Source organism: Oryzias latipes, chromosome 7, assembly GCF_053564925.1.
Source record: "Oryzias latipes strain Hd-rR chromosome 7, Olatipes_Hd-rR_3.1".
NCBI classification, from domain to species: Eukaryota; Metazoa; Chordata; class Actinopteri; order Beloniformes; family Adrianichthyidae; genus Oryzias; species Oryzias latipes.
Window position 1 is genome coordinate 6,768,476 of NC_136243.1, and position 529,900 is coordinate 7,298,375.

Below are 529,900 nucleotides of genomic sequence, written 5' to 3' on the forward strand. Positions count from 1 at the left end.
CGACCTTTTCTAACCACAGGTTTTCAACATCTCCAGATCCATCAAGAGATGAATAAAGAAATACTTAAAAACACCGTTTTAATCTAAAATTATTTTACATATGTCCTCCAGTAGGAGTAAAAAGCTCCTAAAACATGTTAAAAACACCAAAACACCATTTTCATTGGAATCTGTCTTTAAGACCTCCAGGTAAAAACATTCACTTTCTTTAAAAAGTTCTGCTTCATTTAATACATACATTTTATTTAAGATATATATATATATATATATATATATATATATATATATATATATATATATATATATATATATATATATATATATAAGATAGGATATAGAAAAAGTATAGGAATAATGTATAAAACAAGACTATAAAATTTGAATTAGGCTAAATAAAAATAAAAAGTTTTGTTAAATGATGTCATAACTAGTGAGCCGAACTAGTGAATGATGTCATTGCTCCTAGAAAATAAACTAGTGGACTCTGTTAACGTGAATGATGTCATAATGATGTCATGATGATGTCATGATGTCATCAGACATCATGATTTCATTTGACATCATGACATCTGATGACACCTGATGTCATGATGTCATCAGATGTCATTTGACATCACACAATGACATCATTTGAAGTCAGAAGGCTTCCAAGAAAACTCTTGTATACGTGTGCTTTCAAGCTTCTAACTGTTCTGAACGAGCACCTGAAAAAAGGTAGACGAGAGCACAAAGATTTCAAACCACACAACAAAGACTGCCGCCAACGTTCCAAAGGGAGAGAGGCAATACAGAGTCTGGTCTTCATCAACACCCACTTTAAAACACCATATCAAACACCAACAATGTCTGTGAACACAGATTTAAAAAAGGTGAAACCTAGGGTGTCCGTTCAAAAGACTGAACGAGTGGAAAATTGGTCTCCAAAAAAGACAGACGCCAATGTTCCAACCCAGGTCAATAACGGAGAGGTCAAAAAGAAGAAAAAGGTCTTCAGTAACGCCAATAAAGTAGTGTATAGTTTCATGTCAACATCTGAGAACAGGAACTTGCTCAGGACAGCCCCAGAGAGGAGCAATCACTACACCAAAAACAACACTAAATATGTGGATTATTGGACCAAAAAAGAGGTACATCAGCCTCAGAAGAAAATGGAAACAGAAAGTGACCTCCTAAAACAGATCGAGACATTGAAAGAAAAACTGCAGAAGAAGGAAATGTTTCTGGATCTGGAAGAACAGAGGAGAAGTTCAGCTCAGACAGATTTGGACCTGTACATCCCAGTATTGGCACAGATGGAAAAAGAGTTCCAGGTGGAGCATGAACGTGGGCAGGTTTTGGATAAGGAAATCTCCAAACATAAACAGGTCATTGGTGATTTCCAGAGTCATGAGGTTGAATTTACTAAAGAATTTCAACCTACTCCATCCAAACTCAAGAAAGGACAGAAAATTCTGTGTTTGAATGAGCTTGATGATTTTGGGGAAGTTGAAGATCTAAAGACTCTAAAATCACAACTTGATGAGTTGGTGATATCCAATCTGGACCTGAAAACCAAGTTGAAGCTGCAGGAAAAGGAAACAAAAAGGCTTCAAGAGCAAGTAACTGAGCTCACCAAACAACTGGATGGTTTCAGCTTAGGCTGAGTCTTCCTGCTAAAGAAGCTCAACAGCAGAGACTGAGAGAAGTTGAAGGAGGTGGGAGGTCATTGGGATGTAAATAGTTGGGTTGTCATGGTTACTGGGGGATTAGCTTTGAAAATGACAGTAGGTCATTTAGATGTAAATAGTTGGGTTTTCATGGTAACAGAGGGATTAGCGTTGAAAATGACAGTAAGTCAGTTCGATGTAAATAGTTGGGTTGTCATGGTTACAACCCAACTATTGGTAAGGGTTTTAGACTATTAGGGCGGCAAAGAAAGGTGTGTACTTTGAAAATACTGTACATCAGGCCTGCTCAATCCTGGTCCTCTGGATGACTTTTTAGAATATTACAGATGATAAAACACACAAAGACACATTTTTTTACAATTGTGGGGGGAAAAAACTAAAAAATGAAAAAAAAGAAAGACTGTTCACTTTGGGGGGGGGGGGGGGGGGGGTTTGAAAAAAACAGGGCGGCATGTTGGTTTGTTGGGTCGACTTTGTGTCCTGACAGACCCGTGTCTGTGTGGGTTTTCTCCGAGGGTTTCCAAATTCACTTGTATAGATGGTGTGGATCTTAAAGCATTATCTGACCTGACATTTAGCTTTGGATTCACTGAATCAATTGTCAGGCACAGATCCATGTCACCACACTAAACACTGGGTTAGATTAAGGGTTTCAGAAGCTAAGTACACATAGATTTTTGGCTGTGAAAATATAAAAACAGGGCGGCACGTTGGTTTGTTGGGTCAACCTTATTACCTGACAGACCCGTGTCTGTGTGGGTTTTCTCTGAGGGCTTCAGTTTCCCCCCACTTATCCAAATTCACTTGTGTTGACAAAATAAATTTATCTACAGAGAAAAAAATCAGTCACCCAAAATTATTGGTAGCAAATTAAAAGAGGTTGAGCAGGCCTGTGGGTTTCCCCCGAGAACTTCGGTTTTCCCACACAAATTATTAGTAATTGGCTAACAAATAAAATTTTCCCCCTCCCTGAATCGCCACCTTATCGTGGTGGAGGGGTTTGAGTGCCTGAATTTACCCCAAAAGCCCGGTTGTTGAGAGTATTTGCCCCGCCCTTGTTAGGGTCAAATGCCCTATCATGACGGTGTAGCTCCTGGGAGACTTCAGGCAGGACTAAGGGCGATTCAAAAGATCCTCAGAAAAACAGAAACAGCAAAGATCCAGTTTCCATGTCCTAAACAAAAGTCACCACCAACTCAAAAGCTTCCTTTCATGTTTGGTCAAAAAATAAAGAGACTGATAATGGTATGCCTGCTTTAGCAGGTCAGGGTTCGATTCCCTACAGTGCTCTGCCAAATATTTGGACTTTTATACATGAAAATATGAGCATTGCAACCATAATGTCAAAGTGCCTCTGGCAGATCTCCTCCCCCTCCCGTCTCTGCTCTGATCCTGATCACCTCCAGCTGTGGACACTCAGCTCATCTACCTCAGCCCTTCTTAAGGAGATCCAGTGCCAGCATTCTTCGCCAGTTCGTTGCTCCTCTACGATGCTTAGTCTGGTCGCTCGTACCTTGCTCACGAAAGTTTGCCTCACGCTAATCTTATTTTTACGCCTCGCCTGCAGGAATTATCCTCCACGAGTGTCCACCTGGTTTCCACCTCCAGAGCTACTCCTTCGCCACGGCTCCACAGTGACCGTTCACCATGCCAAGTCCTCCAAGCAAGCCCTCTGCTTAAACCCTCCAGTCATGCCACAGCCGAGCATTCCGATTCTTATCATACCACGCCTCCACGGGACTCTGCCTCCACAGTCATCAGCCGATCTACGTCCAGTAAAATAAATCTCTCTGAACTTACCTTCTCATTCTACTGTGATCCTTCCGGGTTCCGGCGTCTGGTTCTGTTTTTGTTTTTGCTATCATGACACATAAAGTTGGAGAAGAAAAGACCAGACATTTATTCATTTGTGAGAGATTATTAATTTTTTTCAGAATGGTGTTTTCTTTTCCAGGTTTATGGTTGCAATAAAGCTGTCTATATTTTTTGGAAACACCTGCCTTCTTTCTGACCTTTGATGGGGCGCCATCAGACTGACATCATGTGACCAGATCACTTCAACATTGTCAGGCATAGTAACTTTGGAATCCAAACTCCAGCAGGACAACATGAGGGCGGTGTGGTCTGGAATGAAGAAGATCATAGGATGTGGGGGGAGAAGCAGACCCATCAGAGGCAGCAAAGAGAGAGCTGACGAGCTTAACACCTTTTTCAACAGGTTTAGCTCTCTGAATGCCTCAGCCTCCTCCCCCCCAACTCCACCACACCACCCCCCCGCTTCTGCTGCCTCTCAGCTGTCTGACCTCCCCCCTCATGAACCCCCCACACCTCCTCACCTTCCTTCCCCCTCTAACACACCACACCTACTGGGCCCACAGTCCATCACCCCTCCCCCCAGTCCAACCACCACCCCCCTCCCTCCCTGTTTGACTGTAAAGGCCCGTACACACCGGGACGAATATTCGCCAGGCGTTATTCGCCAGCGTTTTTCTCCACGTTTTTTGTGTTCACACCCAGGCGATTTTCGCTGACGATGAGTGGAGTGAACATGCAATTTCATTCCCTGACATTAGATGGCGCTTAATGTAAAACAGAAATACTCCTGTACACAAGGTGGCGCTGCGCAACTTTACGCTTCTGAAAGTCGCTTTTCACTCAGAAGAAGAGAGCAAGTATTTACACGCTTGTCAGAATAATACAAAGAAAACATGAATATTTCAAGCACCAGTAGCTCCAACTGGTGCTTGGTTCGGGGATGTTTTAGAATGTCCGTCATTATTTCTTTGCGGCTGTGTAGACGCTACTTGGCGTCTATCTTCTTCGCTGGTATGTGTGCTCAGCAAGGCAGTTTTGTGTTTGAGCGCCCCCAAGTTGTGTTTTACTGTAACTTCAGAAGCTCCAGACACGTGAGCAAAAGCGCCATTCTCATTGGTCGAGTAGATTTCGACGCGACGCGTCGAAAAAAAAAAACGAACCCGAGGCGTTTTTTTTTTTGACGCTTTAACGCCTGGCGTTTTTTCGCGTCGGTGTGCACACTCTCGTTGGTGCCCTTTGTTTAGTCACGAGGCGTTAAACGAATTTCGCCGGCGATTTTCGCCGACGAAATTCGTCCCGGTGTGAACAGGCCTTAACAGCCTGCCAGGTGAAGAAACAGCTGGAGAAACTTAACCAGCACAAAGCAGCCGGCCCGGATGGCGTCAGCCCTCGTACCTTGAGGACCTGTGCCCACCAGCTGTCTGCGGTTCTCCAGCATCTCTTCAACCTGAGCCTCAGACTGGAGAAGGTGCCCCTCCTCTGGAAGACCTCCTGCCTGGTCCCCGTTCCTAAGAAGACGTCTCCATCTCACCTCGGGGATTTCCGTCCAGTTGCCCTCACCTCCCATGTGATGAAGGTGCTGGAGAGGCTGGTGTTGGCTCAAGTGAGACCGGTGGTGAGCTCTTCTCTGGACCCCCTGCAGTTTGCCTACCGGCCGCGCCTGGGGGTGGATGATGCTGTCATCCATCTGCTGCAGCGAGCTCACTCACACCTGGATGGTGGCGGAGGCATGGTGAAAATCACCTTCTTTGATTTCTCCAGTGCCTTTAACACCATCCAGCCTTCTTTACTGGGTGATAAGCTGCGGCTGATGGGTGCTGGTGCGTCCACCGTCTCCTGGATCACTGACTACCTGACAGACAGGCCACAGTTTGTCCGACTGGGCGGCGTCCGGTCTGACGTGGTGCTGAGTGGTGTGGGAGCCCCACAGGGCACTGTGCTCTCTCCATTGCTGTTCACCTTATACACCTCAGATTTTCAGCACAACTCAGAGTCATGTCACCTACAGAAATTCTCTGATGACTCTGTGGTTGTGGGGTGTATAAGCGGTGGAAGGGAGGAGGAGTACAGGAGGCTGGTGGACGGATTTGTGGAGTGGGCTGGAGAGAATCACCTGCTGCTCAATGTGGACAAGACCAGGGAGATGGTGATCGACTTCCGGAGGAAAAGGACTGTCTTACAACCCCTCTGCATCCTGGGCAGGGATGTGGAAGCGGTGGAGGAGTACAAATATCTGGGTGTGACTATCGACAGCAGACTGAGCTGGAGGAGCCACAGCACTGCTGTGTATAAAAAGGCCTGCAGCAGACTCTACTTCTTGAGGAAGCTGAGGTCATTTGATGTGTGCAGCAAGATGCTGGGGATCTTCTACCAGTCTGTGGTAGCCAGCACCTTGTTCCCCTCCGTGGTCTGCTGGGGAAGCAGCATTGCAGTCAGTGACACCAACAGACTGAACAAGCTGATCAGGAAGGCGGGTTCTGTCATTGGCTGCAAACAGGAAACCTTTGAAGCAGTGATGGAGAGGAGGTCACTGAACAAGCTCTTATCCATCATGGACAACACAGAGCATCCTCTCCACCCTGTTCTGGACAAACAGCGGAGCTCCTTCTCTAGAAGGCTCAGACAGCTCCGCTCCAAAACTGCCCGGTACCAGAAATCCTTCCTGCCAAATACTATAACCCTGTTCAATAACTCACAATGCAGAAGATAACCTTTGCACATTTTTTTTTTCTCTTTTCTTTATTTTGCACATTTCTTTTGCACATCTCTTTACCTGCACTGTTTTGTAAATAGCTCTTTAAATTATACCACATTTTCCTTGTTCTCTTTTTTATTTTTATTTATATTATTCTTACTCTTTTTTTCCTGTCAATTGTTATGGTAACGAACAAATTTCCGTGTGGGATCAACAAAGTATTTCTGATTCTGATTCTGATAGAGAGCTGACTATGTCATCAGCTGTTGTTGTGTCCAACAACTCAAGAATCTCTGCTGTAACGTCTCTTCAACACCTCTAACAAATATGCACAGTTATATGTGATGTCGCTGCTTTCATAAATAGTGACTGAAAATGCAATAAATGACTGGATTCCTTCACTTGGCGTCTAAGTCTCCCCAGAGATGTTGGCTCTGCAATCGTGATCCTTGACAGACTCGTGTTGGCAAAGTTCGACTGCTTTTGGGGCACAAGACTTCTGCAGCCTTCAGCATTTATCAGAAAATGGTTTGGATGTTTGCTCCAACTTGTCTGCAATAAGGTGTCTGTCACTGCTCCATCACTGACGTCACGGCTGCAGTAAATGCAGACAGTTGTTCTTCAGTCCAGCTAATAGTTGGCAAACAGTTAAACTTTTCTTTATGGTGAGTCTCATAGTGGAGCTGAATGTTATGTTCTTTCAGCACTGCGACCTGTTGATGACATACCAAGCATGCAGGTTTTGCATTCAGCTCCTTGAACAAATAAAACTCTTCATTTTTCCTGGAAAGCTCAGCACTTCACTTCAACCTTTTTTTCTTTTTGACAACATTTTGGTCATTAGTGTATCATAAATCATTCTTATAGCAACATAACAGCGGTGGGGCTCGCGGTGAACCAATCTGCATCTTACCCAGACACAGAGCTGTTAGGTTTCACTTTTGGCACTTTCACAGAAATGCTGCTTCGCCAGTTCTGCTTTTCCTTTGCTCCCTTACTTATAGTTTTTACTCTTCGTGATCGGATTAAACCACCTGGCGCGCCGGATACGGCCTGTGGGCCGAATGTTTGACACAACTGCCTTAAAGACAAACTCCAATGAAAATGGTGTTTTAGTGTTTTTAACATGTTTAAGGAGCTTTTTACTCCTGATGGAGGACATATATAAAAGAATTTTAGATTAAATCTGTGTTTCTGAGTACCGTATTTTCCGGACTATAAGTCGCCCTTTTTTTCATAGTTTGGCAAGGGGTGCGACTTATACTCCGCAGCGACTTAAATTAGAAATAAATTGAAATAAATACATTGTTAACCCTCCTGTTATGTTCATTTGTGAGGAACAGAGATGATGTTCCTGGGTCAGTTTGATGTATGAGGTATGTTAAGTATTAAGAGTATGTTAAGTGACTCAGAGAATCAGCAAACTTTTTTTTACAGTAAGATCTTGAAGGCTAACAACATAATATTCTATTTTCCAATGATTTCATAGATTCAGAAATGCAATAAAAGTGAAAACTGTTTCTACAAATACAGGATGAAAACAGAGTATTAGTTGGCCAATGATGCTTCATGAAAAGAATAAATAAATAAGTTTGAGAAAAAATTACTGTGAAATTATTAGATAAACAGTGTGCTTTGATTGTGTCATATAAGGTTGTGAAAGTTAAAATGCGACTTATAGTCCAGTGCGACTTATCTGTGTTTTTTTCTACTTTATAATGCATTTTTGGGCTGGTGCGACTTATACTCCGGTGCGACTTATAGTCCGGAAAATACGGTATTTCTTCATTCAACTCGTGACAGATCTGGAGATGATGAAAACCTGTGGTTAGAAAAAGCTCGGGTGTGTGACTCATTAACTGTCACAGGCGGGCCAAAGTCTCCCATCTCTGCTCCATTCCAATTCATCCACCTGCAGACATATAGATCCAACAACACTTTTGTTTTCCTCATCTGAGCTGGAATTTGACTCAGAACTCCACAGCTGGATAGCTTCAATATTGCTCGCTGTTCTGTCTCCCCCAGTGTTTTATGTTTTTGTTATTGGTTAAATGGGTTTGATTGTTATTTTTTCTTATTTGGGACAGTAATATTAAAAAGTTCATTGTAAAGTCAAAAGGTTTTGTCTTACGCTGCCATCTAGTGGCCACATGCGGTACTTAATGTGGGAAGCTTGGTTTGGGAAGAGAGGCACATGCTGCGTGTTGGAGAGTGGTGCACATGCATGAAAAGTAAAGCTCTTTGATGTATTCAGAACCCTGTGAGAAGCGATGAGCAAGTCTGTGGAGTGTTTTGAAGCCCTTTGTGTTTAGCTCGCTGCATGAGCTGAATAATTACATTTGGCTGAGGGCAGAAGACTCGCCGTTATTTTGCTCCGCTAATATTAGCCTGGGGTTATGAGGGGCTGTAAGCTAGTGGGAGAGAGGCAGAGTAAGGGTTAGGGTTAACCCTTACTGAGAAAAAAACAAAACGAAACCAAACCAAAAGATAACCTGCTGACCATAGCTTATTTTGCTTTTATGTTTCTGGTCCGGCCCACTTGAGATCAGACGGGTTGGATGTGGCCCCTGAACCAAAATTAATTTGACACCCCTGTCTATGCTGTTCAGAGTTCTGTCCTCTTTCTTTATCAATAAAAGAACCAGGTTGTTTCTGATCAAATGACCTGGAAAGCCTCTTAGAGACACAGCAGACAGAGGCAGATGGGCCTGGAGGATGTAGAAACTCTGAACAACATGGGGGATGTAAGCAGGATTACAACTTGTTATGTAACTTTGTTTCTGTTCTTTTAATATATAAAGAAAATATGCATGCAATTTTCTGTGACATTGACCCAAATAGTCTGCCTCTAATAATGATAAACGTGTCACTTCTTGCTCTGTTTTTATGGTAAAATAAGATAGTTTACTTCACTAATTTCGACATTTTTATTATTTATTTTATTAAGAAATATTTTACATTTTCTATATGCCTCTTTTTGAGGAAAAGCTTTTTTGCATATTGTTTGCATTTGTAATCTAAGACTACTCTGAGTGAATACAGGTGAGCCTTTGCTCTGAATGATTTGGTTTACTGCTTAATGATTGATGCAAACTTGCTTGTGTTGTCTTCTTTCATCTACTGTAGAGTGATTGCTGCTGCCATATAATAGGCTAATAGGAAAAAGCAAATGGCTTTAGGTGGGTTTAGGAAGTTGGAGGATGCTTAAAGAAGTGGGGTGGGGTAGAATCACTAAGCAACAAGTTGCTGGAAGTTTATCATCATTACTGTCAGATGTAGACATTAGTCAAAAGGGGCGGGGCCTGTCCACAGACACACTCAAATGTTACAAACATACCTGTTGGCCCCTGTTGTTTGTGGGCCAAGGTGAATTACATCTGGTTGAGGTCAAAGTAGAGGCCATATTAAATGTCCTCATCCCAACCTAAGACGGGCCACATTTTTTGGATGGTAAGCTTCCACAACAACTTTTGTCAAAACAGCTTTGTCCTGCTCGCTCAGACCTGCTGAGAATGTGCTGGTGCTGCCTCTCTGCTGTATGGAGGATCAGGTCCCATCTCTATATGCCTTATCCCCTCCCCGACTTGATATAAAGACTTGATATACCATTGTTCTTCCCTGCCATCTGGGTGTTTCAACATTTTGGAGCCACTGACACCTGTAAGCTCAGTAATCTGCCAAGAACAGCCAAAAAGAACCACCAGACTCATTTCCATTTTGAACATTTCCCAACCCTCCAAAGCAGTTACCTCCTATTTCCACATGTTCTTTACTATAACTTGCATATAAAAGTATGTAGATGGTTGAATACTAAAACCTGGTTTGGACAAATAGATATTTCTAGCCTGTATTGATGTGATGCTCAATGAATGATTTTATTTTTATGTAAAAGTTCACAAACTGTCATAAAGGAATTTTCAAAGAATAATAGCACGGAGAAAATATATGATAAACAAAGCAGTCGTTGTTTTGTCCTCCTGTTTGGAAAATAATGTGAAAGGAACGACCATGAGCTGAAATCCAAACGTAAGCAGCCCAACAAGACTCAAAAAAGTGCAGACTTTGTGTTTTTTGTTCAGACGTGATTTGTTACATCAACTATGTAAACTAAAATCATTAGAAATGTTTTGACTGTCCAAGACATCCAAGTATACACATATGTAAATAGTTGTCTGTTCAACACCACCAACCATTTGTTTCAGGTCAGTAGTCTCTGTCCGGGCAGAGCAGAGGAGAAGACGTGAGGATGGAAAAGGTAGTTCTGCTCATCATTGCAGCATCAGGTCAGTTCTGTATTTTACTCATCAATTTAAACTGGAATATCATCAAAACACTCATTTATGAGACTCATAATACCACTCTGGTGGGTCATTTTCTCTTCATCCTTTGGTACGGGATTGTTGTGATTGTTGGTGATGTTAGGTAATAATTTTTATTCTAGGATGCCATTAGATGCAACAACTGGACATCAAATCTTTCACAGAAAAAAAACGATCATGGCAAGGTTCATCATGTCAACTTTTTCCAACTTTTTAGGAAGGAGATATGTGTCTTATAAAGATCTGAGCAAAAGCAGAAAAACTCAGATCCTCATGGGGGCTGCTGCACCAATGGTATATGACCAAATTAAAAAAGAAAAAGGCATTCTATGGTTTTAATCTTACATTTAGTGTTTAGTCAATTGAAATAATGAGCAAACCTTGTCATTCTTATCAACTAAATAAGACCAAATGAGCTAAAAAAAAAAAAAAAAAAGAAAAATCAGAATGTATTGTGTAATTTTTAGCAATTTTTAATTTGCAAATTATAGCAGTATTTGTTATATAACAAAAAATCCTCTCAATACATTGTAAAATGTCCATGTTGGCAATGACAGAGGTCAATTTCTGCAGGTCGTCACAGACTGTTGCTGGGATTTTTTTTGCAAATCACATCAATTAATCACATGAATCTAAAACATTTTACAAATCATGTCAACCATTAAAAACGTAAAACAAATAACAAAAAAAGCATTACAATTTAGAAAACAAAACAAAACTCCAGAAACCAAATTTGGAGTGAGTCATTAAGATCTTGTACATGTCGGTTTTCTTTTACAACTAATTTCTCTTCCTGATTTCAGGGATTTGAATTCCTTTTTTGGATGCCTGTTGCTCCTTTATCTCCAAACATTCTAGCTGTAACATTTTTTTCCAGAGCAGAATTGTCTTAAGATCAGAACATCTTTGACAAAAATCAATTATGCAATCCAAGCAATCTAAATGAATGTTATCTCTTTATAAAGACTCAGATGCTGTTAAACCTTAACTGTCTTTCAAAAAAAACAATGAAAGGTTGTGTTCTTTGTAAATGACTAATCAAAAAACATTACAGTTTTTCTCTTTTCTACAGTGGATGCCCAGATCAGGTTAATTGGTCCTAATCCGTGTTCTGGAAGAGTGGAAATCTTCTATAACGGAGTCTGGGGAACAGTCTGTGATGATAGCTGGGACTTGAATGATGCTGCAGTGGCCTGCAGACAGATGGGCTGTGGATCAGCACAGAGTGCACTACCACTAGCATACTTTGGTGCAGGAACAGGACAGATCTGGCTTGATGATGTTCTCTGTACAGGAAGTGAAAGAGATCTGTCTCAGTGTACCCACAATGGATTCGGGATTAACAACTGTGGACATGGCGAGGATGCTGGTGCCATTTGTGCAGGTGAGAAAGCATTTAGTTACCCAATTATGAGGGTACAGTTCGTAGCATTTTTGAGGCATGTGTTTTTAAGTTTTTGTCCAAATGTTGTCATAATTTATTTAAGACCAGAGATAAAGGCAACATGGATAATCAGGTGAAAGCAGTTAAAGCCTTTGTCACATCCATCCGTGCTGCGGGTTTGTCATCACAGGACGTCTGCTAAACATGGATCATAAAGTTTACTAGCCAATGTCTGTAGACTCAGAAGAAAGACTCGTCCTAATAATCCTACTGGAGAAACTTTAAAAATGTTATGTTGATTTCAATGAAAATTGAGTTGTTAGTTAATCCAATCTCATAAATATTGTCCAACTGTTTTTGCTTTTTGCTAAAAGGATTTTGACATCTTTTGTCTGGCTTCCTGTAGCTCTATTGTGTCCAAACATTCCAGCAGTTGCCATTGCAACATTTTCTTCCAGAGAAGAATTTTTCTCCAGATTAAATGATGAGTTTCATGATATGAGACATTTTTTTCTGTCATTTCCCAAAAGAAAAAAATTAAGTAATCAAAAAAGTCCAAACAGAAACGTCTTTTCTTTGTCACGGGGTGGGGTGGCTCGAGAGCCGGTAGGACCCAGATGCAGAGGCACACGGTTCAGGGACTAGGGTTTAATAAACAAAAAGCGCTGCACAGCAGGAATTACAACACAAAACAAAACTTACTTGGCGTGGCTTGAAACATGGAACAAGGCAAGAAGGCAGGATGACACAAACACCATGACAAAGCTAATGGACCAGCACAGGAGGAAGGCAGAGACAAGACTTAAATACAGACAGGGCAGACAAGACACAGGTGAACACGATCAGGGCAGATGGGGACCAAAGGAAGTAAAACTCAAGAAACAAGACAAGACAGGAAACCTTTCAAAATAAAACAGGAAACAGAACCAAACAAGACAGAACAAGAACTAAAACGAAAAACAAGACACAACAAACTCAAACCATGACATTTTTAATAAAGACTCAGATGCTTTTAAACCTTACAGTCTTTAAAAAAACACAGAATTAAATGTTTTGATCTTTGTGAATCACTAATAAAAAATGTTTCTTCTTTTCCACAGTGATGGGGTTTATTGGTCCAAATGTGTGTTCACTGATAGTTCAACAAAACTGATTTTCTTTTTTTACAGTGGATGGTGAGATCAGGTTAATTGGTCCAAATGTGTGTTCTGGAAGAGTGGAAGTCCTCCATAACGGAGTGTGGGGAACAGTCTGTGATGATAGCTGGGACTTGAATGATGCTGCAGTGGCCTGTAGGCAGAAGGGCTGTGGATCAGCACTGAGTGCACTACCACTAGCATACTTCGGTGCAGGAACAGGACAGATCTGGCTTGATGATGTTCTCTGTAAAGGAAATGAAAGTGATCTGTCTCAGTGTACCCACAATGGATACGGGATTAACAACTGTGGACATGGCGAGGATGCTGGTGTCATTTGTGCAGGTGAGAAAGCATCATTACTTATTCATGAAGATAAACTTTACATTGATTTTGAAGCATGTATTTTTGTTCAAATCTTGTTTTATGTTATCTTTTCTGAGTGCTTAGCAGAAGGGAAAACGGGCACTCAGGTGACAATATTGCATTCCACATGACTTAAAGGCAGTTTCACACTCACGCTACACACATTTTGCGCATTGTCCATGGATGAACTTTCAGTCTTTCGTGATACATGCATGATATATATAATTCATAAGTGTTTCTTGCATTCATCATTTGTCAATACGCGCAGATGTCCGTCATTTCGGCTGATGGGTCTTTATGTGAATTTGGTTTCGAGCTGTTCAAAATGTTTTGGTCGGTTGAGACTAACACAGTTTATGCGTAGTTTACACTATATTACCAAAAGTATTGGATCACCGGCACATTCTTTCAAAAACGTTTGTTAAAACAGTCTGCATGCCTGAGGGTTTGGTTTTATGCACCTGTGGCCAGGCCAGTTATTAGGACACCTGATTCTGATCATATGGAAGGGTGAGCAAGTACCAAGGCATTCAATTTGATATCAGCTTCTTCAGAGCATTGCAAAGGGCGAACACTGGCAGTCAGGTGCCAGCTGTCAAAGCCTGTGTTGCATGCATCTCTATATATTTCATTTTCAGTTTTTTCTTTTGGCTTCATGTAGTTCTATTGTGCCTAAACATTACAGCTGTTGCCATTGCAACATTTTTTGTAGAGCTGAATTTTTCTCCAGATCAAATTAGTTGTGTGATTGAATGAGAGTTTTTTCTGCTATTTCAGAAAAAATAATTACCGTATTTTCCAGACTATCTGTCACCACCTTTCGACCCTGCAGCTTATTCAATGATGCAGTTAATTTATGCTTTTATTTATCAGCCGCCAGGAGTGCTCCACCAGTCTCAGAGTGGAGACTGCCTGGATAATTCTATGTCCAACAACAAGCATGATTTTTTTGACACACACTCAATGAACCAAACAGCATGGACCTAATTTCAGTTGTTAGACACTTAAGTCATGGTGCAATAAAAGAAACAGCAGCATCCCACAATCCTTTGGTGCCATTAGACCCAAGGTGCACGTGAACGCCACTACAATATGACGCAGCTTTAAAGTTAAAAGCAATCGTTAAAAACAGTGTGAAAAAAATCCACCATCACCAACGGGTTTGGAAAAGCCAGTCTGCTGCGTGCCAGCGTAGAGCGCGCATAAGCACGTGCCGCGCGCTCTTATAAGTCACTGCTGCTCTCTTTTACTCGTACGTTTTTTCAACCAGCCCTGTTATCTCCACATTGCTGCTGTGTTACTGCCGGAAGGAGGGGAAAGCTGCTCTCGCGTTCCGCTGCAGCTCCTTGCATGGGAAGTGGGGAATCTGTGTGAATTTCCACACCATAAGTGAGGAACCTGTGAGCTGAAGAGAGGTCCGTGCTGTTTGGCAGATGTGGGTGTGTTCAAATAAACAGGCTAAACTACGATCCACTCCTCCCTCTCTGATACTATTGTGGTCTCAGCATTGTGCCACTTGAATTGCCACAACATGCAGCCAGGTGCGCTCTATAACCCAGCAATTACGGTATGCAATTCAAGGAATTCAAACAGAAATGTCGTCTCTTTCTAAAGACTTAAACTCTGTTGAACCTTACGATCTTATAGAAATTCTAATTGAAATGTTGCTGTTTCTGTGTGAATCACTGATATATCAACAAAACTGTTTTTCTCTGTATCTACAGCGGATGGTGAGATCAGGTTAATTGGTCCGGATCTGTGTTCTGGAAGAGTGGAAGTCCTCCATAACGGAGTTTGGGGAACCGTCTGTGATAACGGCTGGGACATAAATGATGCTGCAGTGGTCTGCAGGCAGATGGGCTGTGGATCAGCACTGAGTGCACCACCACTGGCATACTTCGGTGCAGGAACAGGACAGATCTGGCTTAGTTATCTTCTCTGTACTGGAAGTGAAAGTGATCTGTCTCAGTGTACCTACGATGGATACGGGATTAACAACTGTATACATAGCGAGGATGCTGGTGTCATTTGCGCAGGTGAGAAAGTATCCTGAAGGTAAACTTTACATTATTTTTTAGTCATGGTCACGTGTTAACTGTTTTACGTGCTGAGAAAACGGAAACACTGACAGATGACAGCAGGTAGTAAATAGCATCTCATATGACTTTAATTTTGAATTGAATGTTTTAGGTTTTGTTTTTTACTTCAGATTTATTCTTTAAAATGAAAAAATTCAATGGTCTTTGGTTGGGGGCAGAAAACAAGCTTTTTCAGAGTATTGCAAATGGGACATGGGCAATCAGGTGCAGTTAAAGTCTCAGTTGCATGCATCCACACTATGGCCACACTTGGGATAAGTAAGTGCCAGTAGCATGTTTATAAGATTTTCACACAAACTTCACTCCGATTGTCCCATTTTCTAAGTTTGAACAAGTCAGCTGCATGCAGGGAACACACACTAATCACATGAATAGTACTCAGGTCAGATGCCCAGGATTTTGGGAGTAAAAAAAACAAAGATACTGTACGACACATTTGTGTCTTGCCTACTTCTTCTTTATTTTACCCTTGCTTATTCTAGAAGTGTTCACAACAACCTGTTGCTCACAGCACCTATGTGCATGTGCTGAAACGTCTTCAGGCAAGACACTTTAGCTCACATAGCTCCTGGTGGCCAGGTTAGCACCTTGCATGATAGCTCTGCTGTCTTCTATGTATGAATGTGCATAAATAGGTGAATAGGACCCCAACTATAAAGTGATTTGGACCTTGAAAAAGACTGAAAAGGTTGACATGAATAAATGACATTAATCATTTTACCAAGGGATGTGTTTGAGTCCACGGGTAGGGCTGTAAGCCAGGAACTCTCTACTTGCTCAGTCAAGTCAACATTTGGCTACACCTGGTGTGTGCTAGTACAGGCAAGCCTCTTTAAAAAATATGTTTCTACATTATAAGAATGTTGGTTAACGCAATTTAAATATTCTCCTCATGGCTGAGACTTGGCTGAAATATAAAAAAATGGTTCATGAGTAATATTTCTTTACACGCTCACAGAGCAGTCTATAATATTTCTTTTTTTGCTATCAAAGAATAATAATAACATTAGAGTTATTAAAAAATAACAGAATTAATAAAATAAGTGACAAAATGTAAAGGGCTTATATCATGCAAAATCAACTTTTTGAGCTTTTAAGTGTATTTAACCCATGCTTTCTGAGCACCAGCCCCTCTCAATCCACGAAAACGAGTGGGTTCTCACATTCTGATGTAGACAAGTGAGCCCTCCAGGAAGAGTCTGCTTTCTCCGCTGAGCCAGTGGTAATTGTCTAAAAGCTTTCCTTTTCAGTGCCCAATATGCACAACCATCCCTACAAAGGTTTGGATCCTGTTTGTCTTCATTGCCAAAAGGCAGACAGGCTGCAGAGGCCGGTGTAGGTACAATATGTGTTAGGCCTGCCAGATCAGTACGGGGCTTGCGAAAAGTGATGAAGTCACACTACAGTACCACCACCTACACAAACTAGTTATATCCGAATTCCCACCCTAATCTCTAACCACTGAAAAACTATATAGAGAGGCACTATTTAGCGCCCTGGATTTTAAAAGCAATGCGAACACAATGCTCACTACTTTTTTTTTTTGGTAAATAGGTCACCGATATTATGAAGTGAAAATCTTATCAGTACAAACATTTTACACCACTGAGTTCTCAGGATGAAAATGTTGATCGTTTATTAAAAAATGTATTTAACACAATTTTTTTTCCGCAAAAATTATGCAAACCCAATCATCATGATCTATTTTCGCCAATCTAGTGAACTGCCATGCTCACTGGTTTTTCGCAGCGACATCTGGGAAAGTTGTAGGGCGCTGGATTTTGAAATTGTAGATGGTGCCCTTTGTAGTGAGTAGTGAAGGAATTCAGACACAGCCTTAGGTCAAGATCGTTGTGCAAGTCATTCATGTTGTGAAGAACTGTGTCAGTGTGTAAACAACAGTACAGCCAAGCAATGATTGCAATGTCATCGCTAGACACAAGACCCATACCGATCTGGCAGGCCAAACATATATTATACCTTCACTGGCTCTAGTGAAGGTATAATGTACTGTATATACTGTATATATCCATATAAACTACTGTATATATGGATATACAGTAGTTTACTCAAAAAGACTGAAGAAAAGCATGATATAGACCCTTTAAATTAATTTTAAAAAAGTTTAAAAAGTAAATTATACAAAGAATACTTAATAATAAATTAGTGCTCTTGCCTCACAGCAAGAAGGCCCCTGGTTCAAGTCCCGGCTGGGGGATCTGAAACTAAACATCAATGGGGGACCTTTCTATGTGGAGTTTGCATGTTCTTCCCGTGTATGCGTGGGTTTTCTCCGGGGACTCCGGCTTCCTCCCACCATCCAAAAACATGCTTTATAGGTTAATTTGTTACTCTAAATTGCCCCTAGGTGTGAATTTGGGTGTGCATGGGTGTGTGATTGAGGCCCTGCGACAGACTGACGACCTGTCCAGGATGTCCCCTGCCTTCACCCGCAAGTGGCTGGGATAGGCTCCAGCAGCCCCGTGAACCCGAAAGGGAACAAACAGATTAGAAAATGAATGAATAAAAAAAAGTAATGTGGATTTATAGATTACATTTATAGATTGGTGGATAAAATACATTTTGCCATCAGAACACATCTCATAATGGTAGGTTAGGATGATAAAAGCTGAGGCACTACCTCACCTGACCACACATCCCGGAGAGAAAGGAGCCTCAGTTTTGGGTCATGCATTGAGAAAAGTCATAACAGCTTTCATGCTTGGTTGATGTCATGCCAGGATTAGCCCTCCTCCCTCCTACAGTGTGTGATACATACATTTAAAATCTCTTTAAATTCAAAATCATGAACATTTGCCAATGAACTGGAACATTTTTCTTTATTTTCGAAGAGCCTATCTTCCCAACTTTCAAGAAGGTGGTGAAGATGACGCTGCAGATCCCGCCCTCTTTGGACTTGAATGACCCTGCGGAACAGGAAGACCTGCTGCAGCAGGTGAGCCATGTTGATTCTACAAGTCCAAACTGCTTTACGATTTTAGATTATTGTATTTGATTTTTAAACAAGATTTATTAAAGTCTGTTGATCTTGTATTTCCTATAAAAATGACAGCTGCAATTACAAACCAGGTCTTCATCAGCATCACAAACCAGATCAGAACACAGAACAGTTTGGCATGAAAAGGTCTGAATGTAATGGCAATATAAGAATGTCATCATTTGAAACCTTTATCAGATCAATGAGGCCTCTGGCACTGTCGTCATAACAACATAGTTATGAGCAGTCTAGCCTTTATAAAGTAGCTTATGTTTTGTTTAAACATGCAGGTCATTTTTTAAAAGACATACAAACATTTTAAACTTTAAATGAGAGAACTTTGTGTTGTTCAGAGCAATAAATGTTGTGTTTCAGCTCAGTCAGAAGCTGAAAGACCAGGGAGTGGATGGAGAAGTGAAGCTGAGCTGGAGGAAGCTGCCAGACTGAGAAGACTTTCCCATGGAGGAGCTTTTCAAAGCAAGCCGAGCTCTAACATTTGTAGATTTTCTTTTTCTTTCAAACTCCTGTTCTTGTTTTCACAAAGAAACAAAAATCTAATGAATGAGATTAGCTTCTTAGTCAAGATACATGTTGATCCTTCTGTTGTCTGCTCATTTCAGATTAATTATACATTATACATTTACATATTAGGCCTCTTTATATACTCCAAGTCTGGACAGGTAAACAGCACATTAGAGTTTTTTGTGTTTTTTAAAGTCAAATAAAACCTTCAAAAACCCAAAAGCACTGATGTGTCAACTTTATAAATCAATACACTGTGAAATGAAGGGCAGTTGTTTCTACTGTGTCATGGTGCCTCTGTCAGACTCCTCCCCCTCTTCAGCTTCACCTGTCGCAACCAGCTGTTCCTGCACACCTCATCACCCTGCAGCCTCTTAAGGAGACCCTGGATCATTATTCAACATCAGTTCGTTGTTGTTCCCACGGAAACCTCACCCACGAGAAGCTCACCTGGTTGCAGTCCATCATCCGCTCGCCTCACCACGCTTCGTCTCTGACTCCATCTTGGAAATCACGGTTACTGCCATCAAGACCCTCCAGCCTCATCCTCTGGCCGTCCAAGTATCCTGGGATTAATCCATTGTTCATAAATGCCATTCCAGGTGTGAAAAGTATAAAAACTTTTCCCATTGAACACGCCGCCTCCCGAGTCTCCTTCCGGGTTCCAGCATCTGGGTCTGTCTCTCTCGCGAGATCATGACATACTGTCTGAACAGGTTTGGAGGGCAGGTCTTTCATTAAACTGAGTATGTTAACTTTGACAACTACAAAGTTCAACATTGAGGTTGATAACAATTGCATTAAAATATCTCAAGAATATTTGCTTTGCCCTCTAATATCTTTTGCTACTGCTTTCAGGAGGTTTTCAAGCCCTTAGTTTAGTTGAAATGTATGGGAAACAAAACAGTAAGCTGCTGATATGTCTTTAAACACGTTCAAACAACTGATTGTTGTCCTGTTTTATGTTAGGTATAAAAGTAGTATCCTATTAGGAAGATACTGTTGAAATGTGTGCTAAAAATGCTAGAATTCCAATGAAGTGCTTTCAAAGAAATCTAAATTATCTATATTTGTGTCTATTGTAAAATTGTTCCCAGTCATCTATTAATTATGATTAAGCTGTTTTTAACTAAAAATCCAAAGCCGTGTCGTCAGACATAGTTTCTGCAGAGCAGCAGTGGTTTATCAGAAATTTGCCTCTGAGTTGTGGGTGAGACAGCTGGTGCGGAAGTAAGCCTCCACTAATATCCCATCATTCCTTTGTCTACACTCTCTCCTGCTAGCTTCCAGTCCCTCACAATCCCAAGCTAAAGCTGCGTTCACACCAAACATGTTTCGCGCGTCAGGGGCGGCCAATTTCAACGCTAATTCAATGGTACAGACGCGATCTAAGGGCCTGCGGCGCGGCGGTCTGCCAGCGGTGCGATTTAAGCGGCACGGCATGATTTGGGCGGTGCAACCACAGTTCAGACAGTTGTCTGTGAGGTTGCCATGTCACGTCAGTAAATCAGGGACTCAGCTTTGGGCATGTGGCATGTGACGTTTTCAGTGACGCGATCAGTGGGTAGAATGCACATCCAATATGGCGACTCATCCTAAACTTCTATCCATCCATTTTATTAACTTCCTGTATCCCTTTTGGGCTGTCCCTGCTACTGTTGGGCGAAGCCTGGTACTCCCTGGACAGTCTGTCGCAGAGCCCACGGGGCTGGAGCAAGTGCGTCCAGCAGGCAGACAGAGAGCCAACTGAGCCAATCTTGTTTTCTGAAACATTAAATTTTTATTTAATTTCTTGTTCTTTTTCTTTTTTTATATATTGTTATAAGTTCAGGGATTTTATTCTGATGTCTAAAACTTAAGTTGTCTTTATTATTCGTTTTGCTTCTTTTAATTGTTGTGATCTTTATGATCTTTTTGCATTGAGCGATTTGTTGATGTGATTTGACCTTCCAAGCTTCTGTACTTGTAATGTAATGTCACAGCGACACTTAATTAAATCTTCAACCGTTGACACGATCCCTGTGAATCCGAGGAGAAAAGCTGCTTTTCTTTTTAACTTTACACCAATAAACAACACATTACTAAAGGCAGAGCCGCGTTTCTCCGAGGCAGCATCCACTGTTTTTTTCTGCTTCAAAAACCAAAGCAATTAAGTTAAATGCGTTAAAAAGTTTTGGCAGACGACAGAACGTAAACAGTGGCGCCAAACTCCGGTGTTGAAGAGTTTCCCGCACTATAACTGCCGCCAGCACTGGGCGCGTGTAAAAAGACCCAACCTGAACGGCTCAGATGTTCATTCTCATAAACATAAACAGACATTTTTGACATGTGTTACACCTGCAAACAAATACAGGAATGAGACTTTCAGAGTCTTTTTTGTTGTTTTCTTTTACACAGAATGGCTGGGCACACCAGTATGACCATGGATTTTTTTAGGCAAACCATTAAAAGACCCAGTCGCCTGTGCGACCAAATTAGTCGCACTCTAGAGCCCTGCTTTGGTTTAAGCTTTGGCTAAATATGTCCTGGATCGATTTCAGGTCAGTGCTTCAGATCGTTCAAAATGAACTGATATACTGTAGACTGTGAATTGGATCATCAACCACAATTTGTTATAAGAATTGAATCATTGGTAAAATGACTCGTTACACCTCTAGAATTTTATGTTCCACATTAAATTAATAACAAGACTTCTAAAATTACTTCAGGAACATTTTTCCTGTTGGAAAATTGGAGCAAGAATTTTTTTGGGGGTCTGAATAAAAATGCAACAATACTAATGTCACTCAGAAAAGGTTTCAGATGTGATCCCTGGCTGTCAGTCAGGTGATACTGGCTGCCTCACTGATAGTGAAATCCGTAGTAAAATCAGTCATTTATCAATATCGTCTATGTAAATAAAGTTACTTTGAATTGACACAACTGCATGTCAAAAAAAACACTTTCTACCTAAAATGCAAATGATTTGAATGGATGTTTTGAATATTTGTGTCAGAAGTTGTTTACAAATGTCTTGGGTCACAAACTGACAGCAGAAAAACAAGACTTCTGTGGATCGTTGCTGTTTGAAACCAATAGACCATAAAGCTTAATTATACTGTACCACTGTGCAACTGAGAGTAGACAAAAAACTTTATTCACTGCTCTCATAGAAACATTTTTCGTGTTTATTGTCTAAAAAACGTGTTTTATTGTAATGTTTTTTTTAACCTAACTTTCAGAAAAATATCAAAGAATTGCTTAAAATGAAAACATATCGTAAACTAAATATCGACATCAGTCAGTATTATTATTATTATTTTTACACAAAATGTTTATAAAGAAAGTTTCTCCTTGAAATGTTGTGTCCAAAAAAAATCAACAGAAGAGTCGTCACTGATGAATTTTTATTTTATTGAAGGATTGTGACAGTTAACCCTTGTGCTATCTTAGATGACCCCCCCCCCCTTACATTGACATGTTCTCCCTACCATGACAAAGGTGGATAAAGGTGGAAAGATTTCATGTAATCCATGGACACCAGTGAAGATCACAAATCATTGAAGAAAAAAGGTTCAGCGCACTGTCTAGTGGGTCTAGATGACCCAACTCCCAATGTTAACCCTTGTGCCATCCTAGGCACTTTAACATTGGGAGTTGGGTCATCTAGACCCACTAGACAGTGCTCTGAACCTTTTTTCTTCAATGATTTGTGATCTTCACTGGTGTCCATGGATTACATGAAATCTTTCCACCTTAATCCACCTTTGTCATGGTAGGGAGAACACGTCAATGGAAGGGTGGGGTCATAGGATAGCACAAGGGTTAAGTTTCCTCAAAAACATCTCAAATCCTCACTCAGAATGATTCCATATTCCCCAAATGTCATCCAGATATCAATAAAATAATGGTTTCAGTGTACATTTTTACCAGTGCTGAAGTTTAAAATAATTTCTTTTGAGATTCATTTCTAAAAGTTGCAGCAACTCCTTGTCAGGTCTTTTTTGATCAGGACATTTTTTTAAAAATCTTCTGAGAAATTGTATTCCCTTTACTATATCTGTATTTGTGTACAGACTGTCTATATTATTCTGCTGTGCGGTACGTCTTATTGTCACAAGCCGAGAATATTGGTCTTCCTGGAGGGGTCTGAAAGGGAACGCGCCACTGTGGTGGTTCTTTAAGTATTTTTGGGAGAGTATAAAAACGCCTGGCTCTTGGCTGAAAGGGGCCAATTATATAATTAATGACTTTCTCTACATACAAGTATTTAATATTTTTCAATCAAGGTGACTTTTTGCCACATTTGAGGCTTCAAACATAAAGATAGAAAACTGGGACACAATCATGAAGTGGAAAACAAAGTACTGGATATTTCAAACTTTTATAACAAATAAAAAACTGCAATATTGGGCTTGCAAAAAAATTCAGCCTGGGTGGAAGGTGAATGCTAAAAAATGGCGCCCTCTGGTAGTCGATGATAAAAAAAAAGAGAATGGAGACTGCAGCCTTTTGATGCAGCATATGCAAGTGTACGGGGAATACACGACCCCTGGTGGTCGGGGATGTATCAAAAAATGGAGAAATGGCATCCCTTGGTGGACGGGATTTTCTGTCATTTTTACAGATCATGTAGAATTTTTGCACTAATTCTGCTGGTAGGTAAAAACTCAGGAGCAGGAAAAATACGACCACCGGCATTGTAGAAGGTTCAAAACAGTTATATACTACAAGTCCCCACATACTAGAAAGGGAAAAAAACATTCAGTTCTCTGTGTATGGTTTGAGTTCTGCATTGATTTAAATATGGCATCTAAAATTAAGTCTTTTATTTTTCATTTTTTCAACTATACCTGCCAAACTGGCTGTTGCAGAACTCCAAACCAGATTTTAGTAGACCTGCAGCAGGAGTCTGTGCCCTTTACTGTTAAAATGAGCCATTTGGGCTATTTCAGGACCAAAACGCAGCAAGAGCCACACATTCACACCACACCCTTTATATATGTACATATATATATATATATATATATATATATATATATATATATATATATATATATATATATATATATATATATATATATATATATATATATATATATGTATGTAAATGTGTAAATATATATAATATATATATATATATATATATATATATATATATATATATATATGTATGTAAATGTGTAAATATATATAATATATATATATATATATATATATATATATATATATATATATATATATATATATATATATATATATATACATATATATACACATTTATATATATATATATATATATATATATATATATATATATATATATATATATATATTTACACATTTACATACATATATATATATATATATATATATATATATATGTATGTAAATGTGTAAATATATATTATATATATATATATATATATATATATATATATATATATATATATATATATATATATATATATATATATATATATATATATATACATATATATACACATTTATATATATATATATATATATATATATATATATATTTACACATTTACACACATATATATACACATTTATATACATATATGTATATATATATGTGTATATATGTTTGTATATATGTTGGTGTTACCCAGTGCTTCTCAATTATTTGTTACAAAGCCCCCCTAGGAAAAAGAAAATGCCTGAAAGTTTTGCCTGAAATAGAATAAAAAAAATCTGTCAGTCCTTATTTAAACTACAAACAATTTTGACAAACTGAACCGTTTGATGCTGAGAAAAATAATTCAATAAATAATATCAAATGTAAATTGATCTGAAACATTAACTCAGCAGCACCAATATAATTAACGTTTTAGTCTAAAGAAATAGGTAAAAAAGAAAACACATTGTGCTGATTTATTCTAAATCACATGAATGAAGTCATGTTTAATGGCTACAATGAGCATGTTTTGCTTTTCAAAGCGAGGCTGAAGTAATGGAATTCTCAGCTCCTGCTCAATGTTTAGCTGGAAAAACGGGATGGTTGTGTACTCCACACGTTTTCGCTGAAAAAAATCCTTCCTTTCGCTCCTTTTCTCTTCTGTGGAATGAGATTCTGTAAATTAAACCAAATAATAAAGCTAGCTTCCATTTAATCAGTCTGCATGTTTTGTTGCTACTGTGGCTTCTTACATAACCTGAGCTGTGGAACAATTCTGTTTTCTGATTTTATTAAGATTTCAATTCATGCACTGTTTTTATAACATTTTCTTAAAGGGATTTTATTGTGTTTTACTTTTGAACCTGTGCAGTGTCCTTGAGTGTTTTCAAAGGCGCTTTTAAATAAAATGCATAATAATAATTATTGTGTTGCCTTGAGACAACGAATGAAAATGAAGAGTTTTACTGTGTGAATAATCCTATAAAAGTAGAAAAACTATCAAAAGTACTTCTTCACATTAAACGCATGTCCCTCTTTTAACACAGCTTCCAGAAAAGGACCCCTCCAGTCATAATTCAAGTAATTTCAACTCATCATTCTGATGGACAGTAATATAACTTAAAAGTTATTTTTAGTCAAATGGCTAATGGCGAGGCATGAAAAAGTGGTTTGTCGTCTTGAGACAACGCTATGCAGTGGAGGACTAAAGAAAGAGTCAAAAATTAGGTAACAATGTGAAAGGAGATACTTCTGCTTTTAAGGCCTTATTTAAAAAAGTGCCTATAAGTTTTGCACAGAACTGTTTGACTATAGTTTTCCCTGAATCTGGTAGATGAAAGCTTTGAATCCAGTCCGTAATTGGAGTCAAACTGCCTAAAAGTTCCAGGGTGTAGCTGTAACTATCAGGTCACATGATCAGTGTATGTCCATGTTTTATTTATTTTTATGTTTATTTTTCTGTTTTGATTGTTATCGTTTATTCTAGAAATAAGAAAAAGAAGAGTATACTAATGTTAAGAAACATGACGTTTTTGCCTTAGTTCCACCAGAGGGCAGCACAGCTTTAAGAAGAGCTGAAAACACCAAGATTTATCACCTTTGTTTGTAAGAGAAAGTGAGCGTGTCCCCTCAGAAAGATCCCATCCACCAGTTTTTGATGGAGGAGAGTCTGAAGAAGTCTGAACAGTCCTCACTTTTTTTCCACCTGACGTTAAAGGCCGTTAAAGGCACATAGTGGCCACACAGCCACTATGTGCATTTTGTGCATATTGCACAGACTGGTGAATTGATGACTCTACATTGTCCTTAGACGTGAATGTGTGTGTGCATGGGGGTGTGATTGTGGTCCATGGATCGATGGACGTGATTATACATGGAAAAAGTAAGAAGAGTTGTTTTCTTTATGTGAAATTTTCACAGATGTGTCACGAATGAACCACGTTAAAACCACAGAAAAAGAATGACTAAAACGTAGAACACGAACTATGCTTGATTATTGCGCTGTTGATATGCAATTTATTTGCGATTCATGCGTCACTTCTGTAATTTTACCGTGATATGTTCATCGTATATAAGATATAAAAGTTATACATCGGTGGTTATGCGTGAAAACTCTGTTAAACAAATGTGGAACGGTTGTGGGAAGACACAAATTTGCGTACGCATCTTACAAAAGCCATGCATAATTGCGTAGGATTTAGGTTATCCGCATGAACCACATATAATAGGAGTATACTGTGTAATTCTCAACTGATCAAAAATGTTGAACAGCTCAGAACCAAATTCTTGTAAAGACCTAGGAGGCCGAAACCCTCGACGGACATCTGTGCACATCAACAAGTAAGTAACCCAAGAAACACTTGAGTTTCAAATGTCACACATGTATCATGAAATTCCATGCCCTCAGTGGTCCCTGAACCCACTGGTGCGTTCGTATCACATGGTTGTTTACTATGATGTAGGAATGAAACCATTCAAAACTGAATGTTTGGTTTCAAACAAGCACAACAAAAGTTATGACACGTACTTGTGATAGCCCTTAGTTCAGTGGTTCACCTGCTTTTAGAAACTTTTCAGAATGTTTTGACTTTGTCTTTGCTTTTTTTGTGGTTTTATTCATTTTTTTCTCTTAACATAAAGTCTGTGTGATCTCAACATTTGTGATTTTTTAATAGATAAAATAATTTGGAAATTTACCACCTGGAATTGAGTTCCAGGTTCATTGTGGAAATACTGATCAAAACTATATCTGTAAAAAAAAAGGGTTGTACTAAAAGACTGATATCTAGCATCGCCACAAAATAAAACTGTTTAAGGATAAATTAATACATCGAGTTGTAAGGTAGAAAAAAGGATGAAAAGGACCCTGGACTGCTAAGGACTAAATCTGATCTGATCAGCTTGTGATGGTAACTTAGTTACCATACTGCCCACTCTCTTTGCATCTCTTCACTAATCCAGTCTTCAGTTCTTTCCTGCATTGTATTCTTCTGATATTAAAGTCCAGGTTTTTATGGTAACATCACTATACCAAGCTGTCACTTTGTCGTTTCTTGGCTGTGATGTGACAGGAGCTCAGCATCCCATCCTGACCCTGGAGAGCCGCTCAAGCTGCTGACTCTTTCAGCAGTTTGTGCCGCTGTCCTCCTGTCTGAAGCTGCAGCCACTTTCAGCCTGAAAGCCAGAAACTGCTCTCATCACTTTGTGAGAAGAAACAAACGGATGGGTTAACCACAGTTCTCTAATCTTAAACATTTGATTTTGATGTGAAAAATCCTCTCTGGAAATACAAACAAATCCGGTTCTGTGAAGATGAAGAATGCTTCAGCTTCCATCTCTGTTTTACATCTGCAGCACTCTGCGCCAGGATCGAACGGCCGCTCTCCCACACAGAGAGGAGCTTTGCAGCCCACTCGCTCATATGAGGTCAGAGGACGTTCAGCAAACAGAACTCCAGTGAAGGACCAGCAGCAGCAGGCAGGGCAGCAGAGAATAAACCCACACATCGTCACAGATTAGGGGCTTTCAGCTTTATTATCTTGTTTCCTTTGTTACATCGTGTGAGGTAACGTTCACTAGTTTAGCTTTCTGCTCCTGATCACACACATATCAGATTCCAGTTTGTTGTGATTTCAGCTCTATGTAACTATTTCCCCCTCAGTGGTTTCACTCCATGTTTCTGTAATGCTGAACTTGTTTGTAGGTCATGTTTCATTTATCACATTTTTTAACTTACTGTGAAGTTTTCTGTGTTTTTGGTGGACTTTCCCTTCCACGGATATGCAGGGTTTTCTGCTCTGTGGGGGGGATAGGCGGTGTCAAAGATGGCTACGTGAGAGTTTTTCACCAGAGACAGAAAGAGTCATAACATTGTCTTTATCTCCAGGAAGTCTTGAGGTCATAATCAAATGCTTTCTGACTTACAACATGGTCTTGATTGCAGCTCTGTAGCATAAACTTGGACTGTTCCAGCTCTCTGCAGCGGCGCAGAGGAACTCTGCAGGAAAAAACCCTTCAGTCAAATCTGTCAGGTTTTCTCCTAAAACCCATGTTTTGAAATACTCAAAGTTTTACAATGAACTTGTGAGAGCAATGAAATACGTTTAATGTACAAGTCAATATTTATTCCCAACAGAACATTCTTTCCACACAACAGCAAACACCTCACTTTTAGATAATGTTGAAATGATTTGAATTCAGCATTGATTGAGCTAACAAATTTTCATGCCTGTGTCAAACAAGTCAAATACACCTGCAGTAAATAAAAAATGACGGTTCGGTTTTCTTCTGCACTTTACCATTGGGAGTAGGGTCATCTAGACCCACTAGACACTGCACTGAACCTTTTTTCTTCAATGATTTGTGATCTTCACTGGTGTCAATGGATTCCATGAAATCTTTCCACCTTTATCATGGTAGGAATAACACATCAATGCAAGGGTGGGGTCATTTAAGATAGCACAAGGGTAACAATTGCTTTGTGTTTATATAAGACCTGTTCTATATTTTATTGTGTAATTTCCTCACGTTTGTGTGAATGGTCTAATCCGCCAGTATAAAAGCTTTCAGGTCAAGTCGGTTTGTTTTCTTAAGTCAATTTGAGTTCAGTCTCAGTTTACATTTACTGTTATCCTCAGTAATGTTCAGTTGACCCATTTTAAAAGACCAATACTGTCATGGCGTCGTGGACGCGGCAGACCCAGAAGCTGTAACCCGGAAGTAACTCTCGGACAGGACTAGCTTGAAGGTGGTTTATTTTCTTACGAGGAGAACAAACAGTTTCAAGGTGCGTGGAGTAATCCTCGGGTGAAGGTCTGACATCACCGGAGATGTGGACGACGAGAACTGGTGGAGTATTTCCCACGAGCGAGGTGATCCGTGGATCCAGCGACGTGGACGTTGAGGACGGTGAAACCAACTTGAGGAAGGACGTGAGCGCCGAGGACGGCGAGACCAGGGTGAAGAGAAGCTCTGGACGAAGGAACCAGCGTGACCAATGGTAGGTGGACCTGAGGGTGAGCACAAGAGTCGTGAGCAAAAACAACTTAGCTTGGTTAGCGAAGTTTAAAAGGCCAGACGTATGCACCAGAGTGAGTATAACAAACTGGCGCTGGATACTGAAGAGAAGAACCCTTATGAAGGCAGGCAGGAGATGAGGAGATTCAGGACAGCTGGTTCCAATCAGCAGAGCAGGAGCAGGAGTGCTGGGAGGGGGAGGTGGCTGACACAGGCACCGTGACAAATACTATTGCAATAATATTGCATTTTTGTAAAGTAAATAATTATGATGCTTTGGGTAAATAAATGAACCCTCGTTTGTTGTCATTTTATTTATTTGGTTGTTTTTTTTTAACTTGTCCTGTCCAACAGCTGGGCAAACAGATGAGAGCTGAAGGCCTCTCGTGTTGGACATATTTTACTTTAACAACAGGGGTTCTGGATCTTCTGACAAACCAGAGGTATGACTGAATAAACCCCTTTTTTAATTGAGGTCAAACTTTATTCATTTTAATCGTATTTGAAGATTTTTTGTGTTGGACCGGACAGAAAAGGGAAGGAGGGAAGGAGGGAAGAAGAGAGAGGGATGTTAGAGGGGGGGGGGGGGGGGGGTAGAAGGGTGATTATAAGGGGGGGGGGGGGGGTAAAACCATGAAGCAGTATAAAGCAACAAGTGTTTATCAATACGGTCAGGTTCAGATGTAATACAAATCTAGAAGGGCCGGGGCCTGTCCACACACACACTCAAATGTTATAAACTCACCTGTTGGCAGCAAAAATGTCCACATGTCAACATGTACACAAAACAGAGTGTTCACACACGCATACTTATGCCTTAAAACCAACTAGTGTGAAATATTTCATTCAATCACGCAAAGTGTTTGTGCAAAGCTGAGCTAACACCTGTGCTCAGGTGAGTGTTTATGTTCTTCTAAAATGGATGGTGGAATGTGAAAAGGAGGGAGAGTTCCCAGCCATCCCCACACCAAGGCTAAGGTGTGATGCGATCCCCGGCTCTTGGCCTTGCCAGAGAGCTCAGGGATCCCTCTCTGCATGGAGAGAGCACCGCCGGGCCCAGAAAACCAGCACCCAGGGGACGCGGCCACCATTGCCAAGGGCCCAGTTCCCCCTTCCAGGGATGGGGTAGGGGACAGACGGTCCAGATGGTGTGTGTTTGTGAGGGTGTGTGCATGTATGTGTGTATATGTTGGAATATATATTTGGAGGAGTAAAGGGTGTGTGTTCTAAAGGGGTGCAGTTAAAATTGGTGGGTAGGGCACTGAGGGGACATTTCCTGAATTCTCACAGTGATGTCCCCTCACCCTTCCAACCAAGGGCCCCTAAATGTCTAAGGTGCGGTTTAAATTGGGGGGTAGGGCGCTAAGGGGACATCTGCTGCTTGCTGACAGTGATGTCCAAGAACCCCCCCTACCAATGGCCCTACATGTCTAAGGTGCAAATAAAACCGAGATAGGGGGGGGCCCATTCCATATGGCAACCATGGGAGGGGGACCACTCCCAAGTAATTCCTCCCCCACAAGGTGCATCGCAGGCTAAACCCCCCACCCCCTCATGCTAATATGAGATTATATGAGGATGTGGGTAAGTCAGGGACAGCTGGTAGACTGTCCCCCGGTGGTCAAACAGCCGTCCCCCAGCCCCCCCCCCCCCCCCCCCCCCCAGCATAGGGCCCAGGTCCCCCCAGCCCAGGTTTCCCACCCCCCGAGGCGCAGATACCCCAGGCCCCACACCACCCACCCTACACAGAGAGAGAGGAGCCCAGAAAGCGCCGCCTCCCCCGGAGCGAACCCAGGCCCCCGCCCACAGGCGCCACCCCTGGGAGAGCTCTGGTCAGGCCTCGACGGGACTGAGACAGCCAACAAGCTGGGGCAACCGCAGATGGCCTCAGCGGAGACCCCGACCAGTCAAGCCTCCAAGGTCCCGCACTGATGGTGGGCCCTCCCCCTCCCCCAGGAAGCCCCCCCACAGGACAGGGCCAGCAAGCCCCCACCCCGCACGCCCAGAGCGACCTCGGGCCCCAAGAGGGTTGCCCCGCCCCGTCCCAGAGCCAGGGAAGGAGTGATCCCAGCCCCAGGTGTAGATGGGCAGCCCATCCTGCGCCGTCGGAACACCCCCCCCACCCCCCGAGCAGGGTCCCCCACCACCCCCCCCCCCCACCACCACCACCACAGGCAAGGAGACCACCCCCCCCCAAGCCAGACCACCAGTCAACCTCCCCCACCATACATCCCCACACCCGAGCCCAGAGGACTGCGCAGCGCCCCCGCCCACCCCACCCAGGCACTGGACCCGACCCCCCGACCAACAGAGTTCCCACCGCCCCCCGCCGGGCACCAGAAGGCCCAGACCCCCACCCCGAACGACGGCAGAAAAGCAAGGAGCAGTGACGACCAGGCTCCCCACCCCCTAAGTCATGGAGTTGGCTATGGGAGACCAGAGAAACTGAATTCTTTCAAAGTTATTTGAACTTTGGGCTGACATTTTTTCCAAGCTGATTTGATCAAACAGCAGATTTCTGTGTTGACTTACAGTAATGTTTTTCTTGTTTTCCCAATTTATTAAAATTGTTTTTTTAGCAATACAAAGACTTGTGAAAATGATAGATACTAATCCTCCTTCTATATCGATGGCACTCATGTCACCAAGCACACAAAGTGACGGTGAAGCTGTGATTGAAACTTAAGCCAGACTGATAGATCAGCACATACCTGCTGCTAGAGAGCCTGGACAGAACCACAGTGCGTTCATGTAACTGTCGGGTAGATTACTGTCACAGTGCTCGCAAATGTCTGAGTTACTGAGACCCATCTTGAACATCCTCTGTCCAGTGTAGTAAATCCTGTGAAGAGTTTTGAGATGGATTAGCTGCAGATTTGGACTTTTTGTCAGTTTAAAGGGGTTTAGACAGAGTTCTGACCAGAAGCTTTCATCTGTGCTGATGCTCAAATCTGCATCCCATTTTGTTGTTGAAAGATAAATATTATTATCTAAATTACATAAGAGTTTGTATATTTTGGAGAGAGTTTTATTCATTGAGAAATTAATCAGAGTGGTAACTACATCTGGTAGCTTTAAATCGTTGTCTCTGTATTTAAACTTTTTAGTAATAATTGATTTAAGTTGCTGATATTCCAAGAAGTTATTTATTCCATGTTTGTCTTTTAGTTCCTGGGGAGTTATGAATCTTTTATCAATAATTAGGTGCTCTAGTTGTTTTACACCCCCAGCTTGCCAAGCTGGGAAGTGTATCATTTTTTTGTCTACGAGGATGTCTGGGTTGTTCCAGATGGGTGTCGTTTTGCATAGTTGAATTGATGATTTTGATATTTTGAGAAATTCCCACCAGGCTGTTAAAGTGACGTTTATATTAATACTTTGGAAACAATCCTGTTTTTTAACTGTTTGGCTAATAAACGGTAGATATGACAGGTTGATCTTTCCACATAACGCCTGTTCCAAGTCTAACCATGATGAGAACCAACTTCCAATTTTGTCGTCATGTTGTCATTTTATAAGCTGATTTCAAAAACATGTTTTTGAATCAAAGAGCCCCTCAACAGAAGCTATCTGACACAAAGAAGCAGCAGAACGTAGATCTCAGAGCTGATGAGATAAAGGCCACGGCCACACATCAGTCTGGAAAAGGTTTCCAGGATGTTTGTGCAGCTTTGGGACTCCAGAGAACCACCGTGAACCAAACCACAGCATCTATCTGAATGTGTTCCATCTTCACAGAAGTGAAAGAACGTTCAGTTTGAATCGACTGCTTCATGTTGCTCTGCTCAGCAATCATCATGGGATCTGTGTGTTTTTGGTAGATATCAAAACCATCTTTGATTTTCTTCCAGCATGGTTGTGCAGAGTTTTTGAGCCTTCCAGAGGTCCAAATCTGTTGTTTCTTTCTGTGAAACACTGTGCTTGGAAACATCTCAGTGCTAAAAAAGAAAGCATCTTTAGGCTGGTTGTTGAATTTTATTGATTTATGTGATTTCTCATTCTAATTGTTGCTGCGTGAGTAGGAGGCGGTGAGAGCTGAGCACAGAGGAGGTCATGGAAGAAAAAACTTGGATCCAGAAAAACAAATCCTAGAAGCTTTGTTTTTTCTTTAGGTTTCCTCTGGTTTTTGTGTTCAGTTGAAATCATGATGTAGTGACTCTGAATTTAAACAGGAATAAAGAATAAAGAAGAAGAAAATTACAGTTTTACTTTAAAGTAGACTTTTTTAAATCCTTACTTTCAAATGAAAAAACAAAAGCCTTATTTTCTCCAACAGCTTAAACTCTATAAAATGGAAATTAATTGATAGGCTGTGATAAGTAGAAAGTATAAATCAACAATCGAAGTGTTTTAAACCTCATTTCACAACAAAGACAGTGTCAATGCATCACATGAAGCAAGCAAGAAAAAACATCCATGTTCTCTAATCTGCTAAACCCCTTTTGATGTCATGGGATTTCTGGAGCCTATCCCAGCCACTGTTGGGTAAGGGTGGGCTACACTCTGGACAGATGCCCAGTTTGTTGCAGGACCATACATTCACACCAAGCCTGTTTTTGGACTGTGGGAGGAAACTGGAGTTCCACACATGCACCAGAAGAATATGCAAACTCCTTAACCCTTGTGCTATCTTAGATGACCCCACCCTTCCATTGACGTGTTCTCCCTACCATGACAAAGGGGGATAAAGGTGGAAAGATTTCATGTAATGTAATCCATGGACACCAGTGGAGATCACAAATCATGAAATCATGAAAAAAGGTTCAGAGCACTGTCTAGTGGGTCTAGATGACCCAACTCCCAATGGTAAAGTGCCTAGGATAGCACAAGGGTTACAAAAGAACTCGGCTGAGATTTGAACCAGAACCTTTTTGTTGTGAGAGATCACTAACCACCACTCATGTGCTGCCAACATTAACAACTCTTTTAGGAACATTGTGTTGCCAAGATAAGGGGGCTTGAGGAAATGGATTAATCTTTCTTAAAAGAGCCAAGTCCTCCTCTCTGATGGTTTCTACACTGTCAGGCTGGACTGGAGACCAAATGAATAGAACTTATATGAGAGTGTGGTTAAATACAGATGTGAAAGTGTAAAAAACATGTGATCCACTGCAAATGTGATCAACTGTAAGAAACATGTAAAACTTTTTCTTTTTTTTTTTAAATACAAAAATAAGTAATTAATAAAGTACACACCAAAAACAAACAACCGTTCAGGAACAAAAACTATTGAAAACAGCAACAACTGCAACAAAAGTAAATGAATAAATGAGTGGCGAGGTGGTATTGTTGGCGAGGTGGAAAAGAGGAGAAAAGTGTTGTTTGGAGGGCACAGTGTGGGCGTTACTAATGCCAAAAAGGCACTTGAGTGGAAAACGGTGGCTAAATGCTGTAGCCTCACAACCTCGGACCGTGGCCGAAATAAAAAAGCCCTTATGGCAACATGAGTGCAGTCATCGATGTCACCGATGACATTTGGGAAACTATACATAGCTGCAAATTGAGCTTTCTTGTTTGCCTATTCACCCGCCGTGTATGGAAACTTTATGGAATCATGGGATGAAGCTAGTATGCCTTTTATCACGTCTGGCATTACTCGGCTAAGGGTCGGCTGAGATATTCCTGACCTGTCAGCCAATTCCCTCTGAAAAGTGCTAGTCGCCAGGAATCCTAGTGTTGTTAGGACTTGAAGTGGGACTGGCACGGCGTGGTTCTTCCGAGTGCTCCTCTGTAACACCAGGCCCAAAAGCCCGCAGAGGTCCAACAGGATGGCTCGAGGAAGTCGGAACCGGCTCATAAGCCACTCGTCCTCGTTTGCCAGCAAGTCTTCTTGCTGTCTCAATATGCGTTCACTCCGAATTCTTCCATTTTCCACATCTTCTAAGAGCGCAAGATCAGCCATTGTGCGTCATTACGCATTGTGATGGGGCATTTTATTTCCATCCATTTACCGTAATTTCCGGACTACAAGCCGCTACTTTTTTCCTGCGCTTACAGTCCTGCGGCTTATTCAGTGACGCGGCTAATTATTGGATTTTATTGGCGGCCACCGTGTACGTATTTTTGGACACAGTGAATGGTTTGAATTCTCTAACATCAAACACAAGTCATTTGTTTTTCAACACACCTCTAAGCAGCCAAACAGCATGGACTTGACTTCAGGTCTTAGACACTTCAGTCATGGTTCAAGAAAACGAAACACGCATGTCCAGCCGCATCCCAGAATCCTTTGGTGCCATTAGACCCAACGTGCACGTGATCGCCGCTACAATATGATGAAGCTTTCAAGTTAAAAAAAATCGTTAAAAGCAGCGTGAAAAAATCACCAACGGGTTTGGAAAAGCCGGTCAGCTGCGTGACGGAGAGAACAGCGCATGCTCAGGAGTGCATTTACCTCTGAGTCATAGTGACTCGGCTGGCTGCACGTAAATATGTGGCAATAATATCAGCCTTTATTTTGTCGGGACACGACTGGAAACACAAATTGACGTGGTCGTGTTAACGGTTTCTAAGGACTGAGCAGAGATTTGCATTGAAACGCTCACAGCCTCCGTGTGAGCTGGAGACTGCGTGTCGTGTGAGCTGTGGGGCCGATGGCAGTCTGAAGGCTCCCACACGTAACAACGCATCCGCCCCTCATACACAAAACGTACAGTATTAAGTCCGATTGCTCTGCACAGACACGATTTGCTCCGTCCACCGGCGCAATGGGGACGAAGCGCTCCTCCTTGAAGCCGCGCTGGCCAGAGCTGTCGGAGTAGATAGGAAGGGGAGACAAGGAGCGCGCGGGAGCGCGGAGGCGTCGAGACATTCTGCAGGCTGCAGCCAGGGCTTACTCGAGGCGTCCGCGGAGCAAGTGTTTGTTGTGGAAGGAAACTTCTGACCCACGCGCCGCGAGGAGGCGCGCGTATCGCGCTGAGGCGCGCGCTTTTAAGTCGTCGCTGCTGTATTTTACCGGTGTGTTTTTTAAACAGCCCTGTTACTCCCATAACGCTGCCGCGACACAAGCGGAAGGAGAGCTTTACCCGTTCACCCCTCCATGCACTGCTGCTCATTCTTAAACACGTACAACAGAATGGCGAGCCCGGTGTTGGCCCCGCCTTTAGCCCCTAAGACTCATGGGAAATGGGGGATCGGGGATGTAAATTTCCTCATCATAACTGAGGGATGTAATGTTGATTATATGGTTACTGTTTGTAATTTTATGTGTGATACCTAGATTGTCAATAAGTTAAAAAAAAATAATAAAAATAAAAACCATAACTGAGGAACTTGTGAACAGAATAGAGGTGCATACTGTTTGGCAGATGCAGATAAACTCAAAGACATGAGCCTGAGGCAAAAATGACTCCACCCACTGTGTGCTAATAAATCATACTTACACTCTGAGTCAGGAAGTGATCCGTCCGGATGACAATGTTGCCTAATTCATGCGGCTTGTACCCCGATGCGGCTTGTGTATGTATAAAATTAGTTAAACACGTGAAAATGGGTGGGTGCGGCTAATAATCGGGTGCGCTTTGTAGTCCGGAATTTACGGTAATTACATCTGACAAGCTACAGATGTCGGTAATAATCCACGTGGAAATGGGAAATTGTTCAGCGCAAATGTAATTTCTTGTTGCTTTCTGAATGGTTGAGACATACGCCATACATTACATACATTTTTTTATCAAAAATAAAACAAACTAAAGGCATATGCATGAATACCATAATTCCATAGCTTATGAAGAAATGTTTTACTATGAAAACAACTTTCCCCAGTGGACAATTAATCTATCTATCTATCTATCTATCTATCTATCTATCTATCTATCTATCTATCTATCTATCTATCTATCTATCTATCTGAGGATGAATTGCACAACATGCCAATATTGCAGAACATATTTCACTTTTCTTTTTGCAAATATGTGTTCATTTGAATTTCTGCTGTAATTTTTGTTTGATTTTTTTTGTTTGTTTCACTGCTGATCAATCAAACGGGTGTTCGTGTAGGCTGTTAATCGTAAGACTTGCTTTGTGAAGTTTTCATGTTATTTATGAGAGGCAGGATTTTCATTTTCACTTTCACACGTTTCTTCCATCTGCCGACGGTGTCACCGTTTCTCATTTCACCCGTTTTTGTGCGTACGCCTGGGTCAGAGCTTGCGTGAAGGACCGCACATTTTCCCGTCAAGTTTGCTTTTTATAAATATCAACTACAGTTTTTCTCAGTCGCTTTAGAACAATTCTCAGATCAGAATTGAAGTTTGCAAATACGTGTGCATTTCTCAAAACAATTAGTACAACCAGCAAAACACTATGGATTTCTTGCAAAAGCCTGTAACTTGCTCAAAATCTTTAGTTCATCTCTCAAAACGAAGTCTTTATGTCATTGAACATGTCAGTGCCATCAGAATGTCAAGTCCTTGTGTCATTGCCTACGAACAAGACAGTCAAATGACTTAGTCATGTTGTCAATATAAGTGTGTACTTTAGAGGGAGGTTCTGATGTAAACTATGGCTAAAGTTTGGATGACAATTATTGTAAAATGTAAGTTACACCTTTTTTGTTTGATTGCAAGAGACTGGACAAGATTCACATTTACACTTTTATTGTTCTAATTTGTTGACGGACCATGTCATACCAACGTAGAAAAAAACCACTGCAAAGAGTAACACAAAGGGGACAAAAAAGATAGGACAATATTCTGTCCAACAGTACAGAATATTGTACTGTTGAATATTGTACTGTTGGACCTCACCAATTCCTACTGCAGTGCAGTAGGAATTGGTGAGGTCTTCCTGCACCTCTTGTTGTCCCTGTATGTTAGGCCACAAATTCTCATCCACATCACAGCAAATATCCTCTCTTGCAATGCAACGAAATATGTTTGTCACATTATGACCAGCGTGAATCAGTTAACAGAGACAACGGAGATTGTCATGTCCTGGTTGAGCCACGTCTCAGTGAAACACAACAGGCTGCTCTCCCGGTACACCCGCTGCAGATGCATGAGCACATGGGCTTGAATACATTTGTTTGGAAAATCACTTTTTCTGTCTGCGGCGACCTGGGGGTTAGCCCCACCTATGGCCACTAATCCTCCTGGGAAATGTAAAATCCTGCACCATGAGTGACAAAGCTTTTGAGGGTAGTGACGCTCATGTTGTACGCTGCTTGCGTGTTGTACTCTGATAAATAGACTTTAATTGCCAGAAATGAGATTGCGTAATCTGCTGATCTGTCTGTCACACCCTCTCTGTTTTGTGTTGTGCGTGGACAGCTCTCTAAGTCAGGCAGCTAGTTGCTACCTCAGCACTTGCTACCCCGCTACAAGTGATGTGCTAGCTGGGCACCTTTGTTGGTGTATTTGCTAGTATAGTATATCCTAGAAAATGTTGATTCTAAAAGCACATTAAAGGTTTTCTGACAAACGTAATGGGGTGTACTCATTCATGCTGAGCGATGTAGGCCTTTAAAGTTATATGTGTGGGTGCAGACATTATTTTTCTGTTTTCTTTCCACAGAAAGGTTTTGAAGTAAGGGCAGCTTCTCTCACACAGTAGAGACCACTGATGTGTGATTCAATCGGACTGATCTTTATTTTCTTGGTTTTTTTTTATCTCCAAAGATGAATTGGTCATTTTAACCGGAGCTTACAATGTTTGACCTGAACTTCATCTTTTTCAGCATACATGGCGATAAAATGTCTCTTTCTGTGGATTCACTTGTAGATCCTGGTCACCACTTAGTGTAACGTTCAGCCTTCCTCGATTTGACTGAATAAAACCTGTTCCATTGAGGATTTCCTGATCATATTATTGCCTCCATGGAGAAATAGGAGGGGAGCTGTGAAAGGATAAGTAGGGAACTGGGTTTTAGGAGAAAGAGCATGTGCAGCAGCAGAAGTGCATGCAGGACACTGATAAACAGAGCTGTTACAGAGTGACTAAAAACAATGAGTGCTCACTCTGATGCAGTTTGAGCCAACAGACAGCAAATGGTTTTCCCATCACAATCTCTGTAATCCATAACGCTTTAAGGAACAGTCCAACTCTGCACACACTGCTAAAGAATGCTGGAGGAAGCTTTCCGTGGGCATAATTTAAAATTCTGTTCAAAAATATTTTATTTTTCCCAAAATCAATGAAAGAAACAACCAAAAAGATTTCTATTTAAAATCATTCTCAACAAGACATTTTCCCTAGATTTTTCACCTTGAACTCTAATTTGACTTGCGTCTAGCTATTGCTTCTCACTTGTAGGTATACATGGAAAGAAAAAAAACAGATAATTAAGTAAACTTAAATCCTCACTCCTAAAAAATAACAAATGAATAAAATAGAAAAGGGTTTCAGCTGAGCATCTACATTTTCCTCAATATGATGGATTTTATTTAGTCAACGATCAAACCTTGTGAAAGATTCGTGTACTGTCTTATACTTTTTAAACTGCTGTCAAATGAATAAAATTGTTCAGAACCTGAAAATGAGAAAGTGTTTTTCTGAAACTCATCCTATTTCATCTGTTATTGACCGATCGTTTTAACTGAAACCCATGATAACTATGATAAATCCTCACAAGTTCAGAACATTTCAATCAATATTGCTCACCATTTGTGTTGCACCGCTAATGTTAGGTTGGGGTTGTGGGGGGCTGTAAGCTAGTGGGAGAGAGTGTAAACAAAGGGATGATGGGAAATGAGGGCAGCACATTTTGGTGAAAGCTTTGATGAGTGGAAGTCTTCTCCCTCGTCAGAAAGCAGCTGAGCTTCTTTCCGCAGAGTGGAGCCTCTTCTGCCGCGAGACGATCTTTGCGGGCGTGAGCTGCGGTCTCCGTGACAGAAAGAGGAGCGGGGAGGCGACAGAGGGACTATTTCCATTCACCTCCGCGGGCGGACAGGGACGAGCTGCGGCCACAGGTGAGCTGTCATCAAACGCTCGTGCGTGACCACGCGTCTATGCGGTTTGGCGCGTGAGTGAGTGTGTGTCGGTGCTTGCGGCGCGGATGTCAGCAAGTTAAGGCGACATTTTTTGTTTAAATAGCATTCTTTGGTCTTTCTAACGACTGTTTCTCCGGCAGTGTCTGGTTCGGACGCGCTCACGCTGGAGCGCTCGTGCCTGCACCCTCAATAAGTGAGCTCGAGCTCAGGCGGGGGGCTAATTGGTATTCCCGTCAGTCATAGATAGGGGAAGCGGCGCGTGCCAGCCACGACTCCGTCGCAGAATCAGAGCAGCCTTCCCGACCCGCTCCGGTTCCATCCAGGACCGGAGCCGCGCAGGCCTGATGCAGCCTCCGCGCCAGTTTAGCGAGGCTGTCGTGCGGGGAAGCAACGCACCTTCACGCCCCCTCTGCGGGTCACAGAAACAAACTTCAGGTTGGTCTATCATGCAACATTGTGGATGAGGAGAAGAGGGTCCATGGAAACGGGGGCAGAGACCTCCTCTGAGTCTGACCTAGAGAGGAGCAGACCAAACACAAACACGCAGCAAACCCAAACAGGTCCAAACGTCCTTGATGTTAAAGAAGGAGGCTTTTCTTTTTAGTACTGTGTGTTAATCTGGATCCCCGCTGTGACGTCACTAAAGTAGTGATGTCCATCAGTCTGCGCAAACACATGATTCAATAACCATGACATTACCCACACATTACCCACTTCCCCGTCTCGAGCTGACATTTCTGCTTTAGGGAATATATATGGCGTTTCATAGCTGCCATTAATCGAACGAGCGCAAAGACAGCTGAGCAGGAGGATTCAGGAACTTAGTGAGTGAACCTTACAACTGCGCAGGCGCAATTCTTACCGAGCGACCCCGCATTTTACAACTGCACGCCTGCAGTCCTAACTGAGCGGTGATCCTGCGCGCTCACTTCGCTCCTGCGCGCTGGCCTGGGTTTGTGCAAGATGTTAAGGGGGCGTTTTTGTCACTAAGGGGCGGTAACCTTTCTGCTTTATCTGATTGGCCGAAATTTGCGTATCAAATCCGGCGAGGCAGCGGGGCGGGACTTTATCAGAAAAGAACCAGCTGTAACGTGGATTAAAACGGTAACGAATGCAGTGATTTTCACATGAGAAAAACTTACAGCATGAAAAACCCGCTGCACTTCCTTACCTTGGTCTTGGGTCGTTGGTTAACGTTTTAATCCACGCTACATCTGCTGTTTTTTATTTAAAGCCATATTATTTTATAACACACTACTCCCCTTACAATACAACAGCACTGGATTAAAAGTCTTTTTTTCTATATTTAACGTTAAAACATACCAGTAAACCATGCATGCTAGTGTGTGTTTTTAAAACACAGAAACGAAGTTGGTTGTGATTTCTTTTTTCAGTCATCAATCAGCATCCAAGAATCCATCAAAGTCCTCATCTTCTGTATCTGAAATGAACAGCTGGGCTATCAAACACGCCAGGTTCCCATTCGTACAGTCGAAACAGTGAAAGCAGACCCGTCAGGCCAAGTTTAAGTTCTGCAGTCCATTCACAAAGTGTGACGTAACTCGCCCAGCGCTGCATCCCAGTAAAAGGAGCGCAGGATGTACAGCTTTTCATTGTCATCTGCTGGAAGTTGCTGCGCTCAGCCTCGAGTCGATCTTCCAACACGGGCCACCTCGCCTTGTTTCCGCGGAAACTTCGCTGCTGCTGCGTTTTATTGTCTTGTCTGAGTTTGTTTTCCAGCTTCTGAACTTGCGAATAATGGATTCATTCGTCTTGAATTCTCTGGCAGCTGTTCTATTCCCGTGTTCCTCCGCGTAGCTGATAGCTTGCAGTTTAAACTGTGCTTCATAATCGTGTCTCTTTGCATTTCCATGGTTTCCAAAGTTTTGCATTATGGACATATCTGCACCTTTGTACTATTGGGGGGGGGGTCTTCTTTCACAGCCTCTACTCTCTCCATACCATTCTCATGCTGTTCTCTCCTAGGTCCTATATACCGAAGTCACACATTAGGGCCGCTCCGTACATTTTGGAGAAAATGTAAGATTTTTATGTTTGCCTTATGGTTGTGAAAGTGCTCTATATAGAAAATATGATAAAAGGCAGAGGGCCGCATGCAGCTCATTTATTAATACCCCCTGCTCTAATAAATGAAAGTCCCACCCCGCTGCCTCGCCGGATTTGAAACGCAAATTTCGGCCAATCAGATCAAGCAGAAAGGTTACCGCCCCTAAGTGACAAAAACGCCCCCTTAACACTGCACGCAAACCCAGCGAGCGTGCAGGAGCGAAGTGAGCGCGCAAGATCACGGTTAGAATTGCGCCTGCGCGGTTATAAGGTTCACTCACTCAGTTGCTGAAAATATCCGCTCAGTTGACTCTGGAGTCATTCAATATATGGCAGCGATGAAACGCCATAATAGAAGAACAGCTTAACAGAAGGAAGAGGAGGTGACCATCGGCTTTACTGATGGTGTCTATTTTAAGATTGGCCAAGGGAACCAGGGATGAGAGCACGACAGCTCTTCATGTGGTTCATGGTGTTTTCGTATTAGCCAGTTTAAAGAAAAAAGTTTTCATTTTGTACTTTTTTGTTCGTTTTTGAGTGTGTGGTTGGTCCGAAGTCATTCACTACTTGGTTCACTATATAGGGCATTCGGGTTAAAAAAAAGTCAAAATATTTGCAAGCATGTGTCCGAATTGTGATCAAATCCAGACCACTGAGTAGTTCCGGACTAGGTGGTCTTATAGAGCCGTGGTCCCAAACCTTTTTAAGCCTTTGGACTGCTTTAATGTCAGACGGTGTTTTCACGGACCGGCCTGTATGAGGCTGAAGTGTTTCCATAATGTTTGAGGGTAATGTTTATCTTTATTCTCTGTAAAATATCTGCAGCTGCTTTAAACTTTATTTGTCCACTAAATATCCTGTAGCAACCATTAAAAGGTTAGATAACTTTCCCCTAACCCATAACTGTCAAAGTGGAAGTAAAAAAATCAGATGCTAACTATAGCCTTGTCTATATCATGCAAAGTCAACTTTTTTAGTGTTTATTTGTATTATAATGTTAATACTTTAGTGTGCCAAAGGTAATATTTGATCATATATATGGATATAATTTACGCTTAAAGGCTTGAGAAAAGTATGATACAGGCTCTTTAAGGTGAGACGAATAAATACAAAAACGGTGATTTCACAGTTAATGCATCTTTATGGTGTGTGGGTACAGCAAGTGTTAGAATAAGTCCATATTTGGAGTAAAGACTTCTCACTGAAACGGTGCAGTGCAGCCGCTTTAAAGACCGTTACATTTTTGGTGTCTTCAATATGTTCCTTTAGCATTTTGTCCATGATGGACAAACAAATAAGGATGTAACGATTAATCGATCATTTATTTCATTCAAACAGATCCATCTATCTGAGTCAAGTTACCGTATTAATCAAATCAAATCGACCTAAAGCATTGAAAAATCATTCCAAAATGAGGTAAATAGATTATAATTGATCTTGGAAAATACCATTTGGATGGATTGAGGCGGGTAGGTTTATTTCACTACAACATAAAAACAACCATCACTCTGTCATCACAGCAAACAACAAACAAAACTGATCAGTCCATCATTCCAGTCCAATGTGTGGAAACACTTTAGCAAAGTCATGTGACCATACAGTGTATGGAGACCCAAATTGTTCATAATTAAAAGAATAAATATGACCATGTGTTTGTTTGCAGGATAAGCCCCTTGAGATGCGTCATCTCGTTTTCAAGGGGGTCCAATCACACAATCAACCAATAAATCCCTCATAAATATATAAAAAGATCATGAGATTGGGAAAAACCTGCACAACGATTTTAAATTAGCCATCATGTTATTGAATATATTTCAAAACCTTTTCATTATTTTAAAACAGCATTTTAAAATATTTATTTTTAGTCCTGTTGAATATTATTATAATTCTATGGCTTTTTTAAGAAACTCTGATTTCAAAATGAATATTTTCATAGTAGCTTTTTTTTTTTTATATTGCTGTTTTTCAGAATGACTTATTTATTTCATAATGAGCTTTGTCAGCAGAATGAGTTTGGCTGTCAATTTTTGTGATTGGCCACTCCTTTACTCAGACACGAGCAGCAGCACCCGCACTACATCGATTGAAGATGCTTCAGCGAACGTGACGGCGCAATGCACACCCCTCAACACTAGGTGGGAGTATGCACCTCAATACAACAACAGTGTTGCCAGATCTGGCGGTTCTGGTTATAAATTTGCGTGTAGGAATGGCTTTGGGCGGGTAGGCATAATTTGGGCGATTTTAGGGTCGGTTTGTTTTTTCTAATGAAAATATAGTAGCAGACTACGTCAGGCTGGGTGGCTGTTGGAGTTCCGCTAATCTTCTATGTACTGGAGCTCCGTGAACGCACCAGGCTGGTGTGGGAGGAGCTACCAGATAGTGATTTTAGCCTTATAGCCACAAGGAGCGGTGTCTGTGTTTATCTCATTTACAAGGCCTTGAAGACACGGAGAATGTTGAGAGATCAGGTTTATCTATTTTGAAGAGATCTACATGGTAGAACATGTTTTCATGTTTGACTTCATGAGATCATTCAGAGAAAGTGTCAGCTTCAGCTCCCATAGTCATCAGTCTTGATGACAGCCGCTCGAGCGTTTTTTCCATCTCTCTCTGACCGAGTTTGAAAGCTTGCTGTCCTGCATTAACTTGAGAGGGTAAAATAAAACCAAGGGACCTGATTTATAATTATTGTCTCGATGAAAATAAAAAAATCTTATAAGTTTCAGGAGGCCCGAGCAGGCCGGCTCCCCATCCTGCAGTGGGTCTCTGTCAGGCCGCCAGCTCGCCTCCCGGGAGCCGCCACAGTGATCGGTGTAAAGGAAACCTTGATGTGACGACAGACTGGATCTGTGAGCACAGACGGCGGAGCTGTGTTAGCTACAGAGCAGAGAAGAGCTCAGAGAGAATTGCATGAGGATTTTTGTCTTAAAACACATGCATTTTCCAGAAGCGGCGCTGTACTTATCAGAAGAAATCCTTGAATAAAATGAACAACATGCTCCAAAATTTCCGAATATAAAGTCTACAATCTGCAGCTCCCTGCTCCGCTTCATTCTGATGTATCCACTTGTAGACTAATAGATCCCTGAACGTCTTTGTCTTCCTCATCTGACCTGAAATCTGGATCAAAACTGTACGGCTGGATAGCTACAATGTTGCTGCCATATTTGTTGCACCAGTAATGTTAAGTTGGGGTTGTGAGGGGCTGTAAGCTAGTGGGAGAAACAAAGGGATGATGTGTTTGTTTGTTTCTGTGAGGACCCGTACCAACCGTCCCACTGACTGGTTGTTGATGACCACTGTTGTATGGACTAGGGAGTAGTGAGGGAATTCAGACATTGTGTGTCCGTGTGTGTGGGTGTGTGTGCGCGTGTGTGTGTCAGTATCAGACACCAACAAAAGCAGACACAACACTAAAATGAGTCCACATTCAAACAGGTAGCTAAAGTTAACCCAACATGGCAACTTTGTTGCTGTAGTTTTAAGCTTTTCATCCTCTCAGCTTTTGTTGTTGTTGTCATTACTAGCAGAGACAACAATCTTTGCAACAATGCTAATTCGTATTGGAGTCATTACGCTGAAGTCTCAGAAATTGGCCGCATTTGACACACGTCAAATGCTTTTTTTTTGTGCTTTATTTATAGAGATTTAGACCCATCCAGAATTTAATTTTCAAATACGTATTTGGTATAACAATTTTTTGGGGGAAAACATCAAAGCTATTGACGTTATGAAGCATTTATGGTTTTACTCATGACTTCGTTTCATTTGCATTTCCTGCTGCAGTCAGAGGAAAGAGCTCATTTATTTCTTTAGTTTGTTTGTAGCAAAAAGGTATTCTATTTTCACAACCTGTTAATTATGATTTTATTTAAGCAAAAAGGAGGTAAAGCAGAAAAACAAAACATTAAATGTGGTCAGTTTAGAGAGTTTTCTATTGAAATGTACCTTTACCTTTTAGCATATCCCATTAAGGGTCACCATCAGCTTTCACCAATTTGCACAGCTGGTCTGGCAGAAAGTTTTTCCACCGGATGTCCTTCCTGTTTTCAAGGCACAGACAGGCAGAATAGTGAAGGGTCTTGCCTAAGGAGTGGACACTGAACGTCCTGGGAAGTGAACCCATGTTTCCTATGTGACAGCTAACGGACCTATCTAGCCAAAATAAAATGAGTCAAGAGTATCCTTAACCATAAACTAAAACACAGGAACATTTTTTGTCTTTGAAAAGTCAACCAACTCCATGCTTTTATACTCACTAGGACTTAATAACTCCAGAGCGGTTGTTTAGTTTACTCAGGGTAAATAAACATTGCTACTCATTTAACATGTATGAAATATTACACTAATTTATATACTTATCTTGATACATTTCTTCAATGCACAAGAACGGAACCATCCGTCCATTTAAAAAAAAACTGCTTTTTTAAAGCTTCATTAACAAATACTGTACGTACAAAATACCAAATACAAAACTCCACACTGTGTGCAAAAGACAATTTTCACGTTTGCCAGGAAAATGAAGAAAAATTTAACTAACCATAGTAATATTGTAAAATAGGTTAAGCAAAAATAAAACAAAAATGATAACGGCAAAGGAATCTGTTAAATTTTCAAAAGAGAAGGGAGGAGAACTGCTAAGTCTAACACCAACTTGGATGGCTCCAATAACCAAAAAACCTGCTTAATCTCTGAAGGTGAATCACACCCTGAAGAGGCAAATCACACACATGCTCACCTAGGGAGAATTCAGTCACCAATGAACCTATGATCCATGTTTTTGGAGTGCGGGAGGAAACCAGAGTTCCTGAAAAAAACACACACATGCACAAGGAGAACATGCAAAGTCCACACAGAAAAAACCCAGCAAGGACTTGAACCTGGTACTTCTTGTTTTTCAATAACACACTATTGTCCATATAGGGAAGCATGGTGGTGTAGTGGTTAGCACTTCTGTTGTTTCATACAACGTTTATGTAATGAGCTATTATTCCAAGCACCAATAACAAAATTGTGAGTGTGCATTTTTATTTCCAAATTTGACAGCAAGTTTTGTCTAGTTTCCAAAATGACTGTAAATTCAACCACTAGTAAGTTGTTGTTACTACACGAACCCAAAGTGACACCAGAAGAACCGAACAGAACTGTGGCGAAGGTCATAAAACCTAGCTTATTTTAAAAGTAAAATTATTATTACTATCATTTTCTTTATTTTTTACATTTATTTTATGAATAATTAAAAGTCACATTAAAAGTTGTCCCTTGTTGGAAGCTTAAACAAAGTTCAACAATACATCCTATGAACATTTTCATGGTCAGTTGTAATTGTTTACTGCATAGCTGTTGGATGTGGATGTCTCTCTGTCACTATTGGGCAAAATAAATTAGCAAACCAATCATTGATGTCATATCAGGCACCATTCAGTGTAAAAGTCACTGAGCTGTAGGACGTGGTTTAGTAAAAAGGAGGTTTGTATTAATATTTGCAGTGTGTCTCCAATGCTAGTTTTTTTCCTTTGGTTTTATTGTGAACAACAATTGTACTAGTGTTGTGTTTGAGCATGTTTTCTGCTAGCATTAGAGCTGGAGGTAGCTGAGATGAGGATGTTGAGGTTCTCTTTGGGAGTGACCAGGATGGATAGGAACAGGGATAAGGACATCAAGAACAGATCATGGTAGATGTTCTGGAGATGAATGCTAGACAGCAGATTTAGATGGTTTGGACAGGTTGCGAGGAGGAACAGTAATGATGTTGGCATGAAAGAGCCCAAGAGGAGGTTCATGGAAACATTGAAGGAGGACATGATGGTGGTTGGTGCGAGTGAGGAGGATGCAGAGGAAAGAGGTTAATGGAGGCGAATGATTCACTTAAGTGAGCCTTAAGGGAGCAGCCGAAAAGCAAAGAATTGTATTTTACACTAGAGTCTTAGTGGTCCTTTCCTGCCATTTGCTTCCTTTTAGAAAAGATAGGGGTTTGATGATGTCATAACCAGCTAAGAGGGTGATGAATGCAGAGCTGACACTATTATCTTTTAGCAGCTTTTGATGAATTTAGACCGTTACCGCTACATTTGGTTTGAAATGTGAGATTATGAGGTGTTTCCGAGTTGGGCAGAGAATTGTAAATCTGTTTTTGGCAGAGTGCTTATCCTATTGAAAGCTACTAAGTACAATCTAAAGCTTTTAGAATGTAACACGGAACAGTGGGTATATGAATAATGTTATGTAAGCAGATGCAAACATCAGCAATCCAATGACTATCAGAATGGTCAACGTTCTGTACATCTGTCAGTAGGAGTCTTGAGGTGTCTTGCAGGTGGGGGCACCTGTTAGTAGTGTATTGCTTGTGTGTGGTGGGTATTTATAGGACCCCAGTGTTTTGGGCAAATATACTTAAATAGGGTTTTACTTGTGAGACTGTAAATGTCTTGACTAACCTTTTCCTTACAGAGTGTGACCACAGCTTGTTTAGGCTGCACCCTAGTGGTCAAATCTATTCCTGTGTATCTGATAGTGTTTTGGTGTTTTTTTTCTTGGAAATATTACCTAGTAGTTAAAAAAAACATATAATTCAATAATGAACATTATTGAAGTGCCCAGCTGTTGCATCTCCTTTGATAACTAAAGAGCTGTGTGTATTTATGGCCATAAGGGATATGTCCTTAAAATTTCCAGAGACATAAATTCCTCCTCTTCTGTAGTGTGAGTGAACTGTTGCTGCCTGTGCAGTCTGTGTGTTGCAGACTGCTTTTCCTGCCTCCTTTTTTTTCTGTCAATCCATTCATCCATCCAGGCAGTGCGTTTGGACGCAGCGCTTCCTCCTCTTTATTCTACGGCAACGCATCGGAGGTGGAAAGAGTCCGATATTCCAGCAGTGATAATAACTAGAGCGGCGTCCGTCAGCACCCTTTGCACGGGTGGACAAGCGTAATCAGAAGTGCTGCAGTAGAGGATCGTTTGCCTTTCAGGCGCAGAGGAATGATATTTAGAAAGAGCCTGACTCGGCTGCAGGAAAATAGAGAGACGGAGGAGGAGAGCTGGCCGGCCTACAGTGGGCGAAAACAGGAGATACGTGGAGGGAGAAACTGAGGGATTAAACTGATCACCCTCCGATCAAGAAGAAGAGAGAACAGCGGCATGGCACCGTCACTTCTCTGCCTTTTTTCCCATAAGAGGTGATGGTGACTGCAGCAAAGGATCAATAACCCTCCCTCCTTCTTGTCTTTCCTTCCTTCTTCCTCCTGCACCTTTATCCCTCCATCACTTCTGCAGGAGCTGCTGAAACCTGCGAGACTGTGCCGCCTGGTCTCATTCTGTTTTTTCCAGAATGCTGCATCGTGCTTGTGAGTGAGCTCTTGTGTCTGTCATGTATGTGGAACTGTTGGCTTTATGGGCCACACGGGCTGCGGTGTGCATGCCGCATCCAAGCGTGTTCACTCCTCTGCGTGGTTGCATGTATGTCTTCTTACGTGAGGAGATTCACGTGCAAACGGAAGGAGGCTGTGCGTGTCAAACATGTGTGGGCTGTGTAAGCTGCAGCAAGAGTGTGCGCCAGATAGCACCACTGTAAAATTAGGCAATTAAAATAGTGCTGCTGCTGTTGAATTTGATCAGGGTTACATAAGATAAGAAAAATCTAGCTGCTGAAATCGCCTACATGCTGAAGCAGAACTAGAGTGATCTTTTATTTGGCTTAAAAATGTGAAGAGTAAACAATGGCAGGATCTTTTTCTGAACAGATTTTCTTTCAAGGAATGAGCTGTTCAATAAAAATGCTTTTAGATTCTCTGTTTGGGAAGAGGACATATGTAATTTGACCAAAATCGGTCTTTTTACAACACAAGTTTTGTTAAAGTATTGAAGTTTTTAAATTGAAATATAAAGTAATGTATTTAATTTTAAATTTGTTCTGTTGAGACTTTTCTCAACTGAACAAAGATATATTAACTGAGGTTATCTGATAAATTTTATACTTCTTTACAAATTGTAGGGAAGTATAACATTTCGGCAGGTCCAGGCCTTATAATGGTTGGACAGGGGCTCCCCTTCCTATTGACCTCTAAGGACCTGGCGTCCACATGTGTGGACAGCACAATTTGGGTTCTTTTACCACAGTCGTTAATTCCGTATAACTGGGGGCCCCAAGCTTACATGTGTAAAGGGTTAGCTCAAATATTAGCTTGGGTCATAAGAGGTTAAAACAGTGTAGGAGACACTTGGGCATCAAAGTTTTGAGTTCCTCTAGTTTTATCGCTGGAGTTTGGCCCATAAGTCGTTTTTTTTGTCGCTGAAGAGGATGTGGTTGTCTTTTTCTTTTTCTCCTAATATGCGCCACATGAGCTCCATAGTTGGAAGATCAAGACTGCAGACAGGCCGGTTCAGTACTCGGACTCCTTTGGAATGAAGCTGTTGTAAAAGCTGCAGTTTTTGAACCACATAAGGCCTTGGCCAATACAAATGTCATGCTAAAACCTTTATCTTACCTTTCGCCATTCCAAAAGATCGAACTGTCTGTATTGCATTTAGTGTTTGTTATTACCAACAAGAAAGTCAATTTCAGGCTCATCCAACCGCAGAACACAACCACAATCTAGCTGAGAAAAGCAGCTTTGCACTGATATGCAACACTTTACAGTACTACAGTAGAAACATGTTGTATATGAGTGAAAAGCTGCTTCTCTCTGCTTCATAATTCGTTTGAATTACCTTAATTGCATAAATGGTTGAAAAGTTACAGTCATTCAAAGAGTGTCAACACTGGAGCTAAAGTTTAAAAAACAAACCACCTGCGATTAAGACCTGTCAGAGGCTTGAATGAATCTTGGCACTTTGACACAGCTGTACTTTTTGGACAGTGTTCTAATACGGTTTTAATTATGCTTGATGAAGTTTTGCTCATCCAAAGTTATGATGCATTGTGTTTACTCAAAGTCATTTCAGGTAGTTTTCCTGGGCCCATTTAGTAATTCACTGAAACAGTCTGACAGCCCAAAGACCACAGACATCCCCACAAAGACTTTGGTTTCTCTAAATGTTTTGATGATCATATCTACTGATCTGCCTCTCAATACACCTACACACACACCGGCTACTTTATTAGGCACACATGTTCAACTGCTGGTTAAAGAAAATTTCTACTCAGCCAATCACATCACAGCAACTTAATGCATTTAGGCATGTATACATGGTCAAGATGGTCTGCTGCTGTTCAAACCGAGCATCAGAATGGTGTAAGTATTTCAGAAACAGCTGATCTACTGGGAATTTCACCCACAACCATCTCTAGGGTTAACAGAGAATGGTCTAGAAAATGGAAAATATCCAGTAAGTGGCAGTTCTGTGGGCAGAAATGCATTGTTGATGCCAGATGTTGGAGGAGAATGCCTGGTTCCAGCTGATAGAAAGACAACGGGAACTCAAAGAACCACTGGTTCCAACACCTCACCTTACCTGAGTATTGTTGCTGACCATGTCCATCCCTTTCTGACCACAGTGTACCATCTTCTGATGGCTACTTCCAGCAGGATGAGGCGCCGTGTCATAAAGCTGGAATCATCTCAGACTGGTTCCTTGAACATGACAATGAGTTCACTGGACTCAAATGGTCTCCACAGTCACCAGATCTCAACCCAATAGAGATCCTTTGGGATGTGGTGGAACAGGAGATCAGCATCATGGATGTACAGTTGACAAATCTGCAGCTACTGTGTGATGCTGTCATGTCAATATGGACCAAACTCTCTGAGGAATGTTTCCAGAACCTTGTTGACTCTATGACATCTAGGATTAAGGCAGTTCTGGAGGCAAAAGGGGTCCAACCCGGTACTAGTGGTGAATAACCGGATGACACATCTTAGTTTAAACATATGTTTTGTTATCATTAGCAGGATTAAAAAAATAAACATATTAACAGGAATTTTCAGTTGGAATTACAGTAAGGTAGACTTAGACATGTATATTTTGTTTGAGTGAAAATTTGTTGAGAGGTCACATATGTTCTGCAAAATGCAATGCACATTTGATGCTTTTCATCTGCTATGGTAGGTTATTTATTGCTGGCTTCAGATGCCTGCACCAGGGCTAGTAACAACAGGGAAAACAAGAGAGTGGAAACGTTAAATACCGTATTTTCCGGACTATAAGTCGCCCTTTTTTTCATAGTTTGGCAAGGGGTGCGACTTATACTCCGCAGCGACTTATATTAGAAATAAATTGAAATTAATACATTGTTAACCCTCCTGTTATGTTCATTTGTGAGGAACAGAGATGATGTTCCTGGGTCAATTTGATGATTTTTTTACAGTAAGATCTTGAAGGCTAACAACATAATATTCTATTTTCCAATGATTTCATAGATTCAGAAATGCCATAAAAATGACAACTGTTTCTACAAATACAGGCTGAAAACAGAGTATTAGTTGGCCAATGATGCTTCATGAAAGGAATAAATAAATATGAGAAAGAATTACTGTGAAATTATGAGATAAACAGTCTGCTATGATTGTGTCATATGAGTTTGTGCAAGTTATTAGTTCTTGGTCTCAGATTTTGTCAAAAAAATGTCCCGTCAAAATGCGACTTATAGTCCAGTGCGACTTATCTGTTTTTTTTCTACTTTATAATGCATTTTTGGGCTGGTGCGACTTATACTCCGCAGCGACTTATAGTCCGGAAAATACGGTATGTATTTGTGTTAAATGTTGTTAAATGTGTTGAGTCCAGTAATGCAGAGCAACAGAGGGTCATTTTTAGACTATGCATTCTACGCTTCTCTGCTTGAAACAGCATGGGCACATAGCTATACCTTTTTAACTGACCTTTCTCTGTTTGCTTAAAGTCCCACTCCTATCATCTGATCATTTGGTCTAGTTTCAAACTTTTCTTAGTGCTCTTTTCTTGTGTTTACGCTGTTTTTAGTCAAAATCAGAAAATCTGTGTCGTTTTCTTGGACATAGTTTCTGCAGAGTGCCAGGATTTCACCAGAATTGGCCTCTGGGTTGTGGGCAAGACTGTGGGCACAGAAGTAAGCCTCCATTTATTTTCCTTTGTTTACACTCTGTAGCTTACAGTTCCTTACAACCCCAAGCTAACAGGTTCAGCACAAATGGCGAGCAATATTTGATAGGGCGGGGCGATTTGGCCAAAAAATAAAATCTCAGATTTCAAATGTGATTTTTATCGATTTTTCTTCCTCCTTTTACCTAAAAACTATTTTATTTTAACATCTCCTTTTGAAATATATATTAAGGTTAAACTAAATACAAGCTTTAAAAAATTTTTTTCATAAAGAGAAATACTACACGCACTCAACAGAGTGTCTATTCTAGTGCTAAAGTAAATTTGTCGGATCCCATTAAAACCGCCACATGTTCTGCTGCTCCATCAGCCTAAACTAAGCGTTACAGAGAAGTGTGCAGAAGTGTAGGGTGGTTGCCTTTGCGTGGCGTGCGCTTACAAATAGCGTATCGCACAAGCTTTTTTTTCCCCTTGGCCTCGTGGAAGAAGCTTCTCTTTGCTTGCTGCAGTTTTCATGTCTGCTTGTTGCAAGAGAATCTCGATTTTCCCCAAAAATAAAACACAATTTCAATTAATCGCTAAAATCGATGAATCGCCCAGCCCTAATGTTGGAGCCATCCAGCTGTACAGTTTTGGTCCAGATGCCAGCTCAGATGAGGAAAACAAAGACGTTGTTGGATCTATTTGTCTGCAAGTGGATGCATCAGAATGGATCGGAGCAGGGAGGCTTTGACCCGCCCATCGCAGTTTCTACATCACAACTGAGAGCTTTTCGAAACAGAATTTTTTCTTCTGCTCTTGATTCACTTGCGTGAAAAACCACACAATTTAACAGTCGTGTTCAAACACCATACTTGTTGCTTCTTTGTCCATTGGTTCACTGCTCAATGTGTTTGGAACAGGCAGTTCTGGCAAGAGGGAACTGCAGAGAGCCTCAGAAAATCAGAGCATGAGGGATAGAGAGAGCCTGTGAGGAACAGCAGGAGAGAGAGAGCAAGCCAGAGAGGGATGGTGGTCAGTTAGTGAGTCATGAATTATTGAATGAGCTTAATGGAAAGAAATATAAAAGCTGAAACGGTTTGGCTGCGCTGCAATAGAGACCAGAAGGCTTGCCTGAATGTGTCTGTGCGTATGCAAGTGTGTATGTGGCTGTTCTTCACACGTTTGTGTGACTTTAACACAACTAGAACTTCATTACTTTGAAACCCCTTTCAGCTAATGTGTTTAAAATGTTGCCAGTCCCCATGTGTAGGTCATAGTAACATTGTGTAGTAAAAAGATCCCATTGTAGTTCATGTACCCTTCATCTCCCAATAAACTACTGCTGTGGGCATGGCAAGGGTAAGTCTAAAGGCAGTCTCCCTAAATGACTAATCGAATGTGCAGTGCTTTCTGAGGACAAAGGATTTTCTCATATTATGGTAGAAATCTAAACAACTTTTATTTTTGCATTGAAAGTCATGAATTAGTCTGAACTAAGCCAAAGTAACAAAAAAAGAAGGTGATAAAACCACCACAGTTGACCACAGACCAACCTGCTATTAAGACCTGCAATGAGGATGGTGGAATATTATAATATCATTATATGTTAATGTAGTTAAGTACAATGTACCTAAGTTTAGTAAGATCATTTCCACACATCTGATTTGAAGAAAAATTATGGTATCGAGAACAAATTATACACAAAGAATGTTGAATAAACGAAGGGTTTTAGGTAACTGTAAAGCAATAGATTGGTCCTGCTGCAATGGGAAAAAGGTCTGATTAGTCTTATCTGAAACTGAGAGTTAGAAAATTTAAGGGATGCTCCTTCATGGCACCTTCCTACTGTGGATTCTGTGGAGGGAGGGTCATTATTTGGGTTATCTTTGAAAGATTTAGCTGTATTGAAATTAGTTGTCTTACACTAGATGAGCCACTTCCTGAATACACATCATTTCCTTTTGGTCATATTTTAGGTTTAAGGTATTCTGAAAAGAACTTGCTAAGCTCCGACAATGTGATTCATAGAGCAAAACATTTAGCTTTTATATGTGAGTTAATGCCCTGCGACAGACTGGTGACCTGTCCAGAGTGCCCCCTGCCTTCGCCCACGGGTGGCTGGGATAGGCTCCGGCAGCCCCGTGAGCCAGAAAGGTTAAGAACATAAAGGAATGGATGTGAGTTTACGCCAGGCCTTAACCTAATCCTTTTCTCTTGAGTAAACTCTACGCAGTGTTTTTGTCCACTTTTTGTTTCAATACAGCATCCCAGTCAATCATCAACGCAACTCAGATATAATCAAGGAGCCATCCAAAAGCTGCCACCTAGCTAAGAGCTCAGTTGTTCAGCACTGCCACTTGCACATGAACCAGTTCTTTCTCATCTCATCTGTTGCTACAGCAACCAGGGACAGATTGTCTAGCATCACTGGCGTGCCATTTGCTTTGTGTGCACAAACGTTCACACCGCAGGCTGAAACGACCCAATTCCGATTTTTTTGCCCCTATGCGACCTGTATTTGATCTTTTCATGACAGTCTGAATGACACAGATCCAATCTTTTCAAATGTGACGCAGGCCACTTGAGTATGTGGTCCTGAATCCGATACGTATCCGATCTTTTGAAATAAGCCCACCGTCTGACCGGCCAGGTCACATGTATCCGACCCGTACGTCATTGATATGCTTCAAACGTCATCATTCTGCGTTGAAGTAGGCGGGACGAGAACATAAACATCAAGCATGGCGGACGATGCTTCTGAGACCAGTCAGTGGAAGGGAGGCGAGGTCACCGATTGGATTAATATTTGGGGTGAAAGCTCTATTCAGGCTAAACTCAACGGCTCTTATCGCAACCGGGCGGTTTTAAAAAAATTTTTTTCCAGCAAAATGGCCGAGCATGGTGTTGAACATTTCCCGTGATGACTTTTTTTTCCTCCCTTTCCGACCGTGGTCAGAAGCGTCGTTCACCGTTGAGTACTGTTCTGGAATACTATTAATTGGAAATGTGAAGGGCCTTGCAAAAAAATCGGATTAAAAAAAAATTGGAATTGAGCATTAGGCCCTGAAGTGTCAACGGAGCCATAGACAAGTGCCACTTCATAGAAGCATGGACCAGGCTCTCTGGACACCCGGGCTTGACAATACTTTCAAATTCACATAAGTCAAAAGTTTTCTTTGCTACATGCAACCTGCATATGTAAAAAAGAGATGATCCAGCAGATGAGCCAGCAGGATTTTCTCAGTTTAACAACATGAGCATGACAAGTGAGACCAGGATATTTAATGTTTGTTCTGCTTTTAATTCTATTCTACAACAGCTCCACTTATTGGAATTTTATAACACATAAATGACATTTATATTCATTTTCAGGTGGAAAAATACACAAGTGAAAACAGAAAACAAAGATGGGTTGATTGAGACAGACCAGTCTCTTTTTTCTCTCTCTCTGACCACAGAAAGGAAGAAAAAAAGGAAGTAATGAATATTCAAAGAGCAAAAGCTGCAGGTGGAAAGAGAGAAAAAGACCAGAAGGATCAGCAAGAGAAAAGGAAAGATGTTGATTAGGAGAACAGGCAAAGATGAAAAAGTGAAAAGAAAAAATATTTTTGTTTAATGAACAAAAGAGCGAGGCTGTCATCATACATTTTATTGTTTCTTACCCTATTTTTTCTTCTTTTACATGTAGAAGATCCAGAAAGTGACAACAAAGGAAATTAACTTGGCAACAAATCCCAGATGGCTCATGGTGTCCATGAAGAAGACCTGCATCAAACATGAAATGACATCCTTTGGATATCACTTCTACTACCCAGCTAAGGGATTGACGGGCTAATTTGACCCCTTTGAGCTCTCAGACCTTGACAGATGACACTTTCCCTTTTTCATTTTTGTGAGAAGATGATTTTTGACTGGCTTCATACATTTTCTGCTTTGTTTTTGGTGAAAGAGCCTGGCTCTAGTTAACTCTTTTTTTTTTTCTTTCTGGTTGACGGTTTGAGAATCCAGAAATTCGTGGATTAAAGTACGATGCTCCACACAGACGCTTGGGATCGGTCTACTTATTTGTGATTTGTAAACAGTCCTTTGCTTCAGGAGCCGTGTATGTTGTGCAAACATCATCAACACCATGCAGTATCTCTGAGACAGACGCCAAACAAGTCCTCCTCCAGCTCTGCTGTCCACATCTGCCTCTGGGGAACAGATGCCTTAGATGGAGACCAGAGAGCAGATAAAGCTGATTCATTGACAAGCAGGAGTACAAACGCACTGTCTGGCTGCAGGGCGAGGAGCACTCAACGTGGGACTCTGTTCGACTTTTAGTTGTTATGGGTTTGAACACCTGCTGACCATCAACAGGAATGGTCATCAGTTTGGGAAAACCTCCTGATTGGATCATGCAAGGGCAAGATCCATCTTGATTGAAAAATCAGAACTTAATAAAAAACTTTTCTCCCCCCCACTTACCTCTGGTGGGGGGGAGGGTGAAGGGTGTTTTCTGTTTTGCGGTGTAGAAGTAAAGATTTTTAGCTGTAGTCTTTAGACATTAGGTTGTAGCCTAGATTGTTGGCCAGCTTGATTCCGTCTCTGCTGTGTTTTTAGTTTGTATCAGTGTTTGGACTACCCTGACCCAGCAGTTAGGCATTCTTTTTTGAATCAGCTTTTAGCTCTACATCAGCTGTGATCCAAGCTCTCCACTTTACCATTTAGCCTCCGAGTTAGCTGGAAGGCAGTGACTTACTCTGATCTTACCTACCGGGATGGCCAACAGCGTTTGGGCTCTTCAGTTTACCACACAGGATTAGTTCATCTTGGCCCAAAAACACAGATCAGTCTAAAGTTCACTGGACGTTAGCCTGTGGGCTACTTTAAAAATGGATGCCAATCAAGGCCCGGGCCAAGGCAGTCCTGAAAGCCCTAACCGGGCTGTGGAGTATCTTCTAGAACTCAACAACATTATTGAGAGCCAGCAGAAACTTCTCGAAACCCAAAGGCGCAGAATTGAGGAGCTGGAGGTCCAACTAGACCGTCTCAGCCAAGAGAATAAGGACCTGCGTTTGGACAGACAACCCGTTGCTCCTCCTCCACCTGCACCTCCTCCTGAACCTCCTATCCCTCCACCACCTCCACCCCCTCCTCCAACTCAGACTGTACCGACATCCATAACCACCAAAAACCACCACCATTACAACAGCCACCCCCACACTTCACCCCAGCCTCCCACTTCTATCCCCCTGCACCACAGCCACCACATTCAGCAACAGCATCACCACCCCTCCACCCATCACTCCTACAACAGCACTGCAGCAACTTCTGTTCCTGTTTCTGCGGCACCTTCATGCAATCCAACCCCCATCTCTGTCCCAACCCAAATTCCACCCCCAGCCTCCTCTGCCTCGGCTCCAGCTCCACCACCACCTCCTCCAATTCCACCCAGAGATCAGCCACGGGCCCACAGCCGACTGACCCGGGCGCCTTCCACCAGCACTGGAACCAACACTAACTTTGTGGAGAAAGAGAGAGAGCGGCTTGAGCGCCTGCACAGAGCCAACGCTGCCAATAACCACCATGCCCACACCCTCCACCACAACAAACCGTAAGTTGACATTTGTTTTATTCCAACCAGGCCAAGGATAACATGATAAAAAAAAGGTTACCAGACCTATTGGCACAGTTCTACACACAAGACTAGAAGGCAGAATCTTGAATTGTGAGATTTTTAATGGCAGAACATAAACATGATAAGTCTTCAGGATGCCATGTTTATCAAACGTTAATCAGATTTAGTTGATACCAAGTTGGTTTACCATCCACCTATAGATTATCTCACATACAGAAGAAGAACTTGTGGGTGTGCTATAGTTAAATGCAATGTTCTTTACTATGCTGTCTATTAGAGGACTGGTTCAATCTTTACATACAAATGAAGTCCTTCATTCCCATGTTTTTGATAGCCTTTAATCTCAAATACCTTGATGTTCTATAATGTGAGGATTTGTTGCACCATGCCATGTGACACTGTTATATCACGAACAGACCCTTGCCCTCCTGCTACACGTAAAAATGGCCATAAAGATGTAGATTTGTCATTTTGTGAGATCAAATTTCATGTTAGTTAACAGTTATTTCTCAGCGTTGTATCATGTCTCTTTCAATACATCTAAATTAAGCTTGCATGATGTAACTAGTCTGGTTTCTTTGAACTCATGTTATCTTTGGCTATGATTGCTACTAACTACAGCTATTCTTTAGCAGGTTTTGTGTTCATTGCTGCTAACGTTTGACTTGAATTGATTGTCACGGCTGATAACGGGAGCATGTTGTGTTTTTGTAGAGCCTGCTCTACTGTGACATACAAAGGAGAAGTTTCTTTTGAATCTGTTGAAAGCACGTTTGTTCATTTTTATCCACTTGTTTACTTATGGTAAATGGTAAACTTTTATAGCTTTTCACTGTCCCTAAAGACCCAAAGTCACAGTTCCATTCACACACACATGATAAACTGGCACTTCCACCAGAGGCAAGGTGGTGTTCAGTGGGCGGGCAAGGCAGGAATCGAACCTTCAATATTCTGACCTACCGCTGCACCACGGCTGCCCATGTGTTCTTGTGTGTTTACCCACTCTGTGGTCTTTCCTCACAGAGAACTCAGCTGGCTTGCTGATGATTTAAAGAAAGTGTTTCCTCTTTGATTATTTGATGTTAGGACTGCCTTTGGGTAGTGGTGCCCAAATGGATAGACCCAGAGCTTTGGTTGTGTTGGTTGCTGGTTCCAACCTTGGGATTTGTGGTATTAATCTAAAGTGAGGCAGATTTCCTGCAGTGTTTGTGATTACCGGGATGAAGCCCATTGAGGCGACTATTGTCGTAGTTTTGGGCTATATAAATGAAATGGAATTGTTTGCCCTATTCTTGCTACATCAATGGTTTCTTGTAGTACGACTCTTGTCTGCAATTTCCCCAGTAAACCTATCCACCTTGGGCAAAAGCCGAAGGTGGATCTATGGCTGCACCCCTCTTAGACAACCACAGTTGACATGTGACCCTGCAGACGAGCAGTTGAGCTGCAAAAACATAAATGTGTGGGCAGTGTTATTAGGTCCACATTGAAGGACAAAGGTCTGAAACAAGTTGGGGCTTCTCTTCAGATCACAGCACAGCAAAAAGTTCAAGGTATCCAAGAGAGCCATATAGATGAAATGGGGATTGGCTGTCATTGCTGTGTGTTTGGTATATAACTTAATAGAAAGTTCTGGACCTTATTTTTTATTTGGAACATTATCTTCACAAACCATTTATGTACCCCACTATTTTATGTGAGTGTATCTTAATGTATATTGAAATAAAAACAGCTTCTGTCTTGAAGGGCTAATGTCTCCAGTTTGTTGATGCAATCATGCTGGTGGAAAAGAAGGCTTTAGTTTCTGTAACAAGGCTTCTCCAGTTTCATTTGTGCATATTATCAATACACAGTGGAACAGAAACAGGTGTGTCTAATAAGTAGATCAGTAAAAAAAATTGTTCATATCCACCTGTCTGACTTCAATGACTGATTTTTAGAATCTTATTTGATACCTGTGATAATGTACACCTGTAAAGGTTTGTTTTGGTTCATATTGGACCTAGTTCAAACTGGAATCACATTGCTATGTATCATTAAATGTTTACTGTTTAGACAGAAATAAAAAAAAGGTTTATATCTGCTTCATATTTTGTGTTTTAAGCCCAACTAGGCGTCATCTGAACATATTGGACTAAAATCACAAAACATTAAGAAAGTTGAAAGTCTTTCGAATGCTTTTTGTAGTTTTTATTTTTTTTACAGCTTACTGATTTGGAGATTAAACTACCAAAGTAAATGTTAATATGAATTCAGATCAAACACAGGTCATCTTGAATCTCTCCATAACCTGCTGTATCTTTTCACTGACAAGATAAATATCAATAAATATTACCATAATGTTTGTTTTTAGTCAAATTTGGAGTGTAACTTTGTATTTTTTCTGTTCCCCTTCCCAGTTTTCCTCCAGTAAATGTTTACATATGGGATTGATAGACAATGCATTTTGTGTTGTGCTACAGGCTTCCTCTACATTGATATATGGTGTATTTTGGAGAGACTAGGGTATGTTATGAATATGCTTTGCTAAGCAATAAAAAGGCTTGTTTACTGTGGTTCAGGGAGACACTTTTTGTGAAGTGGGATCCTGCTTGCTGTTCCGATTACCATGGTAACCTTTTACCAGGTAGTTGAGCTGTCTCTTTTTTGTTTTTTTCTCCCCCTTATTTTGTTGTTTCAGAACAAACTGGGTTTTAGTGGCTTGAAAGTGGTATGTTGCCTGGCAACAAAACTTGAAGAGTATTCTGTCAGGAGGAGGGCTGCAGGATCTCACTGCCATCATTTCTGGGTTAGCATCGGCCCATGCGTCTTCCACCAGACCTAAAAGGAAACGGGTTTAGTGTTTGTGAAAGTGCTGGTCAGAAAGACTCTGTTGCCATTCGCCTGTGGAGAACCTGATTGAAAGACAACACTCAGCATTGTTGAAATGGGTTGAACCCTTGGCCGGAGATCACAGCCACCGGCTGTTTAGAGGGAAGAGAAAAACTAGAGGCCACCGGTTGACCTGAAGAAATGAAGGGGAAGGATTGACTCAGGGAAGAAGTTTAATAGTACTCAGTCTTTGTCTTGTAATTTTTATGTTAACACAAAAATGAAGCCTGCCTTTGCATCAGGTGTGAGTCAGACTTTCAGATCTGGCTTGATTAGAGGCTTCAAAGTCCTGAGTCATGGAACATTCAGGTAACCGCTGATACCATGAAAAACAGCTGACCTCCAGCTTGCAAATGATGTAACAAGGAGAGAAGAGTGATGAGGCCTGACAGCAGCCGGGATCAGGCTGATCTGTTATGAAATCACACAGCATATTCAGCTGCATGCAGCCTCCTCAACGGTCCGAGCGTGAGCCAAGAAATCCCACACTGCATTGCAGCCGATTATGGCATGGAGGCCTGGCAGCCTGGCTCAGAGCTTCCCACACTAGTTGCTGACAGGTTTTTGAGTGCTTTCAATTGGGAGGGTGATGCAGCAAAATACAGAAAACAACCTAATGTTTTTTTTCATCCCCTTAAGGTGAAGCAGGAACCCTGCAAATGTTGGTGCATGTGACAAAGCAACTCTGTTTAAAAATGTGTGTGCAGCTAAAGCTGAAAGCAGCACATACAAGCATTTTCTCAGGTTTAATGTTTGTTCCAGTTTTCTGCAGACTTGTTTTAACCTCAACAAGTGCAAAGAAAGTAAAAATAAATAGATTGTAAGCAAGCAGAACAGTGACCCTCCAAGTGTCATGCAAATCAAAATGACCAAACATTTCTAATGACTATCAGGAACAATGGATTTAGACACACAGATGATGTCATATTAGTGATGTTGACACAGTTATATCTTCTGCACTATAAGTCGCACTGTTGGAAGAAATGAATTTACCAAAATATGGGAACAAGAACGGACATTTCATCTTGAAAGGCAAACCATAGAAATGGAATAGTTAACAATCAATTGAATATTTGCACACTTCACTACTGTAATGCATTGATGCCTATTTAGCTTCATGAAACATAGGTGGGCCATAGTATATTAGTGCAACATATGAATAAGTATTCAGATAACCAGAAGTCAACCAATCTCTTTATCACCACAAAGCACTAAATTCTTGAAATTTCTCATCCTCTGTATTGCTTCTGATTAACTCATGGTGCTTCTTCTTTTACACTTTCAGTGGGACAGCAGTACCAAATACTCCATACATTTGCTCGCGTGAAATTAATAAAACTTGTAAGTCTATTTTCTTTATGGAAAAAAATCACATATCGCACCTGAGTAAAAGTTGCAACCCCAGCTAAACTATGCAAAATAATTCGAATAATATTCCAAAAATATGGTAAGAAGAGGCCGCCATACCCATCATGAAACATCTGGCTGCATTTAATTAATTCAGGATGGAGAACAAGCTGATGTAGTGTGCAGTGTGGGGGCGGAGGAGTCAGAAGTTATGTGGATGGGATTAGGGTGAATAAACAGGAGAGCAGGTCAGGGGGGTGGGGGAATGACAAAAGATACTAAATGCTGGTCTTATCGTCATATGTTTTACTTCTACTTTGAATAAAACGTTCTTTTCTAATTGTAGTTATATGAGTGTCAGTTGCCCATCAGGCAGGGCAGGACAGGAAACTTAAATGATGCTTTACTTCCACCTTAGAAGAGCCCCAAAGCGCTTTACAATCACGGTCCGAGGAGGTGGTTTTTGAGGCATATCAAAATTGACATATTTAGCAAAATAGCAACGGAAACACGTTTTTCTGAAACTAAATGAGTCACATGACCATCAATGGCAATGCTCTTCTTGACAAGAACTGGCTGCACGGCGGACGTCACAAGACGTCCCACAGCATCACACAGCTCAAAGTCAAAGTCGGCTTTATTGTCAAATGTACTGCATCCATAAAGACATACAGCACAGATGAAATTGCTTTCCTCTCACCCCACAGTGCAAGCAGCATATAAAAAATAAATAAATAAACGACTTAAAAAATAGATAAAAAGACAGCAATAATAGGAAGAATAACAGTAGTCTAAACAGTGCAGAGAGCAATGAGATGGTTAAAGTGGCAGTTTAAAGTGACAACAGTGCTGAGAACAGTAAGTGGATGAGTTACTGATGGCAGTCTTTGGTGAAAGTGGTGATCTGAACTGTTGTGAAAGTTTTCAGTGTGGGCTTGTAGGACGGAGTGGAGGGGCCAGAGGGGGGAGGGCAGGGAGGGAGTTGAGTGTCCTTATCGCCTGATGGAGGAAACTGTCTTTTAGTCTGCTGGTTCTGGCCTGCAGGCTTTGCAGCCTCCTCCCTGATGGCAGCAGGTTGAAGTGTCTCTGGGATGGGTGTGAGGGGTCCCCTGCAATCCTGATGGCTTTGCGGGTGAGGCGGGAGCGGTAAATGTCCGAGAGGCCAGTGAGAGGGACACCAACGATCTTCTCAGCTGTTCTCACAATGTGCTGCAGAGTCTTCCGGCAGGACGCGTTGCAGGCTCCGTACCACACGGTGATGCAGCTGGTCAGGATGCTCTCGATGGCCCCCCTGTAGAAGGTCTGCATGATGGGGGGAGGAGCTCTGGCCCTCTTCAGTTTGCGGAGGAAGTACAGGCGTTGTTGGGCTTTCTTGGCGAGTGATGCAGTGTTTTGGTTCCAAGACAGGTCGTCGGAGATGTGCACCCCCAGGAACTTGGTGCAGCTCACACTTTCCACAGCAGTACCATTGACGATCAGTGGAGCGTGCTGGGTGGGAGTTCTCCGGAAGTCCACAACCATCTCCTTTGTCTCCTCCACATTCAGGTGGAGATTATTGTCTTTGCACCACAGAGCCAGCCTGCTCACCTCCCTCCTGTAAGGGGTCTCATCGTTGTTGTTGATGAGACCCACCACTGTTGTGTCATCCGCAAACTTGATGAAGAGGTTGGAGCTTGATGCTGGGGTGCAGTCGTGGGTCAGCAGAGTGAAGAGGAGGGGGCTCAGCACACATCCTTGGGGGACCCCTGTGTTAATTGTAATGGTGCTGGAGGTGTTGTTGCCGACACGAACTGCCTGTGGTCTCCCTGTCAGAAAGTCCAGAAGCCAGTTACACAGGGAGGTGTTGAGTCCTAGCTGGTCTAGCTTGTGGATGAGCTGCTGGGGTTTGACTGTATTGAAGGCGGAGCTGAAGTCAATGAATAGCATTCTGACATGAGAGTCTTTTGTTTCCAGGTGAGTGAGGGCTGAGTGGACGGCTGTTGAGATGGCATCATCGGTCGAACGGTTTGACCGGTATGCAAACTGGTAGGGGTCCAGAGTGGGGGGGAGGGTAGACTTGATGTGCTGCATGACCAGCCGCTCAAAGCACTTCATGAGAATGGGGGTGAGAGCGATCGGGCGGTAGTCATTGTAGCAGGAGGGAGAGAACTTCTTTGGGACCGGGATGATGGTGGTGGCTTTGAAGCATGAGGGGACAACAGCCTGGCTCAGTGAGAGGTTGAAGATGTCGGTGATGACATCTGTCAGCTCATCACCACAGTTCCTCAGGACACAGCCAGGAATGTTGTCAGGTCCTGGGGCTCTCTGTGGCTTAATGCTTCCCAGTGAGCGCCTCACGCTGTCACGTGATAGCATCAGCACTAGGTCACTGGGAGGGGGAAGAGTCTTGTGCCGTGCCGGGATGCTGTTGTCTGCCTCAAAGCGGGCAAAGAAGGTATTTAGTTGGTCCAGCAGAGGGGTAGAGTAGTCGCAGGCCTGTGGGGCGGGCTTGTAATCCGTGATGGTCTGGATGCCCCGCCACAGGTTCCTGGTGTCACCACTGTCGCTGAATCGGTCAGCCACCTTCCTGGAGTGCTCCCTCTTGGCCTCGTGACAGGTTGGCCCTGGCTGTTCTCAGACCAGCTTCATTCCCAGCTCTGAAGGCAGCGTTCCGTTCCCTCCAGAGTCTGTGGACGTCTCCTGTCAGCCATGGCTTTTGGTTGGCTCGAAGGGTGATGGTTTTGGTGACTGTGACATCATCCATGCACTTCCTCATGTAGGATGTGACAGTCTCTGTGTACTCCTGGAGATCAGTGATGTCATTGTAGGTGGCTGCTTGTTTGAATATACTCCAGTCAGTGGTGGCAAAGCAGTCCTGTAGAGCCTCAGTAGATCCCTCAGGCCACACCCGAACCACCTTTTCAGCTGGTCTGATGGCTTTGACCTTTGGCCTGTATGCTGGCATTAGCATGACAGTGGTGTGGTCTGAGGCGCCCAGGTGGGGGAGGGGAAGGGCTTTGTAGGCTCCTTTGTGTGCGGTGTAAACATTGTCCAAGATGTTTTTACCTCTTGTGGGGAAGTTGATATGTCCATGAAGTTGTGGAAACACGCTCTTGGGGTTTGCATGGTTGAAGTCCCCGGCCAGGATGAGGAAGGCATCAGGGTGAGCTGTCTGCTGCTCACTGATGTGCTGGTGTAGTTCATACAGAGCCTCACTCCTGTTGGTGGTGGAGCTGGGAGGGATGTAAGCTGCTACCAGCAGTATGGAGCTAAATTCTCTCGGCAGGTAGAATGGCCGGCATTTAACGATCATAAACTCAGCCAGGGGGGAGCAGTGTTGATAGACCACTCTGGCATTCCGGCACCAAGCATCGCTGATGTAAACACACAGACCTCCACCGCAGGTCTTGCCCCCCTCAACGAGCATCCTGTCGGCCCGGAAGCATGCTAACCCGGCTAGCTGGATGGCACAGTCCGGGACGTTGTCCGTTAGCCACGTTTCCACAAAGACAAAGACGCAGCACTCACTCGCAGTCTTGGACGATGTGCGTAGCAGGCGGATATAGTCCAGTTTATTGTCCAGAGATCGTACGTTGGCCAGCGTGATTGTTGGGATAGCTGGCCGGTGAGGACTAGCCGCTAGCCTAGCACGGATGCCTCCGCGCTTCCCCCTCTTTTGCTTCCTCATGCAGCGCCTGTGGCGCCTCCTCTCTGTCCGGAGCAGACCGCAGTCACGTAGTTCAGCCGGTAAGTTCCTCAGAAAATGGTCCGAAACAGTGGTTCCGCCGATGGCGAGCAGGACCTCACGGGAGTATGAGTACATTCTTTTAAAACAATAAATCCTTGAAATCCAAAAGATAAAGCCAAAAGAAAAACCAGAAAAACACCGAAAGTAGGGGAGAGAGGAGCCGCTGCGTGTGCATGCGCCGCCAGTCAGTCAGAGACTATCAAAAGTCAGCTGATCAAAAGTTGAGTGTGTTATGTGGAATTGTTGGATCCTCTGTAAACCAACTACGATTTCCCAAAATGGCTTCATCCACCTGTAAGGAGCTCGTCGCTCCATTGCCTGAACAAGATGATGATGAGCGCTTCTGCCGTGGCAGAAATGTGAATGGATCTGCGCAATCAAAGTATTGTTCACATCCGTCACCATGTTTTTGTATGACTCATTACTTATGAGTTTCTTTGTATTTATTTGGATTTAAATTATGATTTAATGGAAATGGTGTACTTGCGAAATTGTGTTTTTTTGACATTTGTATAATTTCGATATTTTTGCACAGTTGTGTCATGGAAATGGACTCCAACCTAAAACCACCAGGAGCAATGTGGGCTTCAGTGTCTTGACCAAGAAGACTTTGAAACATGCGACTCGCTAGGAGTGTTCACAGGCCTGAGCACCCCAAATCCAGCAGCACCCATGGGCTACAAGTGACTAAAGCTTAATCTGTTTGAGTCCCAGGTTTGGATCAGGAAGGAGATGAAAGCCTTAGAGATGTGAGAGTAAATCACTGTGCTCATGGCTTTTCTCTGATGATAGAGCAGCCAGAGGAAAACCTTCAGCGATCGTCATTGTTTCATATTTTTCTGCACAACGTATTAATTGCACCTAAAGTAAGTAGCCACGGTTACATGAGCAAAATGTCTTTGATCGGATCAAAGATTGGATTAGAATTGAACTGTGTACATGGGTCCTGAAAACTTTTATCTGACTATAAAAAACATATACATATGCCACACTTTTGATCAGAATAAATCATTTTGACATACATAGAACTGTCTAAAATACTGGAAACGGCCATAGATGAAGATACAGTTGTAAACATACAAAGCTGCGGTGATAGAGTGAGATGATCTTCTTAATGTGCTTTTATTATTGCTATGGTTATTATTATGTGCCTGTTCGCTCATAATTTTCTAAATATGTGCGGCCAGTGCTTTATTCTTGACTGCATGGACCCGGAAGAGGGGTTAGGGTTAGGTCGATAGGTGTCAACAACAACATTTAGCTTTGGATGCAGTTAAAATCCATGCGGTCAATCCCGCAATCTGCATCTTGACTGAACGTTGATATGTGGGAGAAACTTCAGCCTTTATCGTCTGGAAACGATTGGAAACACAAATTTACATGATTGTTTACACGGTTTCTCAGGACTGTGCGGCATTTCTGCATTGAAAAGCCGCCTCTGCCGGCTCACACAGCGTCTTAAAGCCGCTCCTCTGCTCTGAGGCACACTTCTCCCAGGAGACACGGTTCTCATGAGTCCTGCAGCTCGCTCACGCAGAGCGGCCGGACGGAATACACCGTTTACATGCACCACGATCGGATCAACAATCGGCATAACTCACCAATCTCGATCGGAAGAAAATTCTGATCCAAATGTGTATTTTCAGGTCAGAGTATTCTGAACGATGTGTTTACATGACGCATTTTTATTCTGATCAGGATTTATTCCGATTACGTTTGTCCATGTAACCGCAGCTGGTGTCTCAAACATTTCAATTCATTTTGGACAGGGTGAATGAATGGGTTACTGAGTGCAGTGGTTTTGTTGCAAAGCCTGGAGGACTATTTCACTGAAATGTCTGCATGAGTGCTGATTTCACAACAACAGGGCTGCCAATGAGCTCAGTCAGCAGCACTGCTGCTCCAGGTGTGTGTGTGGTCCCATGCTATCACTTCAGTGTTCTGTGAACATAGACCAGCCTAAAGGACCATGCTCATCCAAAACCTGATTGGGCCTTCACTGTAGTGTTTTCTGCATGTGCGGAATGTCTTGACTCAATGAATGAAAGCCACTCATCAGCTCCCAGAGGATAGTGTCTCCACCCTAAACAGGACAGACCATAAAGAGGAGCATTTCCTAATAAGGTCACTCCGCACATGAAACAAGGTGCCTTACACTTTCTGCTGCATACTGCAAACTCTCAGATGTGCTGCAACGCTTGGTGCTCCCCAGTCAGCAGGTGCAGCCATGTGGTTTTAATCACACTGCTGCGGAAGGAGTGGAGCAGGGTTTACAATGAATCAGCTGTTTGCTGATTGTTTGAACAACCCTGAAACAAATGATCATGAAAAGTCCCTCTCTTCTACCTTCAGCTCTCCTCATGAATCCCACCCTCAGGTGGATTAGTAATGTCATAAATCAGTGTGTCTGTTCGCTCATCAATGCTTTCTGAGTACTGACTGATGCTGATGACACCGCTCCCCCTGGGCCTTTCCAACGATGTCCTCATGCATTTCATGACAGTTCTCTTGGACATCTTTGCTTCTATGAGACAGAGGGGTCTTCAGCTCCACCTCTCAAAGGCAGAAGATGGTTGTCCTGCCAGATGGAAGATAGAACATTCCATTGAGTCATGTTTATTTCCAAAGCACTGATTCACAACTGAGGTCACCTTAAGGCCCCCTTTCAGCAGTACTTCTGTCCCACTGTGACCCAGCTTGATGACTTGCTGTCCCACGTTTGTCAGAAGAGGGAAAAGATAAAAGTAGGAATAAAATTAGAGGATCTTCTTTTTATTGTCTCGATGGAAAATAGAAAAATATTATGACGTTGGAGAGAACGATCAGACTCTCCTCCATGTTGGTTTGGACTCCACCCACTGATCATGTCATCATAACGTCGGGGGCCAAAGCCGAGTTCCTGATTGGTTGACGGGACACGTCTCCTTTGCCAAAGTTATGATTTTTGAACTCTCGAGTAGTTGCGATGCATGAATGGTGCCGATATACCCAAATCATGGGGTGATTCCTAAAACACACCACTGCCGGATTAACACGTGGCACCTGCCGCTCAAATTGTTTCGCAGGACCTCCGACTGCATCTTTAAATTGACCTAATATTGAAAGTGGACACCTCTGACGCGTGAATCCTGTTCGGTGTGACATGTCACATGCACCCGTATGGGAGGTCGACCCATACCGCACTTACGACATACAAGTGATGCAGTCATACGGGGCCCTAATGCCCCACTCTAGTCATTGGTACTCTCCTTACTGACCACAGGTGATACGCAAGTACCCATAGGACGGCTGTAGGATGTCCACACAAACTACACACTGATCATCTAATTTCTTCATTTCTAACAGTCAGGTTGTATGCAAGAAACGTGCAGCACTAACATTAACAGGCTCCCTGTGCAGGATTCAGGAGATTAAAATAATCTCCTCAACCTGCCTGCATCTCACCAACTGATTGTAGTTGTAGCATGCCCATTGAAATAAAAAAAATAAATAAAAAAACGTCCTTTCCTTACGAACATTTTCGCCTTTCAGGCTCACCGAGCAGCCTATGACCTTAATGTCTCCTGTAGGCCTTCTGCATGTTTCAAACAGGCTTCCCCATATTTCCCTTGCAGGCAGCCTGGATCCACCAGCAAAGGCAGCTGTGACTAAGGCGTTAGCTGTCTGCGCTAGTCTTGTAGCACTTTTTGCTGTCAAGTTTTTATTGTTGCTAGTACATCCACCCTGATGGGGAGCTGCTTCCTAAACTAACAAAGAAGTGTGTTAAAGTAATTTTTGTACACCTTACATTTTCGCTAAGACAAAATAATAATTGTAATGATAAACATACAAAATGGGGGAGCTACACTGGTACGGACGCAGGCTACTGGGATTTTAAAATCAGAGGAGCCCACGCTGTCCTGCCCAGAATCAGCTCCATTTCTAAACCAAAATAGTTTAATGAAAAATAAGTCACATCTGGGTATAATTTATATTTAATTTTTTCAGAAATATCTTACTAGAATCAAATGTGCTTGATGTAATCTGGATCATCTGCTTCATGCTGAAGCTTTTCAGAAGATTGAATAAAAAGGGTATGACATCATTCCTCAGAGCGCCTTCGGTCGGTCATAAAAGCAAAACGTCACATGACTCCTAAATTTCCTGCCGGCACGTTTCCTCTGTGGCTCTTCTTGTCCACTGCTGCTCAGTCTAATTAAAGACCCGAGGGTAGTGGTATCGCTTTAGCTGACTGATCTTAAAATCGTTCAACATCTGACATTCACACCCACACACCCACCCACACACACAACCGCACACACACACACATACACATACCATAAAATCTCCTCATCATGTGCCCCGCTGCACCAGTGAGTCTGACTGTGACAACGTGAAAACGGAAGATGCAGCCAGCTGGTGGTGAAGCACGGATGGAGCGACTGTGGGAGGTGCAACGAAATCTGTGTTGTCATAGCAACAGTTGGGTATCCTGAGGAGCAAGAGGAGGAGAAGGGGAGGCTGCATACTCAAACACTTGCAGATGTTCCCAGTTTGTTCTGGGTTGATCCAGTTTGAAGGGACAGCACTGCACATCACGAGTGAAAGCAACTGCATGCGTCCCGTGACCCCCACATCTGTGTCCACACAAAGAGAGGGGCGTGGCTGTTCAAGGGATATCCCCCAAGTCTGCTACTACAAGCTAGATCAATCAAAACCTTGAATCACCTGATCCAGCCAATCATCAGTAGCTGCGGTTACATGAGCAAAATGTCAGATTAGAATTGAACTGTGCACGTGGGCCCAGAAAAACCATTTAGAACAAACATTTACATACGCCACACTTTCAATCGGGATACATCGTTTGGGCATGCGCAGAACTGTCAAAGGGTGTATTCAGTCCGAACCCTCCTCCGGAGCGCAGACTGTAACAAAACACCTTCCCCAGCTCACAAACACGGAGCTGCCAGTCAGTTTGGTCGCATGGAATAGCCGGCCTGTCCAGTTTGAGCTCCAAAGCTCGTCTGGAGTGCCATTCCGTCTATGCATGCCGTAAAGGCCAGCGCAGTAATGACCCACAATCTGAATAACGTGCTTCACGATTGGATCAACAATCATATTCCGAATGGAGTGTTTACTTGAAGCATTTTTACTCTGATCAGGCGTTTATTCCGATTACTTACTGGATGACCATGTAAACACACTTAGTGATGGGGAGAGTGCAGGTAGCTTTACTATTGACTGTAAAAAAAAAAAGTTTTTGATCCTAATTTCTTTAGATTTTTTACGTAATCCAAGTTATTCATTTTATAAATTGGACAACCAGATGTCTCACATCCAACGTTCAAAACATTTATTGAGAATTTCTACAGTGCCCACTATTGAGTGGAAGGGGTGTGGACTTCCAACATGCTCACTTTTGATTGGCAAGAGTGGTTGCCATAGAAATGTGGAAACCGGAGGATTTCTGGCTCCAACATGTCCATATTGCGAAAAAAGGGCGACTGAATTGACTTCATGTTGTTTTTCTACGGGTGACGTCTGACTCACTCAGTCCTGTTCTCATGCACAGCCAATGTTTTACACGCTGGGTTGTGGGGTTGTTTATTTAGTTGCCAGTTTCCATGCAGGAACCAGTACTTAGGGAGCCTTCAGTCAGTCCATGATGGTCAGGTTGAGCAGCTCTGGAGACTTTGTGAGAATGGAATGATGTCAATGTGCTCTGCAGGACCAGGGTTGAAGTACTCTGCTTCAGTGTAACATCTGCTAAAGCTTATTTTAGATCAAAAGCGAAGCTATTATTTTTGAAGCAGATATTAGACATGTTAAACTTTTATGTGATAAAGAATACATAATTTGTTTCACTGAACTTGTGAACTCAGTATAATCTGCTCACTGGCTGTCAATTATTCTAATGTGTTCTTTTGTACATGTTTAGTTATGTAAACGCACAGAAAGCTGTGTGTGAAGTCCCGCTTTAAAAGGCAGATTTTTGGGAGCATATCTGGCTGCAGATGGCACAGATATTTTTCTGGCAGTCGGTGGATGTAAAGATGTGAGTTTTAGCTTACAGAACAGCTGACTGAACGGAGACACAATCTGCCCTTTATTTAAATTTGACACAATTTCCTGCTGAAATGTTTCTGATATGCCACAACCAAAGAAATCCACACGGACAATCCAACCCTGATACTACGGCCATCTTCACAGCCGCTGAGTTTAAGGGGCGGAGTCAGGCGCTTTTCAGAGCCCCCGCCCTCTTTGTCTCTGTGGGCTGCACTTGATCTTCTCCTGCAATAAAGTTAAGTCTTACTTTCTTTTTCTTATTTTTTAGCTATGTCTTACTGGTTTACATTAATCTGTATTGAAAAACAACTACTTAATTATCACTATAATACTTTTGCATTATTCATTTTTACCAGTATTTGTTGAAATAACAATGCCTTGTACACCAATAGTTGAGAAACCCGAGTTTCTTATAGTACTGGAAAAGGACAGCAGTATGTTGGATTTCTTGGTCATGTCAAATGTGAACCATTAGTTGTATATATATATATTTTTAACAAGATATATTTGCACTTCTTCTTGGAGCTGGTTTGAATAAGAAAGTGGAGTCAGGTCAGTTCAGCAGGTAATCACTAGATGGTTATAAGTGAAGAAGCAACAGAGGAGAAGCAAAACTTCTTTTAGAATACCCCATAAAGTCAAGAAAATGACCCACTAAATAGCTTGTTACACATTCACTCGCATGCAAAACAGTCCACGATTATATTAGAAGTTAACATTAATGTGTTGACATCATGGTTACATTTATTCAAGTGAACTTTGAATACTTGTTTTTTTGGACTTCCCTTTTTTGTGGGAAGTATGTGACGGTCAAACGTCGCCTACAGAAAAGCTCTCCCCATTTTCCAGTTTTTGAATTGTAGGAGTTCATGGACGTCACTAAGATGGCCACTTTAGTGGAGGAGAACTGGCTTCAAATAAACCCAAAATAAATCAGTGTGTCAGATATACTGTACCATTTTATAGTATAAGCTAATTTCCATTTTCAGTTGTCTTTTTATAAATGGCAGCCAAAGCCTACATGATTTGATCTGCATTATAAAGCAGCTATTTAATATAAGCTCAGGATTTTGCATATTTTGGAAATGATGGGTTGAAGATCTTGAAAAAAACATGTTTCTGAAGAAATGTACCTTTTCATATCCAAAAGCACTCAAGTTTCATTTATTCTGTTTGTTTTTTTCGTGTCAATTCAGACAAAGAATGCCATAAACATCCCAGGTCTCTAAGACCTGGATTCTAGTTTAAAATAAACCTCAACACCTAAAGGAAGAATTTAGGGAGGAAAATGAGGCCATGCAGCGTGTGCATATTGAGGCCAGCAGTGCAATAGCTCCCGTGTCACTGCTGTGCGTCTGTCTGATGACATCTGAGGTAATCCATCTATTGTGAAGACCCCAGAGGACTGTCGCAGAGCATGCTGGGAAGAAGTCTGCTAACAGCCTCACACTGTTCTGCTTAATTTGTTTGGTTTGGAGGCAGATTATCCATAAACAGGAACTTCAGCGCGCTCTGGTTGGATTTCTTCTCCTTTTTGTTTTGTGCGTTTGCCTGAGTGGGGCCGAGCATCTTGTGATGTGTAGGGTGATGGAGCAGGAGTGCTGTGGGAGTGGAGAGTGAGAATTACACTCAACCCCTTCATCAGCTGCAACACGTCTGGCCCGTTTTTTGCTCTGTGTCTTCCCACTAGGATTTCTCACTTTATATAGCTCTGACTCAGAACCGTTTAAGGTGGTAGAGAAAGTGTTTGTCAAAAGCCACTTCATTAGACTATTTTTATTAACACATTGCAATAAAGAAGTTATGCAACAAAAGATGTTGGTTGTCACAAGAACAGGCAGACGGCTGGATCCAAATGCAGCAGGTTTATTAGCTCAGCTAAAAGTCCACAAAGCTAAATCAGGGTCAGGCAGGCAGGAGTCAATAACAGGCATGACATCATCAGAGGAGAGACAGGATGGTCAAAATCCAGGCGAGGGTCAGGGCAGGCGGCAGGCAAACTGAGTCAGATACAGGGTGAGGAGACCGAAGATTAGATCCACATATAACAGTCGCTAATGAAGGCAGAGTGGCACAAACAATACTTTACACTGAGTGCAGTGCTTAAGGTGTCAGGTGTGTGACATCCAGGAAGTGTGCACTGGGGTTGCTGGGAACTGTAGTGCGGCTATAACTCTGGAAACAGTCGCCGCCTGTGACCAGAAGGGGAGACAAAGCTCTGATTTCTAACATTCGGTTGACTTCTTGTAACACCCCCTTAATGTAACATGATGCCTGCAGTTTGTACCAGCAGGAAGGAAAATCTTAATCCACTGCTTCTATGTCTTCAGTTTCTGTCCAGAAACATGATTTTTATCAGGTCAAGCTTTGATAGCACCACCAAAAAAAACTGCTCCGTGTCTGTTTTAGGATCTGGTCCTTAAGTAAGGCTCTGTAATCCTAGCATAGAGATCACAGTGCAACATGGAGTTAAAATCTTTTATCATGAAGTATGCGGGTGTGGAGCGTGTCTCAGAAAGCTTTACAAACGCGCTGGACAAATTTGTCTGATAAAAGACACCACTGTGTCTCCATTGATTCCCAAGTAAACCTATTACTCACATTGAGCACATGTAGAGAAGGTTGTTTAAATGATCGTCGTTCTAATTTTTGGGTGTAATTGAAAAAAACAACTCAGAGGATCTTCTTTGGAATCTTTTTCTGTGATTTTCGTTCCAATATTTCTTGAGAACTACAAAAGCAGAGTACTCCAAACAGGTTGGGCTCTAACCTCATCTGCTCATACAACAGTTGTAGTTCTAAAGCGAGGAGATAAGTGCCCATCTAAAACTTGCATTAATCGAACATGCTAGTTCACTCCAGAAGAGAGTAATAATATTCAGGATTTCTGTGGACTTTCTTTTGACAATACTGTAATGAGTACTTGTCATGTTTTTGAGATTATTTAGGGTGAGGCACTGAGAAACTGCTATTGTTTGTCTGGGGTGTTTTCTTGTACTTTAATGACTGCCTCTGCAGCTTCACATCAAGGCAGACTCCACTCCGGCTGTATCTCGTTTTCTACATCACCACAGAAAAAAAAAAACAGTTCATCCTGAACAGCCAATGCTTTTCTCTGTAATGTTAGTGGATAAAGTAAGTAGGGAGACCAAAGCAGTCTGGTGATATTGTGACGAGCACATAAACAAGATGGATCAGGTCTGTGACACGGATAATTTGTGGCTTTTCAACTTTGAATGCAGCTCCTCTTCTTTTCATGAGCAGATGAGGTTAGTAAGTTTGTAGTTCTAGGTTTCTACACACTGCAGCAGGGATTTTGGCCCACTCCTCCATACAGATCTTCTCAAGATATGTCAGGGTTCGGGGCTGTCGCTGAGCAACACGGAGTTTCAGCTCCCTCCACAGATTCTCTATTGGCTGTAGGTCTGGAGACTGGCTAGGCCACTCCAGAACCTTGATATGCTTCTTACAGAGCCACTCCTTGGTTTTCTTGGCTGTGTGCTTGGGGTCATTGTCACGCTGAAAGACCCAGCCACGACCCATCTTCAACGCTCTGACTGAGGTCAGGAGGTTTTTGCCCAATATCTCACAATACAGAGCCCCGTTCATCCTCTCCTTAATACAGTGCAGTCGTCCTGCCCCTGTGCAGAAAAACACTCCCAGAGCATGAAGCTTCCACCCCCGTGCTTCACTGTAGGTATGGTGTTCTTGGGATGATGCTCCTCCTTCTTCCTCCTCCAAACACGCCGAATGGAGTTAAGACCAAAAAGTTCTATTTTGGTCTCATCTGACCACAAGACTTTCTCTCATGACTCCTCTGGATCATCAAGATGGTCATTGGCAAACTTCAGACGGGCCTTGACATGGGCTGACTTCAGCAGGGGAACTTTCCATGCGATACATGATTTTAAACCATGACGTTTTAATGCATTACTTATAGTGACCTTGGAAACGGTGGTCCCAGCTCTCTTCAGGTCATTGACCAGCTCCTCCTATGTAGTCCTGGGCTGATTCTTCACCTTCCTTAGCATCATCGATACCCCACGAGGTGAGATCTTGTGAGGGGCCCCAGTCCGAGGGACATAGACAGTCATCATTAGCCTCTTCCATTTTCTGACAATTGCTCCAACAGTTGTTCTTTTCTCACCAAGCTGCTTGGCAATTGCCCCGTAGCCACTTCCAGCTTTGTGAAGGTCTACAATTTTGTTTCTTGTGTCTTTTGACAGCTCTTTGGTTTTGCCCATGTTGGTAGTTAGACTTCTGACTGATTGTGGGGGGGGGCACAGGTGCCTTTATGCAAGCTAACGCCCTCAAACAGGTGCCACTAATTTAGAATCATGAGCAGAGTGGAGTTTAATGTTTAAAAGCAGAACAGCAGGTCTTTGCTGGTCAGAAATCTATCTGATAATCAAGTGATCAAATACTTATTTGTCACAGTAATATGCAAATAAATCATTTTAAGAAATCGTACAACGTGATTTCTGAATGTTTCTTCAGATTCTGTCTCTCACTGTGGAAATGCACCTATGATGAAAGTTTTAGACCCTCCCATGTTTTCTAAGTGGGAGAACTTGCTAAATCACAGTGTGATCAAATACTTATTGACCTTACTGTATATACCGAATAAAATTGTGAAAGATTTTCTTTGTTCTTTTTCAAGAACTAGCATTCTCTTAGTTAGAATAAGAAGCCTGAATAAAATTCATTTTATAGTTCATAATTCCCAGGCAATGCAGGACACACTGTTTTAATTTTACTTCTCCAACAGTAGTTACCTGATAGGAGATGAGGTGTTTCTGTTGTGTGAATTCATGGAAGCTGCACATTCGTCCAAGTGTTCAGATTACAGAATAATCACGTTGAGACTGACTGGCAGTCCAGACATGTTTCCCTCCAGCAGCACAGGTGGTTTTCATCAACTGTGCTGCCAAAGTACCGAAAATAAGTACCGAAATCTAATGATGTGCTGAGCCATTTGTTATTAGATTAAGCCTGTAAGGTACTTTCAGGATTAGATATTTAGCTGGCAGCATTGGAGCTGGGAATCATCTTCATCTCTCAGCAGTGACAGGTAAGAACAAAGTCTTGGTCAGACAACGGTGACGTCACGCCCAGTGGTTACGTTCAGAAGTCTGACTACAGGTACATAATGTCTGCAGCAAAGCCGTGATTGGATTAGATCAGATTAGATTTAAAAGAAACATCTGTTTCTGTATGGAAAGTGGGTTAACACTCGGTGTGAGCTACAGCAACAAATTACTGCAAACTGAACCAGCAATTAGGAGCTTTGTTATTTGTTAGTAAAGCTAATAAAAGGATTATATTGTCCTCTGGGACTTTTGGGCATCTTTTCTCCCTCCCCCCATTTTATATGTGTCAGGTTATGGCATGAATATTACTTAGAGCTTCCTAATGTCTGTAAATGTTTGAAAATTACAACTGTCTGTTACTCCTGCATAATTTTAAAACTGTAATGATGAATTTCAGGCTTTGACCTCCAAGAAAATCGATTTTTCTTGGAGAAAATGGTCAAAATTTCAAATATCAGTAAACAATTATTGAATCTCCATTTGTTTTCAGAAAGAAATTTATGTAGAAAACTATTATCATAAAGTGACTTAATAGCAGTTTCTCTGTCCGTGTTTATTTTAGCGTTTTGCACTTTGTGAAAAATACTCAGCCTTTTGTGAAGAACTTGGCTGCTACTCCTCCTCATTGAGAAGATGTAACTGTGTCCGAACCCCTCACAAGTCAAGTTAAGGCCAAATCCGAATTATTCCCCTCCCCCCGAGGCTTCTGCCCACCCCTAGAAATGGTTTTGGTATTTGGATGGATGGGATTGTCCCAAATAATTTTTTTAAGGGCTAACCCTCGCGGGGGAAGGATGCTGAGCCCTCCGCTGTAGGGTGTTCCACATCACACTATGCCACGGCAGAAAAAGGCATTTCTTCCCATGGGTGTGCTCTGAAGCACAAAAGTTTATATTTAAATGTAATTTAAATTTTGTTTTCAGCATGACCTTTTTAAAGTTATAAAACCTAAGTCATGTATTTCCGAGCGCTAGCAACTCAGCGCTAATGAAGCTGACCAGTGATTATTGACGATATCATCAAGTGGAAATAACATCCAAATTCAAATACACTATTTTTCCACAACTCTCCGTTTGGAGGGCTAAATGTAGTGGTAGCGAGAAGCCGTAGGGGGAGAATTCGGATCGGGCCCAAATCTCTCATCTCTCCTGAGAAATGAACCTGTTCACCTGTGTCCTCCCAGAAGAACAGGGGGAGGTCTGGGCTTTCTGGACTGAAACTGAACTTTGGTGCTCGTGAACTTCTGACATGCATTTTATATACCTGTCCCCACCCGACTCACTGCTGGAACAGGAGAGTTCAGTCACTTGGAAACTGGGATCACCTTAGTAACAGAGTACTCAGTAGCTAAAGCTCAGCTCAGCAGAACCATAAAACATCTTGGATTTAGCTTCTTAGTTCCCTCTGACACGTGTTTTATATTCTTCATTGTGTGCTCCAGAGAACAAACATTTTTGATTTGTGTTATTGTTTTACACCAAGTTGTTCTGAGCTTTTGACACACAACACGGGTATCATGTTGCTAAGCTTTTAGCTTTAGAGAAATGTGGCCTTACATATTTAAGTCACACTAGATGAGACAGAGTCCACCAAACCGTGCTTTGGACCACCTTTGATCTAGAGCACTTTGACTCCTCAAAAATTGAATTTGACTGGCAAATGCAATCGTTTCCCAGAACGTTAGTGCAATCCAAACGGGCAAACCTTGGTCCACCTCTAAACTAACGACGCTCAGTTCACTTGCAATTGAACTTTGGTACAGTTTACCACAATATGAATGCTCATAGATTTTCTAACAGGCCAAAAAATAAATACAAACTGATGGAGAAACAACAAACTTTGTCAACAGGGACAAAACTACGTCTCACGGCATCAATCTGAAACGGTCCAAATTAGAAATAAATCTCAGTGAATGTGGAAATGATGAGTGACAGGTGTCTCATAAATATGGCTCTAACAGTAATTGCAATACTTTTTACTTTTTACCCTTTGTACTTTGTCACACCGGTATTGTTAGGTTGGGGTTGAGAGGGGCTGTAAGATAGTGTGAGAGAGTGTAAACAAAGTAATGTCAGGAAGAAGGGCTGGTCAGTGCCAATGGTCCCGCCCAAAATGTGTAGGCAAATTTCCAATGGCTTACTGCTGTTCTGCAAAAACTATGTCCTAGAAAACGACACAGTTTTTTTAATTTTGTCCAAAAACTGCATGATTATAATTATCATATTTTCCTGAGTATAAGTTGCATTTTTTGTGTAGTTTTGTCAGGGGTGCGACTTATGCTCAGAAGCAACCAATATTTTTAAACATAAATAGCCTTATATATTTGTTATGTTCCCACCCTCAACTGGTTTCTCTTAACCGCTTGTTTCCCTCTGATTACCACTAGAGGGCACTGTAGCTGTTTGAATCTGAATTTGATGCTGACGGCAACACAGAAGAAGCGCCGTGCAAAACAAAAATGAATTATCTAATCATTCTGTTCCTAATCTTGATGATATTTTTCTTATTTGTATCAAGACATTACTATTCTTGTTTTTATTTGTTCCCTCCTCTGACTAGTGCGGGACAGCAAGTCTTCAAACTGGATTATTGTGCCGAGTGTGAGATTTGGTGGAGGAAGAATTGCGGTGTGGTTTTTCAGGATTTGGGCTTAGCCCCTTAGTTCCAGTGGAAAAAAAAAACTCTAAATGCTTCAGGATACCAAAACATTTTGTACAATTTTATGCTCCCAATCTTGTGGGAACAGTTTAGAGCGGACCCCTTCCTCTTCCAACATGACTGTGCATCAGTGCAAAAAGCAAAGTCCAAAAAGACATGGATGATGGAGTCTGGTGTGGATGAACTTGACTGGTCTGCACAGAGTCCAGACCTAAACCCCATAGACAACCTTTGGGATGAATTAGAGCAGAGACTGAGGGCCAGGCCTTCTCCACCAACATCAGTGTGTGACCTCACCAATGACCTTTTGGAAGAATTCCTAGAAACACACTCCTCAACCTTATGGACAGCCTTCCCAGAAGAGTTGAAGCTGTGATAGCTGCAAAAGGTGGACCCACATCATATTGAATTCTATGGGTTAGGAATGGGATGGCATCTCGGTTCATATGTCAATCAAGACAGGTGAGCCAGTACTTTTGGTAATATAGTTTATATTTTGCTTGAGGAGGAATCACATCTTTGTTTGACTTGTTCCTTCCATCTTTTAAAAGTTGTATCAGAGTATGTGTGATGTGCAGATGTGTGTTGTGTGGGGAGTGTGTGAGTGCTGGTGCGTGGAGAAAGTGTTTCGCTGCTGCATTTCCATGTGCCGCAGGCTTGTTGAATGGCACTGCACTGTACTTAAACAGCAGCAACCCCTGTGCACACCTGTCTGTGTGTGGTGCAATGCAGTGTGTGTGTGTGTTTGTGTTGCAGGTAAATTCAAGCTAGCTGATATAAATAGAGAGGTGATGAATTAGCTCCCAGTGCTGATCTTTAGGATGGCTCTCTGTGGTCCAAGTGTGTATTTGTGATTTTTGGATGCAGAGGAGACTTGCAGAAAATGATGTTAGGTTGATGCATTTCTAAAGAAAAACAGAAAGGAAAGTTACATTTTGGTTATTACCTTTTTATCATTATTTGGCTCTTCCATTGGGAGACCCTTCCTTTCTATACCCAATTATCTTAAAAAGGACAAAAATGTCCACGTCATGTCCAAGCCTCACAAGCAAACTCACTATTATCAAATGTTGCAGTTCCTCCAGAAACCACTAGGGGCTGGAGTCAGGGGAGGGAGGCTGTGGTGTTGGCACTCCCTCTACTGCTGCTGTATGCCTTTGTACACCTCATCCAAGCTTTTACTTAAAACTTTAAACTTGCGTCTGGGTTTTAATGGATCTTAAGCCCCACTGCACCAGGTTTGGATCTTGGGTCACGTCTGACCTACATAACATGCCAACAGTATAAATACGGTATGAATGCCAAAAGCATCCTGGATAAGTCCTACAGGGAATTACTACCACAGTTGGTTGCACTTTGTAAGACATCTGAGACGGTATTACCATGAAACCACCTGTTACTGTCCTTTCATTAGAATCAGGTTAAGTCCAAGGACAGTGGTGAACTAATTTAAACAGATCTTGTTGCATTTTGAATAAAATATTTGCATCACGTATTCATCAAATTGTAATATTGTTGCAAACGGAACAGGGTTTTCTTGGAACATCTTTGTTCCCCCTTTAACAGCAAAGCTTTAGTTCCAATGGTGGTTCTTGTAATTACTGTAACTGTTCAACCATTTGGGCATTTAACATATTTCCAACGGACTCTGAAGTGAGGAAAGCAGCTTTGCGCTGCTATACAAAATTTTTGCATATTAATGCAAAGCCAGTTGGTTTTTCCAGCAACTGAATCCATTGGAATAGTGTTAATTGCATAAATGGTTAAGATATTGTGGTGGTTCAAAGAGCGTGCATTATTTTGCTGTGGCCGGCAGCAATTCTGATGTTTAAGATTTAAGGAGGAATGCCAAGTTGGAGATACTTGTCTACAGTTAATGATTACAAGTTTGGCTTTGAGGTAAAAACATTTAAATGCAAGTGTTTATCTGAGCACACAAAAAAGTTAGGAGATGCCGAAAATAACATTTTAAAATAAAAACAGTCTTAATTAAAAACAAACAAACAAACAGTACACTTTTACATATTTGAGTGCAATAAGGAGACCACAGACAGACCTGGCTGCAGACAAGATGGTGACTGACATCATCAGCCTAAAGCAGAAATTATACAATTCAACTCTAACCCTAACAAAAGCTTCTGGATATGTGATGCCAGACTTGTGTGTAGACCAGTGTTTTTCAACCAGTGTGCCGCGGCACACTAGTGTGCCGTGGGAGATGGTCAAGTGCGCCGTGGGAAATTGCCCTCATTCACTGATCTAAAAACATTTTCCATCTCCAGGAAATCAGCTCTGTGTTCATCCAAACAGGCCCTGATAAAACACTGAGTAGTTAGGAATATAAAAGATCTTAAAATTACTTTTTCTTTGTGTTTATTTAATTCTATTAAAGACATTTTGATAAGAATCACGGTACCGCGATTTAGCTGCAGCTATAAGTGTGTAAGGAAAAGTCCCGCCCCTTTAACTGTCTCTGCCAATCATTCTTGAAGGCTTAATCACATGTCATCAGTCTGACCAATCAGAAGTGGTTGAAGTCTTCACTTCCTTGTTCTTAATTCTGCTGATAAAGTCGCTCAGTTCTAACAAAAATACCAGCTAAAGCTCGTCTTTAGCTGGTGGTTCATGTCTTAGATAAAACAGCCGCAAATTCCTGCTTTTTCTGCCACAATTATCACAAAAATCCACGTGAGATTGCGGGCGGGGGGGGGGGGGGGCTGTCGATCAAAACAGACCATGAATTTCTGTTTTTTTTTTTTTTGGATGCTGGTGTGCCGCGGGATTTTTGTCAAGATTAAAGTGTGCCGTGGCTCAAAAATGGTTGAAAAACACTGGTGTAGACTCAGGATGCTGTGAAAGATCTTCAGAAATTTCTTTCTGACCCAAAAGAGAAATTCTCATCAGCTATGAGTCTAAATTTGAATGGTGACAGTTTTACCGGCCAACACATGAAACGTGCTTACAGAACCCTCAACAAACTCTGCCTTCAGCTCTGTCATGCAGTCATCGTTTTTCTGCAGATAAGATCAGACATGGCCCTAGAAATACTGGGATGTTTTTTTTTTGCTATTTTAGCAGAAAAATACTGAAAAATGTGTTTGGGAGAACCTTTACAGGCAAAAGTTGCTGGACTTGGTGAATCCTCAAAAGCAACAGTTGCACAGGATCTATTTAAAACATACACTTGCACGCTGTTACTGTGACAACATGTTTCTTCATTTGCTACGGTTGCCCTTAACAACGCTGTTGGCATGGCCTCCTTTCTGGAGCTGCTAAAAGTGAAATGCAGCAGCTTCCAGTTTGCCTGCTTCTAATCCCTTGGTGATTGTACTCCGAATTTTTCCTTTATTTAGATTAAACCGTCAGAGAATTACAGTTCAGAGTCGCTGCCGTAGTGCGTTTGTGTACACATGAACAGTTCTTCAGCATGCAAACATAAACCCCAAAAGAGGAAGGTTTTAGGCCTTTAAATCAAATTTACCGTAATCACAAATAATTGACTGAATGTTTAAAATTTGGATATTTCATAATATTGTTTTCCCTTGAAAAAAGACAAATTTGCCTGAGCCACATTTTTATGTCATCAATCTGGAGGAGTTTCAGAGCTTAGGTGTTTTTCAGTCAGAATTAGTCTTTCTTAAAACAGAATTAGCATGGGAGGCATATATAGAGACTCCAAAGTACAAACAGATTAAGGGCCACTCATAATAAACGCTCAAGTCCACAAGGCTGAACATCATACAGTGTTTTAGATATATATGTGTAACAGTGGTTGGTTATATTTAGATTTTCTTTAAAAAGAACACATTTAAAAAAGTTTAATTTAGCTGTGTGTGGGAGGGGCAGAGTCACTGGCTGCATCAACTTAAACAGCCTAGTGCGACAGGTTGTGCTTGGCTGTTAAAAATAATTTGCGGAAGTGTTGTCACACTACACAATATAAACTATAGGCGACACCTTTGTCGAGATAAAAAGATTTCTACATTATCAGTTGTTTATGGATCTGTTGCGTGTGTCAGAATCCAATTTTGTGTTGCTCTAAACAACAGACGAGGCACGATTTTCATATGTGGGTTGTGTGATTTCCAAACTGTACAGCTGGACTGAGACAAGAGTAAAGCAAACGGGATTGGAGAGCTTCCTGTCATCAGCACTGCTGAAAAAACTTACCTCAAAAATGAAAATGGTCTCTGTTTATGCAGTTTCAAGTCTTGCACAAGGAATGTAACCAACAACACCCACCCGAATAAGCAAAAGTTTATAACTTTAGCTGTAAAGGAAGAGTTGGTGTCAGGCTATTGAATTGAAGCAGAGACCTGGATAAAGTCTTTGGTCGGATGGGAAACATTGAAATTCTATCACAGTGATTATTAACTGGGTGGGACATAAAAAGTAAAAGTAACCCTAGTGGGAGTGAACTATGTGAATTTCAATTTCAATTTCAATTTTATTTGTATAGCCCAAAATCACAACAACAGTCGTCTCGATGGGCTTCGAAGTAAAACATGAAATCAAAAGGATCACGAATACAAAGAGTTCAATAGAAAAATACTAAAATGAACTAACAAACTGACTAAGCTATACTGGCATCCCTGCCCTTAGACCCCCCTTCGCGGTAAGGAAAAACTCCCAAAAAAAACGGATTCCGGAAAAAACGAAGAAACCTCAGGGGTGCCCACATGAAGGAGGGATCCTCCCCCAGGACGGACAGGCGATTTACCAGAAATCTTAGAGAAGAATTAACTTATCTAAATCTACAACTACATATATAAAAGTCCAGCAGAGACGAGGTACTCGGTCAGGTACAGAGCAGAGACGAGCCAGAGATGAGCCAGAGGCAGGATCCACAGCCAGGTGTAGGAGCAGGAGCAAAGGCGAGGTAAACGGTCAGGAACTGGAGCACGGATGAGCCAACTGGAGTCTGGAAGCACTCCCACTCCCCAGGAGGGGAGAGGAAAAGAGGGACAATACATGAATCGCACTGCACCAAACAGAGGCATGGAGAACTAAATGATAAATTATGATCAAGAATAGAGGAGAGGAAGGGTAGAAGTAAAAAAGGAAAGAGGACAGAACCCCAGTGTACCATAGTTACCCCAGCTTCAACTTCTAGCAGCCTTTTAAAAGAAATAGTTATTATTAAGTTTAATTTAAACAAACTAACATTAAGTTAAATAATCTCTGAATACTAACTAGTCTGACAATAAGCCTGTCCAAAGAGGAATGTTTTCAGTCTAGCTTTGAATGTAGAAACTGAGTCGGCCTCTCTTATATGAGCTGGGAGTTTATTCCATAAGACAGGGGCTTGGTGGCTAAACGCTCTACCTCCAACCGTACTTTTACTAATTCTAGGAACCACAAGCAGTCCTGCATTTTGCGAGCGAAGTGTTCTGATTGGTTGGTAAGGGACTATGAGGTCCTTAATATAGGACGGGGCCATTCCATGTAAGGCCTTATAGGTTAACAGGAGGATCTTGAACTTAATTCTAGAATCAACTGGGAGCCAATGGAGCGAAACTAACACAGGAGTGATGTGATCTCTTCTGCTGGTTCCAGCTAACAATCTAGCAGCTGCGTTCTGAACAAGCTGGAGACTTCTTAAGGAACTCTTAGGACACGCTGCTAACAAGGAGTTACAGTAATCCAGCCTCGACGTAACAAATGCATGGATGAGTTTTTCAGCATCACTCTTAGAAAGTATATTTCTGATCTTAGCAATATTCCGCAGGTGAAAAAAGGCAGTTCTACATGCCTGAGATATGTGAGCCTTAAATGATAAATCCTGGTCAAATAAAACCCCAAGGTTTCTAACTGTGGAATTGGGGGCTATACTTATACCATCCAGGGAGACTATCTGAGCAGACAGAGCATCTCTGAGGTTTTTAGGACCAAGTATAATGACCTCAGTTTTTTCTGGGTTCAAGAGGAGGTAATTAATTGTCATCCAGGTCTTGATGTCACTGATGCAGGCGTTCAGTTTCTCTATCTGGTCATTCTGGTCAGGCTTCATGGATAAATACAACTGCGTATCGTCGGCATAACAATGAAAATTAATGCTGTGTTTCCTGATTATGTTTCCTAGGGGTAACATATAAAGCGTAAACAGGATCGGTCCCAAGACTGAGCCCTGTGGGACTCCATAGTTGACTCGAGTGCACTGAGAGGAATGGCCATTTACATTAACGAACTGATACCTATCAGACAGATAGGATTTAAACCACTGGAGAGCAGATCCTCTGATCCCTATGTCCTGCTCTAATCTATGGAGTAAAATACCGTGGTCGATAGTGTCAAAGGCAGCACTGAGGTCCAACAGGACCAGAATAGAAAGTAGTCCCTTTTCTGAGGCCAATAACAAGTCATTAGAGACTCTAACTAGTGCAGTTTCCGTACTGTGGTGAGGTCTAAACCCCGACTGAAAGTCTTCAAAGTGGCTGTTGTCCTGTAGGTGGCAGTAAAGCTGCTTAACTACAACTCTTTCTAGGATTTTAGAAATAAAGGGCAGGTTTGATATCGGTCTATAGTTGGCCAAGATGCTAGGATCCAAACTGGGCTTTTTCAGAAGAGGTTTAACAACTGCATATTTAAAAGACTGCGGCACGTAACCCGTTTCCAGAGAGGCATTTATCATTGTTAATATGGGATCATTAATTAGGGGAAAAGTTTCTTTAAAAAGTCTAGTGGGAATTGGGTCTAACAGACAAGTTGAGGATTTGGAGGACGTAATAATTGATGTTATTTCCGCTTGATCCACAGCAGTGAAGCAGTCTAATGTTACAGAGGTTTCTATGGATGCCTCCATTTCTACCGCTTCAGCCTGTTCTGGCCTGATAGTAGGAATAACTTGATTTAACTTATGTCTAATATTTGAGATTTTACTATCGAAAAATGTAAGAAAATCATCAGAGCTGAGAGAAACAGGAACATGTGGTTCTACTGAGCTCTGACTGCGAGTTAATTTAGCTATAGTGCTAAAAAGAAATCTTGGATTGTTTCCATTCTCTGATATTAAGGTTGAATAGTACTGGCTTCTAGCTCTACGCAGAGCTTTTTTATAATTTAATAGGCTATGTTTCCAGATATCCGGAGACTGCTCTGAACCGGAGCGGCGCCATTGTCTTTCCAACTTACGGGTTTCTCGTTTAAGAGAACGAGTTTCAGCGTTAAACCACGGTGCTACTCGGTTTTGTCTGACGAACTTAGGTTTCAAGGGGGCAACAACATCGAGTGTACTCCTGAGGGCTTGTAAGGCATCATTAACAAAGTGGTCATTTATACTAGGACTGATACTATGGGAGCTGGACTCAGAGTATTTTCTCAGAATATCTCTAAGTACTGGCTGAACTGTGTGTTTAAACTCAGACACAGAACGGTCAGTTAAGGTTCTTCTAAGCTGTTTCTTATTCACTGGGGCAGAAGGATGTTCCAGTGTAAACTGGAAGGTAATCAGAAAGTGATCAGAAATGATGGGGTTAAGAGGAAGGACACTCAGCTGGCTGATCTCTATCCCATGGGTTAGAACAAGGTCCAGGGTGTGCTTATGACAGTGAGTGGGTTCATTCACACTTTGGGTGAAACCAACATCATCTAATAAAGCTGCAAAAGCCTTTCCTAGGCAGTCACTGGGGTCATCAACATGAATATTAAAATCCCCTAATATTATAATTTGATCAGAATCTAAGACAATAGTCGATAGGAAGTCGGAAAACTCAGTTAAAAATTCTGAATATGGGCCGGGGGGGCGATAAATAATTATGAGTAAAACAGGTTTTCGAGTTTTCCTGTTTGGGTGACTTAAAGAAAATATGATGCTTTCAAATGAATTATAAGCATTTTTAACTTTAGGGCTGAGAAGTAAGCTAGACTGTGATATTACTGCCAAACCACCTCCTTTCCCTGAAATCCTGGATTTCTGATAGTTAGCATAAGTGGGGGGGGTTGCTTCATTCAATCTAACATAGTCATCCTGATGGAGCCAAGTTTCTGTTAAGGCTAAAAGACTAAGATTGTTATCAGTAATTAACTCGTTGACTAAGAGGGACTTGGAGGAAATGGATCGAATGTTTAATAAACCGCATTTAATTACATCATAATTCTGCTTGTGAGAACTGCTGTCTGTCACTTTAAGGTTTCTAAGACGCGCTCCTTTCATTTGTCTTTCAGCACATAAGCTAAAGCTAGGACCTGCTTGACTTTCCCTGCATGGGTTTTGCACCGGCACTAACCCTAAGGGAGGTTCAGAGGAGCGTTTTACACTGCTGCTCTGCGCCCGGGTCTCGTCTCTGGATTGTCAGGTTAACAGACTAAGGCTAGCAGAAATGTTTCTAGAAAGAAGAGCGGCACCGTCCCGAGTGGGATGGACGCCGTCTCTCCGCATGAGACCGGGCTTCCCCCAAAACGCGCTCCAGTTATCCACAAAACCAACGCCGTTTTCTGGGCACCATCTAGAAAGCCAGCGGTTAAATGATGAAAAGCGGCTGTACATTTCATCATTGACTAAGTTCGGCAGGGGACCAGAGAAAATTACAGTGTCGGACATCGTCTTAGCCAGTTTACACACGGCCCGCGCTACGAGTAACGACCTGGCTAGCCGGCTTAGCTTCCACTGTGCGGAGCCGCGCTTCTAACTGCTCCAGCCTGGCCTCCAAGTCTAACACAAGACTACACTTAACACACCTACCCCTATCTTCACTAAAGGAGGCAGGATCATCACTAAACATATGGCACATGGGGCAGGAGAGAGGAGGAGAGGCGGAAGGAGTGGTGGTGGCCATACTAGGTTCTAAGCTAAGGCTAGCGGTGTTTAAGTAAAGAGAAGTGGTTTATTTAGCAAAATGAGAAAAGTGAACAGCAAGCGGTTTAACAGTGGTGAATTCGCTAATAAAAGGTACTAGATGTGAATATTAACCCAGATAACCCTTAGAGTAAGCAATAGTAGTAAGGCTAATGCCAAACAAGAGGACAGCAGTCACACAGCTAGCACTGGGAATAGCTCACCCGGAAATGACGTCACAGGATCTTCACTGGGATGTGAAGGAGATGTGTCCGAATGTGAAATGCATCATAACACCATACTTATTTCCGAGGTGTCTTTTGCCCACTTTCTTTTTATTCCATTTTATTCCTTTAACAAAATACCTTGATTTTTGTCTGATTTGGACTTAAAATAATAATGTTTCATAAAAATAAAAAAAATCTCTAATTTTAACGTGTGTGACCTGATACTGAAAAGAGAAGCATTGAGGCAGATGTGTTTCTCTGTTCTGCAGCTGCTGTTTAGGGACCATTTCCACCTGATTTGATAAACCTTTACTTAATGCTTCATAAAGTCTCAGCACACAATATCGCAGAAAGATGGTTAATTTCTTAAATTAGAGATTATGCTTGTTCCATTAAATGTGCGAACATGAGCAATTTATCTGCATGAAATTACAGAACACTGAGTACACAATTTATCTGAGACAAAGAGCAGAAAGAACAGGTTATTATCAGTGACAGAAATGAACAAAACAGGCACTATGTTGTACCCAAATAAAAAAAATGATTATTATTAGAAAGTATTTATCTCCATCTTCTGTCACAGAACACACATGAAAAAGGTGCACATCGTGTGCAGTATCTCTTTTGTCAAAACAAACCGAGTTTAGACATAACACATAACAAATTCAAGGTTCTGTATTTGATGTTTTCATAAAACCAACATTATTCTGCCTGGTATCTCTGGACTGTCCTAACTTCCCTGTATGTTTTTATGGTCCATGATAAAAACGCATTTCACGTGTTATAGTTGACATCTAAACCAGTGGTCCCCAACCCCCGCGGTCTGTGGACCACTTGGCGCCAGGCCGACAGGAAAAAGTGCATACTCTAAATTTGGTTTATTTTCTGATTTGAGCGAAGTTTTATTTTGAAAAACTACCAGATTCTGTTCTCCACGTCCGTCTGTCGTGATGCATCATGTGAGTTTAGATAGCTGTTCCGATCGCTAAGTTAAAAGCCCAAAGCTAAAAAGGAAATCAAAAACAAAAACAATTAAATGTATTTTTGTTTCTTTGAAACTGAATTACGGTCTTTGTCTTCTTAGAAACATAAAGCTGCTATTTCCAGACAAAACCAGGAGTCTTCCTTGACATGTGGATTTATGGAGACAGTTGTTCTCACGTACCAGAAGCCGCTCTGCCTGCTCTTTGCCGACTGACCTTTGAATGTTTCACACACGCAAATAATGAAGATGCAAACACGGTGGTTACATGTTTGTTATTACACTTATAAAATACCAGTTTTACGACGGTTGTGCCATTTTCATTTACACCTTAAAATTCTGAAGTTAGCATCCGGTTATTAGCATCCACTTTGACATAAAGTGGAAAATCTTCATCACAAAGTCTAAGTTTAAACATTTTACAGAGAATGAAGATTCAATCAATTCAGATTTCTGACCTGCTGGAGGTGTTTCAGCTAAAGAAACTTTTAAAAGGGAGATTAAGGATGAATTAGGCTGGCAGCTGTTAAAGAAACCTGAACAGGAAATGTTCCTGTGATAAAAGGAAATAAGCAATTAATCAAAAGATATGTAATAAAACAAAAACAAAGGATAAATCTTTTCGCTCCAAAAGATGATCTGAGCCGGGGTTGAGTTCTCAGTGTTATAATGGGAAAAAAAAACAACAACTAATATTTCCAGTTTTATTAAACAACATTTTTGGTAGCATTTTAACCTAAAAAATAGATTTTCAGAAACCGGAAGATAAAAAATACTAAACGCCCTGGAGTGGGGGGGGCCTACTGCTTGACAGCGGTGGGGCCCGCCTCACTGGGGACCTTCTATTTTACCTGCAGCACACACACCACCATAACGCGGTGGGGGGTGGTGGGGGGGGCGGTCTTCACCCGCCTGGTCCTCTCTGAGCGGCCAGGCTTGTGGGTATCCTTTCGGCTGCAGTGGTGGTCGGGCGTGCGGCCCTGGGGGACCGGAAGGGGTTACTGCGTGGCGCCGGGGGGCAACCAGAAGATTGTGAGCATGTGTGCAAGAGTGCATGGGTGGGGACAGACCTGAGGGGTGGCTCACCGAGATCTTCTGGGGCTCTCCCTCCTCATCGCAGAGTGGGGAGGGCATTGGGGGGGTATGGGAGGAGGGGTCGGATAATATGGCGGGTGACGAGGTTTGTAGGGGGTAGAGTAGTGGGGGGGGTGTTTGAGGTGTGGTTGCGCAGTAATCCCTGGGTTGCTTGGGTGGGGTGCCGGGGTTGGCTTGCGGAGACGGGGCGCCGGCTGGGTAGCGGGTGGCCCTGCTTGGGTCCCGTCGCCGGGGGCGCTCCGGGCCCGGCCTGGGGGTCTCTCCCCCTCTCCTGGTCTGGCTGGTCAGGTTGGGGAGGATCTGGTTCCCCTTATGAACACACGGTTCACTTTGGCAGCATACATGTATCTCCACCCCCAGGTGCACGTGCACACTGCCACACTGCTCCCTGTCTGCTTCATCCCTCCTCCTAACCCACAGTGTATTGATGGACAAATATATTCTGCTAATCTTCGTGGTAGAATTTCACCTTTGGATGTAATATTTGTCGTCTCAGCAGATCTGGTATAAATGTTACACAGTTTAAAATATTAACTCATACAAATCAGTGCTTGTATCCCCCACCTTCTCCACCTCTCTTCCTTTTATTCTCTTCCACGCCCCCCCCTCTCACATTGTTCTGGATGCCATTGCCCCTATGAAGGTTAAATTGAGAAAACATAGACAGAAAGCTCCCTGGAGGAACGATGATCTAGTCAGGGCACAGAAACAACAGTGCCGCAGAGCTGAGCGAAAGTGGCGCAAGTCAAAACTCCAGGTTCATTATGAAATGTATAAGGGGGAGTTGTACGCTTACAACCAGATCTTATGCAGAACAAGGGAAAGGTACTTCTCTGAAATCATTGGAAGTTGCAGCAACAACTCTCGTGTCCTGTTCACAACAGTAAACAGATTAACTAACCCTCCAACCCAGCTACCAATAGAACTGGTTTGCACACCTAAATGTAATGAGTTTGCTGTATTTTTTAATGACAAGGTTCAGGGCATTAAAAAAGCCATCAACTCCACAACACATATAACTATCCAACGGCCACCTACTCACTCTAAGCTGACTCACTTTGTACCTGTCACTGACCAAACTGTCCAAGAGACCATCACCCGTCTGAGCTCGTCTACATGCTGCCTTGATGTGTTACCTACTAGATTTCTAAAGTCTGTCCTGAACAGTGTGTTGCCATCAATTACTCAAATAGTTAACATGTCTCTTCAATCTGGAATATTTCCAGAGGCCTTAAAAACTGCAGTCATTAAACCTCTCCTGAAGAAAAACGGTCTTGATCCCACTGTACTGAATAATTACAGACCTATCTCTAATCTGCCATTTTTAGGAAAAGTCCTTGAAAAAGTTGTCTACCAACAGCTCACTGATTTTCTCTTATTAAACAATTCATTTGATGTTTTCCAGTCAGGTTTTAGACCCCATCATAGCACAGAAACTGCTCTTATCAAGGTAACCAACGACATCCGCCTGAACACTGTTGATGGCAAAGTCACTGTCTTAATCCTGCTAGACCTGAGTGCTGCCTTTGATACTGTTGATCATGGGATCCTTTTGCACAGACTCCAAGACTGGGTTGGCATCTCTGGATCTGCCCTAAGTTGGCTCAAGTCTTATCTAGAAGACAGGAAATATTTTGTTGAAATTGGGAGTTGTGTCTCAGACTACATGGCCTTGACTTGTGGTGTGCCCCAGGGATCGATCCTGGGACCCCTTCTGTTCAACCTCTACATGCTGCCACTAGGGCAGTTAATACGCAGTAATAACATATCTTATCACAACTATGCAGATGATACTCAGATCTATGTGTCACTGACAACAGGTGAATATGGGCCGGTGGATTCACTCAGCCACTGCCTCCAACAGATCAGTGCGTGGATGCAGAACAACTTTCTCCAGCTAAACTCAAACAAGACCGAAGTAATTATTTTTGGCCCACAGAAACAAAGAGAAAGTCTCAGCAGCTACCTTCATTCTCTGTCTCTTAAACCCTCAAATCAAGTCAGAAATCTAGGGGTAATCATGGACTCTGACCTGAACTTTAACAGCCATATCAAGTCAGTAACATCAGCGGCATTTTACCATCTGAAAAACATTGCCAAAATCAAAAACATAGTGTCAAAGCCAGACCTGGAGATACTTATTCATGCATTTGTCTCCAGCAGGTTAGACTACTGTAACGGCCTGCTCACCGGCCTCTCCAAACGAGCTGTAAAACAGCTTCAGTACATCCAGAATGCTGCTGCTCGAGTTCTGACCAAAACCAGGAAGTATGATCACATTAGTCCTGTGCTCAGGTCTCTGCACTGGCTCCCTGTACCTCAAAGAATAGACTTCAAAGCAGCTCTGCTTGTGTACAAGTCTCTCCATGGCCGAGCACCAAAGTACATCTCTGACATGTTAGTGCCATATGAACCATCTCGTACTCTGAGGACCTCAGGGGCCGGCCTCCTGTTGATTCCCAGAGTCAGAACTAAACAAGGGGAATCAGCGTTTCAATATTCTGCAGCTAAAATCTGGAACAGCCTCCCTGAAGTCGTAAGACAGGCCTCTTCTGTGTTCATGTTCAAATCTAGACTTAAAACATTTCTGTTTAGCCGTGTACATGACTGAAAGGTCCTATCTGCACTTTTCTTTCCTTTCCTTCCTTTATTTTTAAATCAGTTTTCAATTTTTTTTTCTTTTCTTTTAAAGTAAATTTTATGTTGATTATTTCTATGATGTATTGTGATTTTAATGCATTTTTCTGTTTTGTGAAGCACCTTGAATTACTTTGTGTATGAATTGTGCTATACAAATAAACTTGCCTTGCCTTCCCCCTTCTCCCTCCCCACACACACTAAATGTAACAAATAAATAAAAAATAATAAAAAACAAAAAGGGGTTTATACAAATTTACACTCTGGTTTCTCGAAGATATATAACCTCTTTTTGTGAAAGTAAAACCTGTCCAACACAAAAGGCCTTCAGCTCTAATCTGTTTGCTCAGTTGTTGAACAGAACAAGTTAGAAATAAATAAATAAATTAAAAGAAAAGAAAAAATACTAAACGCAAACTTAATCCCCGTTCAGACCTGTCCGTTCAAATGTTGTCTGACATGAAACATGTCTGCGGCCTGAAAAGGTTGGAGACCACTGCTCTAAACATCATAAATGTATAATACTTACCTTAACCAGTATTAGAGGATGCAATCACAGATTTTCTCCAAAAGCTGCTTGTAAAAATGTATTTGGTGCATCGATCCAACAGATTTACATACCTACCTCATCCCTTTCAGAGGTTGCTGGAGTCTATCCCAGCTACTGTTGATGGAAGGCAAGTTACATCCTTGGATAGTTCTCCGATCCATGGAAAGGCGTATTAAGGTGACAGAAAAACGAGTGATGTGCAATATTGCAGAATTTTGCTTTAAATATATTATTTATTATGAATTGTTGCTCTGTTGTGTTGTGATAGCTACAGATATGGGGCGACAAATAATCGCTTAACTTGCCTTACGCCATCACTGTAGCACCTGCGTGTTTGCAGTGGTAAGGACTCATTGCCCAGCAACTCAGAGAATGTTTACAAATCAGTTTTACTAACAAAATAGAAAAGCCACAACACTGGTCACTTTATTATGTCCACCTTGCTAGTACCGGGTTGGACCTCCTTTTGTCTTCAGAACTGCCTTAATGTTTGGTGGCATAGATTCAACAAGGTACTGGAAAAATATCTCAGAGTTTGATCAATAATAATATGACATCACACAGTTGCAGCAGATTTGTTGGCTGCACATCCATGATGCTAATCTCCCGTTCCACCACATCCCAAAGGTTCTCTATTGGGTTGATATCTGGTGACTGTGGAGACCATTTGAGTCCAGTGAACTCATTGTCATGTTCAAGAAACCAGTCTGAGATGATTCCAGCTTTATGACACTGGTATGACACCGTATTCTGAATATAAAATTTATATATCTGAGTTACTGTACATGCATGAAAATCCGTTGGGCATATGTGGACATACATGGAATTCTTGTGGAAAGACACAAATTTGCCTATGCGTTGTATGTAATCACACACAGTTCCGTAAGATTTACATAATGCGTATAAACTACATAAAATACACATAAGCTGCATAATTCTCAACAGACCAAAAATTTTTAACAGCTCAAAACCAGATTCACATAAAGACTGGTCGGTTTAAACCCTCGACGGACATCTTCGCACATCGATGAATGACGTAAGAAACACCTATGATTTAATTATACCACGAAAGACCAACATTTCATACATGGTAAATGCGCAAAATGCTTGTAGTGGTTGTGTGACACAGCCTTTAGGAAGACTCCAAACCAGTGGTTGAAACATGTCAAGGTAGCCTACATCTTCATCCTTGCATTTGTCTGACGAAAAGAAAACAATCCTACATATCAGAGGCACTGTTATGTATTTCCAGGGTCAGCAGTGTGTCTTATTCAGAACTTTGCTTATATCAGGTTCAATTTGCAGAGTGTGACAGTGAGCTATCAGGCAACATGGTGAGCATCATGCCTCTAACTAAGTAGAGTAACAGTCAAAGTGCAGCTGTGCAGCAGACCAGCAAACTGTCACATCACAGCGAGAAGGATGAAATGAATAGGAAGGGCTTCGCCTCAGTGAAGCATGCAGCAGCCGCGCCTTTGTACAGAAGCTAAAGATAACTGTGGCAGCCATCATTTTCATCTTTTTGAGGGGCAAATGGTTACATGTGACGTCTATTAAATCAACACCATAGGAAAAGCATCAAGTAGAAACCGTGGTGATGATTCAACTAACCTTGCTTTGTGGTTTTAATGTTTAGTGAATGTAATGCAGTGATACTGCAAAGTAATTGTCTTGGGAATTTATTTGTTTTACTATTGAACTTTATTGTAGGCTTGGTATCAAAAAGCTTGGAGGAATTATGGTTATGTAATTGGAACAGCCAATGCATCTCTGCTGAGGTGATCTGACCCTTAAGATCATTAATTCATGTCCTCTTTGCTGGTAGGTAAAATCAGTGGCCTCGCCTATTTATAGGCAAACATTAATGTATTTCTTTGTTTGCTGGAACACCCTCAAACAATTCAGCATTTGGTTCAGCAGCAGTCCAACTCAGCTTTGACATTCCTTGTCCCTGTAAGCCAAACGGTGTGTCCAAACGTTTTACAAAGAGGGCTAGACTTGGTGAGGTGAAAATGTGTGAAGGCAACCATTCAGCCTGCATTCTTTGAACCTTTATAACAACATTAAATGCAAATGACCTATGTAATGAAAATAATTCTGCAATGTAATACTTTTCATTTCTTCACATAAAACAGATTTTTTCTTTTACCAAGATCACTGTGAATTTCTGATTTGAAGACTACAAATAAAATAAAGAAAAAGCACGTCTGGAAAAAACTTTTTGTCTTATGAAATGTTACATATGATTCACTATTAAATGCTCAATGTAAACTTCAATTAACTTCAATTGTGTGAACAGGAAAATAACACAAATAGTGCTTTTTAAGGCATTGAAGGTCAAGTAGCCTCAAGTTGTTGCCACAGGTTTACAACAGCTTCTAACAAAGTTTGCCAATCTCAATAAAAAATTGTAGTTCCTAGAAAGTGCTGGTAGCCGTATTGATTTTATGACAAGAGACTGCGGCGTAAAATTTAACACAGCCTGCATTTGGCCCATGGGCCAGACTTTGGACATGCCTACTGTAAGGGATAGATACCTTTCTGTTAAATTGTGGTTGATCATTTTACGCTTTTAGCTTCTATGGCGTGGCGGTGAGTTGAGTTGCCCCACCCTTGATCCCTCCTGTCTGATGATGACAGCTGCATCTTGCATGAGTGAAGAGCTTGGTCCTCCATCTGTCAGCGTGTCTGCGTCTCGCCCCCGAAAACAAACAACATCCAAACTTTTGCAATGCTGGATGTGCATATTGTGCATATAAAAGGCAATAGTTTTTGCCAAACACCTCAAGCTCAGCAGAGAAAGTGGGTGTTTGTGGTTTCTTTTTGTGAGAAATGAACATTATAATAGGATTAAAAGCTCAAAAAATGTATTTTGCATGGTATAAGCCCTTTCAGCATGATCATCGTACTATTAAGAGATTTGTGGCTGATTCAGAGCACACACAGGTTGGTGCAGATAAAGGCTGAATGAGGAAGGTTTCTGCCAGACAAATACATCTGAGTAAAAGAGCAGCTGCCAAAATACCATTACAAAGCAGCAATTTAAAGCTGCTGGTGTCTCTGGAGTCCAACCAACATCAAGGTGTAGGATCCTCCAGATGCTTGCTGTTGTACGCAAACCTTTTAAATGGCCACCCCTCATTGAGTGTTGTACTCACAAGCAGAAATGGCTGTAGTGAGCCCAGACAAACCTGAAGACTTTTTTTTTCTACAGTTATGTTTACTGAAGAGGGCTGTGCAACCCTGGATGGTTCAGATGGATGGAGTAGTGGGGGGTTGGTGGATGGCCACCATGTCCCAACAAGGCTGTGACGTCACCAATGAGGTGGTGGAGTCATGTTTGGGGCTGGAATCATGGGGAGAGAGCTGGTCAGCCCCTTTAGGGTTCCCTACAAGTGGGAAATGTACCTCTGAAAAGTATGTGGAGTTTCAGACTGACTACTTTCTTCCCTGGTACAAAAAGAAGAACCATACTTTCTGTAACAAAATCCTCCTCATGCATGACAATGCACCATCTCATGCTGCAAGGAATACCTCTGCATCATTGGCTGCTATGGCCATAAAAGGAGATAAAGTGATGCTGTGGCCCCCATCCTCCCCTGACCTCAACCCTATTGAGAACCTTTGGAGCAAAATGTATCTGAGGGTGGGAGGCAGTTCACATTCAAACAGCAGCTCTGGGAGACTATTCTGACATCCTGCAAAGAAATTCAAGCAGAAACTCACAAAAACTCACATGTTCGATGGTAGCAAGAACTTTGAAGGCGCTACACAATTTAGGGGTCCTATGTTCAAATGTTAACATATTAGGATGTTTTTGATTGGAATAACTTTTAATTTTAGTAAATATGACCTCCTAGTGCAGCAAATTAAAAAAACGACAATTTTCAGCTCTTTAGAATCTATCAAATGTTGTGGAACTCTGTTCTGTGTAACAGTGTTGAACAGTGACTTTGAAGGTTTTTATTTTTGAAAAATGTTTTAGCAAGCTTGTTCATTAACATTTAATATTTAATGTATACTCTAATTGTAAGTGACTTGAAAATTACCCTGACTGTCATTGGCATTGAGGATTCACAAAAGTCATACAAAAATATCATTTGCACGATCATTTAGAACGTGCTGCACTTAGGCTTCTTCTCACTCCAGAAGTTTGTTAAGCAAAGTTGTCATAAACCTGACTGCCCCCTCTTCTAATTTCCTCCTTACTTTCACGGGTGTCTTATCAAGAACAGTTGCTTTTCTAGTCATCTTTCTCACACCGTCTTCACTCCATCTTGGCTGATCTTTGTTCCTAGAACTCTTAGTTGTCTGGATTGTGTATGCAAGTTTTTTTGGCAGTGTCGTTGGCCTTAACTTCTAATCTGTACAAGACAGCCTGCCTGTCTTATGTTTTCTTGTAGTGGTCTATTCTTCCCCCCTTGTGGCTTAACATTTATGGAATTAGAATTTGCTCTATCCAGAAGATTTAAAAAAAGGCTATCTAGATCAATAAATCTGAATTTCTTGAAATACCCTTTTTTGTTTGGAGCCTAACTGACCACTGTAAGAATCTATGCTAAGAGGTGCCAAAGAACAGCTACTTGTTAGTGTTAGTGTTACCAAAAGCTAAAGTACTGTTGGATGGCAAAATCCATATTTTCAGTTTTGCCACTCAAATACATGTTTCCTATAAATATGGCATGGTTTGAGGAGAATCTTGAAAATAATTGTTTGTCAAAGAACTATTTTTATGACCAATAGATATTCTGCCTCACAAATGTTTCCCTACTTTACATGCATAGTCTGTATGTTGTCATTCTTACAGAATGGTAAAATGCTTTACTACCACTACGGTGCCTTTGAATTGACCTAGTAGAACAAAGCCATAGATTCAATTTACCACAATATGGATGAGCTTTTTTAGCAGCCGGAGAAACTTTCTTTTCAATTGCACATCTGCACAGCTGTAACTTTACAATTCTTTAAAATGATAAACCTAAAAACATATTGATTTGTGCACATCATGCAAATAAATTGGTGGAACGTTCAACAGTGCATTGGTCCCAAATACTAGTAATTGTTACACAAAAAAACATTCTTTAAACAAAAACAATAATTGTCTTTATATGTGCATCATCTTCCTCCTTTTAACTCACTGTGTTCATGTAATGCTGTGGTGCTAACTGCTAGTGCTAATGATGTTTGCTACATCTAAGCCGATATTCTGGATGTTAAGCTAACACCTGTGGTTGTCTGTTAATGCTGTATGCTGGTGTCTGGACCACTTCACACTTTTTTGTGTGCTGAGTTAATGCTAACATCTTATGATAAACTAATCTTAAGCGTAGATTGTTGTACTTGTTAGCTGATATGTGGCTGTGATTTACTATATACTAAGCTACGCTAATATATAGGTGTTTGCTTAACACTGTTAGCTAATTGCTAATGCTGCAGTAAATGCTGTATGTTAGCTGTTGCTAATGCTGTGCTGTATTGCTAACCGTGCTAATGGTGTTTGTGTATGTGTGCTTGTCTGTTGTTGTTCTTGTTGTCCACCTTTCTCTGTTTCTCTCTTGACTTTATTTTTCTCTCTTTTTTCTCCTTTTCTATTTCTATCTCAATTTCTGTCAGGTCTTATTCCTCCTCCACCTGTTCTACTACCAACACCTCTTGTCGTACCTCCAACAACCCTACTAGCATCACCACTCCTTCCTCCACCTCCTCTTCCTCCTCCTCTCTCTACTCCTCCAGCCTACCTCCTAACAGCCACGCCACCTACCATCAGTACTGCTGTCCCGCGCGCCTCCGCCTGCCCAAGCCTCCCTGCGCCCTGCCCCCCGCCAAGCACCACGAGCAGGCAAGGTAAGGGCCAGAGTCCCCCCCTTCCCACTTTCTTCCACATCCTGCCTCACCCACTTCTCTCAGTTCTGCCTCAACCCACCCAGGCAGCCTCCCCCCGATCACTTCCAGCAGCATGGAGGCCAACAAGATGTAAATGTATTTAGAGCAGCCTCTTCATCAAACCTGTTTGATTTAAATCTAGTCAAGTGGATTATTATATTTAAACATTTCAGTTCTAAAAAAAAAAGGGAGGGGGGGGGGGTCCCTAAAATGTACGATTACTACTTGTTTAAAATTATCCAACAGTGTTTGCATTTTTAAAATTCTGTTTAGAAAATTAGATTTTTAAAGACTCACTCCAATGGAAATCTTTTCTTTGGTATTTTTAACGTAATAGTGAGATTTTCTGATGATGGAGGACATATGTAAAGAAAATTAAGCTTAAGCTGAAAATTGAATTTCTGAGTATTTATTTATTGAAATCAGTGTAAATCATGAGCAGACAAAAAATGCCATTTGAAAAAGAGCGTATTTGTGAATTAGAAAATAATCTGGGCGGTGCACATCTCCCTGCTCTGCTACATTATGATGATAGACAACTAGATCCTTGTACTTCTCCGTTTTACCTTGTCTGAGCTGACATCTGGTTCAAAATATACAGTTGGATAGCTCCAATATTGCTCGGTAATTTTGTTGCAGGCTTATGTAAAGTTGGGGGTGTGAGGGGCTGTAAACTGGGGGAATATTCTGATTTTAGATTTCTTTGATTTTAGAATTAAACTAAAGTACTAATTCCAAAGCCCTTCGTACTTTTGAGGTAGCTTTCCCCAAAAATGGAGAAAGTCTTGGTGATGGATTTTAAAGCTGACTATCAAAAAGATGTCCACCTTCTTCATTCTGATGCTTTACTTATTAAATATTCAGAAGTGAGAATTTGTTTGCATGAAATTGGTAAAATCTGATTTCCTACAGGATCGTGTGAGTTGTGGTGAAATCAAATGTATTTTTATTCACACAAATATGTTACTGAGATTGAACTTGGTATAATAATTTGCTCTAAATACATTTACTCTTCAAGCCTCACCTGCTCCCTCTCCCAACTTGCCTACCCTCCAGTGGTAATATATAAGGCTGAGCAAAGTCTGACTCACACACAGACACACAGAGCAGCGCTAAAGGTGAAGCAGCCTCTCGACTTTCCTTCCTCCTCATCCACCTTCTTTCCAAAACGCCATCAGTACTTTCTGTCTTTTTCTCCTCACCCTTCACCATCACCTCCTCACCCCTTCATGCTGCTCCCTAAAATATTGGGAAGCCGAACAGCTTAAACCTATAAGTTGAAGAGCATTTCATAAATGAAACAAACAGGTCAAACTTTCTTCGACTTCTGTACACATATTAACAACTAGAATTGATGGTAAGACCAACATTTAAATATGACATCTTTTCTCAACATATTCAATTAAAAAAATAATGGAATATAATGTAAGCACAAGGGGCCCTAAGTCAGGGTCTCATTGTGCCGATCCCAGGCCCGATAAATACAGAAGCTTGTGTCAGGAAGGGCATCCAAGGAAAAATCTTTGCAAAACCAAATATGCGAATCAGACCTACGATGTCCATACTGGATTGGTCATGGCCCAGTTTAAACGTCTGCTATCAATGCTGTATTGATGGCGGACCAGGGTGCTGGTGGAAATTGGCTACTATTAGTCTAAGAACGAGAGGAGGAAGGCACATTCGTAGGAATACAGAGAAGAGAAAAGTTGTGAGTGTTGGACTGAGAGTAGGGACTTAACTGTTGGAACTATGACAAGGAAATGTGGAGAGTTAGTTGACATGATACAGAAGAGGAAGGTAGACATACTGTGTCCAGGAGACCAGGATGAAAGTTGAGGAGCAGTGTTCACGTTGTTCTGTCTTTGTGAAGATAGGAAGAGAAATGGAGTAGGAGTTATCTTAAAGGAGGAATTTGTTAGGAGAGTTGTGGAGGTAAAGAGTGTCAGATAGAGTGATGAGTCTGAAGATAGAAATCAGAGGTGAGATGTTTAATGTTGTTAGTGAGTATGTCTCTTAGGTAGGATGTGAGCTGGAGGAAAAGGAGAAATTCTGGTTGGACCTTGATGAAGTGATGATGAGCATCCCCAGAAGTTAGAGAGTTGTCACTGGTGCAGATTTCAATGGACATGTTGGTGCAGGAAACAGAGGTGATGAAGAGGTGATCGGAAAGTTTGGCATCCAGGAGAGGAAAGCAGAAGGACAAAAGAGTGGTTGATTTTGCAAAACGATGGAAATAGCTATAGTTAATACATTCTTTGACAGGAGGCAGGAACATAGGGTGACCTTTAAGAGTGGAGGTAGAAGCACACAAATAGACTACATCTTGTGTATACTGTGTAATCTGAACGAGATCAGTGACTGCAAAGTAGCGGTAGGTTAAACTGTTTCCAGACAGCATAGGATGGTGGTGTGTAGGATGACTCTGGTGATGAAGAAAGATGAAGAAAGAAAGGGCAAAGGCAGAGAAAGGGTCAAAACGGCAGAAGCCGAAAAAGGAAGAAAGTTGGATGACTTTTAAAAAGTTGTTGAAACAGGCTCTGGATGGTCAGGAGGTACTTCCTGATGACTGGATAGCTACAGCTAATTTGATCAGGGAGACAAGTAGGAGTGTCAAAGGTCAATCAAGGGGCTTATGATGGCTTGTATGCTAGGTTGGGTAGTAAAGAGAGAGAGAGAGACTGACCTCTACAGATTAGCAAGGCAGAGAGACCAAGATGGTAACGACATGCAGCAGGTTACGGTAGATAAGGATAGGGATGGTAATGTATTGACAGGTCTGAGTAGTCTAATGGAAAGAATACGTTGAAGAGTTGGTGACTGAAGTAAATGAGGGGAACAAAGAATAGAAGATGGAACTGTTATAGAGCAGAAAGTAACAAAGATTAGTAAATGTGAAGTGAGAGGGACATTGAAGAGGATGACGAGTGGAAAGGCACTTGGTCCTACTGATCCACCTAGAGTGGCGTTTTTAACTGGGTTGTTCATCAGGATCTCAGGGGGTGAGAAGATGCCTGAGCAATGGAGGAGAAGTGTGATGGTGCCCATTTTTAAGAATACGGGAGATGTGCAGAATTGTGGCAACACAGAGGAATAAAGCTGATAAGCCAAACAATGAGCCATACAAGAAAGAGCACTATAGATCCAATATTTCCTTTGAGGATGCTGATAGAGAAGCACACTGTGTCGTTGTAGATCTGGAGAAAGCTTATGACAGGGTGTCCAGAGAGGAACTGTGGTATAGTATGAGGAAGTCTGGAGTGACAAAAAAGTATGTTAGAGCACTGCAGGACCTGTGTAGACTATGATGTTTGCAGATGATTTTGCAATTTGTAGTGAAGGGCAGGGAACAGGTGAAGGAGCAGCTAGAGAGGTGGACAGGTGCCCTGGACAGGAGAGGAATGAAGGCTAGTACACGTGAGAAAGACAGAGTATATGTGTGTGAATGAGAGGAACCCAAGTGGAAGAGTGAGGTGACAGGGAGAAGAGATAAAGAAGGTGGAGGATTTTCAGTATCTAGGGTCAACACTCCAGAGTCCTGGAGAGTGTGGAAAAGAATTGAAAAAGCGAATGCAGGGAGATTGGAACGGGTGGAGAAATGTATCAGGTGTGATACAAGAGTTTCAGCTAAAATGAACGGAAAGGTGTAGAAAACTGTCATGGGACCAGTCATGTTGTTTGGCTAAGAGACAGTGGCACTGAGGAAAAGACAGGAAGCAGAGCTGGAGGTGGCAGCGATGAAGATGCTGAGATTCTCTTCAGAAATCAGGAATCAGGACATCAGAGGGACAGCTCATGTTGGAGGTCTTGGCGACAAAGTCAGAGAGGCCAGACTGAGATGGTTTGGACATGTCCAGAGGAGAGACCATGAATGTATTGGTAGAAGGACACTGAGTCTAGAGCTGCCAGGCAAGAGGTCTAGACAGACCAATGAGGAGGTTGACGGATGCAGTGAATGAAGACATGAAGGTAGCCGGTGTTGAAGTAGAAGATGCAGAAGACAGGGTTAGATGGCGGCAGGTGATTCACTGTGGCAACCCCTGAAAAGAAAAGCTGAAAGGAAAAAAAAAGAAAAAAATAATGGAATATGGTAAAAATGTAACTTCGGATATTAATATTTTTTGTCATTGTTTGCAGAATGAACTAAATGTTTATTTTAGGTTAAACCATTGTCCAGGTGAATTCTCAATTCTGATTGGTTACTGGGTGTGGATTAAAAAGTGATAATGGACAGTAATAGTGTACACCTACAAAAGAAGTTCTGGTCAAATGTATGGAAGCGATTCTGTAGCATAATTAAAAATAAAAGTCAAAACCAGAAATTCTTTTTAATTTTCAAAATGAAGCTGCATTTGTTGACTCAAAATTAAAATGAAAAAGCAATCCTTCAAAATGCTTTTTCCTTTTCTACTTCAACACTGCTTATTCTGTCACTTAATTAAAATGATAATGAAAATGGTATTTGACATTTCTTTTTCAAGACGTTCTCTGGTAAATGTGTAGCAAAATTCATTTAGAAATTTCTATTTTGACAATTAAAATGGATTAACAGAAATGCTTTTTATTTTTCAAAATGTAACTACATCAAATTACTCAAAATGAAAATGAAAAATCAATACTTCAAAATGCTTTTTCCATTTCTACTTAAAAACGGCTTATTCTGTGTCATAATTAAAACGAAAATGCAAAGAGGGGATTGCATTTGTGTTTTCACATCCACCCTGCGAATAGTGTTGCATTATTCAATTCGATTCAGCATTTCCAGAGGGGAGGCGTGGCGATGACGTCAGTGCTATCTCTTTTGTGGTGTTTGTGAACTTCTGATGATTTTACACAGCTTCTCAGGACTACGTAGCAGTATTTCCGCCTTCTGCGGACGCACCGCTGTTCATCGAAAGGAGGACCACCCGGACGACTAGCTTTATCTTCGGACCGGCACCCGGATCGCCGAAGGCGGAAGTGCAGACCAGAGAAACTAATCCATCATATACATTTGTGTTTCCAGTGGTGTCCAGACAAAATAAAGACTGATGTAATTCCCACATATTTATATCCAAGATAGTAATACAGTCATAAAACGACAGATCCGGGGCTGTGTATGGCTGTGTAGCTCCTAAAGATCTGTGTTTGTTCAACCAGCAAACGTTTAGCGTGGCGAAGTCTGCTCGAGCTGTTGATTGGGCTCCAGCTGTCCTCAAACAGCAGAAACAGCGCCACGCTTCTAAATGTGCTGTTATTGCTGTTATGATTATTATTAAGGGTCTTCTCGCTCATATGTTTTAAATCCGTGCGGTCAGTGCTCTTTTCTTGGCTGCAAGGACCCGAAAGAAGCGTTAGCATTAGGCTAATGCGTGCTAAAAACATTAGCCATGGAGGAACAGAACTCCAGGCGGCCAATCCAGTAATGAGCATCTTGGATGTAAATATGGGGGAATAACATTAGCCTTTATTTTGTTCTGGACACCACTGGAAATACAAATTCATATGATGGTTGAGAGTTTCTCGGGTCTTTGAGCAGCATTTCCTCCTCCTGGGCTTCAAAGCTTCCCCAGACAAGCTTTGTCTCCGGGCTAGCAGGCCGGTTTAGTCCAAAGAGCTAGTCCGAAGGGAGAAGCTTCGAACCGTGCAGACAGCGGGGCTTCCGAAGGAGGCTGTGGTCCCAAACTCCGGACCACATAAGGCGGAAATGCTGCTATGTAGTCCTGAGAACGTGTGTAATATCAGCAGGGGAGCACAAACGTCACAAAGCCATCTCCCCTGCCGCTAACACAAAGCTGATCCTAGACATGTCTGTGCCTCTTAGCAGCCGGACACACGGAGAAAGCACTGACGTCATCGCCCCGCCTCCCTTCTGGAAATGCTTAGTCCAATTGAATAATGCGACAATGTTCGCAGGGTGGATGTGAAAACGCAAATGCAATCCCCTCTTTGCATTTTCATTTTAATTATGACACATAATAAATGGTTTTTAAGGAGAAAAGGAAAAAGCATTTTGAAGTATTGATTTTTCATTTCAATTTTGAGTCATTTGATGCAGTTACATTTTGAAAATGAAAATACATTTCTGTTAATCCATTTTAATTGTCAAATTGGACATTTCTAAATGAATTAACCTACACATTTACCAGAGAACTTGTTGATAATGAAATGTCAAATACCATTTTCATTATCATTTTAATTAAGTGACAGAATAAGCAGTTTTGAAGAAGAAAATGAAAAAGCACTTTGGCTGATTGCTTTTTCATTTTAATTTTGAGTCATTTGATGCAGTTTCATTTTGAAAATGAAAAAGCATTTCTGGTTTTGACTTTTATTTTTAATTATGCTACACAATCGCTTCCATACAAATGTTCTATATCACTGTGCTGGCTTCTTTGAAACAAACTTATGCTTCATTATCTGGACAAAAAAGGTGAGGTGAACTTTCTCTCTGAGAAACTGATGCTGATGCTTTATGTAACTTATTGTGACGACCAACATTAATATTGCTTTCGTTTGCTGCTGCAGTCGAGGTCAGTGCTGGCTCAATTGTTACCATGTCAATTCACCGCACCACGTATTAAAGAGTCCCATTTTTGTGGAAAAGCTATTGAAATGGAACAAATGACGAGAAGTTCTAAAAAATTGATTGATTATTTACTTCTTTCGTAAGTGACCATGGTATCAGTGTGATAGTGGCCTTCAAGGCGAAAGCAACCGTCCTACACTTGGACGGTTCAGGCTTTCGCGTCTTCCGTTAATTTCTGATAATGGACACATTGTCAGGCATATTATCCCTTATGTAAAGGTTTTAAAGGAATTTTACTTACTTTTGGTGTCAAAATCTTCTTCACACCGTTTATGTAAGGTTTGTTAATATCATTGTTCAGTTAATTTATTTTTTGTGCATAATGGAAAAAACAAATCCTCACATAGACATGTTAAAAACCCTTTATGTCTTTGTTTTAGTTTTATCAAGTCCTCCATGAAAATTTGCTGAACAATCAAAAAAAATTAATACGTATAATAAATAATTTGTTTAAAAACCTTTTAAAACAATAACTGTTTACAGCAGTGTGATTTAAATAGTAATCCACATGTAGCCAAGGAGCAACTTCAGAGATTTGACAACTATTTGAAAAAATGCTGATAAAAAAGTTTCATCTATTTACTAAATTTAATGTAGAATTTCCCACTCATGCTTTAGTCCATGAATGTAGCACATCTTTAGTGTAACCATTCTATACCTGTTCAATTTATAAAACAAACAAAATGGTTCTCTATTGAGACAAAGGATGCTTTTTTAAGCACTTTGTTTTAATCTTTCAAAATAAAGGAGGCTCACAAGCATACTTGTAGGTCTAAAAGTATAGCGTTTGCTGCTCCACTCACCCAAAACCCAGAACGAAATTATAGTTTTGTCTCTTTGAACAGAAAGATTATGTAAAAAAAAAGTGTAACATTGGAATAAGATGGAAATTAGAATCTGTTAGCATACATGTCAGTGCTAAATTATGAACAAAAAAGGAAAAAACGGTTTGTTTTTTATTTTTCCATTTACGTATTTCAGTTATCATATCCGGGAATATATACTTTACTGTCGCAAAACAACAGTAAAGTATATATTCCCTGACAATAAGTCCACAAACTACTTTCGGTTGACCCTTCTGTTTCAGACGAAAACGGGTTTGCGGCCATATTGGGCTCCTATAGAAACGATGACGTCACGTCGGTGTCATGATTTGATTGGCTGGATATCGATGTGTTCTTAGATGGACTATTTGTTCTAATGAGACAATAAAAGCCACTTATTTCCCATCAATTTTTTTTACATCAAATTTCTGGGTCATCAAAATGTTGAGTCTCAAAATTTAAAACATATATAAGATAGAAAATTATATATCGGGGCATGAAATTTTGCTGTTTGAAAATTCAAGGTTTAAAAATTTAAGAATCTGATGGAACAGAAAAACTTTCATAGGAATGCTTTGTTTTTCAAAATACCCACAAAAAGTAGCTATTTGGATTATGGTTCCACTCAGCTTTTATTCTGCTTTTTTGTTTGTTGTCATTTGTTTAATATGCCACTTTTTTTTTAAATTCATTAATCAAAATGATCAAATCTAAAATTATTTTACGTTTAATCTTGTTGCAGATCAACTTCCGTCCTATTCAGGCTGCAAACCTGTTTATATTTTAGTAATTGTCAGCCACTGCAGTAAAATCTGCTGGCAGCCTCTTATGATCATAAAAGCTCCGGTAGATAACAATCTGCAACCATTATTTCAACTTTGCTTATTTTCAAATAAACTAAATCTGTAGCTTAATCCTCAGATAAAAAGGAGAAACCTACAGAGGTTAATAAAAAAACACTAGTGTGCCGTGTGAGATGGTCAGGTGTGCCGTGGGAAATTTCCCTCATTACCACATTTTCCTTGTTCTCTTTTTTATTTTTATTTATATTATTCTTACTCTTTTTTTCCTGTTAGTTGTTATGGTAACGAACAAATTTCCCACGTGTGGGATCAATAAAGTATTTCTGATTCTGATTCTGATTCTGATTCTGATCAAAAACATTTTCCATCTCCAGGATATCAGCTCTGTGTTCATCCAAACAGGCCCTGATAAAACACTGAGTAGTTAGGAATATGAATGAAAATACTTTTTTCTTTGTGTTTATTTGATTCAATTAAAGAAATTTTGATAAGAATGACGGTACCGCGATTAAGCCGTAGGTTGAGCTGTTTTCAGAAAAGTCCCGCCCCTTTAACTGTCTCCACCAATCACTTTTGGAGGCTTGATCACATGTCATCAGTCTGACCAATCAGAAGTGGTTAAAGTCTACACTTCCTTGTTCCGATTTAGCTCATAAAGTCGCTCAGTTCCAACAAAAATACCAGCTAAAGCTCATCTTTAGCGGTGTAGCTTTCTGCAGAATCTGGTGTCAGACCGTGGAACATTGAACAAAACCATGAAGCTCGGAGAAGCGAGTCTGTCTGCGTTCGGCGGCTGTTTGCACTACATCTCCCATGATGCATTGGGTTAAAGTGACAGCGTCTCACCGCACAATGAGTGTTTTTGTTAAACGTCTTGAAACCACAATGAACACACATTTAACACTTCTTAACTTAACTTTTATTACATCTTTTAGAAAAAACAGCTGCAACTTCCAGCTTTTTCTGCCAAATTATCTCAAAAATGCATGAGAGATTGGAGGGACTGTACATCAATACAGACTATGAGTTTCTTCTTTTTTAAGTTTTGGATCCTGGTGTGCAGCGGGATTATTGTCAACGTTAAAGTGTGCCGTGGCTCAAAAAAGGTTGACAAACACTGATCTAGAGCAGTGTTAAAATATGCTCTATTCATGTCTGTGCAACACAATGCAGTTTATACTTTTCTGGAAGTTGTGGCTATACTTGAATGTTTAAGTACAATTCTGTATGTTGTGGTTTGTATTCTGAACCACACAATTGTTTTTACTCATAGGGGTATCTAGATTTATTTGTAATACCATTTACACTATAATGCCCATGAGTGACGACATGAGTGACGACATGTTGCGTAAATACCTAAACATTTGCCTATGGCTAATGTGTTTTTCTGAAAGATGGGATCCTAAGGTACGTTCATGTCTAATTTGGTGCTTACATCACATAATGCTCGACTAGTTTATTAACCAGCTCTACTATAGCACACTACAAAACGTCCAGCAGTAATTGAAGCTAAATATAATATAATATAGTACACCTATTAACAAGAATGTTAAAAAGGCATATAGATTAACACAGAGATTTCCTGGACAACATATATTTACCTGTAATTATATTTAATTTGACCAAATATATATTTTTCTGTGGTTAAATATTTTTCTTTTATTTCATCTATTTTTCATATTTTCTGGTTAAATATGTTTTTGCCTTTGGAGGACTTCACTTGTGAATTGGTGTTTTATAAAAGACATTGTGTTAATATTTGGAGAAACCAAGCACATTGAGGAGATCATTGGCGCTAATAGAGACGCCTAGAGGGTGAAGGTCTCTTTGACGATTTAACTAGCTTACTTCCCAACATGGATTTAGGATTTATTGGATAGAAACAAAGATTTGATCGTCAACATTTTCAGTGGAAACTGGATGTTATGAGACTGTTGAGTGGCATGCGTTGCTGACATGAAGCAAGTCTGTAGCAGGGGAGTGTGAGAGCTGAGAGGATGCGTCATCAGCAGAGGATGGCTTCACAGCCTGTGAGGCTTAAATACACTCACACACAGAGAAGTGAAGAATTCACCAGATGACAAGCATGCTGCCATGACAGTGAGAGTTACTGTGACCTTGCTCAGCTCATATTTGTCTGCTGTTTGAAGAAGGTCACATCTGTCACTTTTAACATTTTTTTATGCAGAAATATTTGTGAAGCTACATAGAGATGCTGATCCTTTATTCAGGAAACAACTGGTGGTGGATAATGCTGACTTGTTTTTTTTTTTGGTGATTAAGGGCAGTCACCTCTTAACCCTTTAACACCTGAGCTTTAGCTCCAGTGTTTATGTAAGGGTTAATGGCCGACGAAGTGTGCGGTTACTACTTTTTAACGCACGCCGTGGAAGCCTGAACTGTCCGACGCGAAGCGGAGGACGGTTGCTTCCGTGAAGTGCGTTAAAAAGTAGTAACCGCACACTTCGAAGGCCATTAACCCGCTTATACCATGGTCACTTACAAAAGCAATACATATTAACCATGTTTTAGTCCTTAATTCTTGTTTTTTTTCCGATTTGGATCACTTTTCTCATAAACAGTGTACTATATGTCACGTAACATATAGTACATATATATAACATATAGTCCGCGTCGCGCAGCACCACCGCTGCAGTCAAGATTCGGCGATATATATATGCTGATCGTCCCGATGGGTTGAATAAAGCATCAATTCAGAGGGAAAGTTAATCGCTTACCGCTTGTTTTTGCCCAGATGATGAAGCAAAAGGTTGTTTTACAGAAGCCGGCGCAGTGATACAAATCATTTAAGCTAGCCGACCGGAACTTCTTTTTTTTGCGGTTATCAGGTTTTAACGCATACCCAGCAGCCAATCAGAATCGAGTATTCACCCGGACCATGGTATAAGGTCTTTGAATTGCTGTAACTCTTCAGCTGTTAACACAGATAACCAAACAGTCCAAAACAGGAAAAAAGCTGCTTTGTGCTAATATGCAACATTTTATAGTAGTAAAGTGTTAACATGATTATTGTAATTGCAACAGATTCAGACGCAGAGAAAAACAGCTTTGTGCACCAGATGAGCAGCAGGCTCCAATGCAGAATCTGCTGGAATTATATTGATTATGTAAAGAGTCGAAGAGTACAGTAGTACAAAGAGGGTGTGTTACCTTCCTGTTATTGTATTACAAGTAAGGGATAATGCCCGACAAGGTGTGTAGTATGAAAAACTAATAGATGATGCAGAGGTGTGAACCGTCAGCTGCAACATCCATTAAATTATAATATTGGACTTCTCAAAGGACATTAACCCACTCATACCATGGTCTTTTACGAAATTCTAAAATATCTTTAATCTTGTTTTTTTATATATAGTTTTTCAAAGTTTTTCAAAAGAAACTGTCTATTTGTTGATGATGAGATGGTAACGGCTAATGAGCCTGCACTGACCACACTGCTGCAGTGGAGGAAAGTGACACATAGGCTAAATGTCATGTTATATAACAAAGCACTAAGTTCACCTTAGTGCTTGTTTTTGTCTATAGGATGAAGCAAAAATGTTTTCTATTTTTCTGTCTTCCTGTTGTTATAAACCACATGTGTCAAACTCAAGGCCCGCGGGCCAAATGTGACCCTCCATGTCATTTTATGTGGCCCGCGAGAGCATAAAAGTTTTTAATTCGTAAAATAAAAAATGGGTGTGTATTTATTCATATCTAGGGGGAAACTGTCTTGAAATATCGGATGATACAACTATACATTAGGACGTAAACACTGTCCATATAACCTAACCTGACAGAATCAAATTTAAAAGGATTTATGCTAGAATAACAAGCAAACATATGTTTTCTATGCAACTGTAATTGTCACTTTAAAAAGATATAATAATATATAAATAATTAGTTATTTAACATTAAGGAGTAGTTTCATTTATTTTTCATTACATTTAGTTACATGTATAAGTTACATCTGGCCCTTTGAGGACAACCACTATGCTGATGTGGCCCTCTGTGAAAATGAGTTTGACACGCCTGTTATAAACTAAGGAATAACGTATGTCCACCTATGTTCCAAGTTTATGTCGTTCTGGTTGCCAACGGTAATCATTGTTGCTTTTAAGGGTGTCCATTGTCACTTTTTAACGGAAACCCTCCAGCCAATCAGAATTAAGTATTTACCCAGACCATGGTAAAATAAAAATATTAATACATTTATGTCACATGAGCCAATAGTTTATACACAGAACATAGAAAAACTAAAAGATTAACTGAAACTCCAGTATTTTTTGCCACCAAAGTAGTTATTTCAAATGCCATACCTGCTACTCGTGTTAAAATAATTAGTTAAAAGTTAAAGGACCCAACCAGAACAACATCTGGCAACTTATTCAACTTATATACATTCTCTCTGAAGTAAATGTAGGAAGAGCCTTTTTGATCCTAAGAATTCATAAAAAGATAGGATTTTTTTAATGACAAACCGTAGAGACAAGTCTTATTTTATGCAGTGCATTATGTGTTATATTGCTAGTTGGTTAGATTATTCAAAAAACTTGATAAACCTCAATGCTTTGTGGACAAGACCAGAGATTTCTATCAGACACTTCAAAGCAACACGTTCCCCTCCAGATAGCATGTTAATGCGGAAAGTACTTGTGCATTTTATCATGACAAAACAAAACCACAGCTAATTCATGAGTTCATGAGTTTGTCTAGCACTGTCTGGAAGCTGAAGAGGTATGCCTTCACTTTAGATCTTTTGTCTAAAGTGAAGGCACTTTTGAATATTCACTGGATTTGACGATTTGTTGAATCAAACTTGCATCAAAGATTCCTGCAAGTTTTCAGCTGCTGGAAACCTGTATCATGAAGAAATGGAACCAAAATCCAACACCAAAACGTGCAAATTGCCTAACCTTGATGTCCAAAAATTACCATGTTTTAAAGGTACTTTAGATTACAAAGCACAAATTAAATTAACAAGTCTGTTTTTATGCATAAAACTTGCTGGATTATAAGGCGCATTAAGCAAAACCAAACAGTCAGATAATGCCAAACAATGAGGCAATTGGGGTTGATGGGCTCAGTATATTTTAGGCCAACTGGGTTGTTATTCATGTTTGCCTTTTTGCAGAAAGAACAACACAACAGAAAAGTCAAACTGTTTTCACCTCATCACAATTCTCAACATTGTTCATTTGTTACACATAAAATATAAGACAAAACTCAATCACTGTATCACTCCGCCAGGCTCCTGACTACATTACCCATAATGCTCCAGGCTCATTCTGTGTTTCATTCCAAATTTGTACTAAAACCTTTTGACAGAGTTTTGAGCGTGGTGTACCACAGAACATTGGTTCCAGATCAGTTTAGACAACCCGAATTCACACATGATGACAGGATTGTGAAACTCTGTATTTGAGAAAATTAAAGGATTTTAAGTGCACCTCCTGGTCCAGAAAATACAGTACCTGGTGATTTGATTATCATCCAGTTACTTTTGTTTTTAAACCAGCGACAAAGAGAAAGGAAAAGTATTGCTTTTTCTAAAATAATGGATCTTTTTCAGAGAACAGACTCCGTTTGGCTCCATGTGGACTGTTAAAAATGTGGACACTGAGCAACAGCTGGTGATGTGTCTATGGTCTTCGATTAGATAAGAGGCTGGTCTCTCTGTCCAGCAGAGTTTGAATTAAAGCAAAGCATGTTAAGTGGAGTTAAGTCAGAAATTGATAGATTTATTTTAAGTTAAATACAGAAAAATAAAAATATAAGTAAAAAAGTACATTGGTGGTGCCCGCTTGTTGACCTTGGTTTACCCCATCAACACAAATGAGACTGAGTTGCACATCCCAGTTGATGTGAAAATGCAGGTCAAAGGGTCCAAAGGCGAGCCAAATGATCCAAACCCAACTTTGCTATTCTGTTAGAATATGACCAAAAACTCAAATAACCACCAACACACTAGCAAGAACCATGTTACAGTCTATGAGATCCCTGTTCAGGTCAACCCATCTAGACTGTCTACAGTGAGGACCACATCCAGAACACTGGATAACCACTGGATGACCTCTCACTTGGACTTCCACTTAATTCGCTAAACTATTATGTGTTGATGTAGGGAGCCGGTTTAGCTCGTGCTGGTTTGCGGCGCCTTCCGTCCGTGAAACCAGGGTTCGAATCCGGGCTGCTCCCTGTTCCCTTCTCTACTTCTGTGCCGGTCCCAAGCCCGGTTGATTTGAGAGGGTTGCGTCAGGAAGGGCATCCGGCGTAAAACATTGCCAAGTTTACCATGCGACTCGTTTGCTGTGGCGACCCCTGATGGGAAAAGCCGAAAGGGAAACAACAACAACTTTATGTGTTGATGTCCTATCATCAGTGGTGTTCTGTCTAATACTCTTATCGTTACAAAGGCGGCATTGCTAGCCAAACCTTCTTTTAAATTGTGTCAGAATGATTTATTTTCACATCAACAGACTTCTTGAGTCTCTTAATCCCGTCTCTCTACTAATTCTTATATATGCTCCTTTTTGAGTGTCAAGAGATTAAAATAATGTGACATGAAAGATCTGACTTCAAAGCAACATGGAGCACAGTGGTATGTTTGTGCTGACGCTTCTTAAACACCCAAATAACCAAAAGTGTGTAAAACTGCATAAAATCTTAACTACATACTCAAAAATAGTTTGTAATTATTTTTTTAGCCCAGTTGCATTTAGGAAAATAAGCACAATTCATTTGCACTTTTGCTCAGAATACATATATCATATGTCCATTTCTGGTAGAATGTGCGAGAAATGGGAGGAGGTAATGCAAATGGCTATATTAAGCTCATGCAATGTGCCTTTTCAAATATGAGGTAGTGGCTGCTGTATTGCATTTATATTTTGGATGCAGCTCAAACTGATGCAGCTTCACTCACAAATGTCTGCATTCATTGATTCAAGGAGGCGTAGATTTAACAAAAAGCATCAAAGAGAGAACTTCTTTTGTCCTGTAAATACTGTGGAATGCCGCAGACAGAAGAAAAGAGATTTGGACTATCACATATCCAGCACTGCAAACTTTGAGCTTCTTGATAAGTTAAAGGCTGATATTAAAGCAGTCACAGTAATTATGTTTTGATAATTCCCCCTTTTTGCTGATGTCTCATTTACCTTGGAAGACCCGTCTGCTAAACTCCTCCATCCGTCCTGCATTCCTTTTTTCAGGCTGCTGTGTTCACTTTTAATATTTTAGATATTGAATAGACTTACTGATAGACCTGTTCAATACAGGGATGCAAACTATCCTGAAGTAACGTCATCTCTGTTGAATCTTCTTCTGGTGTCATTAGAGTGAGGGAAAAGCCAACTAACATAAATGAAACTTCAATCAAAAGACAAAGAAATCAGAAACGCTGAAGCTGATTTACAACAGGTCCTTTCTCACCTTGAGTGACCAACACCACAAAGACGATACACAGTTTTGTTCTTCACTCTGTATGTGGCCATGCATGGTTTATTTTAGAGATGTCCCAATCTCAAAGTCACAGAGTCTCAGACTAGATAAAAAATGGGATGATGCATCCTGATCAGGTCTTGGATATTTTTTTTTCTCATTATTATGATCAGTACTAAATATTTCAAGCTTGTTACTGATAAATACTCTAGCATAAGTCTGCATATCATGAACGGATCACAACAGCAGAATACAGCACTAGTTTGAACAGGAGGCGTAGAAAAACAGTTCGGTAAAGTTAGACAGAAATTCACAGATTTGGACTTCCGGGTTCCCTTTTAATAAATGTTTGAAATTGACAGCAAGTGTCTCTGCTGGTTTGTCTTAACTTAAACAACAGCCTGTGAAAACATTAGGAGAAAAAAAGTTGTGGTTTTTGTTTCTTTATAATGAAAATGGTGCTGTCCATGGTGCTGACGGAGAGGCTGCTGCCAAGGAACCGTCTACAAAGTGCAAGCTCTGGGAAAATGGGATAAAAAATCAATAATGTCTCAAAAACAACTCAGATGATTAAATGGTTCCCTTGATATGAGCAAGTCTTAAATGCCCATAATCGATTTGATGCTAAAATAACGATTTTAAAAGAAAGTAATTTTTGGTTTAGATTTCAAATGGTTATGAATCCCATCTAATCAAAAATGTTCAATAGTTCTGAAGATCCTAAAGTTACAGTTACCAAACATTCTCACATGATTAAATAATTATCACCTTATTTTACTAGTCAATAGATTTTTACTTGATGTTCAAGCGACTTCACAGAAGTGCTCTGTTTAAGTGTTGACTGATAAAGGAGGGTTAATAAGCTAAGAATTGGGGAAAACCTGTTTATTACATTTGTTCATTTTTTTTTATGTGTTACAAAAGTACTGAATCAGGACTTCAGCAGATCAGCAGATACTCAAAATGAAATGACTCAGAATCAGATTGGGCCCAAAAAAACCCTGGACATCCCTCATTTATTCTATAACCTCTAATAAAAAAAAAGCTGAAAACAGCTGATGCTGACTTCATTTGAAGGTAGCAGCTGACCTTCTGGCTTTAAACTTCTCACAGCTCTCACAGTGAGACGCGATTTCCCTGTGTGGGTCACACAGAAGGCCTCGGTGAGCAGACATCAGCTGGACTTCAATCAGATCGTAAGGAAATCTGTGGGAAACAAGAAAGACCTTTTTAATAAAATAACAAAAATCTTTCTAGTCTGAGCTGAAGCCCAGATCTCCAGGAGAGGCTGAATTACACTCAGAAGCCTGATCTTCAAGCCATTAGATTATTCAGATGAGACGAGGACACAAAACTGCTGAATGGGATCAAAGTGAGGGATTATGGGCTCGTTTAAAAATCACAGCCGTAGCGATAAGCACACTCATTTGCAATCATTGACATTACATTTGCATTAATGTGTATTAGAGACCACTGTCCCAAAGAGCCGCGGCTTCCTCTTCACCTCACCCCTCCATTCATCATATCAGTCCATCTCTTACTTCCTTTCCTTTTCTCTTTAAAAGACAGAATTTATTTTAAAACTGTGATAAAGGTAGAAACTTCACAGGATGAGGATGTGTTGATTCAGTAGGGGGCGCTGCTTCACCTCAGCTGTTGAACTGTTGGACTCCAGCAGAGATCAGTAAACACTGACACCTGGTGGTTGACTGCGATACTGCACGAGCAACTTAAAGTCCTCTTCTTCCCTTCCCCTTCACAGTCTCTGATTATTCTCTTCCTCCACTTTTTTATCTCTTTGTTTGCTCTCTTTTTTCACTTCTATTCCTCCTCCTGGTCCTCTCTTTTTTGTTGATCCACCTCTCAGAGACGAGGAGGATGATGACATCGCCCATCAGTTCTGTTGCCCCGCCTCCGAGTGCAGTAGCCCCTCCTCTAGGTAACCAGGGGCGACCATGAAACGCTTCCCTACTCCACTCAACTCTTTCCAGGTAGAATGAAGGGGTGAAACAACCCCCCACCCCCCACCCCCTTCCCTCTGCCGCGGCTGTCTTCTGTTTTTTGTCAGTTGGTCACCAGACTGCAAGAAAAGCTAAAGCAGATTCTACCTGATCCTCTGCCTCAGTCTGCGGGCGCAGCTACAAAAAATGGAGAACTTCACCTGTAAGAGAAAAAGGATGAATCTGGCTTTGGAACCCCGCTGCTGATCCAGTTTCTACACCTTTCAAACGGGAAAATGTAGAAGTCCCTTTGCATCTTTAAGGCAACAAGACTTATCGTTTTTTGCAGCGATGGACCAGGAGCACTTTTTCTGCGTCAGTGTAACTAACCCTGCAACTCCAGAATGGACTCCAACCTCTTGTTTGGGTTTGAAGAGTCCTGTCAAAAGGCCATGACCCCGCTGTGCTCAGTGCCTGGTGCAGGCAGAGTTTGGTGATGGTCCACTGCCTCACCACAACAGTATAAAGTGATGAATGCTCACACAGCAGCTGGACCTCCCGGTTCTGTCTGTGCAGGCCTGCTGCACAGCAAATCCTCTAAACTGAGGTAGGAAGAACTGAAAACTCCTCTGTCTTGTTTGGACAAAAGGCTGAGTTCATGCACAGCATGAGGTACCCCAACATCCTCCATAGCTCTTCTGCCCCAAACCACCCCGGCTCAGCTGGAAGATCAGAGGCTCAGATCAGCAGCCTCTGGAGTCGGGACGTTTCTCTCCTGCTCTGTTGTTTTCATTCATCATGGTTGCTCAGCACCAGAGCCGGGGATCTCTCTAGAACTTTTGTTTCATTTTAATTTGCCCTCATATCCGTGGAGTAGAGTCCGAAAGAAGCACAACCAATAGGTTTATGGTTCTGGTCTGAGCGGGCACTAAGCTGCCAGAAAATAAGGACAAAGTGTCATGACGCCAAGATCAAGCAGGAGCCGAAATTTAGAAGAACTCACAATAAGCACATGCAACATGACAAAAATCCTCTGACGCTAAATCCTGCAGCTGCAGGCAGGTGCCTTGCTGCAGGCCCTGCTCAGCTCCAAAACCAACATGCGTGGTGCTTCTCCTTCAAACGGTTTCATGGAGACCCCCTGTGCCTGAGGTGCACACACTACACACAGCAGCTGCAGTCTGCAGAGAGTTGAATCTGAATGACATTTTGTTCGAGTGTGTTTGTGTGCACTGCAGTTTTTCAGTGATTTAGGCAATAGGGTCATGTTATCCCATGACAACCTGCTTCTTCTGAAAGATGTTGTTTACTTCAGAATGTAGTGAGTTCCTTCAGCGACTCGCCACAGACTAGTTCTCACTCTTTGGTGCACAAATCCTGCAGTTTCTGTGGGAAACAGGGAAACTGAAACCTCTACAGAGAAAGCTAAATTCTTTTTTAAAAGATGAAGCTTCGTGTTTCTGGTGGAGTTTCTTTGATTCTGGCTGGTAAACGCTGTTTTCCTGGCATGCAAGCAGAGAATACAAATTATGGATAAAATAACGTGTTCCATAAAAAACCAGAAAAATTCTCTAGATGGACACGTTCAAAACGACAAATACAGGGCGTTACAAAAAACGGAATTAAAAGAAGTTTAAGAAGAGAATTAAACTTAAGATTTAATGATACAAACTTAAGCTGTTAATCACATAAACTGCTTTTGTTAGTAATTTTCATTTATTTTTATTTCTTATTTGTTCTTTCTTTAGACTTTGTGCTTTGTTGTAATATATAATTTCTTTCCTGGAGGATTAATTTCCCAGCTTGAAGTGGATGTGGCCTGTGTCGACTCTGACCTGAAACGCGAGCTTCTTAAAGTAAAGGGTGAATGTTAGGCGGCGGATCCTCCATCACCACCTGAGTGCACGCAAACACACTCGGCAGGTTTCCGTCAGAGACAGAGGAAGATGATGGAGGAGCAACAATCACCTTTGTGTCCTTTTCCCATCTCCATCTTCTTCCCATGGCTGTCTGTCTTCTGCGTTTGACTCTGAGGCTTTTACTCGTCTTGCTCCTCTCACTGTTCAATCTTCCCTCCTTTTCTTCCAAAATAAAAAAAAATATTTTTTTCTGATTCAGTGCCAAGAAAATCATGATAAAATAAAAAATAAAAAACGTCTGTCTGCCAAGTGTGCTGTTAACGGTCCCAAAGCCAAGGTGGCAGTAGAAAGACAACTTCTGAGTTAGTGTGGACTTTTATGAGAAAATAAGATCTGACAAGTATTGTCTTCTGTGTTGTTATCAGTAATGTCAGCTCATATTGAGTGTGAAAACGGATCAGATTAATCAGAGCATGTGATTTTAAATCACTAAAAAACAACCATTAAATGCAAAAAGAGGACACTCCCAGAGAATTTAATTTAACCCCTTATAACCAAACATAAAAGTCTGGAAGTCTTTTCTTGGTTGCCGAGTCCAGAGAATATTCTCTTGCCTATGAAAGGGTTTCTTTAAATGCTAAATTAAGAAAACATACCAGCTCACTGCACTTGTTACTTAGTTATGGAAAAATACATTTTTCTGTCTTTTGTGTAAATGCACCTTAACTGAACAAGGCCACACCTGGACATTGTCAGTCAGCCGCTCTACTGCTGAGCAGTTCCGTTTGGTTCTTTTCACGGATTTTGGTGTTATAGTCGTGAAATAACAAATTTGATTTTTTTTTTTGGCTTTGCAGTTTTTTTGCATCTGTAAAAAAAAAAAAAAAAAAAAAAGGATTCTGCGCAAAATGAAACAAGCAAGAGGCACCCTTCCTATAAATGATAACTGTGCTGCATGATAGTTCAGTTCCCTCACATCATCTTTATACGTTTAGCCAGTGTCTTACTTTTCCACGTTTGATGCACTTTTATTCGTCGTTTCCTTTTTCCTTCATGCAGGCAGTTGTGTGTCCGTCTGGCTTACTGCGTATAGATCAAAGTGCTCCAATCTTGGCAATTTTGTTGTCATTTTCAAGAAACGTTCTGGACTTACCTTAAATAAGTTGTAGAACATTCATGGAAAGTCTGATGGTATGCTACAGCTGGTGACTCTGCCCCTCCCACAGACTGTTGCATCAGGTTCATACATAGATTTCTGATGTTGCACTCTCCAGTGCAGTAAGAGAATGAAAGAGTTGACTCCTATATTCAAAGACTCACTCCAATGAAAATGGAGTTTTTGGTGTTTGTAACATGCTCTTGTGGCCTTTTTATCATGATGTAGGATATAGAAATTGAAGATCAGTATTTCTTTATTTGGATTGTTGTAAAGAAGAAGCAAATGAAAATAGTTTATTTGAAATAGATCGTATTTGTTATATAGAGACTATGCTGGGCGGGCCACAAGCTCCCTGCTCTGCTCCATTCTGATGCATCCATTGTTGACAAATAGACCAATGAACGCTCTTGTTTTTCCTCCTCTGAGCTGGAATCTGGATCTAAACACTTGGATTGAGGGTGTGAGGGACTGTAAACTAGCGGGGAAGAGCACATAAACAGAGAGCTCTCAACAACAGGGAGGGTTAGGGGGTGGGGGGGGTTGTTCCACACCAACAGTGTCTCACCTCAGAGGTGACTTTCTAATGAACTCCTGCTGCTCCGCAAAAACTCTGTCATAGAAAATGACGCAGGTTTTTTTTTATTTTTGCCATAAACGGCATCATCGTAATTAAAAGACCACGGGGAACACTTAGACATTAGATCAAAAGATGATCGGAATGAGACTTCTAAGATTTTTTCCTACATACTAACATGATTGCAATTTACCTTGACTTTAAAAAAGGTTTTTTCCCAAAATGTAACACCAACAATTTCAGCTTTTTCACAGCTCCACAGGTGCTTGCAGCATTTGCCAATTGTCATAAAAAAATGACCTGTGATCACAGGTGAGTAGTTTCCTGAAACAGAACTCAGGTAAAAGTAATGTAACTTTCTTTGGTACACAACGGTTTAAAGTTGGGACCTGTTTCTGAGGCTCTTTTCATCAAATGTTGGAAATTCTTGTCTTTCTTTGTATTTTGTGCTAATAGGACAAAAAACATATCCAAATAGTCATTTTAATCATCATTTCATAGTCCTAGTGTTTGTGTTATATGTTTAAGCTAACTCTGCACTACTGCCAAATGTTAACATGCTGCAAGAACCACAACCCAAATAATACTGTATAGGTTCGATCATTGAAGCAGTTGGATTTCAGAAGACTAACTCCTGTGTAGAATCTGAATGTTTTAGAATAAAGTTAACCTAAAACACTTTGTGGCTCTTATTGGCCTTGATAGTACCACAGTGACAATCACGGCTGTATAAGTATTTTCTATGATCAAGTGCAACTCTTAATAATGCTCAATTATCCATGTAAGCTATGTAGTTCTTATATTCTGCTGCTTGGCTTATAGCTCGCTGTCAACCAGCTTAGAAACGCAGCATGGTTCATGAAAGCTATCATTTAAATGTAAAAACTTGTAATAATGCTCCAACATAAAGCTGCGTTCACACCGAACTGGACTCGCATGTCAAATTTGAATCAGCTGCCTCTCCTTCACCGTGCAGCAAATTCACTGCTCGCCGCCTGTCCAAAAATGTGTTCATAGCTTGACAACCCAGACGCGTGTGGGAAGAGCGAGTACCAATCCTTTTAAGCCTGATCGCCTGTGTATATTTCATTTACAGTTCTCTAAAAACATTGGTATTCGTCTCTCCATGTCTGAGTTCATGAGATCATTCAGACTCTCCCAGAACAGTTAGCTTTACCCCTACTGCGAGAGCGAGGGAGCTGCGCCTGAATGACGGCCGGTGTAAGTACCGTAACCATTTGGCCTTCAATAACCATATAACCAATAGCCCCACTTGGACAAACTACGTAGCGTGGAGATCTGCTCGGGCTCTACATATTTTCATTTCACGTTTCCTTTTGTAACCCAAAGTTCTTTTTCCTCATACGTTGTGTCTGACATTATTCTTTGTAATGTTTATAGAGAGATTTTTCCACAACCCACTTTGTAAAAAGATCTGTGGCTGTTAGAATGAACCTGCTGCTCCACACGAGTGAACCGTGTCTCTGAGCAGAGCAGCTCTGCAGCAAGCTCTCTTCATGTTTGCAGGCAGGAAAGGCGCTTTGTTACAGTGTGCAGTCCAGAGAAGGGTTCGAACCACAGTCTGTTCGCCTGCAATGCACTTAATAATAATCATAATAATAAAAGCATGTTTAGAAGATAATCTTGCTCAATATCGGAGCTCTGTTTGTTTACAAAGGACTGCATAATATCTTCTGCTAGTGTCCTAATTTGTCCAGACCAATCACTATCTGACACGTCATTGGACCAACGGACAGCCAATCACATAATGTGACGTCAGAAATAGTCGAAGGACCCTGAACGGTTGTTGCAGGCCGAATGGTTATGGTACCTACAGCGGCTTCCGCTGTCTTTCTGTCTCTCTGACTGAGTAACATGAAAAGGGGAAAATAAAATCGAGAATAAAATTGAATGATTGATTGATTTCAAGCATTGTAGTCAAAGCAATAAAGGATGTACACTTATTTATCACACTCATTACAGAAATGATGAAATGCATAGATAAAAAAACAGAAAATAAAACAAAACAAAAAAGTGACTTAAATCACATTTGCTTAATAAAACATAAGGATCATTAACTAAACACCAGCTTGATTTATTGCTTGAAAAGCAGTGCAAAGGAAGCAAACTTATATAATCCCACCCCTACTGAGTTTATTCATTTTATAGTTTTACATTGTTTTTGTAATCTGGTTCTGATCCGATAGAAAATCCAGTGCTTATTAATGATTGATTATCGTCAGAAAACATTCATTCATGATTTCAGTAAACAGTAACGGCACCTATTATGTAATAATCATTGATTATTAGAACACATTATCACAATAAATCAGTAATTATTGCCAGACATTGCAGATCAAGTAAAGAAAATCAATAGCTTATTGATTGTAATTTAAGCATTTTAGTAATCATTATTGCACATTACAATGATTGTAATTAAAAGAGCTTTGATTATTTCACCACAATCAAGTTCACACATGTATTTGGAATTATTCAAACACCTATTGATCCCTAACTCGTCTCATCACTCACTCATATCGTGAAATCAGAGTTTCTTTTTAAATTTTATTAAATATTTGGAAATTTGAACATTGTTTGAGCTCATTACTTAACCTGTTCCAAAGTCTAGTGCCACACACCGACACACAGAAACTTTTCTTTGTGGTTCTCATCAATTTGATCTTGAAGTTCCTACATCCCCTCAGTTTGTGTCTTCCTTCATTTTCTAAGAACTGCTTCTGGATTTTGAATGGTAACGATTTCCCACTGACTCTGTATAAAAGTTACGCAGTGTAAAAATCCACAAGGTCATACAGTTTTAAAAGACTAGATTGATAAAATAAATTGTATGATCAAGATAGCCGACTTTATGTACAATTCTGATGGGTCGTTTTTGATGTAAAAAGAGAGGATGTTGTGAACTCTTATAATTCTTATTAGTATATCTTGTTATTCGCCCAAATTTCTATACAGTAGGTGAAATATGGTAATATTAAGGAGAAGAATGATAAATGTCTACTGTCATATTCTAATATATGTTTAGATTAATTTATGATTGAAATACTTTTTGAGACTTTAGTTTATGTCTGATGAGTGGCTTCCAACTTAGTTTATCAATAAAAAAAAAACCTCTAAGAATTTGATTTCTGTAACACTTTCAATTGAGACTTTTTTTTTCTTGGTTTTGTAGTTACCATAAAACATCACTTTGGTTTTATCTAGGTTCAAAGATAATTTGTTGTAATCCATCCATAATTTTATTTTGATTAACTCTGTGTTCACCACATTGATAAGTTCCCCATGATTGTCTGTAGAGTAGAATATATTTGTGTCATCAGCAAATATAATGAGTTTTGAAACAATGAAAATATAATTTATCTTAATATTGAATAGCAGCGGTCCCAGAATTGATCCCTGTGGGACACCACAACTTCTCTATTTGGTTTCTGATGTATATTCATCAATCTTGACAAACTGTTTTCTTCCCATCAAATAGCTTTTAATCCAAGTTAGCGCTAGTCCTCTTATCCCATACACTACCAGTTTGTCAAGAATGTCATGATTGAGAGTCAAATGCTTTCTTTAAGTCAATGAAAATTCCAGCTGCATATTTCTTTTTGTCCAGAGCATTTTTGATTTCCCCCACAGCATCAATGATAGCCAATGAGGTTGATCTGTTTTCTCTAAAACCATATTGGATTTTTCATTTATAATGTTGTATTCCTCAATAAATGTAACTAATTTGTCATTTAATATTTTTTTAGAATCTTTGAGAATTATGGAAGGAGAGAAACAGGTCTATAGTTTTTAAATTGGTGTTTGTCTCCGCTCTTATGGAGAGGGCTTTTCAACCTTCTTCAAAGGCCCAAAGCGCTTTACAGTCACAGTCCCATTCACCCATTCATACAGACATTCACAGATTATCTATATGTAGGAACTTATCGATAGGAATCACTTTTGCAATTTTTATTTGGTTTTTGGAACCTCCCAGTTTGTAATGATAAGTTACATATGTATGCTAGAGGCTCAGAGATACTATTATTTGACCTTTTTTACCTCTGTCCTATCTAAATATCCTCACCGTTTTTTTAATTTCTATTCTTAAAATGCATTTACAATTGATATCAGCTCATTTTTGTTCACATCAGAGAGCAGGATTGAGTGTGGGATCCTTTTGATGGGAGGATTATTGTCTTTGCTGGTTTTGGCATTTCTGCTGCCATCTCTGGACCAACATTTACAAAATAGTTATTGAGGCCATTTGCTGCTTCATTGATATTATAGTTTTTACCCTTCTCATCTGTAAAGTTGTCTGGGTATGTTCACTTTTTTATCCCATTTTTTGTGATTATATTTATAACACAACACACACCAGCACAGGACAGGAGATATCCAAAGGTGCACGAAAGTCTGAGTTAGAATAACATGTTGGGATATTTTCTTAAAGCAGTTACTAAATAGTGTGGAATACAAAATATGAGCCTCTTTTAAAGAGTATATCATCTATTTCTCAAGGAAGGTGATATAGATAAGGCTACCACGTCTTGTAGAAAATGTCAGAGTTACCCTTTAACAGGGCACTGAGGCGTTCCATTGGAAAACTTTCTCTCTGTACCAGTGTGTAACAGATGGAGGTTACACTTGTATCCATTGTAGTAGTATACATCTCCTAGGCAGGTGCAAATGTTTTTGGAGCAAATTCATTAGTCCAGGTAACACAGGAAACCTCCCTGACTGGTCTAAAAGAAACAAAATAGTGTCCAGGGCAAAATATTTAGGAAAAATTGAACACAGCTCTGTGGCAACATTTAAGCTAAATCTGGAGATGAACTGACACTGCCAAACACAGTGATAGTATGTTCCTACAGGGTTTTTTACACTTAACACATAGAGGTGAGCATTGTGGTTGAATCCTATGTAAAACCTGTAAAAAAAACAATAGTGGTTTTCCCTGAGTTTGTTACATGTAATTTTATTTTTTATTTTTTTTACAGACACAAAAGCATTTGACCAAAATTCAACATCAAGTTCTTTTGTCCCATTTTAAATGATGTTATTGAATATTTCCCAAACTCGCTTTATGTTGTTTTTATTTTCATTCAGTAGATTACTGCAGTACATTTTATAATTGTGCCTTTTTATCTTAGTTCATTTATTTGTATATGACTTATATCTTTGTTCAGTTTCTCTTGTCGTCTTTTTTTAAGAATTTGTTATAAAGATTATTTTATTTCATGCAAGTATTTTGTAGACCGGCAGTTAACCAAGGGCATTTGGCAAATGTGCTCTTGAATTTATAAATTGGACAGTTCGTATTGTAAAGAGAGCTAAATATTAAAAAAAAAAAAAACATAAATGAGTGATGTCCACATCTTTCTGTCTGTACACAGAGTTCCAGTTTTGTCTGGATAATCATTATTAAGAGAATTCATCGTTTTTTCGTATCATAACTTTTTGTAGACTCTTTCTTTTATAATTTTCTTTGTCTACACATTGATGTCAAATTGTGCAAAAACTGGTAAATGATCAGTTATGTCACATATCATTAGTCCACTCATATGAGTGCATTCTATATTATTTGTAAAAATATTATCAATAAGAGTAGCACTTTGAGAAGTGATTCTGCTGGGTCTTGTTATGGCTGGATATGAACTCATAGCATTCCTTGCTGCTGATAAAGTCGTCAGTTGCTTTATGTTTGCTGGGGTTTATCAGATCGATATTGAAGTCTCCACAGATGTATAATATTTTTTTATTTAGAGACGTAAACATTTATTCCATTCAGTCACTGAACACTTCTAAGCTTGACCCTGGTGACCTATAAACACAGCTTTTAATGACTTTTTTCACTGAATTGTTACATATTTCAATTGTAAGACATTCCAGTATTTCATCAACTGCAACTGACAATTTATCAATCACTGTAAACTTAGTATATATATTTTTTCACATGTATTGTGACTCCTCCACCTTTTTTGTTTACGCTGTTCACATAGTTAAGTTCATAGTTTTCCAATTTAAAGTCAGCGTCCTTGTCGTGGTTTCAGATATGGTTAGGATATCAAATGAGTGCCCCATATTCTGTAGATAGTCCTTGATGTCTTCAAAGTTGGTACACATGCTTCTGCTGTTAAAGCGAATGATTGACAGTTTTTCTTCTGGGTTAACAGAATTTTTAAAGTCATCCATGCTGTAATATTTGCAGTCCATATTGACAGTTGAAAATTAATTGATCAGGGTCGATGTCTTGAAAGGTTGTTGTCATTATTACTGAATATCTTTAGGCCGATTTGCTCACCATTCAGATCTCTTTGAAAGTCGTGGTTGCAGGTGACTGTTGGAGAAATTGTGTTTTTTTTTGTTTTTTTTTAGAAGCCATTGATTGTTGAGTTCGTCACATCACCTCATTAGACCAGCAACTTCACTTATCTCTTGACTACATTCAACGGTCCACTACGATCATGTTTAACACGCTGCAGTCCTGCCAAATTCAAGTAGGAAGAATTTTCATTTGCATGTATTTGGAGAGATAGTCAACATCTGTTAATCCTACTGTTTTTTTGTAGTTGCATTTCCACTGAGCAGACTGTTTTAGTTCTGGGCACTTTTATGTGTCTCACGGTGGAAAAGACCTCACGGGTCTAAACTTTTGGTGGGCGTCTGTTGGAGTGGAATAACTGTTGGTACAGTTAGAGGGGTTTGACTTTACATTCATCTGTTTTTATATTCATTCACCTTTAAGAAGCCAGCTTGGAGTGTATTCATTTAATCCTAGAAATAATCCCAGGGAGGACTGATGATCTTAGATCTAAATCAGAATAATATAAATTCAGATTTTCCACCAATATTTGAGTTTAGATTATTCTGGAAATATCAATAATAGCTTCATTTGACATGTTAAAGTCTGATATGGATTAATTGTAAATATTCCACTGCCAGCATATACAGCGTTTGTATGTAGAGGGAGTGTGTGTCTGTGTGTGTGTGTGTGTGTGTGTGTGTGTACTATGAACTATATTATTAATGTAACAGCTAAACCCGGGTCTATAACCCCCACAAGAACCATTTGGTCCAGTTTCTTACTGACAAAAAACAAGTTGGAGCCATAAAATCTCACTACTCCGAAGATAAGAATATATGCTTTAAACTTAATCTAACAATAAACAGTTCTGAAAATAGATTTAATCATATTTTACTTAATCATCTGACATGTATGCATTTTAGAGGATCATTAAAGCTCATAAGGACTCTTAATTAATACTTGGTTAAAACAAGTTTATTTTACTTTTATGAAATCACCTCATTAAAAAATCTGAAATTAAAACAAATGATCAAAAAAAGAAAAACCCATTTTTGTTAGACAATAAGAAACAATTCAGGCTACTTTGAAGCTCCATGCAAAAACGTCTGGTGAAACATTTAAATATAAGAACATTTTTAACAGACAGAACAACTTAGATTCATGACTACAACGCCAGAATGACCAAGGAGTGTCCCCCCTCCCCCGCTCTCCTCACTATAGCTGTTACCTGAAGGCGCAGGGGGGGCGGGGGGGGGGGGGGGGGGAAGAACGGTTCCCAGCCAACCGCAGGTCAATTCCCATACTTCACGTCCCAGCCAGCAAGGCCAAGTGGGCCCCATATGGTCTAAAAGTGGGCAAAAAATATGGACTCCGAATGGGTTTGTCCACAGTTTCCGTGGTGGCCCCACCTGTGTTTCCCCACGTTGGCTCAAGTGGGCACTCAGTAGGCTGGTCGCTACGCTAGCCCAGTGGACAGCAGAGCTCTATGCTGTCCACAAGGCGGCTGGCCAGCGTAACAAACACACTAAGCCAATGTGGGCAAACACCACGGACCCATTAAAACCAACCCAGTCAGCCTAGTCACATGAAACCATATGGGGCCCCTTTAGGATTGCTGACTTGGCGTTAATAAGCCATTTCAAAGATTTGATTTGTTCGCAACCGTCACATCACTAGTGTTCAGCTAAAGCAACTGCTTGATTAAGAGGCTGGCAATAGAAACACAGGGTACCGCGGGTGCTACAGTCCAGAAGCACCAGACCCAGAAGTCCTTTCAGCTACAGAGTGGTCACACTTTAAGGGGATAGCTGCCTTTGTGAGGCAGTTTAGGATGCAACACCTCATGCTGCTTTCTCTATGCTGTAGTGACTGAATCACAAACATTTATCTAAATATAATCTAGTGGACAGGAAGTCTTTAAAGTAGAGAGAAGGCGAAGCGTTGGACCACATCCCCTCAAGTTTCAAAGCAAAATATTGATCCTTTGCCTCTGGATCGGCTGTAATATGTATTCAAAACTCTCCGATTTACACAATGTACCACCACAGAGAGCAGTGTGTCTGGCCTTTAACATTCCAGACCATACCGTTCTGATCTGAACCAAACTGGGCTCCTCAGCAGAAACCTAGCTTCACCAAACCTAGCTGCTCAGAAACTTTAAAAACATTGAGGAAAAGGAAATGAGTACTGCTAATGTGGAACAAAGAGTTTGTCTGTCTGTGAAGATCTGTTGGAGCAATAAAAACAGCAATAAACAATGAGGACAACTCGGTTTAATGTGTAGCACTGGCTCGGACTGATTACTCCCCATGTTTGTGTGTCTGTGCTGGATCACATACTTTACTGAAACACAAAGAATCCAAACCTCTTTGAACATATTCTACTCTTGAAATTCATAAATGACGTGAATGTTGGTGGTTTGACATCTAATGGATGTTACACCACAGGACATCACTCATGTTCGTCAAACAATTGCCACATACAGTTTCTACATCAGTAGAGGCTTTGAAGAGGTTAACTGGGTCACCAAGGAGAAGGAAGAGAGGAACCAATGGAAAAATGAACCCCTCACTCCTACATACTCAACCATGTTCACCCCCACCCTCCCCTCCAGTTGTCTTTGAGTTCCCCATCATCAGTCTGTACTTTATTGCTCTAGAAAGGCTCATGGATGCATCGTTCAGGATCATAAATGGAACGGGTTCTGTGATTTTGTTTCTGAGAAACCTCACTTGTTACAAAAGTGTTGATGCTCGGGTGCTCCTGTTTTTTTTGTTTTGTTTTTTTCGTCACAAACCTGCATGAGACCTTTACAGCCCATAATGTTGATCAGTCCTAGTTCACATGATGTAGCTCAGAATAACAATAATACAGAACGGAGGGGTTTGAACATTTCTAAGACATAAAAACATTGTTTTTTTTCATGCAATGAGACGACAGGATTTTCTGAAAATGCAATCAGTTAGGCAACTGAAATTCATTAGATTTTTTCACCTTCAACTGTTGTGAGTATACGAAAGAAAAAGAAAAGTACTAAATCTATAACAGAATTAAAAAGTTTACATGTTATGACAAATGATGACGGTAATGGGTTGCCATGGAAACAACCCATTCAAACTGCTGGTACTGCAGAAAAGCGAAGCCTGGATGAGAGGTTATCGCTGTGAGGCGACCTCCAGGGTCACTGCTGTGGTCCTCAGTGGATGGGTAACATGTATGACTCCTGCAAACTGGTTTCTCTGTCAAATCCCCCCCCCCCCCCCCCATTCTTTCTTCCTCCTTCCTTTCTCCTTTTCAGTGATTTCTTCTCACCTGCTTTCTTGTTGATTATCTATCCTCCTTTTTGTTCAACGATGTAAATATACAGATAGTCATTCTTTGGTCTGTTGACTTTATTCTTATGTAAATTATATATAAAAAAGATTAACTATGGATGATATACAGTATATTATAAAACAATGAAATACTAAAAGTCAAAGTACTAAGAATGTGTGTGAAAATGATACTGGAGGTGATGAGTGTTCTGTGTGATACCTACCAACTGTCATGTTGATAAAGATGATGTTTTGTCAATAATTATTGCAATGGTGAGAGATGGTTATGATGAATGGTGAATGAGATTAAAAATTCCTTTGATTCTGACAAAAGTCTTTATGAAACTGTTTATTTGAATCCTTTTCATTCTATTGTTTCTTTGATGCTGACACCACATTTAAAACCTTTGGTTGATCAGGATTTTCTTCTTTCTTAACAGTACATGTGTGATGGTAGATCCCAAATCAGTAATTAGAGCAGTATAGGTCTTACTTTTATCTTTAACATCATGAAGAGCATCACTGTGGATCCTCCATTTTGTGGCATATAAATTAGATTGTTAAGAATGGAAACTAAAGAAGCATTTCTGTCCAGATCGTTTTAGAAATCAAAATATGTCTCTAATCAGTTAGGGTTGCACAACTGCAGGTCAGTCATTTACACTTGGTTAGCAGTTAACAGCTTACACAATGTTATAAGGCCAAGGCAATAGTTGGAATGAATCTGATTTTAAAAAATGGATCAGGACAACTTTACATTTGCTTGTTTTTTGGGTTGTAGTAGAGTCTGAAGTAGTCTTTTGACAATGAACAAGTGCACAGCATGAATTAGCGGTGCAATGTGATCTCTGGAACTGACCCATTAAGTTATGGTGCAACAGACAACAACACAAAATAAAACTTTAATTCCCATAATTCCTTTCCCTCCAAACCCCTTCCTCCTACTGAGCCATTATTTTTTAAGCATTTGTTTTTTGAGACCTGCGGCAGAGTGAATACAAACGTGCACTACAAACATTTTGGTGTCATTTATATTCGGCTATGAATGAAATATTGGCACATGTGGTTTAAAGTTTTTTGGTTCCAAATGTTATGAAAGGTTTTAAAAAAGAACAGATTTAGATTTACCAGCTTTTGTTTGGATGGTGAGAACTGGGGACCACACCTCACAAAATCAGATATTGCATGACTTCCCCTTTTCAGAAATTATTATTATATATTTTTTATTTATTTTACAGAAATAAATGCTGGACCACACCAAGCAAAAATAATAATAATAATAATAATAATAATAATAATAATGCAACATGCTTTTAGTTGGAAATGTATGTGTGCATACATTTATACAGATCCATATTATTATTAATATTTATATAATTTTTATTTACTGTCATAGTGACCACAGTAAATGCTGAATTCGAATTAACTAGTTTTTAAAAAAAGATGTAATTAAAAAGAAATTATATTTACTAAAGTAAAAATTGCAGTAGCAAGGTTTAATGTGTCTAAAATGATCAAACTGTCACGGTAAAAACTTCAGAGATGTATTCTTTATGGAAAGTGAAGGTGACTGCAGGTTTAATTTAAAATTCACAGGACTTTGTACATTTCTGAAAGGAGTCTAATATCTTAGAGTTGGAGTTATTAAAAGGTTATTAAAGGTTGAACGTACATCATTGCTCATCATTAGTGAGCAAAACCTAAAGGTACAAGCAGAAATCCTGTGAAGAGCTAAACATCAGCTTCATAGAGGATTTAAGGATCAAAGTTGTTTTTAATATTTTTCATTGTTTATTTATTTGTTGTCTCTTTGATATATTAAAGAAAATCTATGATAGAGGTCCTGGATATATCCGTTTTGGGAGACGGAAAACATTTTGTGTGGGTTCAGTGGCTCCTGGGATCAGTTCTAACGTTTCATTAGGAACCTTCTAAGTTTGTCATAAACGGCTCTGTGAAATAAACCCTTCATGTGAAACAAGCATCTTTTATTCTCTCTGTTCATAGATGTGTTTTTTCTTTTCCAAAGAAATTGCAGAAAAAATCATCGTTCACCTCAAATCCATGCAGCTTTTATCGGTTTGTGTCTTTAAACTATTTAAATATTTACGTATCTATCATTAAAACTCCATCACAGAGGTTTGAAAACCCAAAAAACGAAATAATATCTAGACTTAAAAGCCTTGAAAAACAGTTTTCTCTCAATCAAAGAAAATATTTCAATTTATGGAACATTTGTTATCATTTTCATCTGAATTAAAAGTTGTGTTGTCACAGTTGTGTTGAGTCAAACTGAAATTACTAACATGTTCAATCCAGGAACATAAAACTTCCTTGAAATTTAGGAAAAATCTGTCTTCAAACGCTTAAAACTCCCAAAAAGAAAGGTGTGAACGCTTTTAGTCGCTATGGTACCCGTGTGTTTCTGGTGTCACTCCTGAGTGAAGCCGAGGTCAAGCAACCAGATTATTCAATTAAAGTCTTAGAGGTTTGAAAGGTAGAGGAGGAGGAGGAGCTCAGATCTGCATGGAGGCTTGGAGTGAACCCATTCACACATCTGCACTTTTCTCCTGTTGGCTGAATTCAGATGGATTTTTGACAAACGTGACCCCACAGGACGTTTGTGACCCGGGACACGCCTCTCCACCTTCACCGCTTGACTTGGACTAATCCTGGGAGCAGGCCTGCTCCCTGACGGACACCCAACAACGGGAGCCTGGTGTTTGCTGAGCGCTGACCTTGCTGGCCTGAAGGCGAAACCTGTCCTTTCAGAGCGATACTCAGCGCTTTGAACACCTGCTGGAGGTTTTCCTTTAAAGAGAGACTTTTATTAGATGGTTTTACCTGATAATACAGTTGTTAATCCGTTGCTGCTGGCTGACTGAGGAAAAATGAGGTGAAAATTGGCAATAATGTGTGTTATTCTGCTTTTCAGGGGCTTTGAACCCGTTTAACCAGACAAAGCTGCTGTGAAATTAGTTTATTTTATAGCGAGCGCTTGTTTGTAGCCACAAGCTACTGTAAGAGCTGCTTCTCACCAGGATTAAATCCTTAGCTGGTGAGCTCACTGACTCACCGGGCCCCTGACAGGCAGAACTGTCAGCACAGACGCTGAATCAGCACTTTCTCAATTTGCTTCTTTGTCTTGTGGCTCCTGCAGCATCATGTCGACTGCAGCATTTACTGCCTTGGGTCAGGGCAGAGGTCAGTGTCAGAGCAGCGGCACTGTTTAACCACATCAGCAAGCTGTTAACTGCAAACTCAAACTTATGGGGTAAAAAGACATTTGTAACAGAAGCGGCTGCTATGACGCGGCTAAAGATGTCGGCGTGCTCGGAGTTCTTTTTAAAAAGTCATGGGAGAAAAGGAGAAAGCGGGCGTAGCGATCCTTCTGAACCTGTTCGGTTAGGATTGAGCGGCACGCTTCATTTCTCCCGCTTTTTGTGGTCTTTTGTAGGAGGCTCCAAGGAGGTGACATCTTTTCTCCCCTTTCATACCAAATGAACAGTTGAACTGCCCTTCTTCTGGAGGGGAACAGCAGCTTGGTGCAGCCTCAAACTGTTTGCTGAACAGTGATAATATCTTCAATGCAAATTGTGCATCCTAAGATACTGACTGAGGATCATTATCTCTGTATGAAGACTTAATTATGTCATTACTTAAAGATATCTTCCGAAGGTGATTTATCACATTTGCACTCACTAATTACAGATAGTCTGTTCAAGCAGGAAGGCAATCTGTCCTTTCTAAATGAAGAATTACAGCAATCTGACTTTAAAGAATGAAGGAACTTTTTTTACTCACTCCAGGAGTGAGCAAAAACTCCACATGAAGTATGATTTTCTAGAAGGGTTTGAAATAATAAATGAGGTTTAGAACGGCTTCAATTTTTGGGAATTCTTCTGATTATTTTTCTTTGAGCCACATGGACTTTAAGGACTGAAGGACTAACTGACTTGCAGCATGTTCGCAGCTGATAAGACGGTGTAGACTGTCACTGAGGCAGCAGACTCCCCCAAGAAAGAAGGAGCAAAGCCTGAAGCTGCTGTTGCTGCTGCTGCCGGAGGAAAAATACTCAGACTTCTGCGCCTCCCCCTTTCGGAGGATCAGAACTTATGTGGGTTTTCTTTTCCTCTCCAAGGACGCTTGGTGAAGAGATAAAACGCTGTGTGAAACCATGGAAACCAATGACTTTAAACGTTGAGAGCCCACAGAACGCATCACTGCTCGGAATATTTGACATGTGAGGGAATAACGTTTTCTTCAACTACACCATTGGAACCCAAACTGTAATCAGTTTTACGCAAAAGATTTTGAACGATGGAATTACAGCTGCAAAATCTGACAAACAGTCATGTTAGGTAAAACCTGAGGAGAACCACAGGGCGCTGATGCCCTTGAATGGCAACACCAAGGCCTGCTGGGAAACGGAGTGCAGGTAGGAGGAGCCCGGCATGTTCGGAGTCAGGGGCATCTGCGACCTTTGCCCTCTGTTTTGTCTGCGATCATCTGGAACCTGGTTGCCTCTCAGCAGGTAGGCAAACTGGGTCACTCGACCTGATCTCAACGAGCGTTTGTCCTGTTTCATTTATGGAATGGAGATTTAAAAAAAATATATAGAAAAAATGTGACGAGACCATGAAAGAAAGAACAAATAAACATAAAAATTGCAAGATAAAGAAAATCAGAAAATTGGACAAGTAAAATGAAACGAATGAATATTTCATCATTTTGGAATTTTTGTTAGGGCAGACAGACGAATACCTTCTATCCTTACCTTTTTTTTTACTATCAATAAGCTGTTTTTTAATTTTTTTATATTAAAACTCAATCTTATACCTGTATTTGTGGTGTTCTTTTGATTGGCATGGGTTTGAATACATGGGTGGACTCATCCAAACTCACTTTGTCCCATGAGTGGAGTATTTTAAGAGAATGTTTGTTTTAGTCAGCACAAAAACCTTTTGGAATAGCCTTTAGGACAAAATAAAGTTGGGTTTATGTTGGGTCCACATGTGGCTCCTTCTACCTGCTTTGTAAAAAACAAGCTCTTAAATCCAGGCCAATCTGAGCTCTAATCAAATCCAAACAACGACATGGCTGCCTGTCTGTAGCCAGCCTCCAGTGGCATTGTGGGAAACGGTAACATTTGGTTCTTCCTGGAGCTGTTGGACACTTTTTGCTGTAGAATCCTGTGGGTGACCGCAGGGATTCTCAGTGCATCTAATTTTCGTCTCGGCACCGAGACTCTGAGTGTGAATCCAGAGAAAACTGCAGCTGCTGTTCCTCTTCACTTTTACATGAAATATGTACACAATGGGAAATGATTCAGGAAATCATGTTATTCATGATAGTGCTCCCTCACTTTAACACAGGTTCAAATTTTGAGGGTTTGAGCAAGAGGGCAAGGTGTGAAAATGTCCGTGTCCGTCTGAGAGAATTGTAGAAAGTGATTGAAAGTGATGAAAACATCAAGATTATTGTAAAAAAAAAAAAATCAACATCACCAGATTATTTTTAGATGGGAACTTGTGATAAATGAGGGAACTCTAAATCATCACAATGCTTTTATTAGCCACGTTTAATTATGACTTAACCCAGTTTGCTGAGTCACCTTTAAAAGAGAAGTGTTCAGTCATGTTTCCTGGTCCTGATTAATATAGTTGTAGATGAGGAAACTCTTTAATTGATGGACTGAAGCTCATTTGAAAAGCAACTCAAGCTGTGCTTAGTTCACCAGGTGACCACTAGGGGGCTGCTTAAACCAGTGTTTTTCAACCTTTTTTTGTGCCAAGGCACATTTCTTTCATTGAAAAAATCCAGCACACACTATCTGCTAAAAATATGAAAAAGACAAAACTTTGTAACAATATAAGTGTTATATTGTTGATATAAAGGTTTTTTTTAATTGAAGAATGACGTTATAACGCCTTGAATAGGAATCTAATAAACACAAAGAAAAAAGTATTTTATAATCTTTCTCAGTGTGGAACCTGGACCTGTTTGGATGAACACGGAGCTGATATCCTGGCAGGAATCGATGAAAGACACATGAAGCTCTTCCTCCACAGCTCTCAGCCTTTCTCTGTTTTTAGTTTTCACAGCAGTCAGGCTTGAAAAGCTCACCTCACACAGATTTGTTGTGGAAAATGGGAGCAATGTCAAAACAGCTTTGTTGACCAGCATGGGGAACTCCTTGGCAGCTGCCGACCAAAAACTGTCCAAAGGTATATCAGCATAACTTAGCTTGAGACCGCGATCTTGTCTCAGTTCAGTTAGTTCCTCCTGCTCCTGTAAAGACAGTTTTCTTTGGAATGTCCTCTTGTTTATTCCACGTTCTTCTTAATTAAATGGCGTTGCTATCCTAGGCACTTTAACGTTGGGAGTTGGGTCATCTAGACCCACTAGACTGAACCTTTTTTTCAATGATTTGTGATCTTCACTGGTGTCCATGGATTACATGAAATCTTTCCACCTTTATCCACCTTTGTCATGGTAGGGAGAACACGTCAATGCAAGGGGGGGGGTCATCTAAGATAGCACAAGGGTTAAGCAGCTGCCCAGATTTGCTAAATTACAAAGCAAGAAAGCTACTGAAAAACAAATTAACGTATTTGATAATGGTGTTCTATGAAAAAAAATTTAATGTCACTTTTATTGAATTTTTACAAATCAGAAACAACATCTGCAAATCAACAATTTTCCTTCACCGAATCCTCGTCATCTGCAAAAAAAAACTACTAGTTTTCAGATTTTTGTTTTTAAAATGCCGCTTGTATTCGGGACCTCGTTCTTTCGGTCATGACCCATAGCTCATGACCATAGGTGAGTATTGGAACGTAGATCGACCGGTAAATTGAGAGCTTTGCTTTTCGGCTCAGCTCTCTCTACACCACAACAGACCGATAGAGCGACCGCATAACTACGGACGCCGCTCCGATCCGCCTGTCAATCTCACGCTCCGATTTTCCCTCACTCGTGAACAAGACCCCAAGGTATTTAAACTCCTCCACCTGGGGCAAGGACACTCCACCGACCGAGAGATGGCAAACTACCTTTCTCCGGTCAAGGACCATGGCCTCAGATTTAGCGGTGCTGACCCTCATCCCAGCCGCTTCACACTCGGCCGCAAACCGCCCCAATGCACGCTGGAGGTCCCGGTTCGATGAAGCCAACAGGACAACATCATCTGCAAAAAGCAGAGAGGAAATCCTGTGGTCCCCAAACCAGATCCCTTCCGGCCCCTGGCTGCGCCTAGAAATTATGTCCATAAAAACAATGAACAGAACCGGTGATAAAGGGCAGCCCTGCCGGAGTCCAACGTGGACCGGGAACAGGTCTGACTTACTGCCGGCTATGCGAACCAAGCTCCTACTCCGGTCATACAGAGACCGGACAGCCCTCAGTAAGGCTCCCCGGACCCCATACTCCCAGAGCACCCCCCACAGGATGCCACGGGGGACGCGGTCGAACGCCTTCTCCAAATCCACAAAACACATATGGACTGGATGAGCGAACTCCCACAATCCCTCCAGCACCCTAGATAGGGTGTAGAGCTGGTCCACTGTTCCACGACCAGGACGGAAACCGCACTGTTGTTCCTGAATCCGAGGTTCGACTATCGGACGGACTCTCCTCTCCAGTACCCTGGCATAGACTTTCCCAGGGAGGCTGAGGAGTGTAATTCCCCTATGGTTGGAACACACCCTCCGGTCCCCCTTCTTAAAGAGGGGAACCACCACCCCTGTCTGCCAGTCCAGTGGTACGGTTCCCGACCGCCACGCGATGCTGCAGAGACATGTCAGCCAAGACACTCCCACAGCATCCAGAGACTTGAGGTGCTCAGGGCGGACTTCATCCACCCCCGGGGCCTTGCCACCGAGGAGCTCGTTGACTACCTCAGTGACTTCAGCCCGGGTAATAGACAGCCCCACCCCAATGTCCTCACTCTCCGCTTCTTCAAAAGATGGCGTGTCAGTGGGATTGAGGAGATCCTCGAAGTACTCCTTCCACCGCCCGACAATGTCCCCAGTCGAAGTCAACAGCTCCCCACCTGCACTGAAAACGGTGCCTGTGGAGAACTGCTTTCCCCTCCTGAGTCGTCGGATGGTTTGCCAGAATTTCTCCGAGGCCAACCGATAGTCCTTCTCCATGGCCTCACCGAACTCCTCCCAGGACCGAGTTTTCGCCTCCGCAACAGTCCAGGCCGCAGCTCGCTTAGACTGCCGGTACCTGTCAGCTGCCTCTGGAGTCCCGCAGGCCAGCCAGGCCTGGTAGGACTCCTTCTTCAGCTTGACGGCATCCCTTACTTCCGGTGTCCACCACCGGGTTCGGGGGTTACCGCCGCGACAGGCACCAGAGACCTTGCGACCACAGCTCCGAGCAGCAGCAGAGACAATGGAGGTGGAAAACATGGTCCACTCGGACTCAATGTCCCCAACCTCCCTCGGTACCTGTTTGAAGTTCTCCCGGATGTGGGAGTTAAAGACTTCCCTGACGGAGGGCTCAGCCAGACGTTCCCAGAAGACCCTCACAGTACGTTTTGGTCTTCCAAGTCTTTCCGGCCTCCTTCCCCGCCAGCGAATCCAACTCACCACCAGGTAGTGATCGGTGAACAGCTCCGCCCCTCTCTTCACCCGAGTGTCCAAGATACAGGGCCGAAGGTCGCCTGAAACAACTACGAAGTCGATCATTGACCTCCTGCCTAGGGTGTCCTGATGCCAGGTGTATTGATGGACACCCTTGTGCTCGAACATGGTGTTCGTTATGGACAAACTATGACGAGCACAGAAGTCCAATAACAAAACACCACTCGGATTCAGATCAGGGGGGGCGTTCCTACCAATCACACCCCTCCAGGTGCCACTGTCATTGCCCACGTGGGCATTGAAGTCCCCCAGGAAGACAATGGAGTCCCCCGTTGGGGCACTTTCCAGTACCCCTTCGAGAGACACCAAGAAGGCCTGGTACTCCGAACTGCTGTTCGGCCCGTAAGCCGAAACCACAGTTAGAGACCTGTCCCCCACCCGGAGGCGAAGGGACATGACCCTCTCGTCCACCGGTGTGAACTCCAACACTTGGCGGCTGAGCTGGGGGCTCACGAGTAAGCCCACGCCAGCCCGCCGCCTCTCACCTCGGGCAACTCCAGAGTGGTAGAGAGTCCAACCCCTCTCTAAGGACTGAGTTTCAGAGCCCAGGCTATGTGTGGAGGTGAGCCCGACTATATCTAGACGGTATCTCTCAACCTCTCGCACCAGCTCAGGCTCCTTCCCTCCCAGAGAGGTGACATTCCATGTCCCAAAAGCCAGGTTCCATGATCGGGGTTTGGGCCACCGAGGCACCCGCCCTCGACTGCCACCCAAACCACATTGCACCGGCCCCTTTTGAGGTCTCCTACGGGTGGTGGGCCCATGAGAGAGTGGTCCCACGTCGCTCCTTCGGGCTGTGCCCGACCGGGGCCCGTGGGAAGAGCCCCGGCCACCAGGCGCTCGCCTGCGGCTGTAGAGTAAAAATCTTCATGCTGGAAGTGACAGGTCGTAGTGAACACATGTAGGACCCTGGGCCTGGCTCCAGAGCGGGGCCCCGGTGACGCCAATCTGGGCGACGTAATCGGGTCCTTGTTATTACTTATCATAAGGGGGTTATGAACCGCTCTTTGTCTGGCTCGTCACCCAGGACCTGTCTGCCATGGGAGACCCTACCAGGGGCTTAAGCCCCAGACAACTTAGCTCCTGGGTTGACCCGAGCTCTCAAACTCCCCCACCACGTTAAGGTGGCGGTTCACGGGGGGAGGATACCGAATACAAGCGGCTGAAATGAGCTTCCTCCGTAGGGTGGCTGGGCGCTCCCTTAGAGATAGGGTGAGAAGCTCGGTCACCCGCGGGGAGCTCGGAGTAGAACCGCTTCTCCTCCACATCGAAAGGAGCCAGCTGAGGTGGCTCGGGCATCTAGTCCGGATGCCCCCTGGACGCCTCCCTGGAGAGGTGTTCCAGGCATGTCCCACTGGGCGGAGGCCCCGGGGAAGACCCAGGACACGCTGGAGAGACTACGTCTCTCGGCTGGCCTGGGAACGCCTCGGGGTCCCCCCAGAGGAGCTGGAGGAAGTGGCTGGGGTGAGGGAAGTCTGGGCATCTCTGCTCAGTCTGCTGCCCCCGCGACCCGGTCCCGGATAAGCGGAGGAAGATGGATGGATGGATGGATGTTTTTAAAATAAATTCCTTATAGTAGCATTTTACAAAAAAAGTAGTTTTTTTTCCAGAACCTGGAAGCTAAAAAATCCATGTGTGTGTTTTCTCACGGTCCAAAAACATGCTTCATAGGTATATTGGTGCATAAATTGTTTATTGGTTGTGTGTCTGTGTGTTGCCCTGTGACAGACTGATGAAGCTCACCTTCTGTCACATGTACAGACAGATACTTATAGTTCCCATCCTTTTTTGGGGGGTTTGTAGAGCACAGTCTTCTTTCTAGTTGCTCTACATTCTTGCTTTATGCAAAACTTGGAGAACCGCCCCCCAAGCCTTCACATTAAGCTATCCCAGAATCCACTTGTGTGTTTTTTGTAGCTGAATGCAGTGGTACTCTAGCATTAAATCTACTGGGAAGAGCAGAAATTGATCTTTTATTTGGGCCCTAATTTTGTCATGAACACCCACTCTCTATCCGTCAGCTCCCTCTTTGTAAAAGTTAAGTTCCAAGTGTCCACAGCTGTTGTCAGTCATGTAATTTGGGGGGAAACTGGTTTCACTGGCAGAATTGATGTCAGTGAACAAAAAGCCAAACAAAGCAAAAGACAGATGTGTGCAGAGAAGTCACCTGGCCCTTCAGCTGCACTGAAAGGAGTGGTTCTGTCCGTCTGAAACTGTGAGTGTGCACACAAAGGCAGCATGACAATTCGTTTTATCACCTCATTGTTGCAAATGAGCGTTTTATCAGACAGCAATGTTAGGTATGAGTTAGTATTGAATAGCTTCCCCGATGGGGAAATAGTGAGCTGTTCTGTTCTAAGTGAAACATCTGGTATGGTCATTCAGGAACTCTTGACCCATTTTCCAGTTTCACTGAACTCTCGCTCCATCATGATGTGGTCTGCCTCTCTGCTCTGAGATGACCTGCTGAAGAGGATGAGATGAAGATGACGAAAGGAGGGTATGAAGGATAACAAAGTAGAGGTTCCAGAGAAAAGAGCTGTAGAAGAGGACGTTGCGGAAACGAAGGATGCAGGTGACACGGATGAGTGCGAACAGGAAAAAGGAAATGAAAAACAAAAGGTTAGAGCAGAGGAAGGAAGGGGAAGTGTGGGGTGAAGCTGCATGGAAGCAGATAGAAAGAGGTGTGACTGATATGTTGTCGGCTGCAGGCGTAGCACAGATCTGCTCTGAACGGGCCGCTTCATTCATCTTCTGCCATCACGCCGGGACTTAAACTCACACCTGTCACTGTGCTCAGAACCCTTCATGCATATTTACCTGCCGTGCACGGCTTTAGTGTGCACGTGAAGATGGGGCGCCCTTTGTTTTTTTTTTTCTGTTCCTCAGAGAGAGAGTGTGTACATTGATTCAGAGAGGTGACGCTCATGCGAACGTGACTGCCTCCGCAGGAATGTGCGCGAATGCAGAGAAAGGGGCGTGCAGTTCAGGAGAAAAAAAGAGACCAGATGTGTGGCAACCAAAGTGTGTGTTTATGCGTGTGTGCCACATGAATGTGATTGACAGTTTTGAGCGCATGCAGCGGAGAGTGACACACACCCCGGCAGCACGTGAAGAGGCTGACATGGATGCAGGCATGCAGCTCCCCAGAGGATCCACCCAGAGAGAGGGCGAGAGAGGCAGGCAGACAATGGGCCATGGTGAGGGAGAGAGAGAGGAGAGGCAGGATGGGTGGACAGAGGTTAGACTGAAATAAAATGAAAAAAAAAGCCAAGGAGGAAGAGACGGGTGGGGGGAGGGGGTGGTGCAGGAGGAGGAGGAGTTGGGGGAGTGGCTGGGCGAGAGAGGTAGACAAAACAGGGGAGGAGGTTGGAGAGAGAGGGAGGAAGGGAGTGCTGGGAGGGCAGGATGAGAGAAAGCAGCAGCAGAAGAAGAAAGAGGTGACAGAGCCCGTCTGATTGGTGTGAGAAGGTGTGTGTTTTATCCTCCACTGGGTCAATGAATGGAAGGGGCCTCTTTTGTCTGCAGGACGGTAAGAAGCTTTGCTGCTATGTGTGTGTCTGTTTGTGTGGCTACAACTGGCACACAAGGCCTGTCTCCTGCTATGCTACTGCATGCATTTCATAGAAAAATGTAACGTGCATCAGCATTTGTCCACTGTGTGTTTGTGTGTGTGTTGAATTGGTTTAAGTGTAGTGGTAAAGTGGGAAACAGAGAGTGCATTCATGTGTGCATCCTCAGTGACACATGCACACTGTGAGGACGTGCAGTCCTTCTGGAGGCAGAACGGAAATCCTGCAGGACTGGTTAAGGGTCACTGGAAGAGTTCTTCATGCAGTAAATGTGGATGCTGACAGCATGTTGGCCTTAAACTTGATGCATTTTTTTAAAATGTGGAAAAAGACGGGTTCTGTTGCTTTTGTTTGATTGTATCTGGTCCTGCACACAACCAGGAAAACCCTACAATCAATGGAGATCTAAGATGGGTTGAGAGGCCAAACCCAAAAGTAGCTTCTGAGGTTCTTTGCATTAATTTTGACACTCTTTATGCCTTCTGGATTTAGCCTTTTTGCAAATGATTCAGTTCCACTTTTTAGCTGCTTTTGTCCTTTTTATATATTGTCTTGAGCAATAGGAAAGTACAAGAAATTGGGCTTCATTGCTCATCAAAGCAAGAATTTCAGGTCTGCACCCGAAAATGATGGGGTAGATGGTACTGATCAGCACAGACAAGGTTAGACAAGGACATATAAAAGGAAAGATTTCCCCACCTGAGCTGTGATGAGTTAGGGTTATAAAGAAATATAATAAATAAATTCAGCTACTTTGTCTGATATTTCTTGACTAGAGTGGGATCTGCCTCTGCTGCCTGTGGCCACAAAAATGTATTGAGCCATTTGTGGGGATTATCCTTTTATTTTTTTCTATATTCACTGTATTAATGTGAGGAAGTAGCCCAGAAAACAAAATGATACCCATTCGTTATGATCCAGTTCATTCCAAATAATAGGAATTTGATTTTGTCTATTTTGGCCCTGGTCATTAGCTGACAGTCAGTAACTGTGTTTCCATCGACTGTGAAATGTGCGCAAATTAGATTTGCGCTAATGGAAACACGTCAATTTAAAAAAAAACTAATTTATGGAAAAAAAGTTTTGCCGCTTGGAGGAGGTGGTTTTTCATGTGTATCGAAATTGACATATTTCGCAAAACTGCAAACACTCTTTAACAAATTAAATCAGTCACATGATCACAGTTAGCCAGTTTGTAGATAGCAATGGCGATGTGCTTCTCAGTAGGGACTGGCTGCCTTGGTCACTGCACAGCCGGCACCACAAGACGTCCCACGGCGTCCCACAGCTCTTCAAAAGTTGAGCGTGTCATGCAGAAGTGTTGGATCCACAGCTCCTCTGTAAAATAACCAACCACCATTTCTCAAAATCGCTTCATCCACGTTTAAAGAGCTCGCCGCTCCACGGCCTGAATAAGACGATGACGTCTCTTTTGATAGATGATGATGAGCGCTAGTGCTGTGGCAGAAATCTGAATGGATCTGCTGTCAATCAAAGTATTGTTCACATCCATCGCAATGTTTTTGAATGACTTGTCATGTTAGTTTTTTGGGGTTTATTCGCATAATTATGATTTAATGGAAACAGTGTTTAGCTCGTGCTGGCTTGCGCCGCCTTCCGTCCGTGAAACCAGGGTTCGACTCCGGGCTGCTCCCTGTTCCCTTCTCTACCTCTGTGCCGGTCCCAAGCCCGGTTTGAGAAGGTTGCGTCAGGAAGGGCATCCGGCGTAAAACATTGCCAAATTTACCATGCGACTTGTTCGCTGTGGCGACCCCTGATGGGAGAAGCCGAAAGAGGAAGAAGAAGTGTAATCACAGAATTGTGGGTTTTTTCAGTATTTTTAGGATTTCGATAAGGTTCTGCGCATATGTGTAATGAAAACGCAGCTAATAATAGGTTCCAACACAATCTGTAAGTGATTTTTAAAAAGTCTTTCTAATATCTTTCATTCAAAAGAATTTACTTTTGTTTGATACTGTGGGAGATGTGTTTTGTAGGACTTTAGTCTTTATTATGGACAGCCACTACAGAGATCCAGAAAAAGACATTTGCTCATAGCTTAAAGACTTTAGTTCTATCAGATCCTAAAAGTCCAACAAAAACTGCCCCAACCCTAAAATGACAAAACTCTGTCAAGCCTTTAGCCAAGTAGCTTTGTTCTTTTTTTTTCTTCTTTTTTTTTTGCAATAAATGAATCAACATTATGCTGAAAAGGGAAATAATTTTGGAAAGTGGCCGTTTTGTTGAATGGGTGTCCTTCTTCAGAACTGAATGTACAAACATGTTGTTCTTCATGCAGTGCTGATCGATCAGATCTCTGATTACTTCTTTTAGTTGTTTTACCATCTAACAGTCTGTGTTCTCTGTATCAGTGTTCCCCCCCTTTGTCAGGCCGCGGACCGCTTTAACGGCATATCATATTTTCAAGGACCGTCCTGTTCGAGGCTGAAGTGGATGTCTGAATAACTTTTTATGACCTCTAATTTCCCTTAACTTTTTAGGGTAAAGTTTATCTTCATTTTCTGCAAAATATCTGCAGATGCCTTAGAGTTTAATTGTTAATTTCTACTACATTGCATGAAGGAACCATTAAAATGTGATATCGATTTTCCCTTCACCCATAAGTGGAAGCTAAAAACTCGAGGTCGGTGCAGCTGCTACAAGAAAGTAGTGGATGGATTTTCGTAACCAGGCGACTCGACATGCATTGAGAATGAATCAGATGGTGATGGTGGAGAATCTAGTAGTTCTCCAAAATAAAACTTCCTTCAGAATCCGATTATACATAAAACAGAAAAGAAAATTGTCTGTGGCCCCCAAGGTTTAGGTGAAACCTTTATACATGTAGATATGAACCAACACCTAAACAGATGTAGATGCATGTGAGATGGAGACAAAGCTGTTTTGAATCTGTCTCCAGCCTTGATCTTCCTGCCTGTTAGTTATTGTTGCGTTTAATTAGAAATCATGATTCAAAAGAAGCGGTCTATGCAGTCTGATCCTGAAGAGTTCGTTCTCCGTTCGTTCTTTTTCGTGTTTTCTGAGGCAGAGTGCTCTCCCAGCTCCTCCTCCTCCTCATCAGGCAAACTTGTGGGAAGCAGCAGCTGAATAAATTTGCAACTCGTTTGAAATCAAACCTGAATTTATTTCAGATACAGCACACAAACACAATGGCAAACAACTCTGGTGGACGCCTTTTCGTGCTAAACTCGAAGAGAGTCAGAGCTGCTGGGAGCACACCAGCAATACCAGCACACTGAAGCAACTGGAGCATGAAGCTCTCTGCATCTTGCATCTTTTATAGTTGCGCTGGATGTTTTTTGAAAACGACTCTCAGATAAAGGGAATGACACTACGAACATTCAAGGCTGACGCTTGCAGTTCTTCTGCATCTGCATCGTCTGAAGAAAAGCAGAAGTGAGTTGCTCTCTGTCCCACTCTGTTTATAGGAAAAAAAATTCCTATAAATTCCTATAAAACCCACACGTTCACTCCTCGTGCACGCGTGGGTTTTCTCCAGGCTCTCTGGCGTCCTCCCACAGTAGAAAAAAAAGCTTCATAGATTGTTTGATTACTCTCAATTACCGCTTGGTGACAGACTGAAAACCTGTTACGGGGTGTCCCACCATCCCACAACAGTAGCAGGCTCCAGCAAACATGTGACCCTGTAAGGGATACAGCAGGTTAAGAAAATGGAGGGATGGATGGAAACTCAATCATAAATTGATTTAAGTTGTGACCCTAAAAGAACATTGGGATTGAGGAATTTGGCAGTGATTCCTGCTCTGAACACCACAACGGTTTTCATTATTTTGTGAGAGGTGTCTGTTGCCGTAACCAAACATCTGCATCTCCTTTTTACTTCCTTTTCTCCACATCCTTGTAGAAATGTGGTCAAATCAATGATTTGATAATAGGAAGCCCAGTTTAAATCACGGTCCCTCCACATAAGCCACCAATTGTGTACAACTGTGTCTAACTGTAAAAGGCAGAGTTCTGGTGAATAAAAGCCATGGTGATTGTTTTCAAGATTCATGAAGATGAAAAAATACTGCTGACATGTCAGCGACAGGATGAGAAGGATTAATTCTTAAGTTTACTTGCTATCTTCACTTTTAATATACAGTGAGGTCAATAAGTATTTGATCACACTGTGATTTAGCAAGTTCTCCCACTTAGAAAACATGGGAGGATCTAAAACTTTCATCATAGGTGCATTTCCACAGTGAGAGACAGAATCTGAAGAAACATTCAGAAATCACGTTGTACGTTTTTTTAAAACAATTTATTTGCATATTACTGTGACAAATAAGTATTTGATCACTTGATTATCAGATAGATTTCTGACCAGCAAAGACCTGCTGTTCTGCTTTTAAACATTAAACTCCACTCTGCTCATGATTCTAAATTAGTGGCACCTGTTTGAGGGCGTTAGCTTGCATAAAGGCACCTGTGCCCCCCCCCACAATCAGTCAGAAGTCTAACTACCAACATGGGCAAAACCAAAGAGCTGTCAAAAGAAACAAGAGACAAAATTGTAGACCTTCACAAAGCTGGAAGTGGCTACGGGGCAATTGCCAAGCAGCTTGGTGAGAAAAGAACAACTGTTGGAGCAATTGTCAGAAAATGGAAGAGGCTAATGATGACTGTCTATGTCCCTCGGACTGGGGCCCCTCGCAAGATCTCACCTCGTGGGGTATCGATGATGCTAAGGAAGGTGAAGAATCAGCCCAGGACTACATAGGAGGAGTTGGTCAATGACCTGAAGAGAGCTGGGACCACCGTTTCCAAGGTCACTATAAGTAATGCATTAAAACGTCATGGTTTAAAATCATGTATCGCATGGAAAGTTCCCCTGCTGAAGTCAGCCCATGTCAAGGCCCGTCTGAAGTTTGCCAATGACCATCTTGATGATCCAGAGGAGTCATGAGAGAAAGTCTTGTGGTCAGATGAGACCAAAATAGAACTTTTTGGTCTTAACTCCATTCAGCGTGTTTGGAGGAGGAAGAAGGAGGAGCATCATCCCAAGAACACCATACCTACAGTGAGGCACGGGGGTGGAAGCTTCATGCTCTGGGAGTGTTTTTCTGCACAGGGGACAGGACGACTGCACTGTATTAAGGAGAGGATGAACGGGGCTCTGTATTGTGAGATATTGGGCAAAAACCTCCTGACCTCAGTCAGAGCGTTGAAGATGGGTCGTGGCTGGGTCTTTCAGCGTGACAATGACCCCAAGCACACAGCCAAGAAAACCAAGGAGTGGCTCCGTAAGAAGCATATCAAGGTTCTGGAGTGGCCTAGCCAGTCTCCAGACCAAAATCCAATAGAGAATCTGTGGAGGGAGCTAAAACTCCATGTTGCTCAGCGACAGCCCTGAACCCTGACAGATCTAGAGAAGATCTGTATGGAGGAGTGGGCCAAAATCCCTGCTGCAGTGTGTAGAAACCTAGTGAAGAACTACAGGAACCGTTTGACCTCTGTAATTGTTAACAAAGGCTTCTGTACCAAATATTTAAGTTGGTTAACTCAAGTGATCAAATACTTATTTGTCACAGTAATATACAAATATATTGTTTAAAAAAAATCGTACAACATGATTTCTGAATGTTTCTTCAGATTCTGTCTCTCACTGTGGAAATGCACCTATGATGAAAGTTTTAGACCCCTCCATGTTTTCTAAGAGAACTTGCTAAATCCCAGGGTGATTTATATATATATGATATATATATATCTTTGTGATTTTTATGTATATATATATAATATCTTTATGATTTTTATGTATATTTAAATTTGGCCAAGAAGTACAAAGATAATGTCTTTTATGATTTTCTTTTCTTTAGATGTTCCTCTTTTCCCGTGTTAAATTATATTTTCTTGCATCTCTGTCTGAACATCTTATTGCATATCTCTTCTAAAAAAGTATAAATTCAACGTATTTAAAAATAAAAGATCGACAGAAGCTGTCTGAATACTGAAACAAATGTGTTTGACTTGTTTTTCTAGTGTTGCTGTGACTCCTCTCTTCTCCAGCAGGACAGAGGAAGATTCAAACATGTATTAAACATTAATACTTGACCCATTTCAGCAAATATTTTCAAAAACTAAAACTAAAACTTCAGCCCCAGCTAACATAAACAAATTTGATCAAATGTTGCACAACTTTAATCAAGGTTTGGACCAGACGTTATCAGTTTAGCGGATTCATATGAATCAACATTTTTCATTTCCGTATAGTTTTGTTTAACTAACAGCTAAATAAATAAAAGGAGGCTGTTTGTTGTGTTTTGTAATGCTATTTAGCAATTTATTAATGTGAATTTTAATGGTGGGGTTTAGAGGAGAAGAGGCAGCAGCCCAACCTAAAAGCCAGTTCCATCTGACTCCATGGTGAAGTGAAGTGTTAAGACATTCCAGAGCACTACGCTCAATTATTTAAGGAGGGATGTTGGCTGGCCGCTGTAGCAGAGAGGCGTGACCACTTGGGGCTTTATGTTGAAATCACTCTAAAAATCTAGTGGTCCAACTTAATTCAGGTAAAAACTGGGTAGGATATCCTGCAACATCAGATTCATTTGCTTTTTATATTGTGGCAGGATGTCAATCTCTATTCACTCTACTGCAGCTGCTGAAGGAGCAGACTGACACACTGACTGCTTGAGACTGCTTTGGGGTGGGTGCAGCGTCATGGCAGCACCAGCTCTTGCTCTGTGAAAATACAAAAGTCACAAAAAATATGGGCTTTTAAATGTGTTTCCAAACCCCAGAGACGTCTCCAGAAACACCAGGACAAATTACCAGATTTGTGAGATAATAAGTCTACGTTCGCAGGCTTGTATCACACACCCCTTGGTAGGGTTCACTCTTTTTATTGGTTTACCATCTCCTATTAAAAGTGGAGCATGATTTGGGCATGAAGGGTAAAGTAAGTCCTACAGAGTCAAGTGTATACATACATTTTCCAGTGTGGTCTGTGTTGTAGAACAGAGTTAGCGACTTTATGTCCTGACTTATACATAGGCAGATCTTGATGGTATTTAGATTCAAGGAAATCCCTTTAGACATGAGAACTGATTCCAATTGGTGTTCCAGAGTCTATCCAGGTTCTGAAGAAATGCTAGCAATGCTAGCGCTATTAGGATTAGCAATGCTAGCTCCAGCTGCAGTTAGCTTTGCCTGAGGTTTGATCTGTAATCCAGTGAGAATGACATGATTCATCCTTGCTTATTGTTCCACATCGTCCAGTCTTTTCTCCAGAATGTCAAACCGGTTATCTCGTTGCTTGTTTTGAGCTCGGAGTCTCCGGAACTCTTCCACTAGCTCCATGAGAGGAGTTAGCTTAGCTTGGAGGTTGTCCACTCGCTTTGTAAAAAAAGATATAGCCGAGGCTTGGATGTCATGCAGGATTTTTTAATGTCATCATTGTCACTTGTTGCTTGTTTAGTTTTTTTCGGGGCCATGGTCAGCTCTCTTTTTTGGAGATAATCAACTTTTAAGACACTTGTAGATCTTTGTGAGAGCTACCGATGGGCATGTGCGTCCGCTCGTTAACCCGGAACCAGAACCTGATGAGCTATGTGAGGATGTTGGACATCTTGCGGGGCTCGCTGTGCAGCGTGCTATCTGGTTGTTGGTCATGTGACTCGTTTAATTGGAAAAAAGAGTTTCCATTGCAGTTTTGTGAAATATGGTTATTTCAATATGCCTCAAAGTCACCTCCTCCAAGCGCAAACGTTTTATTGGATAAATTCTAGTTTTTCAAAATTGTTGTGTGTCCATTAGGCGGATTTAATATTGCAAATCCAATTTGCACAATTGCATAGTTAATGGAAAGCAGCTAATGAAGTTGTCAAAGACACAGTCTGGAGGGTTGCCCTGCACGGGTGCAGCGGGTTTTGGGGTTGTTCGGTGTCAGGAGTCAGAACTCCCCCACAGGTCACCGGCGGGAGCAGTCTCCAGAGTACTGAAAGCACTTCATCTCCCAGCACACCCAGCATGCACTTTCTGCTTGCGACACAGCTGACTCTCGTTCCTTCAATCAACCACACCATACTTAAACATTGCACTGAGCTGAGCTCAGTGTGAAGTATTGTTTGTGCCACTCTGCCTTCCTTATGTTGTATTTGGATCTGATCTTCTGTCTCCTGACCCTGTTTCTGAATCTGTTCGACTGTCACCTGCCCCGACATTCGGCTGGATCATGATTACCCCTGTCTGTCCTCTGATGATCTTATGCCTGTTGTCAACTCCTGCCTGCCTGACCCTGATTTAGCTTTATGCTGAGCTAGTAAACCTGCTGCACTTATCCAGCCATCTGCCTGTTCTTGTGACATTCAGGCCCATGGAGGGCTGTAGAGAGGAGGGGCAGATCCCTTGAAGCTTTTGCGGCCACCTTAAGGGACATCATGAAAATAAAACTTATCGTTGTTCTGGTACATAGTTTGTTAAGTATCTGCAAGGATAATGTAAGTTGCACACACTTATGACATATGTGTTTACACCACACTGTAGTCATTGGTAAGCTGGATGCTCCTAATTGAACGTGTGCAGATGCTGCACACACGTAGAAAATCCTACGTAATTGCCTGTAGGATATCCACACAAACTACACTCTAATTGTCTAATATGTGCTGCATGTAAGGCTGTATGCAAACAGTCCACACTTATTATTGTCTCAATTGGCTCCACCAACTACAACCCACTCTGACTATTTACAAATGCTAAAAAATTGACTACTGCGCATGCGTGCAATATCTGACTTCTGTGCAATAACCGGGTCTCCGTGCAATAACACACAATATTTATTATGAAGCGCTCATGGCAACTCAACTCATTCCATTCTATTTTGTTTATCCGTATTTAATATTTAACTGTTTCTGTACATATTGTACATTTTTTTCAATAAAAGGATTCTGATTCTGATTCTGATTGTGCAGAGTTGATAAAAGGAATAATCTGTTTGACACGCCTTGGTATCACCTACTTCACCCTTACTTCCCCCCTACTTACCCCCTACTTACCCTAACGTATTTGTAGTTGATGATAAATATTGGAAAGAATATGGTCAACGTTGAGCAGTCTTTCATCTAATCTTATCTGACTTTAAATATTATTTACTGCTTAAGCATTTCCATTATAAAAAAAAATGAATAAGCCTCTGAGACTGAGACGTGCATCAACACAGGAATTCAGGAAGAACAGTTTCCCTTCACTTTTTTCCTGTTACAAAAAGACCAGCTATCCACTGCACATCTCCTGCTGCCGGGGAGTGGACATTGATGAACACTGTGCACCTTCCTGTGACTATTTCCCCATGGTGGTTTTGAGCTGTCTAATGTAAAACGGATTGGACAATTGCTCTGAACTGAACCGGCACATCGAGGTCAGTTTCATTTCATCCCACATTGATGTGGAAGCCCAAATGCATGGCAGAGCCTTGAGAGTGTTATTGAATAATGCTGAGGTTTGGAGTTCAGCATCTGCATCCACTACACCCTTGGCTCATTTCTCACTGTCACACACACACGTGCATGCACACACAAACACACACACACACACAGAGCAAAACCTGAAGTCTAAAGTCTGACACTGCACAACTGTCTGCTGTCTGGAAATTGATTGGCAAGAGTCAGAATGTCAGGAATCAGTTTTGGCTGCACTTTTTATTATGAAAAGATAAACAAAGGAATGAAAGAATATTGGCTGAAAAACACATGTAGATGTCCTCTCAAGGCTGGGATGAGAACGTATCGGGAAATCAACTGTTTTGAGAAATTAGGACACATCTTGTGCAAAAACATGAAGAACATCACATTTTACACTAAAGGGGAACACTGCAGCACATCAATGAAGAGGGTTATGAGCATTTACACCAGCACTGTTGCCTTGGACAGGGTTTAGATTTTATCATTTTTGGCAAACTGACCCAGCAAACCCAAAATATAAAGTGAAAGACTCACTCCAAGAACAATTGTGTTGTTGGTGCATGTTTTTGAGTCATTTTTCTAATGATGGAGGACATACTTAAAGAAAATTAGGCTTACAGATGCATTTCTGAGCATTTCTTTCTTTCAATGGTTGTGATTCAGAAGCAGACAAAAGAAATGCTGTTTGAAGAAAAACGTATTTGTGACATAGAGACTACAATCGGCAGGCCGCAAGATCCCTGCTCTGCTCCATCCTGATGCATCCACTTGTAGACAAATAGATGCATCCTTTTTGTTTTCCTCATCAGAGCTGAAATCTGGCTTAAAACTTCATAGCTTCAATATTGCTCCAATTTTGTGGATTGAGGAGATGTAAACTGGTGGAAAGGCGAATAAACAGATGGTTGACGGGAAGGGGAGCTGGCCTTTCTTTGCGTCCAAAACTCTGAGGCAAATCTTACAATATACTCCTACCGCTCTGCAGAAACTATGTTGCAGAAAACAAGTTTTTATGGTTTTGGCATAATCTTAACTAAAAGACCACTAGGAACGCTTTGAAAATAGATCTAAAGATGATCAGAGTGGGTCTTTAAGCCCATAACAGGTGAGGGAAAGATGTGTTTCAGTGGACAGATAATGTCAAAGCTTGACTCCAGAAGACGCTAAAACAGACGTGAAGCCCTGAGGACATTTAAATGTTATCACTGTCTGTTCACAAAGAATTACCATGAAATGCACAGTTCCAGGTAAACCAAATTTGCTCAACTGACTTCATCTAAATTTGTCCTATTTTTTAAAAATCTAAACGGGTGCTGAAGTCAAAACGGGCGCTAATTTCATCCAAAGAAATTTCCCTCTTACGTCTTGATCTGAATCTCAATCATGTTATTAGAGCGGGGTCTGAGTGACAGAAGTAGTTGGACCTCAAAAGTGCAATGCAACAAAATTGGGATTAAAAAAAAAAAACTAAAACAAGTTTTCTCACTCTAGTGGTGGCAGGAAAACCAGTTGGAGTCAGCAATTAAAGGCATGTGTAATGCTTCTGGTTATGTCTTGACCTGACACATCACACATAAAAAATACAACTTAAAAACAATTAAAATAATTTAGCCAAGAAAACTAAACTCTGATAAACAAAACAAAAAAGCTCAGATGGAGCCAGAAGACTGCAGTGAGAGCTGCCTGACAGTCACAGCTCACAACCCCAGACTGACTTACCTACATCTCCAGTTTCATTTTAAAATGCCACTTTTTCAACTATCCTTGGACGGGACGAGGTTTTCATGCATCGTTGAAATATATGGAGGCCGAGGTAAACGTGAAATGATTCCATCAGATTTTTTCCAACAGAACGTGAATGTGGCATTCAACACAGAACCAATCAGAAGGGTTTATGTGTGTTAGCTGAGGTTTGTAACAGGAAAAAGTGGAAAGTTTCGTTCCATCTGAAGCTGATGTTGGTGGATGCAGGTCAAACTGGCAGAGCAAACATGAAATCTCTCTAAGTTTGTTTTAAATACAAGTTGCTTAAAGACCAACAATTTCAGAGTATTTGGACAGGAGTAATGCAAGCTTCATGTAAATTTCATCCAGCCAGAGAGGAAGATGGGACGCTGGTGGATCAAGCCACATGTTTGTGGTGAAGGCGTCTCAGTTTGGATCTGCTGAAATGTAGGAAGGAGAGGTGGATTCTGTGAAATCCCTTCCCACTTGTGCGATCATAGGCTCACACGCGCTCCATGCTGCACCCAAAGGCCGGCAGAAGGTGGCGCTGTTGACCATTTTTGTTGGACCTCATGCAGGGATCTCTCTGGGAGTGTGGAGATGAGATTTCTGACTTTGCTGACCCAGTTCTGGTTCCTAATGCTGGAGTTCTGCGTGCAGTCACACACACGCAGCTCTGACCTTGGAGAACAGACAAATGTGTGTGTCTGCTTTCACCTGCTGTTGGATCAGGAGTTTTGCTGCAGATTGGGCTCTCTGCTACTGTCTAAAGCTTAATGAGAAAGCTGAAGCTACAGAACCACAGTCACTCTCTGGACTGGACCTGCATCAAACGGGACGTCTGCTGATTGTATCAGCAGCAGAAGGAGGGCCTAACGATGCCCAGTCCAGTTGAGTCTGTTTAGTTAGTGCAGTTTAGTATTCTTCTATTGAATTCTGTGTATTCAGGATCCTTTTGATTTGATGCTTACTTTACAATTACTGGTACGAAGCCCATTGAGACGACTGTTGTTGTGATTTGGGGCTGTGTGAATAAAATTAAATTGAATTGAATTGAACAGACACATGCCAAATTCAGGTTTGTCTGGGTTCTCCATGCTGCTCAACTTTAAGATAAGGTCAGCCTGCTATATCTGACAAAATCTGTGAAATAATAGAAACAATTCATGATTATTAATGAAAGTTTTAGATTTTTAGCACATTTTTTAGACAAACTCATTAGATATTTGGGCATGTTTCTCACAGGATAATCATTTGTTTTTCTGGAATTCATCTGTGTTCAATGATGTCATTCATCCTGAATTTTTAATTCTGGATGCCAAGTGGTGCTAAGAGGAACCGCCCCTTCCAGGGAGAGCCTGCACCGCCCACATGCTCACTTTCTCCATGGAGCTAGCGGGGATCAGCAAACACCCTTCCCTTTTATGTGAACACATCCATCCTCCTTGTTCGGATGGTGTTTGTTTTCGTGGGCGAAATGCAGACACGCTGCTGAGGCCGACTCTAGGATGACGTCATAGAGAGAATGGCGGTGCCTCACTAGTGATGTTTTTTGCTCTTTAGAAAAATAGAAGAAAGTGCTTGTGTGCTAGAATGCTGTGCATAGAATCAACATACAGTACCTCACCTGTCCCATCCTTAGGATTTATGCTAAATATGACCTAACTGTGGATTAGATGATTGAAGACTCACGTTAACTGGAGTTTCTTTAGAATTTGAGATAAATGGTATGGATCAGGGGTTCTCAAAGTGCAGCCCGGGGGCCAATGGCGTACTGCAGGAAGATTTTTTGTGGCCCTCAATAAAAGAGAGCCAGAGCAGGTTCCTTTGAGGAAGAAAAGGCGCTTTCAAGGTAAGTGAATAATTGCTTATTTCGTCGTACCTCATGGGCTGGACAAAGTCATGTGCCTTATTGGCAAGCAGGTAAATGCAATGCTCAAAGAATCAATAAAAATCGTCACTATGTTACAAATTATAAAAACTATGACAAGTTTACGGAAACAATAGGCTTCAACAACTACAATGAGGCTATGCTGCACAGTAGATATTGTTTCCAACAATGGCTACATCCAGTGAAGCTGTGACAGAAGCTAGTACCTATGTGGCTTTGGAAATGGTCCAGCGTGGCAAGCCCTTAAGTCATGGGGAGTTTGTAAAAAGAATGGATGCTGAAAGTAGCTGACATTGTTTGTCCAGAGAAAAAAGAAAAAGTTTGAAGAAATAAGTCTATCAAATGATACAATTACTAGACGAGTAAAAGATCTGGACAGAAACCTCTGACAGCAACTGGGAAAACATCTGGAGGGCCTGGTTAACTCTACAAATGACACTTGGTCATTAAAGTTATTAAAAACAACTTTTTCTGTTTATTCATTTTTTTTATTTTTTTTTTACCGAAATTGGCCCCCAGTCTAAAGTTGAGTTCCTAATTTGGCCCTCCTCTACAAAATTTTTGAGATACCCTGGTATAGATCGTAACCCTTGTTCTATCTTAGATGACCCCACGCTTACATTGACGTGTTCTCCCTACCATGACAAAGGTGGATAAAGGTGGAAAGATTTCATGTAATCCATGGACACCAGTGAAGATCACAAATCATTAAAGAAAAAAGGTTCAGAGCACTGTCTAGTGGGTCTAGATGACCCAACTCCCAACGTTAAAGTGCCTAGGATAGCACAAGGCTTAAACACTACAGTAACCTGAAGTCAAAATCCAATGTAACCAAACCTGGTTTCTCTGGGCAGCATTATTCAAAGGACCTGAATATTCTTGAAAAGTCTTCAGAACTGTTCCCACAGGAGCACTACAAGCATAATCAACAACAAAAATCAACTTTGTTTAAAACCCTTCATTTTTTGTGGGGTCACGACAGTTTTCACTTGTACTCTAAAGCTTACTCCTTTCTCACATTTCTTTATTCAAACACCAACTTCCACATTCCAATTAACGCTTTTTCCCAAATGTGCCCTCAGGCAGTTCTGTTGGTTTTACACAGCGGCTGGGACAAACACAGGAGATATCCGAGCAGATTGTGGAGACGTGAGACCACAGAAACGTCTGAGGTGCAGCATCCTGACGATGCGAAAAAAAGCCTTAAGCAACAGGCTGCACTGCCGCCACACGGCATGATAATGATGCTCGCTCAGCTGGGATGCTGTAAATGGGTTCTAATGCGTTTGGCTTCAGGACTCAACAACATTCATGCAAATGGGAGCAGGTTTACGGAGAACTCCACCCTGGAACACAATCTGTACATTCAATGTCTTAGTTTATACTTCTGAACCAGTACTGGTCTCTGGTTAGGCTGGTTTACACTGAGCCAGAACTGAAATGAGAAAGTTCATCAGCATGAGGCAGAGAAATGCATTCTGGGAGTCAAAGGATACAAATTCCTGTTGACTGGAGGAAAATTCAAACTTACTTTTATTCCAGTAGCCAAACTGCGTAAAAGTTCAGCCACTGTTCCAAACAGAGCAAGAGGAGAAGTCCAATGTGCTCATCATGATGAAGGCTGCTTTGTTCTTCACAGCACTAATCAAGAGGTTGTTTACTGCTGCTGTTTCCACATCAAACCCTCCATTTGTTCTTTCACAAGTACGCTGCATTTAATAAACCTCTGAAGCATTCTCTGATCAGCCCAAAAACATAAAGAGACAGTTTGTCTTCGTCTGGGTTTATCCTTCCAGCTGCTCTGTCTTCCACAGTCCACATTAACCCTTGTGCTATCCTATGCACTTTAACGTTGGGAGTTGGGTCATCTAGACCCACTAGACCAGAGGTGGGCACTGAGGGCCGCATTCCTGCATTTTTTCCAGCATACCCTGCTCTGGCATGTTCTAATTGGCTGGACACACCTGAACCAGGTAATCAGCCATGAGTAGGGCAAGACTATCTGGAAATCATGCAGACACACCGGCCCTCGAGGCCTGGAATTGCCCACCCCTGCACTAGACAGTGCTCTGAACCTTTTTTCTTCAATGATTTGTGATCTTCACTGGTGTCCATGGATTCCATGAAATCTTTCCACCTTTATCCACCTTTGTCATGGTAGGGAGAACACGTCAATGTAAGGGGGGGGGGTCATCTAAGATAACACAAGGGTTAATGCTGAACAAATGTCTTTTATGAGCCATGAGTTATTAATGCTTTTAAAGCCAGCTCAAGGTGTTAAAACAAAAGAAAAGGAATACAAGTCAGTAAGATTCTTTACTTTTTCAGGTGTATTTTTTCCAGTTTTGTCCCACTCCAACTACACTGGTGTGTGTTCTGGATGTTCACTTTTTCACATATTTGATCATTTCTTTAACTTCAAGAATTTAATTTGAACGTTCTTGTCCTCCTACCCTTTTGCTTGTGTGGCTTGACTTCAGATTTTTGTTTTTATTTGCCCAAGTATCAAGAATTTGCAGTATTTTATTGTGTGGGTGTAATAGTGTGATTTGTTTGAACAGTAGGACAATCTAGATCCAGTGTGTGTTAGAATCTTTTTCCTTTAACCCTTTAAACACCAGAAATGTCACAGGCGACTCCTAAATAACACACACTCTTTAGAATACCATAACACATTTACACGTTCAACATGAATCAGTTGCGACCGCTGTGGAGAAAAGCAACTTTAAGTCGTTATGCAACACATCAACACTTATTACTTATTATCACACATTACACTAACATCAAGTGTTGCATATCAACACAAAGCCGCTTCTTTCAGATCAGCTGCTTCATGTTTTAGTTATGTTGCATTAACTACCAACCCACTTAACTGCTGTAAAGTTTTGCATATCAGCACAAAGCGGTTTTCTTTTGCTTCCAAATCCACCCGAATTACGTTTGTTACGTGAACAGTTGAGGACAACATTTTAACGGTTAAAGTGAAATGACCTTTGACACAACCGGTCTTGTCTGGTTTGGCTAAAGCAGACCAGAAGTTGTTTCCCACGTTAGTGTAGACTAAGTGTTCTGCTGTGAACACATTTATCTGAACTGTCCAGACCTGAAAAGCTGACTGGGTCCGGCCCAAATGAGGTGGTCTCATCCCACTTTCAAAGAGACTCCATTCGTTTAGGGTGAGAATATAAACTGGTCTAGATCCATCCCAGCTCTTAGTCATCCCGTTTGGAACTAACAAGCCTCTGTAGCTAGGTATCAAGGAATTAAACAGCTGTGGACAAACCTGGACCCACACTGAACTGTTCGATGAACTCGATAGAAACTCATGACGAGGTCAGCTGTTTGTCTGTTAGTTGAGATCAACAGACCAGCAGACCTGCTCTCAAAGTTCTACCTGCAACATTTAAATGGGTGCAAATGTCACAAGAGAAGGATTTTCCTGTGTGCAGCATTATTATTTGTCAGGAGATGTGTTTTGGGCATTTCTGGCCAACAAGCGCAGTGATTGTCAGTGATTGTGTAGAAACTGTAACCCACTTGCTAAAAGCGCAATAAGAAGGTGAACCAAATTAACAAAGGAGTAAAGCCCTGACCAAACCATTTTGTTGGTGTGGAATGTCTGTAAGGAGCATGTGGACTGGTGACCTTGCCCTTGTGGGTGTCACAACATCTGATTTTACGGTGATAATCCCGCCGACTGGATTTTCTTAAATTGTGACAGAAAGAACTAATAGTGGTAAAAACGGAATTTACGCTTTTCTTGAAAATATCTGCTGTCTTTTGAAGAAAATGTGTGTGTTGCTGCCAGTAGAGGGCACTTTGCCTCAGCTTTGAGAGCGCAGTCAAGTTGAATTTTCCTCCCATGCCCTCTGTGTGTTTAGAATTGTGTTGCTCATGTTGTGTTGAGTGTTGAGGAGCAAAAACCTGAAATGTGAACGGGTTTAATGTAGATGCACTTCCACACGTGCACGTGTGTACGTGCGTTGGCGTGACGCACGCGCGTGTGTTTATGCATGTGGCAAGTCTTTCCATATGCCTCCAATCTAGAGCCCCCACCACTTTATGCTAAAACCAGCAACACACACACACATAGGACAATGACAGCGTGGAACCTGCGTTGTCATGGCAACACTTCACTTGACTTCTGCAGCACTCCACCAGCCCCTCCCTTCTGCCCCTCCCTATCTGTTACATAGCAACTGTCGCTGAGCAACCCCCTCCTCCTTTTGTCTAGACTTCATACTTGTTTTTTTAAACCTAATGCCATCGTTTCAATGACAAAAATAAGTAATCTATAAAGAATGATTATGGATTTATATTTCTGTCAATTGTGTTTTTGCAGTTGTAAAATGATTTAAATACACTTTGCACCTGAAAAAACAAATTATAACTTCAACATTGTTAAAAAAAAAACTACATGCAGAATAATTCAGTTCTTTTTCAATCCCAATTGGTTTGTGTGTAAAAAAAATGTGTGGCTGTAAAAAATGTTTGAGCATCTGTAAACATGAATATCAGCGGAATAAGCACGTTTCTTTGGCAAAAAACACGGATGAAGCTATAAATCCGAGGAAAAGCATCAAAGCTTTATTCAGTGCCATAGAATCAATCAATCAGTTAATCAATCAACCAATTTATTCATTTTAAAAAAACACTTTTTCTGCTTTGAGCTGCTTAAAGCTTTCCTGTTAAAAGCTAAGTAGAAAGTTCAATTAAAACCAACCCACCCCTTCATTAACACAGATAACCCTATGACCCCTCACACAACTAAACTTGACCCCTGTGATCTTGAAGGATATTTGGTTAGACAGCCCCCCCCCCCTTTTTACACTTCAGTTTATTGCTGCGTCTTCTGCTGACAATTGTCATAGACAGAAAGTAGAAGTAAGTTGAAAATAAATTCATACAAATACAGAGTCGATCTGACTGAACCATTCAGTTAACATTTTACAATCTTATTGGCTGTTGAGAGGCTGACAGGACAAAGACGCTGATTGGTCGAATATTCAAGTCAAAAGTCCAAAGTTGTAGAGTTGATGTCTGGAGATCTGTGTGTGCGCAGTTTAACCTTTAGCAGTTTGTGAACTCAGCAGTGAGTTTGCCAATAGCATCGATTGTTTACAATGATGCAGAAATGACACTGGCACCCCCCACCCCCACTCCCATTAGTAGTTTCAATCAAAATTTCTTGTGGAGGTTTCCAAAAGCTTGAAGTGTTTGCTTTTAAAAAACATAACAAGAGTTATGACACATAATTGTTAGACTGAAGAATCCCCTGAAAAAATTATCAGAACTTTGCAGTGCAGCTTTCCCTGTTTTTTGGGTTTTTTTTTTCCTCATTCCTTTGACCTTCTTTTTGCTTTGTTTGGGATTTATGCATTTAAATTTGTTTCTACATGTTTACTCTTTGCTATAAAAACTGAAACTTGTTTGAGTTTCATTTTTGGGATTTTTAGTAAAAAATAAAACGACAAAATTCACAGAATAATGGAGCTTTTGTACAGCTTCAGGTTGATTTTGAAATGTATGTGTATTATGAAGAAAAATATATCTGTAAAAAAGAAGGATATGAAGCATTTCCCTGTAAACAGTTTTAATTTTAAATTGACAAACTCTAAAGTAGAACATAAACAAAACCTCAAAATGGCTCCAGACTCTTAAGGGTTAAACAAAAGCCCACATATTTATGCTGACATGAGCTGTAACAGCCGGTAATCCTTATTTCACATGTTCAAAACATTTTAATCGCTACTTTTGTTTTTGTAGTGTTGCAGAAAAAGCCCAAATTGATGCTTTGCATCTGCACTGCAATATTTCTCATAGAAGCAGCAATTTAATTTTAAAATACAAAACTTGTATGAATTTATGGACAACATTTAAAAAAACAGCAAAGTACTTAAAAATGGAACACAATTACATAGACGAAAATACAATCATTTCTATACACGAAAAGAATTATATTAAATCTGAAGAACTGTTCCTTTCTACAGGACAATCTACTCATATTAAGCTTTTTAACATTTTTACTTTATTTTTAGGTATGTAGTTGTATTTTGTTGGACTTTAAGATTTTCTTTAGGACTAACTTTAAGTATTGTGATTGTACTTTTACACTCTGCTGTGTATATTTGATGAGCAGTTTGTTCAGACACAATGTGGGGTTTTTGACCACAAGGTTACAAATCTGACTTTTTTGTGTAAAGGGTAACATTTGAAAAAAGTGGGCAGGAATGTTCGTGTTTGTTCTTCCAGATGGAACTGAAAATATTTCGTAAAGTAAAAAGTTGGTCGAAATGGTTGAGAGATCAGAATTGTAGAGTTGCTGAACGTTTTATTTGAGGAACAAAGCATGTCTGCTAATTTTTATGTAACTACGCCACTGTTTGCCAGAGCTCATTTAATGTCAGATTTTCATTTCAGCCGAAGCAGGAAATGTCAATCATCTTGTTAGTTTAAACAACAAAGTTTCAGCTTTTCTCTTCGGTGTTTTATTTGGTTGATTTTTTGCTTCCCAGTTGTTGTATTTGTGTGCTGGACTGCTCGGACATTTGGAGGTCACAGAGTTGGGATATCTTAAACCAAACAGGTCGATATGCGTGAAGGTGTGGACGGTTGTGCCTACGTCAGCCTGACAGAGCACGTGCCTTCAGCAGCGGGACTCAAACATCACTAGAGGAAGCAGAGTTGACCTGCAGAGCTCATCGTAACGCAGCTTGATTTTCACACCACAGCAGCTCGTTTCTGTTCCTGTGACTCTTCTAAGAGAAAGGTCTGTGTAAAACTCTTTGCATTTTATTGGTTTTGTCATAATGTGTGTTGAAATCCTTCCTCCTTTCAAGAGGAATGCACAATTAGAAACTGCTCGGCTTTAACTGTACGCTGAGGATTCAGGTTCACCTTCTCTTCTTCCTCTGTCTCCACTCCAAAACACGAGGAATCAACATTCAGTTGACAAACTAGAGGAGACATGGGATGGGAGACCGCTGAGGGGGAGGAAGTGGAGGGGAGGGGCCTAATGACAAGCAGTAATGAATAATAGAAATTCGTCCTTAGGCAGACGAGTCAGTGTGGAGGGATGGATAGACGACGGATGGGGGGAAAAAGACAGAGAGATGAAGTGAGACACCAAGATGGAGACAGCAAATGCCAACAAAAAGAAGTAGGCCAAAGCATCATAAAGGAAAGAGGAAACCGGGCAAAAGGATGAGGGGTAGAAAGAGTGTGCACTCGGAGACAAGGGCAGACTCTCAGCAACGACTCGAAGAGGATGGAAGGGTCAACACATTTGGTCAAAGAGCAGATATAATCCCCTGGCCCTGGTTACCACGGAAACTAAAGACAAGCTCTTTTATTTTCCATGCTTTGTTGCCCACAGTAACTGTCCTGATATTGAAGGAAGGACAGAGAGTGGAGGGTGGGAGGGGGGATATGGTAGCACCAAAACAATTGCTCTGATATCAGCAGCACTAGTGGTGGATGAAAACAGGTGATCAACTGCTGATTTCTGCAGTGATCTGCCATATTACACTTACCTAATTCAACTAAATGGATGGAATTCAAACCTTTAAGAGGCACCCTAGCTTTTAATATTCTATGATTTTGAACTTGAAACATAAGCATCATTCCTACTTTCTTCTTTAGTATAGCAGACTGCTTGGTATCTCTGCATGAAAACCCACATTAGCTTGTCTAAAGACCTGCCCAGCCCACACACTTTAAAAACACACTGCGATGAAAATTGTGTTTTCAACATGTTCTTGTGGCATTTTTCTGATGATGGAGGACGGCGGGCCACAAGTTCCCATCTCCGCTCAATTCTGATCATCTACTGTCAGACAAATAGATCCATGAACGTCTTTGTTTTTCTCGTCTGAGCTGGAATCTGGATCTGAACTGTACGGCTGGATAGTTCCAATATTGCTCGCTTTTTTGTTGTACTGCTAGTGTTAGGTTGGGGGTGTGAGGGGCTGTAAACGAGTAGGCCATAGTGTAGAAGGATGTCGGGAAGCGGGGATGGGCTTACTTCGCACCAACAGTTCTGCCCACAACTGAGAGGGGAATTTATAATGAACTACTGCCGCAACTTTGTCCTAGAAAATGACACAGGTTTTTTGATTTTGGCTAAAAACAACTATTGAAATACCACTGGGAAACGCTCTATAACTAGATTAAAAGATGACCCTAGTGGGACTTTGAAGCCTGGGCATTACCATATTACAGCTGTGCCACCATTTTATTAGCAGTTTTAGGAACCATGGTAGTGAAAAATGGGAAATGCTGCGGCTGCTGCAGGAAGTGCAAATGAAAAACAAGAAGTTGCAATTTGTGGACAATTACAAACGGAGAATGAGATGCATGCAAAAGCAACAGGAACGAGATGATATGTAGAACACCTGTGCATGGACATAAACCTGAACGGATTAGGACACGAGAACAGAAATTGATTCCAGTCCAATGATGCTCCACGGTTGAGCCTGTTGGTAAAAGTATCTATCATATTATAAGCTGAGCCTAACAGTCCTCTTCTGCTAACATCTGTGACTTTCATCTCTGGCAAACAGAACACGAATAGTTGCACATTAAAATTACGTAATTGATGCAAGAATCACTAGTTAATTGCAAATAAACGGCACAATTATTACACACAGTTCGTGTACTGTGTTGATTAACGTGTTGTTTGCGGGGTTTATTCGTACTTCTTCCATAATTTTCACGTCATCAGTCGTGATACATCTGTGAAAATGTCACGTTACCACAACTTTTCTCACGTATATTTATGCATGACCAATTTTCACACACCTGATGATGCACGTATTTCTATTTACAGATTTGTATAAAACATTCACATTACATTCTGCATGCCAACTGTGCAAAAGTGACTTTTTTTTGTTTTATTAATCATTTCTGGCTTTTATAAAGTTCTATTAGTGACTTCTTTTAGGTTTTTTTAATACATGTAATCTTTTGCTTTGTTTCAAACCTTCATCCAATCCGTTCCATAAATCATCAGTGCAAGATGCACAAAATGTACATGGAGGCTGTGTGACACGGCCTTTAAGTAGTAAGCTGTAATATCACTATAGTATTCAGAAATTAGAAAACAAATAATAATTGTTAGCTAAAATACCACATTTTTAAAGCTAAAACAAATATATTTTAGAACAATGTGATCAAATTCAAATTTGTTTGCAGTCAATATTTTGATTATTCCTTTATAAGTAAAGCTTTATAACAATTTCTCGTTTTTAATTCTAATGTAGCTCCATGCAAGAGTAGCCAAACGTGAATATTATGTCAATGCTTATTTATTTTTTTAAGTAAGGGGTAGAAACGTAATAGATAAAAAAAGACTAGACCTACTTGAGTATTGTACAGTTTTAACATGAAGTGTGTTTTTAATTTTGGAACTTTTCCAAATTAAGACAAATGTCTGTGTGTTTTTTTTTTTTTTTTTTTTTTTTAATAAATCCAGGATAAAAGCAGAAAACCTGCTGAAGCCAAACACTTTTTTGTGAATAAATGTACCTGAGTTGGTGAAACGTCGTTACCTCCTACCTCGGGTGGAGGATCCCAATAGAAGGTCTAAGAAATAGAATAGAGACCCCGAAGAGGAGAACTCGAGGGTCTGGTAGGAGTGATAATTATGATCATGATGATGACGATGATGCGTCTGTGACGAGGAAGATCGGGGGAGCGCGCCATCGAGGAGCGCGGGAGAGAGAGGGAGCGTGAAGCGGAGGGTCGGTCCTCGGGCTCAAAGCTCAATGTTACAGCGGTAGAGAGGCGCTCTTCAGCGGCAGCAGCGACAATGTGGTGCATTAACTGCGCCTCGGAAAAAACGCCCGCCATCCTCAACAACAAGCTGCTCTACTGGTAAGGAAAGCGCCGCGGAGGCGTCGTCAGCAGCCTCGGCGGGTCCGAGGAGGAGGAGACGCTGCGCTCCTGCCTCCTCCACGCTGGCTGCATGACTGCCGCTCTGCTGCGCGCCTGCTCCGTCTGCGTCGTGTCTTGATTTATGTATCCATCAACGGCTGATGGATGCGGGTTTTAGGAAAATGCGCAATCAGTGCGCGCTGCGCCGCCTCGGTGCGTCAGGCTGTCTGTTGGGTGTTTTTTTTCTTTAACGCAGCAGCCTGCTTGTTGTTGTTGTTGTTTGTTCTGCAACTATCAGTCTTTGCAATTTCTTCAGCCTTTTCACTTGATGTTTGTCTCTCAGTGTGCCGCCTCTGCAGCCTCTCAGTTCTTCAACTTTTCACATAAAGGGAGGTCTGGACAGGTGTCAGTTTAAACCAAGCTATGGATGAAAGTTCTCCCCTGTGTTGCATCTAAAGAGGCTGCAGCTTAAATGTCATTCAAGGAGAAGAGTGACATGATGGACAGATGCAGCAGCCCGTAATAAGAAAAAAACACACCTGAACTGAGCTCAGCTGCTGCTGGAAGGTCAGCGGTGTCTTCAGCCCAACCCTGTTGCCTCCAGTTTCTGTCCTCATTTACCTTCTCCTCTGCTCAGTTTTGCACAATTCTTTAGTCGGCTTTCGTTTCACATCATCTTCATGGGGAAATGGCTTTTAACCATAAAACTTTCCGAGGAACCAGTTTAAAAGTGTGAATAAATAAATATAACTTTAAAACGTGATTCTACTGTGTGCAGAAGATAAGAAGCCGTGGGTCTCAAATGTTGGAGTTAAAAAAAGAGAAATGAAAGGGGAACAAACTGCTGTATGATGCCCACAGCTGATAGCAAGTTTACATCATCCGTTAGTATGCAGCTGAGTCAGTCACCAACTTCAATCTAAGACACGCACACCCACGCCGCCACCCACAGCTCATTTCACCTGATTGGAACTTTGTAGGGCTGTATAGTAATAGCATAGGGAAGTATGGCTGCAAAGATGAAAGCTTCTTTAAAGCAATGGTCTTCATCCTGAATTTTGGTGGAAGTTTGAATGATATCTCTAGCAAACTATAGACGGGCCTGCACATGTACTGGCTTTAGCAGGGGGACACGTCTGGCACTGCAGGGTTTGAATCCCTGGTGGTGTAGTGTGTTACTGATGGCAGCCTTTGTTACTTTGGTCCCAGGTCACTGCAGGTCATTCACTAGGTCCCCCGTGTGGTTCTGGGATTTTTGTGATCATTCTGACCCCATGGGGTGAGATCTTGCAGGGAGCCCCAGATGGAGGGAGATTTTCAGTGGTCTTGTTTGTCTTCTATTTCCTAATAATTGCTCCCACAGTTGATTTCTTCACACCAAACTGCTTACCTATTGCAGATTCAGTCTTCCCAGCCTGGTGCAGGTCAACAATATTGATTCTGGTGTCCTAAGACAGCTCTTTGGTCTTGGCCATAGTGGAGTTTGGAGTGTGACTGTTTGTGGACAGATGTCTTTTATATAGATAACCAGTTCAAACAGGAGCCATTAATACAGGTAACCAGTGGAGGACAGAGGATCCTCTTACAGAAGAAGTCTGTGAGAGCCAGAAATCTTGCTTGTTTGTAGGTCACCAAATACTTATTTTCCAGCATGATTTACAAATAAATTCTTTTAAAAAATCAGACAATGTGATTTCTTTTGTGGATTGTTTTCTCATTTTGTCTCTGGTTTACCTATGAGAAAGTTACAGGCCTCTCTAGGCTTTTTAAGTGGGAGAACTTGCACAATTGGTGGCCTAATAAATATTTTTTTGCCCCACTGTATTTGGTTACAAACTTGGCATTAATAAAACTAAATGTACACATGCTTCCAGGGATTTTTTTCCTTTGGGGATTTTATCAGCAGTTTATTTGCTGTATGTCTACAGATTTTGAAACCTGAGGCAGACATTCAACATAAAATAAGCTCCTTTAGAGGTAATACATCTCTATGTAAACATGTGTGATGTTATCTATACATAATGGCTCAGTTTCTTTCCCTCCACTTTCTCCAGAAATCCAGCTGTTCTAATAGAAACAGCTGGCAGCAGTTGGAGCATGATAAATATTATTCAGCAATGCCTTGCAGGACATTTTGAGCCCTGAAGTGGTGTGAGGGATGCTGGGAAAACCCTGTGCTGAGCAGTGGATCAGATTTCTGTTTTTGTGAAGCTCCTGTGTTGAAGAACTGTGATCATGGTCCGCCTCCTCTGTGTGTCTCTGTCCTTCTGCTGCAGCAGAGAACTGACCGACCGTTGGGGTTTTCTAAGCAAAACCTGCATGAACACTTGCTGTGGTTCATTCTGCGTCACGGCTTGGTGTTTGCTCTCATCTTTGGGTGCAGTTAAGAAGCATTTTACATGTTTTTGAAAAAAACATCAGATTAAAAGTGGGCAGTTTCTGCTTTACCGTCAGTCCAAATAATATTTGAGATTTTTCCTTATGATGATTGATGTGACCAACAGTGTCACCACCCAGCTCAACTCTTTCAGTTCAGTTCTGCATTTGATCTGCAGAAAAATTAGATTTTCCACAATCTGCATCTCCTGGTTGGTTAAAAAGCCTCATTACAACCAAGTGAATTTAATAGTATTTAAATTCTCATATTATGGATCATAACCTACTTTTAATGATCTGACTTTTGATTTGCAGATATTTTCAAACACGTGTTTGTTGATTCCAACACTCATTTTCTTATATTTCAACCTTTTTCTTTTTTCTGTCTTTGTTCTCACTGTTTTAGAGTTATTGGTTTGCAGTTTAATTAAAAAAAGAGTTTATTCAACATCACTGCTGCTATCCCAAAGAGACATTCTTCTGTCTGTCTGAAGGATTACAAACACCGTCACACAGCTGACATGTTTATTCCAGGTGCATTGAAGTGTTTACCGTCTTCATGGATGTTCAGTCAAAGCAGAACTACTGTACGTCTGCTAGAACCTTCGACATGAATTAGCGATTTATCTGGTAAGGATAATTGTCTTCTGTTTGTTTTTTCTTTTGCTTTTACCAAAAAATCAAACCAAAGAATCAATCCTGTTTACTTGATCCAGTATTTTAATTCCATGAAACTTTGGCTGAAGTGTTGGGTTGTAGAATAAATTTTGGTTTAAGTAAAAGTTTGAATTTAAGTCCAAAGCTGGAGATGATTCTTTTTCTTGAAATGAAGCAGGGACTTCTGCCTCCAACTCTAGATGTGAACGAGTCTAGGAATGACTAATGATCCAATTGACTGAGAGTGAATGAATATGTTGAAAAAAACAAGGAAGACATGAGGTCAGATTTGGTCATGCAGTTTGTGAGGAGTCAGTATTGGATTGTTCTTTTTTATTGCAATCTAGTTTGCTGCTTGTTTCATCTGATTCAACTAATAGTTAAAGCAGAGAATCATCTGCATAGGTTTGGAGAATAAGCTGTGGACGCTTTCCATCCATCTTCAGAACTTGCTGTAGCCCTTTAGGGGCCATGGAGCTGCTAAATATATAGAGTGAAAAGTATTGAATCAAGCAGAGAGATCATGAGTGGCTTTGGTAAGTGCAGAGAACTCCTTCATAGATGAGGGAGCCACTGTTCATCTTTACTCCTAAGACAATCTGCTTCTGTAATCCTTTTATAAAATCTTATGTTTAAAACCTGATGGACTTAATTGTATGTGAATTATGCTCTAAGGTGAATGTTTAAGACACTTCTAGTGTTTTAGGGATTTGTTGGTTCTCCTAACTGAAACCTGTATCAGAAAGTGAAACCAGCTTGATCAGGGAATGAAAGTGTCTTGTTGTCTGCGCAGATTTATTACTTTTGCTGTTCAAAAGTTAATGACCATTTGTCCAGAACCTGCTTTCTAACTTAACGATGCAGGAATCTGTCAGATCAGCATCTCCAGTGTAACCAGTTACATCTTCTATTATTAGACAGAATTGGTTACCATTAGTTCAAATCAATTGCTGGAATTTGATCTACAAGATCAGACACAGACACAAGTGGTGTTTGTCAGGAACTGGTGCTGGAGGACCCAAAATGCAGGAGACCAGGCATGGCGACAGAAAATAAAGTATTTAATAAACAAACTGAAAAAGACAAAATCAATGGAGCAACAAGAGGTGACACAACAGAGCAGATGACCTGATAAGGATGAACTGAAAACCAGACACTTAAATAGGCTGAGGGCAATTAACTAAAATGAGTACTGTGGATCATGATGAACCTTGAACCAGCGTGACTGAGGGCGACTCAGAACATGACCAAAAACCGAACAAAACCACAGAACCCTTAGTGTTAGTTAGTGTGAGGAGGTTGATGGTTTCCACAATCCTTTCTGTTCTCTGAATTCTGACTGAAACTCAAAAAGCTCATTTCTCTACATGTGCTCACACAGGTGATGCTTTTTACAGGAACTATGGTGGTAAAGAAGAGATGAGAAAGCTGATCTTTAATTTGTCCACAGCCCTGTTTCAAAAACAAGACCCTTAAAAAACATTTGAAAGCGTATTAAAAATTGATCACATTTAAAGTCCCCACTCCATTCATATTTTTATCTATTGCAAAAGCTTTCCCAGTGGTCTTTTAATTTTGATTGTCATTTTTGGCCAAAATCAGAAAATCTGTGTCGTTTCTTGGAAAAAGGTTTCTGCAGACACCTCTGTGTTATGGGCGCCCCCTTTCCCTCCCTGTTGCTGAGAGGTGTCTGTTTACATGCTCTCCCGCTACCTTACAGCTACTTACAACCTCAACCTAACAATAGCAGTGGAACAAAAATGGCGAGCAATATCTGAGCTATCCAGCCGTACAGTTTAGATTCTGATTCCAGCTCAGACGAGGAAAACAAAGACGTACAGTGGATGCATCAGAATAGAGCGGAGCAGGGGGACTTTGGCCCATCCTGTATATTTTCTACGTCACAAATACCACCTTTTTCCAACAGAATGTTTTCATCTGCTCCTGATTCACAAAGATTTGAATAAAGAAATCCTCAGAAATACATTTTTAAGCTGATTTTCTTCAAATATGTCCTCTATTCTGTGAAAAATGCCACAAGAACCTGTTAAAAAGGACCAAAAACAGACATTTTCATCTGAGTTGATCTTTAATGGTAAAATGCAGATTAGAAGAAAAATCTTGAACAGTTTAGGTGGAATATAAACTAAACGACAAGGGGATGAAGCTTTTGTTGATGCTCTTTCATTAACTCTTAGTTTTTCTGTGATAAATACATTAACTATAATGATCTGAATGGAAGAACATGTCATTGAGTAAGGCACAAACAGACTCCAGTGAGCACATGACATAATTTCCCTAAACACAAAGTAACAAATATATAAAAACTGGGTCTACATTGGGATTCATCAGCTGCTAGAAACATGTTTATCCTTTTTTTTCTGTCATGGATCGTTAGCCTGAAACTTGTTTTAAATGGGGAGTTTATGCTGGACTCAGCTGTTGATGAGATATCCAGTGGTAAAAGCTGTATAAAATGGGCTCACCTGTAAGGGAGCACTGTTACAGCTAACTTCCCATAGACCTTAATCTCTGAAAAACAGCAGCGTGTTGCACACTCATCTCAGAGACTGTTTGCTGCATTGCTGGGTTGCAAATCCAGATTTTCGAGCACTTCCTCTCATTGCAGTTCTGTTGTGTAATGCACATGCTTTGCTGCAGACAGTCGTGTTGCAGCTGTCAACGTTGGCGATCCACGCTGCAGCTTCCAGTCAGTACCTGGAGGAGCCCTCCTCAGCCTGCTGATGCAGCTGGGAGTTCAGCCTCCACACCCAGCAGTGCGCTGCTTCATTAGCTCTCTGCTCTGCCAGTGGGAGTCAGGAAGAAAAGACAGAAACTGAGTCATGAGGGCTGCTGGCGAGCATTGCTGAAGGAGTTGACTCAGCGGCATTGTTGCTTCCATCCCACAGGAGAGAGGCTGTTGCCTGGAAACATCCAAGTGGGTTCTAACCTGACTCCTCACTCGGGCTTTCTTCAGCATGTTCAGTCAAAAGGTTGAGTAGTGCTGTGATCACCATCATCATCCCCATGAACTCGAATTAGCAGAAGGTATGCACCAACTTTAATAAAGCTGTCTGTTTGGTTTTTCAATTGTGTTCAAATCAGATAGCAGCAGATTGAAGTAGCATAACAATGTGTTTTTCCTGTTGCTGTGCTGCTAAATACTTCACAACAAAAGTTGCAACTGAGCATAAAAAAATGCAAATGAAACTTCTTTACCACAAAGATGTTCAAACACAAAACTAATACTTACATGCTCACAACATCACATCTTCTGATTAATTTTTACTCTTCTTCTTGTTTTTGATTTTTAATATCCTACATTTGTTTTCTGTTGTCTGTTTGTCTGGGCCTTTTGAAACAAAGATTGATAAATCTTGAAGCATGCACCTTAACATTTCGCTCTGGTTTCCACCATCTGGCAGCTTCATGTCCGTTTTGGACATAAAGTCAGTACCATAGACGATCTGCTTCCTGATGATGGCGCATTTGGTTCATGGAGTGACATATTGACTGTGTGAGAACTGGAGCGAGTGAGTGTGTTGTCACCCATAGAAAAATAGGAAGCAAAGTAAGAATAAGTATTCTGACCAATAAATGACTGAGTAATAGATGTTTATTTTTCTATTGAAGTCTATGGGATTTTGGCTCCTTGGAACCAGCGGATACTTTCTGTTTGTAATGCGAGGGAGGGGGAGTCACTCAGTCCAGTTCTCATATCCAGTCAATGGAGTAACACTGGCTTCATTCACCAAATGTCTACAGTAAAACTAGAAAAGGCAGCAGATTTTGTTGCTGTTTTGAACAATAATTTCTAACTCTCATATTCAGTTTTATTATTTTTACTGGAGAATGACGTGCTGGGATGTTCTGAATTCCTCGGTGAGTCGGGTAGTTGCATTTGGAACGAGTCGAGGTTCAGCAGCTTCCACGGGAAGAAAGGATGAGTCACTACATGATGCATCTGTGGCTCGGCCGTGGTTGAAAGAGGTCGAGCTGCGTGCAGCCACACAGATTTCAGACCTTTAAGGAGAAAGTGCAGATGGCTGCACTTGTTGGTTTTAGTGGTTGAGGAATACTCAGATGCATGTTCTTCATAGGCTTCAAAACCGCTAAAAGTGCACATTTTCACCATCACTGAAGAACAAGCAACTATTTTTGGGTTTAAGTTTCCTTAGATGCCATCTAGATTGGTGATTTTTCTCTGGATTCTCCTCAACATCAGGTCTCACTGACAGAGTTTGTGTGTTTTCTGTCTGTGTACCCATGGAGAATTTCACTTTATCCTTACAGGCCAGAGATGAGGGTCTTTGAGATTGGTGTCATTTAAATTCTACCTGAAAAGGCTACTCGGGATTAAGACTACTTGAAGAGTTATTTCAAATCCTGCCTTGATGTCCAACATTCCTGGTGCATTTTGAGTGAAGAGATGAATGGGATCATGTGACTGTAAACTTTGGAATCTGGGGAACTTTTGAAAGTTTTAGAAATCCCAATTATCCGGGTCATTTTTCCAGTTTATGGTGGTACTTTTGAAGAGTAAGTAGTGAAAATGTCAGCATTAAAAAGATGGTTACCTAAAGCTACCTAAAACTGAAAAGTTTTTTTGATGAAACAAAAAAGGCTTTTTGGTAGAAAACACATGAGCAACTTTAAACTGTTTATGTTTATTAGAGGCTGATAAAGCCTTAGGCCTGGTTTAAATTTCATAGCGATTTGTAATCAGTCAGGTTGCACTAGTCGCAAGACCACCGGATGGGAATCGCCCCAGCGTTGCTAAATGTGACATGACCTGTCACCTGAACTGTGTGTGTGTGTGTATTTCTGTTGTATGTCTGATCTTGTTCGGGTTGTAACCTCTATTCTATTCTATTCTATTCTATTCTATTAACAGTAATTGGAATTTTACATCCGTACAATTGAATCGGTTAGTTCAAAAGGGGCCCAAGTCCACAATTCTTCAAAATAGAGATATATGTTCTATGGTCTTCAAGGGAAAAGCTATCTGATTATGTGCAAAAAAGTCCCAAGTCTGTTGTAATGTAGTCAAAGTCAAAGTCAAAGTCAAAGTCAAAGTCAAAGTCAAAGTCAGGTTTATTTGTCAATTTCTTCACATGTGCTTGACATACAAAGGAATCGAAATTATGTTTCTCACTGTCCCGTGCGTAGACATAAACAACAGTAAAGTGCAGATGCACAACAAAGAAACAGGCCTAATCTCTAAGTAATGATAAATAATAAAATGTGAAAACAATAAATATGTGAAAATAAGGTGCAGGTTGTTTAAAGCAACGTGAACCAACTGTGTGCATTTACAGGTAGTGTACTGGGAGGTACACTAGTTGTAGGTAATGTATTGACTATGTATGGTATGTATTGACTAGGTATGTATTGACTATGCTTGACATTTAAAATGCATTAAGTGCAATTTTTCTGGACTTGGGCCTCTCTTGCATGGGTTTAGCTTTATCCCATAGATGGCAGCACTAGTTATCCAATATGGCAGCGCCCCTGTTTAATTCAAGTCCAGAGACTTTAGTTTGCTAGTCCTCTGAAATGATGAAAGTGAGGGGCTTCATATAGCATTTGTAAGCTATGAACTGGTGCTAAATATGGGTAAAGTATCAATCATTTGGTGTAGCCTCCCTTTAAGCCACGCAATGAAAATCATTTCCTGGAAAAACAAGGCTCTTGGACTTGAGCCTCTTTTGAACTAACCGATTCAATTGCATGTATATGAAGCCATTTCAACTATACCTATTTTGAGCAATCCAGAAAACTGCAGTTTCCAAATCTGTGGATGAAAGAATGCTGTGATTGCATTTAGCTGTTCCATCTGTGAAGGGGGGAAACCTTGATAAACCTAAAGCTTAGAGTATAAACCATATTCATTTTGTAACACCAGTTGTTCATTTTTTTTTCCAGTTGAGAGGGCAACAAGCATAGATCCTACATACACATCCTACTCTGAAAACTTTTCAACAGAAAAACTCCAAACATTGAAGGGTTCTAAAACTTGACTTGTGGTGTAATTAAATGCTACTTAACCAAGTCCCATTTTGAATAATAGCAGATGGTTTTTAAAGAACGTTTTGGGCAAAAATATAATCATTTAGAGGTTTTGATTTTCTTCCTGAATTGAAAAACTGATTCTCCAGTGAGCTTGGAATGGACTGGTGAAGGGTCAACGGGTGAACCCCGTCTTTGGCCGACAACAGCTGGGTGGGCTCCAGCATCCCCGTGATGTTGAATTGTCAAAATGGGTTCAGAAAATGGATGGATGGAAATCTTTGGTGCTGTGAGACCTGAGTTTTCTGAACAGAGGTTGTCCCACGGGCACAGTCAGGGAGTCTTTCCATTTTACTACCTCTTTCAACACATCAGCATATTCTCAATCTGGCTTCATCCTTCCTCCCTTCTACTACAGTCTTTGTGCTGATAAGCTGACAGCAAGCTGTTTCTGCAAGTCAACCAGGCATTTGTCAAAAATGTTTACTGTTTCAGAGTCACATTCCTCTGAGTTTAATCCTCACAGTTCTGTGTCATGTGCTGTCTCAGCTTGGATGATGAATTAGTTCAACACCTCGTTTAACACCTTTAAAGTTGTTTGCTATTTTTACATGAGGAACTGATATCAAATCAACAAGAACTGCATGGTGTCTTCTTTATTTTGTACAATAAAGAACTGATGTTTACTTAGTTTTGAATTGAGAAAAACATTTTTTCTAATAAACAGTCTATGACAAACATTTACCGGCCACTTTATTAGGCACACCTGTCCAACCGCTCGTTGTTGCAAATGTCTAATCACCCAATCTCATGACAGCTACTAAGTGCATTTAGGCGTTTAGACCTGGTCCAGACGATCTGCTGTGGTTCAAACTGAGCATCAGAATGGAGGAGAAAGGTGATTGAAGTGACTTTGAACATGGTTGTTGGTGCCAGACGGGCTGGTCTGAGCATTCCAGAAACTGCTGATCTACTGGGATTTTCCCCCACAACCATCTCTAGGGTTAACAGAGAATGGTCTAAAAAGGGAAAATATCCAGTAAGTGGCAGTTCTGTGGGCGGAGCATCTCTGAACGCACAACACATCCAACATTGAGGGGCTACAGCAGCAGAAGACCACACCGGGTGTCACTCCTGTCGGCCAAGAACAGGAAACTGAGGCTACAATTCACATAGACTCACCAAAACTGGACAAAAAAAGATTGAAAAATGTTGTCTGGTCTGATGAGTCTCCATTTCTGCGACTACATTCAGATGGTAGGGTCAGAACTTTGTATCAACAACATGAAAGCATGGATCCATCCTGCCTTGTACCAATGGTTCAGACTGGTGGTAGGGGTGTCATGGTGAGGGGGATATTTTCTTGTCACACTTTGGGTCCCTTAGTACCAACTGACCATGGTTCCAACACCACAGAGTATTGTTGCTGACCATGTCCATCCCTTAATGACCACAGTGAACCATCTTCTGATGGCTACTTCCAGTAGGATGTTTTGGCAAGAAGGGACATGTTTCTTCAGATCCTCCCGATATCTCCACAAATAATAATAATAAACTTTGTTTGTATAGCACCTTTGCAAGATAAAAATCATGGTAAAATACAATAAAACACACTCAATGGCACTCCTCTAGATCAAGTCACAGAGTATAAATACCTTGGAATCTGGCAAGACAGCGTCCACATTGACCAGAATGCGTTCCTTTCTCACTTACTCCGCAAGAAAAACATTGGTCCAAATGACCATCCTCCCCTTGTTTGGTTATGATGATGTCATTTGAAGATCAGCTAATAAAAATTTGCGCCATTCTGCCATTCGTTTTATAACAAATGCTCCCTCCAAAACCCACCACTCATCCCTATACTCTTCACTAAATTGGACTTCCTTGTTAACTCGATGTAAAATCCACTGGTTGCTGTTAATTTACAAAACTCTCCTTGACCTTTCTCCTCATTTGAGCCAGCTTTTGCACATGTTATCCCACATGTACAACACCCGGTCTGGAAAACTGTTTCTGTTAACATTCCTTATATCAAACTCTCTTTGGGTTCTTTATCCTTTGGATCTGCAGCACCAAGAGACTGGAATAATTTACAAAAAAAAACCTTAGGAAGGACATATTTCAGTTTTTAAAAAGAATCCTAGTTGTCATTTTAAAGTGAAACGTTGCTTTACCTTAATTTTATGATTCTAATGATTGTAGTATTATTATTATTTTAATGATTGTCTGTGCTACTGCTGTTTTGTCCTGATTTTTGTTCTATGTCACTCCTGCAACTTTTTCTTTCTTTTTTTATCATATTTTTATAATTATTATTTTTGTTTCTCAAAAGGTCTCGAGTTGAAAATTAGAATTTCCTTTCTTAATTTGTCTTGCCTGGATAAATAAAGGTTAAATAAAAATAAATGGCATTGATGTGAATATTGTTTTGGTTTAAGGTTCAGTTCTGTGGAAAACTTGGCGGAATAAGTGTCTTAAGAGTACGTGTTGTTCCTGAATGAGAAGTGGTTAAGTGGAGCTGAAGGTGGAGGTTTTTTGATGTGACACACACATCCAGTATGAATGGATCTGTGTTTTCTAACTTGAACACAAAGTGAGTGAGAGAAGGCTGAGTTTTGTTCTCAAGAAAGAAACAAAAATGCTTTTCATGTCTTTCTTTGATGTTTCCTTTTCTAAAATATTTTCTATTGTAGTGACATCTAAAGATTGACCAGCTCTATAATTTGGAAAAGAACTGGATTTATTTGTTTCAGTGGAGTGTGTGGCAGCCCTCCCACCGATTCTCCCGCAATCTCAAGGCATGATGCAGCAAAATGCTGACTACCTGCACTGTCTGTGTGTGTGAGTGTGTGTTTGTGTGGAGGGCTGTGGGTGGATGAACAGGCCTTATTATGTCTGTGCAGCTCAGATCCTACATACACAGAGACAGGCTCTACTGCAGCACAGGGAGAAGCAGGCTCATGTAAACAGCTTGCTGTGCTCCAACTGTGGCTGGTAACATGTTAGGGTGTGTGTATGTATGTGTGAAACATGAATCAGTGTTTTGTGGGCTTTCAACACCCCCAGACTGCAGAGCAACCAGAAGGTGCTCAGATGTGTGTGCATGGAGAGAGTCACTGGCTGAGCAGGACAGCAGCAATCAGCCTTCAAGGGCTTAAAAGTTAGCGCTTGCCAACCTTCAGTCTGCAGGTAAAAGTGAAGTGAGGAGGCTGAGGGTGCTTCATTGGACACAGGGCGCAGTTCTGTGCCGCAGCGATGCTGCAGCTGTGTGGTCTCTGGACAGGACTCACACACACTTTTTAGCAGAGAGGTAGTAATAAACAGGACTGGGGGGGGGGGGGGGGGACCATTGAACTACATTAATTTTGCTGATCTGTGGTTGTTTTCACACTGACACAGTACTGCACACTTGGTTTGTAGGGGCAGGGAATCATATTTATTTCAGACAGAGGGTTTAGACATTGGGGAACCCCTCAAGACAGAATGGAAGCCTAAGTGTTAAAGTGGGCAGGATCACCAAGGCTGAGGCTCTTTTCCTGAGTTCTGCACATGTTTGTACGCCATTTGTTTTATCATACAGAACCATCCCCACACCACAAGACCGCCTGACCTTCACTTCTTTGAGACTTATTCACATTCACTCAGACGGGGGGTTGCTGGAGGTTTTTGCGTTGCCCGGGCCATAAAGGGTCAAAGAGAGGAGAGGCCGCATCTTAAGGGGAGCGTAGGTGTGTCTTGTAGTTCTCTTGAGGCTTGTGCAGCTACCTCATGGAACATAGCATTGTCACGTATGTGTGTTGAGTATATAATGAAGCGTTCGTATGGATAATGTAAGTTACGCTAAGTTTACATCAGGCATATGTGGGTTCTTGAACATGGTTTCTTGAACGGTGCTTCTAGCATTACGTCCTCAAACTGTACTGTTGCTACCCGACTAGCGCATGTACCTACAGTTGAAAGAGGCTTGGTGCAAATCTTTTGAATCTTGCTCCTGGCTTATCTTTCACAGTTCGATTCCAATATATGAAACACTTGGTGTCATATGGTTCCAGCTGGGCACAAACACAGGAATTATTATTTTTACCTTCATGATAAATTTTTAAACGGTTGGCACTTCCGTATTTTGAAAAGGACGCCATCCATATGTCACTACAAAAGCTGAGTTACAGCTGAGTCCCTGATTGGTCAAAGTTCAACCTGGGTTCATTTTCAACACGTGTTCCATTGACATACATTTTGTACGTAAAGCCCGAAAACTAACTTTCTAACCCCCTTGAAGGCGTGAACGCAGAACCGTGAAACATGCATGTACGCGTGTTTATTACATAGACTTTTATTAAAAGTGGTCGACATAACATGCGTTTCCGAGCCTGATGTGTGCATTACACACACCTATGACCCATGAGTGATGCTGTCATACGGTGCCCCTATGCCACACTATTATTAGTGAGTTACACTTACTGGCTCTTTTCTGACCGTGCACAAATCCTGCACGCATACGGTGTGCAGGGGATACATATGTGTCTGTAGGATGAACACACAAACGACACTCTGTCTAATATCCTCATTTCTAACAGTCAGGCAGTAAGGATGGCGCACGCAAGGAGCGCGCACTTATCAATTAAATAGCAGTAGCAGGCTCCTTGTGCAGTGCACAGGGTTCAGGATGGTTGAAAAAAATAAAACAATCTGTATGACGTACTTCACCCTTACACACTCTTACATGTTGTGTAGGTGTTGCCTATGAACTGTCGCTCACAGCATGCTCATGGAAAAAATATGCATGAACATGTGTGCTCCACAAGTGGCCTACAGTCCTAAAATTTTCCTGCATACAGGGATAGGTTTGCCCCTTTTTCACCTGCGAGCAGCCCGTATCCGCCTGTTAGGGCAGTTGTGACAAAGACATCACATGTACCACCGGTGGTGGAGAGGAGGATACTGGCAAAGCTGAAGAGCATCCTGGCGGACACCAGCCACCGCCAGTGTTCTCTGATCAGACGAGTCCTGTCAGCAACTGCCTTCGCTCACTGCCGAGTTCCACAGAGAGATGCAGGAGGTCTTTCGTAGCCACTGCCACAACACTGCTGTGTGTGTGTCTGTGTGCGTGCGGGGGGGGGAGCATTGCATACTGAATGCCCAACTACTTCACTTATTTACTTGTTTTTTCATTTAATGTGTGTTTTACTCTACTGTGTGGGTGGTCGTATGGTGCAATAGACTGCCAATAAAAATTAAATTTACTAAAATCATTGCAGAGATGTAAAACACAAAAGACCCAAAGATGTAAATAATCTCATGCCAGGCATCCAAAATGAGGCTCAAATTTTATTGAAAATACAGAAAAGAGGACGAAAATAAGGATTCGGAAAAGGATCAAAGGCATTAAGGTCGACTTCTATAGAAATGAGTCTCTGACAAAATCCAGCTGCTGGTCTGTCACCAGTTGGACCACTGTGACATTGAAGAGGACCGTCGGGGAACAGACGATGGACGCAGGCTTTTCAAGAGCAGCAGCAATGGTCAGGTTCTGAGGTGTGACAGGTCATCGGGAGGGGAATGGCGCTGTCTGTCAGATCAGTTTAGAGATCACCGACTGACGGCGGTCACTGTCGTGTTTGAGGGAAGCTCTGTGATCACTTCAATGTCAAATTTACATGAGCTGCAGAAGCGAATCCAGTTGGAGATGGGAAGACCATGGAGAAGGAGGTTCATGGTTCTTCCAGCATTTTTATGAGCACTGAGCTGCTGCACAGCAGTTTTCTCTTCATAAATTGGTTGGCGGACAAACAGCTCCTAGTAACAAATTTGGTGCTTCCATTTTTGCTATAATTCTTAAGGTTTCAGAGGTTTAAAACTTTAAAAAAAATATGACAAGAATCCCCTCTATGTTTCTCTTCATTAAGCAGTCTAGCGCAATAAGTGTGTGACCTACTTTTCAGTTTAAAGTAATTGTCCCAGAACTGTTCCAGGACCGGTTGGCCAAAGCTTCAAAATACCGTCAGAAAGAACTTCCAAAGCTCGAATGGGGAAAGTAGGTCAGTTAAAAAAAAAAAAAAAGAGAAAATTAGAGTCGGTAATGTTCCAACGTGGAGGTGGAACGTGACAGCCACGCTGTTACGAACACCACAGGTTTGGGACGTTTAACATTCCCTGTCATTTTCTTTTAACATGACATTCAGAGTCACCAGTTCCAGTTACAAAATTATTCCGTTTCCATATTAATTCTACTCCCTTTGAAAGTGCCAGTAATTATGCACCTTTGTTGCAAATGTGTCCTCTTTGTAAGCACGGAGGCAGACTTTGGGTTTTGGGATGATAAGCAGTTTGTGTGGGCGCATACCGGGTCTTTGGTTTCCACTAATGCGGCTGTGAACCACCTTTGTTCTGTCAGCATTAAAGGGGATCAGAAGCTGCCTCACAAGGACATCTTTTGTTTGAAAATGCTGTTATAGGAGGTCGTAAATCTGTCCTTTACATACGAGTTAGTAATGTTTTTTTGGAGCAAAACTGAGGACGGCTTGAATGAAACCTTGGAGAACTCAATTTGTTTTTAAAAAGCAGAAAAATTGCAGAGCATAGCTGCAGTTTCAAACATTATTTGGGATAACTACCTGCACTGGAGTCCGGTCTAATGTCCAACAGTCAACAATAATGAAGGTCCGCTTGAAGAAACGTATGGTTATTGTTGAGAAAAAATAAGGCAGACTAGCAGCTTCATCCACTGTTGGGCGAGCAATCAGTACACTCACCCTTTACCCCACAACAATAAACACTCCAACACGCACACACGCAAACAAACACACATACATTACACAAGGAAGGTGAGACCTCTGATCGTCTGTCCCTACCCCATCCCTGGCAGAGAGAACTGGTCCCTCAGCAATCTGTCCTTGGGTTGCTGGTTTCCTGGGCCCGGCGGCCCTCTCTCCGTGCAGGGAGAGGGATCTGGGGGTCCTCTGGCAAGACCATGAGCCGGGGATCACATCACATCTGAGCCTGCGGGTGTCTCTGTCCCTGTGGTTTGGGTTCTGGTCCTTGCCCTAGAGTGCTGGGACTCTCCAAAATTCCTGGTTGGGCCATGTTTACAATGCTCTTCTCTTGGGTGTCCTCCTCCTGGGCAGCGGTGGTTAGGGTCAGGGTTAGCATGGGGCGGGTCTCCCTTGGGGGGCACTGGTCCGTGCCTGGGATTTGGAAGGGGGAATACTCAGAACTCCGGGCTCGTAGCATGTGTGGACGGGTCTCACCCCATTGCTTGTTGCTTTATAATTCTACCCCCCTTTCTATAATCACCCCCCTGTTTCCTTAGCCCCCCTATTTCTTTTGTGCCCCCCCCTCCCCCCCAAGATCCCTCTCTCTTTTTCCCTCCTCTTCTTTTCTGTCCGGTCCAACAAAAAACAGCTACAAATATAATTAAAATTCAAATAAACAAAGTTTAGCCTAAATTACACAAGGGGTTTACACAAATGTACACCTTGTGTGTAAGAAGATTCATAACCCCTGTTGTAACAGTAAAATATGTCCAAATCAAGAGGCCTTTAGTTCTTATCCGTATGCTCAGCTGTTGGACAGGACAAATTAAACATAAAAAAGCAGTTTAGCAGGAAGAAAATCTCTGTAACTGCTAGCAGAGTGTGGCACTTAAGTTGTTGAACCCACGTGTGGAGTGGTGTCTGTATTAGAAGATGTTTGGTTGGCTGTTCTGCATGTCAATTAAGTGACATTCTTAATTGTGAACATAATGTTTGGCTGAAGGCATTTTTAAAAAAATTTTCTGGTTTATTTAGTTTTGATGGCCCGCAATATACCCACTTCCTTTACATTTAACCGGCCAATTGCGATCAATATTTTGGGGACCCCTGGTCTAAATAAACAGTGATGCCAAATTTAAATATGTTTGCACGTTTGTGCCTAAGTCTAGTTCCTTGGAGTTTTTTCCCCATATTATAGCATATTAAGCATTGCTTGTTTTTAAACTTAAGTGTAATTGCAGAAGTGTGTTGGGTTTTCATGAATAAACCAGTGTGCTGCTATCTGCAGCTGTGAGTGCGGCAGCAGAAACCCTCATATGGCTGCAGCATCTGCTGATTGATGGGAAAAGCAAAACAATACAAACATTCGAGCCTCATCGGCACAATCTGATCTGCATGGTCAGCAAGAAATGTCTTTTAGTTGGAATTTTGAGGTCACTGGTTTGCTCAACCCTTTTCTCTAAATTTTCAGACAAACTGTGTTAAATGTTTTTAAGGTTTTTTTCTTCTGAAGTGAGACTCAAGCCTGAAGTGAAACAGTGATGGGAATGTGATCAGAAGACAGCGTTGAGGATCATTTTGGTTGAGGATATAGTCTTCTTAGCTACAGTGGGTGTCCATCCAGGGACCAGGAACTGATAAAAGGCATTTTCTGTCGGTGAAGACTGTTTCTCAGCCTCTAGAAACCCCTTCAAAGAATCAGTTTTTAATGTATTTAGGTCTGGATCTCTGGTAAAGGGGAATGCTTAGGCCTTTATTTGGTAAAATATTCATGAAAGGAAACATTTGCATTCTGCTAAAAAAATAAAAAACCTCATCAGGAAATGAACTTCTTTGCCATAAATCTTTTACTTCTTTTAGGCCTTGTTTGTACTTTGTTTTAAACAAAATGTTTCTACAAATGCATATTGCAGTTATTAGGGCCCGAGCACGGAGTGCAAGGACCCTATTGTAATTCGAATGTTTATTATTAGGGCCCGAGCACGGAGTGCAAGGACCCTATTGTATCTGTTAGGTTTATTATTAGGGCCCGAGCACGGAGTGCAAGGACCCTATTGTATCTGTTAGGTTTATTATTATTAGGGCCCGAGCACGGAGTGCAAGGACCCTATTGTATCTGTTAGGTTTATTATTATTATTATTAGGGCCCGAGCACGTAGTGCAAGGACCCTATTGTATTTACTCGGATTATTATTATTATTATTTTTCTTCCGACGGAACAGTCGCCTTTTTGAGGCCTTTAACATACCCCAAAACTCACCAAATTTCGCACACACATCAGGAGTCGCGAAAAATTTTATATTTTATGGGAGACTGACATGGGTGCACAAAAATGGCTCGACAGCGCCACCTACAAAATTTGTTTTGGCGAGCCCCGCCACATGCTTTAACGTACAAGCTTGATTTTTTCAAGGAATGTCCATCAGATGGAAACCTACAAAAAAGTCTCTTGGGACCAAGCTGTCAGTTGCACAGGAAGTCTGCTATATTGATGTCAATATGTCATTTTTGCTGCATTTTGGACATTTGCAGGCCTCGTTCTAGAACGAACTCCTCCTAGAGATTTATGAATAATGACTCCAAACTTTGGTTTTGTAAACTAAACCCATGTCCGATGTTAAATTGCAAAGCTTTTAAGTTTTTACGGTTGTTTGTGACCGTGGCGGCGCGTCAAAATTCGAGGTCATTTTGAAAACACGCCATGAAAAGAAAAATGGCCATTATTCAGCCATGCATAATCCAATTTGATCCAAAATTTATGTGCATGATTGCAGTCTGACTCTGAACACATCTGCAGTGGAAGAATCCGGAACAGGTGTAGCGCCACCTGCTGGCAAGAGGAAATGACATGTTTGACTTGGAGCATCACTGCTCCAAGTAGGATGAGCCGACACACCTCAAAATGATATCCACCTGTTAAAAAGCCATTGAAGTTTACTCTGACAAAAAGCCATAACTTTCAATGCGGGGGTGTGGTCGTGACAGAGCGGCGAAGTTGGGCGTCTCGCCATGCACACAAAAGTTGCTCTCACGTGCACATTCCTTGTCCAATCTCACTTAAATTCGATGGAGATGATGATGCTTCCATTCTGAAACCATGGATATGACAATCTTGGACGAGCTCCATAGCGCCACCTAGATATAAACAAATACATTTTTTGTCACATTTTGACCTATCTTTTCTCTGTGCTTTGTCAGACGTTCATAAAATTACAACAGGAGATACTCACAAGGGTCTTCTCTCATTGTTTAAAGTTTCATGGGCGTACACCTGACGGTGCTTGCGCAAGCCACCGCCAAACAGGAAGTGGTTGATTGCGTTGCAGTCAGATAATTAAAAATTCATAAAAAATCAACCGTTTGTATCACGAGGCTGAGATTTCAGAATGAGATGTCTCTTACATATCTCCACCTTAGATATACAGCGCTCGCATGGGTGCACAAAAATGACTCAATAGCGCCACCTACAATGTTTGTTTTCGCGAGCCCCGCCATGTTCTTTAACATACAAGCTTGATATTTACAGGACATGTTCAACAGATGGAAACCTACAAAAAAGTCTCTTGGGACCAAGCTGTCAGTTGCACAGGAAGTCTGCTATATTGATGTCAATATGTCATTTTTGCTGTATTTTGGTCATTTGCAGGCCTCGTTCTAGAACGAACTCCTCCTAGAGATTTGTGAACAATGACTCCAAACTTTGGTTTTGTAAACTAAACACATGTCTGATGTTAAATTGCGAAGCTTTTAAGTTTTTACAGAAGTTTGTGGCCGTGGCGGCGCGTAGAAATTTGACGTTGTTTCGAAAACACGCCATGAAAAGAAAAATGGCCATAACTCAGCCATGCATATTCCAATCTGATCCAAAATTGATATGCATGATTGTAGTCTGACTCTGAACACATCTGCAGTGAAAGAATCCGGAAAAAGTGTAGCGCCACCTGCTGGCAAGATGAAATGACATGTTTTACTTGGAGCATCACTGCTCTGAGTAGGATGAGCCGACACACCTGAAAATAACATCCACCTGTTGAAAAGCCATTGAAGTTTACTCTGACAAAAAACATAACTTTCAATGCGGGGGTGTGGTCGTGACAGAGCGGCAAAATTGGGCATCTCGCCATGCACACAAAAGTTGCTCTCACGTGCACATTCCTTGTCCAATCTCACTGAAATTCAATGGATATGATGAAGCTTCTATTCTGAACCCATGGATATGACAATCTTGGACGAGCTCTATAGCGCCACCTAGTTATTGCATTGGGCACATTCTGCCCTGTATTTTCTCTTTGCTTTGTACGATGTGCATGAAATTAAAACTGGAGATACTCAGAAGGGTCCTCTCTCATAATCTGAAGTTTCATGGGTGTACACCTGACGGTGCCTGCGTAACAGGAAGTGGTCGATTATGTGCACCCAAATAATAGAAATTTATTATAAATCAGCCGTTTGTCTCAGGAAGCTGAGATTTCAGAATTAGATGCCTTTAATAACCTCCAGCTTTGATATGTAACACAATAGGGTCTATGAGAAACTTCATACCTCTTTTTTTCCTATGCAATTTTGGACTGAACAAAGATTTTTAGCATAAATTCTGTTTAGGTTATCAGCACCAAAGACTACACTTTAATAGGCATTTATGTGCTACTGCTTCCTAAAAAAATTCAGAATGATTGAAGTTACAGGTGAACTTTTAGGACAACATTTGATCCAAAAAGGTCCGAAAACGTCTTTTTAGGCAAAACTGCAAACACCTATTTTTTTGCATAACTTATCTTTCAAATATCAGCACAAAAAAATTAAAAACGGTAGGGATCTGTGTTTGCTGCCTTCCATATTTTTTTCAGACTTAAAAGTGTAACAGATGATTTATAAAAAATCCTTTTTCATCCAAAAACCTGTGTTAAATCTGTCTAGACTCCAAACAAACATTTTTTTATGGTAACTTATGTTTCAACAATCGACACCAATTTTCACAGACCTATAGCTAAACATGTCCCATAGCTACCTGAATATTTTCATAGATATAAAATGAACTGGTCATTCTAACATCTGGCATTCTAACATCTAACATCTTACATGTCAAAGCCTCTCTCAGCCTGGCTCTGCTGAAGGAGTCGTGTTACAACCCCGCCCCCTCCTGCTGGGACCCCTGCTATGTAAATTAGCAAGCAGTGAACAGAGAGATGAGGAGTAAGAATGCCCATTACTCAGGCATGCATAATCCAAAGACAGCCAGTTAAACACTGAAAGACATATTTTTTCGGTATGTCTTTCATACATCTTTAGTATTAAAAACTCTCCAAGATGAATGTGCCTGACTCCACCTGCAGGTGGATCACAGACTTCCTGACGGACAGACAGCAGTATGTGAGGCTGGGGAAGCTCGTCTCAGATACTCGGACCACAAGCACCGGATCCCCCCAGGGCTGTGTCCTTTCACCCCTGTTACTCTCCCTGTACACAAACAGCTGCACAGCTGGTCACCTGTCTGTCAAACTCCTGAAGTTTGCTGACGACACCACACTCATCGGCCTCATCTCTGACGGAGATGAGTCGGCCTACAGGAGTGAAATAGCCAGGCTGGTGTCATAGTGCAGCGCTAACAACCTGGAGCTTAATGCTCTGAAGACAGTGGAGATGACAGTGGACTTCAGGAAGGCCCCAGCCCCCCTCCCCCCTGTCATCCTCTGTGACTCCCCGGTGACCTCTGTGGAGTCCTTCTGCTTCCTGGGAACCATCATCAGCCAGGACCTCAAGTGGGAGCAGAACATCAGCTCCATCACTAAGAAGGTCCAGCAGAGGATGTACTTCCTGAGGCAGCTGAAGAAGTTTCACCTCCCTGAAAAGATGCTGGTAGACTTTTACACCGCCATCATCGAATCCACCCTCACGTCCTCCATCACAGTCTGGTTCGCTGCGGCCACGGCCAGAGACAAGGCCAAGCTGCAACGCGTCATCCACTCAGCAGAGAAGGTGATCGGCTGCCACCTCCCGTCTCTCCAGGAGCTGCACATCTCCAGGACCTGGAGGCGGGCAGCCAGGATTGTAGCCAACCCCTCTCATCCAGGACATAATCTCTTTCGGCCCCTCCCTTCTGGCAAGAGGCTCCGGTCCATCAGGACCAGGACCTCGCGCCACAAGAACAGCTTCTTCCCCACTGCACTCAGCCTGCTGAACAGTACCCCAACTCCCCCAGGTGACCCCCCCCCCCGCCGCCCACCAAAGGACTGTCGGTGCCACTTACAGGCCCCACCATCCCAGCCCATCTGTGCTCCCACTTTAATTCACCTTACTCTACTGTATATAGTGTGTTGTTGTTGTTAACTTAATTTTTAACTTATTCTTAATTGCACTATACACCAAGTCAAATTCCTCGTTTTGTAAAGTGCGCTCTACTGAACCTGGCAATAAAACTTTTTCTGATTTCTGATTCTATTAATCATTGTTTTTTATTCATTCAAAATGCAATTAAATCAATATTTTATCTTTTTTCTTTTCCTTTTTCTTTTTTTTTTATCTCTTATATCCTTTTTTATAATCAATGTTTGAACTTCTTTTCCTTTCTATTGTCATGGTTTCAGTTTGTTGTCTTGTTTTTCGCTTTAGTTCTTGTTCTGTCTTGTTTGGTTCTGTTTCCTGTTTTATTTTGAAAGGTTTCCTGTCTTGTCATGTTTTTGAGTTTTACTTCCTTTGGTCCCCATCTGCCCTAATCGTGTTCACCTGTGTCTTGTCTGCCCTGTCTGTATATAAGTCTTGTCTCTGCCTTCCTCCTGTGCTGGTCCATTAACTTCTGCTCATGTTGATCACGTCTTCTTGTCTGGCGTCCATGTCCCTTGCCATGCCACAGTAAGTTTTTGTTTTTAGTTTTGTCATCCTGCTCTGCAGCGCTTTTTGTTAGTTAAATAAACCCACTTGCCCTGAACCCGTTTGCCTCCCGTCTCTGCGCCTGGGTCCTACCTGCTCTCGAGCCTCCCCCCCACACGACATCTATACATCCAATGAAATTAAACTACAAATCAACAAACACAACTGATAACAAATGTCTCTAAAAAATGATGTGTATATTTGCAGAACCTTAAAAACACCAAACAAATAACAAATGCTTCCCAATTAAAGCACAAAAAATGGAACACAAAATGTAAAACCCAAGTTAGAAATTGCAATTTGAAAAATATACTTTTTTCAGCAGCTTTTCAAAATCAATCACCAATTCTACTCTTCTGTGGATGAAACAAAGAACTCCAGAACAATGAAGCCATTTCTCTAAGTCTCTCTCACCTTCAGTTTTAAACAAGGTCTGTGAAAATCCACCATACATTGGTCACATGAACTCAGAGACCTGCTAAAAGTGCACAATTGTAAAAGCTCTTTTATATAGACAACTGTTTGTTTGCTTAGAGCTCTAAATATAAAAAAAAATGCTTTTCTATCACCTAGACACAGATGGAGAACCATATCAACTGGATTAATAACAGGGTGGCATGTTTAGACAACATGAAGCTGTCCATCACATTTTTGACCTAAACATGTAAACACATCCTTGGCTCTGCGGTTTGGAAATGGTATTTGGGAATCTCTTTATACCAGGAGCCAGCCTGGCCATTGGAACATCGCCACAGTGCCCATCCAGACTGGGACAGCAACGGGGTCCACTTCAGAGCCGTGAAGTGCTGTGTTTAACTCCAGCTGTCCCAGCAAGGGAGACAACTGCAGCAACATCCACTGACCAAGCTGACAAGCCCTGGCAGAAAAGATCCCCACAAGAAAAACACTGGCTCAGGCAGGCTGGTCAAAAAAAAATAGTTTTGCCATTGTCTTGCAGCTCGCAGATCAAGTGGTTTAGTTTTCCAGGAATGTCAGTCAAGAATGCAAGTTCAGATTCACAATGTTCATATTCACCATATTCAACAGACATCTCCTCCAATAGCACCTTAAAAATCCTGTGCTGTTTTGCTTTGCAGCTGAGGTTGTTTACGATTTTCAGAATAAGAGTCATTATATGTCCAGAGCCAATCACTTCTGCACATAAGGCCTGCTGGTGAATGACGCAGCAGTAATGCAGACATTTTGGAAAGTCTGGGTCAGCTTTACAGTGAGTGATGAAACCTGTTTGTCTATTGATCATAGCAGGAGTCCCATCTGCAGTCACTGCTACCAGCTTTTCTAATTGTACCTTTTTCTGCACAAAAACTCCTTCACCGTGTTATACATTTCAACTCCTCTTGTAGTTGTCTGTTAGGGCAGATGTGTCAGGAGTTCTTCTCTTGTGGAAACCAAAAGCTATGCTGTACTGTTGCCGTCCACAGACTCATCACACTGGACGTTAACCACCTGCACTTTGCAAGATCCCGGTCCAGCTAAATGGCCAAGTTATCAGACATAGCTGACACTCATCTAGACATTGTAGTGGAAATTGAATGAGTTCTATTGTTCTCATCCTTAGGGACAGTGATAGCAATTATCATCATTGCTTGAATTTTTTTCATGCTATATGCAAAAGTCTTTGTCCCTTAAGGCAACAGATTACAGCCCCCCCCCCCCCCCCCCCCCCCAGGCTGCTGTCGTGTTAACAATAGCTTGGAGCTCCAGAATGGACAAGAAAAAACGACGAGAATGGCTCGAGCAGGGCGTCGCTCACGGGGCGGTCGCTCGTGCCATGCGGTCGCACGTGCTCGGGCCCGCTAAATGCTACTTGTAGCTTTAATTATTATTATTATTATTCTTCCGACTTTTCCGTCGCCTTTTTGAGGCCTTTAACATACCCCAAAACTCACCAAATTTTGTATACACATCAGGAGTCGCGAAAAATTTCATATTTTATAGGAGAACGGCATAGGTAAACAAAAATGGCTCGATAGCGCCACCTGCAAAATTTGTTTTCGCGAGCACCTCCATATGCTTTATAGTACAAACCTGATTTTAACAGGGCATGTTCATCGGATAGAAACCTACAAAAAAGTCTCTTGGGACCAAGCTGTCAGTCGCACAGGAAGTCTGATATTTTGATGACAATATGTCATTTTTGCTGTATTTTGGTCATTCGCAGGCCTCGCTCTAGAACGAACTCCTCCTAGAGATTTGAGAGTAATGACTCCAAACTTTGGTTTTGTAAACTATACACATGTCCGATGTTAAATTGCAAAGCTTTTAAGTTTTTATGGATGTTTGTGACCATGGCGGCGCGTCAAAATTGGAGGTCGTTTCGAAAACACGCCATGAAAAGAAAAATGGCCATTACTCAGCCATGCATAATCCAATCTGATCCAAAATTGATGTGCATGATTGTAGTCTGACTCTGAACACATCTGCAGTGAAAGAATCTGGAAAAAGTGTAGCGCCACCTGCTGGCAAGAGGAAATGACATGTTTTACTTGGAGCATCACTACTCCGAGTAGGATGAGCCGACACACCTGAAAATGACGTCCACCTGTTGAAAAGCCATTGAAGTTTACTCTGACAAAAAACCATAACTTTCAATGCGGGGGTGTGGTCGTGACAGAGCGGCAAAGTTGGGCATCTCGCTATGCACACAAAAGTTGCTCTCACGTGCACATTCCTTGTCCAATCTCACTGAAATTCAATGGATATGATGAAGCTTCTATTCTGAACCCATGGATATGACAATCTTGGACGAGCTCTATAGCGCCACCTAGTTATTGCATTGGGCACATTCTGCCCTGTATTTTCTCTTTGCTTTGTCCGATGTGCATGAAATTAAAACTGGAGATACTCAGAAGGGTCCTCTCTCATCATGTAAAGTTTCATGGGTGTACACCTGACGGTGCCTGCGTAACAGGAAGTGGTCGATTATGTGCACCCAAATAATAGAAATTTATTATAAATCAGCCGTTTGTCTCAGGAAGCTGAGATTTCAGAATTAGATGCCTTTAATAACCTCCAGCTTTGATATGTAACACTATAGGGTCTACGAGAAACTTCATCACTTGATTTTTTTAATGAAATTTTGGACTGAACAAAGATTTTTAGCATAAATTCTGTTTAGGTTATCAGCACCAAGAATTCAACTTTCATAGGCATTTATGTGCTACTGCTTCCTAAAAAAATTCAGAATGATTGAAGTTACAGGTGAACTTTTAGAGAACATTTCATCCAAAAAGGTCCGAAAACGTCTTTTTAGGCAAAACTACAAACACCTATTTTTTTTCATAACTTAATCATCATATATCAACACCATTTATTTTTTTAAATGTAGGGATCTGTGTTTGCTGCCTTCCATATTTTTTTCAGAAGTCCAGGTGAAACAGATGATTTAAAAAAAATCCTTTTTCATCCCAAAACCTGTGCTTTTTCCGTCTGGACTCCAAACAAGTGTGTTTTAAAATTACTTATGCTTCAAATATCCACACCAAGTTTAACACGCATATAGCTGAACATGTCTAAATGCTTCTTGAATATTCTTTACAGATATAAAATGAACTGGTCAACTGTAGGATGTCATTTCCTCTTACATGGTTCAGTCTTTTCCTCATGCTGCAGCCTGCTCCTCAATCTTTCCTGTTGCTGGAGTCAAATTTCAACCCCCCCCCCCCCCCCCCCCCCCCCACACACACACACACCAGCTGCCTGTTTATATGCTAACTAACCCAGAAGTGAGGTGACAATAGTTTAGACACAAGAGGGAGGGCAGACTGCTTTTTCATTTGTTTTGTATGTCTTTCATAGATTTTTATGAATAATCATTGCTTTTCTAGTCATGTAAAATGCAATTAACTTAATATTTTATCTTTTTTTTTTTACAAACAAAACATATGAATGTGCTCCAAAACAAAACCCAACTCTCAGTACAGTTCTACAGATGTAACATAAGACTTAGACAGTAAATGTCTCTTTTATCCTTTTTTAATCAATGCTGCAACTTCTTTTCCTTAATATAAATCCAATGAAATTAAACTACAAAACCAAAAAACACAACGTATAGCAAATTTCTCTAAATAAATTATGTGTATATACAATATGTAGCACTTTTAAACAAAATAATAACAAATCCTTCCAATACAAGCACAGAAAAATGGAACACAAAATTTAAAACCCAAATTTGAAATGGCAATTTTAAAAAGATAATTTTTTCAGCCTGCTAAAAGTGCACAATTGTAAAAGCTCTTTTATATAGACAACTGTTTGGTTGCTTAGAGCTCTAAATATAAAAACAATGCCTTTATGGACGTGGCACGGATGGCACGGATGTTCAGCAGGGTAAACCCCAGGAAAGCGGCGGGACCTGATGGAGTTCCCGGAAAGGTTCTGCGGGCCTGCGCCGATCAACTCTCCCAGGTCTTCACAAAAATCTTCAACCTGTCGCTAGCTCAGGCTTTCATCCCTGCTTGCCTGAAGTCATCCACTATCATCCCGATACTCAAAAAGTCCTCATCCACAGCCTTCCTCACGGACTTCCGCCCAGTTGCACTCACTGCTGTAATCACAAAGTGTCTGGAGCGGCTGCTCCTGGGACACATCAAAGACTCCCTCCCTCCAATCTTCGTCCCCCACCAGTTTGCAGAACAGAACAGATCCACCCCCACTCTACATCGATGGAAACTGTGTGGAGAGGGTCCACAGCTTCACCCTCCTGGGCACCACCATCTCTGCTGACCTCACATGGTCTAACAACACCATGACTGTCATCAGGAAGGCCCAGCAACGCCTGCACTTCCTGAGAAAACTTAGGAGGAACGACGTCAGCCAGGAGCTGCTGGTAACGTTCTACCGCTCAACCATTGAGAGCATTCTGTCCTATGGCATCACAGTGTGGTTTTCCCACTGCACTGAAGCAGAACGGCAGAGTCTCCAGAGAGTGGTAAAGACAGCGCAGAGGATCATCGGCTGCCCCCTCCCCTCACTGAAGGACATTTACCAGTCTCGCTGCATCAGCAGAGTGACTAGCATCACCACTAACTCCACCCATTCTGCTTTCCCTCTGTTTGAACTGCTGCCCTCTGGAAGGAGGTACAGGTCCATCAGAACCAGGACAAACAGACTAAGAAACAGCTTTTTTCCATAGGCAATTATCATACGGAATGCACATACGTCCACCAACCACACCTCACTCTAATTTTACTACAATGCGTGCAATATCCTGACTGTCTAACCAGGTCACTGTGCAATAACTTGATATTTATTAAGCTGTGCTCACAGCAACTCATGTAATTCCTTTCTATTTTATTCACAAATATTTAATATTTAACAGTTTCTGTCCATATTGTTCATTTTTTGTTAAGAGTTGTAAATACAGTATTTCTTTTTCTATTCTATTTTTATTTTTATTTTATGTAACTCCTTCACTCCAAGGCTGCTGCAATTTCATTGTATCCCCATGTACAATGACAATAAACGATTCTGATTCTGATTATATCACTTAGACACAGATGGAGAACCATATCAACTGGATTGGTAACAGCAACAACCACCGACCAAGCCGGCAAGCCCTGGCAGAAAAGATCCCCACAAGAAACACTGCAGGCTGTTCCATAAAAAATATAGTTTTACCATTGCCTTGCAGATCACAGTTGAAGTGGTTTAGTTTTCCTAAAAAAATTCAGAATGATTGAAGTTACAGGTGAACTTTTAGACAACATTTGATCCAAAAAGGTCCGAAAACGTCTTTTTAGGCAAAACTGCAAACACCTATTTTTTTGCATAACTTATCTTTCAAATATCAGCACAAAAAAATTAAAAACGGTAGAGATCTGTGTTTGCTGCCTTCCATATTTTTTTCAGACTTAAAAGTGTAACAGATGATTTATAAAAAATCCTTTTTCATCCAAAAACCTGTGTTAAATCTGTCTAGACTTAGTATTAAAAACTCTCCAAGATGAATGTGCCTGACTCCACCTGCAGGTGGATCACAGACTTCCTGACGGACAGACAGCAGTATGTGAGGCTGGGGAAGCTCGTCTCAGATACTCGGACCACAAGCACCGGATCCCCCCAGGGCTGTGTCCTTTCACCCCTGTTACTCTCCCTGTACACAAACAGCTGCACAGCTGGTCACCTGTCTGTCAAACTCCTGAAGTTTGCTGACGACACCACACTCATCGGCCTCATCTCTGACGGAGATGAGTCGGCCTACAGGAGTGAAATAGCCAGGCTGGTGTCATAGTGCAGCGCTAACAACCTGGAGCTTAATGCTCTGAAGACAGTGGAGATGACAGTGGACTTCAGGAAGGCCCCAGCCCCCCTCCCCCCTGTCATCCTCTGTGACTCCCCGGTGACCTCTGTGGAGTCCTTCTGCTTCCTGGGAACCATCATCAGCCAGGACCTCAAGTGGGAGCAGAACATCAGCTCCATCACTAAGAAGGTCCAGCAGAGGATGTACTTCCTGAGGCAGCTGAAGAAGTTTCACCTCCCTGAAAAGATGCTGGTAGACTTTTACACCGCCATCATCGAATCCACCCTCACGTCCTCCATCACAGTCTGGTTCGCTGCGGCCACGGCCAGAGACAAGGCCAAGCTGCAACGCGTCATCCACTCAGCAGAGAAGGTGATCGGCTGCCACCTCCCGTCTCTCCAGGAGCTGCAAATCTCCAGGACCTGGAGGCGGGCAGCCAGGATTGTAGCCAACCCCTCTCATCCAGGACATAATCTCTTTCGGCCCCTCCCTTCTGGCAAGAGGCTCCGGTCCATCAGGACCAGGACCTCGCGCCACAAGAACAGCTTCTTCCCCACTGCAGTCAGCCTGCTGAACAGTACCCCAACTCCCCCAGGTGACCCCCCCTCCCCCCCCCCCCCCCCCGCCCACCAAAGGACTGTCGGTGCCACTTACAGGCCCCACCATCCCAGCCCATCTGTGCTCCCACTTTAATTCACCTTACTCTACTGTATATAGTGTGTTGTTGTTGTTAACTTAATTTTTAACTTATTCTTAATTGCACTATACACCAAGTCAAATTCCTCGTTTTGTAAAGTGCGCTCTACTGAACCTGGCAATAAAACTTTTTCTGATTTCTGATTCTATTAATCATTGTTTTTTATTCATTCAAAATGCAATTAAATCAATATTTTATCTTTTTTCTTTTCCTTTTTCTTTTTTTTTATCTCTTATATCCTTTTTTATAATCAATGTTTGAACTTCTTTTCCTTTCTATTGTCATGGTTTCAGTTTGTTGTCTTTTTTTCCGCTTTAGTTCTTGTTCTGTCTTGTTTGGTTCTGTTTCCTGTTTTATTTTGAAAGGTTTCCTGTCTTGTCATGTTTTTGAGTTTTACTTCCTTTGGTCCCCATCTGCCCTAATCGTGTTCACCTGTGTCTTGTCTGCCCTGTCTGTATATAAGTCTTGTCTCTGCCTTCCTCCTGTGCTGGTCCATTAACTTCTGCTCATGTTGATCACGTCTTCTTGTCTGGCGTCCATGTCCCTTGCCATGCCACAGTAAGTTTTTGTTTTTAGTTTTGTCATCCTGCTCTGCAGCGCTTTTTGTTAGTTAAATAAACCCACTTGCCCTGAACCCGTTTGCCTCCCGTCTCTGCGCCTGGGTCCTACCTGCTGTCGAGCCTCCCCCCCACACGACATCTATACATCCAATGAAATTAAACTACAAATCAACAAACACAACTGATAACAAATGTCTCTAAAAAATGATGTGTATATTTGCAGAACCTTAAAAACACCAAACAAATAACAAATGCTTCCCAAATAAAGCACAAAAAATGGAAAACAAAATGTAAAACCCAAGTTAGAAATTGCAATTTGAAAAGATACTTTTTTCAGCAGCTTTTCAAAATCAATCACCAATTCTACTCTTCTGTGGATGAAACAAAGAACTCCAGAACAATGAAGCCATTTCTCTAAGTCTCTCTCACCTTCAGTTTTAAACAAGGTCTGTGAAAATCCACCATACATTGGTCACATGAACTCAGAGACCTGCTAAAAGTGCACAATTGTAAAAGCTCTTTTATATAGACAACTGTTTGTTTGCTTAGAGCTGTAAATATAAAAAAAAATGCTTTTCTATCACCTAGACACAGATGGAGAACCATATCAACTGGATTAATAACAGGGTGGCATGTTTAGACAACATGAAGCTGTTCATCACATTTTTGACCTAAACATGTAAACACATCCTTGGCTCTGCGGTTAGGAAATGGTATTTGGGAATCTCTTTATACCAGGAGCCAGCCTGGCCATTGGAACATCGCCACAGTGCCCATCCAGACTGGGACAGCAACGGGGTCCACTTCAGAGCCGTGAGCTGCTGTGTTTAACTCCAGCTGTCCCAGCAAGGGAGACAACTGCAGCAACATCCACTGACCAAGCTGACAAGCCCTGGCAGAAAAGATCCCCACAAGAAAAACACTGGCTCAGGCAGGCTGGTCAAAAAAAAATAGTTTTGCCATTGTCTTGCAGCTCGCAGATCAAGTGGTTTAGTTTTCCAGTAATGTCAGTCAAGAATGCAAGTTCAGATTCACAATGTTCATATTCACCATATTCAACAGACATCTCCTCCAATAGCACCTTAAAAATCCTGTGCTGTTTTGCTTTGCAGCTGAGGTTGTTTACGATTTTCAGAATAAGAGTCATTATATGTCCAGAGCCAATCACTTCTGCACATAAGGCCTGCTGGTGAATGACGCAGCAGTAATGCAGACATTTTGGAAAGTCTGGGTCAGCTTTACAGTGAGTGATGAAACCTGTTTGTCTATTGATCATAGCAGGAGTCCCATCTGCAGTCACTGCTACCAGCTTTTCTAATTGTACCTTTTTCTGCACAAAAACTCCTTCACCGTGTTATACATTTCAACTCCTCTTGTAGTTGTCTGTTAGGGCAGATGTGTCAGGAGTTCTTCTCTTGTGGAAACCAAAAGCTATGCTGTACTGCTGCCGTCCACAGACTCATTACACTGGACGTTAACCACCTGCACTTTGCAAGATCCCGGTCCAGCTAATTGGCCAAGTTATCAGACATAGCTGACACTCATCTAGACATTGTAGTGGAAATTGAATGAGTTCTATTGTTCTCATCCTTAGGGACAGTGATAGCAATTATCATCATTGCTTGAATTTTTTTCATGCTATATGCAAAAGTCTTTGTCCCTTAAGGCAACAGATTACAGCCCCCCCCCCCCCCCCCCCCAGGCTGCTGTCGTATTAACAATAGCTTGGAGCTCCAGAATGGACAAGAAAAAACGACGAGAATGGCTCGAGCAGGGCGTTGCTCACGGGGCGGTCGCTCGTGCCAAGCGGTCGCACGTGCTCGGGCCCGCTAAATGCTACTTGTAGCTTTAATTATTATTATTATTCTTCCGACTTTTCCGTCGCCTTTTTGAGGCCTTTAACATACCCCAAAACTCACCAAATTTTGTATACACATCAGGAGTCGCGAAAAATTTCATATTTTATAGGAGAACGGCATAGGTAAACAAAAATGGCTCGATAGCGCCACCTGCAAAATTTGTTTTCGCGAGCACCTCCATATGCTTTATAGTACAAACCTGATTTTAACAGGGCATGTTCATCGGATAGAAACCTACAAAAAAGTCTCTTGGGACCAAGCTGTCAGTCGCACAGGAAGTCTGATATTTTGATGACAATATGTCATTTTTGCTGTATTTTGGTCATTTGCAGGCCTCGCTCTAGAACGAACTCCTCCTAGAGATTTGAGAGTAATGACTCCAAACTTTGGTTTTGTAAACTAGACACATGTCCGATGTTAAATTGCAAAGCTTTTAAGTTTTTATGGATGTTTGTGACCATGGCGGCGCGTCAAAATTGGAGGTCGTTTCGAAAACACGCCATGAAAAGAAAAATGGCCATTACTCAGCCATGCATAATCCAATCTGATCCAAAATTGATGTGCATGATTGTAGTCTGACTCTGAACACATCTGCAGTGAAAAAATCTGGAAAAAGTGTAGCGCCACCTGCTGGCAAGAGGAAATGACATGTTTTACTTGGAGCATCACTACTCCGAGTAGGATGAGCCGACACACCTGAAAATGACATTCACCTGTTGAAAAGCCATTGAAGTTTACTCTGACAAAAAATCATAACTTTCAATGCGGGGGTGTGGTCGTGACAGAGCGGCAAAGTTGGGCATCTCGCTATGCACACAAAAGTTGCTCTCACGTGCACATTCCTTGTCCAATCTCACTGAAATTCAATGGATATGATGAAGCTTCTATTCTGAACCCATGGATATGACAATCTTGGACGAGCTCTATAGCGCCACCTAGTTATTGCATTGGGCACATTCTGCCCTGTATTTTCTCTTTGCTTTGTCCGATGTGCATGAAATTAAAACTGGAGATACTCAGAAGGGTCCTCTCTCATCATGTAAAGTTTCATGGGTGTACACCTGACGGTGCCTGCGTAACAGGAAGTGGTCGATTATGTGCACCCAAATAATAGAAATTTATTATAAATCAGCCGTTTGTCTCAGGAAGCTGAGATTTCAGAATTAGATGCCTTTAATAACCTCCAGCTTTGATATGTAACACTATAGGGTCTACGAGAAACTTCATCACTTGATTTTTTTAATGAAATTTTGGACTGAACAAAGATTTTTAGCATAAATTCTGTTTAGGTTATCAGCACCAAGAATTCAACTTTCATAGGCATTTATGTGCTACTGCTTCCTAAAAAAATTCAGAATGATTGAAGTTACAGGTGACATCTTAGAGAGCATTACATCCAAAAAGGTCCGAAAACGTCTTTTTAGGCAAAACTACAAACACCTATTTTTTTTCATAACTTAATCATCATATATCAACACCATTTATTTTTTTAAATGTAGGGATCTGTGTTTGCTGCCTTCCATATTTTTTTCAGAAGTCCAGGTGAAACAGATGATTTTAAAAAAATCCTGATTCATCCCAAAACCTGTGCTTTTTCCGTCTGGACTCCAAACAAGTGTGTTTTAAAATTACTTATGCTTCAAATATCCACACCAAGTTTCACACGCATATAGCTGAATATGTCTAAATGCTTCTTGAATATTCTTTACAGATATAAAATGAACTGGTCAACTGTAGGATGTCATTTCCTCTTACATGCTTAAGTCTTTTCCTCATGCTGCAGCCTGCTCCTCAATCATCCCTGTTGCTGGAGTCAAATTTCACCCCCCCCCCCCCCCCCCCCCCCCACACACACACACACCAGCTGCCAGTTCATATGCTAACTAACCCAGAAGTGAGGTGACAATAGTTTAGACACAAGAGGGAGGGCAGACTGCTTTTTCATTTGTTTTGTATGTCTTTCATAGATTTTTATGAATAATCATTGCTTTTCTAGTCATGTAAAATGCAATTAACCTAATATTTTATCTTTTTTTTTTTACAAACAAAACATATGAATGTGCTCCAAAACAAAACCCAACTCTCAGTACAGTTCTACAGATGTAACATAAGACTTAGACAGTAAATGTCTCTTTTATCCTTTTTTAATCAATGCTGCAACTTCTTTTCCTTAATATAAATCCAATGAAATTAAACTACAAAACCAAAAAACACAACGTATAGCAAATTTCTCTAAATAAATTATGTGTATATACAATATGTAGCACTTTTAAACAAAATAATAACAAATCCTTCCAATACAAGCACAGAAAAATGGAACACAAAATTTAAAACCCAAATTTGAAATGGCAATTTTAAAAAGATAATTTTTTCAGCCTGCTAAAAGTGCACAATTGTAAAAGCTCTTTTATATAGACAACTGTTTGGTTGCTTAGAGCTCTAAATATAAAAACAATGCCTTTATGGACGTGGCACGGATGGCACGGATGTTCAGCAGGGTAAACCCCAGGAAAGCGGCGGGACCTGATGGAGTTCCCGGAAAGGTTCTGCGGGCCTGCGCCGATCAACTCTCCCAGGTCTTCACAAAAATCTTCAACCTGTCGCTAGCTCAGGCTTTCATCCCTGCTTGCCTGAAGTCATCCACTATCATCCCGATACCCAAAAAGTCCTCATCCACAGCCTTCCTCACGGACTTCCGCCCAGTTGCACTCACTGCTGTCATCACAAAGTGTCTGGAGCGGCTGCTCCTGGGACACATCAAAGACTCCCTCCCTCCAATCTTCGTCCCCCACCAGTTTGCTTACAAAGCAAACAGATCAACGGATGATGCCATTTCCATCACCCTCCACACTGCGCTGAGCCACCTGGAACACAGAGACACCTACGCCAGGATGCTCTTTGTGGACTATAGCTCAGCCTTTAACACAATCATTCCTGACATTCTGGTCAACAAACTGTCTGAACTAGGACTCCACCCACTCACCTGCTCGTGGATCAAGGACTTCCTGACAAACAGACCACAGACAGTCAAACTTGACCCCCACCTCTCCTCCACCCGGACGCTGAGCACAGGCTCCACACAGGGATGTGTGCTGAGTCCTCTGCTGTATACACTGTACACAGCAGACTGCAGACCAGCCCACACCAGCAACACCGTGGTGAAGTTTGCAGACGACACTACTGTGGTGGGGCTGATCTCTGGGGACGACGAGACGGCCTACAGAGACGAAGTCCTGAAACTCTCAAGGTGGTGTCAGGCTAATAACCTCATCCTGAACACCACCAAGACCAAGGAGATCATCCTGGACTTCAGAAAAAACAGAACAGATCCACCCCCACTCTACATCGATGGAAACTGTGTGGAGAGGGTCCACAGCTTCACCCTCCTGGGCACCACCATCTCTGCTGACCTCACATGGTCTAACAACACCATGACTGTCATCAGGAAGGCCCAGCAACGCCTGCACTTCCTGAGAAAACTTAGGAGGAACGACGTCAGCCAGGAGCTGCTGGTAACGTTCTACCGCTCAACCATTGAGAGCATTCTGTCCTATGGCATCACAGTGTGGTTTTCCCACTGCACTGAAGCAGAACGGCAGAGTCTCCAGAGAGTGGTAAAGACAGCGCAGAGGATCATCGGCTGCCCCCTCCCCTCACTGAAGGACATTTACCAGTCTCGCTGCCTCAGCAGAGTGACTAGCATCACCACTAACTCCACCCATTCTGCTTTCCCTCTGTTTGAACTGCTGCCCTCTGGAAGGAGGTACAGGTCCATCAGAACCAGGACAAACAGACTAAGAAACAGCTTTTTTCCACAGGCAATTATCATACGGAATGCACATACGTCCACCAACCACACCTCACTCTAATTTTACTACAATGCGTGCAATATCCTGACTGTCTAACCGGGTCACTGTGCAATAACTTGATATTTATTAAGCTGTGCTCACAGCAACTCATGTAATTCCATTCTATTTTATTCACAAATATTTAATATTTAACAGTTTCTGTCCATATTGTTCATTTTTTGTTAAGAGTTGTAAATACAGTATTTCTTTTTCTATTCTATTTTTATTTTTATTTTATGTAACTCCTTCACTCCAAGGCTGCTGCAATTTCATTGTATCCCCATGTACAATGACAATAAACGATTCTGATTCTGATTTTATCACTTAGACACAGATGGAGAACCATATCAACTGGATTGGTAACAGCAACAACCACCGACCAAGCCGGCAAGCCCTGGCAGAAAAGATCCCCACAAGAAACACTGCAGGCTGTTCCATAAAAAATATAGTTTTACCATTGCCTTGCAGATCACAGTTGAAGTGGTTTAGTTTTCCTAAAAAAATTCAGAATGATTGAAGTTACAGGTGAACTTTTAGACAACATTTGATCCAAAAAGGTCCGAAAACGTCTTTTTAGGCAAAACTGCAAACACCTATTTTTTTGCATAACTTATCTTTCAAATATCAGCACAAAAAAATTAAAAACGGTAGGGATCTGTGTTTGCTGCCTTCCATATTTTTTTCAGACTTAAAAGTGTAACAGATGATTTATAAAAAATCCTTTTTCATCCAAAAACCTGTGTTAAATCTGTCTAGACTTAGTATTAAAAACTCTCCAAGATGAATGTGCCTGACTCCACCTGCAGGTGGATCACAGACTTCCTGACGGACAGACAGCAGTATGTGAGGCTGGGGAAGCTCGTCTCAGATACTCGGACCACAAGCACCGGATCCCCCCAGGGCTGTGTCCTTTCACCCCTGTTACTCTCCCTGTACACAAACAGCTGCACAGCTGGTCACCTGTCTGTCAAACTCCTGAAGTTTGCTGACGACACCACACTCATCGGCCTCATCTCTGACGGAGATGAGTCGGCCTACAGGAGTGAAATAGCCAGGCTGGTGTCATAGTGCAACAACCTGGAGCTTAATGCTCTGAAGACAGTGGAGATGACAGTGGACTTCAGGAAGGCCCCAGCCCCCCTCCCCCCTGTCATCCTCTGTGACTCCCCGGTGACCTCTGTGGAGTCCTTCTGCTTCCTGGGAACCATCATCAGCCAGGACCTCAAGTGGGAGCAGAACATCAGCTCCATCACTAAGAAGGTCCAGCAGAGGATGTACTTCCTGAGGCAGCTGAAGAAGTTTCACCTCCCTGAAAAGATGCTGGTAGACTTTTACACCGCCATCATCGAATCCACCCTCACGTCCTCCATCACAGTCTGGTTCGCTGCGGCCACGGCCAGAGACAAGGCCAAGCTGCAACGCGTCATCCACTCAGCAGAGAAGGTGATCGGCTGCCACCTCCCGTCTCTCCAGGAGCTGCACATCTCCAGGACCTGGAGGCGGGCAGCCAGGATTGTAGCCAACCCCTCTCATCCAGGACATAATCTCTTTCGGCCCCTCCCTTCTGGCAAGAGGCTCCGGTCCATCAGGACCAGGACCTCGCGCCACAAGAACAGCTTCTTCCCCACTGCAGTCAGCCTGCTGAACAGTACCCCAACTCCCCCAGGTGACCCCCCCTCCCCCCCCCCCGCCCACCAAAGGACTGTCGGTGCCACTTACAGGCCCCACCATTCCAGCCCATCTGTGCTCCCACTTTAATTCACCTTACTCTACTGTATATAGTGTGTTGTTGTTGTTAACTTAATTTTTAACTTATTCTTAATTGCACTATACACCAAGTCAAATTCCTCGTTTTGTAAAGTGCGCTCTACTGAACCTGGCAATAAAACTTTTTCTGATTTCTGATTCTATTAATCATTGTTTTTTATTCATTCAAAATGCAATTAAATCAATATTTTATCTTTTTTCTTTTCCTTTTTCTTTTTTTTTATCTCTTATATCCTTTTTTATAATCAATGTTTGAACTTCTTTTCCTTTCTATTGTCATGGTTTCAGTTTGTTGTCTTTTTTTTCGCTTTAGTTCTTGTTCTGTCTTGTTTGGTTCTGTTTCCTGTTTTATTTTGAAAGGTTTCCTGTCTTGTCATGTTTTTGAGTTTTACTTCCTTTGGTCCCCATCTGCCCTAATCGTGTTCACCTGTGTCTTGTCTGCCCTGTCTGTATATAAGTCTTGTCTCTGCCTTCCTCCTGTGCTGGTCCATTAACTTCTGCTCATGTTGATCACGTCTTCTTGTCTGGCGTCCATGTCCCTTGCCATGCCACAGTAAGTTTTTTTTTTTAGTTTTGTCATCCTGCTCTGCAGCGCTTTTTGTTAGTTAAATAAACCCACTTGCCCTGAACCCGTTTGCCTCCCGTCTCTGCGCCTGGGTCCTACCTGCTGTCGAGCCTCCCCCCCACACGACATCTATACATCCAATGAAATTAAACTACAAATCAACAAACACAACTGATAACAAATGTCTCTAAAAAATGATGTGTATATTTGCAGAACCTTAAAAACACCAAACAAATAACAAATGCTTCCCAAATAAAGCACAAAAAATGGAACACAAAATGTAAAACCCAAGTTAGAAATTGCAATTTGAAAAGATACTTTTTTCAGCAGCTTTTCAAAATCAATCACCAATTCTACTCTTCTGTGGATGAAACAAAGAACTCCAGAACAATGAAGCCATTTCTCTAAGTCTCTCTCACCTTCAGTTTTAAACAAGGTCTGTGAAAATCCACCATACATTGGTCACATGAACTCAGAGACCTGCTAAAAGTGCACAATTGTAAAAGCTCTTTTATATAGACAACTGTTTGTTTGCTTAGAGCTGTAAATATAAAAAAAAATGCTTTTCTATCACCTAGACACAGATGGAGAACCATATCAACTGGATTAATAACAGGGTGGCATGTTTAGACAACATGAAGCTGTCCATCACATTTTTGACCTAAACATGTAAACACATCCTTGGCTCTGCGGTTAGGAAATGGTATTTGGGAATCTCTTTATACCAGGAGCCAGCCTGGCCATTGGAACATCGCCACAGTGCCCATCCAGACTGGGACAGCAACGGGGTCCACTTCAGAGCCGTGAGCTGCTGTGTTTAACTCCAGCTGTCCCAGCAAGGGAGACAACTGCAGCAACATCCACTGACCAAGCTGACAAGCCCTGGCAGAAAAGATCCCCACAAGAAAAACACTGGCTCAGGCAGGCTGGTCAAAAAAAAATAGTTTTGCCATTGTCTTGCAGCTCGCAGATCAAGTGGTTTAGTTTTCCAGTAATGTCAGTCAAGAATGCAAGTTCAGATTCACAATGTTCATATTCACCATATTCAACAGACATCTCCTCCAATAGCACCTTAAAAATCCTGTGCTGTTTTGCTTTGCAGCTGAGGTTGTTTACGATTTTCAGAATAAGAGTCATTATATGTCCAGAGCCAATCACTTCTGCACATAAGGCCTGCTGGTGAATGACGCAGCAGTAATGCAGACATTTTGGAAAGTCTGGGTCAGCTTTACAGTGAGTGATGAAACCTGTTTGTCTATTGATCATAGCAGGAGTCCCATCTGCAGTCACTGCTACCAGCTTTTCTAATTGTACCTTTTTCTGCACAAAAACTCCTTCACCGTGTTATACATTTCAACTCCTCTTGTAGTTGTCTGTTAGGGCAGATGTGTCAGGAGTTCTTCTCTTGTGGAAACCAAAAGCTATGCTGTACTGTTGCCGTCCACAGACTCATTACACTGGACGTTAACCACCTGCACTTTGCAAGATCCCGGTCCAGCTAATTGGCCAAGTTATCAGACATAGCTGACACTCATCTAGACATTGTAGTGGAAATTGAATGAGTTCTATTGTTCTCATCCTTAGGGACAGTGATAGCAATTATCATCATTGCTTGAATTTTTTTCATGCTATATGCAAAAGTCTTTGTCCCTTAAGGCAACAGATTACAGCCCCCCCCCCCCCCCCCCAGGCTGCTGTCGTATTAACAATAGCTTGGAGCTCCAGAATGGACAAGAAAAAACGACGAGAATGGCTCGAGCAGGGCGTTGCTCACGGGGCGGTCGCTCGTGCCATGCGGTCGCACGTGCTCGGGCCCGCTAAATGCTACTTGTAGCTTTAATTATTATTATTTTTCTTCTGCCGGAAGAATCGCATTTTTGAGGCCTTTAACATACCCCAAAACTCACCAAATTTGGCACACACATCAGGAGTCGCGAAAAATTTCGTATTTTATGGGAAATTGGCATGGGTGCGCAAAAATGGCTCGACAGCGCCACCTACAGTGACTTTTGTCCCGACGCCCCGCATACGCTTTAACGTACAAGCTTGATTTTTACAGGGCATGTTCTTCAGATGGAAACCTACAAAAAAGTCTGAAAGGACCCACCTGTCACTCGCACAGGAAGTCTGATATATTGAGGTCAATATGTCATTTTTGCTCTATTTTGGACATTTGCAGGCCTCCTTCTAGAACGAACTCCTCCTAGAGATTTGTGAATAATGATTCCAAACTTTGGTTTTGTAAACTAAACACATGTCCGATGTTAAATTGCAAAGCTTTTAAGTTTTTACAAAAGTTTGTGGTCGTGGCGGCGCGTAGAAATTTGACGTTGTTTCGAAAACACGCCATGAAAAGAAAAATGGCCATAACTCAGCCATGCATATTCCAATCTGATCCAAAATTGATATGCATGATTGTAGTCTGACTCTGAACACATCTGCAGTGAAAGAATCCGGAAAAAGTGTAGCGCCACCTGCTGGCAAGATGAAATGACATGTTTTACTTGGAGCATCACTGCTCTGAGTAGGATGAGCCGACACACCTGAAAATGACATCCACCTGTTGAAAAGCCATTGAAGTTTACTCTGACAAAAAACCATAACTTTCAATGCGGGGGTGTGGTCGTGACAGAGCGGCAAAGTTGGGCATCTCGCCATGCACACAAAAGTTGCTCTCACGTGCACATTCCTTGTCCAATCTCACTGAAATTCAATGGATATGATGAAGCTTCTATTCTGAACCCATGGATATGACAATCTTGGACGAGCTCTATAGCGCCACCTAGTTATTGCATTGGGCACATTCTGCCCTGTATTTTCTCTTTGCTTTGTCCGATGTGCATGAAATTAAAACTGGAGATACTCAGAAGGGTCCTCTCTCATAATCTGAAGTTTCATGGGTGTACACCTGACGGTGCCTGCGTAACAGGAAGTGGTCGATTATGTGCACCCAAATAATAGAAATTTATTATAAATCAGCCGTTTGTCTCAGGAAGCTGAGATTTCAGAATTAGATGCCTTTAATAACCTCCAGCTTTGATATGTAACACTATAGGGTCTACGAGAAACTTCATCACTTGATTTTTTTAATGAAATTTTGGACTGAACAAAGATTTTTAGCATAAATTCTGTTTAGGTTATCAGCACCAAGAATTCAACTTTCATAGGCATTTATGTGCTACTGCTTCCTAAAAAAATTCAGAATGATTGAAGTTACAGGTGACATCTTAGAGAGCATTACATCCAAAAAGGTCCGAAAACGTCTTTTTAGGCAAAACTGCAAACACCTATTTTTTTGCATAACTTATCTTTCAAATATCAGCACAAAAAAATTAAAAACGGTAGGGATCTGTGTTTGCTGCCTTCCATATTTTTTTCAGACTTAAAAGTGTAACAGATGATTTATAAAAAATCCTTTTTCATCCAAAAACCTGTGTTAAATCTGTCTAGACTCCAAACAAACATTTTTTTATGGTAACTTATGTTTCAACAATCGACACCAATTTTCACAGACCTATAGCTAAACATGTCCCATAGCTACCTGAATATTTTCATAGATATAAAATGAACTGGTCATTCTAACATCTGGCATTCTAACATCTAACATCTTACATGTCAAAGCCTCTCTCAGCCTGGCTCTGCTGAAGGAGTCGTGTTACAACCCCGCCCCCTCCTGCTGGGACCCCTGCTATGTAAATTAGCAAGCAGTGAACAGAGAGATGAGGAGTAAGAATGCCCATTACTCAGGCATGCATAATCCAAAGACAGCCAGTTAAACACTGAAAGACATATTTTTTCGGTATGTCTTTCATACATCTTTAGTATTAAAAACTCTCCAAGATGAATGTGCCTGACTCCACCTGCAGGTGGATCACAGACTTCCTGACGGACAGACAGCAGTATGTGAGGCTGGGGAAGCTCGTCTCAGATACTCGGACCACAAGCACCGGATCCCCCCAGGGCTGTGTCCTTTCACCCCTGTTACTCTCCCTGTACACAAACAGCTGCACAGCTGGTCACCTGTCTGTCAAACTCCTGAAGTTTGCTGACGACACCACACTCATCAGCCTCATCTCTGACGGAGATGAGTCGGCCTACAGGAGTGAAATAGCCAGGCTGGTGTCATAGTGCAGCGCTAACAACCTAGAGCTTAATGCTCTGAAGACAGTGGAGATGACAGTGGACTTCAGGAAGGCCCCAGCCCCCTCCCCCCTGTCATCCTCTGTGACTCCCCGGTGACCTCTGTGGAGTCCTTCTGCTTCCTGGGAACCATCATCAGCCAGGACCTCAAGTGGGAGCAGAACATCAGCTCCATCACTAAGAAGGTCCAGCAGAGGATGTACTTCCTGAGGCAGCTGAAGAAGTTTCACCTCCCTGAAAAGATGCTGGTAGACTTTTACACCGCCATCATCGAATCCACCCTCACGTCCTCCATCACAGTCTGGTTCGCTGCGGCCACGGCCAGAGACAAGGCCCAGCTGCAACGCGTCATCCACTCAGCAGAGAAGGTGATCGGCTGCCACCTCCCGTCTCTCCAGGAGCTGCACATCTCCAGGACCTGGAGGCGGGCAGCCAGGATTGTAGCCAACCCCTCTCATCCAGGACATAATCTCTTTCGGCCCCTCCCTTCTGGCAAGAGGCTCCGGTCCATCAGGACCAGGACCTCGCGCCACAAGAACAGCTTCTTCCCCACTGCAGTCAGCCTGCTGAACAGTACCCCAACTCCCCCAGGTGACCCCCCCTCCCGCCCACCAAAGGACTGTCGGTGCCACTTACAGGCCCCACCATCCCAGCCCATCTGTGCTCCCACTTTAATTCACCTTACTCTACTGTATATAGTGTGTTGTTGTTGTTAACTTAATTTTTAACTTATTCTTAATTGCACTATACACCAAGTCAAATTCCTCGTTTTGTAAAGTGCGCTCTACTGAACCTGGCAATAAAACTTTTTCTGATTTCTGATTCTGATTCTGATTCTATTAATCATTGTTTTTTATTCATTCAAAATGCAATTAAATCAATATTTTATCTTTTTTCTTTTCCTTTTTCTTTTTTTTTTATCTCTTATATCCTTTTTTATAATCAATGTTTGAACTTCTTTTCCTTTCTATTGTCATGGTTTCAGTTTGTTTTCTTGTTTTTCGCTTTAGTTCTTGTTCTGCCTTGTTTGGTTCTGTTTCCTGTTTTATTTTGAAAGGTTTCCTGTCTTGTCATGTTTCTTGAGTTTTACTTCCTTTGGTCCCCATCTGCCCTAATCGTGTTCACCTGTGTCTTGTCTGCCCTGTCTGTATATAAGTCTTGTCTCTGCCTTCCTCCTGTGCTGGTCCATTAACTTCTGCTCATGTTGATCACGTCTTCTTGTCTGGCGTCCATGTCCCTTGCCATGCCACAGTAAGTTTTTGTTTTTAGTTTTGTCATCCTGCTCTGCAGCGCTTTTTGTTAGTTAAATAAACCCACTTGCCCTGAACCCGTTTGCCTCCCGTCTCTGCGCCTGGGTCCTACCTGCTCTCGAGCCTCCCCCCCACACGACATCTATACATCCAATGAAATTAAACTACAAGTCAACAAACACAACTGATAACAAATGTCTCTAAAAAATGATGTGTATATTTGCAGAACCTTAAAAACACCAAACAAATAACAAATACTTCCCAATTAAAGCACAAAAAATGGAACACAAAATGTAAAACCCAAGTTAGAAATTGCAATTTGAAAAATATACTTTTTTCAGCAGCTTTTCAAAATCAATCACCAATTCTACTCTTCTGTGGATGAAACAAAGAACTCCAGAACAATGAAGCCATTTCTCTAAGTCTCTCTCACCTTCAGTTTTAAACAAGGTCTGTGAAAATCCACCATACATTGGTCACATGAACTCAGAGACCTGCTAAAAGTGCACAATTGTAAAAGCTCTTTTATATAGACAACTGTTTGTTTGCTTAGAGCTCTAAATATAAAAAAAAATGCTTTTCTATCACCTAGACACAGATGGAGAACCATATCAACTGGATTAATAACAGGGTGGCATGTTTAGACAACATGAAGCTGTCCATCACATTTTTGACCTAAACATGTAAACACATCCTTGGCTCTGCGGTTAGGAAATGGTATTTGGGAATCTCTTTATACCAGGAGCCAGCCTGGCCATTGGAACATCGCCACAGTGCCCATCCAGACTGGGACAGCAACGGGGTCCACTTCAGAGCCGTGAGCTGCTGTGTTTAACTCCAGCTGTCCCAGCAAGGTAGACAACTGCAGCAACATCCACTGACCAAGCTGACAAGCCCTGGCAGAAAAGATCCCCACAAGAAAAACACTGGCTCAGGCAGGCTGGTCAAAAAAAAATAGTTTTGCCATTGTCTTGCAGCTCGCAGATCAAGTGGTTTAGTTTTCCAGTAATGTCAGTCAAGAATGCAAGTTCAGATTCACAATGTTCATATTCACCATATTCAACAGACATCTCCTCCAATAGCACCTTAAAAATCCTGTGCTGTTTTGCTTTGCAGCTGAGGTTGTTTACGATTTTCAGAATAAGAGTCATTATATGTCCAGAGCCAATCACTTCTGCACATAAGGCCTGCTGGTGAATGATGCAGCAGTAATGCAGACATTTTGGAAAGTCTGGGTCAGCTTTACAGTGAGTGATGAAACCTGTTTGTCTATTGATCATAGCAGGAGCCCCATCTGCAGTCACTGCTACCAGCTTTTCTAATTGTACCTTTTTCTGCACAAAAACTCCTTCACCGTGTTATACATTTCAACTCCTCTTGTAGTTGTCTGTTAGGGCAGATGTGTCAGGAGTTCTTCTCTTGTGGAAACCAAAAGCTATGCTGTACTGTTGCCGTCCACAGACTCATTACACTGGACGTTAACCACCTGCACTTTGCAAGATCCCGGTCCAGCTAATTGGCCAAGTTATCAGACATAGCTGACACTCATCTAGACATTGTAGTGGAAATTGAATGAGTTCTATTGTTCTCATCCTTAGGGACAGTGATAGCAATTATCATCATTGCTTGAATTTTTTTCATGCTATATGCAAAAGTCTTTGTCCCTTAAGGCAACAGATTACTGCCCCCCCCCCCCCCCCCCCCCCCCAGGCTGCTGTCGTATTAACATTAGCTTGGAGCTCCAGAATGGACAAGAAAAAACGACGAGAATGGCTCGAGCAGGGCGTTGCTCACGGGGCGGTCGCTCGTGCCAGGCGGTCGTACGTGCTCGGGCCCGCTAAATGCTACTTGTAGCTTTAATTATTATTATTATTATTTTTCTTCTGCCGGAAGAATCGCATTTTTGAGGCCTTTAACATACCCCAAAACTCACCAAATTTGGCACACACATCAGGGGTCGCGAAAAATTTCGTATTTTATGAGAAATTGGCATGGGTGCGCAAAAATGGCTCGACAGCGCCACCTACACTGACTTTTGTCCCGACGCCCCGCATACGCTTTAACGTACAAGCTTGATTTTTTCAGGGCATGTTCATCAGATGGAAACCTACAAAAAAGTCTGTAGGTACCAAGCTGTCAGTCGCACAGGAAGTCTGCTATATTGATGTCAATATGTCATTTTTGCTCTATTTTGGACATTTGCAGGCCTCCTTCTAGAACGAACTCCTCCTAGAGATTTGTGAATAATGACTCCAAACTTTGGTTTTGTAAACTAGACACATGTCCGATGTTAAATTGCAAAGCTTTTAAGTTTTTACAGAAGTTTGTGACCGTGGCGGCGCGTAGAAATTCGACGTTGTTTCGAAAACACGCCATGAAAAGAAAAATGGCCATTACTCAGCCATGCATAATCCAATCTGATCAAAAATTGATATGCATGATTGTAGTCTGACTCTGAACACATCTGCAGTGAAAGAATCTGGAAAAAAGGTAGCGCCACCTGCTGGCAAGAGGAAATGACATGTTTGACTTGGAGCATCACTGCTCCGAGTAGGATGAGCCGACACACCTGAAAATGACGTCCACCTGTTGAAAAGCCATTGAAGTTTACCCTGACAAAAAACCATAACTTTCAATGCGGGGGTGTGGTCGTGACAGAGCGGCAAAGTTGGGCATCTCGCCATGCACACAAAAGTTGCTCTCACGTGCACATTCCTTGTCCAATCTCACTGAAATTCAATGGATATGATGAAGCTTCTATTCTGAACCCATGGATATGACAATCTTGGACGAGCTCTATAGCGCCACCTAGTTATTGCATTGGGCACATTCTGCCCTGTATTTTCTCTTTGCTTTGTCCGATGTGCATGAAATTAAAACTGGAGATACTCAGAAGGGTCCTCTCTCATCATGTAAAGTTTCATGGGTGTACACCTGACGGTGCCTGCGTAACAGGAAGTGGTCGATTATGTGCACCCAAATAATAGAAATTTATTATAAATCAGCCGTTTGTCTCAGGAAGCTGAGATTTCAGAATTAGATGCCTTTAATAACCTCCAGCTTTGATATGTAACACTATAGGGTCTACGAGAAACTTCATCACTTGATTTTTTTAATGAAATTTTGGACTGAACAAAGATTTTTAGCATAAATTCTGTTTAGGTTATCAGCACCAAGAATTCAACTTTCATAGGCATTTATGTGCTACTGCTTCCTAAAAAAATTCAGAATGATTGAAGTTACAGGTGACATCTTAGAGAGCATTACATCCAAAAAGGTCCGAAAACGTCTTTTTAGGCAAAACTGCAAACACCTATTTTTTTGCATAACTTATCTTTCAAATATCAGCACAAAAAAATTAAAAACGGTAGGGATCTGTGTTTGCTGCCTTCCATATTTTTTTCAGACTTAAAAGTGTAACAGATGATTTATAAAAAATCCTTTTCATCCAAAAACCTGTGTTAAATCTGTCTAGACTCCAAACAAACATTTTTTTATGGTAACTTATGTTTCAACAATCGACACCAATTTTCACAGACCTAAAGCTGAACATGTCCCATAGCTCCCTGAATATTTTCATAGATATAAAATGAACTGGTCATTCTAACATCTAGCATTCTAACATCTAACATCTTACATGTCAAAGCCTCTCTCAGCCTGGCTCTGCTGAAGGAGTCGTGTTACAACCCCGCCCCCTCCTGCTGGGACCCCTGCTATGTAAATTAGCAAGCAGTGAACAGAGAGATGAGGAGTAAGAATGGTCATTACTCAGGCATGCATAATCCAAAGACAGCCAGTTAAACACTGAAAGACATATTTTTTCGGTATGTCTTTCATACATCTTTAGTATTAAAAACTCTCCCAGATGAATGTGCCTGACTCCACCTGCAGGTGGATCACAGACTTCCTGTCGGACAGACAGCAGTATGTGAGGCTGGGGAAGCTCGTCTCAGATACTCGGACCACAAGCACCGGATCCCCCCAGGGCTGTGTCCTTTCACCCCTGTTACTCTCCCTGTACACAAACAGCTGCACAGCTGGTCACCTGTCTGTCAAACTCCTGAAGTTTGCTGACGACACCACACTCATCGGCCTCATCTCTGACGGAGATGAGTCGGCCTACAGGAGTGAAATAGCCAGGCTGGTGTCATAGTGCAGCGCTAACAACCTGGAGCTTAATGCTCTGAAGACAGTGGAGATGACAGTGGACTTCAGGAAGGCCCCAGCCCCCCTCCCCCCTGTCATCCTCTGTGACTCCCCGGTGACCTCTGTGGAGTCCTTCTGCTTCCTGGGAACCATCATCAGCCAGGACCTCAAGTGGGAGCAGAACATCAGCTCCATCACTAAGAAGGTCCAGCAGAGGATGTACTTCCTGAGGCAGCTGAAGAAGTTTCACCTCCCTGAAAAGATGCTGGTAGACTTTTACACCGCCATCATCGAATCCACCCTCACGTCCTCCATCACAGTCTGGTTCGCTGCGGCCACGGCCAGAAACAAGGCCAAGCTGCAACGCGTCATCCACTCAGCAGAGAAGGTGATCGGCTGCCACCTCCCGTCTCTCCAGGAGCTGCACATCTCCAGGACCTGGAGGCGGGCAGCCAGGATTGTAGCCAACCCCTCTCATCCAGGACATAATCTCTTTCGGCCCCTCCCTTCTGGCAAGAGGCTCCGGTCCATAAGGACCAGGACCTCGCGCCACAAGAACAGCTTCTTCCCCACTGCAGCCAGCCTGCTGAACAGAACCCCAACTCCCCCAGGTGACCCCCCCTCCCCCCCCGCCCACCAAAGGACTGTCGGTGCCACTTACAGGCCCCACCATCCCAGCCCATCTGTGCTCCCACTTTAATTCACCTTGCTCTACTGTATATAGTGTGTTGTTGTTGTTAACTTAATTTTTAACTTATTCTTAATTGCACTATACACCAAGTCAAATTCCTCGTTTTGTAAAGTGCGCTCTACTGAACCTGGCAATAAAACTTTTTCTGATTCCTGATTCTGATTCTGATTCTATTAATCATTGTTTTTTATTCATTCAAAATGCAATTAAATCAATATTTTATCTTTTTTCTTTTCCTTTTTCTTTTTTTTTTATCTCTTATATCCTTTTATATAATCAATGTTTGAACTTCTTTTCCTTTCTATTGTCATGGTTTCAGTTTGTTGTCTTTTTTTTCGCTTTAGTTCTTGTTCTGTCTTGTTTGGTTCTGTTTCCTGTTTTATTTTGAAAGGTTTCCTGTCTTGTCATGTTTCTTGAGTTTTACTTCCTTTGGTCCCCATCTGCCCTAATCGTGTTCACCTGTGTCTTGTCTGCCCTGTCTGTATATAAGTCTTGTCTCTGCCTTCCTCCTGTGCTGGTCCATTAACTTCTGCTCATGTTGATCACGTCTTCTTGTCTGGCGTCCATGTCCCTTGCCATGCCACAGTAAGTTTTTGTTTTTAGTTTTGTCATCCTGCTCTGCAGCGCTTTTTGTTAGATAAATAAACCCACTTGCCCTGAACCCGTTTGCCTCCCGTCTCTGCGCCTGGGTCCTACCTGCTCTCGAGCCTCCCCCCCACACGACATCTATACATCCAATGAAATTAAACTACAAATCAACAAACACAACTGATAACAAATGTCTCTAAAAAATGATGTGTATATTTGCAGAACCTTAAAAACACCAAACAAATAACAAATGCTTCCCAATTAAAGCACAAAAAATGGAACACAAAATGTAAAACCCAAGTTAGAAATTGCAATTTGAAAAAGATACTTTTTTCAGCAGCTTTTCAAAATCAATCACCAATTCTACTCTTCTGTGGATGAAACAAAGAACTCCAAAACAATGAAGCCATTTCTCTAAGTCTCTCTCACCTTCAGTTTTAAACAAGGTCTGTGATAATTCACCATACATTGGTCACATGAACTCAGAGACCTGCTAAAAGTGCACAATTGTAAAAGCTCTTTTATATAGACAACTGTTTGTTTGCTTAGAGCTCTAAATATAAAAAAAATGCTTTTCTATCACCTAGACACAGATGGAGAACCATATCAACTGGATTAATAACAGGGTGGCATGTTTAGACAACATGAAGCTGTCCATCACATTTTTGACCTAAACATGTAAACACATCCTTGGCTCTGCGGTTAGGAAATGGTATTTGGGAATCTCTTCATACCAGGAGCCAGCCTGGCCATTGGAACATCGCCACAGTGCCCATCCAGACTGGGACAGCAACGGGGTCCACTTCAGAGCCGTGAGCTGCTGTGTTTAACTCCAGCTGTCCCAGCAAGGTAGACAACTGCAGCAACATCCACTGACCAAGCTGACAAGCCCTGGCAGAAAAGATCCCCACAAGAAAAACACTGGCTCAGGCAGGCTGGTCAAAAAAAAATAGTTTTGCCATTGTCTTGCAGCTCGCAGATCAAGTGGTTTAGTTTTCCAGTAATGTCAGTCAAGAATGCAAGTTCAGATTCACAATGTTCATATTCACCATATTCAACAGACATCTCCTCCAATAGCACCTTAAAAATCCTGTGCTGTTTATCTTTGCAGCTGAGGTTGTTTACGATTTTCAGAATAAGAGTCATTATATGTCCAGAGCCAATCACTTCTGCACATAAGGCCTGCTGGTGAATGACGCAGCAGTAATGCAGACATTTTGGAAAGTCTGGGTCAGCTTTACAGTGAGTGATGAAACCTGTTTGTCTATTGATCATAGCAGGAGTCCCATCTGCAGTCACTGCTACCAGCTTTTCTAATTGTACCTTTTTCTGCACAAAAACTCCTTCACCGTGTTATACATTTCAACTCCTCTTGTAATTGTCTGTTAGGGCAGATGTGTCAGGAGTTCTTCTCTTGTGGAAACCAAAAGCTATGCTGTACTGTTGCCGTCCACAGACTCATCACACTGGACGTTAACCACCTGCACTTTGCAAGATCCCGGTCCAGCTAATTGGCCAAGTTATCAGACATAGCTGACACTCATCTAGACATTGTAGTGGAAATTGAATGAGTTCTATTGTTCTCATCCTTAGGGACAGTGATAGCAATTATCATCATTGCTTGAATTTTTTTCATGCTATATGCAAAAGTCTTTGTCCCTTAAGGCAACAGATTACAGCCCCCCCCCCCCCCCCCCCCCAGGCTGCTGTCGTATTAACAATAGCTTGGAGCTCCAGAATGGACAAGAAAAAACGACGAGAATGGCTCGAGCAGGGCGTTGCTCACGGGGCGGTCGCTCGTGCCATGCGGTCGCACGTGCTCGGGCCCGCTAAATGCTACTTGTAGCTTTAATTATTATTATTATTATTATTATTCTACCGGAAGAGTCGCCTTTTTGAGGCCTTTAACATACCCCAAAACTCACCAAATTTGGCACACACATCAGGAGTCGCGAAAAATTTCGTATTTTATAGGAGATTGGCATGGGCGCAGAAAAATGGCTTGATAGCGCCACCTACACTGACTTTTGTCCCGACGCCCCGCATACGCTTTAACGTACAAGCTTGATTTTTACAGGGCATGTTCTTCAGATGGAGACCTACAAAAAAGTCTGATAGGACCCACCTGTCACTCGCACAGGAAGTCTGATATATTGAGGTCAATATGTCATTTTTGCTTCATTTTGGACATTTGCAGGCCTCACTCTAGAGCGAACTCCTCCTAGAGATTTGTGAATAATGACTCCAAACTTTGGTTTTGTAAACTAAACACATGTCCGATGTTAAATTGCGAAGCTTTTACGTTTTTACGGTTGTTTGTGACCGTGGCGGCGCGTCGAAAATGGAGGTCATTTTGAAGACACGCCATGAAAAGAAAAATGGCCATTACTCAGCCATGCAAAATCCAATATTATCCAAAGTTGATATGCATGATTGTAGTCTGACTTTGAACACATCTGCAGTGGAAGAATCTGGAATAGGTGTAGCGCCACCTGCTGGTAAAAGGAAATGACATGTTTTACTTGGAGCATCACTGCTCCAAGTAGGATGAGCCGACACACCTCAAAATGATGTCCACCTGTTGAAAAGCCATTGATGTTTACTCTGATAAAAAGCCATAACTTTCAATGCGGGTGTGTGGTCGTGACAGAGCGGCGAAGTTGGGCGTCTCGCCATGCACACAAAAGTTGCTCTCACGTGCACATTCCTTGTCCAATCTCACTGAAATTCAATAGAGGTGATGAGGCTTCCATTCTGAACCCATGTATATGACAATCTTGGACGAGCTCCATAGCGCCACCTAGATATTGACAAATACATTTTATGTCACATTCTGACCTATCTTTTCTCTGTGCTTTGTCCGACATTCATAAAATTACAACAGGAGATACTCATAAGGGTCTTCTCTCATCGTCTAAAGTTTCATGGGTGTACACCTGACGGTGCCTGCGCAAGCCACCACCAAACAGGAAGTGGTTGATTGTGTTGCAGTCAGATAATTAAAAATTCATAAAAAATCAGCCGTTTGTATCACGAGGCTGAGATTTCAGAATGAGAGGCCTCTTACACATCTCCAACTTAGATACACAGCACTTGCATGGGTGAACAAAAAACGGCTCAATAGCGCCACCTACCATGTTTGTTTTTGAGAGCCCCGCCATGTTCTTTAACATACAAGCTTGATATTTACAGGACATGTTCATCAGATGGAAACCTACAAAAAAGTCTCTTGGGACCAAGCTGTCAGTCGCACAGGAAGTCTGCTATATTGATGTCAATATGTCAGTTTTGCTCTATTTTGGTCCTTTGCAGGCCTCGTTCTAGAACGAACTCCTCCTAGAGATTTTTGAACAATGACTCCAAACTTTGGTTTTGTAAACTAAACACATGTCCGATCTTAAATTGCGAAGCTTTTAAGTTTTTACGGTTGTTTGTGACCGTGGCGGCGCGTCAAAATTTGAGGTCGTTTCGAAATCACGCCATGAAAAGAAAAATGGCCATTACTCAGCCATAAATAATCTAATCTGATCCAAATTTGTTGTGCATGATTGTAGTCTGACTTTGAACACATCTGCAGTGGAAAAATCCGAAACAGGTGTAGCGCCACCTGTTGGCAACAGGAAATGACATGTTTTACTTGGAGCATCACTGCTCCAAGTAGGATGAGCAAACACACCTCAAAATGACGTCCACCTGTTGAAAAACCATTGAAGTTTACTCTGATGAAAAACAAATCTTTCAACGCGGGGGTGTGGTCGTGACAGAGCGGCGAAGTTGGGTATCTCGCCATGCACAAATGTTGCTCTCACGTTCACATTCTTTGTCTGATCTCACTGAAATTAAATAGATTTGATGAAACTTCCATTCTGAACCCATGGATATGACAATTTTGGACGAGCTATATATGTTCATAAATGATCATGAAGCATGATCATATAATCAAGCTTCATAGGAAATCAGCCGTTTGTCTCAGGAAGCTGAGATTTCAGAATTAGATGCGTCTTACAAAGCTCCACGTTTGAAAAGCAGCACTATACGTACGAGAAACATTTAACCACCTTAATCACCCTATTGTGCTGAAAGCAAATTTTTGGACATTTTGACTCAAGCAAATATTTTTATCATAACATCTGTTTAGTTTATCAGCACCAAAATAAAAAATATTTACATTTATAAAATGAACTGGTCAACTCTAGGATTTTATTTATTCAATCTTACATCCTCAAGCTTTTCATCAGACTCCCCTGCTGCAGGAGTGGAGTTAGCCCCCCCCCCCGGCTGTGTGCTCACATGTAAATTAGCCAGGAGTGGCAGACAGAAAGTAGAACAGTTAGAAAGCCTAGTTCAACACTAAAATACAGCAATTTCCTTTGTTTTGTTTGTCTTTTATACATCCTTAGCACTAATCATTGCTTTTTTATTCATCCAAAATACAATTAACTTTATATTTTATCTTTTTTTTTTTTTTACAAACAAAATATATGAATGTGCTCCAAAACAAAACCCAGTCTCAGTACACTCCTACAGATGTAACATCAGACAGTAAATGTCTCTTTTATGCTTTTTTAATCAATGCTGCAACTTCTTTTCATTTCCTTTCAATACATCCAAAGAAATTAAACTACAACGACAACAAACACAACATATAGCAAATGTCTCTAAGAAGATTGTGTATATACATTATGTACCACCTTTAAACACCAAATAAATAACAAATCTTTCTAATACAATCACAAAAAATGGAACACAAAATGTAAAACCCAAATTAGAAATTGCAATTTTAAAAAGATACATTTTTCAGCAGCTTTTCAAAATCAATCACATATTTTACTCTTCTGTGGATGAAACAAAGAAGTCCAGAGCAATGTAGCCACTTCTCCAAAGTCTCTGTCACCTTCAGTTTTACACAAAGTCTGTGAAAATCCACCATACATTGGTCACATGTATTCAGAGACCTGCTAAAAGTCCACAATTGTAAAAGCTCTTTTATATAGACAACTGTTTGTTTGCTTGGAGCTCTAAATATAAAAAAATGCTTTTCTATCACCTAGACACAGATGGAGAACCATATCAACTGGATTAGTAACAGGGAAACATGTTTAGGTTTAAACTTACATCAATAGACAACATGAAGCTGTTCATCACATTTTTGACCTAAATATGTAAACACATCCTTGGCTCTGCGGTTAGGAAATGGTACTTGGGAATCTCTTCATACCAGGAGCCAGCCTGAACATTGGAACATCACCACAGTGCCCATCCAGACTGGGACAGCAACGGGGTCCACTTCACAGCCGTGAGGCTGCTGTGTTTAACTCCAGCTGTCCCAGCAAGGGAGACAACTGCAGCAACATCCACTGACCAAGCTGGCAAGCCCTGGCAGAAAAGATCCCCACAAGAAAAACACTGGCTCAGGCAGGCTGGTCAATAAAAAAATATAGTTTTACCAATGTCTTGCAGCTCGCAGATCAAGTGGTTTAGTTTTCCAGTAATGTCAGTCAAGAATACAAGTTCAGATTCACCATATTCAGCAGATATCTCCACCAATAGCACCTTAAAAATCCTGTTCTGTTTTGCTTTGCAGCTGAGGTTTTTTATGATTTTCACAATAGGAGTCATTATATGTCCAGAGCCAATCACTTCTGCACATAAGGCCTACTGGTGAAAGAAGCAGCAGTAATGCAGACATTTTGGAAAGTCTTGGTCAGCTTTACAGTGAGTGATGAAACCTGTTTGTCGGTCAATCATAGCAGGAGCCCCGTCTGCAGGTATGGCTACCAGCTTTTCTAATGGTACCTTTTTCTGCACAAAAACTCCTTCACCGTGTTATACATTTCAACTCCTCTTGTAGTTGTCTGTTAGGGCAGATGTGTCAGGAATTCTTCTCTTGTGGAAACCAAAAGCTATGCTGAACTGTTGCCGTCCACAGACTCATCACACTGGACGTTAAACCACCTGCACTTTGTAAGATCCCGGTCCAGCTAATTGGCCAAGTTATCAGACATAGCTGACACTCATCTAGACATTGTAGTGAAAATTGAATGAGTTCTATTGTTCTCATCCTTAGGGACAGTGATAGCAATTATCATCATTGCTTGTTTCTTAATCTGATAAAAACCTTCTTCTACTTGATGAGAAAATGAGCAGGTCTAAACGAGGCTTAGATTTAAGAATTTTTTTCATGCTATATGCAAAAGTCTTTGTCCTTTAAAGCAACAGATTATAGTCCCCCCCCCCCCCCCCCCCACAGGCTGCTGTCATATTAACATTAGCTTGGAGCTCCAGAATGGACAAGAAAAAACGACGAGAATGGCTCGAGCAGGGCGTTGCTCACGGGGCGGTCGCTCGTGCCAGGCGGTGGCACGTGCTCGGGCCCGCTAAATGCTACTTGTAGCTTTAATTTGTTTTTGTATTCATAATAAGTTTGTAGGTGATTTCTTGTACAATAAAAAAAGTATATGCAGTTGTTTGCTGTCTTTTAGATGTTGCCACCTTTGTAGTAAACAGGCATTTGTAGGATAAGCAGCATGAGCTTAGTGTGGCCTGGACCCAAGTTTTCCAAATACTCCCTTCCTAACAACTTTTCCTGCAGTTGAATGTCATCCAGGGTGCCTATACCCTCTGCTTCTCCCAGTCTGCTGCCTAATTAACATGTGATTGACAGGTTCTGTGGAAATGGGCACTGCTACTGTGGACTCCAAAAATCTGTCCCCATGCTGAGCTGAAAAATCCAATTGTTTAAAGCGAGTTCTTGCACCCTTTCCGAACTGCAGGCAGAGTTTCACATAACAGGGTGTCACCGTGGTTGTCCTGAGAAGATGACAGGTCTGTCATGATCGCCCCTCACTGTTCATCTGGTTTGCACTGGTGTCAGCAACACATTCAGAGGAACTTCAACCTGCGGAGGAACTTTATGTTCAGTGGTGAGTCCAGATTCTGCCCTTGGTTGTTGGGTTGTAGGGTTAACGTGTGAAGATTACGCATTCAATGCATTAACTGCGTGAGAACTGGAGTTTTCTGGAGAGGAACTATTTAAGATTCTACAAACAAACAACAAATTGAAAACTGTGCTTTTACAAGAACCTAACAGTTTTCCCAGAAAATTGTTTTAAGGCTGAAGTTTAAACCTAAATAAAGGAGTACATCATCACAGGAGTGACTTCTCCCCCCTGGCGTTCCAAACAGGGAGCACCCGCTGGTTCCAAGAAGCCAAAATCCCATATACCGAAATAAACAGCTGTTACTCAGTCATTCTATTGGTCAGAATCACCATTCTGGCTCTGCGTCCCTTTTTAACATCTTCATGCTAATCCTAATTTATGTCATAATATTTGTTCCTGTAGTGCAAGTTATTTAACTTATAAACTGATCAATCCGATGCCTCAGTAAAAGTGGGTGGTCTCACATCCAACATTTGATTGACAGATTCTCTTGAGCCAGAGATCAAGTGGTACGGGGAAGCTCACTCCTGATTGGCGAGGGTCGTTGGCAGAAAAATGACAGCAGATTATCTACAGAGTACAGAGGAACCTTTTGGTGGAGGGAGTGTGATGGTGTGGTGTGGGATCTCCCTCACTGGAAAAATCAAGCATGTCTACATTGGAGGCTATTTCAATGCAGAGAAATTAGAATGCTTTTCTACTTCACTACCTCCAGAATTTAGAAGTGTGATGGTGCCTCCCTAAAACAGGGTGAGACCAGCTTGTTGCAGTGGCAGACTGCTGGAGTCTTTCTACACATCGCTGAATATTTTTCTTGAAGTCCCACTCAATTTATTTTTTATCTGTTTTCAAAGCGTTCCTAGGGGTCTTTTAATTATGATTATGCAGTTTTAGCCAAAACTGTTAAAATCCTGTGCCATTTTACAGGACATAGTTTCTGCAGGCAGGAGTTTTAATATTAAGATTACGATTAAGCAGGAGACAAATGAACCAATATTTAATGTAACTCAGTGCAAATTTGTGAGAACAATTCTACCAGATGAGTTGATGGGTGATGGCAGGAATGATTTCCTGTAGCATTTCCTAGCACAGCAGGGCTGTAGGAGTCTACTGTTAACCCTTGTGCTATCCTAGGCACTTTAACATTGGGAGTTGGGTCATCTAGACCCACTAGACCAGGGGTCGGCAACCCAAAATGTTAAAAGAGCCAAATTGGACGAAAAAAACAGAAAAACACAAAATATTAAAAGCGCTATTTAAGCCTTATAATGAAGGCAACACATGCAATATGTATCTATATTAGCTATATTAGCCTACTATCAAAATGACTAAGTTGCTACATTGATTGATTTTTTGATTGATTTATTTATTTAAGTGTCATGCACTAATGTGCCCAGCCCACACGGGCTTATATGACACTAAAAAACAAAACAAAATACACAATACATAAAGATACATCCCCATCACAAAAAGAATCCCATAACCAATAAAAATACTACTACAAATACATAATGAGCATTCATGATTATATGTTTATTTGTCCTGCAGTGCATTCTGCGGAGAACGACGTGTCACGTGACTGCTATGTTGTGCAAGTTTAACTTCATTACAATATCAATGAACTATGTTTCATTTCTTTGATAAATTAAAGAAATGAAATAAAAAAATCTGATTTTTTATGTCATTTTTATTTTGAGGATTCGAACAAAAAAACAACAAAAGGGAACGTGCATAGTGACGTGCCCCTCTCTGGGAACTAAACAGTGCAATTAAACGCAGCCTGCGTTTATAAAAAAGAAAACAACAGCCTTTTTAAAAGGTAAAGTATATAAAATCAAATGAATACAGTTGAGTTTGATTTCTGTGCAAATGCCAAGCAAGTCAGTGCACGGGTAAAACGCAGCAGCATCCTCTTCTTTCGCTGTACATCTCTGGCAAAGACGGTCAGCTTTCACTCGAATGACAAAACAGCTTCAAGCATTTGCGGCGCCTGGAGACTTTCATTCAGCTCATTTAGGTGGCTTGTCACAGTCATATCCACCAAAAAGTGCAGCTTTTTGAGCCACTCAGTAACTTCCAGTTGCGGGTAGTTCAGGTCTTTGCTTTTCAGGAATGTTTCCACGTGTTCGAAACAGACGACAAAGTGACGCAAAACGTCACCTCTGGACAGCCATCGGACTTTGTCTTGTAGCAGGAGATCAGAATATTTGCTTTCAACTTCATCAAGCAATGCACGGAACTGACGGTGGTTCGATTTACATCAGCCACCTGCCTAGCGGTCCGCTAGAGGTTAAAAAAAAAAAAAAAAGCCCTGCTGGTAGAAACGTGTGTCGCAGGCTATGACGCAAATCTTCATTGACAGAAATGTTGAAATTTTATATTGTAGTGGCGGTCATGTGCATTTTAGGTATGTTAGTAGCAGGGAATTATGGGACACGGTCTCCTGATCTAATTAGGGCTCAGCATGAACGTTTCTGTTTGCCTACGTTTCTTTTTCATGTGGCAGTTTTGTTGTTCCACCTTAGTTTATTCTTCCTGGTATGTTGTTTCTTTATGTTGCACCATGAGTGTGGGAGGGGGAGAGGTTGATGACGGCTGTGCAATGTTCAATGTGATGCGTGTTCAAAATAAATGGGCTTGTTATATCGGAAATGAGACTGCGTTATCAGCTTGTCTTTCTGCCTATTTCTCTCTGAGACTGTTTGGAGGCATGCGGTGTGTGGGACACGAACAATTCTCCAGCACAGCCAGTTGATTGACAGCTCAACTTGTTGACAGCTTGGCTCCCGTATTTCGCGCTGCAAGTGACGTACCTGCTGGGCGTTACAATATTTATTCTGCACATTTTTACAGCATTGGAAAAACGTTAAGAATGTTTGTCTTGTTTTTCCTCTTACAGAAACCATATTAAAACAAAAAATATATTTATCTCCCCCAACTTTTTACATTTTCAAACATGAAAATGAGCCGCGGGTTGCCGACCCCCGCACTGGACAGTGCGCTGAACCTTTTTTCTTCAATGATTTGTGATCTTCACTGGTGTCCATGGATTACATGAAATCTTTCCACCTTTATCCACCTTTGTCATGGTAGGGAGAACACGTCAATGTAAGGGTGAGGTCATCTAAGATAGCACAAGGGTTAAAGCTGCTTCTCAGTTTGTCCACCACTTCGTAGAGAGGATGGGAGAGATTGTCCATGATGGTCCGCAATTTTGCCAGTAGCCTGGTCTCTCCTCCAGATTGGCAAGCTTGAAGCCAATAACAGACCCTGCTCTTTAATAAATGTATCCAGTCTGTTGGCATCCTTTGCTCTGATGCCAGCACCCCAGCACACTACAGCAAAGAAGATGGTGCTCGCCATGACAGACTGGTAGAAAATGTGGAGCATCCTGCTGGAAACATTGAAGGACCTGAGTCTCCTCAGGAAGTCTGCTTATGGCCTTCTTGTAGGGCGACAGTTTAGGTCAGGCGGTTGAGCAGGTCGTCCAACAACCGAAAGGCTGGCGGACCAAATCCCCCCCCCCCGGGGGGATGGGCCAAAATGCAGAGAACAATTTCCCTAATGTGAGATGGATAAAGTAATTAAAAAATTTTAAAAAAAATTGTTATGTTAGACCGCCTTATGTTTGTGGACCACTCCAGTTTATTGTCCAGATGGACGCCCAGGAACCTGTAGGATGAGACCATTTCTACATCCATCCCACCGATACGTACTGGGGAGGGCGGGGACTTTCTCCTACTGAAGTCAATCACCATCTCAACGCTCAGCCAATTACAATTGGAAATTTACCTCTGACTTGTGGGCAGGACTGCTTCCACCAACATTCCCTTCCCTGTTCCTGAGAGCTTTCTGTTTGAACGGACCAGGCACCCGCCCAGAACACAGTCTTGATCAAACAGCATTTTATCGTCTGCTCCTGATTCCCAATGCTTTGAATGAAATTGCAAAGCATTTTAACTGAAACTGCTTTTATTGGGCTTGAGATGATTGTTTTACGTGGTTTATGCTTTTTATCTTTTATGTTTCTTATATGTGTATATATACATATTTTAACCTGTGAAGCACCTTGTGACTTTTGTCTGTGAAAGGTGCTATATAAATAAAATTTACTTTACTTACTTACTAAAAGATACTCAGAAATGCAATTTTAAGCTTAACTTCTTTATATGTGTAATGGTCAAAAAAGTGCTTTAAGACCATGTTAGAAACATCATTTTCATCAGTCGGAGTAAACTTTAATTAGAATTTAAATATTTCACTCAGACATCAGTCTTCCAGTTCATCAAACTAAAGTCTGTTTGAAATTAACAGATGCGATTCTGCATGCATCATAAATGCAGATGATATATTCTCTATACATATTTAACAAATCAATTTTGAAACTAATCCTCTTCAATACAGTCCTATGAAAACAGAGAAGAGGTTGAAACTGGTTAAATTCAAGTCTATTTTCTATAAACCAATAAGATCTCAGAGGCAGCTCAGGTATCTTCTCCGGTCTGCAGTGTTACAGCAACATTTTACAAAATACAAGACCTGAAGTAAAGACGCAGAATAACACTCGTCTTTATCCGCCTGGTGATATTTTTATGTCTCTCCTTAAAAAACCTCTTTTTCTCACCTGAAAAGCAGCTGACGTCTCAGCTCCAAAATAGAGTTGAGATTCACGCGTATTTGGTCTTAAAGCGTGTGACTGAGCGTGAGTTCATATGAACGCTTTTACAAGTGATTCCCTGCAGACAGTTTTGCAGGAAAGCTTTTTGCCTGCAGTCATGTGGCAACCAGCTCAGAGGAACAAAATACAAATTACAGAATAAACATTCCTGCAGTAAGGGGGACTTCACCTCACCGCCTGATCCCAGATGAGTTTGCTTTCTCGTGACCCAGTTTTTAACTTTTCTTTTTTTTTAAGGGTAAAAAATTCAGCAACTTGTAGATTCAGGTTTACCAGCAACATCTGAGTTGAGTCATTGCGTCTCAAATGTTATTTTGTCTTGTAAAAAACTGAACTTTGTTATTGTTTGGAATTGAATTGATTTCAGAATGATGGACAGCACCAGTTGCTTGTTTTGTCTGAGGTTTTTCCTCCTCATCATTGTGTTAATGGCTTTTATGCATAATTTGTCTTAAGAGTTCCTTCATACTCAATCCTCTTTGCATGCATGTATGCAGATCATCAGCATCAGTCCAGCAGAAAAGACAGTTTTTGATATTTAGCACTATGTATCCCTCCGCAGAGTTCCTAGAAATACGTGTCCATTGTTGCATTTTCACTGCACGCTATAACCATGTCAAGTCCGTTAAGGCCTTAAAAAAACAAAATCATAATAAAGTAATTTGGAAGTAGTTTGGAAATATTAAGAAAAAAAACTCTTGTTTTGGAAACCACTTTGCAACTTTTTTGTTATGGCAAGATCTGTAAAAATCAATATTCATTATTCTTTCAACATTTTTCACAATTTCTGCACTTTAGACCATTAAAAGGGGACAAAACAAAAATATTCTACACAAATTTTTTATGTCTTTTAATACTCTTATCCTCAGTACTTTGGTAAAATAAGGAAGAAAGCAGAAATTCTGAAAGAAAAAGACCAGTAAAAATCATGAAAGCATATCAGCTCATGATGTCCTGCTACTGACAGTCATAAACAGCCTGTCCAGCAGATGCTGCACTCACAGAGGAATGCAGATTTAAGCTTAAACTTCCAAAGCTGTTGTTTACCACCATCTCCTTCCCTTCTCTCTTCTTCTTTAAAATCTCCTCCCACTTTCTCTCTGTGTATCAATCTTTTCCTTTCTGGTACTTATCAACTGCTGTCCTTCACACATTCTCCTGCTGTCTCTTCTTGTCCTGCAGAGTCGTCCTCTCTGTCCTTCTCACTGCCCTTCCTTTTATCCACATTTCTCCCTCAAAATCTTTCTTGTTAACCTCTTCTTTTATCTTCCTGTCTTTGTCCTTCACATTATTATCTGTTTTAAAGCTTTAGGCTTTTCTGTCCTGGATCCCATTTTTCCCTTATGCCGTCTAGCTCCTTTTTTTGTCTCCGTTTTTCTCTCTTAACAGACATCCCTGAGCAAATCTTCATCATTGCCAACCTTTGCTTGTACAACCCTCCTTCCTCTTCTCCTTGTTTTCCCTCATTAGTGTTTTCCTCCTCCTCCTCTTCATCCTCTGCTTCTTCCACCCACCCATCCTCCTCCTCCTCCTCATTCCAGCCAGCAGCCCCTCGTCAGCACAATCAGAACTGTGTTTTGGTGCTCGGTTTTCGGATGCCGCCTTGGCTGCTTCCTGCAGGAACATGTGCAGCCGGTGACCTGCAGAGACTCTCCTGAGCAGTCGGCCAACCAGGACGCAGATAGTGTTTTTGGCGTTGGTGCAAGTTGCGACAGATGACAGAGAACACGTTTATTTTTAGCAAGGCCCGGTCTCCACCGACAGAGTAGGAAATCAGGTGCCAACTATGAAAGATATGGAGAACAATCCACCAAAATGACACGTTTTCCCTCCCTCCTTTGGCATGTGTTAGGTCGCTCATCAGAAAGAGAACAAACAAAAAATGTGTAAACGGAGAGTAACAATTTAAGACTCTTGGAACAAACAAACAACAAATTGAAAACTGTGCTTTTGCAAGATCCTGACAGTTTTCATAGACATTTCTTTTAAGGCTGAAGCTTAAAGCTAAATAAATGAGTACATCATCATCATCATTATCATCCAACCAGATGAAACATTTTCAGAAAAAGTCAGAAGTCTCATGTGTGCATCAAATCAATAAAATAGTAGAATCAAAACAACCAATAGTAGAAATAGTAGAATAGTAGAAAAACACATGTCTGGCATTAACCGTGTAACCATCGTGAATGTGAATCAACCCTTGGAAAGTTTCCTGTCTTTGTTTTTCCCCGCCCACTTTTCTCCTTTTAATTTGACACCCATGGACCAACAACTTTTATTTATTTATATACCCTTGGTTTTCTTAATAATAATATTCTATTTATTAAGTGTTTTAGCCCATTTTTTTATTTTACTTTGTTTTGTAATTGGCTGGCTCGGTACCAGAGAGACAAATGTCATCCCACTCTGGGGTGAAAAGACCCCGCCCACTATTCCCTGTTTCATTTTTCAGCATTCAGTTTGACACTTCCTTCTTTGATCTCCATAGTAAACAATAAAGTTTCTCTACGACAAAATTCAGCTGAAAAGCAAAATAAGTCAATGCAACTTTAATTTCTTTATAAATGTCAGATTTTGCAAACATTAGACTGAGTTCTTTTTTATTCTGTTTTACGATGGCATTAGTAGCGTTTTTTATATATATACTATGCAACACACTTAAAACCCTACATTTTTCAAAAAAAACAATGGTGCACCTTATAATATTGGGTGCCTTATATATGAATTCATTCTGGTTGTGTTTACTGATGTTTGGGCGATGTTATCGCCTCTAACATGTAGAGGTGTCAAACTGTGTTTTTTTGCAGCCAACAAGGTTGGGAGTTAGTGTAGTCACAGTATTGTTTGTTTTAGTTGTATTAAAGTGTTGTGAATTACAGTTTTTGTGAATATGCTAACGTGTCTAACATGTAGCGTGTTACAAACAAGTTCTGGAGTTACTGTGAAAACGGTTAATAACGTTTAGCTGATGTACGCATTTATGTCTGACTCTTCTGTCACGCCTAATGCGCCTTATAGTTTGCTGAGCCTTACATGTGACATATGTTAGAAAACAGACCATTCACTTATTGTGCAGAAAATACACTGTTTTATAATCATTTTTAGAAAATCTGAAATATCCTGTGGACCCCAACAATTACAATACAAACAATAACAATAACAATTTTATTGTGCATTTCAATAATTAGGCATCATAAATCCTGATCCATATCATGACCAGTGGTGATTTCTTTAAGACTGCAAGGGAAGCTCGGCTTCCCTTATAATGTCACAAAATTAATGGTTAAAAATGTACTATTGTATTAACATTTTATTGAATAAAAATGCGTTAGAAAACGTTCATCTCAAAGACGAGTTCGTTCAGAATCAGTTACATATAGCAGGTCGGCTGACTCGATTTCCTTCTCATACATTCCCGCAGCGTCACAGCGCATTTCCCTATTGAAGCCCAGCATCCATTGACTTCAATGGGGCTGCTTTGAACGTTTTTTTTTTCAGCCCTTCGACACTAGATGGTCATTGGATAAATGCTGCGATTATGTCCCGCCCACAGACGCTCAGCGTCTCTGGGGGTGAATGGGGAGTGTGCTGGCCCTGACTCCGAGCTTCTGCGTGATGATTGGAGGGTCTGTCGAAAGACTGCATCTCCTTTTGACTGACAGCTATTCTGTACTATAAGGAATCACTGAAGCTATTCGCTCTCAGTCCCATCGCGGATTTCTCAAGTTCAGTCGAAGTATAAAGTGCTGCTACCTATTTCTTTGATATTTGCTTGGCGAAACTGCTTGATTTTCATCATGCATTTCACACAATTATACACCTCATTCCTTGTTTCAGTTTTACAGAGTTTAATTTTTTTTTTTTAGATCGTTCATTTATTCATTCATTCATTCATTCAGTCATATAACATTAGTAAAGCAGAATTTACTTTTAAATAAATAGACAATTCTATGATGTAGGCAGAAAATGAGCTTCCCCTCTCTGACAGACGAGTAGCCGCCCCTGATCATGACCTAGCATTGGTTTAGATCAATCCACAATACCTCCATTAATACTTGTACTGACCGATTTGGTTTGATGAATAGAAATCATGTCCATGGATAGAAATGTGACACACAATGCAGAAGAGAGGATCCACAACTGTGTGAACAACACAACACAAACAGATCAAAGTTAGGTGGAACTTTGTCTTCTGGACCTCGGAGGGTTCTTTAGTATTTTCTTTATCTGCGAACAAAAACAGAAGCACATCAAAAGAGCTGATTCATTTCTCATTTATCCTCACACAGACACATAGAAAGAGTCACCTTCACGGACATGAGTCACCGGCCTTTGGGGCGTGTGTGGCATGGGTACTGGACCAAACTGAGCCAATTAAATGATCCCGGCTGCTACACAACCTGAAATAGATCTTTACGCTGGTGCGTTGCATAGACCCTCCTCAGAGCGGCCTGACAGCATTCAGTAGGATTAATGATGCCTGATGTAATAGTATTATACTGTTGATACTTTTCTTCCCTCCTTCTCATGAGTAACTACAGCTCAGTGATATCATGTCATGTGAGAAGAAGTGGTCAATTTGATAGACTCATGGTGAGAAACGGAATGATACTGGCAGCTTTGAAAAAGAATGGAGGTAAAGAAAACAGAAAGTTGTAATATAATCCAGAGGTTTTTTTTGTAAAAAATACTATATTATATTATATGATATTATATAATATATATATAATATAATATATAATTCCATATTTGTTAAGCAATTCCCGTGGGCACAAAAATGCTTTGCTTTTGTCTCTGTGTAAACTAGAGAGATTTTTCTCTAAATTCTTTGATGAGGCTATGTTAGTGCAATGTATGAATTAGCAGCTATTTGCTATACAAAAAAATATTTTACTCAGTCTGGCTTTGGACCTGGTCATGGTTGTATAACAACCATGGTTTGTTGTACAAAACGTCCGCTTTAGACTCCAAAATGTCCTATGCACAAAGTTTCATATTCTTAGCTAAAGTATTTATTTCAATAGATCATCTGACTCTTTTAAAAAAACTCAGTTCATAAAATTAGACTTTCATCATTTCTCAATCTCTATGTGTTACCTTTGGTGTACCTCAGGGATCTGTTCTGGGGCTCTCTCTATTCTACGTTTATATCTTTCAGTTAGCAGCATCAGGTTTTAGGCTCATCTGTTCAACTCTATGTTGATAATACAATACTAGACAATCAAGACATGTTTAACACAATCTAGAAACGTCTCTAAGACTTAAATCCCAAGGAAACCAAAGTCATGTGGTTTAGAAGAAATTACAATCCACTATCTTACTTTGACTTACCGGTACAGTACTCTAAAATCAAACCACAACTTGGTTTCTTTTATGGAATGCACTTACCGCTTGTTTGTAAACCATTGTGAGCAGGTTTTCCTTGTCAAACTGTAATATTTCTGTAATTGTATTTTGATATAAATCCAATGTCTCCAGCAGATATTTATCTATGCTTTACAAAGATACACAAACTCCTACAACACATGATCAAACAAATTCTATCTGCCCAGTGGATGGATTATCTGTAGCTCTGTTCAGAGCATAGCAATGAATGATCTTCAAATAAGAGCCTTTTTCTTAGACTCAGCTTGTAAACACATTTTAACTAATTTGTTGGTGTTTTTTTAAATAAATGTGTTGGTTTATTCTTTATTCATATACTGTATAGCAGAAGTGCTTTTGTTTTTGTATGACTAATTGTGTACTTGTTTTAAATTTTGTAGCAATGATCTGTCCCTCCTCGTCTGCCAGGTGGTTACAGTAAATAAGAACTTGTTCCTAATTACTTACTAGGTCAAACAAGGTTTTTTTTTCTTTTTGAGTGGAGATGTGTTTGCAGAAAAACATATTCTGAACAAAGGAGACACTCATCTAGTGTGTATTGAAGGAACAAAAACACAAGCAGTCTCTTCAGGCCTCTTGATCTTAACTGGGACTGGAATTAAATCTTGCACCTCTGCAGTCACAGGCCTTTCATGGGACTCTTTTCACTCATCATCTTTGCCAAGTCGCACAAGATGTCTAATGGGGGGGGCACTAACGGACAAACTGAAGTGTTCTGACACGAAGCCTTGAGTCTTTTTACTTTCAGTTTATTTATTGTCTGCTTATTTTAAAGAAATTGTTGTGCTTCCGTTTGAGCTTCAGTTTTTTACCTTTTACCAACATCTTTAGCAATGAGGTGGAAGATTTATGCAAAGAGCTGTGGTCTTTGTTAATGTGGAGACACTAAACGCTGCAGTTTTTTGCAGAGAGCTGCTCATGCATCAATCAGAAATTGCATTAATCAGGGTCAACGGGTTAGGAATTTGGGATCTCATTAAACCGGTGGGCTGCACTGGTTATTGTAATCCCTTTTTTGTCTTCTGCAAATATGTAATGTCAGTTCAAAAGATGTTCAACTTCCTGTTGTTTCTTCTCTTATTACCACATCGAATATTTGATGATTTTTCTTTTAATGAAAACAGTATGCACAATCAAACTTCACTTTTTCTTTTTTACAAAGTTTTATTTTTATGGGAAAAAATAGCAATTCAGTTTTTAAATAAAGCTGTTAAAGCCCTTTTAGTATTAAGTATAAATGTATAAATAAAAGACCATGAAATAAGTAAATGTCAATATATTTAATTTATAAATTAAACATATAAAATTTATACAATTTGGGAGCCATCTTCCACCTGCAGATTCCATGGAGTGAACGTCTGCTGTGATAAACTTTACTGGATTGACACATACAAGAAATAACACCACTGTGTGTGTGAACAGACTGTGACAAATCTTGTTTCTCAGCAAATTTCCTGACAACTGTACTCAGATCTTTAGTATATATATATATATATATATATATATATATATATATATATATATATATATATATATATATATATATATATATATATATATATTGCACCAAATGTGAAAAGGACATTATCAGTTGAACAAATCACCTGTTTGTAATAGTAATTTTGCATGAACATTTTTAAGTAACTGTGCACTAAACCTTGAAAACAGTTGCTTTATCCAAACTCCTTATAAATTTCCCCTCACATGTTTTTCCTGTATTTTAAAATGTTTATAAATCAAGTGAAGAAAAGTGCTTTAGACTTCTGAAGTTAGTTTTGTCTGAATGAATCTTCCAAGCTGAGCTAAAAACAGGCAAAAAAACCATGCAGGACCTGCACTATTTGTCTTTGGGTTTCAAAGAATGAATTCTTTATAAAAACATTTCTCTGTTTTTGGGGCAAAAGGGAATACATAAATAAATATGTATTTGTAACCTAAAACGGTGGACTTGTATGTTATCCTGAGAAAATCCCAAAAATATCAAACAGGAAGTATTTCTATTATAGGAAAAGGCTTGAGTGCGTGAGATCGTGCAGTTCGGATGAAATACCTGATCGTATAACAATCACATTGCTGAGTATGCAGCATTTGAGACATTTGGTCATACATGCTTCCTGCGACTGCAGGACAAGGGCTTTAAATTGTGTTTGTTTTAAGGACTTGAGGTCCAGAGGTCCCACAGACATTAGTCACTTTGACACAGCAGGGAAGCTGAAGCAAAGACAGCCTGATAGATCGAGCAGTAAAGGCCAGTAGAGGCCAGAGACCTGGATAACACTGAAATAACAACTTTGATACTTTTAAACCTGTCTGTAAAAGCAAAAAGAATTTCTCTAAATGCACTAAGCTCTTTTAGTTTGGCTTCTTCAGACCATGTTGTCTGAAAAAAGGTGACAGCTCACCTTGGCAAGCATGACAGAAAGAAAGGCTTGACGTGTTTGTTTGTGTGCTTAAGTATGTGCGTATAAGCTGTAGTTGTATTGTGTACATGTTGACATACTTGTGTGAGAAGATCTTTGGAGCCAACAGGTTTGTTTCTTATATTTGAGTGTGTGTAGACAGACCCATCTACACCTGACAGTAATGATGATAAACTTCCAGATGATAAACTTCCAGATGATAAACTTCCAGATGATAAACTTCCAGCATCCTGTTGCTTTGTGCCCCCCCAACGCCCACCCCACCCACACACACACACCTTTAATCATCCTTTAACTTCTTTACCAACTTTTTTTTCTCCCCTTTCTTTTAGTCCTTCATCCCCCATCTCTAACATCCCACTCTCTCCTCTCTTCTTTGTTTTCCGTCCGGTCCTACAAAGAATGTGTTCAAACATAATTAATATAAATAAAGTTTTGTCTCAAATACAAGATGTGTTTATACAAATATACACCTCATGTGTCTGGTGTTTCATAACCCCCTATTGCAGGCGTGTCAAACTCATTTTCACTGAAGGCCACATCAGCATAGCGGCTGTCCTCAAAGGGCCAGATATAACTAATACATGTAACTAAATGTAATGAAAAATAAATGCTACTCGTTAACGTTAAATTACTCATTTATTTATTTGTTATAACTTTTTAAAGTGACAATTACAGTTGCATAGAAACATATATTTGCTTGTTATTCTAGCATAAATCCTTTCACATTTGATTCTGTCAGGTTAGGTTATATGGACAGTGTTTAAGTCCTAATGTATAGTTGCCCTATCCAATATTTTAAATCAGATTCCCCCTAGATATGAATAAATACACACCAATTTTTATTTTACGAATTAAAAAACTTTTATGCTCTCGCGGGCCACATAAAATGACATGTCAGGCCACGTTTGGCCCGCGGGCCTTGAGTTTGACACATGTGCCCTCTTGGAACAGTAAAATCTGTCCAACACAAAAGGCCTTCAGCTCTGATCTATTAGCTCAGCTGCTGGACAGGACAAGTTAAAAGAAAAAAGAAAGAAAAAAAACATTATGTTAACCGTTGTGCCATCCTATGACCCCCCCCTTACATTGACGTGTTCTCCCTACCATGACAAAGGTGGACAAAGGTGGAAAGATTTCATGTAATCCATGGACACCAGTGAAGATCACAAATCATTGAAGAAAAAAGGTTCAGAGCACTGTCTAGTGGGTCTAGATGACCCAACTCCCAATGTTAAAGTGCCTAAGATAACACAAGGGTTAAGTAAAACAAAGCATAATTTCAGTGAGAAAGTTCACCTCTTACTTTTTGTCCAGGTGATGAAGCAAATGTTTTTCTAAAGGAACAAAGTCCATAATTTTCCAGGTCACTTTTTTTGCATTAAAAATATTTACTTTTATCTCTGATCCTTAAATGTGGATGAAAAAACAAACGATTTCTTTAGTTAATTAATAATAAAATTAAAGCCAACATCGCAGTTGATGGTAACATTTGATAGCAACACAGGGACGTCCCTCAGGGACATTTAAGGGACAGAGATCGTTTAGTCCAGGGGGTAGAGCAGGTCGTCTAACAACCGAAGGTTTGGCGGTTTGATCCCCGCTCTCCCCAGCCAGTCTCCTAAGCACAGCTCGTCTGCAGCTTACGGCTCCCCCAGGGGATGGGTCAAATGCGGAGAACAATTTCCCCATTGTGGCTTAAATAAAGTATAATGTATTTATTTTCCAATTCTTGCTGATCTGATGGACTGTGGAATAACGCCTGTCCAGGTTTCTGTTGTTCTGGTTACCAGCTGGTGTTCGGGTCAGCACAATATTATAGAACAGTCAAGCCATGTGACCGGAACTTCTTTTAGATGAGTCCATTATTACTTTTAAACAATCATCCTGCAGCCATCCTCCAATCAGAATCGAGTATTGACTCCGACCATCGTATACTGTACATACAGACTCAATACAAATTCAGTACATTACAGCATCTTTCTGCAGTTTGGTCAAACATGGAACATATCCCACATCAGCTTCTTATTCTAATGTCAACATTTAATTAGAGGTGCAATTATTACAGACTGATTTAAAGACTATTTTATTTAAAAAGAGGACATCTTTAATATCCATGTAATTTATTTCAGTCTGCTGTAAATATCAGGCCATGCAAAGATACGCTGGTGTTTTGGTGAACTTTTTCGCACATTTGTACAGTTGAACTGATTTTTCTGCAAATATACCATTATGACAGTTATTTAAACCATTACAGCCTCTCAGCTTTTTCCACAGCCCTGCAACAGACTGGCAGACTGTCTTGAGTGAACCCTGCCTCCGCTCACAAGTAGCTGGGTTAGGCTCAGGCAGCCCCGTGACCCCCCTGAAGGGGATATGACAGGTTTAGAAAATGGATGGATAGTTTGATGGATGGAGCTTCTTCCACAAATGGAGCTTTTTGTTTGCTCAAATATTAATGAATGTCTTTTTCCAGATGTCTCTCTTCATAATGAAAAATAAATACTATTTATATCTCTTTTTAACCTGCTGTATCTGCTTAACTTTTAGTAGTCAGGAGATGGTTTCATCCACTGTCATGTCTCCCCTTCTTCTTTCAAGCACCACCTTATCATATCTGACCAATCATGCATCTCTGTCTGCTCTCATTAAGGCCACAGCTACACCCTGCAGGCGAGTCAAAGAGAAAATGTGGCCAGTTGGATTCTTGGTCGCTGTAATGATTTTTAGACATGAGCAGCCTCACATGAGCAGCTACAGGTTAGGAGAAGAAGGAAACCCGAGCTTATGGCTCAGAGCTGGGAGGGTGTTCAAAACATGAAAGATATTACAAACAGTGAGAAAGACAAGACAAAGAAGCATAGTTGGAGGCAGATCCTGGATGAATCCGTGGTAGGCGATGCAGGTAGGCTGGCAGTCAGCGATTTCGAGTCCAGAAGTGCTGGGTACAGCTGCCGAGCCGTCACAGGGGGAGGACAGGGAGCAGGAGGAATCAGGAGCCTGTGGTTTGCATTGCAGGAAGGATCAGTCAAGACCAATAAAATCACCATCTTGGTTTTCGTGTGAAGTGCTGCGTGAGAGGGTGAAATGGACTGTGAGAACTGCAGAAGAGCAGAGGCTACACGTTCAGCTAGATCAGCTGAAGAGGGAAGAAGACGTTTGGGTAACCTGCTTATCCTTGTTGGACACCCTGAGGGTAGGAGGTTCCACCTGGATGAAGATGTTTAATATTTAACCTCTCAGGATGTTGCTGAGATGCTTGAGATAAAAGTTCTGGGTTTTGCTACAGGGATTTATTTGAGAAGAGAAGAACAGGTTTGAGTTGAATTGGTGGTTAGGATCACAGTTTTTCGTGAATGTGTCTGTCAAGGACACGTCAGCAGATCGTCCATCCGTGAGGCTGTGAGGCGATTGGACGGGAGAGTTGGAGCTGGAGGTACAGCTCAAGACGGTGGAGGAAGAGGTGGAGATGGCTCACATGGAGTTGTTGTGAAAAGCAGATCAATGCCTCGGGGTTTGGTGCCATTTGGTGCCTCACATACACATACAAACACATGCATTCAGACACACAACTCATCAATAAAGAAACACAAACATTGACACACTCTCTGTGGTAAACCGAGGCATGGGTGGGCGTGTGTCTCACTAACACACATTTGCCGCAGAGCCCCTGTTGTGTGAATGTGGAGCACTGCGAGCCTATAGGGCAGAGGAGCAGAATGGTTGCCGGTTCCAGTTTCAATCCATGCCTTTTTAGAACCACGTTTCAGCTCTTTAAGCTTTTCAGACACGGGTCCATGCAAAGCTCCTTTTCTGCTCCGAGTCGGCATTTTAGCCTGCTGGAGTTCTGGATCTGCTCAAAACCTGTAGCTCCTTGATTCTTTCCTTCTTCCATCGCTGTGCTTTTAAATTCTTTTTCTGTTTGACCCAGTTTTCACATGCACCCGTACTGGGCTGATCCATACGGGTGCTGCAGGTTTTTGGGTTGTCCGGACCTGTAAAGAGTTGTAGGGAGGAGGAACCACATCTTTAGAGGAATTCAGGTGTGTCTTGCGGTTCCCTTGTGTGTGTGGTAAGTGTAAGATGTGGAAGTGATGCTGTCATACGGCATCCTTACACCACACTCTGGTTGTTAGTGAGGTGTGTGCACCGGTCCTTTTCTGACCGCACGCAAACGCTGCATGCACAGGATGTGCATGTGCCCATAGAACGTCTGTAGGATGTTCACACAAACTACTCTGATTGTGTAATTTAATACCCAGGCCTCCTTTAAGTCACACATATCCATCACAGGTAAAGCTTTAAAGTGCTCCCTGGGCAGTGTGTAGGATTTGGGGGGTTGAAAAATATGAAAAATCTTGACGACTAGAGAAACATTTTTGGCGTTTTACTTCACCAAGTTTCCTGGGGACCACCTATGTGCTCCATAAAAGGTTGCCCATTTTCCCTCACAGACAGCCCGTCTCCACCTCTAAGGGCAGTTGGGACTAAGGCATAAGCTTTAGCCACGTGAGTGTGTTTACATCAATTCTACTTAAAACAGGCAAACAACGTCCTTGCACGTGTTTGTTTAGGTTTTAAAAATACGGTCCAACATTGGTTTCATTTGTCTGCTGGAGATTTTTATGTTTTACAGGTTTCCTGTGATTTTTCGCACAGATGCTTCTTTCTAAAGCCCTTTTTAACATCGCTCCTTTGTCTTTTACTGTTTGTCACAAAATTTAGAGTCCCATTAGCTGTCAAACACATCTGGGTGTGTGAAATTTCCTCTCCATATTTGACCCATCCAAGCAGAGAGGCACGGGTCCAGTTTTTAGAGTCTTTGGTACCACTCACTCTTGGATTTGAACTCACAATCTTCCAGTCTCAGGGCAGACACTGTACTCCGAGGTCACAGTTGGGCGCAAGATGAGATTCCACATTTATATCACTGGCCACTTTATGGGGCACACCTGTCCAACTGCTTGTTAATGCGAATTTGGAAAATCAGCCAATCACATGACAGCTACTCAATGCATTAGGTGTGTAGACATGGTCAGGACGATCTGCCGCAGTCTAAACCGAGCACCAGAATGGGGAAGAAAGATGACTGAAGTGACTTTGAACGTGAACATTAAGGGCCACCATGAGCAAGAGTACTGTACATCAGATGCAGCCAAAATTACTTAACCGGACTGGCATCTAACTTTCATCCACATCTTACAAATCCAACTCGGCACCTGAGATCCTAAGATCCTTGGAGGGAAGATAAATTGAAGAACTCTCTGCAGATCTGAGCTTCAAAGTTCTCCCTGTGAGGAGAGTCTTCCTGCACACATAGCGGCACACATGTACAGCGTGCCTGGTGTTCATGAGTGCAGCTCTCTGGACTAATTAAACAGCATAGATTTGTGTGGCAGAACAGGCGTGCGGAGGAGTCAGATGTTGTCCTGATGCATGTGTGTAATTATTGAGCTCAACAGGTAATCACAGAACATTATTTGTAATACTGACACACTGACCTGCTGTGTGAGTGACTTGACAGAGCTGCAGGTGTGTGCGTGTTCCCATGCGGCTGAGGTTTGAGTCTGACTTGCCGTCTCTCCCTCAGCCTGCATCACAGACCACAGCAGTCTGCAGAGTAACAGCTGGAGGCTACTGAGGCCCACAGGGAGCCTCTGCAGAGCGGAGGAGAGAACAGCCAAATGAAATGCTTTTCTTACAGGGGAACCCTTTACTTAGTAAAGACACTATTTACTTAAACCACGGTTTGTTAACATGCAACTTATTTTACAGAATTCATTTAGAATTTGTGCTTTGCAGGACCTTCAAATGCACAAAAACGAGCGTAAAAGAAATTCATGAATTTGAAAAAATAAATCAACCCTCCAGGCATGAATCTTGTTATTCCGTGTCTGAGTTGCAGAGTTCCTGTTGTTTTTCTGTCTGTCATTCTGAAAACAGTCAGACTGACAGTGAGACAATCTCATCAGTGAATCATCAGGTCATTGCCCACCTCTTCCTCATCCTTTCACTTTCTGGTGTCAGACTGTGACACTGCAGCATCCTTGCTTCCTGTCTGTCATAGATGTTCTCATTCAGCTCAGAGCCGCGTTCTGTAAAGAGCCACTCCTGTGAAAATTGTGGTTTTTAACGTGTTCTTGTGGCATTTTCTGATGGAGGACACATATAAAGAAAATTAAGCTTAACCCTTGTGTTATCTCAGATGACCCCGCCCTTGCATTGACGTGTTCTCCATACCATGACAAAAGTGGATAAAGGTGGATAGATTTCACGTAATCCATGGACACCAGTGAAGATCACAAATCATTGAAGAAAAAAGGTTCAGAGCACTGTCTAGTGGGTCTAGATGACCCAACTCCCAATGGTAAAGTGCCTAGGATAGCACAAGGGTTAAAATAGGTGTCAGCTGTGATCTCATATTTGGCTAAGATTGCATCTTCTGCATCTGAAATATCCATAAGCACATAAGCAGCACGGGCATTTCCAGTCTAAAGGGGCACCAAACAAACCCCCCATCTTCTCTGGACCACCGGCATACTTCAGCCATTCTCTCAAATGTGGTAAGAAAGTGTTCAATATCATCATCCACTGTTAATGGGTGAAGTTTAGGCTCTTTCACATACATAAAACTCTGGCCACCTGGCTCCATACTGGCTCCTACATCATTGTCATCACCTTCCAGACGCTCTGCTGCCATGATCTTCATGTGGACCACACCCTTCCTCCTGCATTGCGGTCACCTGTTGCTGGCCTTTGCATCTTTGTTCCTGGCGGGAGAATTCCTTTTCCAGCTTCTTGTCTGTCTGCTGGGCTTATAGCTGCCATGGCTCCCTGGTCATCCCATAGTCCCACTCCATCATCAGGCTCACTCTCCTGGCCTGACTTCTTTGCGCCTCTGGTCATCATGTTTGCCACTTAGCACAGATTTAAATCCCACTTCTGACACCACTTGTGACAGAATAGAGAAGCGGCTGTGCTAAAGTGACCAGTCTGGGTCTTGGTTTGTTTGGAGTTGTTCGGAGTCCAACGTGTTCTCAATAACAACTCCATCCACCTTGTCCTTACTGAACAAACACCTCTGCTTATATAGTCTTGCCCCGATTGGTTCAAACCCTTACCGAAGGGATGGGGGGGGTTAACAGCTAAACACCCCTTTCAAATGGTTTCAGCTGAACATTCAAAATGGCTGCCAATCACCTTTACAAACATTTATCCAAACATGCCCTGGGGGTATTCCAGGAAGCATGTTTAAACTAGCCTGACTGTAACCCTGAACTCTGGCTGAAATCCGCCTGAACGTGCTTACTCTGGGTATGTCGGTTCCAAAAGACCGGATATGAGTTGGCGTAATTACGCTCGACTTGGTAACCCTGGGTTAATGCACGTGCATGGCAGGTACATAAAGACATTCTCAATGGATCGCCAATTTCTGGAGTCACCATGGAAACGCATGGAGAAAAAAAAATGAGAGCGCAATACTTCAGTGAGACGGAGTCTGAGATTAATGACGGCGTATGAAGATTATACGTCCAAAAATAAAGTAATATGGCTGCATAATCAGCAAAAGAAAGAGTTTCTGCTCGGAGAAAAATAACGGACAAAGTAAACGCATTTTCATTGTGACGCATACATAAATTAATTCAATTGGTAACAAGTAATTAAGTTAAATTTATTTAACCTAATTTCTAACCTAAAAACTTACATATTTATCTAACTCAATGTAATATTACTCCAATTCAATTAAAGTTTTTCCATCTTAATTTATTGTAATTCTTGAACTCATATGTTTAATTTTGAGCCTGCAGATATTCTCATTTTTATAACAATAAAATGAATGAAACAAAACGGATTTGAATCTTGAAACCATATACCATATCTCTGAATTTATCATTACGCCACTATAGAAAGCTGAGGTTATCTGCTTCCTTAGCCTCAAACTTACTGTGGGAGCTAGCATAACCTGCTTTCTGGAAAACCCCACTGGTGAGGAAGTAGGTAAGCAGAAAAACAGGTAAAATCAAGTGGAGACAAATAGACACACAAGTAACAAATGCCACTTTGTTACAGTCCCCGCACTATATATATATTTTTTTGTAGTTAGGGAGTAGGGTGGGAATTTGGATAGACCAGTAGCCGGTCTTATAAAGTTTTATTTTGAAAATACAACAGAAGTTTTTATTTTGAAACCCGGACCTGTTTCCAGTTACCCTTTTTTGCCACGAATTAAACGGACTGGAAATAGAACTCCTGCACAGAACTTGCATTGCCGTGGGGTGGGACGGATGTGGAAAGTAAACATGACATGTAAACATTTTGACGCAATGGAGACGCTCTGCAAATGGACCAGTGTAAAATCAGCCTTTAGAATGTAGCAGTTCAGAAGAAAGCTGCCTCGAGTCTCTTTTATAGAAAGATCCACAAACTGCTGGCTGGGCTAACAAGCTAAAAACAACTTAGTGAACACGCTTAGTTCAACGGATCATTTCAGTCAGAATTCAAACTTACAATTTACAATTACTTCCCTGCATGCTTTGGGTCACCACTACCAACCAAACAGAGAAAATCGTGTTTAGTTCCATCATTTGACAAAAGAATCTGGGTATTGATCCAATACCAAGTAACTATGGGGCTAGTATCACCAGTACAGATTCCGATACTTTTTTCCTGAAATGTTTGATATAGACCTTTTTCACACTTCCGCATTTTTTGACCGGAAATACGTCAATGACGTGTAAAACAACTTCCTGTTAGCATAGCGGCACATATGAAGAATGGCAGAGTCGAAGAGTTGCAGTTTCTGTTGTGTTCCAGGCTGTTCGTCTTCCAACCAAAAACAGCCTGGCCTCTCATATCATTATTTTCCTGTGGATCCAAACCTGAAACCCAAATGGATATAGGCGATCTGAAGAGAGGAAGGGCATAGTTTTAATGTAAACACAGGTAGCACCCTCTGCTGCCGGCACTTACTAACTTCGCTCCGGATGTGTGGTGCGGCTGCGTCGTTCGTCGCCTGAAGAGTGGTGTCGTCCCGAGTATTTTCCCTTGGAAAAACTTTACTGCTCCTTTGAGAAGGGAGTCAGTATATGACAGAACCTCAAACGTCAGTCTATGCAGCTATGCTGTGAAGATAGCGACACGGTGGCTAAGCTAAGGCAGTAAAGATGGATCAGGACTACGTGACACACCCACCTGCAGGTAAGGTTGTTCATAATGTGTTTGGTTAACGTTAGTCAACTATGTGTACCGTTATTGGATAAATGCATTTCTACCTGAACAAATGAATGTTTATAATAAAAGCTGGTCACGCTCTCACCTATTTTAATTACATGTATTTAATTAATTTTGGGTATTTTGTCATTAACCAAAATAAATGAAATGTATTTGTAATTAAATACTTAACATACTTTTCAAAACATGATTACTGTGTTGTGTTGAAAGGTAGAATAAATATATCAAGACTGATTTTTAATTTCTTTATCTTCACAGGTGCTCTGGATGAGGCTTTGGATTACATCCATGACTTAGAAGCCAAGTTCCTTTGCTGCAGCCAGGAGACGATGTCATGGCGGACAAAAGTTCCTCATTGAAGACCTCCTTACTGACAATGGATCTGAGATCATGATTCCACCTTTTAAGCTTTCAGCTCCATCAGCAAGGAGGAAATAGAACAAACCCCAGCCATTACCCGCCTCAGAATTATAGTGGAAAGAGTGATCAGTAGGATAAAGTCCTTTCACATCAGGGACTCTCTGTGCCGCTCACACTGATGGGCAGTGTGAATCAGATCTGGCTTAAATGCCGTGTTTTGGCAAATTGTCAAGGACTTTTTTGTGTTGAAGAGTGAATTAATGTTTGGTATGTAAATAATGTATAATGTGCAAATAGTATGGAAAAATTTAGTGTTTCCACATATTCTTAAAATCTAGTTAAATATAATTGTTATATTCGTAATATTTTCCTGTTGAAATGTGACTTTGACTTCACAAAAATAATTAGATGAACAAATAAAACAATTTTGGTCAAAATTGTGCCTCATTTAATATTTTTAGGTATGCGTAACAACAACTGATTAATCACAACACAAATAACATCAAAGATTTAGAATAAAAAAGAACATTACAGATCATCAACAGTAAGACAGAAGGCTGAACTGATTTTTAAAGACAAGATAAGTGTAATTTAATTAAGGCCTGTTCACACCGGGACGAATTTCGCCGGCGATTTTCGCCGACGTTTAACGCCTCGTGACTAAACAAAGGGCACCAACGAGAGTGTGCACACCGACGCGAAAAAACGCCAGGCGTTAAAGCGTCAAAAAAAAAAAACGCCTCGGGTTCGTTTTTTTTTTTTCGACGCGTCGCGTCGAAATCTATTCGACCAATGAAAACGGCGCTTTTGCTCACGTGTCTGGAGCTTCTGAAGTTACAGTAAAACACAACTTGGGGGCGCTCAAACACAAAACTGCCTTGCTGAGCACACATACCAGCGAAGAAGATAGACGCCAAGTAGCGTCTACACACAGCCGCGAAACAATAATGACGGACATTCTAAAATATCCCCGAACCAAGCACCAGTTGGAGCTACTGGTGCTTGAAATATTCATGTTTTCTTTGTTTGATTCTGACAAGCGTGTAAATACTTGCTCTCTTCTTCTGAGTGAAAAGCGACTTTCAGAAGCGTAAAGTTGCGCAGCGCCACCTTGTGTACAGGAGTATTTCTGTTTTACATTAAGCGCCATCTAATGTCAGGGAATGAAATTGCATGTTCACTCCACTCATCGTCAGCGAAAATCGCCTGGGTGTGAACACAAAAAACGTGGCGAAAAACGCCTGGCGAATATTCGTCCCGGTGTGTACGGGCCTTAAGGTATGCATTCATGCATTTGCTATAATATCTATCCAAGTTCTCTTTCATTCCATCTCAGAAACCCCATCCAACACAGCCATGAGAGGTTGGGGCTGCACCTGGCATAATCTGCTTCCAGATGCCATCAGATATGGATCTGGCAGTGGTCCTACACAAGAGAAACACAACACACAAAAGTTAGACATAAGTGCATAACTACATTTAAATTTAATGTAATTTTTTTACATTTAAACTTAACTTGCTCTCACAAAGCAACAAAAAGTTAAATTATTCACCTGTATATGCCTTGTACAGTGTGGACCTCAGACCGTCTTAGCCAACTGTTTTGGGCTTTTGCACCACCAGCTCACTAACCGGTTCAGGATGGATTCCCTTATAAATAAAAGGCAAAAAGAAATTACAGTCTGTAATAACTACTGGGGGTGTTTTTATAATAATCTACAGTTGTTATGGATACACATCCGTTCTTAAATCATAATGATAATTTGATCACAAACCCACCTGTGTTCTTGGTCTGTGCCATCTTTGCAAGCCACTCGTGCAGGCCAGGGGGGGGGGGTGGATCAGCCTGCTGACCCAGCTGTGAATAATGTGCGGTCTGGAAATTAAATAGGTTAAAATTAAGACATACTTATGTTGCTACATCAATGTAACATGAAACTATAACTGACAGTAGGGTGACCAGATTTGAGTTTGTAAAAAAGAGGAGTGAAGTGAGTTTGTGAGATATTTCATCGAGAGTAATTGGTGTTCAGAGCTGCATACATGAAGCAAATATGATTACATTTCATCTATGTTCAATGTTATTTTATCATATAAGTATCTAAAAATAGGACATGTCCAGGAAAAGAGGACGTGTGGTCACCCTACTTTCAGAAAAATAATACTAATAGTAAGTGAAGAAAGTGCCGCAACTGTCTGCAGCAAGAAGAATGAAGACGCAAACGGGCACCTTAACATTTCTTATTTACAGCTTCACCAAATTTTTGGGTGTTATGTTAATCTCATGCCTTTTCACTTAAACACACACACAACATATTAACTGCGATGTGTTATACCTTATATTACAAATAACACCAGGATTTACAGTTGACGTAAACAAACACACAGAGTTACCGGTGATGCGGCTATGGCTAAGCTAGCTGAAGCTTACCTTGGTAATGGTGGATAAACTCTTCATGGACGAATTTATATCCCTTGTCCAATTTGTTTCCTTTAGTGGACGAATGCATCTTCACACTCTTCATCGCATCGGCGCTGATGAACTTCGGAACACAACTCAGGCTCTTCGAAAACACTCTAGGCTCTGCCATTCCTCCGCCAGCGAAGCACAAACCGGAACTAGGTTTACACGTTGATGACGTGTTTCCGGTTTTTGCGAAAAAGGTCTATTGGAATAATTTCGGAAATACACATTTTTCTGTTAAGTAAGTGTACAATAAAACACAGCAAAGAGACTTTAAGCCAATACAAATGTTATAACTAAATATCTAAATGATAATACATCAAATATAGAAAACATAAATTAGTAATGGCATATTACAATAATAACAATAAGAATTTAAAAAAACTAACTATTGTAAAATAAAAAAAGCAAAAATGTAACAAAAATGTTAAAATAACAGTACCACAACAAATATTTAAAAATAAATAAACAACTAAAGGAAGTAATAAAATATCAAAAAGTAAACAAAAGCAACACCGTAATAAATGTAAAAATATAAACACAAAGAAATTCTGTCTTTGGTGCAAATATGTAGCTCTTTAATGAGGTATTCTGCTCTCCAAGGAAGTAGTGAGGACAGTGTAGCTAGATTGGGCAGTTTCCCTCACCAATTGGGCGGGAATTTACTCAAATTGGACTGGTTTTTGCCCAATGTGGCAACCGGAGACGGATTATGCGCTTGCATGAACTCAGTAACTAAATTCCAGCTCTTTACTGTACATATTGTAGACAAACTGTGATGAAAGTATCAGAAGCATCGATCTCATCCCGCTAGTATTAATACTTCACCATGGTTGATATTATCGGTACTCGGATTGATATGCCCACCCCTAACAAAAGCAGATGAAGCTCATGTCAAAAGATGCTTACTCCAGTCAATCTTAGAACAAAAACAATAGTAGATCTGCATCTACTTAATTAAACCTGTGAGTGAAAAATCTGCAGGACCCTATTTTAAGTGGAGTCTGTTTTCTCTAAAACCAGACTATGTAAACAGAGCTGTGAAGACATGAAGGCTGCCTTAGTCACATGTACCCATGCCGATGCTGTGGGTTTTTGGGCTGTCCAGGCCCGTCGGAGGTCCATAGAGAGGAGCAGCTGCATCTTTGGAGGATTGTGGGTTTGTCTTATAGTTCCCTTGAGACTCGTACGGCCACCCCATAAAAATGGAATGTACCATGGTACCAAGTGACTCGTGAAGTGTTTCTAAGGCTATTGTAAGTTGCTCGCAATTATGATGTACAGACGATGTTGTCGTATGGTGCCTGTAACCCTTGTGCTATCCTAGGCATTTTAACATTGGGAGTTGGGTCATCTAGACCCACTAGACAGTGTGCTGAACCTTTTTTCTTCAATGATTTGTGATCTTCACTGGTCTCCATGGATTACATGAAATCTTTCCACCTTTATCCACCTTTGTCATGGTAGGGAGAACACGTCAATGTATGGGGTCATCTAAGATAGTACAAGGGTTAAGGCACACTCTAGTAGTTAGGTGCTCTCACTGACCACTTACTGACCATGCACGCACAGGGTGTGCATGTGATACTTAAGTGCAGGACACCCATATTTTGCGCGTGCCAGTTGTACAGGTTGCCCGTCCACCCGTAAGGGCATTTGTGACTAAGGCCTAAGACATCACAAAATTGTAGAAACATCTGGAATGCAGTTTTTCATAAACAGTCTGTTTCCTTGTGGCTATGGACTGTTGCTAAAGCAGGCGTTTGTGTTTAGTTATTTGTAATCTTGGCTCCCATTGACTATTTTCAGCCTTCACTTTCCTGGCTGTGACTTTGTCGCTGAACACCTGCAGGTAGAGTATGGAATGAAGCCTGCAGGTGGAGGTGGGTAGTGCCTGTTAGCAGCAGGTGAATGGCACTCCATCAGAAAGTCACCTGCAGCAGTCAGCCAAAGCCGCACAACACCTAGGTGAGGCAGCAGCTGCTTTGTATGGAAGCTGTTTTCCTCAATCAAAAGGATTCAGACGAAACATTTCTGACGTTGCCGAAGAATCAGACCTAACATTCATTTAAAAGGAATCAGAGAGAACCAGTGATGGTTAAAAATTGCTGTTTTGTACACAGAAGCAGGCCATTTACCTTCAGAACTGCCGGAGATGAGGCGCAGAACCACGCAGATGTTTGGCCGGGATCTGGCACAGATGTGACGGTGTCCAGGGTGAAGGTTATTTGAAGTTTACAGCATGGCTTCAGTGAGCAGCTGCATGCCAGAGGACGCCTCACCTGTGTGGTTTGGCGGCTACGGAGCACGGCTCAGAGGCATGTGAATAACGCACATTAACCCCACAATTCATTCCCGGCTGATTCAGCTGCAGCTGTCAGAGAAAAAGGATGTGTTTCAACCATTACAGGTCTTATCAGGTTTTTTTCAGGAAGACTTGAAATGGAGGTAGGGGGAGTTAAAAATACGAAGGAGATAGAAACCGGAGGGGAAAAAAAGATCATTTTTGCGGGAGGTGATGGATGCCAAAGCTTTTCTGAGGGGGTTCTTCCTCTGCTGCTTTTGTGTCTGAACAGTTGTTTTTGTCCTGATGTGAGCATTGACAAGGCGGTTACGAGCCGTACACCTGCAGCTCCGTCCACAGGAGCAGCTTTGGTCGGTGTTTTAAGACTTCTTCTGCTTTTTCTGGTGAAAACATTTAAGGAATAATGCTTTTTCCTTCAATGAAGGCTGTGCTAAACCGCCTCTGATTGTTCTGAGGTCCGTCTTACTTGCTTACTTGACATTTAAAAATGACGAATTCCGCTTTTTTTCTTGTCTTCATTTTTTAAATAAGCAGTCTGCCTGACAAATGGAAACACAAGGATAACTTTATTCCTTTTGGTATCTTGTGGGGTCCAGATGACCCACTAGACAGTGCGCTGAACCTTTTTTCTTCAGTGATTTTTGATCTTCACCTTTATCCACCTTTGTCATGGTAGGAAAAACACGTCAATGTAAGGGTGGGGTCATCTGGACCCCATAAGATAGCACAAGGATTATGCAGAAGAAGCAAATGAATAAATTAAAACACATTATTTTAAAGCAAAAAACCAGAAAGTCCAGAATGTTCAATTTGTCTTGTTCTTACCTTTCAGGTTTATGTATGTAATTAGAGTCTGAGATCTGTTGTGGTCAAGCTTATGTTTGAGTAAGTGACAGAAGTGATTAATCACCACATAATCATGTGAGACCAATGAAGTAATATGGAGAAGTGAGGAAGAGTTGAACTTGATCAAAAGGTTACATGTAAACCTTCCAAGGTGATTTAAAGACTCACTCTGATCATCTTTTGGTCTGTTATAAAAGCGTTTCCAGTCATCTTTTTATGCTGTTATTTGGCAAAGCTTGTCAATTTCTGGGATATTGCTTCTGCAAAGTGGTTCCTTAGAAATTCACAGATGATTTGTGGGCAATATCAATGGCGGAGAGCAAGGCCGCTCCTTTCCCATCATACCACAAGAACATGTCAAAAACACCATTTCCATCTGAACGGGTCTTTAAAGGTCTTCAGGATGAAATGTTCAACTTAAATTAATGGCTGTTAAAGGTTGTTTTTGCAGCAGAGCAAAGGATGTAGATTTCACAATTTAAATGTATGAAATTTTCCGTGCCTAACAGCGCATTCTGTCGTTGCCATCGGGGTGCGGTGAGTTTCACGGCTTGTGAGGCACTGACATTATCAGTCAGATTTACAAACAAATGAACCATTCAGAGTAGATTATTTGATTGGCAGCAGTTAAAGTATGTTGTTTAAAATTTCATTACAATATTTTTTGTTTTCATTTACAAACTGTAGCATAGAAAAAAGCACCAAAATTGTTATTATTGACATACTTTTACTCTTAAATGAATTCTATGTGCCGCTCCTTCTGGAGAAACACATGGGTAACCTGTTTGTAGAAGTGTTCCTTTTCTTTCTTCAGTTTTAAAAGTCTCTCTGTCTCAGTGGAGATCACTTCCAGTGATTCCTGAGTTTAGACACACAATCCTCCGGTTAGGAAATTATGCTAAAAAGCATCACTTGACGTCTGCACTTGACTTGCCACCACTAATTCTACTATTCTTTAGCCGCGGCGTCACATTCTCTGGGGTCACCAGCGCCCTCTGCCTCGAGGCACGTGCACTGCGTGCCTCACCTTGTGTATTTCTTATGTGCATTTTTTGCAGATTAAAAAAAAGACTACATGAGTCATAACCTCGCACCAACGTAATCAGACAGTTGGTGAGAAATAAAAAAGGAAGTGATTAAAGATAAAACGCCTTTTATGACGATAGAAAGATGGAAACAGGAAATGGCATGCGTCTGCTGCAGCTCTTGGTGCAGGGTAGGAACGGGCTGTCAGGGCCTCACCTGTCGCTTTCTCGTGAATTTGAACACAAAGTCTGTGTTCAAATTGTGTTGTCTGTGTTCATAAAAAAAGCAATAATGTAATTGGCTTGTCTAAAAATAATGTTAGATTTTTATTTTTAGCAATTAAAATATATTCATTATATTTGATTTATGTATTTTTAGCAATACTCCCCTGACTGAACGTTACTGTTGTGATTTAAGCTTGAAGCAGATGGATATGGTTTCCGTTAGACAGTTTTGAGCAGCACAACAGCCCAGAACTTTCTCCACATCATCCATTTCCTTGATTTTTGCCCCTTTAGAGCAACAGAAGCAACAAACAAATGATTTCTCTTTTGCTCTCAGCAGTCCGCAGACTCTACTGTCCAAACATTTAAACCCAAGCAGAAATAAAAAGAAAATTAAAGAAATAATGTCTGATCAATTGATAAAACATATTTTCCAAAATTCTTTAAAAATGTACTTATCCATTTTACAACTTAAAACACTTTAATTCCAAACTGCTGGATCAAAGAGAGTTGGTGACATTTTTCCCACAGAGAACAGTCTTTGATACAAAAAAAGGTCCAAATAAAACATTTTCATAGCTCAGCAGCAGGGCGGATGTTTGAAGGTCTGCCTGTCACCATCAAAATTATGGTCTCACTTCCAACCATTAAAACATCAACCTGTCTGTGCCAGGATCTCTGTACAAAACCCTCACACAGTCACATGGGGGTGAGTCATGGCAATAGCTAAGAGTGTTAGTGTGTGAAAGTGTGGGGGTGTGCAGTGTGGGTTTACAGAGAGTTGTGTATGTGGGTAGCTCAGCATGAGCGTGTGGGGGATTGTGTGTGTGTGTATGTGTGTGGGTTTGGATGTGCCCACGTCAGCCTCCATGCCGGCGTCACGGGCGTCTTCCGTGACCACGGAGAGCGTCTTTGATGGTAAAACTCACAGAATCCTGATGCGTCTTTTTCTCTCGAATGCTCGTGCAATTATCAATAAGTCCATTGATCACGCATCAGTTCCCGTGTTTCTGTCGGTCGTAATCTCCGTACAACACATGACAGGACTCTGAAGATGATGAGCCGGCAGCCCACACTGACCAGTCAGCTGAGGGAGACACAGAACCACTGCAGGTCTTTTCTGATCTTTTCATTGGGGTTCCTTCGCTCATATGAAGTGTGGTTTGATCCACAATTCTCCACTTCACTTTTTTTTGCTCAATGATGGAGGTCAGGTTTTTACTTCAGTATGGCCCCACCTGCTCAGATGAAACTGGTGTTTTGGGTGTTTATAACATGTTCCCATAGCATTTTCCTGATAGAGGATATATATAAAGGAAATTGAGATGAAAATTTGCATTTCGGGGTATCTCTTAATTCAAATTGTGGTGAATCAGAAGCAGACAAAAATGTCGTTAAAAAAAGCGTGTAAGTGTTAACGCAGGAGTTAGAGTGGCATGCCACAAGCTCCCTGCTCTGCTCCATTCTGATGCATTCTGATGCAGCCACTGTCAGACAAATAGATCCATGTGCGTCATTGTTTTCCTCGTCTGAGCTGACATCCTGCTCTAAACTCTGCGGCTGGATAGCTCTGATATTGCTCACCATTTTTGTTGCCCAGCTAATGTTAGGATAGGGATGTGAGGGGTTATAGGCTAGAGGGAGAGAGTTTAAACAAAGGGATGATGGGAAATGAGTCCCGCACACAACGCAGTGGCAAATTTCAAAAGAAATTCTGCTGCTCTGCAGAAACTATGTTCTAGAAAACGACACAAGTTTGTTGATTTATATAAGACCACTGGGAACGCTTTGAAAATAGAAAAAAAGATGATCAGAGTGGGATTTTATGGGGTCGCTGTGGAAGAGTGGTCAATCTTTAATCAGAGGATTGATCATACGATTGCAAGGTTGCAGGTTTAGTGTGTCCAAGTGTCCTTGGGCAAGACACTAAACCCGTCATTGGCTGGTTATAGGTTGGAACCATTGTTCGGCAGAGGAGCTGGCGTCAGTATATAAATGTGTGTCTCCATGGGTGAATGGGAGTGTGACTCTAAAGTGCTTTGGGGGCTTCAAGGAAGGCAGAAAAGTGCTATATAAGTACAGGATACACCATTTACCATTCTGTCCTGGCTCTGGTGCTCTATTAAGCCTACATGAATCTACTTCCTCAGTTACTTTAGTAATATTTTAACAGGTTTTGATTTGGATCTGTTTTTAGCTCTGGGCAGACACCACATCTGCTCTTTAGGACCCTTTAGCTAATCTGATGGTTCTGGTTAAGGGTGAGAAACCACAATCTGTCATACAACTGAATGTTGGGTATTTGTGTTCCACAGGTTTCCCATCACCTGGGATCTCCTGATCCACATTCACAGCCTCTTTGAAACCTTGTTGTGGTTTCAGCCCTCTGTTCAACCCTTAAAGCCAAATTCTTTTGATAACAAGCTTGTGGTGTCCAGGGTCTTTTTTCCAGTTTGATCTAGTTGGGACAGTTGGTCTCTAAAGTTGGCTTTTGCTCAGCTTCTTTTTGGTCAGTTTTGCTAGAAGGCAGTCTTTGTGTTGGATCAGTTTCTCAGGTTTGGACTAGTTTGTTTTGAATAATCCATTTTCAGTTTTTAATGACATTTCATTCAAACAACACAAAGATGAACTCGACTGAACTGCTGCAGATCTGAAAGGTTTTAAAATGTTTTAACCAAAGTGTAAATCTTGTCGTTTTACTGACATGTTGTCCAGACTAGATCAATACCACATGAATAGTAATCTGCTATTTACTCTAAAGGTTGTTTTTTTTACATTTCTCACCTTTTTCTCTTTTCTGCAGATTTTTTATTAGTCCTTTGCATTTTGTTCCCTTCTAAACAGTGTGTTTTTTATCTTTTCAGTGTGGAGGGCGACGCTCAGTGTCCGGAGACACTCACCTTTTCTGATTCATCCTTTGGTCATCCGCCTCCCTTCCACCGTTATAGCAACAGCCCCCTCCCCAGCCTCTGTGACCCCTACAGTCCAGGGTCCACCGGCAGGCCCCTGGGAGCCTCCTACGTACACACACAGGTAACAAGCAAAACAACAAAATTGCAGGACTACAATAACACTTTTTGCAATAATGCTGTTATTTCTGACACATTTTCCAAATGACAGTGTTTCCTTCCAAGAAAATTATAAGTTGTGGCCAAAATCTCAAATATACAATTTACAGCAATTTACTTTAAATTAATAAAGTGTTCAAATTTTTCTTTTGCTTACTTATATTATTGGTTTTGTGCATGTTTTAAAGAGCTAAACGTCAAATTTAGAAATCATTTACTTATGGACATCTGAATTTAAAAATACAAACTTAAAAAAAGCTCAAATTCAAAGCTGAGCTGGATTTTGCATTTTGGGTGAAAAAAATCAGATAATGCCAGACTTGTTTTTAATGCTGAGGTTCAATGCAGAATTAGCTTTAACTTCAAACTATAAATTAAATAAACATGTACTGCGACTGACTTGATCCAAGTCAACAACATAATTCTTGCTGTGCAAAACATAGAAAACACATCTAGCTCCAAAACTGACTAACAAGCCTTTCTCTGCATTAATTGGTGAATGGAGAACTAACAAAACCGCTGCATTCCAGTTAGGCAAAGGTGACTCAGCCTTAAGGAGCCCCCCGATCATCCTTTGATCTATTGTAAAAGTCGTCCCAGTGGTCTATTAATCATAATCATGCCGTTTTTATGCCGTTCTAGGACATTTCGCATAGCGGCAGAAGCTTATTAGAAATTCCACACAGAGTGGTGGACAAAACAGTTTGCAGGGAGTAAGCCAGCACTCATTTCCCATCATCCCTTTGTTTACACACTCCCCCGCTAGCTTACAGCCCCTCAAAACCCCAATCTAACATTAGTGGTGGAACAAAAATGGTGAGTTAAGTTTACTCAACACATTTTGAGAAAAGTCATTAAACTCTCAAATAAATAAACAAACTCTGCATAAATTCAAGAGTTCCCTCTTGAAACTATGGCTGTGTACACAAAGGTATTTGTAAATGAACCTGTCTCATCACCTTTAGGGCAATATTTTCTTTTACACTGATATCCAGCAAAAAAATAAAATAAACAAAACCACTAAAAAGAGATGAATGGAGCACACACTCATATAACAGCCCAAATGGTTGTTAACTGTGATCCTCTTCCTGTGCGTTCTGCCCCAAGCGACTGTTATGATGCTATTCAAACCTCCACCGCAATCAATATAAAAGTGCTTCAGTGTCCTCCAGGGCTTATTTTTTCAGACCGGCATCAATAGCTTCCTCTCCTCTCCGCTTCCAGGGCAGCTCTCCCGTTTCTCCCCCCAGCCCAGCGAGCCTCGCCTGGGCCCAGCGCAGCAGACATCAGCCGGCCAGCCTGGCGCTCCGTAAGCAAGAGGAGGAGGAGAGCAAACGCTGCAAGGCGCTATCTGACAGCTATGAGCTCTCTACGGACCTCCAGGACAAGAAGGTATGTCGAGTTCTTTAATGTGGCTTTTTGTGGATGGAGGACTTCACACAGTTGTCTTTGCTGGAGTGTGATCCATCTCAGTACCTGTACTCAGATCAAAGGGATCCCATGATGAGATGTCAAAACTCAGGACACCTGAGAGAGCACAGAGAGATGGAAAACAGAGGCTAAAAGAGGGATTCTCCGTCAGGTTCAGTGATCCTAATGTAAGAGAACCAAAGGAAGAACAACCAAAGATATTTTCTACCAACAAAACGAAATAAACATGACAAAATAAAACATGCTAATGTGCTGTTGACTGATCTGGATTGACAAAAGTAGGCTGCAGTCTGCTCTCTGATACAATGCAATAAAAGGTCAGTCCTTAGAGGTGGCTTCAGATCATCGTGAGGAGCAATAATCTACCAATCAGTTCAATCCAGGGGTTCAAGTCCTCAGTTGAATGACCAACACCAGTCTGCAGTTCTGACTCATGTTTTGTGAGAGGGAAAAAATGTGCTCGACTTTCTTTGAATAAAGACTTGTTTGTCAAAAGAACTGTTTCCTCACAATCACAGGGTTCTGGTTCTGACCCGACTGGATTCTTTCCATGTGGTCTTTGAGTTTTCTTCCAGTGAATGTGTGAGCTCTCCGGCTGATCACGATAAGAATAAATTAAATGTCAGATACGGATCGGGTTACAACATCTGTTTTTGATTGAGTTTGATCGAGTTGTTTTTGGATTGTGGGAGGCCACAATCCAAAAACAAGCTTTTTGGGGGGATTTTATTGCATGTTGGTTGTCTGTCTTCAGCAGCCCCCAAACAGGACAACAATGCTAAAATCTCTGTTTACTGTAACAGGTGGAGATGCTGGAGAGGAAGTATGGGGGTCAGTTTGTGTCCCGGCGGGCTGCGAGGACGATCCAGACGGCGTTCAGGCGCTACCGCATGAAGAAGAACTTTGAGAGACTTCGCAGCTCGGCCTCAGAGAGCAGAATGACCCGCCGCATCATCCTGTCCAACATGAGGATGCAGGTGCCCACACAGAAACCCAACCTTCCTCTGACGCTCCACACTCAACCCTAGTTTGTGAACTGATAGCAGCTGTTTCCTTTGTGGGTGCAGTACTCATTTGACGAGCGGCCGTCACAGGGTCAGGGGTCAGCAGGTCAGCAGGATTCGGAGGACACGGGAGACGTGGAGGACTCTTTCTCAAAACAGGTGAAGACCTTTTTTTGTGGCTTCTTGATTAAACATTCATTCATTTTCTAACCATTCGGGGTCACGGGGCTGCCGGAGCCTATCCCGGCCATTTGTGGGCGAGGGCAGGGGACACCCTTGACAGGTCGCCAGTCTGTCGCCAGGCCACAATCACACACCCACGCACACTCACATACACACCTATGGACAATTTAGATTAACCAATGAACTATGAAGCATGTTTTTGGACGGTGCTAGGAAACCGGAGAGATACCACGCATACATGATTCTGTTTCAGGTCCCCCAGCCGGGACTTCAACTTGCCGTCTTGCCCTGAGGCAAAAGGCGCCACCCACTGCTCCACCGTGTAGCGCAGGGGTGTCAAACTCATTTTCACGGAGGGCCACATCACTATTGTGGTTGTCCTCAAAGGGCAAGATATAACTTATACATGTAACTAAATGTAATGAAAAATAAAAGTAACTACTGCTTAATGTTAAATAATTCATTATTAATTTATTATAACTTTTTAAAATGACAATTACAGTTGAATAGAAAACATATGTTAGCTTGTTACTTTAGCATAAATCCTTTTACATTTGATTCTGTCAGCTTAGGTTATATGGACAGTGTTTAAGTCCTAATGTATAGTTAAATTTCAAGTCTGAAATATGAATAAATACTCAAAAATGTTTATTTTTTTACCTCAAGAAATTTAAAACTTTTATGCTCTCGCGGGCCACATAAAGTGACGTGGAGGGCCACATTTGGCCCCCGGGCCTTGAGTTTGACACGTGTGGTGTAGCGTCTTGATAGACAGTTTTGTGTAATTGAGCTACACATCTGTCTTTTAAAATGCTTCAAGTCAGTGGAACAGTTTTTCACGGGGCTACCTGAGCCACCTGCGGCTAACAGGACAGAACTCAGGCAGAACCCTCTGTGTTTTTCTACGCATTGCGATAAAATGCGTCCTCTTTGAAGCTGGGCTCCACTCCGGGCAGCAGACAGACTCAATGACATCTTTGTTGTTGCTGCAGGTCAAGTCCCTGGCTGACTCCATGGACGACTCCCTCACCTGTCAGTCTGGACGTGAAGACTCTCAGGACGTTGGAGGAGAAGGAGAGGACGATGAGGACGAGGAAGAGGGAGATGAGGAAGAAGAGGAGGAGGAAGAGGAGGAAGACGATGATGACTACAGGCAGTGCGGATGGAGAAACACCAATACATCTTCCCGACGCCCCACTGGCCGGGCAGAAGGAATTAGGGGAGGCATGGGAGGAGGTGCCGCCATGCACGAGGACAGCACCGCCACCTCCTTCAGCGATGTGACCCTCTACATGGACGAAGGCTGCCTCCCCTCCTCACCGCTCTCCCGACCTGCTTCCAGCACCGACACAGACTACTGGGGAGGCGGAGGTGCAGGGGGGAGAGAGGACAGCCGAGAGACGGAGGGGGGCAGCAATCCCAGCCGGAGGAGCAGCACTCCGTGCACCGAGTGCCGAGGGGAGTATAGAGTAAGGGCAGCAGGAGGAGGAGGAGGACATCTTCCTGTTCTCACCATCGAGCCACCCAGCGATAGCTCTGTGGACATGAGTGACAGGTGAGTGCAGCCCAGCTCCTGAATTGGAAGGGTGTCCGTTCACAGTGTGGAGGGCCGATATCCTCTCTCTTTACATCTCACCCTGCACTTGTGGGTAACCAGCCCTTGAAGACTGGAGTTGAATAAAATGTGGACAACATTTAGTCATTATAGCTGCTGGCATCCAAACAATAGGAGGCAGTGTGGAAAAAAACTGCAGTGTGGAACACTTTGACTTCCTCCTTGATCAGAGAGAAATGTGCTTGTTCGAAAAACAACAACAGAAACAGACTGGGTTGATTGGGTGGACACACCTGGAGGGGGGAGGGTTTTCTACACAGCATGTGAGGACATTGGTCTTTAAGGACTTAGACTTCCTACTCCCTAAACTGGATTAAGCAGTTCACCAGATAAACACAAGGGGGCTTGTTGCGATAGCAAATCCGTTTTCACCAGGGCCTTCCTGATGTGAACACGTGATCAGAAACCCAGTTAGGTACCATAACCGTTCGGCCTGCAACAACCGTTTGGGGTCCTTCGACTAATGCTGACGTCACGTTATATGATTGGCTGTCCGTTGGTCCAATGACGTGTCAGATAGTGATTGGTCTGGACAAATTAGGACATTACCATAGAAGAAGATATTATGCGGTCCGTTGTAAACAAACAGAGCTCCGACATAGAGCGAGATTATCTTCTAAACGTGCTTTTATTATTACTATTTTATTATTAAGTGCATTGCAGCCGACCAGACTGTGGTTCAAACCCTTCTCCGGATTGCAAACGTGAAGCTACAAGACTCCAGCTGCTCTGCTCAGAGACACGGTTCACTCGTGTGGAGCAGCAGGTTCATTCTAACAGCCACAGATCTTTTTACAAAGTGGGTTGTGGAAAAATCTCTCTATAAACATTACAAAGAATACTGCCAGACACAACTTATGAAGGAAAAGAACTTTGGGTTACAAAAGGAAACGTGAAATGAAAATCCACGCTTCACCGGGCCTGATTGCGTGGTTGCAGTCTCGATCGAAATCAGATGTTGTGACCCGATCAGTATCGGATATTTAATTTATTCTTATCATGATCAGCCCATGGTCAACCTTATTACTCCAGATAAATACTCTACTAGAAGTCTGTGTATCATAACTGGATCACAACATTTTATTGTTGCGCTAGTTTGAGCAGGAGGCAACGCGGCATATTCACAGATTCAGGGACCAATAACTCTTTTAAAAGCATTTTAAGATGACAGCAAGTGTCTTTACTGGGTTGTCTTAAGGCAAACAGCGACCTACAAAAGCATGTAAACAGAAAAAAGATAGTATTTTGTTTATTTTTAAGAGAAACAGTCTATTTCTCTTTGACAGAGCCTAGTTAAGCAGAATTTAATACTATGGCAGTAAAACCCAAAATGTCATATCCACACATATTGATGTGTTGACATGATATCACACAGGTCTGAAGATGTTCAGCTATAGAGATCCATATTAGCTAATACATGGTTCCATTGATATGGGGTAGTCTTGAATACTCATCAGCATATTTATGCTACAACAACGGTTTTAAAAGAAAATCATCAATTATTTTTAAAAGAGATTTGAATCACATCTGATCAAAAATGTTCAATAGTTTTGAAGATACTAACACTTCAGTCAATAAGCTTTCTCCACATGATTATCATTAGTTTTTCCTCTGGAATAGTCAACTATTTTTACCAGCTGATAGTTGCTCTATTCTGACTTGATTATTAAAGCCACTTCATGGATGTGCTCTTTTTAAGTGTTAAATGATGAAAGAAGGTTAATAAAATAAAAATAGGAATCTGTTATCGGACTCGGTACTGGCAGATATTCTAAAGCAAATGACTCAGGATCGAATCGGGCCCAAAAAATCTTATCAAGACATCCCTAGTTTTAGCCTGGTTTGACCCAAACCAGCTGCAGCAGTGTGTAGCTGTCAGCCAGAGAGCCTCAAAGATCTGTTTCTACAGAGATTCTGGGAGGCGTTGCTCCAAATCCCTCTGATGAAGAGAGAGTTTTCCCTTTTTTATATTCTTTCGTAAAATCATGATGTAGTAAATGTATTATCAACACCTAATTATTCGAGCTTTTTCTTGATCATGTTTATTGCTTTATTCATAGCAATTCCAAGAGGGGTGGACTTTCTTAATGACTTACTATTAGTATTATAATTCAAACATTTATAGGAGCATATTTGTTGGATAAACTCCAGGGTATGTGCACAACCAACTTAACGTTTTATTTTCGCAGTGCAGAATCTAATGGGTGCTGCTAGAGATTCTTTTTCAAGTTTAAACTCAGCGCATTGTGTGTTACCTCACACTGTGGCCTCACTGCAAAAGGGCCCTAATGCCAATTTCAGCTTGGTCACTTTGTGGAGCTTTTCATGTTCTCCCTGTGCATGCATGGGTTTTTTCTAACTTCCTCCCCTGATCCAAACACATGATTTAAAGGTGGATTAAGTTCTCCGTACTACCTATTAGGAGGGACTGTCTGTCTGTCTGTGTGTGGCCCTGCGATAGACTGGCCAACTGTTCCTTGTTCCAAAGTAGCTGGGTTTGTCACAGACTGGAGTGTACTGGTGTTTGTTTGCTAGCTGCCATGCTTCTAATTGGGTCCAGCTGTTTCTATTTAGTCATTGTGTTGTAGGTATATAAGAAACACGTTTCAAGTGTTCTGTGGAAGCTGACCTCCCTGCTTTTGGGTCCTTGGTGCTCTTTGTCATAGGGTTGGTTCAAGCAACCCTCAGGATGCCTTCAAGTTGAGTCATGGCATGTGGACTTTAAATCTTCACTCTTAAAACGTTTCCCCTGTCATCATCAGACGGATGAAGCCACTGAGATGAAGGGATGAAACATTTCAAGAAAGATTTTAGGTCTAGAGCAGGAGTGTCAAACTCCAGGCCTCGGGGATGGTTTTCCAGATATCCTCCTTATCTGCTACTGGTTATCTGGATCGGGTGTGTTCCCGATTTCAAGTAGTGGTCTGGTGTTTCCTTCTATACTCTCCATATCCCAAGATACATTGCGGCAGATTTCATGAAAACAATAGTGGCATGGGAAGCAGGACCAGGAGTTGGAGATAATCATTGATAAAATTCATTTCTGCAATAACAGCAGTCACATGATAATAAAATAAATAAAAGTTAATAATTATGATTTTCAGGGTAAAGATATGTTTAAAAACAAAGTGGTCAGAACTAATGCATTAAGGAATAGTATTTTTGTTCAACATGTGGAATTCATTATCCAACGATCTGAAGAATGCAAACTCCATATTTCAGTTTAAGAAAATGTATAAATATTAAAATGTATCAAAAATACCTTCTGGACTGAGAGACTCTGGTGGTTGTGAGGTAATTTTGAGAAGTGTTTGTGTTTTCCTCTTCCTTTTTCTTTTCTTATTTAAAGTTCTAACAATTTGTAGGTAGATGTGATGTTTGTATTCAGGGTTGGGGAAATAAGCCTTGGCTTCACACAACACCTTTTTCGGTTAATTTTGTTCAATGTTTATGGTTTTTCAATGTTTATGTTGACATTGTTTAGTGTCAATGCTTATGTTGATGTTTTTTAAGTTTGCTTGTTTAACATAACCGAAATAAATTTCTCTCAAAAAAAAAAGATGATAAAATTAACATTTAACACTATTCTAGTCTGATTATTAAAATAGTTAAAAAAAATTATAGTTTTTATGGAAAACATGGTCTTAAGTTTGAGCTGTAATAAAATCCAAGCAAACGGGCTTGATGAAATTCAAACTTGTGGCAGTCATCATGAACAGAAAATAAATGACTTTACATCAAAAACGATTTGGACGCTAAGGTTGTACAAACATTTGTTTTTCGGGTAAAATCTGACTCTTTTTTTTTTTTTTTTAGAATGTGAGTCAATGGGAAGTTTCCCTTTTGCAATCCTCCTCCTGGAACGGCTAAATTCTCTATTCAATTCAATTCGATTCAACAACAGTCGCCTCAATGGGTTTTGTACCGGTAATTGTAAAGTAAACATAAAATCAAAAGGATCATAAATACACAGAATTCAATAAGAAAATACTAAACTGAACTAACTAACTAAACAGACTGATCTAAACTGGGCATCCCTGTCCTTAGACCCTTCTTGACTACTCCTACTTCCTGGTTGGCTTCAAGTCTGAGAACGCACCACTAATTACAAATAATAAGATCAAAACAGCTGATTCGAGTAAGAAAAATCATTATAGCACTTTGATCTGGGTGTGGTCTTCTCTACTTAACTAAAAGGTATGTTTGTCCGGCCCACTGTTAATCCAAAATAAGTGAAATTAAAACACTTCTAACGAGGTGAAAAAAAGACAGTGAGAGCATCAGACTGTCAAAGTAATAGTATTTACAAATACTTTATTGTTTTTTTCATTCTCTGCAGGTCGGAACGCGGATCCATTGGTCGTCTGATTTATGAACAGGAGCCATCAGGAGCTGAACGAGAAGGAGCAGAGAGAGGAAGAGGAGGCGGTGAAGGAGAAAGTGGAGAGGATGAGCGAGGTGAAGGAGGTGGAGGCAGCAGTGAAACAGACTCTCCTCACGGGACCATCAAACACAAACCGAACGGCCGCTCTGTCGCCACGGCACAAGGACAAACTCGCAGCCCCTCCAACGTCCCTCTGCCCATGCCGTCAGCTCGGACCTTGCCCTCACACCCGCTTCCCCACCCTCACCCTCATCCCCACCCTCACCCGCATCCCCACCTTCCACCAATCCCACATCTCCCCACCATTCTGCACCACCACCCGCAGTACAACCAGCCACAGATCATGCACATGCACCATGGCAGCAGCCCGTACATGCAGCAGCACTTCGCCCAGCACCACTACCACCACCTGCACCACCAACACCAACACTTCCCCCTTTCTTACGCAGAGCCCCCGTCATCCCCGCTGCCCTCCCCGGTTCCGCCTCTCACTCCTCTATCCCCACTGCCACCGCCGCTTACACCCTCCCCGCTCTCCTCCTCCTCATCCTCAGTCCTTCAAAACATGGAGGCCCAGCAACACCTTGCCCACCACTCTCACCTCCACCACCATCACCTGCTGTGCTCAGATGGAGACAACGAGAGCGTCAACTCCACCACCACCAACTCCAATGACGACACGACTGTCAACAACTGCAGCTCCGGCTCCTCGTCGCGCGACAGCCTGCGGGAGCCAATCGGAGGAACGCTGGGGAAGCAAACCTATCAGAGGGAGAGCCGCCACAGTTGGGATTCCCCGGCCTTTAACAATGATGTGGTGCAGCGCAGGCAGTACCGCATCGGACTCAACCTGTTCAACAAGTGAGTCTGTGGCTGCAGGCATGTTTCATGTTCTTATTTCAGATTAAGTTTATGAAGAAATCTTTCTGTCATTCAAATGAAATGTATTAATTAACCCCAAAATGACAACATGATGTCAGTACCAGCTTGCTGTGTTTTTTAAAGAATGAACTGGTGATTCCACTCTCACCAATCAGGATTGTTGGAAGTCCAAACACCTTCCACGTGGGCGACCGTGGTGCAATGGTAGGGCGGTCGACCTCTGATGAGGAATTTGCAGGTTCAATTCCTGTCTTGCCCGCCCATGCGTCGGAAGTGTCCTTGAGAAGGACACTGAACGCCACCTCGCCCCTGGTGGAAAGTTGGCCCCAGTATTTTGGCAGCAGAGCCGCCATCAGTGTGTAAATGTGTGTGAATAGGTGAACAGGTTTGTGACGGTAAAGCGCTTTGGGCCTTTGAGGAAAGTAGAAAAGCGCCAAATAAGTATATGCCATTTACCATTCCTCTTGAGAGTGGACTACATGAAATCTGTCAGTCAAACAGTTTAAAGGTCAATTGCCAATCGGCATCTGATTGGTCTATTTATAACTTGAATAACTCGAAATACAGAAAAAACAATAATGAAAAAAATGAGGACTAGCAAGAGCATGGTAAAGAAAAAAGGTATTAGATTAAGAATGATTATTCGGACAAATAGAATGACTGAATACGCCCAGGGGGGGGGGGGGGGGGGGGGGTCATTCAATCCAGTTCTCATTTACAGTCAATGTTCCAAACAAAGGGCTTAAATAAATGTTACATTATGTGTTCTGAATACAGTTCAGATTGTCAGACTTAAGCAAAAAATAATGTTTTGAGCTTTTGAAATTTCCTCAGACAAATTGGATTTATTTGACTTGCTGTGCATTATTGAGCCAGACAACTCAATTATGCTTTCATTCATGTAGATTCTTGTCATTTAGAGAGCAAGAAGTCTGTTATACTTTTGTTACATTTCTTATTACTGTACTCAAACATTTCACAATTCTGGATATTTGCATTTTAGGAAATATGAATTCTGGTTTATTTGCAAAGAGTTTGAAGGGATTCAGGAGAGTTTAACCTTGTAACTCTGGATTTTATAAGACATTTCTGAAATAGCAGATAAATCTTGGAGGGTGCAGATCTCGCTTCTTCTTGCAAAAGACATTTTATTCTTCTTTGTAACAGTGAAAGAGGTCCGGCTGAGCTAAGTGGTTCTGGTTCTGAAGTGTCAGGATGTCATATGGCAGTTGTTTTCTCCATTCATTCATTCATTCATTCATTCATTCATATATATGTGAAAAAAGAGAAAAACAAAGCACACGAAGAATGGCACATCTAGAAGTTGAACTTTGCTGACGTTGCAATGTTAATCTGTGTGCTCATGTGTGAATTTGTGCCTATTGTGTAAGCATATGTGCAAACTTAAAAAAAAACATTCAAGGGGAAGTCTATAGATTCTCATTCATCCAGGTAGATTTGCAGGTAGAGGGAAGAGCAGTTAACTGGACTTGGTTTATCTTTTGTTATAGAAATATTGTCATCTCTCTTTACTAAATTTAGTACAATTTCAAAATGTTCTTTTCTCCTTGAGAAAGTAAAAGAGTTAGTCCTCTGTAAGCAGAAACTATTCATATGTCCTACATATTCAGGGAGCAGTCTCTGAGGATTTAGTTACAAAGAGTGGAAAAGAAACAACTTACAGGTCATGCAAACTCATCATTTTTGCTTGAGTATTGTGCACCTTGTGTAATGTATCTAAGTTGTATTTTTGCACAGAGTTTCTTGAAAAAAATCCATGTATGACCAATTCAAAGTGAAAAGTATTTACTAGTTGGCAGATTTTTTTGCCATTTTTTTGGGTCCGGCTGGTTGTGAGCTCTAACAGTCCAACCAAATCGTCTCTGAGACATAGCTGTGTTAACAAATTGCAAACATCTCCAGTGGAGTTTCGGAAGAAAATAATAAGGGACTTCTCCACTCCTTTGTGGAAACTATTTGTGCCATTTTCTTAACCTGCAGTAGATTTTTATCAAGTTTTCTGGTCAAGTTTTTGTTCAAAGTCATCAACGTGTCAGAAAGGTTGAGTGTTTTTAAAACTCAACTGTGACAAAGTTATGAATCTGACTTTTCTTGCATTTTAATGTGATCATAAGAGCGTGGTATTGATGCTGCTTTGCAGGTGTGTAGACTTAATAGTACCGGTACTTAAAAAAATTTAGGCTTTGAGTGGCTTTGACCTGTCTCTCTGACTTCCTGTCTCTTGGTGACCATCAGCCCTCCTTCCTCACCTCACTGTACTCATCTCCTGTCTGTTCTCTTTTTTATCCACAAATGCATGCATCATTGTTAAAATCAGTCTATGAAGATTCTTAATCAACCAGGTCACATGATCACATCAATCTTATGATCACATGATTTATGAGCCGACTGCTTCAGGTGTGTGGCCACAAGTAGATGTTATGTTAACAAATACCTCCTAAGGTTCAGTTAGTGTAGTAGGACTTCTTCTACTAGGGTAGAATTATCATTAAATCTTGGTGCCCTATCCACGAGTTCATTGTTTGTGTTAATAGGACCGTAGTCTTCTGGACAAAGATTTCTAAACAGGATCGTACATGAATGTCTCAGAAGCCCCTCCCTCTGTTGAGAGCAGGTTTCTCCTTTTCCTTTTGAAGAATATCTTCTCCTTGACTCCTCCTTCAAACTTTCTGTTTTCTCCATGGAGAGTCCACTGTCCTTCAGGTGGAGGTGAACTGCCGAGTCCTGGCCGGATGTTGTGGCTCTTTTGTGCTGCACTGGGAGTGTTTAGTTCAGATCAGAGCTCAAAAGATCCTAGAATCTCTTTATAGATATTTGAAAAGAGAATGCAGAGTAGTTCAAAAATGTACACATTTTTAGCTGTACATTAATCTTTTGTAGTTCACAAGATGCTCTCGCAACATTTCTGGTCAATCGTAGGATTTTATCACCTTCAACTGCAAAAATCAACTTGGATTATTGTCGAGTTCTGAAAAATGTGACTTTTGTAATTGTGTAATGCTGATATTAACAGTCACTCAATTGGATGTTGGTTTCTTGCAAATGCAAAAGCACGTTTTCACACTGCAGTTCCACTGAGAACAAAGGAACATGGGTAGTTGTCTTCAGAAAATAGAAAATAGAATGAAACGAAATAAAGACGTGCAAGTCGTGTAATGTCAACATCAGAACTGCACAAGTACGTGGTGAACTGGCCTAAAACACAAAGGTCAATTAAGCTGCATTTTTCTGTTAAATCATAACTTTTTTTGTCTCAACCTTCTAAATGCATCCAGACCACACATCTATACAGATATTTTGGTTTTCCCTAGAATCTAATAAGATATTTTCCTACTTTTGCTACAGGGTGACACTTTTATTTAGTGACATTTTCAGACAACATTATTTTCAAAAAGTATTACAAAAACAAACATCTGAAAACAGATAACAGCCTGTTTCCTTGTTTTGCCACAGGAAGCCGGAAAAGGGGATCCAGTACCTGATTGAGAGGGGTTTTGTGTCCGACACACCGGTGGGCGTCGCCAGGTTCATCCTGGAGAGGAAAGGACTGAGCAGGCAGATGATTGGGGAGTTCCTGGGCAGCAGACAGCAGTTCAACAAGGATGTTCTCAAGTGAGTGCAGTTCATAAGGAAAAGGAGACCCGCTCTACTCTGTTTCCAAACACCAATATGGTTCCCTGAAGAATGTACAAAGTAGAACAGTGAGGTGCACAAAAAATTAGACCCGTCTGCTGGATGAGATTTAAACCAATCAGTGTCTGTATTAGAAATCCCCAACAGCTTATACAATCTGGAATCTAAAACGTTATAATTCAAGTACATTAAAAGTTGCAGATAAACCCTGCAGGACCATGATGTCCTGCATCCGAAACCTGAAGGAGTTTAACAAAATGACAAACAAATTGTGTACAGCAAAGGATCGAACTCTTAAGAGATCGTTCATGACCGGGACCTGCAAGCTAGAAAACCCCTTGTTCTAATAATAGCCTCTACAACACCACCGATGGAGAGAGAGAAGGAAGTGTGCGTGTGTGTGTGTCTAGGTGTGTGTTTGTGAGAGCAACAGACTCCAATTTTCTTTGGGATCATTCAAGTGTATCTTTCTGTGGATAATTGACACCTTAAAAAGAATTGAGGATTTGTTTTAGATTTGCTAACAATGTTATTAGGGTTGGATTTTCTAGAGCAGGGTTGGAATGGCTGCATGTTTGAGTCTGCAGAAACCACGGGGCAGCCTTTTATTACCAATAGCCAAACTCAGCCGACCTTTGCTGGAATAGGTCTGTTGAAAAAAAAGGAGGAGGAGCAGCATTCAGAATACCTGAAAATGGGAGTCACAGGGCTGTTAGATCAGTGTTTTTCAACCAGTGTGCCACGGCACACTAGTGTGCCGTGGGAGATGGTCAAGTGTGCCGTGAGAAATTGCCCTCATTAACTGATCTAAAAGCAATTACCATCTCCAGGAAATCAGCTCTTTGTTCATCCAAACAGGCGCTGATAAAACACTGAGAAGTTAAGAATATGAAATATCATAAAATTATTTTTTCTTTGTGTTTATATGATTCTATTAAAGACACTCTGATAAGAAGGACGGTACCGCGATTTAGCTGCAGCTATAACTGTGTAAGGAAAAGTCCCGCCCCTTTAACCAATCCTTCTTGAAGGCTTAATCACATGTCATCAGTCTGACCAATCAGAAGTGATTAAAGTATTCACTTCCTTGTTTCGATTTAGCCCAAAAAAGTCTCTCTGTTCTAACAAAAATACCAGCTAAAGCTCGTCTTTAGCGGTGTAGCTTTGCACAGAATCTGGTATCAGACTGGAACAAGTGAACAAAACAATGAAGCTCAAAGACGCTGGTCTTTCTGTAGTCGGTGGATTATCGGCACTACATCTCCCATGATGCATTAAATTGACTGTCTTGGCGCACAATGAGTCTCTCCTCTCAACGTCTTAAAACAACAAACACACATCAAACAGTTTTTGAATCTTTTAACTTAATTTTAATACATCTTTTAGAAAAAACAGCTGCAGCTTCCAGCTTTTTCTGCAACATTTATCACAAAAATGCATGTGAGATTGCAGAGCGGCTGTAGATCAATACAGACTATGAGCTTTTTCTTTTTTTTTTAATTTATCTATTTTTTTGGATGCTGGTGTGCCGTTGGATTTTTGTCAAGGTTAAAGTGTGCCATGGCTCAAAAAAGGTTGAAAAACACTGTGTTACAGGCAGAGGTTTCGATGAAAGCTCTTCACCAGCAACCTTTTGAAGGAAAATATAAAAATAAGTATTTGCAGACGTGGATTATGGAGATGATCTACCATTATTTTTGCACTTTGTAGTGATCTGTCTTTGATCTTCCTTAAAGACCCAGTCCGATGGGTCAATCTCATGATGGAGGACATTTATAAAGAAAATTAAACTTAAAATTGATTTTCTGAGTATTTCTTTATACAAATCGTGGTGAATGAGGAACCAAATGCGGTTTGAAGAAGCTTGTAGTTTTTGCATGCAACAACAGTTAGTGGAGCAAAGTTTCCCCGCTCCACTTCGCTCCATTCTGATCATCCACTGGTAGACAAACAGATCCATGAACGTCTTTGTTTTCCTCATCTGAGCTAAAATCTGCCTCTAAACGGTACGGCTGGAGAGCTACGATGTTGCTGCCATTGTTGTTGCACCGCTAATGTTAGGTTGGGGTTTTGAGGGGCTGTAAGCTAGTGGGAGAGAGTGTAAACAGGGGCACAATGGGAAACGAGAACTGGCTTTTTCCCCGCCAACTCAACTCAGAAGTGAATTTCTGATGAACTCCTGCCGCTCTGCAGAAACTATGTCCTGGAAAATTACACGTTTTTTGTTTTTTGGCTAAAAACATAGTCATAATTAATACACCACTGGGAAGACCTTGAAAATAGATCAAAAGGTAATGGTGTGGGACTTAAAGAAAAGAAACTTTCAGTTTGTTTAAAACTTCTTGTGGGCTGCACAGTTCTCTCTTCATGTGGTTTGACTAAGATCTGGACTGCATGTTTTTTAAGAGCCCAGGAGTGAAACCAGGAGCTGACCTTCTCTGTGTCAGTATCAGACGAGGCAAAAGGGACACAGTCTGTCAAAAGCAGCAAAAAAAAAACTCACCAACAGCACAAGGCAGGTCCTTATCCAGTAGTATATGGTCAGAAATCACAATGTCACACATCTCAGTGTATCAGCCAAACTATGCGATACAACAAGATCCGGCCTGTGTTCCTGTTCAGAGAGATATTGCACTAAACTTGAAGCTTCTTTACCAACACCAAAACCAACTGTTACCTATGTTTAGATCCCCTATAGTCAGGATCCAATCATAAGGAGACAAGATTCCTTCTTGATAGTTTTCTCGTTGTAATTTAAGTGGCCGGGATAGGCTCCGGCAGCCCCGTGACCCCGAAAGGGATAAAGCGCAATTGAAAATGAATGGAAAAAAAAATAATTAATGAATTTGTGGATGTTTCCCTGATCACACTCCCTGCATGGCGCGAATTTCCCACTTCAAAGTCACTTTCCGACTAAGATTCAGAGACAAAAAGCTGGTTGTTTGCATTTAACGCCATTTGTAAAAAACACAGTGGTTCTCCTCTCTGATCCATCATGAGTGGAGAGAAAAGGGGAACATTCAACCTGTAAATATTTGCAGATTTTTTTCTTGACTAAAAACCACCAAAAAAATTACGATTTCAGTAAATTTTAAGATCTTTGTCAAAAGTTGGTAAAATGCATTTTGGTTTTTTAGACATCATGGAATAGATTTGTTGTTAGCACTTCACCTCGTAGCAAAAGGAATCAGCTGAAATGAGGAAGATATGCTTCTCAATGTCTCGCAGGACACAAAATTGATTTACAACAATCATCAAAATGAAAAATAAAATCGGGAAAACAAGTCCTAAAGTTTATTAAACTAGAAAGAAAAGGAATAGATTGGGGTGGATGGATATTTATGGGGCAGATTTTTAGTAATCAAAGAGCATTCTTGATCTATTTTGATGTTGTTCCTCACAGAGAGACTTGTTTCTCCTAACTGCAGACGAAGAAGTGTCTGCTGCTCTAAGTCCTCATACACTTCTAACGTGGCAAGCCTTACTGTGGGGAGTTTGAGTCCAAATGTTTGTTTATGTGGAAAAACAAAGTTGTAGCAGAACAAACTGATGGGAACAGCTCTGTAAAATGTGGTTTCTCTGTGCAGCTGTGTCCTAGATGAGATGGACTTCTCTGGGATGGATTTGGACGATGCTCTGAGGAAATTCCAGGCGCAGATCAAGGTTCAGGGTGAAGCTCAGCGGGTGGAGCGCCTGGTGGAAGCTTTCAGGTATTCAACTGTGCTGCATGCTAGAAATCCTGAGAGTCGAAGGTTGTTTCAGCCTCCTCACATTCCCTTCTTTCTGTGCAGTCAGCGATACTGCATCTGCAACCCGGTGCTGATCCGCCAGTTCCAGAATCCAGACACCATCTTCATCCTGGCATTTGCCATCATCCTCCTCAACACAGACATGTACAGCCCCAACGTCAAGCCGGAGAGGAAGATGAAGCTGGAGGACTTCATCAAAAACCTACGAGGTGCGTCAGTGGATTGACTCTCAGAATCAGAGCCGTTTGTCTGAGAAGCCGCAGTCAGGCGGGCTGTAAAGACAGCAGTTGGCTGGGAAAGAGCAGAAGTGCTGCAGGCTGTTGTCAACACTCATAACGATCAGATCTCCCTCACAGCCGATTGTTGAGGCTGATTCTCAGCCAGAAGTTGGCAGTGGGGATAGTAAAAGCTTTGTTTTCCTGCCGCTTTTGCTTGCTTTTCAACTAATTTACCAGGTCAGTTGTTCTTCTTGTGTGGGAACAGCCCACCAGCAGCTGCAGCACGTGTCCGAACAAAACTCCATCGCATCTGACGGATGAGGAAAGAGGAAATGCAGGGAGAATAAACCCAAAGATGTCTGGTAGGAGTTTTCCTGAACTGATGTGATGTGTGTCACCAGGCGTTGATAACGGGCAGGACATCCCCAGAGACCTGCTGGTGGCCATTTACGGGAGGATCCAGAAGTGGGAGCTGAGGACCAACGATGACCATGTGTCCCAGGTTCAGGCGGTGGAGCGGATGGTGGTCGGCAAAAAGCCTGTAAGGCTCTCAGAAAACATCAATACACATCAGAAGAAGAAGATCCAAAACATTCATGGGTGCTTTTAGCTTATCAGAAAATGAGTTATGACAAATTTATGACCACAAAAACACACAATATTAACATAAATCATTTCTTTTCATGGCATCAAATCTTGTCACCTGAGACATACATATGAGGCTAACATCGCCACACAGCAAATATGAATATTTGAACCAGGATGCCACGATTCTCGGTTTAAAACCAAACAGGTTGCCACACCACTGAACCAAATCGTGGGGAAAGTGAATAGTTGCATTGCTACTTCATTCCAGAATGTTTACGTTAAATGTGTTAAATTTTAGAAGGTTTTATTATCTACTGTTTTATCACATTACACCAGGCTTAGTATGAGCCAACTGAAATGTTTTTCTTCAATGTCTCTTGCTTATAAGCAAATGAACAAGTTTTTATTGCTTTGTAATACACAAATCATATTACAAACTAAAACAAAACCTTGACCTCAAAATCATGGTTTGAACTGAATCGTAAAAAAGAGGATCATTGAATCTCTAATACCATGTTTGCTCTTCCTCTAATCAATGATCCTCATGTTGTCTTTAAGATTGGGTTATACGTTTTTGACAAGGAACATTTTTGAAGAAGCATCTTTCTGTCTGATTATTGTCATATACAGTTTACACTCACCAGCAGCTTTATTAGGTCCATCTTGCTAGTACCAGGTTGGACCTCTTTTGCCTTCAGAACTGCCTTAATCCTAGATGTCTTAGATTTAACAAGGTTCTGGAAACATTTCTCAGAGAGTTTGGTCCATATTGACATGACAGCATCACACAGTTGCTGCAGATTTGTCGGCTAAACATCCATGATGCCAATCTCCTGTTCCACCACATCCCAAAGGTTCTCCATTTGGTTGATATCTGGTGACTGTGGAGGCCATTTGAGTCCAGTGAACTCATTGTCATGTTCAAGAAACCAGTCTGACATGATTCCAGCTTTATGAAATGGCGCCTTATCCTGCTGGAAGTAGCCATCAGAAGATGGTTCACTGTGGTCAGAAAGGGATGGACATGGTCAGCAACAATACTCAGGAAGGCTGTGGTGTTGGAACCATGTTCAGTTGGTACTAAGAGACCCAAAGTGTGCCAAGAAAATATCCCCCACACCATGACATCACCACCACCAGTCTGAACCATTGGTAACAGCCAAGATGGATCCATGCTTTCATGTTGTTGAGGCCAAGTTCTGACCCTACTATCTGAATGTGGCAGCAGAAATGGAGACTCATCAGACCAGACAACATTTTTCCATCTTCTATTGTCCAGTTTTGGTGAATCTGTGTGAATTGTAGCCTCAGTTTCCTGTTCTTAGCTGACAGGAGTGACACCCGGTGTGGTTTCCTGCTGCTGTACACCATCTATTTCCAAGGTTGGACGTGTTGTGTGTTCAGAGATGCTCTTCTGCAGGCCTTGGTTGGAACCAGTGGTTCTTTGAGTTCCCCTTGTCTTTCTATCAAATGGAACCAGTCTGACCATTCTCCTCTGACCTCTGGCATCAAACTGCCGCTCACTGGATATTTTTTCTCTTTGGGCCATTCTCTGTAAATCCTAGAGATGGTTGTGGGTGAAAATCCCAGCAGATGAGAAGTTTCTGAAATCCTCAGACCAGCCCGTCTGGCACCAACAACCATGTTCAGAGTTACTTCAATCCCTTTTCTACTCCATTCTGATGCTCAGTTTGAACTGCAGCAGATCATCTTGACCATGTCTACATGCCTAATGCATCAGGTTGCAGCTATGTGATTGGCTGATTAGGAATTGGCTTTAATGAGCAGTTGAACAGGTGTGCCTAATAAAGTGGCCGGTGAGCGTATGTGTAGGTATTTTTTCTCCACATGATTGCAGCTTCTATAACTTTAAAGATCCTTGATTAAGGGAATAATGCATCCTCAAAATGACACAGTCCGTCTTCGTTCATCCATCAACCCATGAAGAAGAGAGGAAGCACTTCCCTTTTTAACCCCTTCAAAATAAAAGTGTCACAAAAGCATGCCTGTGGACATAAAAATAATGGCATTTACAACTAACATGCTTAACTTCGGTACATTCCCAACATTGACCCATGTTATGAGTTTTAATAAATGTTATGTTAGTTCTGCAGCTTTACTCTGCATATATTCAGCAGGAAGTCGCTCAACAAAACCCTGAGCCAGTTGTATGAAAAACAACGACGTAACAATAATTTAACAATAATTTACCTTTAAAATGATCATGGATTAACATTCATTTCTATGCTAATAACTATACTAACTTCAAGCATTATGTTTTCTTTTGCTTAGCTTGTTGGAAATAAAAGCGTTTGACATTTGAAAATCTGACACAACTCAGTTTGTTTTATTGAATGTGAGAGGCATTGGGTTGTTTTGCATCAAAGTAAGGATTAGTCAGTGTTCTTCTTAGTTCTGTTTGTCAGGGCTTCACTTAATTATGAAACTTCAAACGGGTGATTGTTGGAACTTCCCTAACATTAACAGATGGTTCGGTCCACTCTCCTCACAGACAACCCACCCAAACAAAGCAGAGCCCCTTTCCGCATTAAAAGTGGAAGCAGGCTTGGAGCACGAGACGCAGGACGACAAACATTAAGCCGTGTGTGTTGGTGTGTGTGTTGCAGGTGCTGTCACTGCCTCATCGCAGGCTGGTGTGCTGCTGTCAGCTGTTTGAGGTTCCCGATCCAAACAGAGCTCAAAGGAGTGGCGTCCACCAGAGAGAAGTCTTCCTGTTCAATGACCTGCTCATGGTAACCGCAGCATCCTCTGTGTTTCACGTCTTAATGCAACCATTGAATACTTACTTAATCTGAAGCTCTATCAGGGCCGTTTGAAGCTGTCAGTTGCATTTGCCTCATGTAGTTGAAACTCTGCTCCTCTGCTCACCAGCTGCTGGACACAGGGCTACGTGCTTCTGAAACAGAGAAACTCACAAGAATTTTGGATTTCTCGTCTTTATTACCTCACAAACATGCAGCTAGTTAGTCTGCCCTTAAAAAAAGGAAGGTCATAATTGCTTGAATGGATGTTTGAAGGTTATTGAAAGCATAAAAGCAAAGCCAAGTGGACTGAAGTCCTGCAGACTCTTTAATTCAGTTTAGTTTTATTTATATAGCCCAGTATTAAAACAATAGTTGTCTCAATGGGCTTCATACCGGCAACTGTCTTGTAAAACATAGTAGTAAAACATAGTAGTAAAACAACAGATTCACCAGGTACATTCTAAACTGAACTAACTACACACTAAACTAGACTGGGTTTCCCTGGCCTTAGTGGTAAGGAAAAACTGAGAAAAACTAAAAGTAAAATAAAAGAAGAAACCTCAGGGGTGTCCACACAAAGGAGGGATCCTCCCCCAGGACGGACAGGCGATGTACCAGAACACTTAGAGAAGAATTACCCTGTCTAACTCTACAACTACACGTTTAAAGTCCAGCAGATGAGCTTCATCCAGATGAAGTTGGGGGTCGGCTGGGGTCCCGAGACGATCCACAACCAACTGTAGTTTTAATTGCTAGTATGATTTGAGACAAACCTCAAACAGGTTTTTGTGCTATTCTATCACCTCAGTTGCTTTTAATCAAGAGTTTCCTCAAGGACACTCTTGAGGAAACCGTCACAACTACAAGATGCTCTCCTGAGATGCTTTATTTTGAGGTTTCCTCTTGAAGTCCCGCTCCGACCATCTTTTGATCATTCCCAGTTGCCTTTTCGTTACGAATTTACCGTTTTTAGGCTAATCAAAACACCCGTGTTGATTTTCTAGGACATAGTTTCTAAAGAGCAGCAGGAGTTTATCAGAAAATTGCTTCAGAGTTGTGGGCGGGACTGTGCTGATTTCCCATCATCCCTTTGTTTAAACTCTCTCCCACTAGCTCCTCACACCCCCCCAACCTAATAGGACTGGTACAACAAAAATGGTGAGCAATATCAGAGCTGTCTATGCAGTTTTCCAACTTAGATAAGGAAAACAAAGACAAACATGGACCTATTTGTCTGCAAGTGGATGCATCAGAATGAAGCAGGGCATGGAGCTGGTTGCTTGTCCAGCGCCTTTTTTTACAACACAAATCAGACAGTATTTTCTTCACCTCCTCCTGATTCACCATAATTTAAAAAAGTAAATATTTAGAAACACAGTTTTAATATTAATTTTCTTTATAAATGTCCTCCATCAGATGCTGTAAAAACATGTTAAAATTACCCAAAAGACCATTTTCATTGGAGTGGGTCTTTAAAGACAGTGAAGGCCACAGTGAACAGATTCAGCAAATACCGAATAATTACCATGTAGTTATCAAATATGGATGTTGAGTTTTTCATAGTGTCCTAAATACAGTATATCCTAAAAAGCGAAGAATACATTTTAGACATGGTTTTCAAATAAAGTAAATATTTATTTTCATTTTAAAACATCAATTACCCCAAACAGAAAACATCTATCCGGGAACACAACATAACCCAGGGTCAGGACAAATTTCTCAATAACAGTACTTTAGCTTCAACATAAAAGGAAGGAAACCACGACATCTGAAAAGTCTTATAGTTGTTCTATGCAGACAAAACTTGTACAACTGTTCCTTCCTCAAATAAACTGCCAGAGATTTGAACATATGCTGACCTCTGCTGTCTGCGTCTCAACATAATGCATGCATCGGCCACAGACAGAGTGCTGCTAGCTTTCCTTTTTGCTGCCACAGTCTCTCTCTTGTACTTTTTGTGCTGTTGCCGGTGTTTGGCTTGTGCATGACATCAATGCAGTGGTGCTTAAAGTTTTCAGCAGATCAACCCCCGCTTGATATTTTAGTTCCACATTTGACGCAAATTGCAGTTCTTTTGTCGCTCTGTCACTTTAAAATACCTCCAGATTGCCGACATTCTGTAGAAGGCCCTAGCATCATTGCGTCATATTTCACTATTCAGCCTTACTTAAAGTACCCCCACTATAAATGGGAAAAATAAATAAATTACAAGTCTGAGGACACGTATGATGCTGATCAGAGGACGCACCTTATGTCGTTCTGGTCAAATTACTTTGGGTTTTTGTCTGAGCCTGTTTAATTTTGTTCTTCTGTTTTTAATGGATTTTTGAACAACAATTCAAATGAGATGTCTGATTATCATTTGATTTATTGTGAGTTTTATAAGTTTCAAGTAGTCCTAGTGGGTTTTTTCCTTTAATTATCAGGTCTATGTCTGTAAGTTCTGCAAGTAATTTTTAAGACTTTTTCTTTTATAAACATGTAGATAAAGGATTTTTAGAAATGTACACAGGTGGAAAAAAATGCTCAGGGAGACTATTTTCTTACGCTACCTCTCTTCTCCCTCCATCTCCTCCTCTCTAGGTGACAAAGATCTTCCAGAAGAAGAAGACTTCTGTGACGTACAGTTTCAGACAATCATTTCCTCTTCTCGACATGCAGGTCCACACCTTCCAGAACTCCTGTAAGTCGCCTTGTCTTCCATTATTCCTCTGTGTTTCCTCCTCTTTGCGCATGCTCAGTCCTCTATTTTTACCCAACAGCCACCAGGCTGATGAGGTGCACACGCTGAGAAGCCAGTGCTGATAATTCTGCAAATACACTCTGTTTCTACGGCAACTCGCATCCTTGGGCTGATCTTCCAGAACTTAATTCATAGTTTCTATAAAAGGCATCAAATGACATTTCAAACAATCTGCTCCCCCTGTTGCTCTGCACATATCAGGGTTTTCTGTGCATTTCTGTACAGCCTTAAAGACCTAATCCATTAAAAATGGTGGTTTTGGCATTTTAAACGTCTTTTTGTAGCATTTTTGTCAAGATACAGGATGTGTATAGAATCAGGAGCGGAGAAAAAAAATACTGTTTAAAAAAGCTTGTTGCTGTTATGAAAAATTGATCCCCCAAGCTCCCAGCTGCGCTCTATTCTGATGCATCCACTTGTCGATGACTCGATCCGTGTACGTCTTTGCTTTCCTCGTCTAAGCTGGTATCTGGATCTAAACTGCACAATATTGCACGCTTTTTTTGTTGCACCGCTAACGATAGCTTAGGGCTATGAGGGGCTGTAAGCTGGTGGGAGAAAGCGTAAACAAAGGGATGATGGTAAATAAGCCAGGTTTACTCTGTGCCATTGGTTCCACCCACAATTCAGTGCAAATTCCTGGTGCACTCCTGCCGTTCTGCAGAAACGATGTCCTAAAACGACACAGGTTGGTTGTTGTTTTTGCCTAAGAACTGCATAATTATGATTAAAAGACCACTGGGAACAGTTTGAAAATAGATCAAAAGATCAGAATGGGACTTTTAAACCCGCTACTGCTGTGGAGCTTATAAAACTTGTTTTTTGTTTATTTGTCTTTTCTCAAAATTACTAAAGTCCTCCCTTCTTTAAGATGCAAACGCTTTTAAGAAAACTAGCAAAATACATTCTGAACAGCACATATCAGATGCATTCTGGTAGGGCAGTGGTCTCCAACTCTGGTCCTCAACGTCCCTGCTGTGTTCGACGCTCAATCCAACCTCTGCTATGTTTCCCAAAACCTCTCAGCCATGATTTTTAGCCTTCTACAGCATGACTCTTTAAGTTTGGAGAAAAAAATATGTCACCCTATTTTTGGGTAGCTTGTGGGGTCCCTAATGTAATATCAATCTGAAAATCAGCCAAAATCAGTACGGCTTAGTGCTTCAATGCTTTCTAAATGTGCTCTACTGTTTGGTGGAGCAGGCAGTAAATCAGTTAAAGGGAACAATAGTGTGTGTCTTGCAGTTTCCTTGAGGCTCTTGTGGCCACCTTATGATGTCATGAAAATGGCATTGCCATGCATTAAGTATGCATGAAGTGTATCATGAAGTATTTGTAAGAATAATGAAAGTTGCACGCACTTATACAGATGGTGCTGTCATACAATGCCTTAATGCCACACTCTAGTCATTAGTGAGGTGCACATACTGGATCCTTACTGACCGTGTGCAGATGCTACACGCACGAGATGGATGTGCACATGATTCATAAGTGTCTGAAGGATGCCCACACAAACTACACTCTGATTGTCAAAGTTCCTTATTTCTATCAGTCAGGCGTCTGGCACAAAGCACACAAGGTGCACTCATTTATTACGATAACAGCACTAACAGGCTCTTTGCACAGTGCACAGTTTCTGGAGTTAAAAAAAAAGAAAAATCCATACGGTACTCCTGCGTTCTCACCCACCTTGTCCTTACTTATTCTTGTGTAATGTACTGCAAGTGTTTGCTCCAACCCATCACCCACAATATCCCCATAGAAAAAACATTTTCTCCCTATGGGTTTACTGAGTGGTCTATGATCTTAACATTGCTTGTGGACCGACCACCTGTGTGCAGTTTTGTGCATCTTTCTCTCAGACAGTCTGCATCCACCCCTAAAGGCAGTTGTGACTGATGCTATAGGAGGCGTGTGTCTCTAAAAGATATTCTAAAAATGCCCACTATTTCCTCAGCTCCACCACAAACTAAATTCTTTCCCCTGGTGCCTAAATTCATTTCTGATCATGAAAATAATGTTTCATTTATGTTGTTGCTTCCAAGTAGATGCTAAATTAAGTGAACCCTGCTAAACACCGGAGCTTTAGCTCCAGCGTTGACGTTTTGAATATCGTTACTCAATTCACTTTTCTTCACACTTTACAATAGTGAAGTGCTTACTTCACTACTCAATGTAAATCCGCAGATTTACGCACAGGAAAGCAACTTTGCGTCGAAATGCAGTACTAGATATGTGTTGATTCACATTGTAGTTATGGTATGTCAAAGAGTGTGTGCTATTCAGGGGTCGCTGGCGAAGTCTCCGGTGTGAAAGGGTGTAGTTTAAAGCGGTTTGATGCGTCAATGGGCTTCAAGGGGTTGAAGGTTAATTTTATGTCAAAAATTAAAGCATGTTCTTCCTGATGTCAGATTTTTTTCCCCCTTAGTTTCTTTCCATGCTAACACTGGGATGGAATTTGTTTTGATCAGTCATTTTGGTTTAGTGAAAGCTCAAAATGTGCATGTTTAGGAGCATCTCTTTTTGATTGACAAGAGCATGGACTTAGGAGTGGACTTACCAACCCCATCCCTTTACTTTGTTGTCTAATCCTTTATTTGGATCATCTTGAAGTGGGCGGAGTAAACTCAGGTCAGTGCTACAATCTCACTTCACGCTTCATTTTTCCAGTTCATGATCTTGCGGGTGACATCAGAGTTTTTCTTTACCCATAAATGGGGTCTGCCTCTGTGTCTGGGATTTTTTCAGTCTCATAGATTGGAGCAATCATGGTTGCGCGGGAGCATGCTCTCACGCAGATTTCATAATGTTATTATTATCATTGACACAACGTATGTGAGAAACAAACATGGAGTTGTCCAACTGTGCATTTTTTTCTCTCCCCCACACACACCTGCTCATCCTCACTGCCCTCCGCTCGGCTGATCTTCGGCGTTGGCGTGTTTCAGTGGAAGGAGAAAAGCATTTAAGTGTCTTGGTGTGCATGCTGCCTTGACTGAAAACAGAATGAAGTTGGATGTGCTGCTTCTCAGGGTGCTGTCACTGATTCATCACACAGACACGCACAACGGCGGATGAAAATGAGCTGCCCCTTTAAGTCCCAGCAGCATCTTGTAAACGGCTGGATTGAATTAAAAACAGCAGGCTCATAACCCTGCCATACATTATCTTTACCATACAGACCATATGCTTTGCTGCAACAATAAAGAAATCACTTCTGATCTCTGCTAATACTGCAGGTTTAGGAAAACAGACACAGATACGGAAAGAGGTGGAAATATCTTTTAGAAATGTAGCTTGCTATTTTTTATTGGTAAAAACGCACTTATTTCATAGTAGAACTATTACAAAACTCTCCATGAGCACAGCAGACAAAGTAAAGTTTTTTTTTTTTTTTTTTTTTTTTTTTTTTAACTTGTCCTGTCCAACAGCTAGGCAGACAGATGAGAGCTGAGGGCCTCTTGTGTTGGACATATTTTACTTTAACAAGAGGGGTTATTAATCTTCAGACAAACCAAAGGTATGTCTGAATAAACCCCTTTTGTAATTGAGGCAAAACTATATTAATTTCAATCATGTTTGAAAATCTTTGGTGTTGGACCGGACGGAAAAGGAAAGAGGGGAAGAAGAGAGAGGGATGTTAGAGAGAGGGGGGGGTAGGAGGGTGATAATAGGAGGGGAAGGGGGGTAAGACCATGAAGCAGCATAAAGCAACAAGTTTACTGGTTGTTAATCATTATGGTAAGGTTCAAATGTAGTACAAAAAGGGCGGGGCCTGTTCACACAAACACTCAAATGTTATAAACACACCTGCTAGCTGCAAAAATGTCCACCTGTCGACATGTACACAAAACAGATAGTGTTCACACGCATACTAATGCCTTAAAACCAACTAGTGTGAAATATTTCAGTCATTCAATCATGCAAACTGTTAGTGCAAAGGTGAGCTAACACCAGTGCTCAGGTGAGTGTTTATGTTCTTCTAAAATGGATGGTGGAACGTGACAAGAAGGAGGGAGAGTGCCCAGCCATCCCCACCCCAAAACCCCCACCGCAGCAGCAGCGGCAGCCGAAATCCCCCCAACGCCACACAGAAACCGGCAGGGAACAACCGCCGCCCGGGCGACCAAGCCCGCCACCCAGGCCAGGGCCAGGAGGACCGCCGCGAGGCCCCCAGAGCCAGAGAGCAGGGAGGCATGGAGGGAAAGAGAGCGCCGCCCCAGCCCAACCAGGAGAGCAGCCCCCCCGCCGCGCTGGGAGCGCCCAACGCAGGGCCCCACCGGAGAAGGATGCCCACAGCGCCAGACGAGCACCCCACCACCACCCAGGAGTTCCGGGCATCCCCCCGCCCCTACCCCAGGTACGAGCCAGGACCCCCCAAGGGAGACCCGCTCCGCACTCCAGGCAGCCATCCGCCCGGCCCACGGTTGGTCCAAGGAGTAGCAAGGCAGGGGCCCGCCGCCCCCGCCCAGGAGGGGGGAACCCCGGGGAAAAAAGAGGGCCCACAAGGGGTGTTATAAATATGGCCCGACCAGGCTCGGCCATGTTGGAAGTTTGGCGGGGCCCAGCGCTCAGGGGCAAGGACCAGGACCCACCCCCCAGGGACACGAACACCCCCGGCTCAGGTGTAATATGAACCCCCCCACCGTGCGGAGAGAGCACCGCCGGGCCCAGGGAGCCAGCACCCAAGGGACACGGCCGCCATCGCCAAGGGGCCCGCACCCCCCACCAGGGAAGGGGTAGGGGACAGATGGACCCATGTCCCACCTTCCTTGCAAAATGTGTGTGCGTGTATGTGTGTTTGAAAGGGTGTGTGTGTGCATGTGTGTGTGTTTGTGTTGGAATGTATATATTGAAGGGGGAGGGGTGTGTGTACTAAGGGGGGTGCAGTTAAAATTGGCGAGTAGGGCACTAAGGGGACATCTCCTGATTACTCACAGTGATGTCCCCTCACCCTCCCCACCAAGGGGCCCTAAATGTCTAAGATGCGGTTAAAATTGGCGGGTAGGGTGCCAGGAGGACATCTGCTGCTTGCTGGCAGTGATGTCCAAGCACCCCCCCTACCAAGGACCCTACATGTCTAAGGTGCAAATAAAACCGAAAGAGGGGGGGCCCACTCCATACGGCAGCCATAGGAGGGGGGCCACTGCCAAGTAGCCCCCCCCCCCCCAAGGCGCATCGCAGGCTAGACCCCCCACCCCCTCATCCTAATATGAGGTAATATGAGGAAGGGGGTAAGTTAAGACAAAGTAAAGTTCATGACAGGGAAGTGGGGATTTAGTGTCGGTCTTTCACTCTAAATACTTAATTGTCAGAAAAAACTTTTCACGTCTTACAAATACGTGATTCAATAACAGCCAATATTAACATTTCTTTAAAAAAAACAGCAAACCAAGTCATTTCTCAATCATGCTAAAATTAACTTTTAACCTTTTTCATTTTGTTATAAACACCCACTCCAATGAAAATCTTTTTTTTTTTGGGTGTTTTTAACAGGTTCATGTGGGATTTTTCTGATGATGGAGGACAATTATAAGGAAAATTCAGATTAAAACTGCATTTCTAAGTATTTCTCCATTCGGGTCACTGTGAATCAGTAGCAGACGAAAAAATGCAGTTTAAAAAAGCTTGTGGCTGTGACGCAGGTGCTACAGGCTGTGGACCACAAGCTCCCAGCTCCGCTCCATTCACAACATAAGACATAAGACAGATAGATCCAAAAACGTCTTTGTTTTCCTCGTCTGAGCTGGAATCTGGATCTTAACTGTACAGATGGAGAGCTCCAATGTTGCTCATTGCTTTTGATGCACCACTAATGTTAGCTTGGGGATGTGAGGGGCTGTAAGTTAGCGGGAGAGAGTGTAAACAAAGGGATGATGGGAACTTTCTCTGTGCCAACAGTCCCACCAACAACTCAGATGTTAATTTCTTAGGAACTGCTGCCGCTCTGCAGAAAGTGTGTCCTAGACCACATAAGTCAAACTCGAGGCCCGCGGGCCAAATATGGCCCACAGAACATAAACGTTTTTAATTTCTTTAAATAAAAAATAAAAATTGGTGTGCATTTATTCACATCTAGGGGGGATCAGACTTGAAATATCAGATTGGGCAACTATACATTAGGACTTAAACACTGTCCATATAACCTAATCTGACAGAATCAAATGTAAAAGGATTTTGCTAGACTAACAAGCAAACATATGTTTTCTATGCAACTGTAATTGTCACTTTAGAAAAGTTATAATAAATAAACAATGAGTTACTTAACATTAAAGAGTAGTTGCATTTATTTTTCATTACATTTAGTTGCATGTATAAGTTATATCTTTGATGACAGACACTATATTGACGTGAAAATGAGTTTGACACCCCTGTCCTAGAAAATTACACCGTTTTTTTTTTATAATTTTGCCTAAAAATGACATAATTGTAGTGATTTGGACTTTAAGATAAGTAAAAAATTCAAATGTTTTTGTATGATATTGTAAAAAGGGTTTTAGTTGGTTGGAACAGTGCATGACGGTGGCCTACAGATCAGATCAGGAGGGTTGCTGGTTTACATTTTACAAATATTTTGTAAGATTTTTGAGTCCAGAAATGTAAAACTCAACAACCTAAGCATAATCTGAAGAGGAGGCTTTGGTTTGGTTTGGCTGTAGGGTCAGCAGGGAGACCCTGAGGCCCAACAGTCATGGAATCTGTCTCTCAGTGCCAGCTTTGAACATTCAGCCTTCTCTGTATCTTGGCATGTTATCCTGTAGAGGCACATCACAGGACTTCTTACATAAAAGTCTGTGAATCAGAATTGCTTAAACCAGGCTTAATTTTTCATGGTGTTGACAGTCATGCAGAGCAAAGTATCATTCTGAGCTTCCATCCAAGATGAGCTGTCTCTAGGCCGCTAACAGGAAGGATTTGGATCCACATCTTCATGTCTTTGTGAAAGTCCAGTAAAGTTCAGCTGCTAAATCACTGACTGTATGTCACAACTTATTTTTTGCAGTGGATTCCACTCAGGAGAATGACTAAAGAGCCACATAGTTACCTTTCACTAGCTCTGGTCTAAATTTCAGCAAACTTTGAGAAGTATTTACCTGAAACACCTAAAAGGTCAGACTGTCGTTTTCCACCTGAACATAACATCACCTCAATGCAGCAACATAGCGGCTGCGACCAACAACATTGTATCTATCTTTTTTTTACTAAACACATTTACAGTTTCTTTTTTTTACACATTGGGATCTCATTGGGATGTTCATTATTTTATTTTTTATTTACAATATAAAATCCATTAATCACCAAAGAAGGGTCTCTTTTAGTGGTAACTTGATACTGAAGATGATGGTGATGGGGTGGCTTTGGTAACATGACTGAGCTCTTTAAGGATTTAACAGACAAAAACCTCTAATAATTGAGTGGGTTCCCATCTTTTCACATGAAAAAGATCAGAAACAGAAATAATTCCTTAGTCTATCCAGTTAAATAAAGATTTGCTCTTAATGGTTAAATCTTTCCAAATTAGTTTTTTGTGGTGGAAGGTTATGACAATAACATAACTGCCAAGCCTGTAAGGCTTGTTGATAAAAAAATATATAATGTTTAATATGAATCTTTTTGATGTTGTAGTTATATTTCAATAAAAACTGAGAATTATTGCAGACATATTAGAGAATGAAGTAAGAAATGGAATTTTAAATGTAAACTTGAGATCTGAAGGAATTCATATAATGTATATCCTCTTTTTCTTAGGGGGGCATAAAGAAATTCCTTGTGGAGATAGTGACATTTCTTTTTCCAAACAAAGTTGATTAACAGTTTGTTTAATTCTTTGAACGTTAAATCAGAAACAAGTAAAGATGAGGCAGGATAAACTCCTCAGCTTTAGATAAGAGGATTCTGCCAAGAACTGAGAGGTCTTTTTCTATCGGGGGGGGCAGAGATTTGGGGCAAATGGAAAGGATGGACCTGTACAGAACCATCCTGCGGCTAGCAGATAGTTCAAATAACATCAGCACATCTCAACATTAGACCTTTAGAACAGCTTTAGTGTCATTTTTCCATTCCAGCCTAAAAATTCTTCTCTTTTTTTTTTGTCATGTCACATTATGTAACGCAGTGTCATGAAACAGGGTCCAACTCTAAAGTCACTTGAGTGGTCTGCAGGATGGTTGCCTAGGTGTTGTTGTTGACAGATCTGGTTCACCAGTTGGAGCTAAATGGGACTTGGCAGACTGGAGATGACTGTGACCGGGACAGATTGTCCCCCATGATTCATCAGCACAATCAGGCATCAGCTGTGTGGGTGGGTGACTGCATCCCTGTGTGAGTGTGCAAGGTGTGTGGGAAGAAGGTAGGGAAGTGTGTCTGTGTGGGGAGGGGGGCTTCCTTCGCACACTGACTGATTGGGGCCAGGGTCTGCAGGCAGCTCCTTCGTGAAGAACAGTCTGACAAAATATTCGTTTATTTCAAAATATTTCCACACTGAATTAGAAATGGTTGGGATTACTTTCTAATATGAAAAATTGTTGTTGTTTTTTTCTCTGTGAAGACGTTTCCCCCAAATAATATCAAATTATCCTAAGTTTGATACGTCTTTGTATGAATGTATGAATGCTGATTGTATTGTTTTGTGCATTATTCTTACCTTGATTGCTTGAAATAAACCATTTCAAATCCAAATGAAATAAAAAATCGATAAAAAATAACATTTTCATGACCAAATATCAACATTTTCAAATTGATGACCATACATTTTCGTAACCCACTGCATCCCTTTTGGGGTCACAGGGTCACCAGCTACTGTTGGGTGAAGGCAGAGGACACCCTGGTCTGTTACAGGCCCACACAATCACTCCCATGCAAACCTATGGAGACTATTAACAATCAATAGTTAACAGCAGGTTTTTTAGGACTGTGGAAGGAAGCCAGAGAGCTCAGAAAAGCCCAGACATGCATGAGGGGAACACGCAAACCCGCCAAAGAGAAAGGACCCAGCTGGGATTTGAACCAGGACCTTCTGGAATGCTAACCACTGCACGGCCGTGCTGCCCCAAGTTGATCACCAAATTCAAAACATTTTTAAAGAGTCATGGCTATCCTTGCAGAAACTGTGGAAAACATGTTGAGTTGACTGAAAATGTATATTTAACACAGATCAGTGGAAAATAATATTTACTTAATTTACCTTTTTCTTTTTTATCACGACTATGACAGGTGAGGCCTCACCTGACCGCACGTCACTGGATGCATCCAATCTGAACAATGATCGCTTCCAGGCGGTTAATTGAAGTATTTTGATCTTTTTTTTTGTTGGTTTGTTTGTTTTAGTGACTACATTTCCTACTTCCTCAGCTGCTGCATTGTTCTTTATTTGCTTGCGTGTAAACATGAATATTTCTTTTGCTGCGAGAAACGTTAACCGATGATTTTTGACATATTCTCGTCCAGAACACTCTCCTCATATAACGAATGCGGCGCCTGTCCAGGAACTTTAGAACTTCATGACTGTGGTCACATTGAACAAACACACCTGTTCCTGAAATTTAAGTAAACCCTGAAAGTAAATAACGGTTCCTGTTTCTCAAATTGAGGCAGTGGAAAACTGTGACTGAAAGTCCCCCCCCCCCCCCCCCATCATGTTTTGATCTATTGTCAAACCGTTCCCAGTGGCCTTTTAAAGGATTTTGCTATTTTTAGCTAAAATCAAAGAACTTGTGTTGTTTTGTAGGACCTAGTTTCTGCAGAGTGGCAGGAGTTCATTAGAAATTCACCTCTGAGCCCCCCATTGCTGAGAGCTCTCCGTTCACACTCTCCCGCTGGCTTACAGCCTCTCACAACCCCCAAATTAGCATTACCGGTGCAAAAAAAATAGCAAGCGATATTAGAGCGAACATACGTACAGTTTAGATCCAGGTTCAAACTCAGATGAGGAAAACAAAGACGTCCATGGATCTATTTGTCTGCAGGTGGATGCATCAGAATGGAGCAGAGCAGGAAGCTTGTGTCCCGCCCAGCATATTTTCTACGTCACAAATAGGATCTTTTTCAAACTGCAATTTTTTTGTCTGCTCCCTATTCACAAAGATTCAAATAACGAAATACTCAGAAATGCTTTTTTAAGCTTTACGTTCTCTATCATCAGTTAAAATGCCACGGGAAGACGTTAAAAATAACAGCAGATTTCAGTTCTGCACCACTAAGGGGATGTAGCTTAGATTTGGCTGTAGGTGAACCAACAGGTGGAGTCAACAAACCATTTTTTGTTTTGTTTTGCCAAGTCAGCAGTTATAATAAGACCTTTGCAGGACAACCATTATACCTGCAGGAGAGTTTAGGGAGTAATAGGGCTGTGCGATGGTATAGTGGTTAGCGCTCTTGCCTCAAAACAAAAGGTTCGAATCCCAGCCAGGTCGACTCTATGTGGAGCTTATCTGTTCTTCTCATACATGCATGGGTTTTCCCCAGGCTCAGACGTCAGCCTTTATATAGGTTAATGGATGTTTCCAAAATGACCCTGTAGGTGTGTGTGGCCCTGTAACGAGCTGGAGATTTGAAAGTGGGTGGGATAGGCTCCAGCAGCCCTGCAGGGGATACTGTGGGTTCAGAAGATGGATGGAGTTTGATAGAAACTGGGAGGAGCACGGAAAGGCCGGTTATAGTCAGGCCTCCACCGTGACACTTTTCTCCTTTCGCACGAGCCGCCTCACCTGTAGGCTTTGTGAGTTTGGATCTCATGTGTTTGTGCCGTGTCTTTTGCTCAGACTACCCTCACGGCATCAAGCTGACCTCTGCCAACCCTGGAGGGGAGAGGAAGGTGCTAATCATCTTCACTGCGCCGAGCCAGCAGGACCGGGCGCGCTTCACCTCTGACCTTCGAGAGAGCATCGCAGAGGTCCAGGAAATGGAGAAGTACAGGGTGGAGTGTGAGTGTTTCTAGCACAGCTTCTCATGAACGTTGAAGCTGCATGTTTGCTGTAGGTTTGTGGTCTTAAACAAGAACTACAACTTCAATAACTGCTTTCCAGAAATGAAAATGGATTCAGTCAGATGTCTCTTTGATATAGTGAAGGCATTTTTATGAGTCTTTGTGATCTGTTTGTGCGTTCTCACAACTTCTGGGCCACATCCTAAATGATGGCAGCCCGTTTCTGCAAAATCTTTGGAGTTTGGAGTTTGTGTTGGATTTGTTTTATGTCCACTCAGCTCACATCTAAATTTGTTTCTTTAATTAGTCTTGATACATTTAATCATTTATCTCACGTTCTTCTGTATCCTTCCCTCTAGCTGAGCTAGAAAAGCAGAAAGGTGTGATGCGTCCCGGCATGCTGGCGGGAGGGGCGGGAGCGGCAGGGGGCGGAGCCGGCTCGGGCGGAGGCCCCATGAAGAGCGAGGTTGTGAACGGCACCCTGGGCAGGCCCAGCCTCGACGACACGTACGCCTCAGTGGACGGCCTGAAGCGCACGGCGCTCAGCTCCTCACTCAGAGACCTCTCAGAGACAGGTGAGGAGGGGGCGGGTCCATCCGGGTCAGGTTCTCCACGTGTTAACATCACGCTCTGATATTTTATTTTGGATCAGTTTATATTCACAGGATTACATCAAGAGGAAACATAAAGAATCTAACAAAAACATCAATCTAAGAAAAAATAAATAATTTACAATTACTTCATTAAGATCTTTGTAAGTGAGCAGAATAGTCTAAACTACTTTTTAATGACAGGTCCCTAAAGTTACACGAAATAATTTCCTTTCAGGAAATTACACGACTGTTAAGAGTAACAACTCAATGAATAGATTCAGGAAGAAACCTCCAACAGAATCTGAAAAGAAAGGACCAGGGGATAATAGGTTTTACAGTTCTGTTTCCCTCAGATTCCCAGAAAACACTGAAAAGGAAGACTGGGCAGCAACTGGAATTACAGTAATTAAAAAAAATGTCTTTAAATCTAAAATATAGTATTTTAGTGTAGGAAGTCAACACAGTCTGAAAATACAGATAAATTTGACCATAACAGGTAATCAGGTTGTAGCTTATCTGTTTAAATCAATTAAATAAGGATCTATAAAACGAAAACAAAGTCTACAAATATCTTGGTTAGCTATAAACATTTTACTAGAGTAAAGTCAAATAAAATAATATTTGTGTCTGCAGATGCTTGGAAGTCATAAAATATAAGATTGTACAGGTTATTTTAAAAAAGTAAAAGAGTGAATTTATCAAAAATATTGTCCAAAATCCCAATAAAACAGAATTTTAAAACAATTGAGACCATCTCATGTTTGTGTCCCAAAAAATGTTATCCTGTAGTGGGTGTCAAATTCAAAACGATCTTATTTAGTGGATAAATGTGTTAAATTTGTGTTTACATTTTGTTTTACTGTCTTTTTCTATTTTAATTTTGTCTCTTTTAAAAAAAGAATATAAAGGTTTCTATTCTACTAATTTTAAAACGTTGCAACTTTTCTTGAATTTAGGTTACAAAGGGCATACAAGGGACACAATTCTAAAGTAATACAAAGCAGGATGTTATATTAGTCTTTTAGTGATAATATAAGAGACATTTTTGAGCTGAAAAAATACTGAGAAATAATAACCAACATTTCTCTGTTTAAGAAGGGTTTGGAGTTGTTTCATAGACAGAGATTTTGCATTATCTTTGATCTTATTCTAACAAATAACATAAAAAGTAATGCATTTGTGAAATGCAATTTAGCTGGACAGCAGGTGCAGCAGTGGAAAGCCGTAGATGTCAGCGTCCTTTCTGCTCAGAGAACAGAAGTGTCAGCATGTTACTGAGCAGCACATCACAGGTCACCCCAGAGCAAAGGAGGAACATTCACTCAAAGCAACACATGAAAATGTGATGTTACATGTTAAAAAGATGAGGGCTTTCACGTTTCAGGATGGGCTTAGTTCACAGACTAAATGTCCTGCTGTCCATCACAATTCTCAAGCATCACCAGCAGAGGACACCGATGAGCCCGTTAAACTCAGAAATGGATGTTAACATTTGTCATTTCCCCGCTAACGCACTTAAACTGCCTTATTCTTATTGGGTAACAGGGAAGCGAGGTCGTAGGAACAGTGTGGGCTCACTGGACAGTACCATTGAAGTAAGTTGGTTGCGGTTGGTGCATGAAGCAAGCGTGGCCCCTGTGCATGCTGCATGTTTCCCTGCATGTTTGAGAAGAAACCTTCATCGGAATTTCTTTTTTTTTTCTCTCCTGGTGAACTAACAGTAAAATCAGACGGAATATTGATCAACTTATGTGTACTAATCCTCATTATTAGTCTGAATTGAGGAGAACTGAGCTCAATATGTTTCTTTGTCCAAAAAGTAACCAGTGGCTTTCAGATCCACTCGTTTGTTCTTAATCCTTTAAATCCGGATCCCAGTCCCAGTCTGTTTGTGTCTGTGGTTTTATGAACATATATGTGTTCTGAATTTGACGCCAAAAACAAACACCAAAGGCTGATGGTTTGCAGCGATATTAGTCTCAGTGAAGATCTGGACTAGAGTAGTTAATGCAAGTACTTTACCTAAAAGAGGAATTTGTGCTTTTAAAGCCTATTTCAACCAATAAAATGGCTAATTAATGAAATAACTGTCCATTTGCATTTATTTATTTGTTTTTGTTGTTGTTGTTTAAATTCAAAAATTGATTGGAGAAAAAGAAGTGAATATCTGCAGCCTAAAAACATGCAGCGACGTTGCCGGAAATTCACAGTGCAGTACCGATTATAAACACCAGGTGCCAGTGTTGACCTTTATCCTTCAGATGGTTTGTATGAAAGAAAAGACCCACTCCAATGAAAATTGTACTTTTTGTTTTTTTTTAACATGTTCTTGAGGTGTTTTTTCTCATGATTGAGGGCATCTAGAAAGGAAATTAAGTTTAAAATTGGAGTTCTGAGGATTTCTTACTTCAAATTGTTGTGAATCAGGAGCAGATGAAAAAATGTAGCTTGTGATGTTCAAATTACTACAGCAGTTCCATTCTGATGCAACCACTTGCAGACAAATAGATCTGTGTGAGTCTTTGTTTTCCTCGTCTGAGCTGGTATCTGGATCAAAACTTTACAGATGGATAGCTTGTTGATTGCTTGTCATTTTTGTTGCACTGCTGATGTTAGGCTGGGGTTGGGAGGGGCTGTAAGCTAGCGGGGGACAGTGTAAACAAAGGGATGATGGGGAACGAGCAGAGGCTTATGCACCAACAGTCCTGCTCACAATTCAGAGGTGACATTTTTAGGAAGTCCTGCTGCTCTGCCAAAAACTATGTCCTAGAAAACAACACTGTTTTTCAAATGCATAAAAACAGCATAATCATCATTTAACGACCACTGGGGATGTTTTTACATGTGGGTCTTTCCGGGGGCCTCCGCCCAGTGGGACATGCCCGGTTGTACTGTCTTATGCCTTAACCCTTTAACACCAAAGATGTCACCGGCAACACCTAAATAACACTAACTCTTTGACCATTTACACGATCATTGTGAATCAGCTCATTCAGACACAGAGAAAAGCGGCTTTTCATACAGGCTTTACACGGATGTGCAACACTTTACACCGATTTTCCCCGCAAAACAACCGATTTGTGATAGTTGCATAACCTCTTCACTGCTGTGAATGACTAATGGATTCATGGAAACACTTCCTCACTATAAAGTGTTGTATATCAGACACAACCTCTGGGATTTAGGCTTCTTGGAGCCAGCAGGTCCTTCCTGTTTGGAACGCCAGGGGGAGGAGTCACTCCAGCTCTCTTATGCACTCAATGGTTTACGCAGATCCTGATTCGGCAGCGGTTTTGTAAACATTAAAGAACAAGGCTGTCTTCTCCAACTTATCTTCTTAACATCACGTGATATGAAAAGCCAACGGCTTTATTTGTATACATCCAAGATGATTCAATCTTTTTCACTATTCGCACCGTTAGATTCCTGCTGTGGGCAAATCGCACCACAGTTCATTTGCAAGTCAGAGTGCTTTGTTTTCATGGGTTCATTGGTTTGGTTTGCACCTGACTTTACGGGATCTCCTAAACCAAATCACGTTGATTATCCAGACAAACGACTTTGCTGCAGATAAACCCCAAAGTGTGACATGCCCCTGAAAAAGGGACAGGACTGCTTTGTGGAGAACATGTTTCAATTGGATGAAGTGAGAAGTGCCAGGATCCATGGTTCTTCTGTCTCATTGGGTCTTGTTCTGTATAGTCTTTTCTTACTGAACCTCTTTTCCTGCCTCCTCCCACAGGGTTCTATCATTAGTAGCCCTCGGTCCCACCCACAGCGCCCCTTGCCGGCTGTAGGTCCATGTTACAGCCCCATGATGATCCCGTCGTCTCCAACAGCCTACCGGCCACACCGCCCTACTCAGAGCCCCGGTACAGGGGTGGGGGGTGGGCCGGGGCTCTGTCACAACCAGGGAGGCGTCCATACCTCCCCTCTCGTGAGCGGGGTAGGGGTTGGGGGCGGAGGAGGGATGCCCAGCGGGGGTGGTCAAGCAGGAGGAGGCCGGATGGTGAGCTTTCTTGGCAGCCGCAGAGGGAAGGCTCCTGGTCCCCTGACGATGACCTCTCCTCCTCCTCAGGGTCCTCCGAGTCCCCTGCTGATATCGTCACCCCCCCACTACCCCGCCCCCGCACCTCCAATCCTCCTCCCATCCTCCCCTTCCCCATGCCCCTCCCCATCACCCAACCTCGGTCAGTCAGACTCAGTAGGAGTTGGAGGGGTAGGAGTTTCAGGCGGGGGACCGTCCAAGCTCCAGGCTTTGCACGCCCAGTACTGCCACAGCAACAGTGGAGGAGGTGGAGTAACTGGCCACCAAGCGCAGCAGACGCCACCTCCCCCCTACAACCACCATCACCGCTACCACATGCAGAGCATGCCGCAACACCACGCCCTCTCGCACAGGTTCTCGTTGCCCCGCCGGCAAGGCCCGCCCAGCTGTGCTCCCGCTCCTGCCCAGCCACATCAGAGGTTGCCGCACGGCACCGCCCACCACCCACGCTACAATATGGCCTCAGGCTTCACCACGCCCCCACCACTGTCCCCTCACTCCCCCGTCACCCCTACTACCCCACACGGACTCTATCACTCACACCCTGCGGCCGGGCGACCGGGAGGGGGCACCAAGCTCCCCCTGACAATCTCACACTCCCAACCCCACCCCCACGCTCACACACACACTCACAATCACGCCTTGCACACACACTCCCCCCTAAGCCCTTCCCCATCCGCCTCCACCCACTTCATCTTCTCCACCCCCCCTCCTCAGACCCCCTCAGCCCGCCTCGTCACCCAGACGTCTCCACTACCCTATATACCCCAATATCCGCCACTATCGTCCATCCCTCCTCCCCCGCCGCACTCCCCATTACCTCCTCCATCAGGCACCCCACTGTCACCACACCCCCCAGGGGCAAGTCAAGGGGGAGCTCCCAAATCCAAGCCTGTCAGCCGGATCAGCACGGTCGTGTGAGGAGGCAGAAGTCCAGGACCGTGGTGCGCCGCCCCACCCTTTTCCACCAGGCAGCAGTTCTGAGGGGAAGGAGGAGACGAGGGGGAGGAGGGCAAATGCAGGTGCATCAAAGTGGGCGCCTGGTGAGGAGGAGAGGTGTGAGAGCCGGGAAGAGGAGACTGCTCAGCCTGTGTTACTTTCACATCAACTTCCCCAGCATGTAAACCTCTGAAGGACCTGGACTCCCAGGTGGGGCAAACCCCCCCCTGCAGGAAGCCAACAAAAGCTCACACCATGGAATTGGTCTTCACGAGAAGCTGAAGGAGCGCTCTCACATCGTCCCGATTTTCCTTTTGTAGTTTTCTTCTGAAGTCAGCACGAACTCCAGAGGACATGTTTGGAGTTCTTCATGAGCAGAATGACCAGTGGATCAACGGAAACACGAATCCATTGGTCGGTGGAGTCACGTTGAGGTTTTGTCAACTGAGGAGGACAAGCGGTTTAGGGACCATTCAGAAAGGTAACAGTGCCTGAGAACAGAAAACAAAGGTTCGCACTGGGTGGAAGCACCGTGAACAGTGCTGGGTAACGGGACAGATTTTATTTTGAAACCTTGTGAGCAGAGTCCTGCTGAGTTTAATTCCAAATTAAAATGGAAGTAGTCTCATACTACCTTGTTTTTGATCGATACGTAACCTGCTGAGAGGCAAAGCGGGAGTGATTAGCACTGATATGGTGGCGTTTTTGTGTCCTAGACAGACATGCATGACCTTGCAATAGCTAATGATTATCAGTGTGAATATGGTTAAAACCCTATATGCACGGAGAGGTCTTTGTGGTGATGTAAAGCCCCAATCCAGTGTTCATTTGACATGAGAAGCGGGTTTCTACATAGACAATAAACTTCAAAAAACCTTTAAATAAGCCATTTAAACAAAAACTACAGGTGTCTTTTTACCTTTGTGTGTTTGCAAAAATGACAACAAAGCCTTTAGTGTTTGTGGATTACAGGGTTCCAGGGGGAGCTGACCTGTTGTTTTGGACTGGGATGTTCTCCATTGAATAGTGTAAATTTGGGGTTTATCTGTTCTAAACCTGTGAATGCTCTCTCTTGTTTTCAAGTGTCCAAGTATTCATGGAAGTGTAAACCTGAATCTGTCAGTAATAATATCTGTCACCTGTACTTTAAGCTTTATATTGTATTCAACTCTCTATGTTGCCAGACAGGAGATTAAGCTGAAAGGTGCCAAATAAGGAAAAAAAATCTTAAGTTTTACCAACAGGGAGCTCTATCACTAAAAAATTAATATATTTTTTGTTAATTTGGTTTGCCTTTATAATTGCTTTTCAGCAGCTAAATTTAAAGAACCTGAGTGGGAAATTATGACTAATAAAACAGCAGAGTCTTTCCAACCCATATACACAAATAAATGCATAAAAAGCTTTTTTTTGTTTCCCTTCTTTCAAATTTTTCCTAAACAGAGAATAAAATCTATTATCAGTCTATTTAGGTTTACCCTTGTGTTATCCTAGGCACTTTAACATTGGGAGTTAGGTCATCTAGACCCACTAGACAGTGCTCTGAACCTTTTTTCTTCAGTGATTTGTGATCTTCACTGGTGTCCATGGATTACATGAAATCTTTCCACCTTTATCCACCTTTGTCATGGTAGGGAGAACACGTCAATGTGAGGGTGGGGTCATCTAAGATAGAACAAGGGTTAAAAAGCACAGCAGCAACTTCACAGCAGCCTGCAGTTATGGATTGAACAACGTTAGGATGGATTCTTGGCAGAGGAGCTGCGAGGGATTTTTTTGTGATGCTTGCGGGTGAAAAAGATCCACTAGGGAGATATTTGAGAAAACCTTTGTTGTGTTGTAAGAAAGGGATGCATCTGGTCTCAAGATTTTAACAAATCCAAACTACTTAGCAGTGTCTATATTCATTTATAGCTCAAGAATAAAGGCATCTAAAATAAATACTATGAGATATACTGTAGGCAGGGGTTGATATCATTGGCCAACATTAAATGTTTAGAAGCCAGAGCTTTTAGCTCTGCCTTTTACATGTCCTTGGATAGAGAAGTTGTTTCTGAACTCTTAACTTTTATTTAAAGAAAGGGCCAAACAGGTGAGACAAGCATACCTGTCAATGGCTGGAAGGCTGCTTTAGAGCTTGATAGTCACCGGTAAACCAATTTTTTTGTTAAATAAAACAAACAATTAAATAGTGAATTTATGGTTGTCCTGGAAACAAATTAGGGATTTTTAAAAAAAATCTTTGCAGCTCCAATGCAAGTATACTAACTTTTATTGTGAATTTTTTTCCTATTGAAGCGAAAAGAAACAATGTTGTGTAACATTTTGTAACAATCATTGACTGTATATGAGAACTGGACTGTGTGAGTGTGATGCTATCCATAGAAAATGACTTATTTCTGGTTCCAGTCAAATGAAGTCAATTCAGTCGCCATTTTCTCACGCTTCGGATGCCGACATGTAGTAACCAGACGATGTCGGTAGGCAGTGATTGCTCCGAGTCGGTTTTAGTCAACATTTCTCGCCAATCAGGAGTGAGCTTGTTGGAAGTCCTCACCTCTACCACTTGAAGGCAGACTACAAGAACATTGTCAATCAAATGTTTCTAACGTTTGACGTGAGACCAGCGAAAAGCAAGAGCAAATAGAATGACTGAGTAATGACTGAGATGTTTATTTTTCAATAGATGTCTATTGGGTTTTGGCTTCTTGGAGCCAGCTGTTACTTCCTGTTTGGAACGGCAGGGGGGAGGGGTCCAGTTCTCTTATACAGTCAATGGTAACAATCCACCAAGTGGTCACTTCCAGAGAAGCTTCAATGAGGAAGCAGAGCAGAATAAATATATTTAGTTTTTTATCCTTAAGATTTTCAACATTGTCTACTACAGTATTGTTTGAATAATAAATAAACAAAATATTGAGTTGGTGATGAAAGACCTCCTAATTTCCCACCCAGTCCTGATGGCTTTATGTTTGTCTAATTGGAAAATGTATTGAAGCCCAGTTTAACCTGAGGTTTGGGACTCAGGGTGTTTCAAATTAGAGAAAAAGGTGCCTTCAGATTTGAAGATGGAACTGATTGTATTCCTGAAAGACTGCCTGGGAATATAAAGACATTTCAGCGTCTAATTCAGTACATTACTGGAAATGTGTCCATTCACAGCAGCAGAAGATAAAAAGCCATTTTTATAAAAACATGGCTGCAGAGCTGAGCCATTCTCCACCCGTAACACCCAACAAATACAAAGAGGATTCGGAGACGTGGACCTAATTTCCTCCAGAAAGACTTTCTGGAAGCTCACTGGACAGGAGACTAAAGCATGTTTCAACACCACACAGCACTGAGAGATAAACTCTTGAAAAGAACTCATTTTTACACATGATTTTTGCACTTTCCATTTAAAAAAAAACTTTATTGTTGAGGTCATATCTTGCTTTTTGTTTCCCTTGTGGTTTTCCATGGAATCAAAATTGTCAGGGAAGCTCAGTGCTGCTGGTAGAATTTTTTTTCTTTTAACCAGTTGAACTAACTTACCAGGTGACTGCAATGTTAGACAGAACACAGAAACGGCAACGCTGGTTGCTCTGCAGCCAGGAAGTTGCTTTACTCTGCTTTTTATTGATTACCAGCATTTACCTGGCGGAGCATGGGAAAGTCTTCATTAGCTCACTGACATCTCCTCTGGTTCACTTTGATAGCCTGAATCCACCAACTGTAGATACTATCTGTACAGTGTGTTCTGTTTCAATGGGGCCAACAGCGTTGATTTGCAGCAAAAATCCAGAATTGCTCAAATTATCAGTGAATGCTTATAAAAAAATTTGGGTTCTTTAGACGCTCAGTTTTTTCTTCAGTTTATTCTTTTCTCCAAACTTTAAATGTTTGAGATATTTGGAAATGCATCTTGGATCCTTAATGTTTCTCGGAGTTCCTCTGGGATCTTTTGTCGGCCTCCTGATTTTTTTTTTAATTTAAAGAACCCCCCCATGATTTTTTAATCGATTTACTAATAATAATATTGTGTAAAAAATCTACTAAGATATTTTACTCCTCTGGTTGTATTTTTAGCTTTTCTTTGAGTGTATTGACAGTGCTAGACATTTTTTGAGGCACATTATTGAAAGGATTAAAGCCTTTCTTTCAACATTTTTGCTAAAGAACACTAACAGCCTTCATGGATTAACATACAACTTCTGTCAAAGTCTTTAAACTGTGGTGATTAATCCAACTAAACATCCAGCATGATACTGGAAACAGATGACGTTTTATTTCAGTTTTTAGACCTTTTATGGCCCAAGATCTCCACTGATTTCCACGTTCATTGAATGGGAATGATTTTACAGTTCACCCCTATATGACTCCACGCAGGATGAAATGTTATTACATTTGAAAAAGGCACAATTGGAAAGTAAAAACAAACAAAAGAACAAGACTTTTATTTGACTTGAAACGGAGCACCGTTTCAAACCTGCCCTTAGACCCCCGCGAAGGGGGGTCTAAGGGCAGGGATGCCAGTATAGCTTAGTCAGTTTGTTAGTTCATTTTAGTATTTTTCTATTGAACTCTTTGTATTCGTGATCCTTTTGAGTTCATGTTTTACTTCGAAGCCCATCGAGACGACTGTTGTTGTGATTTTGGGCTATACAAATAAAATTGAATTGAATTGAATTGAATTGAATTGAGCAATGAATCAACTAAGAAAATGTACAAACAGACATTTGATGCTTTTACCCACTAAATAAGGTCGTTTCAAATTATATGTCTGTTCCAGCTCTCAAAGTGGTTCGTGCAGTGACAGAAAATGACTTATCATCAAAAAGTGAGGGAATCTCTGAGCACTGGGGAAAGATCCCAACACCTTTATGAACTACCTGTGTCCCTCAGAGAACCATGCAGGACAAAGACCTAAACCTAACGTCGGTCACTGTCAGTCAAAAACAATCTGCAGTGTCTTCTGCAGATGTAGCCTAAGCTCTACCATGCAAAAACAAAAGTCATGTTTAAACATGGAGCACAGCAGCGTCCTCCGGCCCATGACTCATCTAAAATGATTTTTTTCAGCACATAAGTGTTTAGATTTTGACATTATTTGCATGAGCTGCTTACAGGCTTCTGAAGCAACAATGAACAACAAAAATATAGAAAGATGTTAGAAAAACATCTGCTCTCCTCCAGAAAACGTCTGATCTCAGAGAATGCTTGAGACGACCACAAAACCACAGACTGCAGCTTTACAGCAGCATGGCTGTGTCTCAGAAAAGTCCAGTTGCTGCTGCCTGCAGTCCAGATCTCCCACAGGTGAGGAGCATCTGGTGCAGAAGTTAAACCTTTCATTAATGGGAAACTAATATCAGGCAAGAATGGGACCAAAAGAGCGGCCGCTACACCAAAGCAAACATGCCACTGTTCAACTGTTTTGAGATCTGAAGCAGAGAGCGAAATTTAGATGACTGCATTTAGTGGAATAAAGATATTTTAATAGCCTTACTCGTTTCTATGAGAAATAAAAACTGGTGTATTTTATTTTTGTTGTTTATTTTGATATATAGTTTTCTTAAATGTGCATTTTCTCTGGATTTGGGGTTGAATCAGCTCAAATGTAATCGGTGTGTTGCTTTAGTTTGCTGCTAAAGCGTCCCTGCACACACTTAGCTGTGCTGCTGCCATAAACTGTCATTTCTCCAGTGTGTTGGATTGTTTTATGCATTGTTCTTCAAGTGTGGACACACTTTCACTGAAATGGAAGTTTGTTCAACAGTAAACCAAGCCAGATGTTTGTTAACCCACAATATCTGAAATGTACAAACATGCAGGTTCGGCCTTTTTAAAGTCATGTTTTTAAATCTTTTTAATTTGATGTTGCCCTGGTCTGCTCTCCATTATTGGTTTGCATGTGGTATTTATTACAGTATCTGCACTGAATGAGCTGTATTATAAACATGAATGTACATAACAGTAGTAAAAACGGGAGCTGCCAATGCCAGCTGGATGAATGCTGGGAATGAAAGATCAGGATTTTTAACCACGGCGGAGACAGATCTGGTTCGACTGCTGCCGGCAAAACAGGGAACCCTTTGAAAAGAATAAAGCACATCAGATCTGTGGAAAAAAGTTAAAAAATCTTTGACTCTTGGGTTCTGTGCAAAAGGGCAGTGTGTGTCATGTGTCTGTACAAAGGCGGTGAGCTGGCGGTCTAAGATGTTTAACTCTGAAACTAGACTGCTTTGAGGAAAAAAAATCTTATTTCCTGTTTATAATGTAGAGCAAAGAAAGACTGCAATAGTTCTTGTAAAATTGTACGAGTAAAGTGTCAAATATGTGTCAACAGAGACAACATTATTTTAAAAAGTACGTATGGAAAATTTTAGCTGTGTATATAAATATATATTACTTGTACTTTGTTTTTGAAATTGCAGAGAAATGGAAAAAGTGGAAATATTTATTGCTCTAAAAATATAAACATCTGTTCTTGTGGATGGAAGAAGTGTCCTGATGATTGTATTCTCAGTCACACTCACCGCAGAGCCACAGCTGACAGAGAGACTCCTCCTCCGCTGTTTGATCACCATTACAGGAGAAAGACCAAATCCACCACAATGACATCACATGAAAACACCCCAAACATGTTTTCTGATCAATGAGTGCCATTTTTCTCTGTCCCAAATCACTTGCTTATTTTAAAATGAAGAAAAGCAGTCATTGCACCTAGTGCAGAAAAGTAAAGGGTTAAATTTACTTTAAGTGCTTTTAGATTTCATCACCAGATACATATTGGAACCCTTGTGCTATCCTAGGCACTTTAACATTGGGAGTTGGGTCATCTAGACCCACTAGACAGTGCGCTGAACCTTTTTTCTTCAATGATTTGTGATCTTCACTGGTGTCCATGGATTACATGAAATCTTTCCACCTTTATCCACCTTTGTCATGGTAGGAAGAACACGTCAATGTAAGGGTGGGGTCATCTTGACCCCATAAGATAGCACAAGGGTTAAGGGTCATTTCCAAAACATCATATCCTAGAAACTATAAGGTACCACACAGGCTGAACTTCTTTTGCCTTTTTCTATGCGTTGTTTGTTCATTAAAATTGAACTCGGGTTAGTTTCTGCACAGCAAAAGTCATCTCAAGGTTCTGCAACTAGAGAGAAAGAAAAGCATCAAACATGTTCCAAAAGAATGTATGTGTTTAACAATCGGATTCATCTTTAGCAAAGATTTTTAATAGAATAAAATTTCATTGATCCCACAAAGGGGAAATTGTTACCATAAGTCAATGAAATCAGTAGATTGTGAAAACAATAGATAATAAAGAACACAAAAACTTCACTTAAAAATTAATAACAACAATAATGATTGGGTCTACACAGCTTTATAGAGTCTTATAGCTGACAGGAAGAAAGATTCGTGAAAGCGCTCCTTCCTGCAGTGAGGCGCTAACGTCTCCGACTGAAGGAGCTCCTTAGTGCTCCCATGGTCTCATAATGATGATGATGAGGGAGAAGAGCATTGTCTGTTATGAATTCATGATATCTATTTAAATTCAATATATCCCAGGTGAAATGCAATATAGATTATTCTTTTTTTTTTACAATTTGAATAATGGGCTAAGTAAATGATTCATCAATGTTATTAAGGATTTTTTTTTTACGTATTAATCTGAGCATCACTGGATTATTTCATTTTTTTGTGTCAGAGCATGTTGGAAAGAGATCCTAAATTGTTTCTGCCGTCATTTTTATCATCATCAACAAAACTAAGAAAGACATTTATTTGTAAATAATGAACCAAATTGTAAAGCAGCTGAAATCAGCATTGAGCATCCACTATAAAACTCAGAGCTAATCATATTTTTCTTACAAAAAGGGTGAAGGAAAGTTTTATTTAAAAAAAAAACGTTAGGAGTAATTGTAACACCCTAAGAAAGAAGCCAAAACACTATTTGCAAAATGAAGGGACTTTTTTTTCTTTAACCCTTGTGCTATCCTAGGCACTTTACCATTGGGAGTTGGGTCATCTAGACCCACTAGACAGTGCGCTGAACCTTTTTTCTTCAATGATTTGTGATCTTCACTGGTGTCCATGGATTACATGAAATCTTTCCACCTTTATCCACCTTTGTCATGGTAGGGAGAACATGTCAAAGTAAGGGAGGGATCATCTAAGATAGCACAAGGGGTTAAAGAAGTGTCACCAGTCTGCATAAGAACATTCGTCTGTCCGTCCATCTTCTAAAGCCTCTGACTCCATTTCAGGGTCTTAGGGTTGCTGGAGCCTATCCTAGCTACAGTTGGGAAAGGTGAGGTACGCCTAGGCTGTGTCCGAATTCCCACCCTAACCCCTAACTACTAAAATGGATTGTATAAATGTACTATAATCCAGAACTTTAAAAGCAATTCGGACACCATGCTCTTTACATTTTCTTTTAAAACGGCGTATATGACGTCATCGAATTCACAAAGTTATAATCGAATTACTTTGAGCGTTTTGCGACGATCATTTATGTTTATGTTTTCTGAGGATAAAAATGTTGATGATTTAATTAAAATATACATTTAAATACATTTTTTTGGTTAAAATTGCTGACGCAACACATTGTGGTCTATGTTCGTCGATCTAGTGAGCACAGATGTACACTGCTTCTTCACAGACACTTCTGGGAAATTTCTCGGGCACTCGATTTTGGAATTGAATTGTAGAGGCTATGTCAAATTCTCACCCTAACCCCTTGATAGTGCATCATATCATGCGTTCGCCATTTTATAGTGCTGTCCAAATTCAATAATTGAGTGCCCTAAAAACTTACCAGAAGTCTCTGCGAAAAACCAGTATGCATCGATGCTTACTAGATCGGCAAATATAGACCACAATGCATTGCGTCGGAACAATTTTTGCCAAAAAATGTATTTAAACATATTCTTTTAATTACTCATCAACATCTTTAGTTTCAGAAGACAGTGGACTCATACATAATCGTCACAAAACTCTCATATCAATTAGATTTTAACTTTTTGAAATCGATAATGTCATATCCGCCGTTTAAAAAAAAAGTAAAGTAGTGAGCATGATGTCCGTATTGCTTTTAAAATTCTGGGCACTACATAGTCCCGCACAATGTAGTTTTTTTTACTAGTTTGCGATTAGGGCAGATGCGCACTGCAAAACAAATGACAAACGCACTATATAGTGCACTATGTAAATATTTGCATGACAAACATTTCGTTTTATTTTCAATTCTACAGTGGGATTTGTATTGTTACTTTACGTTTACTTACTCTCTTTTTCTAACTTTGCTTCCAAAGCTTTTTTTTTTTATTCTGTGGCAAGTACTGAAAAAAGTCCACAACTGTTTAAAAAGTATAGATACTCGTGATCCATTATACTGAAAGATGCAGTTAATTGTGAAAACAGTCATTTGTAACATTTTGAAAGGTGTTTTCTAAAGACGTTTTGTTTAATTAAATGCTTGCTGTTAGCAACAATTACAACAACTATATTTTAGAAAATGTAAAAATATAAATTAAGGAATTAGATTATTTTTTATAATGACAAATAAAAAATCTTTTGTTGAAATCGAAGCAGGACGGCGAGTTCTTGACTGTAGAATAGTGTAATCAAATGACATGATTATAGATCTAAGCATATAAAATTGTTAACATTTAAAACTGTATTACAGAAAGCATCATTAGTTCAACATTTCTTTTATTGGTGTCCATGCCTTTGTGATATTCTGCCGTTCCGTTCAAAACGCATTTCAGTTTATTTTTAACTTCAGCTACGGTCGGTGTTTCCGCTGAAACCGGAAGTGCCTTTCTCCGCAGCAGGTGGACTTTCTCATGGAGTTTAAAAGTTCATTAATGTGGTGAGTGTTCTTTATTGTTTCAACTTTACACACGTGGCGAGTTTTTATGAGGTCTTTGTCCTAAAGGAAACCATGAGAAGTTGAAAGCAGCAGCTGCTGGTAAAAAAACAAAGTTTCCTGTGAAGGAATAAAGAAGGTTTCCTCGCTCTAGCTAACGGTGGCTAACATTAGCCGAGACAGACAGGAAGGAGGTCAGAGGGCAGGAGGCACGCGGACGCAACCAAAAGTCAAAAATACTTACAGTAGTTACGTTGTATATGTATAAGGAAATTTTTGTTTTTAATAATAGTCACAGTTAAAGAAATTTACATTAGGAGAGTTTTCACATTATTTGGATTGGTTAAAAAAAATGCTGATCATTTTCAAAATAAGGGAATTTATTTAATTTCCCAGGCAAAATCACTTTAACCCACCATGAATTTGTATTCTATGAGGAAATTAAAAAAAAAAATTCGGCACAATTGCTACTTAAGTGTGTGTGTGTGTGTGGGTGTGGGTGTGTGTGTGTGTGTGTGTGTGTGCGGTGTGTGTGTGTATATATATATATATATAAATATATATATATATATATATATATATATATATATATATATATATATATATATATATAAAATTGATTCAGGACATCTTTATCCAGAATTTCCACCAGTGAGACTCAGAGAGAAATTCCTGCTACTGAACAGTGAAGTTTTACAGACTCTTGGATTTCTTCCAGATCATCAAGTGTAAATGAAATAAGTGTCCAAACAAACAAGTAAAGTAGAATGAATGTCAAATCCATTCACATGTTAGTTTCCTAAAGTTCAGTCCACTGTTGTTTTATCACATCCAAAGAATCCAAATGGGACATTATTAGAACATTCTAGCTCACTGGATGGTCACATGACTGCTAAATTCAAAGTGTCTCCACACATTGGACTGGAATGATGGACTGATCCATCTTTGCTGTCATCATGTGTTTTACTCGCTGTGATGCACTACCTACCATGTTTCAATCCAAATGGTGTTGTCCAATTTCAATTCAATTCGATTTCTTTCATTTTGACATTTTTTACAATGGTATAGGACCTATAGGTCGATCTGATTGGATTCTGCCTCAGACAGATCGATCTGGTTGGGTTTTAGGAAAATAAATTGAATCATCGATTAATCGTTTCACCCCTACTATATAGTTTTGTAGGAGTCAGGGAGAAGGGAGAGAATTCCAGTTTAAAGCAATCTATTTTAAATGCAACATAAAGTGCACACAAACGTGGGACGACACAATAACGAGTTTTTCTAATCTTAAACTCTTTTTTTTATTTTTTTGTTCAAACCTTTAAAGATTTTTAGTGGTGTCCTGTCTGAGTTGAGAAACTAGCAATGGCCAGTCCTGAGCTCCTGCTGGATTCCAGCATACGCATGTGGGTGGTCCTCCCCATCGTCTTCATCACCTTCTTCGTGGGCATCCTCCGTCACTATGTCACCCAGCTTCTCCACAGTGACAAGAAGGTGGACCTGGAGCAGGTCTCTGACAGGTGCGACCTCCAGCTGTGTGTCAGTCTGCCGTCTTCACGTTGTTATTCTTTTAGGGATAGCAACGGGACGCTGCACATCTAATGCTTGAACTCAACTAGAGAACACGAACTAGATTAGCTAAAAATGTTTGTGCCTCTTTGTAAAGATGTTTGAGGTCCCACTCCAATCAATCTTTTGATCTACTTTCAAAGCATTCCTGGTGGTCGTTTAATTATGATGATGCTGTTTTTAGGACAGTTTCTGTAGCAGGAGTTCATCCAAAATTCACCTCTGAGTTTTGGGTGGGACTCTTAAGGCCCGTTCACACCGGGACGAATTTCACTGGCGGTTTTTAAAGACCCACTCAAATAAAATTTGTTATAGGTGTCTTTAACATGTTCTGGATGCATTTCTCCCACGAAGGAGGACATATACTAAAGAATTCAAGATCAAACCTGCAATTCTGAGTATTTCTTTATTCAAATCAGTATGAATCAGGAGCAGATGGAAATCTAGCGTTGAAAAAGCTCTCAGTTGTGACATAGAAACTGATGGGCGGGCCAAAGTCTCACTGTTTTGCTCCGTTTGATTTAAAAACCAACACCATTCTCTGACGCTTCCACTGACAGACAAATAGATCCATGAAGGTTTTTTTGTTTTCCTCGTCTGAGCTGGAATCTGGATCTAAACGTCTGGATCGCTACGATATTGCTGCCATTTTTGCTGCACCACTGATGTTACCTCGGGGCTGTAAGCTAGCGGCAGTGTGCTCTGTGACAAGGAGGCAAAGGTGGCGGGGATTCCTTTGCGCCAACAGTCCCGCCCACAACTCATAGGTGAATTTCTAACGAACTCCTGCCGCTCTGCAGAGACGATGTCTCGGAAAAACGACAGTTTTCTTGATGTAGGCTAAAAAAAATTGCATTTTTGTGGTTAAACGATCACAAAAGATGATTCAAGTGGGACTTAAACAGCTGCCGACTAAAGAGCAGCGTTGTGACGTTTGCACACAGGATTTTAGTTGCATCAAGCACATAAAAACACATGGTTTGATTGACAGGAGCTTCTTTATTTTCTGAGCTGAACCTGGTTTGTGTTCAGTCAGGTGCTCCTGCGCAGCCGCGTCCTCAGAGAGAATGGAAAGTACATTCCTAAAGAGGTGAGCTCATAATCTTATTCTCTGCACCCCCATTCTGAACATTAGAGAAGACGTGTGTGCAGACACGGCCGTGTTTCCTGCAGCAGTCTGTTAAAACCCTTGTGCTATCTTAGATGACCCACCCTTACATTGACGTGTTCTCCCTACCATGACAAAGGTGGATAAAGGTGGAAAGATTTCATGTAATCTATGGACACCAGTGAAGATCACAAATCATTGAAGAAAAAAGGTTCAGCGCACTGTCTAGTGGGTCTAGATGACCCAACTCCCAATGTTAACGTGCCTAGGATAGCACAAGGGTTACGGGAACTGGTACTCCTGGGTAACCCGGTATGGTTCTGCTTAACAGATTTCTCTAACTGGACAGGTGAGTTCTGTAAATGGAGCTGCAGCTTCACGCTGTCCATTCAGGGTCAGGTTAAAGGTCGTCTAAACAAATCTCACTTGCTCTGTGCTGTGGACATGAACTGACCCACACTCAACAGTTCAGCAGAAACCCCACATGTATGGCCGCCAGGAAGAGGTGCCGTTTGTGGGCGTCAGCTGAGCTTGACGTGTCTGTGTTGAGCATTGTGTGGCTGACGGAATTGTGTCGTTTAGTCCTTCACCATGAGGAAACACTACTTCAACAACACAGAGACCGGCTTCTTTAAGAAAGTCAAGAGGAAAGTCGTCCCCAAGAACCCCATGACAGGTGTGTACGTGTGTACGTGTGTGTTCTTTCTTAGCTTGTTTGGACTCGAGTAAGATTTTGATCAATGTTTTTCAAACTGATTTGTTTGAACATTTGTAAGCCTAGGCTTCCAGTAATTAGACTGAACCTTCCTTTAACCCTTGTGCTTTATTTACTTTGACGTGTTCTCCCTACCATGAGGTGGATAAAGGTGGAAAGATTTCATGTAATCCATGGACACCAGTGAAGATCACAAATCATTGAAGAAAAAAGGTTCAGAGCACTGTCTAGTGGGTCTAGATGACCCAACTTTAAAGTGCCTAGGATAGCACAAGGGTTAAGAAAGTAGTGGACGGATCTTTGTAGCCAAGCGACTCGACGAGCATTAAGAATGAATCAGATGGTGGTGAAGGAGAATCCAGTAGTTTTCCAAAATAAAACTTCCTTCATTGGCCCCCCTCCTATGGTTGCTGTATGGAGTGGGCCCCCCCTCTTTCGGTTTTATTTGCACCTTAGACATGTAGGGCCCTTGGTAGGGGGGGTGCTTGGACATCACTGCCAGCAAGCAGCAGATGTCCTCCTAGCACCCTACCCGCCAATTTTAACCGCACCTTAGACATTTAGGGCCCCTTGGTGGGGAGGGTGAGGGGACGTCACTGTGAGTCATCAGGAGATGTCCCCTTAGTGCCTTACCCGCCAATTTTAACTGCACCCCCCTTAGTACACACACCCCTCCCCCCTCAATATATACATTCCAGCATAAACACACACAGGTCGTACATAAACACTCCTGGCTCGTACCTGGGGTTGGGGCGGGGGGATGCCCGGAAGCTCGTCTGGGGCTGTGGGCGTCCTTCTCCGGTGGGGCCCTGCGTTGGACTCTCCTGGCACGGCGGGGGGGCTGCTCTCCAGGTTGGGCTGGGGCGGCTCTCTTTCCCTCCGTGCCTCCCTGCTCTCTGGCTCTGGGGGCCTTGCGGCGGTCCTGCTGGCCCTGGCCTGGGTGGCGGGCTTGGTCGCCCGGGCGGCGGTTGTTCCCTGCCGGTTCCCGTGTGGCGTTGGGGGGATTCCAGCTGCCGCTGCTGCTGCGGCGGGGGTCTTAGGGTGGGGATGGCTGGGCACTCTCCCTCCTTCTTTTCACGTTCCACCATCCATTTTAGAAGAACATAAACACTCACCTGAGCACAGGTGTTAGCTCACCTTTGCACTAACAGTTTGCGTGATTGAATGACTGAAATATTTCACACTAGTTGGTTTTAAGGCATAAGTATGCGTGTGTGAACACTATCTGTTTTGTGTACATGTCGACAGGTGGACATTTTTGCAGCTAGCAGGTGTGTTTATAACATTTGAGTGTTTGTGTGAACAGGCCCCGCCCTTTTTGTACTACATTTGAACCTTACCATAATGATTAACAACCAGTAACCTTGTTGCTTTATGCTGCTTCATGGTCTTATCCCCCCTCCCCTCCTATTATCATCCTCCAACCCCCCCCCCTCTCTAACATCCCTCTCTCTTCTTCCCCTCTTTCCTTTTCCGTCCGGTCCAACACCCAAGATTTTCAAACATGATTGAAATTAATAAAGTTTGGCCTCAATTACAAAAGGGGTTTATTCAGACATACCTTTGGTTTGTCTGAAGATTAATAACCCCTCTTGTTGAAGTAAAATATGTCCAACACAAGAGGTCTTCAGCTCTCATCTGTCTGCCCAGCTGTTGGACAGGACAAGTTAAAAAAAAAAAAAAACTTCCTTCAGAACCAGATTACATTAAAAAAAAAACAGAACAAAATGTAGGTTGTGTTTTTGTTTTTTGGATCTTTGTGGCCTGGTGGTTGGGGACCACTGCTCTAGAGGACAACAATGTAACAAACCTGTATTTGTATTTGACGTACCTGATCCTCCTAAAACCCCCGTTCACATTTTTCTTTTGACTAAGCAGCTTGAAACCTCTGGTGCCGCTCTGTCGGCCTGAATGACAGCAGCTTGTGTGACGGCGAGCACAAATGCGGCTCCTCTGTTGCAGACTCCAGCATGCTGACAGACATGATGAAGGGAAACCTGACCAACGTCCTGCCCATGATTGTGATTGGTGGATGGATCAACTGGGCCTTCTCTGGGTTTGTCATAAGTGAGTTCCTCTAGAAGCAGCAGCGTTTGGCTTTCCAGCGTCTGACTGGAAACCTTTAGGTGAAAACTTGTGTTTTTTTAAAAACCACTGATGCAAATGTTGTGGTTGTATCTGCTGCAGCAAAGGTGCCGTTTCCTCTGACTCTGAGGTTCAAGCCGATGCTGCAGAGAGGGATCGACCTGCTGTCTCTCGATGCTTCCTGGTAAAAATGCCGTCATGGCGCAGACACGTCGGGCTCTTCTCTCAAACCTTCACTTTGATGCCGTTTGGCGTGTGCAGGGTGAGCTCGGCGTCCTGGTACTTCCTGAACGTGTTTGGGCTGAGGAGCATGTACAGTCTCATCCTTGGCCAGGACAACGGTGAGTTTTCTCTTTGACGACAACATTCTTCAGTGGTGCAAACCATCTTTGAGTCGGGTGCAGGGAGTCTAATTTGGAGCAAATCCAACCTGTTTTCCCTAAGCTGCTATTTAGGAAAAAGGAGGTAAAAAATGAATTTTTACAAACTTCCTTCAAGTCCCACTTGCTGCTCTGAGGGCTAATGATTAGCAACACTGTAACTGATCTAAAAGGATCTTGATCTGCCGGCTTTGAAGCCACTTGGACGGCTTGAGCATGCTCAGTTGTAGCAGCTCTGACCCTTTGCTCACAGCTGCTGACCAGTCGCGGATCATGCAGGACCAGATGACGGGTGCCGCCATGGCGATGCCCCCTGACCCCAACAAGGCCTTTAAGGTGACTAACAGGACATTGCTCTGCGCCGACACTCGTTTCAGGATGAGGCTGTGCTATGAAGGCTCCTCCGTGTTTCAGAGCGAGTGGGAGGCGCTGGAGATCGTGGAGCACAAGTGGGCGCTGGAGAACGTGGAAGACGAGCTGATGTCCAGAGACCTCAACTTTGGAAACCTGTTCAGTGGCGACATCCTGTCCACCAGGCTCTGACAGAACTTACTGACAGACAGCTCCCTCCTGTGGGGGTTTTGGAAACTGCGTGAGCGGTGTGGTGGGACGGAACACCAATCAAACTCGGACGTTGCTAAACGTTGGGACAGAATTGCGGCTGCAGTGCAGCGCCGCATGGAGAATGAGAACAGACTCTGGTGGTGATATTAGTCCTTTAATTTATATCAAAAGACTGAAAATACAATAAAATATTTTCCTCTGATATTTGACGGGAAGACCAAAGAAACAAGTGAAGCTTCCCTGCTGCTCCCCCAGGAATGATCCTGTCGACAATACATTACTTACAATAGAAAAATACTGTACAGAGCTGTTTAAAACTGAGAAACTCTGCTGGCTTCTGTCTCCATAGAAACGTTCTGTATAAATAGGAAAGGTCAACATCCTGCACCAGCTGATTCACAAAAATCACACTGCGTGGTCTCTGTAATTATTTAATTAAAAATAAATATCAGAAAACAACCACAAATCTACAAAATGACTGATTTCAATCCCTGCTGTCTGCAATTACCCACAAACCCCTGCATGTCAAAGTGTTCATCAGTGGATTAGCATTTGTTTAAACATGTGCGCCGTAACAGAATGAGGATCAACCGAAGCAGACTATCAAGGTGAGCAAAGCAAGCAGAAGATCAGATGGATGTGAGGTTTAAACACAGCATGAAGACATCAAATCAAATGTGGAGCCACTGAGGAAGCAGCTGTGCAGCAGCGGGAACCCAGATTATGTTCTCTATTTCTTTAGCCAATCACAGCTGTGGAGAGTCACCTCATTCATCAAGAACAGAGAGCATCCGTCCTAAAAGCATCAGGGAGTTGAGCAGCTTCACTCTGAAGGTCCAGCAAGACCCTTCTAAAGGTGGTTTGCAGTGGGAACACTGAGGACCGGTCTGGTTACCGTTTGCACTCTTGTTCGGGTTCCTCCATGGAGCACGGTGGGTCCAAGTCATTCATCTGAATCAAAGTACCTGAGAAGGACAGGTTCTGAAGAACACAGCAGCTGTGCCGACCCGCTTTCATCAACCGGCTGAAGACAAAGGGAGGCTGTTTAGTCCGTTTCCATGGTGATGTAAGAGGAAGAAGCACCCAGCACCTCGCCCTCGTCCGTGCTAGAGGCGACGTTATTGGTGGAATGGGTGGAGGAAGCAGAGTTTGTGAGGGGGGAGGGCAGGGCGGGCTTTCTGATTTTGTCTTGTCGGTGGTAGAACAAGACGTAGGCAGCGTTGGTCTGCAGGGGAAGAGACAACCGGTCAAAGAGGGGACAAAAGAGAGTATCTTCTGAAATAAACTGCAGCAGAATAATGGTGGAGATGTCCGGACAGGAACATCGTATGACTGCTTCAAGGCTTCACAAAAATCAACTTTCTGCTAATGACTGGTCAACAGCCAAGTAGAAAGTTATGGTTTCCTAAAATAGCATCACAAGCTGAAGGCATGCAGGTTGCCGTGGTAACCACACGTCTTCTTCAGCGACGAGTGTGCAGGACTAACCATGATCTGGTCCTCAGAGGCGTAGGTCACTTTGCTGTCGTCAAAGTAATACCACTGAGCGTTGTCCTTGTTCTTGGCGTAGCTGGTGTCTGCAGGAGCAGGAACGTTACAGATCAGGTCAGAGGTCACGACTAGGCATGCAAACAGAGAGAGAGGGGGGGGGGGGGGGGGGGGTCTGGGGTTCTCACAATGCCCGTCTCGGAGTCCCCCGTAGTGATTGGACACAGCGATGAGGTCGTATCGGCTTGGGGGCTCCTCGCTGGACAGGCTTTTCCTCAGGAGGAAGTCAGAGAAGTCCAGGTCCCTGCAGCCACAGAGGAAGGATCCGGCTGTGAGGATCGGAGTCTAATAGGTGTTTAGTCATTAAAGTATACGCCATTTATGAAATACTCATGTTGTGCTGAGTCTGGATCCAAACGGAGGCTGACGTATGATGGGCAAAGGTTTATAGCCATGAAGCTCTGAGTAACGCTGATCCAAACAAGAGTTAAAGTCCCACTCTCTGGATCTATAGGAAAAGCGTTCCCAGTGCTTTTAGTTATGATTGTGCAGTTTAGCCAAAATAAAAAAAACCTGTGTCGTTTTCTTGACATACTTTCTGCAGAGCAGCAGGAGTTCATCCGAAATTCACCTCTGACTGTTGGCATGAAGTAAGCCTGCCCCCATTTCCCATCATCGCTTTGTTTACATTTCCCCCACAGCTTACAGTCCCTCACAACCCCAACATTAGCGATGCAACAAAAATGGCAACAATAGTGGTTCTATCCAGCTGTTTAGTTCTGATCCAGATTCCAGCTCAGAGGAGGAAGACAAAGACGTCCATGGATCCATTCGTCTACAGGTGGATGATCAGAATGGAGCAGAGCAGGGAGCTTTTGGCTTCCTGTTATAGGTTCTACATCACATCAACAAGCTTTTTCCAACAGCAAATATAAAGAAAATTCAACTTAAAAGTTCATTTCTGAGAATTCAAATCATTGAGAAGACGGAGCAGACGGAAAACTGCAGTTTGAACAGGAGCGTATTTGCAGGGCTACAAGCTCCCTGCTCTGCTCCATTCTGATCATCCACCTGCAGACAAATAGATCCATGAACGTTTTGGCATCTGGCTCAAAAACGTGTTGCTCACCATTTTTGGTCCACTGCTAACGTTAGGTGGGGGCTGTAAGCTAGCAGAGAAATAGATGGGTGCCAGGAAGGGGGGTGGGGTTGCTCTTTTCCAACGGCCCTGCCCACACTCAAATATGAATTTCTAATGAACCGTCGCTCTGCAGAAACTATGTCCTTAAAAAAAAACGGCACATTTTTTAATATACATCTATATTTTTTAATTTTGGCTAAAAACTGCCTCATCATAATTTAAAACCACTGGGAACGCCTTGATCAAAATATGATTTTAAATCCACATTCACTGGGGGAATAAATACTAGAGTGAGCCAACTGGAGACAGAACCAAAGACATGAGAGATTGGTGAGGAAATGGAGAAAGTGTGGACGTCAGTGACGTCCACACTTTCTCCATTTCCTCACCAATCTCTCATGTCTTTGCCACTGCACCTTGGGTTCTACAATTGCTTGGATGCTACATGCACGTCAGTGGAAAGGCCTTCTGAGGACTGCACTTCAGGGAAAAGAAAGGAGGAGCTGGATGACAAAGGAGCTGCAGATCCACATTCCTCCTCCTGTGAAGGTCCACTCTCGCAGAGATCTTTGAGTTCTCCCAGAGATGAACAGTTCTTCTTATTGTGGGGGGAATGTTCTGGTTACAGTAATCCCCCGCCCATTCGCGGCTGGCCGCAGATGACGTGACGTCACAAGCGTCAGGCGCAGAACAGCGCTCATTCCGCGAATTTTGAAAAACGGTTTACTCTGTACTTTACTGTAAAGTATTGTTTAAGACGCCATCCAAACGCCCTGCATCATCTCCAGCGCCTGGAAATGAACCCAAACGGCAGAAAAAGGTTCTGACTCTGCAGAGGCGTCAATTATTCGCGGATTTCCGTTATATTTGCGGGGGGGGGTTACTGTATATTAAGACCTTTTGGTCACATGACATGATTGGGATGAGTAGAGGGGGGGTGAAAAAGGGCTTGAACCTGAGGGGGAAGTCCACGATGCTGTCCAGTTTCTCTCTGGTGAACTTGGTGTAGGAAAACCTCTTGAGGTGGATGATGAGGACTTCGGGCAGAGACCAGAGGTCCAGCTTCTTGGTGGCCAGCTGGTGTTTCTTACACACTGGACAGTACCTGCAAACACAGAACGCATCGACATCCAGCGTCTCCTACAGCTGTAAACTCTACATTTCAAAGCTCACGTGGATTTGACTGTGTGAGGAGCCTGTTAGTGCTGTTCCAGCGGGCGCTGCGGCCTGACTGCACAGCAATGGTACGTTCCATTTTCGTGACATCCCTTGATGTGGCATTACGAGCCTCAAAAGAACTGCAAGACACACCTGTGCTCCTCTCTACAACCCGAAAACCTGTAGGACCCGTACGGGTCAACCCCTTTACAGGTGCAAGTGACAAAATAACCTACAGCTTGTGTCTAATAGGATCTGCTGCAGCAGATTTATTTGGATAAAAATGGAAGGAAGCCAAACCCAACATGGTATTTTCTATCAGTATGATCATCCTTTTTGTCCTTTTACCATTAAAAATAAACATTACATTAGTGTAGTATTAACTTTGTTTTAAAAAAAAAAAGGAATAGGTTACATATAAATGCAATTAACTTTGCCTACATGATGCGCTTTAAAGTGATGATAAACCGCTCTGACAGCAAATTAAACTTTTAAAATCATTTTGTTCAGATATCAGACATGTTTACCAACAATTAAACAACTTTATCATTTATCCATTATTTATTTAAATCCAAAGCCAAAGAGCCACAATAGAGAGCTAAAGAGCCACATGTGGCTCCTGGACCTTCAGTTGCAGACGCCTGGACCAGGGGGATTGAACCACCAATGTGGTTCCTGACTGCAGCTCACTGCTCCCCAAGGGGAGGGAGGGGTCAAATGTGGAGCACATATTTCATGCATTCAGGTGTGAGACTTCCTTAGCTTTGCACAAACAGCTGAGTTGTGTGTGGAATGAAGTGGGTTTGTGGACGTTCGGCCGGTCAAACGGCAGAGACGTTGGTCTGAAGTGATTACCAAGGATTCTCCTCCTCCAGAGTTTCCACGGTGGTGAAGAGCTCGATGCACTCCTGCAGCTGGACCGTGGCCTGCTGCTGAGGAACCTCCATGCTGGAGTGCTTCACGTACTTCTGCACAGAAGACAGAGGTCCAAACGTCATGCACACCAACAGTCAGGAACCTGCTCACTACGGTTTGAGTTGGGTCAGCTGGACCCACGAGACAGTGCTCTGAACCTTTCGTCTTCTATGATTTGTGATCTTCACTGGTGTCCATGGATTACATGAAATCTTTCCACCTTTATCCACCTTTGTCATGGTAGGGAGAACACGTCAATGTAAGGGTGGGGTCATCTGGACCCCATAGGATAGCACAAGGCTTAAGAAGTTCTTCATGTTTCAATGACCTGCAGCTTTTTCCACTGAGTGTGAACAGGTGCATTTCTGTCTCCACTCAGGTGCTTTCTGGATTATGTTCCACATATATAAAGCCAACTCAGAGCTACGTCGTCACAGAACCTAAAGTGAATGAAAACTTCTGCCTAGAGAGGAAGAGAGGAGAACCCAGACAGAGATGGAGGAGTTTCCTGAAGCTCTCTTTCTTCCATACTTGTTCAGAATGAGGCATCGGTTAAAGTCTGTTCTTCGACGCTTCATAACTAAGCACAGAGAACAGTAACCACAGTAAATATACCCTCCTCTTTATTCATTTGAACCCTTATCATGTCGGTTTTAGGAGCCAGCAGGCGGGGCTTAGAGGATGAGGTGAGAGCTGGCACTGGAACCAGCTTGCTGCCACACTTGCAGCAGGAAGTCAGCTTACTTGTCAGGAAAGTTCTTTTTAACCTCAAAATGAGTTAGCAACCCACTCATGAAAAATGAGTTTAGGGTGTTTTTAGCATGTTCATTTATCTGATGATGGAGGAAATATATAAAGAAAATTCAGATTAAAATGGCATTTCTGAGTATTTCTTTGTTCAAATCATGGAGAATCAGGAGCAACAGTCTGGATGACGCCACAAGGTGCTGTGCATTCATAAGGCAGCACATTCTGGTGTTTTAATGCGTCATCTGCTGTACAACTGATCCCCAATCCCACGTGTGATGATCCCTGATCCCAGGCTGAAACAAATGTGGCCGTGTCCTCTGAGGGAGGAGGAGCTGCTCCTGCACCCAAAGCAGGAGAAAATCCAGACAAACTATGATGCAAGTCACAACAGAACAGTCCCACTGACCTCAGCCTCGTTCTCATTGTAGAACCTCTTCTTCATGTCGGGGTCCCAGTCTATGGCCACGTACGGCTGAGCTGCAGAACAGACGGAACGTGTTAACGCTCTGATGACACTCGCCTCCTGTAAACATGGCAGTTACTGTTGTGCTCACGCCCAATGCAATCTGGACTTTACATTTGTGTCTTCTGCCTGTATTCTGATGCCTGTCAAATTCGCTGCTCGACAACTCTCCCAAAATGTGTTCATAAATGCGTGTGGGAGGAGCTACTAACAAAGTTTTCTGCCTCATCGCTACATGGAAGCATTGTCTGTAAATCTGTACATCTCGTTTACAGTCAATGCACGGTGGGCACAATGTTGAGAGATCAGGTTTATTTATTTTGAAGGAAAGCATCGCCAGCATCATCATTCAAGAAGCATCGGTAATCAGGTCTCCATAACGGAGTTCATGAGATCATTTAGAGATGAGCTAAATGACGAGAACCAGATATTCCTCCATGCTGGATTTGGATTCCACACGGTGATGACATCATCAATTCACAGGGTAAAGCTCAGTACCTGATTGGCTAACACGACGCAGATTTTCTTATGCACTTTTTAATCTTTTGTTGTTTATTTAATCCAGCAGTATTGACATGATGTCTGTAAATGCATGCGGACGCGTTTTTGCGCATGCGTGCGTCTGCATGCGTGCGTCTGCATGTATGTGCGTATCTGTTTGTCTTTGCCTGAAGTGTGTTCTTGAATGGATGTCATTTTGTATTTGCAGGTGTAATGGTTTGTGTTTGTTTGCACGTGCTTGTCTTTCCTAAAAGTGTGTGTATGGTTGTAGGTCTGTTTTTGTGTGTGTTTGTGTGTGAATTTGTGTGTGTGTGTGTGCATAACGTGTTTACACGCACAGCTAAAGGACACGGCGCTCCCCCCGTCTCCCGTCCCCCTCTCAGTGGTCCCGTTTGAGTTGACGGCCTGGATGGTGAAGAGGTTCTTCTTCCTCCTTTGGCGACACGCTCTCCTCTTGGCTGGATTCTCGTTGGGGGGCGGGCTGGGAGAACAAGCTCCCTCCTGCTTGCTTTCTGTGTTTTCCTCCTCTGTGGTTACACATGGCTGCTCTGGCGCCGCTTCTGTGCAGCCAGCGGCGCTCTGGTCTGCGCAGGCGTTCATGCCCTCCTCTGCGCTGCTGGCCTCGTTTCCGCCAGACGGGCCGGGATCAGACGGGCCGGGATCAGCCGGGATCCCGGAGCCGTTGCTGGTTTCTGCGTCTTCCCGCTCTGCCGAGGCTGGAGTTTGGTTGCCGTCTGGTTGTGAATCAGGTGCAGCGGTGCCGTCTGATTGGCTGTTTGAAGATGAACCGCCACAGTTAGGAGTATGGGAGGGTCCAGCAGCCTCTGCTCTCTCTTGCTCGTCTGATGAGGAGAAAACCCACAAACAGGAGCTGCAGAGGTCCAAAAACATTCCTATTGGCTTATTTTGGTGCATTAAGATGCCATTTCCTCAGAATGTCAACATCAGAATGACACAGGTTTATGGAGGAACATGCAGCTCAGACCTCTAGCAGAAAGCCCATCCAGCTGTTAAAAGTTCCTTCATAACAATTTGAGTGATGACATTGCAGAAGACGACCAAAAAGGACACTTCACTATGTCCAAAGATGCCCAGACTTCATTTTTGATGACATCACAGCGGGTGAAGCTGTCAAAACATGAATGAGGTCAAAATCTCTTATGGGATGGCCAAAGGAAGTTTTGAAACTAATATTATTATGGGATGGCCAAAGGAACTGGCAGCCGTTTTGTGGCAGAGTGTGAAATCAGGTGATTTATACATTTACGCAAAATATGGGAAAAGAAAACTTTTGTTCCAACGACCTTTTGTAGAATTTCAAACAAAAGTGACAAGGTTAAAGTCTACAATCACAATCAAAGTTTCATTGACCTTTGACCTTGTGAAGATGTCTCCATCTTGAACCCCCCCCTCAAAAAAAATCCCCCGTAGTTGCCAAGGAAATCCAAAAAAATATACTTTTGGTATTACTTCTAAAAGTTACATAAGACCTCTTTGTCACCCCAGGAGACCAAAGAACTGTTGCCATGGAGATAAAACCAACAGAAAACTCACCATTCTGAGAAAAATTACATTTGAATCAAGTGTTTTTTAATGATCTAGTGACATGCTGCCCTGACCAGGGTGCCAGGGGCAGAAGGGAGGAGTGAGGGGTATTTAGAAGGTGCTCAGCCACTTAGGGCGGGTCAAAAGGGGGCAGCGGGGGCGGGGAGTGCCTGTGGGCCTTACAGCACTGCTCCCAGATTTAATTTGAACATAAATTGACTCAAAACCAAGCGACTTTAAACAATAAATCGAATGATTTGCCGTGTTTAAAGCCCTCTTCTCTAACAAATCCGGTTCATGAGCGAGTCACTCTGAGGTTCCGGGGGGGGGCTCTAAGAGTAGAGCTCAGGACTCAATCTGAGGCCGAAATGTTACCATCACTGATCCCGTTGGTCTGAGACTTGTACAGCTCCTCTTCATCGTCCTCTTCCTCCTCCACCTCTTCCTCCAGTTCCTCAGAGGGGTCAGGAGTCCGGACGTATCGTCTAGACGAACACACAAGGACCAAAGAGCTTTCAGAATGTTTTAAAGTCCCACAACGACAACTTTTTTAATAATAACATGACATAAAATAATAACATGACAGCTATTTAAAAGGAGAAATACTCAGAAATACAAAAATTAAATGATTATTACATTTGTTCTCTGTGATAAGAAAAATGCCACACGTACATGTCAGAAACTCAAAAAACATGATTTTCATTGGAGGGGGGCTTTAACGAGTTCAGATGTGGCAGTTGTGTTGTGCGTGTGTGGCTTTGCATGTGTGTGCGTGCTCACGCCAGTCTCTGCAGGAACAGGCTGTAGAGCTCCTCCCGGCTGCAGCTGCTCTGCGGCACGTTGAGCAGCAGCGGATGTCCGAACAGCGACGTTCCGTACGAGCTGCTGCCGGAGCCGTAGTCCCTGTAGTGAGAGCGCTCCCTCAGGTAGAGCGCCAGCAGCACCTGCTCCTCCTGAGGCCCCTGGGCCAGCTCGTACCTGCAGACAGCAAGCGCGGCACCTAACCGACCGGCCTTTACCAGAACCCGGCTGGTGGAGGAACTCCCCCTCATCACTTTGAAGACGAAGAGCAGCAGCTGGACTCACACAAAGATGTCGTCTCGGTCCAAAATGCAGCTCAGGGACTCGTCAGCGTTGTAGATTTTGTAGAAACGATGGTTGAAGACATCAGCTACCACCATCTGGAACACAGACGTCCACCTTGATCATCAGAGGAAGCATTTCTCTGGATGCCTGTTTGTCAGACTGTAACATAAGTCGGACTGGAGAATAACTCGCTCTTTTGGGAGAAATGTATTGTAACGAAATAGGGGATCAAAAACTAACAGTTTGTCCAAAAGTCAGCGAAAATCTCAATAAATAATAAACCTTAAATGTGCTAAAACATCTTAAGCCAACTTGAACTAATTTAATGAATTGAATAAATCCCTTTATGCATTTGACCAATCAGAAGGAGCTTTTATGTTGTTGACCAATCAGAAGGAGCTTTTATGTTAGATGTTGCCCTCCTGATTACATGAGGGTCATTTGGAGAATAATTTAAGGTATTTTGACTCTTATTTAAATTAAACTTTTGCAGTGAAATGGAAATGTTTTTGTTGTTTTTGCTATTTGTTCATGTATCGCAAGTTATATCATCATCGCAATTTAGATCACTGATATCACATATCGTGAGTTTGCCTCATGTCGTGCCGCCCTACTGAGCGCCGCTTCTTCTTTTGCGTCGCTGTCAGTAGGAAATACAGATAAACTAACCTACAGCGCTCTAATGTTCGCTGCAGTTCTTTTTTTTTAAATCGCATACAAATCGCATCTGACTGAGTTTAAGTTGCATCCCCATCCAAAAGAAAACAGAACAAGCGAAAATCATCATCCAGAATAAAAAAATACAGAAATGATCTCATGCTGGCATCAGAGAGCTGATGTTTGAAAAGCATTGGAATACATTTATTCACATGACGTCGTCTTCTGATTCACCCACACTGTCAGCCTCAGTGTGAACTTCCTCCTCTCTCTTATTGTTAAGTAAATTGATGACAATTTTTCAAAATCAAACTAAACAAAGTTTACACGCAGTTGTCCCACTTTATATCTTTTTGTTGGTAAAACAAAACCCACAGTAGAACCTTTTTCTGTTACATTGGTTTTATTCAGACTAACAAACTAGTGAGGATCTGATCATTCTGGCCTGAGCTCAAAGTCACGTTTTCTCACATCTTTAGCAGATTTTTCCGGTTAGAAAGCCTGACTTTACAAAGAGTTGTGATTGAACTGTCCTCATGAGAGCTTCACAGTGAGGCAGACGGTGCTGATGACGGATCCAGATGAACACGTTCAAAGAAAAGATGACAAAACCAAAAAAACGTGTCTGATAAGTTCATGTGCTCCAATTCAAAGAAAGGATTCTGTTTTCTGAATGTCTGTCCTTCATCAGGAGCGTCCAGTTTCAATTTCATGAACGAATGTTCCGGGGTGAATTTGAGCATAAGGTGCGGCGGCGAAAACTTGAATAGAGCGCATTATTTCTAGAGTTTAAATAACTCAATTTTGGCAAAGAATTTGCGTCGCAACAACCGTTCAACAAGTCGGCCTTGGCCTGTGGCGGGTTTGGTGACGCCATCATTGGAGAGTTGCAGAAGACTTATTACTTTGCACTCTTCCTGAACTTTGATACTTTTCTTAATTGTATGGACACAATAACAAAAAAGTCCCCTCGTTGTATTCTTGTTTTGAAAACGTTAAAGCTCACTGTTCTGGGAGAGTCTCTGAATGATGTCGTGAACCCAGACATGTGACGTGATCATTGACGCTTTTGTAGAGCTCCTCAAAATAAAGAAATCTGATCTCTCAGCATCATCTGCGTCTTCCACCACACAGCTAAAAACTTTGGCTCCTCCCACACGAGGTGAGAGCGGCAGGTTTATGAAAAAGAATACAAACATTCTTGAAAGTGGCTCAAAAAGACAAAGGCGTGTGAATTTGCCACACGAATCGCATTTCATGTGAAAGCAGCATTACGCCCCAATGACAGGACGTCATGACACATCTGAACCTGCACTGACCTGCGTCGGGGCCACGCTGGTCATGTCTGACAGGGCAGCACACAGGTCCGACACCTTTCCCGCTTTAGGAACCACAACGCGATGCTGCAGACACAAACACAAGATCCATCTCACACAGAGACACTCAACTCTCACTCCGCCTGCTTTTCTGTGGGTTCAGAACCCGGTCAACTCACCTGCACAGGTTTGGCGTGTGGGTCCAGAAAGACGAAGAACACCTCCATGACGCGCTCCTTGCTGACAGGAAGCGGGACACTCAGGTAGCAGAAGGGGTCAAAGGTCACAGACACCTTGTGGCATTCGGGACAAACCAGGGTGGACTTGAAGAGGCCGTGAAACTTGTCGACGATCACCGAGTCGTTCCGCCTGCGGTGGTTTCTCCACGCCTCTCCTGCCACCTCCTGCCAGACAAACAGCCAACGCAAAAGCAATACATTAGCATTGTAACACTGGGGGGGGCAGAGGGGTTACATGCAAGTTTGGAGATTTCCAAATGTCCCAATGGGAAGAAACCTGAGACCTTTATTTTTACAATAGTTCTTGATGTTTTAAAGCTCCTCACTACACACTTTATTCTGTACAGGAGACACGGCATGGAGGAAACTGACTGATAATGCTCCACAGCCAATCAGGAAGGAGAACACAATGCACTGTAAGAAAAAAGAAAAAGCGTGCAAAATTGTGCCCAATTCTAAATGTTCCCCCTTAACAACTGTACCGTCACCAGCTGCAATGCCAATTCTTATGCAGAGAACGACAAAAACATTTTCAATATCTGGGACATTTTATTTCACAGACAGCAGGAATAACTTTTTTTAAACAGATTTTGACATCAAGTCAAAAAAGGGCTTCCGTAGCAACACTGCACGAGGAAAATGGGCCAAAGTTGAAATAGTAAAGCAACCATGTTTGTTTGAAACAAAAAGCACTGTGTTTGTGGTATGTCAATAGGATTGGAGACGTCAGAATAAAATATCATCAATATGTTTAAGAACTTCACAACCATTAACATAAAATAAATAAACATATTTTGCTTTATTCAGCTTTTGTTGAGTAACTTAATGTGAGTTTATACAGTCATAGTGCTTTATTTACATGTAAAATTAAATGTTTTTCCTTTTATGTTAGTTTTTAAATCACAGTCATCCATTTTCCTAAACTGAACGGCGTCATTCTTCTTTTTTTCACTCCCAGTAAATGGTGATCAGCTGTTATTCTTTTTAAATCTCGCTCACATTTCAGATTGACATTTGGCAGAACGGAAAGATCTGACCTTGCTGGGTTTAATGTTCAACAAACTGAACTTGTAACCTCGTAAACAGCAGCCGCTGCGATGCCAGCTATGCAGTCATAAATGTGTGCAACAGCTCACTGATCGCCCCCCCCCCCCACCCACGAGCTCACGTTCCATCCACAGACATGTGCTCATCTCATATAGGCATCAGTATTGAACCGTTTCCATTTCTAAGCTAAGCTTTAGTTTCCCATGGAGCGCCTTAACTTAACCCGCCCGTTCATGGAGGCTGACGTGGAAAAGCAATCCGTATCTGAGACATAAATAGAGATGTGCGACTGATTTTATTTCAAGCATCTTCATTAGAGTCGTAACTGACAGAAAAGTCAAAATAAAAGTAGTGCAAAGTCCTGATCTGGACATGGTTCATTAAATGAAAAGAGCCTTGTGGAGAGAAGAGGAAGACTAGGTCTGCACAATAAATCGCAAATTTATCGTTATCGCAAGATCAAGCAGTGCGATAAGCATATCGCAAAAGATGGCGAAAATTGTAATAAATGGTGATCTTAAATGTGCTAAAACAATCTTATGGCAGCTTGAAGTACTTAACGGATCAAATAAATCCATTCATGCATTAGACCAATCGGATGGAGCCCTTGATGTTGACCAATCGGATGGAGCTCTTTTATGTTAGATGTTTGCCACCTATGTAGACTGGAGTCATTTGGAGTATCATTTTTAAACTGTTGCAGTGAAATGGAAATTACGTTTTTGGTTGTTTTGCTATTTGTTCATTTACCGCAAGTTCTATCGTCATCGCAGTATTGATCATAAATATCGCATATCGCTAGTTTTCCTCATATCGTGCAGCCCTATTAGAGTCCCTGAGTAATGAGCGGGTGGGTAGCTATTGTCAAAATGTCACTTTGCAGAACAGCGAAACATTAAAGTGGGCAACGGGGGTCGGCAGAGGCGGTGCTCACCTGGTCCGGTCTCCCGTCTGCATCCCTGAGTTCGATGTATTCTTTGTTTTTGACTCGGTTCAGGTCCTCGTGCAGCCCATCCAGCAGGAAGGACAGCAGCTCCTGACTGTCGTGCTGCTGGTAACCCAGGAACTGCGATGCGAAGTGGCCCACCTTTGTCTGCACACAGATCCAGTATCCGTCATTATGGAAGACCAGCTCAGAGGAGGACGCGGCACATTTATGAGCCATGCTTAACCAGCACCTCAACCACTGCAGTCCTAAGAACAGGTTTGACTCTGTCTGGTCACTCAGAGCTTTCAAGTTTGCTGCAAAGGAACCCATCAATCTGTGGGACAACTTTACAGCCACTGGAAAAGTGAAACCTCTCAGGTTAACCAAATATGTCTGCTTCTATTCCTTTGGTGAGGATTCGGGTCAGTGAGCAGCAGCAGATCAGAGAGTGGTACCTTAAAGACCCGCGGAACCACAGAGTAATGTCGCCCCGACCACATCTGCTTTATGACGTCGGCGTACGCCTCTGCGATCTCCCCCTTCATCCCCAGAGGGTTGGTGAAGTTCAGCTCGTCCAGGTAGGAGTTCTGCAGGAAGTACTCTGTCAGCGGGGGGGTGTTGCTCAGGCACTGCACAGGGAGGACAGGAGGAGCATGAGGGCGGAGTCAACGGGCATCAGTGTGAAACGTCTCTCGACTCGTGGTGCAGTGAGTCTGACCTGCAGCGCAGAGTTCATGAAGCAGGTGTTTCCCAGGTTGGTAAGGCCACAGACGCCAGGCTGTCCTCGGTACGAGTCCTGCTCCTCCACGGAGTTCCTCCTGGGGGAGGAAGACGTCCGTCAGGCAGAGAACACAACAAGTAAGAACAAGGACCAGACCGGAGAAGAGGTCCTGAAGATAGAAAACCGCAGTTTCCGTAGCCTTAAAGACCAAGTCAGGTGATTTTATTAAGCAGACCAACGTTTCAAGCAATATAGGAAAGAGATAGGATCTCTGCTATGGTACGAAAACCTTAGATATTTCACAAAAACGTGATCATCGTACTGTTAAGGTATTTGTTGCTGATTCAGAGCACACACGGGAAGCTGCAGATAAAAGCAGAATGACGAAGGTTTTCTGCCAGGAGAAGCTGCTAAAATACCATTACAAAGCAGCAAGCACACATTTGAAGCTGCCGGTGTCTCTGGAGTCCCACCAACATCAAGGTGTAGGATCCTCCAGAGGCTTGCTGTTCTATGTAAACCTTCTATTCAGGCCCCCTAAACAACACTCACATGCAGGAACAGCTGCAGTGGGCCAGACAGACTTGGAGACTCATTTTCAAACAGTCTTGTTCACTTGCTGTGTTTTTATTACACATATGCCCAAAACTTTATGGAAATAGTAGAAATGTCCAAAAAAAAGACAATTTTGCTATTACACTGTTTCCATTAAACCCTAATTATGCGAATAAACACAAACCAACTCACATGATAAGTCATTCAAAAACATGACGATGTGTGAAGAATAATTAGATTGACAGCAGATCCAGTTACATTTCTGCCACGGCGCTAGCGCTCATCATTATCTATCAAAGGAGGCGTCTGCGTCTTCTTCAGAAAATGACCACGATGAAGCTATTTTAGTGAAATCATGGTTGGTTAGTTTACAGAGGAGCTGTGGATCCAGCAATTCCACATGACGTGATCAACATTTGATGAGCCGAATGACCCTGTGGGACCTCTTATGGCGCCCGCTGTGCAGTGGCCGAAGCCGCCAGTTCCTACCAAGAAGCTCATCGCCATCCGGTTGTTGGTCAGGTGACTGATTTTATTCGAGAAAAGTGTTTCCATTGCAGTTTTGCAAAATATATCAATTTCAATACAAATCACCCCCCCCAACCAAGCGCCAAAACCTATTTTTAATAATGCAAGTTTCCATGATTCAAATATATGATTGCAAATGCAATTTGCGCAATTTCATAGTGAATGGAAATGCAGCTACTGATGAGGGCTGTGCAACCCTGGATGGTTCAGATGGATGGAGTAGTGGGGGGTTGGTGGATGGCCACCATGTCCCAACAAGGCTGTGACGTCACCAATGAGGTGGTGGAGTCATGTTTGGGGCTGGAATCATGGGGAGAGAGCTGGTCAGCCCCTTTAGGGTTCCCTACAAGTGGGAAATGTACCTCTGAAAAGTATGTGGAGTTTCAGACTGACTACTTTCTTCCCTGGTGCAAAAAGAAGAACCATACTTTCTGTAACAAAATCCTCCTCATGCATGACAATGCACCATCTCATGCTGCAAGGAATACCTCTGCATCATTGGCTGCTATGGCCATAAAAGGAGATAAACTGATGCTGTGGCCCCCATCCTCCCCTGACCTCAACCCTATTGAGAACCTTTGGAGCAAAATGTATCTGAGGGTGGGAGGCAGTTCACATCCAAACAGCGGCTCTGGGAGGCTATTCTGACATCCTGCAAAGAAATTCAAGCAGAAACTCTCCAAAAACTATTCCAAAAAGATATTCTTGATTTCAGTAGATATGACCTGTTAATGCAAATTCAACAAGTGACCATTTTCAGGTCTTTAGAATCTATCAAATGTTGTGAAACTCTGCATAATAATGTGAAACAGTGGCTTTGAAGGTTTTTAGATTTGAAAAAAAAAAATACTGTAACCTTAAGAGGTTTGTTCAATAACATGTGATATAGACTCTAATGGTTGGTGACTTGGTTGAAACTTTTGCTGACTGTAATTTGCATTCAGTATTTAGAAAAAGCTTGAGACATATCTGTAAAAGATTACTTTACTTAACTATTATTTTATTACCGGTAGTTTAAGAATTAGTTACTGCAGAGGGAATGATGTTTCTACAAAAAATAAAAGCAGAATGTTGTTTTTGTTGTTTCATGAGGATTAATGACCAAAGACAATATGGAGCAAAGAATATTGAGAGGAGGAAAGTTACAGCAGGAAGTTACATGACCAAAAAGAAAAACCGAGGAGAAAAAGAAGCGAGGATGGATCAACACAAGCCATGAAGGGATCTGCTGGATCTTACATGATCTGAGGTCTGGAGCTCGGCCAGGTGCCGTCAGAGTTCCTCATCTCCATGATCACTGTCTGGAAAACAAACACGCATCAACCTCATCTCTGATGTAAACAGTTTATGTCCTTTTAAAAGATCAGGATGCCATGAGGACGCTCAGGCCATCAGCTGACCAGGAGACTGTGCGAGGCTAAAGTGGGCGTGGTCTCACCATCCCTGAGCTCAAGCAGGCGTCCAGCACACTTATGTGCACATTCCTGAGACGCTCGCAGCTGCTGTCCGAACTCTTCATCCACAGTCGGCACTCTGAGCCCGGAGGCACAGAGAAGGCGCGGCACATGGCTGTCTGGATGGCATCTACGCACAGACGTGTTTGGATCAGAGGGGATGACATCATGCAGCAGTGTGGGGTCATGGGACTGAGAGCGTGACGCCTCCTTGAGGAAGGGAAGCGCTGCTGCAGCAAGCGCAAACACAAACTCACGTATGTTGTCTGTGCGGCTAAACTGGTCCGTGATGACATTGTCCATGTTGCTATGGAGACAGAGGAAGATCTCAACAGGGTAAACCTCCACCTTCAGGGTGCTGGGTAGGTCAACCACCTGAAACACAAGCAAAAAGTTGGGTTTTGATCACAAAAACGATAAGAACAAACAGACTTGTGGGAGTGCAGTGAGTGGTGTGTGTGAACTCTACCTTGCGCTCCAATGGAGGCTGACCGTCCACCATGCCATACCACGCCAGCAGCTTGTGCCACGCCTCTGCTGGAACCAACACAAAGTCCTCGTTCTCTACCAGACGCTCCTTCAGGCGGTACGAGTCTAGGTCTGCAAACACACGTCACACTTCAAGGTCAACATGGCGAGTGGCGGCAGAGCAGAGTCTGTGCCGTGAGGCGTTCGCTGACCCTCAAACAGCTCCGTGTTGTCGATCTGACCGGGAAAGGACGAGGAATTCTGGTCTCCAGTCTCTGCAAACTCCCTCCACTGCTCAAACCAGCGACGGTCGACCACATACCTGTGAACACACAACATCAGAAGACGTTTACAATAATCATGATTTGACCCACGGATGTCCGTCTTCCTCTTCTCTCCACAAGGCTCTTTTCATTTAATGAACCATGTCCAGATCAGGACTTTGCACTACTTTTATTTTGACTTTTCTGTCAGTTACGACTCTAATGAAGATGCTTGAAATAAAATCAGTCGCATCACAGCATTTACTGCAAAGTCTAAAAAATGTTTATAGAGGCTCTAAGTATTATCTGTTTGTAAGCTTTTCAATTTCATAACTTAAATGAAACAAACAAGCAAAATCTTTCAAAACTACTCTATTTTTTTCCTCCAGAAGCTTAACTTTACAGAGGTTCATGAAGGCATCATTTTTGCATGAACTGATGAAAGCTGCATGGGAGTGAGAGGGGGCTCGGTAGTAATCCAGAACTCATTTTTAACGTCGCGCTTCGGGTTAAGCAGACGTAAACAGCAGAAAAAGACGTCAAAATGCGACAAAGAAAACAATGAAGTAAAAGGTAGAGAAGCTTCTTCTGATTCGCTGCTTTACTTTTTGTTTCTGCTCTGAGGCATTGACACAGCTAAAACCTCTAACCATGAATGAACGGAGTTTTAGTGTGAGACCCTGCAGACACTGATGTGAAACCAGAACCTGAGAACCGCTGGACGCCGGTCAGAACTCCTGCTGAGTCTGGATCTCACTACCGATGAAGCAGGATGGACGCTCTGCAGCAGGTACACGTTTCCACGACAAGCCCAAAAGCCCAAAATTAAACCACAGCATAACTAGAAACACTGTGAAACGCCAAATTCTCAAGACGTGACCAACGTCTTGGAGCTATTGAGGACAGCATCGGTGTCCTTCACAGCCAAAACTGGACAAAAAGAAAGAAAGTTTTCCAGGATTTTAATCCAAAATACACAAAACATGCAAAAAAGAGAAAACATCAATGTCGTTACCAAAAGCTAAGCCTCTAAATTTAAAAAATGTAATAAAAACACATCCCAATATTTTTCCCACAGCCTCAATGTTACAAAAATTTGAGAATTTTCAAAATAAGAACAAAAAAAAAATCCTGTTTTGGAGCAAAACAATTTAATCAAATCAGTTCTGGTTTCTGGCTTCCCGTCGTGTGACAGCCTCCATCTGTGGTCACATGACCTGGATGACATCAAACACACACTCACCTGCTCGCTCATGAAAATGAATACAAGCCTGAAATACAAACTGATGCACAGAAACTGCAGCTGATCTGAGCGATCACACAATCTTTGGTTTCCTGTTTCCTTTTCAGCTTTTACGTGCAGCTTAGCTTTCTCCCAAAGTCCCATTTGAGGATCTTCTGCCCTGTTATCAGTCTCCGTAGGCCCTATTATTCTTTCAGTGCAGTCTGACCGATGGACGCTCTGCTCAAGGGTGGAGCTAAATGCATTTGAATCCGTGTTTTCTATCTTGTTTCTTATTAGAACACACAGCTATCACAGCAACCATCTGGAGTCCTGCAGCTTCTGCTGTAGCTTTGGCTCCTGCAACGTTTTTGTCTTCAGACGTGTGATAGCTGTGTGTTCTGCTGCAGGTCAGGCTTTGTTCCCTCACTTTTAGTTTAGCTATTACCCATTACATCTTAAGACTGATTTCATGTTTATTGTACAATTACGGTATGAAGCCCATTGAGATGACTATTGTTGTAGTATTGGGCTATGTAAATGAAACCGAATTAAACTTGTTTCCTGTTCACTTGGTAAAGGACGCTGCGTCACTTTTGAAGCACAAATCACACTGTCCATCTCCTTAGAAACACAATAAAAGGCATTTCCTGTTCTGCTGCATTCAGTTCATTTCAGCCAAAAAAATGCTGCTGTTTAAAGTGTAAAGGCTAAAAAAACATTCATTCATTCATTCATTCATTCATTCATTCATTCATTCATTCATCTTCTAAACCTGTTTTGTCTCTTTCAGGGTCACTAGGCTGCTGGAGCCTATCCCAGCCACTCCTGGGCGAAGGGAAGGGACATCCTGGACAGGTCGCCAGTCTGTCGCAGGGTCACACCCATGAACACTCACATTAATGACAATTAGTGACAATTTAGAGTCTTCGTTTTGTTTTTGTTTTGTTTTTTTGTTGGGGGGGGGGGGGGGGTTAATTGGTAACTACCAGAAATGTTGATGAGCCTTTCCAAGAGCCGCATTTCAAAAGTGGTACATATTAGAAGTTCATAGAAGTGTTATCCAAACAGATGCTTTCAGGCTTTTCCTTCCTTGCACAGACAAAGCTTCTTTTGTGTGAGGAAACATGACAACACAAAGGCAGATGGCAAAACTGGATCTGAATGACCAGGCAATATCTGCTGAAACTCAAATTTACTGTCAGGCATGGTGGTGGAGGTATGGTGATAAGGGCTTGTTTTGTTACCACAGCACTTTGATCAGCAGGAGTTAATTTTCTTCAAGCCCAGGAGTTGTCTACAAAGAAGTGTGAGGTGTTCAGACTGGCAGTGGACTTTGTGTCGGACAATTGGACACATGAGGCCCAGAACCAAGTTAAGATCCAGACTCTCATTTGACTGACACTTTGTTGGGATCATAACACAACAGGACCAAAATGTTTGCGTTCAAGTGACAAAAAGAAGAACGGGCCATGTTTTTCTTCTTCTAATAACATCCAGTTCCTGCTGCTGAAAAACACCACAAGCAGCTGAATCTGAACTAACGAAACTATAAAAATGCGAATAATGAAGATGAAATGACGGGACAGCTGTTTAATAGTTGTAGATAAGACAAATAGGTGTGTTTACATGTCCTAAAGTAAGCCGGCTTCTAAACCCGTAAACTAGTTTCTCCACTGACCAGGTTTATCTGTACAGCTAATCATGTTCAATTTGAGAGAATAAGTTTAGCTAAAAGTTCGTCTCTCTGTGGTCCTGAGGCGGAACTTCTAGCTGAATTGAAGGAGGGAGGAAGATTGGCAGAACAGGAGATGGGGCAATGGAAATTAAACAGATGGGGGGGGGGCTTGTAGGTGTATGTGCAGAATGCATTCTATTTAGAGTCTACTGGAAGATGCTGTGGTTCCTCCAGAACAGAAGAGATGGATATTGGGTGATGAAACGAGCGTCTGAACCACTTGAAGGGATTTGTGGAGAACTCTGGGGAGTCCACTCATCCATCTATGTTCTTCCGCTCGTCCGGGTCACGGGGGCAGCAGTCCAAGCAAAGAGTCTAAGACCCTTCCTGCAGCTCCTCTGGGGGGGTCCAGAGGCATTCCCAGTCAGAAGATGCAGTCTCTCCAGCATGTCCAGTCATCCGGGGGCCACTGCCCTGTGGGACATCCCAGGAGCTTCCAGGAGCAGGTGCCCAAGTCTCCTCTGGATGTGGAGGAGCAGCAGCTCTACTCTAAGATCTCTCAAGACGGCCGAGCTTCTCACCCTGACTAAGGGCACAGCAAGAGTCTCAGAGGTCAATGCAGAATTTGACACAGGTGTGGATGAAGATGGGGCTGAGTTGCTTCAGTGGTGTCCCTTTTAGATTTCTTTTGCTGAGTATTCATTTGTTTGTTATTTGGTTAGCAGGGATGGGCTCAAAAACCTGTTTCCGGATCTTAGAAGCAGGTTTGGAGAATGCTCGAGTCTTCTTTGCCAGCTAACTAGTTTCACTTGATCTGATCATCTCCCCACTTATTCGAGCAAAAAAAAAAAAAAAAAAAAAAAATCACAGCTGATAGTTAAACTGTCATTATCAACCGCCCAAAACAACCACATATGTCAGACTCAGAGCACAGAAACAAACGAGTTCCGTTTTGGAAGCAACACTCGAGTCAATGTAATAATAAATCCCAGTTTGTTTCTCAATCAGAAGAAGCGAAACTGAAAGCAAACTGTTGCGCCTCACAAACAGATCACGGAGCCGACAGAAAATATACTGCCACAAAAAATTATTTTGTGTTATAATTGTATTAAATCCCATAATCGAAAAGCTTCCGTGGCGACTGTGAACGTCTCATTAAAGCAGGGGCGTTAGCGTTAGCTTCACCACAGCTAACAGGAGAAGCTAATGGCGAGCACCGAGGACTTCAACCTCTACAACGAGAACTCCACAGCAGCTCGACTCTACCGTGAAACTCCTCGCTCGTGACAACAGCGGCTTTCTGTCACTATGTGTCTGTGTAACAGGGAGCGGCGGTGGCGGGCGAACACTCACCAACTGTCCCCGGCACGGAGCTCACACTCCCGCAACAGACACTCGATCTCCCGCCGTTGGGTCTCCAGACCCGGAGGCTCTGCGGCGGAACAGCGGCTGTTGGCCGTCATGGTGGGAATCAATCGGTCATAAATGTCGTAACTGTAATGAACATCAACGTGACGAAATATATACGGCAGCAGTCGACCGCAGCATTGAAGAACGGGGGGAAAGAAGCAACACAGAACTGTGTTTGCGGAAGTAGGAAGTGGCGGTGACCCGGATGATGACAACTTCCGGATCTGAACGTCCCAGTTTTGGTTATAGTTCTTTTTTTTTCTTTTACTTTATTTGATCAAACAGGCAATCTGACTGTGTTCATTAACAATGACTCTGTAACAAGTAAACCTAACTGAGGAAAAATAAATAAAAGAAGTAACATGAAAAAAGGATGACATGAATAAATAAATTAAACCTCACTCACACATATTTGTAAAAAAAGGGCTTGGAATAAATTACATTTTTTTAATATGTCCAGTAGTAAACTTGTTATAAATACATTTTAAAGCATTAAAATAACTGTCTTGCAAATGTTATTAAATAAAATGAAATTAGGCCGTATTTTTTTTCCATATGAAGGTATGAATAAAACATTTTGAGATTAACAGCAGATTGTTTAAGGCTTAGTCCATGTGTGAGTCCTTCAGGTCGATCCCAAAGATGATGTTGTCCAAAGTGAGGTTGATTTGTAGCTGGACAGAGCCAGTCCAATAGATGTTTCCAGAAAGTCTTGGAGTGTGAACAATGAAAGAAAAGATAGTTTCTGTTCCTGAGTCACAGAAAGTACAATAGTCACATTCCGCATTGAATCTCTTTCTAGCAGTTCACTGGATGGATATTATCTTGTTTAAAATTTCATGATGAATTTCTTTTGTTTTTGAGGTTACTGGGACTTTTAAATAATTGGTTCTCCATTTTTTAATTTATGCTTCAGAAAATTTTTGGAGAATCAAATCAAATCAAACTTTATTTATAAAATAGCGCTTCTCATGCATTTTGTGCAGCTCGAAGCGCTTTACCATTAAGAACGGAAAACACACAATATTACAGTAAAAACCCAACCCACCCTTCACCCTTCCCACTCCCCTCCGTTAAAACACATGACCCATGGCCCCCACGTACAAAGAATAATGACTATGTAGCTTAAATAAATAAATAAGCAAACAAACAAACAAACAAGTATAGCTTGGCTCTGCTGTGAGGAAACAGTATTTGGGAATCCTTTCATACCAGGAGCCAGCCCGGCCATGGGAGCATCGCCACGGCGCCCACCCAGACTGGGACAACACTGGGGTTCACTTCACAGCCGTGAAGCTGCAAAGTTAGACCCCAGCTGCCCCAGCAAGGGCAAGAACTGCAGCAACAACCACCGACCCTGGAGGAAAAGATCCCCACAAGAAACACTGGGGCTAAAATCATGATAAGACACTAACATTAAAGACATAAGATGTATATAAAAACAGAAAATTGAGAATAGAATTTTTGTTTGATTGCACGGGATAGAGATGACTGTTTAAACGTTTACGTAGTATCTTGTTTGGTTTTTCTTTTTCTGTAAAGTCTTGATCCATGACACAGAGATATAAGATATCAAGATTAGTATTTTCAATAAGTTGTTTTATTGTTGAGGGAATTGCCTTGGTTATTTTGTTACATTCAGCTTTTTTGCATTTTACATTATACGTAGAAAAGAAGCTTTCAAATGATAATAAATTACCTTGATTGTCCATAAGGTGGAACAAAGATCAAATCTCTTGATCCATACAGTGCTGCAAACAAAGAGACTTCCCATTGTAAAGCACATATCCATTGTTCCAAAGTAGAGTTTTATGAGGAGTGAAGTTCTGGTTGTACACGAGTACATCAGCTGAACTTGAATGTAAAAGAATGACAGTTTTACAGGGAGTTTTTCTACTTGGTAATCACATTTAAGGACAAATTCAATAGTTCTATCAATTACCGAAAACTACAACGGAATTTCAGGGCCAGTTTACAAACAATGTTGATTTTTTTTAAATTACGCCGTTTTAAAGTCCTAGATTTACAAGACAATATCTTATTTTTTGTGGCCCTAAAACTCTGTCATAGTATTGCATGCATTCCAGTGCAGATGTCCATTACAGAACTCAAAGCTAACTTATGAGGGATAGAAGTTAGAAAAGCAAGGAGATGAAGTGTTTTTCGTGATGCTGAGAGGAGGGACTCTGGGTGTATACTGATGGGAAGGAGCCTGGCATACAGGGTTTACCTGGGATGCATGTCGTACACTGTTGAGGAATGTGTTCCTAAACCCATAAGATGTTTTCCCTACCAGAGATTTGGACAGACTGCTGCTGTTTATAAAGGCAAGCAAATGTGTCCCAGGTGTGGAGAGAAATGTATTGATGACTTGGAACAAAAAACAGATATCATTTGTATTCAAGGGACGTGGTTCAGGCCTAATTTAGATTTTAAAATTTGTCAATATACAGGAAACCGGTGTGATAGAACAGAGGGAGTAGGAGGTGGTTGTGCCACTTTCACTAATAAAAATTTAAATTAGAGGTAATTAAAATAGGTACACAAGAGGAATTCATTGGCACATAAACTTATATTAGCCTGAGGAGACTCTATGTTGTTAATTACTATAATCCATGCAAAAAGATGGATCTTAATCATCTTAAATCAGTTACCCGTTTGGACAGTGGGCATGTCCACTCATGTGGGGATTTTAATGCACATCATGTTATGGGGAGGGAAGGCGACAGATGCTAATGATGAGGTACTAGAGGACTTGATGGATGTGTGTCTCAAGGATGGGAGAAGAACAAGAATAGATATGCGAACATGTCAGCACTAGATCACACTTTTGTCTCACATGTCTTGGCAGGATGTTGTGAGTGGGATGTACACAACAGCTCAATGAGGAGTGACCATTATCCTGTTTTCTCTAGGGTTGGAGGGGAAAGGGAAGGAATGAAAGGAAAGGCAGGTTTCATAAAGCAATTTGGGATGAATTTACAGATATATGTGAGGAGGACCACTAAAACATGGAGAAGCTGAGGAAATGGAATTGTGATAATTGCAGCAGCAGAACTGACAATTCCAAAGAGTAAAGCAACTATAACAAGGAGAAATATTCCATGGTGGACTGAAGGTTGTAAGACAGCAGTTAAAACCAGAAAAAAGGGTTTGGAACTCTTGAGACGGACTCACACCTATGAAAACCTATTGAACTAGAAGAGACTTTGTGTGCAAACGAGAAGAGTTATTAAAAAGGTGAAACGAGAGTACTGGAGGGATTTTTATGAAAGAATTGGTCAAACTACACCGATTAGTGCAGTTTGGGGAATGATTGGATAAATGAAGGGTATAAATAGGAAACTACAATACCCAGTCTTAAAGTTAGGTCATGACTTGGCGATATCTTATGGGATTAAAGCTGAAATATTGGCTAAAACCTTTGTGAGAAGTCAAAGTAATGAGAATTTATCTGGATATAGGAGAAAGGAGGGATAAGAAAGGAGGGATAAAACAAGGGAACGACACTACAATAATATTGATGGGAACACTTATATGACAGGAATGGATGCTCCGTTCACGTCCTTGGAACTGGATCTAGCACTACATAAATCAAGAATTACATCACCAGGTAGAGATGGCGTAAGTTATGTTATGCTAAAGAGTTTAGGTAGGCAAAGGAAGTTGAAGTTACTGGATATGCATAACAAAGTCTGGAGAGAAGGTAAAATACAGAGTAATTAGAAAGAAGCTGTGCTTATTCCTATATTACTACTGAAAAAAATATAAGCAGCCCAGAAAATTACAGAGCAATAGTACGACGGAGTATTAGGGCCACCAAAAAAAAAAAAATTAGAGCCACCAAAAAAAAAAAAAAAAGTAAAATTACGAGATTTTATCTCGTAAATTTAGGAGATAAAAACTCGTAAATTTACGACTTTTTATCTCATAAATTTACGACTTAAAATCTCATAAATTTACGAGAAAAAAGTCGTAGATTAAGGAAAAAACACAGAAGTTGTCCGTTTTTCGGAGCCTAGCTTGAAGATGAAGTATGTGGAGCCTTTTGTGAAGCTTCATTTCCGGATTATTATAGGTTTAAAACAAAGAGATTCTGAACCTTTTGGCGACTCAAAATCAGATTATTTTCCGTGTAGCAGTCTTTCCGGGGTTCAGTGTCAGTAAAGCGGAGTTTAATATGTAAAATAAGGAGCTCAGAGACACGTTTGGGTGTAGACAATCGCTGCAGCCTTTATTCTCCTTTTCATTCACATATCCTGAAGTTCATTTGTCTCATTACGTCATGAACCTGTCATCCCAACACCAATGCGGAAGTAAACAGTGTTACAAACGCCCCCTTCTGCAGATGAAATGTCCCGTTTCAGCATAAAACAATAAAGAGGAATGAAAATAGTGTTTTATATTAGCTTTGGAACGTTGAAAATGCCAAAAAAGTGCTCTTCCTTTTGTGTGACGGAAGCGTCACACAGACGTAGAGTCTTGTCTTTGGTGGAGGAAGAAAGGATTCAAGCGAACAGCTGCAGGGACACCGACGACGGCTTCATCGGGCTGCAGAGATCCTGCAAACCAACCATCAATAAATAAAACTTTAATGAATCGTAAATCAAACAAATGACCTTCCAGACATTTGGAACGTTATCAATAAACATTCAGCTCACCTGTTCAACAAAGTTTAGTCGGTCTGATCTGCTGCTGCACGGCGCTCACCTGCTGCTCTGCGTGCTAACTTCCACTGTAATCTCCTAAAATTACGACTTTTTTTCTCCTAAATTTACGAGTTTTTATCTCCTAAATTTACGAGTTTTTATCTCCTAAATTTACGAGATAAAATCTCGTAATTTTACTTTTTTTTTTTTTGGTGGCTCTATTTTTTTTTTTTTTTGGTGGCCCTAATACTCCGTCGTACAATAGCACTCACATCACATGGCAACAAAATAATGGAGAGAATGATAACTGAGAGACCGACTTATTACCTGGAAAGTAAAAAAACGATTGTCTTAATATCAGAATGGTTTTAGGAAAGGTCGAGGGACAATGAACCCTGCAGTCTGCCCATAAGCGGACATCAGAAAAGCCCAAGTAAATAAGGAAACTTTGGTTGCAGTGTTTTTTTTAACCTAGAAAAGGCGTATGACATGATTTGGAATTGGAAGGAGGGTTTATTGATCAAACTTGTTAGGTTAGGACTTACTGGACTTATTTATTTTTGGATAAAGGGATTTTTATTTGATAAGCATGTTCAAGTCAGAAGTCAGTCAGAAGTGTGTTTCTATATACTTTGTAGATGATGGAACCCTGGAAGGACGTGTGATTAGCCCTGTGCTGTTTTAAATTATAATTAATGATTTCTATAATTCCATTGGATATACATTTGGGAAGGCATTATTTGCAGATGATGGAGCCTTGTGGAAGAGGGGACAGTTAAAATATTGATTGGGGCTTCACGTTTTCAGTGGCTAAAACAAAATGCATGGTTTTTACTGGGAACCAGAAAACTGTTGTAAACTTAAAATTATGTGGAGAACTACAGGAGCAAGTGGGTCATTTTAGGTATCTTGGAGTTATATTTGATGGGAAAATGAAATGGTGAGAGAATATCGATGTTGTATGCTTATATTGTATTGTTATAAATGTTTTTTGTATTATATTCTAAAAATGTTCAATAAAAAAATAGTTTAATGGGGAGATGTTTTGCTTCGATGTGACGTATTTCCAATCCCGTTACCACCAAATATCGCGGTGTTTTTTCGTCGAATCATATGCGTCGAAAGACAAAGCTCAGCCAATCAGCTGTCGGAGAGTCAATCTGCGTTTCGCGGGCTGGCGCGCGGAGTGGACAACATGGACGCAGAAATGTCGCAGGCAGAAAATGGGCAGAAAGCAGGAGAAAGCGGACAAAAGTCGGACACCGGCGAGTCTTCGTCTAAGAGCTCAGGATATTCGTACGATCTGCCCTGGGTGGAGAAGTACCGGCCGCTGAAGCTGAACGAGATAGTTGGAAACGAGGAGACCGTCAGCCGACTGGAGGTGTTCGCCAGGGAGGGGAATGTCCCGAACATTATCATAGCGGGTCAGTGTGGGGGCTCAGCCCGGCTAGCTCAGTCGGTAGAGCATGAGACTCTTAATCTCAGGGTCGTGGGTTCGAGCCCCACGTTGGGCGTGGCATTTTATTTTATTTATTGTGAACTCTGGGGAGTAGTGAACTACGGGGAGTAGGACCCGGCTGGACAAGATTAGACACAGTGAACTCCATGGAAGCTGTATTGAGTCACAATTTCAAGTATTATTATGCAACTCTCAATGGAATATTCAATTTGTAATTTGATCACAACCTTTAAAAATGCTTTAGCTAATGAATTGAATTCATTATGCAATTTGACCATTTTGAAAATGCAGTTTACAATTTAATGTACAATATTAATCAATGACATTCCAAAAACATGGTTTGCTTTAAACTAATTTGAACGCAACTTTAAATCAATTGCATTGTAAGTTATGGTGTTTTTGTGTCATAATTCAAATGAATTTCCAGAGCAGCGCCCCCTGGTGTTCTGCATTTTCATGTGCATGTCAGACTCTCACCCGTTCACCAAAAGAGACTTCTCCTTTGGAAAAGCATTTCCATAGACGTTCCAAGTTCAGCGGGACTTGAAAAGTAAAGAAATGCAGCTTTTATTACAGGACAGTGACTAATGTGAGGATTGTGTTTACATGTATGTAACCGACAACACGTGCTGTCTTCATGCGCTTGGTTCAGTCATTTATCAGCACAAAGACAATGATTCTATTGAGCAGAAAAGAGAGCAGGAATGTTTACACAAGTGTAGTATTCTGATCCTATCCAGCAGGCACAGTTAACAACTTATAAATTACTAGCATTGTCAGACACGTAATGCATCACAAAATAAGCGATTGAGCTGTTTTTTTCTGTTGTTGTTCATTTATCTTTTCTTAAAAAAATCTTTTCAGGACCTCCAGGGACCGGAAAGACCACCAGCATCCTGTGTTTGGCCCGAGCACTGCTGGGGTCTGCCATGAAAGATGCCGTGCTGGAGCTTAATGCGTCAAATGACAGGTGTGTAGGTGTGTGTGTGTGTGTGTGTGTGTGGTTCCTGCCTGAATAGAGCTGAACGTCAGACTTTGTTTTCTGCAGAGGCATTGATGTGGTGAGGAACAAAATTAAGATGTTTGCTCAGCAGAAGGTCACGCTGCCCAAAGGTCGACACAAAATCATCATCCTGGATGAAGCTGACAGGTAACTAACAGTTCACTAGAGTTACTAAAGAATAAACACAAAAAAGAATTTCTTAATGTGGACAATCAATTTTCAGATGAACACAATAACTGACATTTCCAGACATTAACCCCCCCCCCCCCACACACACACACGAACATAATGACCATAGAATAGGTCTATTCAAGAGCATTTTAGTGTCCAGTCTTAGTTTAGTCTAAGAGAGTTCAATTCCCCTCCGGAAACTCCGAACGTTTTCCAAAAAAGATGAGGAGAGTCAAAAAATAAAAAAGACCCCTCCCTAAAGCGATGGCTGTGCTCTGGTCCACCAGTAAAGAAGAACGGTTAGATGTCACCCACGTTAAATCCCAGCTCTCTGGCTCAGCCTCTCGCAGGAAACCTTCCTGCGTGGAGATCACAAAGAGCGGCTTGTGGCCATCCCCACCCCCCACCCCCCATGATGCTTCCTCCATGGACGTGGCGGGTTTCTTCCTTTTGCAGTCAAAGCGCTCGGCGCCCGAACATGTCGGGGGGCTCAGTCCAAACAAATCCACCTGTGGTGCAGTCACTGGCGGCCTGTGGGCTGGAAGGTTAAAATCCTCGCCACTCACCCCTCATCTGCGTTTCTAACGGCTGTGCCGTCACCCCCCCCCCCCCCCCCCTTATATGGTCTTTTAATGAAGTCCCCCAATTAGCTAGTTTTTCTCTTTTTTTTAAAAAAAAAAAACAATGAACAGATTATGCATTACACGGTACATTATTCCACGCAGGAACACATTTGTTATCCAAAAACCTAAAGTCATGACGGTACCTTGTCTTACTATGGAAGCGATTCTGTAGCATAAAGAAAAAGCAAAGTCGAAACCAGAAATGCTTTGTTGACTCAAAAATAAAATGAAAAAGTGTTCCACCAAAATGCTTTTTCATTTCCTTCCTCAACACAGCTTATTCTGTCACTTAATTAAAATGAAAATGGTATTTGACATTTCATTTTCAAGACGTTCTCTGGTAAATGTGTAGCATAATTCATTTAGAAATGTCTAATTTGACTTTTAAAATGGATTAACAGAAATGCTTTTTCCTTTTCAAAATGTAACTACATCAAATGACTCAAAATTAAAATGACAAAGCAATATTTCAAAATGCTTTTTCCATTTATACTTAAAACCGCTTATTCTGTGTCATAATTAAAACGAAGATGCAAAGAGGGGATTGCATTTGCATTTTCACACCCACCCTGGGAAACTTGTTTCAATATTCATTTAGGAAAAGCATTTCCAGAGGGGAGGCGGGGCGATGACGTCACTGCTTTCTCCGTGTGTCCGACCGCTGAAGTTGGGTTACGATTCACAGCTCCTGATTCACGAGGGCACTAAAGGAACATTCCACTGCATTTTTCGCATTAAGATCCAGGAATCCAGGTTTGAGCAGTCCGGTTCCAGCGGTTTGTGAACAGGACCCGGTTTTAGGTGATCTTAATGTGAAAAATGCAGCAGAATGTTCCTTTAGTGCCCTCGCCAATCAGAAGCTGTGAATCGCAAGCAAACTTCAGCGTTGTCTGACCGCACGGATTTACAAACATATGATCGAGCAGAGCAGGCCCTTATATATAATCATAACTGTAATAAAAGCACATTATGAAGATAGTCTCCTGCAGCTTCGCGCTGAGTGAGTGTTTTTGGTCCAACCAGCAACATTTAGCATGGAGAAATCTGCTGTCTGTTGATGGTGCTCCAGCTGTCATCAAACAGCAAATTCAGCGCGAAGCTCCAAATAAATTTGTAAATATGTGGGAATTACATCAGTCTTTATTTTGTTCTGGACATGCTGCTATGTAGTCCTGAGAAGCTGTGGAAACTCATCAGAAGTTCACAACCAACTCAGAGCCGGCTTCTCTGCCGCTAACACAGTCTGCTCCTGGTGTGTCGGACACACGGAGAAAGCAGTGACGTCATCGCCCCGCCTCCCCTCTGGAAATGCTTTTCCTAAATGATTATTGAGACAAGTTTCCCAGGGGAGATGTTAAAATGCAAATGCAATCCCCTCTTTGCATTTTCGTTTTAATTATGACACATAATCAGCAGTTTTAAGTATAAAATGAAAAAGCATTTTGAAATATCACTTTTTCCTTTTAATTTTGAGTCATATGATGCAGCTACATTTTGAAAGTTAAAAAGCATTTCTGGTTTTGACTTTTCTTTTTATTTATGCTACAGAATCACTTCCATATCTTACCAATGCCTTTTGTACAACATCCACGTTTACCTGTAGCAGGGATGTAGACTGGTAGAGGTCAGAGGTCATTCTGGAGGGATATTTGCAGTAGCAGAAACAAGAAGACAGAGATGGTCTTTTTCTGATGATCTGTCCAGCATGACGGATGGAGCTCAGCAGGCCTTGAGGAGGATCATGGAGATCTACTCCAAGACCACCCGCTTTGCGCTCGCCTGCAACGCCTCAGATAAGATCATCGAGCCCATCCAGTCTCGCTGCGCGGTGCTGCGCTACGCCAAGCTGACCGACGGGCAGATCCTGTCCCGGCTGCAGGAGGTGATCGAAAAAGAGCGCCTCTCGGTGTCGGACGACGGCCTGGAGGCCGTCATCTTCACCTCCCAGGGGGACATGAGGCAGGTGAGGGGCGGAGCCTGGAGAGTAGGCGTGGTTTCAAGAGGCTGTGTTCACCCTGCCTTGTTTATTTATTCGTTTTGACTCCCAGGCGCTGAACAACCTGCAGTCCACCCACTCCGGCTTCGGCTACATCAACAGCGAGAATGTCTTCAAAGTGTGCGACGAGCCTCACCCTCTGCTGGTGAAAAGCATGCTGGGACACTGTGTGGACGGGAACATTGACGAGGCGTACAAGGTGGTGGAGCATTTGTGGGGGCTGGGCTACTCCCCAGAGGACATCATAGGCAACATCTTCAGGGTCTGCAAGACCTACCAGATGGCAGAGTACCTGAAGCTGGAGTTCATCAAGGTGAGACGTTTGTTTCCTCGTTCAAGAAGAGAGAAGGTGACAGCATTCAGAGGAGGAGGGAACGTTTGAAACCACGACTTTACCACACGCCAAATGCTTTTTCAGCAGACGTGCTGTTTGTCTGAGTAGATTCTCACTCATCCAGTCGATTTCATCAAAGTAATGGTTTGTGGGGGATGGATGAGCAGGTTCAGGTTTTTCCAGGAAGGAGAGGATCAGGTGGAGTTTGAAGGGCAGCTTCACTGAGTCCCATGCAGACGGACAGTGAGGGGCTGAATCTTCACGTCTGTAAGAGCTGTGACCTTCCTATGAACCCAGGAAAGAAGCAAGCAGACGTTTGGTGGACAGAGAATGTCAGGCTCCAGGACTCCAGCTCTATGTGTGCAGAGGACTTTGGGTTGGATGGGCTAAAGCAGGGCTCGGCAAATAGAGCTGAAACACCTTTTGGAAAACCTGCTGTTTCCAGTGAATGGTAGAATATTCCTGCTTTTATAGTTCAGGAACAGATGTTTCTTTTTTGGATCCTCTGTCATTTAATGGGTTTAGATGAGAACTATTTCCTGAGAGGCCACAAAACTAACAAATATGTGGTAATTAACCAGCGGTTCTCCAATAGATTTTTTTCAACACAGAACTTTTTTTCTCATCTGGATCAGGATGTTTTTGGGGCAAAAGCTGCATGTTATTTTCTGGAATGTCTCACCACATTTGAGACTTTGTTGTTTGCTAATTCCTCATTACATATTTATTATACCGGCACATTCGTTGAAAGCAAACAAATCTGCCCAGGTGCCATTAACCCCTTGTGCTATCTTAGATGACCCCACCCTTACATTGACGTGTTCTCCCTACCATGACAAAGGTGGATAAAGGTGGAAAGATTTCATGTAATCCATGGACACCAGTGAAGATCACAAATCACTGAAGAAAAAAGGTTCAGAACACTGTCTAGTGGGTCTAGATGACCCATCTCCCAATGGTAAAGTGTCTAGGATAGCACAAGGGTTACACGTACTGTTTACTTCAGGAACTTCCATTTCCTCAAATTCTCCATCGTTGTCCGTCCTGGGTCAGAACATTGTTGCGGTTACACGCCGGCAGTGACGCAGGTCGACAGTCACATAGACTGGACAGCTGACACACAACAGCTGGTGGACAGACGACCCGCAGAGATTCTGCATGATGAGGCTTTGATTCACTTCTCATTCAACATGCACTGTCTTTTTAGAAGAACTTTCCATCCCATAACAGACTCTGGTCGGCGTTCACAGCCGCAGACACGCCCCCTCCCCACAGTGTTAAAGGCACCACGACAGTCTGAGAACTTGATAGTCATATTGCAAAAACCACGGAGAGCCGCAGCACAGGGAGGAAAGAGCCGCATGCAGTTTGCAGAGCCCTGGTCTAAAGCAATGACTTAACAGCAGTCCTGTTTATTTGCATGTTACTTAGTTTTTAATAAGGAAGTAAAAATAATTAATGAAAACCAAAGCTTTAGAGCATTTGGTTTAAAATGGTTTAAAGAGTTCATCATCTCACCATGTGGAAAAATAACTCTCAGACCATATTAGTCATTACACCACCTGTCATTTATTGGAGAGAGCGGCGGCTTCAAACCGTCCTGCAGGAAGCAGTGAGGGGTGGAAACGGCGTGCAGCTCCATCAGAGGGAGGTTCAGTTGTCATTTCTCCTTTTGTAGAACCACATTCAGTTCCTCAGAAGCTGCGTTTGTGAGCAAAGCTCCAGCTTCCTCTCAGCTCCGTGTTGGTCTGTGAGGAGCGTCCATGTTTGACCACCAGCTGGCTCCTCCGGCGTTTGGGCCGTTCAACTCTCCGCTCTTCTGTTTCAGGAGATTGGATACACCAATATGCGGGTGGCTGAAGGCGTCAACTCCTTGCTGCAAATGGCCGGTCTGCTGGGACGACTCTGCAGTAAGACGGCGCCCCCTGCTGCCAGCTGAGGGTCGGTGCTCGCTCCCCCAGACCCGTTTGCAGCTGAGCGGCCCTCCACTGATCGGTTCTGATCGCCTCTCTGACAGCAGCTCACACTGGCCGTTTGTGCCACAGCATCAAAAATAGAACTTTTTATATATTTTGCAATAAACGCTGCTGCCTCAGTTTTGACTTGCTGCTTTGTTCAAACGCCGCCGCCCCCCCGACCCTGAATGTCGCTGCAAGGTGGACAGGCTCAGCAGAACACTCCAGTCAAACCAAGTCATCTGCTTTATTTCATTACAAACTGGTTTACAGAGTCAGAACAGTACAAACTTGAGAGAGCAGCTACCAAAGCTTCAAGTCATCAAAGGAACAGCTGGAAGTAATGTTGACATCACAGGTTCAAGATGCAGAATCACCATGGAATGAAGGGGACTCCGCCTCCGTTGGCCCCTCAGCAGCTATTCAAGCTGCTCTACTGGCTGAATTTTGTCCCATCTGCTGCACCGTACACACATTGGCCTCTGGATGTCATCTGTTCCTCAGTGCCTATGAAGGACGCGGAGGGAGCGGGATGTTCCCAAAAGCTACATCTAAGCATGAGAGGAGGAAGTCGACCTCCAACCAAGACAAATGGATTTGACCCGGCAAAGGTGGTGGTTCTTTTGAAAGGTTGTTAGAAATCTCATAGGAAACAGTTAAAACAACAAAAATCCAAAAACGACAGCTTCCAACTTTTACCTAAATGTGCACATTTCTCTAAGCCTTCAGAGACCCGGGAGGTTTGGAAGAAAGCAGTTGAAAACGGTCTCAGAACCCAAACATGCAGTGAGAACACCAAATATCAAGATGCAGAGAAAGGAACCATTGGAATTGACCTTTGAACGTAACGTTTCAACCGTAAACACAAACCACAGCTGGAGGAGAACTGCACTTCACTTTGGTAAGAGAGTGAAGCCGTGCGGCCGAATGCGGAGCCACAGCCAGACTCTACGAGCAGCATGCTGTCAGCAGGTCTGATGAAGAAAACGTCTCATGCAGAAAAAACAAAACAAACAAAAAAAGGAAGTTTGACCCTGGGAGGGGAGGGGCGCACAGGAAGGACCGGGAACAACCAAACACCAACCCATCGAGAAAGCAGAATAAAAGACCACTGCAGCTCCGGGCCACATCTCCTTCAGTCTAGTTTCTGTGAGTTCAGAGCTCACTCATTCTGGATAAAACATTAGCAAACCAACAGTTTCCTCCATATCAAACCCATTAAAAGAAAAAAAAAGATGTTACCAAAAAGGATTCTTCAAAAGCACAACTAAAGAAGAGAACAGCCACCACACAACTGCGCCATGTCAACTCACAGCTAAAATATCACCATGGCAACAAGGTTAGATAGTTAAGAGTAAAGAGCAACAAGTAAAAGAGAACAGAGTCAGCCAGACCCTAAAGTGGCTGGAGGAGGGGCTTGCGTCAGGAAGAGTGTTGGAGGTGGGAGGTGAAGGCAGAGGAGGCGGCGCTCCTATGCCGTCATCTCAATGGTTTGCACCTCTGTGCGTTCGGGGGCGGCACAGCCGGCACCGTCTGCTAACGTGTTGGTGGCGCTGCGGCTCCGGACGCCGTCGGTGGAGCTGATGCTGGAGGCGGAGTGGGTCCTGGAGCGAACCAACCGGGTCATACCAGCTGTGGGCACTGCGGGGCAACACAGACACGAGGAGGTCAGTGAGGAGGGACTGAAGGGGTCCAATCAGCAAGCAGAGATTTGAATCACGCCAGCATCCAGATTCAAATCAGATGAAAATGAGTCAGATTCTGTCCAAAGATGCTCCAAACATTTCTGGGTGAACAGAGAGCGAGATGTTTGTCTCAAAGATAAACAGATGAGAAAAGAAGAGCTAAATGTGTGGCCAGAATGGAGACTGAGTGTCCAAACTCCATCCTTTAGTAAAATGTCCCTTCAGGTGACACGCATGAAAACAGAGTGCAGGCTGGGAAACGGAGGCTCCAGACTCAACTCAGGGATTTTCACTTTGACCAAACAGAGAGATAAATAATAATCCCTCAAAGCTGTTCCATTTATTCATCAATGATTATAATATTTGTATCAAACAGTCGTGGATACCGGTTTTTTGGAGGGTTATTCACACCAACAGAGGATCTCATCTTTGAAGGAAAACTTTTCAAGAAGCTTCTCAAAAACACAGGTCACTGCTCTTCCACCAAACAAAATAGCTGCTGTTGGATCCCTGCTGGAACCAAACCTGGACTGAATCCAGAGGTTTCTCTTTTCTTTGTCTGCTCTGGAGATGTGGCTCATTTTAGCAGGTTTAGTCACTCGACCTCTAAGGAAAGCAACGACCTTCAATGATCAATGATCTGTCTGTTTCATTGTCAGTGTAAGTCCTCAGGTAACCAGATTCAGTTTCTAACCATAACTTACATTATTAAAGAAGAGCCATCAATAAAATGAAGAGCTAGATACTGGCACCAATGATTGAACAGTTCATCTGATCTCAAAAACACTTACAGAATTCTAGAGGGGAGCTTAGAATTGTAGAAAGTCCTTTTCTCTGATAGTCTCACTGCAGCCCGTGTCTTAATGATTCTCACCACAGTCGGTTCTCTGGTTCATGTTTGCTGCCGTCATCCTCAGACCCAATACTGAGCAGCCTTCTGCTGTCTGCTTCACAGAGGTTCAGTCAGTCTGGGACTGGTCTTTCATACTGCTTATGCACCCAACCTCTCTGCTTTCATTGTTAAATGATTGTTTTCTGTTATTCAGCAATAGGAAAAACATGTAGGAATATTGAATTAGCAGACCTCTGATGTTTGCATGCAGTTAGGATTAGCCACAATCTGTCCTTTACCTCTGAAGACCTGGTGTCCACAAACATGGACATCACATTTTGGGTTATATTACTACAGCAGTTAAGTCTTCTTCCTGTGACGACACGTCTAGAGAGTTAACTCTTCAAAACTGGATGAATAAAGTTCAAGAGTAAAATAAACTACTAAGGTGCCAGATTTATTTATTAATAAAAGTTAAATCACAAAGTTAACAAATTAGCTATTTTGAAAATTCTTTTTCTCCCAATACTAGAATAAAAAGGGTCTTTAGTTTCTTTATAGTATTTGTAAAATAAAATAAATAGCAAAACAAGGAATAATGAGATGCATAAAGCATGAGAATGGGAGCAGTGATCCTTTATCTAAATCTGCTTTGGTAAAAGTAAAAAGTCCATGAACATCAATCTGTGTGCTGCAACGTCAAGTCGCAGTGCAGCAAACACATCATTTAATACCGAGTCTTATTATTTTAAATATTGATTTTTAATAAATAAGCTCTATTAACCGTGAAATCATTACAGATGCTACATTAAGGATATTTACGGTTTAAATCATGATTTCTTCTGTCAAAAACTCTACTGAAATAGAAAAAAAACTAGAAAATCAGATCAGTGAATGTAGTAGATTAACCAGCATTTCACTTAGATGTTCCCTGGTTCCATCTTGACCCGGGTCAGAGCGCCTCTTCTCCCTTTCAGCTCTGAAACCACCTCTGGAGGCGCCGTGGAGACGCTGAGGCGGACGCTAATGTCACATGGATGCAGAATGAGTGTTTTGTGAAACACAGCAAAGACGCATCAGAAAGTGTGGAGCTGCTGAGAGATGCAGACAGCTCTGCAGTCCCTCCTGTCCTCTGCTCTACCTATCGTGTGACTCGGGGAGACAGAGCCTCTTCAGTTACAGCTCCTAAACTCTGGAATGCTCTCCCCTTCTCTGTCAGGTCTGCCAGAACTCTCAGTAACTTTAAAAACTCATCTTTTTACTCAGGCTTTTAGCTCCAGTGAGCGGATCTAGTGGGCCACCCTATTAATTTGATTCTTTTATTGTTTAATTGATTTTATTGTTTCTTTATTGTATCATATTGTTTGGGATTTTATGTTGCCTCTGCTTTTAAAAGTGCTCTACAAAAATACATTGATTGTAACTTTTATATGAAGTTTTACAAATCCAGCTGTTCATTAGACTGCATCAATGAAATTCCCCCCACAGTGGGTCTTTGCCTTCAGAGGTTATGCTGTGGCTTGTTTGACACAACAGACAGTAAAAGGCTAAAGGTCTTGTCCTCTACAGCCAGTCTTCAAGACTTCATCTTAGTGTGAGCGTCACGTTTATCCAGTTCAAAACAGAAAGGAGCAGCTCTGCAGAACAAACAAAGCTGAAGGACCGTGGTTATGGACTCAATGCAGACCACACCCACATACGGACAAACAGAAGGTGTGGAAAGGAAAACAAAAAAAAAAAGTCAGGCAAGAATGAAAATGGATGAACGTCAAGAGGAGATGGATTCAGATCATGTCAGGAGTCCAGATACCTGATTGGCCGCTGGTGTGCTTTAAACTAAGATGAGGAACTGGAAAGAGAACAGGGAGCAGGAAGGAGGGGGGCAGGATGAGATACAGATGCACCACAAACACACACATGGAGAAGATCCTGAGCCAGGACATGCTGAGAATGAAGCTGCAAACTGGTACTTACAGTTACACAACAGCGAGTGAGGTGCAGGCTACAGACAAACAAACACACACACACACACACAGCTTTTGACAGAACACGCGATGTCCAGCGAACAAGGAACAGTGACGTCATCGTGACCATGGTCACCTTACAGGTTATTTAGCCCCCCCCTCCATAAACAAAGCTCTCTTAATGTGATGCTGGTCTTTCCCAAACGGCCACACAAGTTCAGCGTCAGTCATAAAGGGGGTTGACGAGCGGCTGCAGTTTAAGAGGAGCACAGTTGTTTCTAACAGTTTCTTTGAGACTCATACAGCCACCTTAAAAGGACGTCATAGTAACGGAATGTACCATTGTCATGCGTGTGGGAAGTGGATCATGACGTTTTTTTAAGGGTCATGTAAGTTGCATGTACTTGTGACGTACAGGGGATGCTGTCGTACGGCGCCTTTACAACACACTCTTGTCATTAATAAGGTGCAACTACTGGCCCCTTACTGACTGCAAATACATGCATACAATTACAGACAAATAACATGTTATAAACATTAAAGTAAAACAAAGGAAAAGTTCTAATAACAGCAATGTGACTGAAATCAATGTGATACTTTCCATAACTGCTAACTGCATTTTAAAATATATTAAATGTAATTATATATAGTTTTATACAGCTTTAGACAGGGGTGGCTCGCTAACCTTTACCACTCAAAGAGCCATTTGGATCAGTTTCCCACTGAGATGAAGGCACAGGGAGCCGCAACACTAAAAAAAAATGTTTTTCCCGATATGTCGCGATAGTTCATTTGGCAAAACTTGTATTGATTCCAAATGTTGTCAGGATATTTATTTATTTATTTTAATTCTTTATGAGCGTGATGTTTCCTTTGATCTTTTGTCCATCCTATAACCTTGAAAATACTTTTCTGTCTGTCAAACACCAGAGTTAAGATGAATGAGGTGATAGAAACAAATTCACTTTGATGCAGACTCCTTTCTATTTTTTTTTTTTTGTTCTTTAAATCCAGTAAACCCAATAAAGTATATTAATTTTATGGATGAAGCAGCTGTTAATTTGTTTCGCATTTTGAATTTTTCCCTGCGTGTAACCCCCCCTCCAGCATGTTCTACACAGAGAGGGCAACATACGGTCATTGTAGCAGACAGTTGATAGCATAATAGGGGCGCCCTGACACAAAAATAATTATTTTTACGCGGAAATGGGTGGTTTTAGTCTAGGGGGAAAATGCTTTTTTTGGGGGGTTCATGTGTCCCCTACCAGATCACCACTGACTGTCTTTCCATAAAAACTTTCCATCCCATAACAGACTCTGGTCGGCGTTCACAGCTACAGACACGCCTCCTCCACGCGTTCACGCCGCTCTCTTCCTCCTGCCTGCTCGCACGGTGTTAAAGGCGCCACGACAATCTGAGAACATGATAGTTATTTTACTAAACCACAGGGAGGAAAGAGCCGCATGCGGCTCCGGAGCCGCTGGTTGTCGACCGCTGGGTTAAGACATTAGACTAACCTTTGTAGTTTAGAGATAATGATAATAACAAACTATGCTAAAATGTATTTCATTTTTTTTATGTTTTCTGAAGTAAAATAAGAACAAAAACACAAACATACAAGATTTTGATAATGTTGAGAATATCTAAAAATGAATCCTAGACTTTTGCTACAGTAGCCACGGTTACATGAGCAAAATGTCTTTGATCGGATCAAAGATCGGATTACAATTGATCTGTGTACATGGGTCCAGAAAAACTGTATCCGATTATAACAAACATTTACACACTTTGGATCAGAATAAATCATTTTGACATACATAGAACTGTCTAAAATACTGGAAACGGCCATAGATGAAGATACAGTTGTAAACATACAAAGCTGCGGTGATAGAGTGAGATGATCTTCTTAATGTGCTTTTATTATTGCTATGGTTATTATTATGTGCCTGTTCGCTCATAATTTTCTAAATATGTGCGGCCAGTGCTTTATTCTTGACCGCATGGACCCGGAAGAGGGGTTAGGGTTAGGTCGATAGGTGTCAACAACAACATTTAGCTTTGGATGCAGTTAAAATCCATGCGGTCAATGCCGCAATCTGCATCTTGACTGAACGTTGATATGTGGGAGAAACTTCAGCCTTTATCGTCTGGAAACGATTGGAAACACAAATTTACATGATTGTTTACACGGTTTCTCAGGACTGTGCAGCATTTCTGCATTGAAAAGCCGCCTCTGCCGGCTCACACAGCGTCTTAAAGCCGCTCCTCTGCTCTGAGGCACACTTCTCCCAGGAGACACGGTTCTCCTGAGTCCTGCAGCTCGCTCACGCAGAGCGGCCGGACGGAATACACCGTTTACATGCACCACGATCGGATCAACAATCGGCATAACTCACCAATCTCGATCGGAAGAAAATTCTGATCCAAATGTGTATTTTCAGGTCAGAGTATTCTGAACGGTGTGTTTACATGACGCATTTTTATTCTGATCAGGATTACTTTTGTCCATGTAACAGTAGTTACTGTTGTTGCACAGCGCTTGTGTTTAGGCAATGTGTGTGAAGGCATAAAGAGAGAAACAATAATACATTAAAAAAATTGTAGCCTCTAAAAAGCACATCAATTATGACAATAGAAGTCATCTAACTGGAGGCTAAATAAAAGGTCAGATCAATGCTGTTACCCAGTGCATTAACTATAGTGGAGTCTCTGCAGATACTTACTGTAGCCCATTCCCTGCACAAAGTACTTGAACGCCTCTGCTAGCTTTCCAGGCTAAAAGAGCAAAGAAAAAGAAGTTTATTTGATATAAATGACCATTTTTAAATGGATGAAAGAACATCATACTGCTGGAATGAAAGACTTCTGTCTGCTTAACTATCAAGACTCACCTGAACAACCTGAGGAAGGCCTCCACAGTCTGCCATCTAGTGGAAAGACACAGAATAGCACATTTTGCACTGAAAATACCCACATTCTGTACAATAGAAAATCTGCTAGACTATTTTTAGAGTGTAATGCAGCTGTGGTGAAATTAAGTAAATCTACCAAGAAGGTCAAGCAGCAAGTTCACTGTTTCCTAACAGGAAGGTTTACGTTGTAACTCCTGTTCTCTGAGTATTTTTTTAAGGTGTTCAGCACTGATGGTGGGTTTAAAGTCTCACTCCAATCATCTCACGATCTTATGTTAAAGCTTTCACAGTGGTCTTTCAATTATGATTATGCCGGTTCTATCTCAAATCAGAAAACCTGTGTCGTTTTCTTGACATAGTTTCTGCAGAGCAGCAGGAGTTCATTAGAGATTTACCTCTGAGTTTTGGGCGGGACTGTTGAGCACAACTCCAGAGCAACCCCACCCTGCCCTTCCCCTCCTATTGCTGAGAGCCCTCTGTTTACATGCTCTCCTGCTAGCTTACACTCACTCACACCCCCAGCCTAACATTAGCGGTGCAACAATAATGGTGAGCTGTGTTGGAGCTATCCAGCCGTACAGTTTAAATCCAGATTCCAGCTCAGAGGAGGAAGACAAAGACGTTCATGGATCTATTTGTCTGTGAGTAAATGCATCAGAATGGAGCAGAGCAGGGAGCTTGTGGCTTATTTTCTGTGTTACCAAATACGCTCTTTTTCAAATTAATGTTTTTTCTTTTCCTGATTCACCACAATTTGAATAAAGACTCAAAAATCCAATTTTAACCTTAATTCTCCTAATTCATGCCCTCAATTGTCACAAAAATGAAACAAAATCTTGTTAAAAACACCTAAAACACTTTTTTTTTATCATAGTGGGTATTTGTTTTCTGTGTCAGAAAACAGCTCACTGCATAAAAGTCAGATGTGTTTGAAGAGGACAAACTGGTACCTTAAGCAGGGTGGTCTTGGTAGGATTCATTCTGGAGTTACACTCCACCTGTAGGGCAACACAAAGCACACACTGCCTTTAACACCATGTGGAATGTAATGGTGGCTGTTGTCATGGAAACAAAACAGGCACTAACCACAGCATCGACAGCAGGTGATGTGTCTCCGACCACCAGCAGGGCAGGACACCTGAGAAACACACATTGAGCCCCAGCAGACGAGTCACATGACCTGAGTCAGCGGACAGGGCAACATACCTGAGGGTGGTGACAGTGTTTTCATTGAGACCAGCTACAGGCCGCTCCATCTGCAACTCCGTCCGGCTAACACAAACAGAAACACGCTTTTATTCAAGATGCAGACCCGAATCATGGAAACGGGTGCAGATCTGAGCCTGCTGAGGACCACCTGTCATAGCTGTTGTAGAACATGGCCAGGTTCTCCTGGGGGACGTCCTGAGAAATGTGGAGTCGGTACGTCTGGATGATCTCTTTGTTCTCTGTTAACTCATCCTGTACACAGATGGCAAACTCTAAGTGAGGGCTGACACATGAACCTGACTGAGCTATGCTTTCTATGAATATTGTTTGGTCCTTACACTGCTGAAGTGGTGGCCCATGATGATGTCCACCAGGTTGCTCGTCCAGCCGCTCAACTGCACAAAAGATCTGCTTTTATTTTGAGACCTCACTGCACTTTGACCACATACGGTGTGAGAGTTACCTTGGAGGCAGCCCAGTCCACCCAGCCTTTAGCACACGGGTCGACGTTGATCAGAACTAAACCCTCAACTAAACCGGGCTCATTCAGCTGGAAGAAGACAACAAAGTTCAGCCAGAAGGAGAAATGTGAGGAATAAATCTGTTGTGACTCAGTGCCATCCGTTTACTCACAGCCAGTCTGGTGAGGATGTACGCTCCAGCCCCAACTCCAATACCGATCACGCTCTTAATCCTGACGACACAAACACATCAGAGTGGAGCTGTTCATGAACAGCACGCTTCACTTTAAAGAGGAGAGCCAAGCAGACTTACTGAAGCTGTGTCAGGACGGAGGGCAGCATCTCAGCCAGCTCATCCATAGTGGGATACTGATACCTGCACACATGTCCATGAGGCGTCAGTGTGTTACTCCCTAATTTCTGATGTTTATCTGCATGTTTCCACATTTACAATTAGCATAGGAGCGTCACGATTTCCTCATAACTCTTAAAGGACTACAATCTCTTGTCTGTTAAAAAATATTAAGGAAATTCTGTGGACAAAGACACACGTTTGATTCAGTAACTGCAGAGAATTCGTCATTTGCTTTCTATGTTTTAGGTTAGTCCAGTTGATTTTATTTGGCCACTTCTTTTTCTGAACCTAAACAGAAGTATAAGATTCTGATCAACAAGTTCCCGCTGAAAACTGGTTTATTCTAGGCAAACTGATCATCCTCAGTTTCCTCAGAAAAGACTTTATTCTCTTTGCTAATTATTTTTTCTTCCATGTTCTCAACTTTTTATTGAAAAAGCCTTTCTCTAAGTACATCCACAACCAGGAACAGCTGAAAACTATGTAAAAATCACAAAGATACATTCCTAAAACTGCTCAAATAACATTTTACAATTACAATTTAGTTTGAAATGGTTCTAAATAAATAATTGAAGGCTGTTCTGCATAAAAAGCACAGGAAAGATTTTAAATTAATGAAGTTTTATAAACTATCGTTTAAATACCATTTTAGATGTTTTTTATTAATATATGCGATCATTTTTACATCTTTTTAACAAATAGTAAAAATACTAAGGGGTTAGTTTTTTAGGAGTAACTTTAGCAAATATTTAAATTAAGAAATAGGATTTTTTACAAGTGATTTCATGTATGCCTGTGACCCAACTGTGACCTCTGTGACCTCATTCTCATTTCAGTGGGGTTGGTGTTGAAAAATCAGTTGTGCAGTTCACAATCAATGCTTCCTAACAGTAATCTGATAGCATAGGATGAAAAACCATGAATTTACTAGCATGTTCTGGCTGACGTTTTTGAATGTTTTCATAAAAAGTGGCCATGCAGCAGTAGTGTGTGTGTGTGTGTGTGTGTGTGTTTGCTAGATACCCTGTGGGGAAAACGGGGGCGTTTTCCTGCTGTCCTGGAGCATCCACATGCAGAACGGAGAAATGCTGTGTGACTTCCAGCATGTCTTCATAGTTAAACAGGCTATTGAAACAAGATTTATCTACACACACAAACACACAATAATCAGTCAAAAATAATTACTGCATGAACATACAGTCTTTCTAGTTTAAACGATTTATCTATTTGGTGTAAAGGAGCAGTATGCGTTTACTGACGGTTGAGTCCAATGTCATGGTAAGTGAGGATCGTAGGTCTGTTGCCCTTGGCAACCCCTCTCATGGTAACATGCAGCACGCCGTGGGCCGTCTCCACATCGTGTTCCTGAGTAACAGACAACAAACATGTCACTATCCGCAACAAGAGGCAGTGGAGGGAAAAAGATCAGACTCAAACTCTTTCTGGGATGGAAGGATCCCAAACTGAAGTGACAGCTCGCGTGAATGAGTGCAGTTTCTCTCTACGTTTTGGATTCAAGTTAATAAAAGCAAATCCTCATAAATATGTGGAAATTTACATACAGCAGAAATCCGACATTTACACAGCGACCTGAGGGATCACATTAAGGGAGATGATCCCTTACATCAGAGGTCCCCAACAGCCGGGCCGCGGACGGTACCATTACGTGGGTCACTTGGTATCCGACCGCAGACAAAAACAAACAAACAAAAAATAAACCATAACTTTGTCCAATGTCCGAGTTCTTTCACGAAATGTTGCACTATATAGTGCGTTCGCCATTGTGTAGTGCTGTCTGAATTTACAATTTCAAAACCCAGTGCCCTAGAAATTTCCCAGAAGTCTCTGCTAAAAAGCAGAGTGCATCGATGTTCACTAAATTGGGACATATTGACCACAACGCAATGCGTTTGAACATTTATTGCGAAAACAATGTTTAAATGGGTTTTTAATAAAAAATCAATATCGTCATCTTCAGACCACAGTGGATTGATAATACCAGTAATTTTTCAGCAAAATCATGATGCGCCCTACCTATGGTGTGATGCGCCTAATAGGTTGTTGCGTGACTTTGGTAAAGAGGACGTAGGTAGAGGACAGCATGCGAACGGTAGACGGGAAGTGAGGAAGTAAAAGAGGTGCAGGTATGTGTATAATGCAGAAGAACATTGTTTTGGAAACCCTGAAAATGCAAAGAGATCCACTTTTGAAGCACAGTTTAAACTAAAAGCCATCAGCTATGCGGAGGAACTTCGGAGCAACTGTGAGAGAATTTAAGTTAAATCAATCCATTGTTCACAAGTTGAGGAAGCTGGAAAACAAACTCCGACAAGACAAGAAAACGCAGCTGAGTTTCCGTGAAAATAAGGCGAGGTGACCCGTACGGTGGCCCGAGTTGGAAGACCGACTGAAGTCATGGATCAACGATTAGAGAACAGTTGGGAGAAGCGTCTCTACAGTCACCATTCTACTGAAGGCAGTGACGCTTGCAGAGAAAATGAAAATTGAACTTTTTCAGGGAGGTACGTCATGGTGCTTTCGTTTTATGAAACGCCGTCATCTTTCCATCTGGGCAAGGACTAGGGTGGCGCAGCAACTTCCAGCGGATTACAATAAAAAACTGTCCATCTTCCGCTCCTACTGCAGTGAAAAGATCGCCGACAAACACCTCCAGCCCAGCCCCATCACCAACATGGACGAGGTGCCGCTCACTTTTGACATCCCGGTGAGTCACAATGTCGAATGGCGGACGCAGTTTTACTAAGACTGGGAGGCAGCGCCGGGCGAGTTACGCCACAATTTGTGAATGGATTGTAGAAGCTTGAGCTAACATGTCTGCTTCTACTGTTGTTCCAGCTTTCACAAAAGCTGGTATGATTCACGAGGATCCGCATGGCAACGAGTCGGACTCTGATAATGACGGAAGGGAACCTGGCGTGTTTGATAGGAATTTAGCCCAGCTGTTCATTTCAGATACAGAAGATGAGGACTTTAATGGATTCTTGGATGCTGATTGATGACTAAAAAAATAAAAAATAAATCACAACCAACTCAGTTTTGCTACCGCTGCCTTTTTAAAACACACACTAGCACGCATGTTTTATCGGTGTGTTAACGTGCCCGCGCCTTAAAACCCAGTGCGCCTTTTGTATTTGTCAAATACAGAAAAAGCCCCCATAACTGACACAACGCCCTATGGTTGTGAAAATACAGTACTACACGTCAAGTCATTCATTTGCTACCGTTAAAAAAAAGAAAAGCTGTTCCAACCGCTGAATGAAAAGTCTAAAGCTAACGAAGTAAATAAAAAACAAACATCTTTGGGAAGTTTCTCTTTGGGGAGAAAGGAGCCATTGAGGCAATAGAGGAAGAGTCTTTGATGTAAAAGAAAAATGAATCCACTATTTACAGGCAAAACCAGCAGTATTCCTCAAAATATGGATTTATTTTGACAGTTGTTTCCATGTACCAAAGCCACTTTACATAATATGCAGTGACTGACTCTACTGTTACACGTCCATTAATAATTAAGTTGCAGACAAAGCAGATTTACTTTAATATTTTAACCAGAAAATACCAGTTTTATGACGGTTGTGTCATTCTATTTTGCTTTATTTGTCAGCCACATCTTCAAAATCATCTAATTGTTAGCCTCCACTTTGACATTTTAGGGAAAATCTACAACACATTTGAATGGGTCCAACACAAAGTCTAAGATCAAACCGGCTGCAAACATTTGACAGAAAATGAAGATTGAATTAAATGAAGTTGTTGTTTTTTTAGAAACCTGTGAAATAGACATTTGAGAAATTTTCTACAGCAAAGCTAAATTAGAGAGGCATCTGTTAAAAACTTTCGTACAGAAAATACACCTCAGTGTTAATAAAGAATTGAGTTCTATAATGGTATAATGGTGTTCTATGGGGAAACATTTTTACAAATCTGAAACAATTTCTACAAATCCAACAACTTTGTTTCATTGAATCTTCATTATTGTTAAAATACCTACAGACAGTTTGAAATTGTCTTTTTAAACTAAATCTAAAATTGTGGCATGTTGTAACAAACGAGAAGCTTAAGATTTTGTCAGACATTAAACTGGTGCGTGGGCTAAAATAGGGAGGAGACCACTGCTTTTGATCATTTGTGATCACAGCAGGGATGGGTTTCCGCTCTGAAGGCTTTGCCACAAACAAGCAAACACTTGAATGGCTTCACATGTTTATAAGGAGGAGGAGTTGTTCGGTAATCTCATTAAAGAGCTGGACATGGAAATCCCATTAAAGGATCATCGGCCTTGCTGCTCACTCAGTGCAACAACAAAACACTTCTGTGCTCATGCCAACAACAACTCTGCTGACACTTTAGTACAAGTGACATCTTTAAGAGATCAAACAAAAAACAACCCCTTTCACTTAAACGGTTACCTCAACTGACGTAATGACAACAAGGTGTTTAGCACGTTTTAGCAAGACAAGCTCTGATTGACTTCTGCAAACGGATGTCAATCCAAAGAAATGTAATGAAATCCCGCCACATTATGCAGGACAAAGGCCAGTCTGCGAATATGTGTAGACACTGACGGACTAGACAAAAGCCAGTTCTCCAAAATTCTGCATCAACTGACAAGTTTCTTTGGTGGTGATAAAAGCTGGTTAATACTTAAGGAAAAACAGTTATGGTTAATTTCAGTATGAATTTAATGAGGGATTGCACTTTGGAAGGGTGAGTGTAATAATAGCACTGATTCAAGGGTTATGCAGCAGGTACAGTGACATACCAAGACAGAAAGTGACATCAAAACAATTAAAACGTTTCAGCTTCTTGAGGCAAACTAACTAAGAAGGTGCAAGCAGCCTGTAAAGCATGACTCAGGACAGGAGGGGTAACACACAGTCACTCACCACCCCAACTCCCAAAGAACAGGAGATCTGATGCAAATCCAGAGAGTTGCTCATCCTTGAACGATAAAAAAGCTCAAAGCTTTTTACATGCACCAGCAGAGGAAATATGCCTCAGAAGGAAGAGCAGCAGAAGAACGCTGCTGTCCTCAAGCACGGCCCCAGTGAAGGAGAACAGAAACAGGGAGAGGGAGAGGGTGTATGACTGGGTCAAGAGGAATAATCTGTATTCATTGGCTGGGAGGTAGAAGATCTTAATGTCTTAACAACAAAACACGTGTTGCATTCTGTCTCTCACAGCTTTTATTTTGACCTGCATTCTTTCTTTCACTCCTCTTCTCTGCAGCCTGTTATTATTGTTTCCCATATTGTAAAATGACAGAACAAGAATATCAGCTTTTGTGGATCAGACAGGAGAAAATACACGTGTGCAATCATATCACTCATTCAGCTGCTTACAACTCAACTGTAAATCCATTAAACATGTAGGATTGGACTGTAGGACACTCAGAAAAAACCCATGAACTGAAATAAAGGAAAAATTCAAATTCCATACAAAAAAAACAGACAGGATCTGAGCTATTGGGTTTTAAAGTGATTTTCTAACAGCAGCCCAAATTAAAGTTCCCAATAGTATAAACATTGCAGAAAAGGTGATTTTGTGACCATCATTTTTTACTTTTTAAATTCCCACACGAGTTGTTCCTCCTGTCTTCCTCCCAGCAGAAACCAGACTCTCCTCCTGTCTTTGCTGAGTGACGGGGGCAGCTGACCGGAAACGCAATGACAGTATTGACATGTGAGGTACAGCTGTTCTTGTAGAGGCAAACCTTTTCACTCAGCCTGCATTTACTGACAGAACAAATCAATCAGAACTGAGCAGAAAATTGGTTTTGGTTTGTCCCAGTCAGTCACTAAGCTGAACAGTAGCAGGCATGCAGAGGCTCTGAGGTTTCAGAATCAGAAGCCTTTATTCTCATTTTTCCTGGTTCTGATGGACCTGTATCTCCTTCCAGAGGGCAGCAGGTACAGCGACAAAGCAGGATGGGTGGAGTCAGTGATGATACTAGTCACTCTGCTAAGGCAGTGTGACTGGTAGATGTCCTTCAGTGAGGGGAGAGGGCAGCCGATGATCCTCTGCGCCGTCTTTACCGCCCTCTGGAGCCTCTGCCATTCTGCTTCAGTGCAGTGGGAAAATCACACTGTGATACAGTAGGACAGGATGCTCTCAATGGTTGAACGGTGGAAGGTAACCAGAAGCTTCTGGCCTACATTGTTCTTCCTGAGCCTTCTCAGGAAATACAGGCGCTGCTGTGCCTTCCTGATGACAGTCTTGGTGTTGATGGACCATGTGAGGTCAGCCGAGATGGTGGTTCCTAGAAAGATGAAACTGTTGACCCTCTCAGCACAGTTACCATTGATGTAGAGTGGGGGTGGGTCTGCTCTGTGCTTCCTGAAGTCCACGACGATCTCTTTGGTCTTGGTGGTGTTCAGGATGAGGTTATTAGCATGACATCACCTGGACAGTTTCAGGACTTCCTCTCTGTAGGCCGTCTCGTCATCCCCAGAGATCCGCCCTGCCGCAGTAGTGTTGTCTGCAAAATTCACTATGGTGTTACTGGTGTGGGCTGGTCTACATCTGTTGTGTAGAGCGTGTACAGCAAGGGACTCAGCTCACATCCCTGTGGGGAGCCTGTGCTCAGCGTCTGGGTGGAAGGGAAGTAGGGTCCTAGTTTAACTGTCTGTTAACTGTTTGTGAGAAAGTCCTTCATCCAGGAACAGATGAGTGGGTAGAGTCCTAGGTCAGACAGTTTGCTGACCAGAAGGTCAGGAATGCTTGTATTGAAGGCTGAGCTATAGTCCACAAAGAGGTAGAACTGTCTCATTATTATTTGATGTGTACAGGTGTGTACTGCATTTCATGTAGCTCTAATAGCATAACACTGCTGAGCACTGAATGTAACTGTAAAGTGAGGCAAACAAAGAGGACGGTGCAAAAAATAAACCAGTGCTAAAAATAGGTTATGATCATAGGAACAAAATAAGTGTAGAAAATAACTGCAATAGGCCAATGCTGGAAGAGTGGTAGCTGCAGATGGAGAAAAAAAACGTTTTTTCCTGTGTGACTACAACCAGTCTGTTTCCCAATTGTCTTTTGTCTCTCTCTCCCTTTTAACATGATCCTGAATAATGGCGGTTTATTATAACCCATGAGGAGGCTAAAGCCTTACCCTGGGATCACACTGCATCCAATCCAGCTCCAGTGCGGTCGCCGGAGTCTTTAACTACAAAAGTGCGAGAGGCACTCACACGGCATCCAGTCCGGTTTGGCCCCTCCACTTTGTTGGCTTCAAATTTTGGCTTGGGACGCCAGAGAACTATTTTGTGAAGTTGGGGCAAAGGAAACGACCTAAACCGGAAAGCGGGTGTAAAGTGCATCAGGTACTTTTTCAAAACCTATTTTCTGCTATAGTCGCTGTTTTCACCGTGGTGTAAAGATAACGTCATTTCGGCTTTACCGACGAGTCACACGTTTCACACAGTCACACAGAAAAAGAAGTGTTGTGAATATTATCCAAAATCACGAAGGAATGAGGGTTTGTTTACTAGTACTTCCTATATAAATGACAGGTTATCGCGTGAACCTACAGTCAGGAACCTAAATATTTGGACAGAGACACATTCTTTCTCATTTTGTTTCTGTACATTACCACAGTGAATTTTAAATAAAACAACTCAGATGCCATTGAAGTGCAGACTTTCAGCTTTTGTTCCATGGGTTGGACAAAAAGATTGCATAAAAATGTGAAAAACTAAAGCATTTTTTAAACACAATCCCTTCATTTCATGGGCTCCTAAGTAATTGGACAATTGACTTCCATGCTATTGCATGGGCATGTGTGGGCAATTCCCTTGTTATGTCATTATGAGTGAAGCAGATAAAAGGCCTGGAGTTGATTAGAGGACTCGTGCTTGCATTTTGAAGATTTTGCTGTGAACAGACAACATGCGGTCAAAGGAGCTCTCCATGCAGGTGAAAGGAGCCATCATTAAGCTGAGAAAACAGAAAAAAACATGCCAGAAATTGCTACAGTAATAGGAGTGGCTAAATCAACAGTGTGGTACATCCTGAGAAAGAAAGAAAGCACTGGTGAACTCAGCAACGCAAAAAGACCTGGACGTCCACAGAAGACAACAGTGGTGGATGATGGCAGAATCATTTCCATGGTGAAGAGGAACCCGTTCACAATAGCCAACCAAGTGAACAACACTCTCCAGGAGGTAGGCGGATCAATATCCAAGACTACCATCAAAAGAAGACTGCATGAAAGTAGATCCAGAAGGTACACTGCAAGATGCAAGCCACTCATAAACCTCAAGAATAGGAAGGCTAGATTAGAGCTGTGACGGTGTCGAATTTTTCATCACCGCGGTAATGAACCACCAGGGGGCGCGGTGTCGCGGTTAACCGCAGCCCCCCCCAAAAAAAACACAAAATCCCCCGGCGGCCGCATCGGAAATAAATACAATTACAACGTACTAATCTTTATTAACAAACATCAGTAACAACTAAGAACTACATATCTAACTGGTGAACTAACTATAGGCGTTGTAGATTGACTGTGTGTGTGAGCGCGGAGAGTCTTGTGTAGGTAAAGGAGGAAGGTGCGCACACGTGTGTTGGGGTTGCGTGTTGATTCTTCTGCAGCGGACCGCTCTGGAGCTGCACGCAAGTTTTACCTGTGCTCTCTGGTACAGACACCTTCTCAGAATATTATTTATTGCCCAGTAATAAGCAGACTGCAGACACTGTCCCCTTTCCGGCGGCCGTGAGCCTGACATCCATGTAGAACGCGCGGCAGGAGGCTCCGCCATTGTTTATACAGAAACGTAACGTTACACTGCAAAAAATAGTTCCCAAACAAAACATGTAGTGATTTTCATGGAAATCTAACAGCGCGCATTCATGTTTGGTGTTACGGAGTGAAGGAGGACAGTAATACCCCCCCCCCCCCCCCCCTCCAACACAAAATCCTCCGGTGGGCGGCCGTGTCCCGCACTTAAGAACGCACGCAGCTTATAACGGAAATGGATACAATGGAAATTAACAATTAGAAAGCAGTGAATTTATCGTATTTCCTTGCGAGACGGAAACTTCTGTTGTAGAATAAGGATGTGTGCTTCTGAAAGCGCGCGCCTGTTTGTGTAACTGTAAAGGGAGCCGCGTGCCACGTGCAGCGCAGAGGCAGACAGTGAGAGCACGCGCGGTGGGAGAAAAGGAGACAACAATCTGAAAGAATGAAGGAAAGTCTGAACACAGGACTAGATAGATAGATAGATAGATAGATAAGACAACTTTATTTATCCATTTGGGAGGTTCCCACATGGAAATTGACATCTCCATCGCATACAGCACTGGTTGACATACATATAGTGAAGAGGAAAAAGCAGCACAGTGACTAGAAAAATTCCAAACAGTATATACAAAAAAAGGTCATTCAGGCCCTTTCCCTTTCCTTTTCCGTCTTCCTCCGCCCTCCTAAGTGGAGGTTAAAGAGTTTGATGGCACGGGGGACAAAGGAGTTCAAAGGAGTTCCTCAGTCTATTACTAGCAGTCTAGGACTAGCAGAAAAAGTAAATTATAAGCAAAGATGAATGCGTTTAATGTGTTTATTATAGTTCCAAACACGCACCATATGCAAAAAGTAAAAAAATTGCGTAAAAAAAAGTGCGGTGATGCGGTGATGCGGTTATCGTCACAGCCCTAGGCTAGATTGGACTTTGCTAAAAGGCATCTAAAAAAGCCAACACAGTTCTGGAAAAACATTCTTTGGACAGATGAAACCAAAATCAACCTCTACCAAAATGATGGCAAGAGAAAAGTATGGAGAAGGCGTGGAGAAGCTCCTGATCCAAAGCACACTACATCATCAGTAAAACACGGTGGAGGCAGTGTGATGGTCTGGGCGTGCATGGCTGCTAGTGGCACTGGGACACTATAGTGTTTATTGATGACGTGACACAGGACAGAAGCAGCCCAATGAATTCTGAGGTGTTCAGAGACAGACTGTCTGCACAGATCCAGGTGAATGCAGCCAAACTGATTGGGCGGCATTTCATAATACAGATTGACAACGACCCAAAACATACAGCCAAAGCAACTCAGGAGTTTATTAAAGCAAGGAAGTGGAATATTCTTGAATGGCCAAGTCAGTCACCTGATCTTAACCCAGTTGAGCAGCATTTCACTTGTTGAAGACTAAACTTCAGACAGAAAGGCCCACAAACCAACAGCAACTGAAAGCAGCTGCAGTAAACAGTAAAGGCCGGGCAGAGCATTCAGAAGGAGAAAACCCAGCATCAGGTGATGTCCATGAGTTCAAGACTTCAGGCTGACATTGCCAACAAAGGCTTTTCAACCAAATATTAGTAATGACCATTTTGTTTTCAGTTATTTCATTTGTCCAATTACTTACGAGCCCATGAAATGAAGGGATTGTGTTTAAAAAATGCTTTAGTTTTTCACAAGGTTTTATCTAGTTTCCAGGGGGGGGCGACATTTGCATTGTAGAGAAATTTTTAGGTCTAAGAGCACGGGGGCATGATCTGATTCAAGTATAGTTGAGTAATTAACAGAGACCGGCGGGACAATGCTTTTATCAATAAAAAAATAATTTATTCTGCTAAATGAATGATGTACAGGTGAGAAGAAGGAGAAGGAGCAACCTTGGTCAACACACCCTGTTTGTTCCATAAAAACTGTTATAGATCTAGCCATTCTTGAATGTTTTGTGGGTTTGGGATTTGACGGGTCCAGTTTAGGATCAATTACACAGTTTAAGTCACCTCCAAAGATTAGTTTGTGCTAATTTAAGTCAGGTATTAGTGAGGTAGTTTTGGTTATGAAATCCCCATCGTCCCAGTTGGGAGCATAAACATTTACCAAAACCACAGGTTGATAATAAAGGACCCCGGGGACCATTACAATGCAACCTTGTGGGTCTGATACGATCCTGAAAGGTCTGAATTGAGTTTTTTTGTGTACCAGAATGGCACAGCCCCTGGGTCTAGAATTAAAATTTGAGTGGAAAATCTGCCCAATCCAAGATTTTCGGTGTTTGATCTGATCTTTGTTCTGTAGGTGGGTTTCTTGGAGAAAAGCAGTTTCACATTTTAAAGATTTGAGATGATTAAAGATTCTTACTCGTTTTACAGGACCATTCAGCCGCCTCACATTCCAACTAACAAATCTCACCAGCTTGTCTCTCATCAGCGCTCATTTATAGAGAAAAAAATAAAATAAAATCAAAAATAAATGAGTGAAGTGTTATAACAAAAAGGAGGAGACATAAGAAGATATACTACGGTATTTGGCCTTGCAGAGAGTTTAAAAGCTTGTTGAGGCTCACAAAACCAGGAGAGTTCCCACCCAAATACCCATTTTTATGCAATCTTTTTGTCCAACCCATGGAACAAAAGCTGAAAGTCTGCACTTCAATGGCATCTGAGTTGTTTTATTTCAAATTCACTGATGTAACGTACAGACACTAAATCAGAAGGAATGTGTCTCTGTCCAAATATGTATGGTCCTGACTGTACATGAGTTTGGATTCTCAAGAGGTCGGCAGCAGAGGCTGTGGCTGCGGCAGCCTCATCAGCTCAACAGCAAGAGTAGTACCTGTCAGATCCAAGCAACATCTCTCCTACTTCTCTCAAAACTTTGTTTCTGAGATTTGTGTTTATGAATCCCAACCCTTAAATTCAGATTCATTCCTGCAAATGTATTGACTCTACCAAAGTTGACATGTGGATCTGTTGATACTAACCCAATGCACCAAAGTTATTATTATGACCTGTAACTTTGTGTACTAACAGGGTTTAGACGACCACTTTCATCTGCCTGACTGACTCAGTGCCCTATTTATTCACCAGGAAAGCTTTTTTGCAGCATTTGCATGTGTTGGTACAAAATTTACCTGACAATCAAAGTCCTGGAGGTTTCTCCCATTCTAAAAGAAAGCAGAGAAACTATTTCATTTTTCTTATGTTGTCAATCCTTCACATTTATGTCAAGTATCAAAACTGGGGAAATGTAAATGCAACAAATATAATATGGAAAAATTACGTAAAAAGAAGACAGCATAGAAACTCTTCTAAAAAAATACAATGTTGTGGAAATTTAACTGATTCATTAACATGTAAGCAAAGGGGTATAGGGAAAGTCCTCACCTGTCCCGTCAGCAGTGGTTTGATCTCAGTCAGCTGAACATCATGAAGTTCCTCCATACTGGGTTTGATTTAGTCACAAACCAACAAAGACAACGGTGATGAAGATCTCTTCAAGACAGAATAACAAAATCAGAATGAATTTTAAAAATAACAAATAGTTGACTTTATACACAAATGCGTAAACAAATTTTTAGCAAATTTTAAGCAAATTTAGTGGTGTTTAACCATAAAGGAATTTTCGTTGCCATTAAAAGATAATATTTATAGCATTTAAAGAACAAATCCTGCAAAACCTCTCGGTCCAAACCAGTTCAACTTAAAGCCACCAACCAACCCAGGGCAGACAGAATGAGGACACCTCATGCACAGATCCCTGCACGCAGGCCACACAGGTAATGTCATGGAAAGAAAAGAATCATGCTCTGTTTTAAAGTGGAGATTGGATGGACCTGGTGTTATCCAATCACGTGTGGACAGATCCGAGCGCATCGGCTTACAGCCAGTATCTAAGGCGACGTCTTAACCCCAAAACACATCTGCACACAGAACACTTTAGGTCAGGCTGGATGGAGCTTCGACAGCGTCACAACAATTTACATTTTCTCCAAGGAAATATCCATTTATAACATATGTTTGTATGCTCAAAGGCACACTAAGAAAAAACACTGGTGTGTTCTTTTTCCAATTCTTTTCTTGTTTTTGGCTGTCCTGTACAAGAAATAAATTGTAAAATCCGAAACAAAAAAAAACAATTACCTCGTCTATTTTTGCCGTACGTGCTGTAACATTTAACTGTCAGTCTCTAAAACAGGGGATGAAATCGCACCTGTTCTCCAAAAATATCAGACTTGTTATCGTCACATTTTTTAACAACGGCGTGCTGCAGTTCAAACTTTGCACCTGCAACCATGTATAAATGTGTACAAATCCTGCATGTTTGATGTCTTTTTGGCGCCGAAATTTAGCATAAATTAAAGTTTCTCTAAATCTGTTTCTTGTAGTCCGGTTTCTATAGGGAACCCTGACAATATTAACTCAATGGAAAAATTAGGCTCTTGATACCAGCACCCCAGAAATGATGAATTTGTGTGTGGAGGGGGGAGGGGGAGTTGTAAGTGTATTGTGTGATATACGCAATGTGCTTGCAAACTAAGGTCCCTTCAAAAAACACATTTATTAGTTTTGCTGAAAGTCCCCAGTTAGCATGTTAAGAACATTTGGAACAAGAAAGAGGAGAATTGCTAGAATTCCCATGTGTTCAAGCTCTGTGTAAAAGTATGTTTAAATGTTTTTTCTTCCATATCTCTAAACCTTTGAGAAAGGGTAGTCCCTGAAAGTGATGGATTTAAAACAACTACAAAAAAAAAAAAATAAAAAAAATTGGTCCCCTGAAAACAAGAAAACCAGTAAGTGTGTGTACCAGTGTGTTAGTGTGAGTGGGCAGTTTCAGCAGAGTGCTTTGGTTGGATGTTCACTTTCCTGTGGGCATCCTGGCACTGATCTGACTTCGGTTGTGAGCACTGATAACATAGTGATGCAACATCATTTACACACACTGATAAACAATCATCTTTACATGGAAAATAGTCAAATAATGTGAGGTTAGTAAAAGTTATCTAAAAAGAATCTTAATTGTAAACAAACTGTATTACGTTGACTTTTCCCTATAAATCTATCATTCTTAGAGATGGAAAACTATATTTAGAAATTATTATTTTTCTCTGCAAAGCTCTATTTTTAGGAAAATACACGATTTGAGTTCCATCTGTTACACCAGTTGATATATTCTTACCCCTGCTTTAGTAGTTTCATAGCTATAATGCAAATAATGACCAGCCCAGCACACCTCCTACTTCTTTAGTGAAGGAAACCAAAGAAAGAGTGTTAAGATAACGACATCTGTCCAAAACAGATGGTGGTGGAAGACGCTGGATGTTTGCTGGTTGGAGGAAACACAGAAATAGAAAGTGACATGCGAGCGCAGGTCACAGGGCCTCATGCCTGCATGGGCAGTCACAGCTGATCAGCAGCAGTTTCCCCCGCAGGGCTAATGTGCACACAATGACCCAGACAGAAACATAAATATATCCATGTTACAGACACACATGTTTAAAGCAGGTTTAGAAGGACTAGCTGGGGTCTATCGATTTCACCTTACTTTCCTCAATTCAAGAAAACAGACGTGTTTGAAGAAAAACAACAAGTTCATTCAATGAAATGCAAGCTTGAGGTCAGCATAGGATCATCACAAGAACAAGAGACAATCTTTAAAGCTCAGAGAAGTCCAGTTTCCAGCCAAGAGAGGTGCTCTGATCTTATCAAGACATTATCCATCCATTAGCTTTCACCAATCTCAGCCTTAGAATAAAGCCTTGATAGATGCTTTTGAAAAACTTCCAAGAGGATTAATGTAAGCACATGCAGACCAAGGTCAACAGAAACCTTCAAAATGGTTGGGTGTCAGAAACTCACTGGAGTTGAATACTTAATAGATGATGAGCTTCAAACTCTACAGTATTAAGGTAAAACTGATGGAGCTTTTAGAAAAACCTCAAAAACAAACTACATGGAGTTTTATTATTTGATGTTACATTACCTCATTTTGAATTTTGCCTTTATAATAGGATGAAAATTTAATGTTTTTATCAAGCATTCCTTCGGTTTGTTAAGTATTTGTCTTTTCCAGCAGCCATGGTGTAGTGGTAGAGTGGCCGGCCTCTGATCGAAATAATGCAGGTGCATTTCCCACTCAGCCTCTCCATGTGTCCTTGGGCAAGACACCGAACCCTGCATTGCTCCTGGAAGTCACAGGTTGGCTCCAGGGTTCGGCAGCAAAGTCATCGGTGTGTGAATGTGTGTGTATCGGTGAATGGTACTTTGACCGCAAAGTGCCTTGGGCCTTCAAGGAAGGTAGTACAATGCTATACAAGTACCAGATAGGCCAATTATCATTTTTTAAATTAGCATTTTTCAGCAAATGTATATTAAACCATTACTTAGCTAATAGTATTTAGCCTTTAAAAAACTCTTCTTAAAGTAGATTTACCTAATTTAGACAAACGTGTTTGTTCAGAATGGATTAGCACTTAGCATTATTGTTTACGCTTGTGTTCATATTTTCTGCAATGAGGGGCAACAGCATTTTAGCAATAAATCAATCAAACTACGGCTGCATGATATCAGGAAAACTCGTGATATGCGATATTAGTGATCAATATTGCGATGACGATATACCTTGCGATCGATGAACCAATAGCAAAACAATCAAAAACATCCTCCATTTCGCTGCAACAGTTTAATTTAAATAAGAGCCAACATAACTTAAGTTATATTCTCAAATGACTCTCCTCTAAATAGGAGGCGAACATTAACATAAAAGGGCTCCATCTGATTGGTCGACAACGTGAAGGGGTGCATCTGATTGGTCGAATGCATAAAGGGATTTATTTGATTTGTTAAATACTCCAAGCTGCCATATTATTGATTGTTTTAGCACATTTAAGTCAACCATTTATGGCCATTTTCGCCGTCTTTTGCAGCATGCATACCGCACAGCTTGATATCGCTATAACGATAAATGTGCGATTTATTGTGCAGGCCTAAATCAATCAAACTGATTTTTCTGAAGGAAATCCAAGGAGATAATAACTCTGTGGTTTCATTCTGTTAACAAAACCACGCATGTCGTCATGTCAGAGATGTAGATGTAAGGAGACCTGCAACCTCTCAGCACAAGATTTTACATCCAACACATAGTAGTATGTGACATACTAGTACTAGTCTTGAAAATATTCCATCCGTTAAGCCTTTTTTTTTCTCTCATCAGTGAATAATGGAGCCAAAAAGCCGCATTTCTTCAGATGTGGGGGTCAAACGTTATCTATCGTGTTACTGAGAATAGCCATAAAGACGAAAGCCTTCCTAACAGCAGGCTGATCTCAATGTAGTAATGTTCCAGCTCCGCCGTCCGCCCACATAGACACACAAAAGGGATCCGAACAAGACTGTTAATTAAGCTCAATGAACATGTCAGGACGGAAACGGGACCTCTATTCTAACAGACAGCTTTAGCATCGACCGTTACCATGGGAGCCGCGGTTTTCTTTCACCGCTACGAACACACCTGTAACCCCAACGTCATGACAGCGAGCTCTGTGAAAAGAAGACGAAGCTCCTTCTCCGGGGAGACCCGGTCCACCGACGACTGACAGGTGGTCCGTCAACGCGACGGGCTCCGCGGCGCTGGTTAGCAGGCTAACTGGCTAACTAGAAATCACCAGCCAGCACTGAGACCGAAGACGATAAACTGTTGGACTCACCTCGAACCGGCGGCCCCGCAAACAGGCTGGTTACCCTCTTCAACCCGCTAGTTCACAGGGTTAAGGCACAACCGTTGGAGCTGCGCGCGTGCTCCTCTCAAGTCCTCAGAGCACCGTCTGGCTCACGCGGACCGTCCGGGGCGGAGCTACGTCAACGTAAACAGTAGGTCACGAGGTCAACGGCATTACATTGAAACTTTGTTTATTTCCTTGTTAGTCTCCGTGTTAATTAGCATGTCTAATTACGACGGAGTATTAGGGCCACCCAAAAAAAAAAATTAGAGCCACCAAAAAAAAAAAAATTAAAATTACGAGATTTTATCTCGTAAATTTAGGAGATAAAAACTCGTAAATTTAGGAGAAAAAAACTTGTAATTTTAGGAGATTACAGTGGAAGTGAGCATGCAGAGCAGCAGGTGAACGCCATGCAGCCGCAGAGAAGACCGACTAAACTTTGTTGAACAGGTGAGCTGAATGTTTATTGATAACGTTCCAAATGTCTGGAAGGTCATTTGTTTGATTTACGATTCATTAAAGTTTTATTTATTGATGGTTGGTTTGCAGGATCTCTGCAGCCCGATGAAGCCGTCGTCGGTGTCCCTGCAGCTGTTTGCTTGAATCCTTTCTTCCTCCACCAAAGACAAGACTCTACGTCTGTGTGACGCTTCCGTCACACAAAAGGAGGAGCACTTTTTTTTGGCATTTTCAACGTTCCAAAGCTAATATAAAACACTATTTTCATTCCTCTTTATTGTTTTATGCTGAAACGGGACATTTCATCTGCAGGAGGGGGGCATTTGTAACACTGTTTACTTCCGCATTGGTGTTGGGATGACAGGTTCATGACGTAATGTGACAAATGAACTTCAGGATATGTGAATGAAAAGGAGAATAAAGGCTGCAGCGATTGTCTACACCCAAACGTGTCTCTGAGCTCCTTATTTTACATATTAAACTCCGCTTAAATAAAAAATAATCTGATTTTGAGTAGCCAAAAGGTTCAGAATCTCTTTGTTTTACACCTATAATAATCCGGAAATGAAGCTTCACAAAAGGCTCCACATACTTCATCTTCAAGCTAGGTTCCGATAAACGAGAAACTTCGGTGTTTTTTCCTTAATCTACGACTTTTTTCTCGTAAATTTACGAGATTTTAAGTCGTAAATTTATGAGATAAAAAGTCGTAAATTTACGAGTTTTTATCTCCTAAATTTACGAGATAAAATCTCGTAAATTTAACTTTTTTTTTTTTGGTGGCCCTAATACTCCGTCGTATCTAATTAATAATAATCTAATGTGATAAATTTAAATAGATAAACAGCAATGTTCGTTTAATTAGAAATGTCAATAAAACTTGTTAACTTAGCGTTTTGTGCTGTCCGTTATCTGTCTGACATTGTGCCCTTGCGTATATTTAACATACCTCCATTATGGAAAAGAAAGCTGAGGTTATTCGCTTCCTTACCCTCAACCTTACCGAGGTAACTCACATGACCTGCTTTCCAGAATACCCCCTGCTTTGTGCGTGTTTGTGAATTAAAGAGTTTTTAAATTTAGTTTTAAATTAAAGAGTGTGTGTGTGAACTTTTAACTTTTTTTCTGGTCTTCAAATGCTTTCCAAACCCATAGGGACGATCTTAGTACACTAGTGGTGTCCCACTTACTTGTAAAAATAAATACAAATGTTATTTTTTAAATAATGGAGACCATTTCGGGAATCATAAATTTACAAGGTGGAAATGGATGGGTTAAGGTATTTTTACTACAACTAAATGTCACAGTGTGTAGCTTTCTACCCGCAAGACAACACAAGGGTTAAAGTTATCTTGACTTAAAGACTCACTCTAATAAAAATTGTGTTGTTGGTGTTTTTAACATGTTCTTGTAGCATTGCGTTGGAAACATATATAAACTAATTAAAACTAAATTAACATTTCTGAGTATTCTTTATTCAAATTATTGTGAATCAGGAGCAGACAAAAACATGCAGTTTGAAAAAGTTTGTAGAAGTGATTAAGGTGCCACAATTGACGGGCCACAAGCCCCTGGCTCCGCTCCATTCGGATGCATGGACTTGTAAACAAACAGATCCATGAAGGTTTTTGTTTTCCTCGTCTGAGCTGGGATCTGGATCAGAACTGTACGGCTGGATAGATCCGATATTGCTCGCCTATTGTGTTGCACCATAATGTTAGATTGAGGTTGTGAGGGGGTGTAAGCCAGCAAGGGAGAGTGTAAACAAAGGGATGATGGGAAAAGGAGACAGGCTTACTCTGCGCCAAAAGTCCCACCCTCAGAGGAGAATCTCTTTCGAACTAGAAAACAAAACAAGTTTTTTTAATTTTACCAAGAATCAGCATAATCAAAATTAAATGGGAAGACTTTTACAATAGACCTAAAGACGATCGAGTGGGACATTAAACACATCTCCTGTTTGCTTCATAAACCCAAAGACTTACATTTCATTTGTGTGTATTCTTTGTTCTGTCTTTTTGTATGTCTTGCTGTTTTTTCACGATTTTGGACTAAACTGACTAAAACCGAAGGTTGGTTCTCCAGGGGGGTATTCCAGAAAGCAGGTTATGCTAGTTACCACGGTAAGTTTGAGGCTACGGAAGCGGATAACCTCAGCTTCCGGTTCCAAAAACAGAGGAATGTTTCAGGGTATGCTTAGTTCCCATAGCAACTCATGCTCTGAACATAACCTGGTCTGGAGCAGGTTTAGTTGAAGGTTAGTTTGTTTTCAGAGAGGTGAAGCAGCATGGCGTGTCCATTTGAAGATGATTTAGTGGATGAAGAAGCTCTGATAATACTTTTTCCACCATGAGAGGGTGATCAGACCACATATGGATGTTGGAAAAATAAACTTTTTTACATTGATCTAACTTAATTATTTGCTACAGTTAAGATAAATAATGTTTTTGAGTTCAGTCACCCTGAAAATAACACGTAGTTATCAGACAGTTATTTTACTTTCATTTAAATTATCATAATTCAATTAAGTAGGTGTAACTTTGGTGCTGCTTTTAGATTGGCACCGCAAAGAATTGTGGGATATCATTCCCTTTGCCTTTCTAGGCGGATTTGGGTTTAATTGTGGGTTTTTGTCTAAATATGTTTAGTTGTTTAGCTGTTTTACTGTATTTTGTCTAGTTATTTTACTTTGTTATATTTAATTCTTTCTGCACCATGAGTGAGAGGAAGGGAGAGGATGATGAGTTTATTCGGCACCCCTAGAGCAATAGTATTGTATAAGAACTGGAGTAAAGGTCAGGGTCATGTTAATTAAATATTTGTTATATATTGTAAATCCACACTGTATCGCTGTGAAGACATGGGCCAACAGGAAATGATCTCACAGAGAGACCATCTGCCATAGAGTCCATCTGTCTTCACTGTGCAGCACAGGCAGGTACAGACCATATGACCACATTCATCAACAACATTAAGGGACACTACTGGGAACACTAATGTGCTTACTATGTTGACAATTGTATTTACTCTCTGGGTTTGATTAGTTTAATTAAGAGTCACAAACTAAAAACACAAAATAAAAACTTCAGACCACTTTTTATATTTTTTTCTGTTTTTCATTGTTTTTATTCAAAATGATTCAGCCTGTGTATTACATCACTTGATTTCAGCCTCCAGTTCTTTGTTGGCAGCTCATTAACTTCTCTTACAGTGACTACATTGCTCTTTTATCAACAGGATGTTTTGTTTTCTTTGCATGTTTGGCTGTTTCGTTCGATATTCTCGTGTTTTGACTCGTCTGACCACAGACACTCGCCCCACTCAAATCAATCTCGGTCCACAGGACACGGCAGTGCTCCTGGAGCATGTTCAAATATGGCTTCTGTTTTTGCACTCCAAAGGTCTAGTTTGAATCTGCAGACGGCATGAGTACTGGGTTAACAGACTGAATTTTCTCCAAGTACTCCCGGAACCTTTCAGTAATGTCAAGCCAAAACCATGGAGATTAGTAAAGGAGTGTTGTGTCTGAGAGTCAGAAACCAGACTTTGAGAACAAACACCCTAGAAGTAAGTCAACAATTCTAAAGATGTGGATTTCTAAGAAGAAAAATAAATCTGGCAATGGGGTAAGAAAGAGGGTCTTACCGAGAATTCTTATTTTAAGAAACATATTCTTGTCACTAGACACGTTTTCTTAAACTCAAATTATTTAGCTATTGAAAGACTTTTTTTTTTTGGTAAGATTAGTTTTCTTGCAAGAAAAAGAAAACATTTTTTGAAATGTCTTTTTGCTTTTTTAAGATCGAGTTTATGCATTGTAGTGCATCACAAAGAAGTCTTTGATTTGTACAGTGATTCCACCAGTTTCTTTAAATACTTTGCTGACTGACTGTATGCTCTGAACATGATGAGATCTGCCACAAAAACTACCTTTAGTCTGAAGAGTTCTGAAAACACATTGCACTGCTGAATAGCCCACACTCACTTTGGAAAGAGAAATGTTAAAATGGTTAAAATGTTAACCCTGTAAAGCATACAGCGGATAGAAATTTCTAATGATTTGGAATTAAGAAGTTTTCTAAACCCTCTGATGAAATAAATTTACATGAACATTTTGCAATATCATTTTTTATGAGACATATCAGTAATGATACGTTAGGTGATTTAGTATGTTTAGTATGCTCACAAAAATGTTAATTTCAGATGCAAAAATATTTACGTGTCCAGGAAAAAAGTTGCTTATTTACTCACAGTCTCAAGTTTACATTTTTAACAAGTTGTATGCAGAATGAGTTGTCAACACCTTTCGTATTCTTTTATTACTGTAAGTACATTAAAAAAAATAACGATGAGTTTTTCTCAAAAATAAGCAAAACTTTTCCCACCAAAAGTATTTACGAAGATTTCACGGAAGCAGCCATTTTGGAACGAGCAGGAAAAGCCCTTCTACTGCCCCTGGTGGAATGATAATGAACTACAAGGCAGAAAACGTGGTCCGAGTTGGAACGACTGGGGCTTAAGGAAAGTTTGGATCGTGCTAATGAGTTAGGGGTCTCAAAAACGTGTGTATCAAATATGATATAAATGGGGTTAAAAACCAGTAGTTATATTACATTTTTGATATAAGTTCACAAGTTTTCAGAATAGTGGAAGAAAAACAGAACTGAGACTGATGTGTACGGTATTTTACAACTTTATTAAAGCCAAGAAAATGAAACTTAAATCAGAGTTTCAAGGGGGAAAAAAAGATAGAAACTGAAGCGTGTCCTATAAATGGTTTGTCCCTCTTGTGATTGCGTAACTGTGGCTTTCTGGATCCGAACAGTAACGGAACTGGACTGAACTGTGCTACTGGTCAGGAGACGCAACAGTCCTTTAACTATGACCTGACTGGGCCTAAAGAAAATTAAATGTGTACATAGATATTTATACATGTTTCAGGAAAATTGGAATAAAGGAGACTTTGTTTGAAAGTGAAACTCCAACATAGATTCAAACAATAGTTCCAAACAAACCACAGCTTTGAAGAAATGTTACGTCCTCAGACAGGAAAGAAAGAAAGAAAAACAAAAGTGAAAGCTGCTTGGACTTTAACAACCAGGACTAGATCCTTGTGGATTTTGGCAAGCAGCACACCTGCAAAAGTCCAAAACTTAATCTGAATCCAGCTGAATTTAGCGGTTGGAGACGGCATAGTCACTGAGTAACATCCAAACGCTGAGAAAAGGACTGATGGAAGAAACAAAGATGAGAAAAACACAAAAGAAGACATTTCTAAAAGCAACATGACTTAAAAGCTAATAAATATGAATCCTACACAGTATATAACTGGCTAAAGCCATCATCTTCAAATAAAAACTCAAGCCATCAAATCCAGCGTCAGTCCACAGAACGTAAGTGGATAAATGCACTATGAAACTCCACCGGTTAAGACCGTTTTCTGAATCTCTCCTCACGTTGGCGTCAGTTTTCAGACATGGAGTCTGTCCATCCTTTAGTCACTAGGATTTGTGGCTGCTTGGACATTGTCTCTGATAATAAATGAATGAAATGATGAAGGAAACTCAGCATGGTGGTGAGCATGAAGACAGAGAAGCTCAGTGTGAGTCATCATGTCTATTTCAGCAAACCTTAAAACTCTCAAAAAGTTTATTTTGTTAATTACAAAACAGAGTATATTAAGCAGTATTACTAATATTAGTGCAATTATTTAAAAAAATGTGGTTGAGAAATAACAAAATTATAAAATTATCCCTCTTCCTGCTGTCTGTTGTGTGCGTCTGTCAAATGCTACAATCTGTTGACATAAACTAACACAGAACAGCGTTTAGCGCTCTGAGCTCTCAGCTGATGATAAAACTCATCCTGCGGTAGCCCAGGTATCAAAAACCAGACACGGCAAAGGATCCAACCCGTCTCCACTCTGCTGCCGGAACGTTTCAAACTCTAAAAAACATTCTCCTCCTCTCCGTGTTGTGTTTGCCCTCGTCTCCAGAGGGCGCTCTCGTGCAGTGAGAACGTTTTATTGAATGTCTTTATTTTTAAATCCATTTTTACATCCCCTACTCACGCACGCACGGGCACGGCGTGACACGGCGTGACACGGCGTGACACTGCGGGTCAGAGGGAGTCAGTGACACACCGACAGGTGCCTCACCACACACAGGTCGCTCAGCAGCTGCTTGATTCTCAGTTTGAGCTGCGGGAGGCGGGACAACGGGTCCGGAGGCTCCAGCTCGCCTGAGTGGTCCAACCACGACTCTAACACTGCAGAACACAGGAACATCTGTTCAAAATGATCTCCCTCACTGACAGAAACACTGTGGTTTTCAGGTGAACACGTAAAAAAACAACTGACTGTCAGACGGGTTTAAAGTGTTTCTGTGGATTTCTCATCGTGTTTTGCAGACAAAGACAGAACTGCTCTGGTGTGACTATGCAGACCTGGCTGTGTGTGTTTGTGTTACCATCCAGCTCTCGCTCTATCAGGTCCATCCTGGAGCTGATCTGCTGGTGAAGGAACTCGACGTGGTCCAGCAGGTTCAGCTGGCACTCGCTCACAGAGGCAGAGTGTGTGGGGGGTCCGATCTCCACATGTGGGAGGGCCTCCTGTTTGATGCTGAGGTTGTTGTTCACATATGAGTGTGTCGTGGTGTCACACAACTGCTGGGCGACATCTTCGGGGTTCGTTTCCTGCAGAAAGAATAATGTTCATGAAGGCTTTTGAAGAAGGGGATTTTTGTCCATCCATCCATTTTCGTATACAGCTGGGGCTGTCCAGGTTACTGTTGGACGAAGGTGGGAAACACAAGTTGCCAGCTATTGAACCCACTACGACGGCAGTGCTGAAATGAAGATCAACCAGTAAATTGAGAGCTTTGTTTTTTGGCTCAGCTCTCTCTTCTCCACAGACCGGTACAACGACTGCATAACAGCATCTGTTGCACCAAACTGCCTGTCGATGTCACACTCCGATCTTCCCTCACTTGTGAACAAGACCCTAAGATATCTAAACTTCTCCCTGGGGCAAGAGCTCTCCACCCACCCAGAGAGGGAAAACTACCTTTCTCTAGTCAAGAACAATGGCCTCAGACTGGACGGTGCTGACCATCCATGCTGGAGGTCCTGGCTCGATGACACCAACAGGACAACATCATCTGCAAAGAGCAGAGATGAAATCCTATGATCCCCAAACCAGACCCCTTCCAGTTCCTAGTTGGAGAAAATCTGTCCATAAAGACTATGAACAGAACCGGTGGTAAAGGGCAGCCCTGCCGGTGTCCAAGATGCACCGGGAACAGGTCAGACTTACTGCCGGCAGTAGTACTTTTATGTCCAAGCTCCTGCTCTGGACATACAGAGATCGGACAGCCCTCAGTAAGACTCCCCAGACTCCATACTCCCGAAGGACCCTCCACAGGACACCACAGGGGACGTAGTTGAACACCTTCTCCAAATCCACAAGACACATTTGGATTGGATGAGCGAACCTTCCAGCACCCTGTAGAGCAGGGATATCAAACTCAGGCCTTGAGGGCCAGTGTTCTACATGTTTTCTAACCAACCTGCTACTGAAGCTCCTTACTGGCTAAGTACACCTGATCCAGGTAATCAGCAGATAAGGCAGGATTTCTGGAAAACAAGCTGGAGGCTGGCCTTCGAGGCCTGGAGTTTGACACTACTGGCATAGAGGGTGTAGAGCTGGTCCACTGTTCAACGACCAGGATTCAACTGCACAGCTGTTCCTGAATGTGAGGTTGGAGTATTGGTTGAACTCTCTTACACGGTTAGGGCTTCAATAACTTAGATTTTGATTCCCAGAACAGACTTCCAGGTCCACACTGGCTTTTCCAGAACACAGAGGGACCATGTTGAGTTACTATCTCAGTTTGAACTCTTTTAAACTCACCCAAACAAATACCTATTATTTTGAATGCGACATAAACGCTGATCATAAAATGTTTACTTGCCGTTCTCATCCACTCATTTTCAGGCAACGTGGTCCAGAGAAAATCAGAGTCATTCGTTTCACCTGACAGGGTTAAATGTCATGTCTGACCCGGGTAACCTCCTTCACCATCCTCTGACTGTCCACAGGGGGACTTTATCAGATTAAATCTACAGATTTCCCTGACTGTCTGCACAAATTCAATATCCATGAAACAGCCTGGAGCAGTGTGAGTTTGAAACAGCCTTTAGAGTAACAGTGCAGACAATTTCAGCGAACAAGCTTCCTGTGAAAACTCACAGTCCTCTGTAACTTCAGCCTCTGAGAACAGCAGAATCAAAAATAGCTCCACCTTCAGCAGAAGCAGAATCAAACCGTTCATCAGTGGTTTCATGGCAACAGCTTTCTGCCACTTCAACTGATGTGTTGTGACTTTACACCAGACTTCTTTATCTTTTTTTCCTCACTGACAGACTTTTTTTTCTTATTCTGTGTGAAGCTCGTCATTTAACCCCCAGCCTGACTTTCAATAAAAATGTCTAATCAGCCAATGACATGGCAGCAACTAAGTGCATTTAGGCATGTAGACATGGTCAAGACAATCTGCTGCAGTTCAAACTGAGCATCAGAACAAAGAAGAAAGGTGGTTGAAGTGACTTTGAATGTGGCATGGTTGTAGGTGCCAAACAGGCTGGTCTAAGGATTTTAGAAACTGCTGATCTACTGGGATTTTCACCCACAACCACAACTGGAAAAGAGAAAATATCCAGTGAGTAGCAGTTCTGTGGGCAGAAATGCCTTGTTGATGCCAGAGGTCAGAGGAGAATGACTGGTTCCAGCTGATAGAAAGACAACAGGAAGTCAAAGAACCACTGGTTCCAACCGAGGTCTGCGGAAGAGCATCTCTGAACACACAACATGTCCAACCTGGAGATAGATGGTGTACAGAAGCAGGAAACCACACTGGGTGTCACTCCTGTCAGCTAAGAACAGGAAACTGAGGCTATAATTCACACTGACTCACCAAAACTGGACAATAGAAGATGGAAAAACATTGTCTGGTCTGATGAGTCTCCATTTCTGCTGCTACCTTCAGATGGTAGGGTCAGAACTTTGCGTCAACAACACGAAAGCATGGATCCATCCTGCCTTGTACCAACGGTTCAGGCTGGTAGTGTAATGGTGTGGTATTTTTTAATGGCACACTTTGGGCCCCCCCAATACCAACTGAGCATGGTTCCAACACCACAGAGTATTGTTGCTGACCACGTCCATCCCATAATGACCACAGTGGACCATCTACTGATGTCTACTTCCAGCAGGATAAGGCGCCATGTCATAAAGGTGGAATCATCTCAGACTGGTTTCTAGAACATGACAATGAGTTCACTGGACTCAAATGGCCTCCACAGTCACCAGATATCAATCCAACAGAGAACCTTTGGGATGTGGTGGAACGAGAGATTGGCATCATGGACGTTCAGCCAACAAATCTGCAGCAACTGTGTGATGTTGTCATGTCAATATGGACCAAACTCTCTGAGAAATGTTTCCAGTACCTTATTGAATCTATGACATCTAGGATTAAAGCAGTTCTGAAGGCAAAAGAGGTCCAACCTGGTACTAGCAAGGTGGACCTAATAAAGCTGCTGGTGTGTGTAAACAAGGGTTTGTTCTTCATCTCATTTTGAGCCTTCAGTTGCAGTCCTCTGCAGACATTACCGGGCCATCTTTAAATTCATTTTAAGCAAAGACATAGTGACATCTAGAATTCAGATTGAAGTTCTGGGTAGCGTTGTGGTCTCAGCCCTACCTTCTCGTCAGTGTCAGCCTCCTCCTTGACTGATGTTGTTCGTCTTTCCTCATTCTGCTCTTCTGCTTTTTCCCATGATGCTCCAGGTTTCTGGTAGCAGTGCTCGCTGCTGACGTAACACACAGGAGGTTGACCTTTGGGGCTGGACATGTGTCGTTCCACCTCTTCCTGTCTCCACGGCAACCTCCACAGCTGCAGGTCGGCCTGGGACGGGGAGCTGCGCAGACAGACATCCTAAGCGTGCGTCTGTGCAGACTCAAAGGGAAGGCTCTGATGGAGCTGCACTCACTGTAGCAGGCTGATCTTCAGCTGCAGCCCACTGAGGACCTGACTGATCTGATACGTGTGCGCCAGCAGATGGCGGGTGTGGGAAATCTTGGAGCCGTTGATCTGGGCGTAGTTCTCCTTTACACATGAGAGGCCAAACATATGACCTGAGATCAGCCAGTCAGTTTCAGAGAGGAAATGCTGAGCCCGCCTCCAACCTGCACGCCAACGGGATGAAAGAAAGCCGTCAGACAACCTCTGGACCCTCAATCAGCAACCTTTTCAGAAAAACGCAGCTGCGCCGATTAATTCAAAGGAAATGACTCCCATCTTTTTGGCAATACAAGAATCTGTGCATAAACGTTGTGACAAGTCGCACCTGCAGTCTGCCTGCAGTAGTAGCAGATGTAGTTGTGAGGAACATTGTCTTCATATAAACCCATGCAGGTGCCGTGCTGCCAGCAGAGACACGACTCACACTGCAAAGTCAAAGAGAAGGAAGGCCATTAGCATTTACTTTTCTCATTGTTTCTTCTTCCCTTTTCCAATGATGGCAGACTTATTTGGTGGAGTTTAGTTCATGCAGTCCTCTTTACCTTTGCAATGTGACAATTCAGATAACGTTCTTCTATCCTGCTTTCTTCTTGGTCTTCTATTTCTTTTTCGATCATTTTTCACCTCTCCTTCATAAACCTTGATTCCAACGTACAAGTTTCATCTTTTAACTTCATTCCTTTTTTGCGCGTCTCCTCTTTACCATTTGTCCTCTCCTCATTTGTTTCCCTGTCCCTCTGCACTTTTCCTTCTCTCTCTTTCCCTTTATATGCTTCTTTCTTTTATTAATTTCATCTACCTTTTTGCTCTCGTCTCTTTTTCTCACATGTCCTTCCGTTCCTTTGTTCCATCTAATGCCCGGTTTATTCATAGTGATCAGCCGTCACATCAATCGTGCGGTCTGAGGTCGGCCAGTTTCATTTGTGACCATCTGTGATAACTGCAACAAATTGTGAGTGGTGTTTATACTGTTCAAGCTTGATGCAACTGTGTCCAGCATTTCAGTTGTTTGGTATTTTATAAAACTTGTTTTTCTGAAGATGTCTATCCCCTCCAGTATTTAGAAGGCCGTAACAGTGGCCTTGTCTTCGAAACCCTTGGACATGGAACCAACGAGTTTGCTCCGCCATTTTGTTTTCTAATCTTTAGACATAAGTATAGGTTAAAGGGCACAATTCACACGTGACTGTACTATGGGTGTAAAATTCCAATTTCGGATGATGTCATCGGCTTGTGTCACAATTCACAGCAATTCCCTTCCGATGGCTTTCGATCCGAGCTGTTACAAACCACTATGTATTATAAAACCGGCCATTAGAAGTGGATATTTTCCAGGCCAGTATGAAAAGGATTTGTTATTAAACACCAAACACTAAATAGTGTGTCACATCATGTTGCCATTATTTTCTGAAGATGTTTTTCCTGAGAATGTGCTGGAAAACATCCAAACAGTAATATTCTTGCTGCAACAACACAATGCCGTCATGTTTTTTGGAATTTTCTCTATTTATTCTGAACATCCATCCATTCATCCATCCATCCATTCATCTTCCTCCGCTTATCCTGGACCGGGTCGCAGGGGCAGCAGTCTAAGCAGAGATGCCCAGACTTCCCTCGCCCCGGCCACTTCCTCCAGCTCCTCTGGGGGGACCCAGAGGCGTTCCCAGGCCAGCCGAGAGACGTAGTCTCTCCAGTGTGTCCTGGGTCTTTCCCGGGGCCTCCGCCCAGTGGGACACGCCCAGAACACCTCTCCAGGAGGCATCAGGACTAGATGCCCGAGCCACCTCAACTGGCTCCTGTCGATGTGGAGGAGAAGTGGTTCTACTCCGAGCTCTCCGCGGGTGACGGAGCTTCTCACCCTATCTGTGAGGGAGCGCCCAGCCAGCCTATAGAGGAAGCTCATTTCAGCCCCTTGTATCCGGGACGTTGTTCTTTCGGTTATGACCCAGAGCTCATGACCATAGGTGAGTATTGGAACGAAGATTGACCGGTAATTGAGAGCTTTGCTTTCTGGCTCAGCTCTCTCTCTACACTACGACGGACCGATACAGCGACCGCATAACTACGGACGCCGCTCCGATCTGCCTGTCAATCTCACGCTCCGGTCTTCTCACTCGTGAACAAGACCTCAAGATATTTAAACTCCTCCACCTGGGGCAGGGACACTCCACCCACCCAGAGATGGCAGACATGATGTTACATGATGTGCACGTAAACCTCAATTATACATCGACAGCAGTAGATAATGCAGCAGTACAAATAAACTAGTAACTGAGTTTAGAGTGCAGCTGCTCCTTCATCAAGAGCCTTGCAGGTTTGGACAGATTAAATCCCAGATTCACTTTTATTAAGGCAGGGCTCCAGACTGCGAGCAATTGGTCGCATTTTGCGACCAAAATTTGAGAGTGTGCGACTGAATTTTACATCCAGTCGCACATGTGCGACCAGTAAATTTGCCTCCCCCACCCTACGTATTTTTTTATACATTAAACGTGGAAGGGGCACGTCAATGATCAATGAAATAATCAATGAGACGCGAGCGCACACGCACGCAGGCAGACACACACACTCGCGCACATACTCATGAAACGCGAGCACACACTCGCGTGATGCCTGTGTGTGAGGCGGCCACTGCGTGTGAGAAGAATAAGTCACTGTGAGTGGCTAAAATGCGTGTAGGGGGAGGGGCCTAGAGCTGACCAACCAATCACAGTGGGGTATATGACTCTTGGGGGCGTGACAATGACAGGGTTTGAAAGCAGGACACCCGACAGCCCCCTCCCTCCCCGGACCACATGAAGGAGTTCCTTACTTTCCTTTAGAACGTATCTTTTCGCTCGTAATTTTCTAAATACATGCAGTCCGTGCTGAACTTTTCTCTGGGCCGCACAGAACCGGAGGAAGGTTTAGGTTTTGGTTACGGTTACGGCGGCGCATCAAACGGGTTACGGCAACACACCGTCCCGCGGGAGTCGGGTCAGCTGAGGAGAATATGTCCCACGCCTACATGCGTGACAGCTAACGGGGCTTGAACTTTAAACACGCTCGAGCAAAAACAACATTAGTTTTAGACACACTGAAAATACGTGAGGAAAATGCAAGATAGGCGTGTTTGAGATGAACCGGCACCTCGCCTGGATCGTGTGGGGGGGGGGGGGGGGGGGGCTGTGAGATGAAAGCGAATCTGCAGCAAGACTGAAGGAAAACAGGAAATCGGAGTTGTCCTTAACATTCTTTTTAGTTTTAATATTCTTCTCCCCCTTAGTATGATCTGTGTTATTATATATTTTATGATTATTTAAGGTTTTGTAATGTATGTAGCCTTTTTTAATGAATTGGAATTTTAAATTATTTTGATTAATCCATCCACTACAAAAACCATCAGGACACATGTCCCATAATGCATTGTTTTGTAGCCTGTAGGGCAGCTTTCAGTCAGTTCAGTTTCCAGCTGTGTCCGGGTAGGTTTGCCCCTTGCTCCCACCCCTTTCTCCTGAAATTTTTGTGATGATTGACAGTTAATGTTGGAGCAAAAACAAAAATATATGTCACACACCAGGTGATCTGCGCAGCGTTGAGTTCACCTGGGTGATCTCAAACACACTTATTGTGCATCTTGGCTGCACCTATTTGGTGTCACCAAGATAAATTTCCATCAGTTTTCTTAACTATTTGTACTGTCATGACAGTGATGGTACTGTCAGTTTACCTTCTTGTTGCATCTTCAAAAGTGCAGATTAAAATGTGACACTGAATTTGAAACAGCACATTGTAATTTCTGCATCTATTATTAAAGTATTTATTAGTAATACAGTGGAAATTAGTAGATTTGGTTAGAATTTTGATTTACGGTATGCGCCCCTAAATTTTCTGGTTGTGCCCCTAAAATTTTCAGTTAGGGGCCACTGTGCTCCTAGTGAAAAAAGTTAGTCTGGAGCCCTGTAAGGTTTATGTTTTAGAGGCATTCACATTGATTAACAATATGAATCATTTAGGCATGAAAACATGTCAGAAATGAACACCTTAAAAAAGAAGGTTTTAAGGTTGAAATATCTCGATTGACAAAACAGTGAATCTGCTGCTGCTGGAAGACGACAATAAAATGATCTTGGTGGAAGTAAGCGGTTCAGAGTTTACTTGTAGAAGATCTAAAGATCTACGCTAAAGATACAAGGTGTGCGTTTGTGTGTTATACCTGAATCATGAAGTCGTTTTCTTCATCCACCTCACACACACATCTCACCACCTCACAGTCATCTGTTTCCATGGAAGCCGGCCAAAAGGGCGTGTCCTCCCCGCTCTCCGCCGTCAGGGTCGACCAGTCGCTGCCTTCGTCCACTGAAAGAAGGAAACTACATTTCTAACAAATCCCCCGATTCAGTGATTTATGTTTGCGTGAGTTCCCACCCAGAGTGTGAGACAGCTTCAGAGTGATGGGAGGCCTGTCTGTGCAGTCATCATCACTGCTGCCGTATCCTGATGAGAAGAAAAAACAGAGAACTTTGTGAGAAATCTGGGACACTACGAGGAGAAAGGAGAAGATTTTCTCTGGTCAAATTTCTTCTTTCCCATCCGTCCAGGTCAGGGGTCCAAGACAATACTTTAAATCTGAAAAATGTACATTCAGAAGAGTGAGGGGGCTGCAGATGTAGAAAACACAGCCAGAAATCAGTCTGGACCAATGAGCCACCTTTACTTCCTTCATGACGCAGGTTTGAACACTAAAGCAGACCAATTTTTGTATGAACATCTTTTTTTTATTTATAAATTGTTCCACCAATAAAGCACTTCATATTAGAACCAGGACCAGTCTAGTCGATGTCATCCATTCAGCACATATTTGACAAAGTGGATGCACTGAAGTTACAAAGGAAATGCTGCCACTCTGATACAAATGGATAAATGTCTGAATTTATCACAATAATAAACACAGGATATAAAGCTGGAGCTGACAGAAAACCTCCATTTTCTCTTCAAATCAGTCCAAATCAACTCTTGGGGTCACATGAGCACATCTATCATACGTACACAGTTGGCACGCTGTCTCTTACCAGGCAGGCTCTTCCTCTTCTTCTTCTTCTTTTTCTTTCTTAGTTTTACTTTTAGGAAGTGCTTCCTCTCCTTCCGGTCCTGTCCTCCTGTTTTCTCCTTCTTCATCTCTGTCAGCAGAAGCCATGATCTTTAATTGGGTCCTCTTTGGCCCCTCAGAGATTGCTGTGGTCTCTATTCATTAGAATAGATACTGTGGCTGACTGTAGGTGAATGCTGGCTCACCGTTTCCCAAGATGCTTTGCTCTGTATCATCCCGATAACAGCTACTGCTCTGGTTCTCCATTCTCCTGCTGGACACAAAGTCGCCCCCCTCAGAAGAGGAGCGCTTCCTCCTATGACAATGAAATGGATCCGGTGAGTGTTGGATGTTCTGTCAGTAAGTCAGCTCCTCCTGTGGGACCTGCACCGACCTCGCCGCCTCTGGAGCGCCGCTGCCTCCGTCCAGCTGCTGGTCAGAGTGGTAATACTTGATGTGGTAGTGCAGAAGACTCGCCTTCCGGAACGACTTGGAGCAGCCGGCAGACGGACACTTGAAGGGGTTGTGGTCCAGCTCAATAGAGAGGATCGGCGGGGGCTGGTTCTTAATGACCCGGTACACTGAAAGAACCAAACAATTCTTTTACGGAACCATCGTTAGCATGGGAGAGAAATTCAGAATTCATCTCATTTTGACTTCTGTAAATAAAAGAAATCCTCTCTGTCCACAAATAAGAGCAGAAAGCCTTTTCACATCCTCAGACCACAGAAGAATGGACAGATACGGTTAGAAAAACTCAGGATTTTCAGAACAAAATGCAAACCTAGAATGCAAAAAAAAGGGTTTATTAACAATTATAAAACCGATTTGGAAGCAGTTTGTTGAACTAAAAAGAAGTATTTGTTGTTATCAATGTTTTGAACATTTTAGATGAAATAAAAGTGTATTTTTTATTCTACCTGTGAAACCAGAGAGAGAGAGTTTGTACGGTATTTCAAGATGAAACAGTTTCAAAGTATCAGATGTGTGAATAGAGCAGCAGTGTTTATGTGGACTCACGGGGCTCTCTGCTGAACTTGTGTGTGGTGGGTAAGTGAGCCTGACGCTCCAACAGGACATCTGAGGAACAAAGAGGGAAGGAAAAGCTCACAACGTGCTTCAACTGACGTACACGTGTCAAGAGCAGAGTGTGGACAGTTTAACTGAGCTCCTCTGATGCAGAACGTGATGTTCTATCTCGGGCGTCTGCATCCATCTGAAGGGCCGCAGAAACACGGGAAACAGGCTCCACGCGCCAAAATAAACCTCTGCTGCACTTTCAACTTTAAATCTTCTGAGAACATGACGTAAAAAACAGAAATACCACCGAGAACTTCAGTAAATGTTGCTTGTTTTATGCTGTAAAGTGGGACTGATGGTAACCCTTGTGCTATCCTAGGCACTTTAATGTTGGGAGTTGGGTCATCTAGACCCACTAGACAGAGCTCTGAACCTTTGTTCTTCAATGATTTGTGATCTTCACTGGTGTCCATGGATTACATGAAATCTTTCCACCTTTATCCACCTTTGTCATGGTAGGGAGAACACGTCAAAGTAAGGGTGGGGTCATCTAAGATAGCACAAGGGCTAGGAAGGCGCTGAAGGAAGCGAACCAGCAACCCTCCAGTCCCACACCAGCAGCAACCACCTTGTAAATAAACATGAAGCATTCTTCAGAGTGAAGGCTCTGGTCCCCATGACCGCTGGATGCAAAAAGACTTAGATTTTAAACTTTCTATTTAAACACATTTATAAAATTGCTTGAATAAGATAAAACTATCTAATCTAAATAAGTATGACTACTCATCAGTTGGAGTAATACCAAGATCAAACCACTAAATGTATAAGTGATCTTCCTCTAGTTTTTATTCTCTTGTGCTCATTCTCACAAATGTTATACATGCTAAATAACTGGACTATAAGGAAAGAACAGGAATTATTATTCAAAGGAAGCTGATTTTTAAGTTTCAAAACATAGAAGGCGATAAATTGTGAAATCTTCATGCCACTCTAGTGACGTTGCTTCATTTATACAGTTCACTTCACATTGTGTTTGTGCAAATAGGACAGTTTTCTCAATAATAAAGGCGAGAATCTGACAGATTTCTGGTGGAGAAATGGTTTACCTGGGTTGATGTGGGCGGGGTTAGGAGGATCTGACGGGTTGGAGTCAGCTGTGATCAACTCAGCCTTAACGTCGCTGCCTCTGCCTGAAAGAGAAGCTGTGCTTCAGCTGCGTAAACAACGCTGTGGGCTTAGACGTCAGCTGACTTACCATCGTCCGGTTTTTTCTTTGGAGGTGGATCAGAGTATGGGGGAGGGGTGTCCTGCTCCCGTTTTCCCCCTTCAGCTTCGTCTGTCCCCTCGAATTCCATTTTCTCCTGAGCCCCCTCATCTCCTTTAGTCTGCTCTTCCTCTCCTGATCCTTTGCCTTTTACCTCGCCATCTTCCTCGCTTTCTCCTTCCTCCCATCCCTCGCTTCCCACAGCATTTCTCTCCGCCCGCGGCTTCTGAAACACAAACGGAGACAAAAACTCGAAACCTGATGAACGGCGTCCGTTGAGGACCGAGGGGAGAGCAGCATCTCTTACTCTCTGGAAAGGCTTGACCTTGGCGGGCTTCACGGTCCGAACCACGCCGTCGTAGAATCGCACAGTGTAGGACTCTGAGACGCAAAACAACACACAGAATTGATTTTTTGTAACAGATCAAATCAAACTTTATTTATAAAAACGGGCTTCTAGAAGCGCGGCTCGAAGTGCTTTAACATTTAGAACAAAAAAACAAAAAACACACAATAGTGCAATAAAAACCAATCCCACCCTTCCCTTCCTTAACACATATGACCCATGACCCCACACACAAAGAATACTAATAAAAGTAACTACTAAAAGAAATGTAAGGCTTGGCTCTGCTGTGAGGAAACCATATTTGGGAATCTCTTCATCCCAGGAGCCAGCTCGACCGTAGGAACATCGGCACAGTGCCCACCCAGACCGGGATGACAAAGGGGGGGTCCACTTCACAGCCGTGAGGCTGCAATGTTAAACTCCAGCTGCCCCAGCAAGGGGCAACAACCTCTGACCAAGCCCTGGCAGAAAAGATCCCCACAAGAAACACTGGGACTAAAATCATGTTGAGATGCTAAAATTAAAAGACACAAGATGTATGTAAAAACATAGAATTGAGAATAAGATTAAGTGGCCCAAGACCATCAAAACATTTAAAAACGACAAAAAGAGTCTTAAAATCCATTCTGAAACGCACAGGGAGCCAATGCAGCGTTTTAAAACCGGTGTAGTGTGTTTCCGCCCTCTGGTCCTCGTCAGAACTTGTGCTGTAGAAGTTGTAAATTTGAAAGAGATGTTTTGGGTAAACCAGAGAGCAGGGCATTACAATAATCTAAACGACTAAAATAGAAGCATCAGCACTTCTGTGCAGATGATAAAATCCTGTCTTAAGGACCCTTTTAATGAGTGGAATAATATTTAGCTCAGTATACCCAGGTTTCTCACACAGTTTAAATTTCTGAAGATGTGGTCAAATCATCTCTTTCTTGTCTTCAGAACCGATGATTAATATTTCAGTTTTGTTCTGGTTGAGCTGTAGGAGGTTTTCTGCCATCCATGACTTTATATCTAAGATACAGTTTAAAAGAGTGTTAACAAGTTCAAGGTCATCAGGAGACACGGCGATGTAAAGCTGTGTATCATCAGCATAGCTGTGAAAGTCAACGCCGTGTCTCCTGATGACATCCCCAAGAGGCCACATATACAAGTTAAAAAGTACTGGACCTAAAATCGACCCTTGGGGAACCCCACAACGTCTTTCATGGATTCTTGAAGAGCACGTATCCATACTTACATAAAAGTATCGATCTGTAAGGTAAAACCACTAAAGAACATTTCCAGAGAGGCCCACTAGACTCCTCAGTCTGTCTAATAGAATCTGGTGATCTACTGTATCAAAAGCTTCACGAAGATCCAGTAGCACCAGAACAGAAAGTTTCTGTGAGTCAAAATTTATTGTAAGATAATTGACGATCTTTAAAAGAGCTGGGAGTAAGAGAGCCAACAGCTCACCATCCTTGTTGACCCGCAGAATCTTAGCCGGGTAGAAGCGACAGTCGGTCCAACAGGCCAGAACCTTTGTCCCTGTGACAAACATCTGACGCCAAACAGAAGCAGAATCAGACAAAAACATTTCACTTCAAGTAGTCTTTTTCGTCTCAACAGTGAGAAAAGCTTCCAAAGAGGATTTGAATGAGCAGGCTTGCAGTGGAGTTGGTGAGGATGTGCTGTGTGTGTCGTGTACCGGTGTGGACTGCAGCGGACTCAGGCCCTGCCGCCTCAGGCTGACTCGCTCCAGCGGACGCAGGTACGGCGAGTTCCACTGAAACCATTCGTTGTGCCGCCGGCTCCACTGTCGGTAGTGGATCAGAACCTGCTCCTTCTCGTAGTCGATCCTCTCGATGGTGGCCGGGTACCTGAACGGAGCAAACGCAAGAGCCCGGTTCTGAACACCTTTCAACTACAAATGAACAAATGCTGATCAGCACTGCTTCACACCGCTGAGTGTATTATATTACTGTGAAGCGTTTGAATTTAGAATTCAGGGAGAGACGGGGAAGTCTCAAGATTTCATCCATTCAACAAGGATCATACCTGCTACAATGCCAAACCATGAACAAACGTCAACTAATGAATCAATGAAGAACATTCATCATTCGTGTGTGTGGTCAGGCTGTTACTTTAAAGCATTGACTGTATATGAGAACTGGACTGAGCGAGCGTGAAGTCACCATAGAAAATGGTGACTTCACAGACTGAGAAAGCCCTCCTTCCTGGCGTTCCAAATAGGAAGGGGCCGGATTACCGGCCCCTTCCTATTTGGAACGCCAGGAAGGAGGGCTCTCTCAGTCCGGTTCTCATATACGGTCAATGATTTAAACTGTGGTGTGACACGCAACATTTACTGTTTTAATCTCTCTCTTCATAGCAGGAAACACTCAACAAACTGCCATCAGTGCTGCTTAAAGTTTTATTTAATGGCTTTCTAGTTCCCCAATAAAGATCACCCCTCCAGTTTAGAGAGTGACTACAAAAAAAGCACAAAAGGACTCAATTCTCCTACTTCCAATTAAAACGTTTTTCTTCAGGGACTTTATAAATCCATGTTTAAAAAAAAAAACATGGATCAATGACAACCATGTTGTCATTAACATGGTTAAAGCTTTGACCGGGTCAGAAGCCGTCACAACATGACGGTCTCTCCTGTCTCGGCAGCTGAAAGTCGTAGGGGTCGTGGTGGCTCCTCCCACAAGTCTCCTACTTGCACGGTCGCTCAGTTGAGACGGGCGGCGTGAACTACCAGATTCACACATGTGCCACATTCCTTCCATTTCTCAGAGATTGATTTCAATGAACTCCGAACTCTGGAAATGTTTTTGTATCCATCCGCTGACTTGTGCCTTTCTCTGAGTTGTTTGGAGGGTTCCTCTGTCTTCATGGAGCAATGGTAGCCAGGAATACCGCTCCACCAGTATCTGGACCCTTCGTAGACTGGTGCTTTATAACTCAGCCACTTGGGATACACCCAGACTATTGGCACTAATTGGAAGGACTTGAATTGAATCAGACCATTAAATTTAAATGGGGCGAATAATCACGTAAACAATTATATTTCATTTCGTATTTTTGTTTCATTTACATTACTTTGTAGAAATCTGTTTTCACATTGACATTGGAGGTTTTTTTCTGGTAAATTTTTGTGTGAGGAAAGACAAATTTTATTAACCATGAGTGACTTTTGAAAGAAACAAATTTGTCTTTTTATCCAAGGGGTTGAATACTTTTGCAAGGCAGTGTAGTTTCTGCAGTGCGGCCGGAGTTCATTAAAAATTCACCTCTGACTAGTACGTGGGATTGTTAGTGTAAGCCCCCATCCACTTCCCATCATCCATCTGTTTACACAGTCTCCATCCTACACACCCCCAACCTAACATTAGTGGACCAACAAAAATGGCAGCAATATCAGAGCTATCCAGTCATCCAGTTTAGATCCAGAGTCCATCTCAGACGAGGAAAACAAAGACGTTCATGGATCTATTTGTCTGACAGTGGATGATCAGAATGGAGCAGAGCAGGGAGACTGTGGCCTTCTAACTGTAGCAGGTGTGTCACAGCTACAGCCGTCTTCAAACAGCATTTCTTTTCCTTTTTTCACTACGACTTCAATAAAGAAAAACCCCAAAATGCAATTTTAGTCTAAATTTTCCTTATTTATGTTGTCTATCATGGTAGAAATGCTACAAGATCATTTCAAAAACACCCAGAACACAATTTGGATCGGAGTGGGTCGTTAAGAGAGGAGAACACTGGGCAGTAATCAGTCAGACTGGGGTCAGAACAGCCCTGGTCTGGTCACCTGGAGCGGATGTCTGTTGTAAGACCCAAAGCAGCCAGTGAGTCCAGGAAAACCACTGATAATGTGTCTATGGCTGCGTATCAGCAGATGTCTTTCAATCATTTAATCAGCTTTTTCATTTGCTGCTAATAACCTGGAAAGTAAGATTGCAAACGTTTTAAAGTTGTGAAATGAACTTTAAAGGTTGAATTCATATGCAATAAGGTTTTAGACTGATGTGCACAAATCTGACCCTTCTTTTAGTATTTTTTGCTGAAAAAGGGTAAACTCTTAGCTGCTTTGTCAGTTTACCAACTCTTCCGAAAGAGGTACAGAAAATGTGTTATAGAACAGAGATTTCATTTCAAAGTGCCTTGTGTGTCATGCAGACCATTTCTTGTGTGGATCCCGGGCCTCCAGCTGAGCTCCAACCTCAAATTTAATTCCAGACCTGTCTGGAGGAGTCTTCATCTGTCAAAAACAAAGAATAATCTATCATTTTGTTCAGTAAACAACTTACCGTAGTTATGTATCTTTGAGCATCACCATTCACCTGAGTTTATTTCACCTCCACATATGCAGATTCCCTTACAAAAATACTCAACATTTTTACTGAGTTTTGCTTTAAAATAGGATTTTTTTATATATATAATACAAGATAAAATGATAATGTGTGTTTTTGATTCTAAACTAACGGAACGTGGTAATACAACAAGTATATTTTAACAGGATACACTGTTATTTAGCATTTTTCTACATGAGCAGCCTTTGACAAAATACAGAAAAGTCATTCTGTTGAAGTATTTTGACATGTCAGCACATGTCGTGAGCCTCTTCTTTAGCAGCAGCTGATTGGTCAATCTGGCTGGACAGGGGTCTTTTTGATTGGTTATATTTGCTGTCAGATAAAACGATGCCCCGCCCCCAACTTAGCTTAAAGGTTTGACAGCAGCTACAATGCTAATGCGCTCTGATCTAGCTTAAAACAGCTACAAAGTCGATGCACTGACCAAACGTTTGTAAACTACGTCACAGCATGAAACCGCACAACTGAATGTCTCCGTTTCCTCGGTAAAGCAATGCAAGAAAACCCAGTCTAACTGAATGGGAATAGATGAGCTAGCACAGCTAACTGTTAGCCTGAGCTGAGGTGAAAGACAGCTCAGTGCAAAAAGATTCGGTGACAGCTGCTCGCTGTTCCATGCTTATGCCGACCGGTCAGTTGTTCTGGAAGCGAAAGCTGTCATAAAGCTTACTCATCTTCAAGATTAATAAAATAAGCGCTAAATATTCAAAAGCGGCATTAAATTTTGTTTACCTCTGTGGTTACTTGTGAGCTGCACTCTTTATACTGAGTGATTGCACGGCGCATGCGCGACTCAAGATGCTCAGCTGTCCTGAAGCGTCACTGGACTTCCTCTTTGAGACGAAACCACCGTGGACCGAGCTAATATGGAGTTACGATTACACATTCATATTCACTATAAATCTTATAAATCTTTAGCTTGGTGTAACGTTACATTAAATATTAACATGCTACTGCCGTATTTTTATTGTACAATTTCCAACGTAGTTTAATTTGCGCCTAATAACTTTATGTTTAATAGTTTTAATCTTAATATAATTTACATTTTTTAATTTTTAGTTTTTTTTTAATAACTTGACAGTTACTAAAAATTAAACTCTGTTTTTATGTGGAAAAGTAAAAAAGTTGCGTTACTCTCATGTCCCTTAGATGGAACACCACACAACCTGGTTCTGAGTAAGATTTGGTAAATGGTAAAATGGTAAATGGTGTATACTTATAAAGCGCTTTCTACCTTCTTACGAAGGCCCAAAGCGCTTTACAGTCACAGTCCCATTCACCCATGCACACACACATTCACACACACGTTCACACACTGATGCACTGATGAAACATTTGCATAATTATTATTATGGTTTAGAAAATACATCCTGTTTGGTATTGTTGATTACAATAATGAGCTTTCTTCGCAATTCATCTCCTTATTAACATAATAATGCGTTATTCATAAAACTAAGTTTAGCAATAAAACTCCAAATTTCTTTGCATTTGACACTATTTACACAATATTTTTTCCAGTGCAAACAAAGAGCAGCCAAAACCATCATCTGTCTCAGTTAGATTTACATAGTTATTTTTACTTTTGCTGTTTTCTTCTTTTGTAAGTCCCCTGGCGTGTAAAAAAAACTGATGTACAATTTATTCAATGTTCTCTACTGTACTTCATCTGCTATGAATATAATAAAAATATATGATTTAAAAAAAAATCTTAAAGTAAAACAGAAGCTAAATTTGTTTAAATTGAGACTGTACTGCTCACAACGTTGCTTTCTACACAAAATGAATAAATACTGACATCCGGTGGCCAGCCTTCTGATTGTCACCCATTGTGTGTGTGTTTGTATTGAGGCTGTATTTGAACGCTGCAACAATCCAATTTCCCAAGCTGGGATCAATAGAGTATCTTCATCTTTAAACACTTGTGAGTCACAGTGTATATACACATTAGTCTTCTCTTTCTTAGAATTAGCATAAATAATGAACACTAACAATGCTTAAATTTAATAGCAGGCGTTAATGTTCCTCACACTTAAATATCTAAAAAGGAAAATGAGGGTTTAGGCTTTGAGATTACCCGTGTTTGCACTCTCTAAAAGGGAACTATTTGTGGACAGAATTAAATTATAAAAAAAAGACTTTAGAAATGTTCTAAAATTGAAAAATTGATATAATTGTAAGTGACCAACACAGTTTTTGTAAAAAATAAAAAAACAACAACACATTTTAGAAGTTCACACAAACGGGTGTAGGTCAGGTGAGGAAGAAGAAGACATGGTTTCATCACCTTTGAGGCTTTGCATCCCCAGTCAAGTATCTAGATGGATCAGATGAGGCATTCTCCTCCATGGAAATCTCAATCTTGAAAAATGTAGACTTCCTTTTGTACCAGCACATAAAGTATCTGCTAAAAACTGACCTTAAGCTTGGGAGTTTAATCCATACCCCACACCTCCATCTTGTTGTCGGCCTAGTTGGAGTGGAGCTCCATGCTTTTACCCATCCAGCCGAGTTCATCTTTCCTCTCATCCCATTAGAGCTTATTGTTCAGATTGAGCAAGGTTGTCTCTGAGAATGAAACTCCATGTTCTTCAATAAACCATAAGTAGGTTGTACGTCTAGTGGGGGTTCCTTCCACTTCAGGTTTAACTTCTCTCAAACGTTTGTCAGTTCATATGCATCCTTTTTCTTTCTGTGTCTGTCCTGCAACATTGTTTGGTGTTTCACTAAAAATGTTGAATGGTCTTGTAATCAATCTGCAATGTCTTCAAAACTGAAAGTGCTGCATTCCTCTGTCATAAAATTGTCAGTTTTTGACTTTTTAGAATCTGTTAGATCAAATTTAAGCCCATTCTATCTAAATAAAATAAGCTTCCTCTATAACTTACCACACCTGGTAAAGACTGTTGACCTCCTTAGATGGTCAACCCCCCCACACCTTCAGTTACGCAGTTCCTCATCATGTTTGAATCCAATATGGGAATTCTCAGCCTCCCTAAAGTCTGCTTCAGGTTACAGGGGTGTCTATTTGGCCGATAGTTGAAGCACTGATTTTAACCCTTGTGCTATCTTGTGGGGTCCAGATGACCCCACTCCCAACGTTAACGGTGGTAGTGGGGTCATCTGGACCCAGACCAACAGCGGATCCCCTCTACATCTTACACAAAATATTTTTTTAGATCAAATTTTTTTACCCTTACTAAATATTTCACAATAGTCACAATAGTTAATTACAGAAAAATGAAACAGTGCCGTGGAGTAAAAATGTGTTTGCCACATAGTCATGGGCAAATAAAGACAATTTTTTATTTGATCAATATATATTCTTAAATAAACTACTACCATATGAACAAGAGAGAAAAACAATCTTTTCCTCCTGTGTGTTTAAAGGAAGTCGAAACTCTATTCTGTTTCTAAGCTACCATCATGGCAGCTCTCTCCTCTGCCTTCTTCACCTTTCCTTTCATTGTTCTGACATTCTTTAGTCACACCTGAAACCTTCCTCCACCTGTTCCAACCTGCTTACACTCTCTATATCCTGTGATTGGCTTTCTCTATACAAAGAGAAGTTATGGTTTCCTCAACTCTGCACATCTCCTTTTTAAAAAAGGAACCAGAACATTTCTCCTCATCTTTTCATTTTCCAAGATCTTATTAAACAGTCCAGTCAAAGACTCTACAGGTATGTTTTCAGAACCAAATGCCTTTCCACTCTTAATATTTTTTGGTGTCTTCCCCCACAACAGACACCTCTTCTCTGTGCTCTCTAACATTGTCCTTTTTCATCAGCTATTAAAAGTTCTTGCTCCATTTTTCCATCACACCCGTCAACACATTTTTCTGTAAACTACAACATTGGTTATTTTGTTTAGTTTGGTTATACTGAGAAAATTTGCCATTATATGCCATTAAGTATCTCAGATGAGAAACGTGGTTCTAGCTGCTGCAAATAGATAAATGGCGTAAACTTATATACCTTCCTCGAAGGCCCAAAGCACTTTACAGTCACAGACCCATTCACCCATTCACACACACACAATCACACACTGGTGGCCGCTCCGCTGCCAAACACTGGCACCAACCTTCCACCAGAGGCGAGGTGGGGTTCAGTGTCTTGCCCAAAGACACTTTAACACATGGCAGGCAAGTCGGGAATTGAGCCGGCAATCTTATGATTGGAGGTCAACTGCCCTACCACTGCACCGCAGCCGCCCCAGATAATCAAATGTCACTTTGCTGTCTTAAATCTCTTCCTGACACAGATAGTAATCTGCATTTACAGATACAGCACTGTTCTACCTTCCTCTGAAAACACAATGACAGTCCCATTCACTCATGCACACACATTCACACACTGATGCCGGCTCCGCTGCCAAACACTGGTGCCAACCTATGATCACCGGGAGCAATGGGGGGTTCTGTGTGTTGCCCGAGGACACTTTGACACATGGGTGGAACAGAACGGTCAATCTTCTGACAGAGGTCGACCGCTTTACCTCTTCACCACGGCCTATGTCAGTTTGGTCAATCAAACAAAAACTTACATTTTACTCTTTCATTACTTGTTTAGATCAAAGATCATTTTTATTTGAAGTTTTTGGAAATTTGGATGAAGTATCAGTGTCATGTGACTCCTGCAAACAGACATCACTTTTTCAGGTGAGGACGGAGAACTGGGTTTTGTTGCAGTTTCTGTTCCAGAGCCTTGTATCGTTCATGGGCCAACTCCTTGTGCCTGTAACAAACAAATCAACACATGACATTATCCTGAGTTCCTTATAATGCTGATGTGATCTATGTGCTTTTGAGTACAACTTTCTAAACTGTGAGGATCAACCCATGAAGTCATGAAGTCAGCCCAGATACCCACAATGATTCAAATGATTCTTTGCTTTCATTGTGTTATGAAAAGTGTTTATGACATTCTGCGTTAGCCCGCTAGAGGCAGCCAGAGGGATTTAAAGTCGTAAATTTATGAGATTAAAACTAGTAAATTTACGAGAAGAAAACTCGTAAATTTACCATGCAGCAGCAGCAGCAGCAGCAGCAGCAGACTGAATAAACTCAATTGAACAGGTAAGCTGAATGTTTACTATTGTTTGGTTAACGGTTTTATTAATGTTTTCTTTATTGATGGGTGGTTTGCAGGATCTCTGCAGCCGTTGATGAAGACATCGGTGTCCCTGCAGCTGTCTACTTCTATCCATTCTTCCTCCAAAGACAAGACCTCTAAGTCTGTGTGACGCTTCCGTCTGAGGAGGAGCAGTTTTTGGCAATTTCAACGTTCTGCTAATGTAACAGACTATTTTCATTCATCTTTGTTGTTTTATGTTGAAACGGGACGTTTCATGTGGGGGAAGGGACGTATATAACAGTTTTTACACATGCTGATCTGCGCATGACAGGTTCATGACAAATGGACTTCTGGGTATGTGAATGAAAAGGAAAATAAAATAGCGGTCCTCTTCCCCTAAACGTGTCTCTGAGCTCCTTATTTTACTGATGACACTTTACTTTACTTTACCAACACCGAACCCCGGAAAGACGGCTGCACAGACAATTATCTGATTTTGAGTCCCTCTCATCTTTCATCTTCAAGCAAGGCTCCGATAAACAGACAACTTGGGTGTGTTTTCCTCGTTTCGACTTTAATCTCAACATTTCAACTTTTTTCTCAAAACTTTATTTAGACTTTATTTTCGACATTTTGACTTTTTTTTCCTGTAAGTAAGAAACAAAAAAATTTATCCTCCAGAATTTCTTTTTCTCGTGGCACAAAAACTCAGATGGATAGATAGATGGATTATTTGCTACAAGGCACTACATGTAACTTTTGTCCGTCATGAAAAAGTAGCCCGCCTGCGACTACTTCACTCACAGGCTGTCAGAAGGATGAGTTTGTTCTTCCCCTCTGGTCACCAGCGGGAGCTGATCCCGGAGTTCTATTGACACTACAACCCCCCAGCGCACACTTCCTGGATGCCTCACACCTGACTCTCATTCATCAACCACAGCATACTTAAGCTCTGCACTGAGTGAAGCTCAGCGCAAAGTATTGTTTGTGCCACTCTGCCTTCCTTTCCGAGCGTTATGTGCAGACCAGGGGGGTATTCCAAAAAGCAGGTTATGCTAGCTCCCACGGTAAGTTTGAGGCTAAAGAAGTGTACAACCACCGCTTTCGGTTCCAGAAATGGAGGTATGTTTCAGGGTATGTCAAGTTCCCCTAGCAACTCATGCTCTGAACATAACCTGGTCTGGAGCAGGTTTAGTTTAAGGTTAGTTTGTTTTTTAGAGAGGTGAAGCAGCATGGCGTGTCCATTTGAAGATGATTTAGTGGATGAAGAAGCTCAGATAATACTTTTTCCACCATGAGGGGCTGATAAGACCATGTATGGATGTTGGAAAGATAAACTTAATTATTTGCTTCAGTTAAGATAAATCATTTTTTGAGTTCAGTCAGCTTAAAAATAACACAGTTTTAAGACATTTATTTTACTTTCATTCAAATTAGTTATATTAAGTAGGTGTAACTTTGGTGCTGCTGTTAGATCGGCAGCGCAAGGAATTGTGGGATACCATTCCCTTTACCTGTCTGGACGGATTTGTTTAATTCTTTCTGCACCATGAGTGAGAGGGAAGGAGAGGGTGATGAGTTTATTTAGCACCCCTAGTGCCATGTGGTATTGCAAAAACTGAAGTTGGAATCAGAGTCATGATAACTCAACATAAAGAATGTATTCCAAATCCAAACTTCATCATTCATTTTCACGATACAAAAATGAGAATATCTGCAGCCTCAAATTCAGAAATATGAGAGTTCAAGAAGTACAATAAATTAATAAAGAAGAATCATTTAATTTCAACAGAGATATCAGCATGTAAATGTTGTAGCACATCAAATGAATTTGAACTAACATCCTAATCTAACTGCAGTTGAGGTGACTGTAGGAACTTTTAGTCCGTCCATTGTGTGCGTGTGTGTGTGTGTACCTGTGTGTGTGTGGGTGTGTACCTGTTGAGGCGAATCTGAGTGGCTTTTATCTGTGTTGTTTTTTCTGAGCAGAAGCATTGGTATTCTTCCAGCTGCTTTTCAGTCATTGTGAGGTGGTTTCGCCGGTACTGGTTCTGTTTTGCATGCAACTCCCGTGTGTCCTATAACCCAAATGTGACCATGTAAGTACTGGGCCCCAATCTACAGTTTACGTATAAGCAAGCCTTAAGTCTGGATCTTCAAACTAACATAAGTGGTCTGCAATCAGAGCAGAAGATATTTGATTGAAGTTTATAAGTCGCTGCCACATCCCAGCAGCCCAGGTGGGCTTTCGTGTTAATCAATATTCCAAACTTTACAACAAATTATATGACGTAACAGTTTACACTATATGAAGGTTCAAGTACATCAGAAGCTGCAGTAGTTATTAGTTTCCATTTATGATGGCTAGAAGTGAAGAACTGTGTGAACCATTGGTTGATTTCCCCATCACCAGAGCCTAGAAAGACGGAGTTAATGATTTATGGAGTTTACAAAATAATCATAAATAAACATTAAAGTGAGAAACCGCGTCCAACAATCCACCTTCTCATAACGCTCCTGGAGGAGGTTGGCTTGTGCCACCATTTTGTCTTTGAACTCCTCCAGGAGGCTGTGATACAGCCTATTGGCCTCCTCTGCGTCCAGGTTCTTGCTGATCAAAACCTTCCAGCTTTCCAGCGAGTTTTCATCCTTCAAGGTCAAGAGAAGAAACAGATAATATGATTGTGTCATTATACTCGGTGTGTATTGGTGTGTGTGTTAATGTTTCACCCTCTGCTAGAGGTAAGATTGGGCCTAAATAATCCAGCCCGACCCGACACAGGCATTAAAGCCCAACCCAGCCCGAACCCGACCAATTAACTTATTTGCAGGCCCGAGCCCCAAGCAAACCTGAAATTTTAATTTATCCCACAGTATTTTTGGCAGAAAAAAACGCAAGATTTCTTAAGGTTAAAATAATCTACATATTTTTATGATCATGATAAATGCATCTGGACAACGAAATAACGCCGGACCACAGAATAAGAGGCCAGACAAAGAGAATGAAAGAGAGATCTTGATGCGCACTCGCTTCATTACGCGGAGAAATACTGCAGCCGCGCTTCCTGTTTAGTAGTAGTTATATAGCAATTACCTTACAGCGCCTTCTCTGTTTTAACCAGATTATTTATTTATGACAAGTATTCCTTAGTTTAGTATCCACACATCGTTTTAGTATACATTTTTATAAACATATATTTATTAAAAAAGGCAGCGAGAGAGAAGCCCGGCCCGACCCAACCCGAACGTAATGATTGTCATTTTAGTCCCCGACCCGGCCCGAAATTCGTTCTGACTCGGGCTCGGGCTTAAGATCTTACCTCTACCCTCTGCTCCTCGTCTTCGCATGTCGGGACAGCTTCTTTAATCCTCTTCCTCAGCTTCACCTGATTCTGCTCCTGCTCCCTGCAGGCCACAATGTCCTCTATCTGTTCACACATCACACATGTTCATAGAGTTAATCAAACCAAATGCAACAACACATTTAATGATTGGAAAAAAAGATCAGATTTGAAATCACGCTGCTCTCATGACTTTAAACTTTTATCTAGTTTTATTTACTCTGAAAGTTCCTTTCTACTTAATTTATCCTTACACTGCTGAGGTTCCAGGTTCAGTTCAGTTGGGTTGAGATGTGAACCATGTCGTTTACAACTTTTTGCAAAGAGCTACGTTTTTGTTATAAATCTTATTAAAGTGCATCAAACTCCTGAAAACATCTGTTGTTTCTTCTTATTCTTAAGTTTAAAGACCCCCTCCAATTAAAATAGTGTCTTCTTTGGTGTTTTAACATGTTCTTGTGGCATTTTTCTGATGATAGAAGACAAATAAAAATTAAAAAAACTACTTAAAATTGCATTTCTGAGCATTACTTTATTGAAATCACTGTTAATAAAGAGCAAATAAAAAATGCAGTTCAAAATGAAGTTGATATGTGACGTAAAAAATACGCTGGGTGGGCCACAAGCTCCCTGGTCCAAGCTCTGAGCAACTCAGAAGTGAATTTGTGATGAACTACTGCTGCTCTGCAGAAACTATGTCCAAGAAAAGGACATTTTTCTTTGGCTAAAATTGGCAAAATTATAATTAAAAGAGCTCTGGGGAGGCTTTGAAAATAGAATGTGGGGAGACTTTAAAGTTTAAGCAATCATATCCTGTTGAGCTGCCAGTAAAATGTGACTTCTTATCCTTTAGTGAACATTGAGGATGATGTATTCTTACCAATGGTTAGGTAAGGTTTTGAACAATGACTAGTTTGTGCTAAAATGGGTCTGCATGTTTCAGCATGAGAAATGAAGATTATACTCATATACAATAATTGAAGTACAGGAGTACATTTTCCTGACTTTAAAAGTCATGTGAAACAAGAGAACAGGCGTCTCTGTTTTCCAAATCATTTTTTTAAACATGTTTTTAATGAGTTCACTGAGAAAAAGTTATTTGTATTTGTGATGAGTTTTTAACGATGTGGAATCGATAACACTTTTGACTGTGGGTTTGCTGATATAGGGGTGTGGCCATCTGTGTGTAACTCCTGATCATTAGATTACCAAAGAAACACAACTGGCTGACTCCCATTTAAGAGCATAAAACAGGAACTCCTGCATTGTGCCTAAAGACAGCAAGCACAGCTTTGCTAGTTTTGCCCCCTAATCCACTGGATTATTATGGGCCTTTACTGTCAGTTTTTTTCTTTTCTTTTTTGCTTTGTTTCTGTCTTCTTGGGTGGAAACATCTTCTTCTAATTCATTCATTTTCTAATCAGTTTGTTCCCTTTCGGGGTCACAGGGCTGCTGGAGCCTATCCCGGCCACTCGAGGGCGAAGGAAGGGGACATCCTGGACAGGTCGCCAGTCTGTCGCAGGTCCACAATCACAGAGTCCCTGGAGAAAACCCATGCATGCAGGGGAAGAGCATGGAAACTCCACACAGAAAGGTCCCCCATTGGTAATCTGTTTCAGGTCCCCCAGCCCCCCAGCCGGGACTTGAACCTTCTTGCTGTGAGGCATGTGCGCTAACCACTGCCCCACTGTGCAGCCCTCTTGGCTGGAAACAACATAATCAAATCTGGCACTTTTAGTTTTTTTTGGCATATCTCAGTGAGACAAACCCATCTGTCAGTTGTCTTGCCCAATTCATCCAACCACAGATATGAAGGAAGAAGTTAGGTTTTGGTGCCAAAAGGTAAGGATGTTTATCTATGTTTGGAAGGAGGGACATTTGGAATGGGGACTGACGTCCAGGGACAACAAGCAACAAAGTGGTTGCTGAAAGACCTCCAATGGCTCCAACCACTATTCATGTACTGATAGAGGAAGGACACTCTATCTGCACATGACAATATTTTTTACAGGTTCATAAAATCACAACTAGGGTGCACAGAAAAAAAAATTGTTTGACAGGCTTACCTCTTTCAGTGAATCTTTGATTTCAGCTGTCAACTTGGCTTCATCATCCTGCAGGGCCCCCAGTATCTTGAACAGGGCCTGTGTGGAAAGAGGCTTTGCACACAGGTCCACCTGGACAGCCCACACACACACAGACAGACATGCTGTAACTTCAGATTTGTGTAAACGAAGACCATTTAAAGACTGTATTTAAAATGTTTAACAGGGAAACCTACATTAATACTCACCTGGAAGGTGGACACACAGTCGTTTGAGAATTTTCTGAATAAAGGCTTTGTAAGGATTCTCCTGGATGGAATAAACCTGTGATCCATTAAGTGATAGGTCAACTCAAACTGTTCCTCAGACACCAGGAAGACTCGTTCTGCCACGTCTTCATTTGCAGGTTTGGCGGCATTCCTATGAAAGCGCTCTACCACGGTCTGAAACAAATATCCGTCATGGACATAACACACACACACACACACGCACACACACACCCACACACACACACACACACACACACACATCAAGTGAAAGAGCTGCTGAGACTTACAAAAAGTGCATTATATGTTTGTTATACAACTGCATGGAAAGTCTTGACATCGTGGAATGTGTCTGAAACCTGAGAGCTCATTGGAGCCCAGACTAGTGAGGATCTTTGCTTTTGTTTTTGACATTATTGATCTGTAGTTTTCATGAGTGTATGCTAGATTTTGGATTTGGTCATATCAGATTCTGTTAGTTTCTTTTCTGCTTCCATAACCCCACCAGGTTTAAATTTGTAGTTACCAAACAGTTTTTTCTATTTAGCTAAATCATCCCCTTCAGTAATAAATGTATAAGAAAAATGATCATTGTGTAATCTGTATGTTCAGCTTCAAATAAAATCCCATTTCAATCATCTTTGATCTGTTATTAAAGTGTTCCCAGAGGTTCTTTAATTATTATGTTGTTTTTAGATACTACTAGAACATGTAAAAACACCAAAAACACTTTTTCATTGGAGTTGGCCTCTAAACTTTGTTTTTTTCACTTTAAGTAACTTTAAAGATGTTTCCTTTTTTTGAGGTCTACATAAAAATAAACTACATTCTTAGAGTCTCTAGCAAAATTGATAATAACAGCAAAGTGTTGATCCTCTAAGATTGGCAGTTTGCCTACCAGTACACGCATCCTCCTCAAGGGACTTTTCCAACAAACTGAATCGTCAAACTGATCAGGTGGCTGAAAGATGACTTGTCGGTAGCAGAGGAAGTCCCTGCGACCCTCGTAGAATTCCTCCATCTCATTGGTTGACCATACCCTGCGTGCCAGATAATCAGGGCGAGCGTAGCTGCTGAATTCCATCTGTTGCTCAAAGCCTGTGCTCAGCGAAGTGATCCTGTGAACTGAAGACTTCTTCACTCAGGTCACTGATTCAGAAATAACAAGAAACCCACTGATGCAGTGTTGCAGGACATTCATTTTAGCACACAGGAGTGACCTGACACACTCAGCATCTTTAGCAAAAAAAAAATTTATCAGTTGGGTAGATTGACTCCACTACTCATACCATAAATGTTTGTTCATTAGAAATGCATCATCATGTCAAAGTGAGACACATCTTACTGTCAAGATGCAAAAAAAAGCTCTGCCAAGCTTTGCAAACAGAAGGTAAGGATGCAGAGGTTTGGATGACATTTCCACAGAGCTTCACACTGTCTGCAAGAGATGGAATGCTTCTACACCGAACAAAAATATAAACGCAACACCTTTGGTTTTTATCCCATCTTTTAGGAAATTAACTCAAAGATCTGAAACATTCTTTTGTATTTACAAAATAAACATTTTTCTCAAATGTTGTTCACAAATCTGTCTAAATCTGTGATAATTTGCACAGATTAATGTGCTGAGATAATCTATCCCACCTCACAGGTGTGCTATATCAAGAGGCTGACTAGACAGCATGACCATAGCACAGGTGGGCCTTCGGCTGGCCACAATAAAAGGGCCACTCTGACATGTTTTGCTTTATTAGGGGGTCTGGGAACTCAGAAAACACGTTAGTATCTGGTGTAACCACCACTTGCCTCATGCAGTGCAACACATCTCTTTATCATAAAGCTGATCAGGTCTGGAATCGGTCACCCCACACTACGCCAAACATGCTGTCTGCAATCTGCCCTGAACAGTGTAAACCAGGATTCAGGCGTGAAGACAACATCTCTGCAATGTGGCAGAGAGCATTTGATTTCAAATTGGTAGCGATGAACTAGTGTTGAGGTTGAAAGCCCGATGAGGACAACAAGCATGCAGATGAGTTTCCTTGAGACAGTTTCTGTGCAATAATCATGCTGTCTAGTCAGCATCTTGATACGGCACACCTGTGAGGTGGAATGAATTATCTCAGCAAAGGAGACGTGCTCACTATCACAGATTTAGACGGATTTGTCAACAATATTTGAGAGAAATGGTTATTTTCTGTTTGTAGAAAATGTTTCAGATCTTTGAGATCATCTCATAAAAGACAAGAGAAACAATGAAAGTATTGTTTATATTTTTGTTCAGTGTATTTATGTTTATTGTGGGAGAAAGTTTAGTCAAATAAGACACATTTTCTTACATAAACCCTTGGTGTAAAATAAGTGATCTTACATGTAGCAAAAAGTGCTAAAAACAAGAACTGTTGTGAGGTTTTGCCATTAGTAGGGACACTTTACTGACAGCTACTGCAGAACTGAAATAAATTGGATTAAGTTTACTGTTGTCACTTTGCAACATAAGACACTATGAAAGGAGGTGCATGTCTGTTCATCTGCTCTGAGTTGAAGTGAGTTGAGTTACCAGCAGACTTACACAGGAGCTGAAATCGTCTTCCATATTTGAAGCGCTCAGAGGTGGAATCTTTGAGTTTGTTGACTTCTCTCTCCTCCAGGCTGTCATTTCTGTGTTTGTACCACTCCTTCACCATAGCGACCTCGGCACCTTCAGCATTCACACATGAGCCAGAGGACCTTAGCTTTTATGTCTGCTCAAGCCTTCTTCTACCTTTCTACATGTCTGGTCAGAGTACTCATAAGGTGCATCTAAAAGTGTCCATCCTCAGCACTCACAGTCCTGGTCTTTGTACGTGGTGAGCCGTGTAATGACGCCGTCTGGATTCAGATATGGAGCAAACTTCTCCAGCTTTGCTTTTTTATAGAAGGTCACTTTCTTCCCGTCGGGCCAGAGTGTCTCCAGGTCTGAGGAGCAAAAAGAAAGGCAGGTTTCGTGGTGCATGACACACAAGTATGAAGGTGAGAAAAATCAAACCAACATGTCATGCATGAGTCCATCATTGTTCACCTTTTTCATGGATGCTAATAAAAGTGACCCAGGATCTGGGCATCTCAAAGACTCTGGGCTGCTCCTGCTTCCAAGAAAGTAAACAGTTAGACATTCGTAGAAAAGCCAAAGGTTGATTGTAAACAGAAATGCTCATTTTAACTGGAAATGATGACAGTATTTATTCTTCCGTCCCAGTGTTTAGACCATGAACCCGTGTGTATAAACGTTGCTGGTCAGAGTTTTGGGTAGTTTTGTGTCAACAGAACAGAAGATAAAAATACAACAAACGCATGAAGTAGTTAAAAAAATGTTTTTCATCAAGTAAACTGAGAAATTGAGTTAAATAGAATGCAAGCTGTTTGCAGTGCTTGCTGTCTCTGGAATTCTAACCAGAGCATCTACCCGAAGGATAAAAAAATTGGCTTAAACTGGTTTGTTTCAGGACAATCCTTTAAAGTCCCACTCCGATCATCTAGTGATCTATTGTAAAAGTGTTCCCAATGGGTTTTTTTATCATGATTATGCTGTTTCTAGCCTAAATGAAAAAAAAAAGTTTTGTTTTCTAGGACGCTTCTTTGGCGCAGAGTACTAAGCCTGTGCCCGTTTCCCATCATACCTCTCCCGCTAGCTTACAGGCCCTCACAACTCCAACCTAACAATAGCAAGCAACAAAAATGGCGGGCAATATTAAAACTATCCAGCTGTACAGTTTAGATCCAGATGCCAGCTCAGACGAGAAAAACAAAGATGTCCATGGATCTATTATAGCATTTATGCAACAACTACAAGCTTTTCATATGGTATTTTTCATCTGCTCCTGATTTACCATGATTTGAATAAAAAATGCTCAGAAATGCAATTTGAGCGTAATTATATAAATATATGTCCTCCATCATAAGAAAAAAGCCACAAGAACATGTTCAAAACACCATTTTCATCAAAGTGAGCCTTTAAAGTAAAACTAAACTTAAACTGATTTAATAAAATGTATGAGAAGTCCAGATAATTTATTCACTTTTTGACTGATCAGACCTTACTTTGACTGACATGCTGCGGTGGGACTTTACATGTGCATAAGAAAATATTAAACAGATGTAATATAGAGGTCTAGATTTTCTGTTTCCATCTCTGAATATCTGCTGGCCTTTCAAACATGAACAAACATGGTACCTCCTTTTCAGTGCTGATCATTCTGTTCTCTTTTTTGTTCAATACATCCAGAATCAGCTGTTTCCTGCTGGTGGCACCATGCAGAACTGGCTCCCATAGGTTTGTATCGTCCAGGTCAAACTTCAGTCCCTAAACATGAGAAACATGTTTCCAGAACAAGCAGACAAACAGGTCAGAAGTGTTTAGATTCATAAGATGCCTTTTTAAGTTGAAACATTTCTACTGCACTGATGGAAACTAGAATGCAGCTGTTCTGAACTCACAACGCAGCCGTTCCTGCAGTCCTGCATGTTAACATGATAGTTCAGATCATTCCACACGCTCTCAATGCCCAGGAAGCTGCTGCTGTCTGTGGGGTAGCTGCTGCCGGTGAGAGGGTCAATAAAAAAGTTCTCCCGGATGCTGCCGCTCCCCGCCAACACCAGGACCCAGCAGTGCACCCGTAACCCTCGTAGCAGGTCTTCGGGTTGCTGCTGGCTGTCCTCCTCCTGACAGAAAAAATTTCTCTAAATGGATTTAATTCAGAGCCGGTGAGCAGAGCAATCATAATGTACGACAGAACTCAGAGTGGAGTCACTCAGCATCTGAGTCGTGATGATGTCTAACTCTACCAAAAAAGTCACTGCAAAGTTTTCCATGATCTAATATGACATAGTTTATTTAATATAAAAAAACTCTCTTTCTATTCACAACTGAACACAACAACATAATAAAAATGTTTATGTTGAAAGATTTCTCACTTTCCTCTGAAATATCAGAAACAAGAGTCTTAAAAAGCCAGATCTGGGATCATATTTAGAGAAATTGATATCACGTCTACAGCACCATGCATAGGCAAATATTTATCTGATTGATCACCAACACATTACCACATTATTAAGAGGTAATGCATTTGGTAAAATGGAGCAAATATATATCTATTGATGCCAGACTGAAGAAGCTATAAAGGAAACAACAGTTTTAAAAATATTGTTGCTCAACAAGGTTTTGCCCTTTTTATTAGCTGTGTGTTTTTTTTCAAAGGATGGAAAATTAAAGGTTTGTTGTTATGCTAAACACAGCTTTTACCCCAAAAAAATCTAGAAAAGGAAACGTCTAGTTTGTAAAATGATGTCCACACATATAATGAAGTTTGCATCTGCAGAAATTGCATTTAATGGTGAAGAAAAATTGTCCGTGCAAAATAATTTTGCGCTTTTCAACACCCATTCAATTTTTAGAGGGCCATGAATGACTAAATACTGTAGTAATGTCAGAAAAACAAAGCTTCATAGTGCTTAAATTCATATTTTTAGACATTTAGTTGTTTCTCTGCATGGCACAAGTGGGATGGAAATAAACACAAGTAAGTGTTACATCACCATGAGTTCCTTGTCAACATTGAGAAAATGAGGACATATGATCATTTTGCAAACATAAATGACATAAAATGTAAGAAAAATATAGAAAATATTAATTTAAACACTATGGGGTTTACAACCTTTCTGTCATGATCACATTGCTCGGTAAAGAACACATGTTAAAAAAAACTACAGCTGATCTGGAAAAACGTCTGGCTTGACTGACCCGTATTTAGCTTCACCACAGTCATGGCGCCAATCTGCGCCACGTTTGTACTGATCACATGAGAGACTGACAGACAAATGTAATCCCAGGCTTTTGTAACTATAAATTAATTGCATGAATCAAAGGAAATTTTAATAAGTCAGCGAAAATTTTAAAATCCACTTTTTTAAAAAGAGCGATGCCGGTTGGCTGCTTACAGGAGAAAGGTGCTGATTGGTTGATCAGTTCAGATAGAATGTTCTTGTAAGAAAAACCAAGGTTGGAGTTTGTCTATGTAGATTTCTGTGTGTAGAAAAACTTGTGTGCAGGTGCTTATATGAAGATCTAAAAAAAACATTTGTAAAAAACATATTTTTGCTGGTGTGCAAAATATCAATTAAAAAAAGACATTGGTATGGACAAACTCCAAAATATTCTGCTCTTACAATTTTCTTTTGCAGTTGCACAAATTTAGTTTAAAGGTGTAAAGCTTATTTGCATGTGTGAATATCATTTAACAACTGTGAAATATGTTTGAAAGGAATATAACTTCATAAAAGCCTTTCTAAATTGTTTAATGTCCTGCGTAAAGCTGTGACAGGAAGCCTACCTTAACGTCAGAGTCCAGTAGGGGGCAAGGAAACTGGCTCTGGTCCAGCAGACACATCTCTTTGGCTGCATAGCCGCTGACACAGTAGGCGTCATAGTTGATGCCAAGCAGCAGGCTGCACAGCAGGGTGGCAAACTCAAAACATGTGGCCCTTCGAGTCCGTAGGACCGACGTGGGGGAAAACAAGTGTTTGGGCTGCAGCAGAACACAGTCTGGATGAGACACACAACCCTAACTGACAAAGCCCTGTGGTCTGTGTTCATTAGCTTGACACATGAACGCCTCTTGACTCAATGTGAACTGTGAAAAGTATTTGTCGGCTCAAACGTGTCCCTGATTACATCACTGCTTCACACTAAACTTCAGCTCATGAATAACAACAGCAGCTGAGTGATGTTTTCTGTAAGGCTTGGTGGTGATGATCCAACCTAAACGCTGGACACATAAGCTGTTCTTTGACAGTAATCTAATGTAAGACCTTCAACTCATAAAAGACTATAGATGCCATAAACATCGTTAGTTGTTTTTCACCTGTCTGCATATCCCTTCAGGGGTCACCACAGCAAATCAGCTTGGCACTGATTTGCACAGGAGGTTTGGCAGAGTTTTACGCCGGATGCCCTTCCGGACACAATCCTATCCAGGCTGGGGACAGACACAGTAGGACCGAGAAGAGTAGCGAGAAAGGTCTTATTCAAGGACCCACCCTCAATAATGTCATTTCGTTATGAGACGTGCCAGTCCTACACACAGCCACTGAGCCAAACAGCTGCTAAAGTGAGTATCCTCCACACAATGAGCTCATTTGAAATTTGATGGCTATTACAGAGCCTGGAAATCTTTTAATTTGAAGCCAAGCTGTTGTAAAGCTACAGTCTGTGGTTCTGACCAGGTCTACAGGTGGCTCCAGAAGCTCCAGGGACAGGAAGTTGGCCACAAAGTAAGCGCAGCCCTGCCAGGTTTGTAGTTCACAGTGGCTGCTTGCAGAGGGCTGAAGAGTTGTTGATACAAATTTCTGCCAATGAAAAACATAGGTGTACTAACAACTCAGAGAAACAGATTGGGCAATAAAACATTTGAGGAGAGTTACCTTCACACCACACTCGTTGAGCGGGCAGAGCAGCAGCGGTTTGCGGTCAGGAAACAAAACCGTGTACTGACGCTGGAAACTGTCGGCAACGTTCAGTAGTCTGGTCTCCACCACAGACTTGGTCATGTAGGACTCTGGGTTACTGAGGGACAGCACACACAGTTTTACAGATAACATGCAGATTATCTTTGTTAGGAATTTAGCTTTTTGCCTTGTGAATGATTACCACTCATTTTTGCGTACAAAATGATATTACAACAGTTACGGTCACAGCAACCAAAACCAGAAGGCTGTTGGAGAAGCTAAATTCAAATTCACAGAGGGACATCATGAAAGTTTAGCCACATAATCACAAGGATTTTGACATTGAAGGGTGCTCTGTCAAATTGAAGGGTCTGTACAAGCAAAGAACTTATCTCTACTGTACTAAAAAGGTTAATTTAAGGTAGAGAGAGATATGATGCAAGTCTTAATTATGCTGACTTAAGACAGCAGTTTTTAATAGCTTGAATAGCAAAGACTCATCTGGTCTTCCAGGTTAACTGAAACTATGTTTGTAGTTTGGTTTTTAGTCACACTTACTGTAAGCTGTGCAACAGAAGAACAACAAAAAGAGGTAACCTTATCGGAATCTAAAGACTCAGTTGTTTCTGAAGGAAGTAAAGCCAGAGGAGAATGTACTACAGGCTCAGGCATAGATGTCGTTGGACATGCAGCATTGATGGGGGGGGGGGGGGGGGGGTTGGTGTTAACCATATCAGCAGTCAGTGCAGAAAAACCTGTAGCTGAGATGGTTTAGCATGAAATCAAAAATGCAAGAAGAGGTTGAAAGATTTAAAAAAGCGGTTTATGCATTAGGTGACACCTGAGCTGGGATGACAGAAAGAGAGAAATCGTCTCGGAGAGACCTAAGTCCCACTCTGATAATCTTTTGATCTGTGTTCAAAGCGTTTTCAGTGGTCTTTTAATTATGATTATGCTGTTTTTAGCTAAAATGACAAAAAAAACTGTTTAGTTTTTTTGAACATAGTTTCTGTAGAGCGGCAGGGTTCGTTAACTATTCACCTCTGAGGTTTGGGTGGGACTGTTGGCACGGAGTAAGCCTGCCCTCATTACCCATCATCAATAGGTTTACATGATCTCCTGCCCCTCATAACCCCAACTTATCATTACAGGTGCAAAAGAATTGTGAGCAATATTGGAGCTATCCAGCTGTAGTTTTGATCCAGATGCCAGACCCCACGAAAAACAAAGATGTACATGCATGTCTATTTGTCTGCAAGTGGGTAATGAAGCAAAGCAGGGAGCTTGTGGCTTGCTGACTGTAGCACCTGTATCACTGCTACAAACTTTTTCAAACAACATTTTTGCTTCTGCTACTAATTCACAACAATTTGAATAAAAAAATATCCAGAAATGCTATTTTTATTAAAATTATCTTTAACTATGTCCACCACCAAACCAACACCAACACCAAAAATGTGATTTTCATTGGAGTTGGTGTTAAAGGGAGAATTTTAGTTTGGAGTAATAGATAATTTTCTCTCATCACTCCAGAGTTTGAATACATGAACAGATGAGGATCCATCACATTTATTGTGTTCAGCTGCAGCTGGCCTGTCAAAATGTAAGTGGCGGCGGAATAAACTGCTGAAACGTTCAGCAGCAGCTTATGTATTCAAAAACCATATAAAACCTACAACTATTACAGAACTCGGTGGCACGAGTTCTGACGAGAAAAAAAATAGAATACATAGAATTGGCTGCAAGTGCAGATGAACATGGATAGAGAACTACAGTTTCCATATTCCTTGTAGTGACTGGTTGTAGAGGCTTTGCGGCAAAGTCGGCCTGAACTTTGCTGAGAACTGAGTAATAATTGGGTATTAAAGGGAAGAGCCTAAAGCAGATGATTGCAAAACTGCCAACATTGCTAATGACTGGCTTAGTGCCCCTGCTTATTGCCCCTGCTTGGTCATCTAGCTGAGGTGTTGGGGTAACGTTTTTGTATTGTGTGGAAATCGTATGTCAAACTGGGTTGGGTCTAGCTAATTGCTATCTTGGCTGGTGTCCTACATCTCTTTTCTTTTCTGATTCCTCAGAAATGCCAACTTTCACAAAAAAACTCTTCTTTTTATAATTTCATTTTCCATCTTCCTCCTTTATTATTCTCAGTCTGTCAAAAATTGCATTTCGTGTTTTCTTGCCCGGACGCTAAGGCCAGACGCCAGACGTGGAGGATGGGCTTTTTTAGCGATCCCTTGCTGGCTGCACCTCTTCAACATCTGCAGGAGTTCAGTTTCAGTACAAATGGACTGGACAACTGTGAACAGCGGAGAACTTGGGTTTCCTATCTTTGGAACATGGAAAATAACCAAGAATGCCAAATCAGAAAAGTACAAATGCATCAAAAATCATAGTCAATTTAGTTAAAAAGTCAGTTTTTCATTAATATTTTCATATTTTCCAATAATGCCACATATGTTCTAAATCTATCCATGATACATCCAGATAGCAGAAGGAGTTTGGCTTCATTCATTTCTGTTGAGTAGAGGACAACCCTCCTTTATGATTCCACAGTCTTTCCTTTGCCCAACACGAAAGTCAAGGCTTGCTTCCATGATGTATCCTGACTCCTGGTTCATTCCTATTTCCCGTTTTTATCTTTAACTGTCAGGCTGTTGTCCAAACTCACAGCAAAATAAAAACATCAGCAGCTGAAAAAGCCTCTCACATTTCTGAGTGGAAAACAGTACACACATCATTTTGACCTTCACAACCCTTTGTGTGTGTGTGTGTGTGTGTGTGTGTGTGTGTGTGGTTTGAAAGCTCACCAAAACTCCTGATTGTCATGGGTTACGGTAAGCTCTGGCTCTTCGCTGTTTTCTTTCTCTTTTTCCTCCCCGATTCTGAGCTGCTCCTCAAAAGCAGACTGCACTGCAGCTTCCATCTTCTTGCCAGATCAGCAGATGTTAGGATTCACCTGAGGAACCCACAAGCAGACAGGAATCAGGAACTCAGACGGTTCTCAACCAGGTCACAACAGACTGAAGGAGTTTTCAGGTAAAGCAAATCTTTTAAAAGGACGGTCATTCCTAAAACTAACCTAAACACAGATGGAGCCATTGGAGCAAAAAGCAGCTGCAAAGATTTAAGTTTCAATCCATCCATCCATCCATCCATCCACCCACCCACCCACCCACCCATCCATCCATCCATCCATCCATCCACCCATCCACCCACCCACCCATCCATCCATCCATCCATCCATCCATCCATCCATCCATCCATCCATCCATCCAGCCATCCAGCCAGCAAGCAATCAACTAATTTTGCTTGCAAAGGGAACACAAAGGAAGAATCATGCTAAAAAATATTATACATAAAAAGTTAGAAATAGATACATTTTTATAGTGAAATAACATGGCCTAAGCTATAATCATGTTTCAAGTAAACATGATTAGCACTTTGACAAACCTCTTTATCCAAATTTAAACTGGAATATTAAAATAATATCAATATTAGGGTTATTTTTTTTAAAAAACCTTGACAACTTTTTTTAAAAAAAAAACGAAAATACTCAAAATAAAGCAACGGATAAGCCGTTGTTTTCTGCTTTTAATGACCTCCCATTGAAGCGCTGACGGAGACACGAGCCGCCGTTGTCCTGGACGCTGAACGGAAACGTCACGCGGATCCAGTTCAGCTCTCAGAAGTTCTGCTGGTCCAAAACTTGTTGTCTAAAACGAAAAGCTCGTTGGAATTTACCTTTTTTTTGGGGGGGTTGTCTTTTATCTTTAGTTCTTACCAAACCAAACTTCGCTAGCATTCCAAAGACAGAACTTACGGTCGCGCTGTAGCCATGGCAACAGCGAGAGGAAACCCGAGTTGACCAAGCCGCGTTCAGGAACCCTCGGACATAATAGGGTCCTGAACGAAAGTACATCGAAGAAGACCTCTTCAAAATGTCTTCGATATTCAGCTTGGGACCTCATGCTTTCTCTCTATAAAAGTTCGATTTGACTATTTGGCATTTATCAAAGTTTTTTTCTTTTTAACTTAACTTTAACTTATTAACTTGTTATGTTAGTTTATTAGAGTTTCAGTCTTAGTCTCCCTCGCCAAAATGTACAATCTTTGAAGTTTGTTTTAATCAGTGTACTGGAATGTATGTATAACTATAGCAAGTTTACTATAGACCATGTACATGTAGTGTAGGAAGCTGAAGCTGAATACTTCTTTATACTCATTTGGAACATTGAAAGCTAACAATATATAATATTTAAAATGTAAGCTTCAATTTTGCCTCACTTTTAATATTAGTATACTTGCACTTAAACACTTAAACAGACTACCTTCTGCTAAGGGTGGATTTACACTTCTGTTTAACTTGTCCTTTATGCAAAATCACTTTATGTTATGTAGAAACTGCATACCATAATGTAAACTATGAGATGAAATAAGGCTTTTTCCAGTCAAACGAACTAACTTTTGCTGCATGCAACAGGACAGGACATCACAGGAATGACATGTGATATTTACTTGAACTACACTTGTTTGCCTTTAGGCTGCTCCCTTCAGGGGTCGTCACAGCAAGTCATCTGCCTCCATCTAACCCTATCCTCACACCCCCTGTGTGACGTGGGTTGATGGTTCCCCCACTGTCCAAGATGATAAAAGTTTCTGGGACTTCAGGGACAATCTGAACTAAACTCCCTGGTCTGTGACACGAAGAGCCATCATGAGTTGAATCTGGTTCAAATAAACACATCCAGAAGGTTCCATTATGGAGAGTTTCAACATTATACATGGTGGTTTAGTGGTCAGCACTGTTCACTTACAGCACATATGTCAAACTCAAGGCCCGCGGGTCAAATGTGGCCCGCCATGTCATTTTATGTGGCCCGCGAGAGCATAAAGGTTTTTAATTTCTTAAAATAAAAAATAAATATTGGTGTGTATTTATTCATATCTAGGGGAATCTGACTTGAAATATCAGATTGGGCAACTATACATTAGGACTTAAACACTGTCCATATAACCTAACCTGACAGAATCAAATGTAAAAGGATTTATGCTAGAATAGCAAGCAAACACATGTTTTTTTTTTTTTAGAGAAATTTATTTCGGTTATGTTAAACAAACAAACTTTAAAAAAAACATCAACATAAGCATTTACACTGAACAATGTCAACATAAAAATTGAAAAAAAAAACCAAACATTGAACAAAATTAACTGAAAAAGGTGTTGGGTGAAGCCAAGGCTTATTTCCCCAACCCTGAACACAAACATCACATCGACCTACAAATTGTTAGAACCTTAAATCAGAAAAGAAAAAGGAAGAGGAGAAAAACAAAAGAACAAAAAAAAACACAAACACTTCTCAAAATTACCTCACAACCACCAGAGTTACTCAGTCCAGAAGGTATTTTTGATATATTTTGAATTTATACATTTTCTTAAACTAATATATGGAGTTTGCATTCTTCAGATCGTCAGATAATAAATTCCACATGTTGACCCCCCTGAACAAAAATACTATTCCTTAATGCATTAGTTCTGACCACTTTGTTTTTAAACATATCTTTACCCCGAAAATCATAATTATCAACTTTATTTAAAAAAAAACTCAGTATTTTGGCAGGTACACATTGTTTTTTAACTTTAAACATAAAAATCCCAGTTCTAAGATCAACTAAATCCAAAAATGTAATTGCCCTTAATTTTGGAAATATTTGTTTTGTGGATTGATTGTATGAAGAGCGGTTTACAATTCTAATTGCTTTTTTTTGCAGAATAAAAACAGGTTTTGTGTTTGACTTGTAACTATGCCCCCAGATTTCTAAACAATAGGTAAAATAAGAACACATGTTTTCTATACAACTGTAATTGTCACTTAAAAAAGTTAGAATAAATAAAAAGCGAGTTATTTAACATTAAGGAGCAGTTACATTTATTTTACATTACATTTAGTTAAGTGATATCTGGCCCTTTGAGGACAGCCACTCTGCTGATGTGGCCCTCGGTGAAGATGTGTTTGACACCCCTGACCTGGAGTGAGAAGCTCCTGGTTCAAATCCTGGCTGGGTCTTTTCACTGTGGAATCTGCATGTTCTCCTCGTGGATGTGTGGCTCTCCTGTGAGGATTCTGTGCTTGGATTTTTGCGTTGTTTTTTGTCATGTTCTGTTTTACTTGTCAGTCTATCATGGAAGAATCTGTGTGAAACAACCTGAGACTTTAAAAAGAGTTTTCTACATTTTATAATCATTAAATGATCAAAGTGCTTCAAGACCCACTCCGATGAAAATTGTGTTTTCTGTGTTTCTAATGTGGCATCTTTGTGATGATGGAGGATGTGTATGAAGAAAATTAAGCTCGAAATTGCATTTCTGAGTATTTCTTTATTGAAATCATTGTGAATCAGGAGCAGACAAAAAATGCAGTTTGAAAAAGAGCTTATTTGCAGAGTAAAAAATACGCTGGGCGGGCCACAAGCTCCCTGCTCTGCTCCATTCTGATACATCCATTGTAGACACATAGATCCATCCATGTACGTCTGTGTTGTTCATGCATGAACTGGAATCTGCATCAGAGCTGGAGAGCTCCAGTAATGCTCGCCATTGTTGTTGCACCAGTAATGTTAGGTTTGGGGGGTTGAGGGGCTGTAAGCTAGTGGGAGAGCGTGTAAAATACAGAGCTCTCAGAAATGGCGAGGGGAATGGAGGGGCGTGGTTACTGTGCACCTACAGTCCTGCCCACAACTCTGAGGTGAATTTCTGATGAACTCCTGCAGAACGCTCTGCAGAAAATTTGTCCTAATAAAAGAACACAAATTTTAGATTTTGCATAAAAATGGCATAATTTTAATTAAAAGACCACTGGGAACACTTTGACAATAAATCAAAAGATGGTCTACTGTCAAACTGTCTGCAGTGAACTAGACACCATGGTGGAGCTAGAACATTTGATATGAGGTGAGAGGGGGCAGGAGACTGTGGAAGTTTCGCACTTAGATCAGTCTGGAAGGCAAATGAAAGGATCAAAAGTAGGTATTTCAAACTGTTTATTTATTTTGCAGTTATTCAGCTGAGGGGCTGTTTAAAGCTTAATGAGGATTGCATTGATAGTTTCTTAACCTTTGTCAATAAAGATACAAATATTGACTCAAAAATTGAGGGGCAAGTAGGGGGCAAAGCTTTTTGCTCGCGGGGACAGCCCCCCCCCACACACTTTACGCCCTGTATCTCCACCCCCATTTCACAGTCGTGAATTATGTAATAATTTAGCAACTCTCCCTCGATTTACGTTTTTCAAATATTTCAGCAACCCCCCCCCCCCCCCAGCTGCTGATGGTTCTTACTTTTGTCCAGCAACAAGAAAACTGCAATGTACTGAGATCTTCTGTTTTTGCCTCAGTCGTCAAGTCGGACGACTTTTTTTTCCACTTCTTTTTAAACTTATGTTTTTGTTGTAGATATTGTGTCTAACTGCGACAGACTGGCGACCTGTCCAGGGAGCCCCCTGCCTTCGCCCACAAGTGGCCGGGATAGGCAGCCCCGAAAGGGACAAACGAATGAAGATGAATGAATGAATGAATATTGTGTCTAAAAGATCCTGCACCAACAGGTGAACCAACCAAACAAGTGACTGCAGGTATGTATTCATCAAATTCATGTATGCACATTCTCAGATAAACTACAGATGTCGTGTTTCTTGAAAAAGTTTAAAAAGAAAAAGAAAAGCATAGCTATAAAATGAAACAAGACAATCTGAGGTTGTCATCAGTGAGATCTCCACACATAAATGCTTTGCTTGAGCACAACCCTCCAGTAAAGATGGGTGAAACATTTACCATTGATTGTATTCTTACAATGGAATATTATAAAACTCAGAAAACTGAGATTAGACCAAGGTTGCCCAAACAAAGGACGCCCTACACGTGACGATTTTTCCACGGGAATATTTATTATCACTACAAGGAACAGCTCAGAATTGTTTTCTACAGTCGTAAATTTCATCTTATACCAGACATTACAAGACACTTCCAGTAACCTTAGGCCACACATGGGTGGGGGGCAGTTTTAGTAGTTAGGTTAGGAGCTAAACAAGGCAAATACAACTGGTTATATGGTATTTGTTTCCAAACAATGTTGTCTGACATCAGTCTGAGATTATTTAATTCTAGTTGAACAGACAATTTAAAGGAAAACTTTCAAACGTTTTCCCTTTTTGTTAGAAGATTTTTTTAGGCGTTTTGACTGAACTGAGCAGGTGAAAGACTTGCTGTTTTTATTCTTCGTGTTTTCTCCTCAAAGGAGGGTCTAAGGGCAGAGATGCCCAGTTTAGCTTAGTCTGTTCAGTTTAGCCATGACCTATTGATTGTATGACTTCATGTTCTTTATGATTTCATGTTTATTTCATGTTTATTGGAAAGCCCATTGAGACGACTAGTGTTGTACTATTGGGCTAAATAAATAAAATGGAATTGAATTGACTTGAAATCCATCATAAACTGACTCATTCCTGCGCAGTGCAGTTTTCTTGAACAAATGAGATCAAGACAAACCCAGCAGCAGATATGACAATCAAACACTGTCCTAAAAACAGAACGTAAATAGATACTTTGACAATGTTTAACAAACAGCAGCTGCAAAATTAGGACTGATGATACAGTCACAGATAGCAGACAGAAGTGGGTCACATCTGGCTGAATTCCAACAATTTTTTAAAACATTACAGCTATCAATCTTCCTGATGTAGGGATGGATCGTCTTTGTTGTGTGAATATGAGACTTATTTGCAATGTTGATAAGTTACCTACCAACTCTTGTATTAAATATGTAAGGACTAATGCCTGACAAGGTGCCCATTATCAGAAATGAATGGACGTGGAGGCCTTCACATCAGATGGTTGCTTCGGCAAAACGTCATGTCGATTGATCCAAAGCATCATTTCAGGGGGAAAGTTCAGCTCTTACCATTTGTTTTGGAGCAGAGAATGAAGCCAGAGTTTGTCTCTTGTTTAATATCAAGCAATATGGTCAGCAAGACAGACAGGAAACAAACGACTTAAAATTTAAGACAACGTTGTCATTGATAATCAAATTTGATAGCGATACTGGCATATCCATCACACAGACATCTGAAGGACAGAGATCTTTTCTACTGTCTTGCTGTTGTGATAAACTGTGGAAAAACATCTGTCCATCTATGCTCCAGGTTTCTGATTTCCGACTGGCATTTGGGCCAACGCAATATTAACGAACATTCAGGCCATGTGATGGAATGTCTTTTTTAGGTGTGCATATATGATTCCTTTTTAACTGACACCCTGCAGCCAATCAGAATCTAGTATTCACTTGAACCATGCTACAATTGCTGTTAAAAAGTAATACCTTTACTGTCTCAGAATTCTAATGCAATAAAAGCATCCTGTGGTGGACTGCTGTTACGTTACTTTCTGAGTAAAATGTACAAAGGTAGATTTGAAATAATCAACAACTGTGTTTCACTTTTACATGAGGAGAGATTTTGTAGATATTTCTGGTAAAATGAAAGCTTCAGAAAAGGAATTGGAGGACCAACCCTCAACTTAAGTTAATTTAGGTCAAGTGAATTAAAATATATGCAATGTACTTTATAATAAAGAAAAACAAAAAACATCAAATAGAGAACCCATAGATTTAGAAAGACTGAGACAAAGACACAGCCCATTTAAAGAAGGTTTATAGTGAATCCAACAAACCTCCACCTACAGAACAGACAGCTGATGACTGTGAAAAAAGCAGAATAAAACAGACTTATTATTGAAGGAAAAAATAAAAAAAATTCCTAACAGGAAAATTGTCTCAGTACTTTAAGTCAAAATGACTATAAACTAAATACTGAAGACTAAATTGACTGATGACACACAAAAAAAGATTTTATCTCTGGCATTTATCAAAAGTGTCATTGCATTGTTTCACTGCTTGTAAAAATTACACTGTGGGCAGTTATTCAGTTGTAAAATAAGTCACTGAACATGTTATGATTAAAAATATTTCAACCTGACACTACCTGAAGCTGCACTCACAGGGAACGTGATTCGGACGTCAGTGGCGGCCAGTTTCAATGGCATGTCAATGTGCAGACGCGATTAGAGGTCCTGCGGAGCAATTTGAGTGTTGGGCGTGGCACAGCGGTTTGGCACCAGGGCATTTCGGGCAGCATGACTGAGGACAAGAAAATTTGGATAGCGAATATTTGGGGGAACATTGGTGAAGAATTTTCATCACATCAACCAATCAGGGACTCGGCATTGGCTTGTGACGGGCTGTAAATGTGGTTAGCTGGTTGAGTCTAAAACCAACATGGCAGAGAATCTTATCGTGTCCTCCTGAAGTTTATGATATTTTCCTTTTTTGCATAGATAAAACAATAAAAAATTCCTCTAATTTAATTCCTATTTTCATTTTTTCCTGCTTGGACAAATGCGGAAGTAGCGCTGAAAGCGTCCGTCGTTCAGATGCAGCTCCTGCAGTAGACGGTGAAGCTCATCGTACCGGGAGAGTCTCTGAATGATGTCATGAACCCAGACATGGAGACGTGATCATTGATGCTTTTGAAGAGCTCTTCAAAATAAATAAACCTGATCTCTCAACATCATCTGGGTCATGAATGTGAATCAATGGCAATAGCCCTCTAGGTTTAGGGTTGAGATCCACTGGTCTGTGTGTGCAGAGCATAAATGGAGGTTCCTGGTCAAAACTACCCAAATGGAGGAAAACTGGACATTAGTGACACAGAAATACTCGAGAAGCTCATAATCAAACCTGCAGCACCTTTAAAAGAAATATCAAAGCTTGAGATTTATCAAGGGCTCAATGAGAGGCTGGAAAAAATGCAAAGGGTCAAGGAAGCGGCGGTTCCTTTGGTTGTGGTTTAACCCTCAAACTAGTGCTGTAACTTCAGAGAATTAAGTTTTTGGTACCAAGAATAGTTATGAAATTGTGCAGAATCATAAAACGGCATCTGGTAGATGAGTGGAAGGAGAAATAAAGCCAACTACAAGAGTTCCATGGTAACATTTCCTGCATTAGGAGCAAGGTAACAGTCACCTCCAGTCTTTGTAATTACTTTTAAATGGGTTGTGTTTATTTTTCACCTGAAATGTAATATTTAACCACATTTCCTGGTAGTTCACATGGGAATACAGGAAGCTTTTTTTATGGCCTCCTCTCAATAAGTCCAAATAAACTAAAGTCCCTTATCAGCTGCATATAATAATTAAGCAAAATGGGTAATTCCGCTCCCTAACCTTTCCTCTAAGTGACGTGCCAAGTCCTCGACTGAATAAGAGAAAGAAAGGGATGAATTTCCTGTTAGGTTAAAGTTACATGTATGTAAGATCCTTTTCTCTGAATAGTTTCTTTTGAAGCAAGCCATTAAAACAAATAGTGCTGCTTCTCTTTAAATGTGCTTTGAGGAATTGAAAAAGCCAGCATTTCAGATAAAACTACAAAAGTGTGCTATTAAGTAAAAGAGAGAAAGGCAGAAAAGAGATTTTTTAAGTTTTAAAATACTATAATGACAATTGTAGACAACCAAAGCTTTACTTATTTCCTCCTAATCACTTGTGTTTAAATATAGAAACGTGGCTATAAGTTTCTTGGGCTTTGTTTTTAATGATTTATTCTTTCATTTTTCTGAAATCTTTGTATCCAAAGGTTTTTTACTACAACCACCGACTATGTTTATGATTCTAAGAAAAAGTGGCATCCTGACTAAGTGCTTTTTATATGGAATCCTTAATTAGTAAGAAGAAAAAGCCTTAAAAAAATAACAGAACTGCCTTTATAAAAGATAAGATGGACAACCAAGAGCATGATGTGAAAGTCTCGAGGGCAACACCTCATAGTATTGGTGTAAAAAGAGAGATGCTTAAGTCGCTTGTGGTTAATTTTTCCGGTGCTGGGCCCCCTGGTGCGGCACAGGGCTGTCCTCCTGGTTGGGCTGGAGCTTGCATTCTCCGTGCTCCTGTGCCTCCCTGCTCTCTGGCGTTGGGGGCCCCTGCGGCGGTTCTGCTAGCCCTGGCCTGGGCGGATTTGTCATGGTGGAGGGTGGCTCGAGAGCCGATTGGACCCAGACGCAGAGGTGGAGGCATGAGGAGAGTCTAGAGGGTTTAATGAACAAACAAAAGGCGCTGCAGAGCAGGATGACAAAACTAAACAAAACTCACTGTGGCGTGGAACAAGAAACGAGGAACATGGCATGACAAGGACAACCAGGACAGGAATAACTAATGGACCAACACTGGAGGAAGGCAGAGACCAGACTTATATACAGACAGGGCAGACAAGACACGATCAGGGCTGATGGGGACCAAAGGAAGTAAAACTCAAGAAAACAGACAAGACAGGAGACTTTCAAAATAAAACAGGAAACAGAAACAAGACAGAACAAGGACCAAAAACAAGACAAGTTCAAATCATGACAGTACCCCCCCCTCAAGGAACCGCTCCGAGGTTCCAAAAGTCACATGAGGGGGGGGCCCCGGAGGATAAACTTCGACGGGCACAAGAGTCCGGAGGACGGCCGGGGGGGCCGAGCGGTCCGGCGAGGCAGGTCCGGAGGACGGCCGGGGGGGCCGAGCGGTCCGGCGAGGCAGGTCCGGAGGACGGCCGGGGGGCCGAGCGGTCCGGCGTGGCAGGTCCGGCATGAGATGCGTGGAGGGGTCGTCAGGCTTGGAGGCGTCGTCAGGCGTGGAGTCGTCAGGCGTGGAGTCGTCAGGCGTGGAGTCGTCAGGCGTGGAGTCGTCAGGCGTGGAGTCGTCAGGCGTGGAGTCGTCAGGCGTGGAGTCGTCAGGCGTGGAGTCGTCAGGCGTGGAGTCGTCAGGCGTGGAGTCGTCAGGCGTGGAGTCGTCAGGCGTGGAGTCGTCAGGCGTGGAGTCGTCAGGCGTGGAGTCGTCAGGCGTGGAGTCGTCAGGCATGGAGTCGTCAGGCATGGAGTCGTCAGGCATGGAGTCAGGCTCTGGCGGGCTGGGCCAGCAGTCAGGCTCTGGCGGGTCGGGCCAGCAGTCAGGCTCTGGCGGGTCGGGCCAGCAGTCAGGCTCTGGCGGGTCGGGCGTGGAGCCGAGCTCAGGCGGGTCAGTGGAACCGGGGACCCGTCGGGGCGCAGGCGGCACCCCCCTGGGAGCCGGGACGGGTCGGGGCGCAGGCGGCACCCCCCTGGGAGCCGGGACGGGTCGGGGCGCAGGCGGCACCCCCCTGGGAGCCGGGACGGGTCGGGGCGCAGGCGGCACCCCCCTGGGAGCCGGGACGGGTCGGGGCGCAGGCGGCACCCCCCTGGGAGCTGGGATGGGTCGGGGTGCGTCCGGGACCACCACTGAACGTGGTTGAGGTGCATCCGGGACCACCACCGGAACATGACGGGGATGGGGTGCATCTGGCACCACCACTGGAAAGCGATGTGGTGCGTGCCGGACCACCTCTGGAACAGGAAGGGGACGGCGGGGACGACGGCGACGACCCCCCCTCAGGGCAAGACGGCTCCCTGTGAAGTCCAGGTGGCTCCCACTCCAGGCATACGAGGCAAACTGGGCCTGGTCAAAAACCCAGTAAGACCTCGTGCGCTCGGCTTCCTGGCAGTAAGCCTCTAGGAGCTGCATGTCCCGCTCTGCTGGGTCCAGAAAGTATGGTTGGTCCATTCTGTCATGGTGGAGGGTGGCTCGAGAGCCGGTTGGACCCAGACGCAGAGGTGGAGGCATGAGGATCAGAGTCTAGAGGGTTTAATGAACAAACAAAAGGCGCTGCAGAGCAGGATGACAAAACTAAACAAAACTCACTGTGGCGCGGAACAAGAAACGAGGAACATGGCATGACAAGGACAACCAGGACAGGAATAACTAATGGACCAACACTGGAGGAAGGCAGAGACCAGACTTATATACAGACAGGGCAGACAAGACACAGGTGGACACGATCAGGGCTGATGGGGACCAAAGGAAGTAAAACTCAAGAAAACAGACAAGACAGGAGACTTTCAAAATAAAACAGGAAACAGAAACAAGACAGAACAAGGACCAAAAACAAGACAAGTTCAAATCATGACAGGATTCCCTCTATCTGCTACACCGTGTCAACGTCGGGGGTCCCTGGCTACAGCTGCCGCTTCGGCGGGGGTCTTGGTGCTGGGACGGCTGGGCACTCTCCCTCTTTTTATATTTCATCATCCACCTCAGCAGAACATAAACCTTCACCTGAGCACAGGTGCCGGCTCACCTTTGCACAAGTAGTATGCGTGACTGTATAAAATGCTTCACATGTGTGAATTTGTATGCATATGTGTGTGTGTGACCTGTAGTTGTGTTGAGTACATGTTGACATGATTGTTTGTGAAGATTTTTGGAGCCAACGGGGTATGTTTGTAACACTTGAATATGTGTGTGGAAAGGCCCCACCCCTTTTGATTAACATTTACACCAGACAGTAATGACAGGATGATAATCCTCCAGCATCTTGCTGCTTAATGATTGTACCCCCACCATTACCACCTCTGTATTCATCCTCCAGATTTCCTTAACTCCCCTTTTCCCCCATTCTTCTGTGCCCTTACCCCCCATCTCCAACATCCCTCACTTCTTTCCTCTTATTCTTTTCCTTCAAGAAAAACAAGATACAAATGAAGTTTAGCCTAAATTATGAAAGGGGTTTATTCAAATACACTTCTAGTGTGTTCGGAGATCCAGAACCCCCTGTTGTAACAGTAAAATGTGTCCAACACAAGAGGCCTGCAGCTACTATCTGTCTGCTCAGCTGTTGGAGTGGACAAGTAAGTGTATCATAATGTTCATTCCTCACGAAAAGAAACCCCAAAGTGGTATTTTGATGCATTTACACATTTTTGAGTATTCTTCTAAAAACCTGCGCTCTGAGCACCAGCCCTTCCCAACCCACAAAAACGAGTGGGTTCTCATGAGCTGACTTAGTTACCGGTGAGTGAGGACAGCCTCTTCCAGGAAGAGTCTGCGCTGCCAACACCGCCCCCAGGCTAACACAAACAAACACACCCACTTTTTCCACATAGTTAACAGTGATCAGCAAAACACTTTCCTTTAAAACAAACAATATGCACATCCATCTTTGCAAAAGTTTCGATAATGTTTGTTTTTGTGTGCGAAATGTAGACACACTGCGAAGGCCGGCTCCAGGTTGATGTCATGAAATGGGTGACACCCATAGGAGCGAAAGCCAGTGTCTCAGAGATTGAGTCGTCATACTTCCAGGTTGAAAAAAAACTCAGGAAAATAATCAATATTTAATCGAAACGTTCTTTTTTTGTGTGCCAAAAGGTAATGTATGATCACATATGTGGATATTGTTTACTAAGAATAAGAATAGCATGGTAAAGGCCCTTTAAAGGAAAGCAAGTCACCAACAATGCAATGAGTCAAAAAAGAAAATGCACACACGCACGCACACGCACGCCACACACGCACACACACACACACACACACACAAACAAACAAAAAAGAACAATGATAAGGGACGCATCATACATTCACCAAAGAGAAACAACAAAGTGGATTTGGCCCAAAACCAGGAAAAAAAAGCACACAAAGGCTGATGTTGCTATCCTGATCCTGCTATTCAGGAAAGAAACAAAGTGACAATACTTGCTGTGCAGGACAGACAACCAGACAAAAATATGCACCTCAGAGCCACAAAACACACCAGGGGGGGTATTCAAGAAAGCAGGTTATGCTAGTTACCAAGGTGAGTTTGAGGATAAGGAAGCGGATAACCTCAGTTTTCGGTTCCAAAAACAGAGGTATGTTTCAGGGTGTGCTTAGTTGCCATAGCAACTCATGCTCTGAGCATAACCTGGTCTGGAGCAGGTTAAGTTGAAGGTTAGTTTGTTTTCAGAGAGGTGAAGCAGCATGGCATGTCCAATTGAAGATGATTTAGTGGATGAAGAAGCTCTGATAATATTTTTTCCACCATGAGAGGGTGATAAGACCACGTATGGATGTTGGAAAGATAACATTTTTTACATTAATCTAACTTAATTATTTGCTTCAGTTAAGATAAATAATGTTTTTGAGTTCAGTCAACTTAAAAATAACACGTAGTTATCAGACATTATATATTAATTCAATTAAGTAGGTGTAACTTTGGTGCTGCTGTTAGATTGGCGGCGCAATGAATTGTGGGATATCATTCCCTTTGCCTGTCTGGACGGTTTTGGGTACAAGTGTTTGGTTTTTGTCTAATAATGTTTAGTTGTTTAGCTGTTTTACTGTGTATTGTCTAGTTATTTTACCGTTATGTTTAATTCTTTCTGCACCATGAGTGAAAGGAAGGTAGAGGATTTAGGTCAATAGTCATAAGAACTAAACACATGGTATATATTGTATATTCACACTGTACCATTTCTTTTAATTTTATAAAGAGAGAAAATCAGCAGCCTCCGAATTAGACATATGAAAATTCAAGAAGTACAATAAATTAAGATGGATTAACATTTAATTGAATTGGTGTAATATGACATTTAGTTAGATAAATATGTAAATTTGAGTTGTATAAACAACTATTGAGTTGGATAGACGTAAGAAATTAGGTTGAATAAATTTAACTCAATTACTTGCCAATTACGGCTGCACGGTGGCGCAGTGGTTGGCGCTCTTGCCTCACAGCAAGATGGCCCCTGGCTCAAGTCCCAGCTGGGGGACCTGTAACAGAACATCAATGGGGGACCTTTCTGTGTGGAGTTTGCATATTCTCCCCGTGCATGCGTGGGTTCTCACCGGGGTCTCTGGCTTCCTCCCACCATCCAAAAACATGCTTCATAGGTTAATTTGTTAATCTAAATTATCCCTAGGTGTGAGTGTGAGAGTAAATGGGTGTGTGATTGAGGACGTTCTGCCCAGCGACAGACTGGCAAACCGTCCAGGGTGTCCCCTGCCTTCGCCCACAAGTGGCCGGGATAGGCTTCAGCAGCCCCGTGACTCCAGCAGCCCTGTGACCCTGTGACCCCCGAAAAACGGAATAGAAAATGAATGAATGAATACTTGCCAATTAAATCAATTCATTGAAGTTGTGTGTATATATATATATATATATATATATATTCATCACAATGGAATTGGAAATGGAATCAGAAATAAGATCAGAACCTCATGCGTTTATGCTGTCCGTTATTTTTCTTTTGCTGACGCAGCCATACTACTTTTTTCATGGTCGTATAATATTCATCCGCCGTCAATGAATTTCTCAGACTCTGTCTCACTGAAGTATAGCGCTTCCGTTTTTCCCCACGTGTTTCCATGGTGACTCCAGAAATCTGCGATCCATTGAGAATGCCTTTATGTACTTGCTGTGCACGTGCATTAACCCAGGGTTACCAAGTCGAACGTAATTACGCTAACTCATATCCGGTCTTTTGGAACCGACATACCCAGAGTAAGCAAGTTCAGGCGGATTTCAGCCAGAGTTCAGGGTTAAAGTCAGGGTAGTTTAAACCTTCTGCCTTCTGGAATACCCCCCAGTATACTGTCGCTTAAATGTATGAAAACTGTGCGTCAATACAAACACACATACTACATTTTGTAACACAGTCACCAATAAAGTAAGACTAAATGGTAAACATTGCATACTTATATTTTGCTTTTCTACTTTTTTATGGCCCAAGGAGCTTTGCAGTCCAATTCCTACTTACGGTGGCTTCATAGTCATACACAGTACCAGTCTGCATCTGCCAGAAGCAACGTGGCAGTGCAATGTCTTGCCAAAACACACTTTGACACAAGGGTAGGAAAGACTAGAACCAAACCCACAACCTGTCAAGGTGTCTCTGGCAGTCTCTCCTCCCCCCTCCCCTCTCTGCTCTGCCTTCCTGATTGGACCCAGCTGTGGACACTCACCTCATCACCTGCCTGCTCCTTTTAGGAAGATCCTTCTCCAGGATTCATCGCCAGTTCGTTGCCCCTCTATGGTGCATTACCTGGTCTCAAGTTTTTTGTGTCTTTGCTCTAGCTGCTCATGCTCTATGTTGATCACACGTATCCGCCTCATCTACAGGACAAAGCATCACGAGTGTCAACCTGGGTCCTATATCCCTACGAGCAGACTGATCCTCATCAGGAAAGTCAAAGCCTCCAGCCACGCCACAACTCCAAGCCACGCGGCGTCACTGGCCACATTCGCTTTGTCAGAAACATCACCCCGTTGGAATAACTTCAACCCTACTCACCCGCTGGTCCTCTTCCAGAATAATAAATCCATTCATTCTCCATCTATTTCTCTTGTGCTCCTTCTGGGTTCCAGCATCTGGGTCTGTTCTTGCTTAAGCCGATCATGACAGGGTAGACCAATATACAACAATCTCAAAAGCAACACCTCAGACTATGGAAGCATTTCTGTCTCAGAATTAAAAATAAAATTCAATACCAGAAATGCTTTTCATTTTCAAAAGAAAGTCGCATTTGTTGACTAAAAAATAAAATGAAAAATCAAGCCACCAAACGGCTTTTTCATTTTCTACGTCAACACTGCTGATTCTATGATATAATGAAAGTCATAATGCAAAGAGGGGGTTGCATTTTAGTTCTGCAGATTGATTGCTCAAGGGGCTTGAGAGTGTGTCCACATGATGAGTGCCAGCTCCTGGCTTGCAGCCTGACGGTCAGAAAAAAGGACATTAGGCAATCGGTGTGGGAGTCTTACAGCCATTCTGCTGTACACCCCATGCATGCCGATTTGCACTTGACAAGAGTGGCTACAGATACTCCTAAGAATTGGGGTCACTATCACTATCTGCATCGATGACATATAAACTCTAAGACCAAGTGTGACATTGACTCCCTGATCCACACCACCAGGATCTACACTCCTGAGATTGGGATCTCATTCGGGCTCGAGAAATGTAGCTGGATGGTGACAAAGAGAGGCAAGGTAGTCCACATAGGTGGGATCCCATTTTCAAAAGGAACAATAGCAGATACTGAGGACAGTAAGAACTACCTCCAAATCCCACAGGCAAATGGCAACCTGGACCAGGCAACAGGGAAAGCTACAATATCCAAAAACCTCAACAAATAAGGTCCCGAGAAGCCAACTCAATGGTAAGAACAAGACCCGGGCAAAAAAATTAACGCACTGCCAGTTATCAGATATCCTGCAGGATTAATAAGATGGCTCAAGGAAGAGATACAGACCACGGATGTTAAGACACAAAAGCTCCAAAAGGCCGAGGACTAGTGAGCGTAGAAGATGCATGAGTACATCAAGCTCAAGGCCCCAACTGACAGTGTGCTCAGTGAATGTCTCAGGCAATGGACAGCAGAGGATACAGTGCTGGAAGACAGATCCTTATGGAAGGAAAAGCCCCTGTGTGGGATGTCCCACCGGACCATAACTGAAGTGGTTGATATCAAGAAGTCCTACCAATGGCTAGAAAGGGCTGGCCTACAGGACAGCACAGAAGCGCTCATCCTGGCAGCTCAGGAACAAGCCCTGGGCACCACAGCGATTGAGGCTCAGATCTACCACACCAGACAAGACCCAAGGTGTAGATCTACCACACCAGACAAGACCCAAGGTGTAGGCTGTGCAAAGAGGTGCCTGAAACAATCCAGCACATAACTGCAGGGTGTAAGATGCTGGGAGGGAATGCATACATGGAGCATGGAACAATCAAGAGGCTGGAATAATATACAGGAACATGTGTGCAAAATATGGACTGGAAACCCCAAGGTCAAAATGGGAAACACCTCTGAAAGTGGTAGAGAATGAGAGGACAAAGATACTGTGGGACTTCCAGATCCAGACTGATAGGGTGGTAACGGCGACCAAGCCAGACATTGTCGTGGTGGATAAAGAACAGACGAAAGCCGTTGTGGTGGATGTGGCAGTGCCAAGTGATGGGAACATCAGGAAGAAGGAACATGAGAAACTGGAGAAATACCAGGGACTCAGAGAAGAACTGGAGAAAGCCTGGAAAGTGAAGGTGACAGTGGTGCCTGTGGTAATTGGAGCACTTAGGACTTTTCTGGATTGACATGTAAATATTTGTATGTCTGTATTTCTCCAGGCCAGTGCTTCTCAAATAGTGGGCACGATGGGATGCCAAGAGGGGGCACGCAGTAGTAGCGTAATACGGGCAATTTCACGGAGCCCAAATTTAACAGGGGACGGTGGTGACAGCGGCTCAGTGCTTGGAAAAAAATCTGCGCCACTATTAGTTTCCTATTATCTGTTCTATCACAGAGTTTGTAACAGCCGGAAACTGTGAACTGTCGTCCCTGCAGCTGCTCCTGTCACCTGTCACACGCGTGTGTGAGAAGGAAAGGGGAACGGGGCACACGGAGCGCTGCCTATTGTGCAACACCCGGATCATCACGTGCCTTTAGATTACTCAGCTCATGCTAATAATATCATTCTTTATGAACTATTGTAGACATTTTGATGATGTGTCTTTTATTTTCCATAAACTTATTCTTTGTCTGCCTGTCATTTAGTTGGTGTCAGTGTTTGACATAAAGACAGCAGGTAATGCAGGAAAACAGCTGCACTTTATGAGATCATAAATAAACGATCCATCATTTAGAAAAAAAAATCAGCACAATGTTTTTTTACCTATTTATTCAGACTAAAAGGGTTAAATATATTGGTGCTGCTGTGTTCATGTTTCAGATCAATTTACATCAGGGGTCTCAAACACGCGGCCCGCGGGCTATTTGCGGCCCCCAAGATGATATTTTGCGGCCCCCGCCTTAATATGAAAGTTTAATGTTAATGCGGCCCGCCAGTCTGAATGACACCTTTTCAGTTTTGTGCACGGAGCTGACGAACCAACCAATCACAGTAGGGAATATGACTCTTGGGGGCGGGACATTGACGGGGCTTGAAAGCAGGAAAGCATTTAAGGCAGGAAACCTGACCGCCCCCTTCCCGGACCACATTAAGGAGTTCCTTACTTTCCTTAATAGAACGTATCTATTTACATGCAGTCAGTGCTGAACTTTTCTCTGGGCCGCACAGACCCGGAGGAGGGCTGAGGTTATTGTTACGGTTAGGCGCGCCCAGCGTATTAACCCCGAGCAAACGGTTCTCTCCGCTCCCGCAGGAGGAGATGGGTCGCTGCGGAGAATAAATGTCCCACACCTACATGTGTTATTGTTACATTATTCTATATTTTATATTTATTGTAATGTTTTGTAATGTATGTAGCCTTTTTTAATCAATAGGTATTTTAAATTATTTTAATTGATCACTCAACTACAAAAACCGTCAGGACACATTTCCCATAATGCAATGTTTTGTAGTCATTTGGCGGTTTGCAGTCAGTGCAGTGCTAAGTTTTCAGCTGTGTTCGCGCAGGTTGGGGCCTTGCTGGTGATATTTTTGTGATGATTGACAGGTGATGTTGGAGCAAAAACATCCATCACACACCAGGTGATCTGCGCAGCGTTTCGTCCACCTGGGTGATCCCAAACACGCTTATTGTGCATCTTGGCTGCACATGTTTGGGATCACCAAGATGAATTTCCATCCGTTTTTTATAAAAATATAGGAGTGGCTGACCAGCTGCTCTACAATCAGGGTTTAAAAGTGCAAAAAGTCATAAGAAAGAAAATCCAAAAATGGTTACTGAATTTTGTTTCGCCTTTACTGATTTGTGTATTAAAAAGTAAACTTAAAAAAAAAAAATTCAACACAGACTCAAAATTGGGAGCACATCCTCTCTGACTTCTCCACCTTCAATTTCAATAAGTTCAAGTCCAGTCCAGATTAACTGTCAATCATCTTCATCCACACTGAGGGTCTCAGCTGTTTGGGAGGAAGTGCTGCCAAGTGTCCATCAGTGAGAAGTAGACAAGAGAACCGTGTTCAGAAGAACCATTGATGGACTTACAGAACTGTAGAATTGGAGTCTTCTTTAGTGTTTAATAGTTATAATTCAACAGTGTGAACTGAACTGTGTTAATAAGGATGTTTAAATGAAAAAACAACAGATATAGAAGACTAAATGAACAGAAATGTATTACTGATTTATTTACTTATTGATTTTTTTATTTATGTATTTTATTTGAATGAGAGTTTTATAAGTACATTAGAAAACAGTTAATAATAAAGTATAGTTAAAAGTATACTATATGTTCCATACACATTTATTGGCTCTCAGACACTCACAAGTTGTGTGTTTGTGTGCGTTGAAGTTGCGGCCCTCCCTCATCTAGATCCCGCCTTCAGTGGCCTCCAGGTAAATTGAGTTTGAGACCCCTGCTTTACATTTAATATTATTTATTGACTGAATTATTTTTCTCAGCATCAAATGGGTCAGTTGGTCAAAAATGTTTCTAGTTTAAATAAGGAATGACAGATTTTTAAATTTCAGGCACTTTAAGCTTCTTCTCTGTTTAGACTATAACAGGGTTTCTGTGGCTGAATAAAGTTAATATTTGCTGAAAGTGGATTTATATTATTTTTTTTTCTTTTGTTAATGTTAAAAGATACAATTTTAGGAATACTTGCACAATCTTTATAGATACTGACCTAAAATATTGTCACCGCAGCGAGTGTGTGTGTGTGTGTGGGGGGGGGGGGGGGGGGGGGACATTTTATTTTTCCTAGGGGGGGCCTTGCAAAACATAATTGAAAGCACCGCTTTAGGCCAATGGGGAAATTGGTAAATTGGTTAAAAATCTTACTCTTGTGTAGTCACAACGCAAACATTTTCAAGGATAACTTCAACAAAAATCCTTTTATTGTCCATTTTGTCATAGATCACAATAAAATAGTTTTCTCACAAAATATGTGCATAGTATCAAGTAAAATACAACTAAAAGTAAAAATTACATAGTAAAAAATAAGAAAGGTATAAAAATTAACTTAGATTGTGTAATATTGTCTGTTCTATTGCATCACACACACTTACTGCTTTTCTACGCATTTTAAAGTTTTTTCCAGTTAGCTTAGTTTTTACACTAAACAAAATGTATTTTAAACATTTGCCTAAAAAACAAAAACGCTACTGGAGCTTTGAGCAAAAGACAATGTGGAAAAGATTTTAAAATACCGTACGAGTAATGTAGAACTCTGACAGCGGAAATGGTTTTTAATGATAAAAAATCTAAAACCCTCGATTTATTACAGTTGTTGATGATGAAGGAGGGAGTTTTTCTGTGCCACATGCAAGGAAAATGCCGGAATGGAGAAAAAAAAAAGCTGAAAAAAATGAGAAAAACCTTTGGCTCACACTGTTTACAGTTCAATAACAGTCCAAACAAATAGGTCAGTCTGTGAGTTTCTTTTATGCTTGATCCACTGATCCCATTTTTGTCTTTGCAGGTTGTAAATCTACTTATCAGATATGAAAGAGCCCATTTACCGCAACAATAAAATGCTAGAATGCTGATAGTGAGGCATAGTAAATTTATATCAGTCTTTTCCCAAATTTACAAAGCTGTTGAGTGCTATCATTTAATCATTTTGATCCCACATTTGTAAACAAAACATCAAAAGATACAGTCAAAGCTACAGTGTACAAAGCTTGAAGTTGGCACTCTGATTGCATTCATTCTCTCTCATAATAAAATTGCAGATAGCTTGAGTCCAGATGTCACGTTTTCTAAACGCCAGCATTTAAAATGTTACTGTTTGGCCTGGATTAAAGAGCAGCGTCAACGCTGAAAGCTGAGATAACACATTACCAGTGAAACGTCCCAACCCATCCAACCTGTTGGACAACAGTCATCCAGGAACCTTTAACGTGTGGATCAAAGAAGTTCACTCTTCTTGACACTTTCAAGACTCAAAGTCTGCAGCTGGAAGTCAGAAATGTTTGGTTTTGCTATCAGTTTGTTTTCCTATTATGTCAAAAGTGCTATTATTTGCCAACATTTTTGACGTTTCAAGAATCAGTTCATCTGGTCAGTTTTACGGGTTACTGACGAGAGGGGTGTGTGTAGTGGCGACAGTTGTGGTAGTGGGTGGGTGTTCTCTCATACAACGCATGTTCCCAGTGCTGAACACACACTGCAGAGGCCACAACACAACCACAATGAGGAGCACCATGAGCACGGTGAAGAGGACCATCCTCTTCCAGTCTGCCAGTCTGCCAATCATCCTGTAGTTGGTGGTGCGTGTCTCCACAGCGGCATCGGCCGCCTTGCTGGCCCCAATATCAATGCAGATGCAGAAAGCTGTGGGGCTGTCAGGGGTGCCCGATCCAGCATCCTGCTTGAAGCTCTTGTAGCACAGCTTTTCCCCCTCCAGCCACACGGGCTCCTCCTGCTGCTGGTGGTTGGGCAGCTTACAGAGGACTTCATGGCTGGTAGCCAAAGCTGGGGGTCCATTTTGAGGCAGGATGGTGGGGTGACGGCAGAAGGGACAGGAGAGCTGTTTGCCTCCCCCGTTCCCATCCCTGTCGACCGGTGTGAACGTCATGAGACGGGAAAGACACTCCAGGCAGAAGGTGTGCGTGCATTCCAGCAGCTTGGGTGTTTTGAAGACATTGTCATAGGTGTTGTAGCAGATGGAGCATTCCAGCTGGTTGGCCACTGACAATTTCTTTTGCAGTTCATGGTGCACTTCCTGGGAGTTGGTCTGCATGTGCCAAACCGGCTGATTTTCATCCATTGTCAGAGATGTCAGCCTTCCCTCACGGTTCTCCACCTTTTGTTGAGACTTCTCGCTTTTTCTCCCTTCCCTCGATCAGTTGTTATCTTCTGGATTTTCTTTAAAGAATGCAAAAAAAGTAGAAATTAGTTAACAAGTATTGAAATCCAAAAGACTTTTCACTTCAAACCCTTTTGTTCCCCACCCGTAGCCCTACAAGACGACGAGAGCAGATTTGATGCAGACTGACTGGATTTTCAGCTGTTAACCACAAGGAATTCTTCAAAAAGTAAATTAAATTGTAAAAAAAGAAAAACAACCCCTAAATCAATATGAATACAAAGTAGGCCAAGAGAACGTGTCTACCAGGCCCTGTTTGTAGAGTAGGCGGATGTGCAATTCTGGCATGACTGCTGTTATTTACAGGGACAAGATGTACTTGGCATTTGCCTAAAATTTGAGCTTGGAAACCTGAGACATTCTACAAGATAGTTAATGACAAATGACAAATCACACTGTACAACAACCTACAGTGTTGCAGTTTAGTAGAAGAAGAAAATATTAAAACAGTCTTAATATTACTGTGTGTTTGCTTTGCACTGTAAGAACAGGCTGTTTAAAAAAAAGTTAAAAATGTTGGCAGATTCTTTAAACAAGCATACACATCTGCCAATGGGATAAGAAAAATGGTCTCACCAAGAATTCTTATTTAAGAGAAAAATTGTATTCACTAAATATTAGTTTATCAAGATTATTTTGCTATAGCAAAACTTTCTTGATAAGATTGTGTTTCTTGCAAGACAGAAAATAAGACAAGTTTTTCTTGAAACAAGGATCTGTTTACTTTCTTAAGCTTCAGTTTTTGTAGTGTGACTATTATAAGACACTACAAATTTAGTCCTTTTTGCAGACTTCTAGCTTTGTATGTTTTCTATGTAAATATAAACAACAAATGTAAATTTTAGAATTAAGCATCAAGACCATCTACTGGTGGGCCCAGATTAGCCCAGGTAAGCCTGCACAATGATTCCATATTGAAATCTTTGTATATTTCTGTGCTGCAGAGAATTCTTAATCCTACAAAAACCTCCAATTTCTTTGCTCAGAGATCCATAAGCAGATATGTGTGAACTTGAAGGTAAAAAAAATGACATGGTAAACAATAACCAAACCATCATTTGTAACGTCTAATTTATAGTTGAGACATTAGTGAGTGACTGACCAAAATTTTGATGAGTAAAAAGTTATACTAAAAGAATACAGTCTTACTTGTAGTAATTTAAAAAAACTGGTTTTGAATGAATACAACTAAAAACAGAAATTAGTTATAGTCAAAGTATGAGTAGTGGTTCTCTATTCTGGTCTACAGTACACACAAATTAGTTTTGAGAGCGAAATTGTTTAAAAAGATTTGCAAAACACGAGGTAAATACACAGTTTAATCCAACACTGGTTGGAACAAAGCAATAATTTGATGAGAATTAAGAGTTGTTGAGGCCAGTGTCTCCGTTTTAGCGTTTTTATGATTAGAGAATAAAAATGGTAATCTCTGTCTTCTGCTCCAGAAGAGGATTTGGTGTTAAAAAGCACCTTGGAGAGGAGCCTGCATGTGTGTGTGTGAGTTGGTGTGAGTTGGTGTGTGAGGGATGAGAGATGTCTGCACACAGGTGTTCCCGTCACTGTGCCCTCAGGCCTGGTCTTTCTCCAAGTCTCCCACATGCACAAAGTCCCTGGTTGTTCTGTCTAATCACTTCATCTACCCTTGACATTCCTTCACAAGAAACTCCCCTCATTCCATCTACGCTTTGAGAGGTTAACAGCAGATTTCTACCTGCATTGCAGATCGCACCTTTTATTTTGTCACATAATATCCTCATGTTGGATCAAATTAATCATGCTTTGTCATTATAGCAACCAGGGTAAAAAAAAGATCTATAAAAATAAACTAAAAATATTGTGTTACTATCACAAAAATGGTATAATAATATTGTATTTAAGCAATTTAGTACATGGTCTCATCATTTCTCTTCCGCAACAATGGCCTATGACTGCTTCTGTAGGACACTCGTCTCATGACCGCAGTCCGCTCCCTGAATAACAATTAACCAGCCATGACAAGACGTTTTTACAGAAGGAAATAAACCCACGTCCTGTGACTTCACAGATTCACACAAGTTACACATTTACACTAAAAATCGAGTGTCTGCCAAAAACCTTCCTCTAAGTGTCTCTCCTCATTGTCATCCATCAACATCTTCACTGTGTGATTTATTGCTCATAAGGGTTAATACTCTTCACAACTCCATCGCTGTAGGCTTGGTATTTACTTCTTCCAAGATAGACATGGAATTATGTGAACAATACTGTAAGAATGAAAAAGTGCTGTAAAAACAGAGGGGCAGTTTTCAGGATTAACAGTGATCACACCAAAACACTGCAAACACAACAAAGGTACACAATCACAACATGTAGAGTAATGACTTTAGTGCTGCCGCTGACCTTGTTTTAAGGTGCAATTCTTGGAATTTCATTTTCTCTGCAGTTCAAGTTTCAGCTGCTCACTCACTATGACCTCTGTGGCAGACAAACTTCTCTCTATTTTTAGAGGTTTTGTAACAAGTATCCTTTTTTTGTCCGGAGCCAGAATTCCTCATCAGCGTTTAAGCTACTTTCATTTACGCCATGAAAGTCCTGTGTTTGGACTGGATTTTTAAACTTATGAAAGAGTCTCTGGGACAACATGAAGAGCACTCTACATAGAGCAAATCAGACTTCAGACAGAAGCAGCTGCTGTGTCCAAACAAACTGCACTCTGACCACGTGGAGGAAGAACAGGCTAAAAGAGGATTGTTGGCGGTGAACTGTATGCTGGCTTACTTTCCAGACGGGTCAAATATTAACAGAATCTTTGCTGAACCCTGAGAAGCAAATATTCAACCTGGGGTGGATCACTTTGTTTTCCTGATGTTTATTGTCCTTTGTCATCATCAGATCCTCTCATTTGCCCCGCTGACCTGTTTTGACTGCGATGAAAATCAGAGAGATTGTTTTTCATGCCTCATGTGAGGTTCTATTGTTATCTCCTTTTCCAGGTCCTCTGTGTCTGTCTCAACTCTGTGTGTGTGTGTGTCATATATCGTATATTCTGCCCTCCACGATGCTGCATGACTTGTTCCCCGTTTGCAAAAGAGGTGAAACTCGATCTTCCTGAAGTTTGAGGCGAGGGGGCGGGGGCTGCAGACGGTTAAACTGAACGTGAGACTGGTCGGTGCAGAATTAAACCTATCAAGAGCCAATACAGGCAGGGATATGCAGTCTGCCTTGTGCAATCCTTCAATATGACTGTCATTTCTCTTCAAAATGTGTGGTTCTTTGCAACTAAGTACAGTAAAAACAAAGGAAAGGACCTTATGTTTCTGCAGGTCAAGTCAGCAAAGCAAAGACTTTCAGTACTAAACTTTTACTTGATTTGTTTTTTCTTGACTTAGGGAGTCTCGTAATGCACGCATGTCACATAAAAACATAATTTTTGAGCTGCGAGCTATAACTTGCAAGTAAAAACACGCAAAGAAATTATTTCTACAGTTTCCAACTCAATAATAAAGCAAGAGCAACAGTCATTTACAGCTGCAATGGTTAATTTTACCTGTTAAATGATGAAGAAGCCAGGTGGTTCTGTAGTGATCGTCTTTAGAAGTGCATACTTTATGGAGTTAAAGATCCCAGTAGAGTCTGGAGTTTAGTGGGGGTTTCTCCCACTGAGTTCCTCCTCTGTGCTTGGGTATCCTGCTGGAGTTAAATGTCTGCGTGTGGGTAAGAGGGGGATGTTGGTGGCTGGAGAAGAGCTTGCAGGGTAATTGCTGAGCTGGGTCCTCCTTCCTTGGAGTCAGTTGCCGGTTGCCACCTGCCCTGCTCTGTCAGCTTCCTTTTTAGCCTTATGCAAATGAGGAGCCTCGAGGTGGTGCCCGGAGGTGGGGGGAGGGAGACCTGGGAGAAGGAACAAGGGAAAGAGGAAGGAGTGTCAGGATTCACATATTCATTTCTTCTCAACAAGCCTCTCCCTGTGATGACATCGTCCTGTCTTGACTGTTTACCTGCATGAACACCCAAAGATGACGCAGACACCCCTTTACAGGTGAAGCCACAGGCAAATAAACCAACTGTAGTAAAAAACTTTATTGGGCATGACTGTTTCTTCTTTGGAATTTATCTCTTTCTTCATATTTTGAATAAAGTTTGACCTTTAGTACACCAAATCAAAATCACCATCATGGAAAGTGGAGGAGAGCTTTTTTCATGTTTAGCCTTAAACATTACAACATCCAACTGACAGTTGCCTTTGTTTTGTGAAAAGCAAGTCTGTACAAAAAGGAGCCCTCCAGGCAGAGCGTTTCTTCCCCACAGAGCCTTCTCGAAGGCAAAGAGGGCGCTACTTCCAGTGTGGCACTAAAAACCAGACACACATTAGCACATATGCATAGCTTCGAGACTTTGCAATACACAGGAAGAATACGTTTACATCCAGTCCGTGGCGAGAGCGCAGGTGTCTTCTCACCGGAACACCCACCTGCAGTCAGTGTTGCCTGCCAGTATGACTCTTCAGTGTAGGTTAATCCAGGTTAATCCAGAGACAAGTCTCATATATTTACATTAAAACTTTCAAAGTTTTCATTCATCTGGGAGAGGATATTTTCTAAATAAGAAGTCACTAGCTGCGTTTCCATTGACTATGAAATTGCGCAAATTGGAAAAATGGCTAATGGAAACACGTCAATTTCGAAAAAACGCACATTCATTGAAAATAGTTTTTTGCGTTTGGAGGAGGTGGTTTTTAAAGCGTATTGAAATGGACAGATTTCACAAAACTGCAATGGAAACCCCTTTTTCAAATTAAATGACTCAGATTCAATTCAATTTTATTTATATAGCCCAATATTTGCAAGAATAGTCATCTTAATGGGCTTCATTCCGGTAAATGTGTAATAAGCATGAATCATAAAGAACATAAAGTCATAGAAATCATTAGCTAATGGCTAAACTAAACTAAACAGACTAATCTAAACTGGCATCCCTGCCCTCAGACCCTCCGTCTCGGTAAGGAAAAACTCGGATTCCGGCATAAAAGAAGAAACCTCAGGGGTGTCCACATGAAGGAGGGATCCTCCCCCAGGATGGACAAGCGATGCACCAGAACTCTTAGAGACAATTAGCTTATCTAACTGTACAACTACATGCTTAAATAATCCAGCAGATGAGCTTCATCCAGATGGATTTGGGGGACGGCTGGGAGCGCAAGACGAGCCAGAGGTAAGGTCTACAGTCAAGTACAGGAGCAAGGATAGCGATGGCAATGTGCCTCTTGGTCGGAACTGGCTGCCTTGGGCACTGCACAGTGGGCGCCACAAGACGACCTACAGTGTTACGCAGCTCATCAAAGGTGTAGCGTGTAACATGTGGAATTGTTGGATCCACAGCTCCTCTGTAAAACCACCATTTCCCAAAATGGCTTCATCGTAGCCGCTCCCATGTGTAAGGGGCTCGCCGCTCCACGGCCTGAAGAAGACGCCGACGTCTCCTTTGATAGATAATGAGTGCTAGCACTGTGGCAGAAATGTCAATGGATCTGCTGTCAATCTAATTATTGTTCACACATCGTCATGTTTTTGAATGAATTATTGTGTGAGTTGGTTTGTGTTTCATTGCATAATTAGGATTTAATGGAAAGAGTGTAATTGCGCAAATTCATTTTTTTCCATAAAGTTTAGTGCATATGTGTAACTAAAACGGAGCTAGTGAATAAAAAAATCTTCAGAAAAAGGAACATAGGAAGATATTTTTTATGGTCATTACATTTGGTTTCAGTGGCTTTATGGTTTTGTTCTGTAAGTTTTCTTGAGTCACGTTTAAGGGGTGTGACACATTTGCTCTTCCCTCAGTCCAATCACACAACTTTTAAGTGTGTTCTTCTTCCATTTGTTAAGTTATATGAGCCCTTAGTTTATTTCTGCACATGGTCAAAGTTACTTATTGTCAGTTTGTCTGTGTGTTGTCACTTTTTCCATGTTTTAGTCATCACTGGCTTCTCCATGCCCTGCAACCATGACATGGAGGGATTTGAGAGCTTGAGTGATCCTTGGCGTTATGCTGTTTGGGGCAATAGCCCCTGGCAGGGTCTCCCTGCAGACAACTGGAAAAAGTGTCCTTCTCAAAACTAGCTCATAAATATTGAATAAAATATGATTTTCCTTGTTATAAGTGCAAAAATCTGCCAGTAGAACTAGAATTTGTTTTGTAAGATTTCTTAAAATGCCATGTTCTGTCTTTTTAAGACAAAATTAAATCTTTAAATTAGCTGTGAACACTCATATCTAAATTAACTACTCTAGTAATTGGAAATATTATATCTTAAAAATATTGTCCGTTTTAGATCTTACAAAATATCTATATTTATACACTTTCCCCCAAATATATTATATTTTAAGCACTACAACAGTCCAATGATCCTTATGTCTTAAAGTACGACAAAATGTTCACATTTTAAATGTCAAAAAAATGCTCAGACTTCTTTCCGTTGTTCATAAATGCAATTATGGCATAGGTGTAAGTTAAGTTTTTCTTAAACAATCAAGTCTGTTCTTAATAAACAACAATCCACCTTTCACAAATAAAACCTTTGCACAAAGCTGTTCTGTAAAGTAAAATTAAAATTAGTTTTATTTGAGATATCGCTCAAAATAGGATCTTGTTAAGATCCAATGACTCCCAGAGATTCCAAATTCGCTATAAAAAAAGAGTCTTTACACCTGAGTTAGTTTTTTCGTACATCAAGTTTACATATGATATTTAAACTAGAAACTAGACAAAAATACTTGGTGGGATTTTGTGTTTTTACAGGGCAGGTTCTGGGTGAGAATCCGATCTAGGACTAGTTCAAATGCACCTTCTGGAAAAATTAAAAGCAAGGTTAGTGAGTGAAACCAGGGTTGAGACTTGCAGGTGAGCGTTTGGTGTCTGGGCCTCCTCCAACAATACCTGACTATATGAACTTGCCTTCCCATAGGCCCACCATCTGCTGTAAGGACCAAAAGGCTAATGCTGTGTGATTTTGGCCCCCCACTTCAGGCAATGTGTGTTATGGTTCGCATGAGAATGAGAGGGTCACATCCCTGAGCCTCCAGGTTGGGGACAGGGCTCTTATTGTGGTCTTGGCTCATAGGAGTGTAGAGTATCCAACCTTTTCAGAGTTTCTAGGAGAGTTAGCAGAACATGTTCCAATTGGGGATTCCCTTTTTCTATTGGGAGACTTCCTCAGCCATGCGGGAAAGGTCAGGGATACCTGAACGTATGTGACAGGGGGAAACAGCCTCCCTCCTTGCTTTGGTCTGAGCCAAAGCGATGTTTGATAGTTACAATTCTGTGCCAGTCACAGTTTGTTCATAACAAACACCATCTTTGAGCACAAAAGTGTCCATCAGTGAATGTGGTACCAGGACTCCCTAGGCCAAAGTTCAACTTTGTAGTTTTGCCCTCCTGGATGGTTCCCAGGTAGGCATTCCAGGTATGTCCCACTGAAGGCCCTGGGGAAGCCCCCAGATGCGTTGTGGATCTGGCAACGTCTCGGGTGGCCTGGGAGCAACTGGAGGAAGTTTCATAGAGAGGAAGGTCTTTGGTATCTCAGCTAAGGCTACTGCCTTCTTGACCTCTGAGTACTGAGTAATGTTTTAGTTCAAGCTTGGAGTTTTTTTTATTTAAATTAAAATTTCTGTCCTTCAGTTTCTGGTCTTCTGCATTTAAGTCACCTATTACCACATCTGGTCATCAAAAAAAGAGCAAAAACACAAGATCATAAAGATTATGATTTAATGGAAAAAGTAGTGTTTACATTACGTCCTTCATTTTCGTGGTGATGACAAATGGCTGTTTGCCCTTGGGAAAAGCATGTCCCTGCAATAGGTCAACTGCCTCAGTTATTGAGTAACCTGAACACAGATATGGAAATTTCACATCAGCAGAGACATTTATTGTGCTTCTGGCTCTGCTTCTAGGAAGGACCAAGGATGTATAAAACTAGTTTTGTTTTCTCTTCCTGGAACAAACGGACATGGCTTTGTAGTAAATGTCAAAGTTTTGTTGATAACAGCAACAGGCCAGCAATTATCTTACTGGAATGGTGCTTTAGATAAACCTTTTGAAGAGAGCCGTTGAAGACTAACACGTGATTAGGAGGCTGAGTGCCGCAGAACGTGCACAAATAATGCAAAGCAAAGATGACAGAGCAAGAGCTTTGCACATTTTAGGCATTAATAATAATAACATTACTAGTAAATTGTCATAGAAATGCAAGAAAACCAGAAAAAATGAAACGACTTTCACGCATGGACCCCGGACAGAACAACTGGAATTCAGGTGTTCATGCAGACAAACCTGCACACGTGTTTGAGTTACAAACCTAATTCAAAAATTACAAAAGAAAATTTAACAGCAAACTTTTTGGTTAACACACAAAAAATAACACAACCTGCTTTATTGTTGATTTATATTGTGGTCCTTTCACCTGCTCATCCTCAGAAGCCTTTATAATAGTCGTCTGATCAGTTTACTGTGTTGTGTCAGCCTTCTTTAGAGGGACAGGTAACATATTTTAGATTTGGGTAAAATGGTGTCTTCTAACAAATATATCAATATAGAATATAAGGGACAAGCTTGTTGCTGTTCTTTTTTTCACACTTTTAAAAACAAAGCTGTTTAACATCCCAGTCCAACCGAATTTAATGCAAAATGAACTGCCATTAGCAACCACGTTCATGAGTTTATGAACTATTTAAATGTTTTCGGTTATGGTACTTTTTTTTTTCTTCAGCTGCAGTGAAGAAACAAGCCTTGACTGGAAAAGCTCTGCTTTTCTGAGTCATCTGTTCAAAGTGCATCAGATTTACCTGAGTCACAATAAATAGGTTTGCTGGTGGCATTACGGTCACGTTTACCCCTGACAGATGGTGTAAATCAATGTGGCTCACGAGATTGTAAATAAACTAACCATTTCCTCCCACACCCTCCAAACGCTTCACGAGTGAGCCCAGTCATGTGCAGGAATAGATGAGCTTTGGACAATAAACTGGCAGAAAATGACAACAATCTTAAATGTGTGAGTAATGACAATAAACTAATCTATGTTAGATGATAAAGGTTCATTTGGATAACTAAATGCAGATAAATAAATAAAGATCAATGGAAATTAGGAACAAAGTAGGAAATAATTTCTCATGTCAAATTAAACATATCTGTATCAAACATCGATCAGAGAGTTTAAATTTTTTTTTTAATTAAATGCTAACATTAGAAATCAAACTCAATGGACACAGTTAAAAAAAAGTCATAGTTTACCATTAAAAATTATATGTAAAAATTATGGAAGCATTTGGCACCAAATAGTCTGCCTGCAATCAGCCTGATCTCACTCCTTTGCTCAGGTCTCCGTTCATATCAAGAACACTTTGGCTTTGCCTGTCTGTTGTTTGACTTTCTGAAAGCTTTTCCTTCTTGGACAGTTTTCTGCCCTTCTCTGCTTGTAAAATTAGTTTTGGCCCCCTGATAAAAACAAAACAAAACAAAACATCACAGTCTACTGTACTTCATAGCATTTGGCACAATGGGAATGGCGACATCTGCTGGCAGTCATTGGAAACTGCATCGGATCTGAGATCTTCTTAGCCTCCTTATTCATGGCTAAACCTCAACACTTTCCATGATTTGTCACCTTGCCAAATGTGATGGTATATTTAAACACATAAGTGATATTATGGCAACTTTAGGAATGTTTAATGAAGCAATAAACCACATCAAACCACTTCCTCATCAGGATCAAGAATTACTTTATTTGAGAAATTCAGTTTTTCGGATACACACACCTACCTGATCATTGTGTTTTGACTGTAAATTTTATTTAAAATAATGTAAATGATTAAACTTGATATTAGACAAATGTAAAACACAGGTATTTTACATTGGCATTTAAAACAAAAAATAATTGATGAGAGCAGGTATGGGCAAGTTCAGGACTTCTGAATCACTAGCTGCAGTTCGAAGTGCAAAATGTATCTGATTGGATCAAAGATGACATTAAAATTGAGCTGTGTACACGGACCCAGAAAAACTTCATCCGATTAAAACAAACATTTACATACGTTCGATCAGAATAAATCATTTTGACATGCGCAGAACTGTCTAAAATACCGGAAACGGCAGCGAAGAAGAAACAGCACGATCTGTTGTAAACAAACAAAGCTGCAGCACAGGGCAAGATGATCCTCTAAACATGCTTTTATTATTATTTTCAAGTGACTGCTTATAATTTTTTAAATACGTGCGACCAGTGCTTTATTCTTGGCCCGGAAGAAGGGTTAGGATTAGGTTAATACGTGCCGACAACAACATTTAGTCGTGGATGCAGTTAAAATCCATGCGGGAAATGCTGCAATGTGCATCTTGGCTGAACGTTAATATGTGGAAATAACATCAGCATTTGCTTTGAACATAATTTTACGTGATTGTTCGCACGGTTTCTCAGGACTGCGCAGAGCTGCCTCCACCAGCTCACACATCGTTCTGAAGATGCTCGGAAACGTGGTTCTCCCAGGAGACACGGTTCTCCTGGGACCGACAGTTCGCTCAAGCAAAGAAGCCAGATGGTCTGAAGCCGTCTTCCGGAACGCACACCGTAACAAAGCACCCTCCCCTGCCCGCCAACACGAAGCTATGAGTCCGGCTGCTTTGCCGGCCGGTCCTGTTTGGGCTCCAAAACCTCCTCTGGAGCGCCACACCTTATGTACGTAAAAGCCTGCGCAGCAATGACCCACAATCAGAATAAATTGTTTACATGCACCACAATCGGATCAACAATCAGCATCACCCACCTATCTCGATCTGCAGTAAATTATCCGAACAAGTCTGATCGGGTCTGGGTATTCCGAACAGCAAGTTTACATGACGCATTTTCATTCTGATCAGGAGTTTATTCCGATTGAGCTGCTTGTGTCCATGTAAATGAAGCCAGTGTGTCTGTATGTGTTCCTGATGTCCTTGCCCAGCTCATGGATATCCAATTACCTGGATCAGGGATGTCCAGCCAAATAGAAGATGCCAGAGCAGAGTTCGTTAGAAAGCAAGTGTGAATGTGGATCTCGGTCCTCACTCCTGGAGACCAGAGGCAGTTTTGAAAGACTGATAGAGGAGAAAACTTTGTTAAGAGCTAAATATTTGTTTTATTAAATTGAATCAAAAGGGAGAAGAGGTCAAGTCAACAGCAACAATGCATGCAGAACTCCCAGACTACAAACCCAAGTCTATTCCATTGTGTAGGTTGTGTATGTTGTACGTGTACGTGGCAAAGAAACATGAAGTATGTGACAACTTTAAATCCATCTGCCCCAGTGGTTTCAATGTTTCCAGTGGTTGCAAAGGCATTGGTCATGAGACTTTTTCAACAACCAAACAAGACCCAGTGGGTTAAAAACAAGAGTAAAGCTAGCCTGAAGCACTGATACTGGAATGTTTAAACCTTGTGTTGTCTTGCAGGTAAAAAGTGACAAACTACCATGTTTAGTTGAGTTGTAGTAAAAATACTTTAACCCATCCTTTTCCAGTCTATAATTTTCAACACACGCAAACTCTAATTCCCAGATACCCACACACAAACACACACCTACACTTGCACACAAAAACACACACACACACACACACACACACACACACACACACAGAAACTAAAAAGATGAGGTGCTTCACAAGCCATCATGACCACATTCTACAAAGGAACCATTGAGAGCATCCTCTCCAGCTGCATCACTGTGTGGGGTGGCAGCTGCGCACACAGCAACAGGAGAGCCCTGCAGCGCATAGTCAACACAGCCAGGAGAATCACTGGAGCACCACTCCTCTCCCTGCAGGACTTATACATCACCCGCAAAGCGCTAACAACTGTCAAGGATGCACACCACCCTGCACACAACCTGTTCTCGGGGAGGAGGTACAGGAGCCTCAGGTCCTGCACCACCAGGCTCAGAAACAGCTTCACACACCAGGCCATCAGGATGCTAAACACCCTCTCCCCTCTCCACCTACCCACCACCCATCTTCCTCCATGAACAGTGCTCAAACGAAGCCCCCCCCCCTGCTGCCTGAGATACTTTCTTAAGTGCACTCGCACTCTCAGAGATAATGGCTAATGTTTTAAATTTTCATTCATTTTCTATTCCGTTTTATCCCTTTCGGGGTCACGGGGCTGCTGGAGCCTATCCCGGCCACTTATGGCTGAAGGCAGGGGGACACCCTGGACAGGTCGCCAGTCTGTCGAAGGGTAGAATGTCTGCAATCACACACCCATTCACTCCCACACTCACACCTATGGACAGTTTTGAGTTGCCAATTAACCTATGAAGCATGTTTTTGGACGGAGGGAGGAAGCCGGAGTCCCTGGAGAAAACCCACGCAAGCATGGGGAGAACATGCAAACTCCACACAGAAAGGTCCCCAATTGGTGTTCTGTTTCAAGTCCCCCAGCCGGGGGACTTGAACCGGAGGCCTTCTTGCTGTGAGGCAAGAGCGCTAAACACTGCGTCACCGTGCACCTTCTTTTCTTTCCTTTTATTTATTTATTTATTTTTATTTTATTTTATTTATTTTTCCTTTTGAATAGACATGAGAGAGTAAGAAACGGAATTTCGATTCATTGTATGTGATGCACATGTGAAGAATCGACAATAAAGTTGACTTTGACTTTTACACACACACAAATCTAAACACATCTGCACAACTACACTAATACACATCAGATCCACCCTCGGCTGCAGCTGGGTCTGTTAAAAGATCTCGCCCCCCCCAGCCAACCATTTTCATTCCATTTCCATTTCCAACCAGCTCAACCATTTTCCTCTGTACCCCAAGTACCCCAAAACTCAGAAAATGTTAGGGGAATTTGCATTTACCTAATTATTATGCATCGACTATAAAGCATTTAAAGGACATTTGAAGGTAATTTTTAGATGTTCTCGACAGATAAAAGTAAATTATATATATAGATTTGAGCATGAATGGACAGTTCCAGGCCTCAAGAGTCAGTGTCTCTGCATATTTTTCTGATATCCTGCCCTGCTCATGGCCAAATACATGGATTAGGTATGTCCAACCAACTAGAAGGTGCCAGAACATGGAATGAGTGAGAATGTGGCTCTCTGTCCTCACTCCTGGATCAGAGGCTGTTTTTAAAGACTGATAGATAGGAGGACTTTTGTTGGTACTGATCATTTGTTTTATTTAATAGAGGAAAAGCAGAAGAGGTCAAGTTGACAACAATAAATGAATGAATATCTTAAACCTCAAGAGAAAAATAAATACAACAAAATTTAAATGAGTAGATCAGGAAACAAAAATAAAAAACAGCATAAAATCACAAATACCAATAAAATACATGCAAGACAGATAAGAATTCAGTTGAGTAAAATAAAATAAGACGCCACCAGCTTGTGAGTATTAAAGCCATTGTAAAAGGGTGTTTTTAGTTGACATTTAGGATCTAATGTCACGCACAGTTCTGCAGGAATATTCTTCCATAAATGAAGGCCAGCAATAGAAAAAGCTTGATTACCTTCGTGTTTCTAATGTGACCTGGCTGAATGAAGCAGACACTGGTGGCAGACCTTTAACTCTAGAATGAACACTTCAAAGCTCTGTTAAGTAAACTGGGGCAAGACCAAGAAGAGCAATGTGAGTTCACTTGGACATTCTGGTAAAATAATAGATTGACATTAAAAATAAGTATAATTTTTTCAATGTTTGTTTTTAATTTGGAAATGGTCTCTGTGTTCTTCGTTCTGCTTCTTTTCTTAGTGGAAGATCTTTCCATTTGACTGTTTCTTCCATCTCAGTTTAGGGTCTCCAGTCACTCCTTGATCCTTCAGCTTCTGCTTGAGCTGAAACACAGAATTCATGCAAACAGAAATTCTACTGTGACACCCTTGAGATTTGAAAATCTTTGAAAGATGGAAAAGTTGTCCCAGTTTTCCTGAGCTCTGGGTTGTACGTCATCGCTCCGCCTCCACCCTGGAAATGCTGACTGGAATTGAATTATGCGACACTTTTTGCATGGTGGATGAGATAACTAAAATGCAATCCCCTCTTTGCATTATCTCTCTAACTATGTCACAGAATTAGCGGTGTTAAAGTAGAAAATGAAAAAAATATGTTGGAGGGTTGATTTTTTTTTTTGAGTCAATTGAAGCTGCATTTCTGTTAATCCATTTTAATTGTCAAATTAGATATTTTTAATTGAATTTTACTACACATTTACAAGAGAACTTTTTGAAAATGAAATGTCAAATACAATACCAAAAAATGATATAATATGATTTGTTATGATAATATTGCATTTTGAACATGTGCTTTAAAGGAAAAATAGAACAAAATGAAAAAATGAAAAAAACCAAGAAATATCAGAAAGGAGCGAGAAGAAGTGAAACCCCTGGACCAAACTTCTTGCCACACCCAGGGCACCCCCTAATGTCTTCCATTAAAGGTAATAGTTACTACTCACCATTCCTTCTGATGGTTTTCTGCTTTTGACTCATTTCCTGAGAGAGCGGTTTTGATTAAATATATTTGTTTTTTCATTATTTCAGTCAGTAGCCAAAAAAAGACTTCACAACAATTCACAACATCAACCTGCACAACAATGTTTGGAATCCCATTGGTCATAGCATCAGTCTTAGTATCTTCTAAGTGTAACTTTTGTCTTTCTACATTGAGGGAAGCCAGTTGTCCTGTTTTGGCAGGCATTTGGAGATTTAACCCTAGAATAAGGTAATCAGGTCACAGTCTAAATAAACGAAAATAATTCAATTCAATTTTATGTGTATAGTATTTTTTTTGTCCAAGGCTGACCACTACAGGATGTCTACTTGGATGCCCACGAGAAGACCAACCAAAGAAGGATCAACGGGTTTATTAACTGCTCCTTTCCTCACTGGACTCAAAACATCAACTAGGGGGAAGAATAGAAGAAGAGCGTTGAAGAACTTTCTGTTTTTCAGGGTGTTGTATTCAGTTTTATTTCTGTCAATAAGTGAGTGTAACTAACATTAGTCTTACAAATACTTTACGCTAAACTTACCACACAATTGTACATTTCATTTTCATGACGTGACCATACGAGCCTCAAGGGAACAGCAAGACACACCTGCGCTCCCCTCTATTACTGTTTAATTTAGTAAACTTAACAGAAACTCAGGATTTGTTCGCTGCTAAGCAGTCAATCAGCAAAGAGGGAGGAAGGATGAGGTTGGTTTGCTGATGAGGTAGAACTGGGTATCATCTGCATAACAATGGAAGTGTATGTGTAGCATTAATCAAAGACTCAGCTTTAACTGTCAGCTGGCAGAGATAGAGGCCAGGAGGATAAAATGGATGTTCTCCACTAAATCATCACGTGTTCTCTCAATGGCAGTATAACAGCATGGGAAAACGGACCCTTTTAGGCTGAAGACTAACAATACTCTCTGACTTATTGGTGGACTTTAGAGCAGAATATAAGGAACACTCGGAACAACATCCAGTAAAAATCACAGACCAGAATATGGGTCTGAGAAATGAAGAAATGGACAGACAACCAGGCCCCAACATGCTCTGGTTATGGAATCTTACTGCCTTATGTGAGCTCCTGGCAGGAGACCCCTTTGAAGTGGACTGGACCCTCCCTGAATGGCTAACTGAAGGACAGACTGCCCTAATACTGATAGACCCCCAGAAGGGGCGTCTGTGAGTTTTAGGACTGTCGTATTTTAAAAACATAGCTCTGTGACACTCAACAAATTGACTTGAGCTTTTTTTCTCTTTTTGAAAAAATGTATGACGAGTGACTTCAAACATGGTTTACCTGCTTCAGAAGTTCCTCCAGCACAACAGGATCTTCTAGATTAAGAGATGAGTTTTCCTCTATCTTCAGCTTTAGCAGGTACCTTTTCTTTGGGACTTGGAATAAAATGGTAAGTCAGTGACCGTGTTTACCCTGATGATATGCAAAACGTGTCTTTGGCATATTTATCGTATTTTTTCTTTGGAGAAAAGCTCTGAAATCACATGCATTTTCAAGAGTTGGGACTCACCAGCGTAGCAAATGAATGCTCTCTTTTCATCACAGTTCCTGTCATCCCACTGTCCAGAGCTTTCAAAATCTGCTACTGCACAGTTCTCGTTTTGGTTTTGGTAATTATTAGGTTCACCAACCTTCCAGTTCCTGAATGAGGAGTTACTTCCATCAGTCCATTTCCAAGTGTCTCTAAAAAGACCAATCCAGGGCTTTTTTCCTGCAGGTGTCAGCTCCATGATCTTCTGGTTCTCTTCCATGTTTCGCACACTGGCCAGGTCTGTGTGATACTCTCTGCAGAAGCTCAGGGCATCAAACCACTTCATAGAATTGTTGATGTAAACAAACGTCACATTGAGTCCTATGGGAGAGCAGAGTGACTGTTGTGAATAGCAAACAGCATGTCACTATTAATTATGCCTCTGGCAAAGACTCTCTGACAATCAACAGAGAAACTTTACTTTCAAAACGAGACATTGAGACTGACACAGTTTATTTAGTTATTAGTCTGTATCAGTTGGTTATCTTACCTGTCACATCAGAGCAGATTGGTTCTGCCAAGCTATCACAGGGCATATCGTTCCATTTACCATTGTCAGGCATGCTCAACATTGTACAGGATTCAAGGCCATTGTAATTGTTTGGCTCGGAATCTTTCCAGTTTCTGAAGTTAGCATTGCCATTTTCATAGAAATTTGGGTCTGACATCGCCCATCTCCAGCTGTTCACATCTTGGTACAGTCCTATCCAGGCCATCTGAAAAACAAGTTGATTTGCTCTTTAAAAAAAACAGTTTTTCTGTCCTCATCAGTGTTTGGGAGTAACTCATTACAACAGTAATCTATTGCAGCAACATGTCACTCTAAGAAAGTGTATGGATTTACTAATGAAATTAGTAATTTGTACTGATTACAGTGACATGTGTTCTCAGAATGCAATTTAAGGGGGAACTGGAGACCATGAGGTGCCAAAAGGAAAGGAAAAAAAACTGGCACAAACAAAATCTTTATTCTGCTTATATCTGGGTCACTTTTTAAAAATTCATGTTGAATTAAATTACAGACAGAAACGGTGCATGAAACTAGGCTTGTGGCGGTATTAAATTTTAGTAAAAAAATTATGAACAAAGCGGCAACTTAAAAGTCCAACAAACCGATTAGGTTCAAGCAAAAACCAGACAACTGAATACAGGGACCACTGTGGATAGTTATATACTTAGTGTGACTTTGACATGGGGGACAACAAACCCTCCCAAAACATAAATGAAAAACAAACCACAATTACTGAGCCAAGACTGCTGTGAGGGTTCAAAAAGCCAAGTTATTTCACGTCTTTTTTTTGTTCCTACAAGGTGTGTCTAATCTCATTTTCTCACAATACGTTCTGCTGGAACCGTCAAGTCTCTTCATGCATACTGAACTGAATCTCTTTTACAATGTTTGCCAAAAAAGAGAAACCAATTTGTTTTAATGAGCATGTGAAAAGGGATTTCAGTCAAAGAATTTGATACTAAAAGTCTTTGTTCCACCTGTGGAACGGCCATGCCATTCAGGTTATTCATGTCTTCCATGTTGTCCACAGTGGCCAGGTCAGCAAACTGCTCTCTGCAGAAACTCTGAGCCTCAGTCCAGGTCTTTGTTTCATTAAAAACTAGGTAGTGGTGTTGAGCCACAGAGAAGACACCACAAACGGCTGCAAAACAGAAACACATTTTATTTATTTATTTATTATTTATTAATGTAGACTTTGTATTGTCCAACTCTTCCACAGTGCAAATAATTGAAGGAAATATAATTAAACAATATTCTTATTGTGTTACAAGATTTACTTGATTCTAAAAAAATGCTGTATTAGATTTTATTGTTAACAAGTAAAATATGATAAAAAAACAAGCTTTTCATTATTATTTGTTGCTAATTTGCTTTTCCATCAGTATGACCAGAAAGCTCCAGATTTACCAAAGCCGTGAAGACTTTGCAGACCAAGAGCTAATTTGTTCCCAAAAGAAAAGGTGGGTTGTAAAAGTAAATTCATAAATCTTTCCACAGGTGAGACGAGTAACAGCATGGTCATGCAAAACACAAATAACTGTCACTAGAAGGAAACAAGTGAGGAATATAAAAGAAATGCTCACCTGAAGCAGCGATGAAGTACAGACACAATCTCTCCATCCTTGATCCTCGATGCAGACCTTCAGTCTGTGACTGCAGACGTACAGATGTTTACTTATCTGCTTCAATCCCACTCATGCAAACGGAGGATGCAAAATTCATACAAACCTAGACAGTCTCAGGGAAATCTTTGTAGAGAAGAGATCACAATAGAAACTAGCTTTATTTACATGCTTAAAAAAGAAAATTTGCCTTGAAAAGGATTTGGAGTCTGTGGAGCATTCAGCCTTATCTTCAAAACTGATTATAAATGTTTTGTCAGCTCTTAGGAGGTCAAAGACATTATTTGGTCATAGTTAATCAATTATTATAACACTTAGGTGCAAACAACAATATCTTCCTTAAATTTGAAATACTGTTTATACATATTTCATGAATGGCTTAAAGTGGCGGGGGGAAGTCAGTATAACCAATAAAAGATTTTTAAGAAGATAATTTTTTTTTTGCTTTCAAAAAATGATTTGGCATTGCAACACAAATGTTCTCACATACGTTCTGCCTCATCTCGCTTTCTCATTTTAAAAATAATTCATTAGAAGGCCCCTGGTTCAAGTCCCAGCTGGGGGACCTGAAACAGAACACCAATGGGGGACCTTTCTGTGTGGATTTTTCATGTTCTTCCTATGCATGTGTGGCTTTTCTCCGGGGGACTCCGGCTTCCTCCCACTGTCCAAAACACGTTTCTTAGGTTAAATTGGTTACTCTAAATTCCCCCTACGTGTGAATGTGAGTGTGCATGGGGGTGTGACAGACTGGCATTGTCCCCTGCCTTCGCCCACAAGCAGGTTGATTGGCTCCGGCATCCTAGAGACCCCGAAAGGGAACAAACAGTTAGAAAATGAATACATTTCTTTTATTTTATTTTTTAGCATTGATTAATTTTTAGTCAGATTTCTGAATTTATGGCCGAGGATCTCCTGAAACTTTAAAATAAACTATAAAGTTTATCTGCTGACATTACCTTAAATCAACAGGTCTGTGATCTGTGAGTCCTCCGGAGCAAAATGTTGATGAAAAGTTTGATTTTCTTTAAGATCTGTTTGTTAAAACAAGAAAAAATAAGATTTAAAGCACATATTATTTTATGCTGCAAAAGTGTTTTGGATTAGATTACAGTTTTTCTTAAATGCTAAAACACGTTTCACAAACGTGTCCTCCGTGTTCCTCAATATCTAAAGACAACACCCTTTTCTGAAGCTACATAAATACAACCAGTACGTCTCAAGAGCAGCTGGAAGCTTTCTAATGTAAGCACTACACACAGCATTAGACACTACAGCGGAACAACTTGTTGGGAGAAGGTGGTGGATGACTGAATCCAAGTGCGGACACAAACTGGTAGACGTGAAGTGATTAATTATGACTTGACTGGAGAGAGGATGAGACACGGCTGGCAGAGGGGCAGAGGGGCAGAGGGGCAGAGGGGCAGAGGGGCAGAGGGGCAGAGGGGCAGAGGGGCAGAGGGGCAGAGGGGCAGAGGGGCAGAGGGGCAGAGGGGCAGAGGGGCAGAGGGGCAGAGGGGCAGAGGGGCAGAGGGGCAGAGGGGTGGCTATGATGGACTTTTACAGGGTGAACAATAATCTGGCGCTGGCTGGAGGTCATCCTTAAGAATAAATAGTGTCCTTGATGGCCATCAGGTGTGGAGGTGCTGATTGTGGGAATGAGCAGCAGGTGTTATGCCCCTGGAGGAGGCATGCCCAACAGAACCACAACACAATTGAAAACACAATGCTCAATTTGTGAGAAGGTTCTTTGTTTCACAACTGCCAATGCATATTGTTTAGAAACTTTACAGTAATGGATGTTCTTAGATCTCTGCAGAGTATTAGCCATTTCTATTTGAGAGTTGCATATGAAGAGTATAAATGTACAGTAAATTCTGCATTTACACGACTGTAACACAACTCAATGTAAAAACAGAATATATTGCACACAACAGTGCTCTTGAAAACATAATCAGGGTGTGAAGTTATTTTCTTTACTTTATTCACACCACAGTCACTGTGCGGCATCATGTCACTGAGCTGCATCGGGCCACATCACCTCATTCACATTGCAGGCTATATTGTCTCTTGCCAGGCACCGCGGGAAAAACTCCCTGGAATGGAGATTCATCCTGTCGCCACTTATGTCTGCGACAGAATCAGCTAATTTACGTTAGATGTCTAAGAACTCCTGATCTACAACTTTGCACTGATCTACAACACTTTACTGCAGAGGAGTGCAGTAAAGTGTTGTAGATCAGTGCATTACGTTAATTACGCAAACAGTTTAAGAGTTATGGTCGTTTAAAGACTGACAACACTGGAGCCAGTGGCGGTTTTTGATATGGGCGATGTGGGCGGTCGCCCAGGGCGGCACGTCATAGGGGGCGGCATTTGCCGTGCCTGATGCGTTACACATAACGTGCTACATACTGAATTCAAAGAGGAAGCTTGGAGCTTATAATTTGAAATTGCTTCAGCAACCGACACTTCTTGCTTTTATTTTGACACATCAGACTATTAAGAATGTCTTCCTCCTATTTCCTCTTCACACTTATGGTGCAAAAAAAAAAAAAAAAAAGAATACCTCAGAGTGAAACAACGTAAAACAGGCACATGAAAAGGAATTAGGCAGAACAAACATCCGTGCTCAACCCAATTTCGAAAAAAGCAGGCAATGGAGATTATTTCCCACAATTCTTTGCTCCGACACAGCAGACCCGATGCGCACGTGACCACCGCCCTCTGCTACAAAACGCTTGCGGCCACACCTCTTTGCGGTAGTCTTTGGAACATAAGTCAAAAAACTCGAGAGGGGAGCGCAACTCGCCGGTGGCTGGCTGAATCCCACTAACAGGTGATTGGGAGTCTTTTTCTATCTAACAATCAACTCTGGGCCGCAGCTGCGCCTCCCGTCATAGAGACGGAGCCGCGTGTGTCAGAGGGAAGGGGAGGGGGGATGAGCGCAGACCATTTTTTATGGATTGAGTTTTTTTTGGAGGATTTCTACTGTTGGTGTTGCACAAATTTAGGGAAATGCCAAATATTTTTGGAGTAATCCCACTGATGAGTTCTAAGATTTAGTCTTTAATGTTTTATAAGACCTAAACATATTAATCACAATAAGTTTTATTTTTTAGATCTAATCCCTCTGTTATGTTTCACAAAGACACACACAGGACGTCACACATTAAGAAATTATTGCTAAAAATGAAGCAGGAGTCCAGCTCTAAAAAAAAAAGCTCTAAAAAATGATGAAAGAGCAAAAAAATGGAATTATTTGATATGTAATTTCTTATAAATATTTCCAGGCTTTCTTTGTTTTGTCCTGCAGCATGTTCATATTTGTATAATTTTGACAGAATATATTTAAATGGAGAACAAAATATTAAAAGTTATTTAAGGTTTAACTTAAGTTATTCTGGATTAATGTTCCTGTTTTTATTCATATTTATGTTCAAAAGGTTTAGTGTAAAAGGTTTAAAAGTTTAGCTTTAGTGTGTAGTTCAGTAAATCTTTATCTTCTTCGGCTCAAAACCTTAAGCGTGTTTTTAACTTAGGCCCCCTGTGTGACTGAGTTTGACCCCCCGTAATACGAGTCTAGAAAATTCATGCATTTTTTGAGTAAAATGGCTAAATAGAAGATAGGGAACACAACAGGATGTTGTCAAATTTTGTATGTGTGTGTGTGTGTGGGGGGGGGGGGGCTGCTGGGGTTACTCGCCCAGGGAGTAAGTTAGTGTAGAACCGCCACTGACTGGAGCTATAGCTTCAGTGTTAAAGGGTTCATTGATAATGTTCTACTCTGAAGAGTTACAGGATGCAGAACACAATGCATTGTTAAAAAAAAAACATGCAAAATTGATGCTCTAAATCCATCTATTTGCCAAAACTGCTTTATCCCGTGAGAGCTGGATTCTATTCCAGCTACTGTTGTGTGATGGCAGGGTACATTCTGCACATTTTGTCTGTCTTTCACAGGGCCACACAACCACACACACTCACTTTCACACCTAGGGACAATTTAGAGTGAACCGGAGTTCCCGGAGAAAACCCACACATGGACGGGGAGAACATGCAAACTCCACACAGGAAGGACCCAGCTAGGACTTTCTTGCTGTGAGGCGAGTCCCGCTAAACCACCGTGGAGCTCCTACTCGGATGCCACAATGTAGAAATTCAAATCAGTTATTTAAAATCCTCACTTGATCCAATGATGATGTACAGAAGAAAAAGGCCTCTGTCCCTAAGTCTATCCCCTCAGTGAGTAAAGAGTCACCATCTGCTGATAGTGACTCTTTACTCATTAATCATTAGTCACGCACATGCAAACTGAGTATGCAAACAGTTAAAGTCAAAACACCAATAGCCGGAAGTTCCTTGGAGAACCAAAACTATTCAAACTAGCTTTGTTTTGCGTACTTCAGGAGTCTGCAACCTGAGACTACGGAGTCACATGTGGCTCTTTTATCCTTTTATTGTGGTTCTTTGTCTTTGAAGAAAAATTGTAATCATTTTTAAAAACGATGGGTTTGCAGTTTTGGTTAATTTAGTTTAGTTAATAAAGTTGTGACATTCAGGCTTATAATTTAAACTCTAATGAATGACTTATCAGCCACAAAATCATAAATAAAATGTGTGTTTTGGTGAAGTGGACTGCAGTTTTTCTTTGGTCAGTAAGAAGCTGGCCAGAATGGCTCTTTTGTTCAAGATTGCAGACCCTCTGTTTAGTTGTTTCAACTGAAGCACAGTCAGTAGAGCCTATTTGATATTTAATCTCTAAAACTCTCAATCAATAATCATGTTTTTTAAAGGTAGTCTTCACCAAGACTGATTCTTTTCAGAACAATCTATTAAACAAAGTTCTGGCTTTATTTAAAAAAAGCATCTCCCTCTAGATACAATCTTTCCACAACATGCTCTGAGCAGTGCTGTCACTGACAAAAACAGACCTTTTCTGATTTTTCTTTTCCCATTTGCACATCTGGTTTTTGAAATCCTTAACCATCCGAACCTGGGAAGGCCTCACACGGCCGCAACACCATAACATATTTGTTTATGGAAAAGTTTGAATTTTTTTTCATCCTTTACAAGAGTAAACAGATCACCAGTTTACCTCTGGTGTCAATCAAAAGAAATACTAAAAAGAAAAAGTTCGAACTGAGGGTGGTGGAGGGGAGGGGGCTCCAACCGCGGCTCGGTGTTCCAGCAGAGGTGGCTGTGTTGATAGGTCTGGAAAGTGTAGCGATGCCCTGAGAAGAAGCCTATTTACTAAAGAATAGCCATTAAAACAGCCCATCAATGTTTTCAGCCAGCAGGTTGGACATGTCTGGATTTACTATAGCATAAGGAGATGATGGGCAACAGGTCTGGCAAGAATAATTTCAGAAACGGAGCAAAATACAGCTTTTATTTTGGTAGTCCAATTCTGCTTATGGGCAAATTAATTTGCATGTAACTAAATGTTTAGTTTGGAGTTTAGCTCCAAACTATAGTTTAGCTCCAAACTATATCTTTAGTTCCAACTAAATAATTAGTAAAAATTTACTAATTTAATTCGGAGTTAAATATTTGTTCAAGAAAACAATATTTAGAAATACAGCTCAAATTTTTTGTTTGGAAGATAAATATTTAGGTCAGATGTAAATATTTAATTTGCAAATTAAATGTCTAATTTGATCAAATTGAATATTTAGTGTACAGACTAAATTTAGTTTGTAAAATAAATAAATAATTATAAAACATATATCTAACTTTAAATTAAATATTGAGCTTGCTAACTTAATATGTAGTTGGTAAAAGTAAATACAAAAATTAAAAGCTTGAAATATGAATTTGAAAAATGAAATCTGTTTTTTTTTCTCCTAAAACAGGCTAAATAACCAAAAATGTTACTGTTAATGTTAGATTGTGCAGCTATCCAAACACCACCCCTTAAGTATGGTTTAAGATGGAGACTGCAATGTCCGCTTGAGTGAACAGAAGGTGCTGGAGCTTCTTAGGTATTTTTTCTCAACTCACAAAACCTTTATTTTATTTATTTGTAGAGGCAACATACTTCTTCCCAACGGTCAGACCTTTGTCATGCAAAAAATGGTGCATCTGTGTCACTTTAACAAAGGAGATCATTCTAAATTTCAGATCAAAAGAAACTGGATCAGAAGAATCTTGAGAGCATTCCAGGAGGAGGTGAAATCTTCAAACACAAAATTATTTTGAGTGACTAGAATGAAAGATGCTGTTTCCAAAAAAGATCAGATTTATGTTTTGGTGAGCGTTTCACTCTTGATGGACATTTTAATGTTTTTGTGTTGGAAACAAATATGGAAACAAAAATTGAGGATGTACTTTGTTTTTATCTTTGGAGCAGCGTTGTGGTGTACAGGCTTTTGTTAACCTTTGATAATTCACATTTTGATTTAGATGGGATTCAAAACGACACCGGCCACTTTGACATCTGCTGCAAGATCATCACTGATCAATCATTTAAAGCTGTGAGAAGGGAGACATCTGCTGGCTGTGTTCCAAACGACATCTGAATGTCAGACCTTTAAACAGCTTTTGGTGCTGACTGTGACAGCTATGGATCTTACTTTTTTTAATGCATGTTCTTTTAATAATCTGGTGGTACTGAGGTGGTGGTTGTATCTTGGAGGTATCTACATCATGGCCCACCTACCTTGGGATCCCTGGGATGCTTGTGTTGATATCTGAAGGGCCAACAATTGTCCTGTGTCTGAGCTGTAGGTCTTTTGGGTCTTTGTTCTCGTATGTGCTTGTTTTGTGTACCAGGCCTCTCTGCGTTATCTGCGGCTGTTTCAGGAGACTTGAGCCTCTTTGGGGTTTGTTTGTGACTTTCTTTCTTCTTGTCAATGACCTTCACCTTTTATTTGCACGTTTCTACTCAAGAAGGGTTCGGAGTGAACGCATGACCCTGGTTTACGTTCCTGTGACCGCCTGGTCTTGGGCAGTGGTGCTTCTTGAAATAATCCTCTAATTTTATAATTAATGCAGTTTTTGTCTTTGTGCCGTATTTTTCTGCCGTACATTTTCTTATTTTTTGGTGGTGTACCACGCTACCAAATCACTTTCCCTCTTTTCCTTTTTCTACTCCAATGTCTGCTACCTTCCAGTCTGACAGAAGACTCTCAGGGCGGAGGACAAATGTAAAAAACATGAGGTTAAGCCTCAGTTTAAACACAAAAGGTCTTTAATGTATATTATTATACACATTGAGAGTCCAAAGGGTAGATCATATTACCCCTTGTGTAATAGCAATACCTGTCAAATGCAGGAAGCTTTCGGTTTCTTTTTGTTTAATTAGCTGCTGGACTGGGCAAATAAAAGCAAAATGTATGCAAACAAAAATGCAAAAGAGAGAAATAAAACATATTTTTGAGAATGTTGTTTTTTTCAATTTTAAAATTAACTGGCAACTTAAAAATCTTGTTTTTGACCCGTTTGATTTCAATGTTTCTATAAATTATCATTTTTAGTCTAAATCAGTTTAGATTTTTAGGGGACAGCTTTCATTTAGTTTTTCAAAAACCTTTTCAATGTTTTTTTTAAAACAACAAAAATGATGAATTATTTTTTTTATTAATAAATCCATTCAAATTATTTGTATTGTTGGTATCAGTATAAAGATTATTGTGACAAACAGATGACATTTTTTGCATTAATTTAGTTTTGATGGTTTACTATCTTTACAATAGTCTTCCGCCTGTTTTTCTGTGATTTATTTTTTTATTTTTTTACCTATTCTGCCCAACGGCTGAGTACAAGTTAGGAGCTTGTTGCTTAGGAGCTTACATATTTTCCCTCTCATTTTTCATTACTTTGGAAACATATATTGTTTGGTTTACACCAGCATATGAATAAGCCATTTGTGTTTTTCAGAAATTTATCCATTTTATGTGCTGAATTTCATATTCACGAATGCAAACTTTTGAAAGAATTTCCCAATTTTATTTATTTATGGTGGGGTTCAAGCTACATATTGAATTACCGGTAATTCATTTTTACAATAACCAAAAAATGCAGTAAAATGTTCTGAAATGTTTTGCCAACATAAAATTAGTAAATGGCAATTCTGTCAATCTTACCTCTATATACTTGTGTGCTTTTGTATGTTTCTTCCTACCCCTGGCTTTTTACTGTATTCTGTTTTATATTTTTAATATAAACTACTGATGTAGTTTATAAAGTATTTTACAGTTATAGTCTTGTAGTAACAGTCTTGTACTGAATCAGACTTTTACAATAAAGATTTTGAAAAAAAGTCTTTCCCCCTGAAACTCACGTGACATGAGGATTGCTGCATTCATGAACCCCCAAAAATAAGGATTCTTCTGACATTTGCCCTGTCATGAATAAAAGGTAAATCTAATTTATTAAATATATATCATTATCGGTGTGTTTTTTTAAGTGCTTTAAGTTATACATCATGACTTAATTTATAACCTTAAGTCCCAATTGCAGTTTCAGTGGTAGTCGTTCTAAGAGTTGCCTGCTTTCTGGAAGGCCTTGAAGGCGGCATGACAGGAGAGGGAACAACATGGCGTGTTATAGAAACTGTTTTTGTTGTCGCTGTTGCTGCAGAGAAGGAGAAACAAGGACGCCAGAGGAGCTGGTGAGGGAAAACACAGAGACTGATTAAAGCAAAGTTTTTTATGTTTTAAATTTAAATAGTTGAGCTATCTCGGCTCTTCCTGTGGTTCTCTCCACCCTGCAAGCAGCAGCAGTTAGCTTACATCAAATCGGCTCGCGCCGCGGTACTTAACGGTTTGTTTGTTGAATATTTAAGGACTGCTGCGTTGTTCTGGCAGCAGTTTGCCCTCCACCCGTGTTTATAATATATAAAAGTTTCATTATTCATTCATTATAGCTACTATAACATTGTAAACAATGTGTAGTTAATATTTACTTCTACGGTAAATAGAATTTAGAACAAGACTCAAGGATCACAGCGTTTCTGTCTTCACACAAGTAGCTCAGCACAGATTATTATTTCATCCTTTTACAGTGTCTTGATTCTAAAAACACCAGAATAATGTTTTCATGCATTGAACTCAACTAATCTGCACCACCTTGTAAAAAAAAGTGGCTTTAAAATGGTGGAGGAACAGTTTCAGCTTTGTTTTCCCCACAAATTAAGCATTTATTGAAATTAAATGGAAATGACCAGTCACACATCCACACCCACATCCACACACACGCACGCACACACACACTGAAGGAGGAGGGTTTGGGGAAGACAAGGAGGCCGGTAAGATTGTGTGCCCTGTCTAGGCTACCCCACCTTGGTGGGACCCAGCCTGGGTATATAGATAGATAGAAATGGAAATGAAAACGTGGAAAGCTCCGATGTAGATCATGTGTGATGTCAGAGCATCCCGTCTCTTTTCTTTATTCAGAATATTTGTCTTCCCCTCAGGCAGTTTTAGGTGAAATCCCAGACGAGGAGGAGGAGATTTTGCCCCGGAAAGATTATGAGGTGAGAACCTGTGAGGAGAGTTGCAGGAACGTTGTTGGACTCTAGCTAGCGCTGTGGCTCTGACAATGACAACTATGATGATCCGTCTCCTGCAGAGCTTGGATTATGACCGCTGCATCAATGAGCCCTATGTGGAGGTTCTGGAGGGCATGGACAACAAGGTGAAAGGAGGGGCTTTTTCAGGTCTTTTATGTGGAGTGTCTTCTCTTTAGTACTTTCAATTTGCCAACAGAAATCCAGGCAGTACGAGGTGGTACGGTGGATGATGGTGTTTGTGATCGGGGTCACGGTGGGTCTGGTAGGTGCCCTTTGAATATGCTCTTGGACATTATTGAATGTTATCAGGCGGCAGATCTACAGGACATGTGTAATTCCTTTGTTGCTTACAGGTTGGGCTGTTTGTGGATTTCTTTGTGCATCTCTTCACCAAAATCAAATTCACAGTGGTTGGTAGTTGTATCCTTCATCGTTGTTCTACTATGACTCCCTGACAGTTTAGTGGCAGATTGTCTACAGGAGGGCAGATTGTAGATTCTGAGTAGGTAAAATAGGAGTATTCTAAACTTTCATGTTGAGAAAACAACACATTTTCAGGTCAGTCCACCTTAACTGACCATGGACAGCCATAGAGAAGTGCGCTGACAAAGGCTGTCTGTCTTTATCCCTACTGGAACTTCTCTCATTCAACATGATCTTCGTCTTCATCGCCAGCTTGCTCGTTCTGATTGAGGTGAGTTTCATCAGAGCCTTTTGGAGCACAAAAACCCATCCAACCCAGTCAGTCTAGATCAGAGGTTCTTCACCTTTTTTGACACCATTTTTGCCAGTACAAAGGGATTCGAGGCCCATTCAGATATTAACATGTTAATTTAAATTGATCTATATGTCTTCTTTGAATTGTATTTAATAATTAAATTAATTACTATTATGGTTAATCAAAGTGAAACCTTGTGGGTAAAAACTATGATACAATGTGATCATCTCAAAGATGTTTATTTTCTCACTGAACAGGGAAACCGGGGTCGTCATGCTTAACACAAATTAAAAATCCAAAAATATTTTTAAAGCATTTTGATAAATAAAATGTTGTGTTAATAAAACAAGCACACTTAAGATAAAGTTTCAAATTAAATAAACAGTAAAAGGCATTTAAATATAGTGTCACAAATGAACAACAACAGTCTGTTTTATTTATTTATTTTTATCATCCCATTTCATGTTTACCTGTTAATGAGACACTTGGGTCTGTCTCTTAGACATGATCAAATCCGGTCTGGGTGGAAAGACTCACCCAGACCCAGATCAATTATCGCTAACGTTAGGAACAGAGAACACATTTCAGTGCGTCATACCATTGATCACATCTCCTAGCATTTGCCCGGGAAACTGCAGCAGCAATTCGTGGCGTGCGCGTCCTCCTTCCCCCGCTACACCGGCTCGATAGGAACTAAGGCGCCAAACTTAGAACAGCAGCCAACTGGCATTAAAAAAGCCTCATAAAAAAACAAGGCTTGAAAGGAATGTTCACTTAGATAGATGTCTTTTGTAGTGCTGTCGGAATCTACAATTCCAAAATCCAGTGCCCTAGAAATTTTCCAGAAGTCTCTGGGAAAAACCAGTTAGCATCTCTGCTCACTAGATTGGCGAATATAGACCACAATGCATTGCGTTTGAACAATCTTTGCAAAGAAAATGTATTTAAATGTAAAATCATTAACATTTGTAACACAGTGGCTTCAATTAAATTTTAACTTTGCGAAATCGATGACATCATCTTCGCTGTTTAAAAAAAAAGTAGTGAGCATGGTGTCCAAATTGCTTTTAAAATTCAGGGCACCACATAGTCCCGCACTAGGTAATTTTTTAGTAGTTAAGGAGTAGGATGGGAACTCTGACACATTTTTTTTTTTTTCTTTAGCTCAGCTACACTACATATTGGCGTATGCTACAACACCTGACTGACGCCTCACTGCCACCAAGTGGCGGGAGGCTTCATTTAGGCCCAGCGGACAACAGATTCAGAACTGATTTTTTACTCTGGCCCTCTAGTTGGCGCTCATGGGCCAAGATTGGGGTGTGGCCCTATGGTTAAGAATCACTGTTTTAGATCACTTCTATAGGCTTCAATGATTTAAAGACCCACTCAAAAGAAAATTGGGGTTTTGGTGTTCTGATGATCTTGAGGAATTTTTCTCATGATGGAAGACACATATAAAATAAGCTAAGCTTGAAATTGCATTTCTGATAATTTCCTTATTCAAATCATGGTGAATCAGGAGCAGACAAATAAAACACAGTTTGAAAGAGCTTGTAATAGTTTCGTACTAACTACAATCGGCAAACCACATGCTCCATTCCGATATATCCACTTGTAGGCAAATAGATCCACGTATGTCTTTGATTTTCTCTTCTGATCTGGAATCTAGATCTAAACTATACGTCCGTTATCGCTCGCCATTTTTGTTTCACCGCTAATGTTAGGTTGGGGGAGTGAGGGGCTGTAAGCTAGCGTGTGAGCACATAAATAGATGGATAATAGGAAACCCACAGGTGAGTTTCTGCCGCTCTGCAGAAACAATGTTAACAACACAGCTTTTTTAATTTTGCCTAAAAATGGCATCAACCTAATGAAAAGACCGGAAACACTTTTACGATAGATCAGAAGATGATTGGAGTGGGACTTCAATCTTGTCCCTGCCCTAAAGGTTTCACTTTACCTTCAACATGCCTGATATTTGCTCTTTGGTCTTCTAACTGTAAAGCGAATACATTTTTTATAATGTTTTTGGGTTTATTTACACTGATTTTCCTTTTTTCTGACACATGAAGTCATTGTTGTTGTTTTGTTGACGTGCCTTGTCCTCTGCATTGGGTTTTCAGCCAGTGGCTGCAGGTTCAGGAATTCCAGAAATCAAGAGTTACTTGAACGGAGTGAAGATTCCTGGAATTGTGCGGCTCCGGACTTTTATCTGCAAAGCTGCCGGAGTCCTGTTCTCTGTGTCTGGAGGTGATCAAGGATTCTGATCACTAATCTTTTTTTTTTTTTTTTTACTTTAAAGCCAATTCTGATTCATTTTACTCTTCAATGAAATCACAAATATCAATTTAAATGAAGAATTTTCACCCTTTGACAAAGTTTCTTGCGAAGCTGCTTCAGTGGTTTTAAACACACGAAGCTGAAAACGTTTCTGGTGTTTCATTTTAATGCAAAACCTTGTTTTGTATGTAGGAAATATTTTGATTGAATGTTGAAATGACATTTTTTGTGTGTGAAGACAACATGATGTTTTCTATCTCAGGACTGTTTGTGGGGAAAGAAGGGCCGATGATACACAGTGGGGCCATTGTTGGAGCTGGACTTCCTCAGGTACAAAGCTACTTTAGCGTTTTAAACTGGAGCAGTATCCTTTTTTCATTTAACCATGTGTCAAGGTTTTCCCTTGATGAATTGTAGCTTGGAAACCTACCCAGACTTTACTCTCAGTCAGATATTTTTTTAATGTTTTGTAAAAACGTTCCCAGTGGTCTTTTAATTATAATGATGCTGTTTTTAGCCATAAAAAGGTGTCATTTTCCAGGTCATATTTTCTGCAGAGCAGCAGGAGTTCATTAGAAATTTGGGTCCATTGGCAGGGAGCTGACATCCCATCATCCCTTTGTTCACACTCTCTCCCGCTAGCTTACAGCCCCTCACAACCCCAAGCTAACATTAGCGGTGCAACAAAAACAGTGAGCAATAATGCAACTATCCAGCCGTACAGTTTAGATCCAGATTCCAGCTCAGACGAGGAAACAAAGACGTTCATGGATCTATTTGTCTGCAGGTGGATGATCAGAATGGAGCAGAGAGCTTGTGGCCTTCTTGATTGTAGTTTGTATTCAACAACTACTAGCTTTTTGAAACTGCATTTTTTCATCTGCTCCTGATTCACCACGATTTGGATAAAGAAATACTCAGAAACAAAGTTTTGATCTTAATTTTTCTTTTCATATGTCTTCCATCAAGAGGGAATTCCAAAAAAATATGTTAAATGAAAATATGGTTTTTGGTTCTTTTAGCATTTTTCTCGTGATGGAGGACATGCAGTTATGTGAAAAACTAGGACACCGTATGAAAGCCTGTCTATTTGGACAGATACACATTTAATATCAGTCAGAACATCACAGAGGCATCCAAGTGATATAACTTAACATAAAAAAATGTTTAAGGCCATTTAAAACTTTCTATCAAATTTGATTTCAAAAGAATGTACTTTATGTTTAAGTTTAAACACTTAACATTTAAGGGACTGGTAGATAGATGTGTCTCAAAGATGTGATTTCAGCCAAAAGAGCAAAAATGGCTAATATGAGGCAGAAGATCCAAGCATTGACCTCCATTAAATTATGAATTTTTGTTCAGATACTTTTTTCTACGAGTAGAATAGTGGTCATGTTTTAGATAGATTTTAATTCATTTAATTTTTTTGTGTGTGAAAAGTACCAAATCAAGATTGGACATTGATATGTGAAGATCTTTCTAATACAGAGCTGATCGGTTAAAGAGGGCGTCTTAATTTCTTCACAACTATATAAAAAAAAAGTTAAGATTAAAACTGCATTTCTGAGTATTTCTTTGTTTGAATTGTGGTGAATCAGGAGCAGACAAAAACCCGAGCAACTGAAAAGGGCTGACCAAAGTCTCCGCGCTGGTCTCCATTCTGATGCATCCACTGACAGACAAATACATCCATGAACGTCTTTGTCTTCCCCGTCTGAGCTGGAATCTGGATCTAAACTGTACGTCTGGATAGCTGCAATATTGCTGCCATTGTTGTTGCACCACTAATGTTAGGTTGGGGTTGTCAGGTGCTGTAAGCTAGTGGGAGAAGAAAGGGAGGATGGGATGTCAGCGCAGGCTTACTCCTTGCCAACAGTCTCACCCACAATGCAGAGGCAAATTTCTGATGAATGCTAGACGCTCTGCAGAAACTATGTCTTTTATGCCGTTTTTTTAAGACATAGTTTCTGCAGAGCGTCAAGCATTCATCAGAAATTTGCCTCTGCATTGTCACAGGTTTTTTACAGTTGCATCATTTGCTGTCAAAGTCCTCATATATGTTCCAGGCTAAACTTTTATTTCGGCCCGGTATAATTTTAAAAATCAACCCTACAACAGTGAATATTTTTTGCTGTTTTGCTCTTGCTTTATTTTGGATGTCAAAATTCCCTCCTGAATCTTTTCAAAATAAAGCAAAAATATTTTCTGTTTCATCATTCAAAAGACAAAGTTTCAAATGTTTTGAAATACAGCACAAGTCAGTCATCTTATTACCTCACTCAGTGTGATTTGTTTTTTTTTTTATATCCATCTTCTCTTCCCATTTAGTGCTGTTTGGGGTCACATGGTTGCTGGAGCCTATCCCAGCAACAGGCAGTGTAGACCCTGGACAGGTCATCTCATTTAAAATGCATTGATTTATACTCTAAACCTATTTGTTCAACCTTTATCAGTTTCAGAGCATCAGTTTCAAGAGGATCACATTTGATTTCCCATACTTCCGCAGTGACAGGTGAGGCCGCTCTGCACACTTTGGGCATGAATCAAACTGATGGCGCGGTATATTAAAAATGTCCCTCCGTCAAATCTGATCCTCAGAGACAAGCGAGATTTTGTGTCAGCGGGAGCTGCTGCTGGAGTCGCTGCTGCGTTTGGAGCTCCAATAGGTGGCACTCTTTTCAGCCTGGAGGAAGGTTCGTCTTTCTGGAACCAGGCGCTCACCTGGAAAGTGGTGGGTCATCTTCTAGTCAAGCGGTCACAGTAACTTTAGGCGAGGAATCCATTGCTCACTTCACTGTGAATGAGACTCCTGGCTGTAAAGCGCTTTGGGCCTTAATCAATGTAGAAAACGGTTATCTATGCATACGTCATAAACTACCATCCCACTCCAGAACATTACATTTGCAGCAGTAATTCACTTCATAAACAAATAAGTGCAAATGTCATTTCCCTCTGCCTCAGCTTTTACTGGTACACAAATTTTCAACACCCGTTTGACATTAAGCTGCTGTGAATGGAACATGTAAAGAGGGAAGCTCCATGCAAACGACGGGAGCATCTCCATCATTTTGGTGCTGCAGACAGTCGAGGATCGTGGCTCAGGACAGTAACACCATGCTTAAGCAGCACAGCTTTGGGTGGAAGACAGATGCTGGAGTAAAAGTGTGCAAAAGCAGGACTGGAGGTGACCTCGTCACTGCGCAGGGATTCAGTTGTGTTTAGAACGGCTCCTAAAGTTTCTGCAAAGGAGGCGGAGCTACAGGGTCAGGCAGAGAAATTGTTGGATAGATTCAGCACAAGTTAAAGATGAGAAGGAAGTTTATGAATTTACACAAGGTGAATGGATGACAGAAACAGAAGCTGTCTTGGAAAGACTTAGGGGAGCTGGAGTAAACAGTAATGCTGCATGCAAGAAGTTCATGTGAACAGCTCTAACGGGCGCAGGACGCAGGGTTCGGCGGAGGGTGGAAAAAAGAGAAAAATCCTGCATCTTTCCTACCTCACCTTTAACCCTTACTATGCTATGACCTGCAGCTTTAAAGTAGAAAAAAAAATGTGCATTTGACTGTATAGTCTTACTGAGTGGTCTACTACTTTGATATTATCTGCAGACCACCTGCGTGACCTGTACAGGTTTACCCATAGACAGCCTGCATCCACCTGTAGTGACTGAGGCTTAACGTGGAGGCAGAATAGCAGCAGATTTTCATTCGGGATCATGGCCACTTGTGGGCGAAGGCAGGGAACATCCAGGATCACACACCCATGCACACTAACATTCAAACCTAGGGACTATTTAGAGCAGGGGTGTCAAACATAAGGCCTGCGGGGCATATCCGGCCCGCCAGATAGTTCAATCCGGCCCATCCACAAAGGAAAAATTATAGGGGTGTTTTTTTAAAAACAGCTGTGCATATTTATTAAAGGTGTTGAAGAGACAGTCACAGCAGTTTCTGGACTTGATGGACACAACAACAGCTGATGACAAATTCAGCTCTCTAGTTACTGCGCTGGACAATGTTGGAGTGAACTGGTCACGTGATGTCAGTCTGATGGCGCCCCAGGTAGAAGACAGGTGTTTCCAAAAAATTCAGACAGCTTTATTGCAATCATAAACCTGGAGAAGAAAAGACCATTCTGAAAAAATTAATAATCTCTCAGAAATGAATAAATGTCTGGTCTTTTCTTCTCCAACTTTATGGTTCCAATGCTCATCTTTTCATGTATAAAAGTCCAAATATTTGGCAGAGCACTGTAGGGAATCGAACCCTAACCTGCTAAAGCAGGCATACCATTATCAGTCTCTTTATTTTTTGACCAAACATGAAAGGAAGCTTTTGAGTTGGTTGTGACTTTTGTTTAGGACATGGAAACTGGATCTTTGCTGTTTCTGTTTTTCTGAGGATCTTTTTAATCGCCCTTAGTCCTGCCTGAAGTCTCCCAGGAGCTACACCGTCATGATGGGGCATTTGACCCTAACAAGGGTGGGGCAAATACTCCCAACAACCGGGCTTTTGGGGTAAATTCAGGCACTCAAACCCCTCCACCGTGATAAGGTGGCGATTCAGGGAGGGGGAAAATTTGTTTGTTAGCCAATTACTAATAATTTGTGTGGGAAAACCGAAGTTCTCGGAGGAAACCCACAGGCCTGCTCAACCTCTTTTCATTTGCTACCAATAATTTTGGGTGACTGATTTTTTTTCTCTGTAGATAAATTTAGTTTGTCAACACAACTGAATTTGGATAAGTGGGAGGAACCGAAGCCCTCGGAGAAAACCCACACAGACACGGGTCTGTCAGGACACAAAGTCGACCCAACAAAGCAACGTGCCGCCCTTTTTTTTTAAGCTCCAATTATATACTCACAGCCAAAATCTCTGTGTACTTAGCTTCTGAAATCCTTAAACTAACCCAGTGTTTAGTGTGGTGACATGTATCTGTACCTGACAAGTGATTCAGTGAATCTAAAAGTTAGGTCAGATAATGCTTTAAGGACTTTGAAAGATCCACACCATCTATACAAGTGAATTTGGATAATTGGGGGGAAACCCTCGGAGAAAACCCACACAGACACGGGTCTGTCAGGACACAAAGTCGACCCAACAAACCAACATGCCGCCCTATTTTTTTCAACCACCCCCAAAGTGAACAGTCTTTCTTTTTATTCTTATTTTAGTTTTTTCCCCACAATTGTAAAAAAATGTGTCTTTGTGTGTTTTATCATTTATAATATTCTAAAAAGTGATCCAGAGGACCAAGATTGAGCAGGCCTGATTTACAGTATTTTATAAGTACACACCTTTCTTTGCAGCCCTAATAGTCTAAAACCCTCACCAATAGTTGGGTTGTAACCATGACAATCCAACTATTTACATCTCAATGACCTACTGTCATTTTCAACGCTAATCCCCTGTAACCATGACAACCCAACTATTTACATCGAAATGACCTACTGTCATTTTCAACGCTAATCCCCTATAACCATGACAACCCAACTATTTACATCGAAATGACCTACTGTCATTTTCAACGCTAATCCCCTACAACCATGACAACCCAACTATTTACATCGAAATGACCTACTGTCATTTTCAACGCTAATCCCCTATAACCATGACAACCCAACTATTTACATCCCAATGACCTCCCACCTCCTTCAACTTCTCTGAGTCTCTGCTGTTGAGCTTCTTTAGCAGGAGAACTCAGCCTAAGCTGAAACCATCCATTTGTTTGGTGAGCTCAGTTACTTGCTCTTGAAGCAATTTTGTTTCCTTTTCCTGCAGCTTCAACTTGGTTTTAAGGTCCAGATTGGATATCACCAACTCATCAAGTTGGGATTTTAGATTCTTTAAATCTTCAACTTCCCCAAAGTCATCAAGCTCATTCAAACACAGAATTTTCTGTCCTTTCTTGAGTTTGGATTGAGTAGGTTGAAATTCTTTAGTATATTCAACCTCATGACTCTGGAAATCACCAATGACCTGTTTATGTTTGGAGATTTCCTTTTCCAAAACCTGCCCACGTTCATGCTCCACCTGGAACTCTTTTTCCATCTCTGCCAATACTGGGATGTACAGGTCCAAATCTCTCTGAGCTGAACTTCTCCTTTTTTCTTCCAGATCCAGAAACATTTCCTTTTTCTGCAGTTTTTCTTTCAATGTCTCGATCTGTTTTTGGAGGTCACTTTCTGTTTCCATTTTCTTCTGAGGCTGATGTACCTCTTTTTTGGTCCAATAATCCACATATTTAGTGTTGTTTTTGGTGTAGTGATTGCTCCTCTCTGGGGCTGGCCTGAGCAAGTTTCTGTTCTCAGATGTTGACATGAAACTATACACTACTTTATTGGCGTTATTGAAGACCTTTTTCTTCTTTTTGACCTCTCCGTTATTGACCTGGGTTGGAACATTGACGTCTGTCTTTTTTGGAGACCAAGTTTCCACTCGTTCAGTCTTTTGAATGGACACCTTAGGTTTCACCTTTTTGAAATCTGTGTTCACAGACATTGTTGGTGTTTGATACAGTGTTTTAAAGTGGGTGTTGATGAAGACCAGACTCTGTATTGCCTCTCCTTTCTTTGGAACGTTGGCGGCTGTCTTTGTTGTGTGGTTGGAAATCTTTGTGCTCTCGTCTACCTTTTTCCACGTGCTCGTTCAGAACAGTTAGAAGCTTGAAAGCACACGTATACAAGAGTTTTCTTGGAAGCCTTCTGACTTCAAATGATGTCATTGTGTGATGTCAAATGACATCTGATGACATCATGACATCAGGTGTCATCAGATGTCATGATGTCAAATGAAATCATGATGTCTGATGACATCATGACATCATCATGACATCATTATGACATCATTCATGTTAACAGAGTCCACTGGTTTATGTTCTGGGTTCAATGACATCATTCACAAGTTCAACTCACCAGTTATGACATCATTTAACAATACATTTTTTTTATTTAGCCTATTTTAAATTTTAAAGTCTTGTTGTTTTATGTATTAATCTTATATTTTTTCTATATCCTATTTTATAAATATCTTAAATAAAATGTATATATTAAATGAAGCAGAACTTTTTAGAGAAAGTGAATGATTTTTTTTTAAATATCACCTGTAAAGAAGATTTTGCCTTTGAGTTTTTAGAGATAAAGATAGAGATAGAGATATTCTTTAGTGATCCCACGTTGTGGAAATTCAATTGTTACAGCAGTTTAGTGCAAAATAGAGAAACAAGAAGAACAACAGCAATATGCAAAAAGAATGAAAGGGTGTTTAAAATAGCTGGAGGCCTTAAAGACAGACTCCAATGAAAATGGTGTTTTGGTGTTTTTGACATGTTTTAGGAGCTTTTTACTCCTGATGGAGGACATATATTAAAGAATTTTTGATGAAAACTGTGTTTCTAAGTATTTCTTTATTCATCTCGTGACAGATCTGGAGATGATGAAAACCTGTGGTTAGAAAAAGCTCGGGTTTGTGACACATTAACTGTCACAGGCGGGCCAAAGTCCTCCTCTGCTGCATTTCAATGCATCCACCTGCAGACAAATATATCCATTCAAAGGTTTTGTTTTCCTGAGCTGGGATCAGAATCAAAACTCTACAACTGAATAGCTTCAATATTGCTCGCCTTTATTTTGCTCCGCTAATATTAGTTTGAGGTTATGAGGGGCTGTAAGCTAGTGGGAGAGAGTGAGAGTTAGGGTTAGGGTTAACCCAAAACCAAACCAACAGATAACCAGCTGACCATAGCTTATTTTGCTATTATGTTTCTGGTCCGGCCCACTTGAGATCAGACGGGTTGAATGTGGCCCCCGAACCCAAAAGAGTTTGACACCCCTGGTGTAGAGTAACTAATTCACCTGTGAAGCATCCTTTTTGACGGTGGGAGGGAGTCGGAATTCCCAAGCATTCACGTGGAGAACATTCCAACTCCACACAAAAAGATAATAGATTGAAGTTCAGTTTCAGGTCCCCCAGCCGGGACTTGAACCGGGGGCAAGAGCGCTAACCACTGCGCCACCGGAAAAATAGCAGCAGAGACTGGATGTTGAACATAAAAACATTGAAATGAATGTTCAAAAAGAAAAGCAGGAAAATGTGCTTATTGTTAGTTCATAATGGAGACAAAAGCAGCTCACTGTGGAAAAGATCCTTTGGATGAAGAAACTTACAGCCATATTTGCTGCTGTAGTTGAGTATATCCTAATATATATTGCAAAGTTCATTGTGATTCGGAAAGAGCTTGAAGAGCTTGGAGACACAGAGTTGGTTGCAGGAACTGGAATGTGGATGGAAAGCTGAAGTGTTTAAGCGGTGCAGGTACAGAGGTTTGTACAAAAGTTATAGATCAGGGGTTTAATGGGAGGAGCCTAAAGCAGTTCATTAACAAAATGATCAACATTCAGATATTTTGTTTTCAAATGTAAGTTTTGCGTTTAACACATTTGATTGGTTTCTAAAAAGCAACATTCAATGTTTATGGCACAAAAGAATCAGACAGGATGAGTTTGTGTGAGGAGAATCTTGTTTTTGAGGCCGTCTTTTCATGCTCCTTTCAGCTCTTCTGCTCCATGTCAGCCACTTTCACGCTGAACTTCTTTCGCTCTGGGATCAACTATAACAAGTGGGGCTCCTTCCAGCTGCCAGGTCTGCTTAACTTTGGAGAGTTCAAGGTAAAGAGGCTCTTTTTGCAAGAAAACGTCTCCTATACTCCATAAGATTTAGTCTCTGTTTTTATTGTTTTAATTCTAATATCAGTATGTATTTTAACTTTTATTAGATGTCAAAAAACTATTTTTGAAATATATTTAATTTAATGGATACTTTGATTTTGTAAAATAAATCAAATGTATGATCTTAATTTCTCTGTAAATGTTTTAAAATCCACGCTTTTTCAAAAAAATATAATACATTTAAAATCTTTGTTAAAAAAACACTTTAGGGAATAAAACGTAACCGTTAACTATATTCTTTTTTTTTTCTTGATGGCTGTATTTTGGAGTAATTTTGCATAATTTTTGACATTTTGGAAACAAGCAGTTTCTTGAATCTTAAAAACCCTGACTGCCATGAGACTCCTTGATGGAGCTGAACTGTTCTTTGCTCATTGTCAGTGTCCAGATGGAGATAAGAACTGCCACCTGTGGACAGCTGTCGACCTGGCTTTCTTCGTGCTCATGGGCGTGGTGGGGGGGCTTCTGGGGGCTCTTTTTAACTGCATCAACAAGTGTCTGGCCAAGTATCGCATCAGACACGTCCATCCCAAAGCCAAGTTTGTCAGGTGAACCAGCCGCACTGAGAGCATCTCCCCTCTTTTTTTCCATGACTCCAAGTTTCAGATGATCTTGTCATTGCTTCTTTGCAGAGTTCTGGAGAGTCTCCTGGTTTCTATGGTGACAACAGTGGTGATATTTGCAGCTTCCATTCTGTTGGGCGAATGTCGCGACCTGTACTCCCCAGCAACACTCAACAGCTCGGTAACCTCCTCCTTTACCTCTTCCGGACTGAATACATGCAGATTGCAGATCAGGACACTTTACAACTTTTAGGATTTGTTTTAACTTAATACATCACGAAGAAGCGAATCAATCTGGTTGCTTTGTGTCCGCCCAGTGGCCAGGTGTGGTATTACATGTGTATTACATCACATTTAGGGGTTTGTACATGGTTCATGAATCGATACATTAAAGATTCAACTAACTGTGTGGTAATACGATACAGTCCAACTATTTTACCCAAATGGAAACAATCTAGATAATTATTATTCATTTGGTGTTTAAAAAACTTTTTTCACTGTCACTTTTATTTAAAAATCTAAAGCAAAATGTCTATAGGACATATCAGCTTCAAACATTTAAACCTGCATTTTGTTTTTTTTAGACTGTTTTGGTCTCTGTGGTTAAAGAGTGCGTCATTTTAATTTATCCAGGTATTGTTTAAAGTGCTGTAAAAAAAAAAGGGTTATCACATACTTAGTACACAAAACACACATCTCACTAGCTGTGTTTCCATTACCTATATACGCAAAACTTTATTGAAATTCTAGAAATGTAAAAAAAACAACAAAAAACTCCCGCGATAAGTCATTCAAAAACATGGCAACGGATGTGAACAATACTTTGATTGACAGCAGATTCAGTCAGACAAACTCATGCAGTAAAATATTTATTTTCACATACTTAATTTTCACATTCTTAGTTGGCATTCACAATCTTTTTGTTTGGCATAAGGCTCTGTACAATTCCATGAGATAATTTTTTCCATAAAATTTTGGATAATAACCCCGAACGGAGCCCACAGGTGGAAGCCGGGGAGGAGGGTAGGGCGCGAATGCAGCGCTGTGGTAAGGAAGAGAATGAACGGTTGCACACCTGAACTTCAATAGGACGCTGAACAGGTGAGTTAATTAACTACCCGCCCTGGGGGGGGGGGGGGGGGGGGGGGGGGGAATACTGCAGAGTCTGCCTTCCTGAAAAGCGATTTCACTTTCGCTTATTTCATTCACATTTCTTCCACGGTGCTAGCACTCATCATCATCTATCAAAGGAGACGTCGGCGTCTTCTTCAGGCTGTGGAGCGGCCTGCTCATTTGGGAAAATCATGTTCTGTGATTTAACAGAGGAGCTGTGGATCCAACAATTCCACATGACATGATCAACTTGTCTTGTGGCGCCTGCTGTGCAGTGCCTAAGGCAGCCAGTTCCTACCAAGAAGCGCATCGCCATCCAGTTGTTGGTCACGTGACTCTTAATTAATAAACAGTGTTTCCATCGCAGTTTTGCGAAATATGTCAATTTTGATACGCTTCACAAACCACCTCCTACAAGTGGCGAAACTTTTTTTTTTGGAGAAATACAAGATTTCTTTAACTGATTTGTTTCCATTTGGCAAATTTGCGCAAATTCATAGTTAATAGAAACGCAGCTACTGTTGTTCGCCTTCAGCCAATTGGAATTGATCCAACAAGCTTATGATGGCATGTCACTCCAAACATCACATGATCATAAAAAGCCAAAGACAGCAGAGACACAATAGAAGGAGAAACTGACAGAGTTTGCCAGTAACCAATTACTTACTTCCTGATTGATTTCATACCTTTTTACCAACATAATCTTGATCATATCTGTGGTTTTCGGCCGATTCTGCTGATGATTCCAGAACTAGATTGAGTTTTAATATATATCTGTATATTTTACATGTTCCAGGGTTTTTTATCCGTAACCCATTTTCCCAGAACAATTAAATAATGTAGAATACACCACAAAGCAAGTGGAATACAAACACCATCTCTGATATTTTTCTGTTACACTGATGTCACCATGGGTTCTTAGGGGTTAAAGCTGAAACATGGCATCACTGTGCATTGTAAATATCATTTATAGGGTCACATTAAAGTTGTTTGTTTTTAGCTGGCCAGCAGTGAGGACATTAACTCCACCATCCGCCAGTTCTTCTGCTCCAACAAGACCTACAACGACATGGCCACTTTGTTCTTCAACCCGCAGGAGGCGGCCATCCATCAGCTCTTCCACCAGGACAGTGAGTACAAGGCCAAACAGCAGCCCTGTAACAAAACTAAACAACCTTTACTTTTACATTTTTGAAACTTTAACACACTAATAAAGACACGAGAGCTTCCTTGTTTGAAGTTTTTATTATGAGAATTCTCAGCAGAAACTATTTTTTTTTAATAATGTGAGTTTTCAAGATAAAAGATGTTGGTAAGATTTCTCATTCTGTCCGGATGGAGACACATCCAGGCTTTTATCATTTGTGCCCAAATAAAGACGTGGCGTCAAGTTTTAAAAACTCTGAATCAAAGGGATAATGTTCTGGTGTCTCTGCCTCGCCTTCAAAGGTACCTTCAGCCCTGTGACTCTGTCAGTCTTCTTCCTGCTCTACTTCCTGTTGGCCTGTTGGACCTACGGTGTGTCCGTACCCAGTGGTCTCTTTGTACCGTCGCTCCTGTGCGGTGCAGCATTTGGACGTCTAGTTGCAAACATTTTAAAAGTGTAAGTGTTGAAGCCTGTAATATACTAGGCTAACCCATGTTACATCACATATACATGAAAAAAATCCAGTGCTGGAGCAATTATAAGAAAAATGAAGAAGCTAAACATTAAGGTCAATATCCCTCGGACTTGGGCTCCATGCAGGATCTCACCTCGTGGGGTCTTGATTTGATTTATTTTTTTATTTCAAGCATTAATTGTAGTCAATAAGGAAGGGGGGTCTAAGGGCAGGGATGCCAGTATAGCTTAGTCAGTTTGTTAGTTCATTTTAGTATTTTCCTATTGAACTCTTTGTATTTGTGATCCTTTTGAGTTCATGTTTTACTTCGAAGCCCATCGAGACGACTGTTGTTGTGATTTTGGGCTATACAAATAAAATTGAATTGAATTAAATTGAATAAAATAAAGAATTCACAAAGATTTATCAAACTCATTACAGAAATTATGAAATGCATAGAAAAAACAGACAAACAAAAACAAAGACACATCTTTTGACTAAAGTCATAATTTCTTGATTTATTGCTTGAAAAGGAGTGGGAAGTAGGGAGTTTATATAATCCCACCCCTACTTAGTTAATTGATTTTATAGTTTTACATAGTTTTTATAATCCGGTTCTGGACAAATTCTTTTCAAGTTACAAAATCAAGTGCTTGTTGATGATCTATTATCTTCACAAACAACACTGACTGACAGTCTCAGAATCTATAAATGTTGTTGAAATTACTTGAGCAGCAAATAAAATGAAATGCCATAAAGAAAGTGACTATTTGCTCGTAATTGTTTAAAAATATTTGCGGTCAGTGCTGAACATTATTTTCCTGAGGAAGGTTTAGGATTACGGGTTACGGTTTAGCTGTGTTCAGACCGAATGCGATTCGCGCGGCGTAGGCGACCAGTTTCAATGTTAAGTCAACGGTACAGGTGAGATCTGAGGTCCAGCAGTGCAATTTCAGCAGCGCGATTTTGGCAGCGCGTGAAATTTTCCCGTCCCGGCTACTGTTAGGCGAAGGCGGGTACCCCCTGGACAGTCTGTCGCGGATGGAGCTGGAGTGATCGCAATCACTATTGCGGCTTGCAGGAGGCGAGCTGACGGTGAGACAGAGACCCGCTAGAGGTGGGGGGCCAGCCTGCTCCTCAATTTTCCTCTTGTGGCCTCGACCAGGCGGTTGACAACAGTCCCATGGATCTTACATTTCTGAATAATATGTGCTACTCAAGTCACAGGAGCATCAAGCTGCTTGGAGATGATCTTATAGCCTTTTCCTTTGACATACTTGTCTATCATTTTCTCCTGAGACAACTCTTTCCTTTTGCTTTCTCTGGTCCATGTTCACTGCGGTAAACATGTCACCAAACACTACAGTGGCCCTGTAGCCCTTTATATAGGCCCACTGACTGATAACAAGATTGTAGACACCTATGATGCTAATTAGTGGAGACGTGGGGATAATATTTCCCTTTGCTGACATTATTGTCAGTCTTTCTTAGAGGTATCATCGTTTTTGTCCAGGCCCATTTCATGATTTTGTTTTTGTAAATAATTCTGTTGAAGCATGGTTGAAAAGCAAAATCTGACCTTCACTGGTTCAGTTCTGTAGAATTGTTATTTATTATTACTTTTGTCGGATTTAAGTTATTAATCCGATCATTGTAAGCTTTTCTTTCATTAACCGAAGGATACCAACTATTCTGTCCATTTTCATGGAAAAAATGATTATCAATAACTTCTTAAAAAAGGTATTGGTGCAAGAAGCGTGGTTATTATGACAGTGAGAGTGACTGAGTAATAGCTGTTTATTTCTCTAAAGAAGTCAATGGGATTTTGGCTTCTTGGAGCTGGCGGGCAATTCCAATTTGAACGCCATGGAGGAGTTCTCAAATCCACTCAATGGTTTGAGCCAGGGCCTCCTTGCTGGGAGGTTAAAGCGCTAACCACTCCGCCACCCTGCAGCCCGTCCGCTTTTAAAATAAATTAGAAGATCATTGGAGAGGGACTTTAGTTCTATAAAAACTGAAAATTCTTTTTTGAAATTTTTTTTAACCATGGCTCTAATAAATGTGAAAACTAAACATGAAAAATGTTTTTGTTTTTGTTTTGCCGTCTCTAAAAACAGAGGGGATCACAACCAAAAAGCTCAGAAAAATCATAACTCTTAAAGCATTTATTAGCTTTTTTTATCTGGCATTTACAAAATAAAAGCATTTCTGTTTCTCTCCAAAAGCTAAAATTTAGCTTTGCCAGCTTCTGATCACCTGTAAAAAGGCTTTTGTGTCACTTTTAAACTATTTTTGTCATCGTCACAAACTGTAAATGCCAATAAAGCCGGGTAAACAGGAATGCAGACGACTGATTTTCTCAGCACAAACTAACTTGTTAGCATACATTTTGTTTGGGAAAAAGAAACCTAAAAATATAATAAAATCACGCTGAATGGAAATAAATACATAAAAACACTGGAGGCACTCAGAAGGCTTAAGAAACACTGAATGGTTGCTTTTCACACTTTCTGAATTTAGTGAAAGAATTATTGAGAAGAACACAGAAGAAGTAGCAAATTTAACTTTTTATTTTGAAATGAACTGAGTTCTTGTTCCAGTCCATCCTTAGTCAGGTGTTGCATCAGCTTGGGTTGGTGACATCACATGATTGAAGTTTCTGTCACCTTCTCCCCTCACTGTGTCTCATTTGGTTCTCTCACAGGAACATGGGACTGGACATTTACTCTGGGACTTTTGCTCTCATTGGAGCTGCTGCCTTCCTGGGAGGCGTGGTCAGAATGACCATCAGTCTCACCGTCATCCTCATCGAATCCACCAATGAAATCACGTACGGGCTGCCCATCATGATCACTCTGATGGTAAACTTTTACGGTTTCAGTTAATGTGATGTTTAACTGTTGCTTTTGGTAGGACTGAAGAGGTTAAGGGCTCCATTATTTAGAGAGGTTTTACGGATAATCCTAATCTGCTTCACCGTTTTTACTTTTGATAATTTTACGAGATCAGTGTATTATTACAAACCAGCATAAACTTTGTTTTGCTGGTCCTTTAATTTGTGTTTGCAGATTTTTGGCAGAGTAAGAAAGATTAAAAACACAGACTTGGTGTTAAATCTTTGGTCAGAGTTACACATGTTGCTGGTTTATAATCCAGGATTATCCGTTTTTTTGTGTCACAGGTTGCCAAATGGACTGGAGATTTCTTCAACAAGGGCATCTATGACATCCACATTCAGCTGAAAGGAGTTCCTCTGCTGGAGTGGGAGACTGAGGTTGAGATGGACAAGTACGTGTTTGAAAAACGTGTTGATAAATGTGTCGGCTAAAACAACAGGCGTTTCTGTTCAGTGAAGACCTCCCACATATTTACTACAATCTTCTTTCATACGGTCCTTTTTTGATTGATTCCTTCTTGTCAAGGCTGACAGCCAGTGACATCATGGAGCCCAACCTCACCTACGTGTACCCTCACACCAGAGTCCAGTCTCTGGTCAGCATCCTGCGGACCACCGTCTACCACGCCTTCCCCGTGGTCACCGAAAACCGACAGAACGAGCGGGACTTCATGAAGGGAAACATCCTGATCAGCAACAACATCCGCTTCAAGGTTTGTCGCACAAATGCCAATGTTTTTGGAAACGTAGTTGAACAATAACAGTGAATCTGCAGCTGTGGATTCAAAGTGTGGAACGGCTCTTTTATGTCACTTCATTTCTGTTTGTGTTTTCAGACCTGGTGAGACTCTTGTTGTTTGTTTATGTCAGCAGTTGACTTTAGATGTTCTCCTCTGGTGCTTGAATTTGATGTGTTGTTATTCAGATGATTGCAGTTTTCCAGCTCGGTATCACTGCCAAAATACAGAACTGATGCCATTTTCATTCAGAAGCTCCTGTTTTCAATGAATTTCCAATTTGACTGCATTTCATGTTAGTTTTTTTTCTAAAACAAATTATAACTATAACAAAAGACAATAATCCCCAAAGGTTCATGACCTAAATGACAATGGCTTATATATTTTTTCAAATACAGCCAAGATATTGTTCCAAAGTTGAGGAATTGAATAGTTTTAGAATTTTTTTTGTTTTTAATTCGGTTTCTCTTGTAGCTGAAATCTTTAAACACATTTTTCTGTTTAGCACTTTCTGTTTTTAGGAATTAAAGTTTGGTTTGTTTGAAGCTCAAAACATAAGATCCCTTAAATGTCCTGAAGCATAATTATAAATACAGAAACATTCAGTCAAAGGCTCTGAGCAGCTTAGTTCTGTTCTTGTTTTTCTTATTAGGCTTTTAAAACATTTATTAATCTGCTGAGTTTGTAACATTGTGTTACTTTTTCAGCGATGTGTGTGTTTGGGTTTTTGTTGCCTTTCCCTCTGACTTGACAGAAACATTTGAGTTGTTTGAAAGAGTTCAGTTGTGAATCAAACTCCTTGTCCTTCACGTTCAGAAGTCCAGCGTTGTGACTCGTGCGGGAGAACAGCGGCGCCGATGCCAGTCCATGAAGTCGTACCCGTCCAGCGAGCTGAGGAACGTCTGTGACGAGCAGAGTGCTGTGGAGGAGCCCACCGAGGAAGGGGAGGACATGCTGCAGCAAATGTTGGAGAGAAGGTGAACCACACATACATGGAGTGTTGGTATTTAAAATTACGCAAAGATTTAATAAACTGTAAACGTAATAAAAGTCTATTCTTTCGATGGCCGAGACCCGCTATCGCAGCAGAAAAAAGTAACACTCATTGTTTAGTGTTTTCACGAGCATACAGTGTGACACGATTCCAGTCTTTTAGGACGGGAGATGGAGAAAAAGGACCGGAGTAGAACAGGATAGAGCACCTGTGCTGATGCAGTTGATTCCCCCAAAAGGATTTTTTTTAGGCCAAAACTGTGTTGACTCTGCAGCGTTCGAAATAAGCGGTTATCCTATTGTCCGAGACGACCAGATTTCACGGAGGACAACCAAAAATGAACCTGATGGTTGTCCGTGTGACAACCTGGTCTTTTATTCAACATTTTGGTATTTTTCGACTATTTTAAAAAGTTTTTGGGAAACCGACGTCCGACTTTTTAGGATAAAACCGAGTGTACACGAACGATGTCACGTGACTTCCGAACGAACCGAGTACGCCCGAAGACATCGCGGCATCAGCTTCATCATCGGTCGGACGTTGATGATGATGACATAACCCTGGAGGAACTCGTCTGAAATTACTTGTCAAAAATGACAACATTGCACCTGCATGTCCTGTTTAAAAGATCAGGGATATTAGTCTTTACTGCTACTGCAGCGCACAATGTAAACATGGTATCATTTACACACGTGTTTATTTGACATAGATGTTATATCATATTATAACTTTTCATCACTTTATATTTGGAATGCTGTACTAGTCCCAATCCATACAAGTGTTCTAAATTTTAACAATACTCATTAGGTTACAGTTTTGGTTAGTGTAATCAATTTTCTGATGTATTATAGGGTAAGATAAAGTATTTTCATTTGACTGTAACAGTATTTGATTTACATGGCAATACTTTGTGTAACCAGATGCTTCAATATTTAGTAAAATGTTTGTTTTTAATATTTAAAGAGTTTTTTAACTGTCCATCATAAGAAGCAGTTGATATTAGATGTATAGAAGAAATAAAGATATAAGTTCTAACATCTGAGTAGGTTTCGTTGCTGTTGAATGTTGGTATCGAAGGACAACCAAATATTTTTTTTTCCTTATTTCTAACGCTGCTCTGGTTTTCATCATTTGGTTATATTCTCCTGTGCTTGACCCATGTGCAGGCACGTTCCCTACCCCAACCTGTACCCCGATCAGTCCCCCAGTGACGAGTGGACCATGGAGGAGCGCTTCAGACCGCTCACCTTCCACGGCCTCATCCTGCGCTCACAGCTGGTCAATCTGCTCATCCGAGGGGTCTGCTACTCTGAGAACCAGTCGGTCAGTAGAGGACTGAACCCTTTTGTTCAGGGCCTGAATGCAGTTTGATTTCTCCTGATGGGTCTCTCCCTCTGCCTCAGAGTGCCTCCCAGCCCAGGCTATCCTATGCAGAGATGACTGAAGACTACCCCCGCTACCCAGACATCCATGACCTGGACCTCTCGCTGCTCAATCCCCGCATGATAGTGGTACGAGTCCTCTCTGAGTCATGAGCATCACCTCCAAATTACAGAAACAATCAGCAGATTATTCATTAATGACTTGACCTGCTTCAATTCATTTTCCAAATGTTCTTTTAAAGTCCCACTCCAGTCATCTTTTGATTGATTGTTGAAGCGTTCCTCGTGGTCTTTAGGTTAGGATTCTACTGTTTTCAAAATCCGAAACCTGTCGTTTTCTAGGACAGAGTTTCTGAAGAGCAGCAGTAGTTCATTAGAAATTCACCTCTAAGTTGTGGGCGGGACCATTGGCAGGGAGCAAAACCCCCCCTTCCCATCACTCATAAGTGAGGTCTCTCTCACTAGCTTACAGCTCCTCACACCCCCAACCTAATAGTACCGGTGCAACAAAAATGGTGAGCAATATCAGATCTATCCAGCTGTTCAGTTTAGATCCAGATTTCAGTTCAGACGAGGAAAACAAAGACCTTCATGGATCTATTTGTCTGCCAGTGTGTCAGAACGGATGTATCAGAATGGAGCAGAGCTGGGAGCTTGTGGCTCACTCAGTGTATTTTATAGGTTAAAAGCTTAAAAGCTAGCTTAGCTTAAAAGGCATTTTTTTGTCTGCTCCTTTTTCACTACGATTTAAATAACTTTCTAAATAAAATTTCTCAGAAATGCAATTTTAAGCTTAATTTTCTTTATATATGTCCTCCGTCATCAGGAAAATACCACAAAAACATGTTAAAAACACCATTTTCATCAGTGAGTCTTTAAAACCAACTTTGCTTTGTTTTGAGTAAAAGAGCAATAAGGAAATTGTTTTTCTCAACCAGGACCTCTTTTTTATTCTTAAAGTCGTGTCACACAGCAACTTTTCAACGTATGAAATTTCGGCCTTTAGTGATGAGTGATCTACGTAATTCACACGTGTTTTTTGCGTTCATCACGCGTCGATGTGCACAGATGTCCGTCTAGGGTTTCAGCCGACGGCTCTTTAGGTGAATTCGGTTTTGAGCAGTTCAAAACTTTGGTCAATTATGCAGTTTACACATATTTTGCCAACTTTATATGCAATTATTAAGTAAATCTTACACAACTGTGCGTTTTTTTTGCGAGATACATATGCAAATGTGTGGCTTTCCATTCCACATACGTCTAACGGACTTTTCACGCATGTACCACTGATGTATACGTTTTATATTGCGCATACGCCGCACATTTCACATTAAAATTACGTCATTGATGCTTGAATTTTGGACCAGATTTGTATTTATGTTCATTTATGTGTTCTTTGCGTGGTTTATTCCTACTTTTTCCATGGTTTTAACGTGGTTCATTTGTGATACATCTGTAAAAATTCACATTCAAACCACAACTTTTCAGACTTTTTCCACATATATTCACGTCTGTTCAATTTCCATCCCTGCAATATGCGCTAAATGTATACGTAGCTGACTGTATGACACGACTTTTGAGTGCTGCCTTAAGACAGGACAACTTTTCGCTGCTTTGCTCAGCTTCAAATTCTCATCCAGCATGCAGACAGAACTAGAAAAAACTCTGCTTTTGTTTTATGACTCACGCATGATTTGGAATCATTTCTATTAGCTCAGGCTCAAATAAGTCAACAAACATCTCAAACTATCAGGAAGTTCTTCGGGCTACAAAAACCATTTCAGATACGGAATCTGAGAACATCTCCATAAATACCCAGATCACACTCAAAATTATTCATGTAAACAAACAAACACCTCCGGTTTTCCGTACATTTCTGTCTCATGTAAGCAATACAACAGGGAGGACAACTATCAACGACTCTGTCATATTTGTGATGTTTCTGTTCCAGTTCAGAAGACCTTCTGGTAATTCCAGAGGTTCTGTTTCCTCACACTGCAGCTCAGATGCTCTGCGCTGACTTCAGCAGCACTAAAAGGATCAGATGTTCAGAGTCTGTATGCAGCCCGACAGCCTGTTTGTTCCACATTTGTTCCTCCCAACCCTGCGAGCTCTGATAGATTAAAGAAGCTTTCGTTCTTTAAAACGAAGCCACGGCTGTGCAAAGACAACAGCCAACAAGTTTGGCAAGACATTTAAAAATGGAAAAACTGGCCAAATTATCAGTATTTTTACACATCTGATGTTTTTAGTGCAATATCATTGACATATTGGTTTGTTACTATACAAAATAGTTATAACTACTTTACATAATTATGAAGTAATTCTTCCTTGTCATGTGATTTATTGATACTTAAGCATATGTAATGACCTGAAACTGTGTCAGATAAAAAGTTATGAATCGGATTATGATAAATCATGTAATAAAATGGTTACGGTAGAACGGGGGGGGGATTATATAAATTTGCTTCCCTCCACTCCCTTTCAAGCAATCTTTGATTTAATTTCTAATTATCCTGAGTTTGATACATCTTTGAATGAATGCTTATTGTATTATTTTGTGCATAATTCCTTGATTGCTTGAAATAAACCATTAAAAAATTATATAAATATATATATATAAGGATTTATTCTTTCCTGGGTAAAAATAAACATTCATTTTTTTTTAAATAATAAAAAATGAACATTTAGAAATGCAGAAAACTGCAGTTCAGCTTCCATCCATGTTGACCTGCAGGTGTTTTCTAAAGCAGGTTCCTCTCTGTGTTCTCAGGATGTCACCCCATACATGAACACAAGCCCCTACACGGTTTCCCCCAACACTCGGATCTCCCAGGTCTTCAACCTGTTCAGGACCATGGGCCTGCGACACTTACCGGTGGTCAATGCTGCTGGAGAGGTGAACCCTCCTCAGACTTTCTCATCCAGTCGTTTTCATGCAGAAAATAACAGCTGTTTAATCCCATTTCAGATTGTGGGAATAATCACGCGTCATAACCTCACCCACGAGTTCCTGGTGACCAAACTACGACAGCACTACATCACCATCTGACCCAGCTCGGCTTCTGCTGTGCTCAGCGGGGTTTGGAACTATTCCACTCAAGTGTGGACCAAGCAAACAGACTTTGTGATACTGCAGGCGGCGCTGCTCTTCTGTTCTTTTGTGTGGAGTCTCACATTGAAGCATCCACCTGACCGTCTGCGTTGTTAGGACGGCTGCTTTCAATGGCTCTGCTTTCACTAACAGTGTTCTTCATTCCTGCAGTGATGCTACTTTGATTTCCTGATTCATTTAATTTTTTACAAAATGTTGCAGAGACTGACGGAAGTTCCGAAGGACAGGAGTAACTTTCAATCTCACTTTCAGGGATTTGTTTTGGGTTTTAGGAGTCGTTTCAATACTGCAGAGAACCGTGTGCAGCAGAGCAGCTTCTGCTGCTGTGGAAAACCGTTGTAGTGTCTAGAATTTCAGAGTTCCCTCATTTCAGTGAAAGTCAGTCATATTCTCTTAACCTCAACACGCATGTTCTCCCCCTGACCACAAGAGTAAAGGTCCCTTCAACCCAAACAGTTTGGATGGATTCTAAAATCGTCTAACAAAGGTGTCTGCATCCCCGGTGCTGCAGCTGGAGGTTAAACCCCAGTGAGACCGAAGGAGGAGGTTGTGAAGCTGCTCAGTTTGCATTAAGCATCATTCCTGAGAAGAGATTCCCTATGATTTCCATTTTGGAGTGTTTTTGTTGTCGCTGAAGCACTTTTTGTTGTTTGGTTTACTTTGAGTTTAACTGTAGTTGTAAGCAGACAGACTTTACATACTGTCTCAGGTTCTGCAGCTCACCTGGACCTTGCAGTGCTTTTGGTGTTCATGTGAGTTCATTCCAGGTTGCACATGTTTTAACCACTGCAACAGTCTGTTAAGGCCGTGTCACACAGCCACTATGTACATTTAGTGCATCTAGCACAGATGAAAATTTGTCATACGTGGAAAAAGTGAGGAAAGGTCTTTACGTGAAATTTTCACAGATGTATCATGAACGTTAAAATCATAAAAGTACGAATAAACGACACAAGGAACACGTAAATCCACATAGAACAGGAACTGTGTGTGATTATTATGCTGTTTAAATGCATTTAATTAGTGATTAGAGGCCAGTTACGTAATTAAGTTCGCCGTATACGAGATAAAAAAGTTGTACATTGGTGGAACATGTGTGAAAAGTCTGTTAGACATACGTGGAACGGTCGTGGGAAGACAAACATTTGCATATGCAAAAATTACAAAGAACTGTGTAAGATTTTTGTAATGATAAGGTATAAACTACAAAAGCTGTGATTAAACTCCTTATTTCTTAACCGACTAAAAAGTTTGAACAGCTCAAAACCAAACTCGTGTAAATTCCTGTGGGCTGAAACCCTCAACGGACATCGGCACACATCAACGAATGATTAACGCAAGAAACACTTCTGGATTATCAGGCATGGATCATGTGTGTAAAATGTGCAAAATGTACGTGTGACACGGCCTTAAGTGAACGGGCATTTTGCACTAATTTAAATGTAATAAATTCTTTTTCATATGGATGCACAATAATATTCACACTATTGTTATTGGCAGATAACTGGCAGGAAATAAAAGTATACGCATTGTAGAATTTGAACGTATCTTTCAACGCAGTGTAATGATTGTAAACTACCAGTATGTTTTTGACTAAAACTTTTTTAATATTGTGCATCTTTACCTTTTATTTTCATCCAGTCTGTTTTGTGTTTGTGAGTTTTTCTTCCTCTGAGAAAAACAGACGGACACCATGGACGGGAAGTTTCTGATCATTTTTCTGTGTAGAACCACTGTCATTTACAGTTGTATTGTTTGTGCAGAAACGCAAATGTTTTATTTTGATTTTAGTTTATTTGCTTTAATTTTTTAAGAGAATATTTTTGTATCCAAATTTCCTGTTTTATTCATCTGTATTGTTCAATGGTTGGGTTTGTTGGTTTTGAAGCGGCAGATTCTAGGATTTAAACATGTTTTCTATGTTTGCTCATTTTAAATAAATATCAAATAGGAAGCAGATTATTTAATGGACAGTCTAACAGACTGATTACTCAGCAGTATTCGGTCCTGATGCGTTTGGGAAAAAGAACTTCACGATGACTCAGAAAAACGGGAACATCTGGAATGAGACAAGTAGACTTTTTGTTTGTGCCTTCTAATTGTTTAAATAAAGTTCCTTTAGGGTTGTAAATGATACAAACAAAAGATGTGTTTTTGCATTTCTGTATTCCAGCTGTAAACAGTTGAGCGTGTGGGTCAATGGAATTACCAGTATAAAAAGGAAAAATTATAAAGGCTCATCATTTACAAACACAAGTTCCTTTACGTTGTTATGCATATTTTGTTAATGCAAAGCGGCTTTATAATGAAGTCTTCAGTTTAATTCATTTGAGAGAAAAAAAAGGATTTAAGGATTAAATGATGAAAATGTAGCTTTTAATCTTAAAAAAATTCAAAATCAAACAAGGTTTTGAAGAAAGTTTTACAAATATACATGTATCCATCTTCGGCTCCTGAATGGCAGGGCTGCTCATTCCTGGTCCTGGAGATCTACCACCACCCTGCCTGTTTTCCAGATCTCCAAGTCCTACTAGCTGCTGATTAGCTCAATCAGATGTCTCTACATTCCGATTGAATGAACACACCTGGTCCAGGTAATCAGCAGGAAACGGGGCTGGAAAACAGGCAGGTTGGTAGATCTTGAGGACCAGGAACGAGCAGCCCTGCTCTACGGGGTCACAGGGTTGCTGGAGCCTATCCCATCTACCGTTATGTGCAGGCGGGGTGAACCCTGAACGAGTTGCCTGTCTGTTGCAGGGCTACGAAGATGTTGAAACACCAATCAGCCTGTGATTCATGCTTTTGGACAACAGGAACAAGCCAGTTCACACCTTTGATCACAGGGATCCCAGACGTCAAGAACACAAAGACGACACTATATCTGTACACATTTGAACTAAAGTGGGAGGATTAGCCCCTAGAGATGAAACATCTCGTTTTCAAAAGGGTACAAACCAAATCAACACAGTACAGATAGAAATTGAATACACGTTACACACACACACACGTTGGCTCTCAATGTCCACATCTATGTAACGAGACATTTCAGAAAGATAAAATAAACACGTTTGTGAAAAAGCTGAACTGAAAAAATAAAAGCCACCGAAAGTTTATGGATGCTTAAGTAAAGGCATTGGGTAATTCAACAATTACAAGGATGAAATGGAAGGTAAGAATAAAGGAAGTTTGTTCCAGTCAGCTTTAACGCAAAAAGCTTATAAACGCTCTCATTTACTGAGGAAACTCTTCTCAAGGACCACAACCTGATGGAGGGGCGCTGTCACCTGGATAGACCTGACAGGTTTGTCCAGCGAGCCCCGCCCATCACTGCTAATGGAAGACTAAAATATATATATATATATATATATATATATATATATATATATATATATATATATATATATATATATATATATATATATATATATATATATATATATATGATTTCTCTATGAGGCTTTAGTGGCTGCACGGTGGCGCAGTGGTTAGCGCTCTTGCCTCACAATCCATTTTAATTGTCAAATTAGACATTTCTAAATGAATTTTGCTACACATTTACCAGAGAACTTTTTGAAAATGAAATGTCAAATACCATTTTCATTTTATCATTTTAATTAAGTGACAGAATAATCAGTGTTGAAGAAGAAAATGAAAAAGTATTTTGGTGGATTGCTTTTTCATTTTAATTTTGATTCAAAAAATGCAGCTTCATTTTGAAAATGAAAAAGCATTTCTGGTTTTGACTTTTATTTTTAATTATGCCACAGAATCGCTTCAATAGTGTCAAGCTCTTCACTCATGCATGACACAGCTTGCAGAAGGGGGGGGGGGTTCAAGGGCGGAGCCACTCAGCTCAACACTAATGGCCACACCCATGTAGAGGAGATTTTGGAAACAGAGAGAGGCTTTAGAGCACATGTGTCAAACTCAAGGCCCGCGGGCCAAATGTGGTCCTCCACGTCATTCTATGCGGCCTGCGAGAGCAGAAGTGTTTAATTTCTTAAAATAAAAAAGAAAAACTGGTGTGTATTTAGTCATAATCAAGGAATCGGATTTGAAATATCGGATTGGGCAGCTATACATAAGGACTTAAACACTGTCCACATAACCTAACCTGACAGAATCAAATGTAAAAGGATTTATGCTAGAGTAATAAGCAAATATATGTTTCTATACAACTGTAATTGTCACTTTAAAAAGTTATAATAAATAATGAGGGATTTAACATTAAGGAGTATTTACATTCATTTTTCATTACATTTAGTTACATGTATAACTTATATCTTGCCATTTGAGGACAGCCACTGTGCTGATGTGGCCCTCAGTGAAAATGAGTTTGATACCCCTGTTTTAGACAAACATGAAATATGTTACTATGTACTTAAGACATTTAGTTTATGATTTTGGTTAAAACTTTATAATCATAAGTAAAACATCACTGGGAATGATTTTATTCAAGAAAAATAATGTTATATGGGGACTTTAAAGAAATAAATGATTGTTTGTTCTTCCTAACGGATAATATGATGATCTATGTGCCCATTTGAGGGCTTTTTTAAAATTTAAAGATGTTTTTTTGTGCCTGTTTTCTCATAACAATGACCGTTACAATCTCGTTTGGACCGTTTTTTTGTTAGATGAAACACCAAGTCCAGAGTGACACACAGTCCTTCCAGTCTGCACCCATCATGCATTGTTCTGTAACCATGTAGAAGCCCTGACCTCCTCATCTGATCACTGAGGGAATTGAGCACAACCACACTGAACCACACTGGATGTTCTTTATGACCAACAACATCAGCACAGACTCCGCCTGAGTTAGACCATGATTAAGTAATCAGTTATAAATCAATCAGTTCTGGATTCATGACAAATGTATTCTAACATGTGGTTGGACGAATTGAGAGTTGGAGACGGCCTTTTCATTTACTGACATTTTAATTCAGAATCAAACGGTTGCTGTAGGCCACAATCAGGCCAGTTACAGCAGTAACAACTGTTGACGCTTCCACTCATTGATTCTCACATTCATCTCTCCTACTGTTTCCCAATCTTAAACCAGAGCATAACAGTTAGTAGCAACACAACAGCACTAAAACAACGCTGGGTAGCGCCCAGTATATTCTATACTGTGGTATCACAAGATAACAAATTTAATTTTTATCGTCATAACGACATCTACTGTCTCGTTATCATGAGAAAAAAACGTGTTTTCTTGTGATAACAAGAAGTCCTGCCACTTAAAAATGTTTGGTAAACAGAGCTCTGTTTTTACTTTCAATCACTTCATTATATGAAAAAGAAAAATATGGCTTGAAATTGCTTAGTTTTGTTCAGAAATACAAACTTCACGAGTACCCCTAACTTAACTAGTTTTAGACTATTTAGATTTTTTTAAGTTCCTTTATTTTATTTTACTTATGTTTTATACGTCTTATTTGTGTGTTATGTTCATTGTTTCTTTTTTTCCCCTCTATTCTTTATTTTCTATGTTAATATGTTATGTTTTGCAATGGTGACTGATCTTCGAGGCAATATTCATTACATTGTTATTGTTCGTTGTTAACGTTAATGTCAATGCTAATGTATGATACCGCAATTGTCAATAAAGTTTTTTTTTTTTAAACTTAGCGACGTTAACTCATTGGTCGTGGCAACTTACAGCCAATCAAATAGTGTGACGTCATCATTGGTCGAAGGACCCCGAGAACATCCGGCAACCCGAGAACATCCGGTACCCACAACGGCTCAATCTTTACAGCATCGCTTTTCTCTCCTTGTGGGTACCGCCCATTTCATGACATCAACCTAGAGCAGACCTCGGCAGCATGTCTGTGTTTCTCCAACTAAAACAGACAAAATCTAAACATCATAACACACTTAAAGCTCAAAATATTGATTTTGCATTATATAGAGTCTATATAATGGGGTGTCAAACATACGGCCGTGTCCGGCCCGCCAGGTGGTTTTAGTCCAGCCCACACATGAAGAGTAAAAATCACAAGGATGTTTAAAAAAGAAAGCATGTTTCTAGTCCATTCCTGTGGCGAGTTATGATTTTTTAAAGAAATAACCGAAATGCGCAATTCCGCCACTAGGGGGAGCAAAGGAAAAGCTTAACAGGTGAAACAACATAACTCTGCATGTGCCAAAAATGAAACCTAGCAGCTCTGTGTCTGGGTAGGCAGTAGTTTGGTTCCCTGTGAGCCTCACCACTGAAGGATGATCAGTAGTGACACCCTAATGACCAAAATGTTGTCAAAAAGAAGAAAAAGTTTGAAGTGAAGTCCTGAGCTTTCCAGGAAAACTGAAAGCGTTTTATTTGTTCATGGAGCTGAATGCAAACCTGCATGCTTGGTATGTCATCAACAGGTTCTCCGAGAACATAACATTCAGCACCACTATGAGACTCTCCACAAAGAAAAGTTTCACCATTTGCAGTTAAGAAAAAAAAGATTTAGCAACTATTAGCTGGACCGATAAATAACCATCTGGATTTACTGCAGCCGTGACGTCAGTGATGGAGCAGTAACACCTAGCTACCTTATTGCAAACAAGTTGGTGCAAACATCCAAACCATTTTCTGATGGTGAACTTATTGAAAAATGCTGACGGCTGCAGAAGTCTTGTCCCCCAAAAAGCAGCCTTAAACATGAGTCTGTCAAGAATTACGATCAGATCCAACATCTCTGAGCAAACATGGGCAGCCATATGAAGGAATGTAGTCATTTATTGTATTTTCAGTCACTATTGATGAAAGCACCAACATCACAGATATGTACAGCTGTGCACGTTTATTAGAGGTGATGAAGAGACGTCACAGTGGAGTTTCTTGAATTGATGGACACAACAACTGATGACATAGGCAGCTCTCTAGTTACTGTGCTGGACGATGGTGAAGTGAACTGGTCACATGAAGTAATTTTGGTCACTGATGGCGCTCCATCAAAGGTCAGGAAGAAGGCAGGTGTTGCCACAAAATTCAGGCAGAAACCAGGAAAAGATTCTTATAATAATGAATAATAATGGACATTTCATTGTGTTTTGCACACTTGAATGACAGTAAATGTTTTTCTGCACAGGATTTGAATCCTGATATCTATGGACGGGTGAAGTTTCAGGAGAAAAAGGAGGTTAACTCCAAACTCTTATGTTCACAAATGTTTGCAAGTTTAATTTAGTGTAATTTTGTCATCGTTTGGACGTTTACATTTTAGGAAGAAGTTTCATTTTTTTCTGTAGCCCCTTTTGAATTAATTATCAGGATTGCTTCAGTGTCAGATTTAAAATATTCAGTCTGTATAAAATTGAATAAACCAATATTTTTTAAATTGAAATTAATTTTATTTAAGATCCATTGGCCTCTGTGAGTCAACGTGTAATAAGAAATGATTAGGCTACCATGTTGGTTGAGGCATGTTTTCCAATTGGGAAATAAAACAAGAATAAATCTGTTATTTTGCCTTTACGCTACTGGTCCGGCCCACTTGAGATCAGAATGTGGCCCCCGAACCAAAATGAGTTTGACACCCCTGCTCAAGAGCAATGGACTATTCCATCAACAGCAACAGCAAGTTAGCCAGTAGCGAAACTCTTTTTTTTTGTTTGTTCTTTTGTTTTTTGTTAAAAAAACTGCCATTTGCTCCCATTAGAAAGTGTGTGGGTAACAAATCAGGAAATTCAATATTTCCTTCCGATTAAAAATAATATATATATGAAATATATTTGTTTAACATTCAAAAGTAATATCAGTTTTTAAAAGCCTATAAAACATTTGGATCCTGGACACTGATTCCATCTAAAAGTGAACCACTGAAGTAGTTTTTGGACGGATTTTCTACCCTGGAGAACGATTTAAAACAACCACTGCTGGGGGCCCCCAAACTGCTTAGGCCACCACCGGTGGTGACATCACCGAAGCATTGCCATAGCAACCGTCACCTCAGCCAGTCCAGAGTTTGGGGGAAACAAATCTTTGTTGTAGATAAAGCATAATCTTGTGAAAAGTTGGTTCCCTTTCAGTTACATTTCTCCACACACACACGTTTGCTCTCGTGGTAAAATGACATAAACAAATAAACAAGAGATTTGTGACCTTGATGATGTAAATAAACAGGATTTGAATTGCTTTGACTTGCCAATACAGCAGGATGACAGCCAGCAGTGCAAATGATTTCCTCTGAGTTTTTGCATGCAGATGATGCATAAGAGTCCCGTGCGCAGCCGAATATCTGCAGTCGCAGACTGAAGGCCGAGGAGGAGGTGCAAAGATGGAGAAGATTCTTCTGTTCTTCACTGCTGCTTCAGGTCAGACTTTTTTAGAAACTCTCTTCTACTTACTACTGCTAGTTCTTACAGAGTATTTGAAAGTATTTTTTAAGTCAAATTTGACCCTTTTTCAAGTATTATTAATGACCTTATAAGTAGAGCCATGAAACAACTGATTCCTGTGCAGATCACCTGCTTTAGAAGAATCTCATTGAGCTAAAAACTGAAGACAGAGACAGTTTTATGTAGAAAACACTCAGCTGAAGGTCATAAATCTCAGAAGATTCAGAGTAAAGTCTTATTCTGAGTGTCATCAGGAATATGACCTCATTCTAGCCTTTATGATCAAAGCTTTTTATCAAGTCAGAGTTCTCTTAAGGAGAAGAGCAGAAGGTAAATAGTAGATTCATTTTTGACGCATTTGATGTCTTCATTGGTGTAGAAATGTCCAAAGAAACTACTAAAAGACAAAAAAAATAAAAAAAATCTTTTGTTTTTAAAGATATTACTTTTGCTTTATTTCCATAAGCACACTGACATATTTTTTTTCCCTTTCTATTTCTCTATGTCTAAAATCCATTTGACATTTAAACAAATTAAATCCATGAAACAGAACAAAAACAAACTCACTGCTTCTGACAGTTTGTAATCTTTCCAAATTTAAATGTGCCATCTTACAATTTCGTCAGAGATAAGATGTTTATAAATATGTGAATTTCATATGATTATATGAATTGTTTCGGTTATGACGTAAAACAGGTTCACCAAAATTAATAAACCAAATCACTGCTCGGATTTTCTTTACATGAAGTCGTTCCATGTTTTATTTAAATTAAACACTAAAGTGATAAAATAAAGAAGAGTCACTTTTAGTGTTGTGGAAATAAAACTGAAGTATTTTTCATCACTCAAGAAACTACAGTTTTTATTCAAACTATTTCCAGGTTTTGTAGTAGTTGGGATCATAAGCAAAGCACAACGTCACCATAGCCATTTGTTTGGGAGAAAAAGGGTTCAGAGAGTGAACAACCAGTTCCAGGCTTAGTGGTCAAAGGTCACAAAGTTCTGTTTTACTAAATTCTTAAAGAAACCAATAATATGAAGTAATTTAAGGTTCATATATCAAAAAAGTCTCTAGCAGTAGAGGTAAAAAAAATCTTTTAATCTAATACTTCAAATCACACACTTGTATCTTTTGTCAGTTTGTTTTGGGCTGCCACAAACGTCGCTACAGTCATTTCAGTTTTACTTACTTGCTATTCCTTCCTCCTGTATTACTTTACAGCCCTCATCTTCCTATCTGTTGTTTTTAAAGCCAACGTTTTTTAGTTTAACAATGTATTTTAAATCCTATTTCTTTTAAGACGTCTGACCCAAACAATTGTATACAGAGGAGTTTATGAATGGGCTAGTAAAGCTCTGTGTTGTTGTTTGGAGGTAAATTTGCCCAAAACTAAAACCACTAAGTAAACATTTTATTGTGCTTCACTAAAGAAATTGGAGCAGCATCTTCTGCATTTCGCTTTTCTGCATGAGTCCTAGAACGCAGAGCGCTGGACATGACATTAAAGATAATAGTAATAATAAATTGTTCCCTTAAATTAACGTTTTTTGCCCTCAAATCAGCCGTTTCTTAGCATTTCGTGACCATGAATTACCATTTTGTTGTCACAAGTAAACATTTTCTGTTAATACTAATTTGTGCGCAAAATAGCATTAAGCAAACACAAAGTGGACGTTTGTGTTCACAAAATGCTGACGTGTCCAGGGTTCTGTACTGTCGTGACTGTGAAACTGTAAAAAATCTACCCCTGATGTTATTTTACACAACAGACACACAACAGTAGGATGTTCCGTCACCTTGTTCCTGTGTTTCTGCAGCTATGGGTGCAGTTTGCATCTTGGCTGAACGTGAGTACCACTTCATCTCTGAGCGTCAGGATTGGACCACTGCTCAGAGTTACTGCAGAGAGAAATTCACTGACCTGGCCACTGTGGAGGACGTCCAGGAACTCAACATAATGATGACTCAAAAGGAGTTATCGACGTTAAGTTCTCAAGAAATTGGACAGGTACATTTATTTGACCTCATTTTCCCTCCTTTAGGCCTTTTTGAAGAAATTTTAAGATTTCAAGTTTTGCTATTATTGATAAAGCAAAGCATTATTTCTACAGGAAAAAAAACAGTGCTGCTGTATGTTTAACCCTTGTGCTATCCTAGGCACTTTAACATTGGGAGTTGGGTCATTTAGACCCACTAGACAGTGCGCTGAACCTTTTTTCTTCAATGATTTGTGATCTTCACTGGTGTCCATGGATTACATGAAATCTTTCCACCTTTATCCACCTTTGTCATGGTAGGGAGAACACGTCAATGTAAGGGGGGGGTCATCTAAGATAGCACAAGGGTTACAAACCACAAGTAAATAAAGTTTCAAATAAATTTCTTTTTCATTTAACCATCTATAAACTCCCTGTTGAACCAACTTTTAGTATGAAGTATGCTTAGTGTGTACATTTAGCTTATTAGTTGTCTGAAACCGCTTATTTTGATTCAATTTGGTTTATCATTTCATTTTTTTTTTTAAACCCTATGTCCTTATGAAACTAGCATTTAACAGTAGATTTTATTGGGAAAGGGCTCCTTCGGTCTTATAAAGGACTAGTTTGTGGATTTTTCTTAAAGAGCGACAAATGATCAATACACTATTTGGGATCTGATAAGAGACAAATTCCTCTTTGCAGTTTTTCTGGCTTGGATTGTACAATGATGTGACGAGCTGGAGGTGGTCAATGTCAGACTCGAAGTTCTATGGTGAAGGGGAGGCCAATTTCAGTAACTGGTTGTCCGGGCAACCAGATAACTCAGGACTTTCAGATTGCTGCACAATGATGTCTGCTAGGGGAGGATGGGATGACGTATCCTGCGATCAATCTTTGGACGCCGTCTGCTTCGATGTCAGAGGTAACTGCTCCTTTATCCAAAACCATCTTAAAAACTAAATTCTGCCTTTAATGTCTGAACTTCTTTTTTTTTTAAATAGGACATTTACTGTAGTTTCAGCAAAATATAGCTTTATAGTTGCTGCTGACTATCAGCGATAAGCCATGTTTGTTACTCTTTTCAGGGTTGAGTGCGGCTTTTGTCTACATCGACAAATCCATGACTTGGTCTGAGGCCCAGATCTACTGCAGAGAACATTACAGCGACCTGGCCAGTGTCCGAAACATGAAAGACAATGAGGAGATAACCAAGCTGATACCTAACAGAAGAAACGTCTGGATTGGCCTTTTCAGAGACTCCTGGAAGTGGTCTGATGGAAGCAGCTTGTCATTTAAGTATTGGTCGAGGTCTGAACCCAATGGGCCGACAGAGAACTGTGGAGCAGGATACTCAAGTGGATCTGGAACATGGGTTGATATAAGTTGCAGCCACAAGTTTGCTTTCATATGCTACAGTAAGTCACGATTCAAAAGGCTTCTGACATTCATCATTATGATAAAGGACACGATAGAGATTGGGGCTGCTCATGCAAATGGGTCCAAAGTCTGAAAAGGTTTCTGGTATTAAGTTTCAAATACGTCAGAAAATATGTTAGTACAAGTACGCCGACAGCACTTTACATGAAACCTTTATGTGAACACACCTCCATCTCTGAAAGTCAACAACTGAAAAACAAGAAATGGTGCAAAATCCATCTTATTCTCACGACTTCCATCCAAAAGGTGCCGAAAGGTTTAGTCACAACAGCCCTTACGGGTGGATGTGGGCGAGCAATGGGCAAACCTGCACGGGGCACGGAGATGGCCCGCGTGAACTATCATGGTTGTCGGTGAGCTGCGGCGAGCCCCATGATGCAGGTGATAGGTCATAGTGAACACTTATACAACATGCAAGAGTGAGTAAGAGTGAAGTAGGTGAGACGAGTCGTGTGGATTTCTTAGAACTTTTTGACAACCCTGCCCCCAAAATCCTGCAGACTTCATGAGGGGCCTCTTAGTGCTGTTCACATGTTAAGTGAGCGCTACTTGCAGGCTCCTTGCATGCTGTCTGACTGTTAGTAGTTAGGACATTTGGCAATCAGGGTGGAGTTTGTGTGGGCGTCCTATAGGCACTTTTGTATCACCTGCACATAATCAATAAGGGGTCAGTACTCAAGCCTTACTAACAACTAGAGTGTGGCATAAGGGCCCCATATGACGGCATCACCTGTACGTCATAAGTGAATCTACTTACATTAGCCTTACAGATACTTCACAATAGACTTACCACACACACAAAAATGGTAATGTCCATTTTATGACGTCCCTTGAGGTAGTCGTACGAGCCTGGAAGGAACTGCAAGACATCATCTCTCCCGGAAAACCCATAAACCTGCATTCCCTGTACTGGTCAACCCCCGCACGACTGCATGTGACTAAGGCTTGAGTGGGGTTCCTGTTATTTAAAAAAAAAAAAAAACTTTTGCCCTTGAAAACACAAGATATATCTTGTGTCTTAAGAAGATTTGTCTAAAACTGCATTTCTTCAGAGCTCTGTCAGTTTGTGTGTGGGGGGATTCTCAAAGTTATGCTCTGAAGTTGAAGCGCAACATCTGAGCCCGTTCCTGAAGTTTAGGGTAGACACACACAAAAAAACCTTTGAAAACTGTTCCAGCTGATGACTGACGGAACAGGAAATTTGTGAAAACTAAGGGTGGGTAGTTGAGGACAGAATCAGGTCATAATATCTGTTTGATCTTCTGTGTCGGGAACCGCGTACTGCACAATCAAACCTGTGGATTCAGATTTAAGTCACAAAAAGTGTTCACAAACAGGTGAAGAAAAACAATGATGACCCATTAACACCAAAACCTGTTGGTGGATCTGTGCTGAACGAGGCTTTGCTTAAAGGATGCAAAGGATGAGCTTGATCCAAATATGTTCTGTGTTTGGTGGGACCAGACAGTGCAGTGGTTAGGATGTAATCAGGGAAAAGTGCAGGATCGGGTTTACACATTAATGTTTTGGGTTGTGGCTTTCACGCTCAGTATTTACTGGCCTCCCTCTTAAAACCCTGTGACACAATCAGCAGCAGTCACACAAATGCTGCGGCACAAGATTTGCAATTTGTTTGAAGTGCATAAAGTTTACAGATTGAAAACTTTTTAAATTTGTTTTTTTACCAAAACTTTTGATCGCAGTCTTATAGCAAAAGAATTGAGTGGATCTCCAGGAGAATCAGTGAGACATCTTCAAATTAAGTCCAGATCCATTTTTTTAGAGCTTTTTCCGCTCTTTATGACAAAATACTGAACGTGTTTTTGCATCAATAGTGAATTAAAATCTGAAATGATAAAGACGCTCTATTAAGTAAATAAACCTGTGTGTTTTCTGCTTTCACAGAGCGTAAGCTCAGTATAAAGAAAGTGGCTCTGAAGTTGAGGGTAAGCTCCCTCTTGGACATAAATGACCCGACGGTGCAAGAAGACATCCGGAGGCAGGTGAGTCCTAACGTCTTCATCATGAAGAATGTCCAGTTGCGTTGAAGATAGGCCCAGGGTTTTAAAAAGTTGTTGTGTTTCAGCTCAAACAGAGGCTGGAGGAGCAGGGCGTGGCTGCAGAGGTAGAACTGAGCTGGGGAAAGCGTTCAGACAGAGTGATCTTCCACGAGGATGAGGAGGAACTGAGAAAAACAGACAAACCTTAAATCTCAGTCATGTTTAGAAAAATCATTTGTAGACGATTGTGAATATGGTTAATCAAAACATTCAGTTTCTTTGTACAGGACAGGATTACGGCCGAAGCTTCAATAAGTAAGGGTTAATGGCCAACAAAGTATGCATTACAAGGAATTAACACATCGTGGAATCCTTCCGCGAGTGTGTTAATGTCTGATAGTGCACACTTGGAAGGCCATTAACCTGCTACTACCATGGTCATTTTATAAAAGAAGTAAATATTCAACCAGTTTTTTGTACTTTACTCTTGTTATTTGTTTGGTTTAGATTTCTTAGGACTATTTGTTGTTGGAGCCGGCACCGATCTCGACTGCAGTGGCATAGGAAAGCGGTAAATATGCTGATTGTCATGATGTGTTAATAAGTAAAGCATCAGTTTTTTACCGCTTGTTTTTGTCCAGATGATGAAGCTAAAGTTTGTTTTAAAGAAGCCGGCGCAGTGATATAGAACATTTAAGCTATGTGACCGGAACTTCTTTTTTAGGCGTGCATTATCACTGTGGATTTTCACTTTTTAATGCACACCCAGCAGCCAATCAGAATCGAGTATTCACCCAGCCCATAGAAAGGAAAGTTATAACCTGTTACTGTCATTGAGTTTTTTTGCTTTTATTACCTGTACATGTTCATACACAGCAGTTTTGTGTCTGTTTGGTTTTGTTATGTGAAGTCATGAATAAAGTAGAGCTGCAGTGATCCTCAGAGTGTTCTATGTTCTTTGTTCGGAGCGAGAAACATCATGAACATGAGAAGAACGTAGCAGAAGCAGCCGGAGAAAAAACAAAAACAAAGTAAAAACGCAACGATCCAAAACAAGACATTAAAAATTCACTGAAAAATGACCAAACTTTACCATTTGTGACATAACTTGAAAATAGTCATTAAGCTATGAAGCTTGTCTTTTCACAATAAGCTTATCTAAAGATTTAATACATTTTTCCAAATTGGACCCGCTTCCTTTTTTTAGATATCTGACAGGTAAAAGTGCTAAAGAGATTCATTCTTAGAAAAAACAAAGTAATTTTCTGACAAAACCTTTGCTGTAGTCGGACAAAAAGGTTATGATTAGTCAGTACAAAAGGTTTGGTGACAGTAGCTTCAGTATCTTCAGAGCTATTGAGCACCTTTATTATGATTCATATCTCGAATAAAATCTTTTGAAAATATACACGATAAAATAAACATGTAATTTCTCACAAAATATTGATTGCGGCATGAATATGCTGACTCGTCTTCATTACCAGCTCATATAAAAGTAGACATGTATTCATTTTTGAGGGATTAACCTGCACTTTGATGACGGTCCCTTGGCAGACACCTCGCTGTCGTGTCTGCATTCACAGCTGGAAGAGAACAATTTTCACAATTTACATTAAAAGGCAAAAAAAAGATATTTTTTCTTTTGAAATCCATTTGCAGTTCCCTCTCTGTGTTAATACAAAATGATTGAGATAATTGCTGTCACATTTGAACGTTTATCAGAAGAGTTATTGAGGACAGAACTCCGAATCTGTGAAGATCTTTCTAACTTTACCGAACTTTAATATGTGGGAATAACATCAGTCTTTATTTTGTCTGGACATGACTGGTAACACAAATTCACATGATTGTTTACACGGTTTCTCATCACTGCCCGATGTGGCCTTGCCTCTGCCAGCTCACACACCGTCCCAAAACCGCTTCTCTGCTCAGAGACACAGTTCCTCCAGGAGACACGGTTCTCCAGAATGTTGCTCACGCAGAGCCGGATGAACTGCGGTCCGAAGCCTCCTCCTCTGGAGCGCACAGCGTAACAAAGCACCTTCCGCTGTCCACAAACACAAAGCTACGAGTCCAGCTGCTATGCTCAGAGACATGGTTCGCCCACGTGGAGCTGCAGGCCACACCGCGTGAGCACGGACGTCATCGCGCCTCCTCCCTCCTGGAAATGCTGACTGGAATTAAAGTATGTAACACGTTTTGCATGGTGGATGTGAAAACGAAAATGCAATACCCCCTTTGCATTATCGCTTTAATCATATCACAGAAGAAAGCTGTTGAAGAAGAAAATGAAAAAGCATTTCTCTTAAACAATTTTAATGATCAAATTAGATATTTCTAATTGAATTTTGCTACACAAATGTCAAATAGCATTTTCTTTGTCTTTTTAATTAGGTGATAGAATGAGCAGCGTTGAAAAAGAAAAAGATTGGCGGATAGATGTTTCATTTTTGAGTCGACGAATGCAGCTTCATTTTAAAAAGGAAAAAGCATTTCTGGTATTGACTTTATTTTAAATTATGCTAAAGAAAGGCTTCCATGATTTACTTGTTCTTTGTGTGGTTTATTCATACTTCTGTGGTTTTAAATTAACGTGGTTCATGTGTGCTACATTTGTAGTGCACCATCTATGTGGAGACACCAGAATGACAGGAAAGATAGAACATTATTAAGGATGATCAATATAATGCCAAAAGGTGAAGAACGAACACATTAGTATAATTTATTCCCAGATTAAACAGCGTAATGGGCTGCAAATGGCCCCTGATAATGAAACGTTGTTTATGTCAGGACGCCCTCTGCTGGAGGGTAGATGAACAACATGTCAGTCTATTGTAGTTCCAGTTTGGTGAGAAACGTTTTATATGTAAACATGTTTATTTGCAACATTATTGCAAAAAACAGTCTGACACGAAGACAAATAAGAATATCTATGATGGGTCTTCATAAAAAGCAAGGGTTTAGTTATTTACTGAGTGTTAAAAGTTTGGGGGAAGTTTTTGACAGAAAAAACAAAGGCAAAAAAAAGATTTTTCAGACTAAATTGGAACATTTTAAGTTTACAAAATATAGAATGTAGATAAAAAGTAAACTTCAGATATTCTGCCTAGTTAGTATAGGCTAAGTATACTTATAGATGACTATACAACTTGTTGCATGAAATGTTATTCTAAAAAAAAACCTCAGCAGAGCTGTGTGGTCATGAGGGAAACATTCTATTAAACACGGCAAAATCATGAAGTCTAAACTAGAGACTTCAATGTTAAAATAGGTTTTGCATACATTTCAGCAGTTCCTCTGGATCAAAACCCTCATGCTTGTCTTCGCTACTAATGCAAAGATGCATGTTTCTGACAAACAATATGAAACTCTAAAGTATCATATGTAATTCACAGCTTTTTGATAACCCCTTAGTTAATGATCATTATAATGCTCATGTATCCCCCTTCTTTTATTCTATTTTTATCTTATAGTATTAAATTTCGTATTTTTGTGTTATTGTTTATTCTTTTACTTAATTTGGTTTTTGTTGTTTAGATTTTTCTATGCCAGTTCTAACTGTAATTTCACAAACACCTCGTACAACTGCCACAAAGATGCTAAACCTGAAGTTTGTCTCTTCATTAACGAAAGTAAATAAATGAATAAATAAATAGAAGAAAAGTGTTGTTTTTATTTTTTTATTTTTCCAAACATGGCTTTATTCTAAGTCATCCAAAAAGGCCTTCAAGTGAATCCAGTCTGAACTTAAGTGCACATGTATTTGCCTCCTTGTGGCGTTATCAGTGACTATCATTGTGTCTCCAGCAGGGGGCGACGAAGCCTCCTTCGTGTTTTCTCTTGATTTCCGTTTCCGGGTCGTTCTTCCTTTCCTGTCGGCCATTTGTCGCGAGCGGTGCGTATCTGTTCAGCTCTTTTTTTTAAAACGAATCGAAGTTATTCTATATGTTTGCATTTGTTTGTTTTAATTCTACGATACATAGCTAATGTAACCCTGTAGTCATACCTGGGTCTATTAAGTCTTTATTTGCTCCTTGTGGTCTACAATTAAGAGAGAACGAGCGCACGCGGTCGTTCTGTCCGCGTGCTACTAGTAGTAGTTAATGCTAACGATTTTCCTCTGGATAAAGAAATGTCTTTTTAATTTCTTTATTTTGGCATCCCTTTTGTAAAACGTAAATTTAAATGTTAGCCTGGGACAGGTTCGCCCGTGCTAAAAGCTGAACCGGGTCTCTGATGGATTTGCTTATTGATCTATTTCTATCAGATTTGAAGGCGACCACTTCGAGCTAAAACATGCAGAACGACGCTGGAGAATTTGTGGACCTGTACGTCCCGCGAAAATGGTGAGTGTTTAGTTATATTTAATTGGATGAAGGAATTTTACTGTTAACATAAACATCACGTGACGTTAACGATCCCGTTATGGGAACAGTTCTAAGTTTTAATATGGAGAAGGACGTGCAGGCTTTTGGCTTTTCAGGTTACTAATCAAATATTCACGTAAAAGTCACGTAACGCTCACAACCTTAGCACAATACGTGACTAAACAATTAATTGGATTGCCCTGCACTGTCACTGGTAAGGGCTAAATAAAAATTTCCAATGGGAGGATCATCCAGATAGGATAAAAAAAAGTTGTAGCATTTAAAGTGTTCACATGTGCTTTTTGTGTGTTTTTTTCTTGAATAAACAGCTAATCAATAAAGTGAATCAAATGAGTTTTTTTTAGCGTTATAACGTTCTCATTACTTGTTCAATCCAAAAAGGGAGGCATCATTGCAAATCTAGTCAAAAGGACTACAAATCAATTTTTATTTACTATTTATCAAATTATAATTAATTAGGATTATAATCAAGTAAATGGTACTTTTCAATTTAAAGCAACACAGGGCTCCAGACTAACTTTTTTCACTAGGAGCACTGTGGCCCCCAACTGAAAATTTTAGGGGCACAACCAGAAAATTTAGGGGCGCATACCGTAAATCAACATGCTAACCAGATCTACTAATTTCCACTGTATTACTAATAAATACTTTAATAATAAATGCCGAAATTACAATGTGCTGTTCCAAATTCAGTGTCACATTTTATTCTGAAGAAAGATGTAGATGAAGATTCTGAAGATGTTGTTGCATCTTCTATTTGAAGATGCAACAACAAGGTAGACTGACAAAAGCATCGCTGTCATGACAGTACAAATAAGTAAAGAAAACGGATGGAAATGTATGTTGGTGACACCAAAAGCGTGTTTGAGATCACCCAGGGGGACTCAACGCTGTGCAGATCACCTGGTGTGAGACGTATATTTTTGTTTTTGCTCCAACATCTCCTGTCAATCGTCACAAAAATATCAGGAGAAAGGGGTGGGAGCAAGGCCCCAACCTGAGCGAACGCAGCTGGAAATTTAGTACTGCACTGACTGAAAGCTGCCCTACAGACTACAAAACAATGCATTATTTGTGTCCTGATGGTTTTTTGTAGTTCAGTAATCAATCAAAATAATTGAAAATACCAATTGATTAAAATAAGGCTACATACATTACAAAAATTTCAAATAAGTATAAAATATATAATAACACAGATCATACTGAGGGGGAGAGGACCCCCCGCCTGGTCTCCCCAACGCTCCAGGCGCGGCGCGGGATCATCTACACGTCTATCGATGCATTTTCCCCACGGGTTTTCAGTGTCTAGAACTAAATCTTGTCACTCACACATATTTAAAGTTCAAGCCCCGTTAGCTGTCACGCATGTAGGTGTGGGACATTTATTCTCCTCAACTGACCCGACCCCCGCGGGAGCGGTGTGCTGCCGTGACAGCCGTGCATAAACAGTTTGTGGTTGGGGGTGACACGCCGCCGCGCGCTTAACCAAAACCCTAAACCTTCCTCCGGGTCTGTGCGACCCAGAGAAAAGTTCAGCACGGACTGCATGGATTTAGAAAATTACAAGCGAAAAAATATGTTCTAAAGGAAAGTAAGGAACTCCTTCGCCCCCTCCCTCCGTCTGGGAGGGAGGGGGCGGTCAGGTGTCCTGCTTTCAAACCCTCTCATTGTCACGCCCCCCAACAGTCATTTACCCCACTGTGATTGGTTGGTCAGCTCCGCGCATGACGATGAAAAAGTGTCATTCATGCAAACTGGCGGGCCGAATTAAAATTGAACTTTCATATTAAGGCGGGGGCCGCAAAATATCATCTTGGGGGCTGCGAGTTTGAAACCCCTGCTGTACACTCTGGCCCTGGTACACTAGCCGCAGGTCGGAAGAACGAATCAATAGTTCGCTTACCCATAGCTCAGACGCACATATCAGGTTGAGATTGTATTTGTCTCTGTTTCCTTCCCACAGATGTTTACGCGCGCGAATATCTCTAGGCCCCGCCCCCTAGGCATCACGCGAATGTGTGCTCGCGTTTCATGAGTATGTGCGCGAGTGTGTGTGCCTGCCTGCGTGTGCGCTCGCGTCTCATTGATCATTTCATTGATCATTGACGTGCCCCTTCCTCGTTTAATGTATAAAAAATACGGAGGGTGGGGGAGGCAAATTTACTGGTCGCACATGTGCGAATGGATGTAAAATTCAGTCGCACAGTCTCAAATGGTCGCAGTCTGGAGCCCTGCAACAGGTGCTCTGAGGAAGAATAAACACTGGCATTTTTAGCGTGACATGTTTATAAAATGATTTGGCTTTATTTTTGTTTTTTAAAACGCCCTTTTAAAGCAGACATCCTATTTGTTACAAGGTAGCAATATAAAGAGTCTGAAAATAAAGTCTACAAAGTGAAAAAATATTAAACTAAAGGCTAAAATACTATGAAATATTTGTAAATAGTCACAATTGAATTGTTTAAATAAACAATAATAAAACAGTTATTTTATTAAGAAGGCCACAGTCTAAAAGTATTTAATCTAGCTAGATGTGCTTCTGTATGTTTGTGGACATAGACTGCAGCCAATCAGCTTTCTCAAAACGGGTCACATGACCTCATGTTCCAGCATTCCCTGCTCAAAAATCACCTGGTATCAAAATTAGACGTCAACTAACCTAACTTAAAAAGCTGACATTAAACTGCACAGATTATAACATTTTGAGAAGCAGGTCAAAGAAAAATGTATCTATTATGTTACCGCTAGATGTGCTTGACTTTATGCTACCTACCGATCAAGCTATGTTTATTCAAAGACAGAGTAACACTGCAGCCTCATGCACATCTGATAGCTGGTTTGGAAGAAACGTCCGGTGGATAAACTACTCATAAGCAGATGCCTAACCGGAAAAAATCCAAATATTAACTTGTTAGGTTTATTTTAACACGGCAGAAAACTTTTGTGTCTCGTTACGTGACACGCACGGCTGTGACGTCATCCTTAAAGCTGCCCTGTAGTTTCTTAACATAATTCCCTTAAAATGATACAATAACACCAGCAACTCATTGAAATGTGGTTGGATGAATTCAGACTCATCAAAACTTTTAACGTGACACACATTGCTTTTCACCGTTTCACCACAATCTAGAAGTCATAAACATTTATCAGTGAACCTTCTTAGACGTCTTCTTGTCAGTAACCGCCCTGCAGCGTGACCACACCAGACCAAAAAAGGTGTTGAACCTGACGTTGATTGAGTTAAATATAAAGTTGGAATGGACTACCCTAAGATGACTGCAAATTTCCACCATTTCTGTCTCTAGCTGCTTTGCTCCGCCTCTGTAATTGTGAGTGAGGAGATTTTGAGTCATGTGGTTTTATTTACAAGCTTTGGTTTGAATTAGGAAAAGCTACTTGACTGTAGTCTGAATAAAGACCAAACACAAGGTTCTGGGCTCGATCCGGACCAAACGGTTTTCCCTGAATACACCTTTAAAGTCAAATGAAGACCTCAGAATGCACCATGTTGCTCTGCATTTACCAACGGTTTACATGTTCTAGCACTTCCTGTTACTAGCTTCTTTCTTTCAGTTAAAACCCAACAGACAGTGGACTTTTTATCTTCTAATAAACACGTTTTGAGCAAGCTGTTTAACATTTTGGGGTTAATTTGCCCCATACGCTGAAAAATGCTTCTTTAATGACAAATGAAATGTTTGGTTTCAGCTCTGCCAGCAACAGAATCATTGGAGCCAAGGACCACGCCTCCATTCAGATCAACATTGCTGAGGTATGCTGCTAAATGCAGTTGTTAGTTTTCTCTGTAGCTTCATTCATTCATTCATTTGCTGAGTGAAAGAGAAAAACAGAAACAATCTGTTAGTGGTAGAAAATACAGAACACGAGAGCAAAGACTGATTAGGGAAAAAAGAAAATGCCAATAAGAGGATTTTCCCTTATATTTGAATTATCTTTTGACATATTTGTTGCCATTCAACATGGCATCATTTAATTTAATAACCTGATTATCTTCTGTTTAAAACCATTGAAAAATGTAGCCAGTCAAATAAATGCTTAACTGGTAGATCCTCAAGTCTACAACTGACTCCTAGATTGACCTCATGTCTAAATGCAGATCTGAGGCGTGTAGAGAAATGCCACTGGTGCCGTGTACAAAGATATTTACAGATCTTTGTCTGTAGGTTGTGAAATTTCTTAGAAAATGTGTGAATATTGAGACTTGAAACAGGAAAAAGGAAGGACAGGTATGTCCACCTCGATGTGCTTACGCCAGTGTTGAACCCATTTGACCTTCTGGTGGGCGTCTAGACCTCCTGCCTGCTTGCTAAATAATTGATCACTTGTGACAATTGATTAGGCTACTATGTTGGATCTCGAATAAAATTAAATTCAATAAAAAAAAAGTTGGTCTGTTCAATTTTATACACACTGAATATTTGACATCTGACACTGAAGCAGTCCAGAAACTTTTCTTTATGGTGAGTCTCTTAGTGGTGCTGAATGTTATATTCTTTGAGCACTGCGACCAGTTGATGACATACAAAGCATTTGGGTTTTGCATTCAGCTTCGTGAAAGAAAGAAAAAAAAAACTGTCCATTTTCCTGAAAAGCTCTTCACTCCACTCTACTTTCTGACAACATTTTGGTCATTAGGGTGTCGCTAATGATCATCCTTATAGGAAGATAACAGTGGTGAGGCTCATAGGGGACCAAAGTGCATCCTATACAGACGCAGAGCTGTTAGGTTTCACTTATAGCACATGCAGAGATATGCTGTTTCAACTGTTTTGAACATGAAAAATATAGCAGAATGTACAAATAATATAGTAGCCTACATGGTGTGTAGACAGGTTGCTCATTGACACTACGGCAGTGGAAAGCAGTTCATCTCCAGCACAAAACACGCTACTTAAGTGAAATATTTTTGCCTTTATCTTCAACAAATTGGAAAGAATCCAAATATCTGCAGGTGTTGAATGACCTACATATTCGTCCACATGTATATTTCTGCTCCCATCATCTCACTACATCTTCTGATTCTGCATTAGAGCTCATGCATCAGTAACTGTTTTTATTAGTATCTGTTCTGTTTCATTTAACCAAGAGACCGTATCAGAGCCGACTGTTTACACACATTAGTTTGATGAGTCAACTATGGTTTCATTGCATTACTGTGAGAAATGAAGTAATGAGGGTTTCTATAGGCTAGTAATTGTAATCTATCATGTCACTGACAAGTAATTGTTCTGCAAGTCTTTAATATAACTCGAAGAAACCTTTAGGAAGCCTGACTATCAGATAAAAAACTGAGTCTGTTAGTTTGTTTCAAAATGTTTTTGTTTGTGTGTTAAACTCACCTGTGAAAGGAGTGTGACGTTTAAACCCCTAAAGAAAAAAAAGACAAATGTGCTTTTCTTCTAGTAGAAGCCACTGAGTAGATTAAGACCAACCGTCAACTTTAGTAGTGAAGGCCTGCAGGGGGTTTAGTGCCGTGTGCAGCTGCCATTTCACCCGTTTTGTCTTTATTTTCCAGGTCGACAAAGTGACTGGTCGCTTCAACGGTCAGTTTAAGACCTACGCCATCTGTGGCGCTATCCGCAGAATGGTAAGTGTCAATAATTCCATAACGCTCGAGTCTTCATGATAGAGGAGTCATTGAGTTTTAAGGTTCAGACAGAGCAGAAATGGTGGCAAACTTAATGTAGGAATAAGTGCTAATGTGTAGCCAGCAGCTGTGGTCAAGGGTCAATTACATGAGAACCAATCAGCAGACAGGAAGGGATTAAGGGGAAAATGGCTGAAGACATGAAAGAAAATTCCAAACTTCTTCGGCTAAACAGACATTTTTTCCACATGGAGAGTCGCTGCAGATAAAGCCGGTTTCTGAGCCTATTAGAAGTACCCTTTGACTCTTCAGTGAAAAGTTTTGTCACAGAATGCAGGACCTTTTCTATATATGTACTTCAAAAAGCAAAAGGCTGCAGCTGCTGGCAGTTCGGCCGTCTTTAGGCCTCCCAGACGGGGCAGATCTGTCCAGCTGTTGAACTCTGGGCCGTGATGGTTTGATAACCTGCTGCTGCTGCTGTGATCCTGCAGGGAGAGTCTGACGACTCCATCCTGAGGCTGGCAAAGAATGACACCATTGTTGCAAAGTAAGAAGCCTGAAGGTTCACGTTCTAGTAGATGTTTATGCCTATTTGCTGTTAACTTCATGTTTGTCTTGTTTTACAGGAACATCTAAGGTCAACTCTGGAGCCACGGCAAATTTGTAAAATAAAAATGGAGAAAAAAAAAACCTTGTTTCTCATTTTGCTGTGTTGTCAGAGTATCCTGGACACTGATCTGCATTTTTCAATGAGGAACCTTTTTTTGTAGGAAAAACAATCCAGATGTTCCACATTTGTAGACATATCAGGTGTTTTTCTAGACTGGGCCTTTGTGTCTGTTCTCTAAAAATCGTTCTGGTTAATCAATGCCACAGACCGTCTTCATGGGATTCCAACATTTGCAGTAAATAATCCATCAGTTTCCATGGGCACTGCGTCAAAAGGATGTCCCACTGAAGATGAAGCTCTTCCTTTGCTGAGTTGAGACAAACTCAGTGCAGTTTAATCAAATGTTCACATTTTCTAACAATTCAACCCACATTAGAATGAGAACCTTAACCCTTGTGTTACCTTAGATGACCCCACCCTTGCACTGACATGTTCTTATGAGTACAGTGTGTGCTAGTTTCATGTCTGTTGGTACGATCACAAATTAAAGACAAGATTTGAGATGAAAGGTCATCTAATAAATGACCAGGAGTAGGAGAGTAAACTTTGCCATAGATTTGGGGTTCCTAGGGCATGGGTTCTCAAAGTCTCTACCAAATACCAAAGTTTCTGTTTGCTCTGGACAAACAATGTCAGATACGTTCAGCGTTTATTCTTTTTATAAACTCGTCACTACAGGGTTTGCAACGCTGGGCCATTTCCAAAGCCACGTAGCTACAGTCCATGTACAGTGAGGAGCTGTCGTGTCTTAACATCTGTGGTCTGTATCTCTTCCTTTGGACATCCTATTATTCCTGCAGGGTATCTGAGAACTGGCAGTATGTTTATTGCCCGGGTCTTCTTGTTGCCATTGAGCTGGCTTCTCAGGACTTACTTACAGTATTTAGCTGTTGCAGCTTTCCTTGTCGCCTGTTCCAGATGCCATCAACCAACCACTTTATTTGTTTATTACCTTTCATCATACATAAGTCGATCACAAGGTGCTTTAACATAAAATGGAAGAAGATATAAAAAACAGGTTAAAACAGTGAGTAGAGCTAATCACAACACGATGATGATCATACGACTAATATAAAGTAACAAGCAACATTGTGAGTAATAACTCACTGAAGAGGAACTGGTTAAACCAGAAGATATTACCTTATGCTTACATATCAACTTACATTTATGAGGCGGTTAAGTATGAAAAGGACAAAATGTTAAACGCAATAAAATAAAGCCCTGAAATAAATAAATTATTAAATTATGTAAAAGCTAATGTGTTTTTGAAACTCAATTATCCATAAATATGTTTCATGAAGATTAAACGTCTTATTATATTGTAACGATCTGGCCGGATCGTCAGTTTAGTGGGGAAGCAAAAGCAAGACTGCTATGTAGGTGGCTTCATTGGAGAGCTGACCGTGCCCCATACACCGCACAACCCCGGACAGTCTCAGGTGGGAAGAAACATAGAGAGAGGCAATATTAGCATTTAAACAACAAGCCTGTTTATTCCAGCACACCGTACAACCCAAATTCACCCTTAAGCTCCCCACTTCCCATGAGCCTTTGGGGCTGAAGGCAGCGCTAACCCCCGGGTCGCTACAATATATTTTTTGAAAAATCTTTCCTAGAGAATATATATAGTCACATTTTTTAAACCAGGGCCTTTTAGCTGTGAGGAGAGAGCAGTAACGGGACCATGCAGCCCTGAGGATGGATGGACGGATGGATGGATGGATGGATATTTTTTAAAGCCAGCAGTGAACATTATTTATCAGATTGTAAAATGATTTATACAAAAGTACAAATGCAGACAAGGTTAAGTTTCACCAAAAGCATCAGACAGAACAGAAATGTGTCACTTTTTTCTTTTTATTTAGACATTAAATTCAGTCAAATACAACATACTTTACAACAACTGTGTCTCTGTAGTTGATTATATTTGTGTTAATAAAGAATCTTCACATTCAAATCTCCATGGCCGGCATTGAATTAAACTTTTAACATTATTGGAACAAAAAGAGCAGCTGCAGTAATAATTCTAGTCATGAACTCTTTCAAAGACAGTCATAAGTTTAACTGCAGGAAAACAGTTCTGTCAGAAATATTCTTAGAGAAAAGACGTAACGTCAATAAAAGTGTGATGTTCTCAGTCTGAACATCTTCCAGTGCAGGATTTTCTTCAACCCAACTTTTCAAATGTTGAAATGAAATGTCATGTAAAACATGTTACAGAGTTAACTTATGTCATTGACATGGTAAATAATGGTTACAGCACATTTACTGTAAAAGAAAAAGTCCTTCACTCAAAGTGAAGTTAGTGCTGCTGCTGCTGCCTCACACATGTGCAGCCAACAGCCACATCCATGACACATCTGCAGCATCCTATAGTTGAATTTTGAATGACAGAAATCTGAATGTAAATTGGCTTGGAGATCATGTTCTCCAGGGTGCATTTGCCACACACAGCCTGTGGGATAACTCTTGGTCTTCTGCCGTCCACAGCTTCACTGAAATGAAAAAAGAAAAGAGGATTTAGAAAATGTTTTTATGAGTTTAGACATTTCTACTACAACATTCTTCCAGATTCATGATTTGACTCTAATGCTTTGAGTTCCTGGAGTCGTTGACATTTGCTTGTTGTTCTTACCTTTTATCAAAAGTCCATGGTGCAACAGAGGTATTGCCCAGGTCCGACACTGGTTTAAAATGCATATAATGACATTTTTGGGTGTGAGTGCAATGATCAGGGCAGGGGTGGATGGGGGAACTGTGTGCAGCCCCCATCAGTCCCAGGAAGAGCTAAAGAAGAAAGAAACAAAAAAAAACCATGTTTGTTTGCCTTCATGAGACATGGAGTCCAACCTTAAAACTGCTACGCTGTCATGTGTTGAGTGTTAACATTGATCCTAAACCATAGCAGTCACTGTGTACTCACCAATAGGCCCGTGCAGTGCATGCTGGGTTCTGGAGGAGCAACAAATGTCCTGAGAGCTGGTTGGAGTAGAGCAGTGTTTCCACTGTAATCTTTGGTGAATCCGTCCTCTGCCACAGATCCTGTCTGACTGACTCCAGACTCACCTGTGCTCTTTTATCTCTGCAGAGTTGGGATCATTTGGGAGATTTTGCATAGCTGGAAAGTGGTAGAGGCGTAACAGGTATTTGTTGACTGCAACTCAGCTTACTTTGCATGTTAAACAGTTACTCTGTCCCATTTTTGGCTGCATTTTTGTTGACAGGATGCATGTGTGATGTGTGTCACATTTCAGCTTTGACAGGATGAACTCTCTAGTCATCACTTTCCTTACCTTTTTTCTTTTACTTTTCCTCGACTTATTAAAATTAAAAATGGAAAGAACCATCAGATAAACTGCACAAGAAAGACCTTTTTGGACTATAATTGAACTCAACTGTACAAAAGGTATTACTGATTCATTATACTGGATAAATTGAAACAGATCCAAAAATCTCAGGGAAAAAATGTAAATACTAAACTTTTATACTAAACTGTTCTTTTATAACAGACTTTGTGTGTGCTTTGTGTGTTGTGTTTTTGCATATACCTGACATGTTTGGATGGAAGACGTCCGTCTTTAGAGACGACTCTGATGAGGACGGATGTCTTCCATCTTCCTCAGAGATGTCAGACTCAAGTATGTGCAAAAACACAACCATGTCTGATATAAAAGAAGCTATAAAATCAATTAACCATATTTTCCGGACTATAACACGCCCCTTTTTTTCATAGTTTGGCAAGGGGTACGACTTATACTCCGCAGCGACTTATATTAGAACTAAATTGAAATAAATACATTGTTAACCCTCCTGTTATGTTCATTTGTGAGGAACAGAGATGATGTTCCTGGGTCAATTTGATGTATGAGGTATGTTGAGTGTTAAGAGTATGTTAAGTGACTCAGAGAATCAGCAATTCTTTTTTTACAGTAAGATCTTGAAGGCTAACAAAATAATATTCTATTTTCCAATGATTTCATAGATTCAGAAATGCAATAAAAATGACAACTGTTTTTACAAATACAGGATGAAAACAGAGTATTAGTTGGCCAATGATGTTTCATGAAAGGAATAAATAAATAAATATGAGAAAGAATTACTGTGAAATTATGAGATAAACAGTCTGCTATGATTGTGTCATATGAGTTTGTGCAAGTTATTATATCTTGGTCTCAGATTTTGTCAAATAAATTTCCAATCAAAATGCGGTTTATAGTCCAGTGCGACTTATCTGTTTTTTTCTACTTTATAATGCATTTTGGGCTGGTGCGACTTATACTCCGCAGCGACTTATAGTCCGGAAAATACGGTAATTGAGTTTCTATGAAATGTTTGCTTATAAAAATGCAAATGATTCAGTTTCAGGTGAGAAAGAAGCAGAATAGCAGTGTTTCAAACAGGCATCATCAATGTTTCGTCTCATTTGGTTTTCCATCACAGAGAGATTCCTCTGAACTCAGGTGAGGGAAACCCACAGTAACGCCCACACAGGGGAAACCCTGCAGCCACTCCGTCATATTCCTGCTGTTCCCTGACTCCTGTTTACTGCAGCTCTGCTTTGACCACAGACTACTGCTTTGCATGGAATCCCTTACTGAAGGTCAACATGATTATAAAACACAGACAAGATAAACATATTTACTCAGTTACAGCTCTGTCTGATTTTTCTGACTCTCACTTTTCTTTCCTTTGAATTTCTTTTTACACCACACAGTTTTAGTATTTTGAAACTGGCAGAATGATGGCATCAGAAAAAACTGCACAGAAAACTGATGAGTTCACGCTGTATTGCAAAAAAAAGCAACTCAATTGACTGTATTTGGTTGGAGCCAGAATTTAGCCATTTTCTATTGGAGACGTGACAGTTACTTAGTTCATATCTCAAATACAGTCAATGTCTGCAACCCAGTTCATCAGTTCTTATTTTAAAAGCAGTGTAGGAAGACTCTTTATGAACTCAAACATTTTCTTTTTACTTCATGACCTTCAGGAGAAGGATTCAAGATTCAAAGAGGTTTATTATCATATGCACAGTAAAGAAACGGGTTTCCCTGTACAATGAGATTCTTTCTTCGCTGCCTGCTCCGAATGCCAAAAGGAGAGGAAACTGAAGAAAAAAAAAAAATTCACACACAACATACACACAAAACACAAGATGTCGGGTGGCAATACTAAAGTGCAAAAGTGACAATAACAGTAGCGGATAGTGGGGATGTGAAAGGTGCAGTTCGTTGTTTCAGACTCCTGTCAGCTGTTAAGGAGTCTGATGGCAGAGGGACAGAAAGAGTTTTTGAGTCTGGTGGTCCTACACTTCACATTCCTGTACCGCCGTCCTGAGGGGAGGAGAGTGAACAGTCCTCGTTGCGGGTGGGTGGGGTCCTTGACAATGGAGGCTGCTCTCCTGCAGACCCTGCGTTTGTATATGCTCTGCAGCGAGGGTAGACGAGTCCTGGTGATCTTGGACGCAGTCTTCACCACTCAATGCAGGCGTTTGCGGTCCATGGCGGTAGAGCTGCCATACCACACTGTGATGCAGCTGGTCAGAATGGACTCAACCATGCAGCTGTAGAAGTTACTAAGGATCTTTGGGGACATGCCGAACTTCCTCAGCCTCCTCTGAAAGTACAGCCGCTGATGAGCTTTCTTCACCAGCTGTGATATGTTTAGTGCCCAGGTGAGGTCCTGGCTGAGGTGGACCCCCAGATATCTGAAGCTGCTCACCCTCTCCACTTCCAGACCTTGGATAAGAAGCGGCTGATGAGGGTTCCTCCTCTCCTTCCTCATGTCCACTATCATCTCCTTTGTCTTGTCTGTGTTGAGGCTGAGGTTGTTGTCCTCACACCATGTCACCAGACTGGCCACCTCCCTCCTGTAGGCTGCTTCGTCCCTGCCAGTGATGCGTCCTATGACAGCGGTGTCATCAGCGAACTTCAGGATGATGTTGTCCTTGTGAGAGGCCACACAGTCGTGGGTGAACAGGGTGTAGAGGATGGGGCTGAGAACACAGCCCTGTGGTGTGCCAATGTTCGTGATGATGCTGGCTGAAGTCCTGTTCCCTATTCTGACAGACTGAGGCCTGCCAGTCAAAAAGTCCAGGAGCCAGTCACAGATGATGGGGTGTATTCCAAGGGAGAACAGTTTGCGGGCGAGTTTGTGGGGAACAACCGTGTTGAATGCAGAACTGTAGTCAATAAAGAGCATCCTGATGTATCCTGATTCACCTTCTGTCGACCCACATGCACCCTCAAAAACTGGGGTCACTCTCAGAAAACAGCCACAGTCAGTGATCACTGAATGAGGCAACAAACAACCAAAAATAAATCAGTTCAGTGTGGCACAGCAGATATTGAAGATGGTGTTCTTACAATCAACGTCTGGTTCTAAAGCTCAACTAATTCCAAGTCCAGCAGCATGTTGTCTGATTTGAGACTATGGCAAAAAAATAGGATCATAAATCGCCAATAAAAGCGCATAGAGGAACACAGTTTTAGCTTTTTATGTGCGTTTTTATAGTAGTAATTTATGCTGTTCTGTGTTGTCCCAAGACGGGCGTAAAAGGGGCGTGGTTGCAGTTTTTTTTAATCAAATCAAATCAAACTTTATTTATAAAGCACTTTTCATATAAAAATATAACACAAAGTGCTTTACATTAAGACACACCAAAATATAAAAACAAGCATTGACTATTAAATAAATAAATAAATAAAAATAAATCAATAAATAGGGCCCCCATCCACGTACCTAGCCCCCCAATCCTTTCACATCTCCCACCCCCTAACTGATGGGAGAATACAATGAAAAATAGGCTGAGCACAAAAACAAGATGCTGGAAACGCTGATATTTGGAACCTCCCCCTCCGTGAACAGCCGCATAGACAGCCAAATGCAGCATCACAGGCGGGGACCGCTCCACCACAGCTAAGTGGTGATGCAGGTCCCCACCCAGAGCTGCAGTGGCTGAACAGCAGCCGACCCAGAGGGAGAGGATCCAACTGAGGAAGCACCGGAAATAAAAATAAATAAAAATGAGAATCAAAAAGTAAACATATTGATAAAAACAATAAAACATTTAAATAAGGTTAATTAAACTAACGCGTTAAAAATCAGGTTCAAGTTCATAAAACAAGATAAAATGGATAAATAAATAAATAAATAAAAATACATATAAATAACTGAATAAATAAATAAAAGTAGTAAAAAAATAGCTAAAAGCCAGGTTAAACAGATGGGTCTTGAGCCTTTTCTTAAAAGCATTAATGCTCTATGCGGCTCTCAGGTCCTCTGGCAGACTGTTCCATAAACGGGGACCATAGTGCTGAAATGCAGCCTCTCCATAGGCTTTAGTTTTTAGAAACGGAACGGTTAACAGACCAGTGCCAGAGGATCTCAGGGTCCGCGTGGGTTCATATCTTACTAAAAGATAAAACATAGTAATGTATTTGTGATTTGAATCCTGACAAGGCAGAACACAGGACTGGACTTAGATGCAAAGCTTAAGAAGGTTTTAATTCTTGGACACAAGAGAAGAGCTAGCTTTGGCAGGTGAAAGCACATGACAAACAGGCACAGGACAAAGGGAAACACAGGCTATAAATACATGAGGAGGGGAAGCACAGGTGGGAATGATCAGGGATGATGAGGCAGACTCAGGTGTGGGGAACAGACAAGGCAGGAAGGGGAAGGTCTGGAACGAGAGGTAGGTTAGACTTTCAAAATAAAACAGGAAACCCCACACAGGACAACAGGAAGCTTGACGAGACATGACAAATCCAAGTGATTCCATGGAAAAACATTGCAAGCCCAGCATTATTCCACTGTACCACCAGCGATTTATAGAAAACTTATGTTTGTCTCCTAACAAGGACAACCTGCCTCATGTGTACATCAAATTATCACAAAGGATTTGTACATCCATTTTGGATTTTTCAGTTTTTAAACAGGAATCAAGTGTTAAGGTTATGTCTTACAAAATATCGATCTAAATATATACATATATTAATAATTTGTAATATATTACATATTAATATATTACAATATATTTGTAAAATATTAATATATCACAAAGAAAGTCTGCTTGGAAATTTTGAATAATTTATTAATGTAATAGATAACTGTAAAAACAAATAAGAAGATAATGAGGATCAACAACAAGAAGCTACAATCAAAATAATACTGTTGCTAAAAGCCAGCAAAAGAAAAAGATATCAAACAAAGATACTCGTGTGTTTGCCCTGGAGTCAAACTCACAATCCCTCATGAGAAACAACACAAGGTGCAGAGGTTTTAAACACTAGGTTCTCACCGTAGCCAATTCATTCAACCATTACGGCGTTTTGAATGTGCTAGAAGGGCGTTTTGGAGCGCACGGCTTGTACGCGATGAGACAACGCTTTTTATGCCCATATTGGGACAACACAAGACGACGTCATTTACGTTCTTTACTACTTTAAAAGTTTTTAAGTTTCAAAACTCAGATTTTTACTGGACCCTGCCTCTAGCTCACCTGGCCCCCCAGCCGTCCCCCAACTCATCTAGATGACGCCCATCTGCTACAATATTCAAACATGTAGCTGTAAAGTTAGATAAGCTAATTCTTCTCCAAGAGTTCTGGTTCATCGCCTGTCTGTCCTGGTAGAGAATCCCTCCTTCATGTGGACACCCCTGAGGCCTCTTTTTTCCCTGGAATATGTTATTTTTAGTAGTTTTTCCTGTATTTTATAACTGATTTCATGTTTTCTACAATTAGTGAAGCCTGTTGAGACATACATAAAATTGAGTTGATTTTTTACTTTTGGTCTCTTTTGACCCCCACTGTAATTTGAATTAGTGTTAGCAAAGTTATTCAGACTTTCATATGAATTCGGGGACAAGTACCCTCTGTACTGTGGTGTTGTCTACTGTCCACCTGCACCAAACAGCCTCTTTTTAAAGGAGTTCAGCGACTTTTTATCCTCCACTATGAGGCTGTCTAACCTGATCATAGTTGGTGATTTTAACATGCACATTAATGACGACTCTGACCTCTTTGCCAGAGGTTTCAGCAGTCTCATGGACTTCAACATGTGTCTGGGTCCACGCATGTTAAAGGTGGCACACTGTTGCCGGAGCTGGCCTGCGGAGATGGGGCACCGGCTGGGTGGTGGTTTGCTCATGGGTCCTCTGGGCCCTGGCTTCGTCCTTGGCCCGCGTCTCGATGTCTGGCGCCCGGTGTCTGGCACCCAGTGTCCGACGCCTGGTGGCCCCCATGGCTGCCACCTGGTACGGCTAAGTGTGCCTGTCCCGGGCCTGGGGGCCCCGACGCCGGGTTCGCCTATGCTTCCCGGCGCTCTGTGCCTGGCTGGGTGGGTGGGCGGTCCCCCCTCCCCCCCGCCGGGCTGTGTGCGTCCCGTTGCCGGGGGGTGCTCCCGGCCTGGGCCCCCTTCCCCCTCCTGGTCTGGCTGGTCGGGGTAAGGGATCTGGTTCCCCTTATGAACAAATGGTTGACTTTGGCAGCGTGCATGTATCTCCACCCCCACATGCACGTGCACACTGCCACACTGCTCCCTGTCTGGTTCATCCCTCCTCCCAACCCACAGTGTATTGATGGACAGATGTTTTCCGCTCATCTTCGTCTCAGAATTTCACCTTTGATGTAATATTTGTCGTCTCAGCAGATCTGGTATAATTGTTACACAGTTTAAAATATTAACTCATTCAAATCAGCGCTTGTATCCCCCACTTTCTCACTTCTCTTCCTTTTACTCTCTTCCACCCCCCACACCCCTCATATTCTTCAATTCTCCCTCGCCACACACACCAAATGTGACAAATAAATAAAAAATAATAAAAAGACAAAAAAGGTTTTTTACAAATTTACACTCTGGTTTCTCGAAGATATATAACCTCTTTTTGTGATAGTAAAACCTGTCCAACACAAAAGGCCTTCAGCTCTAATCTATTTGTTCAGTTGTTGAACAGAACAAGTTTAATAAAAAAAAAAATAAAAGAATAAAAAAATTAATAAAAATAAAAACTAAAGGTGACAGTGCCTTTGCAGCAGTGGCTCCATCCCTCTGGAACTCCCTTCCTCTCAGCCTCAGATCTGCAGACTCTGTGTTTTCATGTAAAGTTCTCATTCTAATGTGGGTTCAATTGTTAGAAAATGTGAACATTTGATTAAACTGCACTGAGTTTGTCTCAATTCAGCAAAGGAAGAGCTTCATCTTCAGTGGGACATCCTTTTGACGCAGTGCCCATGGAAAATGATGGATTATTTACTGCAAATGTTGGAATCCCATAAAGACGGTCTGTGGCATTGATTAACCAGAACGATTTTTAGAGAACAGACACAAAGGCCCAGTCTAGAAAAACACCTGATATGTCTAAAAATGTAGAACATCTGGATTGTTTTTCCTACAAAAAAAGGTTCCTAATTGAAAAATGCAGATCAGTGTCCAGGATATTCTGACAACACAGCAAAATAAGAAACAAGGTTTTTTTTTTCTCCATTTTTATTTTACAAATTTGCCGTGGCTCCAGAGTTGACCTTAGATGTTCCTGTAAAACAAGACAAACATGAAGTTAACAGAAAATAGGCATAAACATCTACTAGAACGTGAACCTTCAGGCTTCTTACTTTGCAACAATGGTGTCATTCTTAGCCAGCCTCAGGATGGAGTCGTCAGACTCTCCCTGCAGGATCACAGCAGCAGCAGCAGGTTATCAAACCATCACGGCCAAAATGAGTTGCCTTTTTTTGCAATACATACTCGTTATTAAAAAGTATAAGATAGCACAAGGGTTAATTCTGGCTCCAACCAAATACAGTCAATTGAGTTGCCATTTTTTTTGCAATACAGCGTGAACTCATCAGTTTTCTGTGCAGTTTTTTTCTGATGCCATCAATCTGCCAGTTTCAAAATACTAAAACTGTGTGGTGTAAAAAGAAATTCAAAGGAAAGAAAAGTGAGAGTCAGAAAAATCAGACAGAGCTGTAACTGAGTAAACATGTTTATCTTGTCTGTGTTTTATAATCATGTTGACCTTCAGTAAGGGATTCCATGCAAAGCAGTAGTCTGTGGTCAAAGCAGAGCTGCAGTAAACAGGAGTCAGGGAACAGCAGGAATATGACGGAGTGGCTGCAGGGTTTCCCCTGTGTGGGCGTTACTGTGGGTTTCCCTCACCTGAGTTCAGAGGAATCTCTCTGTGATGGAAAACCAAATGAGACGAAACATTGATGATGCCTGTTTGAAACACTGCTATTCTGCTTCTTTCTCACCTGAAACTGAATCATTTGCATTTTTATAAACAAACATTTCATAGAAACTCAATCAACTGCAATTTGAAGAAATCTGTAATTAAAAATTTATTGTTTACATTCTTTCCTGAGATTTTTTGCTCTGTTCCAATATATTCAGTAGAATGAAATCAGTAACACTTTTTTACAGTTCAGTTCAATTATAGTCTATAAAGGTCTTTCTTGTGCAGTTTTAGATGTTGTGCAGGATTCTCCTCGGTGTTTATTTGATGTTTCTTTCCATTTTTAATGATAATAAGTGGAGAAAAGTGATGAGCAGAGAGTTCATCCTGTCAAAGCTGAAATGTGACACACATCACACATGCATCCTGTCAACAAAAATGCAGCCAAAAATGGGACAGAGTAACTGTTTAACATGCAAAGTAAGCTGAGTTGCAGTCAACAAATACCTGTTACGCCTCTACCACTTTCCAGCTATGCAAAATCTCCCAAATGATCCCAACTCTGCAGAGATAAAAGAGCACAGGTGAGTCTGGAGTCAGTCAGACAGGATCTGTGGCAAAGGACGGATTCACCAAAGATTACAGAGGAAACACTGCTCTACTCCAACCAGCTCTCAGGACATTTGTTGCTCCTCCAGAACCCAGCATGCACTGCACGGACCTATTGGTGAGTACACAGTGACTGCTATGGTTTAGGATCAATGTTAACACTCAACACATGACAGCGTAGCAGTTTTGAGGTTGGACTGCATGTCTCATGAAGGCAAACAAACATGGTTTTTTTTTGTTTCTTTCTTCTTTAGCTCTTCCTGGGACTGATGGGGGCTGCACACAGTTCCCCCATCCACCCCTGCCCTGATCATTGCACTCACACCCAAAAATGTCATTATATGCATTTTAAACCAGTGTCGGACCTGGGCAATACCTCTGTTGCACCATGGACTTTTGATAAAAGGTAAGAACAACAAGCAAATGTCAACGACTCCAGGAACTCAAAGCATTAGAGTCAAATCATGAATCTGGAAGAATGTTGTAGTAGAAATGTCTAAACTCATAAAAACATTTTCTAAATCCTCTTTTCTTTTTTCATTTCAGTGAAGCTGTGGACGACAGAAGACCAAGAGTTATCCCACAGGCTGTGTGTGGCAAATGCACCCTGGAGAACATGATCTCCAAGCCAATTTACATTCAGATTTCTGTCATTCAAAATTCAACTATAGGATGCTGCAGATGTGTCATGGATGTGGCTGTTGGCTGCACATGTGTGAGGCAGCAGCAGCAGCACTAACTTCACTTTGAGTGAAGGACTTTTTCTTTTACAGTAAATGTGCTGTAACCATTATTTACCATGTCAATGACATAAGTTAACTCTGTAACATGTTTTACATGACATTTCATTTCAACATTTGGAAAGTTGGGTTGAAGAAAATCCTGCACTGGAAGATGTTCAGACTGAGAACATCACACTTTTATTGACGTTACGTCTTTTCTCTAAGAATATTTCTGACAGAACTGTTTTCCTGCAGTTAAACTTATGACTGTCTTTGAAAGAGTTCATGACTAGAATTATTACTGCAGCTGGGTTTTTTATTCCAATAATGTTAAAAGTTTAATTCAATGCCGGCCATGGAGATTTGAATGTGAAGAATCTTTATTAACACAAATATAATCAACTACAGAGACACAGTTGTTGTAAAGTATGTTGTATTTGACTGAATTTAATGTCTAAATAAAAAGAAAAAAGTGACACATTTCTGTTCTGTCTGATGCAGAAAGACCTTTATAGACTATAATTGAACTGAACTGTAAAAAAGTGTTACTGATTTCATACTGAATATATTGGAACAGATCAAAAAATCTCAGGAAAGAATGTAAACAATAAATTTTTAATTACAGATTTCTTCAAATTGCAGTTGATTGAGTTTCTATGAAATGTTTGTTTATAAAAATGCAAATGATTCAGTTTCAGGTGAGAAAGAAGCAGAATAGCAGTGTTTCAAACAGGCATCATCAATGTTTCGTCTCATTTGGTTTTCCATCACAGAGAGATTCCTCTGAACTCAGGTGAGGGAAACCCACAGTAACGCCCACACAGAGGAAACCCTGCAGCCACTCCGTCATATTCCTGCTGTTCCCTGACTCCTGTTTACTGCAGCTCTGCTTTGACCACAGACTACTGCTTTGCATGGAATCCCTTACTGAAGGTCAACATGATTATAAAACACAGACAAGATAAACATGTTTACTCAGTTATAGCTCTGTCTGATTTTTCTGACTCTCACTTTTCTTTCCTTTGAATTTCTTTTTACACCACACAGTTTTAGTATTTTGAAACTGGCAGATTGATGGCATCAGAAAAAACTGCACAGAAAACTGATGAGTTCACGCTGTATTGCAAAAAAATGGCAACTCAATTGACTGTATTTGGTTGGAGCCAGAATTAACCCTTGTGCTATCTTATACTTTTTAATAACAAGTATTAAAAACATATTATAAAATCAGCTCCCGGTAACAATTCTGCCATTTATCCCTTGTGCTATCTTAGATGACCCCACCCTTACATTGACGTGTTCTCCCTACCATGACAAAGGTGGATAAAGGTGGAAAGATTTCATGTAATCCATGGAAACCAGTGAAGATCACAAATCATTGAAGAAAAAAGGTTCAGAGCACTGTCTAGTGCAGGGGTCGGCAACCCATGGCTCTGGAGCCACATGTGGCTCTTTCATCCTTCTGTTGTGGCTCCCTGTGACTCTGGGAAACAACCAGTATTTTAAAAAATTAAATTTTACTTTAGTTTGTTCATTTTTCATGGCATTTAAAAGGCTGCTGGCTCCGAACGAAGCGCATGCCACGTAAAAAACAGCTTCCTTAATGAGCTTGTATTTATTGGATGAGAACTGCAGAGCTGATAGCAGGGAGAGGCACGCGGGGCGGCTTCAATAAACACTCCGGTTGTCCGGAGTGATCTTCTGTCGGGAACTTGACGCGCCGCGGGGCAGAAAACAACTTTCTGATGACAGAGAGTTTGCGCTCAGTGAATTTAAACACGCATGTGCAGTGATGTATGTTTCAGAGGATATCCGATTGGCCAATCTACATGTCAATCAAGTCCCGTACTTCTCAGTGAGGATTTTGATTGGCTGGTGGATTTTTAAGAAGTAATTTTTCTTTTCTTTTCTGGACCGCGATCTACACTCATGTCCTTGAAGATCGACCGGTCGATCGCGATCGACGTAATGAGCACCCTTGATATAATATCTACATGCATAATAGATATAATGATGTCAAAACGGGTTGTGGCTCCGGGTGCTTTCTTTTTCATTAGGGGTGGTCCTAAATGGCTCTTTGAGTAAAAATGGTTGCCGATCCCTGGTTTAGTGGGTCTAGATGAGAGAAGTGCCTAGGATAGCACAAGGTGTTCTGACAATCATCGTCTGGTTCTAAAGCTCACCTAATACCAAAACCAGCAGCATGTTGTCTGATCTGAGACTATGGCAAGCAAAAAGGATCATAAATTGCCAATAAAAGTTGCATAAAGAAAACAGTTAACGCTTTTTATGTGCGTTTTTAAAGTAGCACGTAATTTATGCTGTCCTGTGTTGTCCCAAGACTGGCGTAAAAGGGGCGTGGTTGCAGTTTCTTTTTTTTAAAACATAGTAATGTATTTGAGATTTGAATCCAAGTGATTCCATGGAAAAATATTGCAAGCCCAGCATTATTCCACTGTACCACCAGTGAGTGATGGAAATCTTATTTTGTTTGTCTCCTAACAAGGACAACCTGCCACATGTGTACATCAGATTATCACAAAGGATTTGTTTATCCATGGATTTTTCCACTAAGCTCACCAAAGTCCAAGTCCAGCAGCATGTTTGTCTGATTTGAGACTATGGCAAGCAAAAAGGATCATAAATCACCAGGAAAAGCTGCATAAATAACAGTTTTAGCAGTCAAAACGCCTCTTTTTACATGTGTTTTAATAATACCACATAATTTATGCCATCAGGTGTGTGGCATCCAGGAAGTGTGTGCTGGGGTTGCTGGATGTAGTGGTTGGAACTCTGGAGTTGGTTACCGCTGGTGACCAGAGGGGAGACAGAGCTCTGACTTCTGACAATCTGTATGTTCACTTTGATTTTAATCTCTTAAGTGTGGGACTTTAAATCTCATAAATGCACGAGAAAGAAATAGTAAATGTACAACTTAAAATCTCCATTTATTAGTTTTTTAAGTGGCCCGAGTACTCTGTGGTACAGATCTTTTCCTCAGTTTCAACTTTTTTTTTCCTGTTTTAAATCAGAATCTTCATACATGGCTTATTGGCATAAGTACCAAGAGCATGTACCTTACTGTTAACATGTTTGAATGAAATTTAATGAAAATAACAATTAGTTGTTAGTAGGCTGCTTGAAGTTAATCATTGTAATTGTGGACTTGGATAAGCCCATTCTTCTCTAAGAGTTCTGGTACATCGCCTCTCCATCCTGGGAGTGAATCCCTACTTCATGTGGACATCTCTGTGGCTTCCTTCTTCTTTTTCCCCCCGGAGTTTTTCCTCTCCGAAAAGGAGGGTAAGCCAGGGGAGGGATGCCCCGTTTAATTTTTCTGTTTACTTATGATTTAGCAATCAACTATTGCATTTTATAACTGATTTAATGTTTTTTTTCCAATTAGTGAAGCCTGTTGAGACAATTGTGTTGTAATATAAATAAAATTGAACAGATTTTTTACTTTTGGTCCCTTTCTGGCGCATGGGGGTGGGGCTTGATAAAGGACCAATCAGAATGATGAGGTCGGGAGCTTCAGGCTTGGTGCATTCACTGACACTGGACATTTAGTATGGAAGCGATTGTGTAGCATAAATAAAAAGAAAAGTCAAAACCATAAATGGTTTTTCATTTTCAAAATGAAACTGCATTTTTTGACTCAAAATTAAAATGAAAAAGCAATCTACCAAAAACGTTTTTTCCTTTAATTAAAATGATAAAGAAAATGGTATTTGACATTTCATTTTCAAAAAGTTCTCTGGTAAATGTGTAGCATAATTCATTTAGAAATGTCTAATTTGACTATTAAAATGGATTAACGGAAATGCTTTTTCATTTTTAAAAGGTAACTGCATCAAATGACTCAAAATTAAAATGAAAAAGCAATATTTCAAAATGCTTTTTCATTTTATACTTAAAACCGCTCATTCTGTGTCATAATTAAAAGGAAAATGCAAAGAGGGGATTGCATTTGCATTTTCAAATCCACCCTGGGAAACTTGTAGCAATATTCATTTAGGAAAAGCATTAGCAGAGGGGAGTTGGGGCGATGACGTCACTGCTTTCTCCGTGTGTCCGGCCGCTGACAGACACACACAGACATCCAGGAGGAGACTGTGTTAGCGGCAGAGAAGACGGCTTTGAGTTGGTTGTGAACTTCTGATGAGTTTCCACAGCTTCTCAGGACTACATAACAGCATGTCCGCCTTCTGCGGTTCTCCTCCTGACGCACCGCGGACAAGCTTTTTTCTGCGGACCGCCAGCTGCCTTCGCACAGCGGAGCGCGAAGCTCCCGACGATCGCTGAAGGCGGAAATGCTGCTGCGATCTGAGAAACCATCATATGAATTTGTGTTTCCAGTGATGTCCAGAACAAAAATAAAGACTGATGTAATTCCCACATATTTACACATTTATTTGGAGCTTCGCGCTGAATTTGCTGTTTGATGACAGCTGGAGCCCCATCAACAGAGAGCAGATTTCTCCATGCTAAATGTTGCTGGTTGGACCAAAAACACTCACTCAGCGCGAAGCTGCAGGAGACTATCTTCATAATGTGCTTTCATTACAGTTATGATTATATTTAAAGGCCTGCTCTGCTCGATCATATGTTTTTAAATCCGTGCGGTTAGACGACGCTAAAGTTGGCTTACGATTCACAGCTTCTGATTCACGAGGGAGCTAAAGGAACATTCTGCTGCATTTTTCACATTAAGATTACGCAAAACCGGGTCCTGTTCAAAAACCGCTGGACCTGACTGCTCAACCCTGGATTCCTGGATCTTAATGAGAAAAATGCAGCAGAATGTTCCTTTAGTGCCCTCGTGAATCAGAAGCTGTGAATCGCAAGCCAACTTCAGCAGCCGGACACACGGAAAAAGCAGTGACGTCATCGCCCCGCCTCCTCGCTGAAAATGCTTTTTCTAAATGAATATTAAGACAAATCTCCCAGGGTGGGTGTGAAAACGCAAATGCAATCCCTTCTTTGCAATTTCGTTTTAATTATGACACAGAATAAGCGGTTTCCAGTATAAAATGAAAAAGCATTTTGAAATATTTCTTTTTCATTTTAATTTTGAGTCATTTGATGCAGCTACATTTTGAAAATTAAAAAGCATTTCTGTTAATCCATTTTAATTGTCAAATTAGACATTTCTAAATGAATTATGCAACACATTTAGCATAGAACATTCTTTAAATGAAATGTCAAATACCATTTTTATG

General features: G+C 41.4%; 13 protein-coding genes, 7 long non-coding RNA genes and 1 other non-coding gene across 39 annotated transcripts; 11 read left to right on the forward strand and 10 right to left on the reverse strand.

Annotated features, from left to right (window-relative positions):
- Positions 1–10,178: 10,178 nt before the first annotated feature.
- On the forward strand, positions 10,179–19,619 carry LOC101165287 (scavenger receptor cysteine-rich domain-containing group B protein-like). The gene is made up of 6 exons (XM_078949797.1): positions 10,179–10,460; positions 11,569–11,880; positions 13,050–13,361; positions 15,107–15,418; positions 18,334–18,437; positions 18,855–19,619. Exons 1-6 carry the CDS (start codon positions 10,424–10,426, stop codon positions 18,924–18,926), a joined length of 1,149 nt encoding a protein of 382 aa, XP_078805923.1. The 5' UTR covers positions 10,179–10,423; the 3' UTR covers positions 18,927–19,619.
- LOC144993894 (uncharacterized) lies at positions 10,947–12,870 on the reverse strand. Its single transcript, XR_013657175.1, has 2 exons — positions 12,583–12,870; positions 10,947–11,782 (listed from the first exon to the last, which is right to left on the reverse strand). It is a non-coding gene; the product is annotated as an uncharacterized LOC144993894 (long non-coding RNA).
- A 9,520-nt stretch (positions 19,620–29,139) lies between the features above and the next one.
- Positions 29,140–29,626, reverse strand: LOC111947628 (uncharacterized). The gene is made up of 2 exons (XR_002873487.2): positions 29,489–29,626; positions 29,140–29,411 (listed from the first exon to the last, which is right to left on the reverse strand). It is a non-coding gene; the product is annotated as an uncharacterized LOC111947628 (long non-coding RNA).
- A 10,549-nt stretch (positions 29,627–40,175) lies between these two features.
- Positions 40,176–295,939, forward strand: LOC101166035 (IQ motif and SEC7 domain-containing protein 1). Of its 3 annotated transcripts, none has more exons than XM_023956996.2 (18): positions 40,176–40,325; positions 57,103–59,010; positions 254,611–254,779; positions 256,039–256,206; positions 257,049–257,222; positions 257,313–257,408; positions 258,425–258,987; positions 263,387–264,292; positions 267,788–267,946; positions 271,555–271,677; positions 271,759–271,925; positions 272,336–272,475; positions 275,150–275,275; positions 277,871–277,970; positions 288,791–288,952; positions 289,314–289,529; positions 291,093–291,142; positions 293,290–295,939. In XM_023956996.2, exons 2-18 carry the CDS (start codon positions 58,289–58,291, stop codon positions 294,514–294,516), a joined length of 5,268 nt encoding a protein of 1,755 aa, XP_023812764.1. In that variant the 5' UTR covers positions 40,176–40,325; positions 57,103–58,288; the 3' UTR covers positions 294,517–295,939. The 3 variants fall into 3 exon arrangements, with proteins under 3 accessions (XP_023812764.1, XP_078806247.1, XP_078806248.1); XM_078950121.1 differs by lacking the exon at positions 40,176–40,325 and adding an exon at positions 49,215–49,759; XM_078950122.1 differs by lacking the exons at positions 40,176–40,325; positions 57,103–59,010 and adding an exon at positions 166,631–166,832.
- Positions 246,161–247,472, reverse strand: LOC144994004 (uncharacterized). The gene is made up of 4 exons (XR_013657342.1): positions 247,313–247,472; positions 246,661–246,757; positions 246,435–246,531; positions 246,161–246,307 (listed from the first exon to the last, which is right to left on the reverse strand). It is a non-coding gene; the product is annotated as an uncharacterized LOC144994004 (long non-coding RNA).
- An 8,324-nt stretch (positions 295,940–304,263) lies between the features above and the next one.
- LOC101162909 (ER membrane protein complex subunit 3) lies at positions 304,264–311,289 on the forward strand. Its single transcript, XM_004086301.5, has 9 exons — positions 304,264–304,396; positions 305,721–305,913; positions 306,995–307,052; positions 307,653–307,746; positions 309,748–309,852; positions 309,973–310,054; positions 310,132–310,211; positions 310,504–310,586; positions 310,665–311,289. The coding sequence occupies exons 2-9, from the start codon at positions 305,759–305,761 to the stop codon at positions 310,791–310,793; spliced, it is 786 nt and encodes a 261-aa protein (XP_004086349.1). The 5' UTR covers positions 304,264–304,396; positions 305,721–305,758; the 3' UTR covers positions 310,794–311,289.
- usp11 (ubiquitin specific peptidase 11) lies at positions 310,953–332,557 on the reverse strand. Its single transcript, XM_004086312.5, has 21 exons — positions 332,291–332,557; positions 327,987–328,096; positions 327,776–327,906; positions 327,564–327,681; positions 327,291–327,436; positions 327,092–327,153; positions 324,767–324,866; positions 324,504–324,677; positions 324,055–324,213; positions 322,014–322,238; positions 321,838–321,921; positions 319,862–319,956; positions 319,556–319,753; positions 319,151–319,260; positions 317,569–318,072; positions 316,673–316,743; positions 315,457–315,569; positions 314,399–314,548; positions 312,491–312,606; positions 312,303–312,391; positions 310,953–312,039 (listed from the first exon to the last, which is right to left on the reverse strand). Exons 1-21 carry the CDS (start codon positions 332,398–332,400, stop codon positions 311,860–311,862), a joined length of 3,045 nt encoding a protein of 1,014 aa, XP_004086360.1. The 5' UTR covers positions 332,401–332,557; the 3' UTR covers positions 310,953–311,859.
- On the forward strand, positions 325,722–327,028 carry LOC144994006 (uncharacterized). Its single transcript, XR_013657345.1, has 2 exons — positions 325,722–325,846; positions 326,945–327,028. It is a non-coding gene; the product is annotated as an uncharacterized LOC144994006 (long non-coding RNA).
- On the forward strand, positions 328,688–330,182 carry LOC144994005 (uncharacterized). The gene is made up of 2 exons (XR_013657344.1): positions 328,688–328,827; positions 330,053–330,182. It is a non-coding gene; the product is annotated as an uncharacterized LOC144994005 (long non-coding RNA).
- A 5,581-nt stretch (positions 332,558–338,138) lies between the features above and the next one.
- rfc2 (replication factor C (activator 1) 2) lies at positions 338,139–344,677 on the forward strand. Its single transcript, XM_004086303.5, has 6 exons — positions 338,139–338,420; positions 339,320–339,425; positions 339,504–339,605; positions 341,957–342,215; positions 342,301–342,561; positions 344,411–344,677. Exons 1-6 carry the CDS (start codon positions 338,192–338,194, stop codon positions 344,519–344,521), a joined length of 1,068 nt encoding a protein of 355 aa, XP_004086351.1. The 5' UTR covers positions 338,139–338,191; the 3' UTR covers positions 344,522–344,677.
- On the forward strand, positions 338,438–338,510 carry trnak-cuu (transfer RNA lysine (anticodon CUU)). Its single transcript has one exon. It is a non-coding gene; the product is annotated as a tRNA-Lys (tRNA).
- An 88-nt stretch (positions 344,678–344,765) lies between the features above and the next one.
- On the reverse strand, positions 344,766–370,548 carry LOC101163152 (protein NDRG3). Of its 6 annotated transcripts, none has more exons than XM_078950128.1 (17): positions 370,407–370,548; positions 366,088–366,195; positions 365,835–365,867; positions 355,216–355,321; positions 354,980–355,100; positions 353,915–353,977; positions 353,774–353,834; positions 353,604–353,690; positions 353,479–353,535; positions 353,289–353,392; positions 353,138–353,203; positions 353,018–353,069; positions 352,882–352,929; positions 351,911–351,946; positions 351,743–351,794; positions 348,865–348,903; positions 344,766–346,178 (listed from the first exon to the last, which is right to left on the reverse strand). In XM_078950128.1, exons 2-17 carry the CDS (start codon positions 366,142–366,144, stop codon positions 346,009–346,011), a joined length of 1,152 nt encoding a protein of 383 aa, XP_078806254.1. In that variant the 5' UTR covers positions 366,145–366,195; positions 370,407–370,548; the 3' UTR covers positions 344,766–346,008. The 6 variants fall into 6 exon arrangements, with proteins under 6 accessions (XP_078806254.1, XP_078806255.1, XP_011471227.1 ...); XM_078950129.1 differs by having other exon boundaries at positions 370,211–370,431; XM_011472925.3 differs by lacking the exon at positions 348,865–348,903.
- On the forward strand, positions 370,431–371,107 carry LOC144994009 (uncharacterized). Its single transcript, XR_013657348.1, has 3 exons — positions 370,431–370,569; positions 370,788–370,871; positions 370,971–371,107. It is a non-coding gene; the product is annotated as an uncharacterized LOC144994009 (long non-coding RNA).
- Positions 371,108–375,555: 4,448 nt separating this feature from the next.
- LOC101166535 (PHD finger protein 20) lies at positions 375,556–393,863 on the reverse strand. Of its 3 annotated transcripts, none has more exons than XM_011472932.4 (18): positions 393,754–393,863; positions 392,827–392,906; positions 390,345–390,516; positions 390,113–390,197; positions 388,622–388,695; positions 388,306–388,540; positions 388,157–388,240; positions 387,051–387,110; positions 386,425–386,611; positions 386,237–386,346; positions 386,014–386,121; positions 385,370–385,438; positions 385,158–385,300; positions 381,288–381,387; positions 380,931–381,126; positions 380,642–380,858; positions 377,348–377,573; positions 375,556–377,147 (listed from the first exon to the last, which is right to left on the reverse strand). In XM_011472932.4, the coding sequence occupies exons 1-18, from the start codon at positions 393,805–393,807 to the stop codon at positions 377,011–377,013; spliced, it is 2,337 nt and encodes a 778-aa protein (XP_011471234.1). In that variant the 5' UTR covers positions 393,808–393,863; the 3' UTR covers positions 375,556–377,010. The 3 variants fall into 3 exon arrangements, with proteins under 3 accessions (XP_011471234.1, XP_011471233.1, XP_078806249.1); XM_011472931.4 differs by having other exon boundaries at positions 377,325–377,573; XM_078950123.1 differs by lacking the exon at positions 393,754–393,863 and adding an exon at positions 392,989–393,221.
- A 3,713-nt stretch (positions 393,864–397,576) lies between these two features.
- ccdc135 (coiled-coil domain containing 135) lies at positions 397,577–415,143 on the reverse strand. 8 transcript variants are annotated; one of them, XM_078950127.1, is made up of 18 exons: positions 415,050–415,118; positions 414,829–414,942; positions 414,037–414,185; positions 411,203–411,344; positions 411,002–411,127; positions 410,113–410,307; positions 408,221–408,445; positions 407,958–408,086; positions 406,806–406,869; positions 406,574–406,702; positions 406,317–406,445; positions 404,643–404,869; positions 403,727–403,921; positions 403,500–403,610; positions 401,413–401,520; positions 400,595–400,741; positions 400,031–400,170; positions 397,577–397,753 (listed from the first exon to the last, which is right to left on the reverse strand). In XM_078950127.1, exons 3-18 carry the CDS (start codon positions 414,150–414,152, stop codon positions 397,666–397,668), a joined length of 2,271 nt encoding a protein of 756 aa, XP_078806253.1. In that variant the 5' UTR covers positions 414,153–414,185; positions 414,829–414,942; positions 415,050–415,118; the 3' UTR covers positions 397,577–397,665. The 8 variants fall into 8 exon arrangements, with proteins under 8 accessions (XP_078806253.1, XP_078806250.1, XP_023812761.1 ...); XM_078950124.1 differs by having other exon boundaries at positions 406,806–406,872; XM_023956993.2 differs by having other exon boundaries at positions 415,011–415,100.
- Positions 415,144–433,925: 18,782 nt separating this feature from the next.
- On the reverse strand, positions 433,926–439,739 carry LOC101167021 (RING finger protein 223). Of its 2 annotated transcripts, none has more exons than XM_011472934.4 (2): positions 439,447–439,739; positions 433,926–435,919 (listed from the first exon to the last, which is right to left on the reverse strand). In XM_011472934.4, the coding sequence occupies exon 2, from the start codon at positions 435,819–435,821 to the stop codon at positions 435,120–435,122; it is 702 nt and encodes a 233-aa protein (XP_011471236.1). In that variant the 5' UTR covers positions 435,822–435,919; positions 439,447–439,739; the 3' UTR covers positions 433,926–435,119. The 2 variants fall into 2 exon arrangements, with proteins under 2 accessions (XP_011471236.1, XP_020557251.1); XM_020701592.3 differs by lacking the exon at positions 439,447–439,739 and adding an exon at positions 438,300–439,410.
- Positions 439,740–449,083: 9,344 nt separating this feature from the next.
- On the reverse strand, positions 449,084–454,207 carry LOC101163643 (macrophage mannose receptor 1-like). Its single transcript, XM_023956988.2, has 6 exons — positions 454,070–454,207; positions 453,464–453,627; positions 452,466–452,691; positions 451,955–452,296; positions 451,726–451,820; positions 449,084–449,767 (listed from the first exon to the last, which is right to left on the reverse strand). Exons 1-6 carry the CDS (start codon positions 454,104–454,106, stop codon positions 449,681–449,683), a joined length of 951 nt encoding a protein of 316 aa, XP_023812756.2. The 5' UTR covers positions 454,107–454,207; the 3' UTR covers positions 449,084–449,680.
- An 8,368-nt stretch (positions 454,208–462,575) lies between these two features.
- Positions 462,576–489,900, forward strand: clcn6 (chloride channel 6). The gene is made up of 23 exons (XM_011472935.4): positions 462,576–462,722; positions 463,527–463,586; positions 463,682–463,747; positions 463,819–463,884; positions 463,976–464,042; positions 464,210–464,316; positions 466,467–466,593; positions 466,886–466,953; positions 469,080–469,138; positions 469,225–469,357; positions 475,181–475,294; positions 475,736–475,902; positions 475,987–476,098; positions 478,031–478,160; positions 478,480–478,633; positions 481,336–481,492; positions 481,813–481,919; positions 482,054–482,240; positions 483,081–483,241; positions 484,425–484,581; positions 484,662–484,769; positions 487,414–487,539; positions 487,612–489,900. The coding sequence occupies exons 1-23, from the start codon at positions 462,648–462,650 to the stop codon at positions 487,690–487,692; spliced, it is 2,589 nt and encodes an 862-aa protein (XP_011471237.1). The 5' UTR covers positions 462,576–462,647; the 3' UTR covers positions 487,693–489,900.
- A 6,017-nt stretch (positions 489,901–495,917) lies between these two features.
- On the forward strand, positions 495,918–502,447 carry LOC144993871 (lymphocyte antigen 75-like). The gene is made up of 6 exons (XM_078949781.1): positions 495,918–496,062; positions 497,905–498,095; positions 498,769–498,988; positions 499,152–499,481; positions 501,409–501,506; positions 501,590–502,447. Exons 1-6 carry the CDS (start codon positions 496,026–496,028, stop codon positions 501,710–501,712), a joined length of 999 nt encoding a protein of 332 aa, XP_078805907.1. The 5' UTR covers positions 495,918–496,025; the 3' UTR covers positions 501,713–502,447.
- A 2,824-nt stretch (positions 502,448–505,271) lies between these two features.
- Positions 505,272–514,130, forward strand: rps21 (ribosomal protein S21). Its single transcript, XM_004086307.5, has 6 exons — positions 505,272–505,398; positions 505,771–505,849; positions 509,600–509,663; positions 511,428–511,499; positions 511,991–512,046; positions 512,126–514,130. Exons 2-6 carry the CDS (start codon positions 505,800–505,802, stop codon positions 512,133–512,135), a joined length of 252 nt encoding a protein of 83 aa, XP_004086355.1. The 5' UTR covers positions 505,272–505,398; positions 505,771–505,799; the 3' UTR covers positions 512,136–514,130.
- Positions 514,131–522,557: 8,427 nt separating this feature from the next.
- On the reverse strand, positions 522,558–524,331 carry LOC111947627 (uncharacterized). 2 transcript variants are annotated; one of them, XR_013657350.1, is made up of 4 exons: positions 523,991–524,331; positions 523,855–523,909; positions 522,785–523,351; positions 522,558–522,705 (listed from the first exon to the last, which is right to left on the reverse strand). It is a non-coding gene; the product is annotated as an uncharacterized LOC111947627 (long non-coding RNA). The 2 variants fall into 2 exon arrangements; XR_002873486.2 differs by having other exon boundaries at positions 523,855–524,328.
- Between the last annotated feature and the right edge of the window lie 5,569 nt (positions 524,332–529,900).

Bases quoted from the DNA above. Each gene is read 5' to 3' on its own strand.
- LOC144993871 (XM_078949781.1), top strand. From the start codon at position 496,026: ATGGAGAAGATTCTTCTGTTCTTCACTGCTGCTTCAG. The intron at 496,063-497,904 runs GTCAGACTTTTT...GTGTTTCTGCAG, and splicing joins GTTCTTCACTGCTGCTTCAG to CTATGGGTGCAGTTTGCATC. The intron at 499,482-501,408 runs GTAAGTCACGAT...CTGCTTTCACAG, and splicing joins GTTTGCTTTCATATGCTACA to AGCGTAAGCTCAGTATAAAG.
- LOC101166535 (XM_011472932.4), bottom strand. From the start codon at position 393,807: ATGCGCCGTGCAATCACTCAGTATAAAGAGTGCAGCTCACAAGTAACC. The intron at 388,241-388,305 runs GTAAGTCAGCTG...CTTCTCTTTCAG, and splicing joins AAAGAAAAAACCGGACGATG to GCAGAGGCAGCGACGTTAAG. The intron at 386,612-387,050 runs GTGAGTCCACAT...TGGTTCTTTCAG, and splicing joins CAAGTTCAGCAGAGAGCCCC to TGTACCGGGTCATTAAGAAC.
- rps21 (XM_004086307.5), top strand. From the start codon at position 505,800: ATGCAGAACGACGCTGGAGAATTTGTGGACCTGTACGTCCCGCGAAAA. The intron at 509,664-511,427 runs GTATGCTGCTAA...TTTATTTTCCAG, and splicing joins TTCAGATCAACATTGCTGAG to GTCGACAAAGTGACTGGTCG. The intron at 511,500-511,990 runs GTAAGTGTCAAT...GTGATCCTGCAG, and splicing joins GTGGCGCTATCCGCAGAATG to GGAGAGTCTGACGACTCCAT.
- LOC101166035 (XM_023956996.2), top strand. From the start codon at position 58,289: ATGGATGCCAATCAAGGCCCGGGCCAAGGCAGTCCTGAAAGCCCTAAC. The intron at 254,780-256,038 runs GTAACAAGCAAA...CTCCGCTTCCAG, and splicing joins CCTCCTACGTACACACACAG to GGCAGCTCTCCCGTTTCTCC. The intron at 272,476-275,149 runs GTAAGGCTCTCA...TGTGTGTTGCAG, and splicing joins TGGTGGTCGGCAAAAAGCCT to GTGCTGTCACTGCCTCATCG.
- LOC101163643 (XM_023956988.2), bottom strand. From the start codon at position 454,106: ATGGAGAGATTGTGTCTGTACTTCATCGCTGCTTCAG. The intron at 452,692-453,463 runs GTGGAACAAAGA...CTTGTTTTTCAG, and splicing joins ATGGCATGGCCGTTCCACAG to ATGGCCTGGATAGGACTGTA. The intron at 451,821-451,954 runs GTGAGTCCCAAC...TTTTATTCCAAG, and splicing joins AGCATTCATTTGCTACGCTG to TCCCAAAGAAAAGGTACCTG.
- LOC101162909 (XM_004086301.5), top strand. From the start codon at position 305,759: ATGGCCAGTCCTGAGCTCCTGCTGGATTCCAGCATACGCATGTGGGTG. The intron at 305,914-306,994 runs GTGCGACCTCCA...GTTTGTGTTCAG, and splicing joins CTGGAGCAGGTCTCTGACAG to TCAGGTGCTCCTGCGCAGCC. The intron at 310,055-310,131 runs GTAAAAATGCCG...TGGCGTGTGCAG, and splicing joins CTGTCTCTCGATGCTTCCTG to GGTGAGCTCGGCGTCCTGGT.
- LOC101167021 (XM_011472934.4), bottom strand. From the start codon at position 435,821: ATGGATGAAAATCAGCCGGTTTGGCACATGCAGACCAACTCCCAGGAA.
- clcn6 (XM_011472935.4), top strand. From the start codon at position 462,648: ATGGCGTGTTATAGAAACTGTTTTTGTTGTCGCTGTTGCTGCAGAGAA. The intron at 463,885-463,975 runs GTAGGTGCCCTT...TGTTGCTTACAG, and splicing joins TCGGGGTCACGGTGGGTCTG to GTTGGGCTGTTTGTGGATTT. The intron at 464,043-464,209 runs GTATCCTTCATC...GACCATGGACAG, and splicing joins ATTCACAGTGGTTGGTAGTT to CCATAGAGAAGTGCGCTGAC.
- LOC101163152 (XM_078950128.1), bottom strand. From the start codon at position 366,144: ATGGAGGAACTTCATGATGTTCAGCTGACTGAGATCAAACCACTGCTG. The intron at 365,868-366,087 runs GTGAGGACTTTC...GCTTTCTTTTAG, and splicing joins AACCACTGCTGACGGGACAG to AATGGGAGAAACCTCCAGGA. The intron at 353,691-353,773 runs GTGAGTAAACGG...GTCTTCTTCCAG, and splicing joins ACATCCTCACCAGACTGGCT to CTGAATGAGCCCGGTTTAGT.
- LOC101165287 (XM_078949797.1), top strand. From the start codon at position 10,424: ATGGAAAAGGTAGTTCTGCTCATCATTGCAGCATCAG. The intron at 10,461-11,568 runs GTCAGTTCTGTA...TCTTTTCTACAG, and splicing joins GCTCATCATTGCAGCATCAG to TGGATGCCCAGATCAGGTTA. The intron at 15,419-18,333 runs GTGAGAAAGTAT...TTATTTTCGAAG, and splicing joins TGCTGGTGTCATTTGCGCAG to AGCCTATCTTCCCAACTTTC.
- rfc2 (XM_004086303.5), top strand. From the start codon at position 338,192: ATGGACGCAGAAATGTCGCAGGCAGAAAATGGGCAGAAAGCAGGAGAA. The intron at 339,606-341,956 runs GTAACTAACAGT...TGATCTGTCCAG, and splicing joins ATCCTGGATGAAGCTGACAG to CATGACGGATGGAGCTCAGC. The intron at 342,562-344,410 runs GTGAGACGTTTG...CTTCTGTTTCAG, and splicing joins TGAAGCTGGAGTTCATCAAG to GAGATTGGATACACCAATAT.
- usp11 (XM_004086312.5), bottom strand. From the start codon at position 332,400: ATGACGGCCAACAGCCGCTGTTCCGCCGCAGAGCCTCCGGGTCTGGAG. The intron at 324,214-324,503 runs GTACCACTCTCT...ATCTGTGTGCAG, and splicing joins TGGTTCCGCGGGTCTTTAAG to ACAAAGGTGGGCCACTTCGC. The intron at 312,607-314,398 runs GTTCAAGCCCTT...CTGTGGCTGCAG, and splicing joins ATCGTGGACTTCCCCCTCAG to GGACCTGGACTTCTCTGACT.
- ccdc135 (XM_023956992.2), bottom strand. From the start codon at position 414,152: ATGGAAGCTGCAGTGCAGTCTGCTTTTGAGGAGCAGCTCAGAATCGGG. The intron at 410,308-411,001 runs GTCAGAACCACA...GTTCTGCTGCAG, and splicing joins TGGAGCCACCTGTAGACCTG to CCCAAACACTTGTTTTCCCC. The intron at 406,446-406,573 runs GTGAGTGCTGAG...TGAATGCTGAAG, and splicing joins CACGTACAAAGACCAGGACT to GTGCCGAGGTCGCTATGGTG.